Raw genomic sequence first — 550573 nt, 5'->3', positions numbered from 1 at the left:
CACACGGAAGCCTCCCCCCCTCCGCGCCGCCAGCTGCCGTGGGCCAGGACTCACTCCCCTCCCTGCCCACCCCCGCACAGCCAGCGCTCACAGCCCTCCTCCGGGAACCCTGTCCGGCCCCTCAGCCCCGTGGGCTCCGGGCCCCATTCAATCCTGCAGCCTCGCCCGGAAGAGCCCTGGGCTCCCCTCCCCGCCCCACCCCTCCAGTTACCGTTACAACTGCTCCAAGCCAGGACGCAATCTGCACACGTGCTCTCCCCGCATCAATTTCGCGGACCCCAAGCGCTGCTGCCTTTCTGTTCCCTTTGCGTGGAGTGTCCTTCCTGCCGCCGTGTGGCCAACTCCTATTCATCCTCCAAAACGCTATTCAAATGGGATCAGCTCTCAGTACCACGACCGTAGAATTTATAGCCCAAACCCAGATTCCTGAGTGTTAAGCTCGTGCTGGGACTTGGGGCCACCTAGCTGTCACCCAAGGCTTCTCCCTTCAAGGCTGTCCTGAGAGTTCCAGGGGCCGGAGCCCTGGCCACAAGAGCCCGAGCCTGCAGGATTCCTTTCCAGGAAACGGGGTCCCTGGTCAGCCACATCCGTGGGCAGCCATGTGCATGGGCAGCCATGAAGTTGGCATCACAGCTTGCACTCAGGATATTTTGAAAATGCTGAGGCTAGCAGATTCCTGCTCCCCACTGACCGCCACCACAGTGTCCACAACCTGTTGTACAGAGGAGCATGGTGAGACCAGAAGAGTGAGGTGCTTTTCTGAGGTCACGTGGAGCCAGGAGAGGCCCTTTTCCACTGGGACCCCAGCCTCCTTGGTGTCCCATGTGCGCTTTCTGTCATCTGCAACATGGAAAATGGAAGGTCTTGATGGGATGGTCCCATGTCCTGGCCCTGGTCTCAGACATGATGAGTCAAAATCTATAAGCCATGAAAATAGAGCTGCACTTTTTCTTTGGCTAAAGGAGTTTATTCAAGAAGGATTTTTTGGGGTGGGGGGGCAATGAACTTCCAACTATCAAACTAAGATGTTACCAAATTGTGATGGGTGGATGGAGGAAGGGATTGAATAGATGCATGGATGGATGTTGGCTGAAGGGTTGGGTAGATGGGTGAGTAGATGGATGAATGGACAGACAGATGGATGGTGGACAGATGACGCTACTGTAGAGAATGGGGTGGATGGATGGACAGACAGATGGATGGATGGCAGACAGATGAGGGTACTGTAGAGGATGGGGTGGATGGATAGACAGATGGATGGATGGCAGACACATGATGGTACTGAGCGGCTGGGGTGGATGGATGGACGGACAGACAGATGGATGGTTGACAGATGAGGGTACTGTAGAGGATGGGTGGATGGATGGACGGACAGATGGATGGCGGACAGATGAGGGTACTGTAGAGGATGGGTGGATGGATGGACGGAGAGATGGATGGACAGTGGACAGATGAGGATACTGTAGAGGATGGGTGGATGGATAGACGGACAGATGGATGGACGGCGGACAGATGAGGGTACTGTAGAGGACGGGATGGGTGGATGGACGGACAGATGGATGGACAGTGGACAGATGAGGGTACTGTAGAGGATGGGTGGATGGATAGACGGACAGATGGATGTTCGGCGGACAGATGAGGGTACTGTAGAGGATGGGGTGGATGGATGGATAGGTGACTAGAGAGAGGGATAGATGGCTGGATGGCTGACGACAGACATGAGGGCAGGTGTGGACATCTGAGTGGGGAGGTGGGTGAATGAGGGGTCAGGGGGTGCCTGGGAGGATGGACGGATCCCAAACGGTCCTTTCTTTGCCCACGGGCTGTAGCTCTGAGTCACAGGAAGCGCCCATGGAGGTCCCCTCCTCGCTGCGAGTCTGTGGTCTTGTGCTGGAACTCCCAGGGCCACACACACAGGGCGGCATCTCAATCCCCAAATAAGGTGGACCTACTCCCCTCTGGCCGCCCAGAGAGCAGGAAGCCAGGGGGTGGAGGGGGCCCTGCCAGGGGCTGAAGTCAGTTCCTCCTTTTCTGAACAATGGGCCCTTCTGGTCCTTGCCCTCCTCCGCCCTGTTCCACGCAAGCAGCCTCCACCTCTGACGGGGAGCAGGGCCCTTGAGCTGGGTGCCGGGGAGCCAGGCTGGGGGGCAGGAGGCCAGGAAAGACCAGGGCCCTGCAAGGCTTGGGAAGATGCTGTCCTGGGCCCGGGCTCCAGCCTGGCCCCAGCTGTCCCCCAGAAGGGACGAGAGGGCCAGGTGTCAGTTCCCTGAAACATCTCCCGGGACCCGACTTTGTTCTTGAGTTGAGTCCTTCTAAACGTCACTAATTGGAAGGCCCAACACCCCCTTTCTCTCCTTCAACCTCTTCCTGCGGCCAGCCCCTCCTGGCTCCCCCCACAGCCAGTCTGGGCTGGTGTCCTCCTGCAGACCAGCAGCCGGCAGAAGAGGAGGCTGGCTGGTCGGGCAGAGTGGGCTCAGGCCAGCCCTACCCAGACGCCAGGGAAGCATGGAGGGTGGGGAAGGGAAACCGAGTCAGGGCCTCATGCATGGCTCCTTGGGTGGAATTAGCCTGCCAACCATCTCTTGGGCCCGAGTGCCCGGGAGACAGCCCTGCCCCAGGGAATCCCAACCTGGCGAGGCTGAAGGGGCGGTGGGCTCCAGGGGTCTGCAGTGTGGAGCGCAAAGGCCGCAGCCCCTTTGCTGTCCACCAGGCCCAGAGCAGGTCCGTGGGACCAGGGGTCACAGCGGAGGTATGCTTCCAATACACACTGCCCCATGCAGGTGCCGCTGGTAGACACCGGGGCGTTCAGAGGCAGATGGCCCCTCCCGTGCTCATGCACACGCGCTCACGTGAACACGCTCACACACACGAGTGCACGTATGCACGCGTATGGTGGGCCTCGGGGGCCAAGGCTCCAGGGCTGTCCTTTGTCCGGGCTTCTGTGACCCAGCAGGCCCAGAGCCCAGGCCCAGAGTGAGCTCACCAGGGTCCCTGAGCCTGCCACAGTGGCCACGGGGCTTCTGCTGGCTCCCAGCAGGGACCTGACTGCCTACACACCCACAGCCTCCTGTACCTGCTAATCTCCTCTGATCCTGACAACCTCAAGGCCAGGACAGCCAGGGGGACACTGGGCAGCCCAGAGGGTACCCAAAACGAGGCCCAAGACAGCCCTCAGTCCACGGGGTGCTGGGACACCGAGAGTCCAGGCACTGTCACAGTGAGGCCCTGTGCAGGAGGGTCCCCATGCCTGCCCAGCATCCCCGCCATCCCGCCCACCATGCAGCTGCAAGTCCAGCCCGTTGCTAGGATTAGGGCCCGGATTAGCCCACCAAGTTTCCAGAACCCCACGTGTCAGGTTCGCGGCGCCATAGAAACCTGGCTGCCTTGGTGAGCAGGACGGGCTCGCGGGCGGGGTCTCTCCTCCAAGCCCCGGCCTCAGCCCCTCTCCCAAAGGGCCCGGGTGCAGGGACAAGGCCTGCGCAGGGCTTATGCCCCCACCCCAGCTCTGTGGGGTGCACCTCTTCCTCTGAGCCCAGGGAAGTGTTCGGTTTCCAGAATCAGCTGTTTTCCAGATATTGGAATGAAAACGAATGACTGAATTATTTAGTGCCTGTTTTGCAAAGTGGAGCATTTTTCCTCCCTCCCCACACACTCCGTAATGCAGAAAACATCTGAGCAGGTTTATCCCGTGGCCCAAACACACCTTGGAACCTCACTCGCTCCCCAGGCCCAGCCAAGGGCTGCGTACACGAAGCCCCTCTTCTGCCCCCTCTCCCGGCCCCCTCTCCCTGCCTGCCTCTGCTCTGGGCAGTGCTGGCGCGGCGGCCGGGAACCAAGGCCACCAGGGCCACCAGGGCCACCAGGGCCAGGGAGGCCCTGGGAGTTCCCTCCAACACCAACACCAGGAGGTTGCCCCGAGGAAGGGGTGCCCACAGCTGGCCCAGGAGCGGCCACAACAGTGGCCAGAGGCCCACCCCCTCCCAGCTGTCCGGGCCCTCAGCCGCACGTCAACCCACAGCCCCTTCGCAGATGTCCCCGTGGGTCGCAGATAGGCCAAGTCAGTGCTGAGCCCCACCCGTGCCCTGCGGGGCCAGCTGTACCCGCTGCCTCTCCCCCTCCATCCTCCTAGGGGCTTGGGACCAAACTGGGAGCCACCCTGCGCCCCAGCAGTCCCTCAGCCGGTGTTCTCTGTGCTGCTGTCACCCAGCTTCCGGTTCGGCCACCGCTTGCCTCCTCGGCACCCCTCTTCTCCCGGCTTCGGACCTGGACGCTCTCAGCCTGTTCACTCCGCATCCAGATGCCCAACACCCAGGCCAGACCCTCTGCCAGCCCCCGCCTCAGAGGAAAGGTCACACGCTTCTCAGAGCTCCCTGGGCCCTCACTGGACCAGTTCCAGACAGTCCTCCAGGCCCCCCTCCCTGCTCCTGCCACCTTCTGACCACGGCCCAGAGACCCCACACTGCCCCAGCTCCCTGCCACTGCACTCTCTCCCCAGAGGTCCACGGGGGTTCTGGTTCCAGAACGAGAGATGGGCAGTGGGGGGATGGAGGGGGAGGGAGGGAGGGAGGGAGGAAGCCATGGTGGATGGATGGGCGGATGGTGGTTGGTTGACGGAGGGAGGGATGATGGGTGGATGGGGGAGGGGTGGCTGGGGGAGGGAGGAAGGGATGGAAGAAGGGATGTCTGGGTCAATGATGGGTAGAGGGAGGGAGGGAGGGATGCTGGGTAGATGAATGGATGGGGGGATGGAGGAATGGATGCAGAGACGATGGACAGAGTCACAGAAGGACAGAGGATGGATGCATGGACATACCCTGCTCTAGCCTTGACCCTGACCTCCCACTTCCCTCATCTCCAGCACCCTCCTGTTTAGCCTGCACCCAGCCCTTGCCCTCCACAGTCTGCCTCCATGAGGAGCACCCAGACCTCCGTGGAAACAGGGTCTCCACCCCTGTACTCACGGGCCCTTCTCCCTCCGAGCCGTGCCGCGGGCTTCCCAGCGGCTCCTGCCCGACAGGCCCCGACCCTAGGAGCCCTGGGCAGCCCTGCCCCGGCTCTGGTAAATGGCCAACAGTGGCCTGGCCGCAACGGGGTCTGGTTACCTCCTCTCTGGCCTCTTGGTGTCACCTCCCTGCGAGGTTCTACCACAAGCTGCTGTGCGTCCTGGGGCTCTCGCCCCGACTGAGTGTCCAGCGTTGAGAGAGGATGGGGTCTGCACGGGTCCACGCAGGACGAGACCCTGTGGGATGAGCCGTCGGCCCCGCAGCCAAGCCCGCCAGCCCCGCTCCTGAGCCCCGGGCGGCTGGTCCGGCGTGCGACCAGGGCTCCGAGACTCCTTGCCCCTCCTTCCTTGCTCCCTTGTCTAAGCCCGCCCGGTGCCAACCCACATCATCTGGTTCCCTCCTGAGCGCCCTCCACAGACATCCCCCACTCTGCCTCTGTCCCCGAGAAGGGCTCACCTCTCCCCGACCCTGCGGCGAGCCCGGGCCCCGCGTGCTGGGAGCAGGACACGCCAGGGACTCTGGGAGGGTGCTGGGGCGCCCGCTGGGCCCTGACTTCAGTGCCTCCTGGACAGGCGTCTGCGACTGAGGCCCCCTCCTCCCCCAGTCCCACCGCTCCGCTCCCGCGGATCCACCCGTCCCAGGGAGGGGCAAGTCCGGCAGTGGCAGGAGGCTGAGGAAGGCACCGGGGCGCTCCCTGGGCAGCCGCCCCACTCCACCCCAGCCAGGAGGAGACCCGCAACGGAGATCACAGGACCTCAGGCCCAGAGGCCGAGACCTCTAAGGGACGAGTGCTAGGGGACATAGGGGGATGCCAGGGGCTGTCCCCTACCTTTCCTGGACTCAACCCCTGGGAGAGGAAGGGAAGGAGAGAGGGGGGAGGAAGGGACGGAGGGAGGGAGGGAAGGCGCGAGGGGCTGGCCTGGAAGTCCTCGGGATCCGAAGCCGTCCCACCTCCCCCCACCTGAAGGACCTCAGGCTCTTGCCCTCCCTGGGCCCACCTGGCATCTGAGGGCGCTGCTCCCAGTGCCGACCTACGGCTGGGGTCCTGCTGGCTACGCAGGAGGACAGAGAGGGCAGCTGCCCCCGGCCTTGCCCTCCAGCTTCCCTGGACGACGCCAGCGCCAGGCCCCAGAGCACTGACTGCCTTGGCCCCACCGCCCTCCCCCAGGAGCTCCTGGCTGGCCCTGCGGAGACGTTTGAAAGTGACGCCTTTTAGGGCCGCGGGGCCGGCGCTGAGCAGGGTCATTTTTTTATTAAAAAGCAAAATCTAAACCAAGAAAACAAAGTGATTAAGTTTCTCCACGGAACAGCAGGCCCCACAACGAGGGGGAGCGCCAGGCTTGCTGGGCGCTCAGACCCTCAACCCTCGACCGCTGGGCAGGAAAACAAGCAAATCACGGACACAAACAGGAAGCAGCTGGTTTTCCCCAAGCACAAGGGCTGGGCTGGGGTCCCCAGGGCCTGGGCCCCTAGAGACAGCCAGGTCCTCAGCTGGGTGGGCTGCTCGGGTCCTTGAGGAGCCTGTCAGGCGGGACCCCGGGCTCGAGCCCGGCCGGAGGAGACTGGAGTGTGTCCGAGGCAGACGGGATCCTGGCGCGTGGCCCACTCACTACTCTGGGGGTTCGGTCGCCCCGTGTGGGCTGCCGTGCTCCGCCCAAGAGCCCGTGAGTTGAAGCAGGGTTCCTTGTGGGGGCGGGAGAGGGGTGGGCAAGGCGTGGCGGGACGCTGGGCAGGTCCAGGGCAGGCCCCCCACAAGCCCAGCGGGACCCAGGGTGGGTAGAGCCAGCTGGGGTCCACGAGGCTGACTGCTCCTGAGAGTCCACCAACCTGCCTGTCCTCCACGGGCAGATTCAGCTGTGGGCCAGGAAGACATGCACTTCTGCCCTCCGTGGCCCTGGGGTCCCGGCAGGGTCAGAGCTGTCTCGTCAGGCCCCTTCCTAGAGCGCTGCAGGGGAGAATGTTGCGACAGGCCAAGGGGGCACTTCAGAGGGTACTCGGTTGCTCAGCTGGGAGCAGGCAGGCTCGGCCCAGCCCTCATGGGGGACCCTGTCTGGTTTGAGGAGGGGGCAGGTGGGGGCCCAGGAGGACAGCATGGTTCAGGGGCTGGCAGGCAGCAGTGAGCTCCCTGTCAATGGGAGAGCACAAGGAAAGGTTCACACACAGAGGCCTGTCCCCCACAGCCCCCCTCAAAGCCCCACGGAGACATGGGCTGGGGTCCCCCGTGGTGGGGATGGCACGCTGGACGGTGGGGCTGGAGCCCCTAGGCTCAGCGCTCAGTGCTCAGTGCACGGCTGGTGCTCAGAAAGGGAGGCCCCGGGCGGTTCTGTGGGGCGCTGAGCAGGGTCCGCAGGACGGATGCACTCGGGGCGGGCCGAGTACGGGCACAGAGGCAGGCGTGCTTCCGGACGTATGCTGCACTCCAGCTGCAAAGTAGCAGACCCAAGAGGCTGCTCCGAGACCCCCCGTCTCGGGGGCAAGGCCTGCGGTGCCTGGGAGCTGGGGTCCCCCCTCCAGGCCCAGGTGATGTCAGGGAGCCAGTGAGGCATCGGGCTCTTCTGCGGCGAGAGCACCTGCCCACGGCTCCAGGAGGCCCTGCACCGGCAGCGGGCTTCGGGATCTCGGGACTGCGACAGCTCCACCAGAGCTCCCGGCCGCTGGCCCGATGCAGGTGCCTGCAGCGGCCCAACCCCTGTCTCGCATCTCAGGGTCAGAGTGGTGGTGGGGCACGTCGAAGCCTCCCTGGATGGGAGCCCTGACTTCTCCCCACTGATGCCTGGGGAGGAAGGTCTCTATCAGCCGGGTCCAGGAGACAAGTCCAGGTCCGGGATCACCCACAGCGGTGACCTCCAACAGGAGCACAGAGGGGTTCGGCCAGGCCGGTCGACCGTGAGAACGTGTCGCACAGAGGGACACCCTAATGAAGCCGTGCAGAGAGGAGCTGTAGCTCCGGGGAGCAAACGAAGTCTTGTAACAGACCCAAATGTTTGTACAAACAGCATCAAGACTTCAGAGAAGAGAACACTATGAATTTAAAACAACAGCCTACAACCCAAAAAGCCCTTCCAACAAAGGGACAGAGAGGAATTGCCTTAAAAATCATTCTGGGATAACTCATCGTAATTTGAAATAGGAATTTAGGGAGAAGACCTATCTCCACGTGGAAACCCGTACACAGATGTTTCTGGTGGCTTTGCTCCGGAGTGCCGGCTCGGGGACGCCGCCAACACGCCCTTCGGTGGGTGGATGGATGAACAGGGACCTCCGGACGGTGGAATATTGCTTAACGTTAGTAGAAAATGTGTGTGCATGCATGCGTGTGCAAACGCAGGTATGCGCGTGTGCACTCACGTGTGTGTGCGTGGTGGGGGAGTATAAGGGAATTCCCCGCACAGTCCCCTGCAATTTTCCCATAAAGCTGAGCTGGTTTTACCCTTGGCGAATGGCTTTGAATCGGGCCGGGGGCTGGACCCAGCGCTGGCTGCACCTACGCCGAGCCTGTGTGACCTCCGTTCTCCATCCTTCCCGCCCTGGGATCCCGTTCCAGCCCTCCATGTTAGTGAGGGCCTGAAGAGCTCGTGGGGACATGGGTTTGCAGCTGCGAGGATTTGCACACACAAGTTAAAATGAAGACATTAACTTTTTTTACATTTACATTTCAGAAATTAAAAACGGGTTTAAATAAATTAAAAGCAAAAAAAATAATCAGATACTACGTATGAACATAAATTATTTTTCATAAAAAATAACTATAGTTTTCAAAACAAAATGAGTTCAGAGAGAATGGCAGGCAGGGCTCTACACCCCTCAAAGCCCCATGGCAGGCAGGAGACGAGGGTTCCCGTGCAGGCATTGGCGACGCGTCCCTCGGTCCCCAGGCACCAAGAGTAGGAGGACACGGCCGAGGGAGTTGGCGTGTTCCCGCGGCCTTCTGGATGCATGGGGATTTTCCTTCGGATACCACACCAAAACCCAACGAGTCGTGGTTTCTTTAAAGCGAGATGCAATCTGGGGCCTGAGGCCACAATGATGACCCCTCGGGTCCCTGTCCCAGGGAAGCCCACCTGTGCAGAAGACCAGGAGACAGGGCGAGGAGAGCAGTATGGGGCTGGGGACCAGAGCGGGAAGAGGACATGAACGGACCCGTCGTGGAATCTACGGCAGAGACCCTCACTGGCCCCGGGAGGGGTCGCAAATGCGTCGGGGGGCAGAGGTGCTCGCGGGAGGGGGTTTTGGAGCTCGATCGTTCCTTTGCGATTTGTCTGCAAATCTGAAAGTCTGCAAAACGCAAGGGTTATTATAGGTGAGATCCCACGGATCCGGCTTCTCATCCCAGACGCCAGTTTCCCAAAGTTCTGCTTTTTGCTCAGAAGCTCCAAGGAGATTGGAGAGCACCCCCCCCGCCCCCCCAACCTGGCTGCTTTTCCTGGAGGGGAGGGGACACTTCGTTCCCCAAGCACGGGGAGGCGAGTACCTCTCCGCTGCGGCCACTGGCCACTGCGAGCCTCTCCCACTGCCGACACCGCGCTCCTCCCCAGCGGGGACCCCCCCCCCCACGTGGGACGCTGAAGAGGTCTGCCAGGCCCTGAGTTCTTGGAACAGACAAAAACCTCAGCTTCACTGAGAAAGTTCTTTCTTCTTAGAGACCGAGAGACAGAGCGCACGCCCGCACACATGCAGGTACAGGGGAGAGGGACGGAGGGAGAAAGAGGATCTCAAGGGGGCTCCACGCCCAGCGCGAGGCTGGACCTCACACCCCTGAGACCAGGACCTGAGCCAAAATCAAGAGTCGGGTGCTTAACCAACCGTGCCCCCGGGCGCCCCTCATCAAGGGCATTCTTAAGTGCACCGGGCTGCTGGGCTGGGTCCCAGCTCTGCAGCTCCAGCCCCTCCACACCCCGAGCCCAGCCTAGCTCCCCTACCCGTGTAAGGAGTCCTGCTGGAAGAGCCGCCTCAGGCCCCCCGCGCCCCCCGTAGACCCACCCTCTTCTCTACCACACCTTCCTCCCAATTCACTTCTCCTTCTCCAAGTCTTTCCTCTTCCAGGGAGCCCTCCCTGACCAGCCTGACCTAGAGGAACTAGCCTCCCAGGGCCCCTTCAGCACCCTGAATCCTCCCAGCTACCCCCGCCCAGGGTGTGACTGGCCCCTGGGCCCCCTTTCCCCCAGGACAGTCTTGTGTTGGACAGCCCTTTGGGGCCAGGGCTGCGAGTACCCCCCAAAGTCTGTCTCGCGGCCCCGTTGCCGCCCCATAAGCCCCTTTACCTCAGACGGGGCAACAGCGGGATTGCTTCGGTTCCGGGAATTCTCCTGACCCCCTGGTGAACCGCTGAGAGCCAAACCTTCGCCAGTCCGCTGGTCACAGGCAGAGCACGGTGGGGGTGCGGCTCTGTGCCTTGACGGGCCTTGCCCCAAGCTCCCGCCCGCCTGTGCCCAGCACTCCCTAACGAACTTCCTCGAATGTCACTGGGAATCAGCCCTGAAAGCCCAGGCCGGTGTAAGTGTTTCCATGGAACTCACAGTGGGCAGGCCTGGCCAGGATTAAGGGCCCTGAGCCCCAGGGCTTTCCTCTCCTGGGAATCCCCCGGCCGGGAAAGGGATCGAAGGCTGCCTGCCGAAGCCGCCCCGAAGCCGCCCCCTTCTCCTTCGGGGAGCTGGCATCCGGCCGGGCCTGGAAGTGGCTCTGGCAAGCGGCGCCGGCCAACATCCCCACTCTCGCCCCGTCTCTGCCGGACGGGAACACGCAGAGCGCCCGCCCCTCGTCACTGAGCCGCAGGGCATCTCCCGGGCACGCTGGCCGGGACCTGAGTGATGCAAGTGGACGGGGCCTGGCCGCGGCGGGAGGGCCTCCGTTCAGCCGAGAGCACAGACGGGGCCTGGCCCGGCCCACACCGGGCGCGGGCGGGCCTGCCGGGCGGGCACCACTGTCACGACTCCTTCCGCCCCGCCTGCCCCGTGACACAGAGGAGACGGGAGCCTGGACGCAGGGGCACGCGCCTCCCTCCCTCTGCACGCACACTCACCTCTGAGCTGCTGGCAGTTTCCCCAGGGGGCAGGAGGGGCCAGCGGGTCTCCCAGCAGGGCCCCTGGAGCGACCTCGAGCTTCCCTGCCCTCGTGCTCTGGGCTGGGTCTCACCTTGACCATGGGGCTGGAGATCCCATCCGGGTCCCGGGTGGTGGGGAGCATGCAGGACGGTGGGCTCAGAGGTCCCTCTGCGCCCAGAGATGGGGAAACAGGAAGCTCAGTGTCACTCGGCACACAAGGGCTCACGTCTGCCTCTGAGGCAGGAAGTCGCTCAGAACTGGAGGCGAGGCCAGACCCGGTCGGGTCCAGAGAGCTGACCTCATCCCCCCACCACAAAGGCCCACAGGGCTGTCCTGGGGTCATGGGGTGACCCCCAGTATAGGGGTGCCGAGCTGATGCCCGAAGGCTCCAAGCTGGAAAGAGCTCTCCTTGGCCTCAGCTCAGCACGAGGCTAACTGGCTGGCTGCGTGTCTCTGAGGCCGTCTGGCCCGGCGCAGGAAAAGAGGGGAGCTATCCCGTTGCACCTGCTCCCTGAGGCCCGAGGGGAGATATCTGGGAGCTGAGTCTAGGACTGCCCAAAGAGATGGGCCCACAAACAGGTCTCGTCTTGGTCCAGGGTAGCAGGAGAACCGAACCCGCCTCTGGGCCTCAGGGGCGTGGGGAGGGTGGACGCAGACTGCCATGAGCCCTGTTATTCTCTGCAGCCCGTCATTATGTAATCGGCTCATTAAACGCCTCGTTAGCTGTCAGGCTTTCCCTCCAGACGGTGAGCTCCCAGGGCAGGCAGCCTGCCAGGCGGCCCTTCCGTGCCCAGAACAGGCCGGGTGAGGGGCACTTGAGAGCCACCGATGGCCATTGCGGGCACCCTTCTTCCTTGGTGGGCCATCTGCGAAATGGGGATACAGGTTCCACGTCCAAGGAGTGAGTGCTGGCACGCATGTAGCCCAGAGCGGCACCCAGCCCCTAGAAATTCTTGCCTGAAGGCCGCCATGGAGGGAGGAAGACAGACCAGACAACAGACCTCCAGGAGTGTGAGGGAAGAGCGATGGGGCTTTCCAGCCCCCAGGACTCTGGCTGGGACAACTACATGGCCAGGAGGGTCACTAGTTGAGACAGGGAACCCTGGAGGCAGTTCAGGTTTGGAACGGAGGGGACGTGGAATCCATGCCCCTGACCGCAGGCGAGGGGAGCCAGAGGTCCATGACTGGGGCTGTCCAGGTTGCTGTGTGTGATTGCTAGCACTGTGGCATGGTGGCCCTCCGCTTGGGGAGAAGTCTAGGGAAGGGAGGAGAGGGGACGCCGGGTCGGAACAAGGCTCGGCAACACCCCACCAAGGGGAGTCAGAAAACCAGAACAGAACAGATAGCACAACACCAAGAAGACAGGGAGCGTGGACCCAGTGGCCACAGGAGCACAAGGAAAACATGTTTCGAAAGAACGTTGTCTCACTGTCTGCCGGCCCCCACGGCTCCAGGTGAGGCACCTTGGTTCCCACCGCACGAAGTTCTGTTTTCTCCTCTTTGGATTTTCCTTTTTAACGTTCGTTTTCATCAGCTTGTCGTGCTCTGGACTGAGCCTCCTTGGCTTGCACTGAACTTCCTGAATCTGTTATGTTTTTCATCCATTTGGGAGATTTCTAGTCCCTACTTCTTGAGTGTTTTGCTGCTCCCACTCCTCCCCTCCGAGACTACCATCCCCCCGCCAGCCCCCATGTGACCATGACTCCACTCTGCGTTTGAGCCTCTCCCTCTTCCTCACACCGAGTAGCTCCTTTTGACTGATCTCTGAGTTCACAGACTGTCCCGTCCCTGTTCTGACACTCACCTCATCCAGTAGATTTTGTTTGTCTCAGAGATTGTACTCTTCAGCTCAAATTGTCCATCGGGACATTTTTAACATTTGCAATCTGTCTGCCAGAATCCTGTCTTTTCATTCATTGTGACTATGTTTTCCTTTATCTCCATTGGTGGCCGGGGCTATCGTTTCTCCTTCAAAGACTCTGTCTGATAACTCCAACATCCCATCCCTCAGAGTCGGCCTCGATTAATCGTCTTTTCCCTTGGGGAGGGGGAACACCTGTTCCTGGCCCTCACCTATGCTGTGTAATTTCATGCTGCACCCCAGACTCGGCGAACATTCCATGGCACGGACCATGGGTGTGCAGCATTTCTCTACAGAGTGCCGATGTGTTTGTTTGAGCTGTTAGCTCGATCAGGCTCCAACCGCGGACTCTGCCCCATATGGTCCAAGAGGTGGCTCAGATCTCCCTCCAGACTGCCTTCCGTCTGCCCCACACCAGCAACTCGAGCTGAGTGTATGCATACAATTTGGGATGCCCCCATCTCTGCTTCTCTTGGGGATTCCCATCTTAGTCTCCAGTGACCTTCCAGCAGGGTTTCTCTGGGGATTTCAGATGTCTGCACCGTTTTGTAACTACCCTGCTTTGCCAGCTCTCTAGAGCCCTTGGGGAGTTGTTTGTTCATTCGTTGTCCAGGGTTTAAGGTTGTTGTCGGCAGGAATGCTGATTTTTCGGAAACACCTCATCCAGGAAACATTCTCCATGCTTGGAACCCAGAGGAGTTTCAGGATGGGGGTGAGGGTGGGGTCAGCAGCAGCAGAAGCTCCTGAGGGGTCACATCCAAAAAAGAAAAAAGTGTCTATTGATGACCACTGCAGGAACGCTCCTGGTTGATGAAGAGAGTCCTCTTGGAGGGTGACAGGAAGCAGGCTCGGACAGAGGATGGCGGGGCAAGCCATTGATATTCTCTCATGTTAAGGAAGTTTCTTTTTATTCTGAGCCTGTGAAACACATTTTATAACTGGGAGTGCATGTTAGACTTTATTAAACATGTTTTTGGCACCTATCAGTATCATCATATGGTTTTTCTTCTTTTGGCCTACAAACGCAATGATATTAACAGATTTCTTCATGTTGAGTCATCCTTGCATTCTTGGAAGTAAACTCTGCTTGGTCATGGTATATTATTACTTTAATTCAATACATGGCTGGGTTTAATTTGCTAATTCTTCTCTTTATAATTTGTGCTTCCATCTTCACATGTGAACTTGGTGCGGTTTCTCCTCGTTCTGCGCTATCATGATCAGGCCTTGGGATCAGGGTTACACGGACACAGAAAATGAATCGGAATTGTGTCCATATTCTATGCTTGAAACATTTTGCAGAAGAATGGTCTTGAGCATTAAAAAAAAAAAAGAAAGAAAGAAAGAAACAAAACCAAAAAGCCTTGCCTGTAAAACTCTCTGGGCCCTGTGCCTTTTTCTGAGGTAGGATTTTAGGATTTTTAGTCCACAACCTGGGGCTTTTAATCCACAATAGTCTTTAATATAATCTTTAATTTAATCCACAAATTGATAAATCTTTCATTTAATCCACAAATATCTTTCAACTGATGTTATGCTCCATTCTCTAAAAGCAGGATGTATTATAATCTGAATCAGCACATAGAATTTGTATGAGGATGGACATTCAATACATTTCAGTCTCTCTGATCTCCTTCCTCATTTTCCGCCAGGACAATCTCGAGCAACCACACGGGTAGGTATCTGTTTCCCTGTAGTTGCCATGTACCCGTCTACATAGCCATTCATCCATGTGTCCATCCCTACCTCTGCCTACCCCTCCGTCCACTCCTGCACACATCCACCTGTCTGTACACACATACACACGTGAAAGTACCCATATACATATGTATATCTACCCAACCGCCTTCCATCCGTCTGTCTGTTCATGAAGCTTACCCTGAGTCTCTACTCTGTACCAGGTACTGGGATGGGTATTGTGGTTCATGCCTGGGAGATATGAGCCAAGGGCTTAAGTTCTGGAAAACCAAAGAAAGCGTCAGGGCAGTCCCAACCGTCTGTGGCTGCGTATAGAGTAGAATGAGACCAGATGCTGTGCTGGGTTCTGGGAAACCAGGGACCCCAAATGGCAGATCTGAGGGGCTAGTTCCCGGGACTGCCACCTCCAAGGCTCAAACAGGGATGGCCCACCGTTGGGCCTGCCTAAGCAGGGAGTCAGCTGTGGTTTGTTGGGGCAGCCTGGAAGGGAAGAGGACACCGGGCCGGGGGAGAGGAGCCCCATGGGGTCGTGCCCCCACCCGTGTTGGGAAAGATTTGGAAAATGTGTTCTCTGTGTCTCATGGTGTGTCTTTAGGCTGACACAGCAGCCTCCCTCTTCACTGTGATGGTCTGATTGCCCTGATGGCAGCAATGGGGTCTTCCTCATCTCTGTGGCTCCCCGGCCTCGTTGGCTGGGTGAATGATGAAGGACGGACGGACGGATGCCAGGCAGCGAGCTCTCGTGCTGGTGCTGTGGCGGGTGGAGCTTGGCCACATTCAGGTCCAGGGAGTGGGAGACTGCTGGCAGCCTAGGCCCACCCCCCACCTGCCGGGACACCTCAGCACCACTGGAGGCCTGGAAAACCCGTCTTCCTCAGAGCTGCCAGCGGGCGGGGAGACCTTGGCTGGGAGCATCTCAGAGCCCCGGGGGCAAGGAAGGTGGGGGCGGGAGTCCCTGTCCTCACTCCTCCCCCTCCCTGGCTCTGCTGAGAACCAAATCGCCTTATCAGAAAGTCCCTTGAGTGACTGGTTAACCAAATAGCTGGAATTCCTGTTCCAGAGGCACATCTGTTCTTGATCGAGGGGAGGCCAGGGATGACAAGGAGGGGAGAGGGAAGCAGAGGTACAGGCCGGACCTTCCAAAGTGATGCTCTGGCCAGGCAAGGGGGTGGGGGTTGCCGGCCTCACAGGAGCAGCGCGGGGTTCTGTCCAGGACCCGCAGCAGGACGGGCTGCTTTGCCCATCCCACCCCCACACTGGGGAGCTGGGACCTGTCCCCGGGGGCTGGGGGAGGGGTGAGATGCAGCACCCCCAACACACACGCCAGGGCACACGTGCAGGGACGTCTGTTAACCCTCCGGCTTCAGCTGACCCAGACTTGGACCATCTTTCTGGAACGCACATTGGAGTGGCTCCCTCTCCCCTCAAAGGCCCTTCCCTGCTGCCCCGAGCTCTCCCACAGTCAGTTCAGCTTCTTGGCTCAGCACTCAGGGCCCGGGGATCCGTGGCCGCTATGTGCCTTTGTGTCCTTCTCCATGCCCCCAGATCTGGGCCTTGCTCATGCAGAAACACGGGTCATGCCAACGCTGCCGTGCTGTTGTTCCCTCCACCTATAATGCCCTTCCAGCCCTCCACATCCGGCTAGCCCCTGCGTGCCATCCAGAGGCGGTCTGGCTGTCTTCCTCAGGTGTGGGAGCTGCTGGGACACCTTTGCTTCATCCCCACTAGTGAGTCTGGGGATGTGCCCCCATAATATTGGAGTCCTTGCCCACAAGACTCCCTCTTCTTGGGCTCTGGTTCTATAGTACCCAACCTGGGGCACTGGCCAGAGCAAGCACACAGAAAGGAGCCAAGACAGAAAGGAGACGTGAGGGAAAGAGCAGGGAGAAGGCAAGAGGACGGGACTGGTGAGGCTGCAGGGCACTCAGGGCTCCCCAGAGGAATATGACAGGCCTGAGGATGGTCTGAATGGGACAAGGGCCTAGTCCCTTCTCCTGGCCAGGGACCTCATAGGCCTGCCTGGCCCCACCACTGGGCTCCCAGTGTGCACCTGGCCCCACCGAGTCCTGGGAGAAGGAGCCCCACCTTGCTTTCCTCCTGTCTGGGCTGCAATCATGGGCTCTACACCTGCCACCGCACCTACCCAGCCTGTGGGTGCCAGCTCCAGGGGCAGGGGACGGGCCCACCCGTCCACTCCTCCTGGGCTCCATTGCCGAGCTGGGCCAGGGGATACAGGCCTTGGGCATCAGGACAGGAAAGAGCAGGGAGGAAGGCGGGGAGGGGGGTGATGGCCCAGGGACCCAGTGTCTGTGAGAAGGGGTGGGAGCCTGGGGCTGGGGGCAGATGTGGGCGCAGTGGGGGGAGCATTGGAGGAAACATACGTGACGCATCCAGGCTCCTCCCCGCCCAGGGCTGCCGGGGAAGCCCCTCCAACCAGACACACAGACACCCCGATCCTCCTGGCCCCAGGACGGTCCAGTCAGCAACACCTGGACCCGGCCTGTGGCCCCTCCGGTCTCCCCCCTCACCAGGCCCGGCACCCCTTCCAGGGCTCAGCGCTGCGGGCACGGCCTAGGGGAGAGGGCCGGCCGGCGGGCAGGAATGTTTGCGGCCAGTGTAAACAGATCGTTTCTGTCTGCCTGGGGGGGCCGGGGGAGGGAGTTGTCTTCAGCTTTGTTATGTTCTGAAAAAAAAGGCAAAAAATTTGGGTCACAAACCACAAACTGTTTTGCTTTCGGCGTAACTGGCATAAACAGGCATTTTCTCTTCGGTTTCTGGCCGGCTGAGGCCTGGGCTGGCTGGGGCTGGGAGCAGGGAGAGAGGCTGAGGGCTGCGCTAGGAGGCCCAAGGCCACCGCCCACCCGGGCCAGAGGGGCTGGGCAGGTAGAGGCCGGGTCCCCCCACCCGCCCCCCGGATGGCCTGTCCTAGGGCCCGTGATCTGGCTACACCTGGGAGGGAGCACCAGCCGAGTGCCCGGCCCAGGCAGGGAGGAGCGGGGACCCCTGGGAGCTGCGGCCAGCCGGGCGGGTGGACGCAGGTTGCTGGGGATGAGGCCCAGGGGCCAGAGCCAGGCAGGCGGGCCGAGGCGAGGAAGCCTCTAGGAAGGAGACGGCTGGCAGCCCGCTGCGAGGCCCCCAAAGGCGGTGTGCCAGAGCCTTCACGGCACTCTCCAGGGCCTTCCTGGCCAGCTCTGCACTGTGACAGGGTGGGGGAGCACCCAGCCGCGGGCGGCCATGACGGCGCACCTGTGTCTGCCCAGCTCTTCCGGCGGCGGCAGGTGGAGGGGCTGTGCGGTTGGAGTGCGCTGGCAGGGGTGCTCACCAGGGTCACCAGCCGCCCAGGCGAGAGCACCTAGCCCGTGTGGAGGAGGAGGGGCTGTGGAATGGGGTGGGGTGGGGGTCGCCGAAGGACAGAAGAACTGTAGGGCCGGGGCTGAAGGCCCAGAGAAAGCTTGGTCCGTGGTTTGCACTCAGCCCTGTGGCCATGGGAGCCATGGAGGGTCCTAAGGCGAGAGTGGCACCCTTCCGGCTGGCAGAGCCTATGGAAGACTCTATGGATTTGTCCACGGACTGAATTGTTAGGGGGCAGGGCAGGGGACCCTGGAGCGGGCGAGGGTCTGCAGGACAGCGAGGGGGCTGGATAGGCCATGGCAGAGGCCACTTCGCAGCTCTGTGAGAATGCCCAGCGGAGACCCAAGTGGGTTCAGGCGCCCAGAAAGTTAGTCTGTGTCTCCAGCTCAGCAAACAGCCCCTCTCCTGCCCACCACTCACAGTCAGCCTTCAGTGTCACCCACTGCGTCAAGCGCATAGTGGGGGGACACGCAAGCCTGATCGCCCTGGTGAGAGGGTGCTGGGTACGGGCTTCCCCAAGGGGAGTGCAAGTCCACAGAGTTCACAGTAAGGAGACCGACGGTCGGGAAAGTGGCACAGGCAGGGGCAGCCCATGCCAAGGTCCCAAGGCAGAAACACGCTTGGGAGTCCACCCAGACCTGCGGGTCCCCGGGAGGACTTGGCAGAGGTGGGCCCGCTCTGGTGGTTTCAAAGACCACCCAGGGCCCATGTGGTCGCCAGCGGAGACTGGAAAGAGCCGGCGGAGGGAGGAACTGGGTGCAGCCTGGGCTGGTGGGACCGCAGACCCGAGGGTCCTCCGGGACGAGCGCAGCACCCGCTTTTCTCCCCAGTGGCCACCTCCATGGCGGCCTCAGTGCCAGGAACAGGATCTAGGGCAGAGCAGGGGTCTCCTCCGTAATTTTCCTCAGTGACCACAAACTGGGCCGTTCGAAGTATGGAATCCATTCTCTCCCTATTCTGGAGGCCGGAGTCCAAAGTCAGCTCTCCAGACTGAAATGCAGGGGTCCCAGGGCCGAGCCCCCTGCCAGCCTCGGGGGGCTCCCTCCTGCCTCCTCCACCCCTCCCCCACGGGCCCGCCCCTTCCCTCCTGTCCCAGGGACACCTGTGTTTGGGCTGAGGCTCACCCTAATTCGGGTGAGTTGTCCCTCCCTGACCCCCACGGAGAACCTTCTTCCAAACAAGGCTGCGTTCACGGGCTCCAGGGCTGGGATGCGGACCTGGACCTGTGGTATTTTGGAGGAACACCATTCAGCCCAGCCCCGCAGGAATCAGTAAATGTTTGTTGCATGAGTGACAATAGTCTATACTGCCTTCATTCCTGCCCTGGACTCTCCCCAGAGGGAGGCCCCTCTCCCCCACTCCCTCCAGGAGAACCCCACGCCTCCCACCGCCTTCAGGCCTGCACTCCAAAATGATTTTCTTCGAGACCCGTCTGTTTCAAAGAGCGCTCCAACATTCCCTCCATGACACTGAGCCTGGGGTGCCCTCAAAATGGGGGTGCTCGCCTGCACGGGTGAAGGAAGGAAGGAGCCCTCAGGAGTGAGCTGGGGGTTTACAGAGCAGAGAAAGGGCACCAAGCCCAGCTGGGCCGCCCAGGCAGAGTGGGGCGAGGGCAGCGCCCACCCTGGGGGAGCAGCGGGGTCAGACGCTAACTGGCAGAGCTGTCAGGAGCTCAGGCAGGGCGGCAGGGGAGGGTCTTGGGGAAAGCCAGCACAGGCAGGGGTGTGGGTGGGCTGCACTGCAGTGCGGAGAGGAGGCTGTGAGGGACGGTGCTGGGTATGGCAGGTGGGGGCAGCTGGGGAGGGCATGGCTTGCCCAGAGCTGGGAGGAAAGGGGACCCTGAGTCCAGCACCCAAGGACCCCAGGAGGAGAGCCAGGCAGGGCTCTGTGGACCTTCGGGGGCAGAGCGTGCACGAGGCTGGGGAGAGAAACACCCAGACCCGGTCTCCAGGGTGGGGAGACCTGGGTGGAGGGGGATCCATTGCAGGCTGTGCCATACTGCTGGGGCCCCCTCCCGGAGCCCCCAGCCTCACCGCTATCAGCCTCAGTCTGCCCGACGATGGGCACGGTGTCCCTATCCAATTGGCTCTTTCCCTCACCCTTGGACGCTGACCGTGCCTCCTCCAGGCAGCCCCCCCAGTCACCCTGCTTGGAGTTTTCAGCGCAGCGAGCGTGGGCAACATGGCCAGGACCTGAGACGATACCACCCAGGCTCTCAGAGGCCTGGCTTCGAGCCTGTTGTGGCCAGCACCAGGCCAGGAAACAGAAAATACTAGAAATAGAAAGAACGATGGGGTTCAGGGTGGGAGGCCTTCCTCCCACCCAGAGAGAGCGCTGGGCCTGCCACTGAATGCTGCCCAGCCCACCACCCCTCTACCCACCACGGTGCCCCTGCAGACCCGGGGCCTGCGCAGCAGGGCGGGGAAGCAGTCATCTCAAGCCTCGAGCCTCACAGAGGCCAGCCTGGGGGCATGCAGGGCTGAGGAACGGAGGGGCTTTCTGCTGTAGCCTCCATCTGAGGAGGCTGAGCGTGTCTGTGTGTGCAACCAGGCAGGCAGGTGACACGAATCCCCATCTCTAGCCATAGCTAGTTTCCAGAACCTTCCCGAACCTGGTGGGCCCCCAGCACCCACCCCTGTCCCTGGGATTGGCAGTGAAGGCGCTTCACTTCTCCTGGAAACCATGTCCCGGGGGCCCCTGCTGCCACAGGGCACCCCAGTGTTTGAGGACTTGGTGCCTGAGATTGTCCCAGAGCCGCTGGCCCCAAGCAGGTGGCCGCAGTCACTGCTGAGAGGGTGCAGGCTCTCAGGCTGTCCTCCCCGGCTACGCGTCCCCTGAGGCAGCAGAGCCCGAAACCCCAGGTGCCCCCATCCCCCCACCTGACCCCACAGGCGCATGAAAGAGCAGAGGACTCGGAACCAGGTAAATTTGAATGCTTTATTGGGATTGCGAGCGATAAATGTTAAAGACAAAACCCAAGCAATGAATTTTGCCAGAAATATCAGCATGTTAAAGGGGTCGAGTGGAGGCCCGCACGGCCACTGCCAGATGGACCACAACAGTGGGTGAGGTGACATTCCGTGCAGGGCACGTGGGGGGTCTTCAGGCGATGGTGGGGGGGACCCAAGAGGAGGTCCCGCTGAAGACAGTTGAGGGGGGAGAGAAAATGGACGGCCACAGTCGGGGCTCGGGAAGTCAGATGGGGGCCCGGGTCGGGATGGTTGGGGACCCTGCGGGAGCTGCTTGCTGGGGGACACAGGGGAGCGTCGGCAGACGGCCCTGGAGCGCCCACCCCACGAGAGGCAGAAGGTAACACTGGGTGGGATGGGTGTCCGGCAGGATGGGCAGGAAATTTGGGGTGCCTCCGAGTCTTTTTGGATCTCAGGCCAATCTGTCCACGTCCCAATTACAATTTGGCTCTTTTCAGCTCTGTCCAATGTTCCAAATGGCCCATTCCCGGGACGCCTGCCGAAGGCCCCTCTGAGCCACTGGTGGGCTGACACGTACCGCCCCCAGGGTCATGCCAGCCCCGCTACTGGGGCCCAGAAGCCTCGGGCCTCTAGAATGCTAGTCAGGCTGTCGTGCAGGGGGGCTGAACTGGGGGCAAAAGTGGGGGTGAGGTAAACCTCCCAGCCGCCTGGATCCCTGCCACAGCCCTAGGCGCCGAGATGGTGGCTGGTTCGGTACCACCAGACCCGTGGGCCTCGGGGCCCGAGCAACCCCCGTCGACAGACCGCCGTCGCAGCTCTCCCGCTCTGCGGGGCCTGCACCCTCCTGACCTCCCCGACTCCCCAACCTCACCCTGCCTAGACCCCCGGAAGCCCTGCAGAGCTCTGAGCCTCCTGGGGACAAGACAGGGTGCTGAGCAGGCGGGCAAGCTGTCACCGAGGGGTGAGGGGAGGGCCCCCCAAGTGCACGGAAGGCGGCCACCTGCTCCAGCCCGATGGAGCCCAACTCACACACCTACGGCCCCTTCCCCCCCAGCCAGCCGGGGCCGGCCGGGGGCCCCTTCCTGATGGCCTCCGAGCACCTTCCGGACACCGAGGAGACGCCTCCCCACCCCCTCCTCCGCCCCTCAGGACCTCCGGGGACCAGCCACTGTCCCCGAAGGCCAGGCCGGGCAGCGGCCCGCTCCTTTCCCTCGGGCTTCTCCGTGGGGCCCAGTGGCCAGCGCCCCACGGAGGCCCCACTCTCGACTCAACCCAAGCGACAGGGACAGATAAAAACAAAACCAAATCGGGACAATAAATGGCGGCGAGCAGGACGTGCGGCTTGGCCGCGGCGGCCGTGGTGGTGGCGGCTTGTGTGGCACTACTTTGTCTCTGCTCCCCTGTTACGTGGGACGGGAGTACGTTTAATTTGGTGTGTGAGCGCGTAAAAAGCTAAGGAGGGATCAAAAAAAAAAAAAGGAAAAAGCCCCAGGAGATACCAATTAAAGGGGGGAATAGATCAATTGGCGTAAATTTGGGTTCCTCATTGGGTCTGTAATTCTGCGCTGTGACTCCTGACTATCGTCCTCCAAACCTCGCGGGACCGCTTCCTCCTGCCAAGCATCCCCCCACCCAGCCCCCACTGCCCCCCACCCGCCCCTCCAACCGCCAGACTTCCCACACTCCCCACCATCGTTGCCGACCTCCTGGGGGGCCCTCACTTCTGAGAGCCTCCAGAAGGCCGGCAAGGATGGTCCCTAGGTGTGCTGGGGGTCCCAGATGTTCCTCAAAGGAGCGCACCTAGGGGGTCAGGCTCCGGGGTAGGGCACGTCTTGGTCTCTGCTCGGCTACAGCCGCCTCTAGTCAGGCCAAACCCAGTCCTCGCTCCGCATGATGGTGGGGGCACAGATGCTGGTGGGGCCTGGGGGTACCGGCTCACCCCGCGGGGACCGTGGGAAACGCCACTTCCTGCGCTGAAGATGGACCCCTCTCCCGCCCAAGGAGCGTATCCCAGGAGTCAGGAGGGGAGCACAGGGCATGAAAACCTCACCAATGAGCAAGTCAGGGAAAGGTCTGTGACAGAACACAGACTGCATGGTGCCGGGCTCACCCATCTGCGTGCATGTGTGTGTGCGTGAGGGTGTGCGTGTGTGCATCTGTGCATGAGCGTGTGAGCGTGTGTGAGGTTGTGTGTGTGCATGCGTGTAGGGGTGTCTGCGGGGGTGCCTGCGGGTGTGGGTGTTTTTTAGGGTGGAAATTGAGATGTCGAATTTGAGGGCATGTGGATTTTGGAGGATGGATTTTAGGGTGTCTGGGGATCTGTGCCAATAAAGTTGATTTTTACAAATTTTGGCATTCATGTTCTGTTCTCCCCTCCTTCGGTCTCCCCGGGAACCCCCTCGAGCTCCATGGTGACTTTGGGGATGGGAAGCAGAGCGAGGAACGAGTCTGGGCTTTGCTGGTTTGTGGACGCCCAATTCTCCCCACGGCGCGACCGGAGTTCGGCCTGAGGAGGCGGGAGCCGGCTGCGGACCCGGACGTGCCCACCTGCAGGTCTGGGGTCCCCTCCTTTCTCCTGGAGGGGATGCCTGAGTCACGGCCAATCTGACTCGAGGTCCCTGGGAAGAGAAGGGGGTGCTAATTCTTTCACGATTGCTTCTAAGTCAATTCAGTTCTAGTATTTTTTTTTTTTTAGCCAATTGATAATTTTAGGGTTTTTTTTTAAGATAATTAAAAAATTATGTTTTTTGATTTTTTTTTGGTGTTTCTAAAAAGCCAATTCGTCTTAAGGGGACTCACGTGTATGTATGAGGGAGGGAGAGTTAGGGGTTCGTAGTGTCGGTTTTTCGGTTACACAATTTGGGGGTAATTTGGGGGGATGTTTAAAGCCAAATGAGTTTGCACATTTCTAGAGATGTTGCTAGAGTCTCCTCAGCCCGATGGAGAGGGCCAAGGAGAGAAGAGCCTGACATGGGGAGGTTGGGGCGCGGGGGCCGGGGCTGGGGGAGCCCGCAGAGGGAATGCAATCCCGAGAGGGGTCAGAGGCGGGGCCTGGTGGAACGGCCCCTGGCCAGGAGGAGGGCACCAGGTGGACGGTGCCATCTTGCAGAATTACACGACATTTTGGCTCACTTCTGATTGCCGGAGGCCTCTGGAGAGGCACCCCCGTGGGCTGCAGGGTCGTGGGTGGGCAGGGCGATCAGCGGACGATGACGCTTGGCCTCTCTGAACGCCTCAAGCTCCTTGGCGAGCATGCGACCCCGGCGGGCGCGCAGGAGGGCAGGCAGGCCCCTGCGCAGTCGTTGGGCAGACTGCTTCCAGGTGTCATATTGGAAGAACTTGCCCACGGGGTATCTGGGGAAGTTGTCCTGAAGGAGGAAGGGGCCAGTCAGGGGGCGCACAGCTTGTGGGGAGCCCCATGGGGCTCAACGCTCACCCTCCGGTGGGTGTCCACCAGCCGCGCTGCGGGCCCTAGTCCCCCAACGCCGAGGAGACACCCTGCACCCCGACGCCAGGTCCCCTCTTACCGGAAGCACGGTCGGAGGGGTCGACACGTCCCTCTCGGACTTGGCGGGGGTGGCACAGTAGGTCTCCAGAAGGGCCAGGTCACAACTGCGGAAACAGCATTCTTCCACGATGCCACGGCTGCTGCGGCGGCTCACGCGGCTTGCCGGCCTGCCTGGAAGTCCCACAGGGGGAAGGAGAGCCGCACTTGAGCACCGGCCCACATGGTCCCCACGCCCGGAGCTGGCCTCTGGCCGGTGGCCACCCCGGAGAGGGGGCAGGAGAAGAGGAGAACCAGCCGGCAGGGGTCCCTGCAGCAGCAGCCAGCCTCGTGGAGGAAGGGGGAGAGAGCGGGCAGGCGGGGTGCCCAGGAAGGACAGGAGTGGAAGTGGGGGTGCGTGTGCTCCAGGACCAGCCCCTGGCCTCTTGCTGCCTCCCTGCTCGCGTGGAAGGTGGACACAGCCTCCTGGTCCCACTGCCCAGGGAGGTGGGGAAAATGTGCCGGTGTGAGCCCGGCTCGGGGGGCCGCCCACAAGGGGTCCAGCCCCCATGCTGGGGGGCACAGGGTCCCGTCTCATCTCGGAGGCCAGGCTGGGACGCAAGTGCCACCCCCCAACAGAGCAGGAGCCTGGGCGGCCCGCAGCCCTCGAGACGCCGAGACGCCGCAGGCTTGGGAGAAGAAGAGGAAGACGGGAGGGGAGGAGTGAGGACCTACATGAAACCACGTCCTCCTTTCCTCCCGTCCTCCCCGTCCCTCCGCTGCTCAGGCTCCAAGGTCGGCTGCGAGGAAGAGTCCGAGGGCAGGCGCCCTGGGGAGGAGGTCCCACGGGCGGGGGGCTAGGCCCGACCCTCCCAGCAGGGGACCCACTCCCTGGGCACCAGACCCTCCTGCCCCCAAACAAGGCAGGCGCGAGAAAGGGCACAGCCGAGGCCAGGGCGGGCAAGGAGAGAGCAGGAGACCTTTGCAGAGAGAAGCGTTGAGATCCCCAGGCTGGCATCTGTGGGTAAGTAGAGACTCCAGGGGGGAGGCCCCGTGAGGAGGGCGGGGTCTGACCAACTCACCCCAGTCACACGCCCCACCCCCACCCCACCTTCAGGGTCGTCCCATTATCCGCATGAGCGCTCCCCCATCCCATCCTATAGATGAGAAACGGAGGCCCAGCTTTCTGGGGGGCGAGGGCAAGGACCCACAGCCCTGAGGGAGGGGCCACCTCCAACCGGGGGTCCCACAGAGAGACGGGCAAGGAGAAGCAGAGGCGTCAGGGAAAGCCTGCGGGGTTGGGGAGGCGTTGAAAATCAAGAGAGAAGCAGGAGAAGCAGCCCCAGAGCCCTTGGGCCGGCAGGTGGGCACCACACATGGTGGTCCAGACCTCAGGTCCATGTCCCCTCCCTCAGTGCCACTGTGTGGGCAGGCTCTCCTCTCCTCCCCCTTGTGCCGGGGGGAGCTGAGCTCCCCCAGCCTGTGGGACATGCCACACACGCTTCTGTGTTCACTGGTCTCCAACCCATTTTATCTAACTTTAAATCAGATAGTCCCACTGTCAAAATGTCAGGCACCATGGAAAGGTCGGGGAGGGGGGACTTCAGTGCTCATGGCACTGCCCAAAAGCCCTCCTCTCTGCTGGGGCCTGCCCCCTGCCCCACCCCATCCAGCCCACCCTGCCAGGCTCTGCCCCCCCCCCCCCCCCCCCCCCCCCCGCGCAGACACCACCCTTTCTGGGAGGAGAGTGTTCTACTTTGAGTCATGCTGCGGGAAAATCAGGGGACGTGAGCGCTACCCAGGCACACAGCAGGTGCCCAATAAATGTGGACGCAGTTGGGCTCATGAAGTCTCAGAGCAAGAGAGCCTGGGGTCAACCCTCAGCAGTGGCTTCCCTCTGCCTGGTCTCCCCCACGCCAGGCATCCTGGAGGGTGTCCATGGGCATCTAGGAAATGCTGTGGAGGACTCCAGCATTTACGGAGCACCTGCTGTGCGTGCCCTCCCCCTTGCCCCACCGCACGCTGAGCTACTTACTGAAGTAAAAGCCGCGGTCCCCACAGACAAACTGGAGGGTGTCCACCAGCTCCCCGCCGCACAGGGTCTCACTGGGACGGTAAGCAGCAAAGCAGCACGAGGCCAAGGCCAAGAAGGTCAGCAGCACCAGCATCGACTTCCCCATCGGGACCCCCATCGGCATCTGGGGGCGGAGAGAAAAGGCCTGAGCCCACACGCCCTGCCTGCCCTTGCCCCCCGCCCCCCGATGGAGACATCAGCCTAGCCATCTCGTGATTCCCAGGTCCCTTTAGCTCGGTTTAGGTCCTCAACGTGACCGCTTTAATTACAGAAATCACACGTGCTCTCCCTGCCCAAGGAGGGGTGCGCGGCAGCCCCGAGGTCCAGTGCCTGTGTGTGAAGCCCATCTCTGATAGGCACCAAGTGCTGGCCAGCAATTTCACGTGGGGGTGATCCTCCCCATGTCACCACGGCAGGGGCTCGGCCACACCCGGAGCTGCAGGGGCCAGTGCTGGACACTGAACCTGGCTTCTGTCCTATGAAGTCATGGGGGCGGGGCCAGCACAGGGCAGTGGCCACTCCTTGGACCTCCCAGCATCAGCCAAGATGGCAGACAGCCCCACCCCCCCACAGAGCATGTGCATCCCAGAGGGCCGCTCCCCCAACAAGCTGCAGGGGGTCCTGCGGGGGTGTGGGGAGTGCAGTCCCACGCCTCCCCCCTCCCCCACCCTCCCAGTCTGTGGCTGAGCAAACCTCAGGTCAAGGATCCCTGGTTACCCTGGGTGCCAACCACATTCCCAGGGGCCTCGTTCTCCTGAATGGCTCAGTCTCCCCTCCAGGCTGCCCTGGACACCCCAAAACAAAGGCTAAAAGCCCCCGCCGCAGGGCTGGCATCACACCACCCAGGGCCTCGAGGTCCCTCGGGATCACCAGACCCTCTCCCCACTGGGGTACCAAACCCCACCCTAGGAGCCAGAGGGAACAGGTCAGGCCACCTGGAGGCTGGACACTAGGTCCTCGGGGCCCAATCTGGGAGGACACACCCCCTGCCCCGGGCTGTGCAGCTGCAGGACCCCGGGCAAGGGTTAACCAGGTCCTTTCAGGGTTGGGGGCTCAGGAAGGACCTCGGGCTCTCTCAGATACTCAGTGAGCGGCCCCTGCTCCCTCCGGAAAGTGGAAACGCCTCCACCTCCAGGCAGGCGGCCCCAGCCGGCCCTCCACTGGCCCAGGTACAAACCCCTTCTGGGGCGAGAGTCACGGCCCAGAGCCTTTGAGCCCACCAGCACCTGATGCCTGCCCACAGGCGCCCTTCCCAGGCTCCACACCGGTGGGCACAGGGGTCCCGGCAGCATGGCCCTTCCCAGCCCGTACCCGGCTGTGGCATGCTAGGCCCAGGGAACTTCTGATGCCTTAAATCGTGCAGGAGAGGAGGGGGATAAGGAGGGAGTGCGATCCTGCTGAAACTCGGGAAGACCAGTGGCCAGATCCCCATTAGGACCTGGAGTGCCAGCCTGCTCACCTCCCCCTGCCCTGGCCTGGCCCCAGCCAGGCTCCCAGGCTGCCCCCACTGCTGCCCCCTTCCAAATTCTAAGAACAATTTGGCCAGCTAGCGACTGGGCGCCGGCCGAGCGGCAGCTGCGTCCTTCCACAAGCCTGGCCACTCCAGTGCGGGGTCGGTCCAGAGCACCCACGGAGAGCCCAGGCCCCACCACGAGAGAGAGGCAGGAGAGAGGCAGGAGAGGCACGAGGCAGGCAGAGCTATGGGCCAGGTAAGCAAGCCCGGGAGGAGGGACGGTAGGGGTGAGAAGGGTAGAAGCAGGGAGGAGGGGTGGAGGGGCTGAGGCCCAGGGGCCATCAGCAGGCGGGCAGGCCGGAGCCGGAGGGCAGAGGGGTCCTCGGCTCAACAGCCCTGGTTACCTGCAGCTGGACAGGAGGCTTGCTGGGACTGGTGGAGGAGGAGGAGGAGGAGGAGGAGGAAGCTGGAAGGCTGCCTCACAGGAGAAGCCAATGTCCAGTTTGCAGGCTGGTCAGTGCTCCGGCTTTTATGTCTGAGCCGGCTCCTCCCCGCCTGGGCTCCACCCTACCCCCCACCCCTCTCCCTGCTGACCCCTCCCCCCACCCCCTTTGCTCCCGCCCCTCCGTCCTCCCAGCCAGTCCCATCTCTCCTGCACCCCCAACAGCTAGCCCTGGACCATCCCTCTGCGAAGTGCCCTGGGGTGGGGGCTCATCCTGCACCCCCAGCCCATCTAGGCACAAGGCAATGTGGGGGGGGGGGGGCGGGGAGATTAGGGAGGGGGCTGCTTTACACCTCCTTGTATGGAAAGTTCCATCTGCCCACTGGGCCGGGGCACATATCTCTGGGGGCTGCACACTCCTGCTCTTCTGAGCTTCCAACCAGCCCCTCTCCCCAGATTCTCGGGTGGAAATGCTGGAGACAGGGAAAGGGGGAGCGCGGGTGGGGGGGGGCCAGCTGCAAATGTGGCGCCTCGCCTGAGCCTTTCGCCAGCTCGCCCCCTCTTCCATCCTGGCCCCGCCCACCCCGTTTTCCTCCTTCAGTCTTGCTGGCACGGAGTCAACATACCAGGGTGGGTTTCTGAGCCTTACGCCCCTCCTCATTACCCCACACTCTGGGGGACAGGGCCCTCCCCCACACGGCAACGTACCGCAGACTCTCCGCAACACCCCCCTGCACCCACAAACCGACCAGGAAGTCGCCTTTGCAGACAGCTCACACCTCCCCTGCACTTCCCGAAGCCCCTACCCACCCCCCCCCTCCACTTTGGCGGCGCAGGGGAGAGCGCGGGCTGGGCGACAGGGAGCGGGACCCACAGCCCCCCACCCTGGGCCTGCGCCGGCCCCTCTCCCCACCCGGCCGCCCCGCACGCCGCTTACCTGGAAGCCGGCGCAGCTGCCGCCCACCTCCCTGCTGCGTATCGCAAACCGAACAGCGGGCGTTGGCCCTCCTGCCGGACACTCCTCTGCCAGCGCCGCTCTGGCCGGGTCGCGGGGGCCGAATGTGCGACGGGGCAGAACGGGGGGATGGCTTTTTTTTTGGGGGGGGAACTCGTCTGATTGTTTGGGGAGGGCGGGCTGTCTGCGGGCTGGGGCGGGCCAGATGTTGTACTTTTAGGGGGGGAAAGGGTATCGGGAAATGAGGTCAGCTGTTGTATCAAGGATAGAGGGGGGCAGAGATAGTGGGAGACACAGAGAGAACGTGAAAGGGGGGGGCCAAAGAGAGGGCGAGAGGGAGAGAGGACAGAGAGAGGCGGGCAGGCTCGCAGCGGGGGAGAACAGCGCACAGAGAAACAGAAAGCGTATAATTAATCCACTTCGGGACGGCGAGGCGAGAGGGCGGGCGTGGAGGGGGAGGGAGCTGGAGGCGAGGAGCTGGGGGGGGCGGGAGGGAGCCAAGGGCAGGCTGCGGGAGAAGAGAGCGCGGGCGCCGGGACCAGAGGCCGGAGAGGGGACGGGGGGAGCACAGAGAAGCGAGGGCAGCGCGCAACGTCGAGGGCCGGGGAAGGTGCTGAGGGGGGCGGAGTGGAGGGCGTCCCGGGCCACGGGCGCCCAGCTCGGATTGGGCCGACGGAGCCCTCTGCCGTCGCGAGCCCGGGCCCTGGGAGGGGGGTGGCGGTGGCGGTGGCGGCGCCGAGCCGCTCGGGACGCGGCGAGGAGGGGAGCGGAGGGCCGCGCGCCGGGGAGGGCTGGGGACAGCGCGGGGGATGACAACGCCGGCGGCCTGCGAGCCGGACTGCCTGCGGGGGGGACCGCCTCCTCGGGCGAAGCGGGGAGGGCGTTGAGGTAGATGGAAGAGGAGGCGGCGGGGATCCGCAGGCCCGGCGGAGCGCGGCCCCGCCGACGGCGCCCAAGGCGGGAGTCAGCAGCGTGGCGGCGGGCGGCGACGACGCGGGACCGCCGGCCGGGTGGAGGCGCTGGCGGGCCGAGCGCGGGCGGGCGTGGGCCAGGAGGCGGGGGCGGCCGGAAGGGGGGGGCCGGGGGCCGGCCTGGCCTCACGCAGCTCCGCCGGAGAGCAGGCGAACTGCGGGCGCCAACGCCCGGCTCTTATAGCCGCGCTACCCCGCGGCGCGGCGCCCGCTCGGGCCCCGCTGGCCCCGCGCCCGCGCCAATGGGCGCCCTCCGGGCGCTGGCCCCGCCCTCCGGACCGCCCCCGCAGCTCGAGCAGGGAGGGGGGCCAGGGGCTGGGGGGCCCCGGGTCCGGGGGCATCGGGGGTGGGGGGGCTGTGCGGTGCTCGCGGCAAGATTGGGTTGGGGGCGGGGAGCGGCCGAACGCGCAAGAAATCCCGAGTCTCCGTTCTAAAGTGTTGGGACCCCCTTTCGGGTTCCCGGGAACCGGGGGGTTTCTAGGCTTGCGCGCGCCAGGGGAGCGAAGCGAGAAAGGTGGGCGGTGTCCCGGGCCCTAGCGCCGCCGGGGACTATGCGGCGGGGGCGCCCGATCGAGAGTGAGGGCGCAGGTGGTTCGGCGCCGGATCTGGGGTCCCCGAGTCCCGCGGGTAGCTGTAGGGGAAGGAGGAATTCCCGGGCGCGGGCAGGGCGCGCAGCCGCCACCTGCCCGAGCAGGCGCGGCGCCTGAAGTCGCGGCAGCCGGAGCCCGAGCGCCCCCCGGTGCCGCGCGGGAGCCGGGTGTAGCCGCGGTGGCCGCCAGGTGCGGTTCCCGGGGAGGGCCGGCCTGGCCAGGCCCGAGCGGGGGCCAGCCGTGGGGCCTGCCGAGGCTGCGCCTGGCCCGGGAGAGAAGAGCAGGGCGGGAAACAGCGCTCAAATCCTACCTGCGTGACCAAACTCACCGGGGTTCGCGTGAGCAGCTTGCCTTTGGGACCCACCCAAAATATCCGGATAATGATTCCCCCGTCCTCAGTGCGTTGGACTTCCGTAGAGTCGGGTTCAGCCCCGGGGGCCACCACGATAATTTGGGGGTCTGGGGAAACCATCTCCTGGGGAGTTTGGACGACGTAAGAAGTGATTTTTACCAAGTCAAAACCACGCACAAGGCCCGGCGCCCCGCCCGGCCCTCGGCGCCTGGGCCACCCGCGCCTCTACGAGGGGAAGGGGCCGCCGCCGGCGGAAGCCCGTGCAGGCTCGCCCCCTCTCTCCACCATCAATCACTGCGCCCGCGCTCGGCGCGCGCCTCCCCAAGTCCCTTGACCCGCGGACTTGGAGGCGCTGCGCCGCCCGAACGGGGTGCGCCTCTCCTCGGCGTCCCTCCGGCCCTCCCCGCTTTGGGGCCACCGAGGCGCCTTCCCCACGACTGTGATCTTTGAAAGAGCAAACGAAAGCGACTCAGGTTTCGGGGCGCCAGGTCCCGGAGAGCGCGGCCGCCGAGCCGCAAGCCCTCAGCAGGCTTCCGCGCCCCGTCCTGGTGGCCCCGGCGGCTGCCCGAGGCGGGCGCCAGCCCCGGCGGGACTGTGGTGGGGCGGACCAGGAAGCTGGCCGGGGCCGCGGAGGCGGCGGGGGAGCTCACCGCAAAGCTGGAGGCTGGAGGCGGGAAGCTGCGTCCGCGGGCGCGCGAGGAGCCGAGGCAGCGAGCGAGAGCTGTGCGGCGGCGGTGGACGCTGCTGGAGGTGAGCGGGACCCCGGGGGCAGTCCCCAGTGTCCGGGGGCAACGCCCAGTCCGTTGGAAGACCCGGGGACAATGCCCAAATTTGGGGGAAACTGGGGGCAATGCCCAGTCGTTTTCCTGGACGCGGGAGCAGCACTGCCCACGTCCTGGCGGACACGTTGCCGGGCCAAGTGTGCTGGGGAAATAGAGAGATTTCCCAAACCCGAGGAGTTTGGGGGGCCTTCGCAGGAGAGGAACAGAGGCTGAAATCAGTACCCTCGGCTCGCCGGGTTGCAAAAAGTGCAGAGAACTGCCGGCTGGCCGGGAACAATGCCCAGATGGGGGGACGCAAGTCAGAGCTCTGTCTGGTTTGCGGCTCAAAGCACGAGTGTCCCGACGCAGGAGACCCGAGGGAGGCCCTGTTGGTGTTGGGAACTGTAATCAGTGACTATATTTGAGACTCAGGATCCAGGGTCCAACTTTGGAGGACCAGGGGACATTGCTCCGTGCAAAGGGTGTGGGGGAGGGAACAAGAAATCCAATTCTAAAATAAGGGGGACCCAGCCTCTTGGTCACCAAGCTGAGGGAGAACCCCAGACCAATTTGTGGAAGATAGGTTTGGGCGGACTCGGGAAAATTCTCAGCATGAAAAAAGTGGAGGGGGGACACTCAGAGACACATTATCTGAAATCGGGAGAAGAGAAACACTGAACCCATTCTGGGGATCTAGGCGAAATTCCAGTGTGGTGGAGGGAAGTAAAAACTGACTTCCACAATTTAGAAATACAAAACTAGTGACCTGAAAGCTGCGCGGCCAAGGGAGTAACCTCCTTACTTGTGGCTCTGGGGCCAATTCCCAGTGTCCTTTCGAAACTCAAGAAACACTGTCTAAACTTGGGGGGAACCTGGGGTGTGATCAGCACATTTGGGAAATGCAGAAAAATCCGTGTCTGCTTATACTTTAAATTTTAACTGGTTTCAATTGGTTTGTTTTTGGTGAGCAGGAAAAAATATCCTGTCTGCTTGGTCACTGTCTGCATTTGGGAAACCCTAGCAAAACATGTCCCCAGTTTTGGGGATCCATGGGACTCATCCAATGGAGGCAGATGTCGAAACCTCAGGAACCCAGGGTAATAGCCAGGAAGCTTACAGGGCACAGGCCCATAAGACCTAGGGTTTCTAGGATATTTTTTGATCCCTGGACATTTTCATGTGGGAGGGGTATGCAAAGTTACCTACATTTAAGAGGACTTGGGGAGCAAGGGTCACAAAATCAGGGGGTCCAAAAATCTATGTTCAAAAAAAGTTGTTTTGTGGCAGTGGGGGAAGTCCCAATTTATTTGGAGGACTGAGAGACATGCCTCAATTTGGAGGTCCCAGGAAACTAATTTTTTAATCTGGGGGTGCAGGGAAGTTGTTCAGAGTCCTCGGGAAAATTGGGGGTCAGTCTCTAAGTTTTAGGGGAAAAGGATTATGAGTTCGTAGGTCGCGAGGCCTGGAGAATCAGGGTCTCTGGTGATCTGCAGGGAGCTTGTAGTGTGTGTGAGACCCAGGAAATGTTGCTTACATTTTGGGTGACTTTGCGGGTGTGCAGAACGGTCTGGAGTCCAAGAGATCAGTGCCTTTCTGTGACCCGAGTGTAGTACTGACCGTGTTTTCGGGCTTGGAGGGCAACGCGTGTACTGGAGAGAGCTCAGCATGTTCAAATAGAAGGGATCAGGAAAAGGGTCCAGTGTCATCCTGGGGTTTGAGATCACTGCCTGAATTTCAGAAAATCCGGATTTTTGTCAGTAAGCCAGTGAGACACAGGGAACATTTTAATACTCAAAATGTTACGGTGAAGAGAACATGTTCCGAATATCGGGTTACTGGGGACACCCAGCAGAGTCTGGTGTAAGGAGACATATGTAGGCTTTGTGCAAGGGTTTGTTTCCTGCATGGTGTGACCCAGGAGAATCTGCCCAACCCACGGGGCCACAAGGATGCCCATCTCAATGATTGTCCCGTGTGCTTTCCGGGGCTCGGCGGTGACAGTGTCTAACCCGTCTGGGACCTGACTGGTGGCGGGAAGCTTGGAGAGTCCTGTTAAGGAGAGCGCCCGAATGTTCATGCCCCCCCCCAACACACAAATATTGCTCAATGAAATCTGGGGTTCAGAAATCATCCTCTCAACTTTGTGGAAGTCAGGAAACCAGAGCTCAGGCCATTTAGGGTTCAGACAGGGGCCTGGTGTGCGCTGGGCGTAATGCCTCAATTTCAGTGAAGGAATAGGAAGCCACGTTCAGACTCTGAGGGTTTTGGGAAAATTGCTTTGTGTGCTGGGGGAACTGAGAGTCTTTGCGTAAAATTTAGGGACCCCTCGGGCTGGTGTCGGTAATTTGTGGAGCCCCGGCAGACAGTGTCCTAAACTGCGGTGGGCCAGGAGAACAGAGCTTCCGAGCCGGGGAGCAGAACAGGGACAAGGAGTCTTGCGTGGGAGACTCTGCAGTTCCTGTTCAAAATTATGGAGGCTCAGGGAAAAAGCCCCACTTGCTTTGCAAAGGGCACCCAAGTGCCAGGAAAACCCCGTCCGCCTTCTGGGGAACCAGGCAGATCGGTCAGCGTGACCACAGGACCCGGGCTTAACGCTGCAGCTGTAGAGGACACCGGGTGGGCGGCGTGCAAGTCCGGGGTACATGGGAGAAAATGCCCAGTGAGTCTGGGGACCCGGGCCACTAGGTGAATCTGGGGAAACCAGCAGGGGCTTGCGTCTCTGGAGGTCCCCGGAAACGGACGTCCAAGAAAATTCTTGTGGTCTGGGGAAATGCTGGATGTGTCTGGAGGACCTGGGAGCAAGCCTTAGATTCGGAGGATCCCCGGAAAAATACCGCCCGCGTTGGGTGGGAGCAGGGAGGTCGCTCGCCAGGCTGGGACCCCTGGAGGCGGAGGGCTGCGCGGGAGTGGCGGAGCTCCCGGGGCTGGGGACGCGCCGCCGCCGCCGCCGCTCCCCCGCTCCCCCGCGTCTGGGGTCTTGCGCGCGGAGCAGTGGCGCCCTCCCCGGGGGACTCGGGGCGCGGGCAGGTAGCGCCGGGCTCCCTGGGCGCGCGCCCCGGAAGGAATGTCGCCGCTCTTTCTCTGGCCTTCTGGCCGCCGTGAGCGCGCGTGCGGCGGCAGCTGGGGCCGAGCAGGCGTGGGGAGGGAGGGAGGAACCCGTGGAGCCGCGAGGGAGAGACTTGGGCGCGGCGCCCCGGCGCTCCCGGGGCTCCCGGCTCCCTGCTCGGCCGCCTCCGAGGACGGCCCCGCGCTCCCCGCCGCCGCCGCGCCCCACGCGCTCCCGCGCTGCGAGCCTAGGCGAAGCCGCGGCCGGGCGGCCGCCGCAGGCAGGCTCGTCCCCGGCTCGGCTTGGGGGCCGGGGAGCACCCCAGACGGCCACCCCCGCGCGCCCAGACGCTCCGCGAGCGCCCTTCGGGCCTTAACCGCTCCCCCACGCAGGAGCGAAACCGGTTTTGCTTGGGTAACACGAACGAGGGGAGGGAATGGGGAAGAAGAGGAGAGACATGGGGGAGGACTGGGGGCCGCCCTGCGCGGCGGCCGGGGCGCCCGGGGTCTCCTTTCGTTTTCTCAAAGAGAGTGTGCACGCGAAGCCTCACTCTCCCGCCGCGAAAGCCCAGTTGCTCACAAGCCGGCAATGAAGCCGACGCAGGCGCAAGGCGCTTCTGAGCAAAGGAACGCGGCCACGGCCTCCGAACGGAGCACTCTTGAGGTGGGGGGCAGCGACCCTGGGGGGGGGGTCCCTCTGAGGGGTACGGAGCTACCAGGAAGAAGGCATTGCTGGGGTCAGAGGAATGGTGGGGATCCCCGGGCCACTACAGCGGGCATCGCTTGTCCCCACTGTCACCCCACAGCAGGACCCCAGTTACAAGGGGATTGCTCAAAGCCTGACATTCTGGGAAGGCAGGAGTTAATGCCATTGGACAGGTGTGGGGATCCAGTCAGGGCTGAGGCAGCCCTTCACACTATTTTGGCAAGACAGGGAGACCCCCCCCCCCCCATGAAAAACAGCCCATTTTCCACCCAGAGCCCTAGGCACGTGGAGAATGTCCCCCCTTCAAATTCCAGTCCGCATCAATCACCCCGTGTCCCATTCCAAGAACATCTGGCCTGTCTCCCCCCACCCATCACCGCCCCCTCCCCTCTCCACCAGCTTCGTAGCCTCCCTGTGTCCCTGGCTTTCAGGCCTGTGCGGGTGTGCCTGGGGACGGAGGGGGGGTGAGGACAGGGCCTCCAGCAGAGAAGCCCTGAGTGCCCTGAAGCCGAGTGCCCTGAAGCCGCTCCCCACTGCGTGGAGACCTGTCAATTTGGGGGTGAGGAACTGGGTCTCTGGGAGCCCAGAGCAGCTTCCAAAGCCTCCGGAGGGCCTCTGCTTCTGGACAAGCACAGGGCTCCCTGGGGCTCTGTTTTGGGCTCCCCACCTTTCCTCCAGGCCTGCTTCCCAGCCTGGGACTGGGGAGGGGGGATGCTGAGGTAAGAACCCCTTTTCAAAGCATGGGCTTTCCCCTTGGTTAGGGGTGCACTGGTGGGGGGACAAAAGCACCAGCGGTCTCTCAACGGGTCCCTCCCCTGCTTTCCGCCCATACAGGCGCCTGTCTTGGAGAAGCCCCTGGCCGGTGCTTGGAGATGAGCCCTTCCAGCCTCTGCCTGGACCTAGGAGGTAAGAAGGCTAAGGCCACCCTGGGGTGCCAGGCTGGGGCGAGGAGGGGGCACATGCTTGTGCTCCCTCCCCCTCCCCCACGGGGCTGTCTGCTGAACCCTGGCCTTATTTAGTCAAAAGTGTGGCTAAAGGGGCAGGCTTGGCAAGGGCAGATCCGGGTCACCCTAGGGCTCAAAAAAGGCACTGGCTGCCCCCAGCCAGGACCAGCGTCAGGCTCTCCCCGACTTCCGGCCCTCCACAGTAGGAAGGGAACTTCAGTTGCCCGAGTATTGTGGGACTGGGGTCTCTCCTGCCCGGAGCCTGCCTGGCAGAACTTCTAGCCCGAGCGCCAGCGCCCCCCAACCTGCTCCAGCCCCGGTGGCACCACCAGCCTCCCCCGCAAACCCATGCTCCACCGAGAATAATCGTCCCCCCCCAAATTCGGACTCACCCTAAGAGCCTGGCCCCTACGCCCCAGGCCTGCGGCTGCTCTCCAGCCTGCCTCCCGGCTCCCTCGCTCCCCTGCTCCCAGCAGGCGGCCTTTCTCCTTCACGGTTTCCTCCCACAGCTCTGGCTCCGGGCTGGCCGCTCCCCGCTCCCTGGGACCAAGCCCAGCATTTTGCAAACTCTGCTCCATTCTCCAAGGGTCCCTGAGCGCCCCTCCCTAGCCCACCGCAGGTCACCGGCCCCTGAGGTGCAGACTGAACACTGGGCTCCAGGAGGGAGTCCGGCTCAGCGTCAGCCCCGGCTGGAAGCGAGGGACCCGGAGACCCAGCCGCAACCACCAGGACCCAACGAGACGGCACAAGCCACCCACGCACAAGGCAGCACAAGGCACTGATCCGTAAATCAAAAGCCGAAAGTAGGTAGGGGTCTGGTGGGGGCTGCAGGGGAGGGGGCTGGGCAGGCGTGCTGGGGAAGGACCCAGGCAAGGCACCATTGTACTATTTTCTGTAGTGTCAGAAATAAAGACACCTTTAAAAGAACCTTCTTGGCCTCTCACTGATGGGCCAACCAGCCTAGAAGGGGGTTACCTACTGGGTCCCTCCCTGGCGGCTCAGAAGGGTGGCCCCAGTCACTTTTGGGTCCAGCGCAAGGACACAGACCCATGCCGCCCCCACTTCCAAAGCTGCCCAGGACCCTGGAGCAGAACCCCACTCCAGGGCAGCTCAGCCTGTGCCCCCACCCAGTACCTTGTCCGTGAACCTCCGTGACCACCAGCACCGAGAATTTGCTCCAGAAGTGTCCCAGGCTCTCTGGCCCCAGGGCCTTTCTAGTTGTCCCCCCCACCCCCAACTCACACACACACAGGAAGCCGCTCTGCTCCGGGAGCACAATGGAGTCAGGACGCCGGGCTCCCTGCTCCTGTGGCCGCCGCACTCCCAAGTGCTTCTGCCGCCCGCCCCGCAGGGCACGACCTCCCTTTCTCTTCCCAACTGAATAGCCAGGAGGTCTGCAACTGCCACCCACTTTGACAAATGGGGACAGAGAGGTCAAGTCACCAGTGTGAGACCCCACAGCCGGGCAGCCCAGGGCAGGGAGGACCTGGGTCTTGGGCGCCGCCGCTGAAGCCAGCTTGCCTGGGATCTCCTGCTTCCCCCCACTGATGAGTTCTCCCCCCTCCCGCCTGCTTTGCTTCTCCTTCCTCCAATTCCGTCCCCACCTTGTCCTCGCACCCCCCCACTTCTCCCATGGCTGCCCCCAGGAGGAGCCGACCACCAGGAGCAGCTGTGCCCACACCTGAGTGACCGAGGGACAGACACCCAGAGTGAAGCAGAGCCTTGAATCACAGATGCCCGCGGTGTGACTCGGAATAAAACCCAGCTTCCCTGGGCCTTGTGGGGCGGAGGGAGTGTCGCTCCGTGAACCTAAGGACAGGAGGCCTCTGCCGGGAGCTGACACTTGGAGAGCTAAGCCGGCAGCCACCTCAGCTCTGTGCTGGGAATCCGAAGACACTCACCTTTGCGGGGCTGGGGCTGGCCGCCCGCCTCAGTTCTGAGCTCGCTGGGACTGCCTGGGCCTCAGGCCGCAGCAGCGCAGCTCCGGGCTGGGTTCTCTGGTGGCTCTGGCCGCCTGCGGCTCCAGCTGCGGGGGCTGCGGCTCCGGCTGGGAGGCAGGCTGGGCAGGGGGCTCTGCCGGATGAGATGTGGGGCCTTGGGGCTGGGGGGCCACTTCTTCCTCTGGGAGTTCCGCAGTGACTCTTCGGCCCCTGGGGAAAACACACACAGGTGTTCCTGAGATGAGCACCTTTAAAACAAACCCCCCAAGCCAGAGCACCAGCCCCTTCTTCCCTGTCCCCTGGCTGTTCAGTGGGGAAGCCTCAGGTCACCTTGCCAGGGTTTTGGGTGGCAGCTCCCCTTCTTGTCCCCCTGGCTGCCTAGCTCCCCTTTTTCAAGGGACCGGGGAAGGGGGAATGGGGCCCACAGTTGGCCTAGAGCTGGGCTTCCCGGCAGCCAAGCCAGCCAAGGGGCCTGTCCATGAAGAGGCAGGAGACCCTTCTGTTGTGTGGGTTGCCCCTGCCCTGCTGGTGTGGACTCCTGCCTGGGCATGGGGTGGGGGCCACGCACGAAGGGCCTGTCTTGGGGGATCACAGCACACGTTAGGACACCCCCACACTCCAACATACCCCCCTTTGATGGAAGCAAGGAGGGGGCCAGGCACAAACCACAGGACACAATTCTGTATGCAGAAGTCAGCTGGGTGGTTGGAGGCGTTGGGGTGGGACACTGGGCTTCCCTGGGGAAATGGAACCTGTCCCACAAACACCATGGCAGCTGTATGGAGAAGTCCGGGACCCCCGGGGGGAGGGGAGAGAAGCTTCATGTGCAGAATTAAGCACAACCCTGGGAAACTGGGGTTTCCAGAAACTCGCCCCAGCACTCAGTTGAGGGGGCTGGAGAGGCCTCAGGAGAACCGGGCAGGCCTTCAGGGAGAGAGGAGCTTTACCCTTTCAGTCCTGCCGTGGGGGTACCAAGGCTTATGGCCCTTCATTGTCCTCCTCTTCCCTCTCCTTTCCAATTACTTAGTGGGATTCTTTGGTTATGGTTGGGAGGTGTAGGGAGTGGGGAGATGGGGAAGCTTGACTTTTAAAATGGTATAAAAAAAAAAAAAAGCCTGCTCCAAAATCTCGGGCCCCTGGGCCCTGTGCACCAGTCTCCTGTTTGTCTCTGGTTGGGATTGGGTGGGGGGGGGAGAGCAACAGCAAACTTCTCACACACACTCACACACACACACACACACACACACACACCCTGCCTTTTACATTTGCAGAAACAGCTGTTCACTCCTGCCGAGAAGGGCAGCCCTGCCTTCCACCCCTGCCCCTCCCACTCAGTCTGGCAGATTAGTGAAGGAAAACCCATTTTCCCTACAAAAGCCTCTGTGGCTCTGTGCAGCCCTGTAGAAGACCCCTCGCCACTCATCTTCCCCGTCTCCTCCAAAGTTGAGGCCACTCTTAGGTAGCTGGCCCGGGCCTTCCCTCTGACGGCAGAGGTTCCATCTGTCATGCAGAAGCGGGGATCCTGTTAGCTGCCCCAAGCCCCCAGCCCACGCACGCCTCAACACAGCATGCAGTGTTTCTCGCACAGAGGCTGCAGCAAGAGGGAGGGGAGTCCAGTCACCTGTACTCTAGTCGCTGCGTAGTCCCCGAAGTCCCCGGGCGGTGGATAAAGAGGACCGGGGAGTCCCTGGTGCCCAGGCCTCTCTGCTGAAGCTGCCCAGCCGGTGATCCGCTGGCCAGGCCAGTATTAGCAGTCGCCGCCAAAGTAGGGGGCGCTCTGGCTGCGGCGCCCAGACCCTCCAGCCGGGTTGACGTGGAGGAGGAGGGGGACGAGGCTGAGGCTGGAGAGACGACGAAGGGCACTTTTAGAGTGTGCATTATAATAGCCCCTAGAAGCGGGAGAGGCTCTCCTCCGCTGAGCACACCACCTGCTCAAATGCCAACTGAAATTAGTTTTGCCCCTCACCTCCTCGTCCCCTCCACGGCTTTCCTCAAGCCCCTCCAAACTGGGTAGGCTTGCGCCAACTCGGTGGTGCTGGGGCCAATGGGCAGCTGGCTGGGGCACCTTCTCACGCCAGGGCACAGCGCACGAGGGGGTGGGGACTTGGCCCGCCCCCTGACCCCACGGAGAGGAGTGTGTGGGCGGGGACACAGACCGGAAGCACTCCCCCAGGAGGTGGGACTATGTGGAAGGGTGGGGAGGGGGTGGGGCCTCCTGAGATTGACACTTGGCAGTCACTTGACACCCTGGTATGCCTGCGGGCGTGGCACGGGTAAAATGGCGACGGGCCATATGCAGAAAGAAGCAGGGTTCGAGATTAATCAGAAAAAACTCTTTTTAGGTGCTTCCCAGGCAGCTGCAGTGCAGCGCCTTCACGTAATTTTTTCCTTCAGGGTTAGGGGCCTCATCTAGGAGTTTCCTCCCTTCACCAATCGCTTAGGGCCCCTTAAGCGATAGGGCCCCCCGACCACAAGTGTGGTGGCAGGTGGCAGCTCTGAGCACCAGTCCTGCTCGTAGATACTGAGGGTGGGATGTTGGGTTCACAGCCTTTGAGCCTGGATGAAACTTCAATCAAGGCACAGCCTCAGAGCCATCAGCAGCCGGGGGAGGCCCCAGGCAGATGTGCTGCCTGACTGGACTAAATCTCACCGGGGATTTAAACCCCTTCTCCAAGCTTGCAGGGAGAGCAGGCAGCAGAGCAAAGACTCACTGAGAAGCAAAGACATGTGCACTTCTGAGCAGGCCACCAGTCCCACATCCCCCCAGCACCCTGCACCCCAGTTTACCCAGCTAACTGGCACATGCTAGTGTTTGACTCTCACTGTCCTTTTCTCTCTCAAGCTCTCACCTGAATTCCTTTCCTTAGCTGGAGGGTTGGGGCATCCGGTAGGGAGGACAGGACTTGTGGTGGGAGGAGAGACTTGAGGGGGGACTCAGATCTGGCAGGTGTCTCCCAAAGGATGCAGATGCTCTGCAACCACACCACCCTATGGAAGAAGTCAGGTGGGACGCCTTCCTGGGTTCTTGGATGGGGAGGGGTGCAGCAATGCTAAAGGGCCCTGAGCCAGGTCTGGGACACATAGAAGGGAGTCAGTGTGAAGCAGTTCACAGGTCTTGGGGTATAGCAGTCACCTGATCATGCTGGTTCTTACTCTGCTGTGGGCTCAGTGGCTTGAAGTCTTTGCATCCTGTGTTGTCCCCTGGTGTCTGCTGCAAGATACCCAGATTTTCCAAGGAGCTACTGCCAGGTCCTTATGGGAAGACTTAGCGGGGACTTGCCAAGCCACGGGTGGAGCTAGGGAGAGTGTAAGGGCTGACCCCAGACCAGACATGAGGCTACCACTGGAGGCCCACCAAACTGAGAAGGTGGGCAGATAAGGGGCTGAAAAGGAAGTAGACTTTCAAACCCCCAGATCACTTCCTGGAAATATGGAAGCTTCCAGACCCCAAACAGTGTCTTGAACCCGAGTTCTGCCCTAATCTGGATTCCCATCCCAGACCTGGCCCCAAGGGGAATCAAGCAGGACGATTTTAATCCACCAGAATCTTTGAACCCAGAGTGCTTAAGCAAGGGGAGGGGAGCAGAGGATAAAGGTCAGGGCGGGGAGGGCCCATGGAAGACTAGCTAAGCCATGGCATCACTGAGGCTGGACTAGAGGCACTGGGTCAGGGAGGTGGGTGTGAGGGCTGGGACCCACACCCCTGCATTCCATTTCTTTTCCATGGTGGAGGGAAAGCACGTGGCCAATAAGGGATACAGGAAGTGGGAAGGAACACAAAAGGGACAAATTTGGAGAGCCTGATTGAACTAAATCTCACTGGGAATTTAAACCGCTCCCCCAACCTTGCAGGGACACCTCATAACTAAAACCCCTTTGCCCCACTGCCTGGAAGAAGATCATCCCGTCCTGGGGTTCTGGCCAGAACCTCATTTATTCAGGAGACTTCTGGGGCACCTGCAGAAGTCCCAAGTGTGGAGTTTCTGCTGCTTGGTGGCTTGCATGGCCTCATGCTGACACCTGGTGGTCACTTCTAGAATTACAGAGGAAGAGTCCAGGGGTCTTATTACAACTTGCACTCTGGGGAGAGGGCTGAGGGGGCAAAAGGATGCTTGTCTCTATAGAACGGGGGCCCCCCTACAGCATCAGCGTACAGGTGGGCTCTGCACCTTTGTGTGCTCAGATCAGAGTCTTCTATCTGCCTCCATCCTGGCATTACAGAACAGGTGGTGGAGGGAGGTCTAAGGGAATTCCCCCTTGGGGGACTCCCTGACATCAGCAGATGTGGCATGGCAGATGCCCAAAACCATAGGAGCAACCTGGGACACCTTCCAGAAACATTGTTGTGTGTTCTGAAAATTAGAGGAGCCTGTATTATATTTGTATCTGAATAAAATCAGATCTATTACTGGGAGTCTCCGGGAAGAAAGTTAATGCTAGGATCCCTTCCCTAGGCTGGACTAGGGGTCCACCCCTTCCCAGGGTGGGCTGAATTTTGTTCTCCAAGCCCACTGGCTGAGCAGGGTTTTCCAACTCTGGCCCGAGCCCGACACCTTGTGGCCACTAGAGGATGTGCAGCCACAGCCTCAGAAAGCCTAGTTTCCCTTCAATCCGTAATAGTGACACCTGGGTAAAAACAGGGTCACTTTCCCAAGCCCAGGCCTGGAGAGAACCCCGTCCTGAACGTCCTGAACGAGTGAGGCTTTGTCTCAGAAGGCGGGCACCATCAGATGCGCTCGACTCCCCGCATCTGTGCAACAGGTCTTCTGACCTCCTAGGGAGACTGCTGGGGCTGCACGCAGGCTGGAAGGCCTCCAGGCAGCATCACTAGGGCCCAGGGGAGCCAGGCGTGATGGAGGGCATGTGAGGGGTGGGCAGGAGGAGGCCTGGAGGCTGGCCCGGCTCGCAATCTGGTTCTGCCCATGGAGGTTGCCCCTGGGCGTCTGTCTCCCCTGATCTCATGAGTCCCTCGTGCCAGGACACAGAAGCCTGGAATCAGTGTGGCACAGAGTGAATGGTAACAAACACTCATTATTCTACTCTCCTGATGTGAGGTGTGTGTCTGACCCCGGCTCCCCTGGCCGATGGCACTAGCACATTTTTTCTTGGGGCCGTAGTGCAGGGCAGCCTGCGTGGCCAGTGGCACAGCCTCGGGCCCGGCTGGTCCTGGTCTCTGCCCTGTTCCTGGCCTCCTTTCCATGGGGGCCTCCAGGACCCCAGCCCTGAGGCTCCTCCCTTGGGGAGCTGGGTTCTCCTGGCAAGGCCCCCCCCCCCAACACACCCATGGGCCACAGGGTGGGGACTGCATCTGTTTCCTCTTGCCCACAATCCTGGGTGGGCTACCAGACCCACGGGGCTGTCCCTGCGCCACCGAGCCCCAGAGAGGGAAGCAGCCTATCGGACATGGGAAGCAAGCAGCAGAGTCAGGAGAGATCACCGAGCCTGAAGCCTGGCCTTGGCCTTCTGCAACCCCTCACCCACATGCCTGGCCCACTGCGGACGGGGCTTCCTGGGGTGACAGTGGCACATGGCATGCCGCGCTGGGCCTTCTCAGCAGCCAAGGCGGAGACAGTCTCCTCTGGTGTCCCTCCGAGAGATGAAGAAACTGAGCCCCAGAGAGCTTCAGTAGCTTTCCCAGAGCAGAGGGAGGACTTACGCCCCGGCCCGCCTGGCCTCCCAGCTCCCCTGCTTCAGCAAGACACTGGCCTGGGTGGGCACTCGGGCGGGCCCCATATGCTGAGGCCTGAGGGAGGGGAGGCGCTCACAGGGCTCTGCCCATCATGTCCTTCAGACCTCAGCCTGTCCCTTCTTTTTGGGCAGGACCAGCCCATGTCCAACCACGAGGAGGGTCGCGGGGGGCATCTGTGTGAATACAGCTGCCACTGCGGCTCCGGGGAGGGTAGCACGGGCTGCAGCCGACCCACAGCCATCCCTGGGCTAGGTTTGTCCCAGCTGCAACCACAGCCTGACATGGGTCTGTCCTCAAGGTTGAGATGCCTGTGTAGGGGCAAAAGACACCTCCTCCAGGAAGCCTCCCAGCCTACTTTCTCTTCGGACCCTGACCGTGTGTGGCTGGAACTGAGGTGTTTCTCAGCCAACTCTTCTTTCTTCCAGAGTCAGCCTCTCTGCCACTTCCTTTCCCCACAGCTGGGTCAGGGTCCAGAAAGCACCTCCATGGGCAACCAAGGATCCAATCATCCTCTAGGCCTGGAGACGGCCTTTCTGCCCTTTTCCCATCCCTGCCCCTTAAAGATCTCCTTGACGGGTTGAGCGTGTCAGACCTATGAGAGCACCGCGGAGGGCCAGGGTGGGCCAAGGAGAGTGAGGGAGGGTGAGGGAGGGTGAGGGAGGGTCAGGGTGAGCCAGGGCGGGCGAGGGAGGGTCAGGGAACATCAGTGAGGGCCAGGGAGGGTTACAAAGGATCAGGAAGGGCCACGGAGGGTCAAGGAGGGCTACAGAGGGCCATGGAGGGCTAAAGAGGGTCAGGGATGGCCATGGGGGTGGAGGTCAAGAAGGGCCCGGGAGGGTCAGGGTGAGCCAGGGAGGGCTGGGGAGGGTCAGGGAGGGTCAAGGAAGTTTACAGAAGACATAGATGGCCAGGGAGGGAGGGCTACGGAGGCTCACAGAGGGTCAGGGAGGTGTGGAGAGAGTTACAGAGGATGAAGGAAGGTCATGAAGGGCCGAGGTATTAGGGAAGGTCAGGGAGTGTCAGGGAGGGTCAGGGAGGGTCATGGGGGGTCAGGGAGGGTCAGGGAGAGTTAGGGAGGGTCAGGGAGAGTCAAGAAGGATCAGAAAGGGCCAGGGAGCGTCGGGGGTGGTCAGGGAAGGTCAGGGAGGGCCAGGGAGGGCCAGGGAGAGCCAGGGAGGGCTGGGGGGGGGGTCAGGGACGGTCAGGGAGGGTCAGGGAGGGTCAGGGAGGGCTAGAGAGGGTCAGTGAGGATCAGGGAGGGTCAGGGAGGGCCAGGGAGGGTCAGGGAGAGTCAGGGAGGGCCAGAGCCCCAGGTCACAGCCTTAGCTTCATCCCAGGCCTCCCAAATTCACCTCCTCCCAGCCCCGTCCTTGTGGCCCACTGAGCACCCATGCAGGATTGAGCTGCAGTTCAGAACCGGAGGTCTAGGGAGGGAAGAGACTCTCCAAGGTCCCTCAGCAACGGGCCTGGGGTGTTTGGGGGGGCAGGCAAGGTGGCCCCGCGGGAGCTGGGCTGGAGCTGGGCCAGGTTCCGAAGGGAGGACGGCCTTTGAAGAACAAAGGAGCGGGCTCAGGGTCCCAGCGGGAAAGGCTCCAAGCTGGCAGGGCTGCTTGGACGCTGGCTCTGTTTTCCAAAAACACAGATGGGCCAGGAAGGGGGTCAGAGTGAGGCCGGGAACATGGGCCCCCTCCCCCCCCAGGTTCTGATGGCTCAGCAGCGAGTCCACACGGGGCTGGAGGGGGCGGGGCCAGCCCAGAGGCTTGGGGGCTTCTGACCCCCAGGCTGGGGACCTCTAGGCTGGAGTGGTCCGGCTCTCATGGGTTCACAGATGGGGACCCTGAGTGTGGCTGAGGGGCTCAGGCTCAGCCCCCAGTGACCTTGTAATGTCGGTCCGGGGCTCAGCCTCCCAGGTCTAGACATTGGGAGCCTCTCTGGATGAGGAGAGCCGGGAAACAGCACCCACGTCCACCTCCCGCCTCACGGATTCCAGCTCCGACGTAGCTGTGGGCCCAGCAGTGCCTTGGTGGGGGTAGGAACTATGGGGTGACCTGAGTCTGCTGCCCTAGAAGGGTCAGCCTCAGGGACCCCTCCATGGAGCCCTGGAGCCCACTGGGACCTGTCTTCCCCCAGCTGCAGATGGACAGGGGGAGGGATGAGGCTGGCAGGGACCTGGGAGCTGCGGGCCCCAGGGGTGTGTGTGGGGACGGTGCGCTGGCGGGACTTGGCGCCAGTGCGGCCTGACCACGCGGCGGTGAGACAATGGGGAGGCCCCCCCATCAGCGTCCACTTTCGAAGGAATCTGCCTCGCTGTCCCTGTGCCGAGGCCAGAAACAATAGTGCTGGAAGGAGGGCGGTGGGGGGGGGGGGCGGCCCCCACCACCCTGTTTATCTCCGCGCTTTCCAGACCCCTATCCGCCTCCGACCCCCAAATGTTCTTTCTGGAACTGACCTCTCTCCTCTCGGCACTACGTGGGGACGGGGCTGGACAAGGGAAAGAAATACCCCTGCCCCAGCGGGGCCCTGCCCGAGGCCTCCCGGGTCCCAGCGTCCCTGCCTCACCGAAGCCTCCCCGCTCCAGGGGCCGGCTGTCCTGACAGCAAGCACCGGCCCCGCAGCCCCCAGCCCCCAATTCCTCAGAGCCCCGCAGACCCAGCAGAGGGTCCCACTGTACACGGGGCCGCGACGAGCTCAGCCACCGTGTGGGCTAGTGGCTGCTGGAGGAAGCCGCCCCCAGGAACGTCCCACCCAAGGCCCCAGGTCCCCACAACTCTGGGGCCGGGGCTCAGGGTCTCACTGGAGACTCCCAGAGTGCTGGGGACCTGGTGCTTTTGTCCAGCTGTTCCCGCGGGGAGGCCCAGTCCCCAGGGGCTGGGGGCTGAGACCGTCCCTGTCCTAAACGCCAAGGCCTCTAAAGCCAGTGTTCCCCAGCCCTGGTGAGTGCCCCTTGGCAGGAACTCGGAGGCGCGCGGACCCCTTCAGAGCCGACTGTTGGCCTGGACAGCACCCAGGGACCGCATCAAAAGTGGGGCTTTGGTGCCCTCTGCTGGTCATGTCTGTGAATGGCCGCCCCGGCCCCCTCGCTGGCCTGGACAGGTGCCTGCTCCTGGAAGCCACCTGCGCTGGGGGCCTGCCCCGCCTGGGTCTGACGACGGGCTCCCTAAGGGGGCGACACAGGGGTCTGTGTCTGAGTGGGACGCAGACCCTGGCCGGGGCTCAGCCGGGGCTCTGCCAGGGGGCCTTTCCGGGAGCTCAGCCCACTGGTTCCTGGTCTCGCTCCCTCTCCTGGGCCAGCCCCCCGCCCGGCACCAGGCCTCCAAGGGTGGCAGTGGGCAATGCTCCGGCATCCCTGAATCTACCTCCCTTGCCCCTCAGGGTCTGCTCAGGCCTGGAAAACGGTGAGGACGGTAAATATTTACTGACAGGACAGGGCAAATACTGCCCCCAGGGCCAGGAGGAAGGGCCAGTTTGTCGGTGCCAGGAGCAGGTGCAATCTGGGGAGCCAGCCTGGAGACGGCACCGCCGGCAGCGTGTCCTCCGTGCGCGGGCACCCGAGGACACACATCCCGGCTCCAGCCTCGGTCTCCCCACCGCACTGGTACTCGTGACGGTGGAACACAGGACAGACGGGAGAGCAAGCGTGTGGGGAGGGGTGAGGCGGCAGCATCCCCTGGGAGACTCCGGCCCTCCGGTGAGGGGCTGGGGGACCCAGCACGGTCAGGTGGCTGCTCCTCCACATCCCGCTGTCTGTGGCTAAGGGGCATTTGGACAGAATGCCGCTGACGGTAATGCCCCTGCCAGGCCCGCGGGCGAGGGAAGCCCAGGTTCCAAGGGCAGGCAGGGTCTGGGGCCATGGGACGACTGTCCTCCCAATTCCCAGAAGGGGCGGAGCCTGGGCCCGGAGTGGGTGGCAGAGCCAAGGTCTGTGGGCCTGGCTTCCATGGGGTGACCTGGGGGCTCTGGGAAACCGGGGCATCTGGGGTTCAGGGCTACGGGGGGTGCCCAGCAGGAGACTGGGTCTGACCCCACCTCTGCCCCCGGGGACCCTGGTGACTGTGGACGTCCACTTCTCCCTGCTTCTGGGATCCACGTGTGGGAGGGGGTACGGCGAGTCCCCGCCTGCCTTGTCAAGAACTCAGCCATGGAGGGCTGAGGGGCTGGTGGGAGAGGCTCGGCAGGAAGGTCTGGGTCTCAGGGCCGCGGTAAGTTTCAGGAGGGAAGTGGGAGACAGGCTCCAGGCAGGGGGCCCAAGAGTGGCCGCACACCATGACCAGGTCTCCTGGGTGGACAACCCCCCCAGTGGACATGAGCCCTCTCCTGAGCCTCCCCCACAACGGAACACCCCCGAACCCCCAGCGGCACCCACAAGCAGCTGCACTGGGGGTCCCACCAGCTGAGAGGGCCCATACACTCCTGCTCCCCGCTCCATGGGATTTGCTGGCACCTGTTGCTGGCACCTGAGGGGGAGGGGGCCCCTGGGTCATCTCTCAGGGTCTTGCCCACGAGCTGGCCAGCCAGGACATGGGCTTGGCTAACCGCTGCTAACCCTGACCCCGGGGGCCTGCTTCCCCATCCCAGCTGCGCCCAGGCCGGCTGTGGGCGCTTACGTACCTCAACTCCCGCGGGACGCCCCTGTCTCTACCCCCGAGGATGGGGCCGCCCGGGTGTGCCCATGGACGATTTGCTGTTGATGCCAGCCGCCTCCTCCCTTCTCTTCCAGGTCCCGTGTCCTGCCCTCAGCTCCAGGGGTGGAGCTAGCTGGGGACCAGCCACACGGAGGGGGGAAGTCGCAGGGAAGGGGGTGATGTCACGGAGAGGGGGTGGCCCAGGAGGGAACCAGAGGGCTGCAGTAAGGTCGCCAAGACAGCCAGGCCCTCCCAGGAGGGGGATCTACTTCTGGCCACGAGGCCGCCCCTGAGTGGTCTGCAGACTCAGGGGTCCCGGGCACCCAGTCCCAGGCCCAGCTGTCCCGAGCCCCGAGCCCGGGCGGAGCCTTCAGGAGAGGTGCAGATTGGTTTGGCCTGGGCGGCCAGCTGGCCGGGCTGGTGTGCAGCCAGGGTGACCTGCTGACCTCCCAGGCCACAGTCAGTCCAGACAGCCCCCAGGCTCTTTGGCACACCAGGTGATGGCCTAGGCGGGGTGCTCAGTGGACCCACACCAGAGGAACCCTAAAGACCTGAATGCCAAGTGACCTCGTCCTTAGGCCCAAGGGCCCTTCTGGGACTGACCACCATGTCTGGGCTGCTGAGCGGGAGGAGAGGGCCGCAGGGCAGCAGGGACACCCGACCCGGGCGCTGTGGGCTGCAGTCCTTGGGGGGACACAGCCGAGACACCCTTGAATGCTGAGCCCAAGGTCCCTGCCCAGTGCCCACAGGGTCCGAGTCTATCCTGCAGCCCAAGCTGCCGTTTGGTGGCTCCTGATTCCTCCAGGACACGCGTGGGTTCCTCCGGCTGGGTCTGGGCTGGGCTGGGGCGGCCCTGGGCCTGCCCAGAACAGGGGTGGCCTACGGGCACTAGAGCGACCGCGGGCAGCCTCTTAGGCCCTTCTCTGTCCCCTACCTGCAAGGCCCCGTCCTCCCCTCAGCCTCCGTCAGAAACAGGTCCCAAAGTAGAGCACCGCCAGGCTAGTGGGGAGAAATGGCTGTAATGTTCTCCTTCTCTTCCCTTGGAAAGCGCTCTGGGGGCCTGAGAACTCAAGGCTTTGGCGCTAAGAGAATGTGCTCCCAGCCAGTGCCCCCAGGCCCCCCAGAGCCCCCCGAGCCTTTCTCTGCTCTGTCCTGGGCAACCAGGGGCCGTGGGGGCCTCCCAGCACCCGGGGCTGGGGGGAGCTTACCCACGGGCGCCCAGCGAGCAGGGGCTGAGCTTGGAGGGCCTGGTGCAGAGAGCAGGATGGGGGTCTCTGGAAGGTACCCCCCGGCTGACGCCTCCATCCCCACGCCACACAGACAACGCCAGCCAGGCTCATTCAAGGGTTTATTAACTCGCTTGGGGTGCAGGGTGCGGAAGGTCCCGGGGACGCCGGTGCCTGGGGCGCGTCCTAGTTGCAGTAGTTCTCGAGCTGGTAGAGGGAGCAGATGCTGGTGCAGCACTGTTCCACGATGCCGCGCTTCTGCAGGGCGCCCTCCAGACCCAGGGCCAGGCCGCCTGCGCCAGGCGCCCCGCCCAGCTCCGCGTCCCTCGCTGCGGGAGCAAGGCAGGCAGCGGGTCAGGGAGAGAACGCGCTCCCCTGCCTGTCCCCATCCCAGGCCCCCTCCACCAGACCCCAGGCCCCCCCGGGGGCGGTGCCAAGGCCAGAGCCCGCACGTGTCCTCGCTGCCCCACACGGACTTGCCGGACGGAGGTAACGTAACAGGACGTAACAGAGGGGATGTCATTGTTCTTTTTAACACTCCCACCTGACACCCCCCAGGGGCCGGGGCGGGCCTCACCCTGCAGGTCCTCTGCTTCCCTGCGGGCCTTGGGCGTGTAGAAGAAGCCGCGCTCCCCGCACACCAGGTACAGCGCCTCCACCAGGTGGGACCCACACAGGTGCTGGTTCACGAAGGCTGCGGTCGGGGCTGGCGCCCAGAGGGCCAGCAAGGCCAGCAGGGGCAGGACACGCATCCAGAGGGCCATGGCGGGGGACAGGGACCTGGGGGATAGACACGGTTGAGGATGGAAGGGGCATGTGTGCCAGCCAGGACCCCCCACCCTGTGCTCACCCCCCAAACGCTCTGAGGCAGGAGCTCTCGTGCTTCTGGGGCCCAGACACCCCACACAAGGAGCCCACAGGAACAGACCTGCTGGCTGTCCGGGTCAGGGTGCAGCTGGTCCTGGGGGTTGGCGGCCACGGGGCCCTCCTGGCTTTATAGTCCCTGACCCCAGCTCCTGGCCCATTAGGGCCCCCAGTCAGGGCGGCAGATGGCGGGGGGCTGAGGTGGCGATTTCTGGATCATTTCCCCTGTGCTGGGTCCGCGGGAGCCACTCCTGGCCGTCAGCTCCTCTGGGCTGCGGGGTCATTAGAGTCCTAACGAGGGGCCTGATGGCCACTCGCAGCTGGCGCAAATGTCTCCACCCCCCGCGGCCTTGCCTGAGCCACATTTTCCACATTAGTCCAGGGGAGCTGGGGCCAAGAGGAGGGGCTTGTCCTGCCTGGCCCCTGGACCCCTCACAGTCCTTGGTCTGCCCCCCGGGCCCCTCAGATGGTGCAAGGCCATGGGGGGTGTGGGGGAGCGCCCCGTCCCTGCCCCGTCCCTGCCCCGTCCCTGCTCACGGTCCCACCCCCACCCCAGCACAGGAGCCTTGCTGAGACCCTCAGCACCCAGGACGCTGCCCTGAGCCGAGTGTGGGGACCAGCCGCGGTGTGGACACTCGGGCTAGGCCTCCTCTCTGCCGCGGGGGTAGCACGTAGCCCTGCCCACACTCCCTCTCCGTGCCACCCCTGTTTCTGGTGGGCCTGTCCAGCTCCCCACACTATCCCTTTTAGACCAGAGACTTCCTCGGCTGTCATATGGTTTGGGCCCCTGGACAGGACGAGGAGAGAGGTCAGGAGCCCCCCCGCCCCCCGCACCTCTAGCCATTTCTTGCCACCAGGGTGTGTCTGTGACTAGCTGAGTCCTGTCTCCTCCTGTTGCCCCGGGGGTGTCAGGGCCAGCCCTCAGCCCTTCCCCAGGTCTCAGCGGGGATCACAGCCCTCAAACATGGCCCCACCAGTGTCTCATGGGCTGAAGAAATGCAGGTATTGGAGGCCTGGGCATGGGCGAGGTGCTTAAGGCACAGGTGACGGACAGACAGACCGCCAGGGAGGGCTGGGGGAGAAGTCTCTGTCTGGGAGGGCCCTGACGGGTGATTAGGAGTTTGCCGGGACTGACATCCTAAAAGCTTCATGCCAGGGCCCTGGTGGGGTGGGGCGGGGATGGCTGCCAGGAGTGAGCAGGGCCTGGGAGACAGGCGGGCATTTCCCACCCCGCAGCAGGGAAGAGGGAAACCCCAGGCTGCTCTCTCCAAGGACAGGGGCAAAGTGGGAGGAGGGAGCCCCTGGGCTAGGCCAGACCTGGAGGATGTGGGGGGCTGCAGCTGGAGGGCCACATCCAGACCCCTCGAGTGAGGCAACGGGCATCTTACACAGCCTGAATCCTGCCGCAGCCGCCTTGCTGGGGACTCAGGCCCAGAGATGTCATCTGTGAACCAGCGGGTGGGACGCCTCCGGGCCCATCCCTGCACCTGCTACGGGCTGGCCCCTGTGCCCCTGTCCTCTAGTGGGGACACCCGGCTTGTGGGGAGGGCCCAGCCTGTAGCCCTGCCTTGGAATTGCACCCCCTAAATCCAGAGCTGTGAACCCCAGGTGGGGCTCCCTGGGCCCCCTTCCCCCACACTGCCACACCACGGGGATGAGGCCCCCTTCGTCCCCGAGCTGCTGGGGGCTCGGCGCAGGCTAGTCCTCTGGGGTGAGCAGGGTGTCTTCTCTCTGGCTGGGGCAGCCTGGTGAGGTCTCGAAGGAGGAGGGAGGCGGAAGAGAGACCTGGGGACGAGGCTGGGAGCAGGGTGTGAGCCCAGGCCGGCGCACAGACGCGGAGGGAGGCGCTGGAAGGGCTGCTTCCTTTTATTGAGGCTGTGAGCGGGCGACGTGGGCGGGGCGGGGTGGGGTGGGTAGGAGTCTGCGGGGTGCCTTCCAGCAGGGGGGCTCTCTGGTGGGCTCTTGGGCATCCAGTAACCCCGCCCCTCCCGTGGGCAGCGGCCGGGGGCAGGCCGGGGACGGGAGCGGGGAGACCTCAGGACCTCCCCTGGGCTCCTAGCCGAGGGCGCCCAGTGCACGCGTGAGGGTGTACAGCTCGTCCTGCAGGCTCTCCAGGGACCGCCGGACCGCCTGGGGACTGTCCAGCACGTCGATGGCCCGCGTGTAGGGGTCAAACTTCACAGAGAAGGGGCGCTGGATGCGGGAAGCGTAGTCCCTGGGGGAGGATGGAGCTTCGGTCAGCCGGTGGGGCTTGGGGGCACTGGGGAGGTGGGGGGTCAGGGCCGGCTTGGGGCAGGGAGGTGGTCCCCAGTAGAGGGCCTCCTTCATCAGTGCAGGACAAGAGATGCCCGGGCCCCAAAAGCTCCTTGTGACCAACTGATTAGACAAGATGGGGGACCGAGGCCTGCTCTGAGTGGGGGGCAGGGGAGGGACAGGCCTTTCCTCTGCCGGACCCCAAGCCCGCCCCACCCCTCTGGAGGCCTTCCTGGGCTGTGTGCCCCAGAGAGCCCCAGGTCTGTTTCTGTCCCCACATTTGCTTGTAAGGATCCAGCCCTCCGCTCCTGTCCTCCTGTCCACGCCGCTCCTGTCCTCTGGGACTCAGTTTCCCCTGGTTGGAAAATAAGGCTCTTTCTGAAGATGAGTGAGTGGGAGGCATTGGGCTTCGCCTCTCCCAGACGCCGCTGGTCATGCACCCTTAGCCCCCCGCTCTGGGGACTCCTTGCTCCCTCCAGGCCCCCTGGGCTTCCCCTACCCGCCTTCAGCCACCCCTGCCCCTCCTCTGTCCCAACTGGGTGGCCCCAGCTGTTCTAAAGGCAGGAGGCTGGGAAGGGTCCCACAAACCCTTCGTAGAAAGGTCACACTCTACCTCCTCAAACCTGGCCTTGACCTGGCCACCGGTCTGGCAGCTCTCCCCCTCCTGCCCCCGGGGACTTTGGGGGGTCCTCCTGTGGGAGGGGTGTGCACACCTGGCGCTGCTTGCCGGCTGGCCCTGTCTGGCCCTGTCTGGGAGTGGGGGGGAGGGTCTCAGCCCTGGGAGCCCCGGCCCACCTGAGCTTGCTCTTGGCGTCACTGAAACTTTCGGACACAAAGTACACGGACTGGTAGGTCTGGTCCTGGTACGGCTGCACGGCTACGGCGTCGGGGTCAAAGGCCCGGATCTCGGGCTCCTCAGACAGGGAGTGCTGGGGGGAGGCCGTAGGTCACAGGACCCCCACACCCCAGGCCTGGAGGGAACGGGAGCACTGCGGCCTGACCCCACACCCTCCCGCCCAGGGGTCCTCTTGAGGCCTGGGGATCGTGAGGGTGGGACAGGGCAGGACGAGCTTCCTCAGCGGTCCCTGGCTCCCACCTCCCCGGGAGCCCCAGTGTGAGCACCCTCCCAGCCTGCGGCCGTGGCAGGGGCCGGCCTCACCAGGAGCTCCCCGTAGGAGGACAGCAGCCCAGCGCCGTAGGCCTTCACCTTGCCATCCTGCTTGCACAACCCGAACTCCACCGTGAACCAGTACAGCTGGTGGGGACAGACGGAGCTTTGGCACAGACAGCCGCCACCCCGCCAGCCCATAACGCTCAGCCCTGCCACACACCCCCCCCAGCAGGGCCCGGCTGGGCTCCGGGGGTCACAACGTGAAGGGGGCACTCCCTGGACAGAAGTGGGACCTCAACCCAGAAGGGGTCCCCCCCGCCTGAACCCAGGTGTCCTGAGCGCGCCCCCCAAGGCCCTGCCAGGAAGGCACCCACCGTGGACAGCTTCTCGATTTCCTCGTCGGAAGCCCCCAAGGAGGCCAGCCCGATGTCCTGTGGAGGCAGGAGGCAGGAAGGGAGCGACTCAGCCCACCCTTGCATGGGTGCCCGTGTGGGGCAAGGATGCTCCAGGGGCCCCCTGGACACTCCCCAGAACCCAAGGACCCTCTGGGGATTCGGAGACCCTCCCAGGATATGGGGATCCTCCCAGGATGGGGGATCTTTCCAAGATGCAGAGATGCCCCTGGAATCCAGGGACCCTCCCAGGAGCAGGCGAGGGGCCAGGACCCTTCTCCGCGGTTTTCCAGGCAGCCAGCAGGTGGCAGCACAGGCCATAAGACCTCCCAACCCCCCTCCCCCGCCCCACCCCCCCAACAACCCCTCCTGAACCTCCCCCCTGCTCCCCGTCTTCTCTGCACCATGGGGGCTGGCTCCTCATTTTTATAAGGTTGTTTTCCCAGAATGGGACCCCCCGCCCCTCTATTCCAGGATGATGCCGTCCCCCTGAAGCCTCTGGGACCCAGGCAGGCACCGTCCAGCTCCAGAGGGGCTCGGGCATGGTGCCAGGGTGGAGGGGCACGGGGCGGGGGGGGCAGGCAGCACCAATCGCTGGCCCCCACAGTCCCCAGGCCCCAGCCCTGGACCACAGCGGCCCCCACCTGAGGCCTCTAGGACACACCTGGGAGAATTGAGCAAAGGTGCGGTCTGCCAGCATAGGCACGTGCCCCAGCAGCTCGTGGCAGCAGTCCCTGTGGGAGTGGGGAGACGGGTGGCACTGGGGGCTGGGGGGGCCAGCAGCCCAGCCCCCACACCCTCCCTCCATGCTCCGTGGGCTTGGCGCCAGGCACCCGCCAACCCCATGGAGCGAGGTTGGCAGCAGGTGCATGGCAGGGCGCGGGGGCGGGGTGCACTCACGGCTCGGGGGAGTGCATGGGGGAGGACCCGTGCCGGATGTACTGTGTGCACTGGAACACTCGGAAGGCCAGGCTGGCCAGGAAGTCCCGGGCGGACAGCAGGCCGGCCACTGGCCGCAGCTGGAAGCCCGTCCGCTCTGCAGGGACCACGGCAGGGGGGAGGCGGTCAGTGCAGGCTGGGGGGCACCCCCCTCCCACGGGGCTCTCCCCGGCAGTGCACACCCTTCAGGAAGCGGGACACGTCCTCCAGCTGGGGGATGCTGTCCTCCCGGTACCCGCTGAAGCGTTCCAGCAGCTGGAAGGCCTCCAGGTGCTCCCGGCAGGCGTGGGTGACGTACAGGCCCTTGAGGGTGGTGTAGACCTCTTTCCTGCGGGCGAGGGTCTCAGGCCTCAGTGCCTGCTGGCCCGGGCCCTCCCCACATCGGGCAGCCCTCCCTGTGGGAGCTCTGCTCTGCCCCCTGGGAGGCTCTGTGGGGGCACCCATTGCCGGTCTCTCGCTGGGCCCTGAAGACCATGGCCGCTGGGGGCTCCGAGGGACAGAGGGCCATGGGGACACCTGGACCCAGCAGTAGCCTCTCCTTCCAGGCGGATGGTCAGGGCCTTCTCATGCGGCCCTCCCTGTCCCCTCCGCCCCAGCAGGGGCCCCGGGGTCTTACCAGGTGGCGATCTCCTCGGCCGTGTACTCCACACGGGGAATGGGGTCGCCACTGCAGACAGGGCATGTGGTCAGCGGGGAGCCCTCGGGGAGGGCGAGCAGGGGCGGGCAGGAGGGGCTCGGAGCCTCGGCAGTTGCCTGCTTCACTCAGCTGGGACTTGGGGGTCCGAGCCACTGACCACAGGGACGGTGCTGGTGACTGAGATGGCCCTCGCCCTGCTGCTGTGGAGCTCTGGGGTGGGGTTGGGGTCCCTGAGGGCCTTACTGCTTGTACTGGAACGCTATCTCCGCGATCAGCTTCCGGCGCTGGCGGTACGCCTGGTCCGAGAAACCCTGGCCAGAGAGTATCCGATGTGCTCAGGAGGCTACCAGGTGCCCCTTCCCTGCCCACCACCCCCTTCCCTGCCCGCCCCTTCCCTTCCTGCCACACTGGTGGGGTGCCTGGGGGCTGCCGCTAAGCTTGGCCTCGGTGGTTCAGCCGGGAGGTGGCAGACAGGCAGACAGAGAGATGCCCCATTCAGGCATGGCCAGGGGGCCCATGCTCACTGCCCTGGCCACGAGAACAAGGACACAGGAGCCCCAGGGGCACCAGCTCACCGGGTGATCCAAGTCCAGGTCAGGGTCAAACTTGGTGACCAGATGGTGGCACTTGTCCAGTTCGGAAACTTTCCTCGGGAACCAGAGGACTTCAAGGAAGGCGGAGGGAACAGGGGCCTGTGTGAGCATCCAGCTGACCCAGAAGCAGCGTCCCCTGGGTCTTCCTCAGGGTGAGGGGGGACGTGACAGCTGGAAGGTCCCAGAGGGCCTGAGCTGGCAGGGGTGGGGGGACCCAGGCCGCACATGTGGTCACCCCAGGGGCCCCCTGCCGGAGCCTCTGCACCCCCGTCTCAAGGTCACGGGTTGTCCACAAGGACAGAGGAAGCAGCCTCACCCTTATTCTCCCCGGCGCCACGCACGTCCTCTGCCACCAGGCACACGGAGCTGAGCAGGGCGGGCAGGTCGGCGCTGGGCACCTCGCAACGCACAAAGTACTCGAGGTGGGGGCCCCCTGCCCGTGGCCTCTGCGGGGGCCGGGTCTCCAGGTGGTGGATTTGGGCTTCAAACGTCTTAGGGAACAAGGGAGAGACAGAGAGAGGGAGAGAGAGACAGAGGGATGGAGAGAGACAAAGATGGAGAAAGAGACAGAGGGAGAGACAAAGAGAGAGATGGCGAGAGAGACAGAGAGAGACAGAAAGAGGGAGAGAGACAGAGAGGGAGAGACAGAGAGATGGCAAGAGAGACAAGAGATGGAAAGAGATAGAGAGAGACGGAGAGAGGGAGAGACAGAGAAATGGAGAGATAGAGAGAGAAGGAGAGAGACAGAGAGACAGACAGGGAGACAGACCCAGGGAGGGAGGGGAGATGGGGAGATGGGAAAGAGGAAGCACCACGGGTCAGCTCCCACGGCCTCGCCCTGCGGCCTCGCCCCGGACATCCTCTCCCAGGAACACCCAGGCCGTCCACCATACTCTGGTCAGAGCCTGCGACCTGGGGAGGGCTCACGACCGGGGGATGGGGTTTCGTCCAGTTTGTGTGATGGGGGTCATCCCTGCAGCCCCTCAACCCAGTGTTCCAGGAGACGTGACGTGTCCCTCAGCCACACCTAGACCGCCTGAGTCCCCATCCGTTGGCTGGAAGGTCCACCACCCTGGTGGCCTGATCAGGGACTGGGGGTGGGCCCTGGACCCCGCTGTGGCCCCTGTGCCCTGGGGGCTCCAGCCCCTGCTCAGCACCAGCCTGGCAGAGCGGTCCACCCCTGCCACCTCCTGTCGCCCAGCAACAAGGGCACATGGGCCTTGACAGGCCCTCGGGCCACTCGGCCGTCCAGGAGCTGGAGTCCAGCTCTAATGTCATTTGGGCGCCTATGCCAGGAACCTGTGTCCCGCCTGGCCTGGTGTGACCCAGACAGCTAGTACCATCAGCCACCACATTAGCCGGAGCCCCTCAGGGGCAGGCGGGGGAGGGGACCCCGACTTTCCAGGCTGCCCTGCTGGGAACCACACTTTCTCACCTGTGCATTACCCTGTGTGTGACCCAGTGGGGGTGAGGGTGACAGGGAGTCAGGCCTCGGCTCAGGGCTTGGCTCAGGGATTTCCTGAGACCATGAGGGGGACTGTGAGGACCTTGGGACCCCCAGAGCTCTCGGGGGTGCAAAGCCCCAGGCCCAGGGCTCCTGGGACCCTCTCCAGTCACGGCCCTCAGTGGCCCCGGGCAGCCGTGCTTCTGTATGAGTCCCGTGGAGGGGACACCATGTCCACACCAGCCACACCACCCCTGCCGGCCTCACCTCGAATGCCTTCACGGCCCGGGACAGGGACGCGGTCTTGGCGCCACGAAGGGTGAAGAGAAGGTTCAGCGTGGCCTTCCCGTCCTTGTCCTTGAAAACGGCAGCCTCTAGGGGGTCCCCGGGCTCTGAGGAAGCAGCTGACGCGGCCTCGGCCTTCTCTCTCTCCTTGCGGGCGTCCTCGATGAGGCTTTGTCGCCGCCCGATGAAGCGCGGGGACTGTGGGGACAGGACATGCCCAGCTGCCCTGCACATGGCTGCCCTGTCCCCGGTTCTGACCCCTGGCGTCTTTGAGCAGCTGCTGTGTCCACGGGCGGGACCGGCCGCCCAGGCCTCACCAGCTGAGGCACAACGAAGAGCCTGTCTCCACCCGATGGGGGGCTCGGCCAGGAAGATTCGGGGCCACAGCATGGGGGCAGGTGTGGCTGGGGGATGTGCCCACAACACCCACGTGCTGCATGGCCTCTGTCCCCGGCCGCCAACCGGACGAGGTGACAGGTGTGACTCAGGGCCCTGAGGTGGACACTGGCCAGAGTACTGGGGAGGCAGGGAACGTGGGGCCTGGTTCCTGGGAGGGAACCAGGTTGGGGAGTGCCTGCGAGGCTGGGTGGGCCCCGGGAGCTGGGGGGGGGGCGGGCTGCAGTTCCCTGAGCAGGTGGTTTGCAGAACCCAAACCGTGTTTGCATTCAAGACGTAGGAACAAGGCCCATCTGAAATGCGTGGGAGCTGATTTTTCTGGCACAACCCTGAGGACGCATAAGACCACTCTTATGGCCCAAGTGTCCTCCAGTCCCCCAGTCTCCTGGAACCGGGGATGCTGGGCACAGACCTCTTGCCCTTGGGGACTGTCCTGGGGGTCAGGGGTCCCTGGGTGGCTAGGTGGGGGAGGTGGGGTTCAAGACAGGAGGTCACAGGTGGGCATGAACAGGTGGCCGGTGGACAGGTGGATGACGATGGCAGTCACCCAGGAGCCCCAATTACCCCTGGGCTCGGGATTGGGGTCTGACCCTCTGTGTGGCCGGCACCTCCCGCAAGGAGCCGCCACCAGGGCCCAGGACACTGTCACACACACACCAGGGAGGGGCCCCCTCAGAGCTTTGACCACCCCGCAGTGGGGTGGTCAGGGGTCGCCTCCCAGCTTGGGCAGAGCAGGTGCTCAGGGCCAGGACCCCACCCCGTGGCCAGGTCTGGGGCATCATGTGGACCCTGAGTCCAGGTCCCCTGCCAGCCTTTGGGGGACACCTCCGTGCTTCCGGCCCGTGTTGGCCATCAGGCCCCGGCGGCCCCCTTACCATGATGGCTTCGGCCTGCTTGGAGTCCAGCTCGGAGACAGCCCTGCGGAAGCCCTTGGCCTGTGGCGAGGCGGCGTTGGGAGTGGGCATGGCGCTGGCGTCCGTCCGGGGCTCACCTCCAACAGCCCTCTGCCGGGCGGCCTCTTATAGGCTGAGCTGACGTCAAGGCCCCATGGGTCCCCCACCTCCCACCTCCCTGCATCCTCCCTGCCGCTTGAGGGAGGCGGTGGGCGGGAGCGAGGACGGGAAGACGAGCTGGAGAAAGGGCTCTGTCCCATTAAATCTAATTGCAGCCCTGCCCGAGGCACCCAGCAGGGGCAGCCGCCCTCGCTCTGAATCATCTCGGCTCCAGAGGATGGGCTCTGCCGGGCTGGGGACAGCTGGGTCCCCTTAGCTCCAAGCCCTGTGGGGAGACGGGGGTACACAGGGAGGTGCTGTCTGGGTGCCCCGAGAGTGCACGTGGCAGGTGGCCCAGAGACCCCCAAGAGGAGAAACCGACTCAAACCTCAGGTGCTGGGAGCACGTCTGCTTTTCCAGAAGGCTCTTCACCAGACTTCCCAGCAAGGTGCCCGGCCTGCTTCCATTAGATGCCACCCACAGGAGCGTCACGGGTCCCTCGTCCCGTTTCCCTGGGCCTGGATCCCCAGGCTCAGCCAGTGAGACATGGAACGTTCCAGAAGGGCCCATCCCTCCAGTGTGAGGAGCCCGGCAAGCAGAGGGAGGGACGTCTATAACAACTGTCCCCTGGTCTCTGTGTCCCGTCTCCTCTGGCCAGCAGCCCACCCTCTTGTGGCTCACCCAAGGCCCCCTGTCCCTCCATGTCCCCCCAGGGCCCTTTGACCATTTCTCATTCCAGGAACACACCCATCCCCGAGTGTCAAAGGCCCTGGTCCCAGAGACGGGGGACTAGGAGGGGAGCCTCTGCGTCAACCTGCCAGGGACATCTGTGGGCCGCAGGGCGGGGACATTTTGGCCAAGACCTCCGGTAGCTCCCAGGCGATTTGGAGATAAGTTCCTCTTGGGAAAGGCGCTCTCTGAAGGCGCATCTGCTTGGTGCCCTGGGCACTGTGGGGTCAGCAGGGACAGTCTAGCCAGAGCCTACCTGGGAGGTGTGGTGTGGAGAGAGGGGAGGACCCTCTCACCAGGACACCACCCCGCCTGACGGGGCTGCCGCAGGAGGTGTGCCTTCTGCCGTCGGGCAGACCAGGACGACAGCTCCCGGACTCCCCCTCCTTACCCCCACAGGTCCGCTCCTGGCTGGCCACCCCTCTCCTCCAGGACCTTCCCCCAAACTGGTCTGACCACGGTACTTTCTTACTTCCTCACCTTTTATGGCTCCCCAAGGTCCTCTGGAAGCAGCTGGGGAGCTCTGTCAGTGCAGGGGGACGCGCCTCCTCCCAGCTCCCCTTGCTGCTCTTCTCACCCTTGGCTGTCCCCACTTCCTGCTCCAGGAGGGCCTGGGGGTCCGTGATACCCAGTGTGCCGTATTCACCCCCTTCTTCTCCTGGTGAGCTCCTATGCATTCCACAAAACCCAGCTCAGCCGCCGTTCATCTGGTGAAGTCTACCCTTTCTTGTTGCTGATGTTAGCCTCCCTCCTCCGCTCCCCTGGCTGGCTCATTCCTCCTCCTCTGCAAACACCCTGAGGCCAGGACCCCGGCTGCCGGGCCCCCTGTGTCTCTTGGTGCCTTGTCTGGGCGCCGGCCTGACTCATTGCCTAGGCGCCGGGCTCAAGGGCACGTCTCAGCAGCCACTGCTGCTGGGGACCAGGCCCCAGCAGGTCTTCCATGGGGATGTCTGTATACCCTGAAGGCACTGGAAGAATTTGCTCTGAGACCCCAGGGTGCGGCCAGGGCCAGGCTCTACCTCAGGGCACTCACCCAGAGGCCTGTCCACTCCCACTGCCCCAGCAGCACCCCCGAGCCCCTGGGGCCCCCAGCCAGCACGCAGGCCTCCTAGAACTCTGAGCAGGCTCTCCTCTGCCCCCTCCAGGGTGGGCTGCCAGGGACCCCTTTAGGCATGCGGATGCAGGACCCCCAGTTTGCCCAGGGGGCGCCGGGCAGGGGGGTCAGCGCCGCCCAGGATGGACGAGCAGCTGAGTGTGGATTTAACCTTTCAGCAAATGTCTTCTGCTGACACGAATATTGTTTTTTAATTCCTTTGCCTACCTGAGCCAGCGTGGGCGTGCGCGGAAGCTCCGTGGGAGCTAAGCTTCCTTCCCCGGGGCCGGGTGGCCGTGGGCAGGAGGGCAGAAGGGCAGAAGCCGCGGACACCCTCCCGATGGGCACACTGCCCCTGCTGGCCTCCGGCTTCACCCCACCCAGTGTCTGTCTGTCCACGCACACAGGGGTCCATCCTGGGAAGCCTTTCCCCCACACACCTGCCCTGTAGGGCTGTCTGACCACACTGGGCCCCATCCGGGCCCCTCCTCCACACCTTCAGGTCACCCCAGGCAGCATCTTCTTTCCTGGCTAGACACTGTCTCGTCCTCTCACCTGCCCGTGGGCCCCCCTGCAGTCAGGGTATCCCCGGCTCAAGCCCAGAGGGAGATCTGCAGTGCCTGCCTGCAGATAGCTGAGGCCTCCATAGACCCATTCTGCAGACGGGACACTGAGGCCCCAGGCGGGTGATTTCTCTGGGTCCTACAGTCTCTCAAGCCCAGGACCCCCAGCTCCCGGACGTGGTCCTTCTGCGGATCCAGGGCCTCGGGCCACAAGGGGAGGGATCTAAGGGGCAGACGGAGACCAGCGGCCCCTGCCCCACACCACCGCAGAAGAGGCGGGCACCAGAGGAGGACACGGGGTCCCTGCAGCCCAGACAGCCCTGGGCCGTGAGCGGGTCTCGGGGTGGGGGCAGGGTGATGAGCAGAGGGGTTGGGGCCAAGGGCGGTGCAGGTGTGCTCTGGGGCCTCATCCGGAGGAGGGGCCAGCCCCTGTGCAGCCCCCCGGCCCCTCCTGTCACCCTGAATGATCAGAGCCATCAGGCCGGGCCCTCGGGACAGGTGCTGAACTGGGGACTTGCTCTCGAGGTCTCTGCGCCCGGGCCTCCAGAGGACGTGATGGCCCATGATGACAGAGACTGGCATCGACCAGGCACTGGGCGTGGGTCGGGGCGGGGCTTCGGGGTTGTGGGGCCTGCGCCAGGGCAGGGCTGCTCCCCCCACCCACAGGCACGCTGCCTCGCCCATGGTGGGACCCCCACCCTTCCTCTCCTCCCCAAACCACAGGAGGGCTGAGTCTGAGCTGCAGAGGGGAACAGACGGGGGCCGCTCTCTGGGGATCCTCACGCGGGGGCTCTGCAGGGCGCCACCATCAAAAACCACCTGCCAAGAGTCTGAGGTCTGTGCTCCCCAGCAGTCCGGGGCCAAAGGTTGCTTCCGCGGCGTGAGCCAGGTAAAGGTCTCTGTCAGTGGGCATCGTTCGTGCCCTGGGAGAGGTACACACTCGTGGGACACATGGTCCCCGGGCCCAGGGCAGCCCCCCTCCCAGAGCCCAGAGCCTGGGACCGGGGTCCCCGCTCACGGAATGACAGGCCTGCAGGGGCCACACCACACCCCTCTGAGGCCTTGCAGGGCACTCAGGGTGTCATGCTGCGCTGGGCCACCCCTGGGCCCCTGTGGACCTCAGGGGCTGCGTCCCGTGCTTCCTGCCTGGGGCCACCCACCTCCAGCCTTGCCCAGTGCGGGGGCTCTGGGGCCCTGCCCTACGTTTGGGGACAGGCGGGGGAGCAGTTGCCCACTTTCCCCCAAGCTGGAAGGAGACCCAAGACACCTGTCACGCCAGCCCTTTCAGAGCTGAAATGTCAGAGCAATTAGCTCTAACGAGGCCATTGGATGGAACCGAGCGGCTGGGCGAGCCAGCGCGTGGGGTTGGGGGGTGGGGGGGCCACACAGCAGGTCGAACCCGGAGCCGCTGTCCCACCGGTCGATCTGATGCACTCAGGATAATTGGGCATTTGGAAGTCAGACCTACAGGAAGAGACAGAGGGGGAGTCTGCCCTGTCGCCCCTGCCCCCTCCCCCACTATGCCGGCCCCCTTCAGTGACCCTCCTGGCTCCCTACCCCAGACACTCCGGCTAGGCCCCAAGGCCCAATGGCTGCCCCCTCCTCTGGGCAGACCTCCCTCCTGCCTCTTCTCTGAACTCTCTTCCCAGGGGGATGGGGGGGTGGGGGTTGGGGGTAAGTCTATGCCTGACAGAAGGCTGGGCTCCTGGCTCAGGGCTGGCAATCCACCTTTGGAGGGGTGGGAAAGGGGAGTCTTGCTCTGTCCCCTGTCCCATCCCCATGGGGAGGAGGGACACCAGGTCCCACTGACCCCTGGGATTAGTGCTTTCAGGACTCTGGAAAAGTGCTCCACACCTTCCCTAAGAGTGCCTGTTCTAGGGTCCTTCCAGCCAGGGCCGGGAGCAGGGCAGGCAGGCTGCCCCCCACCCCTGTGCTGACATGGAAGGGAGGGCAGGACCGAGTGTGATCAGACCCAGACCCTGCATGAAGAGGGGAGGAAGGAACCACAGGATGTGCCGAGGCCCAGGGGATGGGGCTGGGGGCTTCCAGGCAAGGGGAACCAGGTGCCCAGAAGGTCCCGAGACCAAAGTGGGGAAGGGTTGGAGGAAGGGAGGGGAGGGGATGGAGGGGCAGGTCCCAGAGGCCCCAGAGTCAGGCGGCCCCGGCCAGCGAGGTGTCTGAGGGCTCCGGGACTCCCAGCCCACAGAGCACCCTGACTCCTCCCTGCCTGGGTGCCTTCGAGGGGCGGAAGCTGACCGCACGCCCGGCTCTGGCTGAAGCCGCCACCCAGTGCCCTGCAGGTGCCGCAGGGCCGTGAGCGCCCCCGGCCACACGCCTGCCTGGGCTCAGGGCCCCACACTCAGGAGCTCCGCCGGTGACTCCAGCGGTCCGTGCGTGTGTGTGCCGGCGGGAGCGCCCGCGCTTGGGTCCTGCGGGAGCCAGTGCGTCCCTGTGGCGGGCCACGGGGCCTCAGAAGGCCTGACCGGCCACGGCCGCTGACCCAGGGGGCGGCTCCCGGCTCCACGCCACGGTCGGGGCCTCAGCCTCCTGCCGGGAGCTCCGGGTGTCTCGGGGTCCCCCCTTCAGCCCCGCTTGGTCCCCTGCAGTGACTCAGCAGCCCGCTGCCCCCTCCCCCTGGCTCTCAGTCAGCTGTCAACCGAGCCGCCCGCTGGAGACAAGAGCAACAACGTGCTGTTCTCAGTAGTTACGGCCGGGGGTGGGGGGGCACAGCTGGGTTTTGACATCGTGCGCGCTACACCCCACCAGCCCTGGGGTCCCAGTCACCTGTCCGGGGCCCGCTGCTCTGGGCAGTAAGGGGCTTCTCGTCCCTTGACCCCGCCCATCCTGGGGGTAATGGGGGTTGGTGGGGGAAGCCAGCTTCCGGCTACATGCCTGCCTGGACCTGGGCTGCATTAACAGAGGCAGAGGGACCAAAACTCAGGAGGAGACAGAGTGCTCGGCTTGATGTGCCCAGAGCACAGCAGCTGAATGTTTCAACTGAGCATCAGGGCAGCTGGTGAGGGTCCCTGGGGGCCCCCCAGGCTCTGCTTGGCTCCGCTTACTCAAGACGCCCAGCGCCTCCTTGGCCCTCTTCCGGCCTACCTGCTAGAAGCACCCAGGCGGCCCATGCGCCTGCATCCCTGGGCCCCAGGCACCCCTGCCGTGCTTCCTGCACCCTCCACTGGTTCCCCATCCACCCGCGGCCCCACGTAGGCTCACCACCTGCCTTCCCAGCTAGGGAGGGCTGGGCTGCCCCTGCCTGCTCTCTGTCTTGTTTTGGTGAGTGAGGCGTGGGGAGCTGCTCCGAGGGCCGGCCTTGGCCCCCTGCACTGACATTTTTGGGATGGAGCTGTGCGGACCACTCCCACCCCTGGGGAGTGCGCTGGTCCCCAGGGAGGCTGCTGCTCCGGAGGCACACATCTGTCCTCCCTGTCTGCCCGCAGGAGACCCGTTTTCCTCCCTCTGGCTTTGGAAGTGCAGAACGGGGACCAGAGCTCCAGCTACATGTGAGGCACAGAGAGAATGGCCTGCACTGGCTGTCCCGCCCCACAGGAAGCAGGCTCAGTGGGGCCTGGGGACCACCATCATGCGGGGAGAGGAGCCCCGTCAGAGGCCACCAGGCGTCCTGCGGCTTCCCTAAACCCCGACACCATCCCCCTGCCGGGGTCTTCCGTGGGCAGCCCGTCTCGGCTCCCGCTCCGGGTCGGGACCTGGATGTGTCCCCCTCCTGGGCCAAGCTCAGCTTCCTCCCCGGCCTCCCCCGCAGCAGGCACCCTCTCCCTGGGGGGCAGGAGCAGCAGAGCTGAAACAGAGCCCCCACCCTGCGGGCTGTAGTAACCCTCAGCGCTCTGGGCTCCCTCCGGCAGCTGGCGCAGCGTGGCCAGTCTGTGCCTCCCGCTGATCCGGGGAGCGCGATCCCCGCCCCCAGCTGACATTTGCAGGCTGCGCGCCGCTGACCCCCCTTGCCGTGATATTTAGACACGGCTTATCTGCGCTTTCTTATTCGTGATGACTCTGGGGCCCAGGATGAGCTCCGCTGACAGCCACGGCCCACCTCGATCTCCAGTTTCCAATAAACTCGTCCTGGCGGAGCCGGCTCCCTCCGGCCACCGGGCGCGGACCCCGCCCCAGACCTAGAGCTTGCAACAGCTTTCCTGTGGGGCCACACAGGCCTCAGCTCCCACCCCAGCGTGGGGACCGCAAAGCCAGCAAAGCCAAGGCCTGGTTCAGGGACATGGTGCCGTGGGGAACAGGGGCCGGTGGCATGCACCCCCCACATTCACTGGGTCACCCTACAACCCTTGCCTGGGTGCTCTTTGAAAACAGCAGGGGCCCTGCCTTGCAGGTCTCGTCGTTGGAGCGAACCTTCCAGCACTCTGGCTCTTTGTGAGTCCTTGTGGGCACTGCTGTCCCACGTCCCAGCCCCGACACAGTGGGCCCCAGGTGTCTGTTAAATGACCAAAGAGAGAGGTTCAGGGGGCAGTAGGGCAGCTGGTGACGAGGAGGGGTGCTGGCGTCCCGGTGGCCGGGGAGACTGCTGGGCCCTCACTCCTGACCCCTCCAGGGCATCACCTGGAGGCTGCCCCGGGGGCTGCCCTCATACCTGCCGGCCGCTCTCCCTCCCCACACCCCAGGCGCACCACCCTCACAGTCTGCGCCAGGCAGGGTGCCCAGAGGCCCTGCAGGATGCCCAGCGTGGCTTCCTGCCCACCGCCCCCGCCCCCCGCAGCTGTTCTCCAGCCCAAATGCTCTTCGAACTATTGGTTTTGAAAAAATAATTATTTATTTTTTTAAATCATGGTAAAATACATATAACATAAAAATGACCATTTAACCATCTCTAAGCCCACAGCCCCGGGCACTAAGCACGTTCACACTGTTGTGCTGCTGTCCCCACTGTTCATCCCCAGAGCTATCCAAGTTCCAAATAGACACTCTGTCCTCCTGAGACTGACCCCCATCCCTCACTCGGCCCCGGAGCCCACCGTCCACTCTCCGTCCCCCTGAGACACCGACCCCCCTCCCTCCCCTGGCACCCACCGTCCACTCTCTGTCCCTGCGAATCTGGAGACTCTCGGGACCCCATCTGGGTGGGATCCTGCAGTATTTGTCCCTGTGTCTGGCCTGTTTCACTCCACATCACGTCCCCCAGTTCCATCCAACTGTGGCCGGTGTCAACGTGTTCCTCCGTGTTCAGGCAAAGGGACAGTCTGCAGTGTGGATGGACCACATGTATCTGTGCGTCCGTCAATGGATGCGGGGGCTGCTGCCGTGTATCAGCAGCTGAACACAGGTGTGCGAGCGTCCACACGCCTCCCTGCTTCCTGTGCTCTGGGGCAGCCCTCGGTGGCGCGACACATGGAAGCTCTGTGTTTTACCTCGGAGGCCCATGGTGCAGGAGGATTTTAGTTTCAGTACGTCTGCATTATTGTGTTTCAGTTACAGAAGCAATAACAGACTATCCTTTGGGCCCATCCACACGTGTGCACGCACACACACACACACACACACACGCACATACACGGAAACCCAGGGTCCCCAGGGCATGGACCTCCTAGTGCCCGAGCGTGCAGGGTGGGATGGATCTCAGGCTTTCCTAGGACCCCGGCGCCTGCCCCGCATCCACCCCGCACACCGTCGTCACCAGGAGGGCCTGAGGGCCACGTCCTGCCCAGCAGCCCACATGAAAGACTTGGTGTCTCGCTCAAGTCATGGGCACGCGGTGGGACGTGCCGGGCCGTCCTTCTCGAGCTCCCTGGTCACATCCACCTGTTGCAAGACCGCTTCCTCCATCTCCCTCATCCCTGTGGGTGCTCGTGCCTTCCGTGCTGAGATGGGGAGACAGAGGACCTCCGCGTCTGACCGCGACACCCTCCCTGTCCTGCCAGAACGCTTCCCCGGGCCCGGCGCATCGGCTTCTTCGTGGTCAGGCTGTCGGCCCTTCTCGCCGTGGTTTGGGCCACCTGGGTCATGTCTAGGGGCCCCGGCCCAAACGGAGAAGCGCCCCCCTCAAGGGAAATGCAGCCCCCCCGTGGCAGCTCGGGGGACCCCGTGTTCCCGAATCACCGTCGCCCCCTGACTTTGCGTTCAGACGAGAACGCCGCCACCACAGCCAGTGGCCGCAGAGTGCAGGCTGGAGCCTCGGCAGGATCTTCCGGATTGGGGAGAGCAGTCCCAGTCCCCATGGATGCGGCAGGACACGTCACGGGGGGCACGACCTCCTGGGGCGGATGCCAAGGTTTTGATGTTTATCAAGAGGGTCAGGGGTTACGAAAGGCAGAGAAACTCCATCAGGGTGACAAGCGTTGAGATAGACCAGACGCATCCCCCAAGATGCGGCGGACAGAGCCTTGTGCCCCTCTCTCTGCGGGGGGCAGGGGGCAGCCACTCCTGTCCCTCGGTAACGTGAGAGGCTTGACTCTGTCCAGACCGCCTGGGGCTGCGCCCGGGCCTCCCAGAGCTCAGACTGTCTGGGGGCTCAGTCTGGGGGGCCAGCATCCAGGCCCAGCAATTACCGTTCCGAGGACATCAGAGCCCAAGGCCTTTGTTCCAGAGAAGGAGCTGCAGAAACTCGATCCACCTTCGCAGACGCCCACGGAAGCGGGGGATTAGGGACGGAGCTGGGGGGCGTGCGGGATCGGATCTCGCGGGACCCCCGAGCTGGGGGGACATAGGAACTCCAGATGACCTCCTCTGGAGGGAGGACCCCTTCCAGGCCTTCCCCTCTATCACCTGGGTCCTGGAGGGCCCGGCTCCCCACAACCTGGTCTGCCCTTCCTCTGTGCCCAGCATTCTGGCCCCCCTTTCCTGGCCTCACCCGTACCCGGGTGGGGATCCCTGTGGCTGGGCCTCGTGCGGCCCTCCCGATCAATCTGCTTCTCCCCGGGGTCCACATTGGCCCCTTGGCCTGGGCGTCTTTCTCCTGCACAGCCCCACAGGCATTTGGGGAGCTGCAGTCTACATGGCTTATACCACCGAACTCTGAGACGCACTAGGTGGGCCAGGAACCCGAGATGCATCTGGAGGCCTCTCCCCTCCTGCCAGCCACTCCTCCCCTCCTCCCTGCCAAATTCCTCTGACACTAGTACCCCAGGGATCCCACCAAGTTCACTCTCACTCAAGCACCACCTGGGGCTCCCGGGGCCTGTAGGCAGCGACAGCGTGACCTCATTGGCATGCAACCCCAGACTGCTCCCCCGCCCCTGTCTCTGGAACTCCCTGTTCCCTCTGCCTCCACCCCTCCATCCTGTGATCCCAGAGGAGGGGCCTCCCTGGACCCCATGAACAGATCCCCAGATCTTGTTGGACATCAGTTGGATTGGACAAGGACCTCCACCCCATTCCGGTCCCCCAGGGGGCTTGTCTTCTAAGGGGCACCCGACGCCGCTGCAAGGGGATGTCTGTGGGTGCCCTAAGCACATGAGCACCCCGGCAGTCCTTCTCCTAATTATAAACCGCCCAGCAGTGCCACCTGCACACGTCCCCCAGGAGCAGCCACTGCGGAGGGAGCTGGAGGGCAGAAGACTGAACCTGCTTGAGTGCCCCAGGGGGCTGCGTACAGAGGGGGTCGCGCTGGAGGGGCTCCGCGGAGAGCCTGCTGCAGCCAGTGCTGCTAGAGACCGCCAGGCTCAGCGGACACCGTTCTCTGGGATCAGCTCCTCAAACAGGTCAGCGTCGACGACGTTCATGCACTCGGACACACGTGTGCGCACGCACACGCACACACACGGACACACTTGTGCACACGCACGCACACACTGGGCGCCCTCCTCGCAGGCTGCTGGGGAGGCCCCTCCCCCGGGAGCCTGGTTCCGGCTCTCGTGAGCGTGTGCGAGGACATCCACGGCTCAGAGAGGAAAGGGTGCCCATCCACACAGGGAGGGGCTGCCTTCCACTTCACTCTCCTCTGTCCCGTCTGGCCAGCATCCCCCGGGGGCAGGAGAGGGCTGAGCTGGGGTCAAGGCTGTCCCTCTTTGCCACCTCGGCAGAGCCAGCAGCCCCTCTCTAGGAGCCCAGGTGGGCACAGGGCACACAGGCCCACCGTGGGGTGCACAGAGACACACACCCGAGGGGCCCTCCCTCCATCACTGTGGGCTGATCACTGTGGTCCCCAAGGGTGCCAAGCCAAGGGGGCAGTCCCGGGGGAACCTTGTCTCCCAGCCTAAACCCTCCCTCCCAGACAGTGGAGAGATGCCTGGGGCGCAGGGCCCCAGTCACACTCCCCAGCCCAGCCCAGGGACGGAGTGGCAGAAATCCTCTCCGCCCTGGTCTCAGATGGAGGCAGAGAGGGAAGGAAGAGTCCTTCCCCGTCAGCCCAGGGATGCTCCTGCCCAGCACAGAGGCCCAGCCTCTGGGAACCGGCGGTGCCTTCTGATCGGATTACGAACTTCAAACCCGGGCCAGGGCAGGCACAGCCTGGGGACCCGCGGACGAGGCAGAAAGCCCCGCCCTCCAGATGGCCAGGCTCCGTTTCATTTCCTCTGCACTGAGAGCGTCGAGACCGTGTATTGATTTTGCGATAACGGCTGTTACACCGCAGAGTGACTAGAACGAGAGAAAACAAGCCGCGAGGGGTGAAGGGCCCGGGGTGCCGCCTGCCCTTCCGCGCTCCCCGCACCGGGGCGTCTCCGAGCATCTCTGGCCGTTCCTCCCCTCCCCCGCAACGGTCCCCTCCAGCTCTCCCCCTCCCTGAATCTGTGGGCCACAGCGTCTGCCCATGCCAGCCCTGCTTTAAAGGGTGCAGGGTGGCCGGGGGGCGGGGAGCGTGGCCCAGGGTGCGGCCGAGCGGAGGCGCACTGCTGACACCCCAGAGCGGCCCTGGAAGTGTTTGGGAACACGCCCCCCAGCCCAGGCCGTATCTACGGAAACGGATCCCTGTAATAGCAGAGGGGAACGTCACTGCTTCTCTTATCTGTCCACCATCGAGCCTGGGGCGGCGGGCGGCACAGCACACTGACTCCTCGCACGCACACCGGAGAGTAATTGCAGGGACATGGACATCTAGAGGCTGTGCTCATCTGATGGGCCTTGTTGGGGGGGACGCGTAACGGGGGCAGGGCTTGGCCGGTGGGGGAGAGAAGCAGGTGCCTGTCCCAGGCGTCTGCACGGTGGCCTCCAGACTCCCAGCTACTGGACACCAGGCTGGCCCTGGAAAGGCGCCCTGGGGGCTGGGGGGGCACAGCAGAAAGAAACTGAATTTCCCACCAGGTCCCTTGGTTGCCGAGATTTTCTCCGGGCACTGGGAACACTTTGGGAGTCGGGCTGATGGGATGTTTGTGGCTTTATTTTTGTTACCGAAGAGCCAGTTTTAACTGATTATCAGAGTAACCCACGCTCATTCGGAAAACCGCACAGATGCAGAGGTGCAGGGAGGAGAAAAGGACAGGTTATCCCTCCAGTGCCCCTAAAACAGAAAGCAGGCCCCTCCAGGAGCCCAGGCACACCAGGGCGCCCTGTGCGGAGACCCCCATCTGCGGCCGCGGTAGGAAACCTTCCCAGCGTGAGACCCCAGCTCAAGGCGGTCGCTGTGCCCGGGAGGGACTCAGCTCTTCCGGCCTCTTGTTCTTCCAGGCAGGAGGCGAATGGGGTCGTGGTGTTTCCCGCGTGGCCATGCACAGGGCTCCGGGACGCTGGTGTCACCGTGACGGTCTCTGTGGCCCTAGAGATCTAACCTCCCCCGTCACTGCCGCACAGAGGACCAGCGGGGGGCGGCGGCTCCATGGCTCAGACAAACGGGACCTGCACTCCATGGGCCGCCCCCTCCAGGCTAGGACCTGACCCCGTTCTCCGTGGCCAGGCAGCAAGAGGCCCCCACCCCCAGGCCAGGGCTCCCCCCATATCCCACACCAAAGTAGGGGTTTCCATGTCAGGGAGGATGGGGCAGAAGCTGAGGCCCCGGGCACTCCCCGCTGGACGGTCGGCTGCTCCTGGCGCAGACCCGTCGGGTGGCAGGCGGCCTCCTGCCCAGGGCTCCTGGGTCACCTCCCTCAACAGCAGGCCTGTCGCCAGCTCCCACTGCACTGGGGCTCTCCCGGATGGAACAAGAAGACTCAGGCCCTCCCAAACTCACCCCTGCTTGACAGGGAGGACTGGAGGACAGGGGACACATTGCTGGGCCCCGGGGACCCAGGCAGTCTTCCTCGGGGAGCAGCCTCTTGACCGAGACAACTCAGCAGCGGGGTGCACCGGGCCCGTGGGAGACAGGGACTGCCCACTGCCTCGGGGACGGCAGGCCTCCCACTCCCGCAGTGACAGCTGGCCCAGCCCCTGCCCACCCAGGGCTCAGGACGGCCATTCTGAGTTCTCCTGCCCCCAGCATGGGGTCTAGGGTCTGGGGTTCAATGCCCCCTGGCAGGAAGGAGGCTCGGCCCCAGGCCCGCGAGCTGCTCCCAGGCCAGACAGGGCTGTCCCCGACACTGGGAAGAGAGTAGGCCTTGCTCGGCCACTCCTGTATGGACCTCGGGGCCTGACCCCCGTGCAAGGCTCAGCTCGCAGGCTGCAGTGGGAGTCGGAGGGGAAGTGGGCTGGCGGTGATGGCTGGGAGTGAAGACAGCCAGCCCACAGGCCCCGGCACCCCCCACCCCACCCCTGCTGGCAGAGCTGCCGCGGGCGCACGGCACTCTCTCCCGGGTGCACAACCTGACCTTGCCGGCGGGCAGCGTGGAGCCGCTCTGCTTCTCCAGCTGTGCACCAGGCGGCCCTGCTTTGTGTCACCCTGACAGGTGACACTGCTCTGCCACCAGAAGTCAGGCGGGCGAAGGGAGCTGGGGAGAGGGAGGAAGGACAGTGCAGAGTCCTGGGGTCCAGGGTGGGGCAGCAGGGACAGCAGGGAAGGAGGAGAGGTGGTAGGGAAGTGGGGGCATGGGGCAGGGCGCGAGATCCCCTTCTCCTTGCATGGGGCGGGGGCGGGGGAGGAGAGCTGCAGGCCACGAGGAGGCTCTGCTTCACCAACAGAACCATGAGCGCCGGGAAGGGAAGCGGAGCTCGGCCAGCGATGACCCCGTCCCTGCCGTCTCCTCACCACCTGGGTGTGGGCTCAGGGACACAGGCCCCTCCTCATATCACCAGCCTGGGGCCCTGTGGACTAGGCCCAGTGCTTCTCCCCCAGAAGAACAGCAGACCCAACCTGGTCTCTCTAGGACCCAGAACCCTGCACCTAGGGACCCGTCTAGTGGTGGTGCTTCTGGGCACAGCTGTTATCTGTGGACTGCGTGTGTCTGCGTGTGCACTCACGTGCGGGCATGCATGTGCGTGTGCACGCATGTGTCTGTGTGTGCCTAAGCATGTGAGCACACGTGTGTTTTTGTGCCTCAGCATGTATGTACGTGGGGGCTGTGTGCGTGTTTGTATCTGTGAGTACGTACATCCATGTGTGAATGCCATGAGTATGTGAGTGTGCGCGCGCGTGTACACATGTGCACGCATGTGCAAGTGTGTGTGCACGCATGTGCAAGCGTGTGTGCACACCTGCGCGAGTGTGTGCACATGCGTGGGTGTGTGCGTGCGAGTGTGTGCGTGCCTGTGTGTGCACGCGTGTGAGCATGTGTGAGTGTGTGTGCATGCATGTGGGTACGCACCTGTTGAGAGAGGTGGTGATGCCTGTAAGGGGGCAGAGGCCGGTCCTGGGAAGGGAAGGGGCAACAGACAGGGGAGCATCGAGGTCCTGGTCCTCCTTATGCAGCTGGGTTTGGGATCGGCCCCCAGCCACAGTCAGCACGGGTAGGGGAGCGGGGAACCCATCTGTGGCCTCGAGCTGGTATACGACCCTCTCTGGGTGCTAGGTCCTACCTCCGGTGGTGGTGGTGGGGTGTCCCCATGGAGGGAGGATGGGGTGTTTCTGGGGGGTCTGGAGGGTCTGCCGCAGGGTATCATGGGGGCCATGTGTGGGAGCCTCTGCAGGGAGGAGGGTGAGCCCGCTTGAGTCTGTGGGGATGAGGAGGGGCGGTGCTTTTTCGGGTGTGCACGCTGGGGGCGGGACGTGAACGGGGCTGGGTGCTCAGGCCCTCCCGTGCACCTGGAGCTTGCCCTGTGCACCCCCACACCTTACTCCCACGCAGGCCACCGCTGCCCAGCCCACATCCACCGGACCCCGGCGGGCAGGGCTCCGGCCACGCTCGCAGCCACGGGCTCCGAACGGACTGGGCTGCGCGTGCTCCGGCTCGTGCCCAGCGGTGCCCCTCGCCCATCCAGCCTCCTCTTGCTTCGGGGGCCGCAGCTTTCCTGGGGCTGTGACACGCCGGGTTGCTTCTGCCAGTCCCCCAGTGCCGGCGGCTGGGAGCCGCCCTGACCGCCAGCTCTTTCCCTGCAGACTGGCTCCCTCACGCGGCCGTCTGGGGCATCACCTCCCTCCCCGCCCGCCCCTTTGTGGTGGGGGGGTCTGGTTGAGAAAAAGGAGGCAGCCTGCCTGGGGAGGGGTCCAGCAGGCAGCTGGGGGCCGCGGAAGCCTGCAGTCTGTGCAGAGATGTCTGGGCTCCCTGGCAGGGCCCTGGGCCAGCTAGAAGGGGTGGAGGGCGCGGGTCCCCATTTCCCAGATCCGGGGCTACAGGCCAGACTTGTAAACCAAAACACTGGAGGTCAGTGGGTGCTGCTTTCCAGGCTGGGGCCAGCAGCACAGGTCAGTATGTCACAGGTGGCCACCCAGCCCCGGACAGCTAGGAGGAGCGAGGGACTGCCCAGAGCTCTCTGAGCCGGGAGTCCTGCCCTCCCACAGGGCTCCCCACTCCCTCTGGGGTCTGCCCGGCCCACCCACCCACCACCAGCCATCCAGGAATTTTCGGGGCTTTACAATCCAGTGGGGGACATTATCACCCCCACGTGACTGATGTGGAACGGGGCCTGGAACGGCAGTGGGTGGGGGTAAGACCCGGGCCTCTGGACCCCATGGGGCCAGGCTGCCTCTGCCACCATGGGGAGGCCCTCTCAAGACTCCTGCCTTGTTGGAAGGAGGCGATTGCTCTTGGCTATGAGTCAGGCCATCACATTCAGGGGTGGGCAAGGCCGCAGCGGGCCTGTGACTTTCTGGCCCACATGGGGTAGGGGCTGGGCAGGGCCTGATGCCAGCAGGGGTCTCAGTCTGGCCCCAAGGAGGGAAGCGGGCCATCTGCGTCCCACCCGCAAGCCCGGGAAGTGCAGGGGACCACTCACCCGGGGCACGAGGCTCTCTGTCTACAGTGGGCTGGGCGCCCAGGGCGGCAGGAGTGTGGCTGTGTGGCCTCGTCCTCCTCCCCATCTCTCTGCCGGTCTCTCCGTCTCTCCGTCTCTGTGTCAGCTTCCCTCTCACATACACAGACACACAGTAGGGAGGAAGATGGTCACAGGACCTTGGAGCTGGGCGGCTATGTGACCAGGCGGCCACACAGGGGAGCCCTTGCCCCATGTTTGGAATCTGCACGCCCAGCCCTGGGGAGGAGAGGTGTTGCTTCCCGGGATTGGAGAGAAGAGAAAGGGTCAGAGGTCAACAGGTGCCAGGGAGAGGGGAGTGGGACAGGGGAGTGGGACAGGGTGGAGACTCGTGTCTCCATCAGGCTGCTGTCAGGGAGCCCAGGCTGGCCCCAGAACCGAGGAGGGACGGGACCCCCAAAGGGCCGAGTGCTGGCCTGTGACTGAGGGGCCCCAGGAGTGGCAGGGAGGGGCAGCTGGGGGGCCGCTGCCCACCAGGCCCAGGTGAGGCACCGGCACCCAGAGCCCCCTGCCTCAGTCCGGAGCACCAGCCTCAGGAGACACTTCCAGGCAGAATGGGGTCATTCAAGCCCCCAGGAGCAGGCATGGTTCCCACTGGGATCCCCACAGGTGGGCGTGGGGTGTCCCTAAAACTCCTCCCCAGCCCCATCTTATAGCTCTGGCTCTCCCTTATGGCCATGGTCTGGACTAGGGGTGTCATAGGCTGACAGGGGCCAGGCCTGAGGACCAGGGGGCCCCAACACACACACACACACACACACACACACACACACACACACACGCACACACACGGGCACACACACACACGCGTGCACGGGCACACGCACGGGCACACACACACACGGATGCACACACACGCACACACACAGACACACACACACGCACATACACAGGCACACACGCACACGCACACACGCACGGGCACGCACACACACACGGACGCACGCACGCACACACATACACGGGCACACACGCACGCGGGCACACACGCACACACGGGCACACACATACACGCACACACACGGGCACGCACACACACGGGCACACGCACACACGCACACACACGCACACGCACACACGGGCGCGTGCATGTGCTGCCTTTCATTCCAGAGGGAGGGTGGAAGCCTCAGCCCACAAAGACAGACCCCAGGCCCCAGCCTGTGAGGGAGGGCCGGCAGGCTGCATCTGGGGACCAGGAGAGCCCCCATTGAGGCTGCTCCCCATGCAGAAAGTGCACCTCTCTCTACAGCACCCTCCGGGGGAAGGGGCTGGAACCCCTGTGGTGCGGCCATCTTCAGCCCCAGGGTAGGGAGAGAGGGCAAAGCCGTGATGACCTCTGCCCCCACCCCACCCCTCCCCCCACCAGGCCCTACAACCCTTTTGCACCCAGCAGTGGGCCTGGCCACCGGCTAGAAATGCTGGGCCCAGACAGACGACCGGAAGCTGCCCGGACCACCCTGCCTCCTGCTGCTCCCAAAGTGCTTGTGCTGGGTCCCCTCCCGGGTGCCCAAGGTCAGCCCAGGATGGACCTCACAGACACATTCAGGCAGAAACCCTGGCCACACGGCAGGGAGGACCCGGCCAGCTCTGCCTGGCCCGTCTGCCCTCGGCTCCCTGATTGCCACAGACAGGTGGCCTGGAGGACGGTGGGCATGAGTGACCACAGCAGCTGGCCGAGGCACGGTCCTCACTGGCCCAGGACAGCTGGCATGCAGAGGCAGATACCACTCAGGGCTGAAGGAATCAGACCCCGCCTAACCCCAGGGTCTCCCAGCCGGGGAGCGAGGGGGCAGAGCCCCCAGGAGCACAGACTGTCCAGGTCTCTGAGCCCGCCAGGGAGGGGCAGGCCAGTCAGAGAGCTCGGAGCAGGGAGGAGGCCCAGGCAGACCCCAGAGGACCCCTTACACCCGCCTACTTGGAACACCCTGGTCCTTGCTGGCCAGTAGGCCCTGTTTCCACTGGGCCTCGCTGATGACACTCCCTACCCCACATACCCCCTTACCCACATCCCCAGGGGCCAACAAATGTGTGCATAGGCGTCTGTGGGAGCTCCCTGCCCCACACACAGAATCCCCAGTGTCAGGGCCCTTTCCTCCTCAGCCTGGGTTTTCCTGAGCCTGGAACCCTCTGGATTGAGCCTCTGGCCAGCTGGGGATCCTGTAGCCATCACACCCACCAGTGAGGAGCTGGGGCTACCCACAGCCTGGGAGTCAGCAGGACCCCAGGAGCTCCTACAACTGAGGCTTGCTGCTCATGGCCAAAGTAAACCACTGAACAGGACCTCAGGCCCGTTCCCGCACAGCTCTGCTCCCAGGGCCGCAGGACCAGAGATGGGTCGGGTGTGCATGGCTGGTGCCCAGAACTGCCCAGCTGGGTGGACCGTCTACTCCTCCTCCCACTCCTGGGCCTCCCAACTGGAGGCCCAGAGATCCCACTGTACCCCAGTCCCTCGATCTTCCAGAGCCAGTGGGAGCGGGCTCCCCTGAGAAATTCACATCCCCCACCCCCACCCATCGCCCATCCTGGCTCGGGACTGGAGAACACCTGACCTGGGGTCAAAGCCTCTGTCTGTGCCCGGCACCCATCCTGCCTCCTGGGACCCGGGCACACATCCTCCTCCTTCCAGCCTCTCCACAGTCATCTGACCACCAGCCTGGCACGTGCCCAGCACCTGCCTGTCCTCACACGCTCACTCAGGCACAAGCAACACCCACACAGTGCAGAGGGGCCACCATGTACAAAACCCATGTGGCATCCGAGTTGGCCAAAACCCCAAATTATCTAATCCTTTAGGAAGGTGAAAACAGATAGTTTCAAAGCAAATGGATTCATACAACAGTCCAAGTGCTTTCGAATACATTCATTCATTCAGATTCCTGGGAGCCGGCTCTGAACCACACTTTGTATGGGCATAATTATAGAGCCAGGTGGACTGTGGCTCCCACAAGCTCATGATTTAATAAGAAATGTTGTGTTTTGACTCATGTCCATTTGCTTAGTAAAAGTGTTGAGATTTAATGGACAGCTAGGTGGGTGAATGGATAGATCACTGGATGAAAACAGGGAGGGAAAGAAGGAGAGATGGAAGGATGAGTGGATGGATGGATGGATGGACGGACGGATGGATGGATGGATGGGTGGATGGATGGATGGGTGGATGGATGGATGGAAGGACAGATGGATGGATGGATGGATGGATGGATGGATGGATGGATGGACGGACGGATGGACGGATGGATGGGTGAATGGATGGATGGATGGGTGGATGGATGGATGGGTGGATGGATGGATGGAAGGACAGATGGATGGATGGATGGAAGGATGGACGGATGGACGGATGGATGGATGGACGGATGGACGGATGGATGGATGGATGGATAGATTGACGGATGGATGGGTGGATGGATGGATGGAAGGATGGGTGGATGAGTGGATGATGGTGGAAGGATGAACGGAAGGAGAAACTGAGAAGATAGACCTTCGCCGTGTTCAGGAGGCCCTCTAAATCTATATTCCTGGTTCAGAAGTTCAAGTCTAGCTTCCTGTGTGCTCTGAATCAATCGCCTTGCAAACAGGCCTAAAAGGCTTAAAACCCAAAGCTTTCCCAATATCAAACCTCATGGGCAGTCAACCTCACCCTGGTCAACCAAAGCCCTGGTCATCTGGGCCCTCACAGGCACGGCCTGGGCTACACAGCCCCAAGTACCACATTAAGGTCGAATGGACAAGTGGACCACAGATAAATGTGTGCACACCTGCATGGCTCCCTAAAAGGAACCTCAGGACTCCCCAAGAGAACACTAAAAGCTATCTGTGTATCCGTGTCCTCTTGTCCTCTAAGCCCAGGTAAATGGTCGTCACCTCCAGGAAGCCTTCTCTGAACTCAGGGGCTCCTCCCCATGAGTCATTGAGGGCTCCCCAAGTTCTGGACCATGTCATCCTCTAGTGCCTGGTTCTGTCCTGGGCACCCACCAGGCTCTGCCCTGAGCGGGGTGTGAAAATGCCATGTCTGTGCAGGTGGGAGCCAGAGGCCAGACCCTTCCCTCCCTGGGCCTGCATCCACCTGAACACAGTCCCCACCAGACCCATCCCTCCAGACCCAGCCCGTTGGAGCACTCACAGAGCATAGCCTGGGGAGCAGGGAGAGGGCAGGGCACCCCAATCCCCACCCTACCCCATGCCTACAAGTGCCTCCTGGGGAAAGGCTTCCCCAGTGGGACTCCTGCACACAAGCCCACACCCACCCAGGGTGCCCAGCACCTTATAGGGAAGAGGGGATGAGGGGCCCTGGGGAGGTGGCTGGGGCTGTCCTGCTGCTGGGACCTGGGACCTCCTGGAGTAGAGCTAGGAGGCTGTCCCAGCCCCTGTCCCAGAATTCACAACCCCTCCCCCTGGACCTCCCCCCTACCCCCTCCCCTCTCAGGAGATTTGTAATCCGGGGGCATAACCTGTTGGTCCTGTTTTGGGAAGGGAAGGGCCTCCTGATTCTTGGGGAGCCCAGGGCTCAGGCGTTGGCTGGCTGGCTCGGGGAGAGGTAAGCGTGCAGGGAGCGTGGAGGCCGCTGGCCCAGGGGCTCATGTGCACAGGGCCTGTGTGTGTTGGAGCTCTCGCATACGGTCAAACATGTGACCGAGTGGGACCTCTGCCACGTGCACATGGACAGAGGTGCGTGCCGGGAGTGCCTGGCTGTGTGCTGTACGTGTTGCTGGGTGAACACACGTACCGGTGTCCTCCCTTCCCTGCACCAGCGTGTGCACAAGCGTCCGCGGCGGGAGACACCAGGCCTGCAGAAGGGACCCCCAGCTACCTGATGCTCCGGGGCCTGACTGGTCACCACTGATGGGTGCTCCCCGGGGGCACCGGGCCAGACCCAGGGGCTCTGGGGCGTCCGCCTGAGGGCAGGGCGTGCCTGGCATCCTGCAGGCCCCTCCACCTTGTCAGTCCCCCTCCCGGAGGGTCTAACTGCCAAGACCTGCGGTCAGCCTGGCTGGATGTCTGAAGGCCAGTGGGGGAACCGTTCACTCTGTTCTGGTGGCCATGAGGCCTGGGCAGGGACCTGAGAGTCTGGGAGCAGCCCTGGGGAAGGCTTTCTCTGCGGGCGCCCCCGCAAAACCTCCCGCCTTCCCCAGACGGCCGCGTGCGCGGCGGGGTCCCTGAAGTGCCACGCTCACCCGGAAATCTGTGTGATCCTGGGCCATCAAGAGGCCTGCCGCTCTGAATCTGTGATTTTACAACAAAATGAAGAGATAAGTCGGCTTTGATTCTAGCTCTATTTTATGAGCTTTTATTCCCTCTCTTGCTCGGGGAACAAACGGGTTTATGGCTGGGCTCCCCTCTCTCCATCAGCTGCTCTGATAAGGCTGGGCCCTGGCCCCCTCCCACACCTGCTGGAGGTGACCCGGGCCCTCCTCCTCCAGGACAGGACTGTGTCACGGGACACTGAGGACGGCCTCAGTGGCAGCTCCCATCAACTCCCGAGGTCTCTGGCCTGGGGCTCCCCAAGAGTCACCACGATGCCACCCAGGTTCTGCGGTGTGTGGGCCACAGGGCAGTGCCTGGCTTCAAAGAGGCGGGAGGAAGCCTTCGGGCCCCACCTTCCCCATCTAGGGACATCAAAGGGCCTGCCCGGGGGGTGGCAGTCGGTCAGGACGGGCGCAGAGCTGCCTGCAGCTCTATCTCCAGAGGGAGCGGCCAGGGTGGGCCAGCCCCACCCTGGATCCAGCCGGAGGCCACTCATGGTGACCCCCAGCCACCTCCTGAGGTACCATGTCTTGGGTCTCTGGGTGCGTGCACACCCTTCAGGGCCTGGGCCTTCTCCCAGCTGGTGACGCCTGCAGCAGGGCAGAGGGTGCGTCGGGGGAGCCACCTCTAGACCACCGAGGTCTGGCCCAGAAGGAGCTTCTGGATGCTCGGGGCTAGGGGATGGGGGTGCTCAAGTCCGGGATGACGGGGCCAGGGACAAGGATCCGGGGCTGTGGGGCCTCTGACATCCCCGTGGCAGGCCAGCCGGCCCCTCTTCCAGGCCTCTGCCACCTCTCCATGCTCTGGAGCCTGTCCAGGCGCCCCCACAGCCCCCAGCTTCCCAGATCCAGAGGAGGATGGGCAACAGACGTGAGGCAACAGCCCGGCCGCCTTCAGGGGAAGCTGTACCCTGGCAGGCGGGGGACACACAGCAGGTCAAGAAGCCCCTGATGGTCCATCAGGCCTAGCCTGGCCTGGCCTGGGCTTGGGGCCCGGCTGTGTGTAAGGCAGGGGCCTGAGAGCCTGCTCCCGGTGGCCCCGGGCCTTCCCCACCCCTTCCCGGGCCACAGCGGGGTCTGGATGGGGTCTGTCACTCTCCCCCTGTTCGCCCCTCGCACCCACCAAGGCCGGAGGTCCGACTGCGACAGACTCTCCAGCTCCCCAGCCCCGTTCCCAGGACGGCAGACGGGATTCCAGGTCGGGGGGGGCGGTGCTCAGCAGCTTCCGGGACTCTGGAGGACTATGGGGTCTGGCTGGCTGGGCCTCCCTGGGGAGGTCTGCGGAGGTTCCCCCCCAACCCCAAAAAGAGGCCACGGCCAGAGGCAGGATCAGTGGTGGCCTGGTTCTCCAGGGGAGGTGGTGATGAATCACTAATTGACACCTGGGCTGCTCCTGACTGCGGCTGTCCTCGGGCCGTGATTCACAGCAAAGCCCATGTCCCAGCCTCCTGCCACTCCCCGCAGCCGGCTGGTGGCTCGTGGTCTCCCTGCACAGACACACACTGGGACCCCGGTCCCTGCCCCGGGGATCCCGGGCTGGGCCGATTGCGCCCACGGGAACGGATGCTCAGACAGGACAGACCCCGAGCCAACATCTGGGAGCCAACATCTGGGAGCCAACATCTGGGAGGCAGGAAGGGTCTCGGGGACCGTGGGCAGGAGCCCCGCTTACGGCAGAGGAGCCCTGTGGGACTCTAGCTCTAGGACGAGGCCCGCGCTGTGTGTGGACAGGCACAGGGAGGGACACACGGAGAAGGGGGCTCCACGGCACACTCGACTGTGAATCTTTTCTTCATATTTGTCTGTGACCAGCACCGTGGGCCATGTGGCAGTCATGATGGTGGCCACGGCTCACCACGTGCCACTGTGGCTGTCCCTCCTGCCGGGTGACCCCTCCAGGGAAGGATCCAGAGCCCGGAGAGCAGGCGGGAAGCCGGTCCACAGCAGAGGTCCCGCCCTTAGGGGTCCTGGCAGCCGCGGCACAGGGGACCCTCTAGGGGAGCTGCAGGGGGACCCGGACGTGGGGACAGCAAGTGGTTTATTTGGCCAGCGTCTCCCTTCTGTGCACACGCACCAAGCGACACGGCCCTCAGGCCCTCCGTCGGGCTCGCAGCTGCACTCTGAGAGAAGAAACCACCAGTTCCGGCCTCGCTTCCAGGTCTGGTGTCCCTTAGTGATGGCCAAGTCACGGCGCCACCTGATGTGGGGTTCGGAGCGATGCGCGGCCAGTCCGACTCCAGGCCCTTCTCGGGGCCACCAGGAGGCAGCGGGCCGGGCTGCCCGGGGTTCCGGAAGAGCAGGGCTGCGGTGCCGGCCGGCGGGGCCCTGAGCCCGGGCAGCAGACACTCACAGCGAGGGCCGCGGGGGGCCCTGGCCTGTGTGGGCTCCCAGCGGGGTGGCTCTGGGGACCGGGGTCCTTGCGTCTCGCACAGCCTGCCTGGCTCTCAGGTCTGGCGCTTGGTGCTGGTTTGGTGGGACTTCCACTGGGGCTGGGGACCCGCACACCTCCAGGTGGCTCCCATGACTCGGGGGCTTAGGGAGCAGCGGCAGTGAGTGGGGGAGGAGCAGGTCAGTGGGGTACATGGCCTGAACACAGAGGGACAGCAATGGGACCATTATGTCCCTGTCCCCGCAGGTGCCACAGAAAGACAAGGCTGCCCTTGGGCTCCAGAACCCTGATCAGGGGCTCTGAGATCCCCTGCAGAGTCTGGTAAAAAGCAGGTCACTGTCCCACTCCCAATCAAAGGGGCTATGACAAGGCCTAGATGCACCACTGATGGTCCCAGGGGTGTCTCGGGAGCTCCCTGAGTTGGCTGTGGCCTGCGAGCCCAAGGCCTAGGAAACCGGGGGTGGGGGGCACATACGCTAGGGCAGGAGGGTTGCCAATAGGAGGGGTTGTGCTGATGCCCCACGGGTGCAGGGGACCCCTTAGCCCAGCTCCATCCTGCAGCGGCCTGGCTCCTCCGGGCCCTCCCGGCTCCAGGTGGGGGAGGCCTCTGCCGGGAGCACAGGCTGGCTACCAGGCAGAGACGGGGTCACTCCCCCACAGCCGCAAGGAGGACTGCAAGGAGCTGGCGGCTGCCCACGCCACGTGCCGAGCCTGGCCGGTCCTACATTCCAGAAATAACCTGTCCCAGGGCTGCCCCGATTGGCGCCACAGAGGCCAGGCCCTGCGTGTCCCAGCATGTCCATCTGGGGCGGGGACAGGAGCACAGCCTGGCACAGCCTGGCCCTTCCTCTTCCCAGGACAGAGATCGGCCGTGCCCCACGGCAGCCCACGGTGCAGACCAGGACACGGGAGGGGCTGCCAGAGGTCGAAGCAGCTGGTGGGGAGCAGGGAGGGCAGCAGAGCCGGAAAGCCCCAGGAGGGTGACTGAGACACTGAGGCAGGTCTGGGAGGGCAGGAAGAATGAGGAGTGGAGGGGGACCGGCAGAGCCCTGCTGGGCGCTGTGTGGACAGAGGACAGCGCCTCAGTAAGATGGGACAGGCAGGGAGCCAGGCAGGTGGACGGGAAGGGACGGCAGAGGGGTGGCCTGGGCAGGGGAGGGACGATGTGACTCAGGCTGTCAGAGTGGCCTCCCTCGAGCCACCTGCCCATCGGGGAGTCCCCTGAAGCCCAGGGTGCACTCAGGAGAGGAAGACGGGGAGAGAATGGGGAAGGCAGAGGGCCAGAGGGGGCCCCCACTGCAGTGCAGGGGCCTAGCACGAACATGGCTCCGTGGCTGGGGGTGGGGGGCAGGTAGGAGGCCCCATTCAGTCCTCTCTCTCTGCTCCCCAGGCCACCTGCCTCCCCACTCCTGCGGGCACGGAGCTGCCTCTGGCTTACTTTCCTCCTTCCCTGTCCAGGGCTTGTCCTACAAGGAAGAGGCCAGGGTGAACAAGCCCTGCCGCCCCATGCCTAGACTCCCGTCTGGGCTTGCATACCCCCAGGGATGGGGCACTCACTATCTCGGGAGGCCACCCTCACCTGGAACGTCCTGAGGATGGAGCCCTAGCCGGTGCCATCTGCCCAGTGTCCCCAGAGGAGCAGGGACAGCCCTGCAGAGACCCGAGCACAGGGTCTCTTAGCTCCCTCTGACCTCCCCTATGCCACCACGTCTCCAGGACCGGGTGCGGGAGGTTCTGAGTTTGCAGTCAGGGGCTTCCTGCACCTGGAGGCAGGTGTCCTGCCGGCAAAGAGGTCAGAATACCAACCTGATGGACAACCTCGAGGGAGCGACCCAGGCCCGCACAGGTCGGCCTGCTCCCTGCACCTGGCGGAGGTCTCTGCCCAGCCCCTCGGTGACCCCGTGGACGGTTCCCAGAATGACCCTACTTGGTATGGCCATGACCCCTCAAGACCTGCTGACCCACCTCCCCATCCCCATCCTGGTGTGATTCCCATCTGAGTGTGGGTGGGGCTTCCATGCTTTTAACCAATGGGAGGCTGCAGAAGGGATGACATCACCCCCCAGGTTGGGTCACATGGGGCTGCGGCTCTGTCTGCTCTCCCCCAGGGAAGCCACAGGCCACTGTGCACATGGAGATGTCCTGTCAGGAAGGCCTGGCCATCAGGGAACAGAGACTGTCCATATCTGGGCATCCCAGTTGGGCGGAACCCTCCACAGTCACAGTCTCCCCAGAAACCCTGGTGGGCAGAGTCCTGACCCAGCCCATCTGGCCATGAGGAGGCCAGCTCAGAGAGAAGGCCCCCCAGGTCTGTCTCTGACCCTCTGATTTGCATTCATGCTGCCACATGCTGACCCAGGCCACTCACCATCCATTCCGGAGATGCTCAGGCCAGAGCACCCACTGGGCCCTGGGAGATCAAGGAAGGCTTCCTGGAGGAAGCTTCAGAAGGCTCCTCTGGGAGGGCAGATAAAGGGGTGCTCCATGTGGGATGCAGATCATAGGGGTCCCCAGCGGGCCCACCCAGGACCCATCTGAGGTGGGAAGTCTCCGCCTGCCTCCCAGGGAGGGTGCGTGGGGGTGTATGATCAGCCCAAACAGTGGTGTCTTATGCACATGCTAAGATCAGACACACGGCCCAGAAGAGAAGGGCCGGAGGGGAGTCTATGGTGTTGGGCTGCGGGACACGGGCACACAGTGCACCCGTGGAGGAGGGTGCCCTGGGCTGGGGAATGGGTGGTGTGTCTGGGGGTCAGAGGCCGAGGACGTGCAGGCCCAGGATGGCAGGGAATTACCCTGCCACCAGCGGCCGCCCTCCGGGGCCCATCTTGGGCAGCCGCTCCCACCCTGGCCTCCTGGCCACAGCCTGACACTGGAGTCTGCTCGTCCCTGCGGCGGCCCTAGAGGACGGCGGGCTCACATCCCGTTGCCCCTAGAGGACGGCGGGCTCACATCCCGTTGCCCCTAGAGGACGGCGGGCTCACATCCCGTTGCCCCTAGAGGACGGCGGGCTCACATCCCGTTGCCCCTAGAGGACGGCGGGCTCACATCCCGTTGCCCCAAGCAGACAAAGGAGCCAGCCTCCCCCCTGTCGGCCTGTGGCTCCACGGGCGTCAGAACGGGCTGCGGCCCACCAGGCTGGTGTGGCTGCTGAGAAGCAATCAGGGAGCTGGGCTCCAGCAAACGGTCCAGGGCCCCCTGGACTTGGGGCAACCCTGACCACAGGGCCCTTCCACGGGGGCTGGGCCTGCTCCCAGCACTCTGGTCATGGCTGGGTTTCCACAGAGACCACCACCTCCAGGGCTCCGGGCACAGGGCCCCACGGCACAGCCCTGGGACGTCAAGGAGACCCGGGGGGAGGCAAGGCTGCGGGCCTCCTGAGGGATGGAGCACCAGCGGGAGCATCCAGCCCAGCGGGAGACGGGGACAGAACCCCCCCACCCCCCGCCGCAGACACCCGACAGGCTGACGCCAGCTTCACCACAGCACGAAGGACCTGCTCAGAAGGGCTGAAGGAGACGAAATGCTCCTGGCTGCTGCTGGAGCACCGGGGATGGGGGTGGGGAGGTGGGGGGGGTTGGGATGCCAGCCCCGCCCCGAGGGCCCGTCCACCACTGAGCAGCTGGACTCCAGGCAGCCTCGGGGCGGGTGGGGGGGAAGGATGGGGTAGGCCAGACCCGCGGATGGTGGGGAAGGTCCGGCCGAACCGGGGGGTGTCTGTGGCCACCTTCCAGAGCCCCCCACCCCGGCAGCTGGCCAGGCCCCTGCACCTGCCTCTTTGTTTGCACAAATCCCTTCCCTAATAGACTTAATCATGGAGCTTTGATGGCTGTGCCAGGGCCCGGTGCAGGCCTCCCTGGCCACGGCAAACAAACACACCATTGTCTGCAGACCCACCGCCGGCTGGCCTGTTAATGGGTAAACCCGGGGGAGAAGGAGGGCCAGGTGGGAGCTGCTGGGCTTGGCCTTGGCATAGCAGCCGCATCTTACTGGGGAGCTGCCGTCCTGCACTGGGGCCCCCATGGGTGGAGAGAGAGCGCCTGGCCTCTCCCCATTCAAGAACCCTGGAACCAGGACACCCGTCCAGGAGACCCGGATGGAGCCACCTGCAAGACAGCTGCAACGCACACCCCCAGGGTGGGTAGGAGGACCGGGTCCCTCACTGTGCACCCACAGGCCCGGGGACAGAGGGGACACAACAGTGAGCCTCGTCCACCATGAGGGGCGGGTAAAATGGTGGGGAAAACCATCTGCGGTCCCAGGAAGTCAGGTGTGGAGTTGCCACCTGACCTAGCAATTCTGCTCCTACGTCTGGACCCACGAGCTGCTTTAGCGGGATGTCCAGGAGCCGTTCGAACGCATGTGTTCACAGCAGCAGGGCCCACCGCAGCTGAGACGTGGGAGCGACCCACATGTCCACCAGTGGACGGTTGGACGAACGGAACATGGCCCAGGCAGGGAGTGAAGTTCTACCACAAAAATAACAAATCACAGACTGACTGGGGGTGCGAGGGGCACACCGCTGCTCTCGGGGGGCAGGGATTGGGGCAGGGCAAGGGGGCAGAGTTTCCTTCTGGGGTGCTGAGAACCTCCCAGAATGAGACAAGCATTGGCTACAGCAACATGGAGCATGCTGAACGCCACAGGATCATTCCCTTGAAAAGAGGTCATTTTATGTGATATGAATTTCACCCCAAAATAATGAACCACCCACAAAGATAGACACTCAGACGGGGGTCCAGGAGCATGGGGACCCAGAGCGGCATGGAGCCCGAGCCAGGCGCTGGGCTCCCAGGTTGGCTGTGACCCTGGGCAACTGACCTGGCCTCACGGGGTTTTCTGACCTTGGGGAGGGCTTTCCAGGGCCGCTGTGCCAACGAGCCAGCAGCAGTGGCAATGGACGGCCCGCCGTGTTCTGTGAAGACCTACAGCCCCTCATATGCTGCTCCCGATTCAGGTGGGCACCAGAAGACACGTGTGATCCCAACTGGGCAGTGAAGTCAGGGGCTAGGGACAGTGTGGCCCATCCTAGGGCACCAACCTCTGAGGGTCCAGCCCCTCCCCACTCACCCCTCCCACCCTGACCCACCAACCAACCCACCAACCAACCAGCCTGCAGCCCTTGGCTGAGTACCAGGGTGGCCCACTCTGACCCTTGGAGTTTTCCTCTAAAATGGGGAGGCTGGGGAGCCACCTGCTGTTGCCCAGAGCCCCTCAGCCCTGCCTCCTGCCATCCTCACTGTCCCTGGGAACAAAGATGCTTATCTGAGCCAGGGCTCCCCAGCTGCCCAGGACACCACATAGTGTCCCCAAGCACGTTTGCTAATGTGCTCTACTGGCTCGCCACCTGGGGGGTCCCCATTACCCGGTGCCACCGTGCTCTGGGGACACCTGGCTCCAGGTCCAGGCCTCACGTCCCCAGCTCTGCCCCCCACTGGCCCCTCGCCATCCACTCACGGCCACAACTTTCCTGGGGCCCCCTCAGAGCCCCTGCTCAACCCTTCCCTCTGCGACTCCTCTTGGACCATCTCGGGTCTTCCCCAGCACCCCCGACCCTCCCTCTGTGCCCGCTTCACCTCCTTGCCCTCCTCACCCTCCTGCCTCCTCCCTCTGAACCCCACACCTGCTCTCCTCCCTCCGAACCCTACACCCAGGCTCCCCAGCCCACTCACTCTCCCCCACGCACAGCTTCTCATCCCCCAACCTCCACACCCCTGCAAGACTCCCAACTCCTGGAGCACCGCCTGTGGCCTTCCTGCCCCTGCCTCCCCCAGATGGGACCCCACCGGCCTCTTCAGACCCCCTCAAAGAGACCCAAGTCCGTGCGAGTTTTTCTGTTATTCAAGAAATAGCCTTCATTTTGTTCAGTTCCTCGCGCTCCGTATGAGGCTGATCTGTGACAACTGACAATCCGGTCATCATACGTTATGTTTTTATTGTTATTATTATTTTTAAACAGGCTCCAGGCCCCACACGGAGCCCAATGCGGGCTCAAACTCACAAACCAGAGATCACGACCTGAGCTGAGAGCAAGAGTCAGACGTTTAACCAACGGAGCCACCCAGGGGTCCCTTTAATTTTATCACAGGAAAATACACAAACATCAAATGTACCATCTTCCCCATCTCTAAGACCACAGCTCAGGGCACGAAGCACATTCACACTGTCGTGCCGCCATTCCCGCCGTCTCCAGAAGTTTCCATCTTCCCAAACTGAGACTCTGTCCCTGTAAGACACTGAACCCCATCCCTCCCCCTGGCCCTGGGGACCACCATCCACTCTCTGTCCCCCTGAGACACCAACCCCCATCCCAGCCCCGGCCCCAACGCCCACCGTCCCCTCTCTGTCCCCTGAGACACCGACCCCCAGCCCTCCCCTGGCCCCGGCGCCCACCGTCCACTCTCTGTCCCTGCGAATCTGGAGACTCTAGGGACCCCATCTGGGTGGGATCCTGCAGTATTTGTCCCTCTGCGTCTGGCCTGTTTCACTCCACATCACGTCCCCCAGCTCCATCCAGCTGTGGTCGGTGTCAGCGTGTCCCTCAGTGTTCAGGCCGAGGGACAGTCCGGCGTGTGGACAGACCATGTCTTGTTTATCCGCACTGATACTGATACACGTTAACTGAAGCCCACAGTGGACATCAGGGTCACCCTCAGCAGTTGGCGTCCTGTGGGTTGAGACAGATGCGTGATGACGTGTGTCCATCACCACAGGGTCACGTGGGGTGCGGTCCCTGCCCTAAAACCCTCCATGCCCCACCTGTTCACCCCTCCCCCCCTCCAATCCCTGACGACCCGTGATCTCTGTACCGGCTCCCTAGTTCTGCCTTTTCCAGAATGTGGTGGAGCTGGGGTCGCGGCATGTGGCCTTCTCAGACCGGCTCCTCTCACCCATGGATGCACAGTCACGCTTGCTCTGTGACCGTCCACGGCTTGAGAGCTCATTCCTTTCATGGGCGTTGGACACACTCATTTCCCCCCCTTCCCCTACGACCCCCCCCATAACCACTCCTCCCTAGAGAGTCACCTACCCGATTTCCTCCTGTCACCTCACTCAGATCGCAGGCCTGGAGGCTGGGCCCCTGCGTCACCAGATTGGCCCTCGCGGGGGCCCAGCAGCATGCCCTGGCCTCCAGCCCGAGACCGCTCCCCATGCTGCCTTGCCCCCACGGCGCCCCTCCTGACTGCCTCACCCCAGGTCCATCCTGAGACCTTCCCGAGTGGCCTCGAGCTGGTGGAGCGGCCCCTCAGTGGGTTCCCGGTGCCACATCCCCTCACTTTCCTGCTGCTCTCAGACGACAGTGGACAAACCAGTCTTACTCAGCCTTCCAGGCCGGGGCCCCAGGGCCTCCACGACCCAGCCCTCCTGCAAGATTCTGGGTCTCTGCTGGGGCCCACCAGCTCATTACCTGCCTTGCCCCCACTGTCCATTTGCCACGCCTGTGCGTTTTGCCCAACTGCTGTGGTCTCCCTCACTCTCCTATCTGCCCTGTCTCCTCCTCTGGGAGGTCGGACTGACCTTTGCAGATGTGAGTGTCCACATGCACCTCCCTGTACTGAGAGGCTGCTGGGGCCTCCCTTATTCCTCTGGGCCATCTATAAAGACAACCCTTATCTGGGTCTTGGTGCCTGGCGGCCAGCCTTCCCCCTCCCCGGGGCCACACACGCCAACCCCAGCTCTAGCCGTCCTCAGAAGCACCATGCACCAGTCAGCCACAGGGCCTTGGCACGTGCGACACCCCTGCCTGGGTCACCCTGGAGTGCTGCTCCCTCAGGAAGCCTTCCCCTGCCACCCCATCCGGCAGTGAGCCCCCGGTCCTCCTTCACTATTCCGCACCTGTCTCCTTCACACACATCCCAGGCACCACTCCAGGCATGGTGCCCAGACAAGTCAGTAATTATGGGGCCTGCTCATGGAGCTATCCTCCATGGAGTAGGGGAGAGACCCATGAGCCAGAATGCCCTCGCCCAGAGTGGGTGTGGGTGCGGGAGCCAAGCAGCTGGACCCCAGAGGGCCCTTTGGCCTGAGACATGGGGGCTGCGGAGCATCTCTCTGCTTGCGCTCCTGGCTGCTTTCCCAAAGCCCACCTGCCGCGCTGGACCCCGAGCTCTGGTCTCCGATCGACCACTGTATGCAGGGCAGACGGCAGTTGCTCCATAAATGCCAGTTGGCTGGCTGAGTGCAGTTGGCCTTGGTGGCTCTCTGGATGTCCCTGGATGAGGGCTGGGGTAGGAGCTTCTCGTGGGAAATGCTTCGGGGTGGTGACCAGATTGCATCCCACACAGGGGAAGACACAGGCCCAGGGAGGGGCTGGACCCGCAGGGCTGAGGCAAGAGCCCACTGGGGCTCTCGGTGTGTGGCCCGGGTCTGCACAGCACCTGCCCCGCTCTGCCCTCATCCTACTCCCTGGGCCTCCGGGGCGGACAGTCCCCAGCAAGCTCTGAGGAAAGAGAGCTCAGACGTCCACGTCATGGCAGTGTCTCCTGGCATTGGGGGAGGGGGTGAACTGGCCCTTCCCCTCCCCTCCCCACCTCTCCCTTTCGTTCTTCTGCCCATCGCCCCCACCCCTAGCAAGCACAGACAGAGGCATAAACGTGTGTATTCACACCCATCCACACACCCAGAGTGACCTACGGGGAGGGGGAGACCGGTGCCGCTGGTCCCTGAGCCAGGATCCTGCACCCATTCTCCAGGGTGGGGGGGGCAGGCACACGCAGGCACATGCAGAGACACGTGCCCAGCCATGGCAGGGGCACAGCAGTCACACCCATGCCTGCAGGGACCCAACCCTCCCGGCCCAGCCACCCACCTGCAGCGACAGCTACAGAAGCCGGGGCACACGTCCTTGGTCTGGTCCACCCCGGCCGGCAGGCTCAGACAGACACCACACACTGCAGCCGCGGGCAGCCCGGAGCCCCACCTGCCGGGACAGGGACACCCACAGATGTGCAGACGCACACGCCCCTGACACCTGCCCGTCCTGCCTTGCTCACCCCGGCAGCTCCGGGACTGGCCTCCAGGGTCCAGAGCAGTCCCCCGACGAGCCAGCTCTCCCACAGGCTCACATGACAGACCCGGGCTCTGGACCTGGAAACCTCGCACGTGCCGGCTCGCGACCCTACACCCCGATCCCAGCCCCCAGTCCTGGCCGCTGACTTGGAGAAGCTGCTCCCAGCCGTGAATCACGCTCACACGGCGGGGGGGGGGGGTGTCATGCCACCCCCCAGGGCAGCCCCGGTCAGGGAGGGACCTCCAGGGATAGACAAGGCTGGCCTCTGACCTCCAGATGAGCACCCTGGGGTACAGTCTATGCCCTAGCTCTCCCCCTCCCCTTCTCCTGGGGACACCCCCTCCCACAGAGCCCTAGCAAGCTCATAGGCTTTCCTCCTCAGGCACCACTGCAAACAGGGCTCTGCTGTGCGCCCCCATGGTGCCCCGTGCTGGGAGGAGGCTGGGCACTGCAGACACCTGGAGCAGGACCTTTTGCTACCTTTGCCCTGCGCAAAGCTGGGCCCAAGCCATGTCCCTGGCACTTGAGAGCCACTGGAAACCCTGAACCTGAGGGCAGTGGAAGGACCCCTCTTGGGTCGATGGATCCAGGGTGCCCTGGCAGCCCTGGGGAGGCAGAGGTGACAGGCCCCACTAGGCCCAGGACCATGTTGTTCTCTGCCCTGCACTGCCGAGAAGACGTTGAGAGAGGGTAAAGTCATGAGACCCTCGCCCTCAAGAGCTTTGAGCTCCCCAAGACCCCGGGGCCTGCAGAAAAACCCCTCTGTGTAAGATAGAGCCCATGCTTTGCTCAAAGACCCCACGGGGACCTACATGAGGCAGGGCCCCTGCCAAGACAGTGCCGGCCCTCTCCCCCATGTGCCCTGCTCCCTTCCTGGCCCGGACAGGCTCAACACTTTCATCTGAGATCTGGGCTGACCCAAAGACGCCCGCTCCCACCACCCCATCTACCTCAAGTTAGAAGTCCCTGCCAGATCAGGGAGAGGAGGGCATGGAACAAAATGCATACAGATTTCAAAGAAAGAGATAAAAACTTTGGGCGTCCACACGCACACAAATTAGCCCGGACACAGACCGTACACCTTAAAAATAATGACCTCCAAGCAGGTCACACTTAACTGCACTTAACTCTAAGCAGATCACACACTTAACTGTAAAACACAGAACTGTCAGCTCTCTCGAAGGCAACGTACAAGAAAATCTACATGGCCGTGGCTTTGGTGAGGGGTTTTTAAACACAGTCTGCTGAGGGAAAGACACGGTCAAGAGAACAAAACGCCGAGCCACAGACTGGTGGGAAATATTCTCAAAACACACGTCTGATAAAGGACTTCCCTCCCAGATATACAGAGGGCCTCTCAAGGATCAACACACACACACACACACACACACACACACACACACACACACATACACACACACACACCAGTTAAAAAATGAGAAAAGGATACAAGCCTCACTTCTCCCTCTTCACCAAATCCGTACAGAGTGGAAAGGAGAGACAGTGAGATACCAGGAGATACAAGGAGATACAACAATGAGATACCACTACATCTCCATCAGAATGGCTAAAATCCCAAGCCGATGTCAGCGGCTGGCGAGGACCCTCGGTGCGCGGGAAGGCAGATTGGGGCAGCCCCTCGGGAAGACAGTGGTGGTCTTACAGGACTCTCCCCAGTCCGTACGACCCAGCGGTCACACTCAGGAACTCAGCCAGCTGACTTGAAAATCCTGCCAACACAAAACCTACGCAGAAATACTCCCATTAGTTTTATTTGTTCATCACCAAAATGAGAAGCAAGAAACCCTACAACAGTGAAAGGATAAAGAACGTTTGGCTCAGGGATGACGAGAAATGACCTACCAAGTCAGAAAAACACCTCCACGTTGCCGGTGACAGGAGCCCGTCTGAAAAGGCTGCACACTGTGATTCTGACTCTGTGACATTCTGGAAAAGGAAGTGAGGAGACAGCAGAAGGGTCAGAGGTCACCAGGGCTTGTGGGGGAGAGGGCGGAGGGATGAGAGGTGGATCTGTGAGGCAGTGAGACGGTGATCAGTGATATTGCAACGCCGAATAGAAGACATTAGGTGTTTGTCAAAAATTCCTAAAACTTGATAGACAAAGAGCAAACCTGAACCTATAATAATTTCCTAGGTTGATCCCAGTATGGAATGCAGATTATGAAAAAAATCGTCTAAATGTTGGGAACTACCTCTCTGGAGGGGCTGCTGGTTTGGTCATTCTGGGGACAAGCGGAATTTGTGTAAGCGAAGGCGCGGGGACGGTACATAGCACTGCAGTCTGGCTGATAAGGTGGTTCCGGGGTGGGGAGATGGTGGGTTCACAATGCTGCTGCACTGAGCAGACTACTGAGCAGAGCACAGAGCAAGTGGGTGGCCAATGGGGGGAGTCCAGGTGCCACAGCCGGAGAGAGAGGTTACAGGGCTACTGGGAGAGGAGGCCAGAATAGTCCAGGTGGAAAAGGCTGGAGAAGTCTCCACGAATGCATACCTCGCATAACTCAGATTTCACCAGCTCTGCATGGAGATACGGAGACGTCCGTGTGGACAGGCCGGTCAGCACGTGCATGGAGCCCCGGCTGTGCCCACTGAGGGCCTGGAGGCCGTGACAGCCCAGCAGCAGTGAGCACACAGGTGCCCAGCTCTTGGCTTCTAACACCATTCCCCAGCAAGAGGAGCCTTGCAGAAATGGCCGGCACGGGAAATAGACAGGATGGCCCTGGAGCATCTCGTGGGGCCGGGAAGTAAGAAAGTGCTCCAGAGAAGAATCCTGGCCTTCGGGGGGGCATGGGGGCCACCTGGAAGAACCTCCCACCGCCAACGCTGCAAGTACTTAAGCCACGAAATATATAAAGGAATACGGACGGCGGCTTGGATTATAAACGAAATATCCGTCAGTCCTGGCTTGTGCAAAGAAATAATTGAATAAACAAACACACGGTGCGGGTGGGGGGGATACACAAACCTCCCATGGGGAAGAATTTCAAATGATTGTTGCAGCAACTCTGGCTTTAAGAGGGTGGGGCTCCCGTCCCACAGCCTCGTGTGTGGGTACAGGCCGAGCGCAGTGACTTCCACCCACAGAGGCAGGACTGAAAGGGACAGATACAGTGAGTCCCGCCGTGGAGAAGCCTAGCCGGAAGGTCAGCATCATAGTGACGATCCACGCAGATAGCCTGTGACCACGCTTGGATGTGATGGATGGGGCCCTGAACCCCCGTGGTCTTCCTCCCTCATGCCCGTGACCCCCATTGAATCACAAGAAAACCATCAGATAAAATCCACATCCGGAACATTCTACAAAATACCAGACCAGCGCTTCCCAGAATGGTCAAGGCAATGGCAAGAAAGCAAAGTCTGAGAGACCGTGTCTGCCAAGAGGAGCCTGGGGAGACATGCTGATGAAAGAGACGCAGGGTCCTGGCGGGGTCCCGGCACGCCCCGTGACAGATGGGAGACGCCAGCCGCGGAGGGGCCACACGTCGGGGATTCAGGAGCTCTCAGGCCCTTCCTCAAACTCTCCGCTCACAGTAATTCTGCAACTCCAAACTGTTCTGAAATTCAACAGTTTGTTTAACGGCTGAAAAAAATTCACAGGTGGAGGAAACACAAACCCACAGATCCAGGAATTTCTCGACGAGCCGCAGCACAGGAAAGACTAGAAAGAATGATCGCCAGGAGGTGGATCCCCATCCAGTCTCTAAATAAAAGTCAGAGAAGTCTTCAAATCTTCGAGTCAAAGGGAAAAGAGACATGTGACACTTGGAGGACAAAGGTGAGTGACGGTGGAGTTTGGATCAGAGCGGGCAAGGGAAAGGGCTGGGCACAGGCGCAGTCACCCTGGGGCCCTTGTCCCCGAAAACCCCTCCACAGCGAAGCGGGGATGCGGGCGTCTTCACCCGAGACGCAGCACCAGCACACCTGCTCCCGGGGACGGGTCAAGGACATTCTTCAGACAGAGGGAAAGCCATCCAGACTAAGAACACAGGTGCACTCAAAGCCACAAAGTCATAAAAATGGTAACAGTTTTCAAGGGCCGACAATCACTGTTTTTCTTGCTACTTATGTATCTTTATTCTGTAATTGGTGCTAACAATGAGGGAGACGCTGCATAGAGGGTATGGCGGTTCCACGTGCCCAGTGACATTTTCCGGAGCATCTGAAGCTGTTGGGAAATGACAAGCGTAGCAGAAGTCGACCGAACAGACTGGGGCGGGGGTCAGAGTGTGAGGTTCGCGGTGCGCGGACGCCAAGCACACGGCGCCTGAGCCAAGGCGTGCGGGAAGGACGGTGCGTGGGGCACAGTGCTCAGCAATGCGGACTGCGCTCTGCCACCGCCCGGGACGGCCCCGCGAGGAGAGAACGTGTGCTCGGCACCCCTGACACGGCCACGGAATGACGACACAGACGGCTACGGAGAGGAAGCCGGCAAAGGAGATGAGAGAACATCATGGGAGTCCTCCTGCCGAGGAAGCATGGGCGGGAGAGAAGGTGACGTGTAACAGCACCAGCTTGCTCCGTCGCCCATGGAGGGGTCGGAACCCCACGCCAACCGGGGGGGACTGCTGGCCTGGATAAGGAAAGACAAGACCCCACAGTCTGCTGGCTACCAAAAAACATACACTTTAAAGACACAAATAAAAGAGTGAAAATGAAAAGAATAAAAAAGTGTGACCCAAATGAACGCTGAGAAAACAAAGCTGGAGAGGCAACACTGATGGCGGAGACCCAAGCTTGGAGGCTGGTCAAGATCAAGAAGGTCGTGTCCTAACAACAAAGCGGTCTTTTTCACAAGAGACTATTTTGATCCTGAATGTGTCCGCACCGAATCGCAGAGCTTCAGAACAGTCGAACTGCGAGGAGGGAGAGAGAAATGCTCAGTGGGTGCCGCAGCAGACTTGGGCTCTGTCCCTGGAGACCAGACCAGAGTACGTGGGCTACCGGTGAGGACACAGGACGCTTGGACGAAACGGCCGACCGGTCTGACGTCCCCGGCAGGACCCTCCGCCCGCCCACAGAAGGACCACGGATGCTCGCAACGTTACTAACGGGTCTTGGAATCGGCATGCGGAGAGAGAGAAGCCAGACAGGACAGGGTGTGAGGACGGGGCTCCCGGGGGGGTGAAGAGGCTTCCGGGGTGAGGCACGTGCTCCCTCCTGAGGGTGCGTCCCGGTCTCCCCGTCATACGTGCAAACGACACCCCGGAAATTCGTTCGCAGACTACCTCAGACTCAACCCTGGGAGGTCGTGCGGCTCCCAAAGCCGATGGAGCGAGCCGCGGCGTGTGGGGTGCAGACACCGAGGTGGTGCTTGCGGGTAGCTCAGTACCCGTTGGAAAAGGGTTTCCGGGCGGTGTGTGCTCCCACGGGATTCGAAGGGCGCCCATCCATGGTCTTGCTCAGGGATATGTGGATTCTCACGCTCTCTGTCACGGCACCGCCGCCGGGGAAGAGGACCTCTGGGCCTCCCACAGACCATCCCCTCAGCCTGCTACGTGCTGCCGTTATATTCCCGAGATTCAATGAGCAAGAAAGGCCAAGTCCGCTGGGTGCCTGAGTAAGAGGCAGGGACCCTGCCCGGCGGGAGACGCATTCTGCTCACACTGAGGGACTTAATGCGTCGTGAACCCGTTGCCATAAACAGTGGCAAATCCCACAGTCCTAGAGGCATCTGCAGTGGAGAAAGACGCCACACACAGATCCCCCAGCAAGCCCCAGAAGACGCCGCGAGGGTCGGGAGCCGGGCTGTGCCAGGAACTACACCATTCAGAGAGGGGCTCGTGGCGCACTTCCGGAGGGGCCTAGACAGCCCGCCCTGCCCTGGGCCTCAAGGGCCCGCGTGGCCCCGAATGCCCGTCATGAACAGGGTTCTGCCACAGAAGGTCCCGTGGTCGTCCTTCAGAAAGTGGGAACGAGCAGAGGGCATAGGAGAGCCACATGAACAAGGAACCCGAACCCCCACGTCACCCACTGAGGCTGCCCTGGCGCCAGTGCCGTAGTTCATGCCTCTCGTCTCCTGGGTGGTCCCTGAGGTCAGGGGATGGAGAGGAGGAGCCCGGGCTTGGCTGGTTGGTGGGTTAGCCGGGTGCGTGAGTAGGGCCCATGGGGACCGCCCTTGGACTGCAGCCTTCTTGGGTGGTGGTGGGGGTCATGGGCTAAGGAACAATTACAGGGGACACCCTCTCAGCGGGTAGACCCTTGAGCACTGTCACCGGTGAGCCACCGTGTGGGGACAGAAGCAACTTTGCCATTCTCTATCCAGCAGCTATAGGCCCTCTGGGCCAGTGATCCTGGTTCCCCTAGGGGACACTACGAAACTTCGAGTGTTGGCTGTCACCTGGCCAAAGCCACCCACGTGCCACCGGGTGAAGGAGGGAGAAACCGTACGGGCAGGGTGATGGGCCCTGAGTGTCGTGAGGACGGAAGGTGTTGTTCTCAAATAGGGCAGGAAGCAGCATGTTCGGGGCTCAGGCAATCTGGGACGGGAACCTCTTGGCACCCCCACGGCTAGACTCTGCAGCAAATGGACCAGTCCCGCAGCCAGGCACAATGAGGCCACGGCAGCTGTGGGCTGTTCAGGGGGCAGGCCGTCTAGAGTGGGCAGTGGAGGAGGGAAGGGATGGTTCCATGCTGGCTCCAGGAGCAAGAGCAGGAGCAGGGAGGGAAGCTCGCCCTACCCACCTTATCAGTGAGACGTCCCCTCACCCTATCAGTGAGACGTCCCCCCACCTTATCAGTGAGAAGCGATCCCGGATGGAGAGTGCCTCGTAAGCAAGAGTGCCTGTGTGGTGCGAGGGGTGGGCTCAAAGGACCTTCCCGGTGTCCTGTCCAGTTCCTCCAGTTAGTCTGTGTGCCGACCCCCTCCTGAGACACTCACAGCCAACGGCTCTCCGGAAGGCTGCCTGTGGCCAGTAGGGAGCTCCTCAAGCCAGAGGCCCAGGCCCCAGGGGGACTTCATGGCCTGTGGCAGACATGGAGAAACAGAAGGTGGCTCTTGCTCCCGAGTCCTGCAGGGCCGCTCGTGCCGGGTGTATCTGGAAGCTCCCCATTGGGTGGGACGGAAGCCCCATGTCCTTGCTTCTCCTGCGCAGGAATGCCGTCCAGGGCCCCGTGGCCAGGAGAACCGACCTGAGGCTCAGTTTAGCTTCATGAAGACAAGAGGGTCAGCTCTGCTCAACAGGGCCTGGCTCCCCAGGGCGGTCCACCTTGTGCCTGAACGCCACCCTCCTGCGGGTCTGGAAAGTAGGCTAGGACACCTGGCGCCCGGATCTGGTCTGGGCAGGCCAGCAGTCATGGCTTGTGACGCTCCTGACATTCTTTGTGAAGGAGGGCTGGGGTCCAGGGACAGCAGGAAGCTGGCAGCAGGAGGGCTGGGGTCCGGGGAGGGTGGGAAGCTGGTGGCAGGAGGGCTGGGGTCTGGGGAGGGTGGGAAGCTGGTGGCAGGAGGGCTGGGGTCCAGGGACAGCGGGAAGCTGGTGGCAGGAGGGCTGGGGTCCGGGGAGGGCAGGAAGCTGGCGGCAGGCCCTTCCTCACGTGTGCCGCCTGAGCCTCCGCAGAGGGAAGGCTGGGTGAGATGAGTCCAGAACTTCATTCACGCTCAACGACCCCTGGCTGGCTTACCGTGGGGCCGCCCCTTTCTCCTCAGGACACTGAATCCCCAAGCCCTCTCCCATACTGACGCCCCTAGAAGCCACGAGAGGCCTGCTTGGAAAAGGAGGCTTGAGCATCAGGCCAGGTGCCAGGGCTGCACCTGTCCCTGTTCTGGAGTCCTGCTGATTCACCTGGGGACCCCCCAGGGGTGTGTATTGTCCCAGGAGTATCAGAAACCTGACCTACCTCCACCTCCACACTGGCCTGCCTACCCCCCAGGCTGTCTGCAAGGCCCTAAATGCCAAAGTCAACCTACCAGTCTGCCTCCGTTTCCAGAGTTGGGCCTTGGAGATCCTCAGGTGGCATCAAAGGTGATCCCAGGAGAGGGCTGGGCAAGGGCATCAGAGACACGGGAGAGGCTCCAGACCCCACACAGCCCCAACCTTCCCCTCTGGGACACATCCCAGGCCATCCCAGCACCTCCAAGCTGGGAACGTGTCCAAGATGTGCCTTGACCTAAGAGTGGCTGGCGCCGGTCCCCTTGGGCCCCCAGTTACCCATTCATACAAAGGGTTAATGATGCCCCGTGCCCACTCCAGAGGAAGTAAAGGTGCTTGTAAGACCGGACAGCCGAAGGTGGGGTGACCTCCAGCTCCTACTGGGGAGGCAGGGAGCTGGTGGAGCACCACGCCCGCCCTTCAACGACACAGCAACAGGAGGAACCAAACAACCAGAAATTCATCCCTTTCCTCAGAACCCCCCGAGAACAGAGGTCACGGGTTTCCGGTGAGCACACCTGTGAGGAAAGATGGAACGTGAGCCCTACTCCTCTGGGACAGAGGACGCCTGAGACCAGTAAGAACAGTTCAGCTGACATTGTCAGGGAACTGGTCACAGCCGAACGTGGGCCGAGGAGAGAATACGGAAAGCCTGGGGGCCACAGAAGAAAGGGAAATCACACCCACTTGCAGACAGGGCCACACTGGACACTCACTAAAGCAGGGCGGGATCCCTATGCATGCATCTCTGGTGCTGTGGGTCTGGCCTAGCGGGGGACAGCAGTAAGTGATCAAAGGCACAAAACCCGCCCCGGCTACTGTCCGCTATGGAGCAAAGACCTCAAAATGTTCGAGCAAAAAACACTTTGAAAGCCATTACAGCTCAGAGCAAGAATCCTAAGAATGGTAGACCCCCAGGGGAGGGATGAGCCACGTGCTGGTCCAGGTGGGCAAGAGCCTGAAGACTCTACCCATGAGACCCAAGGTCACAGGGTTAATGTTAGAGACAGAGGACAGCCCCAGTCCCCACTGCCAGGCTGAGGAGGAAGAGGTGACACCGGCATGTCCCTGGGAAAGCTTCGAGAAGAGATGGGCACAGTACAGAGACAACACTTCCAGCTGAAGGTGGACCTCACACTGGGAAGAATGACCACATGCTACACAAAAGCTGATGCCCCTGGAGGAATTCGGGGTCTGCAGTGGTCTGAGGGTAACCACGGCAACAAGAAACCCAAGCCCAGCTCAGTCCCCCACGAGACTGACGGCAGACCCCATTGGCAGGGCATCCGCATTTCCAGGCATAAGAATATTTACCCCAATCTCCACCGTCCTTCACAGATGTCTGGGTTTCAACAAAAATTATGAGGCCACAAAAAAGGCAAGGACACACATCATTAAGGCAAAGCAGTTGGAACAACCAGACTCAGACATGATGCAGATATTGGGACCATCAGACGGGACGTTTTATAACTGCGATAAATGTGCCCACGGTCCTCATGGGAAGGAGGACAACACACAACATCAGACAGGTAATTCCAGCCAACAGACAGAAATTTGAAGAAAAAAGCATCACACGGAAACTCTAGAGTTAAAAACTCTGTAACAGAGACAAGAAGGGTGACTGCAGTGGGTTCGTCGATAAAGTGATGCAGCCAAGGAGAGGATCAGCGGACCCGGAGGTGGCCTGGCAGAAAGCACCCTGGCTGAAACAGAGCAAGTGAGAGCCATGGGGAATACCAAAGGGCTTGCTGCAGGTATCTCAGAGGAAGATGAGAGAAGACGTGGTAGAAAGGATGGTACAGAAGAAATATTTGGGGGAACGAACAGACAAGAATTTCACGGAATTATCGACACACAACAAACCACACCTCCAAGATGCTCAGAGAACACCCAGCAAATAAATACCATGAGAAGACAAGCCAGGGTGTATTTACATATTCAAAATGCCAAAAACCCAAGGCAAAAGACAGCATCTTGAAAGTGGCCAGAGAAGGAAGTCACATTCCATACAAAGAAAAAAGACAGAAACAACATCACCCTTTTCGTCAGAAATCAAGTCAACCAGGGCCGGAGGAAGAAACAAGCAACAAAGAACTCTGGACCCCGGATTCTTTTTTTTTTTTTTAGGTCTATTTATTTATTTGAGAGAGAGAGCATGAGCAGGGGGAGGGACAGAGGGAGACAGAGGGACAAGCAGACACCCTGCTGAGCGGGCAGCCAGACACGGGGCCCAACCTCAAGACCCTGAGATCATAACCTGAGCCGAAGTCTTAATGCTTAACCAACTGAGCTTCCCAGGTGCCCCTGGGTTCTATACCCAGTGCAAGTGTCTTCCAAAGAAGGAGGAGAAATAGAGTCTGTATCCGATCAATGAAAACTGGAAGACCAACTTCTAGTACACCTTCATTATAAGAACATTAAAGGAAGTTCTTCAAGCAAAAGGGACATGATACCAAAGAAACGAGAAACACTAGAAATGGGATGAATGAATATAAATATAAAACTAATTTCCTCCTTATACTCTGGCTCTGAAAGACAATTGTCCATCTGAAGACAAAATCGTGATAGTACATGATGTATCATAGGGGAAGTTAAAGTAGTATTTATGACAACAATAAGCACAAATAAGAGAGGAATTGAGAACACACAGTTGTAAATTCCTTACATGACTCCTAAAGCAACGTGATAGTAGTTGGTAGACCTTGAGTAATTAAGGATGTATAGAGTAAGTCTTTGAACAACTATTAATTTTTTTAGTATATGTGCTGCTGAAGCAAGCACAACTTCTAATTTTTTTAAAAGAAATTTAAATAGCAAGACCATAGTGGAGATCAAACAGAATCACAAAGAAGACTCAGTAAAACCAAAAGAAGGCAGGGGAGAAAGGAAGAAAAAGCAAACAGAATGGAGCAGGTAGAAAAGAGCAAGATTGTGACGTCTAATCCAAATGCATAAATAATAACACTGACATTGAACCAGGCCAGCACACCCGCTCAAAGAAAGAGGTTGTCAGGGTCATCACATTGACTCAACAAGGAAAGACCATAAGAGACCCACTTTAAACAGAAAGCCATGAGCAGGCTTGAAGGAAAGGTGGGAAACACATTCCACACAAACACTTGTGAGCACAGAGCTGGAGCAGCTACACCCATCTCAACGTAAGCTTCGGAACAAGAAATACTGCGAAGAATAAGAAGGACCCACGATGATACCAGCATCAATTTTCCAAGAAGAGAAAACAATCCTCACAACAGAAGCTCCAAGCACAGGGAGCAAAAACTGATAAAACAAAATTCAGTATGTGTTCGTAATCTTAAAACAACAATGACAAAAAAAAAAAAAAAAAAACCCTGTCAGCAAACGAGGAATAAGTGGACATTTTTCACCTAATACATCCAAAACACAAAAGCAAACATACCAAATGGTAAAAGACTGACTGCTCCCCCCACTACGACTGGGAAGAGGGCACCGATACCTCTTTCTTTGTCATTACTCAATGTCTTACTGGAAGCCCTAGCCAGTGTAATAAGACAAGAAAAAAGAACAAGTGGTGTATAATAATAACATAATAAATGTCATCTAATAATGGTAAATATAAGTGTCACTGAAAAGGAAAAAGTAAAGCCATCTGCATTCAGAATGATATGAATGCTTACATTGAAAATCTCCCCCAAAACTACAGAAACTCCTAGAACTAAGAAGAGAGTTTAGCAAGATCTCAGTATAAAGTTGATATACAAAAGCTAATTGTATGTCTATGTACCAGCAACAGATTCTAAATCTTCAAAACAGCTCTACCTATAGCAGCACCCCAGAAATCATGCTTGTGTGTAAATATAATGAAAAATGTGTAGATTTGGTGGTTGAGAAACTCATGACAGAAATTAAAGACCTATATGTGTAGAAAGATATACTATGTCCATGGATGGGATGATTTGATCTTGTTGAGATGTCCATTCTCCCCAAACTGACCTAAAGATTAATACATCCCGTCATTTCCCCCATCAGATTTATTTATTTATTTTTGTAGACGTGAACAAGTTGACTCTAAAATTCACGTGGAAATGCAAGTAAACTAGAACGTTCAAAACAATTTAGAGGAAGGTCAAAGGACTTGCACTACCTGATTTCATTTTATTTCATTTTACTACATATCTACTGCCTGATTTTACTAAAAGCTTCGGTCATGAGATAGTGTGGGTTTGGTGGGGGAGGGACTTGCAGATCAGCGGAACAGAACAGAGAGCCCAGAGACAGAACCCACACAAATACAGTCAGTTGAGTTTTAGCAAAAACACAAAGATTATTCATTGAAGAAAGGACAGGCTTTTCAACAAATAGTACTTGACCAATTGCACACGTATATGCAAAAAACAAACCCTGGAACATATATCTCACACCTTAACCAAAACCACTCACATAGCCAGGTATGAACTAGGAAACTATAGTTTCATAGATAGGCACCTAGAAGGCACCTAGAAGGAGCCATGGGAGAAAATCTCTACGGCCTGAGGACAGCCAGGGTCTCCAACCTCAGCACAGTGGACCTCTGAGGCCAGATGATTCTTTCTCACGGAGGCTACCCTCGTGGAGTGTTTGATGTAGTGCCCTCCAAATGCGACAGCCAAAAATTCCAGACACAGCCAGACATTCCTCGGGGGCAGAATGGCCCCTAGTCAGACACCATCGGGCTGGGCAAAGATTTCTGCGATGCGACACTGAAACCAAAACACGGCCCGGAAAATACTCTGATCCGCTGGACTCTGTTAAATGTACAAGTCGTCATCTGTAAACAGCCAAGTTGAGGCTTGGCGAGGACAAACCGCGGGCTGCAGGAAATGGCCGTGCATCCCACACCGCGGATCCCAAAACGACAGTCCTCAAATGTCCCAGTTAAAAAGCCAGCAGTGAGGCCATCCGGGGCGCGGATAAGCACAGACAATGCCTAGTACCGTGACCACCACCAGCGAAAGGCAGAGCAGAGCCTCCAGGAGACACTTCACATTAAGACAAAACAATGAACACAAACAAGAAGGACCCCACCTCCAGCACTGGCCAGGGCGTGGGGTGCAGGGCCAGGGGCCCTCCCACTGCCGGAGGGAGGCAGAGTGGTGCAGCCTGGCCATGTGCCCCTCCCCAGGGGGCCAAGGAGCTCCTGGCACCAGAGCCCATGGGGGGAGGCCAGGATGACCTGCGGGCCGCACGCCCAGACCTGCTTGAGTTGTGTGTGTGTGTGTGTGTGTGTGCGCGCGCGCGCGTGTGTAGACAGGAGGAAGGAGGCTCTGGCTGCCTGACTGTTCTGAGCAAAGGCCCTGGGGCTGAGGGAGTGGAGGGTGTGTGGCCCCAGAGCTGGGTGGAGGTGATGCCTAAAGGCTTCGGGAGCAGAAAGAGAGGCTGGAATCCACCCCCCCGGGCCGCCCTGTCCAGAACAGGTCGGACCTGAAGGAGCAATGCCTGGGGTGGGGGTGCTGGGGCAGGGTGGGGAAGCCGGGGGCAGGGGGGTGGGGTCCCCAGCCTGGCTGAGCCCTGCACCCCCTGCCCTCCCCCCGGGCCCCCCCACCGCCGCGCATCCATCCGGGCCTGCTCTTGGGCAGGCCATCTGCCTGAAGATTCTCCCTGCCGGACTCCTAGTCCCCACCTCCAGGAAGCCCTCCCTGCCCACCAGGCCCACACAGCCCACAGGCGCTGGGCTGCCCCCGGTCAGTTCGCCAACTGACCCCACGTCACTTCACCTTCCAGCCCCCAGAAGGGCTCTGAAGAGGCTGGGAATCCCAGTGTGTGAGCGAAAGAGTCCTTGCGACCCTCATCTACCCACCTCCCTTCTGGGTTCCCACAGCCGGGGACTGAGCACCAGCAGGTGGGCCTGGCGGCAGAGGGAGGGTCCTCAGCTCGCCCTGGGCCCAGCACCACGAGGGGTTCAGATGGGCCTGTGCGGGCTTCTCAGCCCCACCTCCTGGATCTCTGACCCAGGCAAATGGTCTGGTTTCTTTCTCTCTTTTGTTAAAAATTGGAGCATCTATTAATTTTAACGACTCTCTGCCTCATTCCAGAAAGATCATGAGACTTGGAGGCAGAAACAGAAGCTCGGGGAACAGAGCAGGCCCGGGGCATGGAGAGAAGCCACAGAGCCGCACAGGCCCGCGCCCGGCCCCGGAAGGGTGCCCAGGGACCCCTGCACACAGGGCAGCGACCGCCCACCCGCCCCAGCCCTGCAGCAACTCCCCCTCGGAAGCAATGTAGGGGATAGTCGGGGCCAGGCCTTGTCCCTCTCGGGTGCCTGGGAGTGGCGGGAAGGGGCGGGGACGAAGCCGGACACAGAGTCCACACTTTGTGGCTGGACGGCCGTGGCGTTCAGGAGCAAACCCGGCATCCGGTCACGGGGCGGCGGGGGGGGCACAAAGGCGGCGGACGGTGAGGGCTCACCCCTTCCAGCGATCTGGGTGCGGTCCTACAAGTTCGTGAACACACACTCCAGGTTCGTGAATCACACCCAGTTAGAGGACATCGCTGTCCTCCAGTGCCCTCAGACCCGCAGCCCGGCCTCCTCGCAGCCCCTCGAGGGGAGCCCAGGAGCCTGAAGGGTTAGGGAGTCTCGGTCCCTGGCTCCAAGGCAAGTCCCAGAGGCTTGTCCCCCGAGCCCATTGCCCACCTCCTGGCCACACACGGCCCCCCACGACCCCACCTCCTCCTTCTGGTCACGGAGCCACCAGGAGAGGGATGGCTATGCTTGAGGGAGGCAGTGCCGGGTCAGCACCGCCAGCCCCATGGGAGAAGTGGAGGGACAAGTCACCTCCGCATTCCCAGGGGGTGTGGGCTCATCAGTCCAGGCCACCTTCCCCGCCCACCACAGGCCTTCAACACCCAACCTCTGCGGCAGCCCCAGGGCTCCCCACCAGCCTTGTCACTCCCTGTTCCCTGGGGGAAGGGGCCCCACCCCAGCACCCCGAGGGGCAGCGGGTCTGGGAACAGAAACCTGCTGCCTGACTTTTCTGGAACATTGAACACAGAGGTCATAACTCTAAGCCCAAAGGTGCCAGAGGCCCATTGTCCTTCTGTGAAATCCCCCACTGGCCACCAAAGACCAGCCTCGCCCTCCCAAGGTCCCTGCTATGCCCCAGTGCTCCCCAGCACTCCTCAGTGCTCCCCAGTGCTCCGTGTACCCTGAGAGCCCAGGGACATCCAACACGCAAGGCCCAGGGATGAGTGGGGGTTGGCCGAGCTTCCCTCCTCCTGGCTGCCAGGTCTCCTCCTCCCGGTCTCTCTGGAGAGGAGGCCCTTGCTGGTCCTGCCCAGCTGAGACCAGGAAGGGGTATTCCGGAAGGCTTCCTGGGGGAGAGGGACCTGACTAGGTCCCTGAGCTTGTGTTGGCACAAAGGTGGCCTGGCAGATGGGCTGAGGGCGGTGGAGGTACGGAGACTCGTGGCCTCATACAGATGCGAAAGTGGGTGTCAGGAATCCTGGCAGGGGGCCCTGGACAGTGCACCTGACCCCAGCCCAGTCTGCGGGCTACCAGAACTCCACAGTATGCGCCTTCTGCATACTCTCCCTGGTTCTCCTGGCCTGCCTGGCCCTACAGGCTCAGCCCTATTGGCCACGGAGGGGCCAAGAGAGGGGCAGTGGGGAGAAAAGGGACCAGTCCCGCTCCCCGAGAGCGGAGTGTGTGCCCTCCCTGCGAATCCTGTTCCGTTCCCGACCAGCCTTGGAAGCCCATCCAACATCCAGGTCTCAGTTTCCATGCCTGTGAAATGGGCATGACCCAGGAGGGTAAACTGAGGCACTCGTGACAGCACAGCCCAGGTGAGTGAGCGGGCGTTGGAAAGGTAGGGGCACCTTCCCCCACTGACAGAGCTGGGCCCCCTGGTGGGTCCCAGCCCCGTGCCCACCAGGAAGTGACCCCCAGCCTGCAGGCCACCACAACCCTCCCACAGAACCTGGGCTCTGGCCTGGGGCAGAAGGACCCCTGAACCCTGCAGGAGGCTGTGTGCAGCATGGAGGCCAGCTGGGAGGGGAAGGGATGGTCAGGGAGGGGCCGTGGGGCCCCAAGGCTTGCTAGGTGGGGCAGGCGGACCTGGGATGGGGAAGGAGGGGAGCACAGTACAGTTCCGATCCCAGAGCTCGCGTGAGTGCGTGCCAGAGCCTGGCTTTGTCTGCCCACGGCTCAGGCCCCTTCGCAGTCCGGCCTGCTGCCCACAAAAGGCATTCAAATGAGAGACAAATATTTGAGCCCGGAGACAGCCCAGCCCAGCCTCTTGGGGCAGCCCAGGTGGCTCCCAGGCCCTCATTTGGGCATTAATTGGATTTCACTTAGAGATTTGCATGCTATCACTGCTAGCAATGGCCGGGCCCTGGGGGCCAGCCGGGGGAGCCCCAGGGCTCACAGGCAAATGTGGGGGGTTTGGGGCAACATCTCCTCACTACTCTCAGGACAGCTGGTGGGGGGGGAGGGGAGGTCACCAACACCGGGACTGGGTCCTGGCCTGGACCCCACACAGAACCGGGATGGGGGACGAGCAGGAAGGGCAGAACGGGTACCTCCAACAGCTCTCTGACGACGCCATCCTCCCCACGACACTGGCTCCCATCACCCCAGCAATGACACAGCTACCCCCTCCTGGGGGTCCGGCCAGCCCTGGGGCGGGGGCTCTCACGTGTCAGAGGGGACAGACGCACAGAGACCCTCCCTAGGAGGGCCTAGGGCCTGGCCTACCACTCTGTGGGCTCCCTGGGGTCCCAGAAGAAGCCCTCATCCAAGGCCACCTGCGGAAGCTGGGCCTATGTGTCCTCAGCACTGCCCGCCCTCCCGACTGGCCTGTGGCCTTCTGCTGACTCAGCCACACTCTGCAGAGGGGGCCTGGAGTGGGTCATGCCTCGCCCAAGGGACAGGAAGTTGTAAGTGGGGCCCTGCAGAGGGGGAGGGGGCCGCTGGGGACTGGTATTACTGGAAAACCCCTTTGTTTCTGTCTGTTTGGAGCTGGAATGTGTCCCCCTGCCCGAATTCATATAGTGGAGTACCCCCCTCCAGGACCTCCTTTGGAGCTAGTCTTCGTGGAGGCCAGAGGTCATCAGGTTAAGGGAGGTCCCCAGGGGGCTCCAGGTCCTATAGAACTGATGTTCCTACGTGAATCATGGACCCAGGCGCACCCAGAGGACCCAGGGAGAGGCCAGCGGTCAACAGGCCAAGGAGAGAGGCCTCAGGAGAATCGAGCTCAGGATGGAGATGGTGAGCGGGACCAGGAGACGGCGCGGACGGTGAGGACAGTGAGGACGGGAAGATGGTGAGGAGGACTGGGAGGCGGTGAGTCCTGCCATGTCAGTGTCCCCAGACCCAACTGTGGTGTTTGACAGGCGCACCGCCTCTCCCACGGCCCAGGCCCCCGTCCTGCCGAAGCTTTGCCAGGACCACGGTCAGACGCATCAGCTTGGGCCTGGTTGTCCCAACTGCTCACTTTGCTGGTGGCAGGCGGGCAGGCGGGCCTGGCCCAGAGCCCTGGCTGTCCCCTGACCTTGTCACAGAAGGGACGCACACACACCCCCTTTGGCATGTGGCCTTGGGCAGGGGCTGCTCTGGGGGTGCCGGCAGGGTGACCCCTGTCAGCAGCCCCTCCCTGCTTCTGGGAGCTCTGGTGACAAAGGCCCATTTCAGTATAGAGGGGCACCGGGGTCCCAGGCTCCGTGGGGGGCCCTGCTGGGGGCCGGGTGTGCAGGCTACAGGGCGCTCCGTGGCATTTGGCACCCCCCCACCGGGATTGATTGGCCTCATTCATCACAGCCAGAGGCTGGGGGGCAGGGTGGGACCCATGGGGCCCCAGGAGGGGGCAGGGGTCAGGACAGGCTCTCTCTGTCACCCTCCTTTTCCTCCAGACCCAGCCGAGGAGTCTCAGGGCCTCCGGGATCCCCTCCAGAGCAGGCCCGGGCCTTTGCCCCTCCCCATGTCCCCAGCCTTGGAGAGCCAGGGTGTCCGGAAGCCCGAGCTGCACCCAAATCCCATCTGTCACTGCCTCCTGGCACAACCTTTCACATCAGCACTCCCAGCAGAAAAGCAGCAACAATGGGGTGGGGTCCCAAGGGAGGCATGATGGGGGCTTCGACCCAGCTCTCTGGGCACCGAACCCGAAGGCCTCTGGGCACCTGTGGGCCGCGGGTCGGCCAGTGAGTCTCCCTGGGCCTGGAGGTGGGGGCAAGACCCCTTGGAGGGGCACACGGGAAACAGCAGGTCCCTCATCTTCGAGGCTGTGGGTTCCTGGGGGGCCAACCCACGTCATTCCCCAAAGGGCAGGGAGAGCTGCACAGCTCAGGGATCAGGAATGCTGTCCCCTGGCCGGTCCCTGGGCTCCCGGGGGCAAAGATGAGGGTGTGGCCACGCCCACTGCCCACCGCCCTGGTGCTCCACTGCTGGGAAAGGGTCAGGAACCCTGTGGACCCCCTTCCCCCTAAACCCCTGACCAGGTTGGGATCCTTCTGTCATCCCCGCCCCCGATGTTGACTCAGGCCTCCTCCTACTCTCCTCCAGGCCCCCTAGAAGCCCCAAAAGGGTTCCCATCCCCCACCACAGAGCCAGGTCTCCCTTCCACCCCAGGACACTCTGGCCCCCCCGGGACTTCTACCCTCTGCTCCTGGCCCAGCAGAGCCCCCAACTCCCCAAGGTACCCTCAAGGCTCCACCTCTTCCTTCCATGAAAGCGTCCCCTCGTGGTCTTGTGGCCTTGGCGCTCGAGACCCTCCATGGAGGACGCTCCCTGCTCCCCGTCACAACCAGGCCCTTCACCAAGGTGTGTCCCCAGACATCTGGTGGAAACTAGACCTGGAAGCTGGGAAGACACCATCCCAGCCCTTGTGGAGGGCCTCCCGCTCCCCAGAAGCCATGCACCTGCACAGCCTCCCTCCCTCCTTCCTCCCTCCCTCCTCCCTTTCAAGGCTCCCCCACATTACTGTGCACACACAAGGGTTGATGTCACTGAGTGCCCCCCAGGGGTGAGAGACAGGTCCTCTGGTCCAGCTCCGGCCAGGGGCTCACCATGGGTGAGCCTGCTTCTGGACCCAGCTAAGCTGCTGCCTCTCTGGGTGGAGGAAAGGCGAGTGCATCCGCCCGGGGCCCCGCTCCTGGCAGAGCTGCTGGGCCCTCCCTCCAGGGCCAAGTGCAGTATCTTGCGCTGTCTGGGGGATCTCGTTCGCGGAGCAGGACCCCAGTGCCTGCTGCCTCTCCATGAGGCCCCACTGGCCCCAGCTCTGAGGGGCAGTTCCGGGACTGGCCCGGGGATTGGAGATCTGCAGATGTGCGGGCCTGGTGCCAGGTAGGATCCCACCCTCTCTGGCTGCTGGTTGAAAGTCTCAATCCTTTCACCTTTGAACACATTTTTGCTGGTGAAGGTCAAGGGGACAGAATACACGTGCATCCCTGCCATATGTGAGTCCATCCCATTCCCGTGCCCAGGAACAGTGTCCCCAGGGACCCATGGCACACTCCTTCCCCAAGGGGCCCAGTGCGTCCATCACTGGCCAGCGTTATGACTGACCCATCGTGCTGCTTGTGGATTAGATCCCGTGTCCCCCACTGGGATGTAGGGTCCATGAGGGCGGGGCTGCCCTTTGGCACGTTGTCTGTCCTAAGGTCCTTAGAAGGAGGAGGTGCCCAATGAAGCTTTTGGAATGAATGGGAGTGGGACCGGGTGGGCCGGATAAGGGAAGCCTGGATGCCTGGACCTCTGTACTTGACCCACCACCCTCAGGACAGTCCTGGGGCAGCAGAGTCCCCGTACATCTGTTGTCTTTTCTTTTCTTTTCTTTTCTTTTTAATATTTATTTATTTATTTATTGGAGAGAGAGAGAGAGAGAGAAAGGGAGAGAGCATGAGAGGGATAAGGGTCAGAGAGAGAAGCAGACTCCCTGCTGAGCAGGGAGCCCGATGTGGGATCAATCCCTGGATGCCAGGATCATGACCTGAGCCGAAGGCAGATGCTCAACCAACTGAGCCATCCAGGTGCCCCCCGTACATCTGTTTTCTGACATGGTCCCGGCAAAGCCACTGGGTGAGTTTGGGCCAGAGACACGCCCCCAAGGACAGGAAGGCAGGACTCCTTGGGGTGGCCGCTGTCGTGAGCAGACAGGAACAACAGACTGACCCCCAGTGAGAGCTCCCTGGGGGGCTGGTCATCCAGAATGTCTCGCCCCTCGTGTCGTCCCAGCCCCGCCTGGTCCAGAGTCCACCAAGTCTGACTTTGTGCGGGCAACCAAGTGAGGGTGTCCAGCTTTATCTCTGGTCCCAAAGCACCATTTCAACCCCCCATCTTATCAAGTGGGGTCCCCAAGCTAACCCCACCCTCTGGCCCCTGGTCAGGAATCAGCCCCATCCTCCAGTGGGATGCAAGGCCTGGGCTGCGGTCTCCTGGCAGAGCCCTGGAACCCATCCCTCTGGCAGACCCAGGCCCAAGTGAGGACCAGGGCTCCTGGGCTGTGGTGCTGTCCCCAGGACGGCCCCTGCTGCCACACCCTCCAGGAAGGCAAGAGCAAGGCTTAGAGACGAAGCCGCCCAGGGTTCGAATCGGATTCCCACCGTGTTCAGTCTCTGTGACGCCAGGGGCTCATTTGCTCCGGCCCCACACAGTGGAGCAGTGCTCGGCCCTCGGGGAAGGACGGATGGGGACCCCCAACTGGGGCGAGCACACAGGCCAGCACATCCAGGGGACACGCCTGGTGTCCGGGCTGAGCGCCGCCTACAGCCCCTGCCCGGTTAGTGACCCCATCTGGTCACCGCAGGTGTGTCTGCCCACGGAGGCGGGGTGGGGACACACTGCACCTCCTCTAAGGGCACGTGTGAACCTGGCCATCTGTCTGGTTCGGAGCCCCTCCCCCTCCCGGACAAGAAATATGGACGCAGACACTTGACAAGTAACATCCATGTGGGCAGCACCGGGGACTCCCATCCTGGGTGTCCCGTCCTGGGACGGGACACAGAGCTGAGCAGCGGCCTCGTGCCCTCCATGGACAAGGCTGACAGAGGCCAGCAGGGCCACTCAGCACGTCCCACCAGCGGTCCTGCCGCTCCAGACCTGCTGTGGGAGACCAGCGGGTATGTCCCCCTAAAGGGACCATTCACCGAGCAGGGAGCGGGGAGCGGTTCTGGGGTTTCCCTTAGAGGCCCACATGAAGAATTCCCAGCCCACATGGGAGGTTGGGATTTGCTTCAAAGCCATGTGGGGGCGGGAGAGGCGGGGTGCGTGGGGGCGGGGCGGCCTGTGTCCCGTGTGGACGTGGGTGATGGAAGCTTCCCCAAGGCTTATCTAGGACCCCATCACCAGCCGGTCTGACCACACACTCACCCACACTGCTGTGTGCCCTCGTGGGAGCTCCTGCCACTTCCTGGTACAGAGACGGTGTCCAATAAGGGTTTTAGAACATTTGCATATGTTTGGACTTGTCCAGAATAACAGCAAAACGAAGGTGATAACACTCATGATTTGCAGAGTCTCCTAACAGCACCAGCTCAGGCCTGCGGCCGAGGGGCCCATTCTCCCAAGCTTTCCTCCCTGACCCAGGTGTGATGGTTCCCATGCTCCCCACCACCCTCTGTCCAGGCCTGTCCCCGGGGTTAAGGTGAGGAATCCCAGGACCTGTGGTTCAGTGAGGTCACTGAGCAGGCAGTGGGTCCCTAGGAAAGGGTGTGGGGTGCCCCCCTTCTGTCCCTTGGATGAGGCCTGGTCACTCTCAGCCCTGCAGCCCTGAGCCACACCTGCTCTGGTGACTGTGGCCCAGGCTGAGCCTCCTCAGACCTGCCGACCCCGTCACCATGACCCCGTCACCATGGTCACCCCGAGCCACCTGCTGTCTGCCAACACTGGTGGCTGCACCTCCCAGGGGTTCCAACGGCTCTGACCCAACCACTCCCTTTCAGAGGATGGGGTGCTTTTAGCACCCTAAAGCAGCCTGGGGGATCCCCGCAAGCCCCACCCCACCCCTGCAATAAAAGAGAGCTTTGGGCCCAGCCAGACTTCAAAGCGCTCGAGGCCCCGGTCAAAGGTAGGGCTGAGTGATCTCTGCAGGCTCTCTTGGCTAGGGGAGCCTGGGCCAGGGGCCGGGGTGGGGGGCGGTTTCCTTGTTCTTCTCAAGAAGCCAGTAAACAGAGGTGGGCAGAAGCCTCAGGCCCGGGGGCCAGGGGGCCTAGCACAGGGCTCTAGACCCAAGGGCCACCGCTCAAATCCTCCCACAGCCTCATGGGGTAGCTCTGCTGTCACCCCCCATTCGCGTGCCGAGGGACTCGCCCAGGCCGCCCGGCTGGTGGTGAGCAGCGGGGATCTGAACAAGGCAGCCCTCACCCCTCCCACAGCTCAGACCTCCCCGGGTGCCAGACCCTCATGTAGCAGCGCCCCGGACCTCGGCCTCCCGGCTGGGCAGTCACCAGCTCCCTGCCCCACAAGCTGAATTGCTTTGGGGCAGTGGTGACCAGGCTGGACCCCCAGACCTCACACCTCTGGCCCCACCCCACAAAGCAGGGGTCAGGGTACAGGGAGAGGCGACCCCATCTGCTGGGTCCCACCGTCTCACCCAGGCCCTGCCCTCACCTGGGAAATGGGGGCCTCAGGGCATGAAGAGGGCACCCCCAACACCAGATACACAGCACTGATCTGTTTGTTAAGTCCGCCTGCCCTAAACAGGTTTCCCACAAAGTCTGGTCCTCAGCGGGAGCCATCCCTCCATCCGCACAGCCACTGCAAGGGGACGCCTCCCAGGGACACAGCCCCTCAGGGGCAGCGGGTGTCCAGATCTTGGCCTGGTTGGAAAATGCCAGTGATGGGGTGGGGCGGGAGTAGACATCTTTATTGTGTTCCAAGTCTGGGGATTTTTTTTGGTACAAAAATAAGTCTTCATATGGCAGGTGTTCCTGGGTAGTTCAAACTAATACGCAAAACAGAGAAGTTCTGCATAGTTATAAAATCCTCTCCCCTCCAGAAACCTCCGTGTTGGTGCCCCAGCCCTATCCCAGTGGAGAACCTCCTTGGGCAGGATGGTGGGGATCTGAGGAAGCTGCAAGCTGGGCGGGGTCAGACGGGGACCCTTTCCACATGCGCACTTGGTCAGGCTGGACGGCACAGGCGACCTGTCGGGGGAGTCCTGGCTCGGTTGTAGCTTCATCCGCAGGGACAGTGGGCCGGAGGCGCGGACCACCCACCTGGCTCCCAGGTGGTGAGCTTGCTGGCCGCTCCGAGTCCAGGGCTGCTGCTGGGAGGGGAGGGGGGACGGGGACGCGCATTAGTGCGGGATCTGGCCGGGCCCCACCGCCCACAAGCCAAGTCTGCAGTTTCCTTTGCTTGGTGGGTTTTAGAGCGTGAGTCCGTGGGTGCCTCGGATTCTGTCTGTGGCCCCGGCCGGGGTGGGGGCGGGGCGCGCTCTCAGAGCCGCAGTGAGTCAGGGCTCCGCACCCGCCGACTCATTTCTGCCACCCGGCCGGGGCCCGGGCGTGTGATTTGCAATGCAAAGTCACCCCGCCTCCCAGCGCCCTGCTCTGCCCCAGGATCCGCGCGCACTCGGGGCCTCACCCGCCAGAGGCCCCCCCACACCACCACCCCCCACCTTCTGCGCAGCAGCGAGAGGAAGTTTTGCAATCCCGGACAAACAAACGCTGGTCTTGCACAGGCTTGAAAAAGTTTGGGGAAAATGAAGAGTGAGCGAAATCAAAGCCGTCACCCGGGCCTGGCGCTGCGCTTGGCTGCTCTCGGGGACGCTAGCCTCGAGGCTGTCCACTCCACCCCGCCCGGCTGCCCTGCGCCAACCCCCCAGTTCCCTGCCGCAGGAGGTTACCTCGGGGGCGGAGCGCTCAGTAGCCCCCTAACCAGCTGGAGAAGTCGAGCAGCTCGCGCGCCACCGGGCTGAGCGCGCCCTCGCAGCCGCTGTCGTCCGAGGAGTAGGCGGAGCGCGGCGAGCCGGGTTCCGAGCTGCCCCCGCCGCCCGGGGACGACGAAGCGCAAGAAGGCGAGCCTAGGGCGGTGGCAGGGGTCCCGGGGGGCCCGCAGGACGCGGGGGGGCGCGCGGCTGGCGCCAGCAGCCCCTCAGCCAACGCGGCACGCACAGCATCGTGCTCGGCCAGCAGGCGCTGCAGCGCGCGTATGTACTCCACGGCCGAGCGCAGCGTCTCCACCTTACTCAGCTTCTTGCTGGCGCCGCCGTGCGGCACGTGCTGCCGCAGCGCCTGGAACCCCAAGTTCACCAGCTTCACGCGGTTGCGCTCGCGTTCATTGCGCCGCGCCACGGCCGCCGCGCCACCCCCGGTCTCCGTCGCGCCCGGCCGTCGCTGCCGGCTGCAGCGCAGCAGCTCTGGGGATGTGGGTCGCCGCCGAGGGACGCAGCCGCCCGAGACGCCAGGCGCGGAGGGCGCGGGCCCGGGCAGCGCGCCGCTGTCCATCGCTCCCGCATCCACTCGTCCCGCAACTCTTCCGAGCCCCCGCGCGCAGCAGGAGGGGCGGACAGAGGACGGGGGTGGGGGCCCGTGGGAGGACGACAGAACCCCGAGGGAGGTCCTAGCACTGTGCCGCAGAGGGACTCCCCAGGGCACGCGCTCCAGGTCGTCTGGGGCCCAGGGACAGCGAGGCTCAGGAGGCCAGGAGGTGGCAGGCCGTGCGCGCCTCGGAGCGTGGGGCGCTCGTGTCCCGCGCGTGCGGCCGGACGCTCCCCAGGTCTTCCCAGCGCGGCGCAGGCGGCTTGGTTTTAAATGTATAGATAACCCTCCTCCGCGCCGCCGCCGCCTCCTTTCTCAGGCCCTCCTTCCCTCGCCTCGCCCTCCCGCCACGCTTCGCCCTCCCCCTTGCGCACACAACCTGCAAACACCAGGGCGTGAGCGCGTCCCCCACTCCATCTCTCCGGGCGGAGTCTGCAGGGCCCGGGTGGGACCCGAGCTCCCAACAGGTGCTTAGTGAGCCCCCCAAGACGCAGTGCACAGGTCTCCTGTGCGCCCCCGCCCGACCTCCGGGCGCTGTCAGCATGTCTCCGGCGCGACCCCGCTGCCTGAGCCGAGTCCACATGCCCCGGGTGTAACTGTCCCGTACCCGCACCCAGCCCCCCGCGCCCAGCCCGCTATCCCCAGAGCTGTGCATCATCCGCACACGCAGCGCGCGCCTTGGGAGGGGGGCAGGGCCTCGCGAAGGCTCAGCTATCCCTGAGGCGAGGGAGACCCCCGGGGGCGGCACGCGCCGAGCCTTCTGTCCCCGGGCCACCACTCCACCCAGCCCACCCCACCCGCCGCGTCCCAGGGGGCGGGGGCCGGTGTCTCAGCCAATCGCGGAGGGTGCGGCCTTAGGCCGGGCCCAGAGAGGAAGCGCGTACGCCCGGCGCGTGGCTCGCGGAGCGTCGCTCACAAAGCTGGGTGCTGCCTGGCGCCTCCCCTGGAGCACACCTGCTCCGCGCCCCGCCGCCCACCTGCGTGTTCCTCTGCGGAGCGTGGGAGAGGGTGCTGCGGCCCTTTGGGCAGGACGGGATTGGAGAAGTGCTTGCGCTGGGGTGGAGAGTTCAGGTTCCTGGGGCGCCTTTCCACCAACCCCGCGCGCACACCTTCTGCCTGGGGTTTCCAGGTGCCCCAGCCTTGGGGAGCCCGGAAGCTGGGGGGTCGGTCTGGAGGTTTGCAGCAGCTGCTGTGGACCCCAGCGGCGGTCAGACTTTGCCCCGACCCGCGGCTTCCTTTCGCATACTCCCCTAATCTTCCCCGCCCGGCCCCCCACCCCCCACCCCGTTCTGCTTTCCTGGCCCCTTACGCTGCGGCCCCTCACCTTTGGTGCCGACCCGCTATCGTGGCCCTGGCTCCGTCTTCCTCAGCCCCCCAGCCCTGGCTGGGGCCTCCCTCTCCCGCCCCACAGCAGAGATTGGGCCCGTGGGAGAAGGTTTCAGGAAAGCTGCCTTGCCTCCCAAGACAGGAGAGACAAAGCGTTTCTCCCTGACAGATGGGGAGGAATGTAGGGGTCTGAGGGGCAGGGACCGCGGAAGGTGCAGAATGAACCCTCAGTGGGAGAGTTTGATCCGCCCCACTGCAGGGGAAGGCCTGCCCAGTGGCTGGGCCCTGCTGGGTTTTGCGGAAGGTGACCAGATCCTCCAGGGCGAGGTCTGCTGGGAAAGGAGTTCTGTCCGGAGCCACTTCCCATTCCTGCTGGGGAGAGGCCCCCGGATTCCTCCCCAGGGAGCCCCTGGGGGCCTTGCGGTGTCCACTGGCTTCCAGTTACTCTGCAAGATCTGCTTACAAATCTGCTTGGCCTTCCTGCCACCCTGTCCTCTGGGTGTGACCTGGTGGCTAGCACCTGCCCGGGGCCAGGTAGGGATAGGGCCCCATTGTTGCCCGAGGAAGCTGTCTCAGGGAAGACATGGACTGTGTCCACAGTCACACCTCTGGCCTGTGGAGCAATCCAGGCAGAGATCGGGCCTGGACTCTGACTCCAGGCGGCTCAGCCTTCTTCCCTGTGCAGGACAGGAGCCTTGGCTCCTCTCTCTGGTCAGAAACCCCCTGCCCTTCCCCCGTGGCCAGTTGGCAAACCCCAGCTGGAGATGGATGCCACATCAAAGGGAAAACCCCAGAATCCCGCAAACGGGCTCTTGGCAATCCTTGCCTGGGCTTGGGCTCTGCCTCAGGAGCCTGGAGACCCTCAGGTACCTGTTCCCTTACAGCCCTCAGGTACCTGTTCCCTCACAGCCACCTTTCCAGCCACGTCCCCATCTGCCCTCAGATGCTGCCTCCACTGCCACCCTGGTCTCCTGGGTTCTGGCTTTGCCTCCTCCCCTCTGTCCACTGCCTCAGAGCAAGAGGGACCTTATGGAGGTGAGTGGGGTCATGCCTTGGCCCTCGGGATTAATCCAAGCCACTTTGCACATTGCCCGACCCAGCGGCTGGCATCCCGTTCAGCTTCGATATCAAATCACTTGGAAACCTGCCCTACCCATGGCTCTGTGGCAGGTCCAGGCCGTGGGATACAGCAGAGCCCATGGCGCCAGCAGGGTCAGTGTGGACGGAGGTGCTGTAGAGAGCCCTCGGCACCAGCCTCTGGGGTTTGGGGCAGGATGCTGCTGTCTGCCCCAGGTGACCGCTGTCCTCTGAGAAACAGCTCTGGACCTTCATAGAGACTAGACATTTGGCCTCAGGCCCTGAGTCACCGTGCTGCCCGGACTGGTCCTCACAGTCGGTGTGTGGTCTGAGCCAGCAGGCTGTCGTCCCGTGGCAGGGGTGTGTGCGTGGCCAGGTCCGCATGGGACCCGGAGGCATGAGTAACTCCCATGAACACGTGGCCCAAATGCCCACGGCCCCAGCCCTGCTACAGGCCATAAGAGCTGCTGATCCCAGGGAAGGGCCCCCTCTTTTCCCTTTCCTGGTCTGGCCTGTGGCCTTGGGGTCAGCTCCTCCGGTCAGCTGACAGGCCGTCTCTTGTTCTGACCCCAGTGAGCAACTCTGGGGGTCACCCTATGAACGGGCTAGAGCAACGCCCCCATGAGGGATGTCCGCAGAGGCCCACTAGGCTCGAGCCCACAATTTGTCCTTCATCTTAGGTGACACATCTAGACATGCCCCACACCCTGGGCCTCCAGGAATGTCCCTGAGGTAGACGGCCCTGGACCCCTGTTGGATTTATCTCCCGGTCTCTGGCCCGGGTCTCACCACGGGGTCAGGATGGCGGCTGCTTCTCGCCCACGGTGGCCGCTGGTATCACGGCCGTGCAGCAGCGCAGGGACAGGGCGGGTGACTGGAGTCCCTGGTGCTCAGTTCCAACCCAGGCCTGTGTCTGTCCGAGGTGGGGCCTGGATGGGGCTGGAGGAGAAGGTGTCAGGTCAGCGGCCGCCTTCCAGGGGCAGGGACGTCATGGGCTCCGTTCCTGAGACCGTGTGTGGTGTGGCGGCCACCGCAGGAGTCCCCACTGCAGGACCTGATGGTAACCTGTCGTCCTGCACCCCCAGGACCCGCCTGGCTTCTACACAGGCCCAGCCGGCGAGGGCCGTGGAGCTGTGGTGGGAGCCGTGGCCCCGCGCCCTTCATATCCCGGGGAGGCTCCAGTCTCCACACCACCCCCCTAGGGACGTGGGATTGCCCGACCAGGACCCCCTTCCTGGGGAGAGGCGGTTCTGCACGGGGCCCTTCCCGCCCACACAGCCGTCCCTCAGGGTCAGGGAACCGGTGTGGGACCCTGTCGGCTGCCGGGGCTTTGGCTCCAGTTACACTCTGGGGAGCCAGAGAAGCCGCCACAGGGTGGGGTCGGGACCCCCGCCCCCCGTGCAAGGTGGCCCTGGGCTAGAGCTGTGTGGACGGCCCGGCCTGCACCAGCCCCGCCCCGCCTGTTGGGGACAGGGACGTTCGAGGCCTCTGGGAATCGGGGTCGGTTCAGAGAAGGGTCCCGCAGTCCCCAAAGTCTGCAAACCCCCCCCCCCAGGAGCACAGTCACCCTGGTCAACGCTGCGGGTCCTTTGGGGAAGGCGGGGAGATGGTGACCAGTAGGGCTCCATGAACTGGCTTGAGCCTCTGAGCTGGGCCAGGTGGGGGGCCGTGTGTCTCTGTGGGCGGGGTTTGGGGGGAGGTTTGCTCGCTGCACCCTCATAGAGGTGGGCTACGGATCCCGGGGCCCCCGGTCAACTTCCCTGCTAGGAATGCCAAGACCCACCAGCCGTCCCGCGGGTCTCTGCCCGCCAGACTGGGCCGCCTGCCGCCTGCACTCGGCTGTCCATCCTGCGGGCCACGTCCAGCTTGCATTGGCGGCTGAGGGCCCTGCCGGACCCCCGCCCCCGGGATCCAGCTGCTCTCACGGCGTCTACATTCCAGGTCAGAGGCTGCCGTCCCCCGCAGAGAAGAGTGACCTCGGACCCCCGCGGGCCTGCATGGGGGGCCCCCTCGGTCGTGGTGCGACAGGTATGTCCAGGCCCCCTCTCAGATTTACTCCCCGTGGTTCTGAGGAAAGTCATGTCTTCTGACCCCTTGCAGCGTGGGGGTGAGCACATCTCAGAGAGCAAACCCACTCAACTTCCCTAAGCCTTTGGCCAGGGGAGGTCAGGCCCTCCAGCCCTGGGGACAGGCCATCTTTAGGTCCTGGTTTCAGCCACCTGAACGGTGAGAGCCCTTCCTCACCCCTCAAGCTGCAACGTTAAATCTCGAATCCCTACAACCAAGGCCATGCTGCATGTGAGGTCCCTTCCAGCACCGTTCCCCCACCCTCCCACAGGTGTCCCCTGACGTCTGTCTGCATGCATTAGGCGTCCCTGGCCAGGCCTGGTGAGTGCGACACGCCTTCTCCTGAGTCACACCCTGTGCCTCACCTTCGGGACCTGCTGGGACTTGCGTCTGGTTCTGGCTCTAGAAGCAAAGAGGGGTGGTGATTGTGGGTCCTGCAGAGAGCCAGCAAGCCCCTGGGGTCGGGGTGGGGAGGCCCCTGCCCACCGGGGGCGGGGGGACTCTTCCAGGGAATAGAAGCCTCGTGGAAGAGGGTGCGGGATCCCCCTTCCCCAGGGTCCTCCCACTCATCCCCAGCCCAACCCCCAGGACTCCCACCCACGCGGCCTCACGCCCTCCCGTCTGCAGCAGACACCCCGAGAGGCTGGGGTTCCCTCTACATTGCAGTTCAGCCCTTCACGGGAGGAGGGTCCACGTCAGACTAGGAGCCGCACCGCCCTATGGCTAGTGGGACCCGGCTTTCCCTCAGAGCAGGGCACACACACGGGCTCCTGGCTCATGTCTGTGGCAGTGAAGCTGGGAATTCCAATTCTCCAGCTCTCCCTTTTCTTGAACCGCTCTGTCCAGCAGCATCAGGAGCAGCCCGTCGACATCACGGTGGTCTCTGGTGTTCCGAGCAGTTGGGCTCCTGGCTTCCTGTGGGTGGCTGGTTAGGAGGATGCGGGCTTTTGTGCGGCTCTACTGCCCAGGCGCGCCACAGGCTCTCCTCACGGGCTTTGCTCTTGGCAATAGATTCATTCGCGTCTTCAAATCTGTCCAATCAGGCTGGACAGCCTGTTCCAGAAACCCCAGAACCGACTCAGAGGACTCACCCTTAACATCCTTTTCCTCTAGGTTCACCCTTCGTGCAAAAATCTCCACTAGTCAGGGTCCTGCAGGGAAGAGAACCACTGGGAGAGATCTGTCCATCAATAGGTAGGTAGATAGACACGTCATCACCATAGATCCTACAGGTAGAATGAATACGATAATGTTATGAACCTTGATACCGAGAAGGTCAGCATTGTATATGAAACAGACAAATTCTTTAAAAGACACAAACCACAAAGACTCATTCAAGAAAAATTAAGTAACCAGAATAGCCCCATGTGCATATAGTAAATTAAATTTATAGTAAAAGGAAAACTTCCTATAGAGAAAACTCCAGGCCTAGAGGGCCTGACTGGTAAATTCTTTCAAATATTTAAGGAGCACGTAAAACCAGGTATACATAAACTCATCTAGTACAGTTAAAAATGCTGGAAAACTTCCCAGCTCATTCCATGAGGCAGGCATTACCATGCAACCGAAGTCAGACAAATGCAACACAAGACAAGGGAACCATAGGCTGAGATCCTTCAGGGACATGGATGCGAAATTCCTGAGGAAAACCTTAGCAAATGAAACCCAACAATACACAAGTGGGATGTATTCGAGGAATGCAAGTCAGTTTAACACTCAAAAAATCCACTCAACAAATTGGCGATATTAACTTTTAAAAGAAAAACCGCATCATTATCTCAATAGATACAGAAAAACCATCTGACAAAATCTAATAGTCATTCACGATTTTCAATATCCCAGCAAAGTAGGAATGAAAGGAACTTTTCTCAGCCTGACAGAGGACATCCGGCTTAATGCTGAGAGGCTGGGTGCCCTCCTTCTGGGACAGGGACCCGACAGGGATGTCTCTTCTCAAACTTCTATTTAACTTCATTCTGTAGGTTGCAGCCAGTGCAATAAGACAAGAAAAAGAACCAAAAGACATCCGGAATAGGAAGAGAGAGCCAACCATTTTTACTCACAGAAAACGTGATCACCTAAGAAGAAAATCTAACTAAAACAGGGTCCTAGTTAAAACGAGCTCAGCGAGGTTGCAAGTTACAAGACCAGTACAGGCGACGAGTTGCATGGCAGTACCTGGCGAAGAACAACTGGGAAACGAAAAGGCCACTAACGGTAACATCGAAACGATTAGATACATAGATATAAGTACGGCAGAAGCTGTTCAAAACAGTACACCGAGATCTACGAAGCCCTGATGAGAGAAATTATAAAAGACATAAACACGTGGAGAGAGACACGGTGTTCATGGATTGGAAGATCCGTGCTAAGATACTAGTCTTCTCCAAGCTTTTCATTACGTCCGACATGATCCCGATTCAACCCCCACCAGGCTGCTTTGTGGAGACTCACAACAACAAACTGAGTTTTAAAAACCACAATGTTCTTTGTGCACATTTATTTCTACTCCTCAACGGATGCACTGTTTTATCTACAGACGTTTCAGGAGGGTATTGTGTTGGGATGGAGCCATCACAATTGGGGTCATTAAACTAATGGGACATTTTTCACTTAACGGCTTTCCTGCTCACAGAAAGGCTTTCCTGAACACAGAAAGCATTTTGAGTGTGGAATACAGCGTCCTGGCATTTGCCTCCAAGCTGCCCACCCTCTTGTCTTCAGTGCTTGGGATTGTTTTCTATCAGGCTTCCTTCTGAGTCCTTATGTCAGACAAGCAAGTCCCTCTTTGCTGTTCTTTGTGTCAAGCTGACTGTCCTACTCGTGGATCTCTGCTCCTGACGAGTGGCACGGAATAAGGACGTCAAGCGTTTCAAACTCCCCGCCGACAATGCACTTGGGATTGCGCTGGACGTCTCGGTCAATTCGGGAAAGATGGGCCCCTTTGCCGTCTGAAGGCATCCCCGCATGAGATGTCTGTCTGTTCACTGCAAACAACGTCTACCACGGTCCTCGTTTGAGTCTAGGGTTTTCCACAGGGAGACCTGAAATATTCCTGTTCTGTTAATTTCTAGATACCCCCAGTTTTGTTATGATGGTAAGCAACATCTTGCATGTGTCTTACTACATTTTCTTGTTGGTGATCGCCGGCCTGTGAGCACCTACCTGGTGTCCCCGTACCTTCCGCATCTCTTGGTGCACCCCCCAAGATTTGTTTCTCTGCTCTGAGAATATTGTGGGCAAAGCGGGTGTTTCTGTGGCAAATATTCTAGATATTCTGAGGCCTAGTGTTTCCAAAATGATCTTTATTCTCCCTTCACATTTAATAATTAGATCCCTGAACAATCCTCTATGCAGAGTTATTTATCTTCTGTGCTCTTAGAATATAATTCTTTGACCATATCATTCTTGGAGGACATTATGACTCTAATTCTTATCTTGTCAGTGGTCTGCGGGTTACTCTGGAACATTCCAGAACATTGGCATTTGCAAGTGTCACTAGGACGCATTTGGGCTCTTCCTCATCTGTCCCCTGGGCTCCCAAGAGCCCTTGCTTGTCTTCCTCTGATGCTGCGGCACTGCCTTCCTTCCTTCCTCAAGCGTCCCCTGCTCTCCTCTCTCGCCCCTGGGTGACTGCCCTTGTCCGGTCAGCCTACCTGCACTCGTCTCCCCGCACCTGTCCGCTTCCTGAGCCGCCCCGGAGCCCCGCGTGCGATGGCTCACCTCACTGCTGCGGCATCCCTCTGGTGACGTGCCTACTCGGTGGGTCACTCAGCAGCCCTTTTCCCATACCTCCTGCTGGCGCCTGGCTCCTGGGATATACCTTCCCATCCCCTCTTCATGCTGCAAACACCGCTTCTTGCGTTTGCGGGTTTCTGTGGGGTTCCTTGACCCTCTTGGCCCATCTGCGCCCATAGTTCTGCTCCAAATGCTGCGTGAGAGTCAGACTGTGGCTTGTCTGTTCCGATAGGCTGCCTGGGAACTCGTGCTCCTACTGAAACGACACTCCTCCACTGGGCGACACGTGTGGGGGAGAGCTGACGCCTGGCCTGGTCTGGGTCCCCCAGGTGGTCCAAGAACAGGGAAGGGACTTGTGTTTCTTTCTCTTTTATTTACTTACAACATACCCGTTTGTTCCCTTCCTCTGAGAGAGTCAGGCAGGGGAGAGGAGGCTGGGGGACGGGGCAGGAGTGAAGGACAGGGACGCACCAGCAAGGTCAGGAGATTGCTTAGTGGAGAGAGGGAAGAATGGGGTGTGTGTGTTGAGGATGATGGAAGCCGGTGTCACAGAGAAAGGAGTGACAAATATGGAATGGGGACTCTAGTACAGACCCTACAGAGTTGGGTTGGAATCAGAGGAATCGCTGTCAGGTCGTGATTTTTAATGAAGAAAGATGAACAGAGAGCGAGCTATCGATGTGTGCCAGAGAATTCCCGGTGGAGCAACCCAGGAGAGCCAATGCCCAGGCGGCACGGAGTGCCCCCAGCCTCCGGATCTTGGCTTTTAAACACCACTCTCCTCTAGAAGAACCCAGAGCTTCCTGGGGCCATGGCCGATTCCAGGTCTGAGGAAGGGAACGTCCAGTATGAACCCGGAACAGCTTGTAGCCGAAAGTAAGAAAGCTGTTCCAAAACTTGTGGGGATTTATCAAAACGACGCAGGAGCCAGCTTGCAAGGCCTCCTACCAGCCCTATCTGGGACAGTTTTAGCATCAGAATCAACGACAGTAGCACATCACAACTGCATAAAACAGTGATTCAGGAGTCCGCCCTGAGATGGGTGTGTTTGCTCATGAAGGAGGAAGAGGGGAGGAAAAGCAAGCTCGATGGCGCTCTCGCTCTCTCTCACTCACAGCAGAACTGCAGCTAACAGATGCAAAAGGAACAGTGAAATTGGAAAGTGGCCCCTCAGCAATCATCATGCTAACAATTATTTGAGCATCAGTCACCACATGCTGCTAGGACTTGTGAGTAACTGTTTGAGGGCAACAGTCACACAGTTTCAGAGTCTGTCCCCACAAAATGCAAATTACAAAAGCAACATATTAACTTTCCACTTTGGAGAAACAGGCAACCAGTGCTCAAAGTTGGCACCGCCAGGTCTCCCTCTGTTGGCTGTGATGGCGAGACGAGCGCCACACTCACCTTCCACTGTGAACACGCAGGACATGGGGTGCGTGTGCGGCAACTGTTTTCTGCCGCGGACAACAGGCAGTGTGTGATCCGTGGAACAGAGTGGTGAGCCCTGATGTTTCTCCGCTGAGCCCGGAGGTCTCATGGCCGTGGGGAGGTGGAGGTCAGAGTCTGGGAGGGTGAGGCAAGTAGAATTTATAAGCAGGTCCCTGGAGAGAGAAGGGACAGAGAGGAAGGAAGGGGGTGTGCGTGCGCGGGCGCACACACACACACACACACACACACACTCTGTCAGACCTTCCCTCGGATCTGACCCCCTCTAGTGGGCAGAGCTGGGCACTGGCTCGTGGCCAGCTCCAGTTTGTACCTGAGGCCCCACCTCCAGGGCTGTCCGGACAGAGGAGCAGGAGGTAATAGACCCAAGGCAGGGCAGGGATGCAGACGTCAGAAGCCTTCTGGACGTAGCCCTGAGCCAGAGAAGCCAGAGTCAGAAGGACCAACCCTGTAGGATTTGCCAGTAAGTCAAGTATGGCAGGAGAGGAAGGAGAGGAAGGAATACTGCAGGATTCCACTTAGGTGAGGTCCCCACAGTCCTCTGAATCATGGGGACAGAGAGTGGACAGCAGGCACCAGGGCCAGGGGAGGGCTGGAGGTCGGCATTTCAAGGGGACAGAGAGTGGACGGTGGGCGCCAGGGCCAGGGGAGGGATGGGGGTCAGTGTCTCAGGGTTAAGATGTGCAATGTTATGTGGTGCATTTGGTACAGCCCTCTTAGAAGCAAGCAGTCTGGAGGACCCGTTGGGACACGTCAGTCCTGGGCTGAGGCACAGGGATCAGGGCTCTGGCTCCAGAAGGACTTAGAGGAAGGCGTCATCTGGAGAAACCCACTCACTCTCCTGTGAGCAGCTGGAAGGACAGCGTGGCTGGAGAGTCCCTTGGGTTCCTTGATACTTAAAGCCGCTGGGTTTGATGAAATGACCCAAGGAGCAGAGCAAGAAGAGAAAGGGGCCTGGTTAGAGCCCAGGGACCCCAGCATTTCTGCATCTGAGACAGTGGGGGGCCAACAGGAGCCTGGGGAGCAGCCCCTTCTACAAGGCCTCCCGGGGTCCCCAGTGCTGAGGGCCGCTGTGCAGGGGCCAGCGTGAGGGCAGAACGGTGTCTGTTGGGTTTGGGAGCATGGAGGCCCCCGGGGGCAGCAGCCAGACAGCGGTTTCCAACAGGAGGAGATGAGAGCACTAGCCAGGCCTCCATCACACCACCGGGGACCCCACGCACAACTCAGAACCTGGGATTTTGTTTCCTAGGCTGCGGTGTAGACCGTCTGTCCCTCAGCCCGGGCCGCCCCTGCCCACCACCGGCAGAGGAGGCAGCAGTGCCCAGCCTACCCCGGGGTTCTCGGAGCAACTTCCGAGCACAGGCAGGGACGGCCGCCAGCGCGTCCTCCTTCTAAAGCTCACGCCTGCCACCCAACCCACGTCCCCCGAGCCACGCCCCATGCCCCACGACACGGTAGGGGGGGACTCCGGGAAATACACGGAAGGCGACACCTTGCCCCACGCCACGGCCCTCCCTCTGCCCCTCGGCTGCTTCTCTTCCACAAACCAGCTTTACTGAGGTGGGATTCCCGTGCCGTGAAACGCCCTCCTCCAAAGTTCTCGGCTTTTGGTACCTGCAGAGTCAGCAGCCGCGCTCTCTCCTTGCTGCGGGAACACTGTCTGCTCCGCCAAGGAGACCGCCGGTCCTTGGGTGGCTGCTCCCCCTTCGGCCCTGGCCCCGGCCGCCGCACCCCTGCTCTCTGTGTCCCACGGGCCTTTTCCATCCAACTTCCACATAAAGATAAAGGGAAACTGATCTCCCACCTGGCGGGACGCAGCTGAGGCCGCACGAAAGGAACACGCGCCCCTGCGAGAGGGCCCGCCCCTCGTCCCGTGGAGGCGCACCCCATGGCCACATCCCAGGCTTCCAGGCCTGAGACGGGACGAGAGCCGGGGCACGTCTGTGCTGAATCGTCGGGGTGGAGAGCACGGGACCGCACACAGACCCTGTGGTGTCCTGGCCGATAGGGGGGGACGGGGCCCACGGCGGTGGGTCGTGGGCTCCCAGCCACATCGGAAGCACCTTCCCCCACCCCATCGCTTGATCTCTCCGTCTGCCCAGACTCTCAGCTGCTCGCAGCTCCTGGCCTCGTGGGAGGACCCGAGCCTCCTTCCTGGCAGGTCTGGGGCAACGGCTGCAATGTTTGGTTCTAGTCACAGGACAGAGGAGTCTGAGGTGCCCCAGGGCATCCCTGACTTTCCAGACATCCTCCTGCTCAGCCCTGTTATATAATAAGCCTCTCCCTGCGACAGGATCTGCTCCCCAGCCTGTGCAGTGAGCCCCTCTCCGCCTGCCCTTTCTCCAGCCTGGGGATCCTGACGTGGCCTGGTGGCCTGGTGGCTGGCTCAGCTTCCAGCTTCGTGGGCTCCCCGTGTGGCCTCCGGTGGGCGCTGGGACACGTGGACAAGGGGAGCCTGGGGTTGGGGGCAGGAGGCCACGATCTCAGCCATGAGGCCCCATATGGTAGCAGCAACCACAGCTGCTCCCTCCCAGACTTCGCAGCCACAGATCAGAGCCATGAGGGAGCCACAAGGACAAACGTGGATCCAGAGTGGATCCCGCACCCTGGGGGATGCTCTCCCCACCCCGCAAAGCTTTCTCCCTCGTCAGCGGTCCCAGTGGAGTCTTCAAGAGGCCACGTCGCCTCCTATGGGGCCAGCTGCATCAGGATGACTGACAAGTCCCATGTGCAGGGACCCATTGCCCCAGCCCACAGACTGCGGGGTGAGCTCCCTGGTCAGAAAGAAAGTTCCGTGGGACGCCGTGGTTACAGAGAAAGCGCTCTGTCAGCCTGCGGGTGGGCTCTGGGCAGGAGCGTCATGGCTGGGGAACGTGGATGCGTGCTCAGAGTCAGGATCTATCCTGGGGAGGCCAGAGTGGTGCCCGTGCCTGGACGGAAGCCATGCAGGGAGGCAGGTGGGCCCCTCGAACTGTACTGCCCCTGCGGAGTAGGAGTCCCCATGCGTAACCTCTGTCGCAGCGGCCATGTACAGTCCCTTCACTTGCGAGCTCACCTGCCAACGACAGCGGCAGGGAGGGGAGGGAGGCTGGCTGCTGGCCACAGAGGGCCATCGGTCCACCCGGTACCTGAGCTTCTCCTCGGCCAAGGAGGTCTCCCCCCATCGCAGGTGTCTCCCCCGTCACAGGTGTCTCCCCATTCTAGGACCTTTTGCAGAAGTGGAACCGCACGCCTCCTTCCCACAGCTCCTGCTACCGATTTTCCAGCCACGTTCCTTCCAAGTCCTGGACCGTCCGCCGAACCGTTAGCAGCTGGTAGTGAATCTGGGAGACCCGTGGTCTGGCCTCTCCATCCAGGCGACAGGGAGCGACCAGAGCACTGGGCCAATTTCTGCCAGGCCCTGGGGGCCTCCCCATCACCGTGGTCCCTCAGAGGGACAGGAGGCACTGTCGTTCGTCAGGGGTGTCCGAAGATGTGGCAGAGCAGTTGGTCAGCCGGGCCCCAATTGCTCCTTCCCTGTCAGGTCGTGGCGAAGTCCCCATGAAGCCGGAGGCGCTGGCTGAGCACCATGGCCGGAGCGGGTGCCATGGGCTCTGGAGCCGCTTCTCCACGGGACCACTGTGCCCTCAGAGCGCGCTGTGAGCCCCGTCTCATGTCCGCGCCTTCCCGGCAATGGTGGGACAGAGCTGCACCTGCTCTGCTCTGCGGGACAGGCAGCACCCCTCCCCGTGGCCGCGCAGCTCATAGGCTCGCATGTCCCGTGTCACCAAGGCCTGACGCAAGCCCGACTCTATTTCTCGATGGGCCATGGCCCCCTGAGGATGGCCGGGCCTCCCTCCAGAGGCCGAGGGCCCTGGGCTCTGGCTTCCTGACGGCCCGGCCAGAGGCTCCAGACGGCGCTGTCCTCTGCCACAGATGCCGCCAGTGGCTCCCCGGGGACCGCTGGTCACCCCAGGCCCTGCAGCATGCGTGGCAGCCCAAATCCGGGGCAGAGACTTCTGTCTCTCCAAACTCTCTGCCTCCCGGGCCACTGGGTGCATGGGGCCGGTCGCCCTGCCTTAGTCCTGCTTCTTCAGGCCGGGGCTGGGGGAAGGGCTCTCTACTTACCAGGCTGTCCCTGTGCTCGCCACCTGTTCACCGGGCCAGTCCCCGAGACACCGTCAGATACGGGTCCAGCGTGCTGACCTGCAGGACGGAGCGCGGGCCAGCGCCTGTGGGCTAGACCTGAACCCTGGTAGGAGAGGGTGTGCTCGCGGGAGGGAGCAGCCGGCGCCCGGGGTCTGCATGAAGGGCTGCGGGGGGCAGGCGCATGACCAGCACAATGGCCGAGAATGTCAAGGACTGTGGAGAGACCACAGTGAGACAGCGCCTGAGCCCCGTCAGAACAGCCGAGGTGAACAAGCCAGGAGACGACGGGTGTCGGCGAGGACGTGGAGAAAGGGGAGCCCTGAGGTGCCGGAGCGGCTCTGTCGGTCGGGCGTCTGTCTTTGGCTTGGGTCATGGTCCCAGGGTCCTTGGATCGAGCCCCGCATCAGGCTCTCTGCTCCGCGGGGAGCCTGCTTCTCCCTCTCCTTCTGCTCATGCTCTCTCTCCCTCTCTCTGTCTCTCTCTCTTAAATAAATAAATAAAATCTTAAAGGAAAAAAAAAGAAAGGGGACCCGCGTTACACTGTGGGTGGGAACGCAAGCGGGGGCAGCCACTCTGGAAAACAGCATGGAGGTTCCTCAGAAAGTTGAAAATAGAGCTGCCCTACGACCCAGCAATCGCACGACTGGGATTTACCCCAAAGACACAGACATAGTGACCCAAAGGCGCACGCGCACCCGAATGTTTATGGCAGCAACGTCCACGACAGCCAACCTCCGGAAAGCCCCGATGTCCATGGACAGATGAGTGGATAAAGAGGATGTGGTCTATATATACACAACGGACTGTTATGCAGACAGCAGAAAATGAAATCTTGCCATTTACAGCGACATGGATGGAACTACAGGGTTATGCTGAGCCAAATAACTCAGTCAGAGAAAGACAATGATCATATGACGTCACTCATGTGTGGAATTTCAGAAATGAAACAAAGGAGCACAGGGGAAGGAAGGGAAAAATAAAACAAGGCGAAATCAAAGAGGGAGACAAGCCACAAGAGACTCTTAACTCTAGGAAACACCGAGGGCTGCTAGAGGGGGGGCGGGTGGGGGGCCGGGGTCGCGGGGTGACAGGCGCTGGGCGGGGCACGTGACGGGATGAGCACTGGGTGTTGTGTGGGACTGGGGAATCACAGACCCATGCCTCTGAAGCCGGACTGCGGTACCCGTTAGATAATTGAATTAATGTTTAAAAAAACAAAAAACAAACCCATGGAGACGAGGAGACGCAGGGACAGGGAGGAAACACTTGCAAACACACCTCTACTGAGACCTCGCACCCCAAATCTACGAAGGGCTCGTAACACTCGGGACAAAGAGAACAGCCCGATGGACACACGGGCAGAGACGGGGAGCACAGAGGGGCACAGAGGGGCCTGCATCCTGTATCGCCGGGGAAAGGCCCTGGAGAACGGTCGTGCGCTCCCTGTGCGCACCTGCCGGAACGGCCCAAAGCCAGCCCATGGGCGGCACCAGAGACCGGCTCATCTGTGTGGCTGGTGGGACGCACGGTGGGGCGGCCACTCTGGGAGACAATCTGACGGCTTCTCACCCAACGACACACACTGTCACCGCGCGATCCGGCGGTCACGCCCCCCGGTCTCCACCGAAGGAGCCGGGAGCGGACGTCCACACAAAACCCGCCCGGGGGTGCTCGCAGCAGCTTTATCTACAGCTCGTGCCGTGACTTTTGTAACTGACCCGACTTGGAAGCCACCGAGGTGTCCTTCAGCAGGTGGCCCAGCCTGACCCTGGCCTGTGCGTCTGTGACAAAGAGAAAGGAGCCGTGAAGTCGTGGGAAGGAGCTTGCGGGCACCTGAGGAGGCCGGTCTGAAAGGCCACGTCCTGCTGGAGTCCAGCTCCATGAGCCTCCAGGAAAGGCTAGAACGATACCGGGTCCAGATCCGGGCTCCTTGGGGCCCCCAGGGGAGGGACAGGTGAATGGGCAGAGCATTCAGTCATTGCGATGCCGTAGTGGGGGCACGCGTGTGTCCAGACCCCCAGAACAGACGCCACGGAAGCTGACCCCTCATGTCTCCTGTCAACCCGAAGCTGCTTAAAAGAGAACCTCCTTCTGGGGGGCCCCTGGCTGGCTCCGTCGCTGGAGGCTGCAAAGCTTGATCCCGGGGTCGTGAGTTCGAGCCCCCGACGGGTGTAGAGATGACCTGAACTAAAAATCTTGGGGCGACGATCTGCCTCCCTCCACTGCACGCCTGACTGGGGGCTCACGGCTCATCTCCTCCCTCTACCACACCCCCGTGCTTGCCCGCGCTCGCACGCGCACTCTCTCTTTCTCAAATAAATAAATAAACCTTTAAAAATAAAAATAAGAGAATATCTGTTCTTTTTTAAAGCCTTCACCAGATCCCTGTAACCCGCCGTCCTACACCCCCAGGACCCGCCTGGCCTCCGCACAGGCCCAGCCGGCGAGGGCCGTGGGGCTGTGGTGGGAGCCATGCCCCGCACCCTTCACGTCCTGGGGAGGCTCCAGACTCCACACCGCCCCCCAGGGACACGGGATTGCCTGACCAGGACCCCCTTCCTGAGGAGAGGCAGTTCTGCACGGGGCCCTTCCCGTTCACAGCCGTCCCTCTGCGGTCAGGGAACCGGTGTGGGACCCTGTCGGCTGCCGGGGCTTCAGCTCCAGTTACACTCTGGGGAGCCAGAGAGGCCGCCACAGGGTGGGGTCGGGACCCCCGCCCCCCATGCAAGGTGGCCCTGGGCTAGAGCTGCGTGGAAGGCCCGGCCTGTACCAGCCCCGCCCCGCTGGGAGGGGACAGGGACGTTCGAGGCCTCTGGGAATCGGGGTCAGTTCAGAGAAGGGTCCCGCAGTCCCCAAAGTCTGCAAACCACTCCCCCCCCGGGGCACAGTCACCCTGGTCAACGCTGCGGGTCCTTTGGGGAAGGCGGGGAGACGGTGACCAGCAGGGCGCCAGGGTCCTCCCTCCAAGTGAGGGGTCGGTGTCCATGAACTGGCTCGAGTCTCGGAGCTGAGCGGGGTGGGGGGCCGTGTGTCTCTGTGGGCAGGGTTCGGGGGGAGGTTTGCTTGCTTGACCCCAAGCTTTTCATGTACTCCTAGCAAGTGCATCCTTATGGCCTGTCCCTCCATTTGGGCTCTAGGGACACACGTGGGCCGTGTGAAGATCGTGGGCCGTCATCACGGCCCGGCCTCTCATGACAGCAGCAGGGGCCTTTGGGCTGGACAGCCCTTGACTCCACAGGTGGGATGTCTCGACAGGAAGCAGCGTGGGCGTCCCCTCTGCCCTCCGTGCAGCTCCCTCCCTGCTTCCCGAATTGGTGCCCACCTTGACTCACTCCTCCTTCATCGCCGTGACCCAGAGCTGGGCTGAGAGCGCTCGGGCCCCTCCCGACCAGCCACAAACGGTAGCCCTCAGCCGATGTGGCGTGAGCCGCCCAGGGTCGCTGGTCCTGAGGGTGGGACCAGCCTGGGGGTCCCTGTCGTTCCTCCCATCCATGGCTGCGTGTGGCAGGGAAGACACCGCTGAGGGCCTCACCCTCCAGCTTCTCACCCCAAGAGTGACCTTTAGGGTCACATATCCAACCTCAAGACCCATCGCTGGGGACAAGGAAGGCCACTGTGCTTGGCCAAAGCTGGCTAGGGGTCACCTCTGCAGCCACCGGGCCCCATGCCAGCGCTGTGGGACGGGCAGATTCCCAGACAGAAGGGGCCCCCCAGGCCAGCCCGTGCTCCTGCCCACCAAGCTGGCCTCTGGGGTGGGCATTCAGAGTGGGTGCTCAGCTGCCCGCCGACCTCCTGAGGCCTCCACTGTCTCCTGCCGCTCTTCTCCTATCCCCCCTGCCACCTGGAGGGTCCCCAACATTTTCCAAACTGTGTGTCATGTAGCCAGGTGAAGGCTGGGCAGGGGTCCCGCCCAGGAGGTGACCGCGCCTCCCAGGTTTCTCACCACCACTCCTGCACGCCTAAGCCTCTACCCCCAGGACCTCTGCCTGGCCTTTGCGTTCCCCGGCCCTCCCTGCCCCTTCCACTGAGGGCCTCCCACCCCTCCAGACGGGCCCACGAGACTGTTGGGTCACGTCTGTTGGGGTCACTGGTTTTCCCAGAACCGGCTCAGGGCTGATCAATACGCCGGAGGTGAGTGTGGGATGGATGCGGGTTAGTCGGCCTGGGGCCGCCGCGAGACCACCCTGTAGGCAGGCCTTCCCCACACAGGTCTCTTTTCGTGGGTCTGGGGGCTGGAAGCCGAAGGTCAGGGCCCCTGCACGCGGTTCCTGGAAGCCCCCCCTTCCCGGTCTGCAGACCTTCTCACTGTGTCCTGGATGATCGGGACGTCCTGGACCGCAACCTCACGCCCTCAGCTAACCACCATCCAGGGCGGGGCTGGGGCCCTGAATCGGGGCAGGGGGCATAGCCTCCGGTGTGTGGGGTGCTGACACTGAGCCCACCCCCCAAATTCCCCACCTCGTGTCCTCCGACTCCTCCCTCGGCTGTCAGCTCTACCCTGGCCCTGGGCCCCTGCCTCTGGGAGGCAGAGTGGCCCGTCCAGGGGACACCCCAGCATGTGAGGCTGCAGCCTGAGTGGGGCCGGGCCACGAACGGGGTGCTCCCTGGGCCCCGAGGCACGTGCGTGCCTCCCTGGACAGGCGGGTGTTGGGCATCCTCTTAGCACGGGTTAGAGAAAATTCCAGGAGTGGGCTGGAAGTGTTTGTCAGGAAGAGGGGCCTGGGGACCACCAGGGGAGAGGCGAGAGGGTCCCGTCCACACTCCTTGGTGAGGCCTGAGCCCAGGGTGGGGCCCGCTGGCTCCTGCGCCCGCTTCCCCTGCCAACCCAGGGAGGTCCTGGGGGATTTGGACGTCCTCCTCCCACACCCTGTCCCCCTCAGCCCCGTGTCTGCTCCTTCGGTCCCTGGACACCAAGTCCCAGCCCAGCGGCCAGGCAGCCTGGTCAGGGACACTGGGGTGCTGTTGGGGCTGCTCAGCGGGAGGGAGACCCCTCCAGAGTCTGACCCTGGCACTCGGGAAGCAGATGGAGCCCCTCAACCCCTCCCTGGGCCCCATCCCAACCCTTCACGGTCAGGACAGTCTCTGTTCCAGAGTCTCAGGGGAGACAGAGCCGCTCCCGGAGCCCTGAGCCTGCGTCTAGCTAGGGAGTGTCTGGGCCACGGTGTACCCTGCAAGCCCGGGGGCACTTCTGGGGGAAGCGGGGCTCCCTGGGCTGTGCGGTCTGACGCAGTGCACACGGCTGGCCCAGACTTAACCCAGTCAGGACGGAGAGCCTCCAGCCCTGCCCCGGGCTCGGGAAAGCTGCCCCAGGTGGGAACATGTCAGGGCTGCTGGGGAAAATGTCAGATTTGGGGCAAAGGGCAGAGAGAGGGCCACAGGCTGTTCAGGTCCCCATGTGGCCCCCACAGGGCTCCCGGGACTCAGCCCCACGCAGGGGATCGGCCTAGCTGACAGAGGCCCCCACACGGGGCTGGTGAGCTCACGGTGCCCCCGGGGGAACTGAGGCACTGACCTGCCCCTCTCCCTGGGTGGGGAAGCCTACACTGCCGCCCCCCACCCCCGGCCTCCGCTGATCTCTGATGGAGGAGCGGGCGCACCCCTCGCAGACCTCCCTCTGAGCGGCTGTCAGGAAGGAGGGGAGAGGCTGCCGCCTCCTGGACCAGGCAGAACGACCTCCAAGAGGGAAGGGTCCGCTACAGGGCCAGCATCCCCTTCCCTGGGCTCCTGGGCAAGCTGAGGCCGCAGGCAGGAGGGAGCTGTGAAGCACTGCGGGGTTAATGGCAGGAGAGGGCGCGGGAGGGACCGAGGGGATGGACGGTGGGGGCCGGGGGTGCAGAGCCGGCGGGTGGGCGGGCAACTGGAGGGGCCAGGCAGTGCCGGCTCCCCTCTGTGCTGTGAGGCTGGGCTGCTGGATGCAGCCACGTTTCGGGACACAGTGTATTGCAGGAGAGCTGTAGACTTCCAGAAACGCGGCAACAGTAGTACACAGAGTTTGCACTTACCCTGCGCCCAGCTTGCCCTTGAGCTGACATCAGGCATGGGCCTGGGACGTGGCAGAGTGAATCAGTGGCTTCTGACCCATTACCGTCCACTGAAGTCCACGTGCTGTTCCGAACATCTCGAGTTTTCCCTAATAGCCTGTTTCTGTCCCAGGTTCCCACCCAGGGCACCGGGGCATTGAGTCCTCATGTCTGTGACAGCTTGTGGTGACCCGGACAGTTCTGAGGGGGACAGGACAGGCACACTGGATGCCCCTCCGTTGGAGGTTGTCTGGTGTGTGAGTCACGGTCAGACTGGGCTGTGGGTCTGGGAGGAGGACTCCAGGGGGAGTGCCCTCCCCACAGTCGCCTCCAGGCTCGTGCTCTGCCCCTGACTCGTCCCCGTGACGCCGGCCTTGCTCACCTGGCTGAGGTGCGTGTCAGGGGCAGCCTCCCATCCCGCGGCCCCAGGAGGGAAGTGGTTGTGAGAGCCGCACCTGAGGGGCGGGTCTGGGGCTCCCCTCTGCGTGGGCACATCCCTGCAGTGTCTGGGACTCTCCAGGCCGGCAGGTGTCTTATCTCTGTCACCTGCTCCTCTACTCCATTGGCTATGAGCCCAGCCCGGGCCCCCGGGTGTCCATGGGAGAGGGTGGGCTACCGTCCAGCATGGTGTCGCCGCATGGGCTCTCTGGGGACCCCACCGTGGCCATGGGGAGAACTTGCAGTGAGCTCTGGGGACAAACACTTTCCGGTGAACCAGTCCATTATTGGATGAGGTTGGGGAGAGGAAGGAGAAAGGAGTTTGCTGGCCCAAAAGTAACATATCACACATGCGAACACATGTGTGCAAGCACACACACACACACGCGCGTGCGCGCACGCTCGGGCACGCGGAAGCCCCCCATCTTCCGTGGAGAAGAAAACAGGAGGCAGCCCAGACCAGCTGGTGTGGGGCTTGACCCTCAGGACACGGTCTGAGGGGGCAGGCGGGCATGGGTCCCCCTGGGCCGGCCCCTCAGGGACTGGCCTGATGCTTTCGGGCCCCGCAGCTCCCATGGGTCAGCGCAGCCCTCAGGAGTGGGTGGCCACCCCAGGCGCCCAGGGAAGGTCAGCATGTGGCTGAAGGACTGGTAGCCGGGCAGGGCCAGAGCCTTCCCCTCCAGATGCGTGTCCTCTCTTGGGCTGCCGGGGGCTGGAGAGGAAGGCCATGGCTCAGCCGAGGGGGTGGGGGTTCACCGGGGCAAACATGGGTATGGGGAGAAGGGGCCGTGATTAGAGGCCCAGGTTTTAGAGGGGCTGGGCTTTGTCTGTTGCCCACGAAGGATGCTGTGCTGCTCTTGGAGGACACGCAAGGCCACCCGGGCACAGTGCCTGGTGCGCGGTGCATGCTTGGTGGGGACGGGACACGATCCCAGGCCCAGCTCAGCTCTGGCTCTGCAAGGTTCCCTCCAGACTCTGTGCAGAGGCGCCTGGGGGGCTGGCCGCGGGCAGGGTCTCCTCACTGCACCGGAACAGGCTGCCCAGCGCTGTCCTTCTCACTGAAGTTGGAGAAGAGCCACAGTCACGTGCGGCAGACCCTGGCAAGCAGCTCGGCCCCACGGACAGAGGGTTGGGCTGGCCAGCTTTCATAGCCCATGCCCTGTCGTATCCGGGGTCCCCCACTTTCACTCTGGCCACCCCTTGGGTCACACCTGGCCTCCACCTGGACCAGTCCACAGGCACCTGCCATCAGAGACCCCCTTGTGCCCCTGCCTACCCAAGGTGGGGTCTCCTGGGACCGGGGGGAGGGGCCTGGGGTCACTGGCTTCGATGAGGGGTCCCAGCTGCTCTGGCTCTTGACAGGGGGTGGGAGGAGGTGGCCAGAGCTGCTGGTTCCTAGAAGGTCAAGGGGTCACCTCGCCTACAGCTATCTGGAGCACTTCCCCCCCAGAGGACCCCACGTGAGAAGCACAGGTGACAGAAGGTGACAGAAGGGGAGCGATTGCAGCCAGAGGTGAGCCCCTGCCCCCCTGGCAGCTGCTGCCGCCCCAAGGACCACAGCAGGGGCGAGGCAGTCCAAACCGGCCCAAACTGGACCCAGACAGCTACTTCACTGCATGTCCTCTCCGGGGGACAGAGACCCACACACATCTGTGTCTACTGCCTGCCCCTTCCTTGGGTTTGCATGGTTTAATTGGATGACAGACTCGTGTTTTGACACAGCCTCCCTCGGCGGCCCACCCAGGCACACGGCCCCAGGGCTCTGGCCCACCCTGGTGCCCTCCAGACGGTTCTGCTCCAAATGACCTCTCCCAAAATGTTGTCGTCACAGAACATTTCTGATGGTGTTTTCAAAGATGATACTCCAGTAGTGACGTTCAGAATCGAGCCTGTCTCCCAGCTCCTCCAAGGATCAAGCCTTGGGCAGGATTCTGCTTGCCTACTCCCGGGACGAGAAGCTCACCCCCTACCCGGGCCCCTTGGCCTCTACACACCACCTCCACCCACCTCCTCCCAGGATGTGCTCTGGGAGCCACACCAAGAGCAAAGCAGCGCCCTTCGGGGAGGGGGCTCATACCCTCAGAGGTCCTTGTGCCTTGGGCCATGGCTGGAACCTCAGGGGGTGGCAGGAGCTGGCCTCACTGCCCTCCCTGCCTTCCTGCCCGTCTTCCGTCTTCCGGGGCAGCCAGAGGCTCAGCTCCCCGGGTGTGCCGACACTTAGAGATCAGCCTACCTCCCGGGCAGGCAGCTGTGGCTGAGGCCCCCACCCAGCTGGAAACCACAATGGGCGGGGAGGGGCGGGGAGAGGAGGGGAGGAGAGGGGAGAGGAGAAAGGAGAAGAGATGGCCACCATGGGGCCCTGGAGTCGGGTCAGGGTCGCCAAATGCCAGATGCTGGTCACCAGCTTCTTTGTCTTGGTAACAGGCCGGCCGGGTGGGAGGGGTGTGGGGGTGGTGGGGGGCTGTGTCCGTGGACTTCTAGTGCTGTGGTCTGCACAGACACACCTGGCCCTGCTGTCCCCACCCTGCCCCAGGGACATGCATCTGGGGCCCCTGGCGGTGGGCCACTGGCAGGTGGCTGTTTGGGCAGGGTGTCCGTGGGCCCCACCAGACGGCACAGGACCGGGGAGGCGGGTAAACCCGTGTCGGCCGGCACAGGACGGAGGAGACGATGCTGAGCCCGTCTCAAGGGAGACCATGAAGCCAGAGGGAGGTTGGTCAAGGGACCCAGGAGACCCGGACCCTGCTCTCCGGGCCTCGTTCTGTGTCCGGCCCTGCCCCCACACTCTGGGTCTGCCCCACCCCCAGCTCCTGGGCTTGTCCGTGGCCACCTTGGCGGCTCTCACCTACTTCGGGGCCCACTTTGCTGTCATCGGCCACGCATCCTCAGACAGGACCCCCTACGAGGCCATGCACCGCTGGGGTAAGTAAAGTCAAGTCAGGTGTTCCTGCTGGTCAGGGGGCTTCCAGGGCAAAGGCAGCCTGGGAGGCATTCCAGGCTGGGCAGATGGAGGCCTCCTAGAGGAGCTGGGCTGGTCAGGCAGTGGATGGGGACAGAGAGGGCCACCCTGGCAGCCTTCTGCACTGGGCAGAGCCAGGGGTCTGGGTCCCAGCCCCATCCCATTCTGGGAGCCTGGGGACAGGTGGGAGTGTCAGGTGGCATCCAGATGTCCCAGATATCCTGGAGGGGTTGCTCTGGGACAAAAGGGCCCAGACCTGGATGCACTCTGGGGGCTTGGTCTCAGAGAGCAACCATGGGGGAAACTGAGGCCCAGAGAGACAGGCTGAGGTCCCAGCCGCAGGCCTCCTGACCCTTAGGCCCCGGGTTTTTACCCTGGAGCCTGAATCCTGGTGCAGGAAGCTTGGGTCTTGGGCCTGTCCTGATAAGAACGAGCACCCCACACTTGCCTGGTGGTTTCTGAGATAGCCAGAAGTGGGGGGCGGGGCCTCTGGCCTCCTTCCCTCCGGCCTCTGAGGATGGCGAGCAGAAGGAGTGGGTGGTGGGCTGCCCATCCTGGCCTGAGCGGGGTTCCTGGTCTATTCAGAGCTCCCGGAAGCCCACCCCCAAAGTGTACCCTTGGGTCGGATTTCCAATACAGCCCTGTGCACTGGGGACCCTGTCGGGGCACGCCTAACCCTCCTTCCCTCTGTCCCCGCCCAGCTTTCTACACGACCAGCAGTCTGGCTGGGCTCCTGGCGCTTGGTGCCGTCCTGGGGGCTGTAGCCACTGTGAGGGAGGCCGGGGGCCTCATGGCCGGGGTAAGTGCTCCCTGCCCCCAGTCCCCCAGTCTCTGGGATGCGGTCAGAAGCAGGTGCGGGAGAGCCCAGGGAGTCTGCCCCTCCCACGGTGTCCTGACAGAGAGGCCTGAAGGATATGTGCAGCCGGGCCCCCCCACCTGCCCCAACCAGGGTCCCTTGGCCAGGCCCTGCTTTACCCCGTCATCCGGGGGGGCTAGAAAGGCAGCACAGGCCGTCCCAGGCCTGGGGGGCCATTGCCCAAGGCCCAGGGAGCGTCTGGCTCTGTTACGCAGGCCAGGTCACCTGTAGGTCTGGGCTCGTGCAGTGCCCCGGGGGGCCCACCTGAGCCCACCCTGCTCCTTTGCAGCTGGAGAGAGGCTCTGTGTCACCCCACAGGGACCCTTGTAGCCCCCACTCCTGCTCGTCCCCACTGGCCTCTCCTGCTGCTCTGCCGCCAGCCCTGCCCCCCCAGGGCCCATCTGTCTTGCCCACTCTGGGCACAGGCCCTCCTCCCCTACTGGAACCTGGACTCCCTGGTTCCCCACTGCACCCAGGCATCTGCCATCCCGGCCTGGCACCTTCCGGGGCTCCTCGCAGGTTCAGGACGGAGTCCCGTTGAGGGAGGCAGGCCGGTTTCAGGGACCCAGAGGGCTCCCGCAGGACCAGCCAGGAGGGCCCTCAGCTTCGCACGGGATAGAAAGTGAACACAGAGTTTACCCAAGAGCATGAGTGAGGGACAGAGAGCCCCAGGCGGAGCATCTGGGAGACTCGGAAAGGACAGGAGGCGGGTGTCTCCCTCACTCGGGTCTGGGGGTTTACAGTGGAAAAGAGTCCAGGGTACGTGTTCCTTCAGGAAGCCGGGGAAGGGTGTGCTGGAAGGCGAGCCACAGGCGTACATCGGGAGATGGTCCACAAATCGCCCACAGCGGTGCGAGCCAATGCTGGCATCGGCCCGGTTTCATCCGGGGCCCGGGCAACAGTGGAGAACGTCTGAGGTTCTCGCCTCCCCGGGAGTGGGACCGTAGCTTCTCTGGGTTGCAAGGGGAACCAGAGAGCTTGAGGAGAGGGAGACTTTCTGAACCCCAGTCCTCCAGCTTCCCGGCCTCACAGTCTCCCTGCAGCTCCACAGACCACCCCCAGCCTCCCTCAGCCCCTTCCAGCCACCAGACCCCCACTCTCTCTAGCCCTCTGCTCCTGCCGACTCTCCCCAACCCCATGAGGGGCTCACGGACCAACGAGCCCCTGAGCCAGGCCCCCGGACTCACGGAGGGCAGCCATCTGGGCCCCCAGGGCCGGCAGGGTTCTCCATCCAGCCTGTGTCAGCAAATGTCTGTGGACGTGTCTCCATCTGCAGGAGCGGGGACACAGTCACCTCCCAAAGCTGTAGCCCGGGGCAGCTAGCCCGGAGTGGGCTCAGGGAGCGGCGTGGGACCAGGCAGCTCCAGCCCTGACCAGGCCCCCCCTGGCTCGTGGGCCAGGCAGTGCGGGCGCAAGCAGGCTCTGAGGCTCCGGCCGTGGCGGCCTGCCAGTGGCCGGGAGTCAGGGAGGGCAGGGAGACCCAGTGGGAGCTGGCGGGGTAGGCGGACTGTCCCCCTAGAGCAGAGCCCTAAGGCTTGGGGTCTGCCTGAGGGGCACAGAGGCAGAGGACAAGGCTGTCTCAGGGCAGGTACGGCCTGGAGAGGCCCGTGCTGGGACGACAGTATGGCCACCAGGGGACGCCATGGTGCTGGGTCACAGCCCTGTGCTCCCCAGGGCAGAAGGCGCCCCAGTTGCCGGTTGCCTTGTCCTGCCCCCCCAGCTCCTGCCTGCTTTTCCCCGCCCAGATGCTCAAGGGGGCCGCCCTGCCGCCCTGGCCGGTGGGTAGGGCTCAGGAGCGTCGGGGATCTCGCTTCTGCACGCCCAGCCCCACCAGAGGGCCTGCGGACCGCTCTGGGCAGGAGCCACCTGCTGCCCCCAGACCCCGCCCCAGACCCCAGACCCATGGCCCCCCAGGGGCCCGCACACGCGTGTGCATCTTGCGGGCCTGTGGTGCCGGCCCGTCTGTGTATCCGCACACACGGAGAGGCACACCCAGAAGGGCCATCCAGCAGGGAGACGCTTCCCAACCTGCCGGGCACCTGGCTGCTGCCCCCATCCGCCCTTCCCGCCCCCACCCCTCCGGCCTTGCACAGGCCTCCAGAGCAGGAAATGAACCAGCTCCTGTTGCCGGAGCACGGCTGGCAGGGACGGCTGATTTATTGACGTATTTTATTTACAAGGAGCAAGAAAATGCGGGGCTGGGCCCAGCTGCCCCCAGCAGGCCTGCACAGCGGCACGGGTCCTGGGGACTCGAAGGAGACCTGGCCCAGGGCCCCCTCTGCAGGCCGGCAGGCGGAGGTGGGGAGGGAACTCACTTTCTCCTGGGGAAGGAAAGGATTTCTGGAAAATGCTGGTCCCCTGAGCTGGCTCAGGGCCTCCAGCCTAGAGGCAGTGGTGAGCGATGGTTTCCAGATGGAGAAGGAGGCCCTTGGCCAGGCAGGGAGGAGGAGGAGAGGGAAGAGGGAGGAAGAGGAGGGGGAAGGGGAGGAGGAAGGATAGGAAGGGAGGGGAAGGAGGAGGAGGGGCAGGGAGAAAGGGAAGAGGAGGGGGAGGGGAAGGAGGGATAGGGATGAGGAGGAGCGGGAGGGAGGATCCTGGACACCGAGGCCTGCAGGGACCCCGGCTGGAGGGAGTAGGAAAAGGTGAGGGCTGCCCATGCCTGAGCAGAGCCAGATCCCCGTGCCGGCACCGAGTCGGGGTGCCAGGCAGAGGCACGGTTTCTTGGTGCGGCCCTGCCCAGCCGTGTCCGTGCAGAGTTCTGTCTGCAGGCATCTCTCCACTCCACCGGTCATCGATTCTGCTGGGTGTCCCTCTTCGTGAGGAGGCCCCTGGGTGGGGAGAACCGAGCCCCGGGCTGCCCCCGGCTGCAGACCGGCCAGGAAGGGGTGCTGTGTCGGCCCAACCAGTGACATGCGGCCGGGGGCAGCCAGCGGTGCCCCCACAAAGCTGGCACAGTGAGGAGGTTACATGGGCCCTCTGGGCGCTGAGGCTGTGTGGCCAGCAGCCCAATGAGCTGCCCAGAGCCCCAGGAGGAGACCCAGCAGGAGACCGGCTGCAAGTGGCCTGCCAGGCCGCACACTGTGACCCACGCCTCCTCTGTCCCAGGGCTTCCTGTGTTTTGCCCTGGTGTTCGGTGCCCTGGTACAGGTGGTCTTCTGGGGATTCCACAACCCCACCCAGGTGAGCGCCCGGCCCTGCCCCCATCCCACAGCAAAGGGGCACGTGAGGGAGGGGTACATGAGCTGTGAGCTGGGAGAGTCACCCCTCTCCCCGGGAGAGACCATTCTGGAGGGATGTCCCCCGCCTGAAGGCGGGGCACAGAGACCTGACGCCCAGGCCTCTTTGGGGCTGGGGCAGGAGGTCCCAGGGAAGCGGGAGCAGGGGCAGGCCTCCGACCCCCTCACCCCCAGCCCCTCAGCCCTGGCCGGGAGTTGGAAAGGGGATGAAGGGCTGGAGGAGGAGGGTCCCAGCTGACCTGAGGGATTGACTAGAGGGGTCAGTGCTCTGGAAACTGGCCCAGAAGGGACTGCCCTGCTGACTGTGCCTTGTCAGAGTCCGGTCCCCAGGAGGACAGCCACCCTTCAGTCCTGGAGCAGGGGCAGCCCAGCGGGGGTGGGGGGCAGGCTGTCCTCCCGGCCCCACCCCCATTGTGGGCTCTTCCCAGGGCTTCTGTGTTGGTGGTGACTGGGGTGGTGAAGCCCATGGTCATGGTGGGGATGGACCCCCCGCTGGAGGTGGCGCCTTCCTTCATCCGTCCGTCTGTCCCTCCATCCATCCATCCACTCAGGTGGACCCATCCATTCTCTGGGCACTGCCTGGCTCAGCAGGTGTCGATGGACTCGTGTGAGAGGGCCCTTGTCCCAGTCTGGGGGGCTGGGGGAGGCGCCAGCTCTGGGCTAACTCAGTCACAAGGACCACAGGCCCCAGAGCCCGCATATGAGCAGGGCGCGAAGCCCGCAGGCCCCGGGCGCGGACCCCAGCATGGCCCTCAGGAAGTTCTCTCTGAATTCAGGGCCCCGAGGGGAGGCTGAGCGCCTGCCTGGGGAATGGGCTGGCCAGTGCGTGTGTGGAGCCGGACCCTTCCCAGACCCAGGCTGGGGGTCAAAACCAGGCCCCTTGTCTGGGCAGAGGAAGTAGGGTCCGAGAGGCTCAGAGAGGGGGGTCCTGGCAGGATGGCTAGTAGGGGCCAGCCCCTAGCCCAGCTTCTCCCCTGGCTGAGGCCAAAGGGACAAGGGACAGGCCTTCCCCCAGTCCCCAGCCCTGGACAAGGTCCTGTGAGAGCCCAGACCCAGGCGAGCCCCCCTGGGTGAGCTGAGAAGCCAAAGGGCCTGCAGGAGGGACCACAGAGAGGGGCAGGAGTGCTCTGCTGCTGGACCCTGTCTGCCCTGACTGTCTGTGGTCCCTCACTGGGTCTCAGTTTCTCCATGTACTCCACAAGGACCAGCCCAGGAAAACCAAGGCCCGTCTGCCTGAAACGTGTCCAGCATCTGGCAAAACACTGTGCGAGTAGCAAGTGACAAGCATGATTCCTCACGTGTGTGTCTCAGTCCCCAGCGGCCCCAGCCTCTCTGCTGCCTATACCCCCCCGTCCCCCACCACCAAAGGAGAGGCCTACAGGAGCAGAGGCTCGCAGAGGGCAGCTGGGTCGGGACACCAGGCCTGGGTCATACTGTGTGCTTTTAGCTGTGTGATTACCCTCTCCAGTCCTGGCTGCCCGTGCCACCCCCCACCCACCCCCGCCCAGAGGTAGGCCTCGCTTCTCCCTCTTCGTGCTCTTTGGCGTCCACGAGGCTGAGTCACCAGGCCGAGCACGGCAGTCATGCCCTTTTTCTGCAGAAGGGGTTCCCAGTCTCAGGGGGCAGGGGGCCCGGTCACGCTGGTGGAACCAGGCCAGGAGGACCCAGGAGGACCAGGAGGATCCAGCCCACCCTCCAGCTCCCCGAGTCAATGCCTCTTCTCCCGTCCCTGCCCAAGGATTTCCCCAGACTGCCCCCGGCCACCCTGGCATTTGGGGTCACCCCCCATGACATTTCCTCCTGCTGCAAGGCCGGACGGGGTTGGTGTCCCCACACAATGACCGGGGCCCTCAGTGGGGCTGGCCAGCAGCTCACCCAAGGAGAGTCGGGTGGGCTGGAATTTCAGGCTCCTTTTTCCCATTCACTGCTCTGGCCCATTCCAGGTCTGGGGACAGCGTGCGTGGGCCCGGTCAAGACGGCGGCCAGGGTGCCCTGGGGCCTCCTGTGGCTCTCCTGGGATGGCTACAGCCCATCGTCTCTTCCCTGACACATTGTGTCTATAGCTGGAGCCCCGGATCCTGGGTCCTGCCGGGGAGGGGCTGTGCAGTGGATCCTGCTCTGAGAAGGGGAGGGGTGGAAGCCAGACAGCTCCCAGCGGGGCCTCTGCTCTGTCCCAACCGCCTGCCACCATGCCCTACAACATTCTGATCTGGTCCAGGCTCCGACTGGCCCCCAGGAGTCAGTTCTTGGGGTTTTGCCTGACCCCAGATGGGGGCTGAGCCTCCTCCCGGGTCCAAGGCCTGGGGGCCCCCATCTGCCTCCCAGTAGGTCTGTGTGCATGTCCAGGCCCCTGCGGGCACAGAAGCAACCAGGGCACCGGAGATTTGGCTGCTCTGACTGGGCTCAGCCTCCCGCAGGTACCCTCATGTGACCAGCTGCCTTCCCGGCCTCAGTTTCCACCCCGGGGGAGGGGGCACGGAGACAGAGTGCATGCGAAGAGCTCGGTGGGAGTATGTCGGGGGATCCCGGCTGGCTTGAGGGGTTTCCGTCCACTCCGGGCCTCCCCGGGAACCCTCCCAGCCCAGATACGTCCCAGCCCCAGACTCTTTGGTTCCCCAGGGTCCTGCTGGCAGCGCGGTGACCAGAGAGAGCCCAAAGACCAGACTGTTTACCCCTGCTGTCCCCAACATCTCTCTGAACAACCCCCAAGGCACCCTGAAATACGGGGTGCTGACCGAGGCCTGGGGCGTCCCCTCAGACGGGAGGGCGGAGAATAGAGTCAGAAGGGACCGGCCACGTTCTTCCGTGGCCTCAAGCCAGGCTGCAGGCCCCAGGGTCAGTGAGGGGGTGCCCCACCCCTCACGGGGTTTCCCAGCTTCCACTGTCCACCCTTGTTGCTCCAAATCCATCCTAGGGGGCACCCCTGGAGGTCTGGAAGTCACGCTTAAGGAGGGGGACCCTGGCAAGAGACTCAGAGGTGGCAGGGCCTGGTGGCCTCTGAGAGCACCCGGTCCACCCCAGTTTTCTCCTGGGGAAACAGGGACTCGGGCTCCTAGAGCACCCTGAAGCCGGTACTGGGGGAGAGATGCCTAGGCCCGTGGGAAGAGTTCAGCCTGGCCCCCACTGCCAGGTCAGGGGGTCTTGGGTGAGGGACGCGGCTTTGCAGGATTTGCATCTCTGCCTGCAGTGGGGGCTCGTGTCCCCAGCTTTTGGGGTGGTGGGGACAGACCCCAGCTCAGCACGTTGTTCCTACACCAACGTTACAATGGTGTGAGCTGGCCTCGGGGCGCCCGGCTACTCCCAGGACCCTGGGGTGGGGGGTGGAACCAGGAGGGTGGTCTGAGCTGGCCTCCTTGTCTCGGCCACTGGTCCACTGACCCCAGGCCCGCTGACCCCAGGCCCGCCGATCCCTGGCCCACTCTACTCAGCCCCCAGCCTCCCCTGGCACAGAGGCTTCGTGGTCTCGGCTTCATTTCAAACTTGAGTGGCCACTAGCCTGACGCCCGCCCTCCAGCCCAAGGCACTTCCCACCTCCCAGTGGGTTGGCTGGACGCCAGCTGACCCAGTTAGGGATGACTTGCAGTGCAACGTCTCAACAGGAGGGTTGCTTAGTGCCAAGAGGGGCGCTGGGGGTTGGGATGCAAGTTCCTCGGGTTCCTGTGGAGGCACGGGGGCCCTGGAGTGGCTGCCTCCACGGCCACCATGGCCCACTGACCCTGGCCCCCAGGCTGCAGCAGGATGGCCACCCCTTCCGGGGAGCACCTGAGTGGCCAGAGCAGGCGTGGGCATCGGTTCACCCCCGGCCCTTGAGGGCAGCCCTGAGCAGCCATCATTGTGTTCCAGGTGGAAAAGGGGCAAGGGAGTGAGTGCTCAGGGTCTCTGAGAGGAGCAGGAGGCTCGGAAGGCGGGGGTGGGGAGTGCGCAAAGAAGCCTGGCCTATGCCAGGACACTGTTGAGGCCAGAGCAGTCAGGGAAGCCTTCCTGGAGGAGGTGAGACTCCAGTTTGTCTTTGTCTTTGGGGGACTAACTTGGCAAGGGTGGGCGTTTGGGTTCACGGGGAGCAGTGTGAGCACAGGCAGAAGGAGGTGCTGAGGAGGGGGTAGGCAACAAGGTCTGGGTGATACCGGGAGGCAGAGTTAAGGCAGAGCCCGGCCAGGCCCCCCATCAATCCCTTCCTTCCCCATTACCTGCCTCGTCTGCCCCCAGCTGGCCCCGGATGCCCGTGGCTTCTTTGGTCAAAGGCCCTTGCCCGGGCTTTTGGGACGCACCAGTGGCTCTAGGAAAAGACCTAGACCATCACCGGGGAGCTGAGCTCCTGGCAGGAAGCTCCTCCAGGCTTCTCTGCCCAGGCCCGGCTGTCGGCTTCCCTGTCCCACCGTCCAGATCGACTGACGTCGGGGGGACTCTTCCCTCGGTCAGGCCCACCACGCCCCGGAAGACCAGAGCTGGAGGCAGGCCACAGGGCTCAGGGGTCTGGAACCCGGCCCCAGCCCGGGAAGAGGCAGTGGTGGTCACTCTTGTTGGGAGGGGTACTCGCAGTGGAAGTCTGGGGACCAGCCTCCCCAGTGACCCAGGCTCTGCCCTCGGGGGGCTCTGCCTGGTGCGAGGAGGAGGGGGCTGTTAGGACGGCTCACGGGGACCAGCCTCACCCCGGGGAGCCACGTCTCCAGGGAGGGGCTTCACCCACATGGGATCTTCCCACGGTGCTCTCGGTGCAGGTAGAGGATGCAGTGCTGGACATCTATGACCTGGCATACGAGCGGGCGGTGCGGAACTTGTCCGGAACCCCGCGGCAGCAGCTGGTGGCCATTCAGGACACGGTGAGCATGGAGGGTGCTGTCACCCCCCTCCAGAGTCAGCTGACCCGGGGCCAGACGCTGAGCAGGGGGTCCCCGGGACACAGGCCACCGACGCCCTCTTGGTAGCGGGAAGAGGGGGAAAGACCTCTTGTCTTCTCCCTGTGACCCGGGCCAGGCTGGCTGCCTCACCTGGGGGCCAAAGCAACATGGAAATGTTTCTCGTCCAAAACTGCTAAAGAACATCAGGTTGGTGACGGCACAGTGTGAAGCGAGGCCCCTGTGGCCACTGGGTCGCAGCCCGGGAGGCAGGGGCCCGCAGGTGCGCCATCCACGGGGCAGCGGCTGGGCCGACAGCCTGCGGGGACAGTTTGGGGGAAGCCCGGGGGCTGGGAGGGCCCGGCTGCCCGGTGCCTGCCGTACCTCCCCTCAGGCAGCCCGAGGCCCGACCTCTGGGGGCAGCTCTGCGGGGCACCCCTCGCCGGGGGCCTCCTTGCGCTGTCCCCGTCGGCCCCGCCTCGCAGCCCTGTTCCTCCCCGTGTTCTTGCAGTTCCTGTGCTGCGGCAAGAGCTCCCCTTTCGGCCTCCTGGGGGACGCGGAGGCCAGTCTGTGTCAGGGACAGCAGGCAGCCGGACAGGTGAGGAGGGGAGGCCCGGACCCTGCACTCTCCCTCCCTAGGCCTCCCCCGGGTTTGTGCCGCCCACTGCAGGGCTCCTGGACTCAGCCCCATGCTCCCTTCGCTCACTCGGCCCCTCACCCAGCTCCAGCCTGGGGCTCCCCGAGGCCAGGCCTGCCCTCAGAAGCCTCCAGAAGCACAAAGGAAGGTGGAAGACAGACACTGGTCTGGAGGGGGCTAGTCCAGAAGGAGCCAGAAGGACATTCCAGGGAGGGGACAGGGAGGTCGGTGGCAGGCAGAGGCAGGGAAGGCCCTTCTTCCCCAGGGCCCAGAGAGGGGCCTGGCACCTCCCCCAGCTACCCTTGCAACCCTCCCCCAGCCACCTCCCTCCCGGGCTCCCCTCCCCCGCTGTCCACTGTCCGGGAAACAAAACCACCCCTATCTCTGGGCGAGAGGCTCCTGGCCGTCCTCCAACATCAAGACAGGAGGATACAAATGGCTCCTGGCCCAGCAAGGGAGGGAGCCCACCCAGCACCACTGGCCCCAGAAGGGACGCATGTGGGGAGGGGTGCGGCAGGGAGGGCCCAGCACGCCGGGAGGGGGCCTGAGAGGGCATTCCTCCCAGCAGGAGGCCTCAGGTGCCCATCTGCAAAGCTGCTGAGGGACTGCTCTGTGCCTTCCAGAATGGCGGGGTCCCCGCTGTAAAGGCCACAGAGGGTGGGCATGGGCGCTGGAGCCTCCCTGGGATGGGCCTGGGTGGGGCAAGGATGGTGTCCTAGGCGGTGGTCAGGCCCCCAGGCTGCCCCCCTGGAAGAAGTGTGGCCACATGGGGAGTAGGGGCTGACCAGGGGCCATTTTCTCACGGGGCAGCCAGGTCAGACTGCAGGGTTGTGGCCCACGGCTCCTGGGACCATTTCCAGCTGCCCCTGGGGGCCAGAGGTCCCAACCTCCAGGCCAACCGGTCAGTCCCATGACCCAGGTGTGAGCAGGGCTGGGACTCCAGCTGGGGCAGAGGCCCAGGTGGCAGTAGGGAGGCTGGAGGGCCCAGTCTCTGTCCAGTGACGGGTGGACAGATGGCAGCCCGGACCGATGTCAAGCGAGCCTTCTCTTCCTCCCCATCCCAGCCTTAAGAAGAGCACCCCCCGAACATCCCAGGGGTCCTGCCCCAAATGTCACACCTTCCCCCAATTCACACGCTGCCAGCCAAGCGGTTCAGAGATGGGGCCGTCACCTCCCTCTCCCTGGAGAGAGAGCCCCTGTGGAGGCCAGGCCCTGGGGAGGCATGGGAGCCCAGGATGGAGCAGGAGGCTAGGAGAGCCCAGGATCCCACGCCCCTCCCCCAGCTCTTTCTCTGCCCTCCACTCACCCTGGACCAGGGAGTGAGGGAGCCCCAGCCTGCCCAGGGGAGCCAGACCCGTGCCCCAGCCCAGGCGGCTCACGGACGCCTAAGAAAGGCACGTGCTTCTGGGCCTGGGGGCAGCAACCTTCCGTCCCCTGGAAGCCGCTCCCTCCCGCGGGTTTTTGCCTGTGTGTGATGTCCTCCCTCCTGTGTGTGAGCTCTGGGGCGTGGAGCGTACCACCCCAGCACACCCCCCCGCCCTGCTGCACTGCACATCACCCCAGCACTTGGCCCCAAGTGGGCACTAGAGGTCCACGCCTTGGCGGAGGCCCCTGACCGTGGGTGGGGAGGGGACCGCCAGGACGGTCGTCACAGGAGCTGCCCTTGGCTCAGGACTGCCTGCGGGAGATCAGGAGCTTCCTGACGATGCACAGAAACGTCGCCTGCGCCCTGACCGGCACCGGCCTCGCCATCACAGTAGGCGTGCCCTCCCCCAGTGCCCCTTCCCCACCTCCCACACCTCCACCCACGGATGCCCCACCGCAATGCAAGGCCACGGTCATCGGCCTCGGGGACCCGCAGGGCTCCCCGTGCACTGGGAGCCAGAAGGGAAGCTGCAGACCCCAGGGGGGCATCTGGGAGGGGACCGTGCCTACCTTTCTACCTTCCCCAGACCACTGAGAGCCCTGCAGAGCCCAGGGCCTTCCTCGGGGGGCAGGGCTAACCCCTCCCCTGGGGCTGCTGGTGCCGAAGCTGACACCCCCTCCCTCCCAGGTATACGCGATGCTGCTCAGCTCCTTTCTCTGGTTCGCCATTCGCTCCGGTGGCAGCTTGGATCGCAAGGGCAAATACACCCTGAGCCGGAGGTAGGCCCCTGCCTGGCCCCCAGCCACCCCACCCCCCAAGGGCCAGAGGCCGGCAGCAGGTGGAGCAGGCTGGGTGCTCAGGCTGGCTCCCTGGCCACAGAGCCCTGCCCCTTCCCACGCCCCCAGCGGTGCTGCCTGACCCCAGCCACTGGGACCCCCAGACCAAGAGCCCAGGCTGATTCTCTAAGGCAGGTGCTTTGGGGGTGGCTGGTCACACAGAGGGAGGGGAAGGCTGGAGAGTTGAATGCACACCTACAACCCCACAGGGACCCCCTTCTCTTCACCCCACTCCCCACCAAGACCCGACCTCACAAATGCTTTCCAGGGAGGACTCAGACCGGGACCCCCAGCCCCTCTGCCATGGCCTTCTGGGTCCCTCCCTGCCCAGGCATCCTGGAACCCAGTGCATTCTAGAACCTTCTCACAGTCCCGTCTGCTTCCTAGAGTGCCTGGCTGCCAGGCCCCAGAGCCCAGCTTCTTCAGACACTCCCAACGCAGCCCCACACTACAGCCCCCGACTGAAGCAGATGTTGTCCACGGCTGCCCGGGTGCAAGAGGACCCTTGGGGGGCCCTCAGCTGCTCCAGGATGACTGACACCCTTTGAACCAACTGTCCCGCCACCCGTGGGCCCACAGAGCCTCTGTCGGCCCAAACGTGAGACCTACAAGGATGATGTGAAGTGTTTTCTGCCACATCGCAGAGGGACGGGGGTGGGGGGGGAGCACGGGAGGAGGCCAGCCCAGAGAAGCAGGCTCTGTTTCAGTGGACGGAGGGATCAGGGTCCCTCATAGACCCTGTGGGGACAGGCTGGGAAGTGGTCAGAACAGAGAAGCCACGGGGCAGGCAGGAACAGATCCTCTGCCCAGTCTCATGAGGTCAGAGCCCAGGGCTGAGCCGGGCAGGGCTCCCCTCACGCTGCAGTCTCTGGGGAGCACCCCATCCAGGCTCAGCCAGGATTTTTGGCAGGACACGGGCCCATGCAGCTGTGGGACCGAGGACCCCCTCTTTGCCGGCCGTTAGCGGGGATGGTCTTCTGCTCCGTAAGACCACGTCCTTTGTATAAGAGGCCTTCGTCTCCCAGGCATCGAGGGCACCCCAGTCCTCAAGCTGAGAACTTCCGACCTCCCTGTCCCTCCAGTGATGGTGGGGGGCCATTCTGCTTTCAAGGGTCCCTGTGGCTACATGAGGTCCACGGGGAGCCTCCATCTCTCGGGCAGAAATCTCACACTTTCAGGGACACCGTGAACACAGGTGCCAGGGCTCGAGGCGAGACATCTGGCGTGAGTGTGGGAGGGCGCTGCGGACACTCCCACTCCCCCGGACACCTGAACCTCCTCTCTAAGTGCCCTGTCCTCAAGGCTGTGCACCCTCCACTAAGAATCCCAAGCCCCCAGCAGGACCAACAAAGGGGGGGTTCCCTCCAAAACAGAAGGACTGTTCTGTGACAAGCAGCCAAAAAAGTGACTAAGTGACAAGTACCCACCCCGGTCCTCCCCTTGTGTTTCCGATCATAGGCACACACACATGCACGCACACGCACACACGCCTCCGGAAAGCTAGCATGTTCCCACCTAATGGAGCAAGCTGCAGACCTTGTCCCCCTACGAGGACACCCACATCCCACGGGTCCTACATTGGGGGGGACAGTCCATCCCCGGCCATGCGCACCCCGCTCTGGTCCTGTTCTGGCCAGCCTGCCTCTACAGCTCGCAGAATATGATTTACAGACAACAGCCCCCGAAGCGGGCATCCTTTACAGGGCCGCGGTCTTTGCACGGCAGTGGTGGAGCCAGAGGAAAGAAAAGGGGATGGAGCGAAATTCTGTCCACCAGCGACTCGGCGGGATGGGAATCTTATTTTATTTTTTGATAGAGATTGAGAGAGGGACCACAGCAGGGGGAGTGGCAGAGGGAGAAGCAGGCTCCCCGCTGAGCAGGGAGCCCAATGCAGGGCTCGATCCCAGGACCCCGGGATCGTGACCTGAGCCGAAGTCAGACACTTAACAACGAAGCCACGCAGGTGCCCCTCTCCAGACAGTTATTAAGAAATCAGACGGACGGGACGCCTGGGTGGCTCAGTTGGTTGGACGACTGCCTTCGGCTCAGGTCATGATCCCGGAGTTCCGGGATCGAGTCCCGCATCGGGCTCCCAGCTCCATGGGGAGTCTGCTTCTCCCTCTGACCTTCTCACTCATGCTCTCTCTCACTGTCTCTCTCTCAAATAAATAAATAAAAATCTTTAAAAAAAAAAAAAAAGAAAGAAGTCAGACGGAGAAAACAGACATGGGTGGGACAGGACAAAGGCCCTAGTGCTGCACCATGGAGACCAGGTGGGCCACAGGGACATACCCCCTTCTGGCGCCCTGTGGGGCGGCCGGGCGGAGGGAGGTGAGCAGCAGGAACAACGATCACTGAGGGCAGTGACGGGGGCCCTCGTGGCGTGAGCGTCAGATGCCTGATCGGGATCCAGGCCTCGGAGGGCAGGCTCCTGGCTCCACCCTCACTGGGGTGCAGAGAAAAGTCCCCTGGACTCCGGGACACAGGAGCCGCGTCCACTGCGGCAGCAAAATCCACGACTGAGCCTGACCCGGCCCCCACTGGACCTGGAGAAGGCCACGTGCACAGGCGGGCTGGGTTATGGGAGCAGGAGCATGTGACAGGCCTCATCGAGCTGTCTCCTCTTCTCCTGGACTGTGTTCTGATGCCGGACGTCTGCCTGGGGGTGTCCCCCACCAGGTGCCGGCGAACAGCAGGCAGCCTTGCCCCTCCAGCAGCGTCCTTGGGGCCACACAGGATAGAAGCAGGTGCCTTCTCTGGCCACAGCCCCTTGGCCAGGGTTTAAGTGCCTGTGGGCCCCTCCCGGAGACATGGCACAGTGGGAATGACCATGGGACTTGAAGCAGTGCGCTCCAGGAGGACACGTCAAGGACATCGCAAGGATTCCTTCCAGGTCTGGAAGGTGACACACCAGCATGCAGATATCCCCAAGGGCTCCCTGGAAGGGGAGTGGTTGTGGGGGCAGCAGTGCAGAGGTGGGAGCAGCCCAGATACACTCCTTGAGAGCCCATGGAGGCACCAGAGGCCAAGAAGAGAGGTTCCGTCTGCCTCCAAGAGAGCCGGGTGCCTCGGGCCTGCTGGGAAGCCCCGATCTCAGCTGGCCAGTGACACTGACCTACAGCAGAGGTCCCGAGGCTATGGACGGGTCCTGGCAGGAAGGACACGAACTCTGGGCCAGGCTGTATGGGCCGGCGGTGAAGGAGACACTACCTGATCTGGGCAGTGGACCACCATTTCTTCACTCAAGGAGCTCACCCCACAGCTCCCAGCGTCCGAGAGCCCTCCCCCCAGAGGACTCGTGCGGCAGAGAAGGATCAGGCAATGAAAGCAGGGTTGTACACACATACATGTGCGCTCACACGCAGCCCAGTGGAGCCTCACTGAGAGTCCCCCCCACGCAAGGTGTGTTCCTGGTGGGTCTGGGGAAGGGGCTCTGTGGGACGCTCCTATGTGCGTGTGCGTGTGCGACGCTCCTGTGCCCAGAGGCGCCTGCCCACGAGACCAGGGCCAGAGCAGGGCTCTCCTGGATCCAGAAACAGTAGCGAGGTCTTCAAACCCAGCGTGGAGTCCCTTACCGGATGCCGAGCCCTCACCCCCTCTGGCCGAGCCAGTCGTGGAGAAAGTAGCTCCAGTGTCTGGTGGTCAGACAGGGGTGGGTGCAGGGCAGGTGATCCTGGTGCAGGGGGCTTGGCAGCCAGGCCTGGGGCCCTTCCAAAGACCACAAATGGAGGGGCCTGGGTGGCTCAGTGGGTTAAGTCTCTGCCTTCGGCTCAGGTCATGGTCTCAAGCCCCACATCGGGCTCTCTGCTCAGCGGGAAGCCTGCTTCCCTTCCTCTCTCTCTGCCTGCCTCTCTGCCTGCTTGTGATCTCTGTCAAATAAATAAATAAAATCTTTAAAAAAAAAAATCACAAATGGAGAGAAGGGACAGTAGTAGCTGAGGGTCTGGGGATGGATAATGAATGCATAACAGCAGACGGGCAGATCACGCCAAGAAAGCAGGAGACAGTGCGGCCTCTTAGCCTCGTGACACCAGGAGCCCGCAGGCACCGGCCAAGGGTGACCAGGTGCGCTCCCACCTTCAGAGCCTGGCCAGACCTCGAGGAAGCCCGGGGAAGCCTCGAGGAAGCTCGATCTGGGCCGGGCGGCCACGGAGTCATCCTCACAGAGCGCGACAGAAGACCCAAATGCGTCTCCTACTCTGCCAGTACCTCATGACCCTCATGATGTTTTTTCCTATAAGGGATCTGGTCAAAGACCAAGAATTGGCCCGTGACGCGATTAAAAATGAGTATTTGGTCTTCGTTCCTAATTCAGAACGAATTAGGAACACACAGTTCCTAAAACTCTTGTCATCTCCAAAGTCATCAGAGTGTCTCTGTGTGTCCCTGGGATGACTGGTGGCTTTGGGACAGAGGCTGGTGTCCAGAGAGGCCAGGTGTGCAGAGAGCCCCGGGGAGAGGGGAGGGCGCGAGATGGAGTCTCTCCCCCAGGTGATCACCACGCCCACGCAGGGGAACCACCACGCAGGCTCCAGTTGCAGGGCTGGTCTCGCGGGGCTGGTCACTGACCACATGTCGGTGCCAGGAGGGAAGCACCCGGAGAGCACGTGGACACCCCGTGGCCCTTCGTACGGCCGTTCCCAACTTGTTTCCTTTCTAATAACAGGGAGTAGCAAGTGAAGCCCCTTCTGAGCTCTGGGTGCCGATCCGGGTCATCGTGGAACCCGAGGAGGGATCGCGGGACCCCCCTGTTTCCAGAACACAGCTGGACTTGCCACTGACGCCCTGAGTGGGGGCCGCCCTGGGGGGCTGAGCCCTTCACCTGTGGAGTCCAATGCAGACTCCAGGCCAGCCGAGTGACCGCCGGCTCGCAGGACCCCAGCTGGTGACCAGAGACTTGGAGAATCTGCTATCGGTGTTGGGAGGCAGCCCGCCTGGGCCCCCCACGTGCACCTCATTCGTCCTGGGACTGGTCAGAAGGCGCCCACGGGATACAAGTGTCCCTTGTCCCCTTCCCCTCGGCAGAACCCAGTCCCGTCCCTTCTTACCTCCCAGCGTTTCGTTGCTTTTGTTTCTCGTGACCCGACTTGCTAGACTGCTGGTGTTATTGGCCTCCTTGGGGAAAATTCTGGCTGCGGGCCCTCCCCGCCACACCCCTCCCCACCACCACGCCACCGGCCTCTGCCCTCAACGGTGCACCATGTGGGTTCTGTGGTGCTTCTTCCTGTTTCCGTGGCAGGCAGCTGGGCTCCCGGGCCTTGGTCCCTGGCGACCACCCGGACCCCACGCCTCCCCCCAGCCCCACTCGGCCACGGCCTGCAGGGCCCGAAGGCCGCTTTTTCAACATTGTTTGCTTCTGGGGGTTTTACCATTTCCACCGTGACTTCTTCGTGGGCCCTTCCGTTGTTCGGAGGAAAGGTTTGCATTCTGTTGCTCTCAAGTGCGGCCACATGATGCTGAGGCCTCTGCTTCGTGAAGACGGTCTCGTGGCGGGCGTCGGAGGCCGGGCCCAGGAAGGAGGAGCCTGGGGGAGGACGGCCCGTGCCAGGCCCCACGTTTGCCATCTGCACGCAGAGTGCCCCGGCCAGCCCGGCCCGGCTCTCCTCAGCCGCAGCTCATCTTGGCCACGTGACAATAAGAGCCCCCCCAGCCCACCGTCAGCTGAGGACTCTCGCCACACTGCAGGCTTTGACCCACTCCTGGGCTCCAGAGACAGGCCCAGGAGGAGCAGCCCACGGCCCTCGCTGCACCCCTGCCCGCCGTCCCTTACCAGATCCCACTGCCACCCTTTAGCACCCTGGCTCGGGCAGTCGTGGGCCTCCCAGGCCTTCCCAGACCCTTCCCAGAACAGCCCTCTGGACTCCCCAGAAAGAGTTCGTGCAAGTTTTCCAGTAGCCTCCACAGGGCTTTCTCAGAAGCTCTGGGCATCTGTGCCCCAGGGGCCTTCGTGTGGCAGCCAGCAGCACCCCTCCCCCCACCAGCAACCCAGCGCCAGGTCACTTTCAGACCGTAAGGATCCAAACCCCAAAACGCCAAAGGAGTAGCTGGGAGACTGAGCGGCTGGGCGTCAGCCAGAGACCAGCTACCGGCTGATGGGAAACAGAGCCGGGGTGGGGGCGGGGGTCCCGGCCCAGCCAGGGGGCGAGCTCTCAGCCTGCCTACTGTTTAATGAACATGTTGGCTGTTGCTTTCTAAATCAAGATTCCCAAAAGTGCTCATTTTGGACAGAACGAGTATTTCCGTTCCTGAGGATAAAGCAAAAGCGCATCCCAAGTCCTTTCTCTCGGGGCTCATGCTTCCCCTGAGGATTAGACGTCGCTGGGTTTCCTTAGCGTGTCCGCCCATGGGTCTGTCCACCCGGCTGCCCGTGTGGCTGCCCGCGTGCCGGTGGAAGCGCCACGTTACCCGGCCTCCCGCTTTCCCGCTGGGCGCTCCGTTCTGCGTTCTTCACAGAAGCCCGGTGTGAACAGCTGGCAGCCACACAGCCCGCGGTGCGGCCCCTCCCGGTGCGGACGCCCGTGAGGACCCCAGAATCTGGGCAGCGACGCGCTCCAGGCTGTAAGGCCAGAGAGTGAGGAGGCACGTGTGGGCGCGTCCGCACGTGGGTGTGTGTTGCCTGCGTACGGGTGTGCGTGCGTGTATGTTGGACGGCGGGACATTCCAGCCAGAGGAAGGCCACCGATGGTGAGCCACCCGCTGCGCCGGAGCCACAGAAGCGGCACGTGGCGCGTCATGGAAGCAAGTGGTTCGGGAGCGGCGATGAAGCAGGCTGGACGCCATCGGGCTGGGGTGGCCACGAGGGTGTGACACCAGGGAGATGGGACAGGAGATTGGCCTGGTCCTGCTGTCTCTTCCTGGCCAGGGGCATGTGGGTAGGAGTGGCCTCTCCAAAGCCATCGCCCCGTCCCCCAGCGCTCCCTTCCCCTTGCACGGTGACCCTGGAGGCCTCTTGTCCCCACTGACGCGGCTCAGGACAGAGGAGGACCGCCCCGCCCACACCAGACTGTGCCACGAGTGGCTTCACAGAAGCATCAGAAATGTTCACGCTTATTTATCCTTGTGACTGCCTGCCACACCGATGGCAATCGCCGCGGGCTCTCGCGGACAGGCCTTGCCCCTCTTCTGATCGTTGCCTCCCATGCCCCTACTCGGGCATGGCACCGGGCCTTTGTCTCCACAAAGTGTTTAAAATCCTGGCTCGGAAGCGACTGGCTTTCTGATCTTGCTAAGTTCCGCATTTCTGGGTCTGTCTCCACGTTTGCTGCTGTTTCTGCGCACGAGCGGGGCCTTCCTGCTTGAGCCCATCTCCTTCTTGTCCTGCCGAGTCACCATGAATGGTCCTCACGGAATCCCACCGGCGTCGCACCTTCCCCACGGTTCCAGCCTCCGCCACTGGGTGTCCTTGCAAGCAGCCTGGCTGCGAGGCCCAGGTCAGGCCGTCGTAGGTCTCGGGTTTATTTGTTACCACGGCACAACCTGGTCTGTCCTGACGACTACAGAACACGGCCCCTGCAGGAGAGAGTGACATTGAAAAGACATTTAAATTAATTAAATTCCACGGGACCTCGCCAGCACACGACGGCAAGCTCATGGGATTGGACCCAACGTGGCCGGTCTTGGACGGGCTCCTTCCCACGCAGGGAGCCTGCCGCTGTTAGCAGGTCTCAGTGGCCTCGCGGGGACTCGGCCCTGCTCCACGCCTCTCTTGCTCCAGAAGGCCGACCGGGTACATTGTGCTGATCGATGAGCGCAAAGGGCGGTCACATGACCGACTTCCAACCAATGGCAACCGGAGGAAGTGAGGTAAGCTTCTTGCTCCCTTTCAAGGTGACCCTGGAGGACACATGTTCCCAAAGACAGTGGGAAGGTGAAAAGAGTGGGTCTGCCCCGGTGAGGCCACAGAGCGCGGTGGAAAGGGAGGGCTGGGGGTCGAGGACGGGGGCGGGGGGCGAGCCCGAGCACCGGAAGCCAGGGCAAGCAGCGGATGGCCCGCGTGGAGGCGGGTGAGTGGCGTGAGCTTGCAGCGCCTGGAAGAACGGGGCGTGCTGCGAGCTTGGCGTTTCCAGTCTCCCCAGCGAGGCCACAGTGAGGCTGACGAGGCCCGGGGCAGAGGCCGTCGGCGCATGCGCGGGCGTGCAGGGACGTCACTGGAGGGAGGCCGGGTGGTGTGGAGTGGCTTGTCCCTGGGAGGACACGGGGACTGGGCCCGGGAGGGGGAGTATGGGCTGGTCTCCTTGGAGGCGGCCCCTTGGCACCGGCTCCCGCGATGACGGCAGGCTCCTGGAGCAATTCCAAGGGCACGGCACTTCCATCCCCGTTCTCCGGAGAAGCAAAAGCCAGAGCGGACGTTTGTTGCAAAGGGTGGGCTCATGGGGCGGCAGAGGCAGACACTCCTGAGACCCGCAGTCACCAGCCTGGAGGCCCAGGGGAGCCGTGGCTGTGAGTGCTGGTCTAGAAGCGAAGACCAGCATGTCTGCATGGGCCTGAGGGCAGGAAAAGACTCATGTGTTGGCTCACATGGGCATCAGGAAGAGATCCCTGCACTCAGCCTTTTTGTGCGAGTCAGGCCGTCCACTGATTGGGTAAGGCCCACCCACATTAGGGAAGATAAGGTTCTACTCAGTCTACGCATCCCAGTGTTAATCCCATCCAGAAACATGCTCAAAGACACGCCCAGATTAATGTTTGTCCGAACATCTGGCTCTCCATGGCCTGGCCAGGTGGACACACACCATTAACGCTCGCACCAGGCTTCCGTCCCCATAACGGCGTGGGTTGCGCCTGGCCTCCCCCTGCAGGAACACCGCGCTCGGTGCCCAGGCTGATACGGAGGCAGCTGCAGGAGCTGGGCGCGGGGTGGGGGTTCTGTCAGAGTCCAAGCCCGAGCCTGCTCCCTTGCGGGGAAAGAATATTAAATTGGATACGCGTGTCTGTGCCAGGGCTCACCCCTGAGACGCAGCGTTTGACCCCTTGCAAGGCTCCTGGAATGCGGCTAAGTCATTGCCAGACGTGCTGGGAAGCAGTGCATTAGTCACTGGGGTGACCATAGCGAACACCACGGATGGGGCTCGCACAGCAGACCGTCACCCTCACCCCGTCCCGGAGGCTGACACCTGGGATGCAGGGGCTGGCAGGGCGGGGTCCCCCGTGTCCTCACGGGATTATCCCTCCGTGCACATCCGTGTCCTGATCCCCTCTTCTCATAAGGACCCCGGTCACAGGGGATCAGGGTCCAGTGACCCTGTGTTCCCTCCAGCCCTCTCTAGAGGCCCCAGCTCCGGATACGGCTACATCGAGGGCTAGGACTTCACCATGTGAATGCGGGGGGGACAATTCAGTGCATACCACAAAGTGAGATAAAAATGCGGGATGTGGGCACCTGGGTGGCTCAGTCATTAAGTGTCTGCCTTCACGTCATGTCACGTCAGCTCAGGCCATGATCTCGGGGTCCTGGGATCGAGCCCTGCATCGGGGGGCTCCCTGCTCAGCGGGGAATCTGCTTATCCCTTTCCCTCTGCCTGCTGCTCCCCCTGCATGTGTGCTTTCTCGCTCTCAAATAAATAAATAAAATCTTAAAAAAAAATGCAGGATCTCAGAAAGGCGGGCACCCCAGCGGCACGTTACCTGGCGAGGCCTGCGCCTTTGTTTCCTATCACCGCTAGAACACAGAACAGAAAACTCCGTGCACGGAGCTTGGAAGCCGCATTCTGTGGCTCTGCCCAGCTCCAGGGGCCAGAACGGGGCCTCGGGGTGCTGCAGGGCCCCATCCCCTGTGCAGACCCCAGGGTGCAGCCCTTCTTTCTCTGTGCCAGTGTCTGGAGCTGCCCAGCTTGGCCCATAGCCGTTCCTCTGTCTGCTAAGCCACGAGGGCAGCCTCTTCGGATCTGCTTCTGTTCTCCCACCACCTCCTCCGCTGACTGTCGCCCTGCCTCCCTCGTGGGTCTCGTGCTGATGCCCAGCTAGGTCCCCCCAGCTCAGAGTCCTTAACGACACCAGCAAAGCCTCCTTGGCCATCGAAGGGGACAGTCCCAGGCCCCAGGGATTCGGATCCGGTTATCTTTGATACCCAGCTATGTAGCCGACAGAGCCAGAAACCCCACCGGTTGTCTGTGTTCCATGGGTGACCCCGGAGGACACCCGGCTTGCCGGGGCAAGGAGGAAGATCCGGTGAGTGGGGCGCCAGCGCCACTGAGAGCTGCGAGGAGGCCCGGCGCTGGACAGGCCCCTTCGGAGCTGGACTCAGAGGGCAGCCGGGAGGGTGGCATCCTACGCAGCAGAGGCCAGCAGCGGACCCTCAGAAGCAAGGACAGGGTGCTGTCCCAGGCAACAAGCTGGGAGCCTGGGGCTCCGGGGCCCACAGAGAGCTCTGACCCGGTCAGCGAGACATGACTTTCCTGGGGCAAGACCCACGGGCAGCCGGGAGCGTCCTGCTCCAGCTTCCATCAGAAGAGGCAAAGGGTGTTTGCTCAGGAGGCTGAGAGTGGCCGCCCCGTGACCAGCGGAACGGTGCACCCAAATTCATATGTGGCCGTCCTGACCCCGGTGCCACAGAGCTGGACCGTGTTGGAGAACGGGGTCTTCAGAGAGGGGACGCAGGTAAAACGACGTCATCGGGGTCGGGCTGTGTCTCCTGGGCAGATGAACCTGGGGGAAGGGTGGGCGGGCTTCTGCAGTTCCCAGGGGCACAGAGGTCGGGGGAGGGCAAGCTTGCCCCCTCTCTGCCTGGCTCACGGGCTCCTGCCTCTAGACGTGGACCGAACACACGCAGGGGCTCTCCTGGTGCTCAGGCCTTCCGGTCGCAGCCCTCGGGACCCGTTAGCCTCTGTGACTGTGGGAACCAGTTCCCCCAATCAGTCTCTCGGGGCGTGTTCCATCCACGGGCCCTGGTTCCCTGCAGAACCCTGGCCACCACAAAGCTCACCGGAGTAGCACACGGCTTGCCGCTGCTGGGCCAGCCCTGTGACCCTGCCGGAGCGGACGGCATGGCCAGGAATCACCTGAATGGGTTCTGCCCCCTCCCATCAAGAAGGCGTCCTGGACGCTTCTGCCCCAGCCCTGGGGACGAGGCACACAGGCAGACCCACAGGAGTGGCCACGACAGGCAGGGGTCGCGGCAGCACACGTCTGTCCCCCAAGGGAGACACAGAGAGACCAAGACACAGGACGGGCTCTAACCTTGGCCCCTCAGTTGCTGCCCCCCCGCCGGCCCTGGGGCAGAGCAGCTTTGGGGATAGATGAGGAAGCCCCTCCCATCGAGGCTGCCCCCAGGTCACTGTCGAGCCCCCCGCTGGGGCGCCATCCCTCTGGATGCAAGGGGCAGCCGTGGGTCTTAGCAGAACCGACGCACCAGCCAGGCTGGTCTTCCCTGAGCACAGAACCCTCGATGAGGGCTGGACGGACCAGCACGGGACCCGCCAGCAACTGCCCCGGACCGGGGGACTCCACGTCCAATGTGGCAGAAGGGGCGGCAGTGGGCCTGTGGCCACGCGGGGCTGCACAGAAGCCACACAACTCAGAAGCGGGTGTAGACAGTGGACCTTTAGTCTCTCGCAGTCTGGAGGCCGGGAGTCCAAGACCAGGTGTGGGCGAGGGAGAATCTGGTCCAGCCGCCTGGGGTCTGTTTCTGGTCTGTAGGGCTGGGCTGGCGGAAGCATCGGCCTGGTCTCAGCCTCCTCCTTCACACGCCTTTCTCCCTGGGTCTGTCTGATTCCCCTCGGCCCGCTGCATCCACCAACAGGACCCCCCAAATCAAGCACACGGGTTGTGCCACTCCTGGCTGGCCACCCCCATCTCCCTCCGGCCACAGCCTCCGATCAGAACACGCCTGAGACTTCCCCATTTTCAGCTCTACGGAGACAGAACTCACACTGTCTCCGCTCATTTCAAGGGTACGGTGTGGGGGCAGCTGGCCGGCTGAGGCGGTGGAGCACGTGACTCCGGGTCTCCGCAGTGAGCTCGAGCCCCACGGTGGGTATAGGCATTACTTAAAAAGAAAAATTAAATCTTTAAAAAGAATTACAAAACAAAGCGGAGAGCTCAGTGGTGTTTTGTTTCTCTTTTTTCCCATGTTCACAAGGGTTGTGCAACCGTCACCGCCCACCTAACACCCACTCTCTGCCAGTGGGCCCTCGAGTGCCTGTAGGGGAACCGCCGGGTCACACGGTGACTCTAAGTTTAGCGTCTGGAGGAACTGCTGTCTGTGCCCCATGGCTGCGGCGGCATTTCCCACCCCGCCAGCCCTGCCGGTTGCCTCACACCCTCACTGACCCGCGCTGCCGCCGCTGCCGTCTGTCTTTCTCATGGTGGCCGGCGGCGGGCGGGAGGCCGTGAGCTTCTGGGCCGTCTCATGTCTTCTCCGAAAAAAAATGTTGATTCCGGGGGCAGGGGGCTGTGAGGACTTCTCCTCATGTCCTAGATACTCGTCTCTTGCCAGACCTACAATTTGCAAACTTGTTCTATCAACTCGTGGGTTCCCTTTCCACGTCCTCCGTGATCTCCTTTGACACGACGAAGTTTTAAAATTCTAAGCTGGGTGTTTTTTTTCTTATTTTGCTCGCGTCTTTGCTGTCACACGTGAAGGACTGTGGTCTAACACCGAGGACCGTGACCCATCTCAGCTCATTCTGCGTTGGTTTTGGGGCACGGCGTGGAGTGTGGCCCCTCGGCTCTGTGGCGTGTGGACACCCAGGGGTTCCCAACACTGTGGCCGGCAAGGACTGTTCTTGGTCTCCCTGGATTGTCTCAGGCTCCCCTGAAGCCAACTGGCCAGGAACGCGCGGTGTGTTGCCAGGCTCTCGAGCGCACTCCGGGGTTCCTGAGTCGTCTCCACGCTGGGCACCACCCTGTCGCAATGGCCACAGCTCCCGGGGGTTCACGTCGGGAAACACCAGTCCAACGACTTTGTTCTTCTTCCTTGAGGTTGTATGGTCCCCCTGCGGCCCCAGGGGGCCCCTGTGAACTTTAGGATGAGCCTGTGAAGAGCCCGCCAGGGTTCCGACAGCGGCCGTGTGTAGGCTGTGGGCGAATTCGGGGAGTCGGGGCACGGTGGCAGCAGAGTCTTTGAGTCCGAGAACACCGGGTATTAATCTACGTTGGACCTTCTTCAGGTCCTTTCAGGTTTTCAGCGCACAACCGCTACACCTCCTTGGCTACATTTGTTGCCGGGTCCGTTGTTCTGTCTGCCGGCATTCCCCATGGGATGTCTTCGCGGACGGGTCGCTGCTCGCAGCAAGATTTTACTTTTTCTTTTTCTTTCTTTTCTTTTCCCATCTTTCTTTCTTTCTTTTATTTTTTTTTAACTATAAGGCTGTCCGGCTCTGGGCCTGCCCCCTGGTCTCTGCCCGCTGCAAGGGTGGTGGCCGACTCCGTCTGGGAGCACGTGCCCCATAAACAGCCTGTTTGTGTCGTTGGGAGGTCCTTGTTGATTCCCACAAGAGGCCAAGGCGCAGAGGCGCGGCTCAGTGACTCCCCCAAGAGAGCATGTGCTCCGTGGGAGCAGTGAGCTCGGGCCCTTGCCGTTGCCCCAGAAGGTTCTGGGTCCACCAAGCCCAAGGAGGCCCAGCCCTCCTGCCTCCCCCAGGCCAGGCCCTGCTCCACGTGCCTGGACATGTCCTCCCATGTCACCCCCCGGAAAATACTGGGAGATGAGCTGCCATAGATGGGGAAACTGAGGAACCAGCATCAAGTTGCACAGAAGACTCAGAGCCAGACCCAGAAGAGCAGCGGAGGCCAGGTGCTCCCGCCACGCTGCCCCTCCTGTGGCCATCACACCACCAGCCCCACCTGCCCTCAGGGCAACCATCCCCCCTCAGGGCAGGGCATTTCCCGTCCCAGGCACAGCACAGGCAGGCCCACCCCCCCACTCTCTAGTGCAGCCCCTCTGGGTGCTTGTCCTTTCCCAGGACACACCCCCTGGAAACCCACCTGCCCCCATCACTCCCACCCGGGTCATGTCACAGCCACCTGTGATGTTCAGTGTGGCATGTCGGGAGACTGGCTGCAGGGGGCCCAGAGGGGACGTTATTTCCAGGGGCGTCCAGGAGGGTGTCTCTGGATGACAGGAGCTGGAGTTGGTGGACTTGGCAGATGGCCCTCCCCAGTGCAGGTGGGCCTTACCTGGTCTCCTTAAAGCCTGGTTAGACCAGAAGGTGGAGGAAGTGGGGACTCTCCCCCTGTTCCTGCCTGGGGCGTCCCACCTCATCTTCTCCAGCCCTCCGACTGGGACATACACCACCGGCTCCCTGGTTCCCAGACTTTCAGGCTTGGGCTGAATCACCCCACCAGCACTCCGGGGTCCCCGGCTTGCAGGCGGCAGATGCTGGGGTATTCTGGGCTTCCTGAGCCCCGGAGCCTGTCTGTAACCTGAACCTCCTTCTATCTCCTCCTGCAGCGTCTCTGGAGGACCCTGAAACATGGCTGGTGGGTCCCTTGCTGTCCTCACAAGGTCAAGTTGGTGGGCCACTGGGCAGGGCACTTCAGAAGTGGACCCGGAGTTGGAGCCCACCTGTGCCAGGCAGCCACAGGTGGCCTCGCACATCGTCACGGCCCACTCTCCAGTGAGCCCCCGGTGCCTGCGAAGTGGCCCCACTATGGGCGGAGGCAGCTTGCTCTCACCTGTGTCCCCATTCAGTGCAGAAGCCAGGCCCATGCAGAGACCCTCCGATCGCCCCCACACACTCAGATCTCACGCAGCCCGGTGCTGGGCTTCAGACCCGAGTGCTGGCCCCCGACCCCACCGCCTGCCCCAACGTCAGCATCTAGCTCTCTTCCCCCATCTGCCCCCATTTCCTGGCTCCCTTCCTCTTCCTCCAAATGTGTCCCGCTTCCTCCAAAGGCTCCTTCCCAGCACCCGGCAGGGCTGGCTGGCTCTTTCTCAGTCTTCAGGGCCTGGGTCCCCTGTACACCCCACAAGCACCCTGTGCCGTTGGAGCACTCCAGCTGCTACTACCCTTAAATTATCCTTCCCAGCACTGGCTTGATGGTTGTGGGGTCCTTGAGGGAAGGGGTCCTGGCTGTCCAGCTCCCACAGCCAGCGCCCTGGCCAGCACCCTGGCACACAGGTGGGACCCACTAACCACTGATGTATGCCTAGTCTTAGGACACGCCAGCCGGACCCGACCTGTCTTGAGGGCCAGTGCACCAGGGGCACAGCATACAAGGTTCTGCCCCATCCCATGCTCATGGGCCCCCTCTGCCCCCCTTCCAGAGGGCCAGGGAAGGCTTTTCTCTGAGGACTTGGCCCTCAGCTTTGGCAGGCCCACTCAGGTAATCAGCGATAAATGTCTGTATTCTTCCGAGATGTTGATTTTGAAAGATCTGGGCGTTCTTCTGTGTCACCTTTGAGTAAATGGCATTTTGATTTTTTCCCCTATTAACCCTGAAGCGGCTGGCCGCCCATGGCCACCCACACTGCAGTGAGGTGCCACGACAAATCCAGGTCCTGGGGGGTGGCGGACCCCTGCGGGACGGGTCCCCTCCCCGTCCTCAGCAGCCAGCAGGGAGGGCAGCAGGGCCTGGCCCCCACTCCCTCAGGAAGCTGGTCTCACTGTGGGGCTGGCCTCCTGGGGGGACTAGCACCACTGGCTTGAGCACAAAGTACACTGTATTTGGAGCTTGTCCTATGGGTGGTTTGGGGCTCCTAGACATTTAACACTGGTCCAGAGTCACCCTTTCAGTGACCTTTCCAAACACAGACTCCTCTAACAGTGCTCAACAACGTCCCCTTACCCCGGGACAAGGGCTTGGCGGCCTGGAATCGCGTTCCAGGGTCTTCAGGCCAGGCCGGCTGACTGTGGGCCTCGTCACTCACCCAGGGTCCCCACCCCGGAGCACTTTGGGCAGCGCCATCACTGGTGTATCACCTCCTCCAGGGAGCCTACTCGGATCACCAACCCAAAGCGCCTGAGGGAGGACGACAGCAGGGGAGGGTCTTCCCAGGGCGCCCCTGGACGCAGGCCAGCCCTCCCACCGCCTCCGCGCCGCCCCTCCCTCGCTCCGACCTGGGGGTTGGGGGCGCGCGCGTCTGACCCCCGACCGAGCGCGTGCTCGCGGGGGGAGGGGCTGCACGCGCGGGCGGCGGGGGCGGGGACGGGGCGGGGCCGGTGGGCGGGGCCTCGGCGCCCTATAACAGGCGGCGGCGGCGGGGGGGGGGGGCGCGCGCGCGGCCAGAGAGCGAGCGCGCAGCGGCGGCGGTCCACCCAGCGCGTCCCGGCCCGGCCTCCCGCGCCCCGCGCCCCCGAGTCCCCGCGTTCCGCGCCCCGGACCCGAGCCCCGGCCTCGCCGCCGCCAGGCCCCGCGCCCCGCGCCCCGCGCTCCGCGCCCAGGACCGGCCCGCCCCGCTCAGCCCGCAGGCCGCTCGCCGCCGCGCCGCCATGGGGGTGGAGGGCTGCACCAAGTGCATCAAGTACCTGCTCTTCGTCTTCAATTTCGTCTTCTGGGTGAGCCCCGTTGGGCGGGGGCGGGCGGGGGCGCCCCGAGCCCGCAGGCCGCGCGTCCCGCTAGGCCCCGCGCAGGGGGCGCAGCCAGGCCGCCAAGTTGCGGGGCCACCTGTGAGCGCCGGGCGCGGACGGGGGTCCTGGGCCGGCAGCCGGGGGGAGGTGGGGTCGTCCCGGGCGGGGGTGGGGGCTGCGAGACGGGGCCCTCGGGGCCTCTGCCCCGCCGGGCCGGGGCGTCTGGGGGCCTCGGGTCTGTGCCCGCCGGGGGATGGCGGTCGGCGCGGCGGGTGCGGGCTCCGACCGGCGGGCCGCGGTGTCAGGGACCACCCAGCTTCGCGGCCCCCGAGGGGGCTCGGGGGCGGGGCTCCCAGCGCCCCGCCCCCATGAGCTCATCGGGGCCGCCGCCCCTGGATGGGCCGCCGGGCGGGGGCCGGGGGGCGCGCGCTTGTTCCGAGTCTCGGGAACCGTCTGCTCCGGGCTTGGCCCGGCCCCGCCCAGCCCCGGGTGCCGCCGCCGCCTCCGGGGGTGGCGGTGAGGGTCCCGGCCGGGTCGGCACCCGCACAAGAAGCGCCTCAGCCCCTCGTGGCCTGCGTGCGGGGCGCTGGGCCGCGCTCTGTGGGGCCGACCCCCTCCGCTCTCAGCCAGTCCGAGCTTGCGGTCCCCGCCGGCTCAGGAGGCTGCGGAGGCTTTGAGGGGAGTGGGGCTGGGGCGGCCGTTCCAGGCCGGCCCAAGGCAGGATCCTGAGGACCCCAGCGTCTCTGAGCTCCTCTGGGGCCTGGGTCCCAGTGGATGCCCAGGTCTGGGCTAGGTGTGGGCTTGGCCATTCGCCTTGGAGAGAGGTGCCAGCAGGATGGTCGTCTAGGGGTGCACGAGGGTCTCCGGCTCCAGGCTGCAGACCAGCAGGTTGCGTTTTCCTGGCCTGGGTGGTAACTGCTGGCCAGTGACCACTGGTGCTTTGGCTTTGTTTCTGTTTCCTGCCTGTGTTGGAGTTGGGGAGGGCCCGGAGTGGGTGCATGAACCGTTCTCCTGGCCCCGCCCTGTTAACGCTTGGCCAGTCCCCTGGGCCGTGCCTGGGAGCCCTCCTGGACCCCTCTGCCACCCCAGGCTGCTCACCCCTTCTCAGGAAGGACCATGACCACATCTGGCCAACAGCGTAGTTCTCCAGTAGACTCAGGAGGGTAAACTTTTGAACAGTCCCCTGAGCAAGTGCGTGGGACTGGGAGCATCTGTTTCCCATCTGGACAGCTGAGGGTCCCAGCGGGGAGGACCCCAGTGCGGGTGTCGGGGCGGTGAGGTGTTTGGGGTGGGGAGGACAGAGACCGGACTGAGCTCTAGCTGGGGGTGGAGTGGAGGGGTCATACCCCACCTGGGTGGGGAGGACAGATTGGGGGCCTGCTGTGGCCACTGGCCTCTGCCTGGGAAGTGGGGAGCAGTGGGGCTGTCAGGAAGGGCCAGGACTGGCCTGAACCACCCCGAAACCACCCCCTTTGCCGGAGCGGTGGTGTTCAGTGTTCGTTTAGTGTTTGCCTGCTGTGGTCTGGGCCCATAGGGGGTCGGGGGGACACCCAGAGGCCCCTCTGCTGGCCTCTGAGCAGAGCCTGAATGTGGGGTGAGGGCCCTGACCAGGAGGTGGAGGGCGGACGGAGGTAGAGGATGTCTCTCGGAGCGGATTCTTGTCCTCAGGCTGAGTGTCGGTGCTGGGTAGGTCCCTCCCCGCTGCCCAGCCTGGGAGGTCTCCAGGGCAGACCCCCCTCACCCCCCAGCTCCGCCTGGGCGAGCCTGGTGGTTCCCCAGGCAGCTGGGGTGGAGGCCTGACCCATCCCCAGGGGCTGCTCTTTTTTGAAGCTTAAGGCAATGTTTCCAGGCCTCTCCCCCACCAGGCCACCCAGCTGGGCATTGAGAACTGTGGCCCCACGCACCCCGCACCCTGCAGGGTGGGGCCTGGGGCCACCAGTCTGGCAGGGCCCCTCTGTGCCCCCTGCCCTGGCGTCTGGCCATCCCATCCCCAGGGCCTGCGACTAGCTCACACCCTGAGGGTCGAACTCAGGAAACGGCTGTAGGGCCCGGATGGCCAGCAGGAAGACTGCCCGCCTTGGCTGGCATGGGCAGCGCCCTGGGGAAGGGGCTCCGTGGGCCCTGGGTGACTCTCATTCTGCCGTGCAGGTGTGGGTGGTGAGGGGGAGCTGGGAGACTTTGACAGTGGGTGTCTGACTGCATCGGGGCCCTTTTCACAGTTCCGCGGTAGGAGTGGAAAGGCTCCCACCTGGGAGCGGCCTCGGAGGCAGTTCAGCCGGCTTCTCCGGGAAGGAGCCCGCTCACCCCACACGCTCACAGGCCTGTCTCTCTCCTCCACGAGCCAGAACTTCGGGGCCCCAGGCGGTGTGCCCCCAATATGCCTTCGGGGTTCCCTGGCCCTGCAGGCATCCAGCCGTGAGGCAGGGACGGGAGCGGGGGCACCAGCAGCAGCCCCGGCCGAGCTTCCTCCCGGTGCTGGTGGGACCCGGAGCTTCCTGGCAGAGGCCGCTGCTACTCCTGCTTGCGGCCGGGCATTTCAGGAAGAGCAGAGGCTCCCCGCCCCGTGACCTGGGGCAGGAACCTGGCACGCGTGAGCCCCGCGCGCTTTCCTCATCTGTGAAGTGGGTACGATCCCAGGCCTGTCCTTGGAGGCCGGCCAGAGAGAGCACGGCGTCCTGGGCTGGCCCCTTCTCCAGCCTAATGCCTTCAGTGGCTGCTGTCCAGAGGTGGGGCAGGCAGACGAGGCTGGGAACAGGGCTGATTAGAAGCCTCGCTAACTGGCATTTAATTCTCGCTTCCAGACAGCACATGACTGTCTGTCACTTAGCGGTTCTGCCGCCTTCCTTCCCGGAGAGGGGATGTGTGACCCTGGCAGGCTCAGGGTGGGGGTGGGGATTTCCTGTGCCGGTTTTAGGGGGTGGGCGAGTGGACGGGCTGAGTGGCAGCGCTTTGGGGGAAATGGCCGTTGGGCTGGGACGAGACGAGGAAGTGTGTGGTCTGTGCCTGGAACAGACTTTGTCTCCCACCCCACCCCCATAAGGATGTCCAGGTACCAAGAGGCCTGGGACCCTGGTGGGTGCTGCTCCAAGGCTGCCTCCCCGCCACCACAAGGTGCCCACCCCCCCACCAGCTCAGGTCTGCCTCCAGAAGTTGAGTTCATTCCCAATCCCTAGCTCATTCTGGGAGTCCAGTCAGGGAAAGGGACCCAAAAACCCATCCTCCCAAATCACGGGCCCTGTGGCTTCACTTCAGCGCCTGAAAGCCGGAGAGGGCGATAGCCGGGTCATCAGATCAATATGGCAAAGTCCAGGCACCCATGGGAGGAGCTGACGATCACCTCTGCACTGGCCCAGCGTTTCAGGGTGGGGATGGGGGAGAGGCACAGGGGTTCTGCCTCTGGCCCTGGCACCCGAGAGCCCAGCTCAGGGCATGCCGTGAGGGCTGCGTGGTTTTCAGCCCTGGAGCTGCCCCAGGGCTGGTGTGCCTTGTCCTTGACCGAGAACCAAGCTCGTCTGGATTTGGCCCTCAGGACCCTTCTCCCGAGTTGTTTTCCATCTGTCCTGCAGAGTGTGGTTTGATCCAGCATGCTTCCAGAAACCTCTAGATTTCTCAGTGCCTGCCCCGTCCCCGGCCCCAAAGTACACAGAGTTTCTACTCTGGGGCCTGGCCTAAGCCCCTCCTGATGGCCGAGCAAGTGTTGACTCACAAGACCACGTGGGGGCTTCCAGGTGGATTCCCGGATGCTAAGGGAGTGCCCATGGGCAGGCAGGGGCCATGCCCCGTACTAGCTGAGGATTTCCCTTGCTAAGCCGGCTGCCAGGGGCGGCGCGGCCACCCTGTCCAGGCATGAGATGGGAGCTGGCCAGAGCGAGGGGCTTAGGAGATGGGGTTGGGCCGGTAACAACTTCTTGTCGGTGGTGAGGGTGCTCTGGGCAGGGGGGCTGGGAGCCACAGAGGAGAGGGAACTGGGGCCCAGCAGCTCCACCAGGGCCTGGGAGTTCATGCCCCTTGTCCCTGTTTCTAACTGGGAAGTTAGTGCTGCCCCACCTGCCTAAGGGGACTGGGTACCGTGGTCATTGGCAAGAAGGTGGAAGACAGGAAGCCAGGGCCGCCCGCCCTGCAGACTCTTGGGCTGGGTGACCCACGCCCGGGTTGGCCCAGTTCGTAATTGGGTTGGCCCCAGTTCCCCTGGGGGAATGTCGAGCAGCTCCCTGTCACCTGTCTTACCCGTGCCGTCATCTCTGGGTGGTGCTGAGCTCAGTTCCGTGCCGCCGTGAGGACTGTGCATCTTCCTGGGTGTCCAGTCCTGGGCTGGGAGGCCTGAGCCAGGAGCTCAGTGCCCTTGGTCTTGGGGGGGAGGGGGCGGGGACTTCCGAGAGGCAGGGGGTTTGTCCCACCCTGAGCTCACAGGGGGTCACCTTCTCACACAGCTGTGGCTCTGCTTGGCTGAAGGGCCCATGCGGCTCCCTAGCCCAGGGGCTTGGCCACCATCCTTTCGCTTTGTCTCAAGGTGATAAGACCTTCAGGTCCCACCCGGGCCAGTGAGGCCCTGGGCTGGAGCTGTCCCTTCAGCCTTCATTTGGAGCGGTAGGAGGCTGAGGTCCCCAAGTGACCACATGAGGAGGTCTTTCTGCTGCTTCATGGCCTGGAGGGGCTGCAGGGCTGGGGCTCTCCAGGGACAGGGATCAGGCTACCCTGACCTGCCTTGGGAGTCCTCCCCCTGCTCTCCGATCCCCTTCCTGAGCCTACCCGCCTCCCTTCTCCCTCTGCAGTTGGTGCCTGGCCCGCCTAGTTCCTCCTGGTCAGAGGCACAGGGCCTGGTCCTGCCACAGCCTGTCCTGGGCCCTTCTCTGGCAGGCCCCTGGGACGGCTGTGTCCGCAGGCCCCTCCCTGCAGGGTTGGAGGGGGCAGAAGGACTCCCAACCATGGGGTCGGTTTGGGGCCAGGGAGCAGGGCACTTCCTGGCTTCACTACCCAGGTATTGGGTGGTGGGGTTGGGTCTCTGATGTGCCCCTAGAGGAGATGGGGTGTAACGGGGGCCTGCACTCACCTCTTGGGGGGAAGTGGCTGCCGCAGCCCCCAGCTGGTGGGACCCGGGAGGGCCTGGGTCACGAACCCCTTGCTACCTTCTCCTAGGTGCTGGGCCAGGGGGCCTCTTGGGGTCCAGGGGCCTCCAGCCAGGCTTCGCTCCCTGGCCGAGGTGGGGGTCCCTACTCTTCCCTCCACACTCCCCGCCCTGGGCTGCTCCTGGAGGCCACCCCCCGCCCCGGAAGGCCCGAGTTGGGCCTGCATCGCCCAGGGAAGCGTCTGGCCCTGGCCCTGGTGGTGGGTGGAGAGCAAGGGTCAGTCTTCGGGAAACCAGGACCCCACCCAGGTCAAGGGGTGGTTTCAGGACCTCCTCCTTCCCCCTCTGACCTTCCACAACTGGTCCTCAGAGCATCTGTGCTGTCCCTCTTCCCTCTGACTGAGACCCCTGTCCCTCAGGGCACTTCCGGCCTCCCGGCCTTCACTGCCCTGCTTGGGCGGAGGGGGTGGGGCGGGGTGGGGCGGGGGGAGCGGGGGAGCGGGGGGAGCGGGGGAGCGGGGGGAGTGGGGCGGTGTAAATCTCCCGGCCTCCAGGACCCCCCAGCCGCCCAGCCAGGAAGGCTTCCTGGCGCGTTCTCCCTCAAGTGTGTGCACCTCGGAGGTGGGGGTCGGGGTGCAGAGCTGGGGTGGAGCCAGGTGCCCTGTCCTGCCACGCCTCGGGTGGAGCCCCCCTGCCCACGCTCCTGCCCCTGGGCGGCCAGCCGCTGGGAGGGCGTGAGTGACACTCGGCTTTTCTGCCCCCGGCCTGTGTGGGTGGGGCTGGGGGCCGGCCGGGGTGGGGGGGCATAGCCGGCCTGCCCGGGCGGCACCCGCTGCCTCTTGCTCCCTTTCAGCCACTTCTTGGAAACGCCAGGCGGGCGGGCAGGAACCCAGCGTGCTTGGCGGCCCCTCCTGTTCCAGCTGACGCCTTTAGTTACTAATTCTCAGAAACGAAGAAAGAAACAGAAACGGAATCTTTCACAGTGTCCTGAACCCACCACACCGTGCCCGCTGTGGCACCTTCCCCTGCGGCCCAGCCAGCCAGCGCCCTTCCCAGCGGGGCCCCTTGTGGGGCAGGGTCCCCGGGGCAGGAGCAGGGGGCAGCCCTGCAGAGGCAGCCCTGTGCAGGGTCGGGGGGTGGGGGGGGCTCTGCAGGGCGGGGACACCTGCTGCTCCCAGCACTGGTGCTTGCAGCCACGTGGCGCTGCGGCTGGGACCTTAGCTGAGATGGCCTTGTGACCCCGAGACGCCAGGGGCACCCTTGGCCACCACGCCCTGGGCCCCACCCTGCGCCGGGACTCCTGCTCTCCCTGCACACTGATCTCTGCTGGGGAGCACACGTCCCGGCTCCACGGTTCTCCACTCCCTTCTCTGACCCTAAAACCTCGGTTCCGTGGGCAAAATGTCAGCACGATGTTTCCAGATGCTTCTGCGGGCCCTGGGAAGCCCACCTCTCCAGGGACCCGGCTGGCCCCAAGACGGCAGCCGAGATCTTTGGGGGCCCAGACGAAGTTGCTTAGAAGTTCAGGTGTTGAGGGGCGCCTGGGTGGCTCAGTGGGTTAAAGCCTCTGCCTTTGGCTCAGGTCATGATCTCAGGGTCCTGGGATCGAGCCCCACATCGGGCTCTCTGCTCCGCGGGGAGCCTGCCTCCTCCTCTCTCTCTGCCTGCCTCTCTGCCTGCTTGTGGTCTCTGTCTGTCAAATAAATAGATAAATCTTTAAAAAAAAAAAAAAAGAAGTTCAGACATTGGGGCCCAAGTCGGGAGTTGGGGTGTGACTTCGGTGTCGGTAGAACCTTGTGAAACAGTCGCGGCATCATGACCGTGGACACGTCCAGCAGCCCCAGAAGCGCCCAGGGGCCCATGTTTGTCCCCCATCCCCAGGCGGCTGGTGGCCTGTGTTCTGTTACTGCACGTAATTTACACTTCTGACACTTGTGTAGAAAGGGAACTTCTTTTCGGTCTGGTGGCTGTCACCCAGCGTGGTTGTCCGCCAAGAACATTTCGTGTTGCTGCTGGGACCCACCATGTTCTTGCTCCCCCGCTGAGCCGCTTGCAGGACACGTGGGTCGGTCCCAGGTCAGGGCTGGGGATGCCAGGGACCACCAGGGCCCACGTCGTGGTGTGGACACGCACGTTTGCGTCCCTGGGTGGACCTGCGGGGCGGCAGGTGCAGGCCGAGCTGGGAAGCGCACTGACCCCAGCTCCTCCCACGTTCCCGCAGGGGCGCGAGTGGGGGGCCAGGAGCCTTGCCTTCCCTGTGGAGGGCTTTCCCCCCCGCTCTGGGTCGGGGTGCTGTCTTTGTCCCTCCCTCCCTGGCAGTCTGCCCCCTGCCACATGGGTTTCCTCATCAGGAACGGGATCTCCTCGCCATTGCTGCGTTCACCTGGCCCCACTCTGGGGGTCTGTGCGGGGCCTGGAGTGACTGGGGCCCCGGCATGCAGGGGGCACATCCACACTGAGCCCTCCCCAGCCCTGAACGCAGGAGCAGCTTCCCTTTACCCCTCAGGGCTGCGGGCCTGGGGGCCGCGGGGGAGTCAGAGGCCGCCCCGCCTGCCCCTGCCAAAGCAGCCGAGGTGGCGACCAGGGAGGGGTCAGCACTGTTCCCCTGCACTTCTGTTAGGAACATGCACCCCAAGACACTTGTCTCCCCGGCTGCTGGGGTGAAGGGGCTACATGGGGAACATGGGAGAGGTCCCAGCTGGCCAGGGGCCACGCGCCCCTCCACACTCCGCCCCCTCCGCCATGGGGAGGCTCGTCGGGCTTGTGGCCAGGGCGCCAGGACTGCAGAGGACCACAGCGGGAGGCCTGGGACAGGGGCTTCCCCGCCCCTCCCCCTCCGCCCTGGGACATCTCACAAAGGCTGCTCTGGACCACAGTTTCAAAAGAGAACAAGTGACGGTTTCAAGCCAGAGTTACCACAGCAACCCTCAGCCTCGACACCGCCTCCCTGGGAGCCCCAGATGGCAGCCACCTCAGGAGGAGCTGGGGACTCTGGGGCGCCTGCCCTGCCCCCGCCGTCCCATGGGACCCCTGGCCATCTCCTGTGGCTGGCAGGTGCCGCCAAGAGGCGCAGGATGCTGGGAGTCTGGGCCCCGCCCTTGGAGGTCTACGTGGTGGCCAGAGGACCATGGGAGGGGACCTTGGTGGTCCTCCCCACCCACCCTTGAGGAAGGGCAGAGCCTCTGAGCCTAGCCTGCCCTCCCCCACCAGACCTGGAACCCTGGGAGAACGGGGCTGAGAAGAGGAAACCCCGGACTAGTTGGGGGCAGCCTTGCCTTGGCGTGGGCCCCGCCAGCCTGACTGTTAGCGGAGGCCAGGTGGAAGGGCCTGGGAAGCAGCAGGCGTTTCCTTGGGACATGCCCCGGGGCCAGGGCCTAGAGTCACATGCACGCCACCAGCCACCGTGTCGGGGGTCTGCTCCCCAGCAGGGGCCTCAGGCAGGTGCTAGTCTGGCCAGATGGTTTTCTGGACTGGGGGTTTCTCCTCCCCGTAGGATGTGGAGCTCCAGGCCTGTGTTTGGGGGGTCAGTGTCTGCTGCTGTCTGGGGAAGGCTCCATTGCCGGCACACGGGTGGTGGGAGGAGGAAGCGAGGGGCTGTGGCTGCGCAGCGAGGCCCTCGGACCCGCACCGCGGCGGGTAGCTCTGGGAGCACATTCTGGTCTGTGGAGCAGCTGGGGCTGGGCCGGCCTGCGGACAGAGGCTGGGGCCCGAGAGTGGTGCACCACGGCCTGTGCTGGTGGGATGCTTCTGTGTAGTCCAGGCCCAGCGTGGTCTGGACTCCCCTTCAGGAGCGCCCCCCCCCCCAGCCCCAGGCCCTGTGCTGGCAGGACCGTCAGGACCCTGAATCCGTGGAAGGCCTCCCCAAACCGGAAGTCTCTGTCCTCCCGCTAGGCTCCAAGCAGAGCCCCCTTTCCTGCCCCTGCTGCCCAGGCAGCCCCTCCCTGGCCTCTCTGGGAGCCCAGCTTCCTTCCTCCCATGGCGGCTTCCCTTCCCAGGCCCAGCAGCGGCAAGATTTCTCCCACAAACGGCCCAGGCCCTCGCCCCGTGGCTTCCTGGAGGCCACTGGCCTCGGCTGCCTCCCCTTGTCTGTCGTTTTCTCCACGGGCTCCACCAGGGCCCTGGTGGCATCAGACCCCACCCCTCTCCTCTTGGCAGCAAAGACTGGAGTCCCCTCCACGGGGTTCCCAGATGAGCTGGGGACGGTGGGGAGCACCTGCTTGGAGGAAGGCCCAGTGGTCCCTAGGGTACTTGGGTCTGGTGTGGACTGCGGCCAGGTTTAGCAAATGAAAATACAGGGCCTCCGACTAAATTAGAGCTTTGGCTGGAAAAATGAGCGCTGTTTTGACATGAGCGTGCCCATCCCGGACTGGGGATGTCGCTCCAATACCTGTCCCAAGTGCCGGGTCCCAGCAGCGGGCGTGTGGAGCCAGCAGGCAGCTTGGACCCCACCAAGGTGGCCTGGGAGCGCCACCTGGAGAGGGATGCCCTGAGCCCGTGGGCAGGTGGAGGCGAGGGTCCAGCCCCTGCCTCCTTGGGTGTCCGGTGTGGCTCGGCCCACACTCACCCCTGTGGTGCTCTGGGCAAGTAACCATGTCCCCGCTGTTTTCCCAGCTGGCCGGAGGCGTGATCCTGGGTGTGGCTCTGTGGCTGCGCCACGACCCGCAGACCACCAACCTCCTCTACCTGGAGCTCGGAGACAGGCCTGCACCCAACACCTTCTACGTAGGTGAGTGCACCTGGCTGGCTCTGCGCTTGGGGGCCAGTGGGAGCGACCTGTCAAGATGTCTGAACATCACTGCTGCACACGGGCGGTCAGGAAGGACTTCCAGGAGGCGGCAGGGCATGGGCCAGGCCAGTAGTGCTCGCTGGGCGGCCGGGCGGACGAGGCCTGCCAGGAAGGGCTCACTGGACGAGAGGCTGAGAGAGTGTGGACAGTCGGGCCCGCCTGGGGCCTTGCGGTCCGAGGTTCCATGGGGGTCCACTGCCTGGCTGGTGGGGGTCGGGGTGCGGCAGCCAGGCTCCCAGGCAGCGCTGGGACAGCACGGGGTGTGTGAGCTGTTGAGACCCCACCAGATGGCTCCTGGGGGCCAACTGGGGGCTGGAGGCCACTGGGTGGGGGCAGGGGAGCCGTGGCTCGTGGTGGGTATTTCGGGGAGGCTTGCAGGGAAGGGGCGGGGCTGGATGCCTGCCTGGGCAGCGGGACTGGCGGCCCAGGCAGCTGGAGCAAGGGGGAGGGAGACTCAGGGCCCCAGGGTGAGGCAGGGGCCAGTGTGACTCAGGCTGCCCCCCAGCCACACCTTGCTGCCTTATTAGGCTGCCTGCCTCCCAGGCACCAGCTGGGGCCCCCTCAGGGCATCGCGCCCCCACCCCTGCCCCACCCTGTCCTGCAGAGCCTCGCTCCTCCTCAGGTTGGTCCCCAGCCAGCGGGAGGCAGGGCCTGGCCCTCCTGGGGCTCTGGAGGCCTTGTTTCTGTCCTTTAAAGGAACGGCCTGGCCTGGCCTCTCAGGTCCCCACAGGCCCGGCAGCGGGGCGGGAAGTGTGTGTGGGCCTTTCAGGTTCGGGGTTCCATGTTAGGGCCAGCGGCCGCCCTACCATGTGCGGCCCAGCAGGGGCTGGGTCCTTCCCAGCTGCTGTTCAGGGGAGGGGGCAGGCGCTGGCGGGGACGCTTGGTTGCTGAAGCAGGGATGGCCCAGGGTCCCCTGGGGCCACAAAGGGGATGTGTGTCCTTCCCAGCCTGTGCTCCTCTCGGAGCTGCAGGGAGAAGAGGTCTGACCTGGGAGCACTGACAGGGTGACCCCTTTCCTCCCTGGAGACGGAAGCCTGCAGCTCTCGCCGTGGACTCCCAGGGCTGGCTGCCCCTTGAGGGGGTCCTGAGCCTCCCCTTTCCAGATCCACAGGCTCCCCCGGGCTGTCAGCCTCCTTGAAGGTTTGAGTCTCTTGAGGAGAGGGCCCCCCCCGCCGCCCGCCCATTACAAAGGCACCCCTGAGAACCGTCACCCAGGGTCCACCAGGGGCACCCTCGGGAGCAGGGTGGTCAGCTTTGCTCACATGTCCGAGGGCAAGGAAGGGCCTTCCAGACCCATCAGAGCTGTTTGTCTCCTGCAGACCTCCTTCCAGGGTCCCCCTCTCCTTCCCCAGGGGTTCAAGCCTGCAACATCCTGTCTGGGGTGGTTCTCCAGGATCTGGGGTGCCGTGGGTGTAGGCAGATGATTGGGAACGGGTCCCCCTCCCACCTCATGGCCGGAGCAGCTCCTGCTCTCACAGTCCTCTGTCTGGTCCAGTATGGTAGAGGAGCTAAAGGCCCCCTTGGTCCAGCTCAGGACTGGGCTGAGAGGGCTCAGGAACCCTGGTCGCAGGCTTGGGAATGGGTCCACTGCTTCTGCTCTGGGCTTTCCCAGGAGGAGTGAGGCTGCAGGGCTGTGCCCGGACTCCAGGAGGGATGTGGTTCCATACAAGAGGCTTGTAGGGGGCAACGCAGTCACTGTCCCACCAGCCTGTGCCTCACAGGTACCACATTGGGCTGTCACTGTGGGGCCTAACCCTGGTTTGCAGGGGCCCCCACGTGCCTCTTCTGGCACTTGGTGGGGGGCTGCCCTTGGGGAAGCAGCTTCAGCCACTGGACTGCTTGGCAGGCCTGCCTGGGGACCTGGGCTTCTGCAGCGACCCCCGTGGGCTGCCGGGTCCCTGCCCATCAAAGACGGGCCTTCTGGATCCGCCTGAGGCAGGCTGGGCCTGCCAGGGGGCGGGGGAGCAGATGTGGGCCCTGATAAGGGCTCTTTGTCCAGGGCTGGTAGGGGTTGGGGGGGGGGGGTTAGGGGGCTTCCTCAGCATCCAGGACAACACTGCAGGGCCCAGTGGGTCCTCAGCTGCGCCTGTTGGAACCAGACCTGTCTGCGTGGGCCATGTGCCATGGGCCCTGAGAAGGGCAGTGCGGCCAGGCCAGAGGCACCCCCTACCCTGTCCTGGCCCTTCCTGCATCCCCAGGAGCCCGTGCCCAGCACATGCTGACCTAGAAATCTCCCTCCCACGCCACACGCCATCCTCTGCAGACCGGGTCGCCCCAGCTGCCAGGCCACCTCCGCCGGCAGGCTCCTGTCCCCCCAAAGCCAGCTCGGGCCCACTCCTCCAGCCCAGGGAGCCACATGGAGCCGCTGGATCTGACCCCCTGCCCGAGCACAGTGGGCATGGCCCTGTGCACCAGGAGTGCATGGTCCTCTGTGGCCCCCGCTGAGTCCCAGAGACTTCGGGGACCAGAGTGGGTGCAGGCCGTGTGCGGCCTCAGCGGGGAGCGAGGCAGCGCACAGATCGGCAGGCAGGGCTTTCTGAGCACACTGCTGTGCCAGTCAGTCCTGGCCCGGTCCCCGGCGGCCCAGCTCCCGGGGTGCAGAGCCGCAGCGGGGGTGGGGGGGCGGGGGGGCACAGGGCAGGGAGACATGGGAGGGGTACTCGCCCCGCGGCCAGGCCGAGGTGCCCTTGCCACTCCTCTAGGGCAGGGTGGCCCGAGCCCTGGGTGGAAGGTGTGCCCATGGCCAGGGAGGGGGACTGGGACGGGCGGCCCTCGGGGCGACGTCGTGCTCTGAGAGTGTTCGTTGCTCCCCCCACAAAGGCATCTACATCCTCATTGCCGTGGGTGCCGTGATGATGTTCGTCGGGTTTCTGGGCTGCTACGGGGCCATCCAGGAGTCCCAGTGCCTGCTGGGGACGGTAAGGCCTGGGGCCAGGCGGGGGCAGGAAGGCGGTACAGAGGCAGAACCCCAAGTTCTGGAGGCTCCCTGTGTTCTGCTCAGATGGGCCCCCTGCTTGGCAGTGTGGCCCTGGAGCGGGGGCTCACCGGGTGGCCTAGGGACCTTTCCTGGAATGACAGCCCTCTGGAGTCCCTGTGTGGCTCAGAAACCCCACCCTGTCCTATTACTGTGACGTCTGGTTCCTAGTTCGTGGTTTTACAGTGGTTTTTTTTTGTTTTTAATACAAAGGCCCAGAAGCAATGAGGGGCGCGTCCCAGTTCCTCGGCAACATTAATGCAGAAGCTGGGGCCCGGCTAGCCCAGGAGGGATGGGCAGTGGGCGTTCGTGTCATGATGACCCCCTTCCCACAGGGAGAGGGAGGAGTGGGGTGCGGACAGGGGTCACTTGAGGCCCGAACCCCCCGGGGATGCTGAGAACCTCGGCAGGCCACTGCTGGGACCAAGTCTTCCCCCCCGATGTGGCTCGTCCCCGGCTGGGGCGGGGTGGGGGTGGGCTGCCGGTCACTCGGGTGTCTGTCACCTGCACACGGCCAGCCCTAAGCTGCCCCATGCCTGCCCTCATCCCTGTGTCTCTGCTCTCCCCTCTGGGTCCTGCATGGCCTTCCCAGTTCTTTACCTGCCTCGTCATCCTCTTTGCCTGTGAAGTAGCTGCGGGCATCTGGGGCTTTGTCAACAAAGACCAGGTGAGCCTGGGACCACAGCAGCGGGCCCGTCCCTGCCGGGCTGGGGTTGGGGAGGGCCTGCTGCTCAGGTTGTGGGGAAGGGGTTGGGCCTACCCTTGGATTGCAGGGTGCTCTTTGGAGCTGCCCGTGGGCCCTGCCTCATAGAAAGGCCGTGGAGGGCTCCCTGGAGGAGGTGGCACAGCGGCCGAGTAGAAGGCGGGGCCACCTATCTCCCAGCACCAGGCCGGGGTGGGGGTGGGGGCAACCAGGTCTACCCTGGGAACATCACCTTCTCCGGAGAGCCAGGAGATCATGTGCCCCTCCCCCGGATGGTCCCTGCGGTGGCTGTGGCCTCACCGCTTCCGCACACCCCACCCCCAGATCGCCAAGGACGTGAAGCAGTTCTATGACCAGGCTTTGCAGCAGGCCGTGGTGGACGATGACGCCAACAACGCCAAGGCCGTGGTCAAGACCTTCCATGAGACGGTGCGGGAGGAGCCGCTGGGGGGCGGGTTGCAGTCCTCTTGGGTAAGGCCTGGCTGGGGTGGAGCCTGGCCCCAGCGCAGACCTCAGGAGCAGGAGGGTGCTGCGACCTCGCGGGCTGCAGAGCACTCTCTGGGGTGCCCCGGGGGGGGTCTCAGGGCCCACCGTGAGCCAGGTGAGCCCATTAGGCCAGGGCGCGGTGGGAGGAAGGGGAAGAGAGGGGCCCCCGGCTCCGTTCTCCCCCTGGAACCTCCCAGCTCCCGATCCTGGGCCAGGCCAGGGCGTCTCCCCAGGCCTCAGCTTCCCCAGGCTGTGTGTCCCTGGCCATCTACCCACGAGTCGCCTGCGCACAAGGGCGTAGGGCTCACCCGGGCGTCTTGATGCCCGCAGCTCAACTGCTGTGGCTCCAGCACGCTGACCGCGCTGACCACGTCCATGCTGAAGAACAACCTGTGTCCCTCGGGCAGCTCCGTCATCAGCAACTTCTTCAAGGTACACGGGGCCAGCCGGGTCCCGGGGTGCGCCAGGCTGCCTGGGGGCTCCTGTGGGCGCTGGCAGGCTGGGCCCCTGGGAGTGGCGGGTCTCTGCCCGGCTCCCGGGCCAGCACCATCCGCATGTGGCTCAGTGACCTGAGCAGAAGACCACGCACCGGCCACGTCCCACCCCACGTCTGTTTTAAAAGGGGTGTGAGATAACTGGGCAGAGACTGGGCACTGGTCACACCTCTTCTGAGGGGCCGAGCCTCCCCATGCTCTTTCCTCAATGAGCCCGTGCTGCGGGACTGTGGGGGCCTGAGGGCCTGCGCCCCTGACTGTCCGCTGGCTGTCCCCCCCCCCCCCGCCCTCCAGGAGGACTGCCACCAGAAGATCGATGACCTCTTCTCGGGGAAGCTGTACCTCATCGGCATCGCAGCCATCGTGGTTGCTGTGATCATGGTGAGTGCGCAGGCCGGGCATCTGCCCAGGGCACCCCCACAGGGCTATGGGTGCTGACAGTCCCCCCCCACCTGCCCCGCAGATCTTCGAGATGATCCTGAGCATGGTGCTGTGCTGCGGCATCCGGAACAGCTCCGTGTACTGAGCGGACGCAGCCGCTCGAGCTGTGGGGCAGGCCACTGCGGACCCTGCAGCGCCCCCGGGGTGACCGGACGTTTCTGAGGAGGGCCGTCACCGCCCGTGTATATAACTTCTCCGGCATCACTCTGTTACACTTATTAGCCTTTTTACTTCTGAGGTTTCGTTTTTGTCCTGAAGTTCCCCGTTTCCCTTCGGGGCTGAAGTCACCTATAGACGGCATGTGAGCGGGCCTTGCGGACTGCGAGGCGGGCCCCCCCCCTGCTTCTGCAGCTGAGGGGCTCTGCCTGCTCAGCCAGGCCTCTCCTGGGGGCCCTGCGGCCCACCCACCTGCCTCCCGGGCTGCACGGCTCATGCCTTTTTTAACCCCCGCTCCTCCCCCGCCGCCTGTCTAGAGCCGGGTCCGCAGCAGCCTTACGCCTTCAGCGCACCTGTCCTTTCTAACGCGTCACCTGCCACTGTAATTACACCTCCAAGTCACTCAATAAAGAATGAGAATCCAGGCATGCTAACAACAGTCCCTGTGCCTGCGGCGTCCGAGCCTGGGGCGACTGCAGGCGCAGAGGGGCTGGCAGGGCTGAGGCTGGCTCTGCGGACCTTGCGGGGCGTGCTGGGCCCCCAAGAGCACTCCACATGGCAGGTGCCCCCGTGCCCCCTTCGGCAACCTCCACCCAGCCTCACTGCCCCACCGAGTCCTTGGGCACCACCGCCGAGGGGCGGAGCCGGGGATAGGGGTGCTTGAGGTGGGGGCCTGCAAGACTCCCCTTCCTCCTGGGGCCGGCTCTGCGGAGGGCGGACACAGGCCCCTCCCGCGCCCCGGACTCTCCCGGCCGGTCGCGGTGCTGGTCAGCTTTCCCGGACAGCTGGGTAGCTCCCGGCCCGAGCCACAACTTGTGAGGGCCGGAGAGGCGGGTTTGACCCCTGCCAGTCGGACCCCGGGGTGGACCGCGGCCGGGCCGCCCCGACAACGCTGGGGGGTGCCCTGGGCCCGGACCTGGTCTGTGCCGAACCGACCCCGTGAGGCCGCAAGCGCCTGGCTGGGGTCGGGCTCGGGGTTCCCAGCGGGCTCCTCTGGGGCTCGTGTTGGAAACGAGCCCCAGCCCCGCATTTGGGGTCATCGGGCCTCTGCGGGGTCCATCCTCCCGCCACACCTCTCCGCGTGTGTGCCGCATGGGTCGCTGGGAGAACACGGCGACCCCGGGGCCCCCTCCCAAGTGCTTCCCCCGTGGACCCTGGGGCGTCCCGGCCACGCAGCAGAGCGCAGCCGCAGTCCGTGCTGGCGGGGGTGGGGTGCTGCTGGCCTGGGGGTCCCTGTGGGTCCCGACCACGCCTGGGGCCGGCAGGGTGGACGCGGCGGGCAGGCGAGGCGAGGCCGCCCGAGGCTGAGCGCAGCAGCCGAAACTACGTCCCGCCCACCGCCCCCGACCCACTAGGGGCGCGGCCGCGCGCTTCCGCCCGCACCGGAAGCACTCGGCAACGGCGCCGAGCGCGACGGTGTACTTCCGGCCTGAGGAGGCCGCTGTGCTCGCGATTTCCAGCAGGTGGCGCTGGGGGCCCGGGAACGCGGCACTGGCCGTTAGCCCTCGAGCATTCTGGGAGTTGCCGTGCTGCCTCTTCCTCCTCCCTCTTTTCTCTACTCAATTCCGGCTCTTAGCGGGAAGGAGAGCCGTCGTTTCCGGGGAGGAAGGGCTCCGAAGAAAAGCGAGGACGCATGCGCAGGGGCTACGCTACCCAACAGGCCTTGGGAGTGGCGCCCCAGTGCCTTGTGGGAGATGTAGTTCCCCAGGTGCGGACGCCTCGGGCTTGGGCCGGCGGAGGACTCGGCTTCCCAGAAGGCGGAGCGCAGCTCAAGATGGAGCCGGCCAGGCCGCGCCGGTCCGGTAGGTTTGCGGTGAGGGAGATCTCTGGGAGATCGCTGTCCGCAGCCTTGCCCAGCCCGGAGCCGCCCCCGTAGTGCTTCGCGTCTCCGGCCCCTCGCGGGCTGGGCCCTGGGACCCCGAGGCTTGTGAAGCCCGGACCCTGTCCGGCCCAGGCCCCCGACTGAGCGGAGGAAGCCGGGGGTGCGCGTCCGAGCGCTCCCGCGGGGAAGCCAGTGGTTCCGCCTGCGGGGACGGGGCTCCGGCCGCCGAGCTCCCGAAGCTCGCGGAGAGCCCCCGGAAACGCTCCCCATGGCTCTTCCTGGCGCGCTGCCCCCTTGTCCCCCCGGCGCGCTCCCGCTCCGGCTGCTGCTCCTAGTCGCGGTGGCGTTCCCGGCGGTGCGGACCGCAGGGGCGCGACTTCGGCGAGCAGGAGGCTGGCTGCAGCTCCGGCTTTGCTCGCGGCGTGCTGTGCGGCCGGCCCATTGCCTCTCCCTCCCTAGAACACGTGGCGGTGCTCCCGTTCCCTCTGGAGGTGCTCCCTCACTGGGGGACTCACGACCCAGAGCACTGGCGGTCTCGTCTGTGTTTGATCAGCTGCGGGGCCCCCGCGGCCGCGCCTGGCCCACCTGCCGGGTCCTTCGTGGGCGCTCCGCAGCGGGTCACCCTGGGCCAGGGCGGCTTGGTGGATGAATGGGTGAGGCCTGGCTGTCCCCCGAGCCCGGAAATACAAGGTGCAAGGTGCCCGCTTGGTCACACTTGGGCCACTAAGCGAGCGTTGGTCCCACTTCTGTGCTCTGCTGGGAGAGGGAAAGTGCCACCAGAGGTTGCTGGAGGTCCTGCCTCTGCCCACCAAGGGTGCCCCGGTGGCCACTGACACCCCGCTTCGCTGTGGGCTTGACCCTCAGACCCCAAGGACCTGGCTGCGGACGCCCATGGAACTCCCAGGGCCTCTCCCAGCCATCAGGAGCCGCCCACCTTGCCTTGGACCAGGCCCGTGGCCCAGTCTTTGTGCAGTCCTTGCGGCGTGCCACGCGCCACGCTGAGCGGTTAGTAAGGAGCCTGCCTGCTTGAGGGGGCTGGCGGCGCGGAGCACAGGCTGCTGTTGTCCGTGGGCGAGCCCTGGTGGCTGCCTCTTGCCAGAGCCCCACCCCCCCAGCAGGTCCCCAGACGGGGCTCCGAGCCTGGAACGAAGCCGTCGTTACAAAGGATCTGCTCTGGGCCTGGCCGCTGTCTGGGCTTCGTAAACCCAGGAGCACCCGTTGGGGTTGTGGTACCATTTCTGCTCCTTTGCAGCCTGATGTGATGGTTGGCTTTTCCCACCCCAGCCCGCTACAGCTGAGCCGCTGGACGCGCCGGGACCGAGGCCACCACCACTCTGCAGCACTTCCCACCCGCACTCCAGTGTCCGCACGGACCGCGTCAGACAAGGGAGGTGAGAGGGCTTTCAGGGGACGGGCATCTCCGTCCCTTGCTCTGCAGGACGTAGTTCTTCCTGTGGATCCCACCGCCGGCCCAAGGACAGTGGGTCTACAGGAGGGACCCGTCGTGAGTGCCCGTGAGCCTCAGACACGAACTTCTTGGGTGGTCTGGTCTGGGTGTGGTGTGCCCTGGGACACATGTCTGAGGCAGGGGCAGGAGAGCCCCTGGAAGCCCAGCAAGGGACAGAGGTCGACGCTCTGCCCGCGGACACCGCATCTCCCAGCGACTCAGACTCTGATGTCAGCCTGCCTGGCGGTGCTGAGATGGAAGCTCTGTCCCCGGGGGTGCTACCTGGCGAGGCCCAGGGGGACTCAGACCCCGATGAGTCCTCTTTGTCTGCGAGGGGCCTCCGCGCGGCCGCGGTGCAGCCGTTCCAGCTGAGGGGCACGAGCTCTACCTTCTCCTGGCGCAGCCGCAACATCTTCGACTGCCTGGAGGGCACAGGCGGGCGGGTGCCGCCCTCCGTGGCGCAGACTGGCCCGGGTGACAAGGGGGGCTTCCCACGGCCGCCGGCACCCGCAAGCCGGCCTCCAGGAGAGGACCCGGGCAGGGCCAGTCAGAGCGCTGCTCCTCCGAGGTTGCCCCCAGTCCCTGACTATGTGGCCCACCCTGAGCGCTGGACCAAGTACAGCCTGGAAAACGTGGCCGAGGTCAGCGAGCAGAGCAACCGGGCTGCTGCTCTGGCCTTCCTGGGCTCCCCGAGCCTGGCTGCCCCCAGCGACCGTGTGTCCTCTTTCAACCAGGATGCCTCTAGCTGCGGGGAGGGAAGAGTCGTCTTCACCAAACCCGCCCGAGCTGGCGAGGCCAGGCCTGAGAGGAAGAGGGCCCTGAAGAAGGCAGGAGGGCCTGGGAACCCGGGTGCCCCAGGGGGCGAGGGCCCCGTGGAGCTGGCCCACCTGGCCGGGCCTGGGAGCCCGGAGGCTGAGGACTGGAGCAGCCCCCAGGAGGGCCTTCAGGAAGTGGGCGTGCCGCAGGGGGCCGCCCACCCCAGCTCAGCGGCCGGGCCCCCCGTGGCGGAGACCGTTGGCTTCCATGGCAGCAGGAAGCGGAACAGAGACCACTTCCGGAACAAGCACAGCAGCCCTGAGGCCGCCGGCGCCGAGATCTGAGAGAAGAGACCGGACAGGCTGGCGGAGGGGGGCAGCTAGGGCCACTGGCCGCCTGGGGTGGAGTGGGGCCTGGGGCTCCAGCCCCTCGGGAAGGGAGCCAGCGGGCTGCCAGGAGGAGGCGCCGGCATCCTGGGCTGCAGCTCCGGGTAGTGGTGTCTGAAGTGGTGCTTCCCGGTGGATGGCAGAAACCCTGGCCCGTCGAGTCCCCCAGGGGCACGAGTAAAGGCTCCGGACATTCCTTCCGCTTCCGGCCTTGTGTAGGTTCTCAGGTCAGGACCAGCATGGCTGGGCCTTGTTTGCCCCCCGCCGCCCCCACATGCCCTGTTCTCTCGTTCAATCCTCCCCTGCCTAGTGTCCAGGGGACATGGAGGCTTTTTAAACCAACACCTGGGTCCAGAGTAGGAGGTGAAGAAGGCCCTGGGCACCTCCAGGGGTGAGCTCGATCTCAGCTGGCCAGCCTCTACCCCCAGCTGGGCTAGGGCAAGGAATCTTAAGGAAATGAGTCCCTAGGAGGCCAGCATGTGAGTGGGGGCAGGGCTCCTCCCTGGCCTTGGCCACTCTTGCCCTTGGCTCTGGCCCGCCCAGGGCGAGTGTGATGATGGCCAGTGTCCTGGGACCACATCACCAGAGCCACTGAGCTGTGGGCTGGGGCGCTGCTGGTTTAGCTGGGCCCAGCGGCGGGGGAAGGAGCACAGACCCTTGAGGGCGTCAGGGGTGGCAGACCGGGACAAGTGTGTCCCCTCTGTGCCTGGTGGCAGGATGTAGCAGAGACTGGCTGGTCTGCTGTCCCAGCCCCAGGCCTCGGAGGAAAAGAGGGGACCAACGCGGCTAGCCACTCACCCTAGCTAGGGCCAGACCGGGAGCCAGGACCCCCATCCCACGGGCAAGTAAACCCTCTCCCCACCCCGTAGCCTTTACTGACTCGGGTGGGTGTGTTCTCTTAGGAGGAAGCAGCCGTGGGGCAGGGGTGGGTCCCCCTGGGGCCGTGGCCCAGGCCGGACATAGTCCAGGGCTTGCTGTGTGAGCACGTGAGGGTGTGGGATTTGGGGCCAACACACAGAGTCAAGACTCCCTCCAGGTCCAAAAGGGCACGAGCTTCCAGCCGCTAGTGTTTCCAAGAAATGAGGTTTAACAGGTGATACGAGTTGGGTATGAGATAGGTGCGGACCCCGTATTGTGGCCCACCAGACCAGACCAGATGGTTGTGGATGGGGGCCCCTGGGGCTCCCCCAGTCTGGGAGAGGGCCCGCCGTCCAGCCCCGTGCTTCCTGGCAAAGGGAGAGCAGTCCCAGGCAAGGAGCCAGGCAGGGCGAGGAGTGGCTGCTTCTGACAAGGCCACGAGAGCCAGAGCCCACTGAGGGCTCTAGCGGAGGCGGGGGAAGTTCGGTGTGTCTCTGGGGCCTGGGGTGGCCTGCCTGCCCATCGTGATCGGGGCGCTGGGAGGTGGGCCCCGTGTGCAGCTGCTCCGAGTGGCTCAGGTGTCTGAGAGCCGCTGGCCAGCCTCTGGGCGCTCGCTGCTGTCTGCAGCCCCTCGGTGGTCAGCACTGGCTTGCTGGCGTCCACCTTTAGAGGTCTGGGAGTCTGCTGAGAAAGGAAGACCCCTCAGCTGCTGGGTGTCCGGTGGGGCCGGCCCAGGGAAGGGAAAGGGGCTCACGCACACCACAGGAGCACAGGAGCCGGCGAGCCTGGCCGGGAGGGGGCTGGGGGTGTTGTGGAGGGCAGCCGCCGGGTGGAGCCTCCAGAGTCCATGTGGCCACACTCTCGTGCCTGGCTGAGCTGGCGGCTTCAGCAGAGGGCTCCTGCCCTGCCCTGAAGACCGTTGCCAGCCAAGGGCCATCAGCGGCCTGGGCCAGTCCCCTCCCAGGACAGGAAGGCAGATAACGGGGCACCGTGTGACAGTCCTCCACCTGTGGCCCGGCGGCCTGCGCCCGTCTTCCCCGGACACACACTTACTCCAGTTGGCACCGCTCTGGGCTATGGAGGACAGGAGCACCGTGCAGTAGTTGACCTGGGGGAGGGAGAGGCGTCTGGGGCAGCCCGTGGGCCCTGCCACCCCGTGGGCCTCCCCTCCCGTAGCTGTGGGAACAGGCGTGAGGGCAGGGTTCCAGGTGTGCAGAGTGGACAGTGAGGGGGTCTGAAGGACAGGATCCCCTCCAGGGAGGGCACACTGTCCCCAGAGTCCCCTATGGAGGCAGGTACAGGGACTGTGCCCCCCCCCCGGGCCTTGCCCTGCCCCGCCTGGGTGCGGGGGTGTAGGGATGAGGGTGGGGGTCCCCATCAGAAGAGCGTGAGGCCCAGCTGCTTACCTGGGACTCCAAGCGCTTGATGCGCCTTTCTTGCTCCCTCAGCCCCCCGAGGTGCTGGGCTACCGAGTCCACCCTGCGACAGAAGCCGGTGTGCACGGGGCGCCCCACAGCAGGGCGATCTCCCCGTCCTCCCATCCCCAGCCACCCAGGCCTTTTGAGGAGGTTTGGGGTCATGGAGGCCTCGCTGGGTGGGGTGGTCTGCCCTTTGCCAGCATCCCCACATCGGGCTGTGGGGCCCTCCTGCCCTCCCTGGGCTCTCGAGGGGGCTGAGCGGCTGCCAGAGAGAGCAGGGGTCGCGGGCAGGCGGGAGCTGTGGGCCTGAAGGGACTGTTGGGATGGAGCATTTTGGGGGGCCCAGAGCAAGGAGGACCCCACCTTTATCTGCCCCTCTCAGCTTCAGCCTCCCCAGCTCAGAACTGTGACTGGCAGGCGTGGGCCACTCCGGCTCTTGGTGGCAGAGGTCCCGGAGGGGCTCTTAGACCTCTGGCCGCCTGAGGGGGACAGGGCCTTGGGTCTCCAGGCTGGGGTGGGGGGCTCGGGGCGCCCGCGCACCTGTGGGCGGTTTTCCGCAGCACCTCCTCCTTGCTGCCCTTCCTCTGCTTCTCCAGCTTGCCCAGGTAGTTCTCCTTCTGCACCGCCTCCCACGTGACCATCTTCTGGTCCAGGGGCTCCGGCAGGTCTCTCCCTGGGAAGGCCGGATGGCCACAGGCTCGGCTGCAGCCAGGGGGGCCGCGGGGCCCGCCCCCGGCGCCCCCCCCCCAATCACTGCCCACGGGCCCAGGGTGTGAGGGGGAGGAAGGTGATGGGCTCAGCCTGTACTGGCTGCCCCGGGCCCGGACGAGGGCTCCGCGCGCCTGCCCGCCCCCCTGCACGTGGCGCGGGGCCTCACCCAGGGGCGCCCGCCTCTGCGCGGCCCCCTTCCGGAGCAGCCTCTTGAGCAGCAGGCTCAGGTGGCTGAGGACGATGAAGGGCGGCGCCAGGGCGGGGCGCTGGTGGTACTCCACGATGAGGTGGTAGCGCTGGAACTTCCAGAACGTGTCCGCGTTGCCCTGCACCACCTGGAACGTGTAGCTGTGGGGCCGGCGTGTGGGCGCGGAGCGCGTGCGGCCCTGGGTCCTCTGCTCCGGCCCCTGCCCAGCCCCGCGCCACTCCCAGGGGCCCCTGCCCTCGTCTCCCGCGATCGTGCCCGCTCCCGCGTTTCTCTGTGCGGGGTGTGCACACGTGGGGTCTTTGCCGCCCTCTCTGCTCTCCTGGACGGTGCAGACCTGCCCCCGGAGCCTCCTTCCCCCGCGCCTGTCCTTCACTGCAGCCCCAGGTCTGCGGCGCTGGGCCCTGGGCGCCCCCCAGCCCTGCGTGCAGGGGGCACAGGGATCAGGCCACCTGAACATGGCGATCAGCAGGTTCATGAGCAGCACGTTGGTGACGAGCAGGAAGGTGACCAGCAGGAGGATGACCAGCCAGTTGGCGTAGAGGTTGGGGCAGGAGGGGGAGCCCTCCTCCAGCAGGGGATGCAGCGAGCAGTTCACGCGGGCTTCTGAAACACAAGCCGCACGGCGGGGGCCGCCTGGACCCACAGCCTCCGGCCTTGAGAGCTTCGTCCTCAAGTGGAGCCCGCCCGGGGGGAGGGTGCTGGCGGGGGCCCAGCTAGCCTGGCTGGCCCGGGGTTAGCTGGCTGAGCACTGAGAGTTCCTGCAGACGACGCTGGTCCCACTCCCCCACCAGCCAGGGCCCGGGCTCTGGGGGCAGAGCCCAGGCCATCTGGGGGATGGGGCACAGCAGACCCAAGTTTGTGCTGGTAGATGTGTGTGTTCCCCACCACCACCACCAGGGGCTCAGAGCTGGTGTGGAGAGAGCTGGCCAAGGTGAGGGGTGATTGGTCTTCCCTGCAGGACTTGTCAGGGCCTTCGTAACACTGAGGCCTGTCCCATGGCACCCAGCTGGGGAGGCAAGTCTGCACCATCTCCATACCTCATCTGGCTGCACCTTCCTTGATCCTGATTGCCACAGGCAGTGTGGACACAGCACCTCTGGGCCATGCCAGCTCACAGAACGTTCTCGGGGCAGTGGGAGTGAGTGCGTGATCTGGGAGCAGGCAAGCACGCCCCAGGGGGCCCGAGGGTCACCACGCCAGCCCCTCACCAGCCAGCACCCCGCACTCATGGGACAGGAGGCACGGGAGGAAGGAGCAAAGTGTAAGTGCACGGGCCACGGCTGCCCAGGGTGCTTGCCACGTCTTCCTTGGGAGGGGGCTTGTGGCCTTGTATGTGCACGTGCCCCGTGGCCGTGTGGGTGCTGCCCACGCCTGCACGCTGGACTGTTTCCACAGCTGCGCCTCTGGCTCCGTGCTGTGTATCCCCGGTCTCTGTCTATGTGTGTGTCCCTGTGTCCCCACGCTGTGCGCACGTGTCGGGCTGGTGGGCCTGTCTTCACGTGTCTGTGGCTCCCTCCTGGGGGGTGTCTCCCGATTTCCCGAGTGAGTTTTTGTACCAGGCCACGCCAGTGAGCTGCTGAGTGTGCAGAAGGGCGTAGCCAAGCAGCCTCCTGCCAGCCCTGGCCCACAGGCCTGCTGGGGGCTGAGTCACACCCCTTGTCTCTCCCCCGGGCGCCCAGGCTCCGAAGCAGTGAGACTCCCATGTCTCCCAAAGGTGCCACCAGGCCAGGCTGGAAATTAGATTGTCCTGGGGGCACGCCTGGGTGGCTCAGTGGGTTAAAGCCGCTGCCTTCGGCTCAGGTCGTGATCTCAGGGTCCTGGGATCGAGCCCCGCATCGGGCTCTCTGCTCAGCGGGGACCCTGCTTCCTCCTCTCTCCCTCCTGCCTCTCTGTCTGCTTGTGGTCTCTGTCTGCCAAATAAATAAATAAATAATCTTAAATTGTCCCTGGGCTGAAGCTAGACTGAAGTCAGCCCTGGGGCTTCCTCCTGGTGTGGGGGGCTGGGATGGGGTGTGGCAGGGCAGGGGGCACTCTGGGCCCCAGGCCCATAGGCTATATGTTAGAGACTCAGTTTTCCCACCACCGCCTCCTTCCCCGTGGTGGGGTTACCCAGAGACCTGAGCAGACAGGAAGCCCAGCCCCAGGAGGGGAAGGGTCCTGCCCAGGACCCTGAGGGGGCCGGCTCAGGCCTGGCCCTGCTGACAGGCTTGGTGCTACAGCAGTCTGCCCCCGAGGCAGCCTGGGGGCTGGGACCCCCTCAGGAAGGCCTGCGCTCCATCTGCCCTCCCTGGGTAGCCCTGGGCTCCTGGGGAACTGGGGTCATGACCCCACCTTACACCACTGATCCCCAACACCAGCGTGAAGATGGGGCCCTCCGAGAGACCCGGTGTCCCCTGCCTCCCAAGGGCCCCACGAGACAGGGTGGCCAGTGGCCATTCGGGGAGGAAGGCAGGGTCTGCTGAAACTAAGGGACTGGAACACTGTGGCTGAGCAAACACCGAGGGGTCACGGGGGCAGGCCACACAGACCCGGGACATGGGCCTCCGGCATACCCCACTTAGCCCATTTCCATGGCTGCAGCGCTCCTCCCCATCCTGGCGGCCCGTGTTCGCGTCACTCATGCTCTTACCCCATTGACAAATCGGTGACCGCGCCTCAGTAGCTTCAGGGGTCGCGGTCAGGCCTCAGACCTGGTGTGCTCGTGACTGCTCTGGGGCCCTGGGTCGCCCTGGTCCCGCACCAGGCTGAGTGAACGGGCCCTCCGCGGGCCCTCACACGGGCCCCTGGCACTGGCTCACCTTCCTTGAGGGGCAGGTTCCCTCTCCTCACCAAATTCCAGCCACCTTGGGGCCTACACAGGTGTCCCTGTCCCCCACGCCAGGGCTTCCCTGAACCTGTCCCCACCCAGCACCCCATGGAGGAGCAGCTCCCTCTCCCACACTATACCCACTGTCCTGGGAAGTTCTTGGAACCTCCAACAAGGGCCAGCTGGGGACACCTGCACCCTCTGATGGGCCACACACACCTGATAGTAGGTGAGGCGCACTGGGCCGTGTCCCCAGGAGCAGCAAGGATACTGTCAGGAACGGCCTCATGGTAGAGGGGCCTTGCCGGCAGGCGGGCCCAGGACCCAGCATGGGGCCTCTGGAGGATGGGTGGGGGACAGAGAGGCCCGCTATCCAGCAGGGCCGCCCGGGGCAGGTAGAGGCTCCAGTGCATGGACCAGCCCGTCATGGTCAGGGATGGACTGGGATGGGCCTGCCCACTTTGCAGCCTCCTCGCACCTCAGTTCCTAGCCTGGTGCCCCAAGTCTCGCGTCCCTGTGACCAACAGAAATCTGCCAGGAGCTGCCCCCGGGCTGTGGGGCCTGGGGGCCAGCCTCAGGGACTTCCCCCATCTCAGCTAATTCCTAGCTAGGGCCTCACGTGACCCTGAAAGGCCCCTCTCAAGGGCCCCACGTCCAGGGTGTTATAAAAGGAGACTTGGTAAACCAGACCCCATCTGGCTGCACCCCAAAGGCGGGGGTGTCCTTGCAGCTGGCTCAGAGGCGCTGCCCCCTCCCCCAGGCTGTGTGCTAACCATCGATCTCGTCCAGCGGGATTTGCCCAAAGATCTGCAGGTAGGGCCGGTAGAACACGCGGCGGAAGACCCACTCCAGGCGTCCGTCATGGGGGTGCAGCAGCGCCTGCGTGGTCACGCCGTAGGCCACAAGCCACACGCTCAGGAAGAAGAGGAAGAAAAAGACGTCCTTCATCTCCGGGGGGAAGAGCGGAGAGGGTTAGTGGTCACCCACTGGGGCTTCAATCTCAGCCCCCCCAGGAGCCAGGGCAGGCCCAGGTACGGCCAGGGGCTCACCATGCGCTCCACGATGATGATCTTGGGGCCCAGCTGCTTGTGGACGGCAAAGATGTGGATGAGTCGGAGCGTGAACACCATGAAGTCGACGGCCAGGACCGTGCGGCCCGCCTCGAACATCGAGGGCACCATCCTGGGGGAGGGGGCTGGGTTGGAAGGGCTGCTAGTGCCCAGAGAGAGGAAGGAGCTTCCTCCAGGACACACAGCACGGGTACCAGGGACAAGCCGGAACTTCTGAGCCCTTTCCTGGTTTCATCCTACAGGTGACCTTGCCCACTGGCCCAACCGAGGTGGCCCGTTAGGCCTCTGGGCCCCACAGACCTGCAGGTGACACCAACAATGAACAGAAAGATGGCCACCATGTCACACTTGTTCCAGTTATCTTCCACGTAGAGCGCGAACTTCTTCACCAGATGTGTGTCCTCGTCCGAGAAGAATCCCTGGCAGAGGGGCAGACCGTCCACTGACGGCTCACTGGAGACCGCCCTGCCCGGCCCAGGCTGGGGGTGCTGGGGACCAGGGCTCAGCCTGGAGCTGGGACCACCACTAACCTGCCGGATCTCTTCCAGCACCAGAGTAAAGACCCAGAAGTATAGGGTGACCTCAGGCCCAGACGGCCCCTGAGGAGGTGGCCTGAAGTCGACCAGCAGGACGTAGGCGAACAGGAAGAGGAATGCAAAGTACATGACCACGTTCCCCAGGAACACGGTCACAGGCGCGCCCCAAAACATGCGCCAGCGCATGAGCAGGAAGGCAGCACGGGGTCCTGGGTCTCCCTGAGCCCTTGGTGTCTCGGCCAGCTCCTCTGGCCTGCAGCACAGGAAGACCACAGCCGGCAGTGAGGCAGGCGGCCAGGTGCCCCACGGAGCGAGTGCCGCCCCCGGCCAGCCCGCCCCGCAGGCCTTACCTGCTGCCCGGGCTGCAGAGCAGGCTCTTCTCCGTGTCCAGGCTGTCCAGCTCCTGCAGGCCCTCGGGGCCCGTCCTCAGCGGGGCCTCCTCGCTGCAAGCACAGGGGACCCTCAGGGCCTGCGGCAAGGGCACCAGCCAGCAAAGGCAGTGCTGAATGCACTGAGAAGGTCTGCACACAGCAGGACCCACAGAGATGCTGGACGCGGGGAGCTGTGGAGATGCGATACCCTCAAAGCCCACCCCCCACCACCAGTGGCTGGCAAGGTGGCGGCGCCTGCCCCCAACACACCTGAAGGTGATGAAGTTGGTGTAGATGAGGGCTGGGCAGAGGAAGGCACACAGCAGCCGCAGGATGGGCGTGCCCGACGCCATGTCCCCCCACCAGATCTTGGTCAGGAAAGCCTGAAACGAAGGCACCACCACTGGCCTCCCACCCCACACCTTGGCCCATGCTGTGCCCAGCACCAGATGCGCCCTCCCAGGCTCCGCCAGAGCCTCGCCCTGCACCCTGGGGGTCAGACCCTTCATGGGGTGAGGGGAGACCAGGTTTAGGGGTGCGGGAGAGCCACATGGAGGAGGCGGCCCCTCTGCTGAGACCCACAGCGGACAAAGGGCCAGCCCAGGGCAGCAAGAAGGAAGCCAGGCAGGTGCCTTCTAGGAACAGGGCCACCCGTACTGCACCCCTGGCCCGTGACCAGGACTTGGGGAGTGGAGGTGGGCGAGGCCATTCCCCCAAAGCCAGGCGCTCACCTGCACCCCGTCATGGGCGAAGAAGGCCTTGGTGTCGGCCTCAGTGGCCAGGTGCAGACAGGTGGCCCTGCTCCAGCCGCGGTTTCTGCGCACCAGCAGGGCAAACGCGCGGTCCTCGCTATTGCCGTAGCACTCGGAGAAGAGGCCTGCGCAGGGACACCGGCCACTGGCCGCCACGCTCCTCCTCCTGGGCCCCTAGCTGCGTCCACCTCCCCACAGGGACTCTGACTGTGCCCGCCTGCCCTGCCCTTCCCTCCCCCGTCGTCACCCCACGTGCCCTGACCAAGTGGCTGCAGGACCTAGGGTGTGCCCAAGGCCACCACTGAGGACCCACCTGTCCCTCTGTGAGAATGAACGTTAGGGTCCACCTCCCCACTAAGAGGAGGCTCTGAGGTGGCCCTGGGCCCCCACCTCGTGCGCCCCCCGCCCCGTGTGCGCCCCCCCCCCCACACCGGGTGCGTCGCTGACCGCCGGGCCAGTGCTCACCCAGGGCTAGCTGCTCGTACTTGGCCTCCCTCACCGGGCGGCGCACCCCCGCCCCAGTCTCCAGGTGCGACATCTCTCTGAGGATCTTGCAGGCGGCCAGAGCAGCGGCCACCCCCTCCTGGCCCTAGGAGACAGGGTGTGAGGAGGCCGGTATCCCCACCCCTCCCCGACCCCCCAGGAGCCTGGGGCCAACCCACCATGGCCCAGAAGTAGGTGGCCATCTCGTGGCGGTTCTGCAGCACGGCCCAGAGGAACAGGTCCCGCCAGGGGTTCTCGCTCTTCCGGTTCAGATCCAGCAGCCACTTCCGGCCCTCAGGCCGCCTGGCCGGTCCCCTCTCCTGGAGGACAGGCCGGTCAGCCTCCTGGGGACCCCTCCCAGCCTTCCCGGCCACCAGCCCGCTCACCTCCTGGTAGAGCCCGCGACAGGCGTCATGCAGGAAGTCCTTGAGCAGGCGGGAGACCTCATGCAGGGAGAAGGCGGGCAGGCCCGTGGGCGGCTCTCGGGCCTGCTGGGCGCCCAGGCCGGCCAGGGTCAGCCGGCCCTCCTCGTGCTTGCGCTGCAGCAGGTCGAACAGCAGGCTCTTGGGGGGCGTGGAGCGGTACAGCTGCTGCAGCCGCCCGTACGTCAGGAAGTCCCCCACGTCGGCGCCGTTGTCCACGAAGAGACGCACGAACTCGGGCTTGTCACTCACCAGCGCGTCCATCATCACCTCCTCCAGGTCACAGGACTGGGGCGTCACGGGACGTGCCCGGGAGGGTGGGGCAGAGACGGGCAGAGTGAGTGGGAGCCAGTGTGCAGGGAGCCCCCCAGCTCCAGCACCCCAGCCTGTCCCTCTGAGCCAGCTGCAGGCCACCACGGGCCACGAGTCGCGGGGCATCCAGCAGGCCCGTCCTCCCTGGGGGCCATGCACGGGGAGCCCCAGCAGGTGCCCTGGCCTCCCCGCCCCACCCCTGGGGCCCCAGCGGGCAGGAAGGAACCTGCCAGGAGCCCTAGGGAACACCGTCTGCCCACAGGCCCTCCACACGGTCCCCGCCCTGGGTCGGTCAGAAAGGAGGCTCAGGAGGCATCGGGTGGCCGGTGGGCGGGCACCTTCCACTCCACGTCCCCATTGAAGATCTCGCTCCTGGCGATGTCCACGCGGTCCCAGGCCACGGCCAGCTTGAGCTCGTCCAGGTAGTCCTGCGCCTCCTGGCTGTGGCTCTTGCAGGCTTGGACAGAGTGGGCAGGGGATGAGGGGCGAACCTAGGGGTCCCCAGAGCTTGTGCAGACAGGGCCACCCGCAGTGGTCTTCTGGACACAGAGTCCAGGCACCACGGCCTGCTCCACACCCTCTGATTAGTGGTGAGAGGCCCCCAGTGTCACCAGACCCCCAGGAGCCCTGGCAGAAACGCTGGCCCCCGGGACCCCAAAGGGACTGGTGAGTGGAGCAGGAGGGAGCGGACGGCCCGACCAGAGGAGCTCCCCTCTCCCCCTCTCTCCCTCCAGCGCATCCCGGCCCCAAACTGCCCCACGGGGCCCGGTTCTCTGTCTGGCTTCCTCAAGGTCCATCCCTTGGCATGGCTGGTCTCTAATACGAGAAGCATATCAAGTGACAGCCAGACGGTGACAGCCCAGCGCCGTCGAGAGGAACAGAAAAGCACATGCGGTCCCTGTGCGCAGCGGGAGATCCCTCAGCCTTAAGAAGCAGTGAGGCGTCCACACGTGCCGCGGCATGGGCGAGCCTCAAACACGGGGCTGGGAGACAAGAGCCCACGGCGCACCGCAGCCCGCTGATGGGAAGGGCACCAGCCGGGCACACCCTCACGGGCGGAACAAAGCCGGCGCACGCCAGGGCCCAGGGAGGCAGGGCGAACCCACGGTTGCTGGCTTGCTCTGGGGACAGGGATGTCCCGGAATTAGACCATGGAGACAGCTAATTCGCAAATGGACCAGAAGCTCCTGGACTGACATTTTAAATAGTTTCTTAAATGACAGTAGAACACGGCAGACGTAAAACCTGCCGAACACAGGCCCGTTTACGGATCTGTGTGTCATCTCTGCGTCATTCCAGTTTTGTTACACGTCCTGCTGGAGACGTGAGCGCCGGGCCACACACACGCACACACGGCAGAGCGACGCCGTCGCAGGCGTCCCGGCCGCTGACATCCCAGCTGGGCGGTGGCCCCGCAGGGGAGAGCCACGATGGGACGGGGTGTGGGAAGCAGCTCCGCGCCAGGCGCAGAGCCCGGGGCCGTGGGACACAGTGGCGGTCACCCCACACCCGCCCAGGGCTCTCACCTTTCACCAGCGCTTTAAGGATGACAGTGTCCAGCTCCTCGGTGCCCTCCTGCTCGAAGTCGTGCACGGTGAGCAGATGCGGGTGGGAGGTGATGTTCTGCAGCTGGGACACCAGGACAAGGGCCCTGAGGTGGCCCTGGGGGTGGGGACACGCCGGTGGACAGGCACAGACTGGGCACTCGGCAAGTGAGGCGGGTCTCAGTGAGCAAGCCAGCGGCTGCCTGGGGCACGGGGGCGGCCTCACCCCAGCCCGGGGGGCCCGCTCCGAGCTCCCTTGCTCCAGGGCCCGAGGCTGAGCCAGCTGGGAGGCCTTGTGGGGAGAGGGAGGACGCCGGGGCCTTGCGCATGGGGCAGGGGCACAGAGGCACCAGGAGGAGTTCGTCCCAGCTCTGCCGTGCCCAGGAGAAGGGGATGGGACAGGGAGGGGGGCCTCGGCCTTCGGATCCCACCGTCCCTGGGAGGCTCCTACCAGCTCGGTCCAGTGTACGATGTCCTCCCAGCAGAAATGTTCACCCGGAAACTTCTCTTTAAATTGTTTCTCGGCCACCTGGGGCACCAGGAGGTGGGGCTGGTTCATCAAGGCAGCCAGCACGTCGGCGATGCCTCCTGAGCCTGCCAGGACCAGCCACGGGGCAGCGTGCTCCACGGCCCTGGAGATCCTCTGGGGCAGCAAGGTGGGGAGAGCAGACCCCACATCAGCCTGGGCGCCCTCCTTGGCCCGTGTGCCAGACATGCCCTGTCCCAGGCCGGACGGGGTCCTGCCGGCAGCCACAGCCAGTCAGGGGGGCTCTCGCTGGGCCCCCGCCTCCTTCCCTGGCCCTACCTCCAGGGTGCTGGGGTCACCATTGACCAGGAGACAGAGGACAGGGATCTCGATGCTGCCAGTGCCTGCGGACAGAGCACCCGTGAGGTCCACCCTGGTGCCCAGGCAAGTGGTGGGGGGGCTTGCACCCTCCCTGCGGGGCAGCCACGTGCTCCGACCACCAACCCCCTACATTTTCTGAGCAAATGCCGGCCCAGAGGCTGCTTCTAGCGAAGTGTGGGTTCCGGGTTGCATACCGTACACACCAGTCCCTCCGCCTGGGGACCACTATGGCCCCTCATTGCCATTTCCACAAAAAGGAACGTCTGTGAAGTCAGAAGTTCAGTCCCTGGCTGCACCGGCCACAGTTATGTACCCAGCATCTATCCCCGTCGCGGTAGCAAGCTCTCCCGCCGCCCCGCACACCCTTGGAGGCCCCAGAAGCAAACCAAAGAGGTAAAGAAGGGGCCTCGGCCAGTTTCGTCCCCAGACATAAGCCAGAAATGAGGTTTTGGCGTGTGAGGCCAGCTGGTGCTGGGCCGGCCGCAGCCCCCAGGTGCCCTGAGCTGCCTCCGGATGGAAGCTGGAGGCCGGGTCGGGGGGTGTGGGCCCTGCAGACTTCCGCGCACCGGAGCCCCGCGCCACCTCCGTGGTTTCAGCATGGCTGGGGTTGCGACGAGCAGTCCGCTAGCTCACACTCACGTTGCTTACGAGCATGGAGCATCGCATGGAGCATCGTAAGCAAACCCGGGGGCTGCGAGGACCGTAAATCCCTCTCACGCCCGACGAGCGGCGCCGGCGCTCAGGTAACACCGCCCTCTGGTGGCAGCGTACCTCGCGGCCGGTGGAGGGAAACGGGCCTCTCAAAACCCACAGGTCCGTTTTCCTCCCAAAGCCCGGAGCCCGCAGAAAGAGCCTCCGGCCGGGCCGCCCGCGCAGACACACCCGCAAGTGCTCCGCTGCCACGTGGGGGGAGTCGCTGCCCGACAGCTCCGTGCCCCGCGGCTTCCCCCCCCAGACGGCCCCAGCCGGTCCCCACACCGGGCCGCGCCCCGCCTTCAGCCTGGAAGCCCCGCCTGCCCACCTGGTCGTCCCTCCGGCCCCGCCCGCGCGGTGCCCCCTCGCCGGGCCTCACCCCCATAGCCGGTCCTCTGCTCCGAAAGGTGTTTCTCCAGCTTGAGCCTCAGCTCCGCCAGCTCGTCCCCCGTCCCGCACGGCCCGGGCTCCACCAGGATGAAGTGCGCCTGGTTGTTGTCCAGGGAGCAGAGGGGGCCCCGGCCGCTGCCCTCGTCCGCGGGGTAGTGGACAGGGCTGTGCTCCTGGACCCGCAGCCCCGCACACAGCATGAGGCCCGGGCCAGGTCTGCTCTGCCAGGACCTGCTCCCACCCCAGCCAGGGCGGGCCGCGCGGCTGGTGCCGGGGGCGGGTGGGGCGGGGGGTGCGGGCTGGGAATGGGTCCTCCAGATGGAACCAGGGCGGGACAAAGCTCCCCTCACAACCCGGCCCTGCCTTAGACAGACCCTGGGCTGGGAGCCAAGGCTGCTCGCCCCGGGGTTGCCCAGACTTGCTGGTGACCGTCTGGGCCTCGGTCCTGGTCCTGGGCAGAGGGTAGGTCTGCGCTGGCTGGGGGCCTGGTGGACCCCTCCCCACGCCCTATCCGATGCTGCCACCTGCTGGCCGTGTGCAAGGCACCCCCTTCCCCTCCCCTCCTCCCTCCCTCTTCCCTCTCTGCCCTCCTCTTCTTTCCTCCCCTTTACATCCTCCCTTCTCTTCCCTCCTCCCCTTCCTCTTCCTCCCCTCCCCTCCTCTGCTTCCTCTCCCTCCCATCCCCATCTCCTCCCCACCTTCCCCCTCCTTCCCTTTCCTTTCCCTCTTCCTCCCCCTCTCCTTCTCCCCTCCTTCTCCCTTCCTTCCCTCTTCCCTCTCCCTGCTCCCCTCCCACAGCTTTCCCTCAGTGTCCCAAGCCTTCAGGGTGCCTGCCCCACCCCCAGAGACCCTGAGGGCAGAGACTACTCTGTCCACTGCAGGCCTGGTACACGGAGGGCCTCAGGAGATGTTTTCCAAATAACCAATGGGCAGCGGATGGGGGGATGTGGTCAGCCTTCGAGACTGCACGGGTGGCTTCCTAGGCAGACATCCCTCCCACTGGGGCAGGGGATACTCGGGGGCATGGGCTCCTCCCTGCCTCCCAGGTCCACCTTGCCCAGCCATCCCCATGTTCCAAGACAGACGCTCACCTGGGCATTGTCCAGAAGCTGACGATGCAGGACGCGGCCCAGCGAGGCAAAGCCAATGGCTACCACGCGGGCACGCGTGGACGTGCTGGCCAACGAGTGGTCACGCACGGCCTGTCCGACGTACCGGGCAAGGCCCACGCGAAGCGCGCTGGTCAGGATCCAGGCCCCTGCGGCATGCGGCTCAGTGTGCCCATAGCCCCCAGGTCGTCCCCCGCCAGCAGGCAGGCCCACGTCCCCAGACCTGTGGGAGCCCTGTGGGACCGGGCCCCTGGAGGCTCCCTGAACAGCAGGCCACAGCTCTGTGGCCTGTGCGGGGGCCACGGCTCTGCCCTGTGGCCTGTGCGGGGAATCAGAGCCTGGAGGGTTTCTCCAAATTAGGAAGCGCTCGGCCCGGTGGGGTCTGTCAGCCTCTGCGGCAAGGGAGCTCAGAAACCCCCCAGACCTTGAGCGGGGTCTCCGCAGGCTCAGGTGGCCTGAGCAGGAAGCCCGATAAGCTGGTTCTGACCCAGTGCAGCCAGACTGCCCCCGGAGGGAGGCGGAGAGGGTGGTGGGGGCTCACCCGCAGGCACGGGGTCCCACTGCCATCCCTGAGGGTGTCTCGCCGAGGCCCACAGGGTACCCCTGCAGCTCCTGGGGGAGGCCCGGCGCCGGGGGGACCTCAGCTGCTGCCCTCCTCCTGAGGAGCTGCTCTCACCTCCGGTCGCACAGAGGAAGCCACACGGGCCATGGGCTGTGGCGCTCCCCGCTCAGGGCCTCTGGGGGAGCCTCACCTGTGCTCTGGGCCGCCTTCACCAGCCCCTTGCGCAGGACATCCCGCAGCCAGGACTTCATGGCGAACGGACGCTCCTCACCCACCAGGGACACCACGAGGTTGGGGGCAGGCAGGTGCCACTCGGCCAGCAGGAGGTTGAAGAGCTCGGAGGGGGCCACGTCGCTGGGCACCTTCACGAACTGTGGGGCGGGATGACCACAGCCTCAGGGTGCTGGGTGGGGATGCGGGACCTGGGGGCACTGGGCGTAGGGACGCGGCACGGAGTGCTGCACACTGGGTATGCGGGCATGAGACACTGGAGGGCACTATGGTACTGGGCATGGGGGTGCTGGGCAAGGGGCACTGGGTCCTGGGGTGCTGTGCATGGGGGCACTGGGCACTGGAGCACTGGCTTTGGGGTGCTGGGCACAAGGGCACTGGGTGTAGGGGTGCTGGGCACTCGGGCACTGGGGGGCACAGGCACAGGGGACATGTGGGTGCTGGCCCTGAGGAGAGAGGCTGACACCATTTAGGGCAGGGTGGCTGTAGGAAGCCAGGGCTCAGCTGGGTCCTGTCTTGACCAGCCCACGCCCCAGGCAGCACTGACCATCCGGGCCTTACTTCCTTCTCCGTGGGGGGTGGAAGTGTGGAGAGAGGAGGGGTCCTGGATGTGCTGTGCGTGTGGGTGTGGGAGACGGGGACCAGAGGTCATGGGCAGCTCTGCGCTCTGCCTCCCCTGGGGGCTCTGAACCCAGCCCTGAGAGCTAGCGGGCCCTGAGTGGCCCGGGGCGCTCTGCGTTCAGGGGAGGCGCTGGGAGCTCAGGGGTGGCAACAAGCACTTGGTGGTCTGGTCGGGCCCCCAAGGCGTGAGGGCGCAGCGTCGGTGTGTGCAGGACGGCAGCCCCTTACCTTGCCTCGCTTCTTCCCAGACCCTCCAAATTCGATCTCGCCCCGGCACAGGCCAGGCCCCGAGCCTGACGCAACCATCCTGGGGCCCCAGGGGCAGCTGCCCCCGGCCTCCGGCATGAGGACCGCTCTGCAGGGACAGAGCCAGCCCGTGAGGGCAGGAGAGGCAAACCGTGCCCCCCTCTGCCTGGCTCCCCAGCCTGCTACTCACCCCGCCCTGGGGCGCCTCAGGCTGGCCACTCCAGTCACCACTCCTGCAGAGGCTTTGGTGGGGGGCGTCCTAGAGACCCAGAACATCGTATGGGCTTCTGGACACGCGGCCCACTGGCCCCAGGATGGGGATGGACATCTTGGCTGTGCCTGGGCAGGGTGGGGGGCTGGCTGGTAAGGTCGGCTGGTGCCCACAGCTCGGGAGCAGAGGCCTGAGGGGGGCCTGGGGAAGACTGTGTGGATGTGGGGGATGGACAGACCACCGTCCTTGCCTGGAGGTCTGGAGGGGAAGGGCACGTTCCTGCCCTGCCTCTGGCCCGCAGCCAGGCTCCGTGCCCAGCGCTGCTCCTCGGACGCTCTCCGGCAGCTCACCGGGCGCACAGGGCTGGGGACCCACAACCAGCCCAGGTGGCAAGGAACTGGCTCCCAAGGGCCTGCCTGGCTGGGGCACCCCCAGGTCTCCCCGACCCGCCAGCCCCCACCTCCCAGCCGCCTGGCCCCAGCCGGTTTTCTCGGCCGATTTGGGGTGGGGAGTGAGCCTGCAGGCCAGGGCTCTCCCAAAGCCCGGGGCCCCGCGCGTTCTGGGACAGCCAAGCAGCCTTGCCCCCTCCCCCCCACCCCCAGTGAAGCCCGGTCTCCCCACCATCTCGGCTGCCCAGCCACGGGTCCAGACCCCTCCCTCTGAGCCAGTTTCCCAGCTTCTCCGGGATGCCCGCTGCCCCCCGCCCCGGACACGTCCTTCGGTGAAACCCCTTTCCATGGCAGCTTCCCCATCGGCCCACCCTGTGTTTGCTAGAGAGGGGCCGCCTGTGTTCACGGGCAGGGGCGCAACCTTGCCTGCACGACAGGGACCTGCACCCCCACGGCCAACCCCGCTGGGCCCTCAGACGGACGCACCCAAGTCCCAGCTCCCGGCACCTGTGGATGGGGCGTCCCGTGGAATGAGTCGAGGTCGTTGGGGCGGCTCCTAACCCAGGCACCGGTGTCCTCGCAAGGAAGGGATAGAAGCCCACGTGACCTCACAGGCAGAGGCCAGGGCAATGTGCCCCCAAGCCCAGGACCGCTTGGAGCCCTGGAAGCTGGGAGAGGAGAGGCAGGACCCCTAGCCGCTCCTTGGAGAGCTTGCGGCCCTGGGAGGTGACGCACAGTGCTGGGTCCTGTGTGAAGCCGTCCGGGACACTTCTGCAGTCACCAGCCCAGAGGGCCGAGGAACTGAGGTGGACAGGCTTGCTGGTGACACCCCGGACCTCCCGCAGACCCCAGGCCAGGGTGAGCTTCCCCCAAGCTCTCCTGCATCCAGACCTGGCTCCCCGGTGGGATGCAAATCCTCCTGGCTTCCCCCTCCCTGAGCAGGAAACTGGGCGGGATTTGAATGTGGCTTTTCCAGGCTGGTGACTGTTTAACAGGAGTTGGGGACCTGGACAAGGCCTGGGTGTGTCTGGGAAGCGACAAGGCCCGGGCCGGGGCCCATGGGACGGGGTACAGGGCATTTCCAACAAAGTCCCACAAATAGGGTGGCTCAGAGCCCTTGGCTCCTGGCTCCAGAAGTCCCACATCAAGGCGTCATGGGCCCCTCCCTGCCCCCTCTGGCTCCTGGGGGCTCCAGGTGTCCCTGGGCAGTGGTCCCCGGGCCCCAGTGTCTGTTTCCAACCTTCCGTGGCCTTTCCCATGTCTCTCTGTCCAAACGTTCCTCATCTCATGGGGACACTGGTCGATGGATAGGGGCCTACTGTCCCCACTCTGACCTCATCTTAAGCAGTGACACCTGTGAAGACCGCATCCCCCTGATCGGTCCCATTCTGAGGTTCTGGGGGACATTCCTCTACCCACGGTACAGGTGGCGAGGTGGGGAGAGTGTGTGGCTCGCTGGGGGGCGGGGGGCCAGGACAGGGACCACGGGGCTGCTGTCTGGGACCAGCCCTCCCTCCCTCCCGCCTGCCCAGGACCTGTCAGGCCAGCTGCCTAGTCTGGTCACTTCTGGCCACATCTGGACATGCGTGCCGCAAACAGGAGGCATACAGTGGGATGTGGGGGGCGCTGGGGGTTTGGGGCCTGGGGCCCAGTCCTCAGGCTGGCTGGGCGGGGCAGGGGGCCTGGCAGGGACGGCAGGGTGTGGCCGCTGGCCTTCCTCATCTGACTCTGGGCCTCTGGCCTCACTGATGGGACATGGGGTTCCGAGCAGAAGTGGGGAGCACCAACCTCATCATCCAACGGCCACCCCTCACCCCCCATCCAGCCTGGGGACAGGGTGGGGGAACATTTGGGGGTGGTGCCAGGCGCTGGGGGTGCTGGTGGCGGCACGTTGCCCGAGGCCAGGCAAATGTGCCCGGCGGGCAGGGCGCGCAAATAGGATTTGCATGAGCAGGTTTCTGGGGCTTCAATGCACCCTTGTTCTGGGGTGGGGGGGGGTCAAGGAAGCCATGGGTGGGATCCTGTCTAACCCCTGGTTGGAATCCTCTCCCACACATCCTGATCCGGGAAATGGAGGCAAAATCTCCAGTCCTGTCCGCAAAAGTAGTGGGGGCTCTCGCCAGGGGTGCAAACAGCCACCGCTTTCCAGAGGCCGTCAGGGAAACGGCCCCAGCGTGGACGCGGCCAGGCAGCTGGGCCCCAGGAGTCTTGCTCCAGCTCCTCCCCACGCTGTGTGACCTCGGGCAGGCCCCTCAACCTCTCTGGGCCCTTCTCTTCCTCCGAGAGATGCAGGGGGAGAGCAGCAGGGAAAAGGCCCCAACCAGTCCCACACCAGGCTCTGTAGGCCAGAGGGCAGCACCATGGCCCCCCTGTCCCCTCGTGAGGATGTGGGTCTCGCTGGGACAGGCGTGGAGGGCGCGGAGCTGGGAGAGGGCAGCGCGGGTGAGTCTCCCCACCCGGACAGGGGCTGCCTTGGAGCCCCCCCGACTCTCCTGGTGGTTTGGGCAGACCAGGACCCCGGGCCTTGGAGCCATCCCTCTTCCCCAGACTCGCCCCGAGCGCTGGCTGTGGGCCGGGGGCAGAGGGGCCTCCCCTTCCCAAAGGCCCTGCCTCACCCAGAGAGAGGCTGTCCCGCCACCGCCCCGGGAAGGCAGGGTTCCCTCCAGACCCAGTGACTAAAACAGGAGTCAAGGAGATGGCCAGAGCCCGTCCCCTTCCACAGCACCCACTGCCCCACCTGGGAGCAGGGGACCCCTCCTCCGACTCCCACCTGGAGGCTGGCAGCCCGGGGCACCTACCTGCCGTCCCTGTTCCCGGCGCCCTGACATGCGGCTGCTGCCAGCGAGCAGAGTGAGGGTAGCCCAGCACACGGGACACCTGCCTGCCAGCTCCCTGCTCCTCCCCCTCCCTGCCCTGCAGCCCTGGCACCTGGGCAGCCAATGCCATGACCAGCAAGGGCACCACCTGATCAGGGCACGGCAGACCCACAGGCCTGCTGTGCCCAAAGCCGCTGGCTCAGAGGGCCAGCCTCTCTGGCCTCTGGGTTCCCACAGGGGCTTCCCGTAGGGGCCTCTGGCTGTCACCCGCTCCATGTGTGGCCCAGGGCTGGGTCCGGCCAAGCCACACTGACGTCCCTCAGTTTCTCTCTCTAGCCAGCAGGAACAGCTGACCCTGGGGCACGGGGTCCTAGAGGTGACCCCTGTTGAGCATTCTCATGCAGGCCAGGCGGGGTGTGTGGGGTGCCGTCGGGAACCCCAGAACCCAGGGCTCACGCCCTGAGCATCCTTCAGGCTCTTGAACCACTCTGGGCCTCAGTTTCTCTGAAAAGCGGGTCCCCGAATAGTCCATCTTCCGGAATCGCTGGGTCACACCTGGCCACAGAGCCCCGATGACCCTTCTGTAGGCCCCTCCCCAGACCATCTCCCCCGGGATCCATCTGGAGCTCAGGGAGGACTGGGGGACGGCCTCAGGCCCTGCTCTCTGGGACCCCTACAGCCACCAGAGGGCGCCCCAGGACCGCAATCGCCTTAGGACGCGGAGGTGGTCTGGGTGGCAGAAACCAGCTTTGCCCTTGGACGGGAGGGCTCAGACCAGCGCCTGTGGTGCCGCCCGTAGCTTTGCCGGGAGCCCACCCAGCGGGTAGACGGGTTTTCTGAGACCACTTAGGAAATAAGGGGACCCGAGCATGTGGAACCCACAAGCCCTCGGGGCCTCAGGGCCCATGGACCAGACTCTGAACAGGCCATGTGCAGAGGGCCAGATCGCAGCCCTGGTAAGGCGGGCAGCTGGGGGCTCTGCAGGGCCAGTCCCCACCTCTGAAGGACCAGCCTGGGCTCACACCCCCCACCCCTGCAGCCTGGAGAACCCTGCTGGGAACCCTGCAGGTGTCGGGGAGGGTGCAGAGTGAGGGGGTCTCCCCAGACTCACCAGCCTGTGGGGCAGGGCAGTCTTGGGCCCCTCCCTTCCTCCGTTCCTGTCCTGCCCCTCTGTCTCTGCCTCCTGGACACGCCTCCCCAGCCACCCCCAGCCCAGTACCAACCCATGCTTCTCTCCTGCCTACAACCCTCCATGGCTCCCTATTGTCGCACGGAACACAAACTAGCCCGTGGCCCTTGTCCTCCCCTGGCCATCGCCTACCTCCCTCTCTCCGGGCGTCTGGACTCCCCTTTGCTCCCTTGTCCCCACCTCCCTTCTGCTGTCCCCCTGCTCCTCCACACCCCCCCCCCTCCACAGCACAGGGGTCTACCGGGTCTCTCTCCCTCGATTCCTGGTGGTATTCTCTGGGAACCTGGCCCTCTGGAGTGACTTTCCATGTACTTGTTTGCTGCCCGTCTGCTTCCTGCTCGAAGCTGTGGGCCCTTGAGGCCGCTGGTGCCTCCTAGGCTCAGACCACAGCTGCTGGGGGACCGAGCAAGTGTGCAGGGGTGTGTGTCTGTGTGTGAGCCACTGGGGGCAGACGGGACAAACTCAGCTGGGCCGGGGGTGCATCCGGACCAGCCTTCCTCACTTTGTGCAGTTGGCCAGGGGGCCGGCACCGCACGCGATGGACGGGACTGCTCTCACGTGACCTTTTGTGGCCACATGGGCAGAGAGTGGGACCAGCATCCCCAGGTCACTGTCCCTCTATGGTGGGGGGTAGGTGGGCAGGCTGACCACAGAGACCCACAGAGACGCAGCTGAGTCCTGGGAAGGAGGACGCCAGCACCCGTGTGGCCCTGGACGGGCAGACCTGCCCCGTGCCTGCCGCCGGCCACACAGGGTGTCACCTGCAGGAAGGTCGGCGCCCCTCTGACTACCATCGCTCCTTTGTCTCATCCACAAAAGCCATGGGCCACAGCGGGCCCCTGGCCCTGGGTCTCCTCCAACCCTAAGCTTCCCCAGGTCCACATGAGGCCAGACTTGGGGACCCTGGGACAGGGAGGGTCCTGCCCTGGTCCTCAGGAGGGCATGCCCCTCTGGCCCCTCCTGGGTACAGAGGACAGGTCAGGTTCTGCAGGACAGGGCCACCAAGCGCCCACCCGAATGCCCCCAGCAGAAGCTAAGAGCTCCGTGGCTTTCAAGGTCGCCCATGCAGAACAACACAGACCGCCACCCTCCCCGCTGTCCCGGGTCTGCCGCCCCATCTACACGGCTCAGCAGACCCAGCACCCCCCCGCCTGCCCGCCCCAGAACCCGTGGTTGCGAAGCCGTCCCTAGAGGACCCTCGTCCCCCATGGCCCCAGCCAGGTCCTGAGGGTCCTTCGGGATCCTAGCCCAGGATCCTGGGTCTGGCTGCTGGGCCCTTGTCCTCCGTCCCCAGGAGCAGGGACCAGAAAAGGAAGGGGCAGAGGGTGGCGGCGAGGCCTCCAGCGTCCAGCCTCCTGGGCAGCACCTACGTTGGCCACCTCTCTGCCAGGATCCCAAGTTTCCATCAACCCTGGAAGGGGCCGTCAACCTGGCCCACCCCTCCCCCAGGCCTAGGCTCACGCCCTCTCCTTCCAGTCCTCTCTTCCTGGAGCAGGGCCTGTGGACTGCCTGCCGGCAGGCACACACCCACCCCGGCCCTTGGAGGGTGCTGCGGGTCCAAGGCAGAACGACAAATAAAGGAGCGTCTCCTCCAGCATGGGGGGCGGCCCTCCACTCAGGCCAGCCAGAGCAGATGTGGCTGCAGGAGGCTGGGCCCAGGGAGGGGGATCCCCAGGGAGGGGGCTCCCACGTCCCCTGGGGCACTCGGAGTCTGTCCCTCCTGCTGCGTGCGCACCTGCGGGAGGGGCTGTGGGGCTGGCGGCTAACCCTCCCGTGATGGCAGAGACGCCTGGTCCCCTGGCGAGGCGAGCACGTGACAACGCCGCTGGCAGGGCTGTTGGGCTGGGACAGCAGTCCCAACCGAGCCCTGCGACCTTGTAGTCACTGCAGCCCTCCAGGCCCCAGGGCCCTGGGGAAGTGAGCGTGCGGTGCGGGGACCTCTGTTTCTGTGTGTCTGTGTCTGTGTGTCTGTGTGTCTGTGTATCTGTGTGTCTGTGTGTCTGCGTCTGTGTCTGTGTGTGTGAAGAAACCCACTTCCCCTTCTCCGGGGCCGGCAAGGCTTATTACAGGCAGGGTTCCATGGGGGCCCCCACCTCCTGGTCCCCGGGCACCCCCCGCTGTCCCCGCCATGCGTCACCCTTCCGCTCCTTCTGTCACCGGTTATCGAGCGACTCCCCTGTGCCGACACTGTGCCGGGGGCAGACGAGACACAATGAACAATGAAACATACCAGAACTAGATAAAAGAAAGAAATGATTAAAACGGCTGTGGAAAAAGAAGGGAAGGACACATGGTTGGGGGTTTTATTTTTAAATGGGCGTGTCAGGGACTACCTCATCACAAAGGTGATGTTTGCGCAAGTAACTGAGGGAAGGGTGGTCCGTCTGTCCGTCATCCATTCACCTACCCACCCCCATCCATCCATCCGTCCTGCCACCCCCCCACCCCCCACCCACGCCTCCCTTCCCCTCTCCAGCCACCCGGTCACCCCCATTTGCCACCCCTCGTGTGCACCTGGACGCACAGCCAGGTGAGTCCGTCTCAGCCTTCCGGGGCCCACCGGCCCGCAGGGATGGCTCTTTCACAGGCTTCGGGGAGCTGCGGGGGAGCAGCGGAGGGGCTAGGCAAGGTGCTGTGCACGGTCTCCGAGGCTCCCTGTGGCTTCTCCCTTGGTTCGTGGATCTCCCAGATGAGACCTCTACCCCCCACGGCCGGGCCTGGCCTTCCGCTCACCGGGCTTCCCCTGCACTGGAGCCAAGCGAGGCTGGGAACTCAGTAGGCGCCCAGGGAGTCCTGGCACGCCGCCCGACTCATCCCTGCCTCTTCTCCTCCATTCATCCCGTCTCGCTCTTGGCTCCACCCGCTCCCCCCAGCCTCCCTGCCAGCCTTTGGCCTGACCTGCTCACCTGTCCTGTCCAAGTCCACTCTTGGCGGAGGCCCAGGCTGGCTCTGGCTCTGAGGTAGGCCCCAGGAGCCCCTTCAGAGGAGCCACCCATTGGCTGAAGTGCCGAGTCAGCCACACCAGCCAAGCGGACAAGGACCCTGGCCAGGAAATGGCCCCGCTGGCCTTGGGGGGTGAGGGACAGACCACCTAGTCCGGGTCCCCCTGCCCTCCATTCTCCAGGTGGCCGGGGACACCCACCTGCCTGTCCAGCAAGGAAAGGCCTGCTCGGGTGTCAGAAGCTCCTAGAGCAGGGGCAGTGGAGGCCGGGTGCAGGGGTGAGGGCTGCTCTCTCGGCGGGGTGGGGGGCGTGCCCTGTGAAGGCGGCTCTTGGTTACCAGAAGTGGCCCACACTCTCCGGGCTGGGCTGGGCAGGGGTGTGCCCCCCCGGGACCCTGCCTGGCTTGGAGGACCGCAGACCCCACCCTTGCAGGCAACCAGGAAACCAAGGATTAGGTTGAATGTCTGAAGCGGCATGTTTTTGGGGTGATTTCACCAAAGGGCACGAGGCCGCACATGCTCATGACAGCTGGACGGGCCCGCAAAGGTCTAGTCTCAGTTTCGTGAGCAGTTGGCGCGCTCGCAGCAGAGGTATTAGCAGGCGGGCCGCCAGCCGGGGTTGAGCCCAAGTCCCCAAGCTGACTTCTCCGTCCCCAGGGACCGCAGCCAGGACGGCTGCGAGCGGGACTTGCCCCATGGTAGCTGCTGCCTTGACACTCGTTGCTGGGATTCTCGGGGCTGGTCCCCAGGGCTCGAGCTCTGAAGGGGAGGGGGCCTCCATGGCTGGTGGGGGGACGGGAGGGGACCAGCTACGACGCCCTTCCGAAGCCGAGCCCCCCACAAAGCAAGTGCCAGGGGCCCCATGTGCAGAAGGGCTGCGGAGGGGCCGGGCTGTGCCTCGAGAGCTGTCTCGGGGACTCCCCCGAACAAGGAGCAGTAGAGGAGCCGGGGGAGCCGTGATGTCGCATGAGCTACCCTCAGACCAAAGAAAACACAGGGAAGCTTGCCACTCTCCCATGGGACGCCGGGCGGGACTTGGGGTCGTGGGCTAGGAGGGCGGAGCGTGGGGGTGTGTGAGTCCGTGGGTGTGGCCGTCAACTCGGACTGCCCTGGCCTCTCTTCCCACAGCCTCTTCCTTCCTGCCCCACCAGACCCTACTGCCCCAGGGCTGTCCTTAGGGGTGTGGACAGGGCACCTCCGTCCCACTGTGGTCACAAAAGGGCTTGTGTGGGTGCACATGCATACGTATGTGCCATACCTGTACACAGGCATGACCCGTGTGTGCCCACGTGCACTGTAATATGTGCACACACACGGGCCCACACACAGCCCCTAGCCTAGTGCCCTGGAAGGAGGTGGGGCAGTGAGCTCGGGCGGCAAGTGGAGGGGACAGGGCAGGGGCCTCCCACCTCCCTGGTACCTGTGCAGTGACGGCCTGTCCAGCGCGGTCCGTCCTGCTTGGCCGTGAGACCCACCGAGGCGAGGCCTCTTGCTGGTGGGGCCGGGCACACGGTCGGAGCTGGCCGGCTCTGTGGCGTAACATTGACCCAGCCCACCAGGGGGAGAGACGAGGTTAGCTCGGCACCCAAGGACTCCCGTGTGGCCTCTGTACTAGTGTGGTGCCTAGACTTGGGGATGCTCAGTGTCCCCTGTGTGGGAGGAAGAGGAGCTCAGGCCCAGGCCGTTCCGTGTCCAGCAGCTGGAGACCCTGCCTCAGGCTGCTGTCCCCGCCGACTGGGGCAGCAGGGGTCTCCGCAGAGGGCAAGTGTCTAGGGCCCATGTGCACAGCCGCCCATGGGCCAGGCTGGAGAAAAGGCAAGCGTGGGGCCGGCGGCAGGGGGAAAAGCCTTCCCCAGTGTGCTGTCATGCTTCCGAGGGACCGTCACCAGCCAGAGGGTTGCCCCCAGCAGCCTGCCCTCCCCCTCTTGCCGCTCTCCCCGTGCACCCTAACTCCCAGGAGGGCAGGGCTGCTGCTGGAACGATGGGTGCTCAGTGAGGACTGGAGGCTGAGTCGGAGGTCGCCAGCTGGGAAGCCTCTGGTGGTGCCCCCCGGCCCACAGACCTGGCAGGAGCCACACATGCCCACCGTCCCCAGCCTCATTTTACCCAAGAGTCTTTGACCACCCTCTGGCCCCAGAGAAGGAATGTGGGGTGGGTGCGGGATGCAGGGGGCCACGAGGGGAGCTGAGGGCCGTGTTCAGCCTGGGGTGGGGGCTGTGGGCAGGAGGGCCGATCTGAAAAGCAGCTGGTCAGCCGGGGCCTGGGTCAGGCTTGTACTTCCTGCTCCTGGGGGCCTGGGCCCTTCCCTCCCTGAGCCCAGTGAGTCCCAACCCGTCTCCCCATGCCTGCACACCTGGCCTCACCCCCTGCCCGCTCCCACCGGTCAGCCCAGGGCCTCAGTCCCTCTCCCAGGCCACTCCCGGCTCCTGGGAGCCCGCAGGGAGCTCTCGGCAGTCCCCGGCCGGCTTCCCATGCTTCCCAGAGTCCCCCTACCACGGCCCAGGGTCCCTGGAGCAGCTTCCCACATGGCTCAGGGCATCCGGAGAGCCCCTTGCTCTCTCCCCGCCACGGCCCCAGCCGGGCACATGGCCCTCCAAGCCTCCCCAGGTGCGTGGGGGGCGACCTGTCATAATTTTAAAAATACAGAAACAGACACAAAAGTCCGGTTGTTCCTGTCACAGCCTTATTCAGCGGCCGCCCAACAATGGCCAATTCAGCGGTCGTTGGGTCTAATCTCTGCCCCGACTCGCACCCCGCCCTGCCTGCCGATGGCTTCAAAGCTGTCCCTGACATCACAGGACCCACGGGCCAGGAGGAAGTAGCGCCATGTGCGGCACCTGTGGCTTCTTCCTCCTGAAGGTCAGTACCAACGGGGCGGGCAGGACCCGCACGACCGTCCCTTCCATACTCGGCTGCAGAACAAGGAGCCCGAGCTACCAGCAGAGGGTCAAGGAGGCTCTCTCGTTGCGTCGTTGTGAACGGAGGTTCTTTTTAAGATATTGGGTGTCTTCTGCTCCGTGATTCTGTTTCACACTCGGATCGTCCTGCTGTGGACAGGCCCCTCCTGAAACTTTTCGGTGCACGGGCAAGAGACTAACTTTGTTTGCAGACAAAGGGCACAGAGGTTAATGCCAATGTTCCCGATTCGAACTCAAGGATGGGTTGTACCTCCCGGGTTTCCTCCTCCTCCCTCCCTTACACCGAAAGTCTTGGCTCTCAAGGAACCTAACGTCCCATGCATAATCCCAAAGTAAGAGTACTAAGAGTACTAGCTCTGCTGTGACGGGGGCTCTTTGAGTTCCTCCGACCTCAAACGCTGGTGAAAATACTGACAACGGGGTCTCCGGAGGGCTGTGCGGCGCTCCGTTCAGCTCCTGGAGGGACGTCCCCGTCGTCTGCGAGGTTTCCTGTCGTGACCAGCACCCCGTGCCTTGTGTTCTGCCTTCCACGGGGTTTTGGGTCCGTTCCTGAAAGTGAAGCTTCCCTGAGCGCGTGGCCAGTAACGCCCACTGGCGATATGCGTGCGCGGACCCTGGGGGCCTCGCCCTCGGAGCGTGCGGACGTCCAAACGTCTGGACCACCGCCAATCCCATAGGGGAGCAATGCCGTCGGCCAGCAAGCACTTTTAATTTGCATTTTACTTGTTGCCACTGACGTTGCTTGTTTTTTCTTAGGTGCAAAGATCACAGACTCCCCCCCCTTGCCCTGGGAATTCTTGGCGTCTTCGGCCCACCTCTCCTCGGGCTGTCTGTGGTCTCTCCCATGTCGATGTCCCTCACCAGCCAGCGTGGTTAATCCTTGACCTGCCATCGAGGTCGTAAACACTCTTGCCCGCTGCTCATTGGTCTTTCCGACTTTGCTAATTCCAGCTATTGTCTGGACTTCAAGCGCCGTTGGACGCGTTTTCCCTGCCTACAGGTGGTTGCGGAATTCCCCGGACCTGCTTACAGAACCCACGTGACCCCAGCTCGACTTTTATATCTAAGCCTCTGATCCTTCTGAAACCTGCTCTTCGTGGCCCAGGTGAGGTGGGTCCGAGCATACTTTTTTTCTCTCCTTCCTCCACGGCTCTGCACTTGTTCCAACACCACCCAGTGAAGATCGTCGTCCTCCTTTGGAGGGCGAAGTGGCCGTGTGGGCAGCGCTCGCTCCCACGTGCATGCATTCAGAAAGCACCGACTGAATGCCCGCTGTATGCCCCAGCCTGTCCCCTGGGGCTCTGCGGAGGCAGACTCTCCACCTCCCTCTGGCTGCCTGACCGGGTTTGTACTCCTCAGGGAGCTTCCCTAGCCTCCGTGGCCCTGCAGTCTCGGGAGTGCTGGGCACAGGCTGGGACCCGCGTCACTCATTTGTCTGGGAACACAAACGGCTGGTCGTGGGGGGTCGTCAGATCCTAGCCATCAGCAAGGCCTGGTTTTCTGCTGGTGGGGGGCGCGGGTACGTGAAATCAATCAGCCTGGGTGCTCAAGAAGGCCGGGGAAGTGTCTGGTACGTTCCGGTCCCTTACATGAAAGTCCTGCGGTGACCCCTCTTCCCTGGGCAACGTCCCCCTCCCCCATCCTTCACTCCCACACCCCAAAGTGCAGGGAACCAATTGCCTGCCCAGCAATGGCCCAAGGCAGGGTGGAGGACCTCACACACCGGACCCATCCTGCCTCTAAACCCCTCACCCCTGGCTTCCGGGGAAATCCATGGGGTGCCATGGCAAAGCCAGGGCGGAGCTCCAGGAGGACAAAACACCCATTCTGCCCATCCCTAGGTCCTTGAAAATGCCTTGCCGTGACCTGCCCCGCGGTCAGGCCCTGCCCGCACCGCTGACGGGCTGTCTCCAGTGGGCCCCACATCCCCCATGGGCAGGGCTCCCAATGGCTGTCCCTGACCGACAGTGACCCAGGCTTGCCTCCTGTCCGATGGCCCCCAGTGGGCACCTACCCGACTGCATTTCTCTTCACCCGCAGGGTGAATGGGCGGGCACAGGGAAGGGGGTTGCTCAGGGAGTTGGAGGAGCTCACCCGCCGCCCTGCGAGTGTCAAGACGGTGAGTCCGCGCGTGCCCTAGGGTGCCCCCCCTTTCTCCCATTAACCCCAGCCTCCCTCCGGTGAAGTGGGTGCCCGTGCCCTCTCCAGCTCTTTGCCCTGACCCGGCGTTTGGCAGTCGCTGCACCTGCGCCCCGGCCTTCCTCCCCAGCTCAGCGGGGCGCTCCGCACCGGGCTAGCAGGTGGGCGTGGGGGCGGGGCGCGCACGTGGGCGCAAGTGGGGCGGAGCAGAGGAGCGCTGGACCGAGCGGGAGGAGCAAGTGAGTGCAGAAAGGCGGGAGGAGCAGGTGGGCGCCGACCGGGCGGGACCCGGCTGCCAAGCGGGAGAACGGCCCGGGGCGCGGGCTGGGGCGCCCGGGAGCGCCGGTTGGTCCGGGCGGGGCGTCTGGCCAGGGGCGGGGCCGCCATCCCCGGGGACCCGCCCGTGGCCTCCGCCCCCTCCGGCCCCGCCCCCACGCCCGGGCGGGGCGGGCAGCGGCCCCCCGCGGCCCGGCCGGCAGAAGCGGCCTCCCGCACTGCGCCCCCGGCGCCCGCCCTCGCCGCAGCTCCCCGCGCCGCCGCCCGCCGGCCCCCCGCGCGCCCTGCCTGGCCATGGCCGCCGCCTCCTCCCCGCCCAGGCCCGACAAGGAGCGCTGGGGCTGCGGCCGCCTGCCCGGCTCCCGGCGGGGCAGCTCGGGCCTGGCCAAGAAGTGTCCCTTCTCGCTGGAGCTGGCGGAGGGCGGCCCGGCGGGCGGCGCGCTCTACGCACCCATCGCGCCCCCCGGCGCCCCCGGGCCCGCGCCCCTCGCGCCCCCCGCCGCGCCCCCGCCCGCCGACCTTGCGGCGCGCCCGCCGGTGAGCCTCGACCCGCGCGTCTCCATCTACAGCGCGCGCCGCCCGCTGCTCGCGCGCACCCACATCCAGGGCCGCGTCTACAACTTCCTCGAGCGCCCCACCGGCTGGAAGTGCTTCGTCTACCACTTCGCTGTGTGAGTACCGCCCGCGCCCCGGGGCTTCCGCGGGCCGCAAGGGGCGCGGGGGGGGGCTGTCTCGTGCCACCTGCTGCTGCGGGGACCGCGCCCGCTGCGACTGGGAGCTGCCGGGGGGGGGGGGGGGGGGGGGGAGGAAGAGTTTAATGGGAGAAACAGCGACTCTGAGGAGCCCGTCCAGTGAAGTCCAGGGCGGTGTGGGTCCGACTCCGGGGCAGGGGGGCTTCCCGCTGGCTCTGCCCGGGCATGTGGGGGGAGGCTGCCCAGCCCAGAAGTTGGCTGCACTCCTCCCGGGAAGGACGGTCCAGGTGTTAATCCTCCTGGGAAAGGACGCGTGCCTGGGAGCTTGCCCTTGGGTGCAAAGGAGAGAACTTCTCACGGTCGGCGGGTGCCCAGGACTCAGGAGCCTCCAGGAGGGGAGGGTCCGAGGCTCCTGTTTGTGGCAACAACTTGTCCCCGCTCAAGGGAGGCCACTTGTGGGGCATCTCCCGGGTCAGCGGGTGCAGGGCTGCCCCAGAGGGTGGCAGGCTGAGCCCTGTCCCCTGAGGGGTCCCTGTGGCTGCGGGGAAGGCCTCCCCCCCCCCCCCCGCCCGGACTAGGATCCTGAAGCAGAGGAGGCTGGAGGGGGCGCCAGGGAGGGGCGGGATTGGGCCCACGTTTCCAGCCCTCAATGGGCGGCAGCTGTGTCCCAGAGGGTGCACCTGGGCTCTGTCACCCAGGTGGCTCTGATGCCTGCTGCGCGTGCCTGCGTGGGGCAGGGCGGGCCACTCCATTCCTCAGGCGGGGGGTACAAGGAAGTCACCTCCTTGGGGCCACCCTCTTTGCTGCCCGCCTGGAGCCCTCCCCTGCCTTTCTGTGGTTCCACTTCCTGGCTGCCCAGCCCTCAGCCTCTTGGTACAGTGCCAGCCTCTGGCCCGGGAGCCCGCACTTGGCCATCCCCCCACGCATCATGAGGACTGGGGGGCTCCCTCTGGTTTCCTGTTGGTGGTGACAGGTGCTCGTTCCTGCTGCCTTGGCCAGCCAGTGGCTGGGAGATAACTGGGAAGGCAGAGGGCAGGGGTTCAGGACCCTTTTACCTCTTGCCGGCGGCGGCTACTGGGGCCCCAGGGGTGCGGCGGGGGTCAGGCTCCGGCTGGCCTGGAGCACGGTCTTGGGCAGGTGAGGCAGGGCGGGGAGGGGGCAGCCTCAGCCTCACGCTTTGGCTCCTCTGTAAGCGTAGGTAGGATCAGGGGTGCTCCCTCTGTGCAAAGGAGGCTTTCGCAGCAGGAAGGCAGGTCTTGGGGACTGTGTCCCTGGAGTCATGGATGGGCCCAAGTCTTGAAGCCTCCTCCCCACCCCAGCCCCCACCTGCCACAGTGTCAGAGCATGCGTGCCCCGTGACTGCGGCTGATCTGGGGGAGGGCACAGCCCTGCCCATGGCTGCAGCAGTGGCTCGTCTCAGGGCGTGGGGGAGGGTCCACATGCACGGACCCCAAGGCATCCCACGAGTCAGACACCAGCTGTGTCAAAGTCCAGCCAATGTCAGCCTTGTGGGTGCCGCTGCTCACACGGGCTGCTTGCCTCCCGGCCCTCTCCTGAGAAGCCCAGGGGTGGGATGGGCTCCACAGCTGGGTCCCGGAGAAGACCCTGCTGAGAGGCCAGTGCCGGGCGCAGGCAGGAGGCATGCCTGGAGGGCCGCCAGGAGGTGTCACGGTGCCTCCCCACCTCTGGACAGCTGCCAGGGCGAGGGGCAGCCTGAAGCCCCACTGGTGTGCGTCCCAGGGGTGCAGGTCTGCGGGTGCCCGCCGCCTGGGCTCCCTGGCCGCGGTGGTGCCGTGTGGAGGAAGAGGGCTCGCCGCACCCCAGAGGAAGTCTCTGCTTACACTCGTGTTTTCTTCCTGATTCCGATTGTTCAGCTCTCGGAAGTTTGCTCAGCAGAGTTGCCTTTGCCCGGCTTCTCTAGGAGCTGGCCGGCAGGGGTGGCTCCTGGAGATAGTGGCCGAGCATCTTCCGCGCGGGGGCGAGCCAGGAAGGAATGCTCCTGGAGTGGCCGTGTGACCTTGGGTCAGTCATTTCCTGCTCTGGGCCCTGCCCCGTAGGAGGTATGCTGCGGCCCTGGGGAGTGGACAGCCGCTGCAGCTCCCCTGACGTGGGCTGGGGGCTGGAGGGGATCCTGGCCAGGCAGGGCATGTGGCTTAGCTGGGGCCTGGGAAGGTGACTGCCCCCCCCATGTGTCTAGGAGGTCAGCAGGCCCTGGATTGGCCAGTCTTTGGAGGGGACCTCACCTTGGAACTGGGGTCAAAGCGGTGGCCTGTGGCTGAGTGGCCAGGGCCCAGGGTGGCTGGCAGCCACTCTGGCCCTCCTGTGGCTCTAAGAAGTGTCTGAGATGGTGTGAGAGAAGGCCACGTCCTTGCGGAGTCACTCCATGAAAGGGACAGGATTGTTGCTGTGGCTGGCCAGCGTCGTGCCCTTGGCCTTGAAGGGCTGAGCAGGTGGGTAGATGTGGGAGCCATTGTCCCACTGGGCCCTGCAAGCCTGGGCACGCTCTCCCTGCTGGGGAAGCGAGCCAGGATATCCTGTCCCCCTCCTCTTTGGGGAACCCCTGCCCCCGCCAGCCGCCAGGAGAGCAGCCTTTCCTGTGTGCGCCTGGCCTGCCCGGCTGCTGGGGTCAGGGGGCACGACTCTACGGCCCGGTCCACTCGGGTTTCCTGCCCTCTGGCCCCCAACCTCCCAGGACCCTTTGCGTCCCCACCATGAGGCGACTCCCAGTGTAGCTGGGGGTGTGGGGTCTGGTCTCCCCGTAATGGGTCTCGGTGGAGCCGGCTGTCAGGGAGAGGCCCAGACCAAGGAGGAAGCGGGATTCCCGTAGCAACCTCCACACCCTGACCCTGGTCTGGGCACCCCCTTCCTCTGCAGACCCCCAGGGCTCCCTGTCCTTCCCCTGACTGGGGAGAGGCTTCCAGTTCCAGGAGCTGCGGGAAGCCCTACCTTCTCTCCTGCCTCCGCCTGCTCCCCTCCCCCCAGCTCTCCGCAGCGGCCTGGTGGCCGGTGCAGAACCTCGTCCTCCCACCCACGCAGACTGGACCCGGCCTCCTGCCTCGGTGGCTGCTCGGACACTCGGCGCTCCTGCGTCTCCGGTGCTCCCACCCCGGCAGGTGCAGCACGGCCTCCATGGGCAGCACCTGCTCTGGTCGTCCTGGGGCTTGGAGATCAAGTGCCACTGAGAGGCTTGAGGGAGGACCCCCCGGGGGAGAGGAGAGCGCCCCAGCCCTCGAGCTCCACTGGGCGCTCCTGGCCGCGGCCTCCTGTCACCCGGCCCGGCTGTTCTGAGGCCCCCGGGTGGCTTTGGCCGCACCTCACAGGGAGTGAGCATTAGTCGCTGACGTGCCGGAGGTCCGCCCGTGGTTTGGTGGGCTGCATGGCAGGCGCAGTGCGGAGGAGGACGGCCATCCGGTCTCTTCCCACCGTCCCCTTCGAGCCTCCTCTGCCCTGTCCCTCTCCCCTGGTTCCTGGTGAAGCTTGGAGTTCCTTTTGGTGCCTCTTCCTGTGTTACCTTCTCTGGGGCCTGGTCCTCTGGTCATGGCCTGGCTTACTTGGGGGATCACAGGCCTCCCGTATGTCACCAGCACGGGAAGGGGGAGACCTCGAGGCCATGAGGAAGGTGGCGGGAGGAGAGGGATGGTCTCGGGGTGGGAGAATTTAGAGTCTGGATCGGTAGGAGCCCTGAGCACAAGCCAGGGTCTGGGGCCAGGAGGCCACCTGGTGCGGGCTGTGGGCTGACCAGGCGGTGCAGAGAGTGTGGACGGGGGATGGGGCTTCATGTCTGAGCACAGCCCGTGGCTGGGCAGCCCTGCCATGTTCCCCAGCTCTCTGGGTGTGCACCCCCTCCTCCGTGGCAGGCTGGACGGGCAGGTAGCCCCTTCCGGCAGGCTTGCTCAGGTGGGAAAGGACATTTCCCTGTGCCTGGCCCCAAGACAGTGGCTCCTGCTGGGCTTTGCCTGCCCTGGTGGGGGTGCCTCAGGGCCAGAGGTTCTCCTCGGCACTCACAGTCCCACCTCAGTGGGGCTGTACCCTGCAGCAGGCTGTCGTGGGGGCTGGGGCCAGGCCTTGGGGGCCGTCCTAGGGAACTGAGATGGGAGGTGTCCCAGTTGCTGCTCTGTGCCCATGGGGTGACCTGCTGGTGACTAGGGGGGACGGGGACACGGAGGTCTCAGGGCCTGGCCGCCGGGGGTTGTCGTGTGTGCTGCAGGTGGTGGGGTGTGCTCTCGCGATCATAGGGGCTGTGTTCGTGTTGAAACCGTTATGGCAAAGCCCCGAGCCATGGGACCTACAACGGGGCTGCCTTTAGAGGATGGCCTCGGAAGCTGGGATCAAAATGGAGTCACCGGGGTGGCCCGACACCGTGGGACCAGGGTCCTTATGAGAAGAGGGGATAGAGACCCACAGAGGGACGACCCCATGAGGACCCAGGGAGAGCATGGCCGTCCACACAGGAGGAGAGAGGGGTTGGGGGGACCCGCCGGCCCACGCCTGCATCCCGGGCTTCAGCCTCTGGGACGGGGGGACAGTGAGCGTCTGTGGGGCTTTGTTATGGCCACCCCAGGAAGCCCCTGCACCTCTCTACCTGGCAGGGCTGCCCCAGGGCCCAGGAGCCGGCTTGTCACGGACACAGAAACAGCGGATCCTGCCACGTCCGGTCTTGGGAACGGTGAGCAGCTCCGGGCCGGAAACAGGCCACGTCTAGCGAAGCAGCGAGGGGCCTGGAGCGCCGCATCCCCCAGGGTCTCCCTCCCGTCCAGCACGCCTGGTGTCCCTGCGTCCCAGGGAGTCGGGCGCCCAGAACCCCCCTGTGGGAGCCAGCTCCAAGGGCGCTCCCCGGGGCTGGACGTCTTTGCCGGCGTGAGTGGGGGTTCCCGGCCCTTGTGCCTGGGGGTGCTCCTTGCAGGCCGGTGTGGGCGAGTCCCCAGCCCGAGGGTCCCCGTCCACCAGCTCCCTTCAGAGAGGTGGGGATGCACGCGTCCCGTGCTTGAGTGGCCGCTCCTGCCGGGGTCCCTGGCTGGGAATGTGGTGAGCCCTGTGGCCCTTCTCAGGCTTGAGTTTGAAACCAGCTTTCAAACGGCCCCTGTTCTCTGGAGGGATGGAGCCAGCACAGGTCTGGCTCCTGTGAAGTGGGAGCAGGCGTCCAAGCACAGCAGTCTGCCCTGGGAGTGTGGCAGGCCCAGGAAAAGCTGGTGGGGGTGCACATTGCGTGGGCCCTGGGCCACACAGAAGTTTCTGGAAGTCCCTGTGCTCCCGGCCCCCGTGGCTGGAGGCGGGGACGCAGAGGACTGTACTGTCCACACCCTCTGAACTGCGACCCAGTGGATCTGGTTGCGGCGCGGTGGGCCAGGTGGCTCCGTTCTCTGCACGGAAGGGTCTGGTGGCGAGGGGCAGAGCGTGGAGGAGGCTCTGGTCCCGAGAGCATGGGGTGACTGTCCATCCCTCCTGGGGGGCAGCGAGGGCCACCAGTTTCTCTCCTGAGGCCTCCCAGGTGCTGTGAGCAGCCCCAAATGTCCCGGAGGGCAGGGTGGTCTGGATTGGCCTCAGGTGTGGGGGCTGGGGGACCCGAGCCCATCCTCACGTGCGCCTGTGATGGAACCTGGGCTCTGGGACGGTCTGTCTTTTGGTGCCCAGCCTGGGTGACACGGGGCCCCTTCTCAGGGCTCTCATGGGCAGTGGCTGGGGTGAAGGTGTTGGGGCACAGGGGTCGGGCTCCCTTTACCCCCCAACCCCATGCAAGGCGGGGGGGATGAGTGGTGCCATGTGCAAACCTTGGGGGCTCCAAGAGGGGAGGTGACGGGCCCAAGGCCACACAGCTGTGTGTGCTCAAGGCCGTCTGAATCAGAAGCCCGAGCTTCCCTCCTCCAGCCGGGCTGGAATCCAGGTAGGCCTGCTGAGGCCCCCTTTAGTGGCCGGAGGTTGTGCTGACCCGTTTATCTTGGAAGGAGATGGGAGGAGCCGCTGGGCAGGAGGGAGCAGGCACCCGGGCAAGGCCCAGCCTGGAGGCGCTGCTGTGGCCAGTGAATGGGCCCTCGGGGTCGCAGGACCACTCCCTCTTGGGGGGGAGTCCAGCCTTCACAGGCCTTCGGTCTGGCTGCTCCGGCCTCTGCCTTAAAGCCGTGCTGTCCAGAACCACAGGCTTCTCCTCCAGGAAACCTTCCTAAACTGCCCCAGGTGGAGCCTAGCCTAGTTTCCCCGGTGCCCCGCCCCAGAGCTCAGACCCCCGATGGCTCAGCTGCTCTTGGACGGCAGAAGGGCCGGGAGGATGGGCAGGGCCCCCGGGGGCTGTCTTGGTCTTCCCTGCCTGGCAGCCGGCAGGACAGGCACTCAAGACAGGGTCACCTCTGGCACCCAGCCTCGGAAGCCCAGGCCCCCTCCAGCCTGGGCTGCGGCGGTTAGCCTGCTGCCTGGCAGCTCCAAGCCCAGAGACTGTCCAGGCCTGGCGATCTCTGTCAGTGGGTATTTTTATCCAGCGCATTCCTGAGCTTGGGAGAAGGGTGTGCTCGGGAAGGAGGAGAGTCCTGCCGGCTCCGGGGGGTTGGAGAGGGTGTGGGGGTGCTCTGCAGAGCACGTTCCTTGGGGACGTCTCCATGTCCACAGCAGCGTGCTGTCTGGTGGTGGGCGCAGTGCCTGAGGCGGGGGGCGAGGGCGGGCGGAAACCCTCCCACCTCTGCCCACCTGTGCAGGTCTGAGCACAGGGCAGTGCGTCCCGAGCAGGAGCCTGTGCCTTTCCACAGGCTGGGTCCCTATGGAAGGACCACCGTGTGGCCCCAGGGACGGCGATGCTGATGTCCATGGAGGGCTCTGGGCAGCCAGAGAGGGGGTGGGCGGAACTCTCTGAACCAGGCCCAGGTGGGAGAGCCCACCCTGCCCCCGCTGACCTAGGACTCTGGACCTGGTCCCTGTTCCCCTTTTCTCAGCCACTTGCTGCTGGGGAAACGGAGGTCTGGCCACTTGGCTCCAGCAGCCCCTCTTCTGCCTGGAGGGTGTGACGCTGATGTCAAGTGAGGTGGCGGTCCCGCTCCTGGCATCGTGCCCACAGGCGCCCCGCTCCGCCGGCCCTCACCTCCAGTCCACAGAGCTCCCTCTGCAGAGCACTGACGGCCATGCTCTGCCATCGGGGGCCGGGCCCCTGGGAGGCTGGGGCTGTGGGCTCCCCCACCCCCGGGTGCCCCAGGGCTGGGCCCCCTCCCGGCTCCTTTCCACAACGTTCTCAGGACCGGGGCTCCTCTGCACCTTCCTGCTGACTTGGTGGCCACGTGCCATGCAGAGAAGGCCTACCCGGAGTGAGAAGACAGGAACTAAGGCCAGGCCAGCTGGACAGAGACCCCCTCCTCACACCCCCAGCTCCCTTCAGCCCTGGGTTGCTTTTTTGAACAGAGACCACCCGGCCCACCCGGTCCCGCGGGGTCTGCTTCCTTTACCTGCTGGCTGCTTCTCGCCTACCCAGCTGGGCAGGGGAGCAGGGGGAGCCCCGAACCAGGGGACAGGCCACTGCTTCCCAGAAGTGCCCCCCACATGGCAGAAGGGGTTGCCGGGGGAGCCCAGGAGAGTTTCAGGTGGTGCCCAGGGAGCCACGTGCCGTGAACATTTGACCTTGATGGGCCCTGTGGTTTGGCCTCCTGTCCAGTGACATGTCCGGTGGGTCTCTTATAAAAGCCACATCTGCGTTTTTGGCTAGGGCAGCCCAGAATGTTGTGAAATCTAAACCCGGCTAGTTAAAACCGTGTGGGGCTGGCCGGTCACAGGCAGGGAAGCGATGGGACAGGATAAACCCCCACGTATAGACTCAGCTTCCCGACGTCCTGGCCGGGAGCGCCGAGCGGGAGCTCCAGTCCACAGTGCCGGGCAAGCACAGGCCCGAGGAGGAGCCCGCTGGACCCTCCCACTGCCCAGCAGGTGGACTCTGGGGGCTCCTCCGGGACCCCAAAGCCAGGCACGTGAAGACATGGGTACAGACGTTTGTGCGAGAAACAACGCCGGCGTGCCCCAGGCCCCCACGGAGAGAGCAAAGAGCAAGAGAAAAAAGCCAGGACGGAGATGGCGTGTTCTCGCGGAGGGTCATCTGCGTGACGGGGCTGGGCTTCCGAGGGCGCAGAAGCCCACAGAGCCCCAGCAGGTGAGCACGGGGCGCGAGCACAGCTCCCCGCGGTCCTGGAGCAGGAAGACGCCGGCACAGGGACCGGCAGGGCCCCCCCAGCCGAGCGCAGACCCCGGCGCGGGCGGCCGGCGAGGCTGAGGAGCCCGTGCTCCTCTGGCGGGACGGTCTGCGGGATGCTGGCATCTGAGCGGAGGGGGCATTGCGTGCCCTGACCACCCCCAGCAGCCCCACATCCTGCAGCTTATCTCGAAAATATTGGCCAAAAATTCCCCCCAAAACAAAAACCGAAACATCACACAAAAGAGAGCAGACGGCACCACGCGTGTCCCCGGCTGCGGGTTAGAGCGGTCCTCCTGCCGGTAGGAGAGACGGGGACGAGTCAGGTCCCTGTGCGGGGGCCGCTGCGTGCGGAGCCGTGTGCGGACGTGAGGGAGGCGCACGGGACCCCGCGTGCTTTTACAGCGTGGTCACCGGAACGCTGTTTTAAGTGAAAAACCCCGGCGGGTGGGGTCTGACCAGCCACTACTTGTCTAGGACAGGAAGAGGCAGGGACCCGCACCTGCTCGCTCTTTGCTGGGACAGTAGAGGCGGGCGGGGGGAGGGGCAGCCCACAACGTCAGCAAAGGTGACCTCTGGGGTGGGGGGGCATGACGGAACCCAGGTGGCTCGGGGTGTCCCTCGTCGCTGAGGGCTGACTTTGAAACCAAAGTTTGATGGTTGGCGGTTCCAGCACGGCCGTGGTGGCCCTTGTCTCATTGTTCGAGGCCTTTGTGCCGGATCTCGGGGTGCAGGCCCGTGAGCAACAGTGGCCATGTCCTTGATGGCCTAGATTTTTGGCCTGGGAAGAAAAAGCCAACGTGAGTCAGAGGAGGTCACGCTCGTGCCCTCTCGGCTGCGGTAGAAAGAGAAGTCATCAGGAGGTGCTTCTTGTGACTTTATTTGAAAATTGTTTTCCTGCGGGTTGGAAAGGGCCAGAGAGTGGGGACCAGCCAGAGCACGAGCCCCCAGCTGGCAGACATGGCCTCTCTGGGCCGTTTTCCCTGAGCTCCCATCCACCCCAGCGACGTGGCTGCATCCTGGCCTGGGGCCCGAGAGGCGTGGGCGGGTCCCTTCGCCCTAGAAAGTAGGACGGTTACCAATGCCCGCTGGGGCCACGTCCCCAGGCTTTGGTGACAGCTTGAAGGTGCGTGTCCCCTGCCACGAGGACCAGACAGCTCGGGAGCGACGACTGCGGTGGACTGAAAGGCACAGTGAATCCCGGAGCCTGTCCTGACATCAGGGGCACCACCGGCAATCCCCTTTGGAGACGCTTTATTTTGGGCCCCTGCGAGGAAAGGGTCAACCCCGGCTTTCCCCGTGTGACTCAGGGAAACCGAATAGCAGGTGAGGTCACGCCTCTTCTTCCGGACTCCACCTGGGCAGGCGACCAGGGGCCTGGTGAGGTCCTGGGTCCAGCGCTAAGCATCGTGGTGGCCGGCGACCTCTCCAGCCACCCAGCATGCCTGCTTGCCAGGGTGGAAGCAGGGGCCTGGTCACCGGGGCCGAGGAGCACGCAGGAGGACGCTGCGGGGCGCCCCTGGTCCCAGCTGGGGGACCCTCTGGAGGAAAAAGGCCCGATCGATGTCCACCAACAACAGAAGGGCAAGAGGAAGAGCAAGGGGAACGGGAACTCAGACTGAGGGTCCGTGAGGACCCTGCAGGGACCACCTGTGACACGGGACCCCAGCCGGGCCCAAGTCAGCCTGGCCTCCTTTTCCAGCTGAGCGTTGCCGGCCTCCTCCTGTCCTGTCACCGCCTCTTCCTGGTGTGCCAACCCCGTGGGGACCCTTTCGTGAGAGGCTCCCTCCCTTCTCTGGGATGGGGGCCCCACAGCAGGAGGTCTGGGTTCACCCGAGGCCCCTCAGCTGTAAGCGGGGGAGACAGGCTTCCTTGGGGGCCGTGGTGGGGACTCTGTGGCCTTCGGTAGTGGCAGCGCAGTGCCTGCTGATGTGAGGTCAGGGGCTCACATGCAGTGCCTAGGGGTCGCCCGGGCCTGGGGACGCAGGAGTCAGAGCAGGCCTCCTGTAGATGGGGGCAAGGGAGAGGGTGGAGGCAGACCTGGTGGAGAGGTGCTGGGGTGGCGTTTGGGGTCTGGGCGGGTGAGCTGGGGGTGGGGGGCTTGGAGGGTTGTGAACACAGACTGAGCTGGCTGGGCTCATCGGAGGGCCACGGGAGGCCATGGCTATGTGTGTCTCTAAAAGGCTACCTATCCTGATTTCCTGTCCTGACTCCTGGCTTTTGAGCTGTCCAGCTTGGACCTCGCCCTCAATGCCTGACCTATGTCCTGCTGGGAACATGTCTCGAGGCATTGAGGGGTCCCGGATGACACGCAGTGCCCTCCCTCCTTCCCCGGGTCCCTGGGACCCCTGGCCACTCCCGGCGCCAGGAGGAGCTCCACTTCCCTCCACACAGGCCACAGCGCGTTTCAGCAGCGCTTATGACTTTCCTTCTCAACAGGTTGTAGAGTTTTCCAGACGGGGTTAGTCTGGGGGCACGTGTTTGGCACTCATGCCCTGGGTGTGGGGCGCGGGTCGCCATGTGAGCTCCCCGTGCGCCTCGCCGCCGTCCCCGGTGGGCAGGGCACCTGCTTGTGTGACTCTGCATGTGGGCTTGGGGGGAGGGGCGGCGCCTAAACGGGCTTATGTCACCGCACCGTCGGAACGTGGGTGCTGTCAGACTGTGGTGCGCCGGCACGGTTCGAGGCCGGGCACAGGCCAGCAGCCGAAATGCTCCGACGGCAGCTCAAGAGGCTGAGCCGCTGTCCTTTTGTCCCCAGCGTCCCCTGCACCTGGAACGGCGGGGGCACGAGACCAGCACCTGGCAAGCGTGGGCGCGTGGGTCCGTCCGACCTGCTTTTCACACTCCTGCGGTGTCCCTCTCCGTGGTGCTGCCTGGGACCGGCCCCTCTTGGGGTTTCTGACCCGCCGGGCTCCTGCCTGACCTCCCAGTGCTCCAGCACCACTGCCCGTGGCTCTCCCAGGCCTGTGAGGCCAGGGCTGCTGCGGGGCGAGCGGGGGAGGGGCGCGCTCCTGTGCCTGTGCGGCCGGCATGGAGCTGGGGCCCCGGCCACGGGAGGGGAGCAAGCGGTGGATTGATGAACGGCGGATGGAGAGGCGGCCAGATTCGAGCTAGTAGACTGGTGGGTAAGTGGAGAGATGGACAGATAGGCGGACGCATGGATGTGTGGACAGACAGATGTACAAACAGGCAGACAGGTGTGCCGGCATCTGGCGGGCGCTGTGGTTGTGCTGGACTGATGCTCTGTTGGCCGTGCTGGGCCAACTCAGCCAAAGCCTGGGACTCGGAAGGTGACAGGCTGTCCTCTGTTTTGGGAGACCAGCTCCATGCAGCCCCTCCGTGACTCCGGGGCCAGTGGCTGTCTCAGTGGACATTGCTGTGGGAGCCGTAGGAAGCCAGCTGGTGGCCTGGGGCATGAGTGTGCATGGCCTGTGGGGCCAGAGCTGGGCTGTGGTCTCTGGTGCTGGCTCTGGACTTGCCTCCTCATGACGGGCCTCATCCTGAACCTTGCATCTGCCCTGGGGCTCCTGGCAAAGGCCTCAGTTTCTAGAACATACTGCCTTTCAACACCATGGGCACTTTCAGCTCTGATCGGGACGGCCACTGTCACAGCCCCACCAGACACCCCGAGGGTTCCCCGTTTCCAGCAGTGAGCCAGCCCAGGACCATCCTGAGGGCTCTCTGCAATCCTGCCATGTACCCCACGGTGGGGGGATACCAAGGCCCGGCCAGGGGTCAGGTTTCTGCCCAGTATGGCCAGGGGCCACACAGGGTCCTAAGAGTGAGGGTCCTGACCTGGTCTGAGCCTTTCTCCAGCTGCTGAGTGGGGAGGGGGTCGTGCGTGGGAGAACAGAGAGCAGGGGGTCCTTGGGAGCTGTGGGGAGTAGCGTGGGAGGCCCCGGTTGGCACGTGATCTGAGTGGGGAGTCCTGACCTACTGCTTGGCTCCCGGCTCCTCCCTGCCCTGTGCCCTTGGGTGGCCAGGTGGCTTCCCTGTGTCCCTAGAGGCCCATCTTGAGCTCACTGGGCAGGGGGTGAGATGGGAGGCCTTCAGGGCCCCTCAGGCCCCCAGGGGTGAGGCTGCTCTCTGTGCCCGTTTCCCCTGGGTCAGGGCCTGTTCGAGGTCCTGGTGCGCAGCTCTGCAGAGACGCAGCTCCTCCCGGGCAGCCCTGGAATGTTCTGTCTGCCCTTGGCATGAAGGGGGATGGGCAGGTTGGGGGCTCCTGGGCCAGTTGGCCTGGTCCCCGGGGTAGGAGCCCCGCCTCCCTGCTGTTATCAAGACTCTGCCAGTCACCCAGAGCTTCCACAGGCCTTTACAGCCTCCTCTGGGCCGGGGCGGGGTGTGGGGTGGCAGTCTCTGTCCCCGCCGGCTCCCGCCCCCCCCATGCTGGGCAGCTCTGACACTCGGGGAGCCCTGAACCCAGATTTCCAAGACTCAGATGCCTGCGCAGAGGCCTCCCTGCATCCCGAGACCCCAGAGCGCTGCCTGGAAGGGGGTCAGTGGATTCCCCAGCTTCCACCCAGGGACTGCGAGGCCCCTATCCTCCCCGGGAGACCACCTCCCCAGGGAACGCTTGTGAACCTATCCCGGGGAGCGTGGGAACCAGCCCCCAAAGCGCTCCTTGTCCTGGGGCTCCGTGTTGGGCACTGGGTTCGGTTCACTGAACGTGGGCCAGGACCAGGGGCCCCGTCTCTGCGGCAGGCGGTGGCCCCTGGCAGCCCGGGTCTGGGCAGCGCAGGGTCCGGACACCTTGGGACAAGTAGAGCACGGACTGGGCTTGACCCCCGTGGGAGAGGGGAGCCTTCTGGCTGCAGGGCCCACCACGACGCGTGGCTGTGCGAGTGGGGGAGGGGCCCGAAGTAGATCAAGACGGTTTTCTCGTCGCCACCCCCACGGTGGGTTCTGGGTTGAAATTTTTTAAACTTTGGCTTAAATGAATTTTCCACTTTGAAAATATTGGTCGTTTGTAAAAACCAGGGGCAGGTTAAGTAGGGAGCTGGAAGACCCCCGAGAGTTTCCTGGGGCCCCTGCTTCCTGTCTCTCCTGCGGGGGCTCAAAAGCTGCAGAGCTGGAGGGACATGGGGCCGCGCACCCAGTGGGCATGGAGCACGGCCTGCAGGTCAGGCCCCAGGTGCCCTGGGTCCTGGGGGAAGCTGGGGGTGGGGACAGCGTGGGGCGGGCTGGGCTGCTGTGTAGGGGACCCCCACCTCTCTCATGGGGCCATGAGCACGTGGCCCATGGAGGGGGTGGCCCAGGTCTACAGTGACCTGTGGGGCTTCCATGGAGGGGGTGGCCCAGGTCTACAGTGACCTGCGGGGCTTCCTGCTGGGTGGAAGGACTGTCTGGCTGACCCCCGATGAGTGCGCTCATTATGGGAGGTGGACGCCTGCCTGGGGGGGGGGGGGTTTGTCCAGAGGTGAAGCGAGCCAGCTCCATGGGGGGAGGGAAGGAGGGCAGATGGCAGGCTCACAGCTGGTGCTATGGCCCTCCCCTCTGGGACAGGCCTGGGAGCCTGGTCACCTGTCCAGGAGGGAGGCCCAGGGCAGGACACCGTGATGGCGGGAGGCTGCCCCGTGTCCAGCCACGTGGCCGGAGACCGCTGACTTGTCCATGGTCAGGCCAGTTGGGGAGTCGGAGTTGGGGGGCATTGTGCCCACCAGGGCCGAGGCATCCCAGCACAGGCTGGGTTGGCAGGTCACTGAAGTGGGGTCAGGGCCCTGTGGGGACACAGACACTTGCTCAGTGTCACAGCTGGTGGGCCAGGCTGGCGTTGGACCCATCACAAGCCTCTGTCCGGTGCTTCCTAACCTCTGTGGGCAGCACCTCAGCCTGTGCCCCCCTCACTCTGGTCCTGCTCCCCCATGGGTGCTGGATGAACAGTCCCAGGGTAGTGGGCTATGGGCCTGCTGGTGGCTGGACTAGACTCCCTCCCCAGGCCCAGGGAGAGCCTCTCTCCCCAAACCTGGATGTCCCCAGGGACACTCTGGGCAAGTCCTTGGCCAGCTACTGGGGAGACTGGCCCAGGCTGCCGGGAGGCAGGGCAGGGCCATGGAGTCAGGGTCGTAGGGTTCTGGTGGGCTCCGTGAGCTGTCTCACTGCTGTGGTCCTGCAGGGACCTTCCTGGACAGTGGCTTCTGGACTGGAGAGAGGCTTTTGAAGGGGGTCACTGCGGGGACAGACAGCAGCATGTCCCCCGATGCTAACTCCATGGCTTAGGCCAGCATGCCGTCAGGCCCGGAGCCGGGGCCGTCCATGGGAAGGACAGCCCAGCCCAGCTGCTCACCAGCTGTGCCTCCTGGGAGCTGGGAAGGTCATTGGCAGCCTGGCACGCTGTGGCAGGGGCCAAGCCCTACTAGGCAGTTCTGGATTGGGATGGTTCCTGGTGGCACCTGCCAGGCTGGTAACCCGAGCCGTCCTTGGGGGAGCTGGTGACTGTCTTAGCTGCCCTCCCTGGGGTGGCGGCCGCAAGGGGCGGGGGCAGGTGTGGGGAGAGGAGGGACTGCTCCCTTCTATAGCGGGCTGAGACCGGCCATCTCCCTGCCCCCGGGATCAGGTGATAGACTTTCCTGAGGCTCCTGTGCAGGTTGTGTGGTCTGCAAGGCAGGAGAGTGACCGTGCTTGTTAAGGAGACTCAGCCCATAGCCTGAGAGGGGGACTCCCGCTGCCCGGATCGGGTGCTGGTCGGTGGGGAGGCCCCCAGTGCCCCCAGGCCTGGCCCCTCCCCACAGGAAAGTCCCCAGTGGGGTTCCCACTTGCAGGTGGAGGGGTCACAGGCTGAGAGGCGTGGAAGAAACAGCACTGGCGGTCTTCCCCGCCGGTCTGGGAGCCACGGTCCGCAGAGGGTGCCGGGGCTGGCCGGTGTTCCCGGGGCGGCAGCTGCATCTCCCTGCTCAGCTGGTCCCACAGCGTGAGTCAGGATGGCGTCACGGATTTCTACGTGGCCGTGGGGGGCGGGGGCTGGCCTGTGGCGTCAGCCTTGCCTGGGACAGTGGGGGCCCCTGGGAGCCGGAATGCTCTCTGGGGACCGTGCTCATGTCAGGTGTCCCCCAGGCTGGGCTGTGGGAATGCGGGTCAGTGTTGCCTGGGGCTCCTGTTAGCTGGGTATGGGGAAAGGGCTTCCTCCTCTCCTGGTTTTGTGAACGGGCAGGGCTCCTCCAGCTCCGCGCTCTGCTGTTGGGTCTGGACTGTGCTGTGGGTGGGGAGATGGGTGGTGCTGGGCACTGCAGGTGTCAGTGGCGCCCCTGGCCTCGGTGCCCGTCACATGCCAGTAGCATCTGTCTCCAGGTCATGGCAGCAAAACCATTTCCAGACTTTGCCCACTGCCCCCTGGGGGACAGAGTGTGGGGCTCAGAGGCCGGCTCCTGGAGTTGGTGTTGGGGGGTAGTTGGAAGGTGAGCACACGTGGGCCCCGAGAGCAGCTGGCTGGGGAAGCCCCGGGCTGGCCCTGCTGGGTGCGGCAGGCCCCGCTGGGAGGAAGGCTGTGCTCCACGGGGAGGATGGGCCCTTCTACAGCCAGCTGAGCCGGTGGCCTGTTCCCCTGGCTTCCCCGAGGTCCCGCGGGGTTAGTGCCTTCTGGGGGTACAGCAAACCCAGGGGGGGCCCTTGGTGGTGCTGGGTGGAGACGTGGCTGCTCAGGTGCTCGCGCCTGTGGGGGCCCGCTGACCGCAGGCTGTGTGGTTCCTGCACACCCCTGGGGCATACAGAGATGATGCCCATGGCCATGGGCCCGGTCTGCGGACCCACGGTGAAGCCGCAGGTGACCCCAGCCCTGCGGTGGGACTGGGGCTCCAGCTCCTGCCCCCCGCTGGCTTCCCGGATAGGTGCGTGCAGCCAGCCCTGCCCACTGGGCCTCAGCCCCCATCACCATCGATGCTCGGTGCCTACAGCTCAGTGTGATATGGGGCCTAACTCAGCCGAGGACAGGCTTTGCAGGCCAGCCTGCTGTTCACACCGAGCGACTGGGCCGGGTCCAGGAGCGCTCAGCAGGCGGGGGACCCTCGTGGACTCATCCCAACACCCTGTGCATCCTGTCCTGGCCCTTTGCCCTCATGCCAACCCAGACACCACGACTTGCCCATGCCTTCTGCCACCGGTCTGCCAGGCTGAGGCCACGTCCCAGGGGGCCTGCTGAGCTCAGGCTCTATGGCCTGCAAGGCCCGAAGGTCCATGGGTCCCTCGCCACCTGCACTGGGCAGGCCACAGGTGGTAGGGTCACTTGGGTCCCGCACTGCTCACTGCTGGCCTGCCCGGGCACCGGCCTGTGCCTCCTCTGCCGGGACCGGGCCCTGCTCACTGTACTGAGCAAGGCCTAATCGTGGCCCGGGGCCTCCCCAGGCTGTGGGGGTGCTTGTGCAGGGCTCCTCAGGGGGGCAGGGCTTGAGATGTGGGCAGGAGGCGACCTGAGCTGAGGGACCACGTTGTGGCTGACAGGCAGGGACGGTTAGCGGGCCTGGGGAATGTGTCTCCTCGGGGGAATGGGAGGGGAGTAGCTCCTGGGGGTGGGGGTGAGCTGTGGGCGCCCCTCATGGCATCACAGCATCCAGCGGAGGGTGGGTCCCCCGAAGAGTTCAGGGCTGGCTGTGTGTCTGCTCTGCCCCCTCCCACCCTCCACCTGCATCAGCGCAGACAGGGTGGGGGGTCTGGTGCCGTGGCCCGACCGGGCTCTCACAGAGGATGTGGTGTGGCGGGGAGAGTCAGCTGAGGAACCACGGGAAGGCAGATATCACCTCAGGAAATGGCCCTTGGACACGGCTCCCAGAGCCCTTGCGAGGCTGTCAGGGTGTGGGGGGAGGGGAGGCCAGGCTCAGGACCCCGTGGGGACAGAAACGGCCACTTCCCCTCCGCTCTGCCACTTTCCTCGAGCGTGAACCCTTCTCCGCGTGCCCTTTCTTCCCGGCAGCTTGATCTGGTGATGGCTCCGCCTGCCTCGGCTCCTCGCCGCGCTCTCAGGGGTCGCGGGGGTCCGTGCGGGTGGGTGCGGACCCCGAGAGACCACCATCAGCGAGGCGAGCCCCTCCACCCCCCCAACACACCCTCCGCCCTGCCCACAGCCCCTGCCCCCGGGAGGCCACCACTGGCTCCTGGCTCTGGGGGCCAGTTTGCTGTGGGAGAACTTTCTGTCTGTGGAAGCGCACGGGGGGTGCTCTCCGGCCCCGCACCACGTCCCTGCACCACATCCCGGACTTCCTACAGGCCGCGGTGCGTGCGCACCCATGTGGGCCTCTGCACCCCACTTGGGGGACCTGTTCACCCACTGAAGGACGTCCGTGTGGGGCCCAGGTCAGAGGCTGGACACACGGGGCCATATTGTGGCACGGGCACGTGGCGGGGCTGGCCTTGTGGCAGGTGCGGTCGGGGTGGGGGTGGGGTTCGGGGCCGCCCGCTGTCCCCCACACCGTCCACCGCTGCACGTCGGCTTCGGCTCCCAGCGTGTCCTCGGCCACGCCCGGCTCGTGGCTCTCGCGTCCCGCCGACCCGGCGGGGGTGCAGGGGCGCTGCCTCGCGGCTGGGTTCGCGCTCCCTGGTGACCGTGCGCGGCACCGTCCTGGGTCTGGTCTGCGGGGGCTGTTGCGGCTTGTCGTCGCTGGCCGCGCAGCCAGTCTGCTTTCTTGCTGGCGGCTCCAGGAGCCCGTTCCGTCCTGCGCACGAGTCGTCTGCCGCCTGCACGCCCCGCAGAGGCCCGGCAGGCTGCGGCCTCTCATTCCTTCCCTGCCTGGCGGAGGAGGCGAGGCGGCTTCCGGGGGCGCCTGGGCCGTCCCTGACGAGCCCGAGGCCTGCAGCCCTTCGTGCTTTTTCTAGAGCTTGTGTGGTTTTGGGATCAGCCTTAGGCCTGGGACGGACCCTTTCCAGCCAGGTGTGATGTGGCTCGAGCCTCGTTTATGGGGGTTCCCGAACGTCCGAGCACGGTTTGCCAGGAGGGCTTCCCCCGCTCCCCTGCCCTCAGGTGCGTCTAAGGGGCAGGCGGTGGGGCTGGGAGGGGAGGGTGTCCGGGGGTTTTGCGTCCCCTGTGATGTGAGCGTGGCGGGGGGCAGCGGAGGGGGTGTGGGGACCCAGCTCGGACTCCCTCCTGCCAGGAGCACTGGGCCACGCCCCTTCCCAGGCTGCTTCCATGTCTGGGGGAACGCAGGAGACCAAGCCCATCCGGCCACATCCCCCGCTAGTTAGCGGAGCCCGTGTAATCACTGTCGGCAGAACCATTCCATGCTGTCGTCAAGGGCATTGGGAGGATGCCCTGACCTTCCCAGGGCTGCCATGAGGCGGCCGGACTCATAGCTCTGGGCCAAGACTTGACCCTGTGCTCCCCTGACACTGCAGGGCCCCCCGACAGCCCAGGGTGCCCATGGCCATGGAGAGAGGGTTCTCGAGGGGGTGCGGGTGGATGGGGGGGTGACCCGAAAGGCATCTGTGTCCCTTGCAGGAAGACCCTCCTGTCCCTGTGCCCAGTCTTGGTCCCCAGTGGAGAGCACCTTCCAGGCAGAGCAGGGTCCACCCCTCGGTTTGCCTCAGGAGTCTCCCACGTATACGCTGACCCCCCGCGCCACCTCCAGGTGTTCCACATGGTGCTGAGGAGCCACTGGCCCAGGATAAGGAGAGCCCCATGTTGGGGCCAGGCTAGGGCAGTCCTGTCATTGTTTTCCAGAACTCGGGCAGGAGCAAACCACCAAATTGGGAAGAGAATTGGGGCTGGGGGTGGGTACCAAGGGCTCAGAGGGCAGGGGGCTGCTGGAGTTCCTGCCCTGGGGGCCGCAGCTGGGACGAACCCTGAGCAGGAATGCAGGTGTCGTGCTGTGAGGCCCTGGAGACGCCGTGGCAAGTGGCCGGCTGAGCTCACAGCCCTTTCCAGGGGCCCGGGCTGGGGAGGGGTCTGTGCTGGGGCCCCGGGAAGGCAGGGCCATCTCCCATGGGGTCTGGAATTGCATCCCTAGTGGTGGCACAGTGCCCGGTGCGGGACAGATGGTCAGTCATTCTGCATGGCTGGAACTGGCCAGCATGTGTGGTCTGGAGTCGCTCTTGGCCTATCTGGGGCCCATGGGTGCCTCCTCTCCGAGCCAGGAGGGCCAAGGGACCAGTTTTCCAAGGTGACCGTCCCCCAGCAGGTGCCCCCGGAGAGCCCCTCTGGCCAGTGCAGGATGACGGGGAGGGGCTTGGCCTTGCCCCACGGGAAGCCTGGGGAAAGCCTCACCATCATGGTGCCCGGACTGGACTTCCTCCTTTCCAAACCTGCCGGTGATGCCCGGGGCAGGCGCCATGGCGGGTGGGGCAGGTGGCCCGGGGATCCGCGAGAGCCCGCCAGGAGCAGGGCCGCGGCTGGACCTCGTGCTCTCTGCTCAGGCGTGGTAGACATCTGAGTCCCCTGACCCGCTGACCGGGAGCCCCCTCGCCATCACCCCATCTGTGGGCCGCGCCCCCCTCTGCAGTGGAGTGGGCCGGGCTGTAGCGACCAGGTGACAGGTCCCAGAGTGGCCGGCTGCCAGCGAGCACCTGCCCGACGTCGGGGCTGGTGGGGTCCCCCATGTGCCCGAGGCACTGACTCTGCGCGGTGGGGCGCCCGCCTGAGCTCCTGCCCCCGCCCCCACGAAAGGCCCCTGTAGCAGGATGCTCTGCCTTTGGGCAGAGCCATGCACGGCAGCCGGGGAGGCAAGCTCCAGGGTGGAGGGACACGGAGGGACACGGAGCGGCTTTGTGCAGCCCGGGGTCCGGGTCAGGTGTGAGGACAGGGGCGCTGATGGGGGGACCACGCCTCTGTGGCCGTGGGGGGTCACCCTCCATCACCACGGTGTGGTCAGCCTGATGGCCTGTGGGCCCCAAACACGTGTGGGCATTTGGGGGCTCCCTTCTCGGAGCCCCCCACAGCCCCACGTTAGCCTCGTTCTGGGGGAGTGGGAAGCTGGGCCCAGGGCACCCCGCTGGTGAGGGGCAGAGCCCGACAGGAGCGTGGCGTTTGACCTTGGGGGTGACCTCTGCATATGTGTGTGCGCATGTGCACATCGACCGCGTGGGTGGCCCTATGCCTGTTAGCAGGGAGCGACCCCAGCACCCTCCCTGCAGCCCAGCAGCCCCAGATCCCGGGTCCGTCCCTGGGGACCGGTGTGGTCTGGGCGTCGGGTGGGAGAGGGTCCACACAGGGCGTGTCCTCGGGGATGGGCTCTGTCTGTGGTTCGGCGTTTGTGACGTGTCCCTGGTCTCCAGCCGCGCGTCTCCCCGCCGTGAGGCCCGCCGGCGTGTTGTTTAATTAAGCTCCTCTGTCGGCCAGCGCCTGGGCCGGCTCCGCCTTTGTGAGGAGTGGTGCCGGGAACACGTGTGTGCAAGCTCTTGTTTGAACACCTGCGTCTGGTTCCCCGCCGTCGCACCCGGGGGGGCGGGCTTGCCGGGTCACGTGACCGTGGGTCGCCGCCGCCGCCCGAGGTCTTTCCCAGCAGTGTTTTCACGCGGCGGCCCCCTGGGCGTCTCGGTTTGGGGTCGCATCAGCTCCCCTACTGCCCGCTCCCCGAGCCCCGTGCTCTGGCCCTAGATGCGGTCCCTGCTGCGGTCCCCTCCTTGCCTGCGGGGACCCCATCGTGCTGGGTGCCCAGGCTCTCCCTCTTCCCAGAGGGCCCCCCTTCATCCATGAGACTCTGCTCCTGGGCCCCCATTAGAAGTGTCAGTGGGGTCTCACACTGACAGTACCCCAGGCCCTGGTGGGGCGCAGAATGTACTCTGGAACCAGCCCCGGGGGTGGGAGGCCATTCTCCTGAAGGACAGCAGGAGACCCCAGCCCACCCCACAGCCTGGGTAGGGCAGCAGCCCCCGAGCCTCTCCCTCCCACTGCAGTGGCCTGGCCCTCCACATCCCCTCTCATGCCACCAAAGCTCAAACTCCCCACCCCACAGCCCTGCACCCTCCGTCCCGTCCCAGCAGGGCTAGGTCCCCCTCGAGGCTTCTGTACTGCAGAGGGCGCCCGTCCTTCCAGACTCACCTCCTACTTTCTGCTGGGTCTCCTGCTGCATGACCCCTGCCCCGGACAAGAGCAGACCGGAACCTGGCCCCCGCCCCCGCTTCTGCAGCGCCCCCCCGGCTGGCTTCTCTCCCCTGCCCCATCTCCACACATGTAACCAGTGGCGGGGGCCCCTTCCTAAAAGCCTGCTTCTTGGGAGTGGATTCAAAGCAAACCCAGACATGTATTGTCTATGAAACTCTCACAAAGTCAGGACCGTCGTCATCAAAACAAAAGAGCGGCCGGAGGTGTCCAGGTCCCCGCACCCAGAGACAGGAGAGGTGCGGCCTGCGTCTTGGACGAGGCGCTGGGGTGAAGCTGCGAGTGGACGGCCGCGTGGCCTCCAGGCTCTATGACCAGAGGAGCCGGGCCTCGGACCACATCCCCAGGGCGGCCGCAAACACGGACTTGAGGACACATTCCGGAGTCAACAGACTGGATTTCCCTGATTCCGATCTACGTTTGAAGCTAATTACCAGTTTACGGAGAGACAAGTTTAAAGAAAAATCTACTTAACACGGCCACGGCCTGTGGCTATTGAAGAGCACGGGAGGGCGGGGGAGGGACGCGGGTGTCCTTCCCTCACAGCTGCGTGGCCTGCGGTCCTGGACGAGACTGACGTCAGCCGGCAAGCCGAGGTCGAGAGAACCCGGACAGAACGCAGGAACGAGAGAAGACGACGAAACACTGTGAGGCAAAAAAATCCGATCGGCCGCCGAGAACGGACTCTTGCTTTTGAGTCTTCGTTTTGTTTTTAGAGGAAGGATGACGTAGCTCTCATCAAGGAGAAATGGCAACTACAGAGTTAAAGATTAGACACGAGAGCGCTCTGTAGCCACAGACGAGCCTGGACGGTGACTGGTGAGCTTGCGGCCTGGCCGGCCGGAGGAACCTTGTGGAACGGCTGTGCCCCCAGGAGGAGATGCTGAGTTAGAGCCGAACGGGGAGGAAGGGTCTCCGATTTGGGACGAAGCAGGCTGACGTACGGGCGGGTCCCCTGCGCGGTGGCTCTGCTGGCCGCGCAGCCGGTCACGGCACAACCGCCACCCCATTCCAAGTGCAGGATGAGGGACACGAGGGAGGAGACACATCTCCGAGAGGCAGTTGACGAGTTTTCTCCCAGGAAGCTTGTGGCCAGTGACCCTCCCAGTCCTGACGACACTAAATCGGAAAGCACTGGGAGAGGCCACCACTCCTCCAAAGTGCTGAGGGCACTTGGAGCTCGGGAGACAAGGGATGCGGCGGGCGGGCGGGTGGGCTCCTGCAGCCGCCCATGGGCCCCGAGGCAGGTGGTTGCCGGTGGGGGTGGCGCTGCCCTGGTGGACGGAGAGGGACAGGATGGTTCCCCGTCGGCCTCAGAGCATCTCCCTGGAGGGAGGCGTGAGGAAGACTTGACCTTGCAGGGAGGAAACTGCCTGGTCAAAGTCCACATCCCCAGGAAGGGCAGACCAAGCACAGGAGGCCCCGCGCGGATGTCCTCGGTCAGCCATGGTCTTGCCAGAGGTGTGTCACCTGGTTCTAACTGTGAGGAAACACCAGGTACGGCCGGGTTGAAGGACGCTCCCCCGGGGCACTGGCCTGAACTCTTGGAAAATGTCAAGGTCAAAAGATCGTACAGAGAGACTAAGGGAGCGTTCGGATCATAGGAGGCGTGTTGGTACGATGGCGGCATGAAGCTGGGACTCGGGGCAGGTGGGGGTCCTGGCGGGGGGACAGATGCCTGTGCACCCAGGGCTGGGGTCCTCGGCCCGCTAGCGTCAGGCGCGTGGGTTAGGTAAGGGGTCCCGTGTGCGTTCCGTTTCCTATTTGGACACCTGCGGCCACAGACCGGAATGTCCTTCTTCCTGAGATACGCACACAGAAGTACTTAGCAGAAAGCAGGCTCGATGTCTCCAGCCTACCCTCGGAGGGCTCCGGAAAACCTAACGGATGGATGGGGGGAGGCGGGGGAGAGGGAGGGCGCAGGGCAGGAAATGGGGCAACGGAAAGCTGGTGAGTCTGGGCTGAGGGCTTTTGGGAGTCCCTCGTGCTGCTCTCACAGCCGTCGTGTACGTTCAAGATCGAACGGTGCGGATGAAGTTTCCCCAGATCACCGCGAGCTCTTCGGATCTCTCCCCGCCACGTGCGTGGGCGGTTTCGTCTTCTGAGCTGGACGGATGTGATCTGTGGCCTCTGCGATGCTAATCATGACCCCCGGCTGATCTCTAGAGCTGCTGGAAGGGCTTCCCGTGGTCTCCTGCAGCGCGTACGAGTGTGTGTTTAGGAGATCGGCTTTTCTGATTGTGCAACCGGGACACACTGAGCGGAGAGCACGGGGAAATTGTAAGGAGGAAATGAAAATGACTCACTGAACCGCAGCCCAGTGGTCGCTGTGGTCGCTCCCTCCCGCTCCTGCCCAGGCCAGCTTGTGGGTGCGGGTGTGCGGGTGTCGATGCGTGTCCTTGGGGTGCCGGAGAGAGCCTGAGTGCACCCGGTACCTCAGCGGTGCGGGCTCAGCCTGCCCCCCGAAGCAGTGTGGCCGTGGGTGCCCTTGCGGTGGCCTCTGGGAGGCGGGGACAGTGCGAGACGTTGCCCGGTGGATGGCGGGCGAGCGTCCTCACGGGCACGCACCCCACTGAGCACCAGGGATCGGCAGAGCGGCACCGCCGCTCTTGGTATCTGCACGTGTGAGTTTCTTTGAGTAAATCCTGGGGAAAGCGGAGACGATGCTAAACCACCCACTTGCATTTCTTTATCCCTTGACCGGGGCCGGACGTAGCCCACGTCGACCTTCTTCACACGTGGTGCCCCAAGGCTGCCTGGTCGTTCCCTCCGGGGCCGGACAGAGGCATCCCTCCTCCTCTCCGCTGTTGAAGCCGCGTCATTCCCCACTTCGCTCTAGGAAGATGGTGATGCAAGTCCTCGCACGTTCATTTTCTGCCCGGAACCCGGATTATTTCCTTGCGTCACATTTGCAGGAGGGCACCAGCGAGATCAAAGAGTTCCCACGGTTTTGTGGCTCTGACACCTTCAGCCCAGCTGCCTTCCGGGAAGCTTTTCCTAATTTAACCTCCCTCCTTGATGCTGGACAGCGCTCGGGTTTTTTCCACCCTCTCTAAAGCCGGGTATCATTGTCAAAACACTTTGCCCTTTGGATGAGGCAGAAATAGCACGTTGTTTTTGTAGCGAGGGGGAAAGCCTTCGTGTTTATCAGCCTCTTTGTACTTGGGCAATGGAGCCAGCTGTCCACGGTGCATCTGGGATGCATGGGGCCGTCTTCCAGGTTCCTGGCGGACTGAGACAGGATCCCTGTCTCCAGGACACAGCATTCCAGAGAGCAGAGAGGGTGTCCGACTGCAGCAAGACCCCGGGAAGGCCTGAAGCAGGGAAGGGGGTGAAGAGTGTGATGGGTGCCCTTTCGTGGGGGTGGTCCGGGGTAGCCTCTCAGAATGGGTGGCATCTGTGCAGAGACCTGAGGAAATTGGCTGTGCCCACTTGCGAAAGAGGAGTGTGTGGCCAGAGGAGACAGCAGGTGCAAAGGCCCTGTGGTACAGCATGCTTGGCACATGTGGGGAGTGGCAAGGGCTGGGGGCTGGAGGGCGGGCTTGGGCTGTGACTCTGAGAGCCACAGGGGACACCAAGGGGCTTGAGTGATGAGCGCTGAGGTCTGTCCTCTCAACTGCTATACTTTCTATTTTTTACTTTTTATTTTGAAGTAAGTGTAGACTTATAGAAAAGTTCTGTAAGAGTAGAGAGCTCCCCTAGGCTCTGCTTCAACTTCCCCTAATGCAAACACCCTCCTGAGCCGGATACATTGATGAAAACCAGGAAGCGGGCTTCAGTGTGCTCCTACCAATGAGGCTAACGGCCGTGTTCGAATCCCACCAGTTTTTCCTCTCGTGTCCTTTCTCTGCTCCGAGGGCCATACACTGCATTCAGGTGTCCTACCCCCCAGTCTCCCACAGCCCCTGGCAGCTCCGCCGATGTTCCTGGTCTTTCATGACTTGCACATTTTTGACAGGTACCGGACAGCTGCCCATAGACGGCCCCTTGACTTGGGTGTGTCCGATGTGCATGGTGATCAGATCGAAGTGGTCCCTTTCTCCTCAAACTCTGCCCACTGCGTCTGGCTTCTGGGGGCAGCTCCTGTCTGCATGGGGCTCCTTCCGTGGGGCTCCTTCCGTGGGCTCCTTCCGTGGGCTCCTTCCATGGGGCTCCTTCCGTGGGCTCCTTCCGTGGGCTCCTTCCGTGGGCTCCTTCCGTGGGCTCCTTCCGTGGGCTCCTTCCATGGGGCTCCTTCCGTGGGCTCCTTCCGTGGGCTCCTTCCGTGGGCTCCTTCTGTGGGCTCCTTCCGTGGGCTCCTTCTGTGGGCTCCTTCTGTGGGCTCCTTCCATGGGGCTCCTTCCGTGGGCTCCTTCCGTGGGCTCCTTCTGTGGGCTCCTTCCGTGGGCTCCTTCTGTGGGCTCCTTCCGTGGGGCTCCTTCCATGGGCTCCTTCTGTGGGCTCCTTCCATGGGGCTCCTTCCGTGGGCTCCTTCTGTGGCATTTGTCTGATGGGGATTTTCCTATCCCTGCTTTCCTCCCCACGTATTAACTAGGGTTCATCCATACGGGGCGCTGTCTCTTCCCAGAGATTCGTTTACATCCATGTGGCCTCAGGCATCTTGATTCAATTTATGGGTCATCGTCCAATATGATTGTTCCTGATTTCGTGCCTCAAATCACCCCAGGTTTGGGCCCTGGTTGCTCCTTCGGGGTGGCCTCTGAGCCCTTCTGGTGCAACCCATCTTTGTCGAGTGCACGGTGTCCCCCTGTGGCTCCCGACTTTGCTTGCCTTGTCCTCGGCTGGTTTGGGAAATTGGCCACATCTCCGAGGAGCCTGGTTCCTTTGGAGGATGGGATGTGGGTACCAAGCCCGGGGCGCTGGCGGTGCTCCTGGCGGCAGGGCAGCCCGTCCTGGCCAGCATGTGTGGGTGTAGGCGTGTCTGGCCTTAGATGCACACGGCTGTTTCCGTCTGTGTCTCTCCGCAGTGTGTGTATGTGGAACGTCCACCCGGGTTCCTGCCACGCCTCCAGCTCAGCGGGAGCCTGGCTCTCACGCTTGTCTTTTTTTTTGACCCTGGTATGTACGTGAAGTAGCCACAGGCTTTTCCTTCCTATAGTTCTCGTGCACGAAGGCTCAAATGCCTGTGTATTTTCTTATATTGCCTTTCTTACATGAAGGGAAACACGCTATAGCTACTTTCTGGTCAGATTTTTAATTGTGGTAAAATACACGTAACATACAATTTGCCAGCTTGACCATTTTCAGGTGCAGAGCTCAGGGACACCGGTCACATTCACAGTGTTCTGAGCCGCCCTACCGTCCATGGCCGGATCCTGTTCATCATTTCAAACTGACCTCTGTCCCCATGAAACACCCCAGCCCCCTCCCCCAGCACCCACCGTCCACTCTCTGTCCCCCCGAGACACCGACCCCCATCCCTCCCCCTGCATCCACGTCCACTCTCTGTCTCTATGAACTTGATCTCCCTAGGGACCTCATGAGTGGATCACACAGCATCTGTCCTTTTGTGTCTGGCCTGTTTTACTCAGCATAGCATCCTCAGAAACTGTAACAGATGTCAGCATATCCCTCCTTATTCAGGCTGAGGGACAGTCCAGTGTGTGGATGGACCACATCTTGTTGATCAGCGAACACCTGGGTGCTTCTGCTTTTGACTGTTGTGAATAGCGCTGCTATGAACATGAACGGACAATGATCTCTTTGATGTCCTACTTTTAATTCTTTTGGGGATACACCCAGACACGGGATCGCTGGATCACGTGGTAATTCTGTTTTCAATTTTTCTGAGGGTTGCCGTGCTGTCTTCCAAGTGGCCTCACCATATTCCACTCCCACAAACAGGGCGCGAGTGTTCAGGTTTCTTCACAGCCTCATCAATACTCCATATCTCTTGTCTCTTTGATGGTCATTGTGACAGGTGTGAGGTGGTACCTCCTTGTGGTTTTAATTTGCATTTCCCTGATGGTGAGTGATGTCAAGCACCTTTCATAGTATCTGTTGGCTGTGTACATATCTTCTTTGGAAAAAATATCTGTTTAGGTCCTTTGCCCATTTTAACAATCAGGTTATTTGGTTTTTTTGCTATTGTGTGCTGTGAGTACTTTTTGTATTTTAGATGTTAACCCCTTGTTGGGTATGTGGTTTGCAGATATTTTCTGAGGTTGCTTGTTCATTTTGTCAATGGTTTCTGTGGACGTGAAACTTTCTAGTTTGACATCTGTAGATCACATCTATAGATTACTTTGGGGAGTATGGAGAACATTTTAGCAACATTTTTTTAACATTAGTTCTTCCCATCCATGAACATGGGATGTTTTTGTACTTATCTGTGTCGTCTTTCATTGATCATCAATATAGTGCAGTTTTCAGTGTACAGATGTTTCACCTCCGTTGAGCTTATTTCTAAGTATTTTATTCTTTGATAAATGTGATAAGTTTTCCTTCTTTTTTTTTTGAAAGCTCTGAGTTTCACTTAGTTTTGTCACCAACCTGCATACAAGAAGAATCAGAATGTCATGTTGCTATTGACATTGTATGCTCATTCATGTAATGCCCCCATAGCCCCTCATTTTGCAGATGGGGAAACTGAGATCCAGGAAAATGGTATGTCCAAGTCACCTGCCTTTTAGAAGCACCTGGGTGGCTCATTTGGTGAAGTGTCTACCTACGGCTCAGGTCATGGGATCTCAGGGTCCGGGGATCGAGCCCCACGTCGGGCTCCCTGCTCAGCAGGAAGTCGTCTTCTCCCTCTCTGTCTGCCTGCCGCTCCCCCTGCTTGTGTGCTCTTGCTCTGTCAAATAAATAAATAAAATATTTAAAAAAAAAGTAGAGTGAATATCGCTGCTTCTCAAAATAGGGGAGTCTAACTCTAGGAGAAGTATCAATTTCAGGTTTAGGGTTTGAAAAAATGATTATTAATGTTTATATTTGAGCATCATTGACAGTGTTTTGTTAGTTTCAAGTGTACAACAGCGATTCAGCAAGTGTCATCGATTCTGTTCCTTATGCAGTGCCATAATGGGATGGTTTTCTCAATCTCTCTTTCTCGTAGTCTGCAGTTAGTGTATAGAAATACAACTGGGTTTTATTCGTTGGTTTTATATCATGCAACTTTACTGGATTTGATTATTTTACATGTTGGGTGGAGTCCTTAGAGTTTTCTATGCATAATATCATCTCATTGCAAACAGAAACAGTTTTGCTTCTTCCTCTCTGGGTTGGACACATTTTATTTTTCTTGCCTGATTGCTCAGGCTGGGACTTCAGTTCTGTGTTGAGCAGAAATGATGAGGGTGCACGCTGTCGCCCCACTCCTGATCTTGGAGGAAAAGATTTTAGCTGTTCACCATGAGCCTGATGTCCACTCCGGGCTTGTCATGCAGGGCCATTCTGATGTGGCAGTGCGCTTTCTCAACGCCTGGCTCACTGAGAGTCTTTCCCTGGAAAGGATTTGAAATTTGTCAAACGCTTTCTCTGCATCTCTGGAACTGATTGTTATTTTAGTGCTTCATTTCATCAATGTGCCGTATCAGACTCCCTCGTTGGCGGGCATCAAACACCCTTGCGTCACCAGAACGCACTCCACTCGATCATGGCGTGTGACCCTTGTCATGTATTGGTGAACTTGGTTTGCTAACGTTTTGCCGATTTCTGTGTCTGTTCCTTGGGATGTTGGCCTGTGATTCTCTTCTCCTGTGATGTCCTTGTCTTGCTTTGGTGTCAGAGGAATCCCGGCCTCAGGGAACAAGTGGGAGAGTGTTCGTTCCTCTTCTGTTTGTTTGTTTTATTCTGTTTTTGTTTTGGAAGAGTTTGAGAAGGATTGGCATTAATTCTTGGAGAGTTTGGTGAATTCACCAGAGCAAGTGTCTGACCCTGGACCTTTGGGAGGTTTTTAATGAATGAGTCAATATCCTTACCAGCAGTCGGGCTGTTTAGAGTCTCTGTTTCTTCACAGTTCTGTCTTGATGGTCTGTATGTTTCCAGGAATTCGCCCATTTTTTTCTAGTCCAGTTCATTGACATGTGCTTGTTCTAGAAGTTTCTTAGGACCTTCTGTGCCTCCATGTAATTACTTCTTATATCTCCTTTTTGCACTTATAATTTTATTTATTTGAATCTTTTCTCTTTTCCTTGGTCAGTCTAGCAAAAAGTTTATCTATTTTGCTTATCCTCCCCCCCAAACTGGCTCTTAGTTTTGTTGCTTTTTTGTTTTATCTTTTTAGCCTGTATTTCATTGATTTCCGTTGTGATCTTTGTCATTTCCTTCCTTCTGTTCACACAGCTTAGTGCTTTTTTTAGTTCCTTGAGGTGTAAAATCAGGGTCTTCTTAACGTAGATGTTTGTCACTGCGGACCTTCCCCTAAGCTCTGCTGTCGCTGCATCCCACGAGTTTTCATTTGTCTCGAGGTACTTTTTTCTGCCTCAATTTCTCCTTTGGCCCATGGCTGTTCAGAAGCACATCATTTAGTGTCCACAGATCTGCACATTTCCCAGTTTTCTTCTTGTAAATTGTTTCTTCTTTTTTTTTTTTAAGATTTTATTTATTTATTTGACAGACAGAGATCACAAGTACACAGAGAGGCAGGCAGAGAGAGAGGATGAAGCAGGCTCCCCGCTGAGCAGAGAGCCCGATGCGGGACTCGATCCCAGGACCCTGAGATCATGACCTGAGCTGAAGGCAGACGCTTAACCCACTGAGCCACCCAGGTGCCCCTTATAATTGGTTTCTAATTTCTGTGGTTGGATGAGATGTGTGGCATGATTCTGACCTTCTTAAATTTACTGAGACTTGTTTTGTGGCCCACCGTGTGGTCTGTCCTGGAGAGTGTCCCCGGTGCGCTCGAGAAGACCGTGTGTCCTGCTGCTGCTGGATGGGGTGTGGTGTGGGTTCGCAGGTCCCTCTGGGCTCAGGCGGGTGAAATCACTGGTTTCCCGTCTAGATGACTTATGCAGTGTTCAAAGCGGGGAATTGGATTCTCTGCCGTTGTCGGATTCCTGCGTCTCATTTCAGGTCGGTTAGTATTTGTTCTATATATTAAGGTGCCCCTGCACTGGGCCTGGAAATATGCCAGTGTTAGAGCCTCTTGTGAGTCGGCCCCTTATTGTTAGGTAATGACCTTCTTCATATCCCGCTGCCGCCTCTGGCCGGAAGCCGATTTCGGCCGACGCGTCGTGCTGTCCCTGCTCGGTCTGGTTCCTGCTTGTGCTCGTTGCCTCTTTCCGCTCGTTCGCTCTGAGCTAGGCGCGTCCCTACCCACAGAGCGCATCCCTATCCGCAGAGCATGTCCCTACCCGCAGCACAAGGGTGGGTCTTGCCGCTTTTGAAATGAGGCGGTGCTGCTGTGGTCACTTGTATGAACTCTCTCTCCCGTCCTGCGGGGTGCCTTTCCCCTTTCCCGACGGGGTCTCTCACTTCGTACAAGGTCTTGGCTCCCATGAGGTCCAACGGGCACGTCCGTGTGTGTTCTCCCTGCTCTGGCTGTCGGAGCCAGGAAACCATTCCAAGTCCAGCACCGTGAAGTTTTCCCTGCTGCCTTCCTCTAGGGGTTTCCCATTTGGGGGTCTCGGGTGCAGGCCTCTGATCCATTCTGAGTTCCTTTTCATGTGGGGCGCGAGGCGAGGCTGCAGCACGGAGACCCGGACTTCCCGGCGCTGCCGGCTGGGAGGGCCGTGGGCACCCGCTTCGACTTGCTTTCCTCGGTGACAGTCCACCCTGGAGGCCGCTTGTATCAGTTCCTTTGTGTCCCCCTCGTTCTTCCCCACGGCCGCCAGGAGGCCCCCGTGTCACGAGCCGGGGTTCTCTCGGGGGCACTGAGTCGTTTCCAGGATTTTGCGATCGTAACTACGATGTTCAGTGACTCACCTCGTGCGTTTGCATTTTCATGGGGTCAGAGGCGTTTCGGGGAGTTTCCAGAATCGGAAGCGCCGGGTGGGGGGTCGTTAGGACCAGATTTCCCCGCAAGAGGCCCCCACCGCGTGCGCCGCCGGCCCTAGGCCAGGGGTCTTGTGCCTTCCCGCAGCGCGCAGCCCCCACTCCGCGTCGTCGCGCTCTCACTGTTGCCGGCCTGACAGCCCTGTTTTCGTCCCAGTTGCTAGTTATACCGAAGCCTTTGGGCAGTTTTCACAGGCCCAGAGGTCACGCGTGCCTGTATGTGTGTCTGCAAGTTGTTTGTTCGAGTCTTTTCCACATTTTTCTGTGGAGGTTTTGGTCCTTGGCACCTTCATTTTCAAGTCATTTATGTCTGGGGACGTCAGTCCTTTGTCTGCGGCCAGTGTCGTGAGTGTCTTCTCTCGGTCGGTCTTTTGTCTTCTGACTTTGTCTCGGGTGCTTTTTGGCGTGAAGACACGTTCGGGTTTGTCAGTCTTGAGTTCTGTTGCCTCGGTGTCACCAGTCATGCCGGAGAGCCCTTGCCTCACACCGCGGTGTGAGCACCGTTCTCCGTGCTTGCTTCTAGAAGACGGGGCTCGGCCATCTGCGTCCCGCCTGCGTCCATGTGGAGTTTGGCCTGTGCACTCTGAGGTCACCTATTTCCGGTGGCTGTCCGGGGTCCCTTCCTTAGCCGTCCAGCCCAGTCACCGGCCCTCTGGCCTCTGGGAACAGCGGAGGCAGGGAGCCCAGGAGGCTGCTGCTGGAAGGGGCTGGGGACAGCTCGCTCTCTGGTTGGGATGGGAGTGAGAGGTGAGGGTCCGCCGCTGAAGACAGCTGTGTTCTTGGGAAGAGGGCACGGTGGGAGCATGACCCTAAGGTGCTTTCTCAGCATCAGGGCATTGGTGTCTTCTTCTGAGGCAGGGAAGGGGCTGGGGTCAGACGGGGACAGGGTGCCCATTGTGGGATGTGTCCTGGTTCTGGGTGTTGCCACTGGGGGCTCGAGGGACGGCCTGGCTGGGCTCATGGGTCTCTACAGGGGGTGTGGGAGCAGAGGCTGGGGCCAGATGAGAGCCTGGGGGACGGTGAGGAAGGAGGAGCCCAGGAGAGCAGGTGTCCTGGCACCAAGGTGAAGGGGTGCAGGAAAACAGGGCGGCGTGTCAGAAGGTCCTGACGGGTTTCAGAACAGGGGACCTCTGGAGGCCTGGCTGCACCCCAGGAGCTGCTCCAATGCCGCACCCTCACCCAAAGCACCAGGACAGCTGTGGATCCTGACACGAGTGTCATGGGCGTCACTGGGGGGAGTGTGGGGGGTGACACCCACAGGGGTCGGGGTTCTCACCTGGCTCCATGTCTGGGCCCCGGCACAGGCCTCAGGGACTGTGGACTGAGGGGACTTCGTGGCGTGAAGGGTGTGGGGGATGCGGCCTTTCTGAGTTCTGTCTTATCCCCCTCTCCCCCCAGTGCCCCGTAGCCGTGATGACGCAGTGGCTGCCCCAGCTTCCACGCCAGGAGCTCACTGGCAGGAGGGACAGGTGGGAGCTACTTTCATCCTGGCTCACAACAGTGCACCCCAGGGCGTGGTGGCCAGGCCAGGCCTGCAAACCCCATCCCTGCCCCAGTGGGTGCCGGGTTGGGGTCGGGGGTCCCTCAGGCAGAGTCTCATAAGCCGCAGCAGAGGGGACGTCAGAGGAGGGAGGCCTACAGTACTGGGCAAGTGTCTACGGTTTGTTTGAGGCACTCGCCTGAGCAACCCAGGAAGGCTTCCTGGAGGAAGCGTTACTCAGGGTGGAATCGAGGCTTCTACATCACTGTAACACCTGCCCTATATTTCCCCAGGGGACCCCTGGGGGAAGCTGTGTCTGTGTGATGGGGAGTGCGGAGTGCGGCGCGCATCGCGACGGAGCCATAAGTGCAGCGCTCTGCTTTCTGTTTCCTGAGAGAGAGCATTTCTGTCTCTCGTGGCTTCGGGGCAGGGCCAATGGGACCATGGCTTCGCAATTGTGTCCCCTCTGCTGTAGCTCAGCATCTCTGCTCCAGGACCCCCATGCCTGGCAAACCCGTGCCCCTGTCCACGGCCCGCAGGGGCTCGCTGCTCCGAGGAGGGACTGGCCTCCGGAGGGCTGGTCAAAGCCGCGTGCGGGACGCTCGTCAGCCTTGGCCAGAGGCGGGGGAAGGCAGGGCGGGCTGGGGTCCGGGCCGGCGGCTCAGAGGACATGTGGGCTATTCTGGGCTGCAGGCAGGAAGCTGGCCGTGCTCCTGGTGGCTGCCTCGGGGTACAGGCCTGCTGCTGGCGCTTCCGACCCCACGTCTGCGCCCTGGCCCGGCTGGCTCTTCCTTTCCTCTGCTTTGTTCCCTCGCCGGCCAAGGGCTCTCTGGGTCGGGTCGGGAGAGGGTCCCTGGCTGGAGAAGGCAAAGAGGGGCTCTCCGCCCACAGGGAGATGGCCACCGAAGTGACCGGTGATGGCCAGGAGCGCTCGCTGCCCATCCCTCCTTTCGGATTGGATACGTCCTGGCGCTGACTCTCCTTCCTGGTGTGCAGAGGCTCCGGGTTTCCCGGGTTTCCCTTCTGCCTCTGGGTGGTGTACAAGAAAGCAGCATACCACTGGTCACCCCCTCCCGCCCGGCCTTCCACTTGGGGTCTGTGGGGCCCGGGCCAGGAGCTCAGAGGGTAAACAGCAGATACCGGCCAGAGCCTATGTCCACTCATCCTGGGAGGCCTGGGGCACCTGGATGCCTCTTCTGCCCCTGAGCGAGGCCTTCCTCTGACCTTGTTGCCGGCTGCCCCCCTGGTCCTCCACCCTGGTCCTGCCACCCTGGCCTCAGGCCTTCCAAACCCTACCACAGGCCTTTTGCATGACTGTTTCCTGCCTGGAATATCCATTCCCCAGCCGAGCTGCTCGTGCCCACCTCCCAGAGCAGCCCCCCTGCCCTGCTGCTCGCTGGGACGGCCCCTGGGGCTGCTGTCACTTCGCCCTGTGTGATTTGTTTTCTGGTTTGTCGTCTCTCTTTCCCCAAGTCGGCCTCACTCATGGAAGCGGGTGTGGCGCCCGGCTCACCACAGGAGCTTTCCACCTGGGGTCGGGTTGGGGGGCAGGCCACGCTGGGCCTCGCAGGCGGGCGAGAAGCGTGCGTGTGTTTCTGAGCACCTGGGGAGCGACTGGAGGGCGTCCTGGGGGTGCCACACGACACGGAATGGGACCAGGGAGGCCTCGCAGGCCCCCGTGTCCTCTGACCTGGTGGTCAGCCCCTGTGTGCCCGGGACCCAGTTCAGCCAAGTCCTGGTGACTCCAGGCCGCTTTACCGCCATGACCGGTGGCTGGTAGTGGGGGAGGGAGCATGCTTCTTGCCCCCGCGTGGCCGGCTGGGCCACCGTCCAGGGGTCGAGGATGCTGACACGAAAATAAAACCACTCATGGCATCCGGCGTTGAGTAACGCACGCCTGGGGTGGAGAGAGGAACATTGAGGCCCCAGGCCCGTCCTGCCGCCCAGCTGGCCACTTCCTCCTTGCCTGCTGGCCCCCGAGAGCGGCCCTCGCTGAAGGCAGGACCCAGTGGGGAGCCTGCACCCGGGGGGGGGGCTCGGGGGCACCGCAACCCCTGAGCGGCCACGGGCCCCATCCGCCTGGGCCCCTCCCGTGGGCACAGGGAGCCGGAGCCGGTGTTCCCGGCGGGGGCGCGACGGGAGGAAGCAGCACAGAGGAAGGGAGCGTCTGTGGCAGGCCAGCCCGAGAAAGAGGAAACAGCCTCTCCGGAGTCCGGCCCGGTGGGCGACCTCGTCTTGTCCAGGGTGCTGATGGGAAGCGCCCACAGGCGGCGCCCGCCATGTGCCAGACGCCTGTCCCTCAGTGGCTGAGTCCTGTGTGGCTCTCTGATGACACACGTCCTCATCCAGGACCCCCCCCCCCCGCCCCCGCCATGCCCACTCGGGGCCCCTGCTCCTAGGACTTGCGGGAGGGGGCACGGGGCAGCCGAGGGACTGGAGGTGCTGCTGGGCTGAGCCATCCCCTGCTCCCACTGTGCCTGAGGGCTCGGTGCCACCAGCCCCTGCGGGGCCAAGTCTGGGCGGGCGGGGCTTGGGTGTCAGGGCGCACATGTGTCCCCCGCGGTTGTAGTCCGAGAGCCCAGCTGAGGCTGCAGCAGGTGGGGAACGGCTTTCTTAGCAGCTCGCTGCACGTGGACACAGTGTGGACACTGTCCTCCAAGCGGCGGGCTGGGGCTTCTGCGCTGGGGAGGGGCGGGGTGGGCTCGGGGCTGGCCCTGGGTCGGGGGACCCTGCAGTCCTAGGCAACTGACCATACCCACTGCGCCCTGGCCTGGGGTGGAGATGCTGGCGGGGCACACGGCCTGGGGGGTAGAGGGGTCAGCAGCACGGGCCGGGGCTTGTCCTAAATTGAGGGTCAGCAGCAGGGAGGGCCTCGTGATGGAGGTGGGGCGTGTCTGTCTCCTGCCACCAGGGTCTTTGTGTCCCTCATACCGACATCCCTGCCTCACTCCCACCCCCACATCCCTGCCTCATTCCCCATCTGGAGGCTTCCTTGCCCAGCTGGTCTCTCAGGGCCTGGAGTTAGGGTGCTACCCCCTCGGGCCTGGGCCATGCGGGGGTTCTTGGGGCGCTCTCAGGGGCCAGCTCGCTCCTCCCCGGTGTCCCACACACCGCAGCGGGAGGCCAGTGAGGCACTGTGCCCGGCAGTCCTGAGCCTCCCTGTGACGGGCAGAGCCAGCTGCGAGGCCCAGGTGAAGGGCCCTGCTCGGGGGGCGCGCCCGGGGCTGAGTGGCTTGGCGAGTCCCGCTCCCTGCGGCTGCCCCGTCACCGCATTCCTGTTTTGTCAGCAGACGGTTTTCCTGGGCCGAGTGCTGGGGAGTAGACGATGGGACTTTCCGGCTCTGCAGGTGGAGGAGACAGGCCCTGGCCCCGGGGAAGCTGCCAGCCCGCCCTTAGCTCCTGCCTCCTGGGGGCCTTGAGGGAAGGGGGATGTCCCGCTCAGGACGGAGACCATGGCCGGGCTCTGGGGCCCTCACCCCACTCACTAGGGGGTCGTCTCCCTGGAATGCCGTGAAGCCAGCCCCTGCCCACTCTGGGCCATCTGTGGGTTCCCAGAAGCCAGCCTTTTGTTCAGGGAGCCTGAGCCTTGGGCAGCTACTTCTGGGCCTCCCGAGGCAGGAGGAATCCGGGGGGACACTGGTCACCTGGGCCCTCCATGGTGCCAGGCCTGGCCGCTGCCTCTGCTCCTCTCCCGATGCCAGCCTGCTGGGACAGTGGGGACCAGGGGCTGGAAGAGAGGCCAGGGGTCACCCCCAGAGTGAGTGGGGTGTGAGCTGAGGCTGGGGGGGCGTCCCGCGTCTGCTGGGTGGGCCGCCTTGACGGGGAGCTAACCACCTCTGGCTGTGAGTGGTTGGATGGGTTGGTCCAGGGGTTGGGTGGGCCCTGCCTTGGGCTGGGGGCTGCTGGTCTGCGTTTTCCAGCCCCCAGAGATGCCTCCGCCTTCAGCCCACCGGGTCAGCAGCTTGGGGGCCATTGGGGCGGAGGCCACGAGGCCTGGCCTGATGGCTGCGTCCTCAGCTCCCTCTGTGGGTCGGGTGGGCGCAGGTCTTGGGCCTGAGGATTGACTTCCTGGGTGAGCGGCGGTGGGGTCCGGGGTCCCGGCTGGGGAGCCACGGAGGCTGGAGGCTGAGCATGGCGTGGGGTGTCTTGGGCCATCTGGACCGTGAGCTGGACCGTCCCTGGCATGTGGTGTCCCCAGCTCCTGTCTGTGAGAGCTGCTCCCCGTGAGGTGACTGCTGTGTGGCCTGGGCCCGCTTACTCTCTCTGAGGCTCGGTTTCTAGAGAAGCAGGGCCCCCCGGCCTTCTCTCCCAGGCCCCCCTGGCCTTCTCTCCCAGACCTGGTGCTCAGTACAGTCATAGCACGGAGGCGCGGCCCCAGAGCGAGGGTGGGGCTGCCCGCCCCACGCTGGCCTTTCTCCTTCCTTGGGGGGACCCTGGGCTTGGCGTTTCTAAGCCTCTGTTTTCCCACCTGTGAGATGGACATCAGAATACCTAACCCACTGTGTCCGTCGGGGGCCCGGGAACCCCCAGCTCTCACCGCTGTCCCTCTGCTTGGGGACTACAGGCTGCCATTCCCTGCTGGGTCACCCCCTGGCGTCCAAGCATCGGATGAGGGACCTTGGCCCAGAAAGGCGGGACTCAAGATCACTTCCAAGGCTGGGACAACCGTTTCAGCTGGAATTGGCAATGTGGGTGCCAACCCCGCCTTCCCCTCATGGTGCTGAGCAGCCCCTTTTAGGAGCTGCAGAACCCTGGGGGTCAGGGAGCCCCTCCCTAGGGTGTAGCCTAGGAGCCGCCGGCCCGAGGCTCCTGGTCCGGTTTAGGGATCCACGGGTGTCTGTGCTGGAAGAGACCAGGGATCCTGGGGGGCCTTCTCTGGCACCCTAAGTCTGGGCGGCTGCTTCCCTGCCTCTCCACGCCACCTCCTCCCTGAATGCTCTACTGTCTCCCTGTGGGCCACGTTCTCTCCTCTGCTCTGCCTGGACCAGGCCCCTGCCTCTGAGAAGCCCTCCCTGATCACCCCTCCCGAGGGCAGCCTCAGAGGGCGGGGCTCCAGGAGAGAACGGGGCCAGCTGGAAGATTCCACCTGCCCATCTTAAGTCCGGTGATGGCCCTGGGCCCATGGGGAGGGCACACTGGGGCCAGCTGCTGAGACGAGGGTGGTGCCAAGCCCCTAGGGGATACGCGGGGAAGCCTCCTTCCCCCGGAAGGCCTTGCTGGTGGTCCTGAATTCAGTTGTGGGGCTGGGCAGCACCCCACAGAAGCCCTGTGGTCCAGGCTCCATAGCTGGGGGGACACTGGTGCAGGCCAGTCTGATCATGGCCACAACTGAGGCAGCCTGGGATTGAGCCCAGGCAGGCTGTGGGGCACCCTTCCCAGGGGGGACAATGAGGCTCATTTCACATGTGGCTCTGTTTCAGGGACCCCTCGTGTCCCCTGGAATGGGGCCGAAGCCTCCACAGTGGGATTGGAGGTTTTTTCCAGCTGGAAACGAACCTGTAGCAGGAAGGACTTAGGCTGGATGCAGGAGGGACTTCCCCCAGCAGGAATGAGCCCCAGATCCCCTTGTCCTCCTGGCAGTGGTGGGGTCGTGGTGACCTGGCTGCCCGCAGCTCTGGGGGCGTCCTTCTGCCCCACCCTGTGCTCTCTCGGGCCCTGGCTGAGGGGTCCTGGGAGTCCTGTGTGTCCTGGGGTTGGGAAGGGCGCAGGGCCCCCCACACGCTGGCTCTGCTGCTGCCGTCCTCCGCGCTCGGCCCCCTGCGGGAGGAGGGGGCAGTCCCGCCCCCGGTAAGGCTGCAGGGCCCCGCTGTTTCCAGGCCGAGGCACCCCCGACACAGGGAGTGGGGTGCAGAGCACAGCCGCAGGCGAGTCCGCGGCTGGACACCTCCCCGGGGAGAGGGACGAGCGTGCCCCTGGGCACAGGCGTGGACGGGCCTATGCATGTGGTCACTTGAGTTCGTTCTTCCGGCACCTTCTGCAGACACACGAGGAGGTGACTCATCGCAGGCCAGCCAGGGTGGGCGCCACGCTGGGGGCCAGGCCACCCCGGGAGCCCTGGGCCTGGACCGGCCACCTGCCCTGCAGGTTACCCCGTGCCTGAGCGCCTCCCGGGGCCTGAGCCTCCTGGCCACTTGGCTGAGCCTGTCTGGGGCCTGTCCTCCCTCTGCCAGGCCAGATGCAGCTCCTGGCAGGGGGACCGAGGAAAGCCTGGAGCCCCTGCCGCGGGGAGCCCTGGGCCGCAGTTTTCCTGGGAGTGTGCAGTGTGGTCGGAGGAGGCCGGTGCTGGTGTCCTGTTCTCGGCTGGCCGCGTGGTTCTGTGTGACTCTGAGCAGTGACCTGCTGTCTCTGAGCTGTCCCCCTCCTCCTGTGACGAGGCGCAGGCTCGCTTCTCAGGCTTCTTGTGAAGACTGGAGTGGACAGGAAGAAGCTTCCCCTCCCGCCATGCTGGGGCCTCAGGCCTGCTGGGACTTAGGGGGCTGCCTTGGGGCTCCATGGGAGAGAGGATGTGGGTCTCGGCTCCGTGGGCGGGTAGAGGGGCCGGCACATGGCTGGATGCTCCTGGGTCAGTCACCCATAGCCTGACGATGGGCCACAGCTGCTGGTGTCCTGACTGTGGACGCAGATCCCCTGGGGCCCCTCAGGCCACACGGTTGTGCCCCCAGGGAGACCCCCTCAGCAGCCCCTCTGGTGCCCCACAAAAGGTACAGAAGCAAGTCAACTCTCCGCTGAAGTCCCTGCCCCAGGCCGCCCCCAGCTGGCGTGAGTCTTCGGGTGGCCGTGGGGATGTCCCTGTCCCCCCGCACAAACTGGGGCTCTGTGTGAGGAGGATGTGCAGCAGGAGGGGACCCCGGGCGTTGGGGGGACACTAGTGCAGCCGCGGGGGGCTGTACAGACCCATCGCAGCCATGGCCCGGGGCTGCAGGGCGGCATTGGGCCATTGGCCTGGACGTGCCTCCAGCTGAGGAGCCCCTGTCCGTGCGCCTTGTGGCCTAGGGTGTGCGAGGGTGGCCATTGGGGTGAGCAGCCGCTCTTCATCCGTTTGTCCTGAAGGGACAGAGTGTCTGTCTTTGTGGTGCTTGGCTGCTGGGGAGCCGTCCTGGGCCTTCCCAGGAGAGCACGAGCCCGTGTGCGCTCAGCCGTCCGGTGCTCCGGGGAGAGGCCCGGAGGAGACAGTGTTCGTGGACCCTGCCGTGTCTGCGCTGGGTTGTTGGCCTCGCTGAGCCTTCATGTCGGGCTCTGCTGGGGCCAGGGGCTGGGGCTGCAGCCCAGGCTGGCACAGTGTCCCCTGGGGCCACCTCCTGGGGACCACACCCTCAGAGCCCTCCCCAGTGCCTCCTGCCCACACTGCTGCCATCAAGAACACCCTCCATTGCTGGGGAGCCCCCCCTCACCCCCAGGCCCTTTTCTGCCCGGGCTGTTGGCTCCCCGCCTGGGGTACGTGCGTGTGGGGAGCTGCCTCAGGGCCGTGCCCGCGCCATTGGGAGGCCCTGTCAGGTCCTGGCTGGGCCCATGGAGGTGGGGCAAGGAGGGGAGAGCAGAGCACAAGGATCTCCCCTCTTGGTACACTCTGGAGGCCTGCATGGGGGAGGCAGCCCTGAGAATTCCATTCACTGAGTCCTGATTGAACCAAAATGTGCCTTCAGTCAGTCGTCCGGCAAAGTGTGCCTTCGGAGGGACCCCGGCAGGTGGGGCCCTGCCTGGGAGCCCCCTCATCTATGGAGGAGGCGGCAGCAGGCAGCAGGGGGCCGGGGGTCGGGCCCAGGAGGGTGTCAGGAGGGCAGAGGATGTTGGGGGGGGGTGGCCGGCAGGCAGAGGGGAGATGGTCGGGGCTCGCCGAGGGGGTGTTCTCTGTCTCTCCTGCTTGTCCCCCCCATGACGGCGCCTGGACAGTGCAGCGCGCAGGACGGGGGCCTCGAGGAGACGCGTGCGCGTCCTGACCCCAGCGGCCGTGACCTCATCTGGAGGGGGTCTTGGACGAATTTCAGTAATGAGAAAGGGAAGGATGAAAGGAGCCGCTGGACATATCTTGAGTTACGTGTTAAAAACTGACACTGGGGCGCCTGGGTGGCTCAGTGGGTTGAGCCACTGCCTTCGGCTCAGGTCATGATCTCAGGGTTCTGGGATCAAGTCCCGCATCGGGCTCTCTGCTTGGCAGTGAGCCTGCTTCCCTCTCTCTCTTTCTCTCTGCCTGCCTCTCCGTCTACTTGTGATCTCTGTCAAATAAATAAATAAAATCTAAAAAAAAAAACAAAAAACCTGACACTGACCTTCGCTTTGACCCGACACCTAACACTGGCTTCAGAAATTCACGGACGCGTCCGTGAGAATCATCCTAGTCACGTGGCGTAGTCAACCAGCCAGTGCGTGTGGTGCAGGGCCCGGTGCGGCCCCAAGATGTCCGGGTCCCTGGAGCCTGAGAACGGGACTTTGTACAGCGACAGCATCTGTGCAGGTGGGGCGCGGTCCAGCATCTTGAGGGGCAGAGGGGATCCTGGATGCCTGGGGGGCCCTGCGTGTGGCGACGGGCGGTGACAGGCGTCCTCGTAAGAGGCGGGGCATGTGACCGTGGAGGCAGAGACAGGGCAGTGTGGCCACCAGCCCAGGGACACCTGGGGCCCCAGCAATTGGTCAAGGACAGAGCCCCTGTCGCCCCAGCCCTCCCCACCCAGGGTGACCCCCTGCCCATAACTCAGCAAGGTCCATGTACAGCGCAGTATTCCTGCCTGGGGGACCATGGCACTGAGTGCCGAGGCCACGGGGGAGGTTCAGTCTCGGCCTGGAGCCGGGCCTGGGGGTGCAGCTTGGGCTCACTGCGCCCGTGACCTGGACAGACTCCTGCTGGCTCAGAGCCTCAGCGACCCCATCAGGGGCTGTGACCTTGCTCCATACTCCAGGGCTGCCCGGGATGGAGGGCCAGTGGCATGGCCCAGAACCCCTGGAGAAGGCAGGGCACCTCGCCTCAGACACCCCTGCCTCACATGGGGTGCGGGACCCCTGCTGCACGGGGCTTACAGGAAGCACCACAAGGCACTGGTTGGGCCAGCAAGAGGACCTCGGTGTCCCTGCTGGGCAGGGTTTTCCCCTACCCTGAGGACAGCCCCACAGGACCTGAGGCCACCCCCTGTGGGAGTCCGGTGTCCCAGGAGTGTCACGGCCCTGGGGCAGGGCCGCTTGCCCTTCATTTGTTGGGGGTCGTCCTTTGGAACCTTCCTTCAGAGCAACTTTTGTACCGGGAGAAGCCCGCCCCCCATACGGCTGGGGTTGGACATCAGCACCTAATCTACTGAATCCCACGTTCAAGACCCTGTCCAACCTTGGGCTCGAGGTCACTGTGATAAGCCCCTCGTTTCTGTGCCGGTGAAGGTCCTGTCGCAGGCGGGCAGGACTCTGATCCTCGCTCTGCCCCCCTACAGCCGCTGCCGTCCACCAGGGCCACAAACGCTTTGACTTCTGAAAAAGTTTACAGTTGTGGTAAAATACACATAAAATTGACCACCGTGGCCAGGTTGAGTGCACGTTCACAGCGTTACGTAGCCGTCCGCAGTGTTCGTCCCCAGAGCTTTCCACCGTCCCAAACGGAAACGCCACCCATCATGAGACACCGACCCCCATCCCTCCCTCCCCCAACCCTGGTGACCACCGTCCACTCTCTGTCCCTGTGAATCTGGGGACTCCAGGGACCCCGTGTGAGTGGTTCCCCTAGGACTTGTCCTTCTGCGTCTAGTTTCCTCCTCTCACACACGAGCTCTTCCTGGGCCGACCGGGCCCAGGCACATTGTCCTCACACACCCGGTGAATTAAGCCTCCTGGCCCGGCATGGCTCGCATCCTCTGTGACCAACTTTCAGCACTCTGGAATTTCAGCTTAAAACCTGGGGGCCCCGAGGGCCCCGGGAGCAGCCTGTGCTTTCTGTGTGCGGGGTCCGCGTGAAGGATCGCCGACGTCACCGGGAAATGTCTGGGGTGGACAGCTGCTCCCGGCCGTTGGAGACAACTCCCCAGGGGCTCACGGCTTTCCCGACGGCCCTCCCGGGGGGCACAGGGGAGGGCTGTGGCCCCTGCGCCCTGGAGTGCCCCCTGCTGTCTTGGCCCCGGGCCCTGGCGCACCTCCTGCATTCCTTCCCGTTCCCAGCGCACCTGGCCGCTGCAGGTGCCCCAGTGATGACCGATAACATTCAGGACGTCCCTCCGGCTGGCGCTCGAGGCCCCAGCCCCCGGCCAGCGGCACAAGCAGGCCATTGTCCCTCGCGGCACGGAGCTGCCACCATGCTGGGGGCCAGCATGGCCTCTGGAGTTTGGCGTGTCTTGTCCCCCCAACCAGGCTCCCATGTCCTGACCCAGAAAATGGGTCGGGTCCCTCCTTTCCCAGGGCTGCAGTCTGCCAGCCCTTGGGGTCTGTGGCTACGGGCTGGGTCGGAGAAGGGTCTCTGCCCTGCAGAGACCAGACGGGGGTGTCAGGCACCCCGGGCCATGAGCGCTCCCCCCCCACCCCGAGGGCAGAGGCTGTGTGTCAGCATCTCGGAGGCTCCAAGGCCCACCCAGGACAGGATGGAGTAGACAGACGCACACTGGGTTGAATGGTTCTTTTTTTTTTAGAAATGCTACCTATTTGAGGGAGTGAGAGAGAGCACAAGCAGGGGGAGAGGGAGAATGAGAAGCAGGCTCCCCGCGGAGCAGAGAGCCCGAAGTGGGGCTCCATCCCGGGACCCCGAGGTCATGACCTGACCCGAAGGCAGATGCTTCATGGACTAAGCCCCCCTAGGGGCCCCATTGGTGCATGATTCTTTCTGAAACTAGCAGCATGTGTTAAAATGCCAGATGACCTCTGGAGGCTTCAGGGTACAGCTGGGCTGGGGAAGAACCCCGCGGGGCCGTGCACCACCCATCCCCTGACCCTCCAAGGAGAGTACCTTGCAGCAGCCCCGGGAGGGGCTCTCCAGGCAGGGCCTGGTCCTGGCTGGTGGCCACCCCGGGCCCAGAGCCTCTATCTGTGCAGGGTCTTCCTATAACTCTGACGGGGAGCTTGGGGTGAGGACCCCCTTCCTGACCTCCCCTCGGGGCCTGAGCCCAGGAGGGCTGCTTGCCTTCCGACGGTGCCCCCCACCTCTGGGCTCCCTGTGCTTCCTGAGCACAGCCAGGCCCTGAGCGCCGGGCGGATGGGCCCCCGGGGCGGCCGGCTGCCCACCTGCGGCGTCCCGGAGCTGGGGTGCGTGGCGCCCTCCTGCGGGGCCTCCGTGCTCCTGCCTGGTGTGCTCCTGGAGGTCTACTGCTTATGTCTCGTGGCTGAGCACATAGGGATGGTGATGGCCAGGGGTGGGCTGCTGCGGGGTCCTCGTGTGCTCTCGGGGAGGGGGACCCGGTGGCTGGCTGGGATGCGGCCTGGCAGGAACAGGGCCCGTCCCAATAGCCTGAGCAGCCTGAGATGCCTCAGTGGGTCCCCTTTACCCCCAGCTTCAGGAGGCAAGAAGCCCTCGGAACCCTCACAGACGTCGCTAAGACGGCAGTGGGAGGGGCAGGACAGAAGAGGCAAGGTCTGGGAGGTCAGAGCAGAGCTGTGCTACGCGGCCGGGGCGGGGGTCCCCCGCCCCTCTCTGAGGGCTCAGCCTCCAGAGGGGCCCGGCTGTGCCTTATTGTCCCCTCCCGTGGTTCCAGGAAGTGTGGGGCCCCCAAGCCTGGGACCCCTGCCTGGAACACTTGTCGGGTAACAACGCGGAGACGGTCCAGGACTCTGGTTACTGGTTACCAGGTGGGATGTGGCAGTGGCACTTCCTGGGGCCCGACAGGGAGGGAGGGCTACACCCCCCCCCAGGCTGCTGGAGGAGAGGGCACGAGCACTCAGTGCTGGTCCCAGGCCCGGTGCGTGAGTCCCTGCTCCGATGTCTGGCTGTGCTGCCTCCGGTGGCCCTGTGAGCTGGTGGCCCAGGGCCCTGGCTCCTGTCGATGGCAACACCGAAGGCTCCACCCAGGCCATGTGGCCATGGAGGGGCTGTGGGTGGCGCCACGTCTCCTTTGTGTGGGTGCTTCCTTGGTCCCATCCACGCCCCGAGATCCGGGAGTGGGGCTGGCTGGGTAGTGGGACTGGAGGGCTCTAGGGTGAGGCTCAGGAGCACGAGGCCCTTTGCCCTTCCAGCCCATGGAAGGTGAGCTCCGAGCCCGAGCAGGGGTCCAGCCACAGACGGGCGCTCACACTCTCCATCGGCATTCGCCGGTATCCCTGTGAGACTGAAGCCCCAGCCGATTGACCCCCACAAAGGGCTCCAGGTGGGAGACCTGGCTGTATCTGTTAGAGTGCTTTCTGGGGGGCTAGGGTGCTGGTTCTCCTCGGGGAGGCCAGGCGGCACGGGACTCGCTCCTTCCCAGCGGGCAAGAGGGCCCGCAGAGCTGAGGTGGTGCAGAGCGCGGCTGTGCACGGTCCCTGGCAGGAGGCGCTGTGTGCTCAAAGACCCAGAGTCCTGAAGCAGACTCAGGAGAGCCCAGGAAGGTTGGCGCGGCAGGGACAGCAGTGGGTGCGAAGGCCCCGAGGCAGGCAGAGTTGGACATCCTCAGGAAGAAGGGCAGGAGGAGGTGAATCATCTGGGCTCAGCGTGATGTGCTAGGGGGAGATGCTGGGGGCTCACCTGGGTACTTGGGGGTGCTGTGGGGGTCCAGGGTGGAGCCTGATGGGCGGCAGAGAGGGGTCGGCTGGGATCTGGCTTTGCAGGGGGAGCTGCTCAGCCTGCATGGGGGGGGAGGCACTGGTGGCAGGTGTTGGCCAGAGCGGCCAGAGGACAGGGTGTGGCCTGAGAAATTGGGGCTGAGCTGGTGGGGGGAGCTGCAGGGGCTTCCTGGTGGGCACAGGATGGCATGTGGCGGTAGGGGTGGACTGGAAGTCCCAGGGAGCAGGGTCTCAGGGTGGGGAGAGGGCTGGCGGTCCGTCCCCGCCCTGCCCCGCCACGCTGTGTTCCCTCCTGTCCAGTCTGAGAGGGATCCCCTGGATGACTCCCCCAGAATTGCCCCCCCCAGGCAAGAGGAGGGCTGTGAGGACCCTGTGACAACCGGGGCTGTGGGGGACATCCTCCAGGCCTCTGGTCCCTGGTGACCGCCAGTCGTCTTCCTGTTCTGTCTCCGTGGCTTCCCAGTAAGGGAGCCACACAACATGTGGCCTGTAAGCGTGGCTTCTTGGCACCAGTCTCTAAGGTCTGTCCCGCGGTCGTGGGGGTCCACACTGGTCCTCCATGGCCGGGTGGGTGCGCCCCACTCTGGGCACCTGCTCCCCGGCTGGCGGGCTCTAGGCTCTGGGGTGCTCCGAGTTCTCGGACCGTGGGGTGGGGGCAGGGCGGGCAGGCTGGCTGCCAGAGCTGACCGCCGTGTCCTCCTGCCCCGCAGCTTCCTCATCGTCCTGGTCTGCCTCATCTTCAGCGTGCTGTCCACCATCGAGCAGTACGTCGCCCTGGCCACAGGGACCCTCTTCTGGATGGTACGTAGCAGCTTGAGGGGCTGTCCCAGCTGCTGGGGCTCTAGTCTCCTGGGCAAGTGGGCCATGGGGTGGATTGAACTGCTCCTGGCCTTTCTGGCCTGCACAGTGACCCTGTCCTGGTGTCCCATCTGCTGGCCAGCTGCTGTGGGCAATGGGAAACTGGAGGTGTGGGGACCCCCACCCTGACCCCTACATTTCCTAGGATGTGGAAGTTCGGCTCGGATGAGAGGAGCCTGGGAATGGTGGTCTGGGAGGGCTTCCTGGAGGAAGGGGCTTCTGAGCTGGGCTGGGAAAGGACAGCTGTGGGCACAGCTTGCCAAACCTGTGCTGTGGCTCCGCATCTGGGTGACTGCTGACCTGGGCTGTGGCAGCACACTGACCCAGGGCTCTGCCCAGGATGCCCGGGCTGCCGGGCTGGCCCCTTCCACAGACCTGCGTCCATTCACCCTGACTTAAGGGGCTGTCGTCACTGTAAACCAGAAGTCCAGATGCACTCAGGTCTGCTCGGAGACTCTCCTGTCCTGGGGCAGGTCCGACCCCCTGGGGCCATTCTGCTTCGACGGCCTGACTGGCCTGGCTTGGTCACTCTTTGAGGTGCCCGCCGCCATCCCCCACCCACCTGGTGTCGGGACTAACATGACAGCATCTGATGGACCCTCTGGGGACGTGACGTCCGACCGGGGTGAGGTCTTCCTGTCCACGACCGCGGTGTCTATTTGCCTGGAGGCCTTAGGGTTTCGTGATGTGGGTCTAAGGTGGTCTCTGTGATGGTTGTTCCCGGGGACACTCATCCTTCCTCCCCGTGGCCACCAGAAGGGGCTCACTCTTCTATCATGTTCTCCCTCCCTCCCTCTCCACAACTCCCCTCTCCCCCATCTCCCTTCATCTCCCCCCCATCTCTTTCTCTCTCTGTCCCTCTCTCTGCGTGTTGGAAGCCCCGGATGGCTGTCCCCGTACAGTGTGGTCTGCGTGCTGGCGGTGTCGGTCCTCTGGTCCCGCAGACTTTCCTGGACGTGGGCTTGGCGCAGGGGGCCCGGCGGCTCTGGCGGCTGCTGGACGGGCCGGCTTTCCCAGGCCGTGTTTGGGGGTGACCTTCCAGTCCTACGTGCAGGTGTTGACTTTTGTCAGCTGTTTCTCGTGTCCATGGAGATGGTGGTGGCGGCCGGTGTCCGTGTGTGTCTGCTGGCCGTCCCGCCGTACGGCGACTGTGCTCCTGGACTGTGCTTTCCTCTGTAAAAGCGGGGCCGGCGAGCTTGCGGTCAACAAACAGGGCGGGGCGAGTGCCGGGCTTCGGGCGGCGGCTCTGCTCTTCCTCCGGGTCCTCGGGTCCCGGGGACCCACGGAGGCTGCCACAGGTGTGGCCTGACCTGAGGTCCCAGGGGCTGCAGCGTCCTGGACAAGGCGGGCCGCTCCTACGTCTGGGCACCGTGTCAGCCGCCACCGTCCTAGAGGCAGATGTCCCCAAAGCCTGCTCTCATGGGCCCTGGTGCTGGCCAGGGAGTGAGGTCCATCTCCCCAGCAGCTGAGGGCTGGGCTGAGCTTCTCACCAGCCCAGGGAGGGGATGGTCCTTCCCAGCTGCTGGCCGGCTGGGGAGCTGCTGGTGGTGGGGAGCAGGGAACGTGGGAGGCTCTCTTCAGCTCATCCCACAGCCCACCGAGGCTGAGGCAGGGCCTGCAGGTGCCACTGGGGTGGGACAGCCTGGGGAAGCCACCATGTCTGGCTGCTCAGGACCCTTGCAGACACGGCCTGCACACCGATATGTCTGTGGGTGTGTTCCTTGTGCTGGGCATGGAAACCAGACCACCAGGGGCTTACGCCCAGGGCAGTCCCGTCACGGCTGGCGGGGGCGGCCCTACCCTGGTGTGTGCGGGCCTCCGCTTTCCTCTTGTCGGCCGGGAGCAGCTCCCTCCCTGACACGGATTCTCGCATTCAGGGCTCAGAGTCGATGTTATGTCCTGGGGGATGCCCAGAGCTGCTGGGGTGGGGGGCAGCTGAGGGCTCCGTTCTCATCCCGACAGCTCCCCTATCCCACCTGCCCCTTCAGCACCCAGCAACCCCCATCACACCCACCCTCCAGCGTCCCAGCAGCCCCCCAGCAGCACTCCCAGCAGCCCACCTACCCCATCCCAGCTGCCCCCCTCCATCCCCACATCCCCAGCCCCCCCAGCAGACCCCCCAGCATCCCAGCTGCCCCCCACCCTAGCCGCCCCCACGGACCTTCTCTGCCAAGCCTGTGATCACAGCATTTCTGAGGTGCGCGTGCCACCTGGTGGCCATTGTCTGAACTGCAGGCATAGTTCCCCCAAGCTGAGGATGGGGGCTCAGCTTGGACTGGGGCGGGGAGAGGCGTGCGGGCTGGGTCCTGTACCCCTTCCTCTGGGGCCCAGAGTGGGTGTGCCAGTGAACAGGTCCCCTCCCCCGAGCAGAGAGCCTGCTCCTGCTGTGTCCCACCTTCCTTCTTCCCCTTGGGGGACGGAGACCCCATGCAGCCTCCCCAGTCCCCACCTCCTGTCCCTCCAGACATCCTCTCCACGTGGCAGCTGCTTCGGGCGGGGTCCCAGAACAAATCTGACCATTCCCCAAGCTCTCTCTCATAATAAACTTGACTTCTCCCTCTGGACCCCCCAGATGTTTCACACTTGGCAGCCCTGTCCCCATAACTCTGTCCTCTCCTCCCTCTACCTCACTCTCTCCCTCCGCTCCAGTACACTGTTTGTGGACCCGCGGGTGGTCCTGGCTGCCTCCGGGCCTTTGCATGCTCTGTGTTCTTGGCCTGCTGTTTCTTCGACATGTCGCACGACTGGCTTCTCCTCTGGTTCCAGGTCTCAGAGCGGCTGTCACTGCTTCTGAACCTGCCATCTGGGGCTTCCCCGTTCCTCCGTCCCAGGACACTGCTCTTTCCCCGTTCGGGTGTGCGGTGGGTGTGGGGAGCTCTGCGGGTGGGTTTCTAGCTTTGAGTCATCATACTCTCCGAGGGGAGGCACCCGGCAACTGCACGGACCCCACGTGCCCAGAATGACGCTTCCGGGGTTTGGGCTCCCCGCCTTTGAGCCCCTGGGTCCGGACCTGCTCCCACAGGACACCCCAAGGCCTCAGCTCTTCCCCCCGCTCCGTACATTCGAGGGGGTGGTCAGGACGGCCTCAGACTTAGCGCTCTGGTGGCCTTGCTGGGTTTCCAAGGACTCCCCGGCCCCGTGGCTGCGTGCGGCCGGGTCCCAAGGGGGGGTCTGAGCTGGCTGGGTCCGGCTGCCTCTGGAGAATCATGGCCGGTGGAGGGTGGCGAGCACTGGCGAGACAGCAGCACTGAAGGAGACCGCCGCAGTCCAGCCTCCAAGGGCACACGTGCATCGTGTCCCGTGGTGGGTCCAGGAAGGACGTGCGAGGGGAAGACGGGACCAGGGTGGGCTCTGTCTGCAGAGATGCTCGGGGCTTCTCCGTGGAGGGGAGACGGCAGGGAGGTGGGCAAGGCCCGCGGCGGCGGGGACAGGAAGGGACCCCTTCCACAGCGCGCAGCCTCCAGGTCGGGCAGGGCAAACACAGGCCCCTGGGGAAGTCAGGGGGGCTTCCTGGGGGTGCGACAGATCCCAGGCAGAGGGAGACCCCTGCGGGCAAGGGCCGTGGGTTATGGAGCCTTGTCGGAAGCCCGGGGGCGGGCAGGCACGGGCGGCGCTGCCGGCCACCAGGCGGCGCTGCTGCCCGGGGAATGCGGGCGTCCCTGGCCCCGGGCCCAGAGCGCGCGGGAGCCAGACCGCAGCGGGGAGCCCGGGAGGGGCCGAGCGTGGGCTCCGAGCGAGCCCGGTGTGTAAATGGTGGAAAAAAGTCACTGCAAACTGTGCTTTCCCCAAGAGCCCGTGTTCCTGCCTTTCCTTCCCCGCGCTCGACCGGACGGAGCCGCGGGCAGTTCCCGGGAGGAGCGAGGCAGCCCGTGGCCTCCCCGGGGCCAAGCGATCTGCGGAGCCGGCCCATTCCGCGCCTGCAAAAGCCATTTTGGGAGGCCGCCCCCTCCGCGGCGGGTTGGCGCTGCGCGGCCCCACGTGGGGCCTGGGGCTGTTGGGGGCTTCCCGGGCCCAGGGTGGCCCCCTCTGCGCGGGGGAGTGAGCGCCCTGTGTCCCGCGTGGGCGTGTGGGGCGCGTGTGCCCCGCGTGTCTGCTTGTGCGTGTGTCCACGGGCCACGTGCGAGCTTCCCGCCTGCTACCCGAGGGTAGACCCGGGGCGGGTGGCGGGGACGCGGCAAGCCCAGACGTGGGCCCGGGTGGTCCCTCCCTGCGGGTTTTGGAGCCGTGCGCAGACAACCCCGGGGATCCCGTGCCTGCCGGTGCGGAGCGACCCAGGGAATTGTCCCGCGATGCTGTGGTTAAACCCCTGAGAGCCGCGGCCCGGAGGCCTGGGGGATGAGGTCATCGCTCCCGGCTTCCTCCCTCGATGCGGCCGAGGCTCCCTCAGCCCCGCCGCGGTGACCCGGCCCTCCTGCCAGCTGCCCACCGCACCCCCCCCCCCCCGGGGGCTCAAGCTTCCCCGGGACCCTCCCGCCTGTGGGCCTCCGTGTCCCAGCAGCAGCAGGAGACTCCCCACCCCAGGACTCCAGACCCTTTGACAACCCTTGACAGGTCCCCATTTCCTGGAACAAGGTCCAGGCTCTGTCCCCAGCCCCCCCGGCCCCCCAGCCCCAGCACACCCCAGCTCCAGCCCCGCAGACCCACATGTTGGCAGCCTCAGCCCTCCCCACCCTTCCCCTGCGGGCAGGGACAGCAGGGCTGATTTCTGGGCTGGTGGAGGCCGTGGTGGTAGGCTGCTGTGCGCCCACCCTCCGCGGTGACCTTCTCTCAAGCTGAGCTTGAGTTGCTTGTGGCCGTGGTGTTGCTAACCCCGAGGTCTCAGGGGCTCCCTCCCACCCAGAGCGCTCTCCCCACTCCCCCCCCCACCCGCCGCCTCTCTCTGCTTTGGAACCTTGAGTTCCTTTGTGTCTGTCCCCAGCACATGGGAGCCGCCCAGGAAAGCTGGGGTCCCGCCACCGGGCTCCCCTCTGATGTCCCGCCATAGAATGGGGGCCACCCCTGCCCTGGCTAGGATGTCCCCTGCACTTCTTTGGCCAGCAGACATTTATTAAGCACCTACTACATGGCGGGGGAAGGTGTGCAGAGAGATGTGGCCCTCTGGGGCAGGAGCGGGGCTTTGCAGCCTGCAGGGCGCTGCCTGAGGGGGGCCGGCCCCCCAGCGTGGGGAGACAGCGGCACGCACCCCCGTGTGTCTGCGTGCTTCTGCACTCGCGTTCTGCTAGGGCCACAGCTGGGCATTCGGATTGTCCCTCTGCTGGGGGGCTCTCTGCTGACCCCGGGTGACTGGACCCCCATGGGCCGGCCAGAGCCTTGCTGCTCTCGATGCAGACTCTGGACACAGCTGAAAGCCTCAAGCAGCTGGAACCCACATTCTGGGTGTTTCTGTGCCCATGGGAGGGAGGAGGGCCGGGGTTCTCTTCAAGGGGTCCTGGCCAGCTGGGGGGCAGCAGTGCAGTCTGCAGCCAGGGGGTCTGGGGTCCCCACTGCTCGGCTGCAGCACGGAGCAAGCCTCCCTCTCAGGGGCCGACCCAGGGTGACGGGGGAAGTGAGGCCGCCGCTGGACGGGGTGGGGACAGAGGAGGCCAGGAGGGCTCAGGGCCTGGGAAGAGGGCCCTGGACAGTGTGGGGGGGCTGCTTTGGGGCGGTCTCCCCTAAGCTGGGGTGTGGGGGAGGCCCCGGTTGCTCACCCTCAGTCCGGGTCAGGCCCCAGCTCCCCCATATGTGTCTGTGAACCATCTTAGAGGCCTTTTTCCGGACTTGGAAACTGTTGCTCTCAAGAGACTTGGTCAACATGTCAGAGCCCCGGGCCGGTAGGGGCCCCCCAGAACGAGCCCCCGGCCCCCTGGTGACAGTGAGCACCAGCCTGAGCCACCCCCAAACTGGGGGCTCCATGCTCAACACCTGCTCTCTGGGCTTCACCCCACCATCTGACCCCATCCACACTCGGGGCTCACTGCCCACCGCAGGGCTGCACACAGTTTCCTCATCAGGTGCGGTTGCTGTGGCCTTTGGCCTTCCTGACCGAGACGCCCTGGCCATTCCTTCATGGCCTTTCTTCTGGGCTTTGGGGGGACAGTGCCTCTGTGCTTGCTTTAGAAAGGGGTCAGCGCCCCAGCCCCCACGGACATCTGAGCAGGAGGAAGCTGAGGGATCGAGGCTGCGGGGCCCCAGGGTGGCGGCTGGGGCTGTCCCCACCAGCAGGGGACACAGTTTCCACCCCACCTGGGACGCCGCTCCTGGGGAGGGCTCCAGGGTTCGGACTGGCTGCGTTCCTGGCCTGGAGGCAGCTGCTCCTGGGGGGACAGCTGACATTCCTTCATGCGGGGGTCTGCGCTGTGCCGGGAGCTGTGACAGCAGGAGTCTTGGCTGTAACCGGGACCTTCCGCCTGCACACCAGGGCCCTGTGTGTGCACAGTTCTGCACTGGCTCGTTTTCTGGAACAAAGACATCCTCTGTGAGGCCCATGGCCAGTCCCGTTATCTGTCTCCAGAACTGTCCTATCGATCAAGTCTGCTCGGGACGAAGTCGGGGGCTTGGGCGGGGGCTCACAGAAACGGCCCCAAGTATCTGGAACCTCCCTAAGACACCCCACCACGTCCCCCACAGATGCCACTTGGGGGGAAAGGGGAGGTGGCCCTCAACGAGTGTGCGTCTGCTGGTGCATCTCTGGGGCCTGGGGGCGACTCCACCGGGGCCCTGAGAGTGGCTGGGCCCGCCCGGCACCAGCGTCTCCTGCCCTAGGAGTCGCCCGCGTCTGGGCCTGACCGTGTCCACACAACACTTCCTGTTTTCCGGCTGGAAAACCCTGTGATGCGAGCTGTGCCGGCGTCTTCGCTGGGGGCCCCGTGACGGCCCCAGCCGGCACCCCGATCCCTCTGCACCGGGCTCCGCCAGCCTGTGTGACCCTGCTCCCCTGCTCCCCGGGGGGCCATTGGCCCCATCCGCAGGCCCCTGAGGACGGAAACGACCGGCCTGCCTGTAGGGGAGTAGGAGCACTGGGGTGGGAAGAGCCAGGGAGCCAGAACAGCCCAGCTGTGGGTTCGGTGGGCCCCACGGCCTGTCCCAGCACCTGGGGTGTGTGCATGCGCGTGGTTTCTGGGCTTTTCTCCCCAAAGTGGCCAGGTGTCTGGGTGGCCTCCTCTTCCCTACTGTCCCCCGCTGTCTTGTCTTTCCTCCTTTTGGAAGTTGTGACGATTTAGCTCTCGGTTGGTAGCCAGACACACAGGCACCCCGGGTTGGGGTGCAGAGGGGTGGGGGGATGGGCGGGGCGCCCCTGGCTCTGAGCAGGCAGGGGGCTCGGCTCAGCCTCCAGTGTCGGCAGGAAAGGAGTCCCTCCTGCCGGCCTAGAAAGTGACGCCCGTTTGAGGGGGGTGCGTGCACCTGCCCCTGGACACCCATCCCCCCACCCCCTCCGCGGGGTAGGGTCCCCTCGGGCATAGCACTCAGGGTCTGTGGGGAAGGTGTGAACCTGGGAGGGAGGCCTAGGCTTCCTGGCGCTCCCAGGCCGGCCCCTGTGTCTTCCCTCCTGCCTGGCCTGCCAAAACCTGTTGTCAACGTCTCCCTGAGGCCCAGGACAAAAGTCAGACGCCGGGGTGGGGGCCCCTTGCTGTGGGCCCCGCAGGCTCCTCCGTTCGGGACTTAGCGGGATTAGAGTGTGCCGTCCGTGGGACAGGTGTTTCCTTTATGCTCTGCCTGAGGGCTGCAAAGACACTCGTCATTAAGTGCCACATTCAGTGGGGGTCTCGGGCGCAGGGTAGCTGGAGGGCCGGGTTTTGTGAGGGCCTTGTTCTCACATCTGACCCTGGCCAGCTGGAGAGCCTTGTTTGAAGCACGGGGTAGCAGCTGACAGAACAGAACGGGGACCGGGCTGAGCAGGCAGTGAGTCCCCGGGCGCAGGCGGGGCCTGGCACTGGCGCTCGGCGGGGGGCTCCCGGGGGGCTGCCCTGGGGAAGGCGTCGGGGTAATAGGATGAGCCCAGAGGGGCCTCGTGGCTGTGGGGTGCGGTGTGGCGGTGTCTGCCAGCTGTCACCGCCCGGACGCGCGCGGGCCGCCCGAGTGGCTGGTCGCCCGGCGGGGGCCACGGGCCCGTGCAGGTGTCCGAGTCACCGCCCCGGGGTACGGCATTCAGACGGGTTATAATCATGTTCTCTGCCTCTCGGGGTCACGCGGAATGAAAACCAGAGCCCCGGCTGTGCGGCTGCTGAAGTGTGTCATTGTGTGACTTCACAGGCAGGAAGAAGGGGGCTCGGGGCAGCTTTGTGGGGTCGCGAGCTGCGGCCGCACGCCCGGCCCCCCCCCCCCCCGTCCCCTGCCGCACTCAGCTGACCTCAGGGCTGGGGCGCGGCGATCCTTCGCTGCCGTTTTCTGCTTTCTGGTTGTAAGATCGAGTGCTGGTGGGGCAGACTGAGGGGAGCGAGTGGAGGGGGGCTGTCGGGGACCCCCAGGGCTGCTGCCGGCCCTTTTTAAGAACGGGGTGGAACTGGCCTTCACTGGGGCCAGCGCAGGGTGCCACCTGTCCACTCCTTCTGCGCCCTTGGGCTTGAGGGCCCCCATAGCTCGGAGGAGGCCCAAGAAGACCATGGGGCGTCTTTAGGCTCATGGGAATTGGGGGTGATGCTGCCCCCCCCGGTCTGTAGCCACAGACCTTCCCCCTGGGAAGGCGACTCCCAGGACCCCGGGCTGCTGGCTGCAAGGCACAGACCCCCCCCCCCCATCCGAGGCCCATGTTGAGGGGCGCCACGATGGCTTTCTGGTGGACTTGACCTCTACCGGGCTGAGAAAAGCTCCTCAGCCACGGCCAGTGGCTCTTCTCCCAGCTCGGTCGAGGTCGAGTTTGAAGAACCAGGAAGACGGGCCGGGTGTGGCCCCCAGGCCTAGCCCGGAGGCGGGCACACGCCGGCACTCACGGGTACGCGGAGGTGCACGTGCACATACGGGCACGCATGTGGAGGCCCCCGCGTGTGGAAACGCTCACGTGGCCCGTTCGCTCAGGCACCGCCACGTGTCTGCACGCACACGTGCATCTCAGCCCTGGCGCTTCGGGCCGGCGGGGAGCGGGACCCCCTCGGGGCCGCGTTCCATTTGCACATTTAATCCAGAAACTGTCAGCACGGAAGCCTGGAGGAGAACAAAATGTCAAGTGTGTGCTGAGAGGCGCAGCCGGCCCCCTTTCCTGGCGGGCGATGCTCTGGTCCGTTTCCGAGCTCCACGAGCTGAGAATAGGCCGCGCTTTCAGAGCCGCTGCCGGCCGGCCTGGGGGAAGGGCGCGCGTCTCTGCTGCGTTTTCAGCTTCTCGAGCTGTCCCGCGGCCTCTTCTCGGGGGCCGCTCTCTGCACCCAGCCGGGGCGGGTCGGGCTCGAGCGCCGCGGGCCTCGGGTGCGGGGCCCGGGCTGGGGTCTGCACGTTACTCATTTCTCGGTGTCGCCCAGCCCGTGAGGTCCCTGCTCCAGGCATTTGCTGGAAAGCCTGGGCTGTACCACCGTCCGCACGACCTCGCTACTTCCAGAGAGCTGGGGAGCTCAGAGCAGGGGAGCCGGGCTCAGTCCCACTGTGGGATCCTCTGAACTTGCCCCGACACGTCCCCTGCTCACGTGGGGTCTCTGTCTTCATCTTGGGTTCAAGGTGACGTCCTTTTAAATGACATGTGCTGGGCCACTTGGCAGCTCTGGGACATGGGGAAATGCCTCTCATTCTCAGGGCTCCTAAGAATTTCTAGCTTCTCCCCAGTGTTCAGAGGCCCCTGTCCTAAGACTCCATCACTGGCTCCCGGGGAGATGGACAGTGAGGCCCACCCCCTCTTGAGAAAGGGTGGCACTGGGGCAGCTGGCCTTCCTGGTCTGGGAGACGCTTGCACCTGGACGTGGCTCTTCAAGGCCCCAGACCTGGGGCCCCACCAGGGAGCCTAAAGGAGGTGGTTAGGGTCCAGGCCCCCTGAGACTGCCCAGGGGGCCCAAACATGTTACTGACCTTCCCTGAGCCTCAGACCCCTCCTCTGGGAAAGTTGAGTGACGCTGGCAACTCTGACGCCGGGGGCCGTGGGCGTTCTCAGTCCAGTGGGCCAAAGGCACGGCGGCAGATGGCAGCGGATGTGGTGGACGGTGGCCTCCTCGTCCAGGCAGGTGTCCAGTGGCAGGGCGGTAGGGGTGCCAGGGAGGGGCGTGGGAGGACCGTCTGTGTCCAGCACAGGTGCCCCAGTCGCGAGGCAGTGACCCCGCGACGACGCAGGTCCCTGGACTGCCACGAGAGGCCTTGCCCGGTCATCTCTGTGGCTCTTACCGCAGACCAGCCATAGCGAGGAGCGATCAGGAGCGATAGGAGCCATATTTCAAGCACACGGTTTGGTGAGTTTTGACCTGTGTATACGCCCTGAGACCGTCCGGGCAGCAGAACCTGCCATCACCCCCGAAACTTCCCCGTGACCGTGCGGTGACCTGCCCCCACCCAGGAGCCACCCGCCTACAGGCGCTGACACGAGTCCGCACAGACCGGCTTGTGTTTTCTAGAGTTTTCCAGCGCCGTCCTGCCTGGCTCCTTTCACCCGCCGTCATCCCTCTGAGGCACGTCCTGGCCGTCGTGGGTGTGCCGCGAGCCTCTGCTTTGTCAGCACTGGGTCGATTCATATCTCCTTTTCCTCGGGTGGACGCCCGGGAAGAAGCTGGCCACGCAGCGTGGTAGGTGTTTAACTGCAGGGACGTGGGCAGTTCTCCTGCGTTCCTGTCGCCGCCATGGCCCCAGTACGCCTGGCGTGGTCGGTCTCTTGGTTTGACCAGCGTGAGTGGGTCGTGGTGTCTCGTGTTCCAGCCTTGATCCTCCAACGACGGATGGAGCCAGGGACCATCTCGCGTGCTCCATGGTCCTTCCTGGAACTTGTGAGGGGAGGTAGTTTCTCTGATCTTCCGTTGAAAATTCGAGTTGTCTTATTGTTAAATCGTAAAAAGCTCTTTACATATTGTAGATATGTGGATGTCTGTTCACAAACATTTCTCCCCTGTGTGCGGTTGCCCTTCTCGTTCCTGGAGCGGTGTCTTTTAAAGACTAGGTGTTTTCCATTTTCACAATGTCCAATTCATTGCTTTTTTCTTTTTTTTGTGCTTTCCGTGTCTAAGAAATCTTTCCCAAACATGAGATTGCTTAGATTTTCTTTTGGTAGCTCCTGTGCTTGTGTTGAGGTCTGCGATGTAATGTTTGTCAGCCGTGTATGTCACGGGCTGAGGTTCACGATTCGATACGCGAGTGTTCAGTCGTCCCAGTGCCGCTTGTTGAAAAGAGTGTCCTTGACCCGGGGAACCAGGTGGACGCCTTTCGTAAAAGTCAGCTTATGAGGACATGGGCCTGTTTTTGGACCATGGGATGGTCAGGGATGCCCTGACCAGCTCATCTGTCCATGCTTCGTTATAGTAGCTTTAAAGAAGGCTTGCAGCGAGCTAAGATAACCTGCCAGCTTTGTTCCCTTCCTTCACGCTGCTCTGTTTGTCCTACGCGCGTCCGTATACATTTTAGAAGCTGCTGGTCAGCTTTTTACAAGAAGCTTGGTGGGATTAGGTTTGGGATGGCACCAAACCCCGAGGCCAGCAGGGGAGGATTGGTGTGCCCAGATCGAGTCTTCTGGACCGTAGGCATTGCACACATTTATCAAGACCCTTCATTTCCATCCAGATGTTCATAGTTTCCAGGACAAAGTCCTGCACATCGTTTGTCAGATGCCTAAGTGTTTCCTCCGTTTTGTGCTGTGGCCCTTGGCTTTTCTTTCCCACGTTTGGTTCCCGGTTGCTCATTCCTGGCATTCAGAGCCGTCATTTCGGTATCTTGTGTCTCGAAGCTTTCCCAACTCAGCTCTTTCTTCTAGCAGCTTTTTTTGGTGGATTCTGTGGGGTTTTTTTTTTTTTTTTTTTGCATTGATAATCCCATCTTCAAATAAAGGTCGTTGCACCTCTTCCTTTCCAGTCTGGGTGCCCCGCTCGTGTCTCTTGTCCAACTGTTCTGGCCGCTGGTGAGTTATGTTGATGGATCTTCAGACGTTGAACGAAGCCCGTGTTGCTAGATAAACCCTCCTTCCTTCGTGTTGTCTTACTCTTTCTATACACTTCCGGGTTTATTCATTCATTAAAATTTTGCTAAGGATGTTTGGATCTCAGTTCATGAGGGATATTTTCTAGGTTTTCTGATAACGTTTTGGATTTGGTACCAGGGTAACACTGTCAGGGTCAAGTGAGCTGAGCTGTGTTCTCTCTTCATACAGAGAAGAATTTCTGCAGAATCAGTCTTATCTCTTCCTTATGCACACGGTGGAATCCGTCAGGAAAGCCATCTGGGCCCGGGCTGCCCTTTGTCAGATGGCCGTTCGCTAGATGTTAAATGTCCTTGATAAAATATTCAGGCTACCTGTTTCTTCCTGAGTGAGCTTTGGTATACTGCATGGTTGATGGACTTCGTTCACGTCATGCAAGGTATTAACATCTGTGGGGCATGTAGTGATGTCTCCTCTCTCACTCCCGATGTTGGTAATATGTGTGGTTTTTTTTTTTTTTTTTTTTTTCTAGTGATCATTCTGGCTACATGTTCAGTGGTTTTATCGATCTCAAAGAACCAACTTTTGAATGGGGTTTAAGTGTTTCTTTTTTGTGATTTCATTGGTTTCTGTACGGATTGTTCTTTTTTTTATGCTTAGCCAGTTTACTAGGCTGCCCTTTTTCTTGTTTGTTAAGATGGAAGCTGAGGACACTGGCTAGAGGTTCCTCTAATACGGGGACTTGGGGGTACGCCTTCCCCCTAAAGACTGCAGTCATACCCCACAGATCTTGATGCAATTCATTAGTTTCATGCCACTCAAAATATCTTCCGATTTTCTACTTGTTTTTTTCTTTGATGCCTGGATTATCTAAGAGTGGATTCCTTCCCAAGCATTTGAGGATTTTCGAGATACTTTTTTTATACTGATATCAACTTTAATTCATTGGTGGTCAGAGAAAATACTCAATATGATTTGATTCTTTTTAAATGCATGAAGACTTGTTTGATGACCCAGCATAGGGTTTGTGTTGGTGGACCTTGCACCAGGCATAGGGGAAATAGTGTGTATCCTGCTGTTGGGAGGACTGTCCCATCAACCTCGACAAGGTGGCTGCGGTCAGCAGGAAGGGCCTGCTGCATCCTCCCTGGTGTCCTCGCTGCCCGTTGTGCTGATGCCCGCGAGCTCTGAGACCTCTGGCTCTGACAGTGAGGCTCCGCGTGTGTTCTTCCAGGGTGGGTCACCCTTGCACAGGGCAGTGTGAGGCTCTGCTGTTGGTGTGTCAGTATTTAGGACCGTTATGTCCCCTGATGGATGGGCCCCCTTATCACTCCGAAGCTGCCTTCTTTGTTCCCCATCACGTTCTTTGCTCTGGAATCTACCTTGTGTGATACTAGCGTGGCCCCTCTGCTTTCTTTTCCTTAATGTTCCCCTAGTGTATCTTTTTCATTTACTTTGCTTTTAACCTATATGTGCCTTCCCGTGTGAAGGGTGTGTGGCACCTTACTCAGTGCAGTACTTCTCTGTATGGGTCAGAGGTCAGCTCATTTGCACTGATTAGCATGACGTGTATCCTTGGTCTCCGCGCCATTGTGGTCTTTCAGAACAGGGTTGCATTTTGTCACAGTTGCCGTGTTCTCGTTTTCCCTGCAGGACATCCGTGCCTTCTTCAGTCCACAGAAACCCTCTGGTATTCGGGAAGGCTTGCACTCCTGTTCTAAAGGCTGCTTCTCACTGTCACCTTTCCCGGCCTTGTTTTCTCACGTTGACCCATCACAGTGCGGCGTGCTGACCCTCATCCACACCCCAGTATGTCCACCAGTTCCCCAAACACGTGCGACACACGTCTTGTTTCAGACCCCAAAGCCTGGGCTGACCGCTGGGTGCCCAGCAGGGAGACCGTGAGGCGATGTGGTTCCCGTCCTAAGTAGAGGGGTTGCAGGGGGCCTCGCTGAACAGTGTGGCTCCAGGCGAAGGTGAAGGACTGAGTCGTGCCTATATTTCCACCAGGGCATTCCCGGCAGAGGGGACAGTGCATGGGTCTGGCCTCGGCCCGGCTGGTCCTTCTTGTACCTCAGCTGGATTGGGCGTCGGTCCCCTTCCTATGTCCCCTGAAGAGCCTTTGCATCCCACTGCAGGGTGTTGGGGGGCCCCGGAGCTTGTGGGGTCCCCATGTGTAACTGTGGGCTTCATGGGGACAGCAAGACCTGCTGGGACACGTGGACACGTGGACACAAGTGGGCAGGGTGTGTGCCAGGATGTCTCTTTAGCATTTGTTTTATAAAACTGGTAGACTCTTTTCCCCAGGGTTTTTAAGCTTACAGAAAAGTTGTACAGAGAGCACAGAGGTCCCGGATACCCGCGCCCCACCCTGTGTCCCCCGCCACGGCCATCGCACGTTAGCACAGGGCGGTTGTCACAATCTGTGAACCGACGTCAACTGTTACTGAGAGCTCACGTACGCAGTTGACATCGGGGTCACTCTTGGTGCCCCTTTCTGTGGCTGTTGATCCACGTGGAAGGGCGTGTCCTGTCACATAGAGGAGTGTCACTTCCCTGAAGGCCCTCTGTGCCCCGTCCGTGCCTCCCTCCCCGCCCTGAGCCCCTGCAAGCCCTGGTCCTCGGAAGCAGACCACACCGGCCGTGGGGCTCAGCCCCCGGGTTGGGGTGCTCGGCACCCTGCTGCTCCCAGCATTTCCACACACAGCGCACAGGCTCCCGCCCAGTGTGCAAATGGGCCCTGGGCGGGGCAGGCCGGGGCCGCCATCTGACTCCGCTGTGGGCACGTGCAGAAGTGGGGTCCCGGGCCCGCGTCTCAGCCTCGTGGGCGGGTTGAGCCCTGACAGTCGGCGGCTTCGAGCCAGCCCGCTCTCCTCCTCTGTCTCCCATAAGCCTTGGCACTCCTTGGCCATGACCTCGGCTGTGCTGTGAGCATCTCCAGAGTGAGGGCACCACCCCCAGGACCTCCAGCGGACAGGTCTGGGTTTGGCTCTATTGGGATGAGAGGTCAGGCTCTCCAACCTGGGCCACGGGCTCGGTCCCGGGCAGCTGTGTGCCTGAGAGGCCCCGGGCCTGTGTATGCCCTGTCGCATCTGGGCATGGGTTTGCCTTCACCCTTTGTCTAGAGCATCCTGGCTGCCCGCCTGGCTCTATCCCGCAGGCAGGCCTCACCAGCACCCACGGCGTGGCGGTCGGGACAGACGTCCTCCAAAAGTGAACGAGATCCAGTTGCCTCCTAGAACTCTCCGGAAACTTCCCATGGCCATGAAGGGACGCCCACACCCCTCCCTGTGACCCACATAGCCCCTTGAGGCAGGGTCCCTGCTGGCTCTGCTGGCCCCGCCCCCCAGACTTGGCCTTCCCGATGACGTCCCGCCTGCACCGCCATTCGCCACCCTCCCCGCCTTCAAGCTGCAGCTCTCGCGTCCCTTCTCTGGGACGCCTGACCTCCACCGCCCCGTCACCCTCACGCACTTGCCGGCGGTGGGGTCCCCCCGACGGTGAGCCTTTTCTGTCCCCAGCCTGGGGTCTCTGCAGGGGAACAGCCCCCGATCCTGTGGCTGGCCTTCTCCCGTGTGGGGACCCCGACGATCACCCACCGCCCCTACGTCAGGTCGCTCGAGGGAGCAAGTGAAATGGTGTGGGCGGAAGACGGAAGAAGCCAACACACCTCGAAGGTCACTGGAAGCTCTGAACTCTGCAAATTCCCTACTGAGCCACGCTGAGTGTGCACGTGGGGCGGGTGGGGGGCTGGGGAGCCGCCCGGAGTGAGCAGGGCGCCCGCACCAGTGGGGCCGGGGCCGTACCTCCCAAGGTCAGAATCCCGGGGTGGGGGCCCGAGCCAGCGTGTGAGCCCGGGTCCCCCAAAGGTGATGGGATGTGGGCCGTGAGTCTGGGGCTGGTGGAGAGGGCTTTCGGGGGGGCGCACGGCTCACGAGCTGCTGCAGGGACCCCAAACGGCCCCCCTCGGCAGTAGGGCGGGCTGTGGGTGGCCCTGGGCTCAGCCCAGGATGGGGCTGCAAATAGGGTTGGGGTCTCAGGTGCAAGGTGTGGACAAAATCTGGTCGTGGGGCTTTGTGGGTGCCTCTTTCCCTTGTCTCTTGTGCACCCAGCCCGGGCTGTGGACGTGAGCCCGACCAGGGGTGAGGGGCCCTTGGGAGTGTGAGACGGTGGAGGCAGGTGGTCACCAAGACGCGAGGGGACGGCGTGCTGCACTCCGTCCCCAGGGAAGACAGCGAGGAGGACAGTGGGGGTGCGGGGACCCCGGACGGCAGGAGCTTGGTGGCTCTGCTGCAGACGGCCGCTGCGGCCAGCTGCGGAGCCGACCTCACGCTCGGGCTATTTAGAAAAACATCTCCCGAAACCAACTCTTCGGTTTAGCGCGTCTCTCCTTTTCCTGGTGACCCGTCTCTGACACGAGGCTCGGTCTGCTTGTGTGTCTCAGGCGGGCTGTGGCCTTCGTCCCGCCTCTCACGGAGCGTCCACTTCCCAGCAGCGAACCCGCCCGTCCCTGGGTGTCCGGGTCAGCAGGTCGTGGCACACGGCTGTGGTCCCCCGGCCACGGCTGCAGTCACCGTCTGGAACGTTCCCATCGCCCCGAAAGCGCCTTTGCGCCCCTTGGCCGCCCACCGTCGCCCCCGCGCCCAGCACCTGGTAATCAGGGATGTTTCCTGTCCCCGCGGTCCTGCCTTTTCCAGGACGTCATACGAAAGGCATCTCGCCGCACAGAGCCGTCGTGTCTGGCTCCTCTCAGACGCGGAGCACACTTGAGCCTCGTCCCTGCTCTGGCCTGTGCTCACTACGTGTTTCCTTTTCATCGGGAAGGATAAAACGTACCACGGTTTGTTTATCTGCTCACAGGCTGATGGACACTTGAGCTCTTTCCAGTTTTCGGCTGTTATGATTAAAGGCGCCTGGTTATTACACACAGGTTTGGAGGAGCCTGTGCCTTCGCTCCCCTCGGGTAGACCCCTCGGCGCGCCCCATGCCCGCTGACCTCGCTAAGGGACCGTGGAGCTTCCCGCAGTGTGCTCCGTGCCGCGTTCCCCCCATCCACGCACCTTGGTCCTGCTGTTCCGGGGGGTCCTCCGCACTCGAAACCGCCCGGACCGCCCCGTTGTAGCGGACCCCGTGGTTCCTGTGGCATTTACCCCAGGGACACCTGGGACCTCGGCCACACGTACACACGATCTGACCAAGGGTGCGTCTGCCCGCCCGCCATGGTCATCGTGTCCTTTGTCTCACCCTGAGTCTTAGGACTGGTTCCTGTAATCGAGGTGTGAGTCTGGACTCCAGGTCTGGACGGTCAGATATGCCTTTTTCTAACACCCCCGCCCCACCCTGACCTGTGGCTTCTCTTTTCTCCCAGCACTGTCTTTCCAAAGAGCTGAACTTTTTGATTTTGACCAAGTGCCATTTTCCAGGACTTGTTGTTTATTTATTTTTTCTTTTCAAGGTTCATGTTTTTTGTATTCTGTCTAAGAAATATTTGCCTAATCCAAGGTCACAAAGACTTTTCTTCTATATTTCTGTACAGATTTTCTAGTTTTACGTTCTGTGTTTATATCTGTGATTCATTTCAGGTTTAATTTTATGCGCAGTGACAGGTATTAAATCTTCCCTGCGTGTGGCTATCCGATTGCTCTGGTGCCGTTTTCCCATCGAATTACTTTGACACCTTTGATGAAAGTCAGCTGACCGTGTGCGTGGGTCTGCTTCTGGAGTTTCTAATCTGTCCTGCCACTACCACGCTGTCTTGATTAATGTGACTTTTATCGCAAGCCTTGAAATCAGGCTGTGTTAATCCCTTAATTTTGTCCATTTTCAGAAGTATGTTGGCAACTCTAGCCTTCTGCATTTCCACCGAAAGCCTGGAGGCCATTTGTTAATTTCAACCAAAACAAAACCAAACAAAACCAAACAACAGAACCCCTGCCTGAACGTTGGTCAGCCCCAGGGCGGACCGCACGCTTCAGTGGGGTGCGTGACTCTGGAACGTTCAGCTTTTCTGCTTTCTGAACATGGTGGGTCTCTGTGCCTCCTCGGATGCTTTGCACACGCTCACCCGTGTTGTACGGCTCCAAGGACACCGATCTCTCACGTCATTTCTGTGGTTCGTTACTTTCCGGGTTTCTGACACCGAAACGTGACGGTTTTCCCAATTTCGCTTTTGGACTGTTTGCTGCTAGCGTGTCGACCCTGTATCCTGTGGCTTTGCTAACCTTATTAGTTCTGGAAGCTTTTGGGGGGGGTAGATTTTTTAGGATTTTCTATGGAGATGATTGTGTTGTCCCAAACAAAGTCAGTTTTGTGGGTTGTTGTTGTTTTTTTTTCCCCTTTTCAGTCTCCATGCTGTTTTCTCCTTGTTCTTGCCCGATGCCCGCGCTCCCACCACAACATTTAGTCCCTAGGAGAGAGCAGCCCCTCGTCGGGTGCCTGGTCCCAGGGGCCCATCTGGCCTCTTGCGGAGAAGTGTGATGCGACCTGTGGTTTGACAGGCGCCCTGCACCGGCCGGGGATGCTCCCTCCTTCCGTCTGTGGCCAGAAAAGTGGCTCTCGGGCCTGGCTGCTGTGTTTCATCCGACGCTTTTTCTGTGTAATTGAGAACGTTGTCTGCCTTCTTTCTGCTCCGCTGGGACAGTGAGCGCCCCTGAGTGATTTTCAGAGCGCACCGGCCCTGGGTTCTTGAGAGAAAGCCCACTCAGTCAAGAGGCACCTCTAAAACACATACTGCTTCGTTGGATTTGCTCAAGTGCAGGGTCGAGTTTTTGCCTCTGTGTTCTTGAGGGACGTCGTCTGCGGCTGGTGTGCTCATAGCATCTGCTTTCGGCGCTGGGTAAACAGTGGGAAGTGTTCCTGCCTTGTGGTTCGGACAACTTAGGACGTAGCTGCTGTTTGCTTCAATGTCTCAGAACTCGCAAAGCCATTGGGCCTGGGGTTCTCTTTGGGGAGAAGTTTTCGGTTAGAAATTGTTTCTTTCGCAAGTCCAGGGCCATTCTGTTTGTTTCTTCCTGAGTCACTTGGGGTAGCTGGTGTTTCTGGTGTTCGTCCCCGAGGAGCGGGAGCCCCCACCCATCTCGTGGCCCACGTCCATCCCTCTGTGGGATCATGGGCCCTTGGGGCTGTCTGAACACAGGGGACCTTCCTCAGCGCCATGACAGAGGGCACAGGTTGGCGGCTGGTGGCCCAGAGTGGCTCCCGGCCCCCTCCCAAGCCCCTTGCTGTTGGCCGTCCAGCTGGGCGGCCCCTGCGCCCACACTGGTGACAGGACATGATGGGGGGCGGCAGCGGGTGGGGCGAAGATCGGACCTCTGTTTCCTTCCAGCCCTGTCCTCGGGAAGGCCACCCCTTCTCAGAGGAATGAAATTCAAGTCGCTGACCCTTGGAGCCCACAGCCCGTCTGCTTTTGTCTTAAGCTTTTACTCTGTAAACTGCAGCCCTAAAACAACACACATCCTTCTGAAGCTGTTCACATATTAGCTCTTAAAACAGCAAAATCCGTGCACAATTTCCTCTCAATCCCTTAAAACATTCCTGAAAGGGGGGAAAAACTGTTTAAATTCCCCGCCTGTCATTACGACCTCTGGGCGTGCAGAGCCGGCGGGGGTGGCCGGCCGCCGGGCCCCGGAGGAGCGGGGCCACTGCGCACCCCGTAGAGACCCCGGACAGACGCGGGTCCTCCCGCCCTCGCCCAGGGTGGCAGCCCCCCACCCGCAGGTCCCCGGGGCCCCTCCGCCTCAGCTAAAGTAAACACCATCCAAACCAAGGCAGAGCCTTTCAGCACTTCAACTAGATAATTAGAAAGGGTTTTCATCCCCGAGTCTCTCTTGGTTTGGTAAACTTCTCGTCCTGGGTAAATTCTTAAATAAGACATTTTTAGAAGCTCGGGCGCTCAGCAAATAAACCTAGCCCCCCCCCCCCCCCCGCCCTCGCTCCCCCGTCCCCGCTGGCTAAGGTGGCCATCACAGGGGTGGGACTTCTCTGGGGTTAACGGCCTCAGCAGTGAGGTTCCGGGGCTGAAAATAAACCCCCTTTAGCCGTCCCGTAGACGGAAATAGCCCCGTCTGGGGAAGACAGGAGATTTGCTTTAAATACGTGTAAAGCTGGCGGCCGGGCGGCTAACGGTGTCTGCAGCCGGGCTTGGACGGCCTCTGGGCCTCCTGCTCCCCCACCACAAATTGCAGGGTGGCCCTCCCAGATGCTCTTGCGTGCGCGAGGCCCTGAGTATGATTCACAGAGCCCTGAGCCCCAAGGCCATGTGGTGGGGCTCGGTGGGGGTGGGGGGGTTCGGGACCTGCTTTCCAGAAACCCCACCTGCCTTTTTGACTGTTCGGAGCACTGGACACTACCACCCGCCACGCACCCACGGCCAGCTTCTCCTGCCCCCGGGCCTTTGCTTCTGCTAATTGTCAGCCTGGGATGCCCCCTCCGGCATTTTGGGTTCTTTTTTCAGAGCTGAGATGTTTTCCACGCCATGGGGAAGGTGCAGGCCGGTGTTCACCTATTCAGAGAAGGACAACATCTCACCAACACCTGCAAGACCTCTCCCCAGGAGGAGAAGGCTTTGGGGCTGTGACCTGGACACCCACGGGGACCTTGATCCAGTTGTCGGTCTGACCTTGGTGATAACCTGGAGCCCCCAGGGTGCCTGTGCTGTCCCCCTCAGGCCAGAAGTGTGCAATCAAGGTGTTGGCAGGGGGGATGGCTTCTGAGGCTGGGGGGGAGGTCTGTCCCAGCTTCTGGAGATTGATGGCCATCTGCAGGTTCCTTTGACGCATCACCCCATCTCTGCTCCGTCCTTGCACGGCTTTTTCTCCGCATGTGCCCATCTCCCTTTCTTTGTTAGGACGCCGGGCTCACTGCATCAAGGCCCACCCTAGTGACCTGGTCTTAGCTAATTACATCTGCAAAGACCCTATTTCTAAATAAGGGCCCGTTTGCTGGTGCTTGGGTCCAGGACTTGAGCACATGAGACTTGGGGAGCACACTTTAGCCCCAGCAATGTCTGGGCAAGGGGTGTGGGGTGGGCCTGTGAAGCAGGGGACAGTGGGGGGTCATTCTGACTTGTCCTGTTCTGGTGCGAAAGGCACATGGCCCTCGGGGACTTGTCACCCGTGGTGCCAGCGGCTCCTGGCCTGTACCCTGCGTTTGATGCTGTGCTCACAGCTAGGGACTTGGTCAGAGGAAGGGAGACAAGAGAGGTCCCTGTGTCCAGGAATTCTTGAAGGTGCTGCAGGGTTTCATGAAGTCTATGGAAGTGATGTTGGAGAGCCATTGGTGGGGGTGAGGGGATGGACAGGGAGGAGTTGCAGTCACACAGAGTCCGGCAAAGCCACAGTAGGGGAAACGATAGTGGGAGCTCTTCTGATTGGAGCAGGTGTGGTTACAGGTTTCAGGAACCGAGGGCACTGAGTGACGGACAGATGGGCACGGTTCAGTGAAGCATCCACACTCAGGAGCGAGGAGAGAAGGGGTAATGTGTTGACCACCTCTCCACCTCAAAGGAAAACGAAAGAAACAACAACATAAAATAGCAAAATAGTGGGGTAGGAAGAATCAAACTGGATGTTCCAGTTTTACACTAAACGTAAATGGCCTGAACACCTCTATCAAAGCAGAGGACTGTGAGAAAGGTCTTTGTCTTTATTTTTAACACATTGTAGAGAGGAGTTTAGTAAAGCAAACTAATAATGGACAGTTGAAAAACAAAGGAACAGCCAAATAACCCTGGGCCGGTACACCCAAAAGCAGGGTGAGCAGTGTCCGCGTCCGCGTCGAGACAGGCCTCCCCAGGGCACCACTTCTGGAGGAGACATATTTGTGAACTCTGATGTGGTAGATGGCAGAAAAAACTGGTAAAATGGAAGCTACTGGAAGTGCAGGGCAACACAGTTTAAGTGTGATCACCGTGGGAGACCTTAATGCACCTCTCAGAACAGGACGGTTCTGGGGGACACAAAACGAGCAAGGGTGTGGACAGTTCACGTTGCAGTGGGTTCTAATGGTAACCTGAAACAATGGTCCCTGTTACCTACAGCTGTGTAACAAGCACCCCCAAACCCCGTGCTGCCTCACGCCTGTCCCAAGGAGCTCCCCGATCCGTGGTGTGGGCAGGGCTCTGTGTGGGCAGAGCTCTGTGGGGGAGGCCTCTCCCTGTTCTGCCTGGCTCCGTCCGGCTTCGTTCCAGCCAGGTTTCCAGGAAGGGAGGTGCGCAGGCCTGGAGAGTGGGCGGGATCACTCCGCCACCTTCTTGTGGTGCATGGAGCCCAGACACAGCGGGAGGAGTGGCAAAGAAGCTCCGGACCGCATTTTAGAGCCAGTGCTGTGCCTGAGGGTCTTGCTAACAGAGGTTCTCTTTCCTTATGCCCACGGGACACCATAGAACCAATCCTTCTGCTTGGCTGGGAAGAACCACCTAACGGGTTTGGAGAGGTTAAGACGCAGTTGGCTGTAATCAAAACCCAGGACGATTAGAAATAAACAGCTGTGAGTTTACCACACAGGCCCCACTGTTTGGGGATTAAGCAGTGCTCTTCTCAGTCACCGTCAGGACCAAGAGAAGATGGACGTGAGCGAGCCTGACACATAGGGTCATGGCAGATCGAGCCCCCTGTGTGGTAGGAAGTGTGTCCAGGCCTGACCCCCACACCGACTGTGGACACCTGCATTCTTCATACCATTGCCCACTCTCACTAGTGGCTTCTCTGTGTGGCAATCTTGTGTCTGCATGCGGCTTGAAATTCACTTGTTAAAAGCTGGGTCCCAGCACCGGGGCAGCTCGCTGAACCACCTGAAGCCTGTGTGACTGGAGTCGGCCTCAGTAGGCACCTGCGGTCCCTGGGCAGGGACAGTGACCGGAGGGCAGCCTTCCTTCAGAGGCAAAGCCAGGAATCTTGTGATCTAGGGATGATGGGTCTGAGGCTGTTAGGGCCGTGGGTGGGTGGGGCCAAGTGTCTGGTCTTGGTCTTCTGCTCCCTGCCCCCCCGCTGAATACACACATTGCCGTGGGGCTTGCTCCCCTCTGCGACACATGTGACACAGGTGACACATGTCCCTGTGGACCTATGGACAGAGGAGGAGGAAGCTGGAGGTCCCCAGGAGCTGGGGGACTCCTGTGGACAAACCAGCCCAAGCTTCGGCCACAGGGACCACTGGCTTGAAACCTGTCCTTGATTCTTCATGCTCTCCCCAAGGCCATCAGGCCTCCAGCAGAATCTCCCCAGGCCAGGAGAAGGTGCCGTGTCTGCGAGGCGGGACACCCGCTGCCCACCCCCATCGGTCCCTGAGCCCAGGGGGTAAGGCTGGGTTAGGGGTGCAAGGGCAGCCCAGGGGCCTGACCCCAACCAGGGGGCCGAGGAGAGGGGTCCTTGGGGCCTCACTGCATCCACACACATGAAGGAGGCCACCAGCCTGACAACAGTCCGCTCAGGCAGTGGCTGAGGTGGGGGACAGTGCCGCAGCCCCTCACCAGGTCACGGGGCTGGACAGCAGCTGTCGCCCCCTCGCAGGGCCCAGCTGCTGGGTAGATGGGAGCGTCCGTCCCCATGGTGACAGAACAATTCTCCTGGGCTCTCCTGCTAGGCCTGCAGAACAGCCACCCCAGACAGCTGACAGGTGGGGCTGGTTCTCGGGGGAAAGTGGCCCTATGTCTTCTGAGGCACCCCAAACCTGTGACGACCTCCCACGGGTGGGGAGGCTCCCACGGTGGCTGGCCGGTCCAGGCTTTCCAGCCCCAGGCAAGGGCTTCTACCTCCTCACGGGGCCCTCTGGGGAATTTGGGGTGGCTGGCCCATTGGGGAGAGGCTACAGGGGGCCCCGAAGTACCAATGACTTTGGGCAGGTGGGCCCCAGACCTCCGTGGGTTTGGGGGTCCGCGTGGCACCCACAGGGACATAGTGTCTGACCTGGGGACACTGTGGGTCTACCTGGGTCCCTCGGCCCCTAGGCTGTGGCACTCACCCAGGTGAGGGGACACCAGGGAAGAAGCAGGCCCGGCCCCGCCCAGAGTTTGCCATACGGCCCTTCGAGTGCGGAAGGCTGCTGTGCTTGCGCTTGGCCCTGGACCGTGCTTGCAAAGTGAAGGCAGACCCTGGCCTTGGGGGGACGGCCATGGGCGGCGGAGGGGTCCCCTCGGCCGGGATGCATCCCACTGCCCTGTCGGGAGCCTGGGCGGGCCAGGGAGACACAGGTCAGGTCCGGGTGGAGGTGTTGACGGCTTGGGATGCCTCATACAGGTTTGGGGAGCGGGTCAGGAGGGGCATCTGGGCCGTGGGCAGTCTGGGGGTCCTGAGACAGGTCTAGGGAGGCCTTGGACGTGCCAGACCCTGACCAGGCGGGCTCTCCTTCTCCCCGTGCCACACCCTGTTCCCCACCTGCCCTGGAGGGGTCCCTCCTATCTTGAGCCCTTTCAACACCACCGTGTCCTGTAGGTCCTTCTGTGGCATTTCCACAGACCCAAGGGGCTCGTCTCGTTTCAGACCCCCTGCCGCAGGAGGTGGGCACCCCCAGGACCCTTGTTTTGTTGATGAGGACGCTCAGGCGTTGGAAGGGTTGAATGGCCACTGGTTCCCCCACCCTGGGGGTTCGGCAATGCTGGGTCTTGCTGTCTTGGGGGGCAGTGGGGGCATTCGGGGGCCTGCCCCACTGTCCCAGCCCAGAGCTCCCCTCAGGCATCAGGGCCCTCTTCCCTGTCCTCCCGGTGGCTGACTCGGGGCCTGGCCCGCAGGCCCTGTTAGGGCCACTTCGGGGAGCCAGGACCTCGGGCAGGAAGCAGAGGGGTCCAGGGCCAAGGTTGTGGGGCTACACATTTGGGGGTCTGTGGGGCAGGAGTGGTCCCCACGGTGGGGGTAGGGGGAGCTGACCAGGAGAGGCAGGTGGAGTAGTTCCCCAGCCCAGCATGGGCCTCCTGGCCCCTCTGGGCGGCTGCGCCATGGTGCCTGTTCCAAGGTGGGATCACTTGGGGTGAGGCTGGTGTCCCACGGGGTGGGCAGCGAGTGTGCACGGAGGGCCCCAGCTGTGCTCAGCACATGTCACTGGGAGGCCCAGGAGCCCTCAGCACGGGCACGCGGCTGGGAGCAGCTGGCCGCAGGCTGTCTGTGAACAAAGAGTGCTCTGAGCGGTCTGTAGACCTGCTTCGTGCTCTCGGGCCAGCTGGGAATGCTGAGACCAGCTCCCCCTGTGGCTTATCTGCTCCCATGTGGAGGTACAACAGCTGGGCCGGCCCCTAAGCTGTCCAGGCTCTGGGCTGGAGGGACCGCACCCTGCATCCCCTGCCCCGTAGGGGTGCCTCCTGGCCCCAGTCTGCCCCGGGTTTCCCAGGCTTGTGTGGGGAGGAGGTCACCCACGCCACTGCGCCTCTCCCAGTCTCTGCTCCCCTTTCTCTGCCCGGCGATGTCCCATTTGTCCTGGAAAGTCTGGGCATCCTTCTCCCCGAGGAGGCCTCTGGGGGGACCAGGAGCTCCTGCAAAGCCGTGCATCCCCAGGGTGCGTCCCCAAGCCGGCCAGAGCCAGGAAGGCGGCCGTCCTCTTGTCCTTGGCCCTGATTTCTGCTCTCCCTTCCCCCACCGACAACCTGCAGGGCCCTCTGGCCTGCAGTCCCCAGCACTTAACCCCTGGGGGCTGGCCGTCCACCTCTCCTGAAAATTTTTCACGTAAAGATAACGGAGTAGTAACATTACAGAACCCCAGGGACCGGCGAGACGAAGGGTCAGGGAGGTGGCCTTTACTGTTTAGCCAAAGAGAAAATATTTTCCCTGCCCGAAGCCGGGCTGTAGGCTCAGCTCATCTGAGCGGTTTAACCTTCAGGCCGTCCAGCTGCCTGTCACACGTGAGCAGCTCGTGGCCGGGACGTTCCCGGGGCGTCTACGGCCCGCAATGCCGGCAGCGCCGGGCCTCAGAGCACACGGGCTTTGGACCATCTTCCCGCCGAGGATTCGCAGGCTGATAAGGAAGGCGCGTAGATAAGGTGACCAGTGACCTTCACCCCCCTCCCGGCGCCGTGGGTCCCCGGTTACGAAACGCTTGAGTCATCGCCAACCTTTCCCCCGTGTGCGCTCGCAGGGAGACCAGATAAGCACCTGCTTTTCAGAACCTTTATCTCCCCTCCCGGGATTGGCAGATCTGCTGTCACAGCCCCGTCACCCCCAGACCCTGAGGGCAGGTGCAGGCCGGTGTGCGGGCCACGTGCACCCTCCTGTGACTTGGGGCTCTTCTCCCTCAGTCAACTTGGACCTGGTATTTGTCAGCCAAACAGCGGGGTCCGGGCCTCTCGGTGCCGAGCGGGGGGTGGGCGCACCTGGGCTGTGGCACGTCCGCACCGGCTCGGGGCCCTCGGGGAGCGCCACACACACCCGGGCCACACTGCGGTGAAACTGGGCGGGGGGAAGCGGGGAGACCCCCCTCAGTCATGGCACCACCCCAAGCTGGCCCTCTGCGCCCCCGTTCCCCTGCGGCTCCTGTGGGAGGGGCCCTGCGAGGGCCCGGGCGTCGGGCACTCCCCTCACTGGAGCAAGCGGCGGCCGTGAAGACGGGCACACGTACCCTACGGCCGCTCCAAACTGTGCCTGGGTGCCCAGCTCCGGGCACTACACACATCCGTGCTGTGCGGCCGTCCCACCGCCCGTCTCCAGGACTCTCCATCTTCCCAAACAGAAACTCTATCCCCATGAGACGCTGACCCCCCAACCCCCAGAGCCTCACCCCCACAGCCCCGGTGCCCACGGTGCTGCTTTCTTGTTTAAAACATGCAACTTGTCCTTTCCGCCTCCCTCCCCAGTCTGCGCAGCGGCGGACGCCGGCTCCGGCTCCTGTGCTCTCCCCTCGGCCGCACGTACCCTTTCTTTCTCCGCTCACCCCCGTGGACAGGTGGGCGGCGTGCAGGTGGCCGTGGTCGATGTTTCCAGTGTGAACGGGGGGCGTGCACTTGTGGAATTAGGTCTTGTTTCTTTCGGGAAACACCCAGCAGTGCAGCGGCTGGGTCGTTGGGTCTGTTCGATTCTCCGCGGACCCTCCGTCCTGTCCTCCAGAGGGGCTGCCCCCAACAGTGCGGAAGGGGTCCCCTTCCCCGCGCCCTCGCTGGCACCTGTTTCCGGTGCGTTTTTGACATGAGCCGTTCTGACTGGTGTGAGGTGGCGTTGCATCGTAATTCTAATCTGGGTTTCCCTGTTGCCGGGCCGGCCAGAGCCTCTTCTCACGCGTCTGTCCATCCCTCCTGTGTCTTCTCTAGAGAAACGTCTGCTCGGATCCTCCTGCCTGGTTTTTAATTGGGCTCTTGCCTAGGAACTGTGTGCTTAGAAGTCTAAATCATACCCACAATGCCACCGTGGACCAGCCCTTCCACCCGCCGCTAGGGAGACCCACAGGAGACCCACCAGAGAGCCCAGGATCGACCTGGACTGAGGCCCCAGGGACGACACGAGTGGGGGCTGCTCAGCCCCTCGGTGCCCTGGAGGTGCTTCCGTCTGCACCTCTGTCTCCGTTACCACCGTGGCCCCTCGCGGGCCCTGCAGCCGGGGGCACCTTGGTCTGTCTATATGACAGTATCTGGGGCAGGAGGGGTCCCTTTGTCCCCCTGGTTGGACTGTGGTCTCAACGAGATCCCGGTCACAAGCATAGCCTCTCTCCTCGTGTCTGCGGGGCAGAGCTCAGGGCCCTGCTCCGCCAACAGTCCAGCCTCCTGGCCTGCATCCTTGACCCGGGTGCACTCCCGGGGTCAGGCGGGCCCAGGCGGAGCTGGCTGGTGCCTCTGGGCTGGCTGTCTATGGAGGGGGAGCCAGGCGGCTTCCATGGGGCTGGTGGATGGGGCTTCCGGGGGGTGGGAGCGGGCTGAGCTGGACTGAGAAGGGTGTAAGGACCCAGAGAGGGGCTATGTGTGTGGGGGGGCACAGAGCACTGGGGGGGCTGGGGTCGGGGCAGCACCTGGGGTATGGGGCTGCCTTGGGGCAATGGGAGCTCTCAGGATAGGCTGGGGTGAGGCCCTGGAATGTAGGGACACTGTACGGACGAGGAGGGACAGCGGAGGCTGGAGCACAGAGTCCAGGGCAGGTAACAGCTGTTAGCAGCCTCTGCAGGGAGTCTGAGGCCCCTTTCATCCACCTTTGGGCTTGCTTAGGGCCTGGTATGTGAAGACAGATGGCCATTGGGCCTGTTCCTGTCCGAGGGGACAAAACTGAGAGGGTGGTGGGTGGGGGTGGGGGTCACCCTCCTGGGTCTGGGCCCTGAGGCTGGAAGCTGGGCTCCCTCAGCCTGGAACCAGGAAGAAGGGGCCCTTCTGCAGGCCCCATACCACACCCCCCAAGTCTCCGCAAGTGGACAGTCAATCCTGGTCATACCCCCACGCAGTCTCCAGCCTGGGGCGGCCAGGGCACCTCCCATGACATCATCCCAGGGCCCTGCTGGCCCAGAGCTGTGGGCTAGCCCGGCCAGCCCTCCCGAGCCCAGGTCAGTGGACAGGCAGCTCTGAGAGAGAACACAGGGCCAGGCTGGCCAGAAAACCTGTTCCTGGGGGTGCTTGAGCCACAGGGAGCCCCCGGAGGGCCCAGCCAGCAGTGTCTGGGTCTGAGGCTCCAGCTGAGGCCTTGACCCTGTGCGGCACCCTACCCAGAGTCCGAGGCTGCCCATGGTAGAGGTCATTTGGTCTCTGAGCAAACGTCCATCCTCGCTGTCTCATGCCTCTGGACAGTAAAGGGCTCCTTCCCGTCCTTCCCAGCGTGCCGGCCGCACAGCGTCCATGAACTGGGCCCTGCCTGGGTCTGGGCCTGGCTCGGACTCCACGAGCACCCCGTGCGGCCCGTCTGCAGCCCACCGGGCCTCGTGCTGCTTTCCAGCCTCAAACAGGATTTGAGGATTAGCATGGTTTTAAATTATTCCTACACCTCAGCCCTGCAGAGGGGAACCCACGTTCTCAGACGGCCGGCCCTAGGAGGGCAGGGGTAGCTCTGAGCGGCGGGCAGGCTCTCCCGATGTGTGAGAGCAAGACAATTTGGGAAGCGGGGGAGACACAGCCACCCTGATAGTTACTTATTTATTTAAAGGTTTTGTTGTTGTCGTTGTTATTTTTAACAAGACGTTTCTAGTGCTTTAAATCTCTTTAGGACACAATGGGGGAAGGCGCTTAAGTAATAAGCAAATATATGCAAATGAGACAAAAACCACAGAGCAACGAGCCCAGGTGGTGAGTGGGGTGTGGAACTGGGACAGAGGCACCAAGGACGGTTCCTCTGGGGACCACCTGGCAGCCAGGGGAGCCCTCCTCCGTGAGGATGCCAGCACCCGTGTCTGCACTCCCGGGACAGGGCAGGCGGCCAGAGGCTGGACTGCCCTCTCCGTTCCCCGTGAGCTCCTCACTGACCACGGGCTCAGCCCACCGCCCGGGACCTGGCAGGGCCAGGTTCTCGGGGAGCACGAGACGGAGCCTGTGCACGGGCCGCGCCCAGCCTGCTCACCGGCCTGTCTGTGCCTCGCGGTCGTTCATTCAGGAGATCTGTGTGGAGCTGGGGCTGGGCGGCAGCGCGCATGGCCCTGGTGGGCTCAGCCAGCCTCCAGCCCAGGCCGAGGTCCCCAGAGCCAAGGGCGGGGTAGCACCCAAAGCCGGCCCGAGAGGTCATGGAGCCTGCAGGTTCGCGTCCCCCTGCCTCGCTCGCAGCCCCCTGCAGGGTTCCACATTACGGACGTTACGGACGGAGAACTTCTTTGCAAAAGGGAGGAGGTCACCTTTCCTGCCTTTCCTCCCGTTATCCGCCGAGCTGACCCCCAACCCCGGCTGGCCGGCAGAAGCATCCTAGTCAATGACACTTGGGAGCCAGAGGACCCTGTCCAGCCTCCCCCTTGTGGCAGGGAGGGCAGTGATGGGCCCTGGGAGCAGGGGCCCCCTGCCAGGGACAGACACCAGGGGCAGGATAGGATGGGGCAGGGGGCCGTCCGGAGGCCAGCACCCCCGGGATGGGTCCATGCTGGGCAAGTGTCAGCATCTCTTCCATCTGTAAGGCTGAGGGATAGTCCCTTGTACGGACAGACCCCATTTTGTTTGGCTGTCAGGGTTCCTTGAGATGCCACATGAATTTAGGATAAGTTTTTCTATTTCTCTAAAACATACAAGCAAACAAAACAAGCCGTGGGGGCTTGGGGAGCAATGGTGTTGCATCTGTAGATAATTCTGGGGGCGTTGGCCTCTCTGCCTCGTGCACCTGTGTGTCTCCTTCCGTTCCTTGTTCCGGTATTTTCCCGTTTTCACCCTGCAGGTCTTTGTCCTCCTTGGTTAATCCACGACTGTTTTATTCTTTTCGACACTGCTGTAAGCGGCAGCGTTTTTGTCATTTCTTGGGAAGGAGGTTCGTTGGCGGTGGAGAGAGCACGATGATTCGTGCGGGCTGACTCTGTACCCAGCCTTGTGGAATTCTAGTAAGATCTGACAGGTGCGTGTGGGGGGATCCATGGAGTTTCCTACGCATTGGGTCATATCCCCTGTGCGCGGAGGCCGTCTTACTTCTCCTTTCCAACCTGGATGCCCTTTCTTTCCTCTCCCAGCTCCTTGCTCAGGTGGGGTCACAGAGCCTGGTGTCACACGCGCAGGCGGCGGGGGTGTCCTTGCCTCACTCCTGACCGTGGAGGGGTAGTTCCTGTCCTCAGTGGTGTGCTGGTTACTGCGGAGTTTCCGGATGTGGCGTGTGTTAGGTGCTGCTGGTCTCCTTGTCGTCCTGACTTGTTCCCTGCTCGCGGCACAAAGTGCTGTGGCGTTTTCTCATACTTTCTCCTGTCAATGGAGGTCATGCGTTTCTTTTCCTTCTTCCTGTGAACACGATGTATTCTAGCGATCGATTTTCTTATGCAGAACCATCCTTGCATTCCAGACGTGAATCCCACATGGCCGTGGCGTGGCTCTCCCCAGCACGCTCCGGAAGCAGCTCGGGCCCTGGGCTGGGCCCCCTGCTCCTCGGGGCTTCCTCTGGCTTTGCTCTCAGGGGCCTGTCAGCCTCATGGGACGGGTTAGGAAGTGCTCCCTCTTCCGTGTTTCAGAGAAATTCGAGGAAAACTGATGGGTTCTTCTCTGAACATTTGCTAGAATTTACCAGCGGAGCTTCAGGTCCCCTCCGTTGACGGATGACGGCTTCTCTTTGATGGGAGAGCGAGGTCCCTGGTCCAGTCTCCTCACTAGCTATGGACCTAGTAAGGTTTCCCAGGTCCTTCTGAGAAACCTCGGTAGGGTTGCATCTCTTGGGACCTGTCCACTTGGTCTGGGCTGTCTGGTTTCTTTTGAACTTCATTCTTATCCCGTGTCTTCGTTTGTCCACTCACCCACCCAGCAGTCTACCCAGCAGTCCCTGTGTCCATGGCCCGTCCATCGTCTGTGGCCTGGATGTGAGCCCTCGGCACTCTGGCTTCTGCTCCTCGGGTTGGCCTGACCGCAAACTGAAACGGGAAACCTCCGTAGCCGGAGCCCTGACTGTGGTCAGCACTGCCGAGGGGCACTGGTCCACAGCAGACCTGGTACCTGCCCTTCCTTGGAGGAGACGGCCAGAGATGGCCTCTGAGACCCTTCCCCTCCTCCTCCGGTGCCCCACCCCCACCCGACCACCTTGGGAGCTCTTGCATCTCGGCCCCAGGGAAGGCGGCCAAGCACCCCTGGATGGGGTGTCCTGGGTGGCATGGAGGCTCTTAAGCAAAACAGGGACCACTCCATGAGGACGGGTGTCCCCAGCACCCAAATCAAGATGTATGGCCTGAGCTCTGGGGACTCTGTGGTTCATGTGAGTGCTGGCCAGAGAATGTGGACCCCAGGACACCATGTTTCTCATGTCGCTGGGGACGTCCTTGGTGTGGACATCCCCTTGGGCCTGCTTGGGCCCTGGTCAGAAGAGCAAGCAGGTGTCTGCTGCTGGCGGACCCGGCCTCGGGCCGCCGCCCTGTCCAGGTGGGCCCCGTGGTCAGCGCCCCCCACCCCCGGCAGACGAGGGCCCGGGCCGCTGCCCTCGGGCATCTCTCATGGAGGCCCCCAGCTAACTCCCCTCTGCCCCGCAGGAGATTGTCCTGGTGGTGTTCTTTGGGACGGAGTACGTGGTCCGCCTCTGGTCAGCAGGCTGCCGCAGCAAGTACGTCGGCATCTGGGGAAGGCTGCGCTTTGCCCGGAAGCCCATCTCCATCATCGGTGAGTCCTGCCTGCCCCCAGGGAGCTTCACCCCCAGCTTCCTGGCCATGGGTTGGGCACCCTCCCCAGGAAGGGGGATCCGGCAGGGTGGGTTCCACCATGAGCGCCAGCAGACAGAGGCCCCCTGAGGCCACGGGGTGATCCTCTGAGCCCGGCTGTGTAGAAAGCAGCCTCAACCGCGGCTCGCGGGCTGGCTTGGTCGCACTCGACACGGCGTTGTGGAGGGTCTGCCACCCCAGCGGCCTGGGAGGTGGGCCTGGGTGTGCCTGAGACAGAGAGCTGGTCTCCCTGTCTGAGGGGCCATGTCCTCCTGACCGCGAGGCTCCTTCTCCTGAGCCGGTGCCTGGCTGGGTGACATGCCATCCCTCCCCAGACCTCATCGTGGTCCTGGCCTCCATGGTGGTCCTCTGCGTGGGCTCCAAAGGGCAGGTGTTTGCTACCTCGGCCATCAGGTACAGTGGGGCACAGGCTGTCCCGGCTGGGCTGTGAGAACCGCGGGCAGCGTGCTGGGGAAGGGGGGCGCAGGCTCCGACCCCACATGGACTTAGGTTTCCCGGGTTGGAGGCCCAGCAGGAGCCCTTCTAGGACTTGGGCTGGGTCCTAACCTTCTGGGGACCTCAGTCTGCTCCTCTGCCAACTGGGGTGATCCCAGGGCCTCCCCCAGGAGCAGAGGAGTTTGGAGACCCCACCCCATGTTTGAGGGGGCGGTTCTGAGCCAGGCTTTGAGGGGCGGCCCCGGGGCAGGGGCTGGGGGAAGGGGCTGAGCGGGTGAGTCGGGCGCAGGGCACAGCGACGTCTCCCCCGCAGGGGCATCCGTTTCCTCCAGATCCTGCGGATGCTGCACGTGGACCGTCAGGGTGGCACCTGGAGGCTGCTGGGCTCCGTGGTCTTCATCCACCGCCAGGTGGGCAGGCTGGGTGGGGTGCAGGGGCCTGGGTGGCGGGCGGGAGAGTGTACACAGACGAGGTAGCCACGCCCTCTCGGCCAAGGGCAAGGAGCCGGGGGCAGAGTGCGGGGCAGAGTGCGGGATGGGGAAAGGGGCTCAGAGAGCTCAGCACCGTGGACGGGAGCTGTCCTTTGAAGGCAAGGCACCATCGGAGCCTGTGCGAGCCGGCCTGTCCCTCCGGGCAATGGCCACAGCCTGACACTGGCCACGGAGGATGGGGTGGTGGCGTGTGGTCCAAAGTCAGTGCGGGCAGGGGAACTCATGGGAACTCATGGGGAACCATCAGGAGAGCCCGGAGCTTGCCCAGGGCCAGCCCCTGGCCTGCGATGTCTGTCCAGAGCGTGGTCACGGAGGCTGGGCCGCCACAAGGCCTCACCTGACGTGCCCTCTGCCCGCCCCGCCCCCAGGAGCTCATCACCACCTTGTACATCGGCTTCCTGGGCCTCATCTTCTCCTCGTACTTCGTGTATCTGGCCGAGAAGGATGCTGTGAACGATTCTGGCCAAGTGGAGTTTGGCAGCTACGCGGACGCCCTGTGGTGGGGGGTGGTAAGTGGGGACGCGTGCCCTGGGCAGCGACGGGACCAAGGGTGTTGGGGTCTGGGGCCCCATGGTAGACCCTTCACGCCCAGAGGACACTATGGGGAGGTTCTCGGTATCTGGGAACTAGCATAACAGGTGTCTGACAGGGCAACGGGATGTGTGTGGAGGCCGGGAGCTCCTGCCTGCCCCCAGGCTGGGCTCTGTGTGGCCCGACCCAGGGCGCCAGCCATCCTTCCTTCGCTCTGGCCACGTGGGGAGGGGAGGGTCAGGCACAGGGCCTGTCCAGGAGGGTCTGTGCTGGCCCCAGGAGTGTCCCTGTGCCGAAGAGCGCAATGTTAGATAGCAAATAACCCAGGATGTGACGGGTTGAATCCTCGAGGGAACGGAAGAGTGCTCCCCTTTCTGGACAGTGCACCAGGCTTGTAGGTGCGGTAGCTGGGCTCTGCCCCCCGAGACATGAGAGCTCCCCCGCAGGAGCCCCGAGGCTTCCCTGGCTGCAGAGATGGGCTCCTTGGGCACATGACGGTGGGGCCCGGCACCCCAGCTTCACTTGTAAGTGGCCGGAGCCTGGGCTAGGTGGCTCCGGGCTCGCTGGGCTGCCAGTTTGCGGGAGAAGTGGACGTAAGGTGGGCGGGTTCCCAGCAGGCCAGACTTGTGGGAACAAGGGACATTCCACCAAGGACCATGCTTGGCTGTGGACAGCCAGGCGTGGCCTCCGCCAGCCACACACATCCCGAGTCCTGGCTGCATCCTTGCCGTGTGGCCTACGGAGCGACCGCCGAGGGCATGAAGGGCGCTCGTGACCACACCCTCCACCGCAGCTCGACCTTGTTGGGAGCAGGGTCCTCGGCACTTCATGCGGGGTGGCCGGTAGCTCCCCCAGCTGCAGGGACTGCGACAGGCCCGGGAACCACGTGGGCAAGGCCGTGCTGCAGCCCGGGACGGACAGCTGCTGCGGGGAGGGACGGGGTGTGGGCCACAGGCCAGGCCCTCACGCTTCCCACTGTTCCCTCCTTCAGAGTGCCCTGGGGTGCAGCCAGCTAGTGCCCCCGCGGGCTCTAGGACAGAGCCGGAAGCAGTGCAGTGGGAAACAGCGGAGGACAGTGGGCCTCATTACAGGCTGAGCATGACTTGGTGGGGAGCCCCTTAAAGCTGGGGGTGGGGACGCCTGGGTGGCTCAGTTGGTTAAGCAGCTGCCTTCGGCTCAGGTCGTGATCCCAGCGTCCTGGGATCGAGTCCCGCATCGGGCTCCTTGCTCGTCAGGGAACCTGCTTCTCCCTCTGCCTCTGCCTGCCATTCTGTCTGCCTGTGCTCGCTCTCTCTCCCTCGCTCTCTCTGACAAATAAATAAATAAAATCTTTAAAAAAAAAAAAGCTGGGGGTGGGGTGGCAGACATCCGGGCTCGTTAGGGTTGGGGGGTGCGGGGACATGAGCTGTGGTGAGGCCTTGGGGGCAGGACAGAGTCTTAGGGGCACTGGGCAGGGGGTAACAGCCATGGCAGGCCCCAGCCAGGTCTGCCCCGTCTTTTCCCGTTCAGAAAACATGGGCCTTGCTCTCTCCTGGGGCTCGCCACCCTCTTCCTGAAAGGAGGCCCATCCCAGTTTGACTGGGGGGGTGGGAAGCCTTGCTGCGGCCCCCCAGGCCGGCCCACGCCCCGCCGTGTGTCTCATGGCTGCGAGGCCAAGCACACAGGGGGGCCCCGATGTTGGTGAGTCTGTGTCTTTTCTGGAAGCTTCCGGTGTGCCAGGCTGCTCAAGAAAGGGAAGGACATGCTGACCCAGCTCTGGGCTGGTTCCAGCCCCGGTTCCGGCCCCGGTTCTGGCATCCGTGAGCCCCCTCGGCCCAGGTGCAGCAGCCCCTAGCAAGTTAGGGCGGGAGGGCTCAGCCCCCCATGGGCAGCTTGCCGGTGGCGGGTGGAGGGGCCAAGTCCTGGTGACGGGCCCATGGGGGGACAGGCTGCCCAGAACCAGGAGGAAGTGTGTGGGTGATCGCCCGAGGCCCGGCTGATAAGTGGTGCCCAGCCGTGGCGCTGCCCTCCCTGCCTTCGCGGGCGGCTCCAGGAGCGGCAGGCGGCTGAGGCCGCTCCCCTGCCCCCAGCCCTGGGCCGCGCAGCGCCCCCGCTCCCACACCTGTGCAAACATCCGCCCGCCGGCCGGGAGAACAGCCCCTTTGTGCCCAGCTTGGCACCGGTGCCCCAGCCTCGGCCACCGCGGGCCCTGGCCTGGCCATTGTTCCCGCCAGGCCCTGCGCCTCTGGGCCGCCCCGGGCCCCCCGCCCCCCGGGCTCCGGGGCAAACGGCTCCCATTCATAGCCACGGCCGCCCCTGCAGCTGTCCGGGCAGGAGCGGCCCCCAAGGCTTGAGCTATGGGCTGTGTTCCTGGCGCGTCTCGGACAGAGCTCAAGAATTGCAAGACGGGGCTGGCCCTGGTTGCGGATTTCAAGCGAGTTTGGTGATTTGCAACTGCGCCCAGTACTCGTTCTCTGCCCCTTCCCCATGTCCTGTCTCCGTTTCCCTCTCGCAGGAGGGGGCACCGGCCCCGAGGCTCCCTGCCCGGGGCAGACAGAAGAGGGGGTGCTGCCCTGGGACACCCATGGGGGGGTGGCAAAGGCCGCATGCCAGACCATTTCTGCTCTCCACGCGGTGTCCGTCCCGGGCTTCGTTTGCGCTCCCCACGCCCCTCACCCCACAGGCCTGGGCTCGGGCAGACCAGAAGCCGGACTGGCTTCTCAGGGATGCGCAGGATAGACCCTAAAACGGGCGTCTGGGCCATCGGGAGGTGGGATAGGGCCATTGCCCGCGTGGGGAGAGCAGGGGAGCTGGTGCGCCGAGGCCCTGGAGCCTGTCCAGGCTGGGGGTGTGTGGGGGTGGCCCCAGGTGTCCTCAGCCTCTGGGCTCAGCGGTGTCTGTGGTATGGATTGATGACTGAGTTCACGAGCCGTGGCACCAGGGACAGCGGGGTATCTACCTCCCGGCGAGGCCGTCGGAGTCCCACAGTCTGAGGCATTTAAGACAAGAGTAGCGTGGTCTCTCCCAGTCTGGAGACCAGAAGTCCAAGATGGACGCGAGGGCAGGGCCGCAGTCCCTCCGGAGGCTCCGGGGAGGGTCCTTCCTGCCTCTTCCAGCTGCCGGGGCTGCAGGCCTCCCCGGGTGTGCGGCCACATCTTCTGCCCCTTGTAAGGACACTTGTCTTGGGTTTAGCGCCTGCCCGGGGAGACCAGGAGAATCTCCAGCGCGCTCTCCCCGCAGCCACCTCGACAGAGGCCCTGTTTCCAAACACGCTCCTGTTCTGAGGGTCTGCGTGGGTGTGACGTCTGGGGGGACACGTTCAGCCCAGGATGGCGGAGTCCCAGCCAGACTTCATGAGAAGCCCCCCCACAAGCCTCGGTTCTAGGTCGTCTGACGGGGGTATCCACTCAATGGCTGAGTGTCTGCTCTCGTCCCGCAGCCCGGGGGTGGCGCCCTGCCCCCCCCCGCCCCCCCAGGGGTGGCGCCCCATGCCCGGCTGCTGAGGCGTTTAAGACTTTTCTTCGCCCTTGGAACAAAATGCGTTTGTTTGTGTTAAAGTTTGAGTGGAGGGAAAAGCCGTTTTTGCAAACACGGGCTCCTCTGTTTAGCGCCCGGGGGTCTCTCAAATCCGGAGGCTGCTGGGCTCTGTTTACCCCGTGCTCTAAATTTAGTCTTTTTAGAGCGAATGTGCTGGAAGCCCGTCCCTGCGTTTCAACCGCCGTTTAGAGTCTGATTCCCGTTTCCTCTCTCCTCAACCGGCAGTTCCAGAAGGGTCCAGCCTCCAGGGCTGGACTGCCTCCTGGCCGGGTGAGGTCAGCTGGGCCTGGGGCCTGAGTAAGGGCCTGGGTGAGGACAGGACCCCCCAAGACATTCACATGGAAGCCCCGTCAGCACCACCAAGAACACAGGGCCAGTGTCAGGACCTCCTCCATAGCTGGAAAAACTGAGGCCGGTGAGCCCGGGGTTGGCAAGCCAGGACCCCACCCCAGCACTAAGACCCCACCGGTTCTGGGGCTTTCTCTGCCTGGAGCTCTCTGCAGAGCCTGCGGGTGCTGTGTGGTTGAGAACCAAAGTCTGCAGGACCCCAGCTTGTGCCTGTAGACCACCGGGTGTGGGGGAAGGACTGTGGGCTCCTTCCCCGAGAAAGGACCTTGGCGATGGGTTTTGCAGGTTGAGTAGGAGCCCACAAGGTGAGTGGGGCCTCTTGCACTTCCTGCTCACGGGCTGATTCCTGGGGGGTGTGAGGGAGTTCTTCTGTGGCTTGGAAGGCCCCATGTAGGTAGCAAACAGGGTTCGTTTCTCCTGAAGTGGGGGTTCAGCTTGTGTCTGTGAGGGCAAGAAAGTTCCACGTTCAGCCTTTTGGGAAAAGACGTGGTCAGCATGAGGGAACGCTGTGAGACAGGAATCCAGGTGACTCCGTGATCAGGAGCTCTGCCACCCACCAACTGTGTGGCCTGCACAGGTTACCTCACCTCTCCAGGCCCGTTTGTAAACTCGGTAGCAAACGAGTACCCACACCCACCAAAGCTGGAGAAGTCCCGTCAGCAAGGACATAGGAAGCCTGGGGCCCCGGGTACCCAGTGAGGAGGCGGCAAAGGCTGGCTGTGAACCATGGGGGGCCCTTGCCAGCCACAGCTCTCTAGGCCTTCCCCAAAGCCAGACACTTGGGTTGGACCCATAGCAGCCTAATTCACACTAAAGTATCTCTGGCTGCCAGGGTCTAGTCACACCCCTGAGCCCTTCTGGCTTGGAGAATCTCGCTCTGCCCCTGACCAGCTCCCCACTTCTAGCACTTTCAGCCCCTTTCAGAGCAGGTGTTTCAGCCCCTGCTGACCCCAAGGGCCTCATGTTTCTGATCCCTGTCCCGAGGACCTGGGCGAGGCCAGCCACATAGAAGGGGCTCCTGGATGCCTCAGGATGGGTGGGGGGGTAGATGAGGGGGACAGACCACAGCGTCTACTTCCAAGGATGTCAACTCAGCGGCACCGTTGAACTGGTCCTGGGGCCAGTGAGCATGGGATTAGTCCGTTCCTCAGTTTCCCCATCTGTAAAACGGTGAGGCCGCAGAGTACCTCCTCAGGCTGGCATGAGGCTCACCAGGGCCTCAGGCCCAGGAAGGCCGCAGATGAGGACTCTCCTTAGACTGTCCGGTTCTCCAGGGGAGGCTGGCTCTTGGCAGGAAAGCCTACTTCTCCACGCACAGATGTGATGGTGCGTTGCTGCTGTCCTGCCCAGCACCGGCGCAGCGACACGGCGACTGCCCTCGTCTCCTGCTCTCGGAGCTACCGCCACGGTCTGCACAAGGTGATTTTCAGGGTCCCTGGAGGACCTTCTCGGCCCTGGCAGTCAGGGAGGGCTTCCTGAATCAGTGACATCTGAGCTGAGACCTGAAGCGGAGTCACCTGGGGCCCGGAGCCCTGCTAGAGGGTAGACACATCAGCCTCTGTGCCGGGCTCCGGGCTGTGCACAGGAGAAGGGCAGAGGGGTCCTGGCCACCTCCTGTCTACAGTGTGCCGTCTGCGGGTCCTGTCCGAGCCCAGCCGGTGCGTGGGCCCATGAGCGCACGGGGCCGGTGCTGGGGCCGGAGCTCCCTGTGAGCGAGACCGTGGACTCACGGAAGGAGAGGCTTCGGTCTGTGTGGGTTTGTGTTCAGGGACTTTGTTCTGCCCAAGGAAAGGAAGTCCGTTTCTTTTGGGGTGTTTGCTGTTTTTTGACCCATCGTTTGCCTGCCTGGCCAGGCGGTTCCCCAGCCCCCATGTGCCAGCATGTGTCCCCTTCGTGGCTGTTTCCCACCAGCCAGGCCAGGGCCCCCAGGGCAGCTCCATGGTGGCCGGGGCCAAGCGTACCCTCGGGACCCCTGCCCTTTCCAGTCTCGGCCTGAGACCGTCCTGCCACCCTGACTGCCCCCTTTGTGTCCTCCAGGCCTCCTCCAGGCAAGTTGGTGGCCCGTGGTGGCATGGCTGTCTCTGGCCATGTCACGGTATGGACCAGTGGGTTGTGCCCACTCAGTCACGTACCAGTGATAAGACCTCGCGTACAGCACCTGCCCTTGTCAGCCTCAGTCTCTCCTCCATAAGCTGGTCCCTAACTCATGACACCATCCCAAGTTTGCCAAGTGGATGCACCACTGGTGTGAGTCCCTCGGTGTCTACACCAGCACTGCTGTCACACCCACATGTGGACAGATGGCCACACCGCCTCCCGATGGGCCGGCCAACCCCCCCAGGGCAGCCCCGGTTTCTGGGCTGGGCCTCCCATCTCGTTGGAGGTTGGCCTTCCAGGGGCTGCTTTAGAGAGGAGCACAAAACACTGGGGCTGGCTTCTCAGGGGATTGTTCTAGAAAGTTCCCTCAACCTCCTGCCCCTCAAAATGTGAGCAAAGACACAGAGACAAGCACACACGCCAGCGCTAGCCTCCAGAGGATGAGGATGGCTCGGTTCCCCTCCCGCCTGCCTCCACGGCCCTATCCCCGGTGTCACACGTCTGCGGGTTTGCATGTGAGCTGGTCCGCCTGGGCCGCTGCCTGGTGGCCGGCCACCAGAGGAGGGCCGCGGGGGCTGTGCTGTGTCTCCTCACGTCTTTGGGCCCAGGATGTGCAGCTCTGCACCCCGGACCACCCTGGCTGGGGGCAAGTGGCGAGCGCGGTGGCAGGAGAGGGGCCGCCCCGAGCTGCCCGAGTCTGTGATTTCAGGAAGAGCAGCAGCTCTGGGGGGGATGGGCCTCCGAGAGCCAAAGGACATCGGTAACAACGTGGGTCTGTGACCTGGTGTGAGAGCCACGTGCCCTCCGCAGGGTGGGGGACGCCTGGCTGGACACCCAGTGTCCGCTGGCCCGCCGCAGGGAGCCCTAGTACCCCAGCTGTCGTAGGGCTGGGGGGTTTGGGGTGCTGGTTGGTCTGCTCAGGGAGATGGTCTTGGGGGCCCTGCCTGTGGCCCCCCATTTGCTTCCCCGTCACTAGGTTTTCTTCTAATATTCATTATGATCACTTAAAAGGTCATATGCTTAAGTTTTCGGGACGTCCTTAAACCTAGCCCCTGAGGTGGGAGCCCCCCACCGGTGGCCCCCGCCTCACCCTGCCCAGCAGCCACTCGCACACTTACTGGTCTCAGGTGCTTTCTGCACTCTCAGCGGTCACCGTGGACCCCAGAGAGCCTCTGTCCATGTGGATTGTACCTATCCATGCTCAGCACGGAGGGAAGTACCCCTGAGCCATTTTAAGAAGTTTTCTTGTTTATTTATTAAAATGGCAGCAGACCTGTTCTATGTTTATATAAATAAAAAGACTTTACGAACATTTTTACTTTCTCGGAATGGCTAGGTGCAGCTCTAACATCGCCCTCCCCCGTTCGCAGCCCCAGACCTGCCCTCGCTCCGCACGCCTGGGTGCTCTGCACAGGCAGCTGCGGCCCAGGCCTCCCATGTGGGGCGCAGGCCGTGGGAGAGGGCGCTCCAGGCTTCCCCAGGGCCTCTTACCTGCCAGCTGGTCGTCATGCTGGCCCTCAGCCCTGGGGTGGTCTGGTCCCACCCTGCAGGCACCTGTGCCGCGGTCGGGTGTGCACGGGTGCGTGTGTCTGTGCGTGTGTGTGTGTGCACACGCGCGCGTGTGGTGCCCCAGCTGCGTGGGAGGCACATTTGTGGGTCTGCACCTGCCTCCACGGGCTCAGGTATCCCTTGTACAGGACAGGGCCATAGGCAGCACCATGTGTTCCATGTTGGGGGGGTTGGATGTGTGTTTCTGAGGGTCGGTGGCCTTGTGGAAGTCCCAGGATCCCAAGCAGATGCGTGGTTAGGCTGCCGTGGGCTCAGCAGTGCCCAGCCCTGGCTGCCCCCAGCGCTAGAAGCTGAGCGCTTGCCCAGACTCACCTGCCCGCTGATGGGCTTGTTGTCCTGCCTGCCCCCTCCCCTGTCTGCTCCAGCACTGTGAGCGGTCCCATGGGTGTCCCTGCCTGGCCGTGGCCACTAGGTCTCTCCCACCCTCTGAACTCCACGTCTGGTGGGGCGTATACACCAGGGTCCTGGGATGGACAGCCACTGCCGCAGACCTCACCATGTCCTGTCTGACCTCACCTTCCATTGGCATCTGTTCTGTGGGCTGCCCTGGCTCTCTGTCCCCCGTTGCCCACACTGGCTCCTCTGGGCCGGGCATCGAGGGAAGGCTGCGTGCAGACCTTCCCAGGCCTACCATAGTCTGTTCTCGCCTGGCCTGGCCTGGAGGCTCCTGAGGGGAGAAGCCAGGCTGCTCAGAACAGGATCCACCTGACCGCGGGGCGGGCAGGTGCCATCCAGGCTCACCTCCAAAGGCAGGAAGCCACATGGATGCTCTGGGCCACTGTGCCTGCAGGTGTGAACAGGTGCCCACAGGACGTGGGACCCGGGCATCCTTGGTCTGCTGGCCAGGCTCAAAACCCAGGCTAGCAAAGCCCACAGGCGGCCCCAGGGCCCAGCATCCAGGCAGGCATGGGCCCGAGGACGTCGGGGCTGAGTGACGGGCACAGCCAGGCTGGGCCCTCAATTCCTGTGGGATGGCGCGTTCAGGCTCATGCTGGAGGCCGCCGGCAGCCGATCTCAGATGCTAGCGGGACGGGAGCCCGGGGCAGGGCAGTGCCCGTGGTCCCACCGCCACCTCCGAGGGTCGGCTCCCCCACTGAGAAGAGGGCTTGGGCTGTATCTGGTTCTCTCGGAAGAAGGGGGACTGAGCCATCTGGTGCCCAGGGTGACGTCAGGAAATGGCGCCTCACCCCTGTCCTCCTGGTCGAGAACCAGCCTCGGTGGGAGCTTCTGGCCTCCTGGGTGGCGGCCCTGCTGTGGGCCGGGGCAGGTGGTGCACCAGGGAGTCCTGCTGGGGCTCGGCCTCGTTCCTTGCATGGCCTCGGCTCTGGGAGAATCAGCTGTCCTCTGGGCAGGAGCCCCGTGTCAGCAGAGCAGTGGGCTCGGACCGGACAGTCATGTGTCCTGAGCTTCCGGGCCTGACCCTTGCCCCCGGCTCCTCTCACAGGTCACGGTCACCACCATCGGCTACGGGGACAAGGTGCCCCAGACGTGGGTCGGAAAGACCATCGCCTCCTGCTTCTCTGTGTTCGCCATCTCCTTCTTCGCGCTCCCAGCGGTAGGTGCTGTGTGGTGGGGCTGTGCACGCTCCCTCAGTGGGGCTCCCCCGAGCACAGGGCCCGCTCACCGAGGCGCCCCCGCCCACCTGCCCCCAGAGCGTCCTTGGCAGTGGGTGTGGGCAAAGGTCAGTGGGGGCCTTCGGTAGCAGGGTGCAGGCGTGGAATCACCCCAAGGGGACACGGGGAGGCCCCAGCAGCAGCCGCCCCACGATGGCGGAGGCGGAATCTGTGCATCTGCTGAGGCCCGAGCTGGGCCTTGACCTACGTCCTCCCCAGAAACTGTGGACCATGAGGGTGGCACCTTCTAGTTGCCCGTGTGGGCACATGTGTCTGTGTGTCCCTGTAGGGCGTGGGCGTATGTGACACGTCACTCCCCACGGGCACATGTCTGGATTCCGTGCACGTGCCGCACACATGAGTACGATTGGTCTCCGCGGTAGACGAGGGGCTCGCTTCCCACCAAGCTGGTCCCGTCTATCCTATTGGCAGTCCCGGGCATGCAGCTGCAGACCCTCTCAGACGGGGCTACCTTCCGCCCAGGCTGGCAACCAGGCCCCTGCCCTGCGCCCCTGGCGCCTGCCGTGTCCCCCAGGCTGGGCCGGGCAGTGGCTGCCGGAGTGGACATGAGCCCTGGTCTCACTGCTTCCTAGGGGATTCTCGGCTCCGGCTTCGCCCTGAAGGTGCAACAGAAGCAGAGACAGAAGCACTTCAACAGGCAGATCCCAGCGGCAGCCTCGCTCATTCAGGTGAGAGCACCCGCCGTGGGTGCGCGCGGCCTCGCGTCGGCGGGTCAACACCCGCCAGATCTCAGCGTCCATTCTGAGATCCCAAAGCTGCTCTCAGCCGTGACGCTTGGAGCGGATCCCTCCGGAGTCGAGATGCAGACTGTGGGGCCACGCCAGCTAGTGGGCCCGGGAGCGCGGGGTGCCTGGCTCCCTCCCTACAGGGTCCTGCAGAGGGTCACATCCTTTCAGGGAGGGCCGGGGGGATGCACCCTGACCAGTTCCCAGGTAGGGGTCTTTCCATGGGCCTCTCCCCTCCCAGCCACAGAGGCCGGCTTTGGCGTCTTGTTCCTCTCAGCCTCCTTCCGTGGCCACCCCCCGCCCGGCCCATGCCACCCCACCCCCGCTCTGCCCTGGAGCAGGTCTGGGAGGGAAAAAGGAAGGGTCCCCATGTGGCCATCCCCCATGGGGGCCGGGGCCCTGCTTGTGCAGTTGGGCACCTTCTGGGTGTCCATGGCACCCCATGGAGCTTGGACACCCCTATGACAGCAGGTGGGACTGGTAAGCCGATCGCATGGCCACACCCTGGGTTCCAGGGCCCTGCAGTGGCTGATCGGGGCCCCAGGGCTGCTGTGATGAGGCCTGGGGGCTGGAGAGACAGAGCCTAAGAGCAGCGGGGTAGGAGGAGGGGCCCTGAGCTCCTGAGCGCCCTGCCCCACCCTGTGAACCAGGGCCCCTGGAACCCACCAGACAATGGCTGGTTCTTTTCATGCCAACAAAGACCAAAAACCATCTGAAAACCAGGTCCCAGAGGGTCTGGGGAGGGAAGAGTGGGGAGGAGCGGGCCCAGGGCTGGCCCGGGGAGTAGTTGAGGGGGATCCTGGGGCGCAGGCGTGATCGGTGTCCAGCCGTGGGTGTGGGGCCCTCTGCCCAGTGGGGTAGCTGCGCCCAGGACTGGATGCCCCCTACAGATGCCCTCGGGTCCCCCTGTGGCCTTGTCTCCTGTGCCCTGTGTGGCCCCGTGAGGGACGCTGGCCATCAGGCACTGCTCCGCCTGGGAGCCAGAGCTCAGCCCCGGGCTCCCCGCGTGCCTCTGAAGCCCTTCCGGAACCCGCCGTCTGGGGCCTGGACATGGACCTGGACGGGAAGGAAATAGCAGGGGCCATAAAGCTGAGGGGCTGGGCCCCCGCAGGCCTGGTTTTATGGCCCCACAGCCTTCTCCTTTCGGGGAGACCATAAATCAGGCCGTAAAACCAGCCCAGCCCGCTGTGGGCAGACTGCAGGCAGGAGGGGAGTGCGGTGGATTCCTCGTGGAGTCTGGTACTTTGGGGGCGAGTCCCCTGCAAAGCCCACGCTGAGGCAGGGCATTCAAGGGGCTGCGGGCCTGCACGTCCCCGGGGAGGTGGGAACCGCAGTTCCTGGGCAGTACGCTCGTGGGCAGGACGCGTGCCCACCGCTTGGCAAAGTGGGCCTCGGAGGGGCCAGGCCTGTGTGGCCTTTCCCGTAGGTGGCATGAGGGCTGCCCTGTCTGCCCAGGTCCCCATCGTGGGGGGTGTCACGGCCGCCTGGGACCTTGCCAGCTCCACTGCCAGTACAAGGACCCCAGGGTGCGTCCTCATCAGCAGCTATCCAGAGGCTCCCCATGACTACAGATGGCACCAGGCCCCGGGACCCTGCATTTGGGCCTCTGGGAGGGGCCTTGCTCCCCCACCCCTTCTGCCGGGTGCCCACAAGCCCGGGTGTTCTGTTTCTGAGCCCGTCCCTGAATCTGCCGCGCACACCCACCGGCTGTGGCCCAAGGAGAGGCAGCCGGCGGGTGTCTTTGCCTCTACGAAGGGATCAGGCTGGGGGAGGGGGTGGCAGGTGCGTTGGGGTCACAGATGGAGACCTGCGTGGCGTTCAAGCTGTGAGTCCCAGGCAGCACATGAGGCCCTGGGAAGTGGGGGGCTGGCCTGCAGGCTGGGGTGCCGGCAGCTCCCACTGGAGGCCGTCAGGCGGTTGGGCCGCTGACCGCTTCTCTCTCCTACTGATCCAGACAGCGTGGAGGTGCTACGCGGCTGAGAACCCCGAGTCCTGCACCTGGAAGGTCTACGTCCGCAAGCCGGCTCGCAGCCATGCCCTGCTGTCCCCCAGCCCCAAGCCCAAGAAGTCTGTCATGGTAACAGCCCCTGCCTGCCCCCCGGACGGCATCCCTCGCTAGCGGGCCGGGAGGCCTTGGGGCCACAGCTCCCAGCCAGGCTTTGACCCTGGGTTCAGCTGAGCTCTGTTAGAGGAGCCCCACCACTCCGGGCCCGGGTGGGGGTTGGGGAGCATGACCGGGTGCTGCCCTGCAGGGGTCCCCCTGGCCCCAGGGATGTGTGGGATGGGGGCTACAAGGCTGGGGCTGTGGGGGGGCCGAGAAGGAGCCCCAGGGTGCAGGACGGGCCGGGATCTGGTCTGTGGTGGCAGAGAAGGCTCTCGAGAGGGCCCTGGTGTCAGACTTTGTCTGCGGGGCATGGTGGGTGTCGGTCGGGAAGGAGGGGCATCCCAGCTCGGGGAAGAGGCCTGAGGTCGTGGTGCAGGGGGGCTGGGCAGGCCTTGGGCAAGGATGTCGTTTGTGGTTGTCTGCTGTGGTGAACGAGGTGTCCCTGCCCACACCTGGTGGGGATGCCCAGCTGTCCCCAGAGCCCTTGCACCCTCCCAGTCCCCCATCTCCTCACCATTGACCCCTCAGAGCAGCTCTGCCGGCCCCGGCCCGCCTACTGGCCGCCCCGGCACACACCGCCGCTCCTGGCAGCCTGCTGGCATGTGCGCCTGTGCGCTCTGGGTCGTTTACCTGTTTGCCGGCTTCTGGCCACCTGCCCCTCAGCCCAGGCCCCCCGCAGGACCCCAGCCTCTCCGCAGGGCTGTGGCCGCCCCCGTCTGCATGCACCAGGCCAGTGCTTGGCCCTGAGGCCTGGCTCTCTGGCCGGTGCCCAGCGGGGACTGCCAAGGGGTTCTGGGGCCAGCGGACGTCCAGGAACTGTTGACTTATTTCTTGTCGTTTTAGGTGAAGAGAAAGAAGTTCAAACTGGACAAGGACAATGGGCTGAACCCCGGAGAGAAGGTGCTCACAGTCCCCCACATCACGTGCGAGCCTGTCTCAGAGGACCGGAAGCCAGACCACTTCTCTGTGGACAGCTGTGACAATTCTGGTGAGAAGCCTTCGCCCTGGGTGGCGGTGTGGGGATGGGGACGGGCACTCGGCTCCTATGGACCTGGCGTCTGCCCCGTGACACCCTGCCCCCCACCCCCAGCTCAAAGTCAGGTCCTTCTGAGGAGGCGGGACCCCACCCTGGAGGGACCGTTCCTCTTGCTCTGTTCCACGCGCTGGGCTGGAGGGGCCAGCCCTGCCTCAGTCGTGATGTGTAGCTGGTGCCCCGAGGCTGGCAGGATGGAAGAGGCCCAGGCGTGTTGATCCCCCATTCCCGGTGGAGCGGGGACGGGACCTCCGGAGCCCACTCTGTGTACCCACCCTCGTCCCCTTCCTCAACACCTCATGTCTTTGCTTTTCGGGCATTTCTGTTGTCCATCTCTCCCTTCTGGGACCTCTTCCTGGCCCCCAGGGGAACATGCCTCCTTACCGGCCGCTGTAAGGACAGAGTCATAGTCTTGACTGTGGCAGAGAGGGACAAGCTTATATTGGTCCTGAGGCTTTGGGCTGACAGGCGCCCGGCCCGCCAAGTGCTGGGTTCTCAGGCGGCGACCCCCTCATGCATCCCCCTGCGTGGGGTCCCAGTCCCCTGGCAGCAGGGCAGAAAGCGCTCTGGAAAGGGGCCATGGCCACTCCCTGCACCTCAGGGCTGCCTGTGGACCGGGCCAGGGCGCCCACCCCACTGGGCACTGGGCCACCGCAGCCCCATCCCATGCAGTCGGGATTCCGCTCTGGCCTGAATCTGGCCACTTTGCTGGTGAGCCCCCGGGATGCGCTCCCTGCCCGCCCCCCGGAGTGGGCACAAGGGACAATTGTGCCAACAAATGCCCGGGCCCCCCCAACTCCGGATCCAGGGGCAGGACCATTGTCTCAGTGCAGATGGGGGCTGTGCGCAAATGCTAATGGGCAGGTCGGGCGTGGGGAGCAGCATCTCTGCTGTTTGCTGAATGTGGGGCTCCGCATTCAGACTGTTTGCTGGTATGAAGTGCCCAGGACGCCTGCAGAATGGTAATGAGGCACGAGAGCGGGGAAGCCAGGCTCCCTTTGTGGAATGCTTTTGCACGGAGGAGTTTTGCTTTCCCGCCGACACCATAAGTCAGCCCAGCCCGAGCCACGGCATTGCCAGAGCCTGAGCTGTTGGCCTGGTCCCCAGGGGCCCTGCGCAGCCCCCAGCCTGGGGGTGGTGGCTGAGGCTCTCCAGAGCCCTGGTGGGGGACAGGGGGCCTCATCCCGGGCAGATGCCGTCACCGGGAAGGGCCCTAGCCCCGGTCCCAGCGCAGCAGGGCGTGAGCAGCCGGGCTAAATCCTACCCCGCCCCGGCCAGAGCCACGCCTTGCACCCGAGCCTCGCCACGTGCACGATGTGGGTGTGCCGAGGGGCATGGGGGGCAGGCGCCCTCCCCTTCCCGGCTCTGGCCTGCGCACCGCTCCCCACTTCTGCGGTTTCTGGAGCCCATGGAATCTCTGGGCTTCTGTCCTGTGACACCTAGGGTCCTGGGAAGGGCGGTCCATCCACATTCATGGCCTCCAGAGCCTGGTCCACACCCCTGTCATTCCTGAGCAGGTCTTCCGTGTTGATGCAAGGGCCCTAACTGGCCGCAGGAGGAACTGTGGTGGCGGCAGGCAGTGTGGACAGCAGGAGCCCTGCCCTCCGGGCTCCCATCCTTATACAGGTTCCAGCCCTCCCACCCCTGGCTGCTCACACCGTCCTACTCACCAGGGTCTGTGGTCCAGAGCCCACCCCATGCAAGGCCAGGGGGACGCCCCGGGATTGAGGGGCATCAGGGCCTCCTTGGTATCTGGGGAGGAGGAAGGGCCCCAGCAAGGGCGCTGAGCCTGTGGGCGTCGGGGGGACAAGTGCCGGGCCCAGTCTGCTCTGGCTCAAAGGCTTCTTGGAAGAGGTGGCATCAGTGCTGGGTCGAGCTGTCTGGGAGGGAGGGAAGGAGCAGTGGCGGATGGGAGAGGGGGTAGCCATGCCCCCGTGGCTCCGTGTGGTCGCCAGCCTGGGCATGCCGCGTGCTTTCCTCCTGCACCCTGGGAGCGAGCCCGCCTTCCCCGTGGAGAGGCCTGCCTGGGCTCCTGGCGTGCGGGTGTGGACATGATCCTCCCTTCCAAGACTGGAGCTGGGCCCCAGAGCCTGCAGATGCCGGACGGGCTGGTCCCCAAAGTCCTCAGAGCACTAGTGGTCATGGCCAGGTTTGTGTTCTCCAAGGCCCACCCAGGATGGCATGGATGGGGAGTGGACAGGACAAGCCAGTGGGCCAGGCCAGCACCAGCAGTGCCACGGTCCCTGAGGGGCTGGGGGTCAGAGGAACCAAAGCCAGTGGGAGGGGGCCTACAGCCCCGGGCAGCGTGGGTGTGACTCCCAAGGGCAGAGCAGAGTGGAGACTCAGGGGGTACTGGGGAAAGGGAGGCCTCCCCTTCCATCGCACACTCGGCAGAGGCGAGCCGGTCCAGGGAGATGTGCTGGGGAGGCGCTGATGCAGAGCCTGGCCCGCGGCGGTCAGGAGTCTGCTTCTGCTCGCAGGTCATTTCCAGAAGAGCCTAATTTGTGGCGCGCCGTCGGCAGCCGGCACAGTGTCCCTGGCTGCACATGCCAGGCCTCCCCTCTCGCACTGCCCTCGGGGCAGCAAGGGTCAGATAGTGCCCTGCCCGCTGCCGTCTACGGGCCTCCACCCCAGGTCCCACCCTGCGCCCCGACCCATGCTGCCGTCCTCCGTGTTTGCGTTTCGCCTTTAAAAATTCTCTGCGTTGGTCGCTTGTGTGCCATCGACCCCAGCTCGTGCTCGCTGGCAGGTTTGCTGGGTTTCTGCTTTGGACTTGGGGTTTAATGTCCTTCTTCCTGAAGGGCTTTCAGTGGTTCCTTCAGGGAGGTCTGCACGGTCAGCTCAGTTTTCATTTGTCTGCAATTGTCCTATTTTGCCTCTGCCGTTGGGTGGTGGTCTGTTGGGGAAGAGGTCGTGGGCTGAGGTACGGACGCCACGGGGTCCTCTGGGTGCTGTCCAGCTCCTTAGTGCCACTGTCACCCCCTGGGACTCTGATGCTAGGTCGTGTCTCCACAGTGGAGCCGGGGCGGGTGCGGCAAGCTCTCTCCATCCCGCCGTCCGCTGTGATGCCTGAATCTGAGGGTTCGTGTCTTTTCACGGTATGCACATAAGCACCAAGGATCGCTGCCCTCATGGCTCCGATCGGCCCTGGGAACGTCGGCTCAGCCATCTCAGTCTGTCCGCCTCAGCTGTCCCTCGTATTTTCCTGCTCTGTCTCCCGGCCACCCCCTCGGTGGCTTCTTTCCGGGTTGCTGGCTGTTCTGATGTGTCTGACCCACTGGGTAGTCCCCGCCGAAGTTTCCAGTCCCGGGAGCTCCCATCCTCCACGCCGGGGAGCCCTCGTGTGAGGGCTTACTTAGTCCTTGCAGCTGGTGTCTCCCTCGGAGCGCACAACGTCGCGTCAGTCAGTCACTTGAATGTGCTTATGTCATCACCTGTGTCGTGACGTCATCATCCGTGCTACGACGTCATCACCTACGCCATGATGTCATAGTCTACATCACAGGCCATCATCCTGGTCACGGCATCCTTCTCCATGTCATGATGTCCTCATGTGCATCAAGATGTCATCATCCATGCCACGATGTCACTGTCCACCGCCCTCGGAGGGTCTGTCTCTGTCAGCGGTGGCTTCTGCAGCGTTCCCACAGCGGCTCGTTCCCTGTGGTCTGTGGGGGTCTCTAGTGAGGGCTCCCTTGTGTCCTCTTGAGGGGACATTGCTCTGGAGACATGGTCCCCTGGACGGGGTAGCCCCGTGAGCCCCTCCAGATGTCTATGGGGCAGGGATTCCTGGACGCCCACGCGCTGCAAACATGGGCCCGCTGCCCCATGAGAACCTGCCCGTCCCCACGTGGGGAGAGCTGACACTTCATTCGTGCTCCACGAGCAGGGACCGCCGCGAACTGGCTTTCTCTCTTCTCTGCGTTCGCCGCACCTGGCTTGGTGGGTTGGTTTCCACTTCCTTGTTTCTGTGGCTCGAGTCTGCTCGCTGCCGTTCGTCCGGCGTCTCTGTCCCCCACTCCTGCCTCGTGCTGGTCGCAGGCCCGGCTCTTCCTCCGGGGCGCACCACAGGTCCCCCGGTGAGGGGACGCCTGGGACTGCCAGCGTGCGGGGTCAGCGCTGTGGCTACTGGGGCCCTGGGGGACCCCAGCCGAGCCCATAGAAGACGTTTGTCACTTCAGTGAGCTTTGTTGGGGAGTTTGTAGAGAGAGGGTTTTGATGGCATTAGTTTCTGGCTGGAAACAGAAGTCCTCGTCTTGGGGACAGAGAGAGTGTCCCTGGCAGGGGAAGCCAGGAGCTCCCTGCTGGCAGAGGGCCGGGCCATGACGCTCCAGGACGGAACCCCCCTGGGGCCCCCTCGAACCAGCAGGAGAATTTCAGAGGCTGTCCCTGGAGATTCTGAGTCACAGGGCCTGCAGGGAGCCAGGAGTGTGTCTGTAATGTGCCCCCCCACTTACTCTGGGGACTATCCCTGGGGACCCTGAGGATGAGGCCCAGCCCTGGCTGCAGGGGACCAGAGCAGGGGTTCTGTGACCCAGGTCTGTCTCACCTGGGCCCCCTCCTGGCGCCCGCAGCGGGGTCCGGGTCAGCCTTCCATTACGAGAGCTCCCCGCAGAGAGAAAGCACAAAGGAGCTCGCTCCGTGTGTACGACTGTCAACACATAACGCCAGCTAGGACGCTGCACCAAGACGGGATGCTTTCCCCCGAGATCGGGGGCATGACCAGGACAAGGGCACACAGCTCTTGTCACCCCCGGTCCACACGAACCGGGAGGTTCTAGCGGGCGGAACGGTCAAGAAAAAGACATCGCCGACGTCCGGGGTGGAAAAGAAGAGGTGAAGCCCTCTCTGTGTGCGGGTGGCACAGTTCTCGGTGCGGAACCCTGGTGCGGGGGCAAGATGACCGTGGAGTGAGTGCGTGAGCAGAGGCAGGTCACACGCAAGCATCGGTTCTACCGCGGCGTTCTGCTGGCAAATAATCGGAAGCGGGCGCCCGGGCGCTCAGCGGGTGGAGCCTCTGCCTTCGGCTCGGGTCGTGATCCTGGGGTCCTGGGATCGAGCCCCGCATCAGGCTCCTGCTTAGCGGGGAGCCTGCCTCTCCCTCTGCCCCTCCCCCTCCACTCATGCTCGCTCTCTCTAAAATTGTTTTTTAAAAGGCCACTTACTCCAATGTTAACTACACGAAATACTCAGAGGGCAGTGTGACGGAAGATGCGAGCGCCGAGCCCTGGAGACCCGTCAAACGCTGCCAGGAGAAGTCACAGAATCCCTGGGGCCGGGGAGAGCTGCGCCGCGCGGCTGGGTCACCAGCCATACTCATCTCTGAACTCAGTGCAACGGGCATCAGAACCCCACGGGCGTTTTGTGGAAACTAATGAGCCGGGTCTGAAATTTGCATGGAAATGACCCTGAAGTTCCAAAACAACGTTTGAAAATGAGCACCGTCCAGTGGTGCGCTTGGAGCTACATCTCGCCACATATCCAAGGATCAACTCGAAATTGATCACAGAAATAGAAGCCTGAGAGTTACAGAAGCCGACGCGGGAGACAGTCTCCGCGACAGAGTGCTGAGCTTGTCGAACACGACCCTGGCAGCATGAGCCCTGATAAGAACCAACCGTTTGGACTTTTCAGAATTAAAAACCTCTCTTTGAAAGACGGTATTAAGAGGATAAAAAGATAAAGCCCAGACAGGGAGAAAATATTTCCAAATCAGCCATCTGATAAAGGATTTGTGTCCAGAATATGAGAGGGACGCTTATGGCTGAGTAATAAGACAAAAACAAAAACAGGCAAACGGTTTAAACAGACACTCATCAAAGAAGAGAAACGGGGGCGCCTGGAGGGCTCAGTCAGTGAAGCGTCTGCCCTGGGCTCTGGTCATGATCCCGGGGTCCTGGGATCCAGCCTCGTATCAGGCTCCCCGCTCAGCGGGAAGCCCGCTGCTCCCTCTGCCTTTCCCCCACCCTATCCCCTCTCGTGCTCTCTTTTTTGCTCTCTCAAATAAGTAAACAAAATTGTTAAAAGAGAGAGAAATGGATAAGCACCAGAGAATATATTTGGTATCATTCGTTATTAGGGAGATGCAATTTAAAATCACAGTGAGGGGCCCCCGGGTTCCTCAGTTGGTGGAGCGTCTGCCATTGGCTTGGGTGGCGGTCTTGGGGTGCTGGGTGTCCCCGCGAGATGATACACCACCACTCAGAACTGACTAAGAATGAGCCACGAGCACACACAACGGCTTTGGATAAATGGCAGAACAATTATGCTGAGTGAAGGAAGCCAGACAAGGAGAAGGAAGGAAGGAAGTGAAGGAGAAGGGGAACGAGCTCAGAGTGCCTTATTCTGTTTGTATGAAACTCTAGGAATCGCAGACTACTCTAGAGCAAGGGCAGGCCGACCGCTGTCCTGGGATGCATGGGGGCGGGGGGCGGGTTGGGGGGAGCCCAGAAGGCCACAGAGAGACCGGGGGGGGGGGGCAGGTGTGACGGGGATGCTCGTGATCCTGACTGTGCCGACAGTTTCCTGTGTCCAAAATCACCAACATTGTTCACTTTAATCACGGGCAGTGTGTTGTGTGTCTATGATGCCCCGATGGAAAAAAAAAATCATAAAGATATTTTGCACAGCAAAAAATACCCCGAGTCATTTTTTTTAATGATAACCTGGGGACGATGGTCCCACACATCAGGTTCATTCATACACATCAGGCTAATTTCGTCAGGCGGGGAACCTGTACGTCCTGAGGACAGAAGGATAGAAGAGAGAAGCACAATTCAAGAACGAAGATACTGAGCTTCGGACAGAGGACCAGGTGCCGGCAGCCTCCGTCGCGATCACGGGGAGGTCAACTAAAGCTTGGGGGGCTTGACTTCTCTGACGGCTGGTGGCCCGTGGGCCGGCGAGCTTGGGAAGCCTCGGCCCAGCCGTGGACGCCGGGAGGATGTGTGGGGGCCGCCGCTTTGGAGGCGCGGAGGGCGGTTTGCGTGAAAGCTCAGGACACCCCCCCCCCCCAAAATGAACCGTGGGTTGGGGACTTATTCCTGCAGTTTCTAAACAGCAAAAGATGGCAAACCACCAGCGTCCCCAAGTGGAGCTCAGCTCCCGGGGGGTGTCATCTGCGCGCCCAATAGCCACTGACCCCGCGAGAGGGTCCCCTCTGTGCTGAGGGAAGGCGGCATCCCCAGCGGCCTGCACCTCCGGCTTGCAAGAGGAGGACACCGGCCCGCAGGTGTGTGCGGATACAGGGTTGGAGGGAGGGGAGCTCCGCCGACCTCTCCCTGCGCCCCGGGACGGCCTGGGATCCACCTTCTCTGAGGCGCGAAAGCGCAGCAAAGTTGGAAAACCATCTGGGCTGGTGCGTGTGTTTAAGGAGATCTTTAATCTCCTTTTAGTCTGTTTTATGCTAATTTGTTCCAAATCAACGGTGCTGCCTCTCTCGGAGGTATATTCATTGCTATTTAATCTTCGAAGGTGGCAATTATGTTGCCACTGGGAGCAACAGTTATTTCTAGTGCCTTCCATTCTTCCGCCCAGGGCAGCGCGCACTGTTTCGGCTCTTACGGTTCTGCTGCCCCCCCCCCCCCCTTGAGTGGTTGGTCAGGTTTATCTTACGTTATTACAGACTTTGTTATCAAAAAACTACCTTTTTGCTCTTTTGCTTTCTGTTTTCCCAACCTGGGCTTTTACATTGATTCATTCCCTTTCTTGGATTAATTCACTTTTTTTAGACAAAAGCATAACGAAGGACGGCAGTGGGCTGACTCGAAGTGTGCACACCAGCGCGGCCGACATCGGACGTGCTCCTGCCAGCAGGGCTGGCCGCACTGCCCATCTCGCCGGGAAGCATGTTCCTGTCTTTGCTTTCTTGATCGTGTTTATGTTTTGACTTTATCTTCCATCTGAAGAAATGTTTTCTCACTTTTTAAGCAGAACATTTTTTTAAAATCTCTGTTCCAGTTCCTAATTTAACAGGCTTATAGGGAGAAGATATGGCCTTTGAAATAGACGCGTTTTTCCAGTAAAGATTTTCTCTGTGTCCAAGTACAAACATGAAAGCATTGCTTTTGTTAATGGTCTGCAGGCCGGAGTTAAGATACATTCTCTATCTGCAAAACACAGACTTGCATTTGTATACACAGATAAAACCTACATTGCGACAGAGCTTGCTCGCGCGTGCGCACGCACACACACACACACGCGGGTACACATCTGTGCCATCATTCAGCCCTGTCCCACCTTTCCTGGCTTTGGTTACTACTGTTTTTAAATCTGACACCACATTCTGCCACATTGGGGAACAGGAAAATTAAATCCTTCTTCTTTGCAATTTTGTCTTTAGAAGTTGAGGGTCAGACCCGTAGGGTCCTCCTGAGCACAACCTCACAACCGGGAGCTCTGGCCTTCTCTGCCGTGTGACCCTAAGCAAGCCACCGCTTTCTCTGTGCCTTGGTTTCCGGACTTGCGAAATGGGGATCCTAGCAGGGCTGCACCCCGGGTTGTGGGGTCAACCAAGCGAGTTAGAACATGGGAGTGCCCACCCTGGGCTGTGTGTCGCTGGCTTCCTGGGCCCTCTGGCCCTCCTCCCCTGCCAAATAGCCCCCTCTCTACTGGGCTCCTCACACCGCAGATCTTGGGGCTGATCTGTCGTGGCTTCTTGAAATTGTCTTGTTTTATACAGTTCTGGGGCTGGCTGTGATGCGGAGGCTTTGGTGAGATCTTTGGTCCTTGTTTGCTTGGTGCCCTTCACCTCTGGGACCCCCATGAGTTGTCTGGGGTTTGCTCTGGTTGTCCCCGTGCTCCGGCTGGAGCAGGGGCTGCTTGCTGATGTCCCGGCACGTGGCCTCCGGTCACACCTGCTTTCCTGCCTTTCCCCTTCAGTGCACACACTGCGATGGCCTTCCAGGCCGCCGGGGCAGTCCGTCCTGAGATTCTGGTCTCTCCTTCGTCCCCCACTGTGGGCATGAGCCACAGCCTTTCCCCATGCCAGGGATCTCCGTTGCTTCGGGCTGGGCCAGTCTTCCAGAAACCTCCCCCGAACCCCACATCCGAGTCCTCTTATTTCTTTGTCCTCGTGGCTGGGATGCCCGAGTGTGCTAGAGGCTACGTAACAGCATACTACCGACCACGCGGCTTAAGCCATAGAAGTTTCCGTCGCTGTCCCAGAGGCGGAGAGACCAGATCGAAGCATGGCCTGGGCTGCTTGGTCCTGGGCTGGCGGAAGGCCACCTCCTCGCCTCTACTCACAGAGCCCTTCCCCGGGGTCTGTGCAGCCCTGCCATCCCTCTCCCTCCCTCGTCCAGATTTCCTGCTTCCATAGAGACGCCAGCTGTAGCGAGTGGGAACCACACTAATGGCCTCACCGGACCCTCCTTCTCCAAAGGTCACCTGCACGGGTGCTGGGCCGGGGTGCTCGGAACTCTGAGTCTCAGGGACCCGCTCAGCCCGTACCCCTGGGATGAGTGCGGGACGGACGTCAGTGGGGGCTACTTGGCGTTGCCCTGCCGCAGGGGCCTCCCCTCCCTGGCACCCCTCCGGCCATCCGCAGCAGGGCAGCATTCTCTCTGGCCAGAGGAGGGAAGGGGGGCTCCTCCCCAGCAGCCCTGCTGACATCTGGGGCCACATCAGACTTTGCGGCGGGGCTGCCGTGGGTGCCACGGGATGGCAGGCAGCATCCTGGCCTCTGGTAGGGCCTAGCAGCACTGCCGTGGTGTTCCGACGAGCGGGACGTCCCTAGATCGTGCCGAGTGTCCCTTGGGGGGGGCGGGTGCTGCTCCCAGTTTAAGACTGCTAGGCTGAAGGGACACCTTGGAGCTCTTGGAGGTTTGGGCCCTTTTAACCCGTTTACTTGGGCGTGATTTTGAACTGCAGGACGACAGCAAGAACACGAGTGAGGTCGAAACTGTCCACACGCTCCTCCGTCCGCCGTCTGCCCACGGGTCATAGTAGCACCTCGCCCCTTACCGCAAGGCCCCCTGCCAACGTGGACAACCACATGGCTGGTGGCTGAACCCCTGCCTCATAAGCCACATGCCCCACGGACCTTTGCCCCAACCCTTCTGCCAGGTGGTTCCTCAAGGTAAAGGGACCCCGTCTTAAAGCGATGGCACACTTCCCAGCCTCCGCCCGCAGACGTGGGTCCCGTCCTTTCCCCTCCTGACCGTCCGTGTCCCAGTGCTGCTGGCAGCTGTGGCCGAGCCTTTCACATACGTCCCCCTCCGGGCCAGCGTCCAGTCTGGGGGTCCGGGGTGGGGGCCAGCTCTCTGGGCCTCTCTACTCTGGAGCATGCCCGGTCTCTGCCTCTCATGACATTCACGTTTCTGGGGGTGACAGCCCTGCCATTTTGGGGGGGTTTGCTGCACGTTTCCTTCTGGCTGGATCTGGCTTGTGCCTTCCCAGCTGGAATGTCCTGTCAGTGACAGCGTGTCCTTCTCGGGGGGACCCACCCCGAGGCCCGTGTTGCTTTCCAGCCCTCACTGGTGATGCAGCTTTAATCACCCATCGAAGAGTCATTCTGGGCTGCTTTGCCGCTGATAAGCAACTGGGGGACGTAATCTAAAGCCGTGAACATATCCTGTTGCTTATGAACAAATGTCTCCTGGATTTAGAGCTTTCCTGGAACCGATGTTTATGAGGCTGATTGCAAAACGCGGCTTCTCCAGCCCTAGCCGTCTGCCACCGACGTACTAAAATCTGTGCAGTGAGAATGGTATTCCGAGGCAAAACATCTCAACTTTGTCCTGTGGGAAAAACTTTCCTTCTCCGCCGTTTATTTACTTCTTTTGACTTATTATCTATATGCACGGGCTCGTGGATTTTTGTAGGCTACTTCTTACCATCCTGAATTATGTCGCTACTCAGAGTGTCCCAGATCTGACCGCTGGAAACCCTTTCAAGCTGGCTTCTGTGCCCTTGTGACGTGCTCACATTTTTAATTTATTTCATTATTTTTGAGTGTTTGTTCTTTAGCATTTCTTTACGTTCTGGTAAAGCAAGATTCAGGCTCATTTCCTACACACTCTGCTCCAGCGCCAGAGACCGCCAGTTTTCCAGGGAGCTCTGGTTCTCTTTAACGGGTCGGGGGGTATGAAATTATTGGAAACCAAACTCTGGGCCCTGGGTGTGCCTGTTGCTACTTGGCGTTTTCTCTTCTCGTCCCTTCTGTGCACAGAGCTAAGGAAACGCACAGGAATGGATACACCTACACATACGCAAACGCACCCAGACATGCGCAGGGGACATCTGGAACCCGTGCCTGTGTCCCTCCTGCTCCTCTGTCTGCACTGGGTGTCCCTTACCTGGGAGCCTCCCCCGTCCCGGGTGAGACACTGCCTCCGGGCCCCAGCAGCACACAGACTCCCGACTGGAAGCAGCTGACCTGTCTGGTTAGTCGCTTTGCCCTCACCGTTGCCAAGTCACACCTGCTGGCTTGTTCGTAATTCTCCGCCTGCTCCCACTCTGTCCAGATTAAAGTCGATTAATCAAGTACTATGGCCTCAAAGTGCTTGGGATAGTGGTTTTCTTTTCCCGCTCTCCCTCTTGTTCTTCTCTCTCCTTTCAGTGTGTTTCTGTCACTCATTTGAAAATTAGTTCTTTGCCTTCATTTTTTTTTTTTTTACTTGTTTTTCAAAACACCACGTCGTGGAGGTATAACTTACGTACCATAAAATTCTCCCATTTTCAGTGTGACTCCAGGAAATTTACTGACTTGTGCAGTCGTCACCACGATCTAGGTCGGGGACACCCCCCACCCCACCGTAAGACCCGCCGCGCCCATGCGGGGTCCACTCCTGTCCCCACGCTGGGCCCCAGCCACCCCTCCTACGGCCACAGCAGACCATGGATGTCCCTGCTCTGGACCGTCGTAGAAAATGTAATGTTTGTTTTCCCAGTGGATTTCGACATGCTTTTGAGGCTCCTCCAAATTATGGGACCACAAAATATTCATTCCTTCCTATTGCTGGGAAGTATCTGTTGTGCGGACAGCCGCGCCTTTTGCTCACCCACCCCCAGCTGAGGGACGTTTTCACATTGTTTCACGTCCCTGCCTGCGGGGAACGCGGTTCCGAGCTGTGTGCGCGCTGCCCTCCACCCTGCGGAGATGTCTAGCCACGGGACGGCTCCAAGGGGGCCTCGTTCCTTTCTTGCGGAATTGCCTGGCGGCTCTCCGAGACGGACGTACCCTTTTACCTTACCAGCAGCAGTCGGTGAGGGTTTCTGTTTACCCCGAACCTTCCGACGGTTTCCCGTCTGTCGTCTTTATTCTCGCCACGTGGGTATCTCCTGCGGCTTTGGTTCAAGCTTCCCTAGTGGCCAGTGATGTCGGAAGTTTTCACGGGCTCATTGGCTGGTTACGTATCTTCTTGGGTGAAATGTCTGTTTGGATCTTTGGCCCATTTTTAAACACTAAACTTTGTATTTTTAGACATTCTGATGCAACCATAAGAGAAAGCGCGGAGAGACCCCACGCGCCCTTTACAAGGTGGCCCTGGGGGTCCCGTCACTGGAAAGCAGAGTCCATGGCACAACCAGGACGGTGACGCTGAGACAGCTGAGAATCGGGCTGTCCTGTGTCAGGTCCCGGGTGTGGCCTCTTCATAGTCACACTGACTTCTCTTCCGCTCCTGTCCCCGCTTAATCCCTCGACACCCCTCCCCCGCTCTCCACTGCCATGATGTTGTCATTTCGAGATTGGTGTATGTAGGGACCACACAGCACCTAACTGTTTGGACTTGGCTCTTCCGATGTAGCATGACCCTCAAGATTCGTGCAGTCTGGGCGTTTCTGTCACTCGTTCATTTGTGTCGCCAGTGGCACTCCAGGGCGTGGACACACCCGTTGGTTAACTGCTCGCCCGCTGGACAGTTGGGGGTTCCCATTGTGCACCTCTCACAAGTCCTGATAGGCTGACTAGCAGCCCCCAAAGCTCAGAGGTCCTGAGTCCTGGAATGGTCACTGTTGTCCCACAGGGCAGAGGAGACGCTGTGTACATGCTTAAATTAAGGATACTGAGGTGAGGGGGTGGTCCTTGATTATCCCAGAGCTGGCAGCGTCGGCATAAATATCCTTGCAGGAGGGAGGAGGAGGGGGGATTGGACGACAGGAGGGGACAGTGACGTATCACCAGAAAGCAGAGGGGGAAGATGCGGTGTGGGCAAGAGGAAGGGCCACCAGCTCGGAACACAGGCAGCTCCTAGAGGAAAGCGAAGCAGGGAGACAGAGCGCTCCCTCCTGAGAGCCTCCGCAAGGAATCACGCCTGCCCGGGACGTCCGTTTCCGACATCTGGAACACGTCTTCAGAACTGCGAAAGAATCACTTCGTGTCATCTTAAGCCACCGGGTTTGTGATCATTTATGACAGCGGCCCCAGATAAATTTGGCAGGAACCCCCCCGGATGGGTTTTGTGTGGACGTGAGTTCGTTTCTCCGGGGTAAGGCCCCGGGGTGTACTCGCTGAGTATGTCCTCTGGAAAGGGCAAAGCCCTTCTCCCATGTGGCTGTACTGACTTCCCATCCCCTCCTGCCGTGTAGGGGTGACCCCGTTTCTCTGGGCCCCTGCAGCGTCTGGTGTGGACGCCAGCTCTCTTCTGGCCTGTTCTCATAGGTGGGCAGCCGTATGTCATCGCTTGGAGTTCGTGTCCTCCTGCTGGCTGGGGACGCCGAGCATGTCAGCCCCATATCTCCTCCTTGCCGAAATGTCCCGGTCGTCTGCCCACTTTCCAATTGGACTGTTTCTAACTCTTGAGTTGTGAGACATCGGTACTTACTCTAAATACTAGTCCTAAGCCAGGAATGTCATCTGTACCTGTCCTTCCCCAGTCTGGGGTCGTCCTCGTCCTCCACCTCACCAGGTCCTCCGCAGAGCGAATGCTTTAATCCCAGGGAAGCCCGGGGAACCCTGTATGTTTGCTGCATTTTGCTGTCAAGTCTAGGGACTGTTTGTCGTAGCCTCGATCCTAAGCATTTCTTCCCATGGTCTCCTTGGCAACCGCTCTGTTAGAGTGTCATTCATGTCCTGTACAATCCAGCCACTTGAAGTGTCCCATTCCAGGGCGTCACCACATTCCCAGAGCTGTCAACTACCGCAGCTGCAGAACCATCTCTCGTCGCCCCCAAAACAAAACCTATCCCCCTTTAAACGCCGTGTCCCAGGGCCCCTGTTCCATCCCCTTATGCCCTAGATGACCCCTCGTCGGCCTCCTGCCCGCATGGACTTGGCCGTTCTGGGTGTTTTACATAAACGATGCCATCCCGAGCGTGGGCGTTCTTCACTGGCTGCTCCGCCGGGCGTCTTGCTCGCGACGCCGGACGCGAGCGTTGGTGGAGCGTCTGTGCGCGGGCGTGTCTCACTTCTCCTGGGGAGACGCGTGGCCGAGGAAGGCGGAGTCAGGGTAACTCCAGGTCTCGCGTTTTAAGAAACTCACAGAGCGAGTGTGCCGCTGCCCATTCCCTCCCTGGGTGTGAACACGGCCCCGTCCCTCTCTCTGCGTGAGCGCTTGTTCTTCTCTGGCCCGTTGTTGAGGCCACTTGGTGTGCGAGAAGCGGAGTTCCTACGGGCTGTTCACTAGCCTTGCCTGCGACTAGTGACGGGCGTCTCCTCGCGGGCTTCCTGACCACTCGTGCATCTGGTCTTTTGGAAGAAATGTCTATTCAGAGTCCTTTATCCATTTCTAAAAATAAGAATATTTGTCTTTTTGAGTTACGAGAGTTCTTCATGTATTCTAGCCACCGTTCTTTGTCAGATAAATGATTTGCCAATATTTCCTGCCCTCTGGGGGTTTCTTGTTGTTTTCTTTAGGATGTCCTCTGAAGCACAAAGCTTTAATTTTGAGAAAGTCTAATATAGCTTTTTTGTTGCTTATGCTTTTTTTTATCTTAAAAAGCATTGCCAAATCTTGGGCCATGAAGATTTATCCCTATGTTCTCTTCTAAGAGCTTTGTTGTATTTTGGTCTTTAATCTAGTTTAGGTTAATTTTTGCATTTGGTGTAAGGAGGTGGTCCAAATTCTTCTTCTTCTTTTTTTTTTTTCCATATAGTTCCAGCATCATTTGCCCAGAAGGTAATTTTTTCCCCACTGAATACTTTTGGCACCCATGGCTAAAATCAACTGACCACAGATCCCAGACTTTCTTTTTCAAACTCTCATCCTATTCCATCGATCTAAATGTCTTGTGTCTTGCCTTATGCCAGGAACCACACCGTTTTGAACACTGTTACTCTGTAGTAAGTTTTGAAATTGAGGAGCATGAATCCCCCAACTTTATTCTTTTTTAAGATTGCTTTGGCTACTCTAGGTCATTAGAACTTCCATACGAATTTGAGAATCAGCGTGTCAGTTTGTGTAAGGAACTCAGCTGGGCTTCTGGTGGGGATTGTGTTCAGTCAGCAGATCAGTGTGGGGGGTCTTGCCAATAGGACCGTGTTGTCTTCCAATCCATGAACATGGGATGTCTTCCCTTTATTTAGATCTTTTCTTTCAATAATATTTTGTGGTTTTCAGAGTATATGTTTTGCATTTCTTTTGTTCAATTTATTCCTGAGTTTTTTTTTTTACTTTCTTTGTTGTGGTATTTTACCACATTTTAACTATTTACAATTTTAACTATTTTCAAGTTTACAAGTCTATGGCAATAAGTACATTTACATTAGTTGTGCTTTATTCTTTTTTGATAATACTGTACATGAAATTTATTTTCTTAATTTAATTTTCTGTTTATTGAAAGTGTATAGAAATACAACTGGTTTCTCTAAACGAATGTATCTTGCAATCTTGCTGAACTTGTTTATTAGTTATCATAATTTTTTAGTGGATTCCTTGAGATTTTTTATATATAAAATCATGTCATCTGTGAATGGAAATACTTTTCCTTCTTTCTTTCCAAATTGGATGCCTTTCTTTTTCTTGCCTAATTGTCCTGGATAGAACCTCCAATGTAATGTCGAACAGATGTGGTGGGAACAGACGTCTTTGTCCCGTTACCGATCCTAAGAGGAAAGCACTCAGACTTTCACCATGAAGTACCATAGCATGGTTTTTTACCAAATGCCCTTTTTCAGGCTGGGCAAGTTCCTTGCAATTCCTAGTATCCTAAATGCTATTCTGTCCTCAGGGAAGGATATGGGATTTTACTAAATGCTTTCTCTGTGTCGTTTCTTCTCTGGATAATCATGTCGTTTTTGTCTTTATTGATCTGGTGTATTAGATTAATTGATTTTCAAATATTAATCCAACCTTGCATTCCTGGAACAAATCCCACTTGGTCCTAGTGTATAATCCCTTCTGTATAGTGCTGGATTTTATTTGTGGGTATTTTGTTGAATATTTTGCGTCCATTTTCGTAAGAGTTACTGTTCTGTATTGTTCTATAGTTCTCTTCTCTTGCTATATCTCTTTCTGGTTTGGTAACAGGGTAATATTGCCTTTGCAGACTGTGTTCGGGAGTGTTTCCTCCTCCCCCTCCTCTTTTACTTGCTTCCTGGAAGAGTTTGTAAAGAATTTTTATTCTTGGGGCGCCTGGGTGACTCAGTTGGTTGAGCAACTGCCTTCAGCTCAGGTCATGGTCCTGGAGTCCCGGGATCGAGTCTCGCATTGGGCTCCCTGCTCAGCGGGGAGTCTGCTTCTCCCTCTGCCCTCTCCCCTCTCATCCTCTCTCTCTCATCCTCTCTCTCTATCTCTCTAAAATCTTTTTCTAAAAAAAAAATTTTATTCTTCATATTTTCAGCAGAATTTGTCCGTGAAGCCATCTGGACCTTGCAGGCTTCTGTTTGTGGAGAGTGTTTGGATTACGGATCCTCTCTCTTTACTTGTCACAGAGTGGTTGAAATTTTCTACCTATTCCTAGTCAGTGTTAGTAGCTGTTTTGCTTTCTAAGGAATTGTCCATTTTATCTAAGTTATATAGTTATTGTTATAAAATGATTTATAGCATTCATTGAAATCCTTTTTATTTCTGTAAAACCAGCTGTGAAGTTCTCTTTCTCCTTTTGAATTGCAATCGTCTGAGTCTCCCTCCTGTCAGCCTCACTGAGGGTTGTCCGTTTTGTTGATCCTTCAGATAATGAACATTTGGTTTTATTGACTCTATTACTTTTTCTAGCCTCTATTTCATTAACTTCGTATTTCATTTTTTCTGCTTGCTTTAGGGTTAGTCTGTCTGTCTTTCTTTCTTTCTTCCCTCTTCCCACAGTGGAGAGTTATGTTCTTGATACAGGGTCTCTTGTCTTCTTTAATGTGGTCACCTGCAACCAGAGATTTCCCTTTTAGCACCGCTGTCCCTGAATCCCACCAAGTTCTGGTATATTGTGTCTGCACTTTCATTCACCTCAAAGCATTTTCTAACTTTTCTTATGAATTTTTCTTTGATGTATTGGTCATTTAAGAGTCCACGGTTTAAATTTCACATATTTCTACTTTGGATCCATTGTGTTCACAAAACAACCCGCATTACAACCCTTTAATGCAGCAGATGGTCCCTCCTGGAGAATGTTCCGTGTGCACCTAAAAGTGGCCTGCTCTTTGGCCGTTGCTCGTCGTGCTCAGTCGATATGTACTGGGTCTGACTAGTTTATGGTATGGTTCACATCTTCTCTTTATTGATGTTTTGCTTATTCGTTCTATACATTATTGAAAATGGAGCATTGACATTTCCAACAGCTGTCGCTTTGGCTGTTTCCGTGGCTACTTTGATTTCGGGATGGCGCTCCAAGGAGCATGTGGTTACTATTCACGGGATACATAGGTTTCCATCCTCTTATGTTCAGTCTGTTTGTATCTTTGAATCTGAAGTATACTTCCCATGGACCCATATTGTTGGACTTTATTTTTTAATTCTGTCTGATTAGCTCTGCCTTTTGATTCTTTAACGCAACCGTGCTCAATGTTATTGACATAGCTGCCTTTGTCCACAACTCGGCTTTTTGTTTTCTGTCTCCTGTATTTTTGTTTCCCCACTTCTTTACTGCTTTCTTTTGCATTTAGTGAATATTTTTGAACATATTTAAGGTTCTTTAGTGATTTTTCACTACTGGAGTCATTTCCTTGGTGATTGTTCTTGTATTTATCAAATGCATCCTCATGTCAGATGTCTACTGAGCTGAGGCTGGTTAGGTACAGAAGGGACTCCTATATTGCTTTCTTACATTTTACCCATTTCTGTGGTATTGTTCTTAAATATATTAAATGTATCTGTTATAAGCCTGATAATACACTGTAATAACGATTATGTCATGGAACTTTGTCTATATAGAAGCTGAGGGGAACAAAGTATGTAGTATTTGATTCATTAACCTTCCCACTTAACATTTTTGATCCTCTTCGTGTGTGTTCCCATGGATTCAGATTTCCAGCGGGTGGCACCTCCTTAGCTCAGTGCAACTTCGCAACAGCAACTGCTTTGAGTTGATGTTGGTCAGTATGTTACATTCTAGACCATACGAGTGCAACAACACAACTAAATACATGTTGTTTCGCACAATTACTTTCTTAAAGATTCTTTTTTTAATTTATTGACAGAGAGAGAGAGCACAAGTAGGCAGAGAGGCAGGCAGAGGGGGTGGGCAAGCAGGCTCCCCACTGAGCAGAGAGCCCAATGTGGGGCTCAATCCCAGGACCCTGGGATCATGACCTGAGCTGAAGGCAGAGGCTTAACCCACTGAGCCACCCAGGTGCCCCTCACGCAATTACTTTCTAATTCAATTAAAAGAAATGGGATGAAATATGCATTTATATGCATTTATATTGTCTTGGATTAACACATAATTACATTTATGGATGCATTTTGTTTAAGATTTGTGTATTTATTAGAGAGACAGAGGGCACAATCAAGGTGAAGGACAGAGGCTGAGGGAGAGAGAGAAGTGGGCTCCCAATGTGGGACTCGATCCCGGGACCCCAGGATCATGACCTGAGCTGAAGGCAGATGCTTCACCGACGGAGCCACCCAGCACCCCTCATTCTGGTTTTTTATGTGTGATTTTGATGTACTCTGCGGAGCCACTTCCTGCCTGAAAAATGTCCTCCAGTTGTTCTTACAAAATGGGGGTGCTAACAAGTAATTCCATTTTTGTTTACCTAGGATTGTCTTTATTCTGGCCTCCTTTTGAAAGGTAGCTTTTCTGGATATAAGATTCTCGGTTAATTTTTTTTTCCACGGAGACGTCGAACCTGTTGACATGCTGCTTTCCGGGACCATTGTTTCTGACGAAGAGTCACCTGTTAATTTTTGGTGTTGTTCCCTCTTTCCTGTTACTGCTTTCAAGATTTTTCTCCTTGTCTTTGGCTCTCAGTGCTTTTACCATGATGTCATCTTCAAATAGTGACCATTTTTTTTTAATTGTGTTTGTTTTCTTTGGGTTGCTTCCACTTTTGGCTGTTGTGTTCAAGGCTGGTACAAATATCCTGTCAAGTCCCTGCTCTCGGGTCCCTGGTGTCTTTACCCAGAAGTGGAATTGCGGGATCAGATGGGAATTCCGTTTTTAATTTTTTGAGGAACCACTTGTTTTCCATGGGGGCCGCCCCATCTCCCATCCCTCTGAGCAGCCTGTAATAACCATTCCAACCTCCCCACATCCTCACGTACACTTGCTATTTTCTGTTCATTAAAAGAAATATTCTTAGAGTAGTCATCCTAATGGGTGTGAAGCGGTATCTCATTGTGGTTTTGATTGCATTTGCTTAATTATGAGTGATTTGACTCTCTTCTCATGCACATATTGGCCATCGGTTTATTCTGGTGGGAGAAATGTCTGCTCAAGACCTTTGCCCTTTTTTGAGTTTTCATTTTGTTGGTTGTTGTTGAATTGTTGGAGATCTTTACATATTCTGGATATTACACATTTTCATTTTTCTTTTCCAATATGTATTTCTTTTATTGACGTCTCTTGTGTTACTGCAGTGGTTATAACTTCCAGTACTACACTGAGTAAAAATGGTGAGGGAACATCATTGCCCTGTTCTTGATTTAAGAGAAAATCATTCAGTCTTTTACCATTAAGTATAATGTTAGACGTGAGGAGTTTTTTGGGTAGATGGTGTTTATCAAATTGAGGATGTTCCCTTTTCTATTTTCCTCTGAGCATTTTTGTGATGAAAAGATGTTGGATTTCAGAGGCATTTTGTGCATCAGCTGATAAGACCATGTGATTTTTATTATTTATTTGTTAATATTGTGCATTACACTGCATGATTCTGAATACTGAACCGACTTTGCATCCCCAAAATAAATCCCACTGGTCATGCTATATCGCTCTTCTCATATCTTGCTGAATCACATTTGCTAATTTTTAAAAATGATTTTATTTATTTATGACAGAGAGACACAGCGAGAGAGCGAACACGAGCACGTGGAGGGGGAGGGGGGAAGCAGGCTTCCCGCTGGGCAGGGAGCCTGATGCGGGACTGGATCCCAGGACCCGGGATCGTGACCTGTGCTAAAGGCAGATGCTTAAGGACTGAACCACCCAGGCACCCCTATTTGCTAATATTGTAAAGAATTTTTGTGTCTACATTCATGAGGAATATTGGTTTGCACTTTTCTCTATTGGTAGTATCTTTGGTTTTGTTATCACGCAAATTCTATGTAAAATGAGTTGGAAGGTAGTCACCCCTCCTGTGTTTTGGAAGGGGTTATGCAGCGTTGTTATTAATTCTTTAGCAGCTTCAGAGAAAATCAACAGTGAAGGCATAGGTATTTGGGAATTCTTTCTTATGAATTTTTAAATTAAAATTTTAATCTCCTTAGAGAATTTAATCTCCTTAATAGTTAGAAGGTCATAAAACTTGCCTCTTTCATATTGGGTTGTTCGGAGTCTGCTTTTTGAGGAACTGGTCCATTTCACCTAAGTTGTCGTACTCATGTGTGTGTAGAATTGTTTGAAATATTCTTGTACTATCCTTTGGATGTCTTCAGTGTTTTTGAGAGATCAGTTTTGTGTGGTTCTCTAGGTAACTGCCCCAGGTGATACAGTGTAAGTATATGTACTTTATTGTCATCTGGTATCAGTGTTTTGCTTCTTTGAAGTGTTGAAACCTTACTTCCCTTTGGTTCCTTGTATCTTTTTTTTTAATTCATTGGATAAATTTGACGTGTAACATTGTGTAAGTTTAAGGGGTACACTGTGTTGTTTTGATACATTCATGTATGGTAATAAGATTGCTGATATAATGATATTTTTCACAGTATATAATCGTGTTCATTATGCAGATATCTGTGGCTTATTAATATTTGTTATAAATTTGTACCTTAAGCACCATCACTCTTAGCCCTACCCCCCCACCCCATTCCCTGGCAACCACCGTGTTCCTCTGTTTTTCATGGATTTAACTTTTTTAGGTTCCACATGTAGGTGATCTCATACAATACTTGTCTTTGGCTGACTTACCTCACTTAGCATAACGTGCCCAAGGTCATCCATGTCATCGGAAATGGGTGGATATCTTCCTTCCCCAGGGCTGGAAATTATTGCACTGTGTATATATATATATATATGTGTATATATATATATATATATATATATATATATATATGCATAAGAACGATATATATATATATCGTTCTTATGCATTCATCCACAGATGGGCACTTAGGTTATTTCCATGCCGTGGCTATTGTGACTAATGCTGCGATGAACACAGAAGTGTTTGCATCTCACGGAAATCCTGTCTTCGTTTCCTTTGGATATATACGCAGTGGTGGAATTGTTGGATTATATGATAGATCTATTTTCAGTTTCTCGAGGAACCTTCATACTGTTTTTCATAGTGGTTTGACCAGTTCACGTTCCCAACAACAGTGTGTAAGGCTCCCTTTCCCCCACATCCTTGGAAGTAGCTGTTGTTCCTTGTCTTCTTGACGAGAGCCATTCCAACGGGTATGAGGTGATGTCTCACTGTGAGTTTGGTTGGGTTTTAAAGATTTATTTATTCCTTTTAGAGAGGGGGGGGAACAGAGGGAGAGAGTCCCAGGCAGACCCGGTGCTGAGCGCAGAGTGCAACTCGGGGCTTGATCCCGTGACCCCGAGATAGTGACTTGAGCCAAAATCAAAAGTCAGACACTCCACTGGCTGGGCCCCCCAGGCACCCCTCTTTGTGGTTTCAGTTTTGCACTTCCCTGATGATGAGCAATGTCGAGCATCTTTGCATGTGTCTGTTGGTCATTTTATGTCCTCTTTGAAGAAATGTCTAATATAGTCTGGCCTGTTTTTTTAATCAAATTGTTTGGGATCTTTTTTGTTTTTGAGTTGACTGGGATCTTTATATATTTTGGATTTTAACCCTTTATCCAATATATGTTTTCCAAAATTTTTCTCTCATTCTGTAAGTTGTCTTTTCATTTTGTTGTTTCTTTTGCTCTGAAGCTTTTGAGTTTGATGTAGTCCCGTTTCATTTTTTTTCTTTTATGTGCTTTGACATCATGTCTCCCAAATTATTGCCATAATATGTTGATGAGATTCTTCCCTACATTTTCATCTCAGAGTTCAATGTATCAGGTCTTATGTTTAAGTTTTTGATCCATTTCAAGTTAATTTTTGTAGGTGGTGTGAGATAGGGATCTAATCTCATTGTTCTACATGTGCTTCTCCAGTTTCCCCAACACCATCTATTAAAGGGTCTTTGTGGTTCCATAAAAATTGTTCGATTGTTTCTTCTATTTCTTTGAAGAATGTCTTTGGTATTTTGCTGGGGATTGTATTCAATGGCCATGTTCACAGTATTAGATCATCTGATCCATGAACATAGACTGTCTTCCCACTTGTTCGTGTTGTCTTCAATTTCTTTCAGCAAAGATTTGTAGTTTCCATTGTGTAGACATTTTACTTCTTTGGTTAAATTTATGCCTTGGTATTTCCTCTTTTTATACTATTTTGGATAGGGCAGTTTTCTTTCTTTCTCAGGTGCTGTCTCACTAGTGCAAGGAATGTAATAGATATCTATATGTTGATTTTATAATCTACCACTTTACCATATCACTTATTAATTCCAAGTTTTTTGACTGATTCTTTAGGATTTCCTATAAATAGGATCTTATTATCAGCAATAATGACAATTTTACTTCTTCCTTTTCAACTTGGATGTCTTTTATTTCCTTGTCTTGCCTGATTGCTCTGATTAGGACTTCCGGTACTATACTGAGTAGGAGTGGTGAGAATGGGCATCCTTGCCTTGTTCCTGGTCTTAGTGGAACACTTTCAATTTCTCTCCATTGAGTATAGTGTTGGCTGTGGGTTTGTCATATATGGCTGTTGTTACGTTTGGGTATGTTCTTTCTAGACCCAGTCTGTTAAGGGTGCTTATCATGAAAGGATGTTGTATTTTGGCAAACGCATCTACTGAGCTGATCATGTGATATTTATCTTTCATTTTATCGATGTGTGATGTATTACATTTATTGATTTGTCTATGTTGAAGCATTCTTGCATTCCAAGGGGTAAATCTCACTTGGCCATGGTGTATAATCTTTTTAATGCATTTGTGAATTCCATTTGCTAATCTTTAGTTGAGAATTTTTGCACCTACATTCACCAGGTATTAGTCTATAGTTTTCTTGTGGTGTCCTTACTTGGTTTTGGTATCAAGGTCATGCTGTCCTGGTAGAAAAGTCTGGAGGCATTCCGTCCTCCACATTCACTTCCTCTGGTCTCCATGGTTTCTGATGACAGACATACTGCCATTCAAATTAGTGTTCCTCTATAAGTAATGTGACTTTTCTCTTCTTCCAAAATGGTTTGTCTTTAGTTTTCAGTGACTGATAATATGTATTGGTGTCGATTTTTTTGGATTTATGCTTTGTTTTCACTTAGCTCCTTGAATTTGCAGGGTTATATCTTTCACCAAATTTGGGGAGTTTTAAGCCATTATTTCTTTGAATACAATTTTTGTCTCACTTTCTCTTCTCCTTTGGGACTCTGATAATAGGAAGTTTAGCTTTTTTCTTATTGTCAATCAGGTCCCTGAAATTCTGTTCATTTTTTATTTTCAGCCCATTTTATGTTATCGGATTAGGTCAGCTCTGTTGACCTCGCCCGGAGTTCGCTGGTCTGTCCTCTGCCATGCCCACTTCACACTGGAGTCCATTCGGCGAGGGTTATTGTTACTACATTTCTCAGTTCTGTATTTACATTTTAATAGCTGTTCTTTCTTTGCTGTGGTTTTCTGTTTTGTTTTGCTTTTTTTTTTCATTTGTGTCAAGAAAATTTATAATGGCTTATTAAGGCATTTTTATAATGAGGTCTTTAAACCTTCTCGAGTAATTCCGACATTTGACTTATTTTGGTTATGGCATCTCTTGATTATCTTTTATCATTCGTGTGGTGACTCTTGATTCTTGGCATAAGTGGTTTTCAGTTGTAGATCATACTGGTGCCCTGGTGAAGTGTAGCAAGAGGGCCAGGTGACTGTGAATGTTTAGCCTCCCCCCAGTTCCCACCAGCCCCAGTCCTGGTGGGGAGGGCACTGCCTTACACTACCTTGGTGCAGAAGGGGGAGTAGAAGTTCAGTTTCCCTGTATGGGCCACACACATCTTCCTGGTGGAAGTGGGGTTGCCAGCTCACCCTGCCACGTTGCCCGAGTGCGGTGTGAGACCAGCTCCCTAGTGGACCCTGCTGACCCCTGACACCAGCATGGGGCGGGGAGGGCGTTAGGTAGAGCGGCACGCAGCTTCCTCCCACATGGCACACGGCCTCCTTCAGCCGTAGGCGTCAGGCAGTGGTTCAGTCCTCTGCTCTTAATACTGACAAAACAAGACAGAAGGTCCAAAAGGATATAAAAGAAGTGAGGACTGTTACTTCCTGTTGAATTGTCAGTTGTTGTTGAATCGTCTGCGTCTTCAATTCTGCCGGTTCTCCTGAATGTATTTGAGGGCCCCGTTAGCAGCGCCCTTAACTTGTATTTCTTTGTCACTTCAGTTCCTTAGAACTTTCATACTTGATGATTTTTATTTCTTCCTGATGAGTTGATCCTTTTATTATTATAAATGTCCCTCACTGTCTCCAACGAGAGTTTGTTTTAACACCGATTTGGGCATATTTAGATAGCCACCCCTGCCATCTCGTGCTGGATGTCTGCAGGCCATCTTTTCCTGTCCCTTTACTTTGAGCCCATTTGTGTCTTTGAATATATAATGTGTCTATTGTAGGCAGTATTTGCTTGGATCCCGGCAGTCTGGCAATCTCTGCTGCTTTATTGAGTGTTTAATTCACTTATAGTTAATATAATTACTGATATGGTGGGACTTACATCTGCCACTCGCGACTCATTTTCTGGAGGTCTTGTGTCTCTTCTATTCCTCTCTCCCTGCCTTCTGTCATCTTGAAGAGATGTGTGTTAGTGCACCATTCTAAGTCCCTTGCTAGTTTATTTTTTCTGTTTTTAGGTTGTTTTCATACTAGTACAGTCTGGGAATTACAATTAGCATTTTGGCTGGAAACAATCTGCTTCAGGTGACTCCTGAATAGGTCCTCAAATGTTTTTGTGTGGCCCCACTCCTCTCCTTCTAGGGGCTCTAATCACACATATGCTGCTGCTCCTAATGACACCTAATGAGCCTCCCGGGCGGTGGGCTATTTTGTTCACCTGTTTTACGTTCTGCCACACAAAGCCCATTTACCAGGCTATCTTCAGGTTCATTGATCCGTTCTTTCTTCTGCCAGCTCCCATCTGCTGTGTAGCCCCCTGGTTTTCCCTCTACACTACTGTGGCTTGGCAACCTCATGATGCTTGCTTGCTTTATTTTATAAATCATATCTATTTACTGGTGTTCTCCATTTGATGAGTCACCACCGCCGTCCTTTCCTTTTGTTATTTAAATATGGTGACTCTGCGTTGTTCAAACGGGTTTCTAGTAGCTGCTTTGGAGTCTTGGCCTACGAAGTCCAACGTTTCGGGCCCCTCAGAGATCATTTCTATTGATTGCTCTTTATTCCCAGTGAAGTGTTACACTGCCTGTTTCTTTGCATGTCTCATAATTTTTTGTCCCAAAAACTGTTTCATTTTGCATAATGTAGGCACTCTGGATTCTGATTCTTCCCCCTAATCGGTGGCGATCGTTCTGTCTGGATCGTGCAGTTTCTGTCTCCTGCAGCGAGGGGCCACTGATGGTCTCTGCTCAGGTTGGATTCTGTTGGTTTTTTTTTTTTTTTTAAGCATGCTTTTGTTTTTAAGCCCGGCTTTCTTTGTGTCACCCCCGGATCGGCATAGCCTGGTGGTCAGGCCAGGATTGGTCAGCAGTTTTGTTGGAACAACTTGAGCCAATGAGGCGTCCTCCCTGGGCTGAGGTGATCTGCATGTGAGTTGAGACACTCATTCAGAGTTCAGGCCGTTTACAAGTGTCTCATGGCTGTTACTTTCGGCCCACATGGGGTCTCACAGGCAGCCAAGGATAAGCAGATAACAGGTGTCCTTGCTTGTCTCCGCCGAGTGTGCGTGCTGTCTGCCAGATCTCAGGATTCCTGTAAAAATTCTTGCGGGTCTCTTGCTTGTCCCAACCAGTACCTGCAGCCTCTGGAAGCCGCGGTATTGGCCTTCCCTGGGATTTGCTGATTTGCCCCCGAGATTGCTGCTGTGTGACACAGTCCACAGGGTCTCCCATGAGGCTCCAGGTCAGGGGGCACCTCTCTGTTGGCCCCGGGACTGAGGGCCCTCAAGCCTCCTGCACCACTGAGCTTGGGTGGGGGGACGGGAGCAGCCCCGAGGGAAAGGACCACAGACACTGCTGTTCTGAGGTTTCATAGTTTTTTCTCCAATAAACAGCCCTTACTTCACCTTTGGCCAATTTCTGGAGTTCTTGTATTGCTGTCTCTGACGGTCTTGTCCCGTTTTGTCACTGCTTTCCTTTCTAGAGGTGCATTGCCTGTTGCTGATTTTGTGTTATTTCTTGGATGAGTAGCCTGTTAATGTACTTCCAAAGTCAAAACCACACAAGAAGGTCTACTGAGAGAGGCTTCCCTCCTTCCCGGCTTCCCTTATCCCATCCCTCATGATTGTTCCCACCCTCCTAAGTAACCAGTTTCAGTATTCTCAGGTTGGTTTTGTACATGTGACAGTGTGCGTATGTTCTTTATCAAACACGTGTGTTTATTTTCTTCTTTCCCCTTCTTTATTCCAAAAATGGGGGTTTTCTATGTCTGTCCTATGTGCTTTGCTTTCCTCCCCTAAAACCATCTCCTAGAAATCACTCCACATCCACTCGTGGAGAGCTTTGCCCTTCTTCGTTACGGGTCCACGGCATCCCCTGGCGCGTGCGTGTTGTGGTCTTGTCCACAGGTCTCCGAAGCTCGTCTGTGTGCGTGGTCTCCTGACGGCAGCTCTGCTCACCATTCTGCGGGCAGAGCTTGGATTCGTTTCTGACATTTTATAATTGCAAATAAAATGCTGCACTAAATAACCTTATGCATATTTTCACATTTTGTTGGAGGTATACCCCTAAGGTAAATTCCTAGGAGAGGGATTACTAGGTTGGAACACAAATACACACTTAGATTTGTTAAATATTGCCAAATTCCCCTCCCCAGGAGCAGTGCCATTTTGCACAGACTCAGCATGGGAGTAGGTTATCGATATTTTGAATTCGTATCGATCTGATAAGTAAAAACTGATATCTTGATTTAGGTTTAGCTTGCATTGATTTTTTTTTTTTTTACAAGTGAAATTGTAATCTTTTCATAAGTTTAAGGGCTATTTTTATGGATAATTTCCTGAGCTATTGACAGCTTTTGCCTATTTTTCTATAACCATTTTGGTCCTTTACTCCTTCAGTTTTTACGTTTCGTGTACGTTGTAGCCGGGAGCCTCCCGTCAGTGATATGTGCTGCAAAGATTTCCTTCCATTTTCTCATTTGCCTTTTAGTTTTGTTTAAGGTACTTTTTTTTCCTATGCAAAAGGTTTATTTTTTTATACCTGTAGTCAAATTCACTGGTCTTTCCTGATGACATCTGGATTTCTAGTCGGAGTCAAGAGGGCCTTTTACTGTGTGTAGTTTGGAGAGGAATTCACTCTGTTTTATCCTTGTATTTGTGTAGTTCTGTCAAGGGTGGTGTCTGGTACCTTCAGGAGAGATTTTCGTAGGAATGGTTGATAAATTCTTCGAGGTAATCATATGTTTCTTCTTAAACCTATTAATATGGGGAAATATTTAGAATTTTTGCATCAGCAATCACAAATATTAGGGGCTTTTATTTTCATGCTCTGTGTTTATCAGGGTCACATATCAGCATTACACTGTAGAAAGTATTTGGAAGTTTTCCTTCATTTTCTGCACTTTGAAACCATATATATAGTGTTAAGACTCTCCAGTTTCTGCAAGGTTTTGGTAGAATTCCCCCTGTGAAACCGACTGGATATGGCACTTTCTCCCAGGGTAATTCCTTGGTAATTTTTTCTACTGATTTTTTTGGAAATCAGTGTGCGTAAGCTTTCTATTTCTGCTGAGATCAATTTTAGATAAACTGTATTTTGCAAGGAAGTTATCCATTTCATCTGGGTTTTGCAAATTCTTTGCATAGAAGTGTACCAAGAAGTCTGTCGTTATTTTAAAAATTTCCTTCACAGCACGTTCTCTTGTTTCTTTTGTGTGTTTGTCCTTTCTCTCTTTGCTCCCTAATTAAATGGTAGTTTGTCTATTTTATTTCTTTCGTGTAACCAGGATTTTTATTATGTTAATTTGGTCTAGTATTTTACTGTTTTCTGCCTCATTAGTTTCTTTTATCTTTGTTATTTCCTTCCTCGTGCTTTCTTTTGATTTACAGTCTTTTTTTTTTTTTTAGCTTTTTCAGTTGGCAGTCTGTGCATTTTTTTATTTATCTATGTACTTAGACGTATAAATGTGTGCTCAGAAAAGGATATTTTCTGCCGTCATGGTGCAGGGTTCTCTGTAGACACGCACAAAGGCCCACCTTATGGATTGCACTCTTCAGATGTTTTATGTCCTTTCCTTTTAGGTCGCCTCAGCTGTCACAGGAACATGGGATGTCAGACTCTCTGTCACGCGAGTGTTTATGTCCCCCTGCGTATCTGGTAGTTTCCGTTTCATGTGGGTCATTGCTGTGGTATTTGCTACAGAGTTCTCCACGATCGTTATAACGCCCTCATGAAACACAGCCTTTCGCCTCATGAAGCATCCTGGTTTGTCTCATTTAATGCTTTTTGAGCATTTTGTTTCTTCCTGATACCAGAATCCTAACCCCTGCTTTCTTAGTGTTTACGCTTACCTGGTAAATCTTTATTCATTCCGGTATTTTCCAGCCTTTTCAATCAATGGCTCATAGACGTCTCTTTTTTTGTTTGAAATGCACAGGTTGGATTTTGCTTCACAGGCTGGTTTGAACGTCTTTGTCTTGTGAGAGGCATGTTTTTTGCCGTCACTTATCAGTATCACCGATCTGTCTGTATTATCCCGTGTTGCCCTTACTGCCTCAGTCATATCCTGCTGATTTTGTTGCTCTGTTCTGCGTGTCTGCTCTGTTTTCTCCTTAATTAGTTCGGTATTTAAGAATGTTTACATCTTCTTGTTCCTGGCGGTTTCCTTCGTACCCCTCGTTTTGTTCTGGTTCAGCTCCCCTTTCTCTTACGCAAGCTGACCCTGTGCAGTGCGCCGGCTGGGACGATGCCTGGCTGTCGCGTACGGAAGTCCCGCTCTCTGTACACCGTATCGTTCTCTCTGCATTCTCTCAGATTCGTGTTCTGTGTTGTCCGAACACAGGATGTTCATGTATTATTATTCAGCCGTGACTCGAGCTGGGTCTGTGTGTGTAATTAAATATAAGTATCTTTCCTTACCACTGCCCTTGCCAGAGCTTCCCCACTGTTCCAGAGGTGGCACACAGCTCCTCCCCTGGTAAGCTCCTGAGCATGGACACGCGTGCACAGTACTCGTGCACACGTAAGTCTGCCTTTCCATCGCTTTCATATAGGAAGGTCGGCTCGGCTGAGTTAGAAAATCCTTGGTATGCACTTCCTTACATTTTTCGAAGATGTTGTTCTACTTTGTCCTGCTTTCTGTCCTGTTTCTGATAAGTCTGCGGCCAGCATGCTCCTCTGGCCTCCAGAACTTATTTCATCCTTCTGCTTCGAGGTCATCTTCTTTACTTGTAAAGTCTTACAGTTTTGCTTGGAAATATCTCAAAATAGATTATTCTAAATAAATTCCCTGGTACCCACATGGAACCAGAAGTGCAGGTGTTAGTTTTTTGTTTGTTCTTACGATTTATTTGAGAGACAGAATGAACGAGAGAGAGAGAGAGCACATGAGCAGCGGCAGAGGAAGTGGGGAAAGAGCAGGGAGCCCGATGCGGGGCTCGATCCCGGGACCCTGAGATCATGACCTAGGCTGAAGGCAGATGCTTCACCCACTGAGCCACCCAGGCGCCCCCCCTTTTTTTCTTTAAGATTTTATCCTTTATTTCTTAATGAAGGGATGTTCTCACAACTGACTGTTTTAACGACAAGCAGTGTGGTAACATTTAGATGTGGCTGTTGTTTATATCGTACAATTTGTTGCCAAATCCAAGTTTGTATGATTTACCCCATGTCTTCTTCTGAGAAACTCGTGGGTTTCACTCTTACGTTTGTGTATCAGCTGTATTTCGCTGTTGTACATGGTGTGAGGACGGGTCCGGCTTCATTCTTTCACCGACTCGTCCCAGTGCCATTTGTCAAAGACACTGTTCCTTCCGACTGAATAGTGGTGATGCCCCGTTGAACCTGTTGTCCGTGAATGTGAGGGTTTATTTCTCGTGGGTCCAGTCTGTCCATTGGTCTGCACGTTGGTCCTTGTGCCACGACCACACTGCCACGACTGCTGTAGCTCTCGGTGAGTTTCGAGAGTGGACTATGGAGCCTTCCACCTTTCTTTTCAGCACTATCGTAGCAATTCAGGCCCCTTGCAATTCATGAACACTCTAGGATCAGGTTTTCCATCTCTGTTTTTTAAAAAGGCCATGAGAATGTTGGCAGGGATTGCACTGAATCTGTAGATCACGGGTAATACTGTCCTCATGAAAATACTAAACCTTCTAGGCCATGACCATGGATGCTGTTGTAAATGGGACTGAAAAGTCATTTTCCTTCTCGGATCGCTCACTGCCGGCGGATAGAAATACACGATTTCTTGTGTTCTTGACCACGTGCCCTGCAACTTCACTGAACTCACTTAGTAGCTCTGGTAGTGGTTTTTCTTTTTTCTTTTGAAGATTCTTTGGGATTTTCTATGTATAGGATTATGTCATCTGTGAATAAAAATAATTTTACTTCTTCTTTTCCAAAATAGATGACGTTCATTTTTTTAATTTTCGTTTTTTTGCCTGATTGCTACAGCTAAACCTTTCCTTACATTACTGAGAAGCTGTGGTGAACACGGGCATTCTCACCCAGTTCCTGCTTTGAGGAGGCAAGTTTTCAGTCTTTTCGCCATTAAGTATGAGGTGGCTCTGGGTTTTCCAGAAATTTTCTGTATCGTGTCGAGGAAGCTCCCTTCTATTCCTATTTTTCTAGGAATTTTTATCCTGAAAGGCCACTGGATATTCATTTCTGCCTTGGAGGTGCTCATGTGGGTTTTTTTCCTTTTTCTGTCAATGCGATATATTACACTGATGGATTTTTCTTGTGTCGAATCAGCCCCCGTTCTTGAGATAAATCCCACTAGGCCCTGGCGCATCACCTTCTTAATATGCCACTGGATTTGGTTTACTGGCATTTTGTTGAGGGGTTTTGCGTCTCTAAGGATGTTGGTATCTAGCGTTTATGTGGTGTACTTGTTTGACTTTGGTAGCAGAGTAATACTAATTTTATAGAATGTAGAGCAAAGTGTCTCCTTGCCTTCTTTTTGGTTAGTTTGAGAATTGGTGTTAATTCATCTTTAAATGTTGGGTGTGATTCACCAGCGAAGCCATCAGTTCCTGGACTTCTCTTCCTTAGGAGCGTGTTCATGACTGATTCAAACTTTTTACTTGTTGTGTATCTGTTCAGAATTTCTGTTTCTTCTTGACTCAGTTTTTGTACTTGTGTGTTTCTAAGAGTTTGTTTATTCCGTGTAACTGATCTAATTTCTTGAAGTATGACTTTTCATAGTATTGTCTTATAATTCTTTTTATTTCTGTAAGGTCAAGCATAATATCCCCACTTTCGTTTACTATTCATATGCATTGTCTTGAATTCTTTTCTTAGTCATTCTAGCTAAAAGTCTGTCAATTATATTGGTCATTTCAAAAAAGCCAACTTTTTTTTTTTTAGTATTTTGTTTTCCTATTTTCTTGCATCTCTCACCAGTCTCATATTTATTATTTCTTTCTTTCTGCTAACTTTGGGTTTACTTTATTTTTCTTTTTCTAGCTCCCTAAGCTATAACGTTAGGTTACTGGAGGTGTTTCTTCCTTCTCAATGTGGAACTTTGCAGGTAGAATTTTCCCCGAGCGCTGCTTTCATCACACCCATGTCTGGGTATGTGGTGTTTTCATTTTCAATCCTCTCAAAGTATTTTCTAATTTCCCTGATGATGTCTTCTTTGATCCACTGGTTTTTAAAGAGTGTTTGAGTCCCTTAATTTCCACATATTTGTTCATTTTCCTTCTATTATTGATTTCTAGCCTCCTTCCATTTTGGTTGGAGAAGATACTTCATACGATTTAACCTTTGAAATCTACGGAGACTGCTTTGTGACCTAAGCTGTGACCTACCGGGGAGACTGTTGCACGTGAACTTGAGAAGAAAGCGTGTTCTGCTGTTGCTGGGTAGAGTACCCTCTATATGTTTGTTACGTTTACTTGGTTTATAGCGTTTCTCTATAGGTTTTTTCTTTCCCTGTTGCTCTTCTGTCTGGCTGTTCCACCCAGTTACTGACTATGAGGTACTGAAGTCTGCAACTATTGGTACAGAACCGTCGGTGTCTCCCCTCGATTCTGTCAGTGTTTGCTTCATGTACTTGGGAAGTCTGCTGTTCAGAGTATATGTGTTTGTAATCGCTGGGTCTTTTCTTCACGACCTTCTTCTTCCCTCAGTATATAGTGTCCTTTTTTGTCTCCCATAGCCATTTTTGACCTAAAGTCTGTTTCCCTGGCATCAGCACACCCACCCCAGCTCTCTGCTGGATACTTGTTCCATAGAAGATCATTTCCCGTTCAGTCTATTTGCGTCTTTACATCTAAAAGGAGTATCCTGTACGCAGTGTAAGTTGTATAATTTCTTTTTATCCATTCTGCCAATCTCTTTTGATTGAAGAATGTAATCCTTTATATTTAGTGTCATTACTGACCAGGAAGGGTTGCCATTTTGCTATTTTTGTTGTATATCTTATACCTTTGTTTGTTTCTCATTTCTTCTACTACCTTGTCTTGTGTTTAACTGATTTTTTAGTGGGGTACAATTATTCTCTTCTTAGTCCTGTTATGTATATTTTTAAATTATTTTCTTGTTACCATGAGGGTTGCACTTAATATCATAAACTTATAGAACTCCAGTTTGAACTGATACCAGCAGCTTCAATGGCATACAAAACCAAGTTTCTGCAGAGCTCCCCCTCATGTTGTCACAGCTCATATCCTTATACATTGTATTCCCGGTGACACCAATGTGTAGTTGTTGTTTTATGTATTTGTTTTTTAAGTCATGTAGGAAATAAAGGGGAGTTACAAACTAAAGGTGTGTTTATGTTTATGTGTTTATGTTTCCTCATGCAGTTACCTTTTCTGGAATTTTTTATTTCTTTTATGACTTTGAGTAACTTTCTAGTGTCCTACTTTGGCCTGAAGAACTCTCTTCGGCATTTTTGTAGTGTAGGTCTGTAGTGATGAACTTCCTCAGCTTTTCTCTGGGAATATCTTCCTTTTCCCTTTTTTGTTTTTTATTTAATTTTGTTTTAATTCTGGCGTAGTTAATACACAGTCTTATACTAGTTTCGGGTGCACAGTAGTGTCCCTTTATTGTGGAAAGATAATTTAATTGATATAAAAATTCTCGACTCATTTTCCTCTCAGCACTTCAAGGATGTCATCCCACTCCCTTCTGACCTCCTTGGTTTCTGAAGAGAAACCCAGGTCAATCTTACTGTGTGTTCCTGTATGTGATCAGTCGTTTCTCTCACTCTTTCCATGGTTCTTTGTCTTTTAACCGTTTGATTATGACGTGCTCCTTGGAGATCACTGAGCTTCCTGGAGATGAAGATCACATGCCTTCAAAAACTTTGGAAGGTGCCAACTAATAATTCTCTAATATTCTTCTTGCCCCTTTCTCACCTCTCCTTCTAGGATTCCGATTATGGACATCTTGGTATGCTTGATGGGGTCCCGTAGGTCCTTACGGTCTGCTTGCTCCTTGCTCCTTCAGATTATTTTTCCTTCTGTTCCTTAGACCAGATAATTTCCACCGATTGACCAATCTCCGTGTTCACCGATTCTTCTGCCTGTTCAGATATGCTAATGAACCCTCTACCGAGGTCTCATTCCAGGTATTCTGCTTTGCAGTTCCAGAATTTCTGTTTAATGGGTCTTCCTTCATGTTCTCTATTTGTTCATTTGTTCTCCTGGTTTCCTTCACTGCGCTGCCCACGATTTCCTTCAGTTCTGGGCGTATCTGGGAAAGTGGACTGAAAGTCTCTGTCTGGTAAGTTCAGTGTCTGTGCCTCCTCAGGAACATTATTGGCTCGTTTCTTCTGTGAGCGGACTGTCCTCTGTTTCTTTACGTTTCCCCCCTTTTTGTTGACAGTGGGATATTCCACACACGACATGTAGTAACCCCTGATGTCAGATTCTTTCTCTTCCTTAAGACCGTTTTTGTCTTGCTGTGGGCTACAGCTGTTTAGTGACGTCTAACCTGTTTCTGTGACATCTGTGAACACTGTCATGTTTGGTGTCTGACGTTCCTGGTCCTCAAGCTCATGTTCAGTTGGCATTTTGACAAAAGGTTCCTTGGGTGCGAGGGGTCAGGAAAACAGAGGGAGAAGTGGGGAGAAGAAAATAAATAAAAGAATTCTTCCATCTGTACTAGGGCACCGGGACCTTTGTCCCGGCTGTTCACAACCCTGTCTTAGCCTTCGCTTCCTGTTCAGGGTGGGCAGAGAGCTCAGCGGGAGGGGAATGCTTCACGTGTTCTGGGGACTTTTCAGCACTTGCATCCTTCCCCAGGCATGAGCTCGGCCTTCTCAGTTCCTCAGTGCAGCTTCTGAGTGGCCTGGTTTCCAGACAGAACAATTTCTCAGCTTTTCTTCCAAGGCTGCCCGTGCCCCACTGTGTACCTCAGTGACAACCTCCCTGCAGGGACTGGAATTTGTTGGGCTCCTTCCCAGTGTTTTCAAGGAATGCCCATCAGCTTTCACGTCTCTGCTCCTTTAGGAACCAAGGATCAGGGCCCCACACTGGGAATGAGGACTGCCAAGCAGGGGTCGGGGCGTTTCAAGGGCAAGTGGAAATGCCCCCACGCCCCTACCACTTTCCCGTGGCCTCTTTCCTGACTGCTCTCTAGTTCTGACCGGTCTGGTCTTGATTTTTCAACGCTCCCACAAAGGGAGGGTCCTTGGAGTTCCAAATGCCTGTCCTTGCCGAGCTCACTTTCTTTCCTCCTGTCTTTTGACAGAACCTCTTAAACGACCGTCTCCTGACTCCGTAGCCATAGGCTGGCAGGGGTGGGAGGTGGTCAGAGTGCTGATCGGATCTGGCTCATTTCTACACCCACAAGGTGATCGGAAGGCCACGGTGCTCTGTCTCCTCGTGCTGCCGGAGGCACCCGCTGTCTGTGGGTTCACCTGCACTTCTCAGTTTTAGAGTTCAGGGGAGGTCTGAAACCAGAGGTTCAGGGTGCAGTGCGCCGCGGGTCTCCGGGCCTGGCTGGAGGCCTTCTGGAGGCACGCCTTTTCCTTCATGTGCCCGTCCAACCCATCAGCACCTTCTGTCAGCTCTCCAGACCTTGCCCACCCCTGGCCTCCCTTCCAGCCCCCTTCCTAGGCCACGCTGCTCTCTCTGCCTGGGTGGCTGGCCTGTCCTTTTCACTGGTCATTCGGTTTCCATCCCTGCCTCTTCCCCTCCGTTCTTCACACAGCAGCTGGGGAATTCTGTAAACAAGAAGGTGGACCTTGCTGCCCTCCTACTTAAACCGCTCCAGTGGCTTCCTGTCGCCATGTCTTGGGTCAGTTCCACTGGATACGGAGCCTGATTCAGGACCCGTCATGCCGCACTCTCACCGCGGATGAGCCCTGCGCCGGGGAAGCTGCACAGAGCACTCCTCAGAGCTGCCCCGCCAGCTGCTAAGGGGGCTGCGGTACTGCGCTCTCTGCTGGGGCCGGGGCTGCCCTGAAGGGGGCACACCCCACTCTCACTGCTGGCCAGGCCCGGGAGTGGCTGCCAGAGGTCAGAGACAGTGCTCACAAAGGCAGCTGGCAGGTTCCGGAGCGCAGGGATGGGGTGTGTCGTTCACTGCTGTGTCCCGTCCGGGAAGCTCTGCTGAGCTGCCTGGCCCACTCGGGCTTCGAGAACATCAGCCCTGTGCCCCCCAGTCTCCGGAACCGACTGGTTCTTAGGTAAAGCACCACTTGTCTCTCCGTGTGTTCTCCGATGATTGGAAATGCCTCGTGTTCAACCAGTTCGACTCCTGGGCCCACAAAGAGGCTGGCGGCGTCAGAATGGGGCCCCCGCGGCCATCGTGGGCAGAAGCACTGTGTCTTTTCACGACGCGGTGGGGTCTGTGCGAACGTGGGGGGTGGGGGCGGGGGGCAGCCGTCGCTGAGCTCCCCTCGGGGCCCCCTGCCCTCTCCCTGCCTCCGGCCCTCCGGCAGCCAGCAGGGACCGGGTGGGGGAGCCAGGCTGAGCTGATTATTTTTGACATCAGTTGTTAACATAATTTTGACGTTAAGCCTCCCCCCAGCTCTGGGGTGGCTCTGACTGTGTCCAGGCTCCAGCTTGGGGAGCCATGGGGAGCCTCTCAGCCCCAGATCTGGCCCGGCTGGGAGGCGGCCTGGGAAGGGACCTGCGTTTCTCAAGCCCGTGCCCTCGGGGCCTGGGGGCGGGGCCCCAGCAGATGTCTGGAGTGGGTAGCCAGGGCCTGGAGCCGGATGCTGAGAACGAGGCCTGCAACTCATTTCCCCATTAAACATTCTGAGAACATCTGCACCGGTTTCCAAGGCTTCTCCCTCACTAATTGCTCTGATTATTGTGTGAAGTGAGGCCCTGGCACGTTTCCGCAATGTTGTGATGAAGGTGAAAAGATCGCTCTTAATTAGATTAAAAACATTTTTTTCTTCCTCTGTAATTTTGCCTTGAAAATCAAGGCCACTTTTTTGTTTTCTTCATCCAAAGACCTCTAGAAACTTTCCTCCCCACCTCTCCAGAGGTTTCTTGGGAACGTCCTGTGAGCTCAGCTCTTGGAGGAGGCCACACTCAGCCCCAATTCCATTGTGCACCGGCGCTGCCGGGAACCAGCCCCTGGAACCGTGTCTCCAGAGGCTCGGACGGGGCCTCCTGGAGCACGGGGGCCCCAGAGGGTCGCAGCTATGCGGGTGGCTGTGTCGCTCCCTTTCTGCTTCCCGTGCGCACTTGGGGCCAACCCCGTCCCGGCACCGTGGCCGCCTGTCCTCCCCGGCAGCCCCGCCATGCAGACCCTAACCACGGGTGCGTGGCTGGCCCATGTGTGCAGGGGCCTGGGAGCCCCACTGTGAGGGGAGGTGTGGAGCGAGGGTCCTTCGGGCCCCCCACTCCGGCTCCCTGGGACCGGCCAGGACTCCCAGTGTCACCTCGGCCCTTGACTCCCAGGTGACTGCTCTGCCCACGTCAACTCTAGTTGCACATCCCCGACAACACAGGAGGCTTGAGGTCTCCCACGGTCAGTGCCAGGCATTCCGGCACGAGGGGCACGGATGGGGCCTCACAGGAGGGGTGGAGAGGGCGGGCAGGCGTCCAAGCAGGATGAGGCCAGCCACCAGCTTTTGGGAGCCCCCTGGTCCCCTCTGTCCTGCGCCTCCCCGAGCTCTCCTGGGACCTCAACCCCCCAGACCCCTCCCTTCGGCTCATGCCTTAGCCCCGTTTGTCACGCACATTCCTGAAGAGACTGTCCTGGTAACAAATGACGGAACCCCGAACCCAAGTGAGCCGAAGCACAAAAGGGACCTTTTTTGGCTCGTGCGTCTGGACCCAGCTGTTTCAGACACAGCTGGACCCCGGGGCTGGGATGATCTCGCTTGTCCTCACTCTCCCCCTCTTGTGCTCTCCCCCCACCCGCCTGGCTCCCTCTTCTGCTCTCCCTCTCCCCCCACCCACCGTGCACTGTCCCCAGGGATGGGGACGGGGATGGCTGTAGCCTGAGGCAGCCCCTTCCCAAGGGGACAAGATGGACACCGGCTCGGCGAGCACATAGCATTCAGAGGTTGTCTCTTTTCCCCACTGTCCCTGCCAGAGGCTGGGGCTCAGCTCTCATTGGTCCCGACCAGGGTACGAACCCTCCTCAGACCCGGGCCATGGGCCCCTTCTGAGGACAGCCCTACTGGGCACAGGGTGCCTGACCCCTGCAGCCCGGGGCGTGGGGAAGGCGCAGCTCCCGGAGGGAGACTGAAGGAGCCCTTCCCAGAGCCAGGCCTGGCCGCCGGGCGGGCGAAAACAACAGGTGTCCACTCAAGCAAGGTATTTTCCTCGCAGACCCGGGGACCAGCTGTGGACATACATTCTCGCTCCGCGCCGCGCCCCGTTCCTGGCAGCTGTGGTGGGAACGGCTTTGACACTTTCTGTCCGTGCTCCTTACTTCTCGCCTCTGAGCACAGACACAGGTGGCGGCCGCGCTGGCTCGGGGTCTGTGAGCCGGGCACAGGCAGCTGGCACGGGCCTGGGGCCGCGGCTCAGCAATGTCACGCAGGGCCTGCAGCTGTCCGGACGCCCTGGGGAGGGGTTCCCGTTCACGGCACTGGATCTGCAGGCCCTTGGCAAATCCGCCAAGAGGGCTGGATTTCTTGGGGGGGGGGGGCGGCGAGGGGGCTCTGACTTGGGAAGGACAGGGGCAGCTTCCGCTTATCCCCGTGGGACGGGGGGGTGGAGGTGAGAGGAGAGGTCCTGCCAGGCACCCAGGAGCCCCGCGTCTGCGCCCGCACCCGCGCCAGCCACCGGCAGGAGGGCTCTGCCGAGGACTCGGGTTACACCTGGGGATTACCCAGGATTTGAATCAGTCATGAGGTGTGGCGGGATGTTACCAGGGAGACTGTTCCCGGGGTGGGGGGCAGGGGGCCATGGGGCCGGGGCAGGGAGGGCGGACTGCAGCCTGTCCACGGGTCTGACTTGCAGCTGGAGGCCCCAACCCATTTGTGGGACCCAGGGCACAAGTTTTCGCCTTTTCTGGACCCCCGTCTGCTCATCTAGAAGCAGGGATGGAAGCTGCCACCCTGTGGGGCCACTGTGACAATGGCATGGGGTCACCCTTGAAGCCGCAGAGGGGGAACGGGAGGCCCCTCCTGCATCTCGGAGCAGTCGGGTACGTCAGGGTTGACCTGGCCTTGCCGTGTGAATGTGCGGGCCACGTTGGGAGCCAAGGGACTCGAGGGCCCCACAGCTGGGAAGGAGGCCTCAGGCACACGTGGGCCGGGCTGGGGGTTGGGACCCCGAGGGGGCGCTCCTGGTGGGGCGCAGGGTGGGAGCCTCCCACACCCAGCTGCCTCCCCGACGTGTCGTCCCTCCTAGAAAACATGACGAGAGCAGGAAGGACACGAAACCACCCACCATTTCTTTACCCAAACCCACACACAGTTACCATTTTGGTCTACTTCCTTTCAGTCTTTTTTCTGCGTCCATATTTTTTTTTTTAAAGGAACTTGAAATTGCCCTCTGGAGCAGGGCTGCCGGCTAGGAAGGACGCTGCTGAGCTGGTCGGTTCTGGTCGGTTCTGGTCGGTTCTGCTCCGGAGGGAGGGCGAGGCTTGGCAACCAGAGTGGCCAGCTGTGCCGGCCGCCACGCCAGAGGCCACACTCGCCATCGCAGACCTCCCACTTTCCTAGAAAACAAAATCGTTTTGTTCTGCCCTGAAAACTGAGGCCCGGCTTCTGGCCGTAACAAGGCCAAGGCAGCGAAGGGATGAAAGCATCAGAACACGGGGCCATCTTATGGCAAGTGTGACTTCCTTGTCACGGGGACGCGGAGGGCTCGTCCTGGGGGGTAACCAGCAAGAGCTGTCCCGGCAGGGTTACCTGTGCTCACGGGCCCAGCCTGCTCCGAAGCCGGGGGGCCGGGGGCGCTGCTTGTCTTGCCCCATCTCAAGCTCCTTGGCGGTAGGGGCCACAAGCCTGCTCTCCTGGGCCCTGCCACCTGCCCCCAAGCCCGTGCCTGAAGGGGGCAGCGTGCCGCTGTGTCTGCTGGGGACACGGGGCCCCATCCCCCAGACTCCCTGTGCCTCCTGCCGCAGCTGTGGCAGTGGCGGGAATCAGGGGGGTGGTCTGCACCCCTCCCCCCGCCCCCGGCCAGCAGTGGCCTGCAACGAGTGGGGGATGGGTCTCTGACACAGACACGGGCAGAGCAGCCCGTTCCTTTGGTTTGGAAAAACACACCTGTGGAACCCCTCTGCCCCTAGCCTCGGGGCCCCTCGTGCTGTTCCCAGGATTAAACCAAACGGCCCACGTTCCTCTCCGGCAGGTGCAGGCCCCACCCGCTCCGGGCGGGCAACTGATGTGCAGTTTAATTTCCTAAAACACCAGGGCTGGGCCTTTCTCAGGGGTCAGGTAGCCCCCCCGCCCCCAGCCCCGCTCCGTCAGCGGGCTCTGGAGAGGACACTCGTCATCCCGGGTGCTCAGAAAGTGGCCCCGCTGTCCTGGCCCCGCTCTGGCCTTCTCTCCTCCCGTAGACAAGTGATGCAGACATAAAAATATGTATTTGTGTTCTTTCTCCTTTCCTTCTTTTTTTTTTGAAAGAACATTTGAATCCTGGATGAGGTTTCAGCTCTGTCACTTGACAACTGTGTCACATAACCCAGGGCACTGGAATCTCGGCCCCGGGGCTCTGAAACGAGGGCGGCCAGAGCTCTCGCCAGCTCCCAGGCCTGGGAGCCGTTGACTGTCCTCGCCTTCTTCCCAGCTTTCCGGTCACTTTCCTGGGCTCTCTGGGAATGTCACGGGCAGAGAGCCCGTCACTCAGAGCCCTTCTCCCGGGTGTGACTAAGTCATGTCTGTGCAGTTTCCTGCTGGAAGTCAGCCCCTCTCCCCCACGGGCCGTGCGCTCCCCACGTTGCCTGACTGTGAGTCGGGCACGACACCTTCATGCGTGTCCTTGGGCCACGGGGTCCTTCTCTGCTGCTGCTGGTCCGCTCCGCTGCTCCGCACGCGCTCCCTGTTTTCCCTGCGGATCCACGGCGCCTCTTTCTACGCCGAGCACTCGCTCCGCAGCCGTCCCTTCCCCCCTTTCCCGTCATGTTTGCTGACGAGCTCTGGATCTCGAGTGCGGTTGCATACATCAGCCTTTCCCCGTTCGAATATTGTTTAAGTTTGAGGAAACCCTTCCAAATGCTGAGGTCATGGAGACAGTTCTAGAATCAGTTCTAAAGGCTTCAGAGTTTTGCTTTTCTCTGTTAAGTCTTCAACCCCCAGGAATGTGGACGATGAGTTCTTGGTGTCCGGCACGAGGGTCCAATGGAATGTGTCTCCCACGTGGACAGCCACCTGTCCCTGGTCACCTTCTCCCACCCTGTGCCGGCCACCACAGATGCGTGGCGAGCATCCCTGTGCGCGCAGGCTCTTTCCGGATGTGCCGCCCTGTCCTGCCGGCCCGGCCACATCTCTCTGTATCGGCGGCGCCCGTCTCACAGAGCAGGGCGTTGCGCGAGGTGTGGGTACCTGGTAGAGGAGAGCTCTGAGCTCCCCGCTCTTTGAGAATATGGCCGGTTCTCGGCTGGTGGCATTTCCAGATCAGGTCTAGAGTCAGGAGCCAGGTGCCAGCACACAGACGGGAGGTTTCTATTATGGCTCGGGAGGAGGGTCTTTTGTCTGTTGAGTCTTCTAGAAAGTGGAGCAAAGTCTGTCTCCCCCTTGGTTAGGTTATGTCTTCTTGAACGGCTGCCATCGAGGCCTAACCATCTCTCCTTAGGGTTCTTGTACGTCCCAATCCGATACTGAAGAGTGTACTGTACGGTCGTGGACAGGACCTGTCTGCTCGTTTTGATTTGGGGTTGCTGTGGGGTTATTGTTGGATTTTTTGCTTTTTGTGTTTTTTTTGTTTTTTGCTTTTGCTTTTTCTGACTTACAGGAAAGGCAAAATAATACAGGCCCGTGTTCTGTTTACCAGCGTCCTTGAATGCCGGCGCCTCGTGCGAGCGTGGTATGGCCGTGGTGAAATTGCTAAAAGAAGTCATCGTCGCAGCAACACTCGCATTGAGCTAAAGCTCAGTTCGTTTGTTGGGCTCAGCTACTGTCCTTTGTTCCGTCAGTTGTGGTACCTTTACATCCAGCACGTCTTCAGGTCTTTTCTGAGGTGTGATGCCTCCTCCTTGGTCTTTGCTCGGTTTTTGTGACCTTGGCATTGGTGAGGAACGTTGGCCAGGAGTCCGTGTCCCACCATCGGGCTCCTCTGGAACCTCGGGGGAGACTGGGCTAATGGGTGTTCTGGGAGCAGACGTGAGGTGCTTCACATCTCGTCGGGGTTCACAACAGCAACGTGATTCACTGGTGCTGCTAACCTTGACCCCCGGGGCTGAGCTCGTGTTAGAAGGCTCCTCCTCCTTCCGTGGCCTCATTGGGAGCTGGTCACTGAGTCTGCTGTCCTCGAGGGGAGGCGCCTGGCATGCCACCTCCTGCGGGACCGGGTGGGAACAAGTCAGCATTAGGACCCCCCGCCACAAAGGGACACCTGCGGGGAGATACTCTGCCTGTCGGCTGCCAGTCCCACCAACCGCTTTGAGCGTTTATCCGTGGAAGTTAGGATCTGTATCTCTCTTCCGGTTATCCACTTGTTTCTATCAGGACGAACTCAGGGATTCTTGGGTTTTGAGCTATAAATTGATACTAATTGTTATTTGTCTTGTGGTTCAAACTGCTCTGGCTTTGACCCCGGGATCGAGGGTCCTTTGGGCTCCTGCGCCTGCTCAACATGCCCTCACCCACTTGGAGCTTTCGCTTCCTTCCGAGCCCCTCACGGTAACAGCAGGCTCCTCGTCCATCGCCCTGCCATGGCCCCAGACTTGTCCTCAGCCAGAGAGCGCTGGTTCCTCCAACCGGAAAGGGGATGGTGTTTAGAAACCAGGATCTGGCCCTGGGGGCGCTCGTGGCTCTTGGGTCGTCACTGCTTCTGGGGCCTCTCCGCGGACAGAGCAAGGAGGTGTGCGTACGTCCATAAGCCAAGGACACGCACGTGTCTGCATTTATAGCTGTGTCTACAGGAAGAGCAACACGGGTTCATACTGAAATCGCCGTGGCGGGGATCACTTGTGTCCCCCACCATGACACACTTTTTGCTACTGCATCTCTCAGAGAGTGAGAAACCTGGTTCCCGTTATCGATAATTTATGTACTTACTCGTTTGACCCGTAGTTTCCCTATGAGAAGTAAGATTACCAACTAGAGCCCTGTGTTTATGACAATCTGAGACGGCTTCCCAAGCCTCAGGGACCGCCATCTTCCCATCCTTTCCGTGCTACGTGGTGCCATGTCACGCAATCGTCACACAGAATTCACTTGTCCCGGGATGCTTCCATTCCTAGGGACCTGCGACAGGCTGGTTGATTTTTTCTTTTCTTTCTTTGGTTTGCATACAGCAAAATTCATTCTTGGGAGACGGTTCTGTGGGTTTTGACAATGCCTGGACTCACGTATCCACCACCAGAGCATCACAGAGAGAAGTTCCACAGCCCTAGGAACTCCCTGGGGCAACCCTTGGGAAGTCAGACACGCCCCCTCCCGCAAACACGAGCAGAGCAACCGTTGATCTGTTTTATGTCCTGGTAGCTCTGCCTTTTCCAGAATGTCATAGAAATGGGGTCACAGAACACGGAGCCCATACATCCGGCTTCTCTCATGGCCTCGCAAAATGCATGTGAGGGTCAGCCGTGTCACCGCACCAGCTGTCGGCTCATCGCTTCTGGGTGCTGGGCAGCGTTCCATTGTGTGGCTATGAACCGCGTGTTTACCCACTCACCTGCGGAGGGACATCTTGGCTGTTGCCAGGTTTGGGCGATTTTGAGTGAAGTGGCTGTGTGCGTTCGTGTACAGGTTTGTTGAGCATACATTTTCGATGTACTTGGGTCACTATCGGGGAGAAGAACCGCCAGGTTGCACGGCCAGTGCACACTGAACCTCAGAAGACACCGCCGAGCTCTCTCCCAGCACGGCTGTGTTACTTGGAACATCTTTTCCCATGCTTGCTTGTAATCCATTTCTTAAACTGGGTTGGTGGCTTTCCTACTGTCATGTTGCCCGGGTTCTTTATATATTCTAGACACAAGTCCTTGGGCAAATAGGAGACGTGGAAACACCTTCTTCAAGTCCAGAGCTTATGTCTGCTTCCCTCAGCAGTGAGCCTTTTGCAGAGCAAATACCTGTAATTTTGATAAAGTCCAACTTGTCAACTTCTTTGTCTCACTGACTGAGCTTGTAGTGTTGTACTTCAGAACTCACTGTCAAACCCAAGGACCAGAGATAGACTTCTGTGTCTTCCTCAAGTAATTTTATATTTTATGTTTTATCTTAATTTCTCAAGATTGTATATGATATAATAAAAATAAATAAAAACAAAAATAAACTTTAAAAAAGGTTATAGATGGTACTTTTACACTTTCAGATTGTTGATGAACACCCAGGATGTTTGGCATAAATGGTAAATGGATTAAAATTCACATACACGACATTCATACATTTATATCACAAGTAAATTTAGGAGATAGTTGTATTTCTTTAAAGTGGGAAAATCTTTCTTTTACATAAAGCAAAAGATAGATGTATCGCTTTAGACACATAAAACATTTCCTATGATAAAAACAACCATACTCACAGGCTACTAGCCTGGGGAAGACTTCTGTACCTTACATGACAAAAGGTTCGTATCTTTCATCAGTAAACAAGTCCTGCAAGCGGAGAAGCAAAAATGAGCAAAAGATATGAACAAGCAATTCAGTTCTGCAACAGGGAGTTCAAACAGCCTCTGAGAGCCACAAAAAGCCTTCAGCTTAAAAGGAAAAACAGCTTCCTCGTCCTCATCCATGCCCGGCAGGCCCTGGGAAGGGCGCCAAGGGCTGGCTTGGGCGTGGACGTGGGCAAGCAGTCACAGTCACGGTGCTGGCACAGTCTGAATCACTGTAGCTTCTTGGGAAAACGCTGACAACTACCTGGGAAGCAGCCTTCACCCGGCACCAACGTCAGGTGCACCTACAAATGGGGGCTGTGCCATCACTCCAAGCAGTAGCTTAAAGCTAGTGGGGCTCAGCATCCACCTAGCGCAAGGGGCTGCACGAGCTGAGGCTGATGTAAACCACGGGCACTGCCCAGCTGCCCAGACACCGGTCCGCATGCACACACCCGTAGGAAGAGGAGAGCAGCACGTCAAAGCGTGAGAGGCGCAGGGAAGTCATGTGTGTATGAAAAGAGAGTCTCACCTGGCATCAGCAGTTCCGATGAGCAGGGACAGTGAGCTCGGACTCCCCTGGGAAGCTGGCCTGGAGGACCTTGAAGGAGGCTGGCTTTCGTGTATCTTGGCCTTGTTGTGCCTTCTACATGAGCACTCGCTTCTCTTACAACAGAATCTCTAACTAGAGGAAAGAAAAGTCAGTCCACACTGAACGTGCGGGGATGGCAGGTGTTCTTATCAGCACTGCATACCTGCACCCGGTTGCTGGGGTGCACCCAGTTACTGGGGCACGCCCAGGACCCTGACCCGGGCCGTTGGGATGGGGTCATTCCCACAGCTCCCTTGGGGTCTGGGTGGCTGGTGTGGCTCCGTGGCCCGCACGGGGTGGGGGTCAAGGGCTCTGTGGCTGTCCCCTGTCTCCCAGCTTTTGGCTCCTCGTGGGCAGGAGACCAGCTTGGGGCATCCCCGATGCGAGGCTCTCTGTGTGCCCAAGAGTGACAGCATGGTGGCGGGAGTCAGGGTCTCTCTGACCTGTGCTTATCAGCTGCACTTTACTGACCTGAGTGTCAGCTGTGAGCCTGGGGACAGGCCTGGACACCAGTGCCCAGCCCGGGCAGTCCTCCCCCTGCGAAGGGGTCATAGGCCTTTGAGGCCTCAGGCACATGGGGGCCGTTTTCGCCAGCCCGCCTCCCAGATCCTCGGGGTGGAAGCTTCACGAGCCGTCCCCAGTTCTCACCTAGCTCTGCGGATGGATGTCTTGTTGGTTTGGGGGAAGGCTCAGGGCGTGCAGGTCCATCCCCTTGGGGTGGGCGTCTAAGCCCGGCTCTGGGCCACCGGACACCCCGAGCCTGCTTCAGAGGCCTCACGTGCTGCCCCACGCCCTTCCCCACAGCCAGGAAGAGCCCCATGCTGCTGGAGGTGAGCCCGGCCCACTTCATGAGGACCAACAGCTTCGCCGAGGACCTGGACCTGGAGGGGGAGACGCTGCTGGCGCCCATCACCCACGTGTCACAGTGAGTCCCCACGTGCCCACCTGGGCCGCGCCGGAGGGGCCTGGGGCTCAGAGGGGCCACCTTGCTGCCGGCCCGGGGCTCGGGCCTGCTCGCCGGGGGCCTCCACTCGCTGCCTGCCCTCAGTGACCTGGGGCCCCCTGTTGCCAGGGGCCGCACCCAGTGCCCGGGCCCCGAGCGAGGGGTTGGGGAGGTGCACGGGACCATTGCCCGCCAAGTCTGGGAACACGATCCTCTTGTTCTGACTTATGGAAAACCGAACTGACCATTTTCCACTTGTTTCTGTGCCTTGAGCGTCTGAGCAGGTTGCTTTCCTCTCCCCCGGCCCCTCCCCCACCCCCCAAAAGAGAGACGACTTTGTTTCTCAGCGTTTCCCCCTAGAACCCCGGAGCCGCCGTGGGGCCGATGCCGAGGGCCGCCTGCCAGTCGCGCTGCTGTCCTCAGGGGCTCCTTCAGGTGGAGGAAATGGCTGATTTTCCACGCCTTCCAGTTGGCCGTCCCCCGAGGCACAGCTGGCCTGGGACGCACGCCCGTCCTCCCCCGCCTCGAGGCCCTGCCAGGCCGATCCCCAGGGCCCAGCCACGCTGTGATCCCCTCGCGAGGGGTGAGTCAGTGCTCCCGGCAGGGCACCCAGTGGGGACAGCGAGCCGTCGGGTCCGTCGGGCACTCGGGCCGGTTCCGGCCACTGCCCCGTGGGGGATTCCCCCGGGCGAGTCCTTCTGTGTTGGGATATGCGCTCCTCTCGGCCCATCCCAGGCTCTCAGGCTGAAACGGGTTCCTCTGCCCGCGGACACGGGGCGGTCTCGGCAGGCCGTCGGCGTTCCTCCGGGGGTCTCGGTGTTGTCGTGAGCTGTGTGTGTGCCTCGGCCGGGGTGAGGCCCTGGGCCATTGCCTCGCAGGTGACCGAGGAAGCGGGGAGCCAGGTCTCGGGGCCTCCGGCTGCTTGGGCAGGACTGGCAGAGTCGCGTGGCCGGAAAGAGAGAGAGACGGGACCACCTCGGGCTGGTGTCGTGATCAGGCAGGACCCGCCGGCTGGCTTTCCAGGGCCCCTGGGCTCATAGGCAGGTGGACAGCCCCCCCCGTGGCTGGCAGGGGGCCCCCAGTAAGTGCTCCCCGGCTTGGAAGAAGCCGGCCGGCTCACTAGAAAGCAGGGGCAACTTGTCCTCATGGACCCGGCCCCTGAGTGGGCTGCTGGGCCCACACCCGTCCTGGAGACGACCAGGCAGGCTCACTGGATAAGTGCGCGGGAGGGCAGGTGTGAAGCCAGGGGCAGGCCGGTGCCCGTAGGCAGAACGCCAACTCACCGCTTCGGCTCCGGCCTTCCCAGAGTCCAGGGCACGGGAGAGACCACAGAGTGGTCACGGTTGGAGTTCTGCGGCTGAGGTCGTGTGCCACACAGGTGCAGTGCCCACTCAGAGCCTGCTGGGACCCACGACCCTCAGGCAGGGGACCTCTCTAGGCCTCCCTGGGCCTGCTGCCCCGTCCTGTCCCCCCACCCCTCTTCGACTTTATCCTCTCGGCCGTGGCTCAGCCCCTTGAACACACACACGGAGTCCCACCCGGGAAGGACAGGGCTGCCACCCACCATCAGCGCAGCTGGGTGGGGAGGCCTCACCAGCTCCCTGACCCTGCGAGACCCTCACGGGGGGTCCAGGGTGAGGCTGACAGAACACTCGGGACTGAGCCGCCCCCAGACCAGCTCACGGCTGCCCCCAACAGGCATCACCCCTTTCGCGGCGAGGGCCGTCAGCCCCGGCATCAGCACACACCGTCTGGGGGCCACAGGCCACCCACCCTCTCGGGGAGCCCTGAGAGGCAGTCCAGGCCAGCAGAAGCCAGATCTCCAGGGACGCTTGGCCGCTTCTCCTCCAGGACTGTGGCTGTCAGACTGGAGGAGCACAGAGCCCCATGCTTGCTGCTGGCCGGCTGTGGGCTTTCTCAGGCCGGCCCCCGAGTGTGGCAGGCCGGCTTGGGGGAGGGGTCTTCAGTCAGCCCCACTACTGCCTGGGCCTCTCCCCCAGTCCTTGGCCAGGTCCCCGTGCCAGAACCTACAAGGGCTTCTCCCGGCAGCCCCATCCAGAGGTGGTGGCTGGGTGCGAACCCACTGCTTGGGGGGGCTGGGGGGAGCAAGGGGTCCGGTATGGTCCTCGGGTCTGGGATGGGGAGACGGAGGTCAAGGCACCGTGGTCCACTCAGGGCAGAGTCAAGGGTCGCTGCTGGAGGACCTGAACAGATGTGTCCTCGGCACAGGGAACTGTGCCTTGGGGAGCCATGCTGGGGACAGTGGGATAGAAGCTCAGGGAGATGTGCTGGGCCCTCAGGACCGAGGTGCTCCCAGGGCCGCAGGCCAGGCGGAGGCCCCACCCCACCGTGGCTGGAAGAGCAGGAGGCTCTGGTGTGGACGGCGTCCGTTCAGGGCCGTGCCCACCCCGTGGGCCACGCTGAGGCTGCATACCTTCCCTGCCCGCCCGGTGCTCCTGTGGTCGCTGCCCCTAAGTAAACTTGGCTCCGGCAGCTCAGGGCCATGTCAAGGTCCTACAGGCCGCCCAGCCCCGTAGACCCAGCACAGGGTACAGAGGCCTGTGAGCTGGTGTGTGCGCGGGGGTCTCGCAGGGGGCAGAGGGGGTGGGAGGCGGTTACTGAAAAACAGATTCATTTTTCTTCAGCATTTTACTGAGGTTAAGTGTATTACCACGTTGGGTCAGTTCCAGAATTCAAATTAAAAGCATAAATAAAGACACATTTTGTTTCCATCTCAAGCTCCCCCCACCCGCTGGGCCCCAGGGAGGTGAGGTCACCGCAGCCGTGATTACGGAAGGTCCCTGGGGCTGGGCGAAGCTCTTCTTTCCGGGGCCTGCTGGCCGTTGGTGGGGCAGGGGTGGGGCTGCCGGGGGCCGGCGAGCAAGCCGGGTGCAAACCGGGAGTCACCAGGACACCATGGCTTGGGGAGGCAGAGTGGTCTGGGCCCCATGAGCAAGCCCCAGCGTCCCCGTGCAGCCTTGGGGCCCTCGCCCAGCTCCGGGGTGCTGGGCCGCAGCCTGACACACACACCTTTCCGGAGCCCCTCTCTGCCTGGAGCTCTCAGCACCTGTGTCCCCCTCACCCAGAGCCTTGCCACAGGGCTTCTGAGGGGCAAATGTAAGGTAGAGACGGGGCATCTGGGAAAGCCAAAAGAAGACGGAGCCCCACAGCCCAACGGGAGTGGGGATGAGTTCCTGGGCTCCTGTCCCACCCCACTGCCTTCTGCCACAGAGAGCCACCGGTGGGACAGTGGGAACGGAGGGCCACCTCTGTGTGCATCCCTGTGCCCTGCACGTGGTGTCCCCATCTGAAACTACCTTGTCACTCATCGGCACCCATCAGACTCACCCGCCATCCTCGCCCCAGGGAGGCCCAGGCAGCCATGTCCTCCTCTGGCTGTCAGGGCCTCTGTACCAGATGCCTGAGCCCTCAGCACGGGGTCCCACCCATCTCTGGCTCTCCTGGAGCCCCTGGCCAGAAGGAGCTACAGGACTGTGGCTCCTGCCCCGAGGCAGGATGGATCCCCCCAGAGCCAGGCAAGCGTCACCTGAGACAAGGTGGCAAGGGCCTGGACAGGGCGGGGTGGGGCTGGTCAGAACTGGCCTCAGCACGGGGATCTGTGGCTCTGGTTGGGCCTGGGTACCCTGTCCCAGCAGCCTCGGGAGACGGCAGCCAAGTCTATGAAGCACCCCCTGCACCCTCACCCAGCTGCCACGGCAGCCAAGCCCAGCCAGGAGTCCACATCCGTCCCTTCGGGTGGCCTGAACACCCCAGGCAGGTGGTGCGAGAGGCCAGGCCCGCAATGAACACTGCGGCCTGGCGTTCCCCAGGATTGATGCCTGGGCCCCCCTTGTCTCCCCGTCCTGGTGTCGTGGCTGGGCGAGGCTCAGCTCCTGCTAACTGGCCGCCCTCACCCCGTCCTCCTCCGTCAGGGTGTGCAGAGCCCGACGCCCTGGGCATCCGCATGGTCCCGGGGCGGGCCAGGAGCCTTCCGGGGAAGGGAGGCTGAGGGAAGGCAGGGCCGGGGTGGGGGCACCGTGGGGGCCCCCACAAGGTGACCATGAGCACCTCCCTGGCAACTGTGAGCCTGTAGGGCCCCGTGACAGGACAGTCCGTGCATCCTTGAGCAAACCCAGCTCCGCGTGCATTAATTAGAATTTCCATGTCTCCAACTTTCTCCCGGACCCTGCGGAGTCTCGTGCCAAAATGCTCAAGTGTGTCTTTTCCAACAAGGCCGCTGTGGCCTGGCTTTCCTCCACATCACTACTAACGTCTCCTGAATTCTGCGTTGTCAGCGAGGCCATGGCCAGCCCTGTGCCTTCTGGAAACAGGGGCAAATGTCACCAGGCTCGGCCCTGCGCTCAGCTCCGTGGACGGGGTGGGGCCAGGTCTCTGGATGGGCAGGGCTCGGCTGGGATGTTTTGGGGACCCTGGGGCCTGCTGCAGCTCCCTCCTGAGGCCAACAGAAGCGCCAGGCTCTGCGCCTCGCCGACTGGCCACGCTCCTTGCTCTGTTTCTCACACTGCGAACCTTGGTGGGAAAGTCTGAAGAAGGCCACTCGGGGCCAGCGTCCGGGGGATGGGGGGAGGGTTGCCAGGAACAGATGAGACCAGTGTGTCTTTCCAGACCGGTGTCCTGTCTTCACTGGAGCTCCAGACCACCTCTGTCTGCACGAGGTGCCAAGGGAGCCCCGTGGGAGCCCGTCCGGGGGGCTGTAAGGGGCCGCGTGAGTCACAGGCCCCTTCGGAGCCTCCCAGCCCCGGCCAGCTCCAGCCCGGCTCTGAAATGCATGGGGGGATTAAATGTTCTCCTAATTGAATTAAAAGCGAGGCGGAGTGGCTCAGTGGGAAAGAGACAGGACTGGGAATCAGATGCCCTCCATCTGGCCCTGAGCCCGCACCGGCCCAGCTGCAGGCCGGCCCGGGGGGGCCCCTAACCTCTGGGAGCCTCACTTCCTATGTCTGAACATGGGAGGAGGATGCCACCGGCCTCCTGAGGCCGTGGCTCCAGGGAGCGGGCCCTCGGTCCAGGTAGAAGGCCCGGAGGAAGCGGGGGGCCTCTTACTCCCTCAGCAGCCGTGGTCATAACTCCCGGTCCGGGGCATCCGTGCGTCAGGGCTCAGCAGTCCCCACGGGCAGGGCTATGGCAAGGGGCAGTGTCGGAAGGTATGAGGGACAGTACAGCATCCACACCCTAGAGGCAGCTGGAGGAAAAACCGACTTCACAGAGGGCAGTGGTATTGCCACAGAGACATTTCTGGGGGTTGCGGGTCCCCACAGGTCTAAACCTGTAAGGAGGGGGGCCCGAGGGCAGCATGGCCATGAAGCCCGAGTGGGGGTCCAGGCCCAGTCCCTCTCCAGGCCTGGGCTGTCCAGCTCTCCCGTTAGGCCCAGAAAGGCCCGTCCTTGGCCGTAGGGCACTTCAGCATTCCGGCTGAGGGGTGCGCCACACGCAGATGAGCGTCCGTCTCAGCACTGGCCGCGTGAGGGCACCCGGGACGCCCCCGTGCTCCCACTTCCTGTCACGCCTTCAGACGGCCGCCCCCCGTCTTGGCTTCTGGCAGCAGCCCTTGGCGTTGCCCATTCTGGAACTTTCCACAGACAGACGCTCCAGTGCGCACACCCCTGCGTCCGTCCGGCTCCCCGGGAGACGTGCACGAGGTTGCAGAGAGCGGTGCTCCTCGCCCCCCGCACGGCTGGCACGCCGGCATGGGAACGGCCAGCACGGTTTATCCATTCTCTTGTTGACGGCCCGTGGACCACGTCCAGGCCGGGCCACTATCATCCAGGCAAAGACCGTCCTGTCCAGGCTTTCTGGCCGCCGCACAGGCTGCACTTTGGTGCGCATCTGCCTAGGTGTGGGGCCGCAGGAGGGGCGCGCACGCCTCCCCGGTCCCGCCCAGCCGCTAGCCCGCAGGCACGGCTCGTGAGGGCACCCTCGCGCCATCAGACTGGCATTGTCGTCTGTGGGGACTGGACGGCGGAGGCTGCCGCACCCCTCCCCATGCTATTGGGTCGGATGTTGTCCTTTGCCAAAATGCTCGCGTCTCCGGCCGCCGGACGTGGGGCTAGCTTTCCTCGCTGATTTACACTTGCTCTGTCTTCGCTCTGTCTCCTGTGTCCTGGGGAGGGCTCATGGGGGGCCGAGCCGATCGTGCCCCCGCGTGCCCGCACACGCTCGCAGCGTGCCCACCGCAGAACCACCACCCCGCCCTGCCCCGCCGCGGGCCGGCCCTTCCTCTCACGAGGGGCGTCTCTGCTGAGCCGGAGAACTGCAGGTGAACTCGACGGGACCCAGTTAATCAGACGTTTCCCTTCTGGCCGGTGCTGCTCGCGCTGTATTGAAGAGACTTGGACTGCTCCAAGGTCATAAAGCTACGCTGGCTTTTCCTAAAGCTTCGTGCGCTCACCTTCCACGTGTGGACTCTCGGTCCGTCTGGAAGCCATTTTTGCAGCCAGTGTGAGGCTGGGGTCAAGGTACACGCTCTCCACAGTGGATACGCAGGCTGGCTCGGCCTTCAGGGACAAGGCCAGCCTCTTTCCGCCACACCGCCAGCTCCGCGCCCCGCCGCAGCCTACGGTCCACGCGTGGCTCCGCTTCGTTCCTCGGCTCAGACCACAGCATGTCCTCCTCGCCAGGGCTTGCTCCATTACTGCTGGGGTTTGGTAACAGGTCCGGACAAGCTGGTCGAGAAGGCTCCAGCCAGGTCCCCTGCCTCGCCCCTGGCCTGTCTCTGTGTGGCCCCCATCTGCCCCCGCGGCTAGCTCCCACGGAAAGCCTCCTGTCAGTACAGGCCGCCTCCCCAGATGAGGGTGGGGACAGCCGACGTCTTCTCAATAGTGGGTCAGTAGTGAATCTTGGCAGCCATGGCCCCCGTCCCCCGCGACCCTCGCGCTCCTTACCGTGTCCCGCAGGCTTTGGCACTGTGGTTGCACGCGGCCGATCTGACCCTTACGTCCCACTGGCTGGTGCTCAGGTGTTCGCCATGCCCGGAGACGCGATCTTCCCGGAAACCCCGGCCGGTGCGTATCCGTTTGGCCTGGAGGGCACTGCGGCAGTCAAGTCGCCTCTCTGAGCCTCGGCGTCCTCTCGTGGACCCTGCAGATGGGCCTCGTGGTGCGGGTGTGAGCCGTGGAGGCTGTGGGGTCGGGGGTCTGGCCCAGCCCCCATCCGAGAACTGCGTTAGCCAATGCAGTACATCACTGGGGAGACCCTGTACTTCACTGAGAGCTTCCGAAAGCGCCAGGTCGCAGGTCTCCGTGGGATGTGGATGGGGTCCGTGTGCAGCCTTGGGGTCCTGTCCCCAACGCAGGCCGCAGTCGGGGCTGCCCGTAGCCTCCGGTGGTGACGGAGGGGCCAGCTCCCAGGGAGGTGCAGGGAGAGACATGGGCCTCTGTCCTGCTCTCTGGGGTGGGTGGCCACACGTGCCCCGATGTGCTTCTGCCATTGTTCTCCGCACCGTCGGGCCTACCCGCCAAGGCAGCCACAGCCACTAGCAGAGTGAGGGGCGGCGTGGGCTGGGCATCCTGCCTGCCCATGGCCTCGTGCGAACAAGGACATGGAGGCACTGCCATGGCCCCATTCTCCGGGGCCGCTCCCCGGGCAGCCCAGCCAGGACGGCCGTGTTCCCAGGCTTGCTGGCCACCAGGCGCTCCTGTCCCCAGAGGCTACATGTCTGTGTCACATTTGGTGGGGGGACTGCCGTTGGCTGGGACCCACAGCTGTCATGGTGGGTCTGAAAGTGCTGCATGGAAGGGCCGAGCCTTGCCTTGTCCCCTGAGAGGTAGGGGCCGAGCCGGGGCTCTGTCGCAGATGCATGTTCTCCCGGGGAGCCCAGAGCTGTGAGGGGGAAGCCAGGCTGCCTCCCAGAGGGTGTGTGGGGCCAGAGAGGTCACTAGCCAGTGGAGGCCGAGGTGCCTGGCATCTGGCTTGGGTCTGTGCCTCCCCCAGTGTTTCTGTGGCCCATCGGCCGGAGAGCGCAGCTTGTGGACGGAGAGTATGTGCTTTGGTTGGAGTCTCTCTGTGGCCACTTCCTCCAGGGAACTCTGCCTGGTGGACTCTGCACACACCGGGGACCTGACCCCATCGTGCGTGGAGGGCGAGGGGCCCCATCGACCCGCAGGCCACTCCCGGGTCTCCTGGGTAAGGCCGACTTGCGTGCATGAGACACAGGGCAGCGGGCCGAGCTTCCAGCTTCTGGGGGTGGCCCAGAGCCCCTGGCCAGGCAGTCGTCCTTTACGTGGGCCAGGCCTCTTGGGACTGGGTGGGTGTCCTGGGCACAGGCCATCCCAGGTGCTGGTCCTTGGCAGGGACAGCCTCCAGGGCAGAGGTCTGACAGTTCCGCCATTTTGGGTCTAGTTGGCTCACAGGAGGCCTGGGGCACCATCTGGGAAGGGAAGAAAGGAAGCAAGGGAGAGGGACACAGGAGTCTGGCCTCAGAGCCTGGTGTCCCCGGCGTCCCCATGCCCTTCCCCTGAGCCCACATCTGCTTTGCCCACCTCAGCAGCCCCAGAGGCTCCCTCTAAAGACGTTGGGGAGCAGGCTGGCGAAGAGCGGGGATGCCCTCTGTGTTTGCCCAGAGCTGCTCCGCTTCAGCAGGCGCGAGCCACTCAGTGGAGCTCCGCAGGGATGTAGGCACAGCTCCAGGAAGTGCTTTTTAAGGGGCAATTCAAGGGATCTTCAAAGGTAATTTTGACTCTACCTGATCGGTCTTTGGAACTGAACCAACACGTAAGATCAGACTAGGCTGTGCCTTCCGAAGTCTAACACTGGCCACAACGCTGTCCTATGGGGCCCTGCTGGGGAAACTGAGGCAGAGGTTGGGGTTACGTCACAGGCAGGAGAGGACACAGGGAAGACACGGGGGGCGAGGCTGTTCCAAGAGACAGAGCTCAGGGCCTGTCCCCACAGCCTCGTGCATGGTTGTGGACCCGCTGCCCACAGAGCCCAGCCCCTGGACAGGAGGCAGGCAGCTCCCAGCCGCCGACCCCAGGCCCCCCGTCACTGCTCCGATAGCCGGGCTCCGTATCTAGGGGATAAAGTGCAAGGTAAGGTCACGCTGGGACCTTTAGCTTCGAGCCTTTGAACCTGCTCTAAGGTTGTCTGCCTGGCCCTGCCCAGGCTGCTGTGGGGCCCCGTGTCGTCTCGTCCCCTCCCGTATCCGGCAGCCCAGGGGTGTCCCTCCTACCTTCCCTTCTCTTGGGCCTTCCGGCGGTGGTCTTGCGTTTGCGTCGTCCTCAGGTTCTGAATCTGTTGGATTGAATGGAACCTTTTCCCATTTTAAACGCTAGAATTTTTTTTTTTCTTTTCTTGAGCTATCCCATAGAACCCCCAGCCGAGCGGGTGGGCTCCAGGTGGGGGCTCACGGGGCCCTGACTGCGGGGCAAGACCACAGCAAGAACAGGGGGCCAGACTCCAAGGTGGGGGCAGCATCAGGTGGAGTGACACCCCTGAAAATGGGCTCCTGGTGTGACTAAACTCAGGCTGGTGTGTGTATAGGGACTGGGGTGGGGCCATCCACAGGGTTCAGAGGACATCACTGGAGTGTCCTCCCCGGGGGACCCCACAGCCCACGGCAGCTCCCGACCACGACTCTCTACCATCTACCCCTGTCTTGTGCTGGAAGTGGACTGCGTCAGGCCGAAGGCTGGTGGGTGGGATGGGGAAATTCTTCTGTAGGTGTTGGGAGATGGACAGCCTGGGACATGGGGGCCCCAACAGCAGAAGATGAGGAGACCCTGCCCAGAGGCCATGCCAGGTGTGGACAGCTGGGGCCAGGCCATGGGGCTCCTGACTCCAAGTCCCGTGCTCCTTTGCGGTTCCAGTGGGGGCCGTCTGTCCTAGGGGGACCTGTACTGCAGCCTGCACCAGCCCCAGGCCCCTGGCTACTAAGACAGCAGCAGGAGCACATCCTTGAGGCCTTGGTCATGGCTGTGGCCTTCTCCTTACCCTGCTGTTTCTGTCACACCAGGCCCCCCACCAAGGGACACGGGAAGAGCATCCCCCCCAGTTCAGTCTACCATGGGCCACACTCGGAAGGAGAGGCTGATGGAGTTGAGGCATCACACGAACACCGAGCCATGAGGTCCAAGCTGGCCAGAAGGGACAGGGAAATTGGCCTCTCCGGCCATGACAGCAGACCCCAGCCAGCAGGAACAGGGCAGGGTGGCCACCAGCCCGTGTGCTCAGAGTTGTCCCAGGGCTGCAGGCCCAGGGGCCTGGGCGGCAAAGCCACAGGTTCCTCCCCGGGCAGACCGGCCAGGCCCTGGAGCACCCCCCCTTTCTGGGCCAGGCCGCCCTGATCGCCGAGCACGGGAGGGGCTGTAACTCCTGCTGCGCACGGGCCTCCGTGACTCTGATGGCCTGCGGGAGGCTCGCGCTTCCCACCTGCTGCTCCCCGGCCATGCAGGTGGCAAGGTCCCAGTGAGTGGGGTCAAAGAGAAGCTAAGCGTGACCAGCCTGTCCACCGTGTGTGGCTGATCATGGACTTGTCTCATTTACTGGGCCGCTGTCGGTCTCTGCCTGTAAATGTTTAACTCCCCCGGATGCCAGATCTCAGGGCCTAGACAGCCCGGCATGGATGGGGGGGGCATGGGTGCAGGGGGCCGTGCTTCCTCCAGGGGTGTGGGGATCGTCTGCAGCAAGGGAGCTGCAGGTGGGATATGAAGAGGGACTTCCTTCAGGGCGCTCGGCCTGGGGTGGGCTGCCGGGGGCCCAGGTTCTCTCTGCTCCCACCGCAGCTGATGGAGGCCACGGCAGGGATGCCCGGCCCCTTGGGCCCCTCGGTGGTTTCCGGCCGCCTCGGGCCCTCTCACGTGTGCTTGCCAGCTGCCCCACGCGGGCCTGGCCCCGGTCTCCCCGCGGGTGGGGAGGGAGGTGTAGAAGCGGGGCTGTGGGGCCACCCAGCGTGGGCTCAGGAAGGGAAGGAATGCGACTGAGGCCGGGTGTGGCTGAGCAGAGCGCAGCCAGTTGTGGGTTTTTCTTGGGGCCCAGATAGACGGGAGCAGAGATGGAGGCCCCGCTCTCGCCCCCGCCACACACACTAGGACCTTTCTTCAGTGTGTGGCTGTGGAGCTGGAGGCCAAGGACACTCTCTGGAAATCTGAATTCCATGCGCTCTTGGCAGAGGGAGGCTTCCTGCTCGGGGAAGGTGTGCGCGTGTGCGACACAGCCCCAGGGCCGGAGGCGGGAGAGGCGCGTGGGCGGAGGGGTGCTGGGGGGCGCGTGGAAGGTGACCCCCGTGTTTCCAGGCACCGGATGGCACTCGCAGGGCCTGGCCCGGGGAGTCGAGGCAGATACCGGACGGGATGACCCAGAAACGTGCCCACAGCATCGTCTATAAGCTCCGGCTTCCCGCAGCCGCAGTCACGGCTAAACAGGCCTTTGAATTTGAAAGCCAGGACTTTTTTGCAAAATAATTCAAAAAGTTTGCTGAGCCTTAAACCTTCCGACAATTCCTTCCTTCTGAAGTTAACTTGTTAAAGTTGCACCGATCCTAGGCTGGTGCCAGACGAGCTTCCTGGAACCCTCGCCAACGGCCGGCCTTCGGAAAGGCTTGTCACCCTAATAGCTGTTGAAAGAAAAAAAAGAAAGAAAGAAAGAAAAAAGAAAGAAAAAAAAAACACACCACTCACTGGGCACCTTGGCTGCAGGGTCTGAAAAGTCCTTTGTGTTCGCTCTGGCTGCAGTTTTCCAGGCCTGCTTGTGGGGCTGACTGGAGTGGTTTCTCTTCGTTTCCTCTCACAGTGGCGGGCACTGGGCTGCCTTCGTCCCGCCCAGCCGCTCTGCCAGCGGCATGTCCTGGCCTCCCCCACGCCCAGGTGGGGGACGGGGATGCCCAGGCCAGAGCCCCTGTGGAGGCCGGGTGTGGACGTGTCCCGAGTGGGTCAGCAGCCTCATCGTCAAGGCCCCCATTGCCGCAGTGGGGGCCGTGCCCGGGGTGGGGGTGGGGGGCTCCTGGGTCAACACTGTGTTAGTTCCCCAGAGAACGCAGGTTCCACGAGGGGCCTGGCCGGTGCCATGTCAGAAGCGGCGACCACTTACTCCTCCCAAAGCCAAGTCTTGGCAGAAAAGAAAGGCAGGGCGGTGAGATGGGTCCACGCTCCAGCTTTACTCTTTCCTTTTTCAAAAAGAAAAAGTTTAAAATGTGACTGTGCGTTAGGAAATACTTCAGTGAACCCAGACGTGGGGCAGATCCATCGGAAAACAGGTTGTGTTGTTGTCATGGCCGCGCGAATCAAAGTCAACAGTCCCCTGAAGACGGGAACGAGTTACATAAAACTCGAGAGTTTTCCAGAGACGCCATGGCCAGAACGTGCCATACACGCACTCGCTGGTTTCTGGAAGAATCACTCCTCTCCCAAGCCCGCAGGGACAGAGCCCACAATGCATCTCGCTTCGAGGAGAGCCTGGGGCTCTGCAGAGGGCTGCAGGGTACCCCTTCCCGTCCGAGTGGGGGTGGGCTCCCTGGGAGCCTGCCTGGGGTCTGCTCTCCCTCTGGTTCTGCCTTGTGCTGTCAAAAACCTCTTTGTGCGGGAGCAGCCCCTGTTCCTCGGACTGACATGAACCAGAGCCCATAGCAGCGGGCGGTGGGGCGGCCTCTCGCCAGGCATCCCAGCCCCCGGCGCAGGGCTGCCCGCTCACCGCCTGGCCAGCAGCCGCACGCCGCGCCCGACCTTACCTCTCCCGATCGTGCACAACCAGTGCTAATACACACACACACACACACACACACACACACACACGGCGGAGCACATTCAGAGCCCCGAAGAGGCTGTGCTGAAAAATCAGGCTGTCCCACCCCAGTGCCAGATTCCCGTGTTTCCTTCCCTAGAGGTGAGCACGGTTCGCGGTCTCCACTCCATTCCTCCAGTGGCTCTTACACGAGGGAGGCTGTCTCTGCGCCTCTCCTGACGCAGACCACCGTTTGCCATGCACAACCGCGTCATGTGCGTTGTCTGTTTGCAGTTCCCCTTCTCGGAGCTGATGGCCAAGTGTGCTCCACATCTTTTGGGGCTGCCCAGACGAGGTGGACGCACACCGGGTGGCACCCCGAGAAACACTTTCATCAAGTGTTCCGTGCGCACAGGCACGTGGGCGCACATGCATGTGCAGGGTCCTGTGCACTGGGGTCCTGCACACTGGGATTCCTGCGCTGCTGCTTCCAGGATCGGTGTGCGCACAGCCACAGCTCTCAGCCCACTGCCCTGGGCTGCCCCCGCGTGGGGCTGTGCTTGGGGGGCTCTGGTCTCTCCCGCATTGGTTCGATGCCGGTGAACACGGACGCCCCTCCTGCCCGAGAGGAGGCGTGCGGATGGTGGGCTGGGAGGGCCATCAGGAGGCTGAGGAGTCGGGCTGGGGGTGGGTGGTGCTGGTCAGCGAGCTTTCCATCCTCGGATGCAGGGGTGGGCCACTGAGGGAGGCCGGGCGGAGGGCAACATGACTTCCCTGCAGCTGGCAGGGAGGGCCAGCAGGGACACACAGTGACCCCAAGAGGACAGAGCCCTGGCCACCCTGCCGAGCTGCACCCCTCACCATGGGCGTCCTGCTTCAGCGAGACCTTTCGGCAGCCCCAAGAGAGTCCACCACTCATTTCTTCGTAGGTGTGCGGTCCCGGCGCGCACTGCTCAAAGGCAAGATGGCCGGTGCTCTGGATGGTCTGGATGAAGACGTGGAGCGCATCTCCCTCCCACTAACAGCTGCGGACCTTCCACACTCCCGCGAGCACGGAGCAAGCCCCCATCGATGGGCATACGGGGCCGCTGAAGACCGCCGTTAGCCGCTCGGATGTTCACTAAGGAACCGCCCGGTTATGAAAGTAGCGCATCTCTCCCCACCAGACACTGTTCGTCTCCCCCCAGGGCCCATCCCTGCTCCAGCTCCGTCTGCAAGGTCTCTTTCCAGGCAGCCCCGCACCAAACAAGGACACTACAAAATGAATCATCTATAGAGGAGAACTGTGAGTCTCGCCACGATGTGAGACTTCATGAGGTCCTGGGAAGTGAAACCGAAGACTCCAGCAGAGGCGAGGCAGAGTTAAACCCGTTCCCAGGTGGAGAGACCGTCCAGGCCAGGACGCCGACATGGGCTGCTCAGGGCACAGCGAATGAAGTAGGAAACCAGAGGTAGGCCCCTGGGTGCAGCATCCGTGTGCCTGTGACAGCGGTCCCGTACGTCCTTATGCCCATGAGAGCGGCTCCGTGTGTCCTTGCGCCCGTGACAGTGGCCCATGCGCCTGTGACAGCAGCCCTGTAGGTCCTTATGCCCGTGAAAGCGGCTCTGCGTGCCCACACGCCCGTTGACAGCAGCCCCGTACGTCCTTATGCCCATGAAAATGGCTCTGTGTCCATGCATCCGTGACAGCAGCCCATGTGCCCATGACAGTGGTCCCATACGTCCATACACCCGTGAAAGCGGCTCCGTGCGTCCTTGCGCCCGTGAAGGCAGCTCCATGCGGCCATGGCCATGAGCGTGGCCCAGTGTGTCCTGCACCGCAACCCACACCGTCCCCAGCAGACCAAGTCCCGGCTTTTGTCTCCATTCATCGGCTGGACGAGAAATGCCGTGCTGGGGTTCTGATGCCCGTTTATTATGAATGAGGGCTTTATCTTCTCAGATAACGAACAACAGTTCTTTTTGTTCTGTGTTCCATCTTCCCGTACTCTCCGCTCTGTAAGGTCTCTTACTGATTTATAGGTAGTCAACATGTGTCAAACGTATTTTGCCCCAATTTTTCTTTCGTCTTTTAGTCTCTATAATATTTTTCTGCTGGTGGGAATTTTAAATTTTGGCATGAACTTTGGCAATCTTTTGTGACTTGGGGTCGGTTCTGGCTGTATATTTTGAAAAAACGTCTTCGCTCTGAGACTGTTTTCGTGGATTCTCTCCCGTTTCCTTCTGTTATCCGTGCTCCACCTTTTTTACACATAAATAGTGCTTCCTCTGGGTTTGGTGTAAGAAATCACTAAATGCGGTGTGTTTCCTCGGCGTCTACCTGGTAGTCCCAGCATGAGTCGCTACAGCACATCACCTTCTCTCCGCGGACTGATCAGACTCTCCTGTCCTCTGTGTCTGCTTGTACACGGCCTCCTGGACAGCCGCTGGGCCCGGGGATAGGCCAGGCGTGGGGGTCTGACTTGGGAATTTTACGATGCACTTGTCAGTGGGGCCAGGCTCCCCCATTCCCATTAGTGGAAGGCCACCCCGTGCCGCCGACCAGGGAATCCATGGCATGGCCTTGGATCAGAACGTTCTTCAGAGGAGACGCGGGATTAGCTCTGAAGTTGACAGGAAGCCGAGGGTTTGGGGCTGAGCCTTTGCCTGGGTGACTAGGAATGTCAAGGAGCTGGAGTGCGGGCTTCTTCCTGGGCTCGCTCACACAGCACCAGCAGAGTCTGGCTGCAGAGTTGCGGGTCTGACCCAGGGGCCTCCTCCCCGCCACGGACGTGACCCCGTGTGCTCCAGGGCGTCTTAGGACATGTGCATTCAGTGATTCAGCAGAGAACAAGAGCTGAAAATAGGCCTGACTCAAGGAGAAAGCTGCAGTGAGAAAAATCTAGAACATGCAACCTGCCCCTCCCCCATGCAGCCGCCGGAAGGAAAACCCTGACCCCATCCAGCCCGAGGGCTGGGGTGCTGTGACAACCGTGCCGGCCAGCAGGGCTCCACGTCCCACCCTGGAGAGCAGGAACCGTCTCCCTGTCCGGTCTGGGCTCCCTGACCCCGTGCAGCCTTCCTGCCTTGTCCTGATGAAACCAGCCCAGAGGAAGGCTGCCCCTCGTCCCCTGTCCCCCTGCACCCCTGCCTGGTGTTGTCCTTTACTGAGTCAGGAATAAGAGGTCACGCTTACAGGCAGATCTGGAGCCACAGCCCAAGTTCGAACCCTTGGCCAGGGTCTTGGGCTCCCCATCTGTAAAATGGGGATGACAAGAGAGCGCGCCAGCCAGGGCGCTGCTGGGAGGATAGAAGGGACCCTGGCACGAAGCACACAGGAAGGCTCCAGTCCCGGCCACCGGGGAGGGAGCCCGAACCAGGAGGCTCTGCTGCAGAAAGCAGCACGGTGCGCGCTCAGGCCCCCCGTCTGACCAAAAGGTGCTCGGTAAAAGCCACGGCCCCTCTAGAGCCCGGGGGGGTGGGTGGTCAGGCTGTCCCGGGAGCTCCAGGTGATGCCTTTTCAGAATCTTACAGACTTTGGAATCGATGTGTCTGATTTTTTAAAAAAGCACGTACCCGTGTGTGTGACCCTCTCCATTCTCTTGGTATTTTCTATGGAAGCTGCGATCAATTTAGATGAACTTAGAACACATCTTTTTTATGGAAACAGCCTTTCTAGCCACACGCATGTTTATCTCCGTGTTCAAGACAGCTATAATGCCCCTCAATATTTTTCAGCCCTTTGTACGGATTTTGTACGTTTTAAAATTCATTATTGAGTATTTTTAGGACTGTCGATTTATTAGCATGGGGATCATGATTTTCTTGATCAGACTTTTTGTTCTGAGATAACTGCAGATTCACATGCATTCAGGGATAATCAATGCCACGCGTCCTTTGCCCACGTCCACCCCAGTGACATCTTGCAGACCACAGGCTCAGCCAGCAGGATACAGTGACCCAGGGGCACTCCTGTCACCCGCACGGTCCTTCATGTCACCCCTTCAAGCCGTATGCACTCCCTCCCACCCCACCGTGTCCTCAGCCCCCAGCAGCCACCCATCTGTCCTGCGTTTCGAGTCTATCCTGACAAGAACACTCTGTAGAGGGACCGGACGCTGGGGAACCTCCTACATCGGGCTTGCGCTCCACACGGCTCCCTGGAGACCCCCCCCAGGATGCCCGGTGTCCACGTGCATTCTTGATGCGATGCTGCTCGGGCTTGGATCTTCAAAGCCGATTTTTAGCAGGGTTTTGGGATCCCCACGGAGGAAAGAGGTGTGGCTATCCGTGGGGCTCCGGCTCCGTCAGGGCGGCTCTGGACACCTTCATCCAGAATGGGATCACTTTAAATGAGACTCTCAAAGCAAAGTTTCTGTGAGAAATTTTTGTTTTGCTTTTCGTTTCCTTTTTGAAGCTGCTTTATTGCGGTACAACTGACCGACCAGATCTGTATGTCAGTAACGTGTCCGCAGGTGAAGTTTGGGGAGAAGCATGCGCCCATGAGGCGGTCCCTGCGTTCTCAGCCATAAAGCGACCGTGAGGTCCCAAAGTTCCCTCTTACCGCCTCTATCACTGGCATTATTATTATTATCTTTATTATTTTAGACGGGCACTTCCCACCAGACCTGTCCTCCCAGCAACCTGTGGACGACACTATGCAGTGCTGCTCACTGGAGTCCCCCGCACCGGACCCATGCATCCTGCAGGGCTGACGCTCTGCGCAGGGGTGGGGGGGACCAGCCCCCAGCCCACCTGCCACCTCCCAGGCCTTCACCCGCTGTGGTCCGACGGCTCTGGACGCTTCATGTAACTGGTGTCACGCCCTGTGTCCTCCTGCGTCTGGCTTATTTCAATATCCTCCACATTCACCCATGTGGTCACAAATGGCAGGATTTCCTTCTTGTGAGAACATTCTTGGACAACAGTTCTATTTCTGAATACTAGCAGGACAGAGAGAGAAAGTCCTTTTATATCGTTGACGTCTGATTAAGAGTGGGATAGAAGGAGTGAGCTCCCTGTGGGGTAGAAGTGGGGCTTCAGGGAACCGTGAGGAGGGGCTGGGCAGCCCGGGGGCCGTCCTCTGGGGACGGAGAGGAGAGCCAGGACTCCCAGGACTTCCTGTCTCCCCACCAGCCCACCCAGCTCCGTCTGCCTCTCTCCCTCCAGCTATGTGACCCTTAGTCAAGCTCCCTCCTCACCCTCACGGAGAGGATGGGTTCTTGGGAGCTGGGGTAACTGCAGATGAAGAATGGGGAACCCATGAAAGTTCTAGGGGGAGTGATGGGATCAGCCAACCTTCTAGCCTCAGGCTACCTTTATGGGATATGGGGCTTCACAAAGACCCCCATGTGGTCCAGGCTGGGCCAACCCCCGAAGCCTGGAAGGAACTTGCCTTTCATGTTTCTGGATGCTTCCAACTGTCCCCTGCTCAGCTCCCGACCTTCACACACACACACACACACACACACACACACACACACACAGCTAAGGGCAAGGGGGCAGGTCCAGTCTGTAACTCTGGCGGGGCCCCCAGGGCTGGTTTGTGCAGAACCCAGGCTGTCAGAGCTTTGAGAAGCTTTGAGAACATTCGGCACAGTGTCCTGCAAGTGGAAGGTGGACGCCTCTCTTCTCCAGCCAGGAAGTGGGTACATGAGCACCCCAGGCCCCATGCAGGCCCGGGGGCCAGCGGGAGCTGGGCAGGCCAGTCCCCACTCTCTCTGCGGGCCTGGCCTGCGCTCCCCGGGCAGCCAGGTGCTCCCAAGGAGGCCCGGCACTGCCATCTGGGCGAAGGGAAAGCTCACGGGCCCCGCACGTGCTTTGAGGGAAGGAACAGTCTTCCGAGAACCACAGCACTGGACTCCCCGCAGCCAGGCGCTGCGCTTCCTAAACACGACTTCACGAACCTGCCCATCGGGGCGGCTTTTGGCGCAGGAGTGTTATCCGTCCTGTTTCATATATGATCGACCCGAGGCCTGGAAGGTTCAGGCTAGCGCCCAGGGTCACGGAGCCCGTAGTGCCCTTGAGCAGTGGGTGGAACCGAGTCACGGCGGCTCCTCCAGTGTCCCCTGCTATCACTTGAAACAAGCCAAGTCCCCCGGACCCTCTGGCCTTCCCCAGACTGGGAAAGACGCACCCTCTGGGTCTTAGCTAAAATGTCGCCACCGCAGACCCGGCCTCGGAGAACCCCACGCCCCACCCCCCATTCTTAATGGATAACTGCCCGTTTGTTTGTGCTCACGGGCTCACTGGCCGGCTCCGGCAAGCGCGAGGGCCCGGGGAGGCAGAAGCAGACCTTTCGGCTCAGTGTCGCTATCTTCGGGCTTAATCCATGTGGAGCCCCTCACGGCCCCTCTGTGAATGTTTGATGAAGAAAGAGTGAATGAGTAAGTGAGGCCGGTGGGGGCCGGGCCACGCCGCCTCCACGTAGCCTGCGGCAGGCCTCGGAGCAGCCTGGACGCCCCGGACACTCTCTGGAGCTCCCCTGCCCTTCCTGCGGGGCTCTGGTCACATCCCGCCGGCCGTGGCAGCTGAGAGCCCAGAGTGGACCCAAGGTCTCTGACCACAGAGAACCCCTCCCCCCAGGCCCGGTCCCTTCTGCTGCCGGCCTGGAAATGCAGGGAAACCAGATGCGTTCACGACGACGACCCTCTGGGGCCTAGTGTGTACAGGCTACTCCGGCTTTTACAGAAAGGGAAACGGAGGCTGGGGGGGGACGGTGGACGCTCCTGCGAGGACGGTGGGGGCACCTGGGGAGGGGCTCGGGGGCTGCACGCACAGAGGCTGGGAGACTCCCTGCCACCAGGCTGGGCTCAGACACCTTCCACGCGTGGCCGTCCCAGCTCTGTCCTCCCGGCAGAGAGGACATCTCCCCCCACCCCCACCCCATGGCAGGCCTCCTCCTGCCACCCTGAGAACCAGGGGCCTTTCGACCCTCCCGTCCACAGGGTACTTCTCCGCAGCTCAGGAGGTGAGGGGATGGACCCGTGTCAGGAATGGGGCCTACCGGCAGGCTGGGACACTGTGGGTGACAGCTGAAGGTGAGGGGCGGAGGGACAGCCCCAGCGCTCCCCAGCCCCCGGGCCTGAGGACGCACAGGGGTGTTCCAATTTGCAAGAGGAGCCTCGCCGAGGCGAGGGTTCCCACACCAGGCACTGGGGCCTGTGGAGGCTGCCCCAGGGCTCTGACGGGTCAAGCAAGAGCAGGAATCGCGTTGTGATTCCATCAAAGACGGTTCTGCTCTGAAAACGTGAGCGTGGAGACACGGGGCTCCGTTCTGGGCAAACGCATGGGGCCACTGACAGACGCAGAGATTTCTACCGGGAGCAGGAGTTAGAGACCGGAGAGCCCTCGACCGTGGCCCCAGCCCAGGAGCGCTGCGGGGCGCGGCTCCGTCCGTCCGCTCTCCAGCTCCGCCGCCGCCACCGGGAGCCCCTCGCGGCCCCCACGCCCTGGCCCGGGGGCCCCTCTGCGCCGTCTCCCGGGGGAGCGCCCAGCCGGCCACCTGGGCCCCGGCCACCGCGGGCGCCGCACACACCCGCCTTGTGGGCGTCCTCGTCGCGGCCCCACACTCGCGGCCGCTGTCTCTTCCAAACACAAACACAAAAGCCGGGCAGAGGTGCGCGCTCCGCGGCCTTTTTCCTAGTCAGACAGGACGCGGCGACGGTCTTTTCTTTCTGTCCACTTAGGAGCATTTCCCTGGCAACCCTGCGTCTCCTTCGTCAACACCGGCCGACTCCCTCCGGCCCCTTTATCAAGACATTGTTTAGAGCAAATAACTCATTAGCTGGTCCGGCAGCTCGGGAAGCCTTTCAGGGCGGCTCTCGAGAGGCCTTTCCCCTGAGAACGGGGCACGCCGCCGGGCGGAGGAAGAGCGGTGCCCGCGGGCCCGGCCGCCTCCGCCAGCAGACGGGCAGCTGTCCGCTCACCAGCTATGCCCCCTGCCCTCCGGGTGGACCAGCTAACTGAACAAGAGGGGAGCTGCCTGGTGGCAGAGACACAGGGTGGCTGCAGTGACATCCCCAGTCCTGTCCCCGTGTCTCCCCTGTGAGGTGGCCCAGCTGTGCAGACAGGGGACCCGGGATCCACTGCCGGGGCAAGCCCCTGGGGTGACGTGGGCTCCGTCCTCGCAGATTCCTCAGCTTCCCCGCAGCCTCCTCTTTCATTGGGAAACAGGCTCCTGTGGTAGACAGACCGTGTTCCAGAACTTTCGAGCTGACCTCCCTTCTCTTTCTCCACTTCCACTGTTAGGGTTTGGAAAAGCACTAGGTTTGCTTTCTTGGTGTCCCCGCAGTGACTCTGGCAGGGAGGCAAGTCCTGCGTCGGTGGCCCCGAAGCCGGCTGAGCTCTCGCAGGTGAAAAAGAGGTCGGCCAGCCAGGCGGGGAGCTGGTGGCCGAGGGGTCCGGGGGTGGGGGAGGGCCGCTCTAGAAGGGGCATGGGAACGGGCTGCCTCCTACTCTGCCTGTGGGCTGCTCCGGTCACGGGCAGGGCTGGGGTCTCCCCGCAAGGCAGGCACGGGGCCAGCCTCCTCCAGGGAGCGCCCCAGGATGCAGATTTTCTATAAGGGTACCCTGTGTTCCTGACCCACAAAGGATACAGGGGTCACTCCTGCGGACTCGGGAGTGGAGCAGCTTCCGTTTTTTTAAGGTTCTGCTGCTTGTCACCCATGACATCCTCCCGTCTCTGCCTCCCGGGTCCCCCTCACTGCTGGCTTGAACACAGGTGTCTCTTTGGACAGCTCGGACTGGTATCGGCAGGTCCCCTTGCACACAGTCCTGAACCCCAGACAGGAAGCCCCACGTGCCTCCCACCTGACAGGCCCTGGGCGGGGGAGCAACACAAAAGTAACCAGAGCTTGTGGCCGCCGCGGGGTGGGACTTAAGCCCTCACAGGACCCAAAGGTCCCTCCTAGACTCTGGAGTCTCAAAGACCCAGAGTCTCTGGGCTTCAGGCCTCGGAGACTGGGTTTCAGTGGCTTGTGGCTGACTCGGGAGAAGGGCGGCTCCTAGACAGCCCCCCAGTGGCGCACTAGGGGCTCAGCCATCACCTGGGCTAGGGGAGGCCACGTGGTCCCTTCGGACGAGCCCGCTGGAGCCCTGAGTACCACGGGCAAGGAGCGCGTACTTCGGGCCTCGGTCCGCTCCCGGGAGAGTCAGGGTGGGGCTCGCTCTAGCCCCCCTCAGGATCCGGGCAGTCAGACGGACGATGGAGCAGAGAAGGGTGCTGGGTCAGCCTCTAGTGGGTCTGAGTCGATGGCAAAGTGTGGGTCTTCAACCTGTCTCAACGCCTCATTCTGGGTTTTCATGCTTCCTTGAGAACACAGCTGTGCCCGCCCACTGCGTGTCCCTCCAGCCCCCCACCAGCTCCAGCCAGACTATGTGACCCTCCTCGGGCCTGGGGATGCACGCAGCAAAGGTCCCCGCCCCAGGAATGCTGCTGGCCTGGGAGACCCTAGACCCCAGACCCCAGCGGTCCGGGCCTGGCCGGGGCAGGAACATGCTCAGTTGGGTGTAGCGGGGCGTGCCCCCAGCCCCTGATCAGGAGACCCAGATCCCAACGCCCAGAGGCCCTGCCTGCCAAGTTTCTGTGATTGTTTTGAAACACTTCCCACCAACAGACACCCCCGCCCGCCCCCAGGGTAGCTCGTTGGAGCCCGGAACAACAGCTCCCAGTGCTGGGCCGCAAGACAGCTGCTGTAACCAGATCGCAAGCCTCGCTCGAGCCAGCACTTTCCACATGAGCGCGCCTGCTCTTAGGCTGAGCTCCGGGCTGTGCAGAGCCCGGCCGCTGGACCAAACATGGGTCCCCACCTGGACGGCGGACGTGTAGGTGCGCAGGGATGTTTCACTCAGCCCCGGGGTCACCCCAGGGCTAGTGGCCTTTGGCGATAAAGCCGTGTCTCCTCAGCCCACCCCCGCCCAACAGCCAAAGGGTCCCGGGTGCGCTCCCTGCTGGCCGGCAGACCCTGGGGTATGGCCACACCGTGGCTGGCCTAGAGGCCAACCCAGGTCTAGGAGAGCCTCTGGGACACCCACGTGCCCGGTTCTCCTCGGGGGACCCGTTGCTGCTTGCTGGGGTGGGAGCCGGAGCTCAGGGTGGAGACCTGGCAGTCTCAGCAACAGGTATAGAGAGAGGGACCCCAGAAAGTGACACCGATGTCCTAAACAGGAGACACATAGGCCCCTGGAGCCATCTGACCCCGGCCTGGCCCACTGCATGCACAGTGTGCAGGAACGCTGGGCTCCCTGATGGCAGTGGGATGAGGGCTGGACAGCCCGGCTCTGCAGGGTTTCTGCTAAGTGCACACCCCGCAAGGGCCCAGCTGTCCGGCTGTGTTCCTGCTCACCCTGGGGCTGTTCTGGGAACCAGGTCCCAGAGACTAGGGTGGTATACAGACACCTGAACCAGCAGCCAGCACAGCCTGGGGAGACCTAGGACAGGGGTCCCCGGCCATGCTCCTGAGCCACCCGGCCCAGGAAGATCCCATCCAGACCCTGGTTCCTGAGGAGTCTCAAAGGCCAGAGTCGGGGTGTCCTGTGAAAATCCTGATGGGGTGGAAAATCCCCAGCCGTGGGGCCCCGGGCTCGGCTGACTCTGGACTTCTCCTGCTGGCTGGGGTCAGCCAGGCTCGCTGCTTCCTGCTTCCCTTTGATGTCTCCTGTGTGAGGGAGGGGTGGGCACCCGTCTGCACGCGGGCTCGCTCGACTGCGACGGGGAGTCTGTGCTTCTGGGGCCTGGGCATGCTGGGGTCAGGCAGAGGACCCAGTGGGGCTGAGAGGGAGGCCAGTGGAAAAACCCCAGCCCTTGCACAGAGCTCCAGGGGGAGAGGGAGGGTCTGCTTCAAGGCAGAGGGCACGTTCCCTTCCACAGGGCCCTCCCAACTGGCCAGTCTGATCAGGAGGGAGGCACCACTATGAGCTTCTGTCTAGGTGGGGAAACTGAGGCCTCTGGACAGTCCCAGCATGCCATTCGCAGGAACGCCTGGGGGCTTGGGAGGCAGGGATACCTTCTGTGGGATTGTGACCAGCAGTCACATCCCTCCTGCCATGCACAGTGCTCGACTGCCTGGGGGCAGGGTGGTCTGGCCCCCACCTGCCTTTGGGACCCTGAGAAGGGCAAGCCATGAGGTGCAGGTAACCCAGAAGACCTGGGGACCCTCTGGGGACCCTCCCCTTTCAAGGTTCACACCCGCTGAGCCCACTGCCTTTGGTGTCAGGGGTTAGGAGAAGCAACTTTGAAGCCAGCCCCTGGGGTATGTTCCTATTGGCACCTGCAGATCATCTCCCACCCGACTCAGGGACTCAGCACCACTCTTGGCATTCCCCCTGCCCCCAGCTTGAGGCCATTCTGGTGGCCTTGGAACAGGGCCCGGAGGGGGTAGGAGAAGCCCCAGCAGGGAAAATGGAGAAGGTGGAGGAGGAGCGCCCTGCCTGCCAGCACACAGGCCCTCGAGATGGCCACCCTCTCCTCGGCCTCCCACCCTAGCTAGAGATGCCCGGTGTCTTGAGAACCCCTCTCTCCCCAGCCCTGGCACCTCATCCCTCCTAGGTTCCATGCCTGGTGCTCCCTCGCCTGGCCTGCCAGTCTAGGGGCTCACAGAGGGGCCCGTCAGACGCCCCCGTGTCCCTGCACGAGGCCTGCACAGGGGGAACAGAATGAGTGATGGACCAGAGACTCGAGTGGAAATCTGCTAGTGGGAGATCTCTGGGTTCGCAAACACCCACACATTTCAGGAACAACATAAGCCAACAAGTGGCTCCCAGCCCTGGTGGCAGGAGTGGGCAGGACAACCAGGCAAGTGGCCTGCTGGGGCGGGCGGCGCTTGCTGAGTGGCTGCTGGGGACAGCTGCCCTCTGCACCTGGACTGGGCACGGTCCCACTTGTTGACGGGAAGCCGGGTGGGGGGGTGGCATCTGGCTCCCTAGCAGCTCAAGCAGGAAGAGGATGCCTTCTCGGGTGGCACTTGGCCCTCCCAGGGGTCCAGCCGGGCTTTTGGCATCCCTCTTGGCACCTTTAGCCCTGCATGTGCAAGGCGGGCCTCTTGGGCTCCCGGGCTGCCTTCCCCCGTGACACCGACAGGGACAGGCCATAGTGGCACCTGGGGACAGGCTGCTTGGGTCGGCCCTGCCTCGCCTCCCCTCCCCGGTTCTATGGCAGGGCAGAAGCTTCCACAGTGTCTGTGTCTGCCTTCCGAGGTCAGGATAGGGGCCTGACAAGGGCCCCATAGCTGTCCCCACTTGCGAGAGGACTCGGTGGGCTGGTCTCCGCAGAACCTGGCTAACTTCTGCCCTGTCAGGGCCCGGGGGCCTTGGGCGGGATGCTCGGCCAGGCTACACCTCCCTCCCCGTGGGGCTGTCACAAGGGCTCTCTGAAGTCGAACGTGAGGACATCAAGTCACTGGACAGTGGAGGCACGCTGCTGGGGTGGCTGTCTGGCCCATGGCATGTGCCCATCCTGAAACACCTCTGTCTCCCTCCCTTGAGAACATCCCAGCGCCAGGGGTGGGGCGACTGTGAGAGCAGAGGTGGGGTCCCAGGGCCTCGGGGAGGGCCGCAGGCCCCATCACGAAGAAAGTGCCACGGGGCCAGGGGTGAAGCAAGAGGTGACAGAGGGGACAGAACCCCAGGCCTCGTGCAGAAAAGGGGGGCCCAGGATGGGTCCGCGGGTGCACGCTGGTTGTGGCGCTCCGGGCTGTTAGGACTGGGGGCACGCCGAGGCCGGCGGTTAGAAGGTCTGAGTAGCTGAGGACGAGGTGCGGTCCCCGGAGCCCTCGAGCCTGGGGCCACGGCCCTGGCCCCCTGTAGGCCACCCCCCACTGCCAGGACCTGGTGCCAGAGGCCCAGGAGCGGGAGACACAGCTCCCGGGAGGGGGGGATTCTGTCCTGGGGAGTAGGTCCAGCTCCTTTCGGCCATTCTCGAAGGTTCGTTCAGGAGCGCGCAGTGTGTGGACGGTGGCCAGGTGTGGGTGGGGGGAGCAGCTTTGGGGGAACAAGGTGAGGGAGGGAGGGAATGGGGAGCCTTTGTTCTCGAGGCACATGGGTTCCTGGCGACACCGGGGGTGGGGGCTGGGCAGAGTCCCTCGCAGGGCCTTCTGGGAGGGGCGCTCAGAGCTCAGCTGTGTTTAAAAATTAGCAAGCAGGGGAGTTCCAGGTTCTGCACTTAACCCCTTTTGAGCCTTGGAGGCCTGTGTGAACTGTGAATCAGGGAGGCTGAGCGGGAAGGCGGCCGCCGCCGCCCCCATCAACAGCCGGCCTGCTGGGTCTCTGGGTCCAGGCTTTGGGGCCGAGAAACTGCTGGAAAGTGCTGTCTGCGTGGAGTCCGCGAAGCGCCCTGCCCCCTCCCGGGCTCCAAGGTTGACAGGCTCTTTGTTTTCTCCTCTCAGCCCTATTCAAGGCCCATTCTCAGCTTGCTGGCTTTCCCAAAAGATTGGGGGGATTTTCCACCCCGTGAGGCTCTGAAACCACTGGGCAAGGGCGAGGCTGGGCTTCCTCCCGCACGTGCTGTGGGGACAGCCCCTCCGCACTACGGTTCCCAGACAGAACGACCGGAGGAAGGACAGGGCGTCTGTCCTGAGCAGCCGTGGGCAACACACCCCGTGGGGCCAGGTGTAGGTCAGTGGCCATCCATGGCCCAGAGTCAGAGAAGCAGAGGCAATGGTCCCAGAGGCCATGATCGGGAGGCAGGTGACCGATGCCTCCTTCCTGGGCTCTGCTGTCTGTCTCTGGCACAGGCAACCCCGCCCCGCCAGGCCCTGAACACTGAGCTCCTCGGGCCCCACCGAGGGCTTTTCTCTCTCGCAAGCGTGACCCAGAGCTGCTCCCCCCAGCACCTTCGGCTTCTCGCACCGTCCGTGGATCCCAGTCCCCCAGTGTCTCCCCAGCTCAGCCCCCCCCACTCCAGAGCTGCATTCCCATCACCTGCCCCACTGCTCTCATCCATAACCCCCCAGGCACTGCCCCACCCAGGGTCCCTGCACCCCAACCTTGCCGCCATGTGCGCCAGAGCCCCCACCGTCCCTGACGGCACGTCCCTCTCCAGGCTGCCCATGTCAGCCCCTTACCCTGCCAGGCCAGCTTCACCCCTCGGGGTCCCTGCGCGCTTCCCACTGCTCTGCGTCCCCTCTGCCCCCATCGCTGGGCGTGGCAGCTGCTGTCACCGTCAGTCCTCCGCTGCTGCGTGGAAGGAAATCCTTCCATAAGGCGGATCCGACAGGGGCCTGGGGGGTCCCTCCCTGAGCGGGACCTCCCAGTGGCTGCTGCTGTTCTCAGCTCCTCCGCAGCAGCCTCTCTGGTCTGGCCCTTCCCGCAGCCGCGCTTCTCCCCCTCAGCCTCTTTCTGTCCCTTCATGGGCTTCTTCCCCCAGAGGGCCCTTCGCCTGTAGCCCCTGACCTGTTCCCCTCTCCCCAGCTTCCCCAAGGGAGCTCCTAGGACCCCAGACTGGCTCCCGGTGCAGACCCTGTTCAAGGCGGTTCTACCCGCAGAGCACACTCCTCGAGGTGCAGGAAAACATTCTCGAGCTCCGTTGGGCCCTCAGATCCCTCCAGCCCGGGCCAGCAGCCGGTACCCAGTGTCACATGCGGTTTCAGCCGACAAAGACTTGTTCGCTGACCGAATCTATGAAGTGGGGCAGTGGTCACGGCCTTGCCTCTCAGACACAACCCACTGCCTGAGAAAGCCTCAGAGTCCGTTGCGTCGCAGCCTGTGGCACTAAGGGGCGTATGGCACGTGTGGCACCATGGTACATGGCCTGTCGCTCATAGGCATGTGGCACGTGTGTGGCCTGTGTTGTTGAGGGGCGTGTGACCTGTGTCACTAGGGGTGTGTGGCACCGCGGCACGCGGCTCAGGGGTGCGTGGTAGTAGTGTGTGGTGTGTGCACCGCGGCACGTGTGTGAAGCCTGTGTCGCTAGGAGGTATGTGGCACCGCGGCACATGCGTGCTCCCAGATGGACGTACGGGGTCTCTGGTACGGGGTCTCTGGGAGCGTGCTGAGTGAAGGAGCAGGAGCTCCCCTGTGGGGGGGGCGGTGGTGAGGGAAAGGACTCCCGTTGGCCACACTGGGAAGTGGCCCCCTCCACCCAGTTTAGAAATCACTCGCTCTGAGGCGACTTCCTGTCGCACCCGCAGATGCTCCTCATGTCCATCCTCCCGCACACCCACTCAGGCACAAACGAGGAGGGCCGCCGTCATAGGCCAGGGTCACCTGTGTGGCCCACTGGTCTGAACCACTCGAGCGCACCCCTGCTGCGACTCCCCAGGGCACCCAGCCTGGCTCCCCCCCCTCCCCGCCCCACCCCACCTTGAACTGGGGCCAGGATGTAGGTGGGGGCCCTGTAGGCCCCGCTGGGCTACAGCCTGAGGAGCTGGGGACAGCCCTGTGTGCTGGGCACCGGCCCCCCAGGGAGTCCCCATTCTGTGACACTAATTGCTACAATTAGCAGGAGAAAGGCCTATTAGATCAGTTTCTTCTCCTGGCTGAGGCCCGGCTGCTGGGGAGGGCCAGCCCCAGCACCAGGCTGTTCGGAGGAGCAAGGACCCTTCCACAAATGAGGCCACATTTAAATTGCAAACAAGGGCCTCGCCCAGCCCCAGCGAAGGCTTTAGTTGGGCGGGACCGAAGTGCTGAGGAGTGGGTGCCGCTGGGCCTTCCCAAGCTTTCCCGGCTGACGCTGGGTCATCCGGACTCCGATCCCCCCCCAACCCCAGTCCGACCCTGGCCGGCCGGCATGGGGGTGCATGGCACTGGGAAGGAGGGACTCCCTGCCCTACACGGGCCTGCTTGGAGGCAGGACGCCACCTCCTCCTGGAGCACGTCGCAGACCTTCCAGATCTGCCGGCCACACAGAGCCACTCACTCGCCCGCCTGCATTAAGAGGCCTTGCTGAGAAGGCCCTCCTGACCGCCGTCCAGGCCGCCATCCTGCCCAGCCACGCTCGCCCACACGGGGGGCGGCTGAAGCCCTAGGGGGCAGCCCGTGGGGTCACGGGGCTTGAGGCACCCGCCCGCCTGCAGTCAGACCACCTGCCCGGGAAGGGGGTGCTCCAGTGGGCCGGGCCTGAGCCAGGGTCTCTCCCTGAGAGAATGCGGTGGGCGTGCCAGCTCTGGTGGCCTCCAGGGCCGGAGCAGAGACGAGCCCTGTCCCCAGAGCTGGCCTCAGGCAGGCCCTCACTTGGGGTTAGCCCCATGGGGCCCTGGGGAATGTCTACGGACAGTTTTGCTGATCACAAGGTCGGGGGGCGACCGCTGTCTGCTGGGTGGGGGCCGGCAGGCCGCTGCCCGCCCTCAAGGTGAAAGACAGTCCCCCGGCAGAGCACGGCCCGGTCCCACGCGCCACCCGCGCTGCGGCTGGGAACCCCTGGCCTGAGGAGCAAGGACCCTGTGGCTGCTTCCTTTCTGTTCTGAAACTGGACGCGCACGTTCCTGGCCTGACCTCTTCCTTTGCTCCACACGTCAACGAAGCCATTCAGCCGCCGTGCAGCCCCCACGAGGAGACCCCGCTCGCGGGAGGCCTCCCTTCTTGGGGGGGCAGACGTGGGGACTAGAAAATACCGGGGGGCGCCCACGTCTGTGGGGGCTGGCAGCCCAGCGCTGACCTGGGGGGGGCTCCCGGGGCCCCCCGCGGGAGCGGCTGGCAGGGCTGACAGGCAGCGTTTCAGGTGAGACCAGAAAGGGGAGGAGGAGCCGTGGCAGCAAGTGCCCAGGGACGAGGCAGCCGGGCGGAGGGGGCAGCGGGGGGTGGCGCGGCCCCAAGGCCCTTGGCCGGTTTGGGAAAGAGGCAGGAGGCCGGCGTGACAGGAACTCGGGAGGAGGACAGCGGGCAGGGCGGGCTTGTAAAACCCGATGGAATCTGAATAGGATTTCCTAGAAACAGAAACCGCTAGAGGGTACCCAGCAGCAGAGTGGCGGGACAGGCCTCGCTCCTTCCTCCTTGGCTCTGGGGACTCGACTGCACAGGCCGTGGGCTGCCTCACAGCCCTGAGTCCGCGAGACGCGGTCCCCCTTCGAGGGTCGGTGGGAGGGAGGCCGCGCTCCGCTCTGCTCCCTGCTCTTCCGTCCCATCTCCGCGCCCCCCCGTAACCCGCCGCCCGCCTCCGCCCGCCCGGGAGGGCCGCCCCCGCCGTCCCCTCGCTACACGGTCGTGTGCGTGCGCCCTGGTCCCGCACGGGCGATCCGCTAGCTCGGGGGGGTGGCGGTCATTTGAATTTCTGGACAGAGCCGCGGACAGGCCCTCGCTGTCTGGCGTCGGTGCCACTCAGCGCCGTGTTTGCGCAGGTCTCCGGTCCGTGAAGTGTACATCGCGTCCTCGCCCCTGACCACGGCGCCGGTTCCAGGTCCCCACCCCCGGCAGGGCCGGGCCCAGCGCGCACACAGCCCCTCGTTGTTCTGCCGAGAGCCGCTCTGGCTGTTTACCTGGGAGGGAAGCTGCCGGGCCGCAGGCATTCAAGATTTTATTTGAGGCAGCCGTGCTGGAAGGCGCCCGCGGCGTCCGCGCCGTCTCACAGGGCCACCTGCAGCGCACAGGGACGCTTGTTTCCTGCGTCGCTGCCAGCACTTGGCCGGATCCTACCTTCTAACTGTTCCCTCACCAAGAGCGCCCCTTGCTCCCGTGGCGTCCCGCCGCCGCCCCCACACCCGCCGACGGCCAGCTCGCGCCACTTGCCTGCTGTGCTCGGGCTCCCTGTCCTCCCGTCACTGGTCTGCGGGACGGCCGGGTGTACTGTAGCCATCGGCCGCTTATCGGTTTTGTTTCAAGTGTGGCGTCGTTTGTCATCGGTGACCTGGGCAGAGTCCCACGAGCGAGAGTGAAAACAGGCCTCGTCTTAGAGGCACGACAGAAACACTTGACCACAACCCACTGATGCGGCAGAAACACTTTATTTGCACATATTCAAGTGTGTGACGTTTACTTCTGAAGTCGTGTTTTCTGGGTACTGCGTTCCACACCCCCCACCCCCTCGCCGCCTCCCCAGGCTACCAAGGCCTGGAGGTTACTGTCCCCCCAGCCGCCGGCGGCCCTGCCCCTCCCCCACTGTCCCAGTAGACAAGCAGCAGCGCTTCTGTCTGCTCGGAGGCTCAGGCAGGGACCCACATTCCGATTTCTCCACTCCGTCGTCCCCAGCGTGCTCCCCGCGGCCACGCGGCGCCGCCTCGGTCCCAGGCCACCTTCCTCTCAGGCAGGGCTGCCTCTGGCGTCTCTCCTGGGCCGGCGTCCCCCGCCGCTCCCGTGGCTGAGGCTTGCAGCGGGCCGGGGCCTGCGGGGACAAGGCCGTCTCCGTCCTCCCGCCGCGGAGAGCACGGGGTGTCTGCAGACTTTTCCTTTCACACGCGTTCTAGACTACGTCTGTCAAGTTCCTCAAAAACCCCAACTGGAGGTTGAGGCAGAGCCGCGCTAAAAGATCTGGGCAAGCCCTGACCCTTCCCATGCGGAGCTGCCCCGCCCGGGAGAACGGCCTGTCTCCATATCAAACCGTCTTCCCTTACGCTCTCCAGCAAAATTTCTACGTTTTCTCCATAAAAGTCTTCTTTGTGAACTCCTGACCGGGCGTAAGGGTTGCTGCTACAGCTTCTGTCCTGCTTCTCACTCACTCACACTGGCTCAAGTGCTGGGGGGCATGGATCTTCTCTCCCAAACCCTTTGCTCTCGCCTCTTTTCCATTCTGCAAGTTGACTGTGTTTCATGCAGCTCAGCAGTTTTCAGAGTGTGGTCTGAGGACCCCAGAGAGCCCTGGAGGCCTTCGCCAAGGTCAAAACCACTTTCATGCTAATACTCAGACGTTCTGCGCCTGTTCTGCTCTCACTCTCACAAAGTTAGAGAGTTTCCCAAAGGAAGCGTGACCCGCCGGAATCCATGCGGGATGGCCCTGGCTTTGGTTTTTCCTGCTGCTCAGGTTTAGCTTCTGAGGGGCTAACCACCCACCCACAGATGCGGCCCGCGAGAACTAGGTGCTCTCGGGGCTTCAACACCTTGTCTGAGGAGCAGAGGCTTCTCGTCTCAGCACGGGCGGTTCCCTCTCTCCTGGGCCTCTCCCTTGGCTCTGTCCCCTTCCCTCGTGGGAGGGGATGCCTGTGCCTGTGGTGGCCCCCTGTGCCTCGTCCCCCGCTGGAAGGGACGGAGACAGTCTGCCGAAAAGCCAGTCGTTGGTACAGAATCTCGTCCGGGCTGGCTAAGTGCTATCCCCCTGCCCTGAAATCATGCAGAGGCCTGGAACTGTGTAATTTTTCTGTCTCTACTGAGAGAACCATATGGTTTTTCTCCTCTAGTCTCCTAACGTGGTGAATTACACGGGTAGAGTTTCTGATATTGGATCATCTCTGCATTCCTAGGAGAAATCCCCTTGTCGAAGAACGCTGCAGCACACCGTCGCACTCGGTGAGCGGACGGTGTGCGTGGGACCTCGGCATCCACGAGGGAACTAGTTCATAATGTTCTCGTGCTCTCCTTATTTGAATTTGGACATGCTCTGATTCCCAATTTAAAAGATCCCTCTAGCTAGAGCATAAATCCTGAAACAGGCCCACTTTTCTCTTTAACATGTTTGGAAACACATTAAAATAGAACCGTAATCAAGCAACCCAATCCTTAAATTTTTCTCCCAGTGAGTATCTGGAAAACAGGTGCAGAGATGGGTCATTTGAGACACCATGGAAATCTGGTTAATCCTGCCTGCTTTCCTTCCCCAAGTCCTGCGAGGCTGTGCATCAGGCTCTTGGCGGGGGGGGGGGGGGGCATCAGAGAACAGAACAGAAAAGTCCCTCCTGGAAGCTCTCGGTCCAGCACGGGCACCGCAGTATGGAGAGGGACCGGCAAATGTACCCAAAATGCGAGCGTTACTGGGCTAGCAACGTCCTTCTGTCCCGGGTGGCTCTCCGTCTAGGCAGAGCTCTGGCGTGGAGGAGCTCATGCCGTCCACCAGCAGAACCGTCCTGCGGGAAGAAGGCACTCACCCCCGTTTCACAGAAAAGGCAGTTTGCTATGCTGAGAACACGGGTTGGGGCTTGGGGGAACCCAACTCCCAGGCTGTCCCCCACTACTGTCCAGACTGAGAGCCGCAACTCCAGTCTTCGACTCCAATCCTGGGCGTGACCAAGACTTCCATTCCGCACTCCCCTCCCTTGCTTAGACCCGTGATTCCAAACCCCAACTCCCAGCGGACTGTGACTCAGAATCCCCACCCCGACTAGAAACCTCCGTTCCAACTTCTGACTGGGATCCCCAACTCGGACCCCAAACCCCAGCCCCGATCTCCGAGTCAGACTCCCCACCCAGACCTGACTGGGAACCAGCACCTTCCAGAGCGTCCAGTCCTGACTCGGAACCACCACTCTGGCTCGAATCCCAGGAAGCCGCCCCGACCCGGACCCCCTCCTCTCACCTTGGAATCTAACTCGGACTCTAGACCCCCCCCACCAGCCCCTCCCCCAATCACAGCGCAGCCCAGTCCCGGATCCCGACTGGGATCTTGGCTCGAAGCCCGCCCCCCGCCCGCCCAGCCCCGAGTCTGCCACGTCGGCAGCAAGGCGGCCTCCCCGCGCAGACGCAGATCGCTGCCTTGGACCCGCACTCGGGACCACCACGTGGACGCGGACTCCCCACCGCGAACTCCCGCCTTCACTTGGGCAGACTGCCCTGACCCCGCAGCGGGGAACCCCGAGCCTCGGAATCAGAACGCCGGACCCAGACGGATTCCCAACGACGCAGGACCGTGAGACTAGACCGCGGCGGGGGGGGTGGGGGTGGGGGGCGCTCCAGACCCCGGCTCCGATCCCGGGACTCAGAACCTCGAGACTGGACCGCGGGGCGGACCCCGGACCCCGGCTCCCATCCCGGGACTCAGAACCTCGAGACTGGACCGCGGGGCGGACCCCGGATCCCGGCTCCCATCCCGGGACTCAGAACCTCGAGACTGGACCGCGGGGCGGACCCCGGATCCCGGCTCCCATCCCGGGACTCAGAACCTCGAGACTGGACCGCGGGGCGGACCCCGGATCCCGGCTCCCATCCCGGGACTCAGAACCTCGAGACTGGACCGCGGGGCGGACCCCGGATCCCGGCTCCCATCCCGGGACTCAGAACCGCGATACAGGACCGCGGGGCGGACTCCGGACGGCCACTCCGACCCCCGACTCGACACCACGAGGCTAGACCGCGAGGCGGACTCCGGACCCCGGCTCCGATCCACGACTCAAATCCATGACGCGGGACCGCGAGGCGGACTCCGGACCCCGGCTCCGACCCCCGACTCTGCTCCCCGAGGCTGGGCCACGGGGCGGACTGCGGACCCGGCCCGGATCCGCGACTCGGAACCACGATGCGAGGCCGCGGGGCGGACTCCAGGCACGGAATCCGACCCGGACTCAAAAACACGAGGCGGACTCCAGGCGCGGAATTCGACCCCCGGATTCGGATCCGCGAGGCAGGACCGTGAGGGCGGCTCCAGATCGGACCGGGACCGGGACCGGGACTCGGAACCACGACGCGGAACCCGGTCCCCGGACTCGGAACCACGACGCGGGCCCCGCCCCGCCCTCGGACGCTGGACCAGGACCCCCGCCCCAGGCCGGCTCTCCCGGAGGCCCTGAGCGGAGCGCCAGCCCCCGCCCGCCGGACGCAGAGCTCACCTCGGTGCGCCGGCGGTCACCTGGTCGGCCCGCGCCCGCAGCGCTGGGGGAGCTCAGCGCGGGCGGGCGGGCGGAGGGTGCGGCCGTGCGGACGACCCCGACAACGGTCCCGCCCCGCCGAGAGCTCAGCGCCGACTGCGCGGCGGGGCTACGGTCTGCCGAAAGCCTTCGGCCGCGCCCGGACCCCGGCTGACGTGGCAGCTGCCCGGCAGAGGATTGGACGCGCCCGCGGGGGGGCTGCCGCGTGCCGCCGCGCCGATTGGCCGGGCGCGGAAAGCAGTGTGTCCCGCGCTGCCATTGGCCGAGAGGGACGAGGGCCGATGCCACCGGAGTTTGGATTGGCGGGGCGGCCAGAGTGCCACGTGCTGCACCCCGCCGCGCCCCGCCCCACCCCGCGCTGCAAAAGTCCACCCACCCATCCGGTCGCTGGCGCCTGTCCTTGCCCTCCTGGGTGCCCCGCCCCCAGCACACTTCCAGCTCTCCGCACACAAACGGCCTCTGCAGACCCTTCCCACGCAGCTCCACGCGGGCAGGCGGGCAGGCTGGCGGCCTCCCACCTCCCTCTGGGGACCAGGCAGGGCGCGTCCGACATCCGTGCTGCTCTTCGGGCCTCTGCTATGGACGTCCTGTTGTTCGCCCCTTAGGAGACTTGGAGACGAGGGTGCCCAGACTCTCACAGGTGGGATCCTGAAAGGGAGGACCGGCCCAGGTCACCCCAGAGGAGGGGACCCCGGTGGTCAGCTTCCTACCTGGACCGCTACACTTATCAGGGCAACTTCCTCCTGGGGATCTTCCTGGGTCTGGAGGCGGGATCTGCTGTCTCTTGTCTTCCCTACTGTCCACACACCCACCGATCCATCCACCCACCTAGCTGCCCACCCATGCATCCGGTTCATTTACCTACCCACACCTGCCCATCCAACCACCACCAACCCTCCCTTCTATGAACACACCTATCCGTTCCTCCATCTGCCCACCCACCCATCCAACCATCCACCCATCCTCCATCCATCCACCCATGCACCCATGCACCCATCCATCATCCATCCACCTACCCATCCATCCATCCATCCATCCACCCACCCACCCATCCACCCACCCATCCATCCACCCATCCATCCATCCATCCACACACCCGCCCATCCATCCATCCACCCACCCACCCATCCACCCATCCCAACCAACCATCCATCCATCCATCCACCCATCCATTCTCTCCACTTACCTTCTGAGCTCCTCCTGGGTGCCAGGCACTGCCATAAACACCAACAATCTGTAACAAACAGCCATCAGGAAGTCTGTCCTCATGGGGGTCTCACTCTACTGAGGTTTTATGCACGTCCAGGGCAAGTCAGACCTTCTGTGAACTCAGTATTTTTTCAGAAGTTGTTACCCCCCATTCTCCCCCAACCAGGGTTGACTTCAAGGGAGGGGGGAAGCTAGAGCCAGCCAAGCAAGAAGCCAGCCCCACACCCAAGGCAAGCAATAAGACCATTCATCTCAACTGCCTTGCCTGAAATATGTCTCTACATGAAGAGCCAGAAATTTCTCCAAGGGTGACTGAGTCTGCTTTTTCTTTACGGTTCAGCCTGGAGGAGAAAGGGGGAAATGGTGTTGTCTTTTCACACGTCTACAGCTTCTTTCTGACCTTCACAAGCAGAGCCAGATTGGTCATTCCTCTGTCCCCTGACCAGCCCATGGGAAGGCTGTACATCAAGCCTAGGTCGGGACACGACAGAGGCCTCACTACCTTCCTATCACCTTTGCCTGCCCAGCCTCCCTCTCCCTCCTCCCCCCAAGTGACCACTGGTCCCCTCTGCCCTGGTAGAGAATATCAGGGAGGGACTGGAGTGGTGGCCCACACTGTACAGCCCTGGGTTTCCTACCTGGGAGGGAGAAGGGATGCTGCAGCCTTGTGCAGCTGTTGACACAGAACAGGAGGACCCACCGGCCAAGGAGGGGTCACACAGGAGGCTGACCGCAGCCTTGGGCACTGCCCTGTTTCTCGCCGCTATGAGCCAGTGGTGTAAGCCTCCAACTTCTATCTCTTGTGGCCTTCTGTGCCCTTCAGTGGGAGGCGAAGCCCCTTCCCCGGACATTCTCCAGGTGTGTCTGTTTCTACTTCCCCAGGGATGTCAGGGGAGTGGGAGCCCCAGACCCTCAGAATGATTTCACAGATTTCCTGCCTCCGTGGAGTTTATATTCCAACAGGAAAGACAGACAAGAAGTTTCTAAGACGCTCTGGACAATCTTGTGTGTCAGACACTGGTCCCAGGTGATTCTGGGGAGCTGCGTCTTCTTTCCAATAGCTGATCTCTCTAGTCTTTACTCAGGAATGTCAGCTGTTCCCCAACGTTTTGTTTGGGTTCTGCTTGTTACCCAAGGCCTTTGAGCGTGGCGTAAAAGCCACCAACTGCCATCTGCTTAGAGTGACGGTCCCCTCCGGAAGAGGGACAGTGTTGACAGGGATTTCACCTGGGAAACTGACTTTTTTTTTAATTTTGAAAATGGAGTTGATCTGCTCTGAACAAAATTGGGGTTCTAGTTGTGTGGTTGGGTGGGGGCACGTCTCCTGGGCATCCAGTTTCCTTTGTATGTGTTTCCTCGTGGCTGTGCCCCACTGAGCCCTCCAACCTCGGAGCCTGAGATCCTACACATGTGGGTTTTCTCCCAACAGACAGCCTCGTGCTGAAACTCTACAGACACAGCATCTTGGCTCACCCGTGGGACTGTGGGACCGTCTTCTCGGGGCCGTGCTTCGAGCCAGGCCAAGGAGCCTGCCACTGCCGATGTTGACACAGCGGTCAGGGAGGACGGTTCGGAGTCACATGCGGGCCAGTCCTCAGCCCTCACCCCCTCGCCACACATGGGGCGCTGTCAATCAGCGAGTGCCGCCCGCGGGCCCCTGTGCACCTGTTGTGTGCCCACACAGCCCCCCTCCCCTGCTCTAGTCCTTTGGGGGAGACACAGAGGAAAACATTCTGAGACTGAGAGGGGTTTGTTGTCTCGTCGGGAGACAAGAGACACGTGGGAATTGGCTGGAGAAGCATTTGAGGCTGGGCGGACCCCAGGCTGGCCTGGGGGATACTGGGGGGATGCCAGGAGTGCTGTGGGGGCTGGAGCTGGCTTTGGCACATCAGAATTCAGGAGAGGAGTGGTGGGCTCGGCCAGCTTCCGCCTGAGTAGGGCTGGGGTCCCTGGTGAGCCCAGGCCAGCCTGGGGCCTCTCCAGTCCTGGAAACCCTGGGACATGGCTCGGGACTGCAGGGCGGGAGCAGGGCACAGAGCCCAGGCACCTGGTGGCCTCCATCCCAGCTTCCCGTGTGACAGAGGGCATCTGGCTTGTCTCAGCTGTGCGTGGCAGGGCTGACCTAACGCTCCTTGCACTCCCTCCAGCGCTGATACTCGGGGTTCAAAAGGTCCCCTCACAGGCCTCTGCCCCAAGTGCACGCACGCACACCCGCACACACAGCTGAAGAGAATTAGGCTCAAAACGTCCACTCGGCTTTTCTCTTGATTCCGAGGTATTTAGAATGGGGGTGGGGGATTAGGAGAGGAAGTCGCTGAGCTAATTCTCCTGCGTTGGCCAACACAGAAGTGCAGATGGGGCCCAGAGCCCCGGGTGTCCTGGGGGGCAGGGGGGGGAAACACCAGCCCTCCTCCCACAGGGCAAGGCAGGAGGGAAGGACTGGGTGGGAGCCCTTCACCCGAGTGAGGGGACATGGCAGGCCCCGGCCGGGCTCTCGTCTGGGCCGTGGTTCGCCCCCCACTCCCGCTACCGCGCTCCCACCCCCGGAGTCAAAGGGCGGAACTGTCTTCAGACTCCGCCAGGTTCCCAGAGAGCTGCTTTCCGCTGAAGCAGAGAGGCCCAGGGCCACGTGGCCACCTCGGCACCCTCTTCCCAGCAAAGGTCCTTGCCCTGAGCTGCTCTCGGAAGTAGACTGGAACGTGGAGGGGGCTGAGGGCCGCCCCGGGCACCCCTGAGTGACCGGTGCAGTTGCCAAGGTGCCTGCTGCTCGGGTCAGCCTGTGCATGGGACCACCGGTGTCCATGTCCCCAGAGCCAGCGGCCCCTCCACACCGGCACACACGCTTGCACGCACACCACCGCGGCTGTTCTGGGTGAGGTCTCCGGGATCCCTGTAGCCATCCAGCAGCTTCTTCACCGGTCGCAAGTCTCTGCAGACCCCACTCCCCATGCCCCATTCCAGAGTCCTCCTCCTGCTGTGGCCTCCGTGTGCCTCGGGCTACTGCCTGGGCCTCCCCTCCCCGCCAAGGGCTCTGGGCATGCCGGCCCGTGGATGGCGCCCCGCTCTCCCTCAGCCCTGACCCCGGCACCCCACCTTCCTCCCCGCAAGATCTGCCTCGCACCCACGGGCGGCACCCCCTCCCCACCGCGCTCAGAGCTCTCGTCTGCCACTCTCCGTGCCCTGTGCTCCCCATGTTGGAGCATCTCACCCCCAGTGAGGAGGGGCAGGCTCCGGCCGCGCTGGGCTTTGCCGGCCATGGCGGAGAGGAAGTGCTGGGGAGTGTCTCTGGGAGCTTTGGGGAGAGTGGTGGCGAGGGCATCTCTTCTCCCTTCTAGAAAGAACACTCCGGCTGCTGAATGGACAGGGCATTGGGGAGCGGAGGTGGGGGGAGGCAAGGAGGTCTTGCCTGTGGAGAGGACTGCCCCCACCCTGTGAGGGAGGCAGGAGGGCTGGAGGACGTGCTGCCCGCGGAGGGCTAGAGGCCGCCACGCGAGGTTCCCACAGGAGGTGGCTTTGGTGGGACCCTGGGGTTGAGGGCATGGAGGGCTTCAGGTGGCCTAGGAGGGTGTGGAAGGAAGCTGAAGAGTCGGGATGGGGGACAGGCTGGATCTTAGGAAAACTACTAGGAGGTTAGCGCCTGCCCTCTGTCGCGCTGTGGTACCAGCACCACGGTTATGGGGATGGTCACCCCGCTGGCGTGGCTTATCCCGGTGCCTTTCCCCAGCTTAACTTCCCAGGATCCAGGGCAGGACACAGGGCTCTGAGTGTTGCGGGTGACCAACGTGGGTCCTGTTTCCCCTGGTCCCAGTTCCAGGACAAGCTTGGGCCCCCACAGGACCACGTCTCCCAGAGCAGCACAGAAGGATGGATTGTGGAGGAGGACCGCTAGACCATCACACTGTGTCGGCCCCGGCTGCCCCACCAGCAGATTTGCTCTCCTGCACTGGGGTCAGCAGGAACGCGAGGCCCAACGGGTGGGGGGTTGTGGGTCCGGGCGCTCCTGGTGAGTGGCAGCATGGGATGTGGGCCGCTTCCCATCGAGAGGGCAGCTGTGCCGTGTGTGTGTGTGTGTGTGTGTGTGTGTGTGTTTCGGCCTTGTATAGCCAAGCCGTGATTAGCCAACCCCGATTCTCCCAGAGCCCCCGCTTCGATGCGGGTTAACTCAGCAGCTGTCTCCGAGCACCTGCTTGGGGCCTGGTTGGGTGCCAGGCTTGGGGGGTGGGAAAGCAGAGGGAGCCGGGCCCTGCCAGACCCATCGCCCGGAGAGTCTTTTCTACCATTACCTTCCAGAGGCAATTTCTTCCCACCGCGCAGCCCCCCGGGGCCTGCCCTTGCCCCACTTCCTGCCCAGGCCTGCCCTTGGCACAGACGCCCCTCGGCTACAACCTCCCCAGCTCTCGGGGCGGGGTGGGTCCAGGCCTTGGAGGACGTTGGCATCGCCAGGCTCCTCCCAGAAAGAATTTCCATTATCTCTGAGGTTCTGGGAGAAGCGTCGATAGGAAGCCCAGTCTGCGGCGCCCTGGCGGTGGTTGTAGGTTGCTTCTTAATGTCGAAGGACCTTCCCCTACAGTTGGGTGAGGTCCGTGCGGAGAACCCGTCTGTCCTTGGCTCTCTGCCTGTAGAGGGCAAGGCTACTCGGGGGCCACCAGGCCTCGGGGGAATGGGGGGCATGAGCTGGCTGGCCGTGAGAGGCCATGGGGAAGTGAAGGAGGACGCTCTCGTTGAGCCCAGGGGTTCGGAGGATGGGTGTAACTCGGACAAAAGAGACAAGAATGAGGAGAAAGAGCCTCTGGGGTACCCATCTGTCTGGGGTATGGTGTGGCTGTGTGGTTTTCAGGTCTGTCCGTGAGGCCTCTGAGACACCTTCCTTCATAAGATGGAGCTTAATTCCCTCCCCTTGATTTTTTTTTTTTTTTTTGGATTTAGTCATTTGCTTCTGATAAATAGACCATGGGGACAATGTCCGAGACCACCTTCCGAAACGGGGACATGAGAGGCATCGGAGCTGCCTCCTTGCTCTACGGCTGGGATCCCTCCTCGGGGAGACACTGGCTGCCATGTTGGGAGGACGCCCAAGCAGCAGTGGTGAGGGACGGCGGCCTCCCATCCTCGGCCTCACGAGCCCGCCAGCGTGGCAGGGGATCCTCCATTCCCTGTCAAGCCATCCAGTGGCCACAGTCCTGGCCGACATCCCAAGGGCCCCTGAGCCAGACCCACCCCCAGAAACCACGTGAGACAATAAACATCCATTGCCTGAAACTGTGACGTGGTCAGGCTGTTTGTTATGCAGCAACAGCTACCTGGTTTGGCTGCCCAGGCTGGGTTCAATCTGGGCCCGCCTGTCCACTCTTACCAGTGGGCAGTGTCATCTGGGCACAGGGGAGAGAGCTCTGTGCACAAGCCTTGTTCCTGCTTTCCTGGGATTTGAATTCCACCCTCCAGGCCAGCAGCCGCTCACCTGAGGTGCCAGTGAGAGGAGTGTTTGCGACTCAGGAGGCGGTCTCTGGATGGCAGGGAGGCTTTGGGGTTTGAGCTGGGGAGGGGGCCAGAATCTGCGACAGTGAGAGAGGCTAATAGCTAGAACATGACCTGGCACCTGTGACAGCGGACTCTCGTCTCCCCCTGAGAACACCCAAATCCAGTTCTCCAGCACATGGGCAGGACGGAGGGCTCTCCCTGCCTGCCGCTCCTGAGGCTGGTGACCGGCTACCCCACACCCCCAGGTAGCCTCCAGGGTGTCCAGATGGGGGGCTCCGTCGCCAGGGTGCCTTCTTGTCTGTCTCTGGTCCGTTGCCCAGCCCACCTCAAAGGGCACACACCCGGGGCGGGCGGGCACCCTCACGGTAGTGGCGACTCTCCCTTCCCGCCTCCTTTCCAGCACCCCGCCCTCAGGGGCCGGCAGTGGCCAGCCCATTCCTCTTCCTCAGGGACCCGTGGCCTGTGGGCCCATGGACTGACCTCGACCATCTCCATGCAGGCTTCCTCCACGACGAGGGCGCCGGAGAGGGGGCTCAGCAGCCAGCTCTGTCTGGGTTGGTTTTCTGTGCCCGGGCTCGTGGATGACCACCGCCCCCACCGTTAGCCGTATGACGGGAACAGGCCCGTCAGGGTGATGGTAGGAGGCCCTGTGTGGGTGGACAGTAGCCCCGGGGACATCAGGGCAGGGGGAAGCCTGGCCTGTTTTAGTTAAGCGACAGTGCACAGTGACCCCTGTGTCACACCCAGTCCAAGCAAGGACTTTGTGACCGTGACGCCTTCAGTCCTGGCAGCGGCCTGCCGTGGTGATGGGGACCCCGGGGCAGGGAAGGGCCAGGGACAAGTAGCAGATACGAATGCTGGGCTCTGCTCTTGGGCCCCTTTGGACTGGCTCCGTCCGTCCGTCCTTCCCTCTCTGCCATGTGGCCTCTCGGCCTCTCAACCTGCTTGGGCAGCGCCATCGCGGACACGGCGCTCATGGGGCGCGAGGGCGGGCGCGCCTTTGCCCCCATTCCCGGGTGCCGACCCCGCATGCGCGGCCCCATCTTTCCTGCAGCAACTCTGGGTGCCCGGGGTGGGAGGGGCTGCCCTTCAGCCCACTCGCCCGCAGGTGCCAGGCCCCCTGCCTCCTGAGGCTCCCCCAGCAGAAACCCCTTGCTCATTGATTGTTCCATTTGGACACAGTGCTTTTTCACAGAACTGGGGGTAGCCTCAGAGCGTCGCCTTGGCAGGGAGAGGGCCACTCCCGGGCCCAGGCTCACTCACCAGCCACAAATCAGACTGGCCTTGAACTCATTCTCAGCAGAATCTCTTCCTTCCTGGGGTCTGCAGCCCACCCCCTGCCCCCCAGCGTGGCCAAGCTGAACTGGGCAAGGCAGTGAACCTGAGTTTCATTTGGGTGAGGGGTCCTGGCCGGCATTTCTGATCTACCCCTACTCCTCCCCAAATTCCTGGGGAGGGCGGGGTGGTGCAACATGGGGTCAGCATTGGCCCAGCTGGTGTCCCCCAAGGGCGTCTGTTGGGAGACACCAGGCGGCCAGCAGCCCAGAGGCTCAGCCCTCGGCCTCGGTCTACACGCAGGAGGTGAGGGCTTTGTGCAGCTGAGCTCCAAGGAGACTGAGGGGTTCGGTCTCAGATGGGGGCTCAGTCTCCCGCACCCTGTTCCTTCCCTGGGTCCACGGCTGGGGCCGGAGTCCTCGGGACACGTCGATGGCTGCCAACAGTTTGCAGATGTGACATGTTCGGAGCCTGGCAACAGGGCCGGCTCCAGCCGCTGGAGAACGTGGCTGGAGTTACATCCACACCAAAGCACCCCGTCACCTTTCTCTGCTTGGAGTATAATCTTTTTTTGGAAGCCTTGCTGGAAAATCTGAATCTTGTGAGCCATCAGCTGTTTATAATCAGAGAAGCATATGTTTAAAAGAGCAGAGGGGCCTTATAAACTCCGTGTGCAAATTACCTTTGGGGCTGCCTACCCCGCCGCCCCCCCCACGGCTGCCATCCCCGTGAGGGGCTCGGCGCACAGCACGGAGCGAGCTGTGACCCCGCGGTGGCATGGGGTCTGTTTAACTTTAGTCACGTCGGCTTGGCCGCGGAGCGTGGGAGCCTCCATCTCAGCAGCACGGCTTCCAGACCCCCCCGCCCCCGCCCTCCCCCCACCCCAGCTGCACAGGACTCCTGCTCTCCCTGTTCCCCGGCCTTCACCATGAGAAATGTCCAACCTGGGGACCGTGCAGCAGGCCATGGTAGGAGCACGGCCCTCCGGGCCAGCGGGGGCCTCCCAGGGCCCCACACTGCAGGGCCGCTCAGAGTCGGCGGAGGGGAGGGCGCGGGGGGGCCGCCGGGGGGCCTGCTGGCTTGTTTGTCTGGTGTTTTTCATTTTCGTTTCTGCACTAGCTGTGTTCGCTCTCCCTCGCTCGCTGTACAACTCATCCATCGAAAGTGCGGTTCGATGGTTTCTCGGACATTCAGATCTGTGCAGCCATCCGCGCTGGACGGTTCCGGAGTGTCTTCAGCACCCCTAAAAGAAACCCCGTCCCCAGTAGCAATGGCTCCCCGCCCCCATCTCCACCCCACCATGCCCTAAGCCCAGGCGGCCACAGATTGGTCTTCTGTCTGCACGGATCTGCCGGTTCTGGACGTGTCGTAGCGGATCAGACGCCACGCAGTCTTTTGCGACGGCTTCGTTGTGTCTCACGACGTCCTCCAGTCCTTCCTTCTGCCATAGGTGACAAGGCTTCGCTGCCTCTTACGGCCGGCCGGTAGTCTGTGGGGTGGCTAGAGCCCACTTCGTGGGCCCTCACGTCTGTGGATGCGTATCCGGGCTGGTTCCGCTTTTCAGCTGTTACGGGCAATGCCGCTGGGACCGTGAGGATGCAAGGCTTTCGTGAACATGTACTTTCACTTCTCTTGGGTCTGCCCCAAGTCACAGAATTGGTGGGTCCTACGGGAGCTTGACTTTGAACCGCGTAAGGGACCGCCCGGCGACTTCCCACCGTGGCTCCACCCTCTTGCCGTCCCGCCCACATCACAGGAAGGCTCCGAACCCCCCCCACCCCCTCCTTGCCAACACCTGTGACGGTGGGTCAGGTTCACGCTGGGCATGAGTGGGTGTGAAGCAGCTTCTCCTGGAGTTGACTGATGGTTCCCCGATGGCCAGTGACATTGAGCACCTTTTCCTGAGCTCCTTGGCCACGTGTATCTTCTTCATGAAATGTCTACATAGATCCTTTCCCCGAATTTTATTGATCCCTTTGTTATTGGGTAACTAGAGTTCGTGATGTATTTTAGGCACAAGTTCCTTATCACATATATTTCCCCCATTTTGTGGGTTGTCTTTTCACTTTCTTGGTGGTGTCCTTTGACTCACGATGATTTTTGACTCGGATGAAGTCCAACCTACGACTTTTTTTCTGGAGGCCCATGTCGGTAGTGTTGTAACTGAGCGGCCACGTGCAGATCCAAGGTCACCAAAATTTATTTCTGCTTTCTTCGGAGAGCTGTAGTTTTAGCCTTTACCTCTGAGCTTGTGATCAAGGCAAGTTTGCTTCTGTGGAGGGTGTGAAGTAGGACCATGGCTCATCCTGTGGCAGCCAGATCTAGCTGTCCAGCACCATTTGTTGGGAAGGCTGTTTTCTCCGCCATCGACCGACCTTGGCACCGTGTCAGAAACCACTGGCATAAGCGGGAGTGTTTCCTCCTGAGCCTGCCGTGTCCCACTCATCTGTATGTCTGTCCTCAGGCCGCTGCCATACTGTCTTGGTCACGTAGCTCTGTAGGTGGGCTTTGAAGTCAGGAAGCGTGAGTCCCGTAGTCTCCACAGGTGAGCGGGGCCTGCTGCCTGCGCCTGTCCCCTCAGCGGGGGCGGGGCCAGACCTCGTGAACCAGATCGGGTTTTCCAGCTTTGTTCCTCCTTTGTCAAGGCTGACTGGCAGTTCTGGGTCCCTCGAGTTTCCCCACGAACTCTGGGATCGGCTTGTCAGCTTCTGCAGAGAGACCAGGTGGGGTTCTGAGAGGGGGACAAGCCCCGGAGATGATCCTGGGACTGTCGGTATCTCAACCACATGAAGTCTTCTAGTCCATGAACATGGGACGTCTTTCCTTTGTTTGCATCGACTCTTGGTATTTCTCTTGTTGATGCCGTGGGGTTTTGTGCAGCAGTGACCAGCTGCTGTCCTTCCTTCCCATCACGGCTCCGGCCAGCCCCCACACTCCTACTCGTCAAAGCTCCCACGCGGCTTCCTGCCCTGAGTCCCTTCCCTGGGCTCCGGTGATACTCTGTGGCCCCAGCTTTGTGCTGGGCACAGTGTGCTTCTGAGGCCAGAGTTTCTTCACACCCTTGCCTGGGGCACCTACTGCCCTCCCCGCTCTTGGAGCGTCCTCATGTCCCAGGCGGTTCCCGAGTTGTCCCCCACACCCAGGAGCTCTCTTCTTCATATGCCTTGGTCATCTCTCCCCCAGTGAGAGGGCCACCTCCAGACTGTGGCTCCCAGAGGCCAGGGTGTCTCTACCATCCCACCCGCTCTGCCCCCCGAGATTAGGCACGGAGCGTGGGAATCCCCGGAAGGTCTGCAGGAGTAACTAAACGGTTTCCGGAAGGAGATCTCCCCAGCACCATCCCTCATCCTAATGGAGAGATGGTCCTTAATCCTGAGGGGAGGCATCTTAGGGCCTCAACACCAAGAAAAGAGGACTTTGGCAACTTACAAAAGGAACTTGATTTTTCAAATTTCCTTTCAACTCAAAGGTCTCAAATCTGGTCTGTAGAGACCCTAGAGGGGAGGGTCCTGGGGTTGCTACTCAGGAGGGCGCCTTGGAGGAGAGCCAGAACTGGCTTGTGGCAGCGTGGCTAAGGCTGTTAACGGCTCATCTGTGTCTAGCCCTTGATGAGGCTGGATCGAGCTGTTCAGACCAAACTGGGTCACGGACAGCTGGGATCCCCCAGCCTCAGTGGGGCTATCTCCCCTCTGAGAAATGAGACACATACTCCCTGTTTTCCCCGCCACCCAAAAGCCAGGGAGGAGGCCAGCTCCTGGGAGGCAGTGGTTTGTGTCCTTTGGGAACCTGGGGAGGGACGTGGTGCCTGAGGAGGGACCAGGGTCATCTGGTTCAAGCCATGAGTACTCCTGCTTCTCCTTGATCGTCGATGGATTCTGCATTCTGAGCACCTCTGGGAGCCAGTCCCTCTGCTAGGTGCAGCAGGTGGGGCGCTGGTGCTCCCTAACCACAGGGTGGCCTGGCTTCAGGGATGTCACCACAGGCCGGCTGGGGCTCCAGCCAGAATGGGGATAGCAGCACCCCAAAGTAGTGGGGGGGACCTCAGAGTAGGTCTTCCAGGAGTTATAGGGAGGTGTTCTAGGGCAGAAAAGAGGGCTCCCTGCCCAGCTGCCTCCCCCAGAGCTCCAGGCCAGGTTATGGGTCAGCCCACAACCCCCTGCCCCAGCGTCCACAGGCCTGGCTGCCAGGCTATCACTGTACCTCATAAGATGGGGGTACATCGAGGAGCTCTGAGGGCTTCTGCTCCTCTTAGAATGTGCAGATGGGGTAGAAAGAGGCCTGCAGTGGGCGTCAGTCCCTCCCAGCTCCCCATCAAGACCACCAAGGCCCGAGGCCTTCTTTGCCCTTCAGCAGCCGTCCCCTGTGGCCAGGACACCAGAGGGATGGAGCTCCCAGGGCTTCTCCACATGGGACTCTCTTACAACCTCCTGGCACGTGTGGGGCATGTGCACTCCTTGTCCCTTGGAGAGCCTCCAGCTGGACGTGGAGAGGAGGCTATGGGGGACATGGGAGGACTCCCACCTCTGCCACCCCCTGAGGCTCTTGTCAGAGTGAGGTCAGCTCCCTGGGAAACCCCTGGTTGTAAATGGGGTTGGGCTGGGGGATCCGGGAGGGGATGAGGAGCCCGAGGCCCTACCTGTGCAGTCCCAGGAATGGGGGTCAGCCGAGACCACCCCCCCCTCCCCGCACTAGTGAGCCACATCATAGAGCTTTGGCATTTGGGGATTTCACTTTAGGGAGGGATGAATGAGCGTCTGAAATCCGAGAGTCTCCGGGACCCTGCCTGAGATGTGGCTTCCGTGGATGGAGCGTGGGGAGCCCCCACTCCTCCCGGCGCCCGGGGCCAGCCAGACCTGCGTTCTGCTCCTCCTCCCGCCTTCTGGAAGCGCTCCCTGAATCACATTGTTTGCTGCGCTCCGGCGGGCCCTTCTGGGCTCTTCCTCTGCTGTTCGCCATAAAAACGCTCCAGTCATCTTTTCCGCTGTGGTTTTTATTGTTTTATTTTATTATTCCAGCTATATTAAGTTGGGAAGAGCTACAGAAATGGTTTTTTCTCCCCCAGATTCCAAAACAAGTCGTAGCCATCGTAGATTTTAATTAATCTCCCCCCTCCCCCCCCACCACACACACACGCCTGTGTGTCCTCCACACCATCCTCCCCGCTATACGTGGGCATGTCAAGGACAGGAGCTGGAACAGGTCTCTGTTTCCCCCGCTCCCAGCCAGCGCGAGAAAAAAGTGAGCTCCCATCCTGGGTCAGCCCTGTTTCTGTAGGCCATGGCCACAGGCGCTGCTGGCCCCTGGCTGGGCTCGGCTGCCGTGGAAGCCAAGTGCAGGGGGAAGCCTGGGGAGGAGTCTGGGTTCTTTTGGCTGCCGGAAGATTCTCCATTAAATCCATATTCCCCACTGTAGAGTTCACGTACTCAGAGAATATCCCGTACTCTGGCTGTCTTACGTTTCTGCAATATTGCTTCCAGATGAGCAAACACCCACTCAGAGCCCGGCCCTCGCAGATGCTAAGGCCCCAGTGCCGCTCACCACCGCGCCTTTGTTCTGTCCCTGATCACTTGGGGGTGGGGGTGCCAGGCCCCAGGCCCCGGGCTAGAGCCTCTGAAGAGACTCGGGTAACACAGCCTTAGCCGTGGGCTGCGGAGGCCTCGTCCCTGAGCCTGTCCCATCGTCAGGGCCTGTAGGGCCACGGCCTATCCCAGCCCCACCCGAGCCCCATCCCGGCCCCACCCATGCCGGGGCTGCAGGAGGCCTCCCGTCCCACCCGTGCCACGGGGGTACATCAGGCAGGAGCCTGCTGGCGTTCTGCACCTGACTGGGATGGGGGAAGCCCCATCGCCCTTGCAGCCCACCCCCCTCAGGCAGCCCAAGCACCGGGGCCAGCCCCCAGGTGCCCTGCCCGGCCCCTGAGAGGCAGCCTGCTGGGCCGTGGACGCTAGGCTTCCCCCCACCCCCATGGCCCCTCTGGTAAGCCTGAGTATGCTCTGGGAGTCTGGGAGCCGGGGCCATTCTGCGGTCAGTGGAGATGAAGGCCTGCTCTGTGCCGCTCCTGCTCGTGGCGGGGTCCCTGGCCAGGCGCGGGACTCTGACCCCATGAGGGCTCTGTGTGGATGGAAGGGCTTCAGCAGGGCAAGGGGCAGGCAGACGGGTGGGGGCTAAGGGGTCGGCCACGGACGGCTTCACAGAGACAGATTTTTGGAGGGGAGACAGTGCAGGCGGACACAACGTGGCCAAGCGCGGTTGGTGAGAGAGCAGCGGAGGCAGCAGGCTCGGGGCCTGCACAGCATGGGGCGGGGGCCCAAGGCCTGAGCAGGGTCCGCGGCAGAGGGCCTCGAAGGCCAGCGAAGGAGTCCCATCGTCGTCGTCATTCAAACAGCAGCATTCCCTTCTTGAGCAAGAAAACCGTGCAGACAGATGTGCCTTTCTTTCCCCCAAAAGTCCGGGCCCCAGGCCCGGAGCCCTGGTACCCACACACACGTGTCCTTCCGCTTGCCCGCGTCTTGCCCAGAGCCCGGGCCTGTGTTGCACGCACAGCCGTGAGGCGTGGCAGCCCCGACGTGCGCCCGTGGTTGGTATAGGTGAGAGGCACCAAGAGGGACAGGCCAACGGTGACACCGGGCAGCTGGTGACCTTCCCGCACTCAGGGGTACCCGTGGGAAGCTCTTGGCGAGGGCACTCTGCAGCACCAGGCCCGACTGACACAGAGACGTTCGAGAGCTCGGGGAGCCCGCAGCCGACAGGCCTTCTCCCAGAGGAGCCGGTGACCCGGGCAGGGCTGGGCTGGCTGTGTCTGCTGGCCAGGTGTGGACCCGCCTGCGGAGGTCAGACTCCCATCCCTCAGCCACCTTGTCTGTCTTGGTGGCCCAGCCCCCATTACTTGCTGCAACCCCGAGGGAGGATACGTCCGTGCGGGGCCGGGCTGGGGTGGGTCTCCTGCTAGGGAAGGAAGCTGGGACAAGAGGGGGAAGCCGGGGGCCCCTGGACATCCTTAGACTCCTCAGGGCTCCTCAGGGGTCCTCCTGGAGAGACGCAGCGAGCTGGCCCCGGCCACAGCGGAGCGAGGCAGGCTGGCAGTCAACGGTCGGCTCCTGAAGCCGTTCCTGGGTTTTGATGTCGGAGCAGTCCATGAACCCGGACTGGTCAGTGTGGCAGAGGACCTCACTCAGTCACAAACGTCCCTGAGCGCAGGCTCGCTTTCCTATCGCTTGAGCCACACGGGCTGGCAGGGTGCGTGCACTCGGGGGTTCTGGCCACTGTGTCAGCAGGAACAGCGAGCCCAGAGGCATGAGCGGAGGGACTTGGGGGTCTCGTGACGTCACAATCTATGCAGGGGGGACCTGGAGATCAGGACTGAAACTGGCTTTCCAGAGGGGCTCTGGTCCCGAGGCTGAGCTGGCCCATGGCCCCCAACCACCCCGACCCACGCTGCTCACTGTGGGGATCCCCAAGTTTACACCCTGCCGCCTCACCCACAGGCCTAACATGTAATGTCCCCGGGGGTCAGCCTGGGGAGCGTGAGCCCTCCTCTGCCCTATGGGTAAGCGTCCAAGAGACTCATTCCCGTTCCCATGAGAGGCTGGTCCCGTGAGCGTGGAGACTCGCATATCCTGGGGGTCGTATTGTTCCTGACGTACCAGCCCCATGGCCTCTGCCCTCCCTGGCACCTTCTCACGGCCCCGCAGGTGTGGAGACTCCAGCACCAGGCCGGGAAAGTTAATGGTCAGCCGGAGTCCCCGCCCCACACCGGCAGTCTTGCTGGCTGGTGACGCAGCCCCACTGGGAACCAGGCTGCCCTGGGGGCTCAGAGGGTGGGGGAGGGGGTGGGGGAGGGGGTGGGGGAGGTGCGGGGGGGGCTAGCAGGATGGACGGGGGAGGTGAGGGGGACTCGGAGGGTGGATGAAGGGGGAGTGAGGGGGGCCTGGAGGACGGATGGGGGAGGGGTTAGGAGGCAGGAGGGGTCCTAAGCAGAGCGCCCTTCTCTTCCCACTCTCCCCCTCCAGTCGGCAAACCCCCACCCTGCAGGGGCCACTCCCAGCATTGTCCCTCAGACCCGGGGGCTCAGGTGGGCCCCCTCAGCAGCATTCAAGGCTGTGCAGGAGGAGGGGGCTTCGGAGAGCCGCCGGCGGATCACCAGGAGCGGGCTGGCAGCTGGGCTCCAGCTCCCACTTGACTCTACTCTGTTTCTCCAAAACACTCAGTATTCAAAAGCCTGCAGAAAGGAGACTCGGCCGTGGCCACGGTAGAGTTCTTCCCTCCCTCCAGGCTTTCCGGCCCTTTCCCCGTCCTTCTCAAGAGCCATTACCTGTGCCGGGCCCCACCGGCCCCCACTGGGCCCCACTGGCCCCCGCCGGGCCCCACAGCCCCACTGGGCCCCACCGCCTGGGCTAGAGGCGGCTGGGGCTGGGGGAGGGGAGCTCCAGGAAGTCACAGCCCTCCCCCCACCCTGTATTCAGGAAAGTTCCGCAGGCCCCACTGACTGGCTTCTTATTTTGTTCTAACCACAAGCTCTCAGAAGAGCAGAGGCAGAGGTCCCCCAGGACAGCATCGGGGAGGGGAGAGGTAGGAACGCTGCCCCGAGGGGCCAGGGAACAGGAAGGGGTGCCTGTCTGTGGCCTGGGGGCCCAGGACCTATGGGTCTGAGTCCCCCCCAGAGTAGGGACACCTCCTCGGGGTACTTCTGGGGTCCTAGAGAAAGCACTAAACTTTGCTCCTGTGGGCGGAGGGCCGAGAAGGGCGAGTCCTCCGAAGAAGCATTTCTTGCTTTGTTCTGTGCAAGGGTAGAGCCCCAGTGGCTTGGGCTTGGGGCTGATCCCGGCTCTCACGGTGAGCTCCGGGCTGACAGGCCGACATGCAGGGCCTGGGTTAACGGCTGGAGGAAAGGGCCCAGCCTGCAGGGTGGGGCTCCCAGCCGCTGTCCAGCCCCGGCCCCTTCCCACCACCACCTTCCCTCACTCAAGCACCTGCGGGCTCTGGCAGCCCTGTGCTCAGCCTCCCTGCCTTGGGACTGAGGCCCCTTCTCACCCGTCCGTGTCTGCCCCTCCACCAAGCACCACCACAAGCTTCACGGGATTCAGCTCCCAGAACACGGATGCCAGGGAAGAAGGGCAGGGATGGCTTGGCTCTGGGGGCTGGCTTGCAACGCTGTGAGGTTGCCTGTTGGAAGCAGTCAGGGGAATTTGGGACCCCAAGCCCAAGCACCTCCGAGTATGTGCCCAACATGGGCCACTGTCCAGGGCTGTGGGGGTCTGTCACCAGAAGGGCAGCTGCACTGAGGACCACACTGAGGTGGGGCTGCCCACCCGGTAATGACCCCATCCAGCCCCGGGAGGGTTATCTGCAGGTGCCATCCACGCAGTCACCCCTCCTTGAGTACATGCGGGGGCCACCTCCATGCTGGGCGCCCTGGGACGCCACACCGGCTCCCCGAGGCTCAGCTTCCATGTCTCAGGCAGGCTGACAAGCCTCGTGATCAGAGATGAGAGGTTAGGAGCACACAGAGGTAGCCTTCCCAAGAGGTGACAGTGACTGACCCCATTGTCACGCCTGGTACACGAGTTCCCAGAGCTGAGGGGACACGGACCTGGGAGGACGGTCGTGGCTTTGCCGACCCTGCACTGACATGCCGACTGCCAGGCGGCTGGCCTTGCCTGGTGACCTCGGGGGCCCACCGGTGCCCCCACAGCTGGGGTGGCCGGACCCGGAGCTCTAGGCCGTGAAGCACACAGCCTCACTTTGGCCATGGCCTCCGGAAGCATGCAAATGTTCTATGTCTCCAGTCATGGGAGGGCGGATGTGAACACAGATGGGACTCTTGGCGCAGACGTGGGATCAGGTCACACACATGTGCGGGTGCCTGGTGCCTGACCTCTCTCATGCCCCTCGGAGGCGACGGCCTTTCCATCCGAACACACCGAGCCCCACGACCTCCCCAAACTTGCTCCTGGAATGACCCGTGTCCCTACCCTTTGGGGTAGCTGCGCAGAGCTGTGGGGGCGGCGGGGGCTGGCAAGGGGACCCTCCTGGTACCTCGGAGGACGCAGGGCTCTTTCAGATTGGTCGCGTGTGCCGAGCTTAGTGGCTCAGGACAAAGCAAGGGTCCCTGTCGTGGAGTATAATGACACAGGGTCAGTGTCCGGAAAGGCTTGTGGGCGTCGGCGGGACTGCGTAGCCGGCGGATATGTCCACGCAGGCACACCGTCCCTGACTCAGCTGCCTTCCGGGGCCAAGCTGAGGTCGGGCCTCCTTCAGGCCAAGCCCACGCTGGCCTTGTGCGGGGACAGCTGAAGGCCAGGAGGAGGCCACTGGCCTTGGGAGAGCCTCCCAGAGCAGAGGCAGCCCCCTCGAAGGTCACCAGGCTGCTCTCTAGGAGGGGAGTGGGCCCCAGGGCCAGCCAGCGCCCGCAGTCCGTGGTTAACCCCTGCCTGCCGGAGCTCCAAGCTCCTGCAGGGGCCTTTTCTCTGAGCCGCCTCTGTCGGGGACAAGAGTGGCTTCTCCTTGGCCCCAGAAAACGGGAGCTGAGTGGTGAGCAGAGGCAGCCACTCCCTGGTGGCAGGCCTGGCTTCCAGAACCCAAGGGCCTCATGCCTCCTGGGGAGCTCCTAGCAGGAAGTCACGCCCTTGGGCCACTGAGGGGTGGCTGTCCCTCATTTTCCTCTTTAAGTAGGTTCCGGGTGTAGAGACAAGCCTTTGTTGGGCATTGGAGGCCAGCATAGACCCCAAGGCTACTGGGGCTTGGTACCGAGGGAGAAGAGGGGGTTCTCCTGGGTTTCTCCACCCCAGAGGCCAAGCCAGGGTCCCCCCGCCTCGCCTTGGCACTTCCCAGATAGTCCTGGGCCCTCGCAGAGGCCCCGTCCAGATGCCAGGAAGGCGTTTTGTCTCGGGAAGCGTGTAAGGGGTTAAAAAGGCAGGGAGGGGCCGGCAGGGGCCTCTTGCTTCAGGTTCTTACTCTGAATGTCAAGAGACAAGCTGCCTGGGCCAGGCTGACTCCAGGGAGACAACCAGACAAGTTACAAAACATCCAGCAGCATCCACGACTAATTTCTTCCCCTGTTTGTCCTGCGGAGGAGGCCTGAGTTAAAAGGCAGTACTTTGGGGGTTGAAAGGCTCCCCGCGGGGGTCTGCGTGCAAGGGGACCCCAAGCTTCTGCAGCTTTTGTTCAAGGCCGCTAACAAGCCGGCTCCCGCTGGGTGCTTTGAGGGCCTGAGGCCGCCATTCCAGGGCCCAGCTCGGCCGCCCCTTTCCCAAGTGGCGGCCAATGGAGGCTGCGCCCAGCGTACCCCCGTCCGCAGTGTGAGTGGAATTAGCAGATTGTATCAAGAAATATTTCTAGGGATTTACATTCCGGTGGTCAAGAGTCTTCTCATGGTTTTTCTCCTACGTGCAGGGGTGGGAGGCGCCCCGCAGAGTTGGGCCAGGGGGAGGCGGGGGCGGGCCTCAGGGGGGCACCATCCTCGTCCCCACAGACCGATCAGGAGGACCCCCTCCACTCAGCAGCAAACAACGTGAGGCAGTCTGCTCCGGGGCGGGCTGTCTTCCCCGACAGCTGCTGGGTGGCTGACCCGGCCGGGCCCCAGCGGAGGCTCTGAGAGGGCACCAAGCCCACCCAGACTCATCCCTAGGTCTGTCCCTTCTGTCTGCCGTCCAGGTCCTTCCGAGACCTCTGTCCCTTCGTCCAGCTCAGGGAGGCCACAGAGTGGGCGTGCCTCATGCTGGCTCATGAGACCCAGCTCTGCTGCCCAGCACCCGGCACAGGTCCAGGACCCCTCGGGGACAGTCTCACTATAAGCCCGGGGGGTTCTGCTCCATCCCTGTCATCCCCCCGCCCCCCGGGACACCCCATCAGTGACCGCCTCTGCGTCCACTGGGCCTCCTGGCCAACATCGCGAGGCACGGCCGCTGCGTGTGGTGGGGCACAGAGCCCCCTGGAGTCCAGCGCAGCACAGGCCTTAGGAAGGCCCACACCCCGTCAGCACAGGGCTGATTCCTGAGGTCCCTGTGTGGGCTGGCCTGGGCAAGTCGGGCATGGGGGGTGGGGAGCTGCAAAGCCAACACACCCTGTCCCCCAGAGCTCCCAGGGGACGTGACAGGCAGGTTGACAGGTGAAGAAAAGCAGGCTGGGTGAGGGCAGGAGAGGATAGCGGGGCCGGGGTGGGGCTGGGAGTCACTCTTCAGCCGGGGGTGACAGCAGGCAGGGCCGAGGGAGGCCAGCCATGCTGGGGATGGGAGTGCCAGCTGTAGGGGTGCTCTGGGGCCAGGGAGGGCGCAAGGCCCCAAGGGAGTGCTGGAGTAGGCTGAGCTGCGGGGTCCAGGCTCTGAGCGTCTCGGCAGCCGGGAGGCTGATGGAGGAGTTGGCTGTTGGGAGAGCCCTGCTCCAGCGCACCCCAGTTCTGCCCTGCCAGGGGCCGTTGTTGCCGCTGAGCGGGCCTGGAGTGCCACGTGCCTATGACAACCGGACACCCCCGCCCGAGGGGAACACACAAGAGGTCCCAGACTCTCAGTCCCTGAAGGGACACTGGGCCTCTCGGGACAGTGCAAGTACGGGAGTGCTCCCAGACCAGTCCCGGCTCTGGCCTCCGAGAGCCCCAGCAAGCCCTTCCCCTCTGTGCCTCAGTGTCCTTGATCGTCAGGTGGAACAGGACAGTGTCCTTCAGGCCTTAGGGCGGGCTGTGGAAGGCACGAGGGTGAGAACGTGTGCTCCTATCTGTCCGTGGCGATCCGGGGGCCCCGTGAAGACAGCCCCAGGCCGGGTCCCATTCATGGATCTGTCTCAGAGTGACAGGGGTGCCTGGCAACAGTGACACCCTGTTCGGGGCAAGGCTGGGGCTCCAGCAGGCAGCGGGGAGCTCCGCCGAGAAGCAATCCCTCCTCAAACCCCCTAACACTTCCCTTCCGTGGGGACGGCCCAGCAGGCTGCCTGGGATGAGTGGGGGCTGGGCGGTCTCCAACGGCCTCACTCGCGGGTCAGGCCCTCACTGGTGGCTGGGCCTCTCCAGCCGGCTGGCTGAGGCGGTTCACACGGTGGTGGCCCCCGAGTTCCCAGCCATGAGAGAGGACGGCTCCGCACTCAAGTGCTTCCCTGCTCCTGACCCGGTGGCCCGGGTGCGTCACGTGACGGGGGGAGGGGCGCTGGTCCCCGTGCCTGCCGCCCACTGCAGGTGTGACGGGGCCTGCTCCCTTCCCCTCCGTCTAACAAAATCACTGGGGGGCCCCAGACGAGGGGCCCAGGAGGGAAACACAGAAAAACACGACCCCTCGCAGGGCCCGAGCCCAGACAGTCCGCCTGCTGGCCGCCAGAGTCCCCATCCCACCGCAGGGGCCCAACGGGGGCTGGGGATGGGGGCGACGGCCTCCGAGGGGGGGAGGTGGAGAAGGAAGGCCGCCCCCCCCCCCGCCCCAGAATGTCAGCACGGCTCTCTCAAGGAGAAGGGCGGAGGGGCCTGGCGGGGTCTGCTTGCAGCCGGAGCTCGCGAAGCCTCCTGCTCTGCCCTCTGCTCGTGCTCCCCCCGCCCCCATCAGAATGGGAGGACGGGTAGTCCGGCCCACACAGAGGGCTCCTGTAGGATCAAGCTTTTGGCCCGGCTCGGAGCTGGCTGTGACCTGTCCTGCCGCTCTGCAGCTGTGTGGCCTTGAACAAGACCCTTAAAGGCCTGGGTCTCGGTGTTCTCAGTTGTGAAGTGGGAGCGCAGTGGTCGCCTGATCCCATTGTCTGTGCCGAGGGACGAGCGCAGTGCCTCGAGCAGGGTGGAACAGGCGGCGGGCCCAGAACCAGCACCCAGTCCCACGTCAGGCGGTGGGCCCAGAACCAGCACCCAGTCCCACGTCCCCTGCTGCCCCACAGCTCACGCACAGCGCGCCGCACGGTCGAGCGTCCCATTTGCCCAAGACCCTCCCAGGAGTTTCCTGAACCAGGGCTAGGCCCATCGGTGCCCCCGTCTCCACTCTGGGGAACCTCGGTCGGGGCGGGACACTGAGAATTTGTGGGACGGCCAGGAGCACGGCGCCCGCGAGAAAGGCCGCCGCCAGTGGGCATGGCGTGCTGCCCTCCCTGGGGCCCCAGCGGGCGGCCGCGGGCTGGGCTAGGGAGACGTGCTCGCCGCCCCTGCACGTGGCCTTGGCTCCTCAGGCGAGGCGGTGCAGCCCACCTTTTGTGTCAGAAGAATGGCTTCTGCAGCGGAGACGCCCCACCGCTCGTCTGTCGGGGTCCCTGACCTCCTCCCTGAGTTGAGGGAGCCGCCTCGTGTTCACCTGTGGTTGAGGAAGCAGCCTAGCTAGAGGGACCCCAGGGTCGAAGGGCTGGCCCCGGTCCTGCTTGCCTTCACCCCCTTCCTGGATGAGCCCACCACGCCGTCCTTCCTCCCGTGCCCAGAGCCCCCGGCCCGGCCGTAGAGCCCCCAGCCCGGCCGTGGACCCCACGGCCCATGCTCCCTCCCAGCTGAGGGGCCCGCAGGCAGGCACGGGTTTGCTGGGCTTTCTGAAACCCGCCAGCTTGTGCAAACGCTGCCTGCCCCCCCCCCCCCCCCGCCCAAAGTGCAGGTCACCTGCCTGGTTAATCATCCTGGGGCCCCACAGGTCAAGGAGAGGCGGGAGGCCAACTCCCTGCTTCTCAGATTCTGCTGAACTAACTGAAACCCTAACGTTCGGGCTTCCCCACTAATTTGTGATAAGGCCTCGCCAAGAAAAACAGCAGGCCAAAGACCCCTGATTTCTTCACGAATTCCAGAGCGCTTGGTTCATTCCGGCAGGGAAGGGGCCCGAGGCGGCCGTGGGTGCGGGGCTGGGGACGGCCTCTCAGGGGCCGGCGAAGGAGGACCACCTGCCCGCTCCGGGGAGATTGCTTCCAGCTGGCCCGGGCAGCGAAGGCCCAGGGCGGGTCCCGGGCCGTGGCTCAGGCCCGGCCGTGGCCGCTCATGTGATGTGTGTGCCGACGTGGCTGGCTCGGGTGGGGTCTGCGCAGACGCTCGTGCACCCAGGCTCCCGGCCTGACAACCCCAGGGTCTCCAGATGGATTTAGGGGGCTCTGCCAGTGTCCTCAGGTCAGGGGGGATGGGCGTCGGGGGAGCAGCACACTGGAGGGAGAGGGTCTCCCTGGACGCTAGCCTCAGGCGGTGACAGGTTTTCCAAGGATGCTGATGTGACACAGGGGCCACTGCTGTGCTCTAAGAGCTGAGGAAACTGAGGCCCAGAGCGGAGTACCGACCCCCTCCAAGTCCCGCATCTCCCCACCACTGCCCATCATGGCATATGGGACAGCACCGTGGCCAGGAGCCCAAAGGGGCTCAGCGTGTTCGGGAAGACAGTGACAAGCCAGTGAGCGAGGTGGGCAAGGCCCCTTCCCGGTGGGGACAAGCCTATGGGATCTTTCTTCCCAGATCCCATACTTCTGTATCGGCCTGAATGGGAAGGGATTTCATCGTGAAGAGGAGTGGGGACCTTGAGGCACTGACACGCCTGCCTGCTGCTGGAACGTACCGGCCTCCCACTCGGTGGGCAGCCATCCCTGGGCTAGACACTGGGGCCCTTCCAGGGGCCCTTCCCAGCAGCTCCATAGAGAGAGACAGAACCTGTGCACCCCTGGGCACGGGGCTCCCCTCGCTCTACCCCCAAGGCTGGAGGTCTGCAGTGGTTGGGGGTGGAGCAGAGGACTCTTGAGCGGCTGGGTCGTAACTCAGGCTGGGTGTTCCCTGCCCCCCAGCCCGGCGCTGACTTTGGAGTATCCTGGCAGAAAGGTCTGTGCCTGTTTTCTGCTGTTGGTTGCTTGTAGCTCTGAGCTCCAGGCGCACATCTGCCCATGTCAGCACGAGATACACCCTGGGCTCCCGGAGGGATGGCCCCAGCTTGCTGGGGGCTCTGCACTCTGGGAGCAGACACACCAGGACCCAGATCCTGGCTTGCTGAGATTGGGGCCAGCTCACAGCGTCGCCAAGATCTCGTGTCCTATCTGTATCGCAGAGATGATAAAGGGCAGGACCCTAGAGAAAGCATGCAGCACTGGGATTACCCGTGTGGGGGTGGGGTGTCAAGGACTGGAACGGGAACTCGGGGCCAGTGTCCTTGCAGAGCCGGCCCCGCACAGAGGAAGGGGGCAGGGAGGAGTCCCACAGCCCTGGAGAGTGGAGGCTGCGAGAGCGGCTCGGCCGGAGGAGAGGGGCACGGACCGGAGATGGGGGAGTCACAGCTGGCCCTGGGGGGGGCTCCACGGCAGGGAGACCCACCGCAGGACCCGGCAGGAGAGGGCTGTGTGGTCTGGAGGGTGAATGGACAGAGTCGGTGGGAAACGGGCATCACGGCGCTCATGCTGTCACGGGCCAGAGACTGCAGTCCCTGTAGGGCGTGGCTGGGAGGTGTCAGGGTCACCCCACGTCCCCTGGGACCCCTGCCCCAGTCATGCCCGGTCCTTGTGGCTCTCGTCCAGCCGAGGTGCACAGGAACCGGTTTCCAGCTCACCTCCCACCTCCTGCCCTCCCCGCAGCCCCTCAGTGCGCCCAGGCACTCTGGCCTTCTCTCCCTCAGCCTCTCCCAGTGCCTGCCTGCCCCTGGCCTCTCCTCCTCCTAGCCTCTCCCTCCCTCCTAGCCTCTCCTGCCCTCCTAGCCTCTCCTCCCTCCTAGCCTCTCCTCCCTCCTAGCCTCTCTGCCTCCTAGCCTCTCCTCCCTCCTAGCCTCTCCTCCCTCCTAGCCTCTCCTGCCTCCTAGCCTCTCCTCCCTCCTAGCCCTCTCCTCCCTCCTAGCCTCTCCTCCCTCCTAGCCTCTCCTCCCTCCTAGCCTCTCCTCCCTCCTAGCCTCTCCTGCCTCCTAGCCTCTCCTCCCTCCTAGCCTCTCCTGCCTCCTAGCCTCTCCTCCCTCCTAGCCTCTCTCCCTCCAGCCTCCTGCCTCCTAGCCTCTCCTGCCTCCTAGCCTCTCCTCCCTCCTAGCCTCTCCTCCCTCCTAGCCTCTCCTCCCTCCTAGCCTCTCCGCCTCCTAGCCTCTCCTCCCTCCTTAGCCTCTCCTCCCTCCTAGCCTCTCCCTCTACCTCGTCCTTCCCTCCTAGCCTCTCCTCCCTCCTAGCCTCTCCTCCCTCCTAGCCTCTCCTCCCTCCTAGCCTCTCCTCCTCCTAGCCTCCTCCTCCCTCCTAGCCTCTTCCTGCCTCCTAGCCTCTCCTCCCTAGCCTCGCCTCGCCTCCTAGCCTCTCCTCCCTCCTAGCCTCTCCTCCCTCCTAGCCTCTCCTCCCTCCTAGCCTCTCCTCCCTCCTAGCCTCTCCCTGCCTCCTAGCCTCTCCTCCCTCCTAGCCTCTCCTGCCTCCTAGCCTCTCCTGCCCTCCTAGCCTCTCCTCCCTCCTAGCCTCTCCTCCCTCCTAGCCTCTCCGCCTCCTAGCCTCTCCTCCCTCCTAGCCTCTCTCCTCCTAGCCTCTCCTCCCTCCTAGCCTCTCCTCCCTCCTAGCCTCTCCTCCCTCCTAGCCTCTCCTCCCTCCTAGCCTCTCCTGCCTCCTAGCCTCTCCTCCCTCCTAGCCTCTCCTGCCTCCTAGCCTCTCCTCCCTCCTAGCCTCTCCTCCCTCCTAGCCTCTCCTCCCTCCTAGCCTCTCCTCCCTCCTAGCCTCTCCTGCCTCCTAGCCTCCCTCACTCCTAGCCTCTCCTGCCTCCTAGCCTCTCCTCCCTCCTAGCCTCTCCTCCCTCCTAGCCTCTCCTCCCTCCTAGCCTCTCCTGCCTCCTAGCCTCTCCTCCCTCCTAGCCTCTCCTGTCTCCTCATCTCCTGCCTCCTGCTTTGACGCTGATGGCTGCCCCTCACAGCCCTCCCCATGCCCAGCAGGGCACGGTGCCTCCTCCAGCCTCAGCCCAGGGTGGGGACTCTGGTTCCTGCTTGCCAGGGGTCAGGTTGCTTCCTCCTGGAGATTCTCAAATCCCTCTGAGGCCGCCCATCCTTAGAGCCAGGCCTTGGAAAGGGTAAGAGCAGGGGACGGGGGCCCAGGTCTGGGCAGGACCCATAGCACCCTCCCAGAGGCCAGTCCAAGGGAAGGGAGATGGCCAGTCTGGCCCCTGAGGTCTCAGGCTGGGGAGGAGCATCCTGGGTGTCCCGGGGGGTGGTCAGTGTGTCCACCGGCCCTGGGCAGCCCCTCGCCACCCCAGAGGGCCGGCCTCTGCAGATGCCGTTGAACTGCCAGAAACTTAATCTATTATTACACAGAAACTTCTGTGAAGTCAAGGGTTTGAACTCCCCAAAAGTGTTTGCCTGATTTGGGGACGAGAGCGGGGTGATTAATGCTGGCGATAAGGCATTGCTTAGTTCTGGGAGCTGCTGCACACACAGGCTGGCCACAGCGCTCACGCAGCAGGAACCTGTGGATCCCGCGCCACATCCGCCCCCGCACTGGCCTCGGACAGTCAGAGGGCATGCCCTGGCCAGAACCCAGGAGCCCTTCTCTTCGGGGAGGCGGCCCAGGGACCCCATGTGCACTTCTCCCTCGGGCCCTCCATGGGGTGGAGCCACAAGGCAGATGACAAGATCCCTCTGCCTCAGCAGCCATACCTGCAAAATGGGAGAGTCAGTTCCCCTCCCCCGTGGGGCTGCCAGCCCATGAAATTAGACCCACCTCGTGAGGCCCCTGAGAGAGACGTGTGTGCCTTATTCCCTGGATACAAACCTGGAACAGCCGCTCCTGGTGCAGGTCAGAACTGACACACACCGACCCAGAACTGGCACATACTGGAGGGGCCGATACCCCCAAAGCTGGGACCGTCCCTGGAGACCTAAGGAAACGCATTTAGGGCTTTGCTACTCATGGATAAGGCAGATGGCTGGCCCCGCAGAAGGGGCTTGCCCTGAATTGGATCAGGGGACGTGGCACAGGGAGGGAGGGTCACGGCAGCAGGGCCCAGAATGCTGTGGATGGGGGCCCCCAAGAGAAGGCCGATGTGGCCGGGACTCTGGGAGTCCCACAGGGACCCTGGCTTTCACTCTTAGTGGGTCGCCAAGCCAAGGACAGACTGCCCCCACCCCCAGAGACCACAGTGGGCCTGGGAGAGAGCAGGGTGTGCAGGCGAGAGGGGACAGTGGCTGGGCCAGGCGGGGACACAGGGACTGGTGGAACCCAGGTCTTCTCGGAGCTTCTGGAACAAAGGAACACAGACTTGGGGGCTTTAACCAGCACGGACCTATTACCTGGTAGTTCTGGAAGACAGAAGCCCAGAGTGGGTCCCGCGGGACCAAGATCAAGGTACCAGCAGGTCTGGGTTCCTTTCTGGAGGCTCCAGAAGGAATCCATTCCTGCTTTCCTGGCTCCTGGAGCTCCCACAGGGGCTTGTGGCCCCTTCCTCACAGTGCCCCGACCTCAGCTCCCGCCTCCGTCTTCCCTGAAGGGACCCCAGGGTGCCCTGCAGGAGCTAGAGGCAGGCAGCATGGCGGGCGGGGCCTGGGAGGCCCCAGCAGAGGGACCAACCTTGTCCCTGAGCAGCACGGGCTGGCAGGAGGCTGGGACGGCCACGGCCTCTCTGCTCTGGGCCTCATCCCCATGGAGGCAGGTGAGGGCTGGGACTATGGGTGTGTGGCCACCGTGGCTTGAGCAGCAGAGGAGGCGAGGGAAAGGGGGCCAGGCCCAGGAGGCTGTGGACAGGAACTGGGCTGGGCTGTTGGCCAGATGGACCAGAGGTGCTGTGGTGGGACCGGCCACAGGGACCAGAACCCTGGCCAGGCCTCTTGTGGCTCTGGGAGCTCAGCCTCACTCCCAGGCAAGGGCGGTGGCCTGGTGTTGTGAGCACCTGATGGCTCGAAGCAGAACCAAAGGAAGATCCTGAGGCCTGGTGGAAAGGAAGGGGAGGTGGGCCAGGAAGCCATCCCACCGGCACTGGGACCCCCCCAAGAGGAGCCTCGGTCCCTGTACAAGGCCCAGCCGGGCAGGAAGTGGGGGCTTCCCAGAGCGGGGAGCCTGGGCTCCCCGGTGAGAGGGCTGCCAAATTCCCCAAGGCCGGGCTCAGTCCTGAGGGGCGTCCCCAGCCATGCTCCCCAGTGCTGCCCAGAAAGGACAATACCGAATGCCCTCATCCCATGGTAGGAATGCCTGGCCCCGGGGGAGTTCCGGCGCTGGTGAGCCCAGCACATTCCAGCTGCGTGTCCGCAGGAGAGTCCCGGAAAAGAAAGCCCAGGCTGCCCACCCCCACACCCGCCGTGGTGCTGGGCACGGGGCGTGAGGACCCCCAGCGAGGGGGTGTCCCCTGGTAGCGGACTTGGACTTCCCTTCCTCGTCCTGTGTCCCATTCTCAACTCCAGGCAAGCCCCTCCACAGCCCTGCCCCAGAGAAGACCTCGCACCGGCCTGTGCAGCTCATCTGCCTGGAGACACTGCCGTCCCGGGGCCCAGGGTCCTGGCGTCACCCCGGGCAGCGCATAGAGCAGGGTCTGCAGCAACCTGGGGTCGGGCTGGCCCCCCAGCCTGGCCATCCCTCTGTGGCACCATCTCTTTGGAAGAAGCTTCTAGAAGCTCTTCCCTTGGGCCTCTTCTGCTCACCTCCCAGCGCCTAGTCTTCTGATTGAAAAGCAGTTTTGGGGGGGATCTCACTCTGCCTAAGGAGGTCCCTGGGCTGCCATGGCAACCTCTCACAGACATCGCCACCTGGACAGCCATTTGCCCAGACCTGTAGGCACCCGAGCTGGGAGGCCAGCCTCCAGCCCCTTCCCAAAACATCCCCTTCCTCAGCCGTCCTGGTTGCCCCGGGTGTGTGTGTGCACATGTAGGCGAGCAGGCCACCTGTCCCTGCCTCTGGGCAGTGGCTGGGGCCCCACCGCTGCACAGCCCCATCTCGGGGAGTTTCTCCCCTGGACAGGCATGGGCAGGCGCAGCGTCGAGGGGGCCGTGGCGGGGCAGCGACCACATCAAGGGCTCTGGTTTTAGGGAGGAAGACCAGGTTCACATTCCAGATCTTTGTCCTTCAGGATCTCAAGATTAGGGTGAGCCAAGAGTCTGGGATGCGTTTGCCCCAAAGACGGCTCACAGCCACTAGCCACATGTCCAGGCACCGTTCTAGAAATTGGGCTGCCAGCAGGCAGAGCCACCCTCCTTCTGCTGCGGGGGAGGGGGTGGGCCGGTCCTGCCTCATGGGCGGGAGTGGGGGGCGGCCGGCGGGGGGTCTCTCCATAGCTGCCACCGTAGTATCCTCGTATATCCAAACCCGGGCCTGCACGTCTCCATCCGACCCGGGGGGCAGAGGGCCCCCACGGTGAAGCCCCCCGTGCCCAGAGCGGCCTCCCTGCCCCATCCCTCCCAGGTGCCCGCAGGGCCCTCTGTGCCCGACTCAGGACGCCCGCCCTGGTTAGGCAGGCAGACTCTCGGCTGGGCCGCCTCGCAGACCTCGCCTGGCCCCTTCCCTCCTGTGCCAAGGCCCCGAGGTGATGCGGACGGACGGGTGTTACAGCTGGGAGCGGGCAGAGGGGCCCGCGGCACCAGTTGCTTCCGACGGGGCCCGAGGGGCGTCTGACCTTTCCGGCCACGGGGCAGCAGTTGCGTGAGCGCGAACAATCAGCCCAGTGTGCGAGGCACAAGCGGCCTTTTCTTCCCCGCCAGGCCAGCGCGCACGGCTCCCAGCCTGGCTTCCCTTGAACAAACATATTTATTGTGGCCGCCACCGAGGGCCTCGCCTCACAGCCGGAGCCCGGGGGCCTCCGTCCCACCCACCGGGGCCCAGGGAGGGGACCCCTGCCCTGGCGGTCTCCCCCACTGGGTCCCCGGCCCTGCAGGCCCCAGCCCCATTGTGCCCCAGGCAGGGTGGCTCCAGTCGCCCCCCCACCCCCTCCCCAGAGGCTGCTGGAGCTCCCAAGGGGAGTCTGTGACTGTGACCACCCACGGGCAGCGCGCCAGCTGCTGAGCCACAGGCACGTGGGGGAGGGGTCTCAGAGGCAGCCACACCTGAGCCCGCCCCCCCCACTCCCCCTCCCCCAGGGCCTCAGGTTCCTCCTTAGTAAGATGGGAAGCATCAGCAGGACAGCCCTGCCCAGCAGCCAGACTGGGGAGTTCCCCGCCCGCCCCTCCTGGGCCCTGTTCCTTGTGCTGTTCTGGGCTGCTGTCCCTCCCCAATCCTGCAGGATGCCTCAGGAGGGGGATGGGCCTCCTGGGCACTCCTAAATGCTGGGGTCAGCCCCACTCTGGGCTCCCAGATCATCACAGGGCCTCCACTGTGGCCCCCTGGCCTTGCTCTCCCTCAGCCCCCATCTATCCGCTCCCCCATCCTCCCCACCGCAGGCAGATCTGGGCTCTCTGCACATGCCCAGGACCCTGGTGACCCCCTGTTCAGCAGACATGTCCTGGTTCAGAGGTGTGGGGCCGGCCGTGAGGACCACACAAGGTAGGGCAGTACCCCCAGCTCACCCGCAGCCCTCGGGGAAGGGGAGCCGGGAGGCCTTAGGGGTCAGCAGAGAAGGGCCAGAGGCCAGGGAAGCCCAGAGGGAAGGGCTGGAATGGGTGCCGCTCTCTCCCTCCCCTCCCTGATCTGTGGCAGCTTTGCTAGCTGAACCACAAACCCACCAGAGGCAGAGGCCACAGGGCCATGGGAAGCAGGAGACTTGCAGGCCAAGGGGATTGGAGAGATGAGAAGGTCAGGACAGGAAGGGACCTGAAGGGGGAGAGTCCAGATACCCTCCCTGTCCTGAGCCCCGGCCGTCAGAGCTCAGGCCTCCGGGGCTCACCTGTCCTCCAGGTGGCTCAGGCCAGATCCCTGGGTCATCCCAGACTTCCCCCCGAGTCCAAAGAGTGCCTCCTCCTGCTAGGGACCCTGCTCCCGCAGACCCTTCGGGCACCGCCTCATCCCTCCACCTCACTCCCATCCCAGGCTATAGCCCTATCGCTCCCACTGACCCCGGGGTCTTGGCACGTGCTGTTCCCTCTTTCCTGCCCTGGGTGGTTTTCACAGCTCATAGGCATGTGCACACACTCCTCACTGGCTAAGTCCTGTTTCGTCTTCTCGCCTCATCTGTTGCTTTCCCTGAGACACCTCCATGGACAAGCCCCTTGTGGGCTTCTCCGTCTTGGCCTCATCTTGTAGAGTTTCTGGTCTCTGATCACGTGCACTGGGGGGCTAGTCTCTCGCAGGGCTCCCCCTGAGAGTTGGGAGTGGGGGTCCCTGGCAGGGGAGGTCACTGCTCTGGCCCCGGGGTCTCGGGATGTGTGCCTGAGAGTCCTGAATAAACGTTTGGGGAGCAAGCAAAGGAGAAATCACACAGGCCTGAACAAGAGAGGGCTGGCAGCTTTCAGAACCGGAAAGCAGCTCGGTCCGGCCGGAGCCCCGGCCCACAGTGGGCCGGGCAGGGGCGGCCGAGGAGGGCCGTGATCCCGCCCAGGCCTGTGGACTTCGCTCTAGGCAGAGGGCCGGGAAGCGGTGGGTCATGGCCCTGCCGGCCACCACAGACTGGGGAGAGGGTGACTTGGAGTCCAAGGCTGAGCAGTAGGCTTGGCTCGGGCCCCGCGCGGGGAGCAGGGCCCGGTGGGGAGGGTGGAGGCCGGCTCACTGGCAGGTGCGATGGGGCCATTGACGCCACAGTCAGGCTGCTCTGTGGGGAGACAGCGGGGATGTCCCTGAAGTGAGGACCCCCAGAGAAAGAGCAGGCCTTACTGTGAGGGCTGCCTGGGGAGCCCTAGATCCCAGGTGTGCTGTCCCGGCTGGGCATCTCTGGCCAGGCACAGGGAGCTGGCAGTTCTAGAAGCTACTCTGTGGAGTGCTCTGCTGGCAGGAGCTCTGTGTTCCCGGGCAGGCTGCCGCCACATCCAGCTTCGGTTTCCCCCCATGGTGAAGTAGGGACTACACTCCCCGTTTGGGTCTGGGCGTGTGGTCCCCTGTGAAAGGCGTCGTGGTCTGAGCTCCAGAACAAGGGCCCCTGGGCTGTGGACAAAGCTGTGGTTCCCCCGGCCCCAGGCAGGAACCACCGAAAAGGGAAGGCCCCGTGGAGACACAGCATGCTGGGGGCGGCCACACGTATGGGTCCCCTTCCTCACTGTCACCTGTCCCAGAGCACCTGGCTTGCTCCGAACTCCCCAGTGCGCAGCTTCCATGGCTGTGGCAGGATCTGAGCATAGGACAGCAGCAAGAAGACAAGGGGCGTTCAGCTGTCCCCCTTGATCATCACCTCCAAGGGGAGATGCTAGGAGAGGACCCAGCCCATGGCAGGAGGACGCCACGGGCACTGGAGGTGAGGGGACAGGCCGGAGATGCAGACAGGCTCCTGCCATGTGAGGCCCGTGTTTTGGGACCAGCGACCTGTGCTACCCCCCCCCCCCACCCGCCTTCCCTGTGCAGCCCATGTGCCTCCTCCAGCCTTGTTCAGAGCACCCCCCAGTACCGGCCGCCTCATTCCCTCCTCACCCTACCTCTGACCTCAGCCTCCCAGGCCAGGGGCGCCCAGCACCACACCCCCACTGACATCATCCCTCCTCCAGAAATGCTATCCTTTCATCCCTCCCCAACCAGATCCCACCCTGGGTCCAAGGCCTGGCCAGCCCTCCCCGCCCTCCTCGGCACGTTCCACAGGTCCCTGTGTGAGCTCAATGGCTGCACCAGTCGGGTCAGGCTGTTGTAACAAACACCGGAGATGCTCCCTGTCCCCTGTGCCAGAGGCCAACACCTGGGATGCGGGGTCGGGCAGGGCGGGTCCCCCCGAGGCCTCTCTCCTCGTGTGCAGACGGCCGTGCTCCCTCTGGGTCCTCATGGGCTTATCCCTCTGTGCATATCTGTTTCCTGATGTCCTCTTCCTGTAAGGACTCTGGTCACACGGGATCAGGGCCACTCCGGTGACTTCATGGTACCTTGATTTTCTCTCTAAAGGCCTCCGCTCCAGATACGGTGACATTCCGAGGCAGGGTGCCATTGACGGGAGAAGCCCACCCCATTTCTTCAAGGTCTAGAGGACCACCAGTGGCAAGGAGGTGATCTCTGCCCCGGGCGGGGCAGGGGGGGCCTTTTGGTATGCGGGCACGTGAAGGCCTGTAAGCTGCCCAGGGCTGGTGCTGGGCGGGGTGGTCCCGTGTGCGCCCCAGGTGCCAAAGAGCGGCTCCCTGGCGGGCCAGCCCTCCTGCCTGCCCCAGGGCTCCCCCAGTGCCCCTTCTGAATGCAGGCTTCCGTGTCCCCCATCCTGGGGCTGCTGGGATTGGGACAGACCGACATCCCATTCTAGCTCCCAGGACTACGTAGGGCTGAGGAGCACTGAGATTGGGGGAGTACTGAGAACCTGGACAGGAGGGGGCCTTGAGTCTTAAAATCCCTGAGCATCCAGGGGACGGCCGGGGAGCCCAGGGAGCAGCAGAGCAAGAACAGCCTTGGGCATCCGTGGAGGCCCTGGGCCTGTGAGCACGAGGATCCTGGGGAGCCCCTGGGGTCAGAGGCCAGCGGCTGTCCTTGGAATGCAGGGCCGCCGGGGAGCAGGGATTGGGGTCGGGGGCTCCAGCTGCTAGCTACCTGGAGCGGAGGCCCCTGGCTTGGACCCGGGAGGTGGTGGTCCGTGTGAAGTTCCCACCGTGGCCATCTCCTGGTCCCCGAGCTACAGGCTTGCAAACCCCACCCGGCCCCTTCCAGGGGCCCCTCTGTGTGCTCTCACAGGGCCAGCCCTGTGGGGCAGGGGTGTGGGTGTGCCTGGGAGCAAAGAGTAGCCTCCCAGGGGCATCAGCCACCTGCACAGGGCGGCCTCGGGGGGGCTCCTGAGCCACGCCCAGGGCTGGTGCCCGCACCAGGTAGGGCAGGGCCACTGGACGATGACTCAGTACCCGTGAGAGGCTGCAGGCAGGGTCCCCAGGAGGGGTGCCGTGGGGTGAGTCCAGGTAAGGCACAAAGGGGAGGTCTCGGGCCCCTCTGCCGGCCGCTGTGTGGGTGGAGGTCCAGAGACCCACATATGGTCCCCTCTCCCCCTGCGTGTCCAGCACATGGTGGGGGAGCAGGCCCAGGCCCACCAGGGCGGCCCCGCAGGCCTGCAGGATGCCAACAATGGGAGCCGACTCCTGGCCCCGTCGACTGGCAAACTCTGACTCCCACGGCAATAAAGTTCTTGTTTTAAAAATCAGTATATTAGCTTAATTTTATAGATTTCAGAAGTGCTACTTGAAAATAAAAATATCCCAACTCTATTTATGATCCCAGCGTGAATCCGTCTGACTCCGTCTGTGAAGAGCCTTCGTGTAAAGCGCCGGCAAACCCGCGTGCCGCCTCGGCCCCGGCAGGCTGTAGAGCGCAGCTGGTCGGTCCGGACTGGAGGGTGCGGGGCACCGGGAAGGCTCCGTCGCTCTGCGTCCCCGCGCCGCTGCAGGGCCGGAGGCCGGCCTTGAGGGGAGTCGACGGGCGCCGATGGGAGGACGGCCGGCCTGTTGCACATCTTTACGAGTGGGGCCTGCGGCTGCAGTCGAAACCCATGGAAGCCAGCAGGGACGGGCACAGGGGTCGGCTCTCACTCCATCCAGAGGAAGGATGTTCCAGGGCCTTCTCGGGGTCAGAGGACAACCACATTAGGCTCCCATGGCGGGGGGCAGTGTCCCAGCCCGACCTTGACCAATGGCCTGTGGTCAGTGTGGGAAGCAACTCAAACAAAGAAGGTGAGCAAGGAAACCCTTCAAAACAGCAGGGAGAGGAGAGGGTGAAGGAGGGGGCAGGAGGGAGCCCCCAGGCAGGGGAGGCTGGGATCTGGGGTGGAGGCCCTCACAGCAGGCTCCCAGGCCAAGTGGTGGGCAGCAGTGTGGTGACAAGGCCGGGGTGATCAGGGAGGGCTCCCTGAGGAGGTGGACGTTTGCATTGAACATGACAAGAGAGGCAGAAGGCTCCCCTCCCCACTTCCAGCCTAAAGGCCAGAGTGACACATGGCGGGTGTCAGGGACACCAGTGCCTGCGGATCTGCTTCAGACATTCCCAGGGTCTCTGCTCCCCTTCCGGCTGGGGGTGGGGACGGCACAGAGACCCAGACAGAGCTGTGGGCTGAGTCTACAGCCAGGAGTCCAGAGGAGGCCAGCCTCTGCTCACCCCAGCCCCCCAGGGTCCCCGGTGGCTGGGAGGCCCTGGGGCTTGGCCTGGAAGGGGCCTACGTGACCTCCAAGTGTGTGTGTGCATGGTGGGGGGACTGTCATTTTCCCGGGGGCCCTGGCTGGGCCAGGGTCCTCTGAACAGACCACACTCCGGGCTCCAGGCGCCCAGACCCCGGAGAGGATGGTCCTTCTCCAGCCCCAGCTTCTGCACGCCAGTAGGCCACAGGAATCCAGAACAGCCCGCCGAGGGGGCTGTAACCGGATGCCGGGCCGGCACTGTTGTTCCAGGTGCAGACTGGGTGCCCACGGCCAGGGGGGCGGGCACAGCCCGGGCTGCCACTCAACAGCTGGCCTACCGTCCACCTTCTTCAGCATGGACTTCCCTACAGTCTCCTCATCCCTGAGAAGCAGGGCTGACACCAGACTGCCCTCCTAGGGTGACCGCAAGGGACAAACCATGGTTAGCAGCAGGGCCCCCTCCCCAGGCTGGACAGGTGACCTGTGTCCGTGGTGGGGGGTGCGTGAGCCCATCCCACACTTGTAGCTGCCCAGGCTCTGGGAGGTGGGTGGCAGGCCCAGGGTCCCTTGAGCTGATGCAGGATTGAGCCCAAGACCTCAGGCTCCGGACACGGGGCTCCTTCCCGCCTGTTGTCCTGTTGGAGGCCCGTGTTGGTCCCCTGTGGCTACTGTGACAAATTACCAACTTCGGTGGCTCGGGAACAGTACACACTGTTCATCCCTCAGTTCTGGGGGTCACAACCGTGTCAGTGCGCTGAAGTCAGGGTGTGGCCTGGCCGGGCTTTTTCCCACATCCCGCGGCTGTGAGCCCCGTCCTCCGTCCATGTGGGCAGCCCCGGCCCTCACTCAGCGTCCTCGCTCAGCGTCTCTCTGACCTTCTGCACAGAATCACCTCTCCTCCTCTGACTTTACTCCTCCTGCCACCGGCCGTGCAAGGATCCTCGTGATCGCAGATAATCCAGGGGAATCTCCCACGTCAGGATCACCTGCTCGGCAAACTTCATTCCTCCGGCAGCCTTTCCCCCACAGCTGCGGAGCCGAATCTGTCCCTGGGCGCCAGGGCACGGGACGTGGGCATCTTTGGGGGCCGCTGTCCAGCTCAGCATGGAGCCCTAGGGTCCCCCTGCAGCCCCCCTGAGGGCCGTCTTGGACTGTGCTGCCTCAGATGGGAATTGAAGGACCTCGGACCCTCACGGACCAGGGCATGGAGGCGGCTCTCAGAGAGAGGCCAGGTCCCCGGGAGCTAAGGAGGGACACGGCTTCCTAGCAGGTCCTAGCCCTCCTCCTCTTAGCCTCCCCCATTACTGACAAAACGTTCCAGAACGTTCTGCGATTTGCCTGCAGTCACCACCCCATCGCTGTGAGTGGAGGTCCTGGGCCATAGAACATGCCAGGCTCCGTGAAGGAGCAGCCAGCTTTGGGCACATCGGCAGCTGGGGCCCACTGTCCAGCTGGGTTCCCTTCCAGGGACCCACCCCATCTCCCCACTCAGCCCCACTCGCTGGGCAGGTCCAGGGCCCCCCAGAGGCCCCTGGCGGCTCCCCTCCGGCCACTTCATCACCTCCTGGGACTCTGGTCTCGAGTGTGTCCTCGCCGCTCACTTTCAGGACACCCTGCTGGGCACCGTGACGTTGTTGGGTTTTTTACACTAAAAGGCAAAAGGAAGAAAAATAAGCTCTAGAACCAGGCTCTCCCACCCTGGCCTGCACTCAAGGCCAGTAGAGGTTTTACACAGAGTGGTCATCCTCTTGTGGCCCTGAGCAGGGACCCCAACCGGGCCCCACACGGGCTGGAGCCACCCCCATGATGGGCAGAGCGGTCTGGAGCGGGGCCTGTGGGTTCCTGGGGCTCAGACACCCTTGGGGGGGTGGCCGGTGGCCTTGGGGGCTGTGGTCCCCGCGGAGGAGCGGGGCCTGGTGAGGCCACGTACATCGGGCCTGGCCCCCCACCACCCTTTCTAGGGGCAGTTTGCACTTTGCGGCTGGATCAGAGGCAACGTGCCAAGGTGGGGGAGGGGATGTTTACTGATTTGGCATTTCTGCTGGGGATGCTCTGTGTTTGTCCAGGCTCTGTCCTGCCAGGTCCTCGGGAGCTCTGCAAACAAGAGCCCCAGGAGGGAAGGAGGCCTCCCCTCCCCCCACTGCTCCAGGGGGTCACCGGGGCCTCCTGTCTGAGTAAATGCCAGCCGGCCAAGCAAACCAAGGGCCTTGAGGCCCTGAGGGGGTGGAGGGAGGAAGCCCACAGGCTTTGAGGCCTCTGGGTGGTCTGGGGGCTAACCACACCGGCTACTCCACAGTCCCCATCGCAGATGGGCCCTCAGGTGTCGGGGATGGTTTTGTTCCTTCTTTGTGTTCCGGGAGAGTGCTCCCTGCCCAAACCCGGAGGTGCGGTCTTCCGATTTCCAGCAGACCTGTGCAGCCCTCCAGCAGCGCGGAAAAGGGACCGGAGCCCCCTATGATGTTCGAGAGGGAAGGGGACGTTCTTAACAGTCACTCGGGGACAACTGGCATGGCCAGCAAATGCGGACAAAAGCCTGTGTATCCTTCTACTAGACCCGTGGCTCCCTGGGCTCCCCCTCGCCATGTGGGGGCCAGTCTTTGTCTCCAGGGTCTCCCAGCCCCAAGACCCCGTGGTCCTCGAGTGGGGGAGGTCTGGGGCCCGGGCTTCCATCTTCCATGGGTCATCTGACTTCACTCCTCTCAAAGTGTTCTTGCCCTCTGGGACCTGGCCTCTCACACTCTCTCGGGCTGACCTTGAGGTTGAAATAAGTCTCGCCCTTGCCTGGCACTCAGGTCCCAGGCGGCAGATCCCTTGAGGTCCGTCTGTCCTCAACCCCCTGTGAGCTCCTCTGTCTTACTCCCAAGAAGGCATCTTCTCAGGGGCGGGAGGGAGGGTCCCAGACGAGAGCGGCCCTCCCTGACCTTCTTTTGGCGTCTACGCGGCTGGGCCCCAGGGCTCTGCATGCCGTGGTGCTCAAGGGGGGCGCAGAGTTGGAGTTTCCTAACCGACATCCCCCTGCCCACCATGTCCACCCCACGGCCCCTCCCAGATGCCCTTTGGAAAGTGCCTGGCACACTCTGGACACAGCCCACATGCCAGGCTCTACTCCCTGGAGGACCAGACCCGTGTGCCCACACGCACCACGTTCTGTGATGCTCTCCACTCGCTGATTCTACTCTGTCTTACAGAATTCCATTGTTATTGATAATATCAGTACATATGTCTGTGTTTGTCGTAAGATATGTGTGCATAGAAAATGAACCATCAAGAAAATGTGGGCTATACCATGGTTATTATTTAATTACTTCTAACAATTTTCGTGGCCTGTGGTTCGGACTTCCCATTCCAGCCCACCTGTTTCCCCCGTCAGGACACCTGCCCCCGCCGCCAGGACCCCCGCTGGCCAGCCAGGTGGGTGTTGTGGTGGTGAACGGGCAAAGTTCATGGGCCCAAGTGCGTGCGCACAGAGATGGATTCCAGTCTCTGGTGGCGACTTTCACCAGAAAGTCTGGGAAGATTCCGTGCGGGTGTTTCGGGTCGGATGGCTGCGAGGCCCAGAAGGGTGCTGTCAGGGTTCCGCGAGAGTTCTGCGCTCGGCTCTCTCCGTAAGGGCCTTGAAGACCTTTTCCACCTAAACGAGAAAGCCTGGAAGTTCTGGATACTCGCAGGGGTGTGGTGGTGCAGACGGGACTTTGGTCTACACGGCAGGGTTAGGCCATCAGTCCACATGAGTAGTTTTGGGGCTAAATGGCGTGTCGTGGGTGGCCGTGATCAGATCCCCCACCTGGGGGGCTCTATCCAAGCTTTCGGACGATCAGCCACCCACAGCCCAAGTGTGCAGAGACCCCGGCCACTTGTCCCCAGCAGTGGCCGGTGCTGCCTGTTCAGCCTACAAACCGCCTCGGGAAAGGAATGTTACCCGCGGCCGGTCCTTCCAGAGGGACAGGATGTTTTAGGGGAAATCACACAGGTGTCCTCACAAGACATCAGCCGCAGGCCCGCCCTGGTTGGCCAGGGGACCCGTCCCTGCGTGTTCTCACCCACCCCTGCCTCCCCTGCCCCAGGCCTGGGCTCTGGGCCCCGGGCGCCTGCCCTGCTCTGTGTACCCACAGCCCCTCTTCCGCTGGGTCACAGCGGTCCCATCGAAGATCCAATGTGTGTCCCCTTCTGGGACACACCACTGCTCCTCCAAACCATGAGCCCAGCATGCGGGGGGCACTTCTGGGGCCCCAAGGGCCGCCACCTTCTGCGGCAGACCCACCCTGACCCACAGGGGAGCGGAAGGCCGCTGGGCGTGTGAGCGGTCCCCCCTGCCGCTCACTGAAGGCCCCTCTCTGGAGCCCTGGGGTTGAGGGACTAGGGATGGGAAGGAATGGGAAGCCGAAGTGACCAAGACCCAAGGTCTCTGTTCAAGGAAGTGCGGGCACAGGCCTGTCACCGTCCATTAGCACAGCACATTGTGCAGCCAGCAAGGAGTCCCCAGGACTCAGCCAGAAACTGCGGCCTGCATCCCCCCTGCTTAGAGGGTCACGGGTCGAAGCACGTGTTTCCTCCAGAGCAGAAGACAACACCTCGCTGGGACGTGAGTGCTAGGACCTTCCCAGGAAAGAAGGTTCTGGGCCAGGCTGACTGCAGACTGGCTACTCAGCTGGGGAGCCCCTTGGAGCAGCTGAGTTCACGTAACTTCTTCTGGGCCTGGGGACCAGAGCGTGCCCTTGTCTCCCACTCCAGGCCTGATGAGCCTCTGACACCCGCAGATGCTTTGGGGGCCCCCCACAGAGGCCTGCCAGCACGACAGCCTTGGAGCCGCTCCTGGGCACAGGGCCCGAGCACGTGTGCTCAGCCCGCCCTCGCTGTGGCATTGTCACCCCAGACCCTGTCACCCCCCCCCCATCCAGGCCCCGTCCCAGACCCTGAAGATACGGAATTCGACAGAGGAGACACAGGCTCACCCACAGAGCTTGGGATTTTCCCAGGAGGGCGGCAGGGAGGAAGGAGTTTCCACAAACAGGGCCGGGTTCCGGCGGGCAGCCGATGCTGGGTGGGGAGCAGGGCAGCCCCGTGGCTCGGGGGAACGGTCTGTGAGCAACGTTGCAAATGGTGACCCAACCCCGCGTCCACCTCTGGCCTCATCGCCTGTCGGTCAGGAGATACTCTCCTGTGTCTTCTCACTTCAGTTCTAAGTCACCTTCTGCCACGGAGGCCTTCGTCACTTCCAGGGACACCCCAGTGTGCCGGCCGGGGAGCCAGTCCCGTTTCCCTCCCAGCAGTAGCCCCCCACCTCCCATCCTCTCCAGCCCATCCCTTAGGGGCGGGGCGGCGACATCATCTTTGCGGTCAGCCCCGTCCCCAAGATCACGAGGAGCGTGACCGGGGTCCCTCCTTGGCACCAGTGGTCTCCTTTCCGGGGGACACGCCAGTGCCCCGGAGACCTGCCTGCTTTGGTTTGCAAAGAGGCCCCATCGCCCTGCACGTGACCTCTGTTAAAGTTTGACTCGCTTGTTCCGGACATTTGTTCCTTCCCTGCGACATTATTAAGTTCCTTAATTTCAATAGGAAGTGTGCTTGGGGTCGCATGGGTTTACAGGCTGAACGTGGGGGAAATGGAAACACAGATCGTGTTCTCTGGCCCCAGAGTCAAGGCATCTCTCTGAGTGGCTCGGGTCCTCTACTGAGTCCTCCCCTGCGGTCTGGGAGCGCGGCGAGGGGCCTCCTCTCACGGGGGGGCTGCTTTATGACCCCTGACAGTGCCCCTTCTCTAGGCCAGTTGGGCACTGATTTCCCTCAGAGCTTCTTGCTGGGGTGGAAGTCCTCCCTGGCCACCACGGGACACGTTTGTCACTTCCAATAATTGATCTGTTGGCCTTGCTGATTTCTTAAGTGGATGATCTTATCAGCCGCAGATAAGGACCGTTTTCTCTCTCCCAACCCTCACGCCTCCATCTTTCTTTTCTTTGGCCTTAAGTGGACTCTGCCAGACGCCGCGTGGGGCCCCTTGGTGGCCTTGTCTTAGGGGGAGTCTTCCTAGAAATGCATTCTCCTTGAATTAATAAGTGACTGACAGGAATGGAAATGTCGCCTCCACGGCTGGGATGGCTTGCCATGGCTTTCCGTCTCCAACTTTACCAGATTAAGGAAGTTCCTTCCCAGTCCACGCATTGGGAATTTTCATTTAACTTTGGAACTTTAAGAAATGCCGTCTGCGGGGCGCCTGGGTGGCTCACTGGGTTAAGCAGCTGCCTTCGGCTCAGGTCATGATCCCAGCGTCCTGGGATCGAGTCCCACATCGGGCTCCTTGCTTGCCGGGGAGCCTGCTTCTCCCTCTGCCTCTGCCTGCCGCTCTGTCTGCCTGTGCTCGCTCTCTCTCCCTCTCTCTCTCTGACAAATAAATAAGTAAAATCTTAAAAAAAAAAAAAAATTAAAAAAAAAAAAAGAAATGCCGTCTGCACCAAGGGCTCGTGCACACCTGCCTCCTACTTTCGTACGGGCAGCAGGAAAGCCTGGCAAAAACAACAGATCACTAATAGTTCTATGACACACCAATCCTATGTTCGGCGGGGCTGGCAGATATGGCGGCCAGCCCCGGGCACCCCCCGCGTCCCGGGCACAGCGGCGGGCTGTGAGGTGCGCACACACTCTCGCTCCACAGCCAGTCCCGGCACACGGGGCCCAGCCATCAGCCCTGTCTCGTGCCCCCTTGCCCAGCCTGCCCCAGCACCGCCGATCCTTCACACAGTGGGCCGTGTCCCGCTCGGGGGGCTGGCAGCCGTGGGACACCCAGACCCAACCCGACACGGTCGAGGTGCAGGCCTCGCTTGTCCTTAGATGCTGGGCTCCCCGAGCTCACGCTCGGCACGCGGTGACTCAGGCCCATCTGCTGGTTCTTCCCGTCTCCCCCGGCCCATGATCCTGCCCGGCCTCACCTGGTTGCGGTGCCACCGGAGCTCACAGTGGTCCTGTGGTCAAGGCCAGGCCGGGTGACAGTGCCTGTCTTACAGAGCGGGAGCTGAGGCCGGGGCAGTTTGTAGAACAGATTTGAATTACGGGGAGATTATGTGCCTCTCGCGAGAGCTCTCTCGCACCTCCTTCCCGGCCTTCCCCCGCTAACATGTTAGGTCAGAATGGAGCACATCCAATGGCACATCCAACGCACCGATGGAGGGACGCCATGGCTAACTCGAGTCCCTGTCTTCAGATTCCTGGTTCTCCCATCCTGTTTCTGTCCAGGGTCCCGTCCAGGACCCCACCTGCCAATGCAGCTGCCAGTGTCCCTCAGCCCCTCTGGGCCATGACAGTTTCTGACTGTCCTTGTTTTTGATGACTTTGAATGGCCTCGAGGAGGATGGGTTCGGTGTTTTGCAGGACGAGCATGCATTGAGACGGCCTGCGGGCTTGTGGGTCTGTGAGGAGGAAGACCACAGAGGGGACCCACCCTTCTGCCCCAGCCTGATAGGGCACACACCTGACGGATGTGTCCCTGGGGTGTGGGCAATGGGTCCCGTGCCCGTGGCGCTGGCCTGGAGCCGTCCTGTCCAGGGAGCACCCATCAGGTGTCTCTGCTCCGCCCTCCGCCTCTCTTCCCTCTTCCCCCTTGTCTACGTGGACCTGTCCGGGTTTGGCTCTGGGTCCTGGATCATCCGGTTGACCCCCAAGAGCCCCCGGGGTGGGCAGATTCGGGAAGAGACCCTCGGGAGAATGAGGCCTGGCCTTTGCTCAGATCAGAGCCGTTGCCCTGGCGGCGGGGGCGGGGAGCGGGCCGGCAGACAGAGTGTCAGGCCAGACGTGGGAATCCGCACATGGCCCCTTCTCAAAGGCGGGTGCTGTCCCCGGGGCCCCCGCGGGGTCCTTGGGCCTCTTTCATCGGGCACATCCGAGCCTCGCCTGGCCCATGGTGGAAGTGCAAATCTAATTAGTCTGGCATCGAGCCCGTCTTAAAAGTATTAACAGAGCCTTAAACTGTGCTGTTGGACGGGGATGAAGAAACGCCCCAGCGAGGAATTACCGATGGTGACAAAGCCCCAGTTTATCAGTCTTCGGCAACGGGGGGTGTGCGGAGGACGTTCATTACTTTAATGGGACTTATTTTGCTTCGTTGCCCAAAGTAATTGGTTTATTAACCTCTCCTTTCCTTTGGGGGGAGAGAAAGGCGGAGGGCCGAGTGGTGGCTCCGGGAGAGCCTTGCCCCGCGCTCTGCCCCCGACCCAGCACACGCCTGACCGCCTCGGCCCAGCCCCCACCCCCCCCCCGGGCGGCGGCGGCACCCTGTCCCCGCTGGCCTGGGCCGGAGCAGCCCTGCGCCGTGGCCTTGCTCTTGCGCTTGCTGTGGGTCAGGCACTGGGAATGCAGCCGTGAAAAAACAGGGCCTCAAGGACTCTGCTGGGGCCCCACACAGGCGTCCTCGCAGAAAGTTACACAGTTTCGGGGAGGCGTGGGCCCGAGGCCAGAGCAGGCAGGGCAGGCAAGAGGACACGGCTGCAGGGACGTGGGCCGGGGGGGGGGGGCAGGGCAGCCAGGCGAGTGGGCACGGGGGGGGGCAGGGGACAGAGCGCACAGGGCAGGCCGAGCTGGAGGCAGGTGACTTCCCCAGCCTCCGGCTGATAGCACTGATAAGGTCCGCATCTCAGAAACTGCCCCAGCTGCTTCCCCACCTCCCACAGGAGGATTCTCGGGAAGGCTGCTCAGGCCTGGGGCGCTGCACACGTATCTGATCCGCAGAAATCGGCATGAGACCCGTGCTCGGCCCCTGGGCCTGGGTGAGAGGGCAGCTCAACCCTCCTGGACACCCAGCGCTGTCCTCGCCAGCCCCTGAGCGGCCCCCCGCTCGACAGGAATGACCCTTGCCCTGACCCCCAGCTCAGGATGAGGCCGTCTCCTTGTGTCCCTAGACCCAGGGTGGGGAGAGGAGAAAGTGCCCTCTGGACACAGGCCGAGCCAGAGCCCATCCCCCATGATGGACCCCCGGCAGCCTGGTTCTCGGCGCAGATCCTGGGGAAAGGGGTCGTGTGTATGTTGAGGGCGTGTAGGGTCGGGCCTAGGGTCCTCGGCATCCTGAGGGATCACCCTGCACGTGCCTCGCCCCAGGGGAGTCGAAGGCCCGACTAGAGGCCTCACGGAGGCCTGGGGCCCGGAGCCCTGTGCTGGCATCCCCGGAAGCCCTGGCCAGTCCCTCGCTGGGGCTTTGTGTCGTCACCTGCCATGTGAGAGGGACACACAAGGCCTTCAGCGTGAGCCTCGGGGGCTGTGATCTGCAGCCCGCCCCCCCCCCACACACACACACCTGGAGTGTCCACCTCCTCTCCTGGCAGTTGTCACTTTGTCCCTGAGTCCGGCAGTGTGCTGAGGGCCAGCCTCGGCCCTGTGTGCTGTGGCAGACCGGGGCTAATTGGCCAGTTGCAGGGGGAGGCCTGCAGAGCAGGGTGAGCGGTGTGGGCTGTGATGAGCAAGCGCTTGGGGGACCCAGAGCAGCCCCAGCACCCCTGGGTTAGGGTGAAGGGGGCTCCAGCAGGAAGGAGACTCAGGGCCCAGGCAGCACAGAAACCCCAGCTTAGCCACGTAACCCCCAACCTGGGGGCCCGTGCGCTGAGCACGCCGGCTGGACGGGTCAGCAGATGCCGAGGTCTCCAGCAGGTACGGGTTTTACAAAAGCAAAATGGCCTGAAAGTCAGGCCAGAACTGCAGGGCCTTGGGCTTCCAGATGGAAGACAGCAGGGGAATGAGGGGTATTTGAGAGGCCCCGGGTGGGGTGAGGCGACAAGGAGGACAGTAGGTGAGCAGAGACCACATCCCCAGAATCCATGCGGTGTCTCCCAGTCTGGCGGGAACAGGCAGTCTGGAGGCGGGTGGCTCTGCCCACCCCAGCCCCGCTGGCTTCCTTCTGGGCAGTGGGAGTAAGGGAATCGGGGCACCACGCATTTGAAAGCCCAGGTCCTGGCTTCCAGTAGGTGCCTGGGGCTCTTGCACGGGGAGGTGGGGGGGGGAAGGAGGAGAAGGCAGGACAGTGGGGAAGGCCAGTGTCTCGCTGGGATGCCGGGACGCCACCCAAGGTTTGGTGGGTCCAGAATCCAGCTTTCTGGAGAAGGGCAATGGCCTTGGGCCCAGGACTATGGTCATGGGAGCTTGGGATGCAGCATGGGGCACGTGGGTGGCCCGGCAGGTTAGAGAATCTGGGGGTGGGGGAGAGAGGCAGTGTCCCAGAAGGGGCTCTATCCTCAGACACAGGAGTCTCACCACCAGTGCCCCACGGCAGACCTCTCCCCTCACCAAGCCCTCCATCATGGTGCCGAGGGGCTAGGAAGGGCGCCCACGGGCCATGAGAGTCCCACACCAGCTCTGGGGCGACTTGCAAGGAGGAGGGTGGGGGCCTCCCTTCTGCAGGCGGGGCCTGCTCTGCCCCCCTGAGGGGCCCCAGAGGGCCTGGCAGAACCTCCTGGTTCCGGACCCCCAGGGCTCACCTAGCCCGGGAGCCCCTGCTGCCCGCATCTACATGAGCAGGAGATGGGAGCTTGGAGGAGGGCTCGAGAGAAGCCCACAGTGGGCGAGGTCTCTGCGTCCTGCCCAGGGAGCGAGGGCGTCTGCGGTGGCGCTGGCCGGGGCTGGGGCATCTGGAAGGAAGTGCACACAAATCACTTTTCTAGAAGAAAATCAGTGAGAAGCCCATGTAATTCTTCTTAGACATGAGGCGTTTTCTCCCCTTGTTTTAATCAACAAGTCCCCAGTAAGTCATTCCAGCGAGGCCATCACCCACGGCTCATAATCTCCCGGGGCTGCGGGCGAATCGGGACCCCCTGGCTCTTTCGCTGAAAACACTTTTCTTGTTTTCTTTTTCCAGCGTGCTGGAAGCGGGCCAGCTCGCTGGTTCCATTAACTTAATGAGGGCTGACAGTCTGCAACAAACGTCCCTCATAATCTTCCCGGGATTTAAATGGGGTCCTCCCAGCCGCCCGCTCACACCCAACCCTTCCCTCTGTCTGCACGCCCAGCCCCTCCCGGGGACAGAGGCGGCACAAAGATGCGTTTCTTTGCTGGCTCCTTCCTGGGATCTGCACAGGCAGCATCAGGCTTTCAGGCCAATGTCCCCCTGGGGGCGCGAGTACCCTGCTCCCCACCCAAGAGACCCCAGAGCCTGGCCACCGTGCCTTCTTGAGAGCTCGGAGCTGCATGGCCATGCTGGCTCCGGGGCTCCGTGTCCCTGGAAGGCCACGTCCTGGTTATGACACAGCCTAGTCCACGCTGCGTCTGTGGGGTCTCTGGCCACGGAGGCCGTTAAAGCCATGGGACTTTCTGGAACCAGCCAAGGCCCAGCCTGGGAACGGGTGTGGGGTTCTCGCGAGTCCCCCTCCGAGCTCCCATCTCCCATCCCTTGCTTCCAAGGGGACCCCCAGGCTCTTGGGAGGAAACAGACCCCAGCCCTTGGGAGAGGCCCAGGGTCATGGGGCAGGGGGCTCCGCGAGCAGGGGGGAAGGGAAGATTGGACTAGATGTCCAATGGGGGCCAAAGCCGCGGGGTCCCACCCCCAGGAAACCCTCCCCTGGTGAAGGGACTTGGGGGGCAGCAGGTAGAGCGTGACACACACACTTTCCAGACATGCCCGTCCAGGGTCATGCCCCACTCGGCCCCTTGCACATGTCATGGGCCCTGCCTGTGAGCAGGAGCAGGCATCTGGGGGAGGCGACGTTTGATGGGGCCACAGACAGTGCTGTCCACGTCGTCGTCGGCCGCCCCTGTGCGCCCCCTATTGCCCTCACTCGGACCATCAGCCACACTGGCTCTCTGTCCGTGACTCCTTCCCTCCCCGGGTCTCGCGCGTGGGGTCCTCCCTGCCGACCGCCATCTCTCCCGTCTCCTCTCCCTACGTGACGTTCCTTCTCCAGGCCAGCTGCTGCTCGCCGTCTTGGGGTTCCCGTCCCTGTGGCTCATCAGGGAAAGGTGGCTTCGGCCAGGGTGGGGACAGGGCCATTTGGGGCCAGGGCATCCCCGGCAGGGGTCCCTCTCCTGCCCAGCTGGTTTCGGCTCTCCAGGAAGCCCCTCCCCCCTGCCGGCTTCTCCCCCACCCATCTTCGAGCTTCCAGGGCAAGGTGGGTGGCAGGGGGTGGCCCTCACTTGGGGTTTCTGTGCTGTGTGCCCGAGCACTGCCACGTGGCACCTCTCTGGGGCTCCTTGTTCTGCACCCCATGTCCCGAGAGGCCACACAAGGCAGGGCCTGCTCCTCCTTCCTTGTCCCTGCTCCTACCAGAGGCCCCGTCTCAGCGGGTGCTTGGGCCCTGAGGGGAGGCGTGTGGACTCGCCGTGGGCTGCCCTGAACCGTGCCGAGTTGGAGGGACCTGTGTTTCCCGAGCTCCGCGAGCTGGGTGGAAGCGGGGTAGACCGGAACTCCACAGGGCCGGGTTAAGGTGGGAAGTTGCGGTGAGTGGCTTGGGAGTGTGAACTGTGTTGGGTGGTCTCGGGGGGCCCAGTAGGAAGCCCCGATCTTGGGGAAACAGAACTCGTTCCTTTCCCTTGGTTCTGGGACGTGTTGAGGCGAGTCCCCTTGCCAGATCTGTCTCGGTCACCTGTCCCGAGGTCCTCGAGGAATTTTGCTGCCGACCGGGGGCCCGCATGGGAGCGCTCCGATTTCTGGATCATCGGTATGAAAACAATCTTACAACGACCTCAGAGCCCTATACATGTGGTGACTCGTGATGCAGCGATCAGAGGGGACGGGACCGCATGTCACCCCGCGCCCCGCCCAGAGAGCCTGCATCCCGTGTATCTGTCCAGGCACGTCATGAGGGGACCACGGGCCACCCTCAGAGTCTGGACGTCACCGGGCAGGCAATAGGGGGCCATGGCAGGATTTGGGGTGGGGCAGGGGGTATCACAGATCTGTGATTTGTCTCTTGGCCCAGGAAGCCCCCCATGGCAGCCACACCATGGTCCACGGGTTGGAAGGGAGAGGCGCAGCCAGACTGGGGATTTCGGGGGCCTCCACCCGGGGAGGGAGCTGTGTTGCTGAGGCTGCCTGCCCGGGGCCCTGAGCCCCCCAACAAAGAACCCCAAAGAGGGCCATGCCCTGGGCAAAGCTGGGAGGGCTGGATGTGTTCCCCTTCCTTCCCTGTCCACCAGAGAAGCACCCAGCCCCTCTGTGCACCTCCCCCAGCTCTTGCTCTCAGGAGCAGCCTGGGACACTCTCCACACCCTCGTATTCACAAGATGGAACGCCCAACACCACTGCCTAGTTTTAGAACATTCTCGTCACCCCCAAAAGCAGCCCTGTGCCCCTGAGCAGTCGCTCCCCCTCCCCTGGGAAGAAAACACTGATCAGCTTTCTGTCTCCAAGACCTCATGTGTTCAGAGACGTTCACCCAGGCTGTGTCCTCTCACTTCGTGGGATGGTCTTGGTGTTCACATGTGTCATGGTAGGACTCAGGGTGGGCAGAGAAGTCTGTGGGCCCAGTGTGCCCCCTGCCAAGGCAGTGAACCCTCAGGTACAAGAGGAGGTAAAACCAAAGGACTTGCACCCCCGAACCAGGGCGTCCAGCCGCAGGGAGCCATTCTGCTCAGGACACTGGGCTTTGTACCGCGGCTGCACTGAGCCCAAGGCCCGCTCAGCAGCTCGGTTTCCACGGCTTCCTGAGGGCCTGGGGGTGGGCAGGGCTGAGCTGCCCCTATCCCTGCTCCTGGTCTGCACCCACATCTCGAGGCCCAAGCCCCGTGCCAGGCCCCCTCGACCCACAGAGAAGGGGGCCGCACGTTCAGGCCTTCCCGCCCCAGACGTGGGGGCCATGGGGGCTCCGAGTCCTCTGAAACCGGGGCGCGTCCCCTGCTCCCACCCCACACTCTGCCTCCAGACCCGGGCCACGCTGGGCAGGGGAGCAGCATGGACCATGCAGCCTCAGCCCCAGCGCTGGGTGTGCGTGATGGGAGCTCGGGCGGGGCTCTGGCAGGGGAGGAGGGTGAGGGGCGCCTGCCGTGGGCACGACGGCAGCCCCCAGCGTGGAAAGCCTTTAAGGGCGGGGTGGCGGGTTCGTGGTGGGAGGAGAGTCTGCAGAGAGAGCACGGCAGCAAGCCCCCGCCTTGCCTGGCTGGGCCCTCTCCCCCTGAGGTGGCTCTGCCCGGAGGTGGTCACGGTGGGCTGCCTCCGGAGCCACCACGGGTCAGCTCAGGGGCAGCAGAAGACAGTGTCACGAGTGCCCCCTGTTTCACCTGACCTCAGAGCACAGTGGCTTCTCTGACCTAGGCAGGGCCATGCCCGGGGAGGCTGCTGGTTCCAATTACCGGGATTGCACAACCGGGGCCCGGGGACGCTGTTTGTGAAGTCACCTGACTGGGCCTCGGACTTTCCCACCTGTACCCAGAGCCGCAGGCAGGAGGGCGGGTCGCGGGGCCGAGGGGGGGGCAGGCACTGCAGGGCCCAGGTGGACGGCATGTGGACACAGAGCCCGGCACAGGCTGGGGGAGGCCTGGACACCCACCCTCAAAGACGGGAATCTGAGCCCGTGGGAGTGTGACCCGGCGCCCCTGGGGACAGATCCTTGTCCCTCAAGCCACGTCCCACCTGCAGCCTGAGTGGTGCTGGGGGTTCCCCTGGGAGTCCCAGATGTAAGGGAGGCCAGGCCAGGAGGAGGCCCCGCTGTGGCGGGTAAGGCCCCGGGGGTGCCACACATTTGGGCATGAGACTTGGTAGTACTGCTGACCGAGAGACTTGTCCCCCATCTTGGTTCCATCCTCTGTAAGATGAGGGCGTGGCTGACCACTGCCTCCCAGTCGTCCCGAGGTTAAAATCCATGAGGGTAGCGCCCACCAGCCATCGCGTGGGACGGCAGGAGGCTCCTGGTCCGTCGGCATCGGGCCTGGGAATGAGAGGCAGACCACGGAGAAAGGAGAAAGACGGGACAAGCGATGCTGGACGCATAGGTTGTATTTCCTAAAGAAGGCAACCTCTTTGGGAAGGTCTATGAGAAGTAGAGAGACTAGAACCTCCTCCTCCACCAGGCCCTACAGCTTTTTGGAAGTCCTCCCTCCGAGTCCCCGTCCACAGGCTCGTGTGGAAAGCTTCCTTGGTGATTTGGCACTACCAGCCTCTGAGGGGTTCCAGGGACACGCCCGGGCCTGGGACCCACAGGAAGCGGGTGCCCTTGCCTTCAGTGTGGTGACGCCAGGGACAGCACCAGACGTGACTGACCAGGGAGGCAGGTGGTCTTTGAGCTTGAACTGAGAGGTCCCTCCCCCCAGACCCCTCAGGCCTCTGGGAGACTCAAAGTCTGGTTAACAGAGATGTTCCCACAGTCCCAGCGAGGGCTCCTGGGTGTAGACCTTCAGAGACAGTCAGCACAGGTCTTGGCCTCAGGCTGTGCCAGGGACAGCAGCCCATCTCAGACAGGGGGGCCCTCCGCTCTCTGTTTCAGTCATTTCCAGTCACTGCTGTTAATTCCCTCCTGTCTGCTTGCTTTGGGTTTGTCTCTTTCTAGTTTTTGGGTAGCAACTGAGATCACTGGTTTGAGACCTTCCATTTGTGTTAGCGGAATCGTGGAACGCTACAAATTTCCCTGTAAAAACTGCTTTTGCTGCATCCCTTGAGTTTTGATATATCTTGATTTCCTTTTTTGTTCAGCTTGAGATGTTTGCCTGTGGCTGGGAGGATCTGTGCTGTGCAAGTGTGGCAGAATCGGGGATAAGGCCACCTGGGCCAGGTGTCTTCTTAAAGGAAGGTCTTTAACTACCCCTTTGGTACCTTTAGTAGTTACAAGCTTGGTTGAGACATTTTATCCCATCTTTAGTCAGTTCTAGGGAGTTAGAATTTTTTTTAGGAATGTGCCCAATCCTCTCGAGGTTTTCCAAAGTTGTTGGCATATAGTTGTTGAGAATATTCTTTATTATTATAGGTTTTATCCCTATGTGTAGTCAATTCTAACTTAATTTGGTACTATTTTTATTTGCCCCTTGTCTCAGTCAATCTTAGAGTTTTTCCTGTGTTGTTAGTTTTTTTTTTAAAGAACCAAGTTCTGCTGCATTTAGATTTTCCAGTAAGACTTTCGTGAAAGGAGGGGCCCCTGGGTGGCTCGGTGGGTTAAAGCCTCTGCTTTCGGCTCAGGTCATGATCCCAGGGTCCTGGGATCGAGCCCCGCATTGGGCTCTCTGCTCAGCAAGGAGCCTGCTTTCCTTCCTCCCTCTCTGCCTACCTGTGATTTCTGTCAAATAAATTAAAAAAAAAAAAAAAAAAAAAGACTTTCGTGAAAGGAAGAGCCACCACACTCACGACACTCCACATTATAAAAATGTTGATGTATTTCTTCCTACTTGATCGATAGACTTACTGTAATTCCGGTAAAAACCCCAACAGGTTTTCTCATGGGACTTACACAGAGAGACAAGAGGAATAGACCTTCTCGAGGAAGCAGGGGAAGCCTTTCCCTCCAGGCGTCAGGACTCGGTGTGAGGCTGGCATGTGGGTGTGAGCGTCGACACTCAGCCCCGGGGACCAAGCAGGGAGCCCCGGTGGGAGGCTCTGGGCTGTGCCGACGGCAACCTCGGGGTTATCCACGAGGGAAGAGGTGAAGGAGCCCCCTCACCCCGCGACAACAGCTCAGATACAATCCTCCCAACTCTCAGAACACGCAGGCTCCTTAGTATCTTCCGGACCTCGGCCTCAGAGCTCTTTCTTGGTCGGGACCCCAGTACGTTGGCGAGGACAGAGGAAAACTGAGAAAGTTGTTGCAAGAGAGTAAGAGCTCCTTTCCCTCAAGAGGCGCCCGCAAAACGGAGATGTGATGTGAAACCGGGATTCGCCTGCGTTTCTGGTGTCGTGGCAATCCATTACCCCAAACCTCGAGGCTTCCGGCCGCCACGTTCATGGTCTCTGGGTGCACAGATCCGCAGCCGGACCCAGTCTGACGGGTCTGAACGGGGTCGTGCGGCTGGTTCCTCCTGGCAGGAGAGCCATCGCCTGGCCTCCTCCAGCTCCGGGGGCACCTACCCCCGTCAGCCAGCGCCCCGTCCTCCTCCTGCACAGCCGGGCGGCTGCCCCCGTTGGGCCACAGCTCCCTCTAGCCACAGCAGAGGAACTTCTCCTCTTCTAAGGGCTCCAGCACCTCACGAGCGCGGGCAGAGAACCCAGAATAATCTCTCCATCTCACAGCGCTTAATCTCAGTCGCATCTATGGTCGGTCGCCTTGTAAGGTAGCCTAGTCACAGGTTCTAGGCGTAGGACATTGCTCAGCTTTTTCCGTCCGCCCCGGGAGCCGGTCTTCCCCGCACGCAAACTGACAGAGACCGGGTAGGGGGGCCCCTGGGGGGCCTCAGTCGGTGAAGCGTCTGCCTTCAGCTCCGGTCACGACCTCGGGGTCTGGGGATTGAGCCGTGCCTCGGGCTCCCTGCTTAGCGGGAACCTGCTCCTCCTTCTGCCTGCCCCTCCCCTGCTGGTACCCCCCTTGTCTCTCAAATAAATACATAAAACCTTAAAAAAAAAGGACTGGTGGGTAGGTACGTAGACATTACAGACGACTTACATCTAACTCATCTGTAAGAGCCCACTGAGCCCAACAGAGACGTGGCCCGAGACGTGCTCCGAGTTCCCGGCAGAGTGAGTGCCCGGGGCCAGCTGGGGCGTGATGGCCCGCTTCACACTCATTTTGTTGGTGTGAGCGAGGAAGGCTGATCACTGGGGGTGCAGATGGCGCTGTGGGGGCTCGGGGTCTCCCGCACTGCTGGGGGCCGTGCACGGTGACGTTGGACATCCCTGGAGGGCAGCCCGGCCTGGGCAGGTGGGCACCTAACCTGCAGCCTCAGCACCTCCCGGGGCCCAGGACCCGAGGGTCTCCTGCAGGGGTCCGCAGACCCCATCCTGTCACCTGTCCCCCTGCTCTGTTGTGTCAGAGCCACCAGAAAGGGGCATGAGGCCACCACCTTCCCGGGCCAAGCCCGGCCCGGAGAGAAGAGGAAACCCTCCCCGAACAGAGCCGGACAGGCCCGTCCCTGGCAGAACTCTGGAGTGGTCCCTGGCCTGGTCTTTGGTTTGAGCATAGCCAGATCTGTGGGGGCCTGAGCACAGGCCCGGCCAGTGGGGGCCTCCACCCTGAGGGGCCGTGGAGCCCCAACCCTCCACCTGCTCCCGCGCCACTGCGGGTGATTGAAAAGAGGCAGGGACGTGCGGCTGGGTGACATCCCCTCCTGTCTCCGGCCTGGGTGATGGGCTTCGAGAGGCCAGCCGCCCCCAGCCCAGCAGGGGAACCTGCATCCAGGCCTCTTGGAGCTCGCAGCAGCTCAGCCTCCGAGCTCGGGCTCTCGCGCGAGCGCGCACCCAAGTGCGTGTGTGAGTGCTGGTGTCAGCTGCGCGTGCTCCTGCCCGGACGTGTACTCTTAGCACCTGCCACGTGGGTGCTGGGGTCCAAACTGACACCAGGCCAGCCTGTGTGTCTGCGGACCCCTGTCCTGCTGCCCCCGGGCTTACCCACTCTGTCCTAGGGCGCATCCACGGCACCTTGGGCAGAAAGCCAGGAGGTCTGGGGTGACGGATGGGCCCCTGTGTTGGGGCCGAACTCCGGCTGGCCCCGCCCCTGAGCGAACGTCACCTGTAGATCAGAGGGGTCACCCAGCATTGGGGCGGAGTCTGCTGCTGGCGGGTCCTCCCTCAGGCTCCACCCATCCCCACCCAGGCTGCCCACACCTGGGCATAGGCAAGGCTAGGGTCCCCTCAGGTCCCCAAGGTTCCCCAGAGCTGTCACACCCCCATCCTCTCCCTACTGTGTTGTCAGCACCATGGAGGAGCAGACATGGCCCCCTCACCCGGTCCCACGGTCCCCAGGCCCAACACCCCCAGTCTGCTGGCCTTCCCTCCACCCGCCGGCTGGGAGCTCAGCCCCAGAGGCCTTCCAGCCTGATCGTTTGGTTTGGGGCTGAGCATGGGCCCTGCACCCTGTCGGGGCTGGAAGATGCTTGGGGAGGAGGAAGAAGGAGGGACAGAAGCTCTGTGTGTGTCTGAGCCTCTGTCTTCATGAGGCCCCACGCCCGAACGACCCTTTAAGAAGACGCATATCCTTCCCCCGTGCCTCCTGGAAGATGCCTCAGCCTTATCCCTGCAGTACCCCAGCCTCCTGGTGCAATGAAGCCTCCTGTGGCCCTGAGACCCACCCTTTTTGCAGCTGGAGCCACCTGTGGGCCTGGCTGGTGGCAAGCCTGACAGTCAGGGTACAGCCGAGAGAGCTTCAGAGTCCCATCGCCCTCCGCTGGGTGTCCCCTCCTGCCCATGGGTGCCACGCCTTCTCTGCTGAGGCTGGGAGAACCGCCTGGACTTTAGAGGGCCCCTTACCCCGCCGGAGCCCCATGGTGGCACAAGGGGTCCCTGCCCGGCGACCAGGTGCCCACCTCCAGGGGTTTCCTGGCTGTCCCCAGTGGCTGGGGTGGGGGTGTCCGGTGTGGGTGTCAGCAGTGCGTTCCCCTGTAGTGCTGCATGTTAGTGTACTGCAGGAATACAGCTCCGTGGGCATCTCCGTGCGCTGCAGTTGGACGTTTGTCACTCTGGGTTTTACTTCCCGTGAGTAAAGTTGCCGTAAATGTTCCGAGGCCTCCTTTTGGTGGCCGTGTGTACTGACTTCTCTGGGGTGTGTATCTGGAAGGACAGGTGCCGGGCGAGGACACGGACCGGTCCATGGTTACCGCCGGGCAGCTCTCGGCATGGCCGACCCCACCCACACTCCCACCAGAAGAAGGACTTGACATGGTCAGTCCTTCTCATTCCGGCTGTGACAGCGGGCGAGCGCGAGAACTGCATTGTGGTGTGGACCAGCATTTCCCCAAGGGACAATGGTGCGGAGCGCCAGTTCATGGGCATGTGGCCATCCTGGTCCGTGAGGGGCCTGTTCAAATCTTTGGTCTATTTTTTTTTTTAATCATGTGGTCTTTTCCTTATTGGTTTGTAGGAATTCTAGATATATTCTGGATACAAGTCCTTTCCCCAAAAATGTCCTTTCCTAGCCTGTAGAGTGTCTGTTCATTCTCTCGATGATGTCTTTCGATGGAAGGACGCTCTTGACTTTAAGGAAACCCCGTCTGTCAACTATTTCTCTCTTACAGTTAGGGCTTCTTGTGTTTCGTTAAATCGTGGCCTTTCCCAAGGTCGCGGAGATCTTCCGCTGTTCTGCTATCCAGGCTTGATTGCCTCTGCCTTCCTGTAGGTCTCTGCCCTCGCTGGAATCATTCTGTAACTGGTTGCCGCAGGGACCCAGAGCTCATGGTTTTCCATACGGATGTCCGATTTGTCCCAGGGCTGTTTGTTGAAAAGAACATTCTTTCCCCAGTGGACTGAAACCAGGTGACCACACACAATGCATTTTCACCTTCGGATGTTCTGTTCTTTTCCATGGACGCATGCATCAGTCTAATCTAGTGGCCCACTGTTAAGAGGGCGACCCAAGACCGCCTGCAGCGATACCCAGTGTCCATCCCCGACGCTTCACGGTGAGCCTTGCGCTCGGCGGTGTACCTCCTCCGACTTCGTTCTTCAGAATCAGCTTGTCTGCGCTCAGCCCTTCACTTCTCCACAGAATCCGCTTGAAATATGCCCCCCAAGAAATACTAAACAAGAAAAGCATTCAAAGACTGATCGGAGCCACAGTGAATCCCTACCTCAAAGTTAGCTCCTTGCCCATATTGAGCCTTCCAACTCATAAACATCATATGCTGAGTTGACTTCGGGTTTCTTTCCTTTCTTTCACGAGGGTTTGGAGCTTTTCTGTGTAGAGACTTTGCTCGTCTCCAGGAGGTTTATTTGCAGGCATTTTATGATTTCGGACGCTACTGTTATTGGTATCTTTTTGTTTTATTTCCTAATGGTTACCAGCTTGTAGAAATACTGGTAATTACTGAAACTGATGTTCTTGCTAAATTCATGGATCAATCAAAGTGTTTATCTGAAGGTTCTGAAGATTTTAATATCTGTGATGACATCATTTGCAAGTAAGAGTGGTTTTATTTTTACCCTGTCCCGTGAGTCTGTCTTTGTTTCCTTTCCCGTCCCTTGTCACATGGGCTGAGAGTTTCAAGACAGCGTCCCATAGGAAGGGTGGCCTGCAGGGCTCAGTGGGTGAAGCAGCTGCCTTCAGCTCAGGTCATGATCCCGGAGTCCTGGGATCAAGTCCCACATCGGGCTCCCTGCTCAGTGAGGAGTCTGCTTCCCACTAACCCTCCCATGTCTCGTGCGCGCTCTCTCTCTCTCTCTCAAATAAATAAATATTTAAAAAAAAAAAAGGGTGACCACAGACAACTCTGCCTTGCTCCCTCTCTCAGAAGGAAGACCCCCTAATATTTCACCATTGAGTGTGACGTCCGCTCCACTGGGCTTTGTCTTGTTTTGTGTTTGTGTGTGTTTTCTACGTAATAGAGTTCCCTTCTGTTCCTGATCTCCTTAGAGTTGTGTTTCTAATTAGGAAAAGCTCTTGAGTCTTATCAAATGTTTCTATGCATCTTTTGAATTGATTTTATGTTTTTCCTTAGAGTTATTGTGTGGACTTTCTTCTGTGATTATAGAAAAGGTATAATTTATTCTTTTTTTTAAGATTTTATTTATTTATTTGACAGGCAGAGATCACAAGTAGGCAGACAGGCAGGCAGAGAGAGAGGAGGAAGCAGGCTCCCCACTGAGCAGAGAGCCCGATGTGGGGCTCGATCCCAGGACCCCGGAATCATGACCTGAGCCAAAGGCAGGGGCTTTAACCCACTGAGCCACCCAGGCGCCCCACAAGTATAATTTATTCTTAATTTATTCTGTGGCCAATTATGAATGTTTATTCTCAGATGCTGACGCAGCCTTGGGTAACTGAATTAAACGTCATCGGTCATGTGTCTTTGGAGACAACACTGGGTTTAGTTTGCTGTATGGGCAGGATACTGGCCTCTATGTTGGCAAGAGAGATCAGCCAGTGCTTTTTCTGTCTTGAAATATACTGTCCGGTTTTGATATAAAGGCTCTGCTGCTTCATAAAAATTCTCCATAATATTTCTATAAAATGGTGTTAGTTCTGCCTTAAATGGTTAGAAGAATCACCTAGACTTAAGGTTTTGTTAGTTTGCTTTATGCAAAAATCATTAAAATTCCTAATTTAATTTATGTGATTAATATTGGAAAATTTGGGTTTTATTTCTTCTAGTGTCTGTTTTTATATATTATGTTTAAGGCATTGATATATTTTAACCAAACTGTCAAAATTACTCTTGTACGTAATGTCCTCTGAATAGAGTTTGTAACTCCTGAGATCTGTAAAGATGTTCTATTTTTTTTTTTTAGATGTTGTTTATTTATTTGACAGAGAGATCACAGTAGGCAGAGAGAGAGGGAAGCAGGCTCCCCGCTGAGCAGAGAGCCCGACGTGGGGCTCGGTCCCAGGACCCCGGGATCATGACCTGAGCCGAAGGCAGAGGCCTTAACCGACCAAGCCACCCAGGCGCCCCAAGATGTTCTATTTCTGATGCCTGACACTGGTGACTTCCCGTCACCGAGGGTGACGTACGCAGTCACTGTTGCCAGAAGTTTGTAATTTCATTAGTTTCTTCAGAGAATCGCGATTTGGCTTTGGTGATGTTTTTAATGTAATCTTCACATTTTATTTCGTTGGGTTAAACTGTGTTTTATCTCTTTCCACTTACTTTCTTGGAGTTTAATTTTTTTTAAAATAACTTCTTGAAAGAGAGTTTGGCCTCCCTCTCCTCTGACGTATACAGTCAAGGTCACAGGTTTTCTCCAAACACTTGCTCCCCTTCATGGCGCGGCGGCCACTGATTGACCCAGGACATGGGACCTTTTTACCAATTTAAAATACTTTCTGGTTCTTAGCAGATTTCTGCTTGGACCTCGGGCCATTTAGATTCATTTCTAAAATGCTTAAGGACCTTCTGGTTATCTTTTTCTTACTGATTTTAGTTAAATTTCCCCGCAGTCAGAGAATGTACGTATGTGATTGAATTTCTTTGAAGTCCGTGGGACCTCGCTCCTCAAGCCCTGCACACAGTCCGTTCACGTCAACGCTCCGTGTCACTTGGGTAGCTCACATGCGCTTCGGCCACCGGGCGCGGCGTCCTGTCAGTGTCGATTAGGTCCAGTCGCTGCTCATGTCGCCCAGACTCGTCTCTGCTGATGGTTCGCCTGCATTTTCTGTCAGTGGCTGACGGAGGGGAACCCAAATCTCCATCCCTGGTCGTTCACGTTCTCTTTTACATTTTCTTCTGCTGCTTTCCTTTGTGTATTTGAGGTTATGTTTTCTGGCACATACAGACTTGAATTAGTATCTTTGTCCCAGAGTGACAGCTTTTTAGAGGATGAAACACCCACCCGTCCCTGGTTCTACCCACAGTTCACTTCGTATGTTCTGCTTTACCTCCCCGCGCTCCCCTGGGCTCTATCTTTTTCTGTCTTTTTGCTGTCAACCTCTCTACATCTTCATGTCTGTACGAAGATTTCTGTACAGAATTATGAGCAACATCAAGGTGCCTTTTGAACTGGTCTGGCTGCGTCTGTCTGTGCACTGGAATGCTCGTCCCTTTGTGGCGCACACACTCCACGGCCTTACGCTCGTCCTTGTTTCTTATCTCCTTCCCTGCTTCTTCTGGATCAATTGAATGTTGATTCTATTTCATTTTTGTTCTGTTGCCCTGTTGCATTGACGTACTCTCGTCATCCCACCCATGGCTGACTCGTTAGGGTCGGTCTGGGTCGGCCTGGATCGGCCCATCTGCCGTGGCCCAGTGGCCCGTGGCGATCGCAGCCGCGCGGCACCCTCCGCGCCCTCTGCCTCTCGTGCGGTCTTTTGTCGTGCGCTTCCATTTCCCGCGCACAGACACAGGGACGCATGTGGGTTTCAGGTGCATGCAGGATCAGATCGACATCGTTCCCTGGAGCCGACCGTTGCTGAAAATTATGAAACGTCCCTCTTTGTCTCTAGTAATGTTTAAACCTCATGAAGCACTACCGTTTCAGTCGATACAAGTTGAAAGGTTCTCATAAATCTGTCCTTTTATGCATTCTTAACCCCTCCCCGTGCCCCATGCTTCCCCGGGGACAACTTTTCCCAGCCTGTCCCCTGAGCGTGCCTTCCAGGGCGGCTCTCCCGGCCGTGAATTATCTTCCTTTTGCTTTCAGCTTCCTTTCTCCTTCTTACTGTGGCAAAACATACATAACATAAAATACAGCATCTTAACCACGTTTGTGCCCAGCTCAGGGGCCCTAACCACACTCACGTGCTATGTGGCCGTCCCCAGCCTCTGTCTCCAGAACCGTTTTATCTTGGGAAACTGAAAGTCTGGCCCCATGAAACCCTAATTCCCCCTCCACCTCCCCGGCCCCGGCTGCCACCATCCTGCTGTCTGTCCCTCTGAATCTGACTCTTCTAGGGACCTCATCTGAGGAGAATCGTACAGGATTTACTTACTTTCCTTCTTCATTTCTAGTGTCTATTCAATGGGTCTAGGATGCTAGGTTGGTCATGATTTTCCTTGAGGAGTTTACAGATGGCACCTGGCGTGGTGTCTGGGGGGCTCAGTTGGTGAAGCCTCTGCCTTCAGCTCAGGTCATGATCTCAGGGTCCTGGGATGGAGCCCCAGGTTGGGTTCTCCATCAGCAGACAGCCTGCTTCTCCCTCTTCCTTTGTCCTTCCCCCTGCTCATGCTTTCTCTCTCTCCTTGTCTATCTCAAAAAAAGTAAATAAAATCTTAAAAAAAAAAAGACGTCACCCAGCTTTTACCCTTTCTGTTGAAAAGCCAGTCATCAGGATAATGCATCATTGTCCCCAACCCCTCCTTCACTACTTCTGTGACATTCCCTGTGCCTTTGGTCTCGGCCGCATTACTCTGAGAAGCCCAGGGAGCTAAAGGCCTATTGGCGTCTGCGGTCTGATGTCTTCCATCATTTTTGGGACATTCTCAGCCTCTGAGTCTCCCTCTTGCCTCCTCCCTTTCTGGGATTTCACGTGTCTTGGAATCCTGTCTCCCGCATCCTACAGATTTTCTGTATGTTTAATTCTATCTTGTCTCCCTGCCCCTACCTGGAAATTCCCTTGCAGATCTCCTCTGCTATCAAATTTGTCTGCCACGTTCTTAATTTCCATTATTGTCCTTTCTGTTCTAGAATTTCTGGTTTATTATTTTTAAGGTTTTATTTCTCGGGTGAAACACTCCATCTATCTTCTTGAACAAATTAATCAGGGTTTTTTAAGTCTTTATCTCAAAGCTCGGAAGCAAACCACAGCTGTCTGTTTGCTCGCGAGCCTGCGGGCCCGCCTTTGGGGCGGCTCATCTGGGTGGTCTCCTCTCCTCCACATTGTTCCTCCAGCAGCCCCGCTCAGACACGTCTGCGTGACAACGTCATTTTGAGAGACGACAGTGGGAGCTCTGAGGGCTCTTGAGACTGTGGCTCATACACGTGGTCCACTTCCACCGTAGTGGGAACAGACCCCACCTCTTGCTCAGGGGAACTGCAAAGGACCTGCCTTCCTCTTTGATCCACAGCAGGCTGCCCTCGGGCCGTAACTTTTCCATTCCTGTCAACACAAAATTCGCTCACCTCAAAGTCTCATCCAGTTAATGACGGTGTCATGCTCTATGCCCAACATCTTAGGATCCACCATTTCTTCCCCCAGCCTCTGCCCAATGCCCAGTCTCCAAACCAGCACCATGGGCTTGAAGACTCTGATACGACAGGACCCCTGGCTGGGTCCTAATTTCTCTACCTGTAATCCATCACTGCCTAGGAAACCACACCTAAATGTCCTGGGTCAAGACCACAGCTCATTTCCTTGGTCACGATTCTGTGGGTCCGTAATTTGCAGTCGGCTCCTTGGGGAGGTCGCTCTGCTGGCTTTGTGTGTGTGTTTGTGCGGTCCTCTGGGGTGGGATGGTCAGAGGTGGCTTCACTCACGTGTCTGTTGCCTGATACTGGCTCTCAACTGGGCCACCTCTGTTCTCCTCCAAGCCACCTCTCCAGCCACCCAGCTCAGGCTGGATCATGCGGCCACATTCCAAGAGCACATCAGTTATACACGGTGTGACTTCCCAGCATTCTTTTTCCAGAGCAAGTGTCAAGGTCAGCCCAAATTCAAGTAGTGGGAAAACCAACTCTCTCTCCTGACAGAGGAGCTCCAAGCTTCTGGGCCACTGAATCCGCCACACCTCAAGATCTGTTTCTGTGGTCTCTTTTTTCCCTTGCTTTTCCGTCTAAAAATACATAAAGTCTCCATGATACTATGGCCCTAGAGATCATTTTGGTTTTCCTGCAGCATGTGCAAGCCACAGGACAGCGCACTCTTCCTGGCAGAGGCCTGGTCATGTGCAGTCTCAGCAGCCAAAGCCCCACCCCTTCCATGTGCGTGTGTTTCCTTCTAGACTTTTTCTACACACATTATCAGTCATGTTTCCTGTTTTGATGTTTCTAGAAGGATCTTTATTTCTAGGAGGATCTAGGTTTCTAGAAGGCACGTGAGAGGGGAGACACTTGGGAAGGCACCAAGTGTCTGAGGTGCTGGGCACAGAATGAGGGCCATAGGGGCCACTCACACCTCTTCTCCCTCCTCCCCCGCAGGCTGCGGGAACACCACCGGGCCACCATCAAGGTCATTCGGCGCATGCAGTACTTTGTAGCCAAGAAGAAATTCCAGGTGAGTCCTACACTGAGCCTTCCTGCCCTGGGCCAGCCCAGAAACTCCTCTCCCACTCGCGGCAAAGGCTACAAGGCCTCCGTACCCTGCCACACCCTAGACCTGACTCTTCCCTCACCACATACCCCGAAACAACTTCGTTTTCTTCTGTAAGACAGTGTGCCCCTGAAAGGACCCTGCGCCGAGGTCCAGCCTAGAGCTGGATGCACACAGAGCCTTGGGGACTCACCCTTCCCTCCCCGAATTGACCGGCAGATGACGCAGGAGTGACAGAGGTGCTGAGTCTGTCCCACATCATCTGGGTGGGAAGTAGGGTCTCCTCGTCCCCAGAGCCCTGTCCCCGGGAGTCAGTGCTCTTGGCCCTGTTCTTCCCCCACCCTCAGTGGGAGTCAGAACAGAAGGGTAGCCTCGCACCCCAAGGGGGCCCCCTTTCCAGGAGAAGGAAGGGCTCCTCTGTTGGGGCCGGAGCTGGAGGGGCGCCCTTGCCCATCCCCTTCCCTCCAGGGCCAGGTTTGTGGCAGCCACCCCTCGGAGCCCCTGGAGCCAAAGGGCCCCAGAGAAAGCCAGCTGGTAGCAGGCTCAGCTCCTTCTTTCGGCTGTGGGGACAGTCCTTGGTCTGAGGAGGTCCCTGGCTCAGCCTTCACTCTGAGAGCATGTGGACTGCAGAAACGGGGACCCTCAGGTGTGCCCATTCTCCTTCCAGAAGGCCTGGCCACTGTGCCCCTCCACCCCCACTCTGCTCCCCCACCCCCAACGAGTGTCACATGTAGCCCCAGGGCTCTGCAGCTGGCTGGTCTCGGGCAGCCCACGCACACCATCCCTCTGCTCTGCTGCCTCTCTGCCTGACACTCCTGGGCAGGGAGGCTGCTCACCGCCAAACTGGGACAAGTCATACGAAGGGTCCCACTAGGGTCTGGGACTTCTCGTTGCCCAAACACACGAGGCATCGTAAATGCCATTCTTGGCTGGCAGCCAGAGGTCTGCCTGGCAAGATCCTGGGGAAGACGTGATGGCCCCAGAGGTGGAGAGTATCTGAAGCCTGTGGCCCTGCCTTCCCTCCCACAGAGGGGAAGCGTGGGAGGCAGGGAGCTGAAGGGCTCTGGAGGAGGAGGGGCCCACCTCCCAGCAGCACCAGCACCTCTGGGTGGGGAAGGGGCACGGACCCTCTGCAGGGGACTGCTCTGGGCAGCACGGGGGAGGTCCTGGGAAGGGCCGGGATATAGCCCCCTCACTGGCCAGCAGCCTGGTGGTGACAACGAAGACCCCAGACATCAAACGGGTAGAGTAGGGGGGTCAGTGAAGAATCTTCTAGAACGGGGATGGCCCCCACCCGAGAAGCCAGGCTGCTGAGTCTCCCGAGCAGGGCCCTACAAGACGGGGCAGCGGGGAGGCTGCGCAGGGTGGGCAGTGGGCTTGCTGGGTTTAGGGGCCCCCAGAACAGCAGGCAGAAACTTGAGGCTCTGACTGCCCAGTTCAAGTGTCATGTGGACAGCTTCCAGTTCGGCACAGAGTTTGTCCTTGGTAGACGGGTGCCCGCTGCAGTGAGAGCTGACTTGGGGAGCACCCCATCCCCGAAAGGCAGGCAAGAAACTGCCTGTGGGTATCAGCAGGGGCCCCGTACTTCCTTCTAGGCTGGGGCCCCCTTCCCTGCTGCAGGACACAGGTCAGGGCCCTGCAAGTGGCCCCCAGAAGAAGGCTGGGCCACTCTACCTTTGCTGCTTTCTGCCTCACGTCTGTGCCCGGGACCCTTGGGGCCCCCAAACAAAGCCGGTGGGGCCCTTTGAATGGAGATGCTCCTGAGAGCCTCCCTGTGTGTCCCAGTGGGGCACCGAGGCTCTCCAGCAAGGCGGGGGACCGGGGCGGCCTCAGCCTCACCAGCTGGGCCGTGTTGCCAGTGGCGGAGTTCCACAGGGAGGAGGGACCCCCAGGGGAGCGGCCTGGAGGGAGTGCCTGGCCGTGAAGAGGCCGTGAGTGCGGGCCCAGCTGTCAGGGAGGCCTTCCCTTCCCCCACAACAGCCTGTTGGTCTGTCTGCCTGCACCCCGACCCCGCCCCCCAGCCCCAGGCGTGGCGGGTGGCCCCCCTCCTGCCTCGCTGCTGCCGATAAGTGCCCGGGGGGCCGCCCCTGTGTCTGGCCAGAGGAGCCAGAGGCTCTTAGCCCTTCGAGTTTGCCTTGAACTCCCGTGTCCACCGTCGGTCAGTCTGGACAGCGCTGCATTATCTCGGCTCATCTCAGGCTCCTGCTGCTGCCGTCAGAGGAAATGAGCTCTGGAGGGAAAGTTGAGATGGTTTCTCCGGCGGGGCCCCAGGCCGCCCTGACAGAGGCCTCCAAGAGTGCGGACCAGACCCTGGGGGCCTAGCAGCTCCACGATAAGTCTCGGGGCACCTGGGGCCCCGCCGGGAGGCACAGACCCTTCTGTGGTCTGGGCTCTGAGCGCAGGGAGGCGGGGCTCACGCGCCCCCTCCCCCGCCCCAGAGCCGTGTCCGGCAGCACCCCGTCCTGCAGACCGGTGCGGGCACGTGCTCCTACTCTCCCTGTCTCTCTCACACTCACACCTTCCCAGGGGCACACGCGTGCACACACAAGGTAACGACGCACTCAGGTGCCCATGTCCACCTGCGCACCACGGTCTATGCTCTCCAGCCTCTCTGGGAGCCCATCCCAGGGGTGTGCTCCCTCCTCCTGAGGCCAGACCCACTCCCCGCAGAGCTCTGAACACAGCCCATGTCCCAGCCCAGACCTCACTGGCCTAGGCATGCCCCCCCGGAGCCCTGGGGCCTGCAGGAGGCTGACCGTCATGACTCAGGGCCACCTCCCACGTGCACATGGAGAAGGAGCTCAGACTCTTCCAGAAGGAAGACCTAGGTCTGGGTGCGTTATTACCAGCCCGTACCTAAATGTTGCTGTTACGACGGTCATTCAGCTGACCGTGCAGGGAGCCAGAGGCCCGCCCCGAGTCCTCTCCCATGTCCGCCCTGTGATCTTGCAACAGGCCTTGGATATCGCCCACAAGGTGGTTCTGGAGCCCAGCACGGACCCCGAGGGAGATGAGTCTTCCCGTGCGGGGTACAGCTGTGCTTTGGGGACGATTGGGTCCAATCCTACCCTCCCCCACCAATCTCAGGGTCTTCGTTTGGGGTCCACAGAGGGACTGTGTGTTGCCTGTGAGGGCCAAGGGCCCCACCTGCTAGGTCATGTGGGGAGACAGGGACCGCCTGGACTTCGGGGCCTAGCTCCTGGGAGGAAGGAGGCGTCTGCCGTGGAACTCCCAGAGTCCAGGACCCTAGCAGGGGAGCTGCCAGGACTCCGAGTTGCCCACGTGGCGGGCAGAGCCCCTAGGCTCATCGGAAACAGTCCAGGATCTGAAGAAGGTGACCCCGGGGTACCCCGTGTTTCTGGGAAAACAGGGCCAGTTGTGCCGTCAGACTAGGGGAGCCCCAGTCTTGGGGGACAGGGCCACCGCAAGGAGGGGTAGGCTCTGCTGGGCAGGGAGGACATGTCCCCAGGGGACCCCAGGGCAGACGCCCAGCCCGGACAGTCAGTGGGTCTATGAACCTCGTTCCTCATGGTCTCTGCCCCGGCCTCCTCCACCACGCTGCCTGGCTTGCCTCCCCGGCAAGAGGCAATGACCCCAGGCTCGTTGCTAACGCAGACTCCAGCGCTGCTGAGCCCCACTCGGGGCCCCACCCGCCCAGGCGACCCGTGGCCCCTTGGATAGAGGGGTCGCGTTCCCACGCAGCTCTGGCTGACTTGCATGGGCGCAGGGCCTCTGGGCCAGGAAAAGCCTGCTCCACTGGCTTGCTGCGACCTGGGGGAGACCCTCGGCCCACAGGCTCCTGGGAACGGGGTCGTAAACATGGCTTGAGGTTCTATGATGTCGCGAGAAGCCTCGTGCTCAGTGGTGGTTTCTGGCGGTTTCACCTGAGCCCCATGTGCATTTATGGGCTCTGAGGTGGCACCAAGCCCAGGGGCCTTGGGGTCACTGCCCAGCCCTGCGTGGCCCCAGGCCCACCGTGGGAGCACCCCCTCGGAGCCCCACAGGCTGCCCCGTCACAGAGAGCGAGCACAACAGGCCGCGGCTGTCACCTGAGGCCTCCTCTGCTGGCCTCTCCCCCGCCCTGAGAATGGTGCGTGGGTCAGGGCTCAGCGTGGGGCCCGGAAGACCATGGCTGCGCAGAGCCCGGCCCCTCCTGGCCCCACAGCATGACGGGTTCCTCCCAAGAACGGGGCCTGGTAACCTGGAGAGGGGAGGCAATGGGGCCCTGTGGCAAGTGGGCAGGAAGCTAAGGCCCAGAGAGGCCAAGCCTCCAGCCCAGGGTCCCCCAGCTCCAGCGACCCAGCCCCAGGGCCGAGGGGGCCCTTGTTTGTGCCCTGGGCTGGGACAGCCCCATTGCTCATTGCTCAGCAGCAGTGACCTCCTCAGGTCCCCGAGAGGCCCCATGCAGGCAGGCAGCATCACTGTCGCCGGTGGCACTGGGCGGACAGGGCGTGGCACAGGGCGCGGCACAGGGGGTGACAGTCTTTGTGGTCTACAGCAAGCCCGGAAACCCTATGACGTGCGGGACGTCATCGAGCAGTACTCCCAGGGCCACCTCAACCTCATGGTGCGCATCAAAGAGCTGCAGAGAAGGTGGGCACGGGGGCGGGGCGGGGGTGTGCATGGACAGGGCGGGACATGGGGTCGGGGGGTGGCGTGATGGATGCGGACACGGCGGGGGAAGATGGGGATGGGGCAGCGGTGTGTGATGGACAGAGGCATGGGCACGGGGAGGGGGGCAGCTGGGCTGGGGGCCCCCCAGCCAGCCTGCCGCCCGCACAGAGCCACGGACACCCTCCAGCTACCCCCACCCCCACCACACCACCTGGGAGCCAGGAGGGCCAGGCCTGCCCAGGACGCACCCAGTGCCCGGCATAGAGTCTTGCTCCCTGGGCTGCACCCCTGAGGCCTCCCCATCCTGGGCCTGGAATCAGGAACGCTAACTAGTGGGAGACGCCAGCTTCCAGCATCCGGCCTGAAGAGTTTGTCCCCACGGAAAAACCACGTTCCCCGGGGCCTGCACAGGCTCAGACTGGCTGTACCTCTCCAGTGGGCTAGCCTGGGAACCTACCCCCCGTGTCCTAGGGTATGGCTGGGACACTATGTCCGTTCTGACCTCAGCCAGAGGCTCAGGCTGCCCCCGCTTAGCTCGGCAATGGGGCCTCACCCTGGAAGGGCCCGCTCCCCGCCGGTCTCTCTGAGCGTGGCTGAGGCGCCCGGCCTGGGCTTCTTACAAGGGAATGACAGGACTCGGGGCACTTGCCCCGGGAGGAAGCTGAGGGACTCTGCCACTGCCCCTTGCCTCTGAGCAGCCCCCGGAAGTAGCACAGGCCTCTGGGCCTAGGAGGACCGTGGCGGGCTCAGGGCAGTGGTGGGTGTCCCCAAAAGGGGTGAGTGGCTGGTCGCCCTGCTGGGCACCTCACCTGTCCACTCACCAGTGGGCTGGGTGGGTGTGTGTGGAGCCCGGGCCGAGCACGAGCAGGTCTCCATCTGCCTCCCTCCCTCCCTCCCAGGCTGGACCAGTCCATCGGGAAGCCCTCCCTCTTCATCTCTGTCTCAGGTGAGTTTCCTCATCCAGACACGCTGCCCGCACCAGACCCTTGGCCTCCCCCTCCACCCACGCCCGCCTCTCCCCATCAGAATGGGCCAGAAGGGCCTTGAAAGTGCAGGACAGGCCCACACGCCGGTGGACACCGCCCCCCCCCCCCCCCCCCCCCGCCCAGCCAAGGGCCTAGACATGTGCTTTATAAAGGAATCTTTGGTTCATATAGGATCTCTTTATACAGGGACCTTTCTAGGCCCTCAGAGATCTGAGTGTGACCTTCAGGACCCCATGCGGGGCAAGTAGCCAGCCCAGAGGGACCTGAGGGGCCGGCAACAGCAGCAGCTGGGCGGGAGCCATTCTCCAGCCCTGACCCCTCGTGTCCCCCAGACCGGGGCTACAGCTCCCTCCAGGGAGGACAAGGCTGGGCCGGTCCCGTGGGTCGCCCAGCCCGAGTCCTGGTGGGATCGTGGCTCCGCGGGGGCCGGATGGCAGGCGTTTGGCGAGGCCAGCAGGACACCGGGGGCCGGGGCGGGGGGCGCAGAACGTGCAGACCCGCGTCAGCCACCCAGCGGCACGTCCCAGGCCGCTGCACCGAGGAGAAGCAGGTCTAAGCGGTCCCAGGGCCTCCCAGCGCAGACGGCTCAGGGTTAGGTCGTGGCACGTCCACTGCGCGGCAACTCCTAGTCTGGCAAAAGCAAGGAGCAGACCTTACCCCGCAGGACCCTGTTGCTAGGAAGCACCGACCGTCCCCCGAGCTGCCAGCAGGGCTGGATGACGCGTCCCCACGACAAAGGGTAATGAAAGCCCTTGAACCCTGGCGCGAGTTACTAAGGTGGGACACGGAGGCAGGAAGTGAGCACACGCTGCTCGGGAAATGGCGCCCACAGGCTCGCCACCGCGGGGTCGCCATGACCTCCCACTCCCACAGCGCGCGGCCCCCGCACGGCCCAGTCCCGCGGGTGCGCCTCCCCCCCCCCCCCCCGCCAGCCCACCCCCGCGCCTCCCGGGGTTCCCACCGTGGAGGTGCTCACAAGCAGGCCTTTGACCCTAGACGGCGCCCCCCCAGCCCCCGTCACCCTTCCCTCCGGGCCCCTCCCCCGCCAGCACGCGCGTCCCTGACTTGGGCGCTCTACCCCGCAGAGAAGACCAAGGACCGCGGCAGCAACACCATCGGGGCCCGCCTGAACCGGGTGGAAGACAAGGTAGGCACGAGAACCCCGGGCCGCGCGGGCTCCGGTGACGGTCATGGTCCTCGGGGCGGCACCCACAGCAGCCGTGGATTCTCCCAGAGGCGTCACGAGCCATGTGCGGGCTGCCCTGCACCCTGGCCTGGGCTCAGGGCCTCCCCTGTGGCACCAGGGCCTCCCTAACCTGGGGCTCATGTCCACTCCCCCACTTGAAGCCGATGTCGGTCCCCAGGGCCCTGGTTTGTAGGACCTCTGGTACATGGTCTCTTTACTGACAAGTGGCACCTGGTGCCCCCAGGCCCCTCTCGGGAGAGGCTGAGGCTGCCCAGGGCACGGGGGACAGGGGCGTCTACACCGCCACCGTGTGTGCTTGGGGAATTCAGAGGTGCTGAGAGCAGCACAGGGGTGCGTCGCGGGGAGCTGGGACTGGGGCTCAAGGACCCTCCATGTGGGGTGCAGACCACGCTCGGGGAGCGCCGGGCCGACCAAGGCCCCGCTGCGTATCCAGGTGGGACATGGGCCTGTGGGTCCACAGCACAAGCACGGCCCCTCGGCCACCAGGATGCCTCCGCCGCCAGCAGGCCTGCGGGCCTCTCAGCACAGGAGCCTCTGCCCGGGGTGTCCTGGGGAGCCAAGGGGGCCTTTCTCGGGCTCAGGCCCACCCTGTGAAGTCTCTGGGGTTCAGAGGGGGGCATTATTGTGCCCGACAGCTCGTCCATCTACACGGGCTTTATCTGAAAGTAGCTGGGAGACTAAAAATAGAGGGTTTCACTGGGCAGGGCCTGTGTGTGCCGTTCGGTTTCCCGGGCAACGCCGGTCTCTGGCCCACTTCCATCCCCGCTGAAGCTGGGCAGACAGGGCAGGGTTACGGCTCCCTGGGCCCCCCGGCCCACAGCATCACACCCTCCCCACGTGCACCGTCCGCCTTGGCCTGGGCTGGCCGCGGGGCCTGACACGGGACAGGGCCAGGACAGGAGAGGGAGGGCCGCTGTCCAGGTACCCACGGGGGTCCTCACTTTCGGCCTGGCCAGCTGAGACTATGCAACCCCAACATCCGGCCTGCTGGAGGGTCTGGCCCCCGGGCGGTGCAGGCCCCAGCCAGGCTGGTACCTGGCCTGCTCTCGGGCAGATGGCCTGGTGGGAGATGGCCTTGTCTGGCAGGAAGAGAGCAGGAGAGTTCACGTCCCCAGGCGGCAGGTATCAGAGGCCCGGGGACCCTCCACAGAACCAGGGTATCCTTGGCTCTTCCAGTGCCTGGGACCAGGGACTCGGGGCTGGCATAATCCTCCAGGAGCAGCTGGTGGCCACCCCCGGTGCGGCAGGCCAGGCACCCTGGGGGGAGCTTCCAGACAGCAGAGGAAGCAGAGGTAGGACAGGGGATAGACCTGGGCCCCTTTCTCCAACCTGCTCACCCAGCCCTGACCCCCGGCCAAGCAGGCTTTTGCTGACCGACCTCCACTGCTGATGGGGATCGTGGTGGCCCCTGGGTACACAGGCCTCCCTGCCCTAGGGGACTGGGGAGTGGCCCCTGTTGCACTAGCTTCCAGATGCGCTCCCCTCTCCCTGCCCTGGTGTTCGAGAGTTTTCTTATGGCTCTGCCCTCTGCTTCTCAGGCCAGGCCACCCCTTAAAGCTCGGACTAGAACCTGGTGTCCTCTGGCGATGACAGTGGGTTGGGGACAGGGTCTCCTGGAGCAGCGCCCCTGCCCAGGCTGGAGAAGCAGACATCCAGCCACCTGTGCGGGTCTGACAACCAGGACGGCCCGGTTGGCCACGGTCAGCATGGCGGGCTGCGGTGGGGCCCCGCTTGCCTCCACGATACAGAATTACGGACGCGCCCTCATTTCTTCAGGTCTAAACAACAAAGCTAAGTGTCTTCCAGAGTCCCTGACCCCTGGGGGCAAGGTTTGGGAAAAAAGGAGAGGGGAGACCATCGGACCATGAGGGGTGACCGGGCAGACTGGGTCTGTGCTGTCTGCATCCCCTTCTGCTGGGAGGAAGCGGTTCAGTCTGAGCCGAACCCAGCTGCTCGCAGTCTCCCAGGTAGCGCGCGAGCCAGTGCTCCGTGCCGTGTCGAAGCCCAGGCGGTCCCTCGAGGCGCTGGCCGAGATGGGCTCCCCCGGCCCCGGCCCTCCTCAGCTGCTGGCCTGCACCCCCTCAGCGACAGACCCTGGGAAAGGGCCTCGCCGGGTCCAGAGGGCACGGTGGCCCGTCCTGGGCCCCACATTATCGCAGTCATCACTGGGGCCGTTGGGACCATAAACAACTCCGGAGCCATCCTGCTGACTGCGGGAAGCTGGAGGCAGGAAGTCCAGCAGCCACCGGCCCTCAGGGGCCCAGGAGGCCTGGACAGTGCCAGCCGGCCAGAGGTCCCGGGCCTTCCCCAACCCCACTGGGCTGGTTGAGGGCAGGGAAGGAGTCTGGCCCTCGTGTGGGATGCACGGCTCTGGCCACAGCTAGGATGGCGCTCCTGTCCCAGGCGCACGCACTCAGCTGAGGGACACGGGCTTGGAGAGGATGGGGAGGATATTTGGGGAGTGCAGCTGCTCGCCCCCATTCTTAGGAACAGAGCAGTTCTGAGGAGCAGGGGCCTGGGGTGTCCACGTGCAGGGAGCTGCCTGGGAAAAGCCATCTTGGCTTGTCCAGCGGTGCCTCAGTTTCCCTGCAAGGAACCCCCTCCCCTTATGTGCAGGCCCGGCCCTGAAGGGGAGAAGGGTCCCAGGCACTAGCCGCTCCTCAGAGCCCTTGTCACAGCTCCTGTGTGCCAGAGGGCCTCCCCCACCTCAGAGGGCCCCCCGCTTGTTCCTGGAGCACCTAGCACCCCTGTCTAGGCCTGGCCTGGCTGTGAGGACCCACCTCACTCCAGGGCTGTGACAAGCAAAACTGGCATTGCCACCGGACAGCCTGTGTTCCCCGGGCCACCCTTCAACAGTGAAAGGGAAAGGCCCTCCTCGCACTCTTCTGTTAAAAATGCCCGGAGCCGCCACACTCCCTCCCATTGTCCTTCTGGGAAAGAAGGACCTTCGTTCACGCCAATAAATCCTTCCTTGCATGTGGGGAAACTGAGCCCCAGAGAGGTTGAGCAGTGTCCCAAGGTCACACAGCGGGTCAGGTGAACAGTTGGTCCCGGGGGGGGGCGGGGCGGGGGGGCGCAGGCGGTGGAGAGCCTGAGGCGAGCGCAAAGTGCTTCATGAGCACGAAACCTCAGGGTCAGTTCGAAAAGAGGCCAGGTAGCAGCAGGGCGGGCCAAGCTGGGGACCGGGAGGGTCGGGACAGGCAGGAAAACCCGTGGGCTGCGTCGGCCAGAGCAGCGGCACAGACTAGGCCGGAGGGGCCTGACCAGGGCCTGGAACAGGAGCCCCGAGAACATGGGCCCCTGCCCAACCTCCTGCCCTGCGAGGGCTGCTTGGGAGGCAGGCGTCCCCTTGGCTCTCTGGGGAGCCGTGAAGACGGCTCCAACCCCCGCCCCTGTGCATGTTCTTAGCTCAGCCCCCAGGACAGGCTGCAGGGTCAATGCTGAGCCCTGTGTGTTTTGCAAGCTCAGCTCATCCTGCTTTTGCTGATATGAGGGGCACAGTGGGCTGGGAAGATTTCTTTCTTCTCTGTTTTTGCTGGAAATATTCATGGCTTAGAGCTGGACACAGGGAAGGTCTGGGCTTGCAGGCCCCAGTTCAGAGGGCGTGGGTGGGACGGGGCCCTCACCCCCACCCCCACCATCAGACACTCCTTCCACAGTCTCTTGTCCTCAAACCCTGGCCAGGCACACCTCTCTCCTGGACGCGAATGCCCCTAGCCCGGGAGATTCCCCCCAACACACACACAGCACACTGGCCCTGGACCCCCCTGCTGAGCACACGTTTGCCCCTCATTGATACCAGACAAGCCCAGTTACCCAGGACCTGGGGTCTGCCCCAGACACGGCTCCACCTGCTCTGTCCTCTGCCCAGAGGGACTCCTCCATCCCCCCAGGTGCCAACTGGCCTGAGACCTGGTCATCCAACAGCCGCATCCCCGCTCACCCCCAAGAGCTACCTAGATGCCACTCACCCATCTCTCCAGCCCCATGGCTTCCCTGCTGGGTCTAGGCGTTGGTCATCTCCCTCTGTGACCACTGTCCACCTACCCATGTGGACTCCGGTCCCGCCAGCCCTTCGAAGTCTGCATTATTTCTTAGACACAGCTGAAAACCACCTGCTCATGTTTTCTTCAGAATTTTTGCACTGACATTTCTGTGTGAGATACATACATAACCTCATTTTCCTTCTATACACCGTCTTCATCAGGATGTGGGGTCAAATTTACATGAACCTCCCTGAATGAGTGCAGAAGTGTTCTGTCCTTTTCTACTTTCTAGAACATTTCATATGGGATTTGGAATTCTTCCCCTCCTGAACGTTAGGTGACATTAAAGGTAAAGCCATCCAGGCCTGGCGCTTTCTTTGTGGGAAGACTTCACAGTCCAAGTCAAGGACATGGCAGCTATGGGACGGTGGGTTTTCTATCTCTTCTCATGTCAGTTTTGCTCAGTTGTATATCTAGAAATCTTTGTTTCCTCTCCGTTTTCCAGTTTACTGGCGTTATCATTTTAATGTCTGTATTATCTGTAGCTAAGTGCCAGTTGCTAATTTTTAGACTTTCTAGATTTCTAAAGTGTGACTTTAAGGTTCTCCATTTTCATCTAACGACCACTTAAAGTGCATTTAATTCCAACGTCCACTTGCTTGCACACCTTTCTCATCTCCATGATGACCTCTTGTTTGTCCCAGCAGCTCTTTCTAGCATGATTTTTGTCATTGTTAGAATTCTAAGAGTTCTCTAATTGCTCACTTGTCAGTGAAAGTGCTTGTGTGGCATCAGTCCTTTGAAATACTGTGAAGCCTTTTTTTTTTTAAGATTTTATGTATTTATTTGACAGACACAGATCACAAGTAGGCAGAGAGGCAGGCAGAGAGAGAGAGGAGGAAGCAGGCTCCGCGCTGAGCAGAGAGCCCGATGCGGGGCTCAATCCCAGGACTCTGAGATCATGACCTGAGCCGAAGGCAGAGGCCTTAACCAACTGAGCCACCCAGGCGCCCCTTTACTTTTTATTTTTTTTATTTTTTGCTTATAGATATCCAATGGCCTCAGCACCTTTTATTGAGAATGCTGTTTTCCACATTGACTTGTCACAGCACCTTTGTCAGAAATCAATGGAGCGTACATATATGGGTTTGTTTATGGATTCTCAAGTCTGTTATGTCTGTATGCCCATCCTCAAATCCGCATTACACCATCTTGATTATTGTAGCTTTATAGCATGTTTCAAAATCAGGTAGTGTGAGTCTTCTAAGGTTTTTTTCTTTCTTAAATTGTTTTGCTCATTCTAAGTCCTATGAATTTTTCTACGAATTTTAGAATCATCTTGTCAGTTTCAACCGAAAGGAAGAAAGAGAGAGAGAGGGACGGAGGAGGGAGGGGAAAAGAAAGCTGGGATTTTTTTTTTTTAAGATTTTATTTATTTATTTGACAGAGAGAAATCACAAGTAAGCAGAGAGGCAGGCAGAGAGAGAGGAGGAAGCAGGCTCCCTGCTGAGCAGAAAGCCCAATGTGGGGCTCGAACCCAGGACCTGGGATCATGACCTGAGCCGAAGGCAGCGGCTTAACCCACTGAGCCACCCAAGCGCCCTGAAAGCTGGGATTTTGATAGGGATTGTGTTGAACCTCTGGATCTCTTTGGGAAAAACTGATGTCTTAACAATACAGAGTCTCCTAACCCATGCGTACGGCTGGGGCACACCGTTCACTTGGTCTGCTCAAGTTTCTTCCAGTGATGCCATCTTTGGCGTACAGTTCTCACACAGCTTTTGTTAAATTTACTCCTAAACATTTTATGACTTTGGTGCTATTGTTAAGGGAACTGTTTCCTTCATTTCATTTTTTCATTGTTTACTACCAGTGTCTGAAAATACTATTAATATTTTATGTCAGACTTGGAAAGTATGACTTTGCTGTTATTAACTTCAATAAGTTTTGTTGTTATTGTTGTTGGTTCCTTGGGATTTTCAACATGTAGAATCACGACAGGTGTGAAGAAGGGCACACCTGCCCTTCCCATCTTCCTTCCCATCTGGGTGCCTTTAATTTCTCTTCTTGCCCATTTATGCTGCCTTGAACACCCGGGGAAATGTTGACTAGAAGTAGCCAGGCACTGTCAAATTGAGAAAATCACTCAGCGACTCCCTGTCCAGTGTGCTATTAGCTGCTGGTTTCCCATGCGTGCTCTTTATTAGGCTGAAGTTTTTTCCTTCTGCTCTTGGCATTTTCAGAGTTTTTATCATGAATGTATATTGGATTTTCTCAAATGCCCATTCTGCATCTTTTGAGATGGTCAAACGATTTTTATCCCTTGTGCTACTAATGTGGTGTAATAACCAGTTTAGGGGGTTAAGTGAACTTTGCATTTTCCACTTGGGCAGGGTTGATCGTCTCTTGTACACATTGCCATGTTCAGTTTGCTAACATTTTGTTAAGAATATATCTATATTCATAAAGGATATTGATCTGTAGTTTTCTTGTGATTTTTTTTTTCTGATTTTGGTGTCCGGTTTTTAAATTCTTTTATTTTCAATCCTTTATACGCATTTTGGATGTCTTTTGCAAACACTTAATGGCTGAGAAGTTTGGTTTTTTTTAATCATTTAACACATTTATACTTAAAGTAATTTCTAATCTGTTTGGATTGACTTCTAGCAATGTATATTGTGTTTTCCTTTCGTACTAAAATTTTTAATGTTTATTTTGCTCCATGTGTTGGGTTGAGTACCATTTCTCAGTCTGCTTTTTTTCCTACTGGTTTTGAAGTTATATATTCTATTGTCATTCTTGTAGATGTCAACCCAGAACGTCTTAAATGGATGTATAACAGTTAATTGCTACTTTACCCACATCTGTAATAAAAGGACGTTAGAAAACTTTAGACTCAATCACTCCCCCGCTGACTTACAGTCTTTGTTGTTGTATATTTTAGCTCACTCATGTTTATTTTTTTAGCCGAATGATTCGTGAATAATAATGCTTCAGACAATCAATATGTGTTTAAACGTACTCGCCTATGTTACCTCTTTCGTCACTCATCATTTATTTTTCATCTCAGATCTTACATCTGGAATCACTTTTTTCCCAGCTGATGTATTTATTAGAATTTCTGTCTCAAAAATCAGAATCTCTCCGGGTTTTTTTTTTTTTAATGACTGCTTTTGCTGTCGTTCTTAAAAAATATTTCCACTGGGAATACAGTTCCAGGCCCTAGGTTACCAAAATGGTTTTCTCTCCGCACATTGGAAATATTATCCAACTGTTCTTTGGCGTATCCAGCTCATCCTGAGAGCAAAGGTGAAGCTGAGTGCTTCCTCCTCAGAAGGCAGCATGTGTCTTCTCTCTGGCCGCTTCGTAGATCGCTCCTGTGGTTCTGGTCTTCTGCATTTTCACTGCAGGGTCTGCATGGAGTTTCTCTTGTTGGTTCTCTTTGGAATCGGTGAGTTCCCTTCATCTGTGGTTCGGTGTCCAATCTGAGTTCGGAATTACTCTCTGTCATTAGCTCTTCAGATCTTACTGGACGCTGAAAGATAATGAGTTCCTGGTATCCTTCTGGAATTTTCATGAGGCCTGTGGCAGACCTTCTCCCTCCCCACCACATTCCTTAACCTCTTGTACTAAAATCAGATTGTCTCTGTATACTGTCTTCTGGTCCACCTTCCAATTCACTAATTATTTCTTCAGCTGTGTCTAATCTGCCCTGTCCAGGGAATTTTTAATTTCAATTATTTTTCTATTTATGAAACTTCTATTTGGCTCTCATTCATACCTGATTGGTCATTTTTAATAGGCTTTCTCTTTATCTGTGTATTTAAACTTTAAAAAATGTTGAAATGCATTGAATGGGGCTTTTTTACATTTTGTTTCTATTAATTTTCCTATCTCTTTGTGAGTCTGCTTCTCTGGTCTTTGTTTTTTCTGACTGGTTTTCATTCATGGTGTTTCATTGCCTTTCAGGGTTTTGTTTCTTTAAAATCAGAAGTTCATATGTCCTAAAATTTATCTGTGGGTATTCCTGAGGCCTAGCAGAATTGAGGGTCTCAGGGGGAATCTATGGCTCCTGCTTCCTTTGCTGTACATGTGTGTGTAGGGGGTACTACCATGCTGGACTTCAAATTCTAAGCTCAGAGTTTTCTAGAAACACACCCAGGAAGGGTGTGTTTGGGCTTCCAAGCTGAGCATGGATGTGATTTCTCGGAGCGAACATTGTTCCACTGCTCTTAGCCTCAGATGGTTCTCTTTACAGCCTTTTTGGGAAGTCGGTTACTTCTCACTGACCCTCACACCGAACAGAGTCCTTTGAAGGTCCCAGCTTCATGTAGGGCTGCACAGCGAGACTCCCCACCTTGGGCAGGCCCGGCCTTGGATGCCATCCGTCACCTGTGAGAGTCATGTTTGCTCAGCTCGTCAGGTGTCTTAGGGCACCTCTTACGTCTGTGGCTTCCACTCTCACTGTACTTCCAGCCTCTGACCTCCTATACCTCCCGCTGAGCTCATCAACGCCAGCGAGTGTCTCGCCAGCACAGGATCAGACAAGCTCTCATCCTCGCACAGTGGGCAGAATCAGGATTTTGAAGACGGGATTTTTCTGGGAAGCCGGCATCTCTTGGCTGTAGCGTCCCAGCTCCCCATGCTGGTCCCAACTCTGCTGCTTTCCGTTCCCCCATAACTCTGGGAGTGACTGGGTGGTAGTGACAGGTCTGGTTTATGCTGGTCCCTGGGGTCTCAGTGGTGAGTGGATCTCATGCTGGAGCTCCAGGGGGTCTGGGTGGGGCTGCCAGCCCTCAGCAGGCTGGACTGAGAGAGAACCGCTTCTACAGCCTCTCCACCCCTCAGAAAGGGGGGAATCCCCCCACTAACTTATACTGAGGCCCACTGGCCTAGTTCAGCTAAGGGCCTCTAGACTAGGGACCAGCAAACTGGGGCCTCAGGGCCAAATCTCGGGCCGGACCCGTTTTCACAATAAAAAACAAGAATAAATAAATAAGTAAATTCTAAAACAGAACTCAGAGCTTGAAAGGCCTCCTCATCTGTGATATTTGCAGTCTGGCCCCTTACGGAAAAGTTTGCTGACCCCCAGTCTAGGCCAGGGTCGTCTGGTAGAAATCTAGTGGAAACCACAGATACAACCTAACATTTCCTAATAGCGATAGTCGAAAAGATACAAAGAAATCGATCGGATTCACTCTAACCATACATCTTATTGAACCCGGGAGAGTGAAAGTATTATCACTTACGTATATAGTAAATATGAAAAGAATCGTTGGGATGATCGACATTGTTTGCTCAAATGCTGGGCGTGTCTCACACTCACCGTGCGTCTCAGTTTGGATGCCGTGTTTTCCTAAGAGCTACTCGGTCTGCGTTTAGATACAAAACGTGCAGTTAAAAAGGAGGGTCTCTTACCTAAGTCATTCCAAACATCCTTCAAGTTTTCCCATCCCTGAATTGGGGGTCTATATTTAAATTTAAATTTGAATTCGCTTAACTTAAATCCAATTAAAATTCACTTCCTTGGTTTCACAAGCCGCACATCAGCTGCTCCGGGACCCCACGGGCTGCTGAGCGGTGATCGCACAAGGCCGCTCTCGTGTGGCGCCCCAGCACCCAACCCACGGGGGGAACGCCTGCTGAGCGGTGCCCAACACAGGCAGACGAAGGCCACCTCGTAAGCCCCGACGTCCCCAGCACGGGCAAGTCCTTCCGGGTCCCTCAGCTCCCATAGGACGTTCCCTGGATTCCCTCGCTCGAGCCCCCAGAGCCTGTGACCCACGCCTCCCTGTCCACTGCCTGCCTGGGACTCTGATCCTCCCACCACCTCTGTCCCCCAGCAGCCAGGCCTCCCCCGACTCCCGCTCCCAGGAGGCCATGTCTGCAGGCTGCTCGGGAGGCACCAGGCACTACCCTGGGCTCCATCGTGCCCCTCACTGCCAGCTCCGGCTGGTCGCACGAGAAGTCGGGCATGGGGCGGCTCCCCTGACAGCCCAGCCCCCCGCCCCGTTCAGAGCCCCCCCACTTTCCTCCGCCCCTCCCCCGCCCCTGCTCCCCGCGCCGGTGACTGGCTCTTGAGTGACAAGGCTGTAAACAGGCGAAGGCGTGGGCTCTGGCTGATCAAAGGGCCCCCTTCAGAAGCCTTCATTAGCTGCTATTCTGGGAACTGGTTATTTTAAGGTTAGTGTATTTTTTCTTTCCTGAGGAGCCGTCTTAGTGGACGGTGAGGGCCTGAGGTGCGAGCTCTTCAGTCAAGCCACACAAGCCGTGTTTTGTCTAGGGTTTCAAAGATAAACCTGTAACGAAAATGCCAGTAGACGCTGAGCGCCACTACCCCCCTTCCCGGGCCAGGGCGGGCGGGCCGGCCGGGGGGTCCTGCACCCCGCGAGCCGTGAGGGGGAGACCTGGCGGGGCCGGGGTAGCTGCGCTCCTGGCGGGGACCTGAGGTCAGAGCCCTCGGGGCCCCTGGGCCATCGTGCCAGGCCTTCTCGTGGCCAGGCCCGGGGGGCTTCTCTGGCCCACGGTCTCCCAAGGGAGGCTGCCCACCCTCCACTGTGGCCGGGGTGGGGGGGGGGCACACACCGACGCCACCGTTTAGGAAGGCTGTGCTGTGCTGGGGGGCACCCCGGGCCTCGCCGGAAGGGAGCGGGTCACAGTGCTGTGGAGCTCTGGGAAGGAGTCTAGCCCCGTGTGCTCCCGCTAGAGAATCCTGTGCCCTCGTGGCTCCTGTGCCCACTCCCGGGATGGCGGAGCACTGGGGCCTGGGGGTTTCACGGGGCACACTCAGCACAGCCCGGTTTGTAGGAGCGGGACGGGCGGGGGGATTGAGCAAACAGAGCCCCCCCCCAAGTGGCAAGAGGGGCCCCCTCACGAGCTGCTGAGGAAGACGATGAGGGCTGGGATAATGAAGGCGTGTGGCCCCCGACGGAGGTGGGGAGGACGGCACATGCCCGGCGGGGCTGCAGGGTGGGGGACTTGGGGGGCACCCGTGCGCGCCCATGAGATGCTCCGTCCTTCCTTGGCCAAGGTCGAGATGCCCCTTCCAGGCCGTGTGCGCCTTCCCAGGTGCAGCCTCCCACTCTGGGGCTCTGTCCTTTGTCCGCGGGGGCTGCTCACCCACAAGGACCAGGGCTCCAACCCTCCACTCCCCTCTGAAGGCCTCCAAGTTCCCTCTAGGGCTTGGAAGTGGGTCTAGACATTCCCCTCAGTCCACAGGGGCCTGGCCTCCTCCAGGCCTGAAGGCCAGCCCAGAAGGGACACACTCCTGGCCTCCGCTCCACCCCATGGGGGAGAACGAGTCACTGGCCCTTCCCAGAGGAGTTTGGGGAATGGGGTCCCAGCAGGCAGCCCTTTTCCAGCCACGTGATGGTAGGAGCAGGGACCTTTGGAGCCGTCCGTGAGTCCGGACATCTGTCTGACCATGCATGGGCTCCCAGGGCGGCAGACCCACCCACGCCTCAGGCCTGCCCCCCGAGTGCCGGCCCCCACGGCCTCCCGCCCTCCCCTGCACAGCTCGTTGCGCAGCCCCTCGGCCCCTGGCAAGGGCCTAGGACAGCCCAGCCCCAAGGGCCCTCATGCTGGGCGTGGTTCTCCAGCTCAGGTCCCCAGCAGGGTTAGAAAACACCCGGGAGACAGGCCGTGAGGTCCTCCAGCGTGGACTGGCACCCAGCAGGCAGCCATAGGCACACTTGCACAAAACAGATAAGAGGGGCCGATGGGAGGGGCCGTGGTCAGCTGCGGGGTCCGTCCTGCCGTCTGAGCAACTCCCCGCATCACGCTCAACCCCGTGGTCCAGGCAACGGGGCCGGCACAGGAGGCCGACATCTGAAGGGAGCCCCTTCACGGAGGTCAGAGGAGCGGGTAAGGCCTTGCGACCAGGGGCATCAGGGTGGCCCGGTGCAGACAGGCCCAGTCACCCCGGGGGGCTGAATCGCTCTCACTGAAACAAAAGCACTGGTCAGGGCGGCCTCCGAGGGAACTGCCGGCGTTCTCGGCCTTTCCCCCCATCAGGGTGAGGCTGGAGCCCCCGGCAGGATCTAAGGGGTTTGGCCGCCAAGGGGCCATGGTTGTGGGATGGAGGTCAGAGCTGGCCTGGACCCGGACCCTGGAGCACACGTCAGGGCTGACGCCCAGGGCAGCATATTGGCCAGGATGAGCCCTGGGCCTCGTCGGACACGAAGGCAAGAGGTGGGAAGGCTGACCTCACAATCAGACCATGACTGACCCCAGTCCACTCCCGCCTGGCCAGCAGGAGCAGATGCCCCTTGGCTGCCCAGCAGGGACTGTGAGTGCTGGCTGTTGAAGTCTGCTTCTGGCCTTGAAAGGCCCACAGGGGCCAAAGAGTCTCACCTGCGCAGGGATGGAAAGGTCTAGAACACCTGCCGTCCCTCAGCAGCGCACTCGGGCACAGGCCCTGGGGCTCGGGGTGTTCTGTGGAAAGCCGTGATCCCCAGTATGACCTGCACCCAGCAGCAGGTCCCTGTCTCTGGGAACCCAGGGCCATGGTGCCCGGGCATGGGCCTGGAGGAGCCCATGGGGAGGTGCCCAAGGCTCACGGGGCTTGTCGCTCTCTGAGCCTCAGTTTCCCCCTCCATCCATGGCCTGGTCTCCCGTGATGCCCAAGAGGCCAGCGCCTGCCCAGAGCATTGCCAACAGCAAGGCCATCTAGCTGCCTCCAGGGCTGCGTCTTTTCACAAAATTTATGGACCCGGAGCCTCGTCCCTCCCTGCTGTCCTGCCTCAGCGGGGGCAGAGCCAGGACCTGAGCCTGGCAGCCAGGCTCCCACGCACACATCCGGATTCCGGTTGACTGATGGTCCAGGCCTCCCACTCATAGGTGGGAAGCCCCCAAGGACCTTCCCATCTCCCCTCCCCACCTTACAGAGAACAAAACCCAGCCTTCCCTTTGCACCTGTGCCTCCAGCAGCTGGGTTCAAGCCCTGCCCCCTTGGCTCACCAGCCATGAGAACCAGTGAGTCACACCAGGGCCTCTGTAACCCCATGAGTCAGTCAGCGGAGAGGGTGACATTAGTGCTACTGGGCCAAGCGCTACGGAGAATTCCTAAGTGGATCCACATCCACACCTGAGGAACTTCACATGCAAAGGCCCTGTGGCGTGGGGAAGTACAGCAAGTTCCGGGACCAAGGAACCTGGGCATCGGATGCAGAGCTCCGGGAGAGTGGGCATGAGAGTGGACCGGCCATCGGGCAAGGAGTGGTGCTCAGGGGCCAGTCCGGGAGTTCAAGCTCTGCTCTGACCCCGTGCACTTCTGGGCCTGAGCCTCAGTTTCCCCAGCTGCACCACGGCCTGTTGTTTCTGTGGCTTCGGCAGTGGCCGGGAATTGTTCTTTCCTCCACACCTCCCTCCCTCTCTCCTGGGCGTTTCCCTTCCGGTCTGCCCAGGACGAAACTGCCCTCCCCCCACCCCTCTACCCCCCACCCCCCCACCGCCCACAACGAGGCCTCTCCTGAATGACTCTATTTATAGGCTGCAAATATTGGCCAGAAAGGAAATTTACATTTTTTTGAAAAAAACGGAGCTCCGGTCTGTGTGAGCTTGCGCGCGTTGACTGAGAAAGGCCCGGGGCAGGGAGCGGCGGGCAGAGACGGCGTGCGGGCCAGCAGGCAGTGGGCGGCAGCACCCGCCGGGAGAGCTGGGGTGGGCAGGCCGTCTGCGGGGGCCCAGGCGTGAGGGCGGCCGGAGCCTCGTCTCTGAGGCGAACCCTGCCCAGCCGCCTTGGCCAACCTCAGAAAAACATGTATTTTGATCAAAATGGGCCCTTTTTTAAACTGGTCACCCTGCGGGTCAGGGCACAGCCTGCCCCCAGCCGGTCCTGCATATTAAGCAGTGGCTTGGTCACCACCAAAAATAGATGTCCCGGCCCGGAGGCAGGGCCGTCCCGCCGCCCGGAGAGGGGGCAGCAGGCCCAGGCCCAGGCATGCGGGCCCCGACGGCTGGCCGTGGGGAGCCCATGCCCAGCACTCTGGGGGCCACCGCCCCACAGGGTCCCAGGGCCAGGCCAGGGGCAGGATGTGAACATCCGGGAGCATCCAGGGCTGGGACCTGGGTGTCGGCCACGGCGGCCTGGGCCTGGTGGGGCCGGAGCGTGGCCCTGGCCCGCGGGGCGGGGCGGCAGGTGGACGCCAGCAGGTCCCCAACCACAAAGCCACATGCAGCGGGCAGCAGGCGGCCTCCCCACCCCGCGCGGGCCTCTGGCACCCTCGGCCTGGGGCTCCCCTTCTCCTCAGAGGCCGAGTCCACAAAATGGCTGACAGGGCCCTCCCGGCCGGGCCGCGAACGCCGGGAGTCGCCGCGCGGAGCTGGTGTTTATTCTGCCGAGCGAACGGCCTTTCGTTGCCCGGGTTCCGAGCGCTCCAGAGGCAGATGGAAATTTTTGTGGATTGAACACGGGGCTGAGGCGCGCTGGGCTGTTTGGGTTGGCAGCGCACTCCCTCCCCACCCCGTTCCTCATCCGCTGCTCCCGCCCTCGTCACCCGAGCATCCATTCATGCCTCCGCTCCCGGTCCCCTCCCCCCTTCCTCCACTCCCAGCCCTCCGTGCCCACCCTCCTCCTCCTGCCTTGGGGCGGCACTGGGGAGGAAGGGGGCATGCTAGCCCAGAGCAGGGCAGCCTCGAACCAACCCCCCCAACAAGTTGGGAAGAGCCTGCAGGATGCGGGAAGATGGAGCGGACGGGCCGGCTACTTGGGGCCCTTTTCGGACAGGGGGCCCCTCTGACCTCCAGATCCTCCTCTGTGAAATGGGAGCCGTTGGACAGACAAGGCAGACAGTGTGTGTGGCAAGCCCGTGGGTCCAGCGCCAGGAAAATGCTCAGCACACAAGGCCCATCATGGGGCCTTCTCCTGGGAAGGCAAAAGTCACCCAGGTAGCATGAGGGGCTTTATACCTCCCTCCCACTCGAGAGAAACCCTCTGTGTCTAGGTGGACCTGGGCCTGCTGATCTGCAGGAAAGACCTTGGGGACAAGGGAGCAAGGCGTGTGGGTATCTATGGGAAGAATATTCTGGGCAGAGGGCACATCCCGTACAAAGGCCCTGCAGTGGGGCTGTGCCTGGTTGTCTGAACAGGAGGCAAGCAGCAGTGTGGCCCGACCCGTGGGTTGAGGAGGAGACTGGAGGGTGAGGGGCACATAGGTAAAGGGCTGGGCTGACCGTCAGGCCCTGGGAGCCACCAGAAGAACCCGGGACATTGCTGGGGGAGGTGGGAGTCTTCAGGGCTGAGCAGGGCAGAGAGCTGACTCTCATTTTTAGCGATGGTTCTTGGCTCATTGAGAAGAGCCCACACAGGGGCAAGTGTGGCTGCAGGCAGACCTGTGGCGGCCATGCGCCCCCTCCCACCCCTCCGCTGTACCCACTGCCACCACCCCGCCCTGGGATACAGGCCGGTCAGCGTGCACAGCCCCCGCTCTGTTCCCCGCCGGCCGGGAGCCACAGGTCAGGTCTCACACATAAAGAGCCATCTGTGTGGGCAGTGAGGTGGCCGGCCAGCCTGCCGCCCGCACAGGGACACTCTATCCAGCAGGGCCCACACACCCCCACCCTGCTGGACCACCAGCACCCACCCCCTGGCAGGAGCTCCTCGGGGCAGTGTGAGGCCCTGGCCCGTGTTACTGACATCCGGGTGACCCTCGTCACCTGGCCGCTCTCGGCTCCAAGAACCAGAGCAGTGAGGCCCGGCAGAGTGCCACTGGTCACAGCCTGGGCACAGCCTGGGCACAGCCTGGGCACGGCTCGCAGACACACAGGGTCTTGGTTTTAAGGCTTTGTGACATTACCTTTTTCTAAGAAGGGTCGCATCCAGACACCAGGTGAAAATCATGTTAGCAGCTCCCCGAGAGTATTTTCTCAGCCCCGAACGATGTCCAGCACCCATGGGTGTCCTAGAAATTGAGGCCCCTCTGGTCTGGACTGGACAGAGGGACTAGAAGTCACAGGAACAGAAAGTAGAGAAACCAGGAAAGGAGGCGTCTTGAACCCCTGCAGGCGTGCACGCGAGCTTCTGTTCCTTGTATGTCCATTGGGCACCGACTACAAGCAGGGGTTGTCACCAGAGTGGGACAGGCTGATCTCTGCCCCATGGAGCACACAGTCCGGCAGGCAGACTAGGGAGCGCTCAGCGGGTCAGGGGACTGGAGCCACAGGAGGAAATGAGGTGGAGGGTGGCGTGGGGTGGACGAGTGGCTTATGCAAAGGCCCTGGGGCTTGGGCTGGATGAGGCTGAGAGCAGGTGAGTTCTGCAGCCACCACCCTCTGAGCCATGCCTGTGCCACGCCTGTCCCTCCCAAATTCCTCTCTCCTGGTGGTGGAAACTTGGGGAAGCCCACGTACTGCTCTCCTTTAAAGGCAAGAAGATGCCCCTGGGCAGGCAGAGGGCCCTGGGAAGGTGTGACTCAACACACCCTGGAGAGTGGCAGAGGGCAGGAGGGAGGGGCCAGGCAGGTCACCTCCCGCTCCCACAGCTGCTCGGCTCGCCAGCACACAAGCCAGCTTACCGTGCCCTGCCTCAGTCCCGCTGTCTGCTCTCCCTGCCCCCGGGGGTGTCGTGGACCGGGCAGAAGCAGCTTGCACAGGAAGGGAGGCTCTGTGCCCTTTGCGGGGCTTCTCTGTGCTGGGGGCTGGAGGAGGAGCGGGGCCCGCCATCAAGGGGTGTGCCACTCGCCGGGGACACCACCGACAGGGCCTCGGGGGATTGGGTGGACTGGCTTCTCTGTCCCCTTCCGTCTCCATCTGTTCCCGAGACAGGAGTGCCACGGCCCAACCAGCCTGCCCGTCTTTGCAGCAACACCTGGGGACAGCCAGAGCTGAGAGCCCTCGGGCACAGGTGGGCACCACAGAGCAGTCCCCTGGTCCAGGCCAGCTCCCCACCTGCAGGTCCACGCCGCCCCCAGTCCAGGCCAGCTCCAGCAGACCCTCAGACACTACCACCGGGGTTCACTTGGGCTTTGACCAGAGTCATCGAGGTCAGAGCACTGCCCTGCTCCTGCTGGCTTCAGGCTTCTTCTTGCCACGGTGACCCCCAGCCCCCCGGCCTCAGAGCCAGCCACAAGGAAAACCACCTGATTTCTGAGTTCCATAAATCCCAGGGAGCCTCTCTGTCCCCCACTGCTGAGGAACGTCCACATGCCGGTGCCACCCAGCACAGCCACACGTGGCCACTGCCTCATCTTCTCGATGGTCCCCGGGAGGGCCCCGAGTGAGGACACAGCCCGGCCCCCTGTCCGGCCCGCCCGTGGGCTCCCTACCCAAACCACACTTTGCACAATGACGGTCACTCTGCACTCAGCGGGCGAGCTAGGGAGACACCCCCCGCCTTCCTCTCCCTGGCCTTCCCAGCGCGTCCCTCCGTGGCCCGTCCCAGCCTGAGGAACACCCCTTGTTCCCGGCTTTCTCTCCACTGGGTTTGCCATCACAGCCCTTTCCCACCACAGAGGAAGTGTCCCTCCAGCCTGTGGCTCCCCGGCCCAGACTCTGGGCTGCCCATCCCCCTGCCTCTGAGCTGAGCCCCCATAATGGGCACCCTGAGGCCTGGGGTAATAGGCTTTGCAGGTTCCCTGGGAAGCTGAGGGCCTGTCCCTGTCCCCACACGAGCCCATGGCTGCACCGTCCCTACCCACAGCCCCTGACAGACGTGGCCGCAGCCGAACATGAGGACAGGTGCTGACCTGAGAGGCCTTCCTCTGGTCGTGAACGGTTCCTGTATGGGGCCGGCCGGTGCCTGTCCCGGACCTTCCCCTCAGGGCATGGGAGAGACTGCCGTGCCCGGCTGGTGGCGGGCGGTGGGACACCATCCCACGGGGCCATGTGGCACATTGTTCTGACCTCACCGGGGCTGTCCCCATCATCCTGGGATTTATGAGGACTCCGCCTGCAGCCCTGAGTCAGGCCATGCCAGGCAGGCCCAGAGAGGCCTGACAACACCTCCCCAGTGGGGATCTGTGACTGCGGACGGTCCCTCTTCTCCTGCGTCTCCCACTGGCGGGCACGTGAGCAGAGCTCTGTACCGTGATGCTGGGGCGGGTGGGAGGGCGAGTGCACACCAGGGACGGTCTGACGCTGGCTCCCGTCTTCCCCTAAAGCCCCCACCCAGAGCACCCAGGGCTGAGCCGAACCCGCACCTGCTGCCCGCACAGCCCAGCCTCCTCCCTGCCTGCCCTCGGCCCTCACACTGGGGCCCAAGGGCCTCCCCTGCGCACCTGTGACCACACTATGGTGTCTCGAAGGCTCTCCTCGCCCTCTCCATAGGGCCAGCTCCTGTTCCTGCAGGCCTCCTCGGCTCTGGCCCTGTTCTTGGGCACCGGGGGGCTTCTCACACCCAGTCTTCGCCTGTGCCAAGCCCAGCTCGCGGTGCTCTGTGCGTGGGTGCGGGGTGAGCAATGGGGGAGCCGGGGGCGCGTGTGCCTCCCGCCCTCCGTTCGGCCTCTCAGCGCCACCGTCAGAAGGGGTCACGGCCTAGGCAGCTCAGACCACCTGCAGGTCCCCAGTGCTTACGTGGCCCACAGAAGCCTTCCTGGGGCGCACGGCTGCGTCGCAGGCCCCTCACCAGCCAGGGTCACCTTTAAAATAGCGTGGCAGGGTTTGCAGCAGCAGGCGACGCATTTGGGCTAATTCATCGGTAACAGCAACTAATGCCGCGTTCCCTAAGAAAAAAAGGAATACCCTCTCTATTTCCTCATTAACATAATTGCAAACAGAACGAATCTTTCTTGATTTCATGTAAACAACAGTTTGAAATAGTTTATAATCCTTGCAGGTATCAAATTAAGTTCTTACTTATGGTCTGGAAATTAATTACCCTTGCAGCGAGACAAATGTGAAAACTGTGTATTTTTGACAAGAAAATTAAGCAGCTATTGGGGGAAATGTAACCAAATCGTCACCGAGAAAATTGTTTATAAATCGATTGCGCGTTGTCTGAGCCGTCAGGGCCCGGGCTGGCTTACGGGCTTGCGTTCGCCTCCGCGGGGGCTGGTTTGGGCGATTGTTGGGGTCGCAACAGGGGAGGGGTCAGAGGGACTAAAAGAGCAAGGAGGAGGAGAGGAGGGAGGGAAGGGGGAGCCCACGTGCAGGGGTGGAGGAGGGACGGGAGATGGGACGGGATCAGCGACCACACAGCAGAAATGGGGACCTGGACGGAAGGAGGAAGCAGCTCCCTCAGGTAACTGGGAGGAGGGCTCCCAGGCAAGGGGCAGCTCGACCAAAGGCCCTGGGGCAGAGCTGCGTCTGGAGCAGATGGGAGGCCGGGTGCCTGCAGAGGGACGCAGGAGAGGAGCTCTCGGACAAGGGTGGCGGTCTGTGGTGGGCCAGAGCCTAGCGTGTGCATGGGCTGCGGGTGTGTCACGCCCCAGATGGCCGGAGGGCAAGTCCAGAGGAATTAGCTCACCCTGACCTCAGGGGCTGGATTAGAGCCGTTGGCACTCGCTCACTACGGTCTGTCCTGTGAGCGCCAACCGGCACCAAGGCTCTGTCCCCTTGTGGTGTTTCCTCCTCCAGGAGTGGGATTTCTGCGTCCACATTGCGAGCATTTACCAGACTTTCTCGGTGGTCAGAGACGTCCAAAGCAGCAGTGAGGTCCCCAGGACAGGCGGTGGCAGGTGCACAGAGGGGTGTGGCCATGGGAAGCCACGCCTGCCACTCCAAGTTCCAGGGGTCCCGCCCCCCAGACCCTCACCCCCCATGCAGCCCCTCTCCTTCTCCCCTGCCTTGGCCCCCACCTTGGCATTCCCCTGTGGTAGCCCCAGGGACGTGACGTGCAGCCCGACAAGGTGGTGGGGAGGGGCCGGGGGGGACGTGCCCGCTGGGGCGCAGCCTGTGGCGGCCGCTGGTGGGGCGGACAGGGAGGGGCAGGGGCACAGGAGCCGACGCCCAGCCTGACTTGCATCATCTATGCCCGTGTGCACCTCAGTTTCCTCTGCCCTGAAGTGGGAGACGGGAATGGCCACAGGGCTGATTGGGGTTGGGCACGCGCCAGGTCGCACACCCAGAGCTGGTATGTAGCACGCACCGGGGATGACGGGCGAGCACGGCCTTCCAGGCTGCGGAATAATTCAGCTGCGGCGCGCAGCAGAGAGCGGGCAGGCGCTGGACAGGAGGAGAGGGTCTGATGAGGTCGGTGCTCACGAGGCCATGACCATGGGACCAGACCCATGGCCGCCCAGTCTGGAGAACATTCCAGGAGTGAGAGAGAAGGCAGGGGATCAGCAAGCCACCCGGGTGGTGCTGGCGAGGGGAAGGTATGCGTGGCGCCAGAGCCGGCCAGAGGCGGAAGCGACGGCCTGTGGTGCAGGCCAGTGGCGGGACCGGGTGGTGGCTCAGTGGCCTTGTCAGGGGCTGAGATGGGGTGGCACCGTTCAGGACTCTGGGGGCATGTGCTCGTCCGCTCCAACAGGACACCCTGAAAGTCTCGTGGTAGAAACACATTAGGGGGTGCGCTCAGCATTCCCCCAGGGCCCCCAACTCGCCTTCCCCCAAGACGGCAGCTCCCCGTCGTGCCGGCCGGCCCGTCCGATCGGTCAGCGCGCGCTGCTGTAACAAGCACCACAGACCAGGCGGCCTGAACCGTGGACCTTCGGTCCCCACACTTCTGCAGACCGCTAGTGCGTGGTCACAGCCGGACACAGCCATCTGGTGAGGACGCTTCCCGGCTTACGGACCGCCACCTTCTGACGGTCCGTACCCAGCCTCCTCCGGGCGCGAGGATGCTCGTGGACCCCGGACCCACCTCGCCCTCATTAAGTCTCCAGGATGTCCAGATACGGTCACCCAGGCAAGGCTCAGCATGTGGATTTGGGGGGACACAGTTTGGTCCATCACACACACCCACCGCCGGGCACCTGAGCGCGGAGCCCGACATCACCCCAAGCTCCTTCCACAAGCAAGGCGCAGGGGCCAGAAGCAGGAGGTTAGGGAGGGAGAACTGGGGACCCTTGGGGCCATGCCTGTGGGCCAGGTCAGTGCAGCCCAGCCCCTGTATGCGGTGAGCAAACCTGTGTCCAGGCGGCTCCCCATCTGCCAGTGACCTCAGAAGCTGCCCACAGGCCCGTCGCCAGGAACAGAGGGAGCCCGCAGCGGGGTCTCGACCTTCATTCGCCTCCGTGGTCAGGAACGTGGGAAGCTATGGGGTCAGGCGTGAGACCCTACCCTCCTGCTCACCAGCTGCAGGACCCCAGCCCCGGCGGGCCTCCCTGTGCCTGCCTGTCCTCACTGGAAATCCAGGATGGCCCCCGGCCCCCACTGCTCCGAGGTGGCCCCCCTGGGGGCCCATGGGAAGAATGCTGCTGACCCTGAGGAGGCAAAGGCACGTGCCCAAGTCCGTGGGTCTGTGTGCAGACTGTTTGGGGACAGGGACAGCGCTGGGAAGGTGGCCTGACCTCCACCCTTCTCAGTGGGGACCGGACCCCCGGGAGCCCCGCCTGGTGCTGGGGTCTGGGGTAGGGTTCCGTCTCGGCTTTCAGCAACTCCCTCCTGCCGCTTCCAGACCCCAGACAGCTCCTCCGTCTCCCACGAACCAGCCTTGGGACGTGGGCAGCCCACGCCTCTCTCTGAGCCTCTGTGTTCTCACTGAGACAATGGGGCGATGAGAGACCCCAACTCAGAAGAAGCAGGGGGTTCAGTGGGATGGTCCATGTTCAGCTTGAGGGCGGGCCCCCTCCAGGGAGGGGATTTTGCTGTTACTGCTGCAAGGGGGGTTCAGCCGGTGATGGGGAGGCCCTGTGACCAGCAGCCCAAGAGCTCTGCTGAACCACTCCCTGGCCTTGGGGAAGGCTCTGTAGAGCCTTCTAGACTGCCCAGTCCACTAAGGAGGAGAACAGGAAGAAGCGGGCTCTGACCTGGCCCCCACCCCTGGTCAGCGGGACCTGGGAAACATCACAGCCTCCTAGACCGGGTCAGTGTGATTCGCCATCTTGAGGGGCCAGCCCTGGAATGGGGCCCCCCTTGCACGCCGGTGGTCCGCTCATTCATTAAAGCCACGCCTGAGCTGGGCCCATTGGACCCCCGGCCCCCCCTCTGGGGCCCTGGCCCCATCTGCATGCCCCCTCATTGAGGTCTCTCCTCTGGGGTTGGTGGCTTTGGCAGCCCTCCTACCTAACGGGACCAGAGCGCGGCCGCTGGGGTCCCCAGGAAGCGAGGACAGCCCTGGCAGAGGCTGACTCCCCCCAGTGTGGCACTTTCCAGGGGACAGAGGGGTGTGGAGGCTCCAGGTCCAGCAAGTGGGGCTTGCAGAGAGAGGGGAACACAGAGAGGGTTGTCTACAGAAGCCTGGGCTGGAAACAGTGAGGCTGGAGCTGGCTCCCCAGCTCTTCCCCTGCAGGCCAGGGGGCCCCGTCCCCCCCAGGCCCCCCACATCAGGCCCCAGCAGCAGGGCCCAGGAAGCCCCCAGCCCTTCTGGCAGAGCCTCAGCACGGCCTGTGTTGGCCCGGCTCCCACGCCCATGGCCAGGGGGTGGGCTAGGCAGTCCTCTGGGCTCGTTGGCTCTGTGTAGCCACCCCTGGGCCCCCCCAGCCTCAGTGCGCCCATGAGACCCCCTGGGACACACCCTGCCCCAGCCATGCCCCATGAGCAGAAAGCGGGCGGGCAGCACAGTCCCGATGTGAGCTGGGCTTTGGCGCACCTGCCTGGCGGCCCCCTCAGACCTGGAGACTGAGAAGAGACAGAGGGGGCAGGGACGCCAGCAGCCCCAGACCACAGCCAGGGCCCCACGCCGGACACACCCAGGGTCCGACGTGGCCATGCGGGAGGATTCTGGGGCTGCCTGAGCCGATCGCAGAGAACTAAACAGTGTCCGCGAGCCGAGCAGGGCCTCCGAGGGGCCGCGTTAGCCTGCGAGGAGCGAGGGCTTGGCTAGGCCGCAGCACTCCTGGCCAAGGGTCAGCCTCAGCCAAGGCGGGGATGGGCCGGGGTGGGAGCCCGGCCTGCAAGCCCTACCGGCAGGGCTGGGAGAGGGGAGCCCAGCTGTGCGTGGGTGGGGGGTTGTCTGCCGAGGGCTCCGGGCTCCTTGTGCAAAACACATTCTCAAGCCAGAGGGGCCCCAGGGACCCCGCACCCTGGAGACGCACCTCAGTCCCCAGGAGCTCTTACGGCACCCAGGGCTGTGGTCGGGAGCCACAGTGGGTATACCCCCCACCCCCCACCCACCTCACCCCTGCAGGCAGGGCTGACGAGGAGGTGGGCATGTTGGGAGAGGGGCTGTGTGCTAGGGTTGGGGAGGGGGCTCAGAGCATCCTGCCGGAACTGGGGCACGCACGCCTGGGCCTGTGCCCTCTGCAGATCTGCTGCTGGCCCCTCTCCTCCCTGCCTGCCCTGGCCTGCCGCCCAAAGGCCCGGACTACCACCTGCCCAGACCTGCCCCGGGAGCTCCCAGGGCCCTTCTTTCTCCTGTGCTCCCAGCCACCTCCCCTGCTCCTCTCCTGGCCTCTCTCCTTCCCCCAGCTCAGCCCCACTCGCCCCTGATGTCCTGCCCTACAGTCTCATGGGTACACGAGGCACTCAGGAGCCCCGTGCCTGCCACTAGCACCAGCGGCCAAGCCCACAGCCCCAAGGTCAGTGGCCAGCCCGGGGGTGGAGCCACTTTGGGTCCTCTGCTGTGACCCCTGGCAGGGCCCATTCGTGCCAACCCCCGGACCAGTGCGAGGCAGAGCCACAAGTTGCTGGGGGCCAAGGGGCAGGCCAGAGGGGGCTGGTGTCCTGCCTGCCATGGCGTTGTGTGCACCGGTGGGTGCGGAAGGAACCAGGAACTGCTTCTGCATCTCAAGTTGGAGGTGTTTCGGGGTCACTTGGTTCTCCACAATAGCCGATAGCCAGTCAGAAGAGAATGGGGGCAGGTGCCCTGTTCCTGGCGCGCCCCGCACCGGCTCTCCACCCAACCCACAGATGCGACTCTTCTCAGACATCGGCCTCCGTGACGTCACCTTGTAAGAGGGAACTAGGGCTCGGAGCACTCCGGCACCCCGGGTCACGCTGCCCACAGGGTGACCCGTTGGCTGAGCGCCGAGAGCGGCAGGCACGGTGGCACAGTGGTGCTGGGTGGGACGGGGGGCACTCGCGGCCGCAGCAGAGCGATGTGCCCCTGGCGGAAGGGCAGGGTGCGGGAAGCCGTGCCCACCTCGGGCTCAGGCCTTGGGTTTGTGTGGCCTTGGAGCAAAGCACTGGGGGGTTTTTCTGGGGTGCCCGACAGAGCTGGAGCTCCCGTGGAAGAACAAGGAAATGAGGAGGACGGTACAATTTCCGGGGGGAACAGCCAGGGATCGGGGCTGCTCTTCCCAGCGCGGAGGGCCCAGCCACCGTCCATGTCCTGTTCACGGCTCTCAGATGGGCGGGACCAGCCTCACCGTGGGAGCCTGACACCACGCCTCCAGCACCAGGCGCCCGGGTTGCCTCCGGTGCAGCAGGCACCACCCCCCTTCCATGGTCCTCGAGGACGCCTGGGCGCACAGCCTCATAGCTCTGAGCCACACGGTGGGCTTTGTCCCCAACCCGCCGGGCTTTGCACAGGGGACCAGTGAGAACGCTTTGTACCGGGGAGACTGGGCAGCATCAGAAACCAGATAGGATGTTGATGACACCAGCTGTTTGGGGGGGAAATTAAGCTACTGCATCGCTGTAGGGACACGAGACACCGAAGGTGATGAGGCCGTAGATGCAAAATCGAAACCATTGAAAAGGCACAAGTAGGAAAAGGGTGTGAGTAGCCAGCGCACGTGCAGCAGACAGAGGGGGCCTCCGTCCAGCTCCACTATGGGGCGAAGAGCCAAAAACAGGGAGCGAGGCTGCCCCGCTATGCCCCTCCCTGCCAGACCCTTCCCACCAAAAACTGCAGGTGACGATGGAAAGTTGGTTTTTAGTTAAAAAGCATAAAGGTGATGTCCAAGAACTGGAAGGAGGGTTCACAAAAAGAAGGGTCACAAAGACTGGAAAGATGCTTCACTCCTTCTGTCTTCAAAGACCGGGCTGGTCAACCACAGCCTGGAGGTCTGATCCGGCCCCCAAACTGCTTCTCTAAATAAAATTTTATTAGAACACAGCCACGCCAACTCATGTAGGATCCGCATCTGGCCACCCTCCCAAGGCAACCGTAGAGTCGAGGAGCCGTAACAGAGACCATGAGGCCCTCAACACTTAAGATATTTGCCACCTGGCCCTTGACAGAAAAGCTCGCAAACCCTCGGTCTAAAACCCTAAATGGAGAGATGCGAGGTCAGCAGAAATGAGTATAAGTTTTGTGCTGGTGACGCCCAGACGAGATGGGCCTAGACTCTGGTGCCCCTTCCAGAAAGTGTTCCGATGACGTGTGTCAGACTGCAGCTCTCGCTGTGACCCTGTCGCCCTCCGCCCAGGCATCTGCCCCAAAAACAGATCCAAGGTGACCGAAACACCAGTTCAAGCAAACTGGCCAATCACAGTCTTGTTTTAACAGTGAAACATCAGAAACGGACCACACGGCCGACGTTCGTGCAGGAGGGACGGTGTGGGGCTTCCAGGGACCTGGGAGAAGGCCTGGTGTACGAGGTGACTCGGAGACGGACAGGGCACCGCCCGGTCCCCACGGGCAGTGTACGTGTGTGCGTGTAGAATACCACCTCGAAGGAGCATGGGCTGTCCCTGCCGTCAGTCTCCTGGGGGTGGGCTTCTAGCTGCACGTTTGAGGAGATTTTCCTCTGTTTTCCAAAACGTTCTGTCCTGAGTGGTTCTTGTTCCAACAAGGGGGAAGGGGGAAGCAGGAAGCATGGAGGGGAAGAGAGTCTGAGGGTCTGGGCCACCTTGTCTGGGAAGGACGGTGACCCCAAGCTGGGCTGGGGGACCTGGGATGTGCTTGACTCTCTTCGTCCAGGCTGTGTCAGTGGCCAGGCACCAGGACCTTGCCACTCTGCTTGCTGGGAGCCACTGGGAAGCCTGTGGCCTCATGGAGGGTGGGCAGGGTGTCTCCCTGGGGCTCCCTCTCTGGACCCACTCCCTGCCTGCCTGCCGGCCGCACACCCCAACCCATTCCCTCCATGGGCTGGGCAGCCTCGGGCCACTGCCAGGAGCACAGTGAGGCTCAGGGGCCCCTTCGAGGTCACTCCCCGAGTTGGGGCTCCTCATGTGGGAGAAGACTGATGCCCTCCCCAGCGCCGACCCCAGAGCCTCTCCTAGACCTTCAGCCTGTCCAGCCTCCGCACTGGCTCCCCATTTAGAGACGGGGGAGCGGCCCAGAGGCAGAGGGACCCAGCCAAGTGGCCGCTCGGGCCGGGCACGGGAGAGTCGCTGCTCTTCCCAGAAGCGCCAACATTTCCTCGTCACAGAATGAACTAAATGGGACAGTGAACGGAGGCGGGGGGGGCAGTTTTTAAATTGCCGCTTTGAGCCATTTGGAAGTCTGCTAATTATTCTCTTGGGGAAAGAAATGCAGGTTCATTATTATAATGAGCTTTGGGCAAATATTTCATCGAGTTTGATGAGCTGCCGAGGCCCGGAGGAGCCCGGCCTCCCTCTGAAAGGCCTCCCGCCCGCCCCGGAGCTAATTGGCCCGGGGGCCGCCGCTGTGCTGTTTGCATTCGCTCATGAAAGGCCCCCGCTTTGATGTCGGGGACCAGATAAGGACGGCCGCGGGGACCGCTCGGGAGAGGGTTCGAGCCGCCCGCCCGCGAGGCCTCCCCGCCGCCTGCTCTGGGCCCCAGGCCAAGGCGACGTCATGAGGTAACTGCACAGGCCGTCCCGCCAGAAAGAATATGCTTTTGTTTCACTAAGAAATCTCCCCTGGAACACGCCCCGCGGGCCCTCAGCTCCCCTTGGGCCGGCCACCGCCTGGCGGGGCCCTCCTGCTCAGCACCGGGCACGGCGGCCTGCCTGGGACGCGTGGCCTCGAGGCAGGCCCAGCGCGGCCCAGTGCGGTCCCCTGACCGAGCTCGTCCCAGACCCGCCGGGAGCCCCGGCCTCCCCGAGCTCCGGGACTCCCCGGGCCCCCCCAGTCTTCCCGGCCTCCACTGCCTGTCACCCACCCCACTCTCTCCCATCCTCTTCCCCAACTCCCCCCACATGCGGGCCTCAGTGACCTCTGTCTGCCCCCTTTCCCTGCCACCCTCAGGGGCCGCCCAGCTGGGGCGGGGGCAGACCAGGATGTGGGGTGACCGCTTCGCACCTCGCGTCTTGGGTCTCCTGGCGACAGCCCACCCCACTGCCTCGCCTGCCTCTGTCTCTGCGGATCTCCTGCCTTCAGTAGGCCCGGAGGACGGTGGCCCTGCCTTCCGGAGCGCAGAGAGCAGCCCGGCCACCCACCTCCCCATCTGTGGAGCCACTGCTGCCCCAGCCCGTGCACCTCCCCCGTCGCCATCCCGAAGCCTCCTTCCCCGGCCTCCCCAGCTCCCCAAAGCCCGGTGATCTGGCCTGCGGCATTCCCAGCAGAGAAAGCCAGATGCGGACCCTTGCCTCCCCGCTTCCTAGCTGCGTGACCCCAGGCACCCCACGCGGCCCCTCTGAGCCTTGGTTTCTGCATCTGTAAGGAGGAGACAAGGACACTAACTCCGGGCCCCGGGCCAGGATTACCTGCAGCCCTGTCTGTGCGGCACCTGGCCAGGCGCCCGGCACGTGGCAAGGGGGAAGCTCTCGGCTCCCGCCCCCTCTTGTGGGCACCACTGTGGGCACTGTTGTGGGTTTGTCTTCCCCGCCCACCGCCAAGCGCCAGACAGAGGTTGGACGCCATCTGCCTGGGGCCTCGAGAGCCTGGTGGGCTGCGGCTTGAGGCGAACGCCTCCAGGCTGACCCAGCGTCCGCCCCCCCCCCCCCCGCCGCCGCCCCCGCCCCAGCTCCGCACCCGTCCCAGGCAGGGAATGTGCCGCCGCTGCTGCAGGGACAGGATGGCGCTCCCGGCCTGACGGGGCTGCCCCGATCAGAGACGCCAGACCCGGATACCGACCGTGCAGGAGCGGAACAGGGCATGGTGACAGGGCGGCTGGAGGACCGGGGGAGACCTCCAAGGGAGGGGCGCCTGAAAATAGCTCTCTGGGTTGCTATTAATAGGTCTCAGTGCAGAGCTGACGAGGAGAAAACAAAAAGAAGACCCTAATTTCTTCATAAATGACTGTCACTAGTTTTAGTCAACGAAAGTGTTCGGATAGATGTTTTAGGTCTACTTGAATGTCTAGAAAATTCAAACAGTACAGAAAGGTCCAAAAACAAAAGTGAAAACCTCCAGAGCTTCCCTTCTGTCCCTGAGGATAACCCTTGTTATCCCAGAAATACCCATCTTTAATGAGAGGGAGGTAGCGTCTGACACATTGTGGTGCATGTCGCACGGAAAAAACGGCGGGTGGGGGATACATGAGTAGCTAAATGGGTGTGTGGTTGAAGGGCGGGGGGTGGATATATGCGTGCGTGTGTGCGTGGATGGATGGGAGGATGGGAGGATGGGTGGATGGATGGATGACAAACAATCAGAAATTATTATAAATATGGTAGTGCTACTTTTGATTTATTCATTTTTCTTAACAAAGAAAAAAAGTGAAATCAAAAAATGCTGAATTTAGATAAATGTTTCTTCAGCAAAGGAGAAGTTCATTTCTAAACATCACTTTCAGGTTTGGGGGCAGGGAGCATCATAAAATGTGGGAAGCTGGAGTCGTGGGTTCTGTGGTCTTTCAACTTCATGTGGTAGAGAGCGATGCTGAGACCCGGCCCACCTCCCTCGCTGCCTCCCAGGTGAGTCGTGTCGGTGTTGTGGTCAGGACCACTAGCACTGGTCAGGCCCTACTTCCCACCGAGGGTTTACCTTGATTCCACGTTAAGATGGCGTTGGAGCTCACCCTGCTACCCACTCCTCCGTTCTTTATTTCAATTTTGATTACTCTCCCGGTTAGACAAATTTCTTCCTCAAGGGATCAGTTCTGGAGGGTCCCATAGTTCTTGCCCACTTCCTGCTGTCCTTCGACCCTTGTCCCCTCCGTGTGCGCAGATCCAGGCTGGTGTCCTGTCTCTCAACGCCCCCCACCCTGCCATGTCCTGGCCATGTTCCCTTTGGAGCCCTCCCTCCTTCTTTCCTACTCCAGTCGGGACTTTTTCTCCTGAAGCCTCCTGTCTAGCGTCATCCTAGAACTTGCCTTTGTGATGATCCCAGGTTGGACTTACTGTCCCTAGATCCTGTGGCTTCCCAGTGAGAGATGTGTGGCATGGAAGGCAAGCATTCTGAGTCCTCCGGACATCCGGAAATAGCTTCACTCAATCGTTGTGCCTGTTGGTAGTTGAACCAGATATAGAATTGCAAGTTTTCCTGCAGAACCCTGCAGACCCATCCCGAGGTCTTCTGGCCTCCAGACTTTGTGTGGGTATCTCTTGTGCCTGCCTTAGCCCCAAGAATCCCCTTTCTCTGTTCCCTGGAATTCTTCTGTATCTCCATTCTAGCCTTAGGGGGCTGCTTTTCCCAGCGAGGTTCCCGAGGTTCCGTCGTGGCCGCTCTGTTCACCAAGGGTGTGTAGTATCTGGCAGACCCTCTGGGGACTTGAGTCTTTGAATTCCAGAAGGTTCTCTTTATTATTTCTGACCATGCCCTTCATGACATCATCCCCGTTATCTCTTTTGAATGCCTTTTAACCAGATGGAAGACATTTTAAATGAATCTTCGGTGTCTCTTTCTCTCTTTTCTACTTGTAGGATTATGTCCTCGACCTTACCCTCGTCGGCGACATTGCATGGGCAGCCCTGTCTCCAGTGTCCTGTCCTCTTGCTCTCTCACATTTGCGGTCTGCTCCTGCCCTGCCTGGTGGATGTTACAGTTCCTGGAATCTTTCCGGGGATTCCAGATACATTTTCACATCTTGAGATCACCTCGCTTCCTGATCCTCTGTCTCTGGTCAGCCTGGCCTCTCTTTCATGTTCCGAGCATTTTTAGATGTTTGCTCGGGATCTGAGCGCGGATGGGCTTGCTGGCATTAAGTTGTGTCAGCTGTGATGGGTGGGGTACCAGCCACTGCCCTGACGGACACCATGTGTCACTGTGTGTGGCGCTCTGGTTCCGAGGGCTTGTCTGGAAGCACGGGGCTGGCGGCTGGGAGCCCACGGGGAAGACACACCGGTGTGGCAGAGGGACGGGTGAGAACCTCACACCCCGTCCTGTGTCCCCACTACCCCGTTGGTGCTGCAGTCAGTTCTCAGCATGGTACTTGGCAGGCCTGGCCTCGGCACGATCCCGGCCCCCGGCTCACCAGGACGGACACGGTCCCCTGGACGTCTCTGTCCCATACCACATACTTCGGTGGTGCCACAGCCTGACCAGGGGACCCCCCTGCCGTCACACCGTGCCCCCCCCTTCCATACGGCTGGTGGGGAGCCCCTGAACCCGAGACCTTCTCCCCTCAGGTGGAGTCGGCCCGAGCACATCGCCCATCATCCCCAGGGATCCCGGCCAGGGTGACCTAACATCTGGGGTCTGGGCAGCTGGCCTCTCGCCCTCTGTCAGGCTCTGGTTCTGGGGACACCTGCCCAGACCCCCCCAGGGCAGGGAGGATTAAATGCAGAGCCCGTGGTGAAGCCCTTCCCATGGCGCCCAGCCCGTCGGCGCGAGCTACCACCCGCTACGGTGTCCGTGGGACCGCACAGGGCAGGGCGTAGGCCTCCTGAGTCTGTTTTACCTTCTGCTCCCAGGGCAGCAGGGCTGTTGGGAGGACCGGAAGGGCAGCTCGACGGCAGCGGGAGAGGTCGCGTTGCTGAGACTGTCGTCCTGTCTGTAACATAACGGGGAGCGGAGAGGGTCCACGGCGCCTGGGGACTGAGGGAGCTCTCGCCGAGGCCACATCACCACCATCGAATCTCACGCAGGCGCCCGCAGGGGTGCTGGCACTCGCTGGGGCCACGAGGACATGCCATGAGTCAGGGTCTCTCGTCCCCATGGGCCGTTGGGCAGGCCGGGCTCATTCTCACCGTGATAGCAGAGGCGCTCACTCTCTCCGTCACGGTCCCTTGGCCAGCGCACAGCCCCTCCCACCTCTCAGTCCCCAACAGCCCCTCCCGAGTTCCCAGCCCCCACTCTTGGGCCCGGTCAGCATCCGGCAGCGGGGGTTCCAGCCCCAGCCCTGCCCCTGACCTGTAGTGCCACCTCAGGCAGGTTGAGGGTTCTAGCCTCAGTTTCCTTCCCTGCGGAATGGGGACGAACCGTGCCAAGTCCCAGTGGTGGTCCTGGCACGGGAGGGGCCGTGCAGGCCTGTGCACTGTCCCATGGGCGGCTGCAGGTGCAGATGTCCCCTCGGAGCCCTCCCAGCTCAGCACCCAGCAGCAGCACGGGCCGGTCCCAGGTGAACCCCGCATCCAGCCCCATGGGCCCACCATGCTCCTTCCCCAGCTGTGCCTTCCCCGCCGCCCCTCAGCCTGCCCCGCAGGGCCCTGCTGTGTCAAACCCTCCTTGGGGGAAGCCGAATCGGGCAGTCTCACCCCTGCACGGAGCCCTCACCTAGAAATCTGGTCCCGAAACCCAACTTTCCATTTCGAGAAATAGAAACTCACCCCAAAACTGCCAGCATGAGGAAGGCGATGTGCTGACTCCCATACCAGCCAAGTCCCAGAGAGAAGTAGCTTCAGGTGTGTCTGGATCCAGGGCTCAGAGGCGAGGAAGGCAGCAAAGGGCTTTCAACAGCCCACGGGTCTCGTTGGGTGGCAAGCCCGTGCCGCGGGGCTGCTGTCTGAGCTGGGCGGTGCAGGATTTCCAGGACTGGAGGTCGGAGGGAAGGTGGCCAGGGGACTGCGGTGAGAATTCCTCCCTGGGACCGGCCTGCCCGCGGGAGGGGGAAGCCCACCTCCACTGGTTCGCAGTAGGGGCCCGGGGGCTGAGACTTTCTGACCCAGTGGGCTCCGCGGGACCAGAGAAGGGCAGAGGGAAGTGAGGATTGTGGGCTGGCCCACAGGGACCCCATCCCCAGTGCTGCTCTGAAGGGGGAACCGAAAGGCCAGGCCAGCCCCCGCAGCAGGGAGACGGGGCCGCACCCCGAAAGCAGGCCTCGTAGACCAGGGACCGCTGGGGGCCCCAAGTTTGGAAGCCCCTCCTGAGCCACAGGGCCTCCGAGAAGGTCACCAGTTCTAGCAAAAGAGGAAAAAAACGTAGGACACCTCGGATGAATGAGGGTTTTTGTATAAGTGTATTCCCAAATATTTCATACGACATTTTATGCTAAAAAAAAAGTTCATGGTTTATCTAAAAATCCCAATTTTTAGTTGCGCATCATGCAGTACTTCCAACACCCCTACTCTGGAGGGTCTCCAAACCCCTCTGGGCCTCACCCCTGCCTCAGTGTAGGATACCCCATCCTAGGGTTAGAGCAGGACCCTGGAGTGTGAGCTGTCTGCCCAGGCCTGCACATACACACAATCCGGTGCACGGACTTCCTCCCTCCTTCCTCCTTCCTCATTCCCTCCCTTCCTCCTCCTTTCCTCCCTCCCTCCTCCCTTCCTCCTCCATCCTGTCCTCCCTCCCTCCTCCCTGCCCCCTCTCTCCCTCCTTCTCTTCATCCCTCCTGGTGATCTGGGACAGGGAGGAGGGCTCTGTTCCCAGCCCCACCCTGACAGCAGGACCAGGCCCCAGCTCCTTGCTGCCCGTCTGGCTGCCTGCCACACTGGGATATACACAACTGTCCTATCAGCAAAAACAGGCCCTGTTTGCACATGGGGTCTGGACTGTCCGTGGGGAGGGAAACCCCACACACACTCACGGGGTCCTGAGTCCCTGACTGCAGAGGCCAGGGCATTGGGGGCCATGTCCTTGGCCACAGTGATGGACTCACTGCTGTTTATACCCTGTGGAGTGGCCCTCGGGCATGTGGCTCTTGGCTCTGCTGGGGGAACACGGTAGGACCCAAAGCCTAGTGCCCCCACAGTGAGCTCCTTGTCTGTTGGGCTAGCCGTCCACAGAGGTGAGGGGCTACTGTGTGTCTAGGGTCCCTGTAATGTCCAAAGGGCAGAGATGCCCAGGAGGAGGAAATCACCTGAGCTATGGGCACTCAGGGAGGGCTGCCTGGAAGAGGCAGGCCCTGAGGTCAGTCAGGTTCACCATAGCCCTGCGGGGGGGTTTCACTAAGGTCATTTAAAGCTGAGAAGACAGAGGTATGGAGAGAGGGAAAGAGGACACCCAGAGGGCATGGGTCCTAAGTAATGGGGAGAGGGACTGGAAACCCAGCCTCCTTCCTCTGCAGCCTCTGCCAGGGGCGGAAGGGCATTTCCGGCTGACGGGAACAGCATGTACACAGGCAGCCTTCCTTCCCAAAGATGAGGGCCGGCCCATCCCAAGGGGCGCCGGCCTTCCCTCTCCCCCCGACATTCCTGTCTCCACGCAGTGGCCAGAGGGACGTTTCAAACATAAACCAGACCATGCGCTCCCTGCTTAAAGCCCCTTCTTCCTGGAATGCAATCCAGGCGCCTTTCCACGGCCCACGGGCCCCACAGCCTCACACGGCCCTCGTAGCCTTACCTGCCGGAAGCTCCCGTGTGGCCCGCCAGCCTCCAGGGGACTCGTCCTAGGACCCTGAGCCCATGCAAAGGGTACTCTGGAGCTGGACCATGGCCGGCCAGCCACGCGGCCACACCTGGGGCTGCCGGTCGCTCTTGCTTCTCTCCCAGTTGACACGCTAATCCCTGTACTGCCTTTGGGTCTCTGCTCCCAGAGCCCTGGCTGGGGAGTCCGGCTCCCCACCAGGAACAGAAGTCCCACCATGTCAGGGCTGGTGTGGACCTGTCCCTCCCAAAGCCCTGTGCCTGGACCAGAGCCTGGCATGGAGAAAGTGCTGGGCCGAGTCTGTGGTGTCCTTGCTGTCCGGATGAACTGACCACGAACAAAGGCCAAGCCAAGCCCCACCGATGTCTCCCTCTTGGTGCAGGTCAGAGGGGCAGGCGGGGGGCAGACGGCATCTATCCCAGCTCACAAGTGCCCAGGAAGTTCAGTAGGGGCTCTGACTGCCCCATAAATGCCACTTCAAGCCCACACGATCCCAGGACCCCAGCACGGGCCCACCCCACATCAGTGGGCCCCTGTGCTCCACACCCACTGGGGCCAAGACCAGGTGCTTCCACTTCCTCTCCCCAGGCTGCCCGCCTTGGGTGCTCACCTTCTCAGCAAATGGCCCCACGCACAACATCACCCAAGACCCTGAGAGTCACCCTCTCCATCCACCCCATACCTGGTCACCAAGCCCTGACACCACCACCAGGGCCCATCCCCGTAATCTCCTCTGATCTGGGGCCATTCAGCCATGTGGAGTGTGTCCCCTGCAGAGAGAGGCAGGGGCTCACGAGACAGAGAAGGAATGGAGCATCTTGGTCCTGGTCTATTTTTAGTTGGTGGCAGACTGTCACTCCAGAGGCCAGTGGCTGTGTCATCGAGGCCTTTTGATCTTCTTGTCATTGCCGCAAGATACACGGGAAGCGGCTGCGAACTGCTTATAGAAAGAGTGAAAGCGGGCACCGCGGCAGGGGCAGGGGTGGGTGGTGTGAGTAAGTGCGGTTGGGCCCTGGGTGGGTGGTAGAAAGAAAGCTGCGTGGACGGGGAGAAGGGAAAGAAAGGGACACAAGGAAGAAAAAGAAGGGAGGGAGGAAAAATGATGGATGGAATGGGATGGTGGAGGAATGGATATGAGTGGGTGGTTGGATGATGGATGGACAGATGAGTGGGCGGATGGAATAGAGTGGGGGAAGGATGGATGGTCGGTGAGTGGGTGGATGGACGGGTAGATGGACAGATGGACGGACAGATGGATGGAATGGAATGATGGAGAGATGCACGGCAGGGGAGTGGGTGGATGGATAGTTGGACGGACGAATGGGATGAAATAGTGGAAGGATGGATGGTAGGTGAGTGGGTAGATGGACAGATGGATGGACAGATGGATGGAATGGGATGGTGGAGGGTGGTAGGTGGGTGGGTGGATGGATGCGTAGGTGGACGGAACGGAAGACAGACAGAGGGGAGGGAGCTAGAGAGTGAGCAGACAAGCAAACTCGGTGGAGAGATCTCAAGCAAGGACTCCTCAGAGAAGGAATGTGTGGGCCTCGAGCCCTCAAGGCTGGCTTCCCTCCCTGTTCCATCTACCTCAGAGCAAACAAGTCTGTCATCCTGCCAAGGCCTAAGTGTTGAGCCATATCCCTTCGGGACTCTTCCCTGCTTATGAGAAGGTGCTCCGCATCTGCTTCCTGGCCTGCCTGACCTCCTGCGTCCGGGGCCGCCAGGGGCTGGTGAGAAAGTGTGTTGAGTCTGCAGCTCTGGCTCACGCACAGCCGTGCAGGGGCCCCCGTGGGGCCCTGGGCTCTGTGAGGGGCCCTATGGGCATCTCTAGGTTCCGAGGAGACAGGCTGGGGCCCTTCTCCTGGGCCAGAGTCAAAGGAGGTCTTAGAGCTCCTCCTTCTCTGTACATCCAGGTCCCTGGTGCCCCTTCCAGAGCCTTCGGGAGTGGGGACAGAGTATCCGTTGCAGTGGCCAACCCCAAGGAAGACAGGGCTCCCAGGACAGCCTGGCCTGCCAGAATCATCCCACAGCACTGGCACCGTCTGCACCCCGGGACCCAGGCCTGTGCAAATGAAAGGGCGACCCGAGCCCCTCCCCGGAGGACCCCCCACCCACCCCCTCTGCCCGCCAAAAAGGAGCAGGAGGTGCTGGAGGCCCCCGCAAGAGTGGGGGCAGAGAAGGAGAGCCGAGGCCCTGGGCTGAGCTACCCCCACGCCCTCGGGCCAGAATCCCCCGGAACTCGGAGGCCCCGCCCTCAGCCGAGGCTGCTCAGGGGTCTCCGGGCTGTACCGACAGCTGCCTGCGCTGAGTCACCCGCACCTGTTGGGGGCGGGGGGTGGCGGGCCCGGGGGGCTGGACCAGCTGGACACATTCCCTGGCAGGCAGCCCCTGGCACTGAGGGCCAGAGTGTACACACAGCCCTGGGTGAGGGTCGCCCGCGCAAGATGAATGTGGACAGCTGGAGGCCCGGCCTGGACATGGTGGCCGGCCTGAAGCCCTTCGGTGCATCCCCTCCCAGCACGGCCCGTTTCAGGGAGTGAGACTAGATCTCCCCGTTCTGGGGACACCTCTGTGCGGCGTACGCAGCGAGAGCGCACATAGACCGGGCCACCGCGTGCAGCGGGCTCACGCATGGCAGGAGAAAGTGCCACGGCCACGAAGATGGCCACTGGGCCAGGAGCCCCCAGATTCAGGCATGGGAAGGCGAGCCATGGAGGGCGGACTGGTGAAAATTAAAAAGGAGAGTAGTGCTCAGTGCTGGGGATGCTGAGGGCACCCGGGGCTGCCCCGCCTGTCTAGGGAGACTTTCGAAGGCCATCAGAATGGGGGTTTGGCTTGTCCTTCGGCCCTGCGATCACCCCTCCCAGAATGGCTCCCGGAGCGCCAGGCTCTGCTGTGGGACAGGCCTCCCTCCACCCATGCTGAAAAGCTGAGCTTGCCCTGTGGCCCTGGAGGGGGAGAGGGAGCCGCATAGCGGGACCGTGCTGAGGCAGCAGCGTGTCAGAGGAGGGGGGCGCTTGCCGGAGGGTGGCCACAGGGCCGTGGCTCCCAGGACCAGCTGTGCGTGCCCACGTGCCTTCGCCTCCCGTGACCCTCCCACTCGTCCCTCAGAGGCCCCCCGGGACCCCAGGTGCCCTCTGCCTTTCATCACTGCGTCTCTCCCCCAACTCCAAGATGCCCCTGGACCCCGCGAGCTTTACTGCAAGTGCCTCGTGCCGTGGGCCGCCCCCGACACCCTGTTGAGTGGGTGCCCGTGCGCCTGTGAGCCACAGCCTGGCCCCAGGAGGGGCCGCCCCTCTGCCCCTGGAAGTCACGCCCCAAACGGAGCTGTCCCCATGCCGTGAGCACACGGAGAACCGAGGCCGAGGGGACGCTCTCGGGGCAGCGGAGCCCAGGGGCGTTCTGCACGCCCTGCACCTGCGCCGGGGGTGGGGGGCTGGGCCAGGCCTCGTGGCTGCGGGGGCCAGGCCGTGGCTTTGCCGCGCACTCCCTTCCAAGGGTTAAGCGCGAGCTCCTCAGGCAGCAGTGCGTTTGCATTTCACATGAAAATGTTTTTGCAGCAGACCCGGATGCCAGCATTTTTGTGGTCACAGTCAGATGTTTCTAACTACGTTGGACAGAGCCCACGACGGCTCTTTCCGTGGCTCCGGCCAGTTTTTGAACGCTACCTTGAACCCCCGTCATACCCCAGGACCAGGGCCATGTCGGCGCCCCTCCCCCCGGCCTTGACAGACTTCAGTGGTCCCAGAGCCGAGCTGACCCCAACGTGGCAGCCACCCCGGGTCTCCAGGGCCCCCTTCAGGTCCCGAGCTGCGCCTGCCAGCCCTCCCTGCCCTCCCTCCACCCACCCAGGGGAAGAGCAGGTTCCCCAATTTCAGGTCCTGGTGCCTTCCTGAGGCTCAGCCAGGGCTCCGTGGCCACAGGGCAGAGCCCGGGGCTTTAAGTGGGGGCCATCCCAGCTCCGCAGAGCCTGTGGGAGCCTCCGTGGGTGGGGGAACAGGGAGCAGAGCCACGCACGGGGCCGGTCCTTCCCATACAGGGTCCAGAGCGGAGCAGAGCATTGCTCTGAAGGAAACCCGAGTCCTTGGGACGTGCTGCTCAGAGTTCGGACCGTGGGTTTGTGGTCAGAAGAGCCTTAGGAACCTTCTGGAGACACTTTCCCTTCCCTACTGTGCCCCACTCCTTCACCTTTGCACAGAACATGCTTATCTGCGTGTTAAATGCCCTGAGAAGGCCTGCAGGAGAACCTACTTTGTTTAACTCTTTGCCATTCCCGAATGCCTGTTATCCACAAAACCAGCTTCTCTTTTTCTGGCACAAACACAGTAACATCTAAGTGAGTGTCTTGTCAGGAAGTTGCAGGTCTGTCAAAAAAAACAAAGAACAAAAAAAGACATGAGTTTAGTCGCCTCTCCAGTCTGCATCCCACACTGAGGGGAGCCCAGCCTCTCCTGTCCCCTAAAGTGGGACACACATGTGCTGAACCCTGTTCCGCCTGTCCCCACTGTGTGCAGACCCCAGGGCTTCCCAGGAGCCCTTGGAAAGGCAGACCGAGGCCTTTTTCAGATGGACAAGCCGGTGACACGTCTGAGCCCGATGCTGGGGGCCAGCACATCGCCACGGTGGAGGGGGGCCCAGAGGGACCCCCATTGTCTCTTCTCCTGCACCGGGTCCCCCGTGGCCGCCGCCCCCCGCGCTTGTGCACACAGCTCAGGCACCGTGATGTGGCCCCGGGGCCCAGAGTGACGCCAGTTGTTGCGGCTCAGCTGCTGGGCCCGCACCCCGCCCCACCGTCAGGCCACAGGTCCTCAGCGCCAGCTGCCCGGAGTCCCCCTCCCCAGGCCTTCCCCTGAGCCTGCCAGGCCCTGCTCTCAGCTGCCACCACAGCCCCCTCCACGCCCTCCCCAACAGGCTTCCCTCCCGCTGCCCCCGGGCCAGCAGGCTTGTGTTGGGGGGAAGGGGGGGAACAGCCCACTTGCCACTTCAGAAGGCAGGTGGCGTGAGGGGCCCCGCCTCCAGCCGAGCCCCACCGCCCCTGCCCCAGCCCTGCGGGACCCCCACCTCATTGTGCTCCCCAGTCCAGCCTGGATGGAGGTCAGGCCTCTCCTGTCCCTTTGAAGAGACCAGCCAGAACTCCCCCTGGGAGTTTCTGCTCAGCAAGACTCAGGAGTGTCTTCTCCTAGCTCTCAGCCACTGCTCCGCGTGTTCACTCATGCGTCCGGCGTGCCCCGCACACTCCAGGCAGCAGTGGTGGCCAAGATGGCAGGGGTCCGCGGTCCGTCCCCAAGGGGCTGTGGCGTATTGGGGAGGACAGACAGGAATCAGGGAAACGAGCGAGCGAGACAGCCGTCTGAGAACAGCAAGAATGTGGGGGTTCTGATAGAGGGGACCTCCAGGGCCCTGAGGGTGTCTCCTGGGACCCGAGGCCAACACAGCAAGAGGGAGCCAGCCAGGCAAAGACCAGGCAGAGCAAAGAGAGGTTCAAAAGCCCTGGGGTAGGAATGTGGGGCCTTTCCCGGAGAGGCCCCAGACCGTGTCCTCCTGGTTCCTTGGAAAATGTGCTTCTCTTGGGCTGGGCCCTGCCACGTCCCCTGAGTGCCAGCCGCTACCTGCACGGCCCAGGGGTGCTTGGGGGTGAGGGTCTCGCGGGACTACCAGGCACTCGGGGACACGGTGAAGGCATCTGGTGAGGGCTTGCAGGGACAAATCCCCTGCCTTCCTGTGCCAGAGCCCCAGGTTCTCTGTCCCCTGAGAGGTCATCTGAACACCACCTTCCATCCATGGGTTGGTTCAACTCCAGAGCACCTAATCCCCTGCACCTCGAGATCCTGAGGACCCTCGGCTCCAATCCATGTCAGCCTGCTGGAGTGGGGTGGCTGGGGTCTCAGCCATCACCCCAGGCTGCCTCTCATCCTCTCCCATCCCCCCACCCCCCCCACCCATCCCTCCATCCCTCCCATCCCAGGGGCACACCCCACTTGTGCAAGACCCGTGGTTGGTGGGGAAGGTTGCCCATCGCCATGTGGAGCTACAGTGAACACCAGATCGGTTCCACAGGGGCCCCCCAGGTGCCTGCCATACGCCTGGCCCTCAGCGGGGGACTGAGGGGATGGAGACAGATGACCTGCCGGAGTAAGAATGAGGGCAGGCAGGGCCGGCGTGATTGGGGCGGGCAGGGAGCTCGGGGACGGAGACATACCCCAGAACCACCTGCCCACGGTGGGGGTAGGAGTCAGGTTGGAAACACCCCTAAGCCAAGGGCGGGGCCAAAGCAGACTATGCGAGCTAGTGCGTTGCTCAGCCTCCAGGGTCGAGCTGGCCTTGCCTTCTAGAAACGCCTCTGAGACACCAGATCCCGTCCGCTGTCTTACAGTGTCGCCGTGGTGGTGGGGGGAAGGGGTGCATCTGTGTTTGCCGCTGGTTTTGGCCAGGTTGGGCATGTGGTTTTATCTCCTACATGAGGTGACACTCCATCTTCCCTTTGCACTGGGACATTTTGCATGGGATCCATGTTTCCTGCTTCTAAAAAATATTACAGAAATCACCCCCAAAGAGCTTGGTTGAGCCCTTCTGGAGGAGGGCAGGTGACTGTCATTCCACATCTTCCAGGGGCTTTCAGTTTATTGGGATTGTCTCCTTCATTAGCCGCTTTGGGCAATTTTTCCTTAAAAAAGGATTCATCCCATCAAGTTTTTAGTTTTCTAGGACATGATATATTCAACTCACTCTGCTCTTAGAGGTGTTCCTCCCCTTCTGTTCCTAATTTTTTGTCACTTGCCAAACGTGTACATACATTATTGGCTCTCCAAAGAACCAGCCTTTGGTTTTACTGGTCAATTCTGTTTTCCTGAAAATTTTTCTGTTCTGCTAATATCTTCCTTTATCCTCTCTTGCTCTTTCTTTGCAATCATTTTGGTGTTCTCCCTCCACCTCCTTGAGTTGAAGCTTATCCTTAACCTTTCTGATTTCCTAAAACTGCTATCCCTGTTCCTCTGAATACCCTTTTGGCAGCATCCCACGGCATCTCTATGTTCTCACTGTCACTGTAGATCCTTCTAGATGGGTTTAATTGCTATTTAGTTTCTCTTTACCCAAAGCGCCATTTAGAACTACATCTTGTGAAGTTCTGTGTGTGTCAGTCTCATCAGGCCTCTTGGTTATTAATTTCCTGTTTTACTCCAAGGCATGGACTTTTGGAAACGCGTGGACTTCCTTGGGGAGCTGGAGGAAGTTGTTACTGTGACCTTTCTGTGCACGTGTGGAGACAGCCGAGGCCGGTTTGCCGACCGACTTGAGCTTGCTCGCAGAGACACTCGGTTCCTCCACATCCTCATCTTGTTGGTTTGCTTCCCCCACTATGGTTCTCAGCTCCTGACGAGGGTGCCGTAGCTGCGACAGCACTGTGGATCTCCCGGTGATGTACAGGTCTTGTCTGATCTCTCCCGCTCTGTACTCTGTGTCCTCCCTGCAGACCCATGCAACAGGCTCTGTTCCTCACTGGGTCTGCCCCTCTCTCTATCCCTCTCTGGTACCGCAGCCTTGGGGGCCCTCACCTTTCCTTGCTCACTGCTCCCACCGTGCTCCGTGGTCACCCCCATGGACGGGATCTTCGATCCCCTTCTGTTTGCAGACGCCCAGCCCTTCAGCCTCTCCGAGGACATCAGCTCTAACCTGAAGGCTGATTTGGCTTGCCCTGCTTGAGGGTGAGATCACCCCTGCAGCATGGCTTTTGGCTCACAGGAAAGGTTGGGCTCCCTGGGTGTCATGTGAGTCCTCATCTCAGGGACCTGTAGCTCAGGAGGCTGTTACAGCTTGAGCGCCGGCATCTCCTGCTGGCTCTGGCTCTCAGCACGCGTAAGGCCTCGTCCAGGGCAGGAAGGAGGACGGAAAACTGACTGGGGCCTGGTGGGATGAGTCTGGCGGTGCACAGTGAGAATTCTGCAACTTGGGTCTTCACACCAACCCCAACGAAAGCTCCCAAAAGCTTTTGGGGGGTTGTTGTCTATTCTGAACCATTGCTCTGGCGGCAGGGGTCATGGGACCCACGGGGGCTGGCCAGGCTGGCTCAGAGGGGGTTGGAGGTCATCAGACCTAGGCCAGAACAAAGGAGGACAGGTGGAGAGCCCTGGGGACATCAAGGAAGAGAGAGGCCTGCTAAAGAGCCCTGTGAAGTCAGGAATCATGCTGCCCTCCATACCCATGGCCACCGACAGTCTGTCCCCCCCCCTTATTGTCATTCTAGCCTGTTCATGGTGGCTTCTGGATCTTTGAGGTGGGCTCTGACCTCCCTCCCTCCCCACATCCCCCTGGAAGCCCTGGAAGCTGCTCAGAGGTGCCACCCTGTTTCTCACCTTCATCTCTTTGCCTGGAGCATCTCCCCCTCTTAGCTGGCTGGTCCTTGAGGTGCCCCTGGAAGGACACCTCCTCTGGGGGTCCCAGGTACCTTCCACCAGAACCGTGTCCTTTCTCTCCGAGTGCACATGAGCGTGCTGGTCACATACCAGCCCCAGGGTCCTGTCCTACTCCCTGCTACCTCATATAGCAAAGGAGACTTTGCAGATCAACTGAGTCAGGGTCTCGAGACGAGGATTACCCTTGCTTGTCCGGGTGGGCTCAGTGTCATCATAAGGGTCCTTACAAGAGGGACAGAGGAGGTCAGAGTCAGAGGAGAGGCCATGACAGTAGAGGCAAAGTCTAGAGAGGAGAGAAGATTCTTGGCTGTTGGCTGTGAAGGTGGAGGATGGGGCCATGAACCAACGAAGGCAGTGCTTCTAGAAGCTGGAGAAAGCAGGAAACAGATTTGTTCATGGAGCCTCCGGAAGGAGCACAGCTCTGATGGCACCATGACTCTAGCCTTGTGGGCTCCTGGCCTCCAGAGCTATGGGGTGGTCAGTGTCTGCACCCTAAGTGTGTGGTGACTTGTCACCACAGCAGTGGGACACTGACACAAGTACCAGCATGGGGCCAGGCCCTGGGGTACAGCAGCAGACAAGGTGGACCAGACCCTGCCCACGTGGGGGTTGTCCTCCTGGAGGTGGGGGAGAGCGGGGACAGCCATTTCGTTAGAACCATGCTGAGTGTGATAAAGAGAGCTGGGGGGCACACCGCAGCGGTCGTGATCCTGTCCCAGAAGTTAGCAAAGGCATCCCATGGAAGCACACTGTGATCCAAACAGAAAGGATGTGTGGAAATTAGGTAGACTGCAGAGGGATGCCAAGAGCATCTAAACAGGGGGCGGCACGTGCAAAGGCCCCGAGGCAGGAGAGAACACATCTGGCTTGTGGATCTGAGTGGAAGTAGAGGGCTGAGCACAGGCCAAGGGAGAGAGTGGGGTGAGAGAGGGAAAGTGCCAAAAGGCACTACACCCAGAGGGGCATCTCAGGGTGAGGACAGCAGGATACCCCAAAGGACGTAAGGCAACGGAGCTCTGCATTTATAACATCACTCTGAAATTCAAGATCATGTAATCAGTAAGCCAGAACAAGATGCTATGAAAAAGAAACAAATTGAGAACAAGAAAGAGCCCCTAGAAATGTAAAATAGACTGCTGAATTAAAAAAAAAAAAAAAACAAACAACCCTCAGTGACCTATTGAAGTCAATCTCCCAGAAAGTGAGATAAAGACAGAGAGACGAAAAACAAGAGGCATATCCAGAAAGCATGGGGTCAGCCCAAGGAGGCCCACCACGCAAATCCGACATTCCAGGAAGGGACATGGGAAAAGGCTGAGGGGGGACCATAACTGAGAGGAAGGGCCCGCTGGAAACCTGGGGCTAGATAGGGCAGCTGATGTGCTCAGGCCCTTCCCCTCTGGAACTCCCAGAAATCTCCTACAGAACTGACAGGTGACCTACTGAACCTCGTCCTTGTCCCCAGTACAGATTTACAGAAATGCCTTCAGACTTCTGAAGGAAAATTGAGTTCTATACCCAGCCAATGTCACCATCAAGGGCGAGGCATTTTCAGACACTCAGAGTTCCTAAAATTTTCTTTCCACGCCTTTTCTCTGGAGGTTATGGAGAATGTGGGAGAAACCAGGATGGAGGAGGCTCCGGAAGTGGGCAGGGTGGCCCCAACCCCAGGCCCGAGCAGGGGCAGCAACTCCGGGGGAGGCCCTCCAGGAGGAGGAATGGGGTGGTCTCAGAAGCAGACCTGGGGCCTCAGAGCTTCCAAAACTGCAGAGCGCCATGCTGATGAAGGCATCACTAGAAAACACGGTGGCGAACCATGGACGCCGTAGCTCCAAGGGAGCCGGGCACTGGGCACGGATCACTGTGGACTGAGTCAAAATAGCAGGGGAGCCATATGGGGAAACGGGAGGCCCCAGAGTCCTGGGAGGGTGCAAGAGCTCCATCCTCATCCCCTGCCGGGAGAGATGTCTGCAGCTGATCGATGGGGACGTCTCAGGGCGTGCGTGCTTCTTAAGGCTGCGGCGGCACCCGCTAGAGGGGAGCCTTACAAGCGGCTGTCCCCTGCGGGGTACGGCGCATGAACAGGGCCCCACATGCTTCTTCATCGTGAGCTGCAGAGTGAGTGTGTCCTTTGGGTGGCTGTGCCCAGCCACACTCATCCACGTGTAGCTACCCCTCCCCGGAAGGGCCGCTGTCTGGCTAGAATGTGATGTGATCAGTAGGTGACAGGGGAGACTGGGGGACCGATGAGGACCCATGGCCAAGGTCCTTGGGGTGGGGGCAGGGGAGGGAGAGAAGACAGGGGTTGAAAAGAAAGGAGGACACAAGAGATGTTTAGGGACCAAAATCCAGCCTTAAGGGGTGGTGGGGTCAGGGGAGGGGAGGGGCCTCATCAGGAAAGCCCTCCCCCAAGGCTGTGGCTGGCCCTGCCGTGGGGGCCGGGAGGCTGCTGTGAGCCCCAGGCAGGAACACTGTGGGGGATGGTGTGATGGTCTTTGAGATGCCTGTATGGGGGCGTTCGCACGCAGTCAGGGCATGAGGCCCAGAGGAGAGGTCCGAGCTGACCATGGATGTTGGAGGGCAGCAGGGCGGCACCTCTGAAGAAAGGGTGGGACAGGGTCACCAGCAAGAGATTGCAGGGCAGGACAGTAAGCCAGGACCAGGCCATCCACAGGCCACAGAAGGACAAGCAGATGTGGGAGGGCAGTAGCTGGGGCTCGGGCATCCACAAAACTCAGGGGAGCTGGCATCACAAAGGGGTGCCCATGCCACCCAGAGGACAGGAGACAAAATGGGGACACCCCATTGGGTACGGCCACACAGAGCTGTGGAATATCATATTTGGTCTGACTGGATGGGCACTGTGCCAATCGGGTACGTAGATCATGCCACCTTGGCCACCAGGTCCCCCGTGTTGGCGCATCGGAGGTGCTCCAGAAATTCCCGTGGCCTGAGTGCCTGGTCGAGGTGGGGGGCATTAGGGAGGAGGACAGCCACGTGTCCACAGAAGCTGGCACTGCCCAGCAGAGGGGCCCGATGAGGGGAGCTGTGGGCCCCCTCCACTGCTCACATGGCGGTTTCTGCCTGGGGTCGGTACAGGAGGTGGCACATTTGGCCGCAGCCTGGGCCTGAGACAGAGGTCAGGTGGAACCGGAGAGGGATATCCTGTGTCCAGAGCCAGTAGCAGAGGAAAATGGACCTAGAGATGGTGGGAGCAGCTGCTTCCCCGGGGTGCTTCCGAGGCCGGGCCCACACCGGGGCCTCCCTCCCACTGCAGCCCCAGACACTGGGTCCCTGGGCCTGGTCCTGCTGCCGCGCTGCTGGAGTGCAGACCTGGACCAACGGGGGCAGGAGGGAGGGCCTTCCAACTCCTCCACCCGCCCCAGCTCAGCATCCTTCCAGGGAAACGGGCATTTCCTGTGCGAGAGCTCCGGAGGCCCTGGTGGCAGAAAGAGGCTCTGAGGGAAGCGCGGGGGAGCGCGGGCGGCCTCGAGCATCCACTTGCCAGCATCCCTTCGGCACTTGCCGCCAGGAGGCCCCACCCCGTGTGCTTGAAGTTACACCATTGGCGCTTCCTTCTTTGGGTTAGATGTTGCCTTCGACAAATATTTTCTGAATGTCTGCTATGTACTGGGCACTGGGAACACGGGGGAAAGCATGTGGACGTGCCCTTGAGGGAGTCGTGTACAATGGGGCCACGGACAGTAAACACACAATGAATTATCTTCTGCAGAGGAGGGATTTCTCCCAACACAATTAGTCATTCACACTTCAGTATGAATGAGTTTTTCCTGTGCTTTCCTCGGTAACGGACTGGACCGGGGTGGCCACACACTCCGGAGACTGGGGTGCGGGTGGGGGGAGTCAGAGCAGAGAGGAGCAGGACAATAACTTGCCACAGAAGCTTCCCCGGCTCCCAAGTTCCCAGGCTGCCTCCCAGGGACCCACCCCCACCCGGCCCGGTGTTGGCTCCTCCTGCCCCCGTACCCTCTCCCTGAGGCCTCGCCCTCCCCGCCATCCTGGAAACGATTTTGTTGTCTGTGGAGATCATGTGTAACCGCCTGTGAGTTATAAGTCTCCAGAGCAAGCAGCCTGTTACCTAACCAGGCCCGGCTCATGCCAATGTCTTGAGTAATTATTGGGGGGCGGGGGGCCATCCAGCCCACAGCAGAACCTCTCCGAGGGAATGCTATTGTTTTTCGTGTCAGCTGCATTTTAAGGCTACATTTCACATCAGCTGTGACTTGGAAGGAAAGAGGGCCCGGCCTTTGAAAAATTGAGAAATTGAGAGCGGGGTGGTGGAGGGCAGCTTAACCCCTCGGGCCCCCAGCGCTCCCCAGCGCTCCCCAGCTTCCCAGGCTGCCTGACAGAGAGCAGGCTTGTTGGGGATCAGAACCCGTGGCCAGGGCCGGCAGCCGCCACTTGGCAGCGCCAATGGAAACCGCCGTGCGGTTACGCACAGACAGTCACGGAAACTCGGGAGGACGGCAGTGTTGGAGGCTGCGCCAGGCCTGGCCTCTGAGCCCTTCCTCCCTCTGCTCCCACGATCGGCGGCCAGGTGCCCACAGTGTGCAGATGGCTCTGGAGTGGGGGTGGGGGGCTCGCCCGGCCCACCCGGCCTGCCACTGGTGCGTCCCCGGGAGCACAGAGAGGGACACGGGATATCTGCCCCCACCCCAGATCCGTCGACCAGGGACTGGGGCACCTACCATGTGCTGGGAGCCGCGCCAGGTGCTGGGGAGGCCGCATACACCCCTTTCTCAGGAATCTTGGTCCGGGGAGGGGCCGGCGGGAGCCCACAAGCGCCACGCATGGAGCAGCCGGGACCAGGAGGAAGAAAGCCCCGGTGAGGGAGCAGTGAGGGAGCGGTGAGGGAGCAGTGAGGTCGGTGGCAGCAGCGGGAACCAAGTGAGGGGCCCCTGAGCCAGACAGTCACCCCGGGGGTAGGGGAAGGGCTGCCCAAGCCGTCCTCGGCCCTCCCAACACCTCGTGGTGCTGATGGCCAGGTTCCGACCCCTGCCAGAGCCCTGGAAGCTTCTTGTACTTTCTGATATTGAAGGCTGAACTGACTCACTTGCTTACCTGGTCCCTATGTCGTCCAACAAACCTTTACTACAGGGCCAGGGACATCAGGCCTGAGGTCCTGGGGTGAAGACCTGGCTGGTTCAGGGGACAGTGACGTCAGGCCAGTGGGACTCTGGCGAGTGGGACACGGTGAGGGTAGAACACTGGCAGGACCAGATCCAGGCCTGGCACCCCCACAAGGAAACGGACTCTGGTGGGAAGGTGCAGGGGGTTTGAGGCTCTAAGCCCAGCGGGGGTGTGCTCTGATTTACATGCATCTGAGCTGTCATGTGAACGAGGCAGGGACACTGGGGGGCACAGAGAAGCAGTTGGCAGGGGTGACAAACTAGGTTGAGGGCAAGGGGATTGGTCCCAGCTGTTGCCAAGACAATGACATCAGTGACAGCCTGACCTAGACAGAACTTTGCCACCCCTGGAGTCTCAGGGCTGAGGTGTGCACAGCCCTGCAGGGGAACCCAGGGCCCTGCCCTCCATTTGCTTCATTGTCTGCCGCACGCCTCTTCTGCCTCATGGCCCCAGATGGCAGCTCCTGCAGTCACCATCACATCTGCATCCCAGCAGCAGGAAGGAAAGACAAGACCTGACCAGAAGGCACCTGCCTCAGCTTCTCTTCTTTCCACTGACCAGAATGTAACACATCCGCAAGCCACTACAAGGGCCCCTGAGAAACCGGAGCTCTACTCTAGGCGGCCATACAACCCATTTAATTCATGGTCATGTTAAGAGAGAGACAGAGAGAGAGAGAAACAGCTATCGGGACAATGTACCATCTTTGCACAGAACAAATTGTCCAGGCAGGCTGAAGGCTAGATCGAACCGGGTGGGAACTGGATGTTGAGGGTGAAGAAAGCAAAGGGCACAGCCGTGGAGCGTCTGGCTACAGAGCAGCCACCGGGCAACGGCCAGCAGAGAAAGGGGCACAGAGGGGACTTGGAGGAGAAAACCCAGGAGAGTGTGGGTCCCAGGAGCTGGAAGGCTTCAAGGGGGACCTGCCCCCACAGAGGAAAACTCTAAGGGCAGGAGACATGGGGAAGTGACGCCTGAGCCATGGGTGCCAGGGACCACAGTCCAGATGAGGAGGGCTGAGAAGTTCGTGCACAACTTCTGGTTACATGGCAAATTAACACATGTGTTCGCTTCTACCCCCTCCCAACCCCATCGAAATGACAGTAACGGCATTTTAAGTGTTTTAACATGCAGGTCAACAAGGCTAAAGTGAGCAGAAGACAAGAAAGACACCAAAAACTGTCAACCAAAGTTTAGAAATGAGAAAGCAGAGGGACCTGTGGAAACCAGGAGTGTAGATATCACTCCTGGCAAAAACTAGAGACACTGATAAGGGAAATGCTCCCAGCCCAGAACCCTGGGCAGGCTTAGGGTCAGGCACCCCAGGTGGCCTCCAGAGTGCTGACTGCAGACCAGGGGGACATTTACTGAAGATTGTCTGAGCAGCAGACACATCCCAGATCATCCATCCACCACCACCTCCTCGGCCCATGAAGCCCGCCCAGCCAAAGACAAAGCTTCTCAGTCCCTGGAGAAGCTAAATCTGAGAGGTTTTGAGTATGGGAACACCAGGAACAGTCGTGGGCGGAGAGTGAGCCATCGTGATAAAAGCAAATGGGATTCAGTGAACACTTTGATGCTAAAAAGTAATGCTCCTACCCTCTTCCCTCCTTAAATCCCCAAATGCTCTCACTGGGGTACAAGATTGTGATTTAAGAACCCCAGCAGAAAATGGACATCCTAAGTTTTCAGAGAAAAAAAGTAGGTCACATACACAGCATAGTAAGTCAAACGGCATCAGACTTTTCAACAGCAATGCAGAAAGCTAGCATATAATGAAGAAATGCCTTCAAACTTCCAAGGGAAGAAAGCATTTCCAATCTAGAATTCTACACCCAATCCAGCTCTCAGATATAAAAGTAGATTAAAGACATTTTCAAACATGGACAAAGTTTTACCTACCACATGCTTTTTCTCAGAAAGTTACTTGGGGATATGCTTCAGCAAAATTAAGGGAAAACCAAGAAAGAGAAGAGGAGGCTCCCAAAATCAGCAGAATGCAACACCAAAAGATAGATGACGATAGATAGGAAGAAAGAAAGAAAGAAAGGTAGATAGGGACTGGCCAGCCAAAGAAATTCCTAACGTGAGGGGGAAAGGAGTTCTAGTTTACTGCTGTTCAGCAGACCTGAAGAGCAACCAGTCCTCCAAGGACTGTAAGAAAGAAACTTCTAGGAGAAAAAAGTAATAAAGCTGATAGATTGCTGATGTTCCCAAGTGAATGAATAGAAATTTTACGATTCTGGCAGAAAGTTCCAGAATAAGCCAGTGACAGATGCATTAAAAATTAAGCAAAATAGGGGCACTGGGCTGGCTCAGTCAGTAGAGCATGCAACTCTTGATCTTGGGGTTCTAATTTTGAGTCTTACGTTGGGTGTAGACATTACTTAAAAATAAAATCTTAAAAAAAAAAAGTTAAATAAAACATGAAGGCAATGCTTAACCCCAGGAAAAACAAAAAGTTGTAATCATTCGAGACCCCATGACTCAGCTGAAAACCTCATCTATGTAGGCACATAAAGTTCCATAATTTTTACACAAAATGCAAACAGTATATATTTCTTAGAAGATTTTCTTTATTTACTTAGAACACAGAGAGAGAGGGAGAAGTAGCCCAGAGCCGGGAGCCCGACGTGGGGCTCGATCCCAGGACCCTGGGATCGTGACCTGAGCTGAAGGCAGACACTTAACCAACCGAGCCACCCAGGGGCCCCACTAAATATTTACTTAGCCTAGAACTGCCATCTACTGGGCGCAGAGGTTGTGAAAATGAAACCTTAATTTCTCCTCCTCCGTGCCAGGCGGTCGGTTGCTAGATAATGTCTAAAATTGCAAAAACAAGGGACCAACATAAGCAAGTGATTTAGAAATACCAAGGTAAAGCCCAGAGGCGGCTGAGAGGTTGAGGAGTTGCCTCTGGGGTTGACAGAGATCGCACCCGTGGGAAGCGGGCTTGTTGGCGGGGCAGCAAGAAACTCCATTACGGAGGGAGCAATGGTGCGGGAGAACGGAAGGTCTGGCGATACCCTGGTGAGGAGGAGGAGATGGTCAGCAGAGGAGCAGGGGCTTTGAGAGGGGGACGGCGAGGGTGTGTTGCCGGGTTTGGGAAGAGCAGAAGAGTGGGTAAGGAGGCGCTTCTAGCTACACGTGCACACTTGGCACTGGCAGGTCCCTGGACCCGAGCCAGTAAGCCAGAGCGCTAGGGCTGCATGAGAGGGGGCGGCAGTGAGAGCGGAAGGCTCATCAGTGGGCACCCACCCCCCACCTTTAACTCAGGTTGACAGAAGGACACGGGCTCCTGCCAGAGCTGAGATGGTCTCCAAGGCCCCTGGATCTAGGCACAAGTGGGGAACCTGCAGGCCGTGACAGTCGGTGACCCAGGTCCTGCTAAAGGCCGGCAGACCACACCCGATCTGGGCCGTGTGGGTCCCCCCCACCCAGGCCCGGGTTCCGAGCAGCTCTTCCTCCCAGCCCCAGGAGCAGGAAGGGCGCGGGCTGGGAGCTGCAGGATGGGGCCTGAGTCTCTCATCAGCCCTCAGGTCAGCCTGGGCCAGACGGGCCCCCAGCCAGCCCCCGGCCTCCTTCCTGGGTGGAGGCCTCCCCGCCCTTCCGCTCACCTTCCAAGCATTCTGGGCTTTCCTAGGAGCCCCCCCCCCGCCCGCCACCGCCGCTCAGCAGCTCTCGGGCCTTCAACCTCCCAAGGGTACCCCACGTCTGTCCCCGCCAGTGTCCTGGCCTCATGGCCACACACCCCAGGGTCAGAGTCAGGCTTCCTAAGGTCACAGTTTTGGTGTGGAGGCTGAACTGAGGTGGGGACGAGAGCGCAGGGGAGTGGCAGTGAGGGCGTGCTGTCCGCTCTGTAGGAGCTGCGGGTGGCCTGGACAAAGGTCCGTAACGGTGAGGAGACGCCATACCAAGAAGCTTCATTCTTCGCTCTTCCGTTTCGACTGGTCTCCATGCGGACGACTCCTGCCGGTGGCACTTGGGGGCTCCTAGGTAGCACGGCCTTACCGGCCAGGTGGGGCATAAGGCCACCCACCGCTGTCCCAGCGTCCGGACGCTGGTGGAATGGCCGCTGGGCCTTTGTGAATAGGGGGAGCTCTGGGTCGAGGGTGCATGTGACAGCCCTCGGTACCGCAGGAGCAACCCGGGAGCTGGCCACGTAGGAAGACGGAGGACCTGACCTCTCCTTAAGTCTCCAATGGTGGGAGGCCTATGGGCTTCCGGAGGAGCTAGCATATTAGAGGCCCAAGAGCCACAGAACCGGGGCCCGTGCCCTGCAGTGCCCACCATTCAGGGGCTAGCGTGGGCCCTAAGACCCCAGGGAACTGGGCTAAGGGTGGCCCCTGTGTCCAGAGACTGTCTCTCTTGGCCTGGATGGCCTTCTGCAGCCTCCTACTCTTCCCCCAGGGTCCATGTGCGGGGGTGGGGGGGGGCAGAGGCTGAGAGCCAGGCCCCTCCCACCTGCACACAGCCCCCAGCCCCACCTCCTAGAACACAGCCCCAGGCAGCCCCCTGGAACTCTGGGCATTTGTGCACTCTCCGAGCAGCTCTCCACAGACTGCCTTCATCAGTGGGTCAGATCTGACCCTCCATCGCCTCTTGAAGCATCCCTTCCCATCCCTGTCTTGGGCCACAACACAAGCCTGGGGAGGCGACCAAAGACCACGTTCCATGTCTGCACGTGGCCAGGCCTGGTCGGCTGTGCCCCACCGCGGGACAGGCGAGCCAGTGTGACCTACACGCGGGGCCCCAGGGCGAGACCACAGGCAGCAGTGGGGAAGGGGGGCCAGGGGGCGGGACGGAAGGGCGGGCTGGGAACGTCCGCCTGCCTGGAAAGGAGGGGATCTGGGAGCGGAGAGAGAACAGGACCTGCCAAATATGTCCAGATGGGGCTGGAGCACTCGGGGCCTGGCCTGGAGCCCCAGCGACTTCCTGCCCGCCCACCCTGCTCCCCCACCTCCTCACCCACTTCCCAGCCAGCCGGTCTCAGGGTGGGGGCTGGGGCTCAGCTGCACCCCCACGGAGCCCCAGGGCGTGCGCCCCAGGGCCTGGGCACCTGGGCCGGGGGCAGGTGGAGGTTCAGGTCCGCTCCCCCACAGGACACGGAGCACCTGCCAGGTGCCCCAGTGACCGCCCGAGCCCCCCAGACCCACCCCTCCCCGGGAGATGGGTCCTGGGGAGGCACCCAGAGCCAGCCACGTGGGAACCACCCCAAGCCGAGCCGTGAAGGATGAGGGACTTGAAGGGGGTAGGCGGGCAGAGCATCGGCAAGGCAGAAGGTGGGGTGCGGGGCACTGCGCTGAGATGCCATGGAAGGGACGGCGCAGGCCAGAAAGGCCAGGGTGCCCTGGAGGGTCCCTAGTTGTTCTCAACAGCTGGAGCACCAGCCAGAGATGTAGGAGGCCTCACAAAGCCGCTCGTGCACTCCCGCCTCAGCCCAAGCCTCCAGGAGGCCCTGTCCCCACTCTGCTGGGGCTGCCGCGTCTTGGAGGGATGCACCCCGGGCAGCCGTGCCAGCTATAGCAACACCCAGAGCGTGGCCGCGAGGCTCACCTCCAAGAGACCGAGGCCCTGCCCAGGGAGCCGGCACCCAGCAAAGGGAGGGCAGGCGGGGGGCCTTCTGGCTCAGGGCTTTGGGCCTCACAAGTCAGGAGGGAGCAGGCCGGGGAGGGTGTTGTCTTTCCACGAGGTGCGGAAGGCACACCCAAGCCCCCAGCCGGGCCTCAAATTCCGGGCAGGACACTGGGCTTGAGCCTATAGGGGAGGGGACCCCCATGACTTCCCTAGGAAGGCAGGTTCCGGGAGGGGGCTCCAGCCCTGCCGTCGGGCACGTCCCACATCTCCCTCCCCCCAAGCCTCTTCCGGGTGCCAGGAAAGGGGCTGGATTCCGGATTCCAGGCCTGGCCACCCAGCCCCCATCTGGGACCCCAGCCCAGAGCCCTGGGGCCCCAGTCTCCAACCTGGTTCCACCTCAGGGGAGACTGATTCAAGGAATCCTGTCCTAGGAGTGTGAGCAGGAAGTGGGGGTGGGGGGAGCGGCCCTGTGCTGGGTCCCGGCCCAGGGGCCCGGGGGCCGGGGGGCCCGGGGGCTAGGGGCTGCCTGCCCGTCTAGGTCAGCCGCAGCTGCAGCCCGGCTCTGGGCTGCTGAGTCATGGGGCTGCTGTCTCCAGGCCAGGACCAAGGCGGGAAAAGCAGTGAGGCCAGACGCCCCGGCCCCTAGAGGGCAGGCAGGGCCCCCCCGGGGACAGAGGGTGGCCAGCCTATTCCTTAGCTCTCCCAGCAGCCCCATCCCCACAACCAACTCCGGACCCTCTGGTGCCAGCTCCCAGTGTCCCCACCCAGCACAGCCCTCAGCACAGCTCTGGTGGAAGCCTGCGTGTGCACACACACACACACACACACACACACACACACACACGTGCCTGTATGCTCAGGCAGGCCAAGGCCCTCAGCCCCTCTGCTGGTCGCCCTGTCCCTGGAGCTGTCCTGAAGAGTTCTGGCATCTGGGGGGTGGGGTTGGTCACTCCTTCGGCAAATCTTCCCTGAGGACCTACTATGTGCCGGCCCCTGGGCTAGCCCCTGTGACACAGCAAGGCAGGGGCCCTCCCCTCAAGGAGCCAACAGAGACAGCAAAGGAGACATGTCAGCAAAACAGTGATGAGTGCCAAGGACAGGACAGCTGCTAGGTCATGGGCATGCCAGGGCGGGCCTGAGTGGGGCATCTAAGTGAATACCTAAAAGAAGGCAGAGGCAGCCTGAAGCTCGTAGAATTGAGACCCTCTTTACAGGCAGCAGGTGCAAAGGGCCTGCAGCAGGATGAAGCCTGCCCAAGAAGGCCCACAAGGATGGAGCAAAGGCAGCAAAGAGGGTGTGACTGCCTTGTGATGGGCCTCAAGGCCACGGCAGTGACCCTGGCCTTGGTGCTGAGTGCATGGTGAGCCCCCTTTCTAACATCCTTCTCCTAGGGCCTAAGAGTGGCTGTGGGACTGTAGGTGGGAGGCCGCTGTGACATCCAGGAGGTGCTGGTGGCTCAGCCCAGGGCCACAGCTGTGGGGGTGGGGAGGGGGTTCCGGAAGGAGGCACAGATTCCAGATGCATTTGCTGGGTCCCGAAGCTCTCCAACCTTGACCATGTTGGTGCCTCTGGGGCTGGGTCAGATGAGAGGTGTGAGAGGAAGGAGCCCCAATGTCACTAGCCCAACCCTTAGCTAAGAAGGGAGCCCTGAGAGGCGCAGACAGGGAGGGTGGTCAGGCCCAGAATCGACTTGCTGAGTTCCACACGCCTTGACACCCTGGAGGGGAGGCCCAGCAGGCAGGGGTCTGCGCGGGACCTGGGCCCAGGAGAGAGCGGCGACCATGGCCACAGATGGCAAAGTCAAGAGAGGACTTCGTTTGTTTTGCTGTTGGGGATGGGGTGTCTGCTGCGGAGGGAGGGGCATGCTGGTCCTTTGGGGAGAGGGCTAAACTGGTCGGGTGCTCGCAGAGGGGCAGCCTCAGATGGCAGCTGGACAGGCCAGGCCAGGGTCTCCTCTCCCACAGGTCCTCAAGGGGCAGAGTGGAGAAGGGTGTGGGGCTCTGGGGAGGACAGCGGACAGTGGGCAGTGAGTGGCCCAGCAGGGGGCTGGCAGGTGGAGTCCAGGGAGACCCCTGGGCTGGACGTGGCCGGGGAGCTGGGCAGTGCATGGCCTCGCTCAGCAGCCAGGCAGAAGCGATCCCTCTTGGAAGCTATGGGACAGGGAAGGTGACAGAGACAGCTGAAGGACAGAGGTGTTCAGTCGGGGCTTGGTCTTGGGGTCAAGGACACATTGGAATCGGGGTCACAGGAGCCCTCCTACCTACAGGAAGGCTCCGCCCAGGAGAGGAGCAAAGGAGGCAGAAACCTTCACCGAGAGGGGTGGGCCATGGCTCCAGGGTTGACTGTGAGCCCCTGGGGGCAAGGAGGGGATGGTGGGAGCAGAAGGGCAGGTAGGGGGCCACATGGAAGGGCCACTGCAGAGCACAGCCTTGGCCATGGCCCCCAGAAGACCCGTTCCCAGAGCAGAGCCCCTCCCCAGCATCCCCGGAGTAGGCACAGGGATGCTGTCAGCCGAGCTCGTGGCCTCCCCCACCCCCGGCTAGGGACACTGGCCACATGACACCCCCCAAGTCCCATGAGAAGGACCCCCGTGTGGCCACCCCGAGGAGCCAGCTCTGTGGACATGTTCCCACAAGGCGACCTCAAACCCACGTTGAGTGAAAACAAGCAAGTGGGGAGCCGCGGAACCTCACGTCACCGTCTGCACCAAAACCTCCCACACGGAGCTGGCGCCGCGCACAAGTGGGGCTTGGCTGTAGCGGCAAGGACCAAGGGCCCATCCCTGTGCCGCCAACCTGGGGGAGGAGAGGACCCTGGCAGGGGACCTGGTCAGAGGGTATGCTCCTTTGTGATGGTTTCGCCTTTGAGGGACAGTGTTCTTGAAGAGCCCTGTGTCACACAGAACCTGGCAAACAGTCTCGTCTCAGGACAAGGACCACGGCCAGGCAGAGCGGGACCCGGGGAGAGGGCCCTACGGCCACTCGCCTGCAGGCTGAGGCGGGTTGACGGGCCGCAGCCATTGGGGACGAGACCATGGGGCGTGTGCCACCAGGGAGCAGCTGGGGAGGCTGCTGCGAGTGTCCAGAGAGAGGACGTGGCCCCAGGCTGAGCAGGGACAGTGCGAGTGGCCCGAGAGAGCCATGCATCAGGCTGGGGGTGCAGCCAATGTTGAGGAGCAGGGAAGTGGTCAGAGGCGTCTGTGAGGTGTTAGAGACCCAGGAGACACACTGCGGCCTTTCACAGGCCCAAGGAGCTGTCCAGGGGATCTGGATCCTGCCCCCAGGAGACCCAGCCACAAGCTCACAGACCCCCCCCTATTCAGACACGATCCCCCACAGCTGCCCTACGCTGCAGGATGGACCCACGGTCCCCTCCCTGTTAGGCCCAGAGTCACCCAGCCAGTGAGGAGGCACAGATGCCTGGCAGTGCCCTGCTTTGGGAGGGGAGATGTTAATGCAGGCAATACCCAGGCCAACTGCTGGGCAAGGAGAACAGGGAGGAGCCGGCAGGCGGACCAGGAGGGAGCAAGGAGACCCATCCCCTGGGGCCAGAAGAATGAGAAGGGTCTGTGGGCTGGGCAGAGGAGTGGATTCTTCCAGGAAGTGGGGCCGGCTGGTGCAAAGGTCCTGAGGCAGGGAGAGTAATGGTACATCCAAGGAACTGGAAGAAGCCAGCCTGGGGCATGAAGAGGCAGGGACTGAGGCGGATACAGGACCCAGAGGAGGGATCCTGTGGCCAAGGCAGGGCTGTGTCTTTATCCCGAGAGCAGTGGAGAGACCTATAGGGGTTTCATTTGGGGCAAGGACAGGCTGTGAGGACAGAGAGGAGGTCCGTTGGCCAGGGAGAGCTGCAGGGAAGGTGAGCTGAGAATCAAGGGGGCACTGCTGGGTGCCCAGGAGGCTGGCGGGCTTGGTGCCACGGGGTGGGGGTGTGGGGGTGGCCAGGCCTGGCCCGAGAGGCCAATGGCAGATAGAACCCACCTGCCAGCCATCACCGGGCCTGGTGTCACCCTCCCGCCCGGCCTGGGGTTTGGCGCAGGAGGCCAGGCACTCGCTGGCTCCAGGTACAAAGTGTTCTGCCCAGCGTCCCCCTGGCTTCCGGGACTTCGAGGCCCGTCAGAGGGGCAGTGCAGGAGGAGAGGCGGGGGGAAGCAGATGCCGGTGGGGCCTCCCTGCCGCCAACACAAACACGGCTTCTCGCTTCCAGCCTCCGTCTCCAGCCTGCCCCACATTCCCGCCTGCCCGCCGCCCCCCCACCCCGAGCAGGGCGGCTGCATCGGCCCGGCCTAGGGCTGCCGGACGTGGGCAGGGCAGGCAGCCGCCCCTGCTTGGCCTCCGTTGGCAGGACCCCCCGGAGACCTGGCTGGGGGTTGGCCCGGCCTGCCGGGGAGGCCCGAGCCGCCCCCCCCCCAGGGTCTCCCCCAGTCCACCCGTCTGGTGGCTGTGGGTCTTGGCCCCACCACCCCGGCCTCCTTCCGGGGTCCTCTGACTCTGCCACTGACCCCCCATGTCCCGTGAGCCTTCTCCTCCCTCAAGCATTAGCAGAAGTCCACACGTAGCAGCGTCGGCCGGGCTCGGTGGGGCCGTGGATGTGTGGGCCCCGAGGGAGGCCCAGGGGGAGGGCAGGGGGCTGAGGGTCCAGGAGTAGGATCTGTGTCGAGGGATTCAGCACACACAGACTCGTGGGGCTTTCATCCCGGGGCAGTGGAGGTGCGGGGAGGGCGAAATGAAGCAGGTGTGAGGTCGAGAGGAGAGGAGATGGAGGCTGGGGTCTGGAAGGCAGGTCAGTGCTTCCAGTACGGAACCTGGAGAGGCTTCCTGGGGGAGACCACAGAAATATGGATGAGCTAAGGGCACTTGCCATGTGAGAACCCCGGAGGGTGCTCCTCGTGGAGCAGGAGCACGGACAGATGCGGGGGAGCCGAGGCTGGGGCTGACAGGGTGGGTGACGGGCTCAGACCCCGTAGTGCCCCACAGCCACCAGAGTGGGCCGTCTGTTCAGAGCTCAGAGGACAGTCCTCTCCCAGTTCTGAGCAAAGGAACCAGATTCCTCAGACTACAGGGGCCAAGGGCAGAGGGCATTGTCCAGGTGAGCCGGTCCACGCTCCCCTCACAGCCTGTCCTGCCGGCCCCCCGGGGCAGGGCCAGCGAGGCATTTTGCCTCCAGAAAGCGTGCACTGATAGCTGAGAGCAGAGTGTGTTATGAGGCCGCCATTACTCACGTTTTCATGGGGACTGCAAGGTAGTTGGAGACACAAGGAGCTTAGCGCGTAGAAAGGGTATTTCCGCTCGGCGGGGAAAAGGGAGGTTATTCGGCAAAGTGTGGTGCAGCGTGGTCTGTCGTTCAAAATCAGTCCCACGATGATCAAAGATTTATGGGTAAAGTATAAATCCAAAAGGCACCAGGAAAAAATGCTTCAGCATTGGAATGGGGAAGGCCACTCCGAGTGTGCACAGAAATCTGGAAACCATAAAGGAAAAGAGGGATGACTCTCACTCCGTGAAAAAGCAAATGAGTAGATAAGATTTTTGTGCAGCAAGACAAACAGTAATAATTATGATTGTCGTCAACCACAAACAGCATGCTAGGGAATCACATTTGTGATGCACATGTGAAAGGACCAGCCTCCTTAATATACAAAGAGCCCTTATAAATCAATGACAATGAAAAGGCCTGGCCTGCAGTGTCAGCCAGGGAGAGAGCCAGCACTGGGCCTGTAGGACCTCTGCCCCTCCTGCCTGGCACTGGGGCCCCAGGGGAATGTCGGGGGGCCTCACTTCCTCATCCAGCGAGTATTCACAGAGCACTAACTCTGCCCCCCATGTACTTACCATACACCCACTACATGCCAGGCTCTGGGAGACCGTCTGGGGAAACCACAATGACAGCACGGTTGAGGTCTGGCCTCAGGAGCCTTCAGGGAGTGGACGGGGCCACGAGCAAGCAAACCAGCAAACAAGGACATTTTGGGAAGTCATGGAGGCTACAAACAGAACTGTGAGCAAAACAGTCAGCAGCCTCCTGCCTGAAAAGGTCAGGGAAGGCCGCTCTCAACATGTGAGTGGAGTTTCTACAACGTGGTGGCAGAGGGAAGAGCAAGTTCAAAGGCCCTGGGGCAGGGTCAAGAGGGATGTGTGTGCTCGGGCTCCAAGAGAAGGGGGTCTGGGAGGACTGAGTGAGGGGGCTGCAGATTACATTGCACGGGGGATGCCCCCGCCGGGGATTCTGCAGAGGGCGCTAGCTCAGGTCAGCGTGGGGAAGCTCGGCCTAGCAGCTCTCCAGGCCGAATGGGAGAGAGCAGAGCCTGTCAGTGAGAGGCGTCCCAACAATGCCGGCGAAGAACATAGCCGGCCTGGGCTGGGGTGTCAGAGAAGGAGAGGAGAGGCGTGGAATCCAGGGCACATGCTCTGGGGCACAAGGGCACCCCAGCTGAGCGCTGCACCAAGGGAGGGCCAGCACCAACCCTGAGACGGGAGGACGGGGTTGGGTGCAGTTCTCTTTGTGACCTGCTATGCTGAGATGCATGTTGGGAGAGGCGAGGTTCCGAGGCCGCGGGGAGGGCACAGAGCCAGGGCCGAGACTTGGGGGTGTCTGTGCACAGGCAGGTCCTGGGGCTGGGTGCGAGTGTGGGCCAGGTTGTGCCAGCCTGGTGAACACGGGTGTGATGATCCTGAGACCCCGGTCCACAGTCGGTCTGGACCAAGGCAGTGCTAAGCTCCCTGAGACCCAGGCATCAGCGAGGCAGCCCCTGGGCAAGCAGGTGTCTGCGGGGCTGGTAGAAGGCCCTTCTCCCTGTCACGGTGCTCTCTTGGAGGGAAGCAACCTGCAGTCCTGAGGGGTGGTCAGTGAGGGCCAGCCGGCACTGGAAGACCTCTAGAAGGGTCTTGGGGATGGGGTGGCACTGACCGGGTCCTCAGCCATTTGGTCACACTTTACAGAGGACCCAGCTGAGACACGGCTGACCTCGGCAGTGGTTCGGTCCACCTGCCACAGCGTGGCCTCCTCCTTCCTCCCTGCAGCCCAGACAGCAGGACATGCAAGGGACAGACACTAGGACAGAGGCCTTGGTCTGTGGCCTCTGAAATGCTCACCTAAGCAAAGTGCCAAGTCATCAACCCCACCGTGACACCAGTCCCAGGGCCAAGACACAAGTGGCTGCCATGTCTGCTGTCCACTCTGGGCCGAAGCTCAGCCCTAGCCTGGACTTGGCCAAGCAGAGGACCCTGGGAGACAGGCAGAAGGACACGGGTTGGTGACCACAAATCCCTGTTAGAAGACATTGGCCCCCGACAGAGCCCCTTGCTTGGGGGTGGGGCTCCTGCTCAGCCTCTGAGTTGCTCTGTCCCAGCAGCATGGCACATGCAAAGGCCCAGGGGCCTAGAGGTCCTGGTAGACCGGCTCACACCCTCGGCAGCTCCGGGAACGATTTAGTGGTCGGTGACTTGTGTAAAATCACACCCAGGGCAGCTCATGCATTCTCCAGCATTCTCCATTCTCCAATCTCCCGTGCCCCAGAAAGGCCAGTGTACACCCGTGTGCACGTTCCCGCACATGGCGGAGGTCTGCCCGGCACATGGGCGCCATTGGAACATGTGCTTGTGGGAATCACTGAGGACTGTCCATGGGACACTGCAGGGGAGGTCCGTGAGTGCCAGACACTGCTTCCAGGGTTCCTGCATTCTTCCGGTCCTCGCAACCACCTGCAAAGGGAGGCTCCTCTGGCATCACGGCAGGCTACGTGGGCAAACAGATTCAGGGAGGCCAGGGGACTTGGCCAAGGTCACCAGGCTCAGACAGGACCCTGGGCAGACCCTCCGGTGCCCGAGCCCTCCTCCACTCGGATCCGAACCTAGTGGTGCGCAGCCCTCCCGGTTCGCACACCCCCAGAACCGCCCACAGAGGCCCCAGGCCCACCCCCACCCCTGCGGCTCGGCGCATGCGCACCCGGCCCTGTGGCCACCCCCTCGGCGATGGGTGCGCGGCGGCTCGTAGCGGGATGGAGAGCTCCGACAGAGCCGTGGGCCTGGGACCGGCAGTAAATCCTCCAGCGCTAGAAGTGCGGTTGGTTTTTCTCCAAGAGCTAAAGCACTAAAACAAAGTCATAAACACAATTACACCGTCTCCTGCTGTAAATTAGGACGTTATGAAGCGCTGTGATCTATTCCCACTCATACCCAGCTCTGTAAGACAGCCCAGCCCCACGGGCCCTAACCAAAGGGTGATTTATGGGTGCTGTTGTCAGCTTCTTGCCGTGGGGGAGGGGAGCTCCCAAGCCCTGAGGAGTCAGAGGCCCAGCGCCAGGGGCGGACCTCGGGCCACATGCGCGCTCCAGGCCCGCCAGGCTGCCCGCTGGGCAGAACATCCTAGGACAGCTTGCCCCAGGCAGGCCGACAGGCACCCTGAGCCCCCTCCCCTTCCCTGGGGGGCTCTGGAGTCCAGCTGCTGGGCAACGAAGCACTGGTTCTGTCCGCCCCCAGGTGCTGGCAAGGAAGGGCAGAGGCCCCGGGCCCCTGGAGCCTGACTGTAGTGAGAGACACAAGCACATACCAGGGGTCTTGGGGAAAATATGGGCTGCTCTTGGGGGATCGGGTGGGCTGTGGCAAGGGAAGGATTTGACCTCAGGTTGGTGATGCTGGTGAGACCCTGGGGGGTGGAGGGATGACTGATGCCTGCAGCAGGAGCAGCAGGGACAAAGGCCACCACGTTTACCAGCCCAGAGCTCTGGAGTGGAGCAAATGAAGAGGATGGAAGGAAGGGAGACCAGAGAGCCAAGGGCATGGGGGTTGGGGGGGCATGCCGCAGACCACGCAGGGACTCAGTCTTCTGGTAATTGGATGACTGCTCAGGAGGGTGTGAGCAGGACAGCAGCGTGACCTATCATGTATTTGGAAAGGCCTGTAGAAGCACGTTGGGGGTGGCCGGGAAGCTGGCTGGCAGCCTACTGCACCCATCCCAGCGAGAGAGTTTGGTTGCCTAGTCTAGGCTGGGCCGTGGAGGAGTCCCCCAGGCTCTGCTGACAGACAAGAGCACCAAGCATGATGCTGAATTTGGAGCCTTTTTCTGAGATGAAGAGACTTCAGAAGGAACAGGATGGGCCCAGAGAGGTGGAAGGACCTAGATGGGGTGGAGGAAGCTATGTTCTCACAGTCTGAGTTCAGCCTGGGGCTGATGGGCAGGTCCTGGGTGCATCCCTGACCTGAGCCTGGCCCAGAGGTCCAGAGGACAGCGGCCTACACCTGTCACACAAGGGTGCCCTCTGGTCATGGTCAGCAGAGAGGGCTCTGGGCAGGCAGACCCCAGACGGAGCCAGTGCTCCGTCTTTGTGGCTTCTCTCGGTGGGCACAGGGGGCAGAGGCCATAGGTCCCTCTGACCCCCACTGCCCTCCCTGACCCAGCAGCAGCTTTCAGAGTGAAGGCCAGGGGCCATGCCCACGAGGGGGGCATGAGCATGGCATTCTATGGGGACAGACAACTCAGAAGTCCTGCGTAAGGGGCCAGGACCACCTCCTAGAATCTGCTCACCAGCCCCGCGGCCCAGTGTGGGGGTCCCCCCTCTCAGACCAAGCCCTCCCTGGGTCCAGCAGAGCCCAAGTCTCCCCCTTGGTGTGGCCAGGCTCTTTCACTGGCCGGGTACACACACCCCTATACGCCAGTTCACTCCTCAGACCCCATGTCCTGACCAAGCTGGGGCTTCTCCTGAACTCTGTGTTTGGAGGGGTGATTCCACACACAACCACGAGACTTTGAGGAGTGGCTGGGGCTTTGGGGCCCTGCACAGGGGAGGTGGGCTTCTGTCCTGAGCGCTCCAGCACAGGGCTCCCTCCTGCCCTGGCCAGAGTGGGGGCTGGGAGGGTGGCCCCGGGGACCCTTCCCATGAGCCCCTCCTAGACCTGCCCCCAGCTGTGTCTCCAGGGACCAACCAGAGGCACAGCCGGAACTCGGCCACATCACCCACCTGATGGATTCCGACGGCAGCCCCACGGCACCCCCATAACCCGGCCCTTCACTCCCACACCTCCTGGTGTCTATGAAAGGGGCAGGGGCGCCAGGGAGAGCCAGGCCCTGCAGGAGGGATGGGGAGTGCAGGGAGAGGATGAAGCTAGGGCAGAGCCAGCGTGCAGATGCACAGTGATCATGGCTGCGTCACCAAGCGTGTCCCCGGTGTGCGTGCCAGGGTGTTGCTAGCTAGGGCTCTGTGCTCCTGTTCCTAGAAGCCCCCCAACTCCCTGCAGCCCAGAGGGGTCCAGGACAGTCTGCAAACAGGAGGGCTCAGGGACCCTGCAGAGGGCTCTAGGATGTCCCAGCAGGAGGTTCCGCCCCACCTCCAGACTCCAGCCAGCAGGGACCCAGGGCACCACGGGTGCCTCCCTCCAGCCCCAGCCCTCCATGACCCCCCAGGGCCATCAGCAGGTCGAAAACCAGAATCAGGGCTGAGCAGGTCCTGTAAAAATCTCGCTTGAAAGACTCTTTTTCAAGATTTTCTTTTGAAAACAAATTCATAACCACATCACACAGGAGTCCCGTCGCCTCGGGCTTGATCGCCGGCCGCCCGGGGCCCTCTCGCTAGCTGTTAGTCTAATTGCTGTTTTCTCCTCGGAGGCCCGCGTGTGTCGTCTGTGGTTATTAATCTGGTGAGTCGAGGCGAGGAACAAGGGCCCTTTGTTGGCCCTGTCCTTGTAGTCTCTGTCAGATTGCCAGGAACCGTGAGGTCCGAGTTCCCCAAAATTGATCTGCCCTGTGGCTCGGGGGAGCGCCGTCATGGTCCAGCACATGGGGCTGCCATCCCCAGGGCACCCGCCAGGTGGATGCCCCTCTCGCCCACTGGGGTTTGGCCATGGAGCATCCCACCTACGTGTGAATGGGGGGGGAAGCACCCTGCGCTCAAGCAGAGAAGGGAGGGGACAAGGCCACCTTGGGGGCCATCTGTCTGAGAAGGGACGGAGCGGGTCCCAAGGCCAAGCAGGAGCGACCCACCTGTCCCCCTGGCTAGGGCCCTCCTCAGCCCACAGGCCTGAGAGAAGGAGGGAAACCCGGCCAAGGGGCTGCTGAGTGGGTCTTGGGACCACTGTGGCGCCCCACTCTGGAGCAGAAGCGAGTCTGACTCCATCAGCCACTGAGGGGTCCGGGGGCTGGGGGGCAGGGCAATGCACGGCCCACTTGGGGTGCTCAGAGCCAGCAGCTGAGCCCAGGGCAGTCCTGGGAGGACGGGGCTGGCACTCAATGTGACCACCAAGCTCTAGGAGGGGGCCTAGCTCTGGGAGGGAGGGGGGATGGGCCAGGAGGGGTCCAGAAGGCTTGCCCCCACCCCACGTTCACCACACCCCTGCCTGCCCCAGTACGGTCCGCTGGAGAGCGCCCCATGGCAGGACCACAGAGCCCGTCCCTCCGCGACGCCCAGCCACCCCCACTCCTCCTGCTTCCCAGCCACACTTCTGTTTCCTTTTTATCCGGGAACACCCTGCGAAGGCTTCTGTGCCCACTTACACATCTGGGGGCCCCAACAGATGTTCCAGTGCCATGGAGTGAAAATTTATGAAACCACAAATGCTCTTCTGTAACGTGTTCCGTGCTCTAATTAATGCCACACCGACTGACACCCAGCAGGGCCTGTGCAGTCGCATGACACTCAGCCGCACCTGCACAGGCCTCCGTCAGAGCCACTGCTGTGCAGAGCCCGAGGAGCCCAGGCGACCTCCCAGGGGCCTCCCAGGGCGCCCACAGGTGGCAGAACGAAGGGGCCCCAGGGGGGTCTTGGGCCAGGAAGAGGGATGGGGTTTAGGGCCAAGTCCCCACACCCCATGTCCCCTCCTGCCTTGCTCACTGTGTCCACCCAGCCTTCTGAGCTTAGCTAGGACCCCACCCCAGCCCACTCTCACCCTCTCCCACAACCAGCTGCCTTGACCCCTCCCCGCCTGACACACGTGTCTTCCCAGTACAGGAGCCCAGCGGGGGGGCTTGCAGGGGTGCAATGGTAGAGCCAGGAGTCCCAGCTGGTGACCAGACACAAAGCCCTTCTACTCCTGGGGCCTCAGGGTCTGTGTCTGTGTCTGTGGTTTGGGGTGCTTTTCTCAGTTTGGGGGCTAGGAGAGCTGAGTGGTCCCAGGCCCCACCCGAGCCAGACCAGAGAAGTCCTACACCCCTTCTCTTGATGGCCGGGGCTCCCGCGACAGATTTATCTGGGAAAACAGAGGATCAGGTCCCTTGGGCCCAGGTGTTGGGGCCTCAGATGAGCAGCTCTCCTAGGGGGCCTGAGACAGGTAATTCTCACACCCAGAGCCACCGGCAAGGAACAGAGACTGCACCAGCCTCAGCCCTGCAAAGCTGGGGAGATGCGTCGCCTGGCAGGGCACGGCCCCCCTCCCAGACAGCCCTGCCAGCAGAGGGGGAGGGCTGCTGGAACAGGGGTTCCTTCTGGCCCCCATCCTGCTCTGCCTGGCTCAGGATAAGAGACTCCTCCGCTTCTGGGGAGAGAGCCCTCTTCGTCTTGTTCCCACCAGCCTCCCCTCTCCTCCCCTGCAGCTCAACATTGGCAGTGGGCTGGAGGGCTGGCGGCGGCCAACCTCTGGTGCCCACCGCCCTGGGGACCCAGCTCCTGACCTCCAGCCCTCATGGGGCTGGGGGCCACTCGGCCCATCAGCAGCTTCCCCCCCGGGCGGTGCAGCCAGCCCCCAGCTCTGCGTGGTCCCGGGGAAGGGGCACAGCAGCCAACAGTGGGCCCAGGGGTGTCCCGGGGAGCAGGCTGGCCCTGGGCAGAGCCCTCAGGGAGAACCGCCCCCCACCGTCCCGAGGCTGTCCGGTGCTCCAGGGGCCCTTGGCAGCTGCAAGAGGGCCTGCTTCGTTCCCTGATGCGCACAGCGACCTCGGCTCGCTCCCGGACCCCGCAGGCCTGCAGCTCTCGGTCTCTACACTCCCTGTGGCCAGGGGCCTCTCGCTTGACAGCCCTCTGCCCTGGGTCCACCGGGGCGCCCTGCGCTGCCCCGGGCTGCCTTCAGGCCCCGCACTCCTAGCCCCGCACCCCCCACACCGGCATCGGCTGCGGGGGACACCTCCCCTGGCCCCAGCCCATGCTGCGCCCGCGTCTTCCAGTCCCACAGGGTGACCCCATCTGCTCCCATCGGCAGCCTCAGTGTTCAGAGCGGGGCTGGCCACGTGGCCAGAAACGGAGCCTCCCCGGCCTGACCGCTGGGCAATGGGTGCCGACGGGTCCTGATTTCCTGGCTCCCTGGGAAGACAGTGCTGCTGCCGAGAGGGGGCAGAGGGGCCGGCGGAAGACGGACCCCACCCTGCAACCCTCCAGCCCTCCCCAGCAGGAATCATGCGCTCCGCCTGCGGGGGGGCGGGGGGTTCCTCCGCATTCTCGGACACACACATGCGCGTACACACACACACACACACACACAGGGCCACACGCACCCACACACTCGTTCCCCGCACACACACAGGCCCGTGCACGGCTCCCGTGGGCAGGGACCCTGCGCCCTGCTCCCCGGCACCTCCCCGGCCGCCCTCACCGGGCGCAGACCCAGAGGCGTCGCGCACACCCGGGCTGCCCCCGTCCTCACCCACTCCTGTCTCCGCAGGTGGCCCAGCTGGACCAGAGGCTGGTGCTCATCACGGACATGCTTCGCCAGCTCCTCTCCCTGCACCAGGGCGGCCGGCTGGGCGACCGGACCCCCGGCGAGGGTGGGGCCCAGGCGCCGCCCCCCTGCGGCTCCCTCAACCCAGAGCTCTTCCTGCCCAGCGGCGCCCTCCCCACCTACGAGCAGCTGACTGTGCCCCGCGGGGGCCCCGATGAGGGGTCCTGACAGGGGCTTGGGACCCCAGGCCTGCGAGGGCAGGGCCGGAGGAGCCCAGTTCGGCCCAGCGCACCTCCCACCTGGGAGGGGCGCCCCCCCCCAGGTCACTGGCCCCTCCCTCCCGGGCCTCAGACCCCCCATGGGCCACGCCGCCCTGAGAGGCTGTGCCTTGGGAGTCACGAGGCCTCCCCTTCCAGCCAGCAGGTACTAGAACTTGGCTGGGTTTGGAGGCCTCCTCTCGGCTTCGAGACCATGACCCCCACATGATTTGTATGGCAGTTGGGACATAGTGGCAGGGCTCAGTCTCGACCCCGGGGTGCCGGGCATCCTAGGCACTTGGTCCTCGCATGTATGGCTGACAAAACACAGGTGTGAGCAGGCCCACCCTGCTAGGCCCCAGGGGACCTCCTGGGAGGAGACAGGGCAGTCAGGACAGGATCTGTGGGTACCCACCCTCAGCCTCGAACCCAGGACCCAGGGAGGAGGCAGGCAGGGCAGGGCAGGCCCAGCCAGTGCCAAACCGAGGGTGCCAGCAATCGAGGCCCGGGCCATGCTCTCCACCTGCAGAGACTGGCTCAGAGGCCAGGGTTATGAGGGACCCTGAGGCCACCACGTCCAGCAGGAGGGCCGGCCTGCCATGGTGCCCGTAGTGCTCCATGGGGGTGGACTGTCCCCCACTGTGGACTGGCAGCTTCTCCCACTGACCCCTGCCCTGCACACAGCCCCCACTGCAGCTCCCCACCGGGTCTGGGCAGCTAGAAGGACACCAGAACTGTCCCGTCCCCCGGCCAGCTGCTGAGCGTGGGGCAGGCGTAGGGGTCTCTCAGCCCCTGCACGAGACGGGGCTCCTCCTGGGCATCTCAGCTCACAGAAATCAGAATAATTTGTGGTGATTTGGAATCTGTGTTTTAATGAGTTTCACGGTGTGATTTTGACCCTTAATTGTGGCGCTTTTCCTAATAAACGTGGAGTCACGGAGCTGGTCTCGGGCCTGCACTTGTCTTGATTCCCGAGGGAGAGGTCCATCTTCGGGACAGCCTCGTCCCGTGGAGGCACAACCCCAGCTTTTGCCTCACCGAGTGCCCGCGCTGCCGTCTGCACCGACCCAGGGAAGGGGAAGAGGCCGGAGCCCCAGCTCTCCGGGAGGAGGACCCCCCGCCCCAGGGACCCGGAAGCACCTTGAGGCCAGGCCGTCACTGCCCCAGCCCCGTAGCCTGGACCTGTCTGCAGAGCTGAGTGGAGGGAGAGAGCACGGCCAGGACCAAAGGTCTGCCCTGCAGCCTTTGCTCCTGTGGGCGCCTCTTCCAGCCCTCACCCCTTCACCACTACCCGAGTCACTTTGGTCTGTGGCCCAGCTCCTCCAGCAGCCTGCTCACGAGCGGCAGCCCCCTCCGGGCCTTGGGACCCCTCGAGGGGACAGGGCTGACCGGTGAGGTCATTGTCCCCAGCCGAGCACTGGGGGTGGGGCCTCAGGGCTTGGTGTAGAGGGGAGGGCACCCTGCCCTCCGCTGCCTGCCTACCTGTGGGCATCGGCCCCCCACCTCCTCCCGGGTCCCGTCACCTTCCCTTCCTGCCTGGTGGACAGGACCCCTAGGGCCTGCTTAGAAGCAAGTGCCCAGGAGCTGCTGAATAGGAACTCACTTCCCAGAGGAGGGGTCAGGGTTCAGATTGCTCACGGAGGCCGTGGATCCAGCCCAAGGCTCCGGCCCAGGTGGGCGTGCCTCCTGCTCAGGGCTCCTATGGTCCTGGGGCTACCCCCTGGGGCAGCTCTGACCACCTGCCGTGGTGAACATGTGGTCACTGCCCGTCTCCCAGCAGCCCCTGAGCCCCTGGGGAAGGCGGGCACCTTGCCAGGACCAGGCCTGTGGGGTGCTGGGGGGTAACCACCTCAGGGGACACACTCTGGCCTGTCTGCCCCTCCCAGGCCAGGCTCCTCCTTGACCAAGGACCCAGGAGCTCTACCGGGGCGGGGGCGCATGACTGGCCCCCGAGGAGCACAGACTGGCCCCTCCGGGCATACGTGCAGGGGATGGTCTGGGCTCCGGAGCCCCCACACGGACATCCCCACCCCCCTCTAGGCCCTGATGTCCCCTTGCGGTAACAGGGAGCTCCCTTGGGGCTGCCCAGCTTCGAGCAGGCTGGGGGCACATGCCAGGGAGAGCCAGCCCGCCCTCGCCCTGCCCCCTGGGCGCCCCCCACCCACCCCCCCAACCAAGTCCCCACCTTCAGCTCACAGATGCCGGCATGATCAGCCGGGTGGAGTGGGCAAGCCCGCTGCGCACACCCTCCTCCAGGACAGTTTGCCCTCCTGCTCTCCTTCCAGAGCCCATCTGCACCCGCATGCAGGCCGTGAGGGCTGGGGGCAGCTGACCTCTAGAGGACGGGGCTGTCCCAAGACACCTGGAAGCAGCCAGCTGCCCCGTGTCAGGATAGGCAACCCAGGCTCCCTATGGAGGGGGAAGGGGGGGTCCCACTTTGCTGACCCCCACTGCGACGGTGCTCCCCAGGGCCTCCCACCGTGGGGACTGGGTATCGGGACCGACCAGCACTGGCCAGGGTGGGGGAGGGCAGGAGGGATGGCCAGGGCCTGGGGCCTCCCCCACCTGCACCCACCAGGAGGGGCGGGAGCAACAATTACTGGAAAGGCAAACGCTGTTGTTTCCTTGTTGGGTAAATATTTGTGGAAACCTCAGGAAGCTGCTGGCAGGAGAGCAGGGCCCTCCGCGGCACCCCGGCACCCCGGCCCCCCGGCCCCCCGGCCCTCGGTGCGCTCGGCACGGGGCCGCCCATCTGGGCAGGGCACGGCCCCCGCACCCAGCCCAGCTTTGTTTCCCGTATTATCGACTGCACACAGAGTCCCCAAGTGCCTCACTCCTGGACGGCCCATTGCGGCCCTCTCGGGTGTGAAATGCAATTTACCTGAAATAAAGCCCAATTATGGAATTAGCTAATTAAAGCCCGCGGTGGAGGCTGGGCCAGGCCGGCCGGGTGCTCAGTGCCCACCCGGTGCCCGTGGTCTGCGGGAACAGATGGCGCCCCGGCCCGCCATGCCGGCCGCATTCCTTCACTCTGTCCCCCGATAACTGACTTAGACAGCACACGGCCATCTGGTGTATGACACGTCCTGTGTGCCCCGGACAATGGCCCAGCAGACCTCTCTGGGAGAGGGCCGTCGCCCGGGCAACGGTGGCAAGTGCAGCCCAGGCCGTTCACGCCCCCTCCCCCAGCCCCTTTGTGGGCCTCGCGCGGCTGCCTGGCTCTCGCTGCTGACAGTGTCCATGAGTATTTGTCCCCAGCGCCCGGCCTTTGTCTCCAAATTGGGCTCCCTCATTGAGGTGCTCAGTGTCCAATGGGTGCTAGGAGCATCTGCTGGGGTGACAGGGTGAGGACGGCTGGGGGGCTGCCCTGCCACCCCCTTCCTGGAGCGCCCCCTCCTCTACCCCAGACCCCCTCCCCCACCAGCGTGCCCCTGGGAGGCGGGCGGGCGGGCGGATGGCACCTCGCAGGCACTGGGCTCCATCGCCGTGTCGGAGGCTCTCCCGGTCTCTGGACCGGGGCTGGGAACAGAGGGACAGGGCAGGCCCGCACACCTGCGGCCGCACATCTGTGAAATGGGACGGGTGGTGGTGCCCTGCCAAGGGGCGTGGGGGAGAGACGGATGGAACTAAGACCCGGAGGCTCCGGGCCCAGGTCGGGCACGCAGTAGGTACTTAATAAAGGCAGCCAGACAAGCAGCATGGGAGATGCGCCCCTCCTGCCCGGCCCACACAAGCCCTCAGAGCAGCTTCCTGGACCCTGCCTTGCACGCCAGGCCCCCACTGGAAGCTGTCCTCAACCCCAGCGGGCTGTCCCGGCCCTGCACCCAGGCTGGCCCTTGAGGCCCTGGGAGCCGCCGCCCTGCCCACCCAGCTCTGGCATTTCCCACCGGAAGCCCCAGGTCTCTGGCCAGGCCAACCTCCCACTTCTTCTTGTGTGGTCCCAAGCCACCCGCCCAAGGGCACAGCGGCACCCACCGGGCCGGGGTCAGGAGCTGTGCCCACCAGCAGGCCAGTGGACAAGAGGCTTTCCTGGGACTCTCAGACAACAGGGGGAGGCCAGACCTCCAGAAGGGCCAGTTAAATTAAGGGATAAGATGAGGGTCTGGAAAGGGGCTACTGGCGCCCCGGGGAGAGGGCAGGGGTGCTGCAGGCTCACCCGGACACAGGCAGGGCCCCGCCAGGCAGTGCCACGTGACGGATGTGTGGGGGAGGAGAGTCCACCACCCCGTGCCCTGCGGACGAGACCAGGCAGGTGTTTTGACAGACAGCTGGGGTGGGGGATGGGCGGCAAAACTCCAGCTCGGGTCTCCTGGGACAGCCCCACACACAGCCCAAGCAGGGTCCTCCTGTGGGGGTCTGCTGGTCACCTGGAGGGACGGGGACCTCCCAGCAGCCAGCCAGTCTCCCTGGCTTGGGGGCCATCCCCAGCTCACCCGAAACCTACCTGCTCTACACCCTGGTTTCCTCCTGGGACCACCTCTGAGCCCTGGACCCCAGCGGCTCCCTGGTGTCTGAAAGGGCGGCAGCCCCCTCTTGGCCCTGGCCTCACCCTTGCGGGCCCCCGAGCCTGGGGGTCCTTGGCAGCTGGGCCTGGAGTGTGCTTGTCCACAGAGCTGGACAAACAGAGCTCCGGTTTCCACTGACCTCTGAGTGCCAAGAGCCCGGGGCTAGGGCCCTCTGGACACTGATAGCCCCCACCTGGGCCCTTTCCAAGCCATGGCGGAGCGGAGTGCCGGCGGCGGGTGGGCAGCCCAGGAGCCCCCAGGCAGGTGACCTCCGACCTCACCGGCCAGCTGCTGTCTCTCCTTCTGCTGCAGGGGGAGTCACCTCCAGCTCCAGCAAATCAGGCCTGGGCAGAGGGTGGGCTGGGGGCTGTCGGCACCGGCCAGAGACATGGGCCGGAGAAAGGATCCTCTCCATTGACAGACCAGGGGCCACCACCCTGCCCCGTCCCAAGGCCTCTGAGGTCAGGGTACTGCCCCCCACTACCCAGACCTCAGGTGCCAGCTGTGCGGCAGGGAGTGGGGTCCAGTCTGAGCCCCGGATCCTTTTCTCTCAGCAGGTCCCTCCTTATGTCCCGGGCCTGATTCTGTCCTCTGGTCCTCCTGAGCAGGCCCCTGCTGCCCCAGCCTCCCCTGGTCCCCAGCACTCCGAGCACCTTATCGAGGCAGAAAGTGGCGGGGGAGCTCGCCGCAGGGTGGACCTCACACTCCCTCCATTCATCTCCGAACCTCTGCCCCAGAGGCCCCCCGCAGAGGCAGAGCTACACCCTCTCAGCCCTCACCTGACAGGCTTCGAGTTCACACGTGTCTGGGCAGTGGTCCCACAGCCTGAGAAGCGACAAGTCTGTCCTGGTGTCTGTTGGGGTCTTGCCTCCTTCAGCTTCCCGCAGACTCATGCTGCAGGGGGCAGGGGTCAGAATGGAGTTGAAAGCATGTCGCTTGGACACCACAGGGACACCCACCTGCCCATGACTCGGACCCGCCCACCTCCTGTCTCCAGCCCAGCCTCTGCACCCTCCTCAGCGAAATTCCCCCCAGTTTCTAGCCTGTAGGAAGCCTGTGATCTTTGTGAGCAACATCAAAGCAGGAGACCCGGCTGCCAGGGTCAATCACGCCGGCGGCCCCACCTTCCTGCCCAGCCCACGGCCCCAGGAAGTAGGTAGGAAGTGGCAAAACACATGGTGAGGGGATCCTGGTGGGTGTTCGTGGGGTGCACAGATTGGATACAGAGCAGAGAAGCGGAGAAACCCTGGGGCACATGGGTCCTCCCTCCCTGGTGCAGAGTGAGAAACCAAGGCCCAGGGCAGAGGTGTATGAATTTAGGAGTATGAATTTGCACTGGAAAAGCCCCAGGGACTTGCAGCAGCAGAGAAGTCTGTTGCCAGGCGGGGAAGCTGGAGGGCAGGGAGGGACGGACTGGCCGAAACGGGAGCTGGCTTTCTCGAGCCAGATCACAAGGCCAGAGAGGCTAGGTCTGAGGAAAAGATGCAGGGGAATTACCAGGTGGTTTGAACACAGCTCCTCCACAGGTCCATGTGGACCGGCAAGCTGGGACATACAGCCAAGGGCCAGGGCATCCATCAAGGCATGCCCACTGGCTCCAATGAGGCTGCCATTGCTCCTGCACGTCAGAACATGCCCCTTACCCCCCCACACACCCCATAAGGCTCAAGAAACTGTTCCAAGCCCAAAGGCTGATTCAAGCTACCAAACCCCACTGAATTCATTCTGGTTGTTTTTTGGCCGTATCCCTCCTCACCGCCACTTGCTAAACACACACACGTGGTTACGGGAACCGTCTTCACGGGGACGTGGAGCACGGCAGTGGGGATGCAGAAAACCGGAGCTAGAGCTGCGGGTCCTGTTGTGCCCGTCCTGGCCCAGCCACGCTCTCGCCGTGCATCCTCAGGCAGAGCACGGGCTGTTAGCTTCAGGTGGTCGTGGCCTCCCCAGCCTCACGGAATCCCAGCAGGATGCCAAGTGGAAGGGAAGGCCCGGCAGCCTCTTGCCGGGGAAGGAGAGCTCCCTGAGCTCCGGGAGGAGCGGGTCTATGGACTGCGGATCTGTCCCCAGGAGCAAGTCTCGACGTGGAACCGCAAAGCTGCTGGCAGCACCTGGACTGGGGCCATGCCTAGGGCCTCATTGTTCTCTGTCCCTGGAATGGTCAGGGGAGGCCAACAGCGGCCCAGGGGCCATGGGGATGGGCAGCCCCTGCAGGGAGGCCGCGACACCCTCACCCTCGCGTCAAAAGCCTCCAGGAGCGACTCCTGGGACACCCCCTGCCAGCCTCTGCCCCAGGCCGGCACACCCCCACCGGAACTAGAGGACCCGCACACAGGGAGCTCCTGGCCCACTCCCCAGAAGGCGGGGCCACAGCCCCTCGGCCAAGGACAATGGGGGTGACAGGTCGGAGATGGATGGGCTGGCCCAGGGAGAGGAGGCTCGTGCTGGGAGAGGCCGGGCCTGGGGTAGGCACTCGAGTGGGAGGAGATGCAGAGGGCCTGACCGCTGATGGGCTGAGACCTGGGCAGGCCCCGAGGACCACAGCATCGCCCGGGAGAAGGGCCCGTCCTGGAATGGGAGGCAGGAGGCCCCTCGAGAAAGGCTTTCTAAAGGGGGTTGTCGGGACGGTGGGTAATGTCATTAAGTAATTTCAAAAGGTCTTAATCAAATCCGCTTCGTCAAAAGGCCTTTGGAGAGGAAAAGAAGGCGGCCAACAATCGGCTGGGGCCTTCCACTTGACTGGCCGGCCCTGCTCAGAGCCCGGGGGCTCAGGCCCCACCCACGGCTCAGCGCCCAACCCTGACGGGCTCCGCTCCTCTGTGGGCACCGGGCCATCCCGAGCAGCCCCTCCGGGAGACCTGGCGGAGACACACCTCCCAGCCTCAACGGCCCCGCCCTGAGAGCCACCACTTACAGAAAAGGAAACTGAGGCCCACGCAGCCGTCTGACGTTGAGGAAACGGGTCGAGAGCTTCCTAGGCCTGGGGACTCAGGCCAGGACACAGCCCTCTGCACCTCTGTGTCCCTGTCAGTCAGACGTGGGCGAGACCGTGTCCTACCCCCTGTGGTTGCACCACTCAGTAAGGCCACGTGGTAGGGGAGTCCCGAGTGCTCTTTGCTGACTTCTCCCCGCGGCCCCGTCAGTTGGGGTCCGTCAGAACCCACTCTTTTCCCTTTGACCCTCTGTCAAGGCGCAGATGCACACGCACTCCATTGTGGGCTCTCAAACACCCCTGCCCCCTCACACACACCCCCTTCCTCCCAGGAGGCCAAGGAGCAGACACTGACTTTCCTGACAGAGCCCGTGTCCAGGTTCACACGCGGGTGTGCCTGGGGCTCCGGGTCACTCACAGCGGCCCGTGGCCCAGGCTGCTCTGCCGCTGGCCACCTCCTCGGGGGCACTAAGGAGCCTGTGGGGCCTTTGGCCTTCCATCGTCCACGTGCTGTCACCAAGTCAGCATCCCCGCCAATGGGCATCCACTGGCTTCTAAGCCCCTGAAGACCCCGCTGGGGATACCCCCACGGCAGGGGCCACCATGGTTCTCCCAGAGCGGGGTCCCCCCGACTCTGCCCCAGGTCACCCCATGGGGAGGGTGGCCCGCAGCCTCACAAGGAGTGGCCACAGCTCCTCTCAGGGTCTGAGACCAGCCACAACCCCCTGACCCAGCTGCCTGGGACTTCTGGTCTCCGCCCCAGCAAGAGCCCGGAGGTTAGGCACCCCCCCCCCCACCGAGCCCCCATCCTCTGCCTCTTCACCGCCCAGAGCATCCCTGCCTCCTATAAAGCAAGCAGGAAGGGCCGTGCCAGCCCTCACCTCCTACAGAAACTGAGTGGCTGCGGGGAGGCCAGAGGCCAGCAGGTGTCCACGAGCGCGCTCCTCTCCCCCAGCCCTGCCCGTCTCCCCCCACCCCCACCACCAGCCTCAAGGTGAAGCGGGCGGAGCCGTGCCCCAAAATGCTCCACCAAACCCCACATGCATCCCAGAGGCTTCGGTTACTGGCACCCACTGGCCCAGCCTCCCTCCAGCCCCTGCCAAGGCCTGGCACCCCCGCCCCGGCAGCCCCTCTCCATGCCAGCCGCCCATGAGGCCTGAAGGCATGGGCAGACTGCTTTCCCCCTGCCTGAGCACCCCTTCCCCCTGGGAAAAGGCCTCCTTGTTTACCCCCACCCACCACCTCCCTCGGGCTCAGAGGCACTCGGGCTCCAGGCTTCGAGGTCACCGGTCTTGCAGTCCACCTGCATCACACCGGCTCCAGGAAACCGAACCCCAGCGACAGACGACAGGCACAGCCGGCGCTGGAGCCTGCCTGGCCTGACCTGGGCCCTCCCTCACCTGGGCATTGGCCCCCAGGAGCCTGAACGGCTCAGACCGCCTGTCAGGGGGTCGCAGGACGGGTGTGAGGTGAGGGAGAAGCAGGCGAGACCCTGCCCCACCTCGAGGGCCTCACCAACAGCAGCCCGGAGGGAAGCCAGGGACCCCCCAAGCCGAGCGTTAAGAGACCTGGTCTTCCCTCCGGGGCCCGACACACCTGCCGCCCCCACTTCATGGATGAGGGACCCGAGGCCAGAGCACAGGACCTGCCTGCCCAGGTGCCTACACAGGTGAGGAGCAGAGCCGGGTGGCACCAGGTGTGTTTGGCTCCCCAGCCCCGCCCCTCACCCTGCCCCGGGGTCCCCTGTGAAGGAGCCCTGGAAGAGGTGGCCTGGGGGACAGCAGCCACAGCAGCCACGATGGGAGGAGAGGGGGTGGAGGGGACGGTGCGAGCAGCCCCCAGAGGGTGAGGTCTGCGGAAACCAGCCTCCCACCCCAGAGACAGACCTGTGCACCCCCCTTACAAGTACGCCAGCCGCAGGGGGGTCTAGGAGGCAGGTGGATGGGCGAGGAGAGGAGGGTCCCACTCCTGCCCTCCCTCTCCTGCAGGAGAGGCCCAGAGCGACCTGGGGCTGGCCTGTCTCCCGTGCCTTCTCCCTGCCCCCAGCCCCGGCCTCCACATTCGGGGGTGGCCTGCAACCTCACGGACCCCAGCCCCAGGCCGAGCCGAACCCCCACTCTTCCAGCAGAGCTCTGCCTAAGGGTCTCCAGCAGCGGTGTCTTCTGTTCGACTGGCCATGCATAGGCCAGGCAGGAAGAGAGGGATGGAGAGAGTAGGGAGAGGGAGGTGGGCTCAGGCCCCTGGGGCTTCCGTGCCATCCTGTACTCCTTGGCAGCCAGGCCACACAGCAGATAGGGGCACCCGGGTTCCACCGCGAGGGCCCATGCTGGGCACGCCCTCCGGGCCGTCCCCAGTTCCCACTCCGGCATCCAGCCCCGGCCAGGACTCGGTGCAGAGACAGTCCTGCTCTCCCAAGTCTGGGCCACGAGCTGCTTGTCACTCAGCTCTTCTGCCCGGCTGGTCACACTGAAAAAAGCGTCCTGTAGCTAGCAGGAATGAATATCCAGCCCACTGCAGGAAGCAGAGTGGAAACCCCGGGGCAGGAGGAGGCCAGTCTCCAGGCCCAGCCCCCATGCTCCCAAGCCGCCCACCAGCAGCTGCCCGGCTCCTCCCAGACTATCCCTGCTGCCACCACCGCTGCCACTTCCTCCGCATCAGTCCCTGCTCCCTTTCTCCACTTAGCAAGCTCCTACTCGGTCACCCTGGCCCAGGGCACGGAACCCCTCCTCCGTGAAGCCTTTCTGAAGGGCTAACCTCTCAGAGCCCATGGTGCCCACTGCTTCTGACCTGACCCTGGGGGATGGGAGGTGCCCATCGGGAACCACGGAGAGAGGGGACACATGTGCACCTGCCGTCCAGCCACACCCACTACCAGCCCCTCTCCACACACCGGCTATGCTACAGTCCCTTGGGAGCCCCCTGGTTCTCACCCCACAGACCTACCCACCCCCAAAGCCCTCCTTATCCACGTCCCCCATTCGTAGAATTTTGAAGGCAGTATCAGGAAAGCAGGTTTCTGAAATTCTCTGCACCTTATGTGCTCCAGGGGCACAGCCCCAGAGATCCGGGAGGACCAGCTACCATGCGCCAGGCCCCCAGCACAGACCCAGGACGGAGGGGTCCCCTTTCTTCATCGTCGTCGCGGTGGACTTGACTTTGCCGTTCGGGATATCTCGCACACGTAACCTCGTCTGAGGAAGAGTCCAGCTCCCGAAGGAGACCTGAGTGCCAGGCATCACCACACCCCAGGCACCATCCCTCCCAGCACCCCTGAGATAACGGCAAGAGGGGGTCGCTCTGACCCAGGTACTCGGCAAAAATGGAAGGCCAGGTGGAGAAGTGCCCAGCCCAAGTCCCCCATGGCTCCCAGGCCAGAGACCCCGGCCCCAGCACACACGCGTGGTCCGCTGACACGGCCGAGGGTCACTCAGTCACATGACCAGTGGGTGAACCCGGAACACCACCGCCCCACCACCACCACCCCCCACAGCTAGATGGGGCGCTGCAGGGCAGGGAGCTCGGGCGTGGCCATGCCTCCCAGACCGAGCGCTCCCGTCCAAGATGCTCTTATGCCCTGATCCCTAGACCCCAATTTCCCAGAAAATTAGCTGGAAGATGAATTTTCGCTGGAGTGTTACTGACTGCTCAGCTTTTAGCTTGCTTTTTCTGACAGGATTAGCGCCGGGAAGGGAACCCTGGAGAAGACCACGTCTGAGCGCTGAGGTCTCAGACATCCTGGCCACTGCTACTGAGGGTCCCCCAAAACCATGACTCTATCTAGCACACACAGCCTCACGACCCGGCCCCTCCCTGTCACTATAGCACCTTCCTCATACACCCTACCCCGGGGCCCAGGCCCCAGCCCCACCCCACTGACCCCAGGAGGGACAACCATCCCTGCCCCCTCCCTTGGCCTCAGGTCCCCTCAGGCTGGGCCAGGGGCTCCCTCCACACACTGGGAGCTGGTGCTGAAGGGGAAGAGGACGGGATAGGATGGACATCACCCACTCCCCTTTGTCCATCTGGGGAAACTGAGGCCCATGGACAGGCACACACTGTCCTCTGTGTCTCACACCACCCCTAGACCTTGAGTATGGCCGAGGGGTCTGAGCCATACCGTCAAAAGCACAGGGGACTTGGAGGGGCACCAGTGACCCTGGCTTCTGCCTCCCGCCTCCCGCCTCCGGCACCGTGGGCCCCTCTGCAGCTTCCTTGTGCCGCTGAGGCCTCTCCGAGTCTCACCACACCCCTCGGGCACACCAGCAGCCCGCCACTTGAGTTCTTGAGGCCTCGGCCCAGGGCAAGGAAAGAACATCGAGATCATGAGCCCTAGCTTGGCGCTGGAGCCCTGGTCATTAGGCTGAGACACAGTTGCCAAAAGTTGCCAAAGATGGCCCCTGACTTGGATGCCTGTAAACCACCCTGAAGGCTTCAAAGACTGGGCGCGTTAAATACCATGGGGAAAATGCCAAACACTTGTGGGGCGGGTGGCGGGGGTCCAGGTTTTACCTTCTCGGCCATGCAGACTCTCCCACACCTGCCCCCCACCCCCCGCCCCAGCCCACCTGCCAGGAGTCCCGGGGGATCCACGGGCATGGCCAGAGCAGCCCGCCCCGAGGCAATGACGTCCCCAGGGACCGGGACGCAGAGAGGGTCTCTGCCGCTGGCCTCGGTAGGACCAGGCCGGCTGTGGGGGACGCTGGGCTGCGCGGACCGCCCTAAGCCTTCGGGTGCCAGGCTAGGTCCTGGGCCGCGAGGGGCCGCCGGCCGGGCGGCGGGGGCGGGAGCGGGGTCGGGGGTCCGGCCAGCTTTAATGCGCTGACAAAGCCTCATTTGCAGGTCAATGCCGCGGCACACTCGCCTCTCCCCTAGCCCGGCGCCCTTTGTCCGGCCGCGCCCGCTCCTCGCGCCAGATGGCCGCGGAAATGCTAATTTCGGGCGCCCCCCGCCCCCCGCGTTTAATTGCGCCTTTGCAGATGGGCCCCGAGTGTGGGCTTCATGCAGATGAGCGCGGCCTGGCCGCCGGGGGCCTGCAGGCCGGCTGCCCTGGGGCCCGGAGCCACAGCCCGGGTTGGGGGGCGGCGGGAGACGCGCGGAGGGGAGAGGGGGCGGAGGAAGAGGGGGAGGGGCGCGCCCCCCCCAGCGCGCCGCCGGGCACGAGCGGGCACCCAGCGGGCCAGGCGCGGGAAGCGCGCTTTTCTCTTTTCATTTCTCCAAAATGGGATCTTAAGTGATTCTGAATGAAAACAAATTGGTCCGCTTTCTTCTCCAAACAGACGCGCGGGGCGGTGGGGGCTGCGGGCGGGGGGGGAAGGGCGGGCGGGGTGGCCACGGGACCCCTGCCGGAGGGCCCTCGCTCGGGCTCCAGGGCCTTGGCCGGCCAGCTGCATCTGGGGGCTGCCTGGTGAGTCCCGGCAGGCTCGGGGACTCTTAACTGGAGCCAGGGTCCTGGGACAGCTGGAAGCGACTGGAAGGTGACAGATGCCCCTCCCCCGGGACCCAGAAATGAGGCCGGCCATGGGCGCACAACCTCATAGTGGCCTCCTGCACTATCTCCGGCCCTAGCAAGAGCTGAGGCCTCTGGCCCCAGGGTGCCTTTAGATGTGCCACCTCGGAACGACAGCTGGCCCTGGCCTGCCTCTGCAGTGGGAGCAGGACGGGGGCTCCCAGCCTTGGGACAGTGTCTGCACAGAATGAATGAGTGAAGGAGAGAATGAACGAACGGGGGGACGGTGGGAAAGGTCCCTTGGTGAACTTTCAGCATCCCCACCAGAGACTCAGAAAGCCGATGCATTGGTGGGTGAGGGACGGACGTGTCCCACCACCAGCCAGGGCACACAAGGACAGTTGGCTTCCCGGCCAGCAAATCCTCCTGACACGTAACTCAGGCTGGAGCCACCATGAGAAAGAAAAGAGACCCTTGGGTCCTCTAATTTTCTGTTGTGTTTTTGTAACCTGCTCAGGCCAAGGGATGACCCGCCGGCCAGGTCTGAAGGCCCCAGCCTCCGCCAGCCTAGCCTTGACGCCCCCCGCCTGGCCGCTGAACCCTAACCCCACCTGCACCTTGTCCCAGACTCCTCCGGACCTCTCTGGGGGGTGCTCTTCCCAAACAGCCCCCGGAGCACCTCCCTCACCTGACTCCTCAGGGCAGCCCCCCAGCACCTTCACCAAGGGGCGGCTAGTGTCCAGCACGGCCTAGCCCTCTGGGGGACATTACGAGCACTCCTGCTGACCCTCAGCCTGGGGCTGGAGGCTCGCTGACCCTTGGCACCTCTCCTGCCGGTAGAGAGTCCGTGCCAGCACAGGGATGAGCGTGGGCAGGGGCGGATGGCGGGAAATGCGTGGCCAGGAGGCACCGTGGACGTTTCCATGGCCGTGGGGTGGAAAGCGTTTCCTATCAGTGTAGAAATACCAGGTGCTCTCCTCGGCCTTTCCCTTTCATCTCTTTCCAGGAAACAGTTCAAACGGGATTTATAGACCCCTTCGAGACAAACACAGTGTGGTCCTGGCCCCCAGCAGGCCCATCATGAACCGGACACTTCCATCTTCCCCCAGGCCGCAGAGGCCCCCCGCCCTGCGTGGTGTCCTGGGACCTGCAGCCTGGCCAGCACACTGACCACCCGCACGCACGGCTGTGGTGGCCCAGTCTTCACTCCGGTGACTTTCTCTGGAGCCCCGGCATCTCCCCCCCCCCCCGTTCCTGCGGCCACCTTGTGACAGCAGCGTCCCTCCACGCCTAGAACCGGGGCCCATCCAGCCCTCTCCTCACTTGCTAAGACGGAAGCCAGCCTCCCCCATCTTGTATAGTCACAGGGAAGACTTTCTCCAGATCATTTGTCGGCTCCTCTGTTTACCACACTCGCATTATGGGTCTCTTAACCCTCTCATCATGCTTAAATATTTTGAAATGAAAATAACATACGCATGTGTACATATGTTTACTCTAAAGCTTCTACAAGATACTCTTAAATAGAACCCTCCACCTGAAGAGTGTGCGTCCCAAACTTGGGTCAAGCCCCAGACTGCCATCCGGCATGCTCTCCAGGAGGAGAATCCATCTGAAGGAACTTCTACTTTCTTCTTCATACATCTCTGTGTTTCTGTCTTGTTTGCTTTTGGTTGTGTTTGTTTTAGGGTTTTTTTGTTGTTTTGTTTTTTTACAATGAGCCTATATTTTTACAATCAGGGAAAACACAGGATTATTTTCATTTTAGAAATTACAAAAATAAAAAGCACTAGGCTGCAAGCTGCCCCCACCAGTGGGGGGACCCCAGCCCTGCATGGGAGTCCGGCGGCAGGACCCACCGAGTCCTGCGGTGCCCCAGTGACTAAAGCCTCTCGGAGGGACACCAGGACAGGCCCACTGAGTGCCGAACCCCACTTGGGTCTGCCCTCGGTCCCAGCAGAGGGCAGGCCCAAAGCATATTGTTGTTGTCGTTACTATTTTGCAGTTACATGACGTTTTTTAAAAGCCAGGGGTATTTTTCCGCCACCTTCAGGAGGTCCTTCTCACTCTGCCTGTGAGACAGGCTGGCCTCCGCGGGCCGTGCGGCAGGCTAGCCAAGCCCCATAGAGGTAAAAAACGTCGAGGCTCCAGCCCCGGGTCGCCTCGCGGAGCCGTGGATGCCACATCATGTCTCAGCCCCCACTGGGCTTTTATTTGGATTTAGGAATTTGGGGCTGGGGGTGGATTTGGGAAAAGAGAAGAAAATGCACGAATATGATAACAGAAGAAAGGAGAGGAATTCGGAACCGGGCCCAAGAGACGGAGGAGGAGGCCTGCAGGGGGACTGGCCCAGTGCTCAGTGCGCATGGAGGGCCGGGCGAGGGAGACAGCAACCTCAAGGAGCATGTCCAGTCTAGGGGGTGCACCAAAAGGAGGGGATAGTCCCCAGAGGCCGCCTAGGCCTCTCTGAAATGTAAGAGGTTCTGGAGGCGGCTTTGGTCATGAACCCCAATCACCGAGCCCACCCCAGCCCCAACTCTTGAATGAATCAGGCCGCCTGCCGGAGGCCTGGAGAGGGCGGCACACCATTGGGCACCCCGGGTCTCCGGGCAGGAGGCCCAAGATGGAAGCCCAGTGTTATACACAGAACTATGTGCCCCCAGAATTCCCACCTTGGGGTTCTAACACCCAGTATCTCAGAATGTGACCTCATTTAGAGAGAGGACCTTTAAAGAGGAAATTAAGGTAAAATGGGGTCACCGGGGTGTCCCTGAGCCAGTGTGACTGGGGTCCTTACCAGAAGAGGGGATCAGGACACAGACACACACAGAGGTACACAGGGAGAGCACGGTCGTCCACACACAAGGAAAGAGGCCTTGGGACCCGGCCCCACCAGCCCCTCCATCTCAGACTTCCAGCCTCCAGGACCAGGGCACAGTAGATTCTGCTGTGTAAGCCATTTGTTGTGTGGGACTGTGTCACAGTAGCCCCAGGAGACTACCGTACTCAGTGTCCACCCAACCACAGCTAGACAGGGGGAGGGAGGACCTGTGTCCAGACCCATGCAGCCAGGGCAGACAAAAGGACCACATCCCAGGCCTCCCAACAGAAACCCCACCCACACCCAAGCTTCCAGACCTTTTCTGATTCAGGAAGCCGCCTCCCAGCTGGCCTCCTTTAGAAGCACCATCTCAGCACCCAGGGACACATCCTGAAACAGGGGAGTCCCCCAAAATGCCATTTCCCAAGACCGAGACGAAAAAGCAATGTGCAGAGCCAAGGGCTGTGTGTCCCTAATGCTAATCGGGGCCAGTGGGAATTTGGGTCTGTCTGGGTGGCTGGCTGCGAGGTTCGGTGCCCTGGAGAATCAGGGCCCGGCTAGAGGGCCAAGCCCGGCTCGGGGCTGGGCCTCCCTCCCACCCACCGGGGTCTTCATTAGCAGCCGCATTCAGTCCAGCTGGAGTCAGCTGATTAGCCCATTCTAGCAGCACTGGGAGTCCCCATATCGCCCCCCCCACATGTTCAATTAAATTTTGCTTTTGTGCCAGAGAGGCCTCTGATGTGAACGTTTCTGGGGAGTTTCTCCGTGTTTCTTTATGTCCTCCAAACCAAAGTCAGCCACCAAGTTTCAGAAAACACCGTCCTGGACTGGAGTGGGTAAGAGGACAGAAAAACACCAACACAAAACAAAAGCGGGAGAAACAAAAGGGAAAGGGCTGGCGGCCCAGCCTTTCTGCAGAACCCTCCCGCGAGGGGACAATTCATTCCAAGTGAAACGTTTCCATTGTGCGGTGTTCGCGACGCGCTTGTCGTGTTGGGCAGAAATGCAAATCCCCCTTTTTCCTTTGATTCAAATATTTAAATTTTCAAATATATATGCTGTGACAATGAATGGCAGCTGACCTCACTTACTTTCATAGAAGAAATGCGGAAGCCATGGGGGCGGCTAATCTCGCCAGCAGTGGCCCCCACGGTCCTGGGGGGGCAGGGGAATAATCCTTTTATTCAGACATTTGGCTTAAAAGAATAACAAGGGGAAAAAGCTGGGACATAATTGCATTGCATGGAAAACAGAGCAAGATTTCTCTCTCTCTCTCTCTCAAATGTGCCTTCTCTTTTCCTTCCTCCAAGATTGAGGCTCATGGCCAGAAGCTATTTTCTTGGTAAAGAAATCGGGAGATTGTTCCTTCCCGATTATCCCCACTCCCCCCACCCCCACCGGCTCACTCACTCAGTCATCTCCCTCAGAAGACCTAGGGTGTGTTCGGCCCAGCCTGGCTCCCCCTGGGCCTGGGTAACCAGACATCCCCAAGCACAGGCTCCTTTTAGCTCCTGTGGGGTGGGGTAGGGCTCGAGGTCCCAACAGAGCCAGCCCTTGGTCCACGGAGACACTCTTCCTACTTCCCCGGGGCGCTGGGAGCACCTGAAACCAGGCCTCGGACGCTTGGTGGAAGAGGGGATGCCCAGTGGAGGAGGGGACGGAGGAGGACGACCCCTCCCTGGCCAGGCAGGGCCAGCGTATGCTACGATGGCTGTTGCTAAGTCCCGCTCCTGGGCCCAGGGCTCCCCAAGGACCCCAGCCCAGCCCATCAGCAAGGCTGGGTCTTTAATATTTAAAGAGCTCTCCCGGACATTTCAAGAACTCCCTGACACGATTTTCTGTGATGCGTGTGCTGTCGGGACATCTGTCTTCTATACCTAATAAAGTCGCCCCGATTCCGAATGAACTCCTCGGCACGGCTTTGAACCCGGGCTCACATATGGTGGGTAATTAGCCGGCTATCTCTTGGAGTTAAATGATTTTTTTTCTCGCCCTTTCGCATCCATAATAGAGGGGAACAGAGTTGCGATTGTTCCCTGTTGCGGGACATTCTGCGCCTGAATGAGCGGGGGCTGCTGTGTCGACGCGGATTTGCCATATGGTTGCGCGAAGCCGGGAAGAATGGGCCCCTGTGTGCGCGCCCGGGACGCAGCGGCGCGGGCCGTGCCAGCGAGGCGAGCCGGGTGCCCGACGGCGCAGGAGGAGCGGGCGCCACGGCCAAGGGCGCACCGTCGGCGCGCGGGGTCCCTGCAGGCTGAGCAGGCGGGATGTGCGCAGGCACGGACGCCGGACGCACGGGCCCTGCTCCCAAGGCCGGGCGCGCGGAGGCCGCGGGGACGGACGCACCGACGGCGCACGGACCGCGGGCCCGCGCCGCCCGGTACCATCGCGCCCGTGCAGGGCCCGGCACTGCGGCTGCGGCGGCCCCATTGTGAGTCCGGCGGGACAATGGGCGGCCTGAGGAGGCACCTGCTCGCCTGAAAGGCCCATAAATCGCCGCCGCGTCCAGCTGCCTTCCCGCCCCTCCCCGCGGACCCGCGGGCCCATCAGTCGCGGCCGGAGGGGGAGGCTCCGCCCGCCGCCCCGCGTCCGCCGTCAGTCCCGCCTGGCCGGGGACCGCCGGGCACCGCTTCGCTCCCTCCCGCACGCGTGCAGCTGCGGCCCTTCCGCAGAGGCCTGCGCCCCAGGGCTGCTGGCCCGGCAGGTGGCCGGTACCGTCCTGCGCGGTCCCTCCTGCAGGGCGCCCACGCAGCCACGCACCCAGCAGGCGGCTGCCCGCCCTCCGGGCTCAGGGTGCCCACTCCTAGTGCCTTTGAACTGAATCCTTGAACTTTTGAACCTCAGCCTGGACTGCTGCTGCTGCTTCTAGTGTCGGGAGCCGAGGAAAGCGCCCTCTGGTCCCCCAGCCGGGAGAAAACAGCTCCACTCCGCCCAGAGTGATGCTCTCAGCTCCACTGGGCCACATAAGGCCAGGCCCAGTTGGGGACCTGTCAACCCTTAAAAACAGGGACTGACACTTTGCTGATCCCCACAGCCAGCAGCCCCCAGCCCCAGAGCACTTCCTAGCCACTGCCCCTCTCCAAGGATGGGTTCTCAGCTGGAACGGAGGGACACTCTCAGGAGCCTCCATTTGCAGCTGTAGCCCAATGCTTACACGAGCATCCAGCACCAGCCTCCCCTGATCAGAGAAAACCAGCTTGAAGCTGTGCTCACCTTCCTGGACCCCGGCTGGGGGTGGGTGTGGTGAGGCCAGTCCTGGGCAAGCCTTTCCCAACGCACACACTGGTCTGAGTCCAGGCTTTGGGCTGACCACTAACTCCCCCACTTCATCTGCTGGAGCCTGTATCTCCCCCCATGTTACTGTGAACATCTTTGGTGGCCGCAAATCTCTTTCCTCAGGAGGTGGATTGGCAGAAAGCGGTCAGGAGCTACAGCAGGGTCTGCGTTCCAAATGGGGGGCACTCGGATACAGCAGCAGAAAAGGCTCACTGGGTGCCAGCCCGCAGAGTCAGGGAGCAGGGCCTCACTGCAGAGGTGGGCAGTAGAGATGGGCCTGGCCCTGAAGGTGTGGGGTGACTCCTGGCTGTGGATGAGGGTGCTGAGGCCAGGTCCTCCCTCTAGGGCAGTGTCCCCTCAGGTGGACAGGCACTGCCTCCCTCTCCATGGAGGGGGCTGGACGCGGACTCCTGGACGTGTCCCGGCACCAGGGCGCTGTGGGGGTATCTGCACATGTGGGCACACGGATCAGCTGGTGTTTCCTTCCAGGAAAAGGCGTGCATTCAGCTTCCAGGTCTTTGGCTGGTGGCCCGCAGGCATGTGCCCCGAGCACGCATCCCTGACCCTGGACAACCTAGCTGGCTGAGGTGGCTCCGGGGTGCCAGGCGGAGGGGCACACCCTGAGGGCTCCCACCTACTTCTGGGGTCTCTCTGGAAGGGGTGCTCGCTCCCGGCAGGTCGCAGGCTCTGTGGATTTTCATCTTCTAGTGCCATCGCCTCCCACCTCTCCCCTCCCCGCCCCTCCCCAGTAAAGGGCCGCATCCTTCCCATTCCCTCCCTTCTCCATGACATATTAGAAGAATGTTTTCCATTTCCTTTGATGTCTTTTACAAGTTGCATCTCATTTCCTGCTTGGGCATTTCTGACCCCGAGTGACTTCTACCAGCCAGGCCGGTGGCTTCTCTCCTCCTCGAGGCCCCGCCCTGACGCCGGTTCTCCTTCCTCCCGTGCAACCGCCCAGCGCCTCCGTTTCCTCCCACCTTCCCCACCTTCTCCCGGAGCCTCTGAGGGGCGGCCCCACCGGCCTGAGCCCAAGGTTCCCGAAAGGCGCCTCCCTGGGACTCCGGTCTCTCCCCAGAAACTGGCACAGATGAGCCTCCCCAAGGCTCCCCCACCCCGTGCCGCACTCCCCCGACGGGGGTCCCCTTTGAGCCCACAGCCTCCGCTCCCCTTTCCTCCCTGATGGGGTGAGCTGGGGGGCGGGAGAGGGAGTGCGGGCAGCCAACCGGGGCTCGGGGAAGGGCCAGAGCCGGCAGGGTGGGGGCGGGAGGTGGGTCCCTAAGTGCCTCCTGGAGCCCCCAAAGCGGCAGGTGAAAACTAAAACAGCCAACCCCCCCCCCAAGAGCCCCTGAAAGAAAAACAAACAGAACTGAAATGGTGCCTTTCTCTGTCCCTCTCTCCCGCTCTCTCCCCTCTTCCCTCCTTCCCTCCCTTGCCCTCCTTCATCCTTCCTTCCTTCCCTCCTTCCCTTCTCCCTCCTTTTCTCTTCTCTTCCCTTCTGTTCTCTCTCTCCCTCTCTCCTTCTCTGTCTCGTTCAGACACCGGGCTCTGAGCTTCAAGCTCCAGCAGCACCAATGGGAATGTCTCCACAGCCGGCTGGGAACCAGGTGCTGTCGCGCAGATCACAGCCCCGGCCCTCTGGGGTATAACGGACCAAAAAGAGATCTCCTGGCACAGGAGAGCAGTGGCTGAGGGAACTTTGCACCAGACAGCAGAGGAGACAGACACTTGCCTTTGTCTCAGCCCATAGCTAGACTCCCACAAGGACCGGAGCCAGGCAGTGGTGTGGCCGAGGCTGTGGGTCAGGCGCTCCGGCCCCGCCTGCTGGGAGCGCTGCCTGGGAGAGCAGCGCCTGACCCACCTAGCCTCCATCAGTGGACAGCAGGCGACAGGCGGACTCCCTTCAGCCTCTGCCGTCCCAGCTCTGCCATCATGGCTAGTTCTCAGGACCAAGAGTGAAGTGCCCAGCTTGGGTATTAACTACGTGACCATCAAAACAAAAGCCCAGGAGCTCTGGGGTGCAGGGCTCCCTCCCACTAGAGGGACCAGTGAGGTCTTCTGAGCCTGAATCCAGGAGGGCCACAGAGTGGGGTCCACGCTAGCCACAGAGGGGTGCAGATTTCAAACTAGCAAGGGCTTCCAAGACCCGAAGAATGTTGAGCAAGACAGGCCTCGGGGACCCCCGTCCTTTTTTCCTGGAGGGGAAACTGAGGCCCAGAGAGAGGAGGGGCTCATCCTTTGCTTCCCTCCCCACGGAAGGAACACCCCACCCTGGAGAGACCAGCAGAGGCCGGGGTCAGAACCCAGCAAGGAGGAGCAGTTCCGGAATGGAAGATGATCAGGGAGACGGCCAGTGCAGGTCACGACCCCTATCTGCACCCCTGACACCCCCCACACCGCTGCTTCCCTGCCCCTGCTGCCCACCCACAACGAGCTGGGCAGGCCCCCTGGAGTCCCCGAGGCAGAGTTGGCACAAACTCCCTGCCGGTTCTCTCTGTCGGCCCAACCCAGCCATCCTGACCCCAGCCCCTGACCACGGGTCCACAAGACCACCTGATGATTGTCTCACTGCACCCTAGGAGCCCCTCTAAGAAGTAGCCGCAGGGAGGTGGCACTTTCAAGGGGAAGGGAGACGGTCTGTATCCGCACGCGCACCACCCGTGTGACCCCTTTGTGCCCCTATAGTCCAGGCCGTGCTGCTGAGCGGCCACCTGTCAGCTCTGCAGACGTGCCTTCTGCCGTTGGTCTGCGCACGATGGCGTATCTGTGTGATGCTTCCATGCTTATGCGATCGTGGCCACCAGAGATGGGTCAATGGCTCAAAAGAAGTCCCAAAAAGCAGCCTCAGGCTGACCTGCCGGGGTTCCAGGGCAACCATGGGACGGGCTCCGTGCACAGGGGCTGTCCACCTCGGGCGGTGCGCACAGAAGCAGCCAGGAAGCCGGGAGGCCCTCCGGGCAGTGATGACTGTCTGCAGTGAGCCATCGCCGGACGGGCCCCCTGCGAGGGGTCTCGGGAAACCTGGCATGACCTGAGGTCGGCAACGGATCTGTGTCAGTTTCAGACGAAGCTTGGGGCTCTCCCTGGAAGCCGACAGTGCTCTTCCGGAATAGGGTGGAAAGGCGCGGCTCCAGGACAAGGCTGGTGGGCAGCGCGAGGAAGGCAGGGAAGGGTGCACGGCCGCCTCGGTGCCGTAGGTCCAGGCTGCCCCTGGGGGTACAGACCTGCTCCCGGGGAAAGGCAAGATTTGCCTGTGGGAGGACACAGGGTCTGGGATCCAGCTGGAAAAAAAAAAAAAAGTTCAAAGCTGGAGGGAGGAGAGAAGTCAACAAGATTAGGGAAGTGCTAGGGACCGGCAGCACTGGCCAGCGCACACAGAGACCCCCGCCCCGCGCTGTTCCACACAGAGACCCCCGCCCCGCGCTGTTCCACACAGAGACCCCCGCCCCGCGCTGTTCCACGGACTCTGTGCATGTGGAGGACGGGCTCCCGCAAGCGTCCTCTAGAGGAGGAGCGATGACACCGTAACTGTTGTTCAGCGAGCTCCAGACTGGCTACAGAGTTAGTGAGAAGAGAGCATGTAAATGTGTGTGTGTGCTGTGCAAAGTATGCAGTATATGTGTGTGTTACACAGTACATGTGTGTGTGATACACGAGGTGTGTGTGATGACCGGTATGTGTGCACGCGTGTGCCTAATATATGCAATACAGGAACATATATTCAGAGCGTGACTCATAGGCACCCACACATGTATATAAACACACGCACACACAGTAAAAGGATGCAGTGGCGGGTCCGGGTCCATGGTCTCGGCGAGGAGGGGTCCCTGCTGTCCCGCACCTGGGCGCACAGCTCTGCCCCCGGACTGCACCAGCTCTGATGTCTGAGCAAAACACCACTCTGCTGCTGGCCGGCTCAAACCCAGGAAGCACTCCGTGGCCTGCCTGCCTGTGTCTGACCGAAAATCCACACGAAAGGAAACCAAGGTTGTTTTAAGTCGAGGTAATCGTTGGTTCCTGAGTCCTGAAGTAAACCTCCGGCCTGTGCTGGGCACAGGCCACCAGCGCCGGGTATGCCAGGAGGGGCGTGGTGGCCAAGGTGGCCTTAAGCTCAGTGGGCAAAGCAGGACGGGGTGCCTGCCCGTGGGTCCCAGGCGATCTCGGGAAGTCCCCGACTTAGCTGGACGAGGCCGAGGTGCCGTCTCTCGACAGAGGCTTGGTGGGGTCAGCCGCTGCCGCTCCTGTGCGGCTCCCGGAACAGTGGCCTCTGCATCCAGCAGCCACGCTGTGAGGAAGCCCAAGGCGGCCCGCAAAGAAACCCCGGGAGGAGGGACAGAGCTCCCCACCCCACCGCTGCCACGGCTGGTCCACAAGGCCAGGCGTGGGAGTGAACCAGCTGGGAAGTTGACCCCCCAACTCCGATCTAACCCCCCAGCTGATGCTGGAAGCATCACCCACTGCCTGCCGGCGCTTCCCAGATTCCTGACTCAGAACGTCACAGGTGTAAACAAGACCGTTGTTTGAAACCGCAATGCGCCGGGATCACTTTTACTTGGCAAGAGCTCACTGGAACGGGTGTCCTCAGGCCAATGGAAGAGAGGGGGCCGGACGCCCGTGCTCACCTGACTTCACCAGGCGTCGGGGGCACAGGTGCGGTCACGCTGTGGGGCTCCCTGGCGTGGAAGCCGCCCAAAGAGGAGCCCCCCCTTCAAGGGCTTCCAGACAAAAGCTGAGATCAAAGCACATGCTACTCGGGCCACCGCAGCCTTTCCATTTTGTATTTCAGGGAGCACATCTCAGTGATATGGTCTGTGGCTCCAGCGCCCCGAAACACTCGCTCCGGGGCTTAAATACACCGGGAAGGGCAGCGGGGCCTTCCCAGCGTGCCCGTGCACAGACGGCTCCAACTTTGCATCTGGGCCCGAGGTCCAAAGTGGACGTTTTTCCTCCTTCATCAAAGAAAAAAAAAAAATTACTGGACGCATGTGTGTGTCCATATACATGTCTCTTCTGTGTGTGTCCGTGTGTCTGTGTAGATCTATTTGTCTGTGCATCTGTCTGTGTGCACACGTGTGTGCATCTGTCTGTGTCCACATGTGTGCACACGCGTGCATGAGGCTTCGTCAGGGATGTTCAGGAACACCCCTGCGGGGGAGGGAAGGGGCGGGGTGGGGGGAAGTCGGGTGAGACAGGGTTCTCAGCCCGTGGCGCTGGGCACCCTGGGGCGGTCGCTCAGAGCCGTGTGCTCCAGGCAAGGGGCCGGGCTTTGTCCCCCACATCCACCAGTGGTTGCAGATGGGGGGCCGGTGGGAAGGGGTCATGACTCCAGCCAAGGCAGCCTGGAGAAAACTGCACCTGAGCCATCGACCTCCAAGCCTTCTGCAGAGGCGCAGCGATGCCTCAGGCCCGCGGGTGATGTGTTCGGTCCGCGCCGTGGCTTGTGGACATCAGCCTGGCTTCCAGAGCCCAAGCCCCGCACAGCCCAGCCACACCATGTGGTGGTAGGGACAGAGGTGGGCGGCCACGTGGGGTTCTCAGAAGCTTGTCACTGGTTCTGCTACCCCAGGAAAGCCCAGGGTGACTCACCCCCGCGGGGGCAGGAACACATGCCCCCGCACACATCGAGGCAGGCAGAATTAGGGTCCCTGTCACATCAGCCGTGCAAATGCACCACGTGCCACGCACCCACGCTCAGGCCCTCTGCCCGGCCACCCTCTGCCTTGCCTCCCAGACACGGTTTAACACACAAACAGTACAGAACAGAAGACAGCCCAAGGGGACGGGGAGTCCCGCCGAGCTCCGAGACCCGGCCTCCAGCCCTTCAACGAGATGGTACAGAGCTAGCACCTGGCAGACCCCAGACACGGCGCCCACCACGTCTCTGGATAATCTCTGGACATCCAGCATCCAGGACAACCTGACA

The 550573-nt window shown here is 61.7% G+C and overlaps 13 protein-coding genes across 40 annotated transcripts; 5 read left to right on the top strand and 8 right to left on the bottom strand.

The window, feature by feature from the left end:
- Positions 1-20877: 20877 nt before the first annotated feature.
- IGF2 (insulin like growth factor 2) lies at positions 20878-32333 on the bottom strand. Of its 7 annotated transcripts, none has more exons than XM_047692425.1 (5): positions 32210-32333; positions 31182-31328; positions 26404-26566; positions 24412-24572; positions 20878-24252 (listed from the first exon to the last, which is right to left on the bottom strand). In XM_047692425.1, the coding sequence occupies exons 2-5, from the start codon at positions 31323-31325 to the stop codon at positions 24013-24015; spliced, it is 708 nt and encodes a 235-aa protein (XP_047548381.1). In that variant the 5' UTR covers positions 31326-31328; positions 32210-32333; the 3' UTR covers positions 20878-24012. The 7 variants fall into 7 exon arrangements, with proteins under 7 accessions (XP_047548381.1, XP_047548379.1, XP_047548386.1 ...); XM_047692423.1 differs by lacking the exon at positions 32210-32333 and adding an exon at positions 31856-32154; XM_047692430.1 differs by lacking the exon at positions 31182-31328 and having other exon boundaries at positions 32210-32323.
- Positions 31540-37462, top strand: LOC125079907 (putative insulin-like growth factor 2 antisense gene protein; the record flags this gene model as incomplete). The annotated part of the gene is made up of 3 exons (XM_047693627.1): positions 31540-31955; positions 36552-36623; positions 37248-37462. Coding segments are annotated over 3 exons (684 nt in total), but the record flags the coding sequence as incomplete, so codon positions are not given.
- A 1102-nt stretch (positions 37463-38564) lies between these two features.
- On the bottom strand, positions 38565-40561 carry LOC125079071 (insulin-like). Its single transcript, XM_047692431.1, has 2 exons — positions 40223-40561; positions 38565-38811 (listed from the first exon to the last, which is right to left on the bottom strand). The coding sequence occupies exons 1-2, from the start codon at positions 40477-40479 to the stop codon at positions 38592-38594; spliced, it is 477 nt and encodes a 158-aa protein (XP_047548387.1). The 5' UTR covers positions 40480-40561; the 3' UTR covers positions 38565-38591.
- Positions 40562-50276: 9715 nt separating this feature from the next.
- INS (insulin) lies at positions 50277-51366 on the bottom strand. The gene is made up of 3 exons (XM_047692432.1): positions 51067-51366; positions 50716-50918; positions 50277-50467 (listed from the first exon to the last, which is right to left on the bottom strand). Exons 2-3 carry the CDS (start codon positions 50900-50902, stop codon positions 50325-50327), a joined length of 330 nt encoding a protein of 109 aa, XP_047548388.1. The 5' UTR covers positions 50903-50918; positions 51067-51366; the 3' UTR covers positions 50277-50324.
- Positions 51367-51882: 516 nt separating this feature from the next.
- Positions 51883-60031, bottom strand: TH (tyrosine hydroxylase). 2 transcript variants are annotated; one of them, XM_047691935.1, is made up of 13 exons: positions 59928-60031; positions 58639-58854; positions 57244-57418; positions 56910-56998; positions 56578-56645; positions 56314-56364; positions 55880-56025; positions 55659-55794; positions 55423-55492; positions 54741-54797; positions 54463-54510; positions 54051-54184; positions 51883-53217 (listed from the first exon to the last, which is right to left on the bottom strand). In XM_047691935.1, exons 1-13 carry the CDS (start codon positions 60015-60017, stop codon positions 53058-53060), a joined length of 1440 nt encoding a protein of 479 aa, XP_047547891.1. In that variant the 5' UTR covers positions 60018-60031; the 3' UTR covers positions 51883-53057. The 2 variants fall into 2 exon arrangements, with proteins under 2 accessions (XP_047547891.1, XP_047547890.1); XM_047691934.1 differs by having other exon boundaries at positions 51885-53217; positions 54415-54510.
- Positions 60032-114925: 54894 nt separating this feature from the next.
- On the bottom strand, positions 114926-116910 carry ASCL2 (achaete-scute family bHLH transcription factor 2). Of its 2 annotated transcripts, none has more exons than XM_047692112.1 (2): positions 115928-116910; positions 114926-115345 (listed from the first exon to the last, which is right to left on the bottom strand). In XM_047692112.1, the coding sequence occupies exon 1, from the start codon at positions 116526-116528 to the stop codon at positions 115944-115946; it is 585 nt and encodes a 194-aa protein (XP_047548068.1). In that variant the 5' UTR covers positions 116529-116910; the 3' UTR covers positions 114926-115345; positions 115928-115943. The 2 variants fall into 2 exon arrangements, with proteins under 2 accessions (XP_047548068.1, XP_047548067.1); XM_047692111.1 differs by having other exon boundaries at positions 114926-115348; positions 115928-116905.
- Positions 116911-139130: 22220 nt separating this feature from the next.
- On the top strand, positions 139131-174681 carry TSPAN32 (tetraspanin 32). 5 transcript variants are annotated; one of them, XR_007130554.1, is made up of 11 exons: positions 139131-139221; positions 139612-139726; positions 140465-140562; positions 143725-143799; positions 148574-148675; positions 149202-149288; positions 151000-151083; positions 151381-151472; positions 154733-155309; positions 157519-157524; positions 174638-174681. XR_007130554.1 is itself a non-coding variant. In XM_047747404.1 (9 exons), the coding sequence occupies exons 1-9, from the start codon at positions 139147-139149 to the stop codon at positions 152065-152067; spliced, it is 879 nt and encodes a 292-aa protein (XP_047603360.1). In that variant the 5' UTR covers positions 139131-139146; the 3' UTR covers positions 152068-153368. The 5 variants fall into 5 exon arrangements, 1 of the variants encoding a protein (XP_047603360.1); XM_047747404.1 differs by lacking the exons at positions 154733-155309; positions 157519-157524; positions 174638-174681 and adding an exon at positions 151917-153368; XR_007130551.1 differs by lacking the exons at positions 154733-155309; positions 157519-157524; positions 174638-174681 and having other exon boundaries at positions 149202-151083; positions 151381-151445.
- CD81 (CD81 molecule) lies at positions 167774-183516 on the top strand. The gene is made up of 8 exons (XM_047747406.1): positions 167774-167965; positions 177654-177768; positions 180649-180746; positions 181395-181469; positions 181830-181934; positions 182322-182423; positions 182780-182866; positions 182949-183516. Exons 1-8 carry the CDS (start codon positions 167900-167902, stop codon positions 183009-183011), a joined length of 711 nt encoding a protein of 236 aa, XP_047603362.1. The 5' UTR covers positions 167774-167899; the 3' UTR covers positions 183012-183516.
- Positions 183517-184584: 1068 nt separating this feature from the next.
- Positions 184585-187689, top strand: TSSC4 (tumor suppressing subtransferable candidate 4). The gene is made up of 2 exons (XM_047747405.1): positions 184585-184884; positions 186189-187689. The coding sequence occupies exon 2, from the start codon at positions 186480-186482 to the stop codon at positions 187449-187451; it is 972 nt and encodes a 323-aa protein (XP_047603361.1). The 5' UTR covers positions 184585-184884; positions 186189-186479; the 3' UTR covers positions 187452-187689.
- Positions 187690-188554: 865 nt separating this feature from the next.
- TRPM5 (transient receptor potential cation channel subfamily M member 5) lies at positions 188555-207169 on the bottom strand. 9 transcript variants are annotated; one of them, XM_047747394.1, is made up of 26 exons: positions 207082-207169; positions 204791-204859; positions 203874-203942; positions 203666-203792; positions 202776-202956; positions 202006-202172; positions 200904-201087; positions 199790-199854; positions 199436-199627; positions 198967-199069; positions 197779-197897; positions 196886-197416; positions 196689-196812; positions 196203-196348; positions 195742-195854; positions 195451-195543; positions 195095-195353; positions 194865-194983; positions 194544-194676; positions 194268-194442; positions 191138-191291; positions 190647-190828; positions 190310-190442; positions 189758-189830; positions 189405-189459; positions 188555-189035 (listed from the first exon to the last, which is right to left on the bottom strand). In XM_047747394.1, the coding sequence occupies exons 4-26, from the start codon at positions 203780-203782 to the stop codon at positions 188926-188928; spliced, it is 3528 nt and encodes a 1175-aa protein (XP_047603350.1). In that variant the 5' UTR covers positions 203783-203792; positions 203874-203942; positions 204791-204859; positions 207082-207169; the 3' UTR covers positions 188555-188925. The 9 variants fall into 9 exon arrangements, with proteins under 9 accessions (XP_047603350.1, XP_047603351.1, XP_047603352.1 ...); XM_047747395.1 differs by having other exon boundaries at positions 204791-205002; positions 207082-207097; XM_047747396.1 differs by lacking the exon at positions 207082-207169 and adding an exon at positions 205019-205291.
- Positions 207170-216761: 9592 nt separating this feature from the next.
- On the top strand, positions 216762-526615 carry KCNQ1 (potassium voltage-gated channel subfamily Q member 1). Of its 6 annotated transcripts, none has more exons than XM_047747250.1 (17): positions 216762-217233; positions 263202-263292; positions 295370-295496; positions 295870-295948; positions 296304-296400; positions 296850-296990; positions 305987-306097; positions 306749-306844; positions 308856-308978; positions 309849-309993; positions 356416-356536; positions 452332-452407; positions 456942-457010; positions 457957-458003; positions 459129-459190; positions 488872-488980; positions 500940-501099. In XM_047747250.1, exons 1-17 carry the CDS (start codon positions 216857-216859, stop codon positions 501082-501084), a joined length of 2016 nt encoding a protein of 671 aa, XP_047603206.1. In that variant the 5' UTR covers positions 216762-216856; the 3' UTR covers positions 501085-501099. The 6 variants fall into 6 exon arrangements, with proteins under 6 accessions (XP_047603206.1, XP_047603211.1, XP_047603210.1 ...); XM_047747254.1 differs by having other exon boundaries at positions 216765-217233; positions 456942-457036; positions 500940-500983; XM_047747253.1 differs by lacking the exon at positions 500940-501099 and having other exon boundaries at positions 216765-217233; positions 456942-457036; positions 488872-489051.
- On the bottom strand, positions 359067-390939 carry LOC125110224 (uncharacterized). 2 transcript variants are annotated; one of them, XM_047747256.1, is made up of 4 exons: positions 390823-390939; positions 365256-365803; positions 363457-364940; positions 359067-363352 (listed from the first exon to the last, which is right to left on the bottom strand). In XM_047747256.1, exons 3-4 carry the CDS (start codon positions 363999-364001, stop codon positions 362944-362946), a joined length of 954 nt encoding a protein of 317 aa, XP_047603212.1. In that variant the 5' UTR covers positions 364002-364940; positions 365256-365803; positions 390823-390939; the 3' UTR covers positions 359067-362943. The 2 variants fall into 2 exon arrangements, with proteins under 2 accessions (XP_047603212.1, XP_047603213.1); XM_047747257.1 differs by having other exon boundaries at positions 365742-365803.
- Positions 387985-390395, bottom strand: LOC125110225 (uncharacterized). 2 transcript variants are annotated; one of them, XM_047747259.1, is made up of 4 exons: positions 390278-390371; positions 390055-390218; positions 389957-389982; positions 387985-389919 (listed from the first exon to the last, which is right to left on the bottom strand). In XM_047747259.1, the coding sequence occupies exons 2-4, from the start codon at positions 390083-390085 to the stop codon at positions 389032-389034; spliced, it is 945 nt and encodes a 314-aa protein (XP_047603215.1). In that variant the 5' UTR covers positions 390086-390218; positions 390278-390371; the 3' UTR covers positions 387985-389031. The 2 variants fall into 2 exon arrangements, with proteins under 2 accessions (XP_047603215.1, XP_047603216.1); XM_047747260.1 differs by lacking the exon at positions 390055-390218 and having other exon boundaries at positions 390232-390395.
- Positions 526616-550573: the final 23958 nt, after the last annotated feature.

Source organism: Lutra lutra, chromosome 10 (genome assembly GCF_902655055.1).
Source record: "Lutra lutra chromosome 10, mLutLut1.2, whole genome shotgun sequence".
Lineage (NCBI taxonomy): Eukaryota > Metazoa > Chordata > Mammalia > Carnivora > Mustelidae > Lutra > Lutra lutra.
This window is presented reverse-complemented; position numbering and strand designations above follow the sequence as displayed.

Excerpts from the sequence above, each read along its gene's own strand:
- TSPAN32 (XM_047747404.1), top strand. The coding sequence starts at position 139,147 with ATGGCCACCATGGGGCCCTGGAGTCGGGTCAGGGTCGCCAAATGCCAG. Across the intron at positions 139,727-140,464 it reads CGAGGCCATGCACCGCTGGG|CTTTCTACACGACCAGCAGT; the intron begins GTAAGTAAAGTC and ends GTCCCCGCCCAG. Across the intron at positions 148,676-149,201 it reads TGGTGGCCATTCAGGACACG|TTCCTGTGCTGCGGCAAGAG; the intron begins GTGAGCATGGAG and ends GTGTTCTTGCAG.
- IGF2 (XM_047692425.1), bottom strand. The coding sequence starts at position 31,325 with ATGGTTTCCCCAGACCCCCAAATTATCGTGGTGGCCCCCGGGGCTGAA. Across the intron at positions 24,573-26,403 it reads GGACCGCGGCTTTTACTTCA|GACTTCCAGGCAGGCCGGCA; the intron begins GTAAGTAGCTCA and ends TTCCCCCTGTGG. Across the intron at positions 24,253-24,411 it reads CCCCTCCGACCGTGCTTCCG|GACAACTTCCCCAGATACCC; the intron begins GTAAGAGGGGAC and ends TTCCTCCTTCAG.
- KCNQ1 (XM_047747250.1), top strand. The coding sequence starts at position 216,857 with ATGGCCGCCGCCTCCTCCCCGCCCAGGCCCGACAAGGAGCGCTGGGGC. Across the intron at positions 217,234-263,201 it reads TTCGTCTACCACTTCGCTGT|CTTCCTCATCGTCCTGGTCT; the intron begins GTGAGTACCGCC and ends CCTGCCCCGCAG. Across the intron at positions 309,994-356,415 it reads GGACAGCTGTGACAATTCTG|CCAGGAAGAGCCCCATGCTG; the intron begins GTGAGAAGCCTT and ends CCTTCCCCACAG.
- TH (XM_047691934.1), bottom strand. The coding sequence starts at position 60,017 with ATGCCCACTCCCAACGCCGCCTCGCCACAGGCCAAGGGCTTCCGCAGG. Across the intron at positions 58,855-59,927 it reads AGCAGGCCGAAGCCATCATG|TCCCCGCGCTTCATCGGGCG; the intron begins GTAAGGGGGCCG and ends CTGTCCCCACAG. Across the intron at positions 56,646-56,909 it reads ACCTGGACTTGGATCACCCG|GGTTTCTCGGACCAGGCGTA; the intron begins GTGAGCTGGTGC and ends CTCTCTGGCCAG.
- LOC125110225 (XM_047747260.1), bottom strand. The coding sequence starts at position 390,262 with ATGGGAGCCGGGATCCGGGGTCCGCCCCGCG. Across the intron at positions 389,983-390,231 it reads GATCCGGGGTCCGCCCCGCG|GTTCTGAGTCCCGGGATCGG; the intron begins GTCCAGTCTCGA and ends TCCAGTCTCGAG. Across the intron at positions 389,920-389,956 it reads AGTCCCGGGATCGGAGCCGG|GGTCTAGTCTCACGGTCCTG; the intron begins GGTCTGGAGCGC and ends CCCCCCCGCCGC.
- INS (XM_047692432.1), bottom strand. The coding sequence starts at position 50,902 with ATGGCCCTCTGGATGCGTGTCCTGCCCCTGCTGGCCTTGCTGGCCCTC. Across the intron at positions 50,468-50,715 it reads GGAAGCAGAGGACCTGCAGG|CGAGGGACGCGGAGCTGGGC; the intron begins GTGAGGCCCGCC and ends TTGCTCCCGCAG.
- TRPM5 (XM_047747394.1), bottom strand. The coding sequence starts at position 203,782 with ATGCCGGAGGCCGGGGGCAGCTGCCCCTGGGGCCCCAGGATGGTTGCG. Across the intron at positions 190,443-190,646 it reads GCAGAGGCGGGCGCCCCTGG|GGAGAGACCTGCCGGAGCCC; the intron begins GTGAGGCCCCGC and ends CGGCCTTCCCAG. Across the intron at positions 189,036-189,404 it reads CCAGAGCGGTGCCAACTGGA|CAGACTCCCAGACCTCTAAA; the intron begins GTAAGTGTGTGT and ends TTCCTTTCTCAG.
- TSSC4 (XM_047747405.1), top strand. The coding sequence starts at position 186,480 with ATGTCTGAGGCAGGGGCAGGAGAGCCCCTGGAAGCCCAGCAAGGGACA.
- LOC125110224 (XM_047747256.1), bottom strand. The coding sequence starts at position 364,001 with ATGGCAGAAGCACATCGGGGCACGTGTGGCCACCCACCCCAGAGAGCA. Across the intron at positions 363,353-363,456 it reads GCCAAAGCCTGCGGGACACG|GCGGCCTGTACTGACAGGAG; the intron begins GTAAGGAGCGCG and ends TCATCTGGGGAG.
- ASCL2 (XM_047692112.1), bottom strand. The coding sequence starts at position 116,528 with ATGGACAGCGGCGCGCTGCCCGGGCCCGCGCCCTCCGCGCCTGGCGTC.
- LOC125079071 (XM_047692431.1), bottom strand. The coding sequence starts at position 40,479 with ATGCACACTCTAAAAGTGCCCTTCGTCGTCTCTCCAGCCTCAGCCTCG. Across the intron at positions 38,812-40,222 it reads ACGCAGCGACTAGAGTACAG|GGGCCGAAGAGTCACTGCGG; the intron begins GTGACTGGACTC and ends TGTTTTCCCCAG.
- CD81 (XM_047747406.1), top strand. The coding sequence starts at position 167,900 with ATGGGGGTGGAGGGCTGCACCAAGTGCATCAAGTACCTGCTCTTCGTC. Across the intron at positions 180,747-181,394 it reads CCCAGTGCCTGCTGGGGACG|TTCTTTACCTGCCTCGTCAT; the intron begins GTAAGGCCTGGG and ends TGGCCTTCCCAG. Across the intron at positions 181,935-182,321 it reads TCAAGACCTTCCATGAGACG|CTCAACTGCTGTGGCTCCAG; the intron begins GTGCGGGAGGAG and ends TGATGCCCGCAG.